The 533203-nt window shown below is 45.8% G+C and overlaps 17 protein-coding genes and 1 pseudogene across 33 annotated transcripts; 7 read left to right on the top strand and 11 right to left on the bottom strand.

Annotated features, from left to right (window-relative positions):
* The first annotated feature begins 548 nt into the window (after positions 1 to 548).
* Positions 549 to 31897, top strand: KLHDC1 (kelch domain containing 1). 2 transcript variants are annotated; one of them, XM_037393550.1, is made up of 13 exons: positions 549 to 827; positions 4930 to 5000; positions 8028 to 8145; positions 9093 to 9211; positions 10981 to 11059; positions 11970 to 12053; positions 14082 to 14165; positions 20225 to 20283; positions 25076 to 25188; positions 25930 to 26002; positions 30113 to 30197; positions 30536 to 30588; positions 30918 to 31897. In XM_037393550.1, the coding sequence occupies exons 1-13, from the start codon at positions 726 to 728 to the stop codon at positions 31090 to 31092; spliced, it is 1215 nt and encodes a 404-aa protein (XP_037249447.1). In that variant the 5' UTR covers positions 549 to 725; the 3' UTR covers positions 31093 to 31897. The 2 variants fall into 2 exon arrangements, with proteins under 2 accessions (XP_037249447.1, XP_037249448.1); XM_037393551.1 differs by lacking the exon at positions 549 to 827 and adding an exon at positions 1166 to 1228.
* A 410-nt stretch (positions 31898 to 32307) lies between these two features.
* On the top strand, positions 32308 to 46948 carry KLHDC2 (kelch domain containing 2). Of its 4 annotated transcripts, none has more exons than XM_037393372.1 (14): positions 32308 to 32373; positions 34007 to 34174; positions 34990 to 35069; positions 36089 to 36206; positions 37600 to 37715; positions 40108 to 40189; positions 40277 to 40360; positions 42422 to 42502; positions 42580 to 42638; positions 42991 to 43100; positions 43578 to 43650; positions 44802 to 44889; positions 45937 to 45989; positions 46235 to 46948. In XM_037393372.1, the coding sequence occupies exons 2-14, from the start codon at positions 34019 to 34021 to the stop codon at positions 46356 to 46358; spliced, it is 1224 nt and encodes a 407-aa protein (XP_037249269.1). In that variant the 5' UTR covers positions 32308 to 32373; positions 34007 to 34018; the 3' UTR covers positions 46359 to 46948. The 4 variants fall into 4 exon arrangements, with proteins under 4 accessions (XP_037249269.1, XP_037249271.1, XP_037249268.1 ...); XM_037393374.1 differs by having other exon boundaries at positions 32320 to 32423; XM_037393371.1 differs by lacking the exon at positions 32308 to 32373 and adding an exon at positions 32500 to 32890.
* Positions 46949 to 47769: 821 nt separating this feature from the next.
* NEMF (nuclear export mediator factor) lies at positions 47770 to 73093 on the bottom strand. Its single transcript, XM_037393370.1, has 33 exons — positions 72965 to 73093; positions 71623 to 71691; positions 70847 to 70949; positions 69855 to 69980; positions 69628 to 69776; positions 69350 to 69417; positions 65040 to 65126; positions 64031 to 64107; positions 63415 to 63485; positions 63257 to 63332; positions 62200 to 62262; positions 61778 to 61855; positions 61192 to 61400; positions 59527 to 59712; positions 58984 to 59047; positions 58383 to 58471; positions 56891 to 56994; positions 56401 to 56463; positions 55528 to 55640; positions 54834 to 54891; positions 54396 to 54454; positions 53790 to 53910; positions 53403 to 53649; positions 52501 to 52543; positions 52370 to 52419; positions 51847 to 51991; positions 51431 to 51508; positions 51155 to 51349; positions 50494 to 50526; positions 49479 to 49585; positions 49336 to 49379; positions 49160 to 49239; positions 47770 to 48061 (listed from the first exon to the last, which is right to left on the bottom strand). Exons 1-33 carry the CDS (start codon positions 73021 to 73023, stop codon positions 47984 to 47986), a joined length of 3192 nt encoding a protein of 1063 aa, XP_037249267.1. The 5' UTR covers positions 73024 to 73093; the 3' UTR covers positions 47770 to 47983.
* Positions 73094 to 84742: 11649 nt separating this feature from the next.
* On the top strand, positions 84743 to 88811 carry ARF6 (ADP ribosylation factor 6). The gene is made up of 2 exons (XM_037395382.1): positions 84743 to 84873; positions 84954 to 88811. The coding sequence occupies exon 2, from the start codon at positions 85336 to 85338 to the stop codon at positions 85861 to 85863; it is 528 nt and encodes a 175-aa protein (XP_037251279.1). The 5' UTR covers positions 84743 to 84873; positions 84954 to 85335; the 3' UTR covers positions 85864 to 88811.
* A 21993-nt stretch (positions 88812 to 110804) lies between these two features.
* VCPKMT (valosin containing protein lysine methyltransferase) lies at positions 110805 to 115576 on the bottom strand. 2 transcript variants are annotated; one of them, XM_037395647.1, is made up of 6 exons: positions 115340 to 115576; positions 115092 to 115202; positions 114794 to 114866; positions 113718 to 113837; positions 112109 to 112213; positions 110805 to 111539 (listed from the first exon to the last, which is right to left on the bottom strand). In XM_037395647.1, the coding sequence occupies exons 1-6, from the start codon at positions 115549 to 115551 to the stop codon at positions 111525 to 111527; spliced, it is 636 nt and encodes a 211-aa protein (XP_037251544.1). In that variant the 5' UTR covers positions 115552 to 115576; the 3' UTR covers positions 110805 to 111524. The 2 variants fall into 2 exon arrangements, with proteins under 2 accessions (XP_037251544.1, XP_037251545.1); XM_037395648.1 differs by lacking the exon at positions 114794 to 114866 and having other exon boundaries at positions 115103 to 115202.
* A 3475-nt stretch (positions 115577 to 119051) lies between these two features.
* Positions 119052 to 175468, bottom strand: SOS2 (SOS Ras/Rho guanine nucleotide exchange factor 2). Of its 2 annotated transcripts, XM_037394402.1 has the most exons (23): positions 175085 to 175467; positions 161713 to 161838; positions 158526 to 158657; positions 156543 to 156707; positions 155702 to 155905; positions 154027 to 154170; positions 149562 to 149672; positions 146787 to 146885; positions 140214 to 140341; positions 139206 to 139861; positions 136217 to 136298; positions 135403 to 135525; positions 131848 to 131951; positions 130416 to 130635; positions 129322 to 129441; positions 128405 to 128567; positions 127683 to 127800; positions 126889 to 127061; positions 125208 to 125324; positions 123470 to 123731; positions 122444 to 122485; positions 121196 to 121305; positions 119052 to 120819 (listed from the first exon to the last, which is right to left on the bottom strand). In XM_037394402.1, exons 1-23 carry the CDS (start codon positions 175169 to 175171, stop codon positions 120310 to 120312), a joined length of 3996 nt encoding a protein of 1331 aa, XP_037250299.1. In that variant the 5' UTR covers positions 175172 to 175467; the 3' UTR covers positions 119052 to 120309. The 2 variants fall into 2 exon arrangements, with proteins under 2 accessions (XP_037250299.1, XP_037250300.1); XM_037394403.1 differs by lacking the exon at positions 125208 to 125324 and having other exon boundaries at positions 175085 to 175468.
* A 1326-nt stretch (positions 175469 to 176794) lies between these two features.
* L2HGDH (L-2-hydroxyglutarate dehydrogenase) lies at positions 176795 to 193130 on the bottom strand. Its single transcript, XM_037394404.1, has 10 exons — positions 193011 to 193130; positions 192743 to 192858; positions 190784 to 190935; positions 188155 to 188286; positions 185830 to 185992; positions 185256 to 185290; positions 183580 to 183747; positions 181533 to 181690; positions 180159 to 180290; positions 176795 to 179184 (listed from the first exon to the last, which is right to left on the bottom strand). The coding sequence occupies exons 1-10, from the start codon at positions 193088 to 193090 to the stop codon at positions 178989 to 178991; spliced, it is 1332 nt and encodes a 443-aa protein (XP_037250301.1). The 5' UTR covers positions 193091 to 193130; the 3' UTR covers positions 176795 to 178988.
* Positions 193107 to 198402, top strand: DMAC2L (distal membrane arm assembly complex 2 like). Its single transcript, XM_037394406.1, has 5 exons — positions 193107 to 193211; positions 193440 to 193547; positions 194596 to 194804; positions 195641 to 195812; positions 197056 to 198402. The coding sequence occupies exons 2-5, from the start codon at positions 193447 to 193449 to the stop codon at positions 197168 to 197170; spliced, it is 597 nt and encodes a 198-aa protein (XP_037250303.1). The 5' UTR covers positions 193107 to 193211; positions 193440 to 193446; the 3' UTR covers positions 197171 to 198402.
* Positions 198403 to 198556: 154 nt separating this feature from the next.
* On the bottom strand, positions 198557 to 217089 carry CDKL1 (cyclin dependent kinase like 1). The gene is made up of 9 exons (XM_037394405.1): positions 216833 to 217089; positions 210741 to 210862; positions 208352 to 208424; positions 205959 to 206049; positions 204827 to 205027; positions 201897 to 201979; positions 201321 to 201377; positions 200546 to 200701; positions 198557 to 199598 (listed from the first exon to the last, which is right to left on the bottom strand). The coding sequence occupies exons 1-9, from the start codon at positions 216998 to 217000 to the stop codon at positions 199491 to 199493; spliced, it is 1059 nt and encodes a 352-aa protein (XP_037250302.1). The 5' UTR covers positions 217001 to 217089; the 3' UTR covers positions 198557 to 199490.
* Positions 217090 to 221471: 4382 nt separating this feature from the next.
* MAP4K5 (mitogen-activated protein kinase kinase kinase kinase 5) lies at positions 221472 to 291622 on the bottom strand. Of its 2 annotated transcripts, XM_037394818.1 has the most exons (34): positions 291403 to 291622; positions 290877 to 291079; positions 268251 to 268308; positions 254767 to 254857; positions 253538 to 253602; positions 252348 to 252403; positions 251053 to 251100; positions 250919 to 250961; positions 249158 to 249230; positions 248085 to 248216; positions 247482 to 247544; positions 246125 to 246206; positions 245366 to 245482; positions 244953 to 245031; positions 243868 to 243926; positions 242769 to 242833; positions 239997 to 240041; positions 239250 to 239292; positions 238571 to 238781; positions 237931 to 238028; positions 237785 to 237826; positions 236978 to 237062; positions 236808 to 236887; positions 233045 to 233105; positions 232112 to 232114; positions 231908 to 232022; positions 231714 to 231772; positions 230284 to 230387; positions 229710 to 229887; positions 228661 to 228729; positions 227849 to 227941; positions 225956 to 226026; positions 225184 to 225239; positions 221472 to 222452 (listed from the first exon to the last, which is right to left on the bottom strand). In XM_037394818.1, exons 2-34 carry the CDS (start codon positions 290982 to 290984, stop codon positions 222365 to 222367), a joined length of 2640 nt encoding a protein of 879 aa, XP_037250715.1. In that variant the 5' UTR covers positions 290985 to 291079; positions 291403 to 291622; the 3' UTR covers positions 221472 to 222364. The 2 variants fall into 2 exon arrangements, with proteins under 2 accessions (XP_037250715.1, XP_037250716.1); XM_037394819.1 differs by lacking the exon at positions 239997 to 240041.
* A 9618-nt stretch (positions 291623 to 301240) lies between these two features.
* ATL1 (atlastin GTPase 1) lies at positions 301241 to 333644 on the top strand. Of its 2 annotated transcripts, XM_037395454.1 has the most exons (14): positions 301241 to 301397; positions 312350 to 312597; positions 313232 to 313366; positions 314192 to 314296; positions 314976 to 315026; positions 317240 to 317296; positions 321382 to 321474; positions 322391 to 322529; positions 324741 to 324868; positions 325545 to 325601; positions 326386 to 326457; positions 327470 to 327901; positions 330150 to 330164; positions 332595 to 333644. In XM_037395454.1, the coding sequence occupies exons 1-14, from the start codon at positions 301364 to 301366 to the stop codon at positions 332703 to 332705; spliced, it is 1677 nt and encodes a 558-aa protein (XP_037251351.1). In that variant the 5' UTR covers positions 301241 to 301363; the 3' UTR covers positions 332706 to 333644. The 2 variants fall into 2 exon arrangements, with proteins under 2 accessions (XP_037251351.1, XP_037251352.1); XM_037395455.1 differs by lacking the exon at positions 330150 to 330164.
* A 454-nt stretch (positions 333645 to 334098) lies between these two features.
* SAV1 (salvador family WW domain containing protein 1) lies at positions 334099 to 355248 on the bottom strand. The gene is made up of 5 exons (XM_037395000.1): positions 355047 to 355248; positions 352747 to 353193; positions 343331 to 343601; positions 342238 to 342381; positions 334099 to 335333 (listed from the first exon to the last, which is right to left on the bottom strand). The coding sequence occupies exons 1-5, from the start codon at positions 355138 to 355140 to the stop codon at positions 335132 to 335134; spliced, it is 1158 nt and encodes a 385-aa protein (XP_037250897.1). The 5' UTR covers positions 355141 to 355248; the 3' UTR covers positions 334099 to 335131.
* Positions 355249 to 355976: 728 nt separating this feature from the next.
* On the bottom strand, positions 355977 to 421479 carry NIN (ninein). 9 transcript variants are annotated; one of them, XM_037393930.1, is made up of 30 exons: positions 421380 to 421479; positions 415149 to 415352; positions 408907 to 408988; positions 401260 to 401429; positions 395540 to 395579; positions 393992 to 394182; positions 392644 to 392790; positions 391641 to 391808; positions 390161 to 390297; positions 388650 to 388790; positions 388311 to 388485; positions 387223 to 387333; positions 386333 to 386422; positions 384805 to 384958; positions 384372 to 384493; positions 382271 to 382797; positions 379447 to 381516; positions 378102 to 378227; positions 377270 to 377339; positions 376073 to 376288; positions 375573 to 375686; positions 374359 to 374481; positions 373708 to 373821; positions 372847 to 372993; positions 371560 to 371739; positions 370874 to 371023; positions 370241 to 370339; positions 366657 to 366848; positions 361296 to 361409; positions 355977 to 359920 (listed from the first exon to the last, which is right to left on the bottom strand). In XM_037393930.1, exons 2-30 carry the CDS (start codon positions 415329 to 415331, stop codon positions 359711 to 359713), a joined length of 6363 nt encoding a protein of 2120 aa, XP_037249827.1. In that variant the 5' UTR covers positions 415332 to 415352; positions 421380 to 421479; the 3' UTR covers positions 355977 to 359710. The 9 variants fall into 9 exon arrangements, 8 of the variants coding, with proteins under 8 accessions (XP_037249827.1, XP_037249828.1, XP_037249829.1 ...); XM_037393931.1 differs by lacking the exon at positions 421380 to 421479 and adding an exon at positions 421204 to 421331; XM_037393932.1 differs by lacking the exon at positions 421380 to 421479 and adding an exon at positions 418431 to 419188.
* A 4667-nt stretch (positions 421480 to 426146) lies between these two features.
* On the top strand, positions 426147 to 430933 carry LOC119150864 (lysophosphatidylserine lipase ABHD12-like). Its single transcript, XM_037393938.1, has 8 exons — positions 426147 to 426268; positions 426862 to 426988; positions 427684 to 427803; positions 428120 to 428150; positions 429477 to 429559; positions 430229 to 430307; positions 430465 to 430589; positions 430819 to 430933. Exons 1-8 carry the CDS (start codon positions 426211 to 426213, stop codon positions 430835 to 430837), a joined length of 642 nt encoding a protein of 213 aa, XP_037249835.1. The 5' UTR covers positions 426147 to 426210; the 3' UTR covers positions 430838 to 430933.
* Positions 430934 to 431394: 461 nt separating this feature from the next.
* On the bottom strand, positions 431395 to 435763 carry LOC119150847 (glycogen phosphorylase, liver form-like). The gene is given in 10 exon segments (XM_037393880.1): positions 431395 to 432703; positions 432776 to 432983; positions 433128 to 433269; positions 433611 to 433669; positions 433783 to 433930; positions 434011 to 434112; positions 434354 to 434442; positions 434445 to 434467; positions 434568 to 434935; positions 435704 to 435763. Coding segments are annotated over 10 exon segments (1338 nt in total). The 3' UTR covers positions 431395 to 432564.
* A 228-nt stretch (positions 435764 to 435991) lies between these two features.
* On the bottom strand, positions 435992 to 437220 carry LOC119150865 (glycogen phosphorylase, liver form-like). Its single transcript, XM_037393939.1, has 2 exons — positions 436926 to 437220; positions 435992 to 436121 (listed from the first exon to the last, which is right to left on the bottom strand). Exons 1-2 carry the CDS (start codon positions 437139 to 437141, stop codon positions 436005 to 436007), a joined length of 333 nt encoding a protein of 110 aa, XP_037249836.1. The 5' UTR covers positions 437142 to 437220; the 3' UTR covers positions 435992 to 436004.
* Positions 437221 to 437281: 61 nt separating this feature from the next.
* On the bottom strand, positions 437282 to 447143 carry LOC119150848 (annotated as a pseudogene).
* A 6940-nt stretch (positions 447144 to 454083) lies between these two features.
* Positions 454084 to 500924, top strand: ASPG (asparaginase). Its single transcript, XM_037395056.1, has 16 exons — positions 454084 to 454297; positions 460592 to 460721; positions 464085 to 464196; positions 466425 to 466550; positions 468041 to 468124; positions 469168 to 469294; positions 475931 to 476043; positions 477554 to 477739; positions 480725 to 480838; positions 483860 to 483979; positions 485022 to 485117; positions 486019 to 486182; positions 492518 to 492604; positions 498261 to 498360; positions 498683 to 498741; positions 500486 to 500924. Exons 1-15 carry the CDS (start codon positions 454120 to 454122, stop codon positions 498734 to 498736), a joined length of 1791 nt encoding a protein of 596 aa, XP_037250953.1. The 5' UTR covers positions 454084 to 454119; the 3' UTR covers positions 498737 to 498741; positions 500486 to 500924.
* The last annotated feature ends 32279 nt before the right edge of the window (positions 500925 to 533203 follow it).

Consider the following 533203-nt stretch of genomic DNA (forward strand, 5'->3'; position numbering starts at 1 on the left):
TAGCTTCTTGCTTCGGCTGCTTCTAGGCTGTAGGTTACACAGCACTCACAGGATCTTTCTCTCTAGGGTCAGTAATTTGAACTCTTATACAATTGTTTCAAGTAATATCAGCTACTGTTTCATAGCTGGTATTTCTGGCAGGTGCATAACTCCTCTCACCTTCAGAGAGACAGCAATCTGCTGCGGTTGTCTTAAACTACCTCCCATCTTGAGACCCAAATCTTCCATCCTCGCACTGGATTTGTGCTTAGGTATCCTTGCTGCTTTTTTCCTCCCCTTACGCTCTTTATTCACAGGCTTCTGCATGGTTTATCAGGCCTTCGGTGTCGCACCGCAACTTTCCACACGCCTCACCGGGCCGAGGCTGCGTCCTGGCCCAGGGCAGGAGCCTGCGCCCACGCTGACAGGGCCCCTTCCACGCGCTGTGCCAAGGCCAAATCCAGCGAGGCGCACCCACACGCCCGCCGCCGCGACCCCCTCAGCCCGGCCCGGCTGCAGCGCCGGGGGGCAGCGGGAGGGCGCCCGCCCGCCGCGCGGAGCCGCGGGGAAGCCACAGCCCCGGCGCCGAGGGGAAGGTGACGCCCCACACTTTGGACCCTCTTCGCTTCCCGTCCGCCTGAGGGGAGCGACGGGCAGAGAGCCGCAGCCTCTCCCGGAGGAGGCGGTGGCGGGACGCGAACACTGAGGCAGGCGAGCTGCTGCTTCCTCCTCCTCCTCCTCCTAAGATGGCGGCAGACTCCGCGGAGCAGTTCTGCGTGGCCGAGGAGCGGAGCGGCCACTGCGCCGTGGTGGACGGGAACTTTCTCTATGTGTGGGGAGGATACGTGGTAAGGCGGGAGGAGGCGGCCGGAGGGCGCTGGGGGCGAGGACGGGAGGAAAGCCGAGTGGGGACGCGAGAAGCGGCGCAGCGGGGCGGCGCGCTGCCGCCCGGGGGGAGCCGGCCCGAGGAGCCCCGGGGGAGCGGAGCGGAGGCGGAGGGCGCTCCCCCGCCGCATGGCCGGGCCCCACATCGCCCCCAACCGCCCCCTCAGCCGGCGCGGCCCCTCGGCGGGCCGGGAGCGGAGCGCTGTTTTCCTCAGCGCGAGCGCTGATTGGCTGCCGGGGCCGCGCGTCCTGCAGGGGCGGCCGTTTTAAATGGCGGCGGCGGCGGGAGCGGCGGTTGCGCTGAAGAGAAGGGCGCGAAGGGAGGGAGAGCGCCCCTCTCATCTGGCTGGCCCCTTCTCTGAGTGTAGGTGCCTCAGCGCTGGCGCCCGTGGCCGTCTCCTAATCTGTGTTCAGGTGCCTCCATCACGGAGCATGCGTTGGGGAAGGGGCTGGTAGAGCCGGTTTGCTTCCCCTTTCATATAGACGTGCGGCAGCTGTGCGCTGGGAGTGCTGCTGTCATCTCCCTTCCTCTGGGGGGTGACGGCTGTAATTTGTGTCTGTACATAATTCGTGTTCTTGTTCCTGAGTCCCTGCATTTTTTACTGATTAGTAGTTGTATGTTAGGTACCGTGTATCTTCCTCCCTCAGAAAGTAGTTTTGTTACTTCAAAAACAAGCTAGTGATGGACTAAAAACACATCTGCTTTTTTCCCCTTGAAAGATCACTTCTACTTCTGGCATGTGTGAATCTTTGGGACTCTTAGCTTTGCATGAATTCAGTCCAGAAGGGAGCTACGAACATTAAACTACATTAAATACAGCCAGTTCACTTTATCCACAATATTTGTGCGTGTTGGCTCTAAAATGTGAAAGTAGTTGTGCTTGGTATTATTCCTGGTCTTGAAACTGTGTTTCTACTATTGTACTCCATGTTCTTCTGTCTATATTTTTCATGGGCTAAGGTAAACTTTCAAATGTGCAAAGCTTGTTCTTTGGTACTCAACCAAAGAATTCTATTTGAGGCCTCTTGGATTTAAACTTGGAAATTATATGTTGCGCGTGTGTGCAGTAGCAGGGGGAAGGACATTTCTAGGGTTCTCGGGTACTAGTTGCCTCTTCTTGAAGCACATTATAGTTCACTTTCTGGAAGTTGGAATGGTTTTGGTGGGGTTTTTTCGGTTTTTTTGGGTTGTTGTTTTTTTTTTAATAACTAAAAGTGTTGGACTTTTTAGTCCAGAGGCATAGAGCTGGGCAGCTCATGGAATTTGAGGAGTTGCTCTGCTCCTGAACTCGATCTGTGTGACATGGAAAGGTTTGTGCTGCTGGTGACAACCAAAATACTGAAAATATGAACAGATACCGCATACTGGAAAACAAACCCCTGCTGCGGCAGGCAGCCAGGGCAGCTGGCTTTCACTGCCTGGGTTACCCTGGCAGGCCTTCTCTAGATGTTGTGTGGCCAGGCTTGCCCAATACCGACTGTAATGAAGTTGAGGAGCTCTCTGAGGAGCCTGTAAACTGTTCCCACTGCTTTTCTTTCCTTTGCAGGTCTTTGGTAGGTAGTGTTTCTTGTGGCTGCAAGTCACATAGAGATTTGAATATGTATTTTGTAGTGTCAAGAAGTTAGCCACCTTTAGAATAAGCAAATATTTAAATAATGTGAGTCATCTGTGATGTACAGGAAGATTCAGTGTCCTTTTCTGGCTCTAAGCTCCATAATACACTGTATAACTGTGCAACATCTAAGTGATTGGTAATACTTTATGCTTTGGTTTTTAGAAACCGAGGTTGTACTGGCTAGCACAGTGTTTTCAAAGGTTTTCTAATAAAGAATCCTGGGTTCATGGCACAGTCAGAGTGGACAATGTGTTAAGTTTAGCAGAACATCTCTACAAGCGTTTTTAGTAGATTTACATACTGGTTTGTGGAGAGTACTATGAAAATCATTGTTACTCTTTAAGCAGCACTTTACATGGGTGAATCATTTTACTTTTTTACATTTTATATGTAATGGTGGACTGCCGCCTAGCTAACTTATTTTTGGCATCAGCATATTTGCTCAGAGTTGGTTCTGTAGCAAATGCTCAGCCTCTGACCGCTGACATATCTAGATTAAATTGAGTAGACTTCAGCATTTTGTGAAGGCTGCAAGCTGCTTGTAAGAGCAGAGCTTACCTTGTGAAAGGTACCTGGCAGGATAAACTGTACCAAATGTAGTGTGTATGTGCCTGGTTGGCACCTTTCAAATCGAGAAGGTAATAATAAAATGTCTTTTAAAGGCAAGTAATCAATGTCAGTAACAAAATTGTTAATAAGTAAATTTTGGTTTTGTATTTAACTTCTTTTCCTCACATTAATTTTGATTGTGTTTTTTTTTTCTTTTACTGACTCTGGCTGCTTATTCTCTCTGTCTTTCATTTCTTTATAATGCTAAGACAATAATTAATGGTGTAATTGTTACTCAATCCAGTGCTGCAGTTGCAGTCTTTTGGGCTTCCTTCTTCTGTTTGTTATTCTTCCTCATAATTATTTCCCAAATTATTTTTCTTTCTTGCAAAGCTTCTGTTTGGGAGTCTTTACAGATCTGTCTTCCACTGAGGAATTATTTTTCTCCATGTTATGTCATAGGTTAAGCTCTTTTATATTTGACATTTTGTTCTTTCGAGTTCCTTCCGTCACTGCAAGTAACTGTTCTTTTTGTGCTTTTTGGTTACACTGTTGTCTATATTTTCCCCATATGCTAAGAATTGCCTCCTAATTAAAAGTAACTTCCAAACCAAAAGATAATGAGTTTTAATTCAGGAGGTTTATGTTGTTATACATCTTTCTTGGCAAAACATTAAGTTGGTAAATCTGCCCCTTTAGTGAGTGGGCCAGAGGAATTAAGTTCCTTATTTTTAAAATAAATACTTTTTTCTAACTTTGTTTAGTTGTTCAGTTCTTTACCCAGCTACACAGCATGGCAAAATTTCAGTTTCTGGAAAAGATAAAAAGGAGTTAGGAATGAGGAAAAAAATCCAGGGGAAGGAGAACTTTTTTGTCCTGGAAGATGCAGAAAAAAGAACAGCATTAGTACTTTGATCCTTGTCTTTGATTTGTGGAGGTATGAAGGATAACGGATACAGCAAATTTGCTCAGAATGATTGCGGCGAATGAAGAGACGGGACGTAGCTTGATGCAAGCAAATGTCAATTTATTGTACAGAAGCACGAGTTTATATACACTTTCAGAAGCTGCGCGTTTTAAACAGATTGGTTCTTGAAGCTAAGCACTGCATCCTAGGCAATCCCCGATTGGTGGTTAACTACCATCAATTAACAGCAAGGTGTTACCTTTCCTTGGCGCCATCCGTCCCCCACTCCCCTATGCTCTGTATCATGTTAATTGTTGTCTAGACAAGCTCGAGCACATTCCCCTCAGCTAACTGATTGCCACGCATGGTCCTAGTTTCCAGCCCGCTCCTGCAAATGATCACATCAGCGACTGAAAAAATACTTGCTTTTGCATTTTCATTGAGGATGGAAGCATCTTTAACCGTCTCTTTTAAGATTCTTGTTTTTTTAAAATCCATGTTCATGTTATGGTACTGTTGTGCTACTTGTTAGTAGCAGTTGTGTATGTTTCCTAATGACTTGATTGTTCACCTGCGCTCTTTTCTTATTTTTACAAATAGGCTATTGTATTAGTATTGTTTTTTGAATATTGTAACGCTTCTCTCCCCACCAAACTTACTTTTTAATAAACCTCACACCTTAAAATGAGTGATTTAAGATGCTATTAATAACAAAGCTCAATGACATCAGGAAACACCTAGCACTGTGCTTTTAATAGCTTCAAAAAATGAAAAACGTATTTTTTTGAACTTCTAGTATAAAATGTAAGATATTAGCATTATTGAGCTGCCTGTTTAAAATTGTAGTGATCAAAGCAATAAAACTGCTTTGGTAGGTTATCTCCTTAAGATTATTCTGTGTTGCTAAGTAACATGACTTGGTATTTAATTTTAAAATGTATGGTGTATAATGCATAATTGATTTAACATTTGTGAAATTTTTCTTGGTTTTAGTCAATTGAAGAAAATGAAGTTTATCTGCCTAATGATGAGCTCTGGATCTATGAAATGGATAGTGGCTTATGGTAAGTTGCGTAATTTACATTAATACATAGAGTTGATGTTTGCATAGATTAGTTAGCTGCGATGAAAAGACTTCAGTTATGTGAGTTATTGGTCATGTTCCTTGGAGTTTAAATAGCGGATGTTTAATATAAAGACTGAAGAACAGACTGTGTACTTATGAATTTACTCTAGGAGATACATTAATTCCTTTAGTACAATTGTTTTTTTCAAGAGAGTGTTTGAAATGGTCAGCTTAAGGCTGTGTTGTTAAAACAGGTGCATTTTATTTGGGCATTTATTTTGGCTTAGTTCTCCATCCATTAATTTCTGTGTTAAAAGGAATATTTAAACACTGGGTATTTGGATTCTTGATCTATTTACAATTATATGGGTTTTGTTATTACTTAATTCTGTTCAGAGTGTATTTGCATAAATACTCATAACTAACCAGATCTTGCATGTCACTAGCAATCTAATATTTACATTTTATATTCATAGAATTATTTAGGTTGGAAAAGAGGTTTAAGATCATCAAGCCCAACCATTAACCCAACACTGCCAAGCCCACCACTAAACCATGTCCCTAAGCACCACATCTATGTGTTTCTTAAACACCTCCAGGGATGGTGCCTCCACCACCGCCCTGGGCAGCCTGTGCCGGTGCTTGACAACCCTTTTGGTGAAGAAATTTTTCCTCATGTCCAATCTGAACCTGTCCTGGCACGACTTGAGGCCGTTGCCTTGTTCTATCGCTTGTTGCTTGGGAGAACAGACCGACCCCACCTTGCTACACCCTCCTTTCAGGTAGCTGTAGGGAGCAATAAGGTCCCCCCTGAGCCTCCTTTTCTCCAGGCTAAACCCCCCCAGCCGCCCCCCATCAGCCTTGTGCCCCAGCCCCTTCCCCAGCCCCTGCCCGGCTCTGGACACGCTCCAGCCCCTCAGCGTCCCTCTTGGCGTGAGGGGCCCAGAGCTGCACACAGGGTTCGAGGGGCGGCCGCACCAGTGCCCAGCACAGGGGACGGGCACTGCCCTGGCCCTGCTGGCCACACTGTTTCAGATACAAGCCAGGTTACATATTGTATGTGGGAAGAGATTAAAAGTGCCTTTTTTTAAAGCTTTCTGGTGTTTTTTATTACAATGATTACATTCAGTCTGGTAAAGTAGTATCCATCTGGGCTTATATGTTTTTTCTGCCAGCTGTCTGTCTAGTCTCCCACCTGTTTATATATTTCTTGCATACCTGTATTCAGAACAATTTAGAGGGAGAATGGGAGGAGGGGGAGATCAGGAAGGTGTCTTAGAGTATGTATGAATTTCCACATCTCCATGGTCTTTTTTTCCTTTTCTCCTTCCTTTCCTTTTTATAGATTGTACCCTCACTGAGACTGCATTTTGTTATGTTTCTTTTGGTGAAAGGGTTGGCTAAAGCAACCTCATGCTCTCCTTGGTTTTCACCCATGATGTCCCCGTATCATTTGTACTGGTACAGCTGTTTATATGGTCACACGGGAAATTGGATCAGGAAAGTGATCTGGGTTAAATATAACTTTTTTTTTCAGGGTTATTTTTAACCAGGATCCATTCTTGATCTCATTCAGTTTACAGCACAAACAGTTGTACGCATACAGCTGAGTGCACAGCATGACACAGGAACAAGCAAAATGAGAGAGCAAGAGCAGAGGAGGGGAAGGAGGGCTGGCCTGTGGCAGTGCTGGTGCCAGAACAAAAGTACTTGGAAGCAGCGACTTGAGCACCGTATTCAGTAGGGAGGTGCATCATTCACATCTGGTGATTTACCATGTAAAAAGCTTTTCCTTTTAATGGCTGCCTCCAGTTCTTTTAGGTTGGGGTAAAGTCAAGCATCAGAACTCAAAGCTGTAAGAATGCTTTTCTTCTGTATAGCCACCAGTGATGGACAATGAAAATATCTGATCTAAATGTGGATATGAAGAAGGGAATGAATGGATTTGACTGGGCCAACAAGTGTGGTGATATTAGAGCTAGCAGACAGAATAAAAAGTAAAGCAGGCTTTGAAGGTGGGAGACCATGACTGAGAGGGAGACTGGGCCAAGGACCCAGTTGGAGGGCAGACTCAGATCAGGTGGAGAGCTGAGAAAAACGAACAGGAATGGCAGAGGAAGAAAGCTTCAGCCAGAAACCATGGGGTGGAAGCTTGGGCAAGGAGTTGGAGTGCCAGCACAGACAGGCTGAGGTTTAGCTGCTAACTTGACCATGACCAAAGGTGTGGCAACAAGGTGGAAATCCTAAACAAATCACATGCCCTCTGTGTGTGTGTACATGAGAGGGAAGTGCAGGTCCCTATCTTCTGCAGGAATTTGAGATCCTAGGGGAGCTGTTTTCATTGTGGAGTAGTGATGCTAAGCATAGTCTTTGCCTAACGCTCAGCCTCGTGAGTTTGCTAGAAACAGAGGTTCATCAGATAGTTCCATAGTGCTTGAGATGGCGTGACATCACATCCCAGAATGTTACTGGTTTGTAAGTGAGACTAGCAAGGAAAAGGCTAGGAACTGCAGCTGCTGCTGAAGAACAGAGAACTCATTGCTAAAATTGGCATTTTTGAAGATTTTTTTTTTTAACTTACGCTAAATACAGTGCAAAAAGCAGTTTTAGGAGTGGCATACTATGTACCAAAATTAGTGAGTACCTCTGACCTTTATTTCTACTTCTGCCTCAGTTTTCCATTTGTAAAATAACAGCAGTACTGTGTTCTCATTTCAGGAGTTTTGGGAGTTAATACTATTTCCAGGTTTTGAATAATGAATGTTTCAGCTCTGCTCTCTTAATACAGGCTTCACCTCCAGGAAAATTGAGGCACTTCATAAACATATGCACAGTATTCACATAAAAGTCCTCTCAGCTACAGGAGCCTGACTTCATGTATCAGCTGTAGTTTCTACTGCTAGTTGTGGCTAAAACTGTATTTTTAGCTTTAAGTCTAAAATTATTAATACATCTGGCTTGGGTTTGTTAATTTTAGCAATTTGAAAGCAGCATTGTAAGATTTAATGTATGTGCTAAATTGCAGGACAATGCACCTAATGGAAGGAGAGTTACCTACCTCCATGTCAGGAAGCTGTGGGGCAAGCATTAATGGGAAGCTGTACATTTTTGGTGGATTTGATGATAAAGGATACAGTAATCGGGTATTGCATTCTTTTCTTTTCTAACATATTGTATTTGAATGAATACTAATGCTGACCTTTCTGTTTTTTCTGGTGTACTTTGCATTTGAATTAAGGAGAAATTTAAGGAAAGGCTTTATTTTAGTAGAAAAAGTATACTTCTAAACTGACAAAAAAATCAGGTTTTGTTTTAATATTCAACTCCATATATTTTTCTGGGATTTTTCATTGAATCATATCTTAAGAGTAAGACCTTATGAAACTTTCTGTATTTATTGCTGAAAACTGCCAGTGCTTTTCCAGTTGCCTTTTTTTAAAACTATGTTGGCAGCCATAATTGTAATTGATCTCAGAATATCCCTTTTATTTTTGCTTTTTGATAGAGATCGCCTTTCGTATGTATTTAGGTAATAAAGTTAAAATAGAGCTACCGGTTTTCCTTGTAACTGAAGACTGGAGTGGCTAAGTAGATGAAATGAGCTGTTTTATCATTTAGTGTAAATGAAGTCAGAGCTCAGTCCTGACTAGAAAATAACTGAAATTGACCCTGTAATCAGATCTCAGTTTAGTACTCGGTTCCCAAGCCTTGCTGGTTTTTGTAAGTTTTTTTGCAAGTTAGGTAGACAGTTCTGCCAGTGGAACTGAACTGAGAGCTGTTTGTCTTGCAGAAGTTTTTTGCCAGGCTTCAGTTGACTCTGAAAGGAGCAGCGTATTACTGTTCCTCATCTAGCTGAGTGAAGGCAAGGAAAACTTGCTGCTAATTCTCAGACTTTTAACCGTGTTCTTGTGGTGTATTGGACTCTTCCTGTATGTTGCTACATATTGTAAGCTTCACTGTCAGTTCCTTTTTTTTTTTTTTGAAGGAGTGGTGTATTCTGGGGGTGGTGGGTTGTTGTATTTGTTGGTGATTTGTGCTGGAGTCTTTGGCATAATTTATACTGAAAATATTGTAATTTTTTTCTTTTAAGCTGTATTATGTTAATTTGCGAACAAAAAATGGAACCTATAGGTGGAAAAAAATTACAAATTTTAAAGGTCAACCTCCTACACCACGTGACAAGCTTTCCTGCTGGGTGTATAAGGACAGGTAACGCATTAAGCATATTTAATATGTGTTAACTGCAGAGAGGAAGTACTGTAAAGTGAAGAGCACACAGGTTTGGGATTCATGAAACTCTAATCTTAGCTTGACTTGCTGTGGGAGTTTGTGTAACTCTCCTAACAACTTTCTACCAGAGTTTTGTCACATGTGAGCTGAATTAATGGTAAGTATAAACCCATTTTAGAAGAGGGTTTGGAAATTTAGTGAAAGTTTATGGAATGCTTTGAGACTTTAGATAAAAGTCATTATGCATTTACTACTTATGTTTTTAATTTTAACACATTAAAAGATCAGTATAAAAGTTACGTTGCTTTTTTGTTACATTATATGAGCGTTAAATTATTACCTGAAATAAAATATATTTAGTATGTTTTCAAGGATTTTAATAGCATATAAATGCTGACAATTGCAAAGGCATTTCAGTGATAATTTTACAAGAGCCAAGTCAGCCTAGATATTTGTGTTGTAAAAGTTACTCAGTGTATTTAGAAAAAATACTTAGCTAAAAATAAATACTTGGAGATTTTGTGTTTATTACGGAAAGTGTCCAGATATTGTGGTGTGTGTGGTCACAAGAAAGTGACGTGTCAGTGATTTCTTATAGAAGTTATTGTAAGCAAGTAGCAATGTGATACACAGTTGAACACTGTATAATGTAAATGATTTATCTGTTTCTGGACTCCACATATAAAGAGGTTTTGCATAAAGTGTATAATGCCTCTCAGTACTATATCTTGGTTATGTAATTCTAATTTAACTGCAAGATATATGAAATTACAAATATTTGAACAAATTCTCCTTAGCTGTTAATACAAGATTATTCAACACAATCTACTCAGAGTATCATAATCTGCATACTGAGAAAATTACCTGTTTTAGATGGCAGAGTGTAACCTTTTCATTTAATGAAAGTATTTGGGAACAAGCTATGCACCTTTTCAGAAGCATACATTAAAATTTCACGAGCTGTGAATTTGCAGATCAGGATGTCTTGGTGTATTGCACAATGCTTTCAGTTAACTCTGTTTCCCTAGGAATGTCAGTCTGGAATGACCTTCACCATCCCATCATTTCCTAAATTGCCTTCTCCCAAGATCACTAACAACTATACCAAATATCCTCAAATGTTGAAGTTAAACAAAACTTTAGGAACCATTACTTATGGATGGCCATTTCATGGGTGGAATATTAGGCTGGGAGGTGTGTAACAATACTTGCAATGCAATATGTTCAGTAGTGCTTAGTTGAAAGAATCTCTTTATAAGCTAGAGAAAGACTTTGCGGGTCACAGGCAGTCTGTGGGCTGAACCTTGGGAACATTTGTTGTGAAAAGATGTATACAGAAGGCTAACAAATGTAGCAGGAGCACAGGAGTTTCAATAGAAAAGGGTAGGAAATCTGGAAAAAGCATAGGCATTTCACTGTCTTGTGTGTTATGTGTCGTTTTGAGATTAATGTCTTAAAATCTGACTGATAAATAAGCTTGTAGATGGAGGAATAGAGAGTAGGGACTTTGAGTTATCTTGAACCTCCTTCCTTGCTTGTGTGGATTTCTGTCAGGCTTGTTGAGGAGTGTTAACTATTGCCTCATCTAGGTAAGGTTTGCTATGTAATTAGGTTCAATAGGAAATATTTTGTTTATATGATTCATAGTACAATAGGTAAACCAAAATTTGAAATTATTGCAGCTTATTCATTAGAATGTTATTCACAAAACAGCTAACTAAACTTATTTTTTGTTGTTATTCTTTTAGCCTAATATATTTTGGTGGCTATGGCTGTAGGAAGCATAATGAACTGAGTGATTGTTTTGATGTCCATGATGCGTTTTGGGTAAGAGATTTGTCACAAATCAGAGTGTTTTGTCCTTTCTGATTGTCAAAACATGATCTTTTATACTATACTCAGTAAGTATGAAAATCTGTCTGATTTTTCTTGTATTTGTAACATCATCAGCAATGCAAATTAGAATCTTCAAATTAGGTTTGAAATTTCAGACACTGCATGTTGGGAGCGGTGGGTGTTTAGCTTATTCCAAGTACCCGGTGCTAGGCTTTGAGTGCAATGAAACAAAATGCTGTCAAAGCAGAAACAAAGGCAGTATTTTAAATCTGAAGACATATTTTAAATATGAAACTCCCAGAAAATTTTAGAATTTGTTTCCTTGAAGTAACGGTAGGGAATTTATAGCTTCACAAGTCTAACTGGCAAATACTTTCAGTTTTTCTTCAATTTGTTACCCGCAGTGAATGCTGTTACTTCACGATGCATGGATTAGCTAATTTCCTATGATTTCTTACAGTTAACAGAAAGAAAACTGATTATATAGTGACAGGAAATAGTAAGAAGTAGATATGCATTAAGGGAGTATAGGTCCTTACATCAGCTGTTAAATAGTGACTTATTGAAATGTATTACTTGATACAATCTATTTATTCCTGAGTATGCTACCCTAAAAATTAGAAGGTAGAGTTTTCTACTGCAGTGACTGATGTTGGAGCCCAAAGCCCATTTTCAGAAATGTCATCAGCCCTAAAATTCCTGAATGCTGTTGACCTTCAACTAGACCTGAGCTGCTGCATCATTATTTAAGAATATTAACGTATGTGTCTTTTAAGAAAATTCTGTATTTTAGTTTATTTTCTGTTTTGATAGATCATTTCTGGATTTACATCCTTTAATAAGCACAAAGATTTAAAAAATAAAATATACTTATTTTTAATTTTTTAACTTCTTTTTTTAGGAAGGACAGATATTCTGGGGATGGCATAATGATGTTCATGTTTTTGATACAACCACACAAACTTGGTCTCAACCAGCAATTAGAGTGAGTGTTTTTTAGTCTCGTCTTCTGGCACAATTGTGATTTTCCTGCATTTTGAATAGTTATGGTGCTCTAGAAACTTATGTTGGGAGAAGAAATCTGAATATGCTTAGTATTGCTCAGGCTTATAACATTAAACAGGAGGACACTCAGTGCCTGTGAAATGTGGAAAATTCAGAACTGATACGAGATTTTTCTCCCACGGGATGTTGTTAGACTGCTGGTTTTTCTATAATGTGGTTCTGATGTAAAAACCATCATAAGCTTCAGAGAGGTATTAGAAATCTGAATATGTTAGAAGATGATTAACTATTCTGTATCTAGGGGATGGTTTTGAGATAAAGCTTTGTATTCAAGCTTTAAGACAACTGTTTGGAATATAAAATTACTGTCAGCGCTCCATTACTGGAAAGACAAGGCACAGGAATACTCCAGAAATCCATTTAGTAGGAATACCAGAGTGGGGCTGAGGAACGGGTTGTGGAGGTGTTTCAGTGGGCTTCTCACAATGCAAACTTGGGTCCTCTAGAAATGGATCACGTCAATTATACTGACTTTGGGTATCGTTGTAGGCACTGCCAGGGCTTTGGGTCTGGAAGAGTTTTGTGGCTGGAGCACAGCCATTAATCCAGGCCAGCTCCATATTCATCCTGTCTCACACCTAGTGAAGGCCTTCTGGAATGAAGCAAAGATCTTTGGGCAGTGCTTGGTAGAAATGCAGGAAGGGTTTTAATGGTGCCAAACCAAGGTTAACAAACCCCATTTATTTGAACTGTTTTGGTATGAAGCCATTTGGATGATTGTAGCTAATTAATCTGCAACATGGATAACCTATCACAGATAACTGAGAATTGATCACATGAGAGATTAAGGTCTGCCTGGAGATTTCTTCGTCTCCCCTGCCTCCCCCTTTTCATAAAGCTGATAGGTTGGCATGAAGGATAGTATATTGGGCTGAAAGAACAAATAGTCGTCTTGAAATCTGTTCTCTCTTGGTTCACCACTCAGCTTTCACAGACTTGAGGAAGGCAAGGGGAGAGACAGTAAACTCACTATATTGCTAGCTTAGGCCTTCAGTTTTTCTTTGTGAAGTTTATATGTTTTATATGGTTAGTATGCAAGGGTTATATAGTTATTTTAAATGCTGTGTATATGGACTTGCTATATTCCCTTCAAGAGTTAAATGTTGAAAAAATCTGTTGAACAAATATCTCCCAGTCATGCTATATTGTTAGAATAAACAGATCAGATATTAATCAGCAAATACTTTATTTTAATAGTCTTCCAAGGGAACATGTATACTCACTTACCCAGTAATATAGTAATGCACACATTTCTATTTATTGATATTAATATGATAGTATACTATAAAGGTTCATAAAATCCTAGTGAGTTTACGTGAGAACTCAGTCGAAGTACATATGTCAGTAGAAGTATCAGTGTCTGACACTATTTTATGGTCTTTATAGGATGTTCTAAAATTCCTATAAAACTAAATGAAAAGAAAAAGAAATTACCTTTGAAAAATAAAAGCCAATTTTGCTATCTTTATTTCTGATTTACACAGGGAAGACTTCTTGGCATGTGGCTATTGGATATAACATCAAATTTTAAGATCTGATTTCCAGAGATTTTAGTACCTGTTCCTAATGGTTTGCACTTTGGAAAAATAAAGCTGCCCAGGAGTTATCAACAATAACTGAAGTGTTACTGTAATTTTATGCTTAGGAATTAAAGCTAAATTAATTGAATTTAACTTAAATGAAGCAATGATAAATGAGACCAAGAGGGAATATATTAAACATTAGCAACTGAGGGAATGTGATTAAAGCTGTCCTTGGCAATTATATGTATCTTTTAACGTCTATGGAGTCTTGGACATGACTACAAATGATTTTCCTTTTAAAGTTGCAGTTTTGTCAGCATATTGATGCACGTTGGCCTTATCTTTGCAGTCTCAGTGTTACTGACTTGCCACTATCCTCAGCTGGCACTTTGATGTTCTGAAGGATCTTATTTTGGTTCTTTCAGGGTGGAGATCCACCTCAGCCTCGAGCAGCTCATGCATGTGCTGTGCTGGGAAATAAAGGTTACATCTTTGGAGGAAGAGTGCTGGTTAGTGTTTAATTAAAACATTTTATTGGCAGTAATATTATTTCCGTGACAGCTATTTTTTTATAGCAAATTACTTTGTAGTAGAAAAAAATCCAAAATGTCTCTGGCCTAACCTGTATGTTAGGGGTGCTGAATCCAGGATGCTTCTTTTCATCCCCCTCTATCTTACAAAAATAAGAGTCTGTCTTTCTGTCTGTAGTATTAATGATGAAGCATGCATTGTCCCCAAAAGGGAAAAAAATATGACTGTGTGGTAAATACAAATGTTTATAAATAACAAAAATGGTTGATATGTGTGTAAGAGATGGTTCTTTGAGAGTGGAGCAAAAGCAAGCCTGCTAACAGACCAAGTTTAAATAAATGAGATGCTAGCACTCTGTGCTTGCTACAGCTTAGATTTATACATTGAACCTTCTGGCTTTTTTCCCCCATTTCACTGTATTAAATATAAATAAATTAAAAATAAAGCAAGTATTAAGTATAACTGGGATTTTAGCTTGTGCTCCCCCCCCCCCTCCCCGCTAAAGAAAGAGGGAATGTGTAAGAACCATCAGTTACTTACATACACATCTTTCATACTCTGATGTTTACCTTCTGGGAGAGTAAAGTTCAGAATAACTGTTGGGATACAGTATTTTATATTTACAATTGCAACATGGTTGTGAAAGGTAGAAAAGAACAGATTTCATTTGGCTTTATGATTTAAACTGTTGTCATTTTTTGCACATAAGTGACTGAAATACAGATGTCTGAAGAGTAGCATGTGATTATAATGGCTGGATACAAAGCTGTTAGTCTCCAGACGTTCAAGCTGGTACAGGGTGCTGCAGTGTGTTACCTGATAGCACAGGCTGCTGCAGGCACAGGTCATTCCAGTCTTGTTAAGCCTCTCCTCTGCTCTTTGAATGTTGATTTTGCAGCCTCAGTCTTTACCTTTAACATGCTCTGTCCCCTTGATACAGAGTATGGGCAGCATACCGTAGAGATTGCTGTTAACAGCTTTATTCTGGGCATCCAACATAAGCTCTTTACCACAAGAGTAAGGTTTGTGTTTGCTTTCTTGATGGTTGATCCAAAACTGTACCATTTAATACACTGTGGGAGGATCTTAAATCTATTGTCCCTTAGGACAGTCAAAGGCAGAGTTAAGAGCTGTCTGTATAGGATGCAATCAGTGCATATTTAAATCAAGGCTAGATTCTTGCCATATAATCTTAACACTTCTTAGCTCTTTTTAATAATAATAATTAAAAAAAAGTCATAGGCATCATCCCCCTGGTTATCTGTACCTAACAACCTTGAAGCCAGCACTGGTAAGCAAGGAGATACTAAAACCTTTCAGCAACAGACTTAATTTATCTAGTACTAGACAGAGGAGATTTTCTCTTCAGTTGTTCTCTGCTGAAGCATTAATGTAAGAATGTAAGCCTTAGGCAGCAATCCAATTCAAAAAACATATTCCTGTCTTATGTCTGAAAACAAGGATGGTAGTAGGTAGTCTTAACTAATGCAAGCTCCCCTATCATTTGTAAAGTTTTTGCAAGGGTAGTTTCTTCACGAGATGGAAAGTGTGCCAGCTCTTTTTAGAGCTGTTGCAAAAGCATAGAGAAGATATTATTTTTAAAGGTCTCTGTATGAGCTGGAGTTTATCAGGAATGTGAGAAACAGATTCTGTAAGGCAAGTAAAAAAACCTTCCTAATTTAAATTACTATGTACTCTTCCATACTTTTTTTTTAAATTTAAGTTTTTAGCTCCTTTTACCTACAGTTAATTTAGAGCCTCTAATCTTATTCAGCTGGAGGATGAGACAATGCTTCCTATGCCTACTACTATGAAAAGTAACAGTGAAGAAGCCCTCAGTGTTGTGTTTCTATAGTTTTGTTATATGAAAGTGAAGGAATTAACTGTTGGTTGGAAATACCCTGCGGTGAACATACGCCAACTTCGTCTTGGAAAGCTGCCATAACCTAAACCCTGTCTTCTCAAGTACTTGCAAATGAAACAGTGTAAAATTGCACTTTGTTCCCTATCCCCTGTTTTCATGCTGTAAAAGCTGTGCTCTAATGCAGTGTTCTTCTCAGGGAAAGTCTACAGTTCTGTTACAAAATGGCTTACTCCTGCTTGCTCAGACAGAAACCAGACATACAGATCAAAGCAGGTTTAGAATGGCCACACAATATCCAGCTGGTTTTTCAGTTTGAATTGCCACCCGCAGCTGCAGGAAAAAATGTCACCGAAGTAAATTTTCAAAGCAATCAGGAAAGAAAGTAAACAATATTGATCCTGTTTTTTCTTAACCATCATGTGTTACGTGGCCTTTTATACAGGCTCATGATCCCTGGAATTGTTGCTAAAGCCCCACCCCTGAGAGACAGCTGCATGCAGTAGCTTCCAGAGTTGTAGGTTTGGACAAACTTGATTTGCAAATAGCTAAGGAAATTAAGGGATATTGGGAAAGCTTGAAAAAGTGTCTAGTCTTACTTGAATCTTGTGTGTCAGGGAGCCATGCAAGTGAGCCCTGTGCCTCTGCTATGGACTTGCTCTTTTGTGCCTGCTGTATAAATGAGCCCTTGCAAATCACAGCTGAACTCAAGCCTGCAGACATGAGAGGGAAAGAAACCTAGATGTGAAGAATTAAACATGTAGCTCAGGACCTTCTGGCCTGCCATTTTATTTCTGAACACTTCCTCAGCCCTCAGAGCCTTGCTCCCTCTGGCTTTTTGTTAGGAAGGGCTGTCTGCGTGGTGCAGAGGTCTTCACCCCAGAAACAGAACAGCATTAAGTGTTGTGTCCAGGCTAGTCAGAGTTCCTGCATTGTGCCTGTTGCAACTGAACTGCTTTGTTACTGAAGCTAGGATCCTCAGTCAGCCTCTGCAAGTGACATTAGTAAACTGGAACTCGCTTGTCATTTCTCCACTGTGCTGTTACATGATTAGATATGCCCTAAAAGGACATGCCCTCTGGCTTCTATTTGACTACAGGATTCAGAAATAGAAGAAGGCTCTGATCTGGAAAAGTTTTTCTCTTCATCAGGTAGCATCAGCTCCCTTAATACCCATTTTCTAAATTTTAGTGGAACCGCTTGGGAACAATGAAAGAGAAGAGTAAAATTTTGGAAAGCTATATTTAAGTTTGTAGAAGAACAGCGAGTGTAATTTTCACTTTCATGATTATTATTGATTCACTTTGTATCCTAGAAATAAATGGAAGGAGACTTGCAAAGGTTAGGGAACATTCAGTGGGGCTTGAGGAATTAATGTAAGTTATGAAACAGGAAAGGAAAGGTAAAAGACATCAGAAAAACACTAAATTTCCTGACAACAGGAGTAACTTCTCCCCAAAGGATGAAGTCTTGCTTTTCTCCATAAATTAAGGAGCAAATACGGGGTTGCTCTGCTCCTCCTTCTCCTTCTAGTTCACCATAATACAAATCTTCCCAGGGAAAAGGCTCTGCAAGGAACCAGAAAGGGCCAGGAAGTGTCATGAGGCTTCTCCTATTCATCTTTCTGGGAGGAAAGGGCACCTTTTTCCAAACTTGGAGCTAGAACTGGTAAAAGAAGATGATGGTGATCAATATCAATTGTACCAGGATTCATTTGAAAACAGGCTCAGAAGTGTTATGTGGATTCTGTTCCTCCAGGTAAGCCCCTGAAAAAAACAGAAATGGGAGAAAGTGGGAAGGAAGGAGAATTAGTCCAAAAGTTGGTGCAAGTCGCATGTTTGATTTAAGTGGAAAATTTTCATGTAAAGAATGATGAAGTATTAAAACAAAAGTCTTTCTAGCAGCTCTTCACACATCTGATGCCTTAATGTATGCATGTTTGTATTTCCTGTTATCCTTTCTGTCGCTGAAGATCAGAAGATACATTGAACCACAATCCTTCTCGTAGAAAGATTTGAGCTGTAGTATCTGTTTGATTGTAAATCTGAGAATGGAGAGCTGCACAGTATTTACCATAACAGCAGTGAGCTGTAAATATGTCACCCCTAATGCCTTTCATCATGCTAGAAAGCTAATTCTGTGACAAAGCAGATCCTGGTTAATGTTTACCAGGCTGCAAATAAATGAACATGCCGTAGATTAAGTAGGATGTCTGAGGAGTCTTTGTAGCTCAGAGGGAAATGCAGAACCTTTGGTGAGGCTTGATGCTTTTAAGCCAATTAAGAATCATCTTAGGACTATCAGCTAAAAGATTAAATGTAGTTGATGCATTTGGAAATACATGAAAAACGGCAAGAAAACTTTGCAAGTGACAATACTATAACCTAACTGTGTGCTTTACAGTTCCCCAGTTAAGGGTCAGGTAGAAGGGCATTTTCATTTGTTAAAGCTGAGTCTTAGACATAAATGTCCAACTGATGCTGTGTTTTGAATTCAAGATGAGGTTGATGTAATTATGCATCTGTCAATCTGTTGAACCATGCAAATGTAAAGATTATAATACATTGATTTCCCAGGGACCAAGAAACTGAAAACTACTCCATCTTCTGCCTAATGCCTAGGAAAGGAAAGTCAGCAAGGAGGTCTTGAACAGGATCTTCTTGAAACCTTTATTTCCAACATAACAGCAACTTTCTTTCTTCCCTTTCTTTAATAGATGTCCTCGGTATCGAACTGTGTTATTCCAAGATGAGTAAATACTTTTAGTTCTAGCTGTGTACAGGTACAGCAGAAGATAGTAACTGCATTTTGCTTTCTGATTTTATAATTTGTTCCTTATCTCCTTCAAAGACACCTGAAGGAGCAGGAAACTAAATAGACTTGTTATGGAAGATGGATCTGTTCCACTAGCCGTCAGCTGAACCACACTTTATTGTTATATTCACCATCTTGGGGGGATAAAGTTTCTCAGGCAATGCACAAAAGCCCTCACATTCTCCTTTTCTTCAGCCTATTGGCCTCTCTGAAGGCGTTCCAAAATGCTAGTTAACATTCTCTTCCCTGGGACAGAAAAGGGCTAGCACCAACTTGATCAGAGGAGGCCATAGCTATCCTGAAAACCTTGCTGTTTCCTGAAATACCCTGAGAGACTTTCCATAGCCCTGATGGACAGCTTTGAAAGTCTCTCAAACTCACTAACTGTCTGAGTTCTCAGGGGTAAAACTACTCCTATTCTGATCTAAATGACAAGTCTAGTTTCTGCCTCAAAGGATCTGCAAGCTGGAGAAAGGCTTATTCTAATAGATCTATGGACTACCCTAGGAGAAAAGAAATTGTAAGGTAAGGCAAGATATATTTCCCTACTTCTCAGATATTGTTTTGTAGTGCCTAGGGGAATCACAAGTATCAGTCAAGTGTATTGTGAGCCATTGAAAATACTGCTACAATCTGAAGCAAAGAAATTCTTCCCTACATTCTCCCCTTGCCTTTGTGTTTCTAAGGCAGTTACTTTCTTCTTCTCCACAGACAGGCAGATATGCAAGTGTATTGATTTCCCATTGTTCTTAATGATACCTTTTACTATTTTTATGGCAAATGCCATAGGGTCATAAAACGTTGCTAGCAACAACTTTGTGAAAGGACTTGCATTCCAGAAAAGATAGAAAAACACAGATGTGATGAACTTTTTGTGGGATGTCATGTACTGAGTACAGTACCTACAAGAATATTTCAAGGAATAAGTGACCAGGCAAGAGGATGCATAGTTCTGATCAGAATGCAAAGAAAAGTAATGAGAGGAAACTGTATGTGGAGTATTACACCTTCTACAATTACCTGCTATGAATTCTATGGATGAAAATTGAATACATTTGCAGGAACGGAGTATCACGTAGTTCTTCACTTTTAAACTACTGTTAACAGCTAAAATTGGCCCCATACTGCTGTTGCATTACTGTAGATATTCCTGACAGGTAGTTTTCTGAGAGTTGCGTGGGGTTTTTGAGAAGAAATGCTTTTCATCTGGCATATAATACAGTGTTGTTTTAAGGCGCATGGGTACAGTTTTCTTCAAAATATTGTTACTTAAAATATTCTGTCCTGGGAAGGCCTTGCTGAAATACTTTGCTCATTGTTTGCTTAATATAACACAACGGGGATTTTATTTATTTGTTTTAGCAAACTAGAATGAATGATTTGCACTGCCTGGATTTAGACACTTGGACTTGGTCTGGAAGGTATGTTTTTCTCTGTAACACTTGAAGTTGAATGTAGCAGATTGAAACATATTGTTAAATAGTTCCATTGCTAGTTTTGTAGCTTTTCCAAGAGGAGAATGGGGGTTTGGGGACTATTTTAACAGCTGTTATATTGTGATTTCAATTTAATTTAATTTGATAGAGGTTATTAGGCTTTTTCTGTTCTGCACCAAAGCATTGATGATGCTATTTTAAGCACAGCATGTACTGATTTAACATCCTAATTTTCAAGATGGGTAAATTTTTTGTATGGAATTTTAGTTTTGATGTCTTTTTGAATACTGTTTTTACTATCTATATGTGGCTCATTATAGTACAGATTGAGGAGAGATCTCCCTGTCCCTAAGATAAGCATCTTAACCATTTTTTAAAAAATTGAGTAAAAGCATGACCTAAATATTTCAATTTTAAACTCAATCAGATATTGGCATACTTCCTAAGATTTGTTTGTTTGCGTATAGCATTTATGATAGTGCCTACTATGTGTGTAGAATCAGTGGATATATTGTTAGCTGATAGACAAACCAGCAGGTAAACAGTAACTAATGGGTGATAACCACTGTTCTGTTTCAATTCTCAAGGTAACCTAATAGTAGTTTCAAAAAAGGCCATGAAATACACCTTTCCTGAATATGTGCCAGTCAGTACAGATCTTGCTCCAGGCCTTCATGTGCTTCATGCAGCTATGATGGGCATCTTTAATTGCCTGTAACTGCTGGTCTGATCCTGCATCAAGTCTCTGCCCCCTGAGCCGAGAGCAAAGCGAGGGGGTAAACACAATCCTCCATCCATTCCTTCTTGCTGCTGATGGCAGCAGGACAAAGAAGTTGCACAGTGTCCTTTCAAGAAAACTTCCCTTTGAAAATGTCTTTAATTGGCATTCGTGGTTATTAACTGGTCAGCTTAATTCCCCTTTTTCTTTGCTAGTTGTTTTAAAATTAAAAATGTTCTACCTAAATGATGGCATTGTCCCTCTTAGACTGTGAGCTTTACCTCTGAGTGGATTGATTATTCAGATTATTGCTGTAGCTGCTTACGTTTTGTTGTTGCATGAGCAGCTGCTCTTTGGCTTGCTTTTTATTGCTTTTAGAAAGGAAACTTGTGATAGTTGAGTGACAAGTCAATGAGAGGAATTTCAAGTCCTGAAAGGAGGGATGTCAATGTCAAAGTTCTGTCTTAAGTCCTTGTCAGCCAGCATTACATTTTTGTTTGGCATTTGAAAGCTAATATTGAAGTTTTTAAAAAGTTTTTCTGTTCTTGACCTGAATACAACAGGCTGATTTACACCCCCACCCCCACCCCACCCCCACACACACCCTGTTACACTAAGGACGGTAATACTACGTGCAGCCATTCCTAAAAACTGAAGTTTGTTCCAATACTCAGTTATTTCCATATTGCGATCCAAGAATAACTCACAAGACTTACCCATGATTTAGTATAGACTCTGATCATTATAAATGTAGGAGCCTACTATCCAGCCATTCTACAACACCTTTGCAAAGAGTCTTTGAGAGACTGGGAAAAAAGGAGATTTAAGAGAGACTAAAAAGAAATTAGGGGGAAAAAGAATCTTTGCAGAGTGTCTGCTGCTGTGGTTGCACCTCACAGGAGGTGAAGCATTTGTATGTATTCATCTCTAGAAGGGTAACTAATCAAAGGCTGGTCTTACAGGAAGCTTTACATACCTGAGCACTGTTCTTCGCTTACTAAAGTGACAGATCTTAGGGAAACTTGAGAAATATGGACTATCACTGACGACAGAATATTTAGATTAGCCGTTGTCAGCTGCATTGGGGTGGGGCGGGGCAGGGAAGGGTGCCTTCCTAGGACTAGATGATGTTTTCTCCAAATAATTTAGTTGTGCCTATTAATTATCTACTGTGGTAAATTCATCTTGTATTACCAGGCTACTTGTCAGCATGGACAAACATACCTCTTTGTGATTTCATCTCCTGGTTATAGAAGGAGCAAAAATCAGTGTATCTCTCAGAACAATGTCCAATCAGTATTTCCATTTTGACTCCACTTTACAGTCTGTCTTTGCACAAATTGTTTGGAAAATTATTTCTGGCTATGTGCTTCCTTTCATAAAATCAGTAGTGGTGGGTGTATTAGAAATTGGGCATTTGCAGGGATCATCTCCAATATAAAGAACTTGGTCCCAAAAGTCTTACGAATCCATACACAAACATTGTAAAGTAAGACAGAGTAGATAAAGAGGGTGGGGGTTTTTTTCTCTCCTTTTTTTTTTTTTTTGTCTGAAATTTATATAGCAAAGAAATGCTTGCTGAGACCAATAAAATTAAATATTAAGAGTGTGAAGTAAAGAAAATAACTATATCCTTTAAGCACCAGCAATACTTTTAAATAATTCTAACCAGACAATCCATTTCCAGCTGAAAACTGCCTCTAATAAGCCCTCGTGTCATTCCAGTATTTTACAGAGGGGTAAATTACTTCAGACTAGTTTGCTGTCAGGGTATTTTCTCCTCTAGGTGTTTTTTGGCAAGGAGACTTCCCTTATGCTGTAGCTACAGATTCCTTTCTACTGAAATTTCTGATCTAATGATGAATTAAAAACTGGGCAAGATGCAACCTTTCTCGTCTTGATAATAGAATTTTCAGCCGTTCTGCAGCTGCAAAGAGATTGCCTTTGATTGCCCATGTGAATTATCACCAAATGAGACTCAAGGATTTAATACAGATTAAAAAGTTTAGCTGTCTGAATGCTGCTGACCAAGACAAGTTTACTGCAGGTGTTTGAGGTTCTTCTGTAAGGTACATGTCTCCCAGCAAAGAGGGCTTGGTTTGTGCAGTCCTGCATTTGGATTCACTTATTGGACATCTCCTAAAAGAAAAATTCCAAATGCAACGATGGTTTTACTTGAAGCCCCATGGCTTCTCATTAACCAGTCATGTCTTCTTTTTCTTATGCAACTTTATGTAGATTTCTTAAGGAATTGCATAATATTAACTTAACTAATCCAGTAATATCTTCCAGCATGAGATTGCAGTGTTTATTTCAGTTGCCACTACCCAGAAGTTACCTTGCTTTCCCTGAGCTCCACTGACTTGTTACTCAAAATGTTCAATATTATGTTCTTTCTCTTACTGTGATTTTTGGGGGTTTTGTATCAGTGGTATGAAGGATTGAAACATTATCAGCCATCAGTATCTGGTATATCTGTATTTCTAAACATCAAAGCCTGTTTGTATCTCTGCACAGTCTGCCCCTTTGCCAATTTTAGAAGCTTCTCATGCAAGAGTTGTGCAAAGCAACTCAAACATTGTGACTTGGCTTCAACTTCAGTGCCAAATTTAGTAGGACGGTTTTGCAATCACTGTTTAATTAGCTATGATTCTTCAGGCTTTGCTTCCAGATGGAGAACTGCTTAGCAGTCACCAGTAGTGAAATTCCTTTAACTGAACTGCAGATGCCTGTATTACTCACCCTAGGCTTCCTCTGAGCTCACTTAAGAGAAACAGGCACTTCTTGGGCATGAGACGACTGCTGCTAAGGCAGACATCTAAAATAAATCAAGAGTTGCGCTTTTCAAGGACCTGTTTCTTTTCATTGATAACAAAGGAAATACAGCTGACTGTCTGCGCTGCTCATATTGTAGATTGAGAACACGTCTGTGTATGTTACAGTTGCCTCACTTCAGGAAAGTGGAGGGAAAAAAAAGTAACTGGTTCTTTGAGAGGTATAGTCTACCTGGATTGAATATTCCTTTCTTACTCCCTCTGGACAGTCTCCGACTAACGTTCTGACCCCACGAGAGGCCTTAAAGGTGTTTGCACTGGCTTCTTCCATCATCTTTCCAAAATAAGGATGTACTGAGTATGCGGTGGCCTAGATTCTTTGTATCTAACCAGGTACTTTGCAACAGAAGTTCGTCTTTTTGCTTAGTAGCCAGATACTAGGTGGGCTGATGCCCTCTGGAGGTTCTTACTCTTGCTAATTGTTGGGATCCTCCTAAGACAGCTGAATATGTAAACTGATGCTGTGGATTCAGGCCACCTGCTGTAGGTAATCCCTTATGTTCAGATTCTTTACTGTTCAGTTTCTCATCTTGAGCACACCTAACTCTGCAACTAAAATGAAATCAATATCAAATCCCTGTTTTTGTAACATGAACAGATTTTTGGGATAATAAACCTGAGTCTGTTTTGTACTTAGGAATTCCATGTTGTACTAAAATTTATCTCAGAAGTTTGGGTGACCATTTAACCATTGTGTTAAAAGGCACAGTGGTTGAAGAGGTAGTAGCTTTTGGATAAAAGGTAAAGCCACAACACTTGCATAATTTAAGATCATTTTCCTAGGAGCAGAGAAACTCTAGACCCTCAGAATTCATTAAATTTTATCTCAAATAACTTAGTCTGTTTACCTACATGTATTGTGCAGTTTATTTGAATATGTATGTGGTCCTTTCTTTGCTGTCCTAAGTGCCTTCAGTTGTACATTAAGTAGTAGCTTTAGTGATCTTAAGAAAACAGACAACCAAAATAACAATCAATGCTTTTGTCCTTAAATTTGATACTTATAGAACTGATTGTTTAGAGAACAGTTACTACAAGAAATTACTTCACTTAGATTTTAACACCATTCATCTTAAGAGTAAATTCAAATTGTGTGAGTGCAGCTTTTTCACTCGGAAAATATCCATGTTTGTTCTAGGACAAGATAAGTGAACTATTAAAATTTCTGGCAGGCTAATTTTTAGCATTAATTGAAAATTTGTTTTTGTTTATTTGTTTCACCAAGAATTAATATCAATGGAGAGAAACCAAAAGACCGATCCTGGCACACGTTGACTACGATAGGAGATGACAGACTTTTTCTTTTTGGTGGACTAAGTTCTGATAATGTTCCTTTAAGTAAGTAATTTAGAGATTATAATTCTGTTGTACACTTTAACACTAACATCATTTAGTGTGCACATTTGTTGTCTTTCTCAGGCTACTTAGACCTAAATCTTGTTAGAGAATTTTCATGGCGCTTGAGTATTTCTCTAGCTATCTTATTATTTTTATAGAAATATAGGAGCACATAGTATATAGTACAACAAGAACATATGATAATAAATCTTTCATCAAACTGTCATCAAAAAGAATAAAGGCAAGAGTCTGATGCATTTTGATATGAAAAAGGTGTAATTTGATATCAATAGAAATTGCAGGAGAAGATACAAATAATAATGTTGACATAATGTAGATTTTTGGATTAATAACAAATCACAGGTACAAAACGTTAAATAGGAAGTAGGATAATCTTATACTGAGTTCCTTTTCTAGAAGAGGCAACTTCTTTTCATGAAAAAATGTGAAATCAGTGAAAATAGTTTTGAGTGTCACAGATATATTCCACTGAGAGGGGGTGATTTTTCTCAGTGTATCCGAAAGGAAAAAAGTAAGTGTATTTTAATTCCAGATTTCAGTGTGGTGATCTTTCTGTGACTGAATGGTTAAATCACAAAGACTGAAAAGATGCAAGTTAATGTAGTGATGATGTTACTGTTATCTTAATATGTGCTCTTAGAACACAAAGCTTTTTGTATAAATAAAAAAGGTAATACTTTGTCCCACGAAAAAGTACTAATGTATGTTCTTATATTGTAGGTGATGGCTGGATTCACAGCATTACAACAAATGGATGGAAACAACTTACCCATTTGCCGAAGAGTATGCCTAGGTATACGAAAATAGATATTTTGCTGAAATTAAGGAAATTATAAAAAATAAGTACTTCTAAATTATTGGATAGTATTTTTAAACTACATTGTAAGAATACCTTAGAAAATTAATGCCATATGATTGAATAGTTTGTTTTACTAACTTATGTTCCTTCACACCTGATACAGCATTATTACTTTCTGTATTTGTTATAGTTGATGGTTACTTGCATTAGAAGAGTTTTTGTAATGAAGGATCTGGGTGTCCAATTAACTTGGTGTTTGATAGCCAAATTATTTTTATATAAGAAAACGTATCTTGCATAACTTTTGAGGAACTAATAATCTATAAGAATAATAAAAGTTGATTAATGTTGATACATTATTAGAAGCACTGGGGGGGGGGGGGGACAACCATGAAAATGTTGATGCATCTTTCAGGGTTCAAAAGTACTATGAAATACCTTCTTGCTTGTTGTTTTTTTTCTTTTTTTTTCTAAGCAGCAGTACTAAGCAGCACAGTAAATGACTGCAGAGTTTTGTTATTTCGAGGATTTAACTGCCAACCAAAACCAACCTGGTTCTAGAATGTGTGTTGTTCATACTGGCAACAATACTGTCTCTTCCAGACAGTTCCCCTTCCCTGTGTTTGAAGCATTCCTTGCATTTATAATATAAATACTATTAAATTGATTTGCTGTAGATAGTAAATATAAGTTTTTCATGGAGTTCATTCAATACAATCACCCAGGTACTCTCTGCACAATTTTATATCATTCCTTTAGCACAGTGTACAATTCTGGTCTGGCATTTGCATGCTTCCTGCTTTGCATTCTGTTTTCTGTTACTGAAATATCTTTACCTCAATTAACTTTCTTCCTGTTTTATCCTATTCTAGGGCGTCTTTTAAATATAGCAGCACCGTAGATCAAGTTTTCTGTTTTCTTATATTTCAAACTCTTCAAGCCCAAATAAACTTATACCTTAGCTTCATAGAATATTTTCTGTCTTTTTACAATTAGTGAACTGATATATGAAGGGACTGATGACTGCCTTAAATAGAAAAGCACATCATTAGCAGTCAAGGATCGTGTCTGTCTTGGTGTTCAGTTCTTTACATGGATGGTCTCATAAAAGTTAACTGCTGAAATGGCAGACTGCCTCACCTTGTGTAATTATTTTTACCGGTGCATCATGGAAAAGGATGCGGAAGGGACAGAATGTGCTTTTTCTGCAGGCAGCAGCCTAGGGAGCTGCAGCTCAGCCTTTACTCTGCAGTTAAGCTGGAATAACATTTGTGCCTCCAGTGGTGGCAGGGCTGGATGTGAGGAACCTGTGACTCTTGAGCCCCAAGTGGTTTTCCAGCAGTCCGAGGGCAGATTCCATACAGGGCTACAAAGTGGAATTGTCACTTGGCTGTGCTGGCAGAGAGGCTATTGAGCAAGCTCTCTTCCTTGCTGCAGCAGAATCACCAAAGAGGCTTCCTGAGGCTGGTGCTGCTAAATTTGCTGGGAACTGTACAGCACACACAGCCCAGACCCCCTCCTACAAGAACAGAGCTTTTGGGTCACAAGCTGACAAGAGTCTCAGAGCTCCCTCAAGTCCAAATGTGTCCTGTGGTTCTCCACTATCTGAAGATTTTAGTGTGCAGTTTGTAGGCTGAAGGCAGTTGCCTTTCATTGACCTAATTCTTTATTGAAATAAAAGACCTCCCCTGTAGTTGGGTTGTTGGTTGTTTTTTTTTTCCCCTAAAAAGAGAAACTTCAATAACGTTTTTCAGGAAGTCCTGGAAACTTGCATAAAAGGAGACATGCCAAAAGCTGGTCTATATACTGAACTAATTTGAATGTGAAGTACTTAGTTGTACCATAATTGTATCCCTATACTTACACAGGATTACTGCTGGATCTGTGCAGCTGAAAAAGGTTTAAATCAGTTCTGTCACTCATATGACTTCACAGCAGGACTTAAAATGTACTGGTGATAACACGTATATGTGTACTTTTTTATCATTTCCATTATTTTATAAAAATACGTGGTATATCACACATGCATGAACGTGTTTTCCTAATGCTTCTGCGAAAGTAATTCCCTCCTTAAATTCTGTAAAGAATCATTTCCTTCAACCTTAATTTTTAGTAATTGATTTCTGAAAAATTGTCTTCCAGGTTATAGATCTCTGATTCTGTATTGGTAGAACATACTTTTCTTCTTTCTGTCCATCAGTTGTACTTTAGCTAACATTTTGCATGCCAGGTTAAAGTATTGAACAAATTGTATGTTTAAATTACAGACTCCCAGTGTTTTCATTACAATGTATTTCTGTTGTTCTAGTTAGAAAAGCTGTGTAAAAAAAGGTTATCAATTATTAGATTATACATCTGTATGATTTAAATAACATGCTGTATTAGAATGTTTAGGTGATAACTTAGAGCAGCTGTGAGAGGACATAAACTCTGTCAGTCTGTAGAAAAAGCATCAGGTTGCAAGCTAGGATGTCAACAAAGTCAAGGCAGGAAAGGCTCCCCAGTGTTCTTCAGTGATGAAGTCCAGGCCAGAGTTTTCATAATGCAGATAAGCCAGAGACAGATCTATCTACAGGTATGAGGAAGGCTAAACTGTATCCCACCTTTTCTCTGTGGAGAATGGTGAATAATTACTGATATGAATGGAGAAAGAAAGAAAATTTACTTTTGCATGAAAGTTCCGGTGGTGCATATTATTTTGGTTAAGTAGATTTAAAGGGCCAGAGCTCTGGTGGTGATAATCTTGTGATACTTACTTCAGTGGTAATACACTGGTATAAAAATTCTAGATTTTTAACTGCTAATAATAAAAAGTAAATCTAACAAGGTGTAGCTGCTAAAGTAGCAGAATCTCTGTTAAAGCAAGATTGTACAAGTCACGTTTTGTTTTGGTTTTGTTGTGTTTTCTTTTTAATACCATGTATTTTATATGCACAACACAAAACTTGTGGGCATGATCTAAGTAACTGACACACAGAAAATGATCCCCAGGAATCTTTGGGGGGAAGTGTAAAACTGAAACAGGATAACTGGTGTTCTGAAGCTCTCATCCTTGTGTTCAGGTATAAGAGTCAGTACTGAAAACCTCACAGGCTTAAAGCCATTAGAATTGTAGTTATGATTAAAGAAATAGTGGAAAATTTTAAAAGAAAAAAAAACCACAACCAAAACTAAAAGCTGTTTTTAGCAAAAGCTTGTTTTCTGTAGTTATTTTGTTTTCCAAAAATTTTCCACTGTAACGTTTTGTTGCAGTAGTGATAAATACGACAAAGTATATATAACTAGAGAACAGACAAGTCAGATAATGACAAAAATATACTGGCCTGTATGAAAGGTAATCATTCAGCAAAAATCTCATGAGATCAATGGTCATATTGCTCTCTCCTTTTATATTAAATATATTAAAGAAATGAGTAATATATTTTAGGGTATTATTTTTTACCTCTGGAGAGTTTTTAAATAATGTCTTTGCCTTGATTTCCTAAGAAGGGTTATATTATTGTGCTTTGTGCATGCACGGCTGCCTGTCCTGCCCACGTACATTTTGAATCAATTGACCCATTTCAGTAATATTTGACAAAGAAGCAGGAGCCTCAGAGATACTAAGGCCCAACATACTCTGTGCAAATAAATGGCCAAACAGAGGAGAGGCTCTCATCAGCACTGTGTTCCACCGAGGGCTCGGCGCTTATTCCCCATTCTGTTGTAAGAATGGAAGGTTTGCCTTCAGACACAGGTTGATAAAGAGCAGGCTTTATTGCTTCTGCAGCCCACAGAGCAACTTGTAAAGTACATTACTTGAAATTGTAAAATTCTTCTGGGTGAGTAGTGAGGCCAGTAAGACTTCAAGTCTCTGTGTGTAAAGTAATTGAATCATGGGATTAGAAGAGTGACCTTTCCCATTTTAGTTGTCCTTATAGCAAAAGAGTCTTTTGAAAATAAACTTGAAGAATGGAGGAGAATATGTGAGGTAAAGAGGTTAACATGCAAGTAAACTTGCTGCTCCTCAGAAACCCTTAAAACCATTTAAGTTTTAGATTTGTTTTGCTGATAGCACACAGCTGATTGCTGTTCCTTGGTCACTAATCACAATTTTATTTCTAGATTGTGGCATACAGCCTGCCTTGGAAGAGAAGGAGAAGTGATGGTGTTTGGTGGAAGCAAAGATGACTTGCATTTCATGGACACAGTCAGTAAACTGAATAAATAAATCCTATCTCTGTGATAACTAAAATTGAAATAAAATAAAGTTAATATGATTGGTGATATTATCAGGTTTGTTCATATCATACCGTGTTCTAAGATGTGACCTTAGGTGTTTTTGGAAAGTAATTTTGAAGGGTTTTTTCCTGCCCTTGTTGGGCTCATAAAAAGGAATTTGTTATTCAGATTCTTTATAAATAATTATTTAGGTATTATCACTTTTAAATTATACCTGTGGTAATAAATATTACATTAATCTAGAAAATAGTGATATTTCTGAGAAGCTGTTTGTCATTTTAATGGTTCTTTTTTTCTGTTGATTAGGGTCACTGCAGTGACTTGTTGATATTTCAGACTCAACCTTATTCGCTGCTCAGGTGAGTTGAGGTTATTGGCACAAGTTGTCTAGCGTAAATTGTCACGGCACTGTGCTTTTAGACACAGGTCTGAACCATGCGCTCTGCATAGGCAGGTAAAATATAGAATTACCTCCTCGGTAAATATTTGAAACGTGCAATGTATGGCGATCCATAGCAGTTCAGACACTGGTGGCGTGTAGTACTCTGTCCCGCACATGCAAGTTCAACATATAGAATGAACATCACAAGCTTTTATTAGATGTCACTTTTTTTGTCTTTAGGATATAGACCATTTACTTTATCTTTCTTTTCTTTCTTTTTTTTTTTCCTCTTTTTTCTTTCTTCAGGTTGTGTCTTGACTGCATTGGTAAGAACGCAGCTCTCTTAAAGTATCAAATACCGTGCTTGCCATCGGAATTATCACAGCAAGCGCTGAAAAAAATAACCTTCTGGGCAGCAGTTAAGCACCGGCAAGAGAAAAAAGCTGAAATTGAAAGACAAAGCCAACTAAACACCATATGAACAATGGTAACAAAACTGTTGAACACTTTGGTTTACTTATGGTGTACAGCAAAGTCTTTTGTTGTTGAATTTTACTAATGCTACAGAACAACTGTTTGTTGAGTTTCTAAGTGAAGTTTGAGAACAAAGAAATCCTTTTTATGGAAGTTTCTTTTGTTTTCTGCATTATAGAAAATGGATAAAAGTTCATTTGTATATATTGTTAACTTCTGCTGTTGTGGTCTTAATGAGGCAGTCCATATGATTCATTCTTCTCGATGATACAGAATGTTTCCAATCGGATAAAATATTGGCTTAAGTCTAAAATCTTACTACAGCCTTATCACATCAGCCTTTCGGAACATATTACATTAGTCCAACACAGTATCTTGGGAAGATTCACACTCACCAGTCTTGAAAAAGGTAACTTACGTGCTAACACCACTGAATCTTGGTTGATTCCACTGGGCTCTGTCGCCTGACCATCAGTCAAACGAAGGAGCCAGACGTCTTGCCCGACATAGGAAAGTCAGTGCGCTCTCCGTGGGATTTGGATCCAGGCCTGCCATGGGCAGCATCACCATTGGTGTAGGAAAGCTTATGAGCAGTTCATAATACTGGTTTACTATGTTTCTGTAATCAACAAGTCCTTTTTGAAATAGGTTGTATATTGTATTTTGGATGTGTAAAGTTTATATTTAATTCTTGTTAAAAAAAAGTTTATTTATTGTTTAAAAAGAGCATATGTAGTACTTGGCTATTTTTCAGTTTCAATTATTTAGTTAAAGGATCAGAGTCATTAAAATTTTCTAGAGTTGAAGCGGGACTGGTTTTGACCCATTCTTTTTACGATCTGTAAACTTGATCTGTGGGGGAGGGGAGGCTTTGGAGCAAACCTGTGTGTGAAGGCCAGTTTTGTGCCGGCCTCGTAGCCCAGCCGGGATTCAGCCAGCGCTAAACGTGCAGCATTAAGCCCCTGGCTTTTTTTGTTTTGTTTTGTTTTGTGGGGTTTTTTTGTTGTTTTTTTTTTAACGAGCAGCTGCCATCTCTCGGTTCTCAGGGCTCGCTCCTTACGAGAACCCTCGCAAATCCCCCTTGGTCGCGGGTATTTCTCCCAGGGTGCGGCCCCGCGGGGCACGGCGCGGCCCGGGGGCAGGCAGCGGCCCGGGGGCAGGCAGCGGCCCGGGGGCAGGCAGCGGCCCGGCCCGGGGGCAGGCAGCGGCGGGGCGGGGCGGCGCCTGCGCGGCGCTGCCGGAAGGGGCCGCCCGCGGCGGCTGTAGGCGCTGTGCGGGCCCCGCTGAGGTGAGGGAGGGGAGGCGGGAGGGGGGGGCGGTCCGCAGCCCCCCGCCGCGGTAGGTGCCGGGCCCTGGGCGGGGAGGGGGCGGCGGGGGGGCCGGGGGGCGGCTCACGCCCTGGCAGGACGCGGGAAGGGCCGCGGCGGGGTTGTTAGCGGGTCTGGGAAGTGCCGTGATGGCGCACTGCGCAGCGCCGTGCGGCTGCCGTTCGGCTTGGCCGCTGCGTTGTGGGCATGTCGCGACAGATGACGTTTATCGGGGCTGCCTCAACATGGGAGGTGGCCGCGGCTGGTCAGTCGGGGTGTCAGGGGGTTGTGGACAGCCAGGGCAGAGCCGGAGAGGGCTCGGGAATCGCGGTGGCGTGTGAGAAGTGTTTCAGCAGGGAGCTGAAGAATGGCTGAAGGGGGACACTTGTCCAGCGCGGCTCAGTTGTTAAAAACAAAAGAAATAAAGAGTGCCGAGCGCTGGGGGGGGCCGGTAAAAACCGGGATAATTTGAAGCAGACAGATTTCATGGAGCTGCGGGTACGGATTTCTGACTGAAAGGGTAATTAAGGTTCGGAAATAAACTCCCGAAGGCGGTGTGGTGCCCGCACCGTGGGGCGGGTGAGGGGAAGAGGCGCGGGGTGCGGGGCCGGGCGCCCGCGGGGAGGCCCCCGCGTTCCTCTCGCTTTGCCTGCTTGTGCGGAGCTGCTGTGGGCCCTCCCCAGCTCCCGTGAGCGTTTGATCCGTGTCAGGAAGTGTCGCTGCGGTGACGGGCTCGGCTCGCGGCTGTAGGGGAGCGAACAGCAGGCCAGGGCTTGGGAGCGGCTTCCGCGTGGCAGGTGGCTGGCGTTGGGGTCCCCCAGCTCCATTGCAGGCTGAGGCGGAGGGTGCAGGCAGCTTCCAGGATGACCTGGCAGGGCTGACTTCAGCGGCTCCTCCTGGCTTGATTCCTCCGGCAGTTGGGGCTTTGAATTGCCACCGGTGTCACCCAGTGACAGCGTGGCCCTGGGGCTCCCCGCGTACCAAAGCCCTGGCGCGGCGGCTGCTCACACCCCTGCACTGCACAGGCTGGGTGCGCCTGGCTGTCGGCTTTCCAGGGCGCTCTGGGCTTTGGCCCTCTGCATGCTAGCGTGATTTGGAGCAGGCGGCTTTGTTTCGTGCATTGTTTTTGGTGTTTTGCTTTGGTATTATTATTTTTTTTTTTTACCATAGGTAACGCATCCTGCATTTAACAGCTGTGGGAAAGTTTGTGTGTGGGAGTCTTGGCTTAGGCAACCCAAAGGGACTTGGCCTGAAAAGCAGCAGGAGTTTTCACTTTTGTGAAAGCCATACCATAGGCAAAGCTTTTGAGTCTTCTCCACTGTGGGTTGTTTTATTTTTTGTCAACAGTTAATGTATTTATAGATAAATGTGGGGTTTTTTAAAAAACAGATAGATACCTTAGCTCAAATTGGCAACCGAAACCATTATAAATTGCACACCACTGAGGAATCCCCATCTGAAAGTTTCTTGACTGATGAGAGAACTTCTTCCACTGAAACATCATTGTGAAAGAAACAACAGTGTGTAGTTTCTTTTTTTTTTTTTTTTTTTAACTCTGGTGTTTCCCCTGATGGTTTTCAAAGCTCCATACTATGTGTTATTCTGTGCACATAGCGCTGTATCGAAATGGCTGATGATAATGAAGACCTGCAGGCAGACGAAGAGCTCCCAGCCCCAGCTGAGGACAGCTTTGAGCAGCTGGAGAACGACAGCCCTGCTGAGCGCAGCGGGCACGTGGCAGTCACGGATGGACGCTGCATGTATGTCTGGGGAGGCTATAAGGTAGGCTGTTCTCCTCGTTAAGTAAGCCTTCTGCCACCCATGGTGCTGGTAATTACATCCCATTTGTTTGGGAGTGACTCTGTAAAAGTATCCCTCCCCCAGAAAAGAAGAGCTCCACTTAACAAATTAGAATATGGCATTTAAGAGTTTTTAAATACTGAAATAGATCACGAGTGTTAAACGCAGATCTTAAACTTTTTGTGGGATGCAGGGTGGTGACTGCCTTTGTCAACTCACGTGTTGGAAGAGGAGCAAATACTGTCTGATCTGAAACGCACACCATGCAAAATGGTGCTTTTATTTATGGTGTTACCAGCACGACTATATATCGCATGGTAGTGGTCACAGGTTGGTTATTTATCACACTGGGGTGTATGTGTACTGCAAACAGAACCAAGTCACTTTAAGATTTTGACGAGGATGAAGATCAGTTGTTAACTTGATAAATAAATGAGTAGCCCAAGACAAAGCTTTGGTGTATTGTTCTGCTGGTGTTATGCGGGGGGTGGGGGAATTAAAAAGGAAATTTTAACTCATTTATGCACCTAATTATCCTGCCTGGGCTATGAAAAGGAGGTTTAACTTCCATTTACCCCAGTCTCTGCTGGGAGCTTGTCTGGTCCCCAGCCAAAGCTAAAATAGGCAAATACCTGCTCTCTGAGGGCTGCTCTGCAGGTGAGAGGTACAGGAGTGTGGCAGGTACTGCTCCTGCTGTTTGCTGTTCTGTGATTAGATCTCTGAGGGGGCGTGTCAGCATTCACAGGAGTCTGTAATTCAGTGTGTCAAGCATTTGTCTTTTTTGACCTGTTCTGCAGAATGCCCAAGTTAGGGGATTTTATGACTTCTATCTGCCTAGAGATGAAATATGGATCTACAACATGGAAACTGGAAGATGGTACAGTAAATAATTACAATGTTGGGGTTTGGGGGGGGGGGGGAAGAAAAATTCTTAAACTGGTATAGAAAGCATGCTGAGGGTCTGTGGGTCTGTGAACAGAGAGAGAATTCCCTGATTTCTTTGTTCCCACCTCTCAAACTATTGCATAAATATGTAAAATATTTCCAAATAATTTATTTCTATAAAAGCAACAAATATGTTTTCACAAGTTCAAGTAGGAGAGGCAGCCCATACAGGGAGTACGTGGTCAACAGTGTGAAGTGGTTTGGTATGCTTGGTGTAGGATATAGCACCTGAAAATTGTATTTATACCACTTTTGATTACAGTGATATATTGGTGAAGGAACCCATATTGAGGTTTTTATTTCTTGTCCTTTTTAGGAGTTGTTTTTAAATGTTGATGCAGCCAGAGAAACTGCTGTGTCATCTTAGATCATTGGGAACCTGGAAGTTGTGTGAAACCTGCGTGCCTGATAGTGCAAGAAGAAGGGAGTCCAGTGCTCCCGTTCTGTAGCTGGCTAGGGCCTTGTGCCACGAAGCCGAGACCCCTCCGTGCTTTGCAGAAATTTCAATTTCAGCAGTGCTTCCAGTCCTCGTGGTTAGCGAGAGCCTTGGACGTGGGGCGGAAGCTTATCTTTGTGGTTATAATGTTTACAAATATTAAAAACCCAGTATCAAAATAGAAACCTTCAGTTTAGACAGGAGTGTCCTCTTTGCCTGAGGATCTTTCTGAGGATTTTGGACGTGAAAGGCATACCAAACTCCTGAACTAGGTAGACAGGATTCCTCCCCCACAAAACATGTATCAGTTTAATTGCCTTTTCCCCACCCCCCTCCCTCATACCAGGTTAGTGGTATAAATTGTTAAACCTGCAAGGGCGTGAAGAACCCGTAACTGAATGGTGTGCAGTGACCTATTAATTAAAAACATGCTGATAGCGTTATAAAATTCCACTCCAGATAAAATCATTATTGTTCGTTTTTATCAGATAAAATATTTTAAACTGTGCTTCTAGGAAGAAGAGTAAAACAGAGGGAGATGTTCCACCTTCCATGTCTGGAAGTTGTGCTGTGTGTGTAGACAGAGTGGTGTACCTCTTCGGAGGACATCATGCACGTGGCAATACAAACAAGGTTAGTAATTTAAAGGTAAACTCCTCCTCACAGATATGTTTCTCCTCATTAGCTTTTGTTCCCATTTTTTATAAACTAGATGTGGCCTTTTCAGTTAATTAAAATCCATCCAAAGCGAGAAGTCAATAATGGTAACAAATCATGGAAACATTTTCTTCTGAATGACTGGACAGGTTGGATCTCATTTCAGAGCTTAAATGTTAATAACAGGAAATGCTGAAGGTGTATTCCAGTCATTGTATCCTCTACGGCTTCTGCAACGTAATATTTTCATCTACTGGCTGCATATCTAGTTCTTGGAAGCAGGTAACCAACTTTCTCGTCCTGTCAGCTGCTTTCCCAGATGTGAGCTAATAGAAGCCGTGTTCTTTTTGAGCTTGCCTAGGAGGTTTTTACTAAGAGAATATGGTGCTTATTGCTTGGATTTTTTATTTTTTTCCAGGCAGGTGATTAGCTGGCTGACTTTTACCCGTTCAGTGTGTTAATTTCTCTGCAGCAGGTCAGATAACGTGACTTTTGTGTAACAGGTCAGCCTTCAGCTCTGCATCGTTTCACATGATGATTGTACTCCGGTAGCTTTACAGCTCTGAAGAAACACCATGACCTATTACTTGTTTTGGTTGCCGTTGTTCTTGTGCAATTCACCCTATAAATTGTATTGCATTTGGTGCTTTTGAGTTTGCTTCTTTTGAAAGATGGGAATTTCCAGAGTTCACTGAAATAATATCGGAGTGATTTGTAACTGGTCTGTAGTTGTTTGAAATGCAGTTCTTCTCTGGAGTCTCTAATAATATTTTCTGATGTTCTGGAAGAGTGGTTTAGGTTAAATAGTTTTGGCCTCACTCTTAAATATAGACTGAAAGTAGCTTGATGCAATGCTTGTAAATGGTCTGAAACAAGCCACATTTATAAAGTGTGACTTGCTTCCTTTCTGCTGTGGTATTACATTTCACTTGGTTTATATATGTGTATCAGCTGTTTCTGTGTATGTAAAATGATGTAACATGCAGAGAAGGGATGATACTGTAGAAAACCACACTTTTTGTTTGTTTGTTTTTTAACCAGTTTTTTTATTATTATTATTGTAAGAGAATTGCTACTTTGTACACTCCTTTGTTGTATCCCCTGTCAGCCTTGGGATGGTACAACTCATGTCCATAATCTACTGTTGCTTTTGTAAAAAGTGTTTGGGGCTTGAGTCCGCGGAAAGATAAGGATCTTTGGATCCATATTTTGTGCCTAATGCTGTCGGTACTCTGTGCAGCTAGGAAAAGAACTTTTAATTTATTCCTATACTAGTACATGCTATATAAAAGTTAATATTTTAACATCAGTCAGACTTAAGCTTTAAGCTAACTGTGTGGGTAAAAGAAAATCTTTTTATTTTCTACAGTTCTACATGTTAAATTCCAGATCCACGGACAAAGTGCTGCAGTGGGTCAGAGTAGAGTGTCAGGGGGTACCTCCTTCATCAAAGGACAAACTTGGCGTTTGGGTTTACAAAAACAAGTAAGGCTCCAGCAACGAAGTCAGCACAGCTATCCTTGCGCGTGTGTTTGCTTTTAATCACTCTTAGTCTTGTCATTGTTGTGTCTTTTTGTTTGAACAAGAGCTGCACAAGCGATTTCTTGTTTGCGGCACATACATGCTTCAGGAAGATGCTGCTTTTCTTCCCCAGCCAGCCTTTTAAAACTTCAGCGGTTGATAAGGGTAAAACCTCACTCCCGGTTTGGGTGTAAGCTGTAGGTTATCTCTGTGAGTCACAGTCCAAAACGTAGGCTCGTTACAGGCAAATCTTCCACAGCGCATTCTCAGTACAGGGCTTTAAAGGCGCTGCATTGTGGTTACTTGTCATTCCTCTTGGCAATTGCATCTGGAATTGTTCTCCACAGAAGCCTGTTTTCCCTATATCATGGAAAATGCAGTCTTTTGGTCACATTTTGTGGGACAGCTTGCTTTTCTGTGATAGTTGAAGAGCAGGAAGCCATTTTAATCTCTGGCTTTTACAGCGGTGCACATACTGAATTCGGCGTGTTTTGTGCTGGTTGCACAAAACAAGGAGTGTGTTGAACTGCTGTTGATGTTGTCCAGTTTTAATGTGTTGGGATAGCACCCCAGAGATGGCAGAAGGCCTTCTGGCATCGCAAACCTTGGAAAAGATGAGGAAGATGGGTAGAAGGTGTTGAAGCCAGGTGACCTGACAGGCAAAACGTTGTTGCCTTGCACGTTCCATTCATTTAGTGCAGTGCTAGTCCCCTAAGCAGGGAGCTGTGTGATGTTCCAGCCTCTGGCACTGGAGGATGGACTGAGGAAAGACCCTGTTGTAGGTAGTTTCCTGCTTCCACAGGCTTGCTGTACCCCAGCTGCTCAGGAGGTTGGGGGTGGCAGTGAATTATCTCAGGGGAGGTCAGGGGCTTTGGCTTTCTTCTTGGAGCATCTACCCAGGGCTGGTTTCTCAGAGGATTCCTGGCTTCCAGAGAACAGGACTCCCGAATGCTGTGGCACAAGGGACAGCTCACATGGCCAGAATTTTCCCCTTGCAGGAGAAGCTGGAAAGGCTGATCCCCACAGAGCAGGTCTCTCTGCAGCCTGGGCAGTGCTGCTGGGGTACGCGATGCCGGGGCTGAGGAGGTCTGATGCGAATAGGAGGTGACAGTCAGGGGCCTCTGGTTCTTCTTTGGTCACAGCTGGCAAGGGTTACAGGATGCCACCATCTTGTCATGTCAGGGTAGGGTTTTAAGCTGTTACCTACAAAACCTTACCACCTGGACAGCGCAGGCATCTTCTGCCTGTTTGCACAGCTGGTCTTGACTGTAGCATCTCTGGCTTTACTGAGGCAGAGGAAATCAGGGACGCCGTACGTCCTTGTGTTTGAGCCACGTACAATGATTTTGGTGTGGAACACTACAGACGCTTGTGCTGCTTTGTCCATTACGTGGAGAGGAAGCTCACTGGTTTGGTATTTGCTGAAGAGACTCGTGAAAGACAGGAAATTGCCTGTGATGCTAATTTTCTGATTCTTGATGTGGAGAGAAAGCTTATTGTTACGACACTCGATGTGATCAGTTTAGATGTCAACTTGTGCGAGACTGGTATTATGGATGTTTCGTTAGGTGGTGTAGACTGTTTTCTGTTACTTCATAATTCAGTAAGGATTTCTGGCAAAATCATGCCGTTAGTTTCTAATACGTGCTAAAACCCAAACGTAAAACTTAAATGTAAATTACATTTTAAAAACCAAAAGAACAGTAAAAACAGATGAGCGACAGCTCATAGTAACTGTTCTTCAGGCTTTGAAACAAGCGCAACAAGGAAAATACCTTCCTCTCCCAAAGCTAAACACTTCCCAGGCAGTTTCATTGGCAGAGGGTCCGCTGCATGTAGTGTCCCTTGGCCTCCCCTTGCCCTGCCCTGCCTAGCACCCATCTCCGCAGTGACTGTGCCCAAGATGTAATGCTTTCTCCTTGCTTCTTACGGGAGTGTCTGTGACCATTTTGGGCTTGGGAAAAACAGGCAGAGAGCTTGGAAAGGGCAGAGTGAGGGAACTGCAGGAATAAACCCCTGTAGCTGCTGTGTGGGAGCCCCAGTAGCGAAGGCTGAAGCGCAGTGACCAGGCAGCAGGCCTGGTAGCATCACGTGTTTGGGACCAGTGCAAAGCTTGGAAGCCTGAGGCGTGGGAAACAGCTACAGAGGGATTTAATGTGGGTGGTAGGGTTGATTGGGCAAGAAACAGGGCCCCACACCTGGAAAACTTGCATTGTAGACATATTGGAAGTAATGAAGCCAAAGGAGCTTCCCGGTTTTCCTGTCTTCTGTAAAGGCTCTGCTGAAACAGAACTTTAATTTGTAGCAACAGATGTGATAGCATTTCTAATAGATCTTGATGCGTGTTTTATTGCAGGCTAATATTTTTTGGAGGTTATGGTTATTTTCCTGAAGGGAAGCAACGGGGAACTTTCGAATTTGATGAAACCTCATTCTGGGTAAGTAAACTTGGAAGTAATTTCTATTTAAACTTAATATTTAATTAGAACTTATTAATACTTGTTGATTATTTAATATTTTTAAAGAATTCAGGTCTTCCTAGAGGGTGGAATGACCACGTGCATGTTCTGGACACTGAAACTTTTACTTGGAGCCAGCCTATAACTACGGTAATTATTAATCTTATGTCAGTTAATTAAGTTACAGCTCTTAAGAAATACGGGCACTGTCTGCTGTATCTCTTGTAGCATCCTGTGAAAATGAGCGTGACTCTGCTGGGCCTGGGTTCACCGCTTTCATTTGTGTCACGTCAGAGGAGCGTGCTGTCGCTGCGCAGGGTTGGCAGTGGCCTGTCCCAGCAGCAGTGGCTTGGGGCCGCCGATGTTCTGAGTGCCTGGCTGTGTGTGCGGTTAACTAGCAGTGTGAAGCTGTCTTAACCCATTGTATCTCACGGGGATCCTGTCTCTAATATCTATCTCCCCGGCAGTAATTTAGAAGATGTGGTTAACTGTTTGCCAGCAAGAAGCATGGAAATTCACCGAAAATACATTTTTCTGCTTTCCTGCTCCACTCTGCAGCCATGTCTACGTGTTGCCCGTCTTCAACTGCCGTGTGTTTAGTTGGCAGGTGCTCTGTGATCCTGCCTCCTTCGGGATATAAACCGCTCCCAAAGAATTATTCAGCTCTCTGAAATACCTAGTGCTACCTGGCAGGAGGATGTGAGAAAAGCCTCGAAGGGTCGTGAGCCTGAGACTCTGCAAATGGGCCACGTGGAGCTGGTCCTGTCTCAGTGGTGCTTGCTAAGTTTGTTCTCTCCGTGGGGTGAATCACAGGCCGCTTGCTGTGGCGGTGGCTGGCGGGAAGCACTGTGCCTGCAGCTGGTCTGCCTTCCCCCTGGGACATGCAGTCTGTCTGATCCAGCCCGGGGAGAAAACCTGACCAGGGGCTGAAGCTTGGAGCTTGGGACTGTTTGACCAGGGCTCTCTTCCCTTCTGGCTTTTGATGAATGAGCTGTCTTAGTTCCCTGTACCTTGCTCTCTTGCCAGTGAAGCGGCACCATTAATTTTTCTCCTATACGTGGACTCGGAGGGGTCATTAGCTTGTGTTTGCAGTCTTAGCTACGACACACTTGTGTTAAGAGAGGGATTTGAAACGCTGTTGGTAGAACCAGCTTTAGAAACATCCCCTCAAAATAGTAATTACCTGCTGCCTTTTCAGTAGCATTCTTGAGGCTGTTTAAACTGAATTTAAACCATTCTTTTACTGAGGTCTCCTCCTCTCCAAAACCAGGAAATTTGCCTTTTATTCCGATCTGTCTGTCTTCATCTTTTTTTCTGTTGACTTGCTTTCTTTCATGCTTCAGTGGCACTGAGCTCATGGGAAGCTCAGGAAAATGAACTATGGTTTCCTGTTGTCCTCGCTAATGTGGCGGTTCGGTACATTTCACTTGGGTGCTGAATTGTGGTCAAAACAAAATGAACTACTCTGTAATTGCAAATATGCACCATCTGAAGTGTCCTGGAAGTATTCAGGAGCAGGCAAATGGAGTGACATTGCCACAGAATTGGAGGAAATGAAATTGGAGATTAGTAATCTGAATAAGGAGTTACTTAAGAATTGCTTTGTCTTATTGCATACAGATCTCAAATATTCCAGAAGTAGCTCAAGAAAAATACTGTCTAATGATTTATTATGTCATTGTCTTGTTTACAGTCTGAGGCCTTCTGTGACTGTCTGAAGCCCCTTTTAAAGGCAAAATTCATACCTTGACACTCAAAGGGTGGGTGGGGGGAATCCCATTTTTAATGAGTTTTTTGATCTTCCATCCATCAAAAAACCCAAGTTTCTGCACAGAGGAGAACTTGCTGAATATTTTTTCCACTCTGCTCCTTGTTGGCCTTAAATCTGACTTTAGTTCAGCCTTTCATCTCCTCGGGTGAGTGATTTCTGGCACTGTGAGTCCTCGCTTTACCTGGAGTGTGACATCCAGGTGTACTCTCCTGGGAGGCCCGAGAGCAGCCCGGCCCCTTCCCCGCCGTGTCTGCTGTCGCCCCGTGCATCCCAGGGCGCCTGACATGGCCGCAGCCGTGCTGCTTCATGTGTGTGACGGGTGTCTTCAGCCCGGCTCCTCCTCACTTGATCTGCCACAGGTTTCTGGTGAAACAACATATTCTCTCTTTTGTTACTGTATCAAATAAACTTACCTTTTATTTCACATTTTCTTTTCCCAGGGCAAAACTCCCTCACCACGAGCAGCTCACGCCTGTGCTACAGTTGGGAACAGAGGCTACGTGTTCGGCGGCAGATACAGAGTAAGCCCCAGCCCAGTGTAACCGTGTCTTACTGAAACATAAATGGAGTATTTCAGCCGTCGTCTACTTTATTGCAGGAGTCCAGAATGAACGATCTTTACTATCTGAATTTGGATACCTGGGAGTGGAATGAAATGTAAGTACTAAAACCTGAGTTCTTTTGTTTGTAAAGGAATGTGAAGATGCCATTTTTATTCACTTCTATCATCCCAATGAAACTTTGTAAACTCCAGCAAGTAAGTAAGCAAGCTCAAGTAGAACTGATCCTCCTGATCAGTTGCTGACTCTTGCTATCAGGCTTTTTGAAGTACTGATACAAGTAAAATTCTTTTACCGTGTCTAAAAAATTAAATTTGCTGTTGGGTCATGAGCTACGCACAGTATGAAGCTGCATCCTTTGAATATCTGAAAAATCATCAGAGTGGAGAAGAGGAGCAGTATTTTATTTTAGCACATGCATAATTTGTGGTGCTTTTATTGAAATGCAGAATCACACAAGGCATTTGCCCAGTTGGCCGATCCTGGCATTCTTTAACACCAATTTCTTCAGATCACCTCTTTCTCTTTGGAGGATTCACCACTGACAAGCAGCCATTAAGTGAGTCATTCCAAAAGGATTTTGTGTTGTCTTTTTGTTCTTTTTGTTCTTTGTGTTCTTGAACAGTTGTGCACAGAAGCTTGAATTATTGCCTCGTCACCTTAAATTCTTGCTAAATTCCTTCCAAGCACTTGTGATCCAGCTCCTTAAGGCCAACAGCTAATTTCACAGGGCAGGAGTTGCTGAGTGTGTTGAGGCAGTATGATTTATAAATTAATCTGCTCTGAAAATGTATCTAATGCAAGTTGCAATTAGCATGAGCTCTACAGTTCCCCATCCTTCCCCTCTGACTACACTGCCATAAACCACTATCAAACACCTTTTTTCAGACAGGTAGCCCAATGTTTCATATGGTTTTTCCTAAAATATGTGATTTAATTAAGACCAAAAATGGTTACACTGGAGTCCATGTTTATTGCAGCAAATGTGAAAGAACTAACAGGATGCTGTCTGTATCGGGGTTTTGCTTGTTTTCAGGCGATGCTTGGATTTACTGTATCAGCAAGAACGAGTGGATACAGTTTGAGCATAACTACTCTGAAAAACCCAGGTATGGTAGACACTTCTCTTGGAAACACATTAAAAAAGAGCGAGGAAGCATTTGATGTTGGCTGTCAAAGAGAGGACACGCACTCCTCTACAATTTTTCTGAACAGCACAGCGCTAACGCTAGCTTCCGCCCCAGAGAGGCGGGTGTGTCGAACGCACACGGGATGCAGGACGCGCACCGCTGTGGCACTGGCGCTGGAGGTAGCATATAGCTCAGTGTTTGTGGAGCGGCAGGACACAGCGGGGGGTTCGGGTTTGACCTCCAGACTGCAGAGGCCTCCCAGCTGTGACTGCCAGCACCGGAGCTGACTGGAAGCCATGTGTCCTCGCACTGCCAGCAAACCTGACAGAGGCAGGTGTCACCGTTCTGGGTATCCTGGCTGGTGGCTAGTCCCTGTGCACACCCAGGATATTTTTGTCTTCCTGCCGAGTAAATGAGAGATGATGACCTGCAATTCAAAAGCATCAGAACTACTGTGATGCATGTATATGGCATTGAGAACACTCACATCACGGGAGTTACTGTGGTCCGTCTTGTTTGGGGCGGTGTTCTGATTGAGGTTAGACGAGTCAAAGCAGTAGTGCTTCCTGCTTTGCCCTCTTTGGCCTTGCTCTTGCTGCTGCTGGGGATGAGGAGGGGTCTGTTTTCCTGGGGCAGTAACAGGGCCGAGCTGCTGCTCCTCTCCTGCCCTCCCCCGCGCCCTGGAGCGGCACAGCGGTGCCCTGCTGTTGGTGAACACACGTGTGTGATTAGTTGTTTCCTCGAGTCTTAAGAAAGCAAGACAGAACCGGAGTGACTGTGTTCATTCAGTCTTTTGACTCGAGTGGGACAGGAACATAACGTTTGTGCAAGCAGATGATGACAGCCGTCCTCCCGAAGCGACAGGGCTGTGGGTTTCACAGGTGCCTGCGCTTGCGGGCGGCGTGCTGCTGAGCCCTGCAGCCCTGCCCTAACCAGGCTGCCGTACGCAGCCCACCATTTACTGACCAGTTTTCCTTCTCTGAACATAAACACCTGTTGAATTAGTCACATCTACAGCGTGCTGGTGGAAGGGCAAAGTCGCGTGTGTTAACTTTAAATACAAATCCTAAATGTGCATTATTGGGTGGGGTGGCTTTTTTGTTTAATGCAGTGCTGACTTCTGTTTGTAGGTTGTGGCATACCGCTTGTGCAAGCGAGGAGGGAGAGGTGATCGTCTTTGGGGGCTGTGCCAACAACTTACTTGCCCACTCCAAAGCTGTAAGTTTATTTTGAACTTTCCCTTCCTGTGCAGCCCAGCCCTTCCTGCAGGAGCTGTGATGCGTTATCGCTCCAGCGAGAGTGAAATGCTGGTAGTTGGCAGCGTGATCTTGTGGGGACTGACAAAGGCGCGTAAACAAAGCTTGAAGGGGAAATGTTTTGCTGCTTTTCTGGAAACCTGATCATTATTCATTATTTAAACAAACTACGACTTGCTTTCCCTCACACGTGTTTTACTTGGAGGCTGTTACCTCCCACCTACTTCTCTAGCTTTGCCCTGTGCTGCTCCTGGGGGTGTTTCCAGGGAGCCCCTCCCAAAGTCATTTCTTTGCTGGGATGCTGGAAGGGGGAAGAAAAGGCTGAGCAGAGAGGGGCTCTTGAGCCAGGGTGGGGGTGTCCCAAGATCTGTAAGAACACTAGTTGGCTGGAAAGGGAGACTGGGAACAAGCGTGCCAGCACCTTCTGGTGCAAGAGAGCCAGTGGGCGTCAGCTGGAAGGGGCGAGTGGCAAACAAGAGTGAGGCAACAGCTCTTTGTGCAGCATCAGCTCAGCTCTGCCAAGGGCAGGTTTGTGGGCAGAACCCAGCTGGCTGCTGAGCCTGCTCGCAGTCCCCATGGCCAGGGTCCCTCGGTGCAGTTCCCCTGCGCGCAGCTGGTGGTCCTGCTCTCTGCAGGGGGTCAGCCGGAACACGGACAGATGTGGCGCAGGGACGGTGTGTGAGCCTGGCCACTGGTGTGCCCGTTCCCCTCTGGCTCTTTGTGTGAAGTGTCACTAGATCAGGGGTTTGGTTGATCTGTGGTTCCCCGTGTGCCCGTAACTTCTCATGTTGCGGGATTTGGTGAGCAATTCCGCATTCAGGCTGTTTGCTGCCTTTGTGGCTTGCGTGAAGCCCAGTCTATCCCCCCACCTCGGCCTCTCCTCGCCAGTCCCCAGAGCTGTGCCATTTGCCTTCCTTTCCGGGGTCCATTTATGTGAGCCTGGGCTGCAATAATGTGAATCCACATAACCAAACCGCTTCTCTTTCTCTCCCCCCCTCCCCATCCCCAGGCTCACAGTAATGAAATACTTGTGTTTTCTCTACAACCGAGATCTCTCGTAAGGTAAGAAAGCAAGACTTCAACGTGAAACTCTCATGTTGCCAAGACAAGTAGTGCAGGGTTACCGCTAGATCTGTTACGTTCCTGAAAATAACTGTAAAAAGTTCTTCCTCTCGAGAAATCTGAAGGAACAGCAGCCAGTTAGGAGAGGGCAGAGCGAGATCCCTTTCAGACGCACATTTAGCATTAAAGAATGAGCTTAGCCTGCAGCCCTTGTTCACGCTAACAGCGTGTCTCCTCTCCCCAAGGCTGTGCCTGGAAGCAGTCATTTGCTTTAAGGAGATGCTGGCCAGTTCCTGGAATTGCCTCCCCAAGCACTTGCTGCACAGCGTCAATCAGCGGTTTGGAAGCAACAACACCTCAGGCTCCTGAGCCTGCTGCCGAACGAGCTGCACACGGACGAGCAGTTCGAAGATGTAATAATTTTACCGAGTGTGGCAAACATTAAACTTGTATAGGTTAAATCTCTGTTATTGTGGTGGGTAGTTGCTTCTTGCCTCGAAGTTGCATGTGAATGGCCTAGAGAGAACCTATTTTTGTGTAAAGATGTTTGCAATAAATGTATTTAATGCAAGTGGAGATGTATCCCGTGCTTAAGCTAAAACTAGTCCTGGGTTTGGCCACCTTGAGGTGTGGGCGAGGGCCAGCCCCCAGCAGCAGGCGGGGTGTGCATGCATCGAAGTGCTTGTTACGGAGTCCCTGGTCGAGGACCTGAGGACGGCAGGGGTTGTGCAGGAACCACCGAAGCAGGTCGTGGCTACTGAAGAGGGGTGTTGCTTCAGTCTAGGCTGAAGTGACAGGCTAGCAGTCCTGTGGTAGCCTACAGCATTAGGAAACAGTCTGCTTAACACTGCCACAAACGTTTAAGGTCAGAAAACTGGGATTTGGTAATTGTACATTGTCAGCATTAATAAACTCAGATGTTGTTGTAAACCCTCAGATGTTAAAGCACTGCTACCCTCTCCTTGTTTGTAGTTTGGTTTTTGGGAACTCTTTTATGTTGTGGAACTTGTTGTGAACCTTAGGTAGCAGATATTCTGCCCTGAGAAGCGTTAACTGAAAGTGCTCGAGCCTGTGATGGGCCACGTTGGTAACCCGTGGAGCTCACCTACAGCTGGAACCGCCTGAAGGACGTTGGCTTGGTGGAGGCGCGCTGAGAGTGGCTGCAGAAGGGTCAGTGCCCGCCTTTGCTGACTCAACCCATCACCAGCCCCAGCAGGTGACAAGGAACAGGCTGTCCTGCTGTGGGGATGGGGTGAAGTCATGTTTAAGTTGTCCTCAGAAAATAAAAAAAAAAACTTTGACTTCTAGAACAAAATAAATTCTGTACAGCAATTCCTGCGGTGGTTCCTTGTGTAAGCGGTAGCCATGGCTTGACTGGCAGAGCTGAGCTGTGGTTTCACACCTCGCTCTGGGGTGCTGATGCAGCCCGCGCAGTTTACACTGACCCCCTGGCCCCAGGTCTTCTTCCCCGCCTGTCCCTCACTTCCACAGGGGTGACAATTACACAGCACAGTGAGGCTGTGTTGGTGAGAGCAGCTGGGACCGCGCTTCTGGTTCTCGGCACGGTTTGGGAAAAAGAAAATCCCGCTTTTTCCTCAAATGATGCATTTTGCACTGAAACTGCCCTACTAGAAACTCTGGTCTCCTTCAGGGGAAAGCGGCAGGTGGGAGAGGGAACTGAACAGCACGGAGTGTTGCTGTGGCAAATCCAGGCACAGCTTTGCCCAGCGGTGTGGGAAACGAGCTCAGCTCCAGCATGAGACAATGAACAGCACGAGACTGCACCTCTGACCAAAGGCCAGCCATTTACTTGTTTTTGTGTTATTGGTATCAAGTTGTTAACGTCCATCTAAACCACAATGCAGGAACTGGTCCTTGTCTGCCCGCTGCCGTGGAAGTTAATTCAGCCAAAGTAACGGCCGTGGGGGTGGGTCTGTCTGCCCCACCTGCAGGTGCTGGGCGGGTGGGTGGCGAGGAGCCCAGGTCCGGGGCTATCACTTCTTTTTCCTGTTCAGGAGATGAGGCGCGGACACTTTCACTTTACCAGGAATATTTCTCGACAAATCTGTGTCCTACAAAATGTTAAAATGAGAAATTGAAGACAGCAGAAAAGCATTTATGACAGCCTTCCTTATCCCGGCTAGTGCTCCCACGGCTGCTGGCAGGAGCCAATGTGCCTGTTCCTGCCAGCCTTCCCCCCACAGAAAAGAGGGCTGATGTCAGGCTTCTGCTCTCACACCGTGTTTTATTAATGAAAAACGTAATGGTTTTCTGCACAGCTTCCACATACCGGCGCCACTGGGAGGGGCTGGCTGGGTCAGCAGTTCCCTGGGCACTACTTCACTTCAAGCTTGTTAACCATTCTGTTTTTCTAGCAGAGTGCCGCCAACAGTCAGCATTAAGCCTGCTGCTGTTCAGTGTTTCTGACCAGTGAACTATTACGGCAGCAAGGAGCTGTTGCAGAGTAGCCTGGGCCACCTGACCGACAGGTGAAATGAGAAAAACACCCAAGGACGGCAGGTCACGCCAGGCAGTGCCGGCAGAGCGGGAGGACTGGGCTGCGCACGGCTGAGTGAGCTACGGGAGGGAAGCCCGGCAAGGAACCAGCCCTCTCCCCGGTGGGCTGACAGTGGCAGCTGGAGAAGGGAAAGGGGGAAATGGCAAGAGGGTAGAAGAAAACAGCAACAAGCAGGCTAAGACCTGCGTGAGCAAGAGACACTGCATTTACCGGGCCCGTGGTAAGCGCCCTTGCCAGGGGAGAGGGGCAGGTGAAAGCCCACTGCGAGTGGCGTGGCAGGACTCTGTCTCCTGAACTCCCAGCCCCTTCCTCATGCTGCCAGCAGGAGTGGGAATTTCCCCTCCCAAAACTGGAGGGCTTCCCGCCAGAACTCTCTTATCAGGTAAGTTATTTCAGATCAAGAGCAACACTACAGCAACATCAGGCACACTGGTACTGGTGCGGCTCAGTTTCTAATGATTCTTTCCAGCCTAAGCAATGCGTCTTCCGCAGCAGTACTGAGAAACACAACACTGCTAAAAGAAAAAAAAAAAAAAAAGGCAAAAAAAAAAAAAGCAAGTTTGGAAGTGTTTACCCTTAAAATGGCACTAGTGGACATTTTGCTGCTGTTGCTACCTTTGTACAAGAGAAACTATGTAGAAGAACTAGTCACCTTTACACTCCGGAACAGATCTTTTTCTCTTGCGCTAGCTTCTTTAGACTGCATAAAATTATGCAAGGCGATCTTCGCAGCTGTAGAAACACAGGCAAGATTTAAACAGTATGTAAAAATGTGCTGGCATCAATAGGTAGAGCACTGAAAAGGATTCACGTGCTTTAATACGGTACCTTTTCCCTTCTTCTGGGTGCCTGGTGTGAGTTTGACTTTATACCTTTCAAAAGAAAAGGTTTCTCTAAGTAGTAGGCAGGGTCCCCTCGGCCGGCGCAGGCTGCGCCGCTGCCTTCCCACACAAAGCGCTGCTGCGACTTACTTGTAGTTGGCCATCGTCGTGTAGGGAGCGCAGATGGGAACAGCGAAGAGGAGAATGTCCTCGGGGTGGGGCTGGCCGGTCAGGGAGTCCAGCAACGCCTCGCCTTCCTGAACGGGCAAAGGAGCTTCTCTGTGAAAGCAGACAGTGTCCCCCCAACCCCCAAGGGCCGGTGTCGCCGGGGCGGCGGCCGAAGGGTCTCCCCTTCCAGCTGAACTACAACAGCAAGCGCACCAGCGCCGCGTGTCAGGTCGCCTGGCGGCGTTACCCAAACGCACTCCGTTTGCCGCTTTATCACTCACTTTGCTGGCACTGAATTACCTACCGAGCCACAATTCATTACCAGCCATCTTTGATGACTAAAATCACATCGTTTGAAACAGGATGGCTCTTAGGTTGTAAAGGACCCAAACGAGATCCTACACGTAGTTATTGTCTTCACAGGGCCACCAAAAGCGACCTTCACTCTACAGACAACTGTTCTCCTCCTCCATGAGAAGAATTCAAAGAAATAACTTATTTCCAGCCTTGGGCAATACCCACAGCCTGTAATTACCAAAAAATCTGAAGCAGTTTTATACATAAATCAGCTTCTAAACTAAAGAACAGCTTGCTCTGCATCATTTTGTGCCTTCTCTCAGCCCAGAGCCACCGTTACTGTGGGGTGGAAACACCTCCGGAGGCAAAGACAAGGGACAAACTTCCCCTAGTTTCTATAGGGGATGTCCACGATAAGCAGGGTAGGGGAAAAAAAAAAAAAAAAAAAAAGGTTACTTTTTTTAAAAATGCAAGAAAGCTGGGTCCAACCAGTCACGGGCAAGGACTTGGGGGCTTGTAACTGTAACTGCAGAGCCGTGCCCTGCTGGAGGGCTCGCACGTGAACCGGTCCCAGCACACTAAAAGCCTGCACCTCTTGTCCCACTCCCGGGGGGCTGCGTGCGGCAGTGGGGCTCGCCAGCTTCAAGCAGGAACAAAGCCGCCTCGGTGCTCATTGAAGCTTCAAAAGGTGAGCATTTACCTCAAGTCCTGGCTGATCCTGGTCTTGCTCCTCCTGTACACAAACAGAGGAAACGTCAGAGCTGAAATGAGCCCACAACTGCCATTTTCTCCCCCAGCCCCTGGAGAAAATAAATCCTTTTATCAGCAGTACACAGAAAACCATATTCTCACTGCAAAGAGAATTTAACTTACTTTAAAGCAAAGGTAAGCAGAGCATTTTTATGCGGGTGTGGAGCAGAATTATTTCTTTCAAAACGAATTTGCTTGGCACACACCAAGCTGGGAGGAGAGAGATAGGTTGTGATTCAGAGATACTGACTCACAACAACAGATCTGGCGAGCGCTCAGTTACATTTCGGCTGCGCCGAGTGGGAGGTATTGACTTAACTGGATACTCGGCAGCCTGGGAAGGCTCAGTACTCCCCCAAGCCCTCGTTCTGGCTGTGCTGGGAATGCAGCGTGCACGCGGACTTGCTGCAGGGCTTTTTACTTCTTTTCAAAACCGATGGGCTCCCAGTGTCATGGTGTTAGGCACGGTGTTCTCCACCGTCCCCCAAAATCAACAAGAGCTGCTCAGCCTCCCTGGCAGGAAAGCACAACACAGTGCCAGGAGAGCCACAGTAGAGGGTGAGAAGGGACAGACGCGTGGACAGGAGAGGAGAGGCGAGCCTGCTGCTCACCTTCTCATCCTGCTGCTCTTCCAGCGCTGGGTCCTGCGACTCATGCAGCAGGACTCCTGCTGGGAGTGTCTCCTTGCCCCTTCCAGCACCATGATGCACAGCCTTGGGTTTCTGCTGTTGCTTCTTTGCTGGCTCTTCTTTTGCCTTCCCCTTTTTCCCTTTTTTCCCTTTCTCCTCCTTATTTGACCCTGCAGACTGTGGATACACACAGAGGTGGTCAGAGTCAGTGACACAGGTGAATGTGCCCCAGGGGAAGGCAGAACTCCTCTCACGCACCCCCAGCAGCTTCATGATGAGCTCCCGGTCCTCCTCATCCTGGTCCTTGTACTTCTCCTTGATCTTCTTCATTTTACTCTGCAGAAAAAAACACACCAACAGCTTTAGAAACAATGACTTCCACAGAGTTTTGTGTCTACAAACACCTAGATGCTGACCCTCCACGCACTTTCCTTCCCAGTCTCCTGAACCTCTCCCAGAGCAGCTCACCAGTAACCAAGAGACTGCAGTTTCAGTAAGGAAAGCACAGGGTGCTGAACGCTAACAGACCAGCACCATCACCCTAAAACCACTAAGCGCACCACCAAGAGCCTAAAACTATCAGGCAGCCATGGACGTCTGACAGAAACCTGGAATTTGTCCACACTTCACACAGCAACGCCTCAACCCACGGTTAAAACCTGGTCCCTGCCTACCTTTTGGCCCCGCTTGATGGGCTGAGGGGGCAGCACACTCTTATTGGTGTTGGGAGCAGGGGGAGGCTGCGTTTCCATCTCTTTCTGCTTCTCTTCAGGTGGCTCCAAGTTCTCAGAGTTTTGCTGCTTCTTTTTCTTCATTTCTCTAAGGAAAACAACCACTTGACACACTGCCTCTTGTTGCAACAAGAGAGGCTGCTGCTTTCAGCCAGCATCACCACCACCCTGCCTCCCTGCCACGAGGCTACAGGGAACCACTGGAGGCACCACTGGAAATAACCCTTCCTCAGCAAAACCTCTCAAGCCCACGAGTACACAAGAAACTGTTGTGTTCACAGCCAGCACTCCCAAAGGACAGGAGCAGCCGCCATCCCACAGGCGGGACCCGCACTGGAAATGCAGGACAGACAATGGGCATGGACCAGCCCCAACTGGGAGATGCACGGTATGCCCTGCGCCCAGGCCCTGGCGAGGGAATGGGGAGGGGGCATTTGTCTCGCTGCAGGCACAAAGAGGCTCTCACCTCCTCTCCTTGGCAGACAGATGCCTTCGCCCCTGGGACTTGCTGTCACTCTAAGAAGTGAAACGCAGTTAGAGCACACCACGCCCAGCAGCATTTCACGCTGCTGTCAAACGTCTGAGCTGGGACCTTACCAAGTTGGGTTCTTCCTCTTTGGGGATGATTTTCTGCAGGGATCTGTGGGGAGATCAGAACGAAGCTCATCAACAGATGCAGAGCAGCTCAACCGCGGACGCATCAACCACAGCCCAGACACTGGCTAACTTGGTTGCACCACTTTCAGCTTTCTACTTCTTGAAAATCCCAGCTTTGGTGACTGGAAAAGGGCAGCAATACCAGGTTTCAGTTTACAAAACAAGTCTTCAGAACTCTGCCAGCTTGCCTCATGCACACGCAAGCAACAAAGACAGCCTGGGTACAGTACGTGCTAAAGGAACCCCTCCCGTGCACACAGTCCCACTCAGCTGTGGCATTCCCTGCAGAGCTGACTGTTTTCCACTCACTCCATCCCATCTCCTTACACCCTCTAAGGAGTGCCACTTGCAGTGACAACAGGGAGATGAGCTCATCTCACAGCCACACGCAGAGCAGCAGCTCAGCACCAGTTTGGCAGAGCAGAAACAACTCACAGCTCAGTTTCTCAGGTCTGAACAGCTCTGAAAAGAAAACGGGGACAGCCATCTCCTGAGGAGCACCCCAGGGCATGGTGGTCAAGGGATGATTAGGCCAAAACTGGGAAAAGCAGCGATGAAAGAGACAGATTCGTGTATATGTGTGTGTGTACTTCAGGAGCAGGGGCCAAAGCAAGCAGTCCACAAAAAAGAGCTGTGCAGGGCAACAGCAGGGAACGGCACACAGCATGGCAGTACTCCTGCAGCACAGGCTTGCTGCCCTGCACTCCGGCAGCCTGCAGAGCTGAGCATCAGAAAGAAGTGATGGCAACTCAACATAGCCCTTGTCTCGGCAGGATTTTAACAGTCTGGAGATCCTCAGAAGTGCCCACGTTGCTGACAAGTGCAGCTGCTTCTTCACTTACCTTTGAGACTGAAGATGCGACAGGTCGATTGTTGTATCTGGGTAATTTACATCTTCCTCCTTCACTTCGCTCTGTGATTCTCCATCATCCTCTTCAGAGTCACCCTCCGATGCAGGAGGTGTGTTTACTCTTCCCTGGTCAAGGTCAGCAATGCCCTCGTCACGGTTACTCTCTGACATGGCTTCCACATCCTCTGGTGCTTCCGGACACTCTGCTTTTTCCTCTTCGTTGCTGCTCTCTCCTCCTTCTGGGGGACAGAGGTGAGGAAAACACTGTTCACATTAGAAACGCCAAACTGACCCATCATACAGTGCAGGGAACGAAATGCTGAACCCCAAGGGTCCCTTCTGGCAGCAGCACACAGCACCCCAGTCACATCCACTGTACCTAAGAGCTCCACTTCTTCAGACACCAGCTCACTGGCACTGCTGGTGACCGTCTCCAGATCCTCATCGTGTACTCTGATCTTCCTCTCTTCTCGGTGTCTCCAAACACAACTTTCGTCCACCTAACAACAGAGGTGCCTTCACGTTCGGCCAGTACCACCTCCAGTGATGTTTGCTAGTCCATTCACCTGCCTCCGTTTTATTCTTTCCCTTTCTTGCCTTTTGAATGGCAAAAAGCATTGAAAACTAAGCCAGCACTACTTACACCCAAGCCTGACAACCTAGAAAGTACAACTAGTGAGGAGACACGCGTAGCTACGCAGCCAGCAGACCCCTTAAACATGCATACACTTCTAACAGAGCTGGTGTAAAAATCTAGCAGAAGTAGTGGTGTCCACAGTGTCTACTTTAAACGCAGATAGCGCAAACTGGGGAAAAATGGAAATGAAAGCAGAGTAATTTTCAGCGAATAGCATTTTATGGGATTTGTCCCAGTGGGAAAAGTAGTAATTGGGAATATACTGATAAGCAAGAACCAGAAAATAAGCCTCCTACAGCTCAAACCAAATTACAAAAGCCAGCAGGAGCTGCACAGAGAAAGCTGTACCTTAAACAAGAAGCTAAAGCCCATCATCAGATATGAAGGTGGAAGAAAATTCTTTTTCCCTGAAAAACAAAGGCAAATTCTCATGAGGAGGTTTAAGAGCTATGTTGCATGATGTATTTTCAAAACTCATTTTTATTAGAGGCTTTAGGCTACCAAAAAAAATTACACTGGTGCTCATTCTGTCTCTTGAATGACAACAGAACAGGAGAAACTCAGAAGCAGTTTAGCTAATGATCTCCTGCCCAGAGCTCAGCTGGAAATGCTGCTGCAGCTGCCTGATATTCAGTCTAAACCACCCAGAACAGATTTTCAGGAGAAGGATGGGATCTGTCAGCTGCCACGGAAGGGGGCAGCTCGGCTGGGTGCCACTGCAGGACAACACAGCATCTTCAGACAGAATGCCTAACGTCAAATTCACACTGTTCCTTTGTGTCTCACCTCGGATCATGAAGCTTCCAGTAGTGAGGTATTCTCCTGTAGGCGCAGTTTTAGAAACCTAAAAAAACCCATGATATACTATGAAGAATATCTGTCAAAGGCGGCCAGCACTGTGTAATAACAGCATGAACAAAAGCAACATTCAAGCAAGCTGCATTTTTAACTTATGGCAACAGCTTTGCAGGACTCCATATCCAAGGGGTTCCTCCTGTCCTTTGTAGGGTATTTTCCTAAGAGACGCTCCAATTCAATCACACACTGCTGGCAAAACATTTTAGAAGTCCTGGGTGAGTAACCAGGTTATTCAGGAAATAAGAACACTAAAGGAACTGCAACTTTCAGTTTAATGTAATCTTTACACCCTTATACTTGAGTTGACTAGAAGCACAGCAAGACTATAATACACAAGCTAGAAGCCCAACTGAAAAAAAATGAAGGCTTCATTTCCAGTGAAAGTTTTTCCCCCTCTGTTTGTAAGAAGCCAGTCCCGCAGCATTTCCTCTGTCCTGTGCATGTCACATCAGAGGTTACCCCTCCACCCCTGCCCTTAAGTGCAGCAGAGCCGGGGAGAACCCCCAAGAGAACAAAATTTCACCCGCATCCATCAGCTCCCACACAGAGACACTTTGTCTGCAGTCACACACCAGTTCCTGCAGATGTTCTGTCTCCAAAGCTCGTACACGAGTGTCCTTACCTGGTTGTGGGAGACCCACCAAGCACTGGTGACAACACGCGCATCCCAGGCAGCGCTGTAACACAAGGCCATTGTGCCAGCCTCTGTCAGGGTTCGCGGAGGGATGGGTTCACCTACAGAGTAACACCCAACACATCAGTGAACACAGTCAGTGCACATGAGACGAAATTCTCCAATTTCCACATGTGCCCTAATCCAGCATGTGAGCTTCGCAGGGTCCCCAGGCAGAGCCAGCATGGCCTGGCTCAGCTTGCAGGCAGCACAGACAGAGCAGGAGCAGCAGCAGCTGCTCTGCACAGCTCCCTAACAGAGGCTGGAGCCAGCTACGCTACTGCTCCTTCCTCAGCTCAGCTCCACAAGGGAGCAGCAGCTGCTCCTCACAAGGCCAGCTTCCAGCACCTCCCAGGGATGGGGCACAGGTGGGGTCTGCACACCTGGCCTCCCATAACATCCATCCCACCACGTTAACACTTTTCTGCTGAGATCAGCACCCTCCACCAGCACCCAAACTGCTTATGCCACCACTGAAAGACTCAGCAGGACCTCCAGTCCCTGCAGCAAGCACTTGCACCACCACCTCTGCCAGTGACTAATGCCTGTCTCTGTGAGCACATCTCCATTGCTCCTTCCCACCAGGAGCTCAACCGAGCAACTGCAAGCAGCCAGTCGCAGCTGGGAAGTGACAGCAGTGACAACCTGATTTTGGAAGGACTGATGCCTCTCACCCTGTAAGGGGAACGTCTGCTGGAGCAGAGTACCACTGTGAGGGGGGAAGGCAGCTCACCGGGCTGGGCTCATGCAGGCAATACAAAGACTGCCAGTTCAGTGCCCCCAGGCTTCTGTGCGTCCCTGCATCAGCCCTACACAAGGTACCTGATGGGTTCTTGACCACACAGCTCGTGGCTCCATGGAGATCGGCATGCACGTATATGTCCCCTGGAAAAGAAGTGACTTACATCAGTCATACACGTGGTAACTACACAGATCGCTCAAGCTAAGGTAAAGGTTTCTAATCCAGTTGGAAACAGCTATTTTGGCTGCAAGGAGCAGGGTGGGCAGAGGATACAGGAGCCTGTTAGTCCATCCCAGTTGCCCCAGGGAAACTCAGCTCTCTTGCTCCTGACAGGTGTCCATCCAACCTACTCTCACCCCATGGTACTGGAGGGTCCAGCTTCCCACAGCAGAACCCCCAGCACTCCACAGACAACACACATGAGACTCCAGGACTCACCATCACCAAAGTCACCTCTTACCTAAGACCCAACTTAAGAACAAAGCAGACAGACCTTCCTGTGCCATTCTCGTACATCTACAAAACTGGAAAGTAAGAGAAACCAACATACGCCACTTAAATCAGACTCACCTGGTTTAAGATACCGCTTTACAATCAGCTCATTCTGCTGTTGATCTCTTCCGGCAATAATAAGGTAATTCTCAGAACTAATGAACCACAGGAACTTCTCAAACCTGCCAAATTACATCAATCCATTGTGTGAGAAACATCTGGAACTAACAGAGCATCACAGAGCTATTTTTTTATACCAAACCGAGAATATCCATCTTAACATCTACAACTCTGTTTTGCCAATAGACACGGTCAACACAAAGGACACAGGCACCTAGTTAAAGAAGTGAGTTTATCTTTGCTTACATTTAAAGCAATAGAATAGTTAAGTGAAATAAACAGTAAGTGAAATAATACAGCAAAAAAAAAAAAACCAAGACAAGGTAATGCACCTCATCAATACTACATAAGACAGACTATAGCAGTCGAGAATGTACATCACCGATTGCCCTAATACTTTACTACCATCCGGATCTGCAGTCGCTGGGGAGCCCCGGTTACAGCGAGGATTTGGAGAGCCCTTCCCGGCAATCGGAGGTCCTACGTCATGCGTCTGCTCGTAGCTGAGGTCTCCAAAGTCGCTGTAAGGGGGTCCAGCTTTTATACTGTTGAATAAACAAGCTCACTCAATTTCAAATGCGGAAACATCTGGTTTCACTCTCCTCTTAGAACCCACCAAAGCCTGGCCAGGGCTCAGGGAGGAACCAAGGGAGTTTCCCTTAACCACCGGGCTGCAAACAAGGCCATAGGTCTGGTTTCATGCCCTTGACCACCTGCCCCTAAGCAAGGAAGGATGCACTGTATCGTCGCCAATGGTTACATTCTATCTAAGCCACGTCCTTCACTACTGATCATGCATATTTCAATAATGATCATCCACATTTTACTAATGACTGGATACTAAATATATACATAATGTTTGGCTGGCAGGTTCATCTAGAGGTCAGCTGTGGCTCAGGGCCTGTTGCTCAGGCCTCAGTACTTCAAACTCATAAAAGACTGCAAATAATTTCACATCCAATCACATGCCTGAGGCATAAAAACAGGGCACAGCACAAATACAATATCAATGCAACAATATTTTGAGAGGAAACAACAAATACTATTATCACAAAGTCCTATTTATTTTAATAATTCAGTTACTAAACTATTAAAAGCTTTGGGGTTTTTTGTTCTGTTTTTTAAAATCTGCTGTTACCATTTCAGATATCGAGCTGCCAGAAAGTAATAGCGAAGTTTCCTATTTTCACTAAGCCCACACTCCTAGCTGCATTAAACACAAAACACTCAGCTAAACTGCAAGTCCTTGTCCACTGAAAGGGACTTCCCCAGGCAAAGGCACTAACAGTATCAGGCCAGCACCTTCGAGAAACAGCTGTAAGGAGACTCGAAGTGTAGTGCTCAGAAATTAGCTCCACTTCTAAGCTAGCGAGAACTCAGCCTGACACAGCCATTCTAAATGTGCATACATTCACAGTACATTAGGTAACGACAATGAAACTGTACTTGCCAATAGACCTTTCTGGCTTTCTGAATGGTGGTAACTGTCTGAACTTCCCTCAAAGTCTGCTTCGTCTTCTTCTCAGCCGATTTAAATGCCTATTTAGACAGAAAGCATGATTGCAATCCGCCAGCACGGGAATCACAAAATCGCTAACTCAGCAGTAGGTAGGAAATGTCTGAACCGTTTGAGAGTGCAGGCTCTGCACACTGCTATTCAGACCTACATTCCCTGTACGCACATGTAAGATAGCTCCCCAAAATCTTCATAAATCTCTGCGCTGGATAGCTGCCCCGTGAGATTATCAGCTCTTTGGTTTGTAAGGATTTCCACCGGCTTTCCACTCCTGCCTCCATAATTACTGGTTTGTCAGTACCTCCACCAAGCACCCATCTTAGGTGTTCGCAACACTCCCTATGGAAACCAGGTGATAGAGCAGAGATCTGCAATCACTGCTCGGTCAGCTTAAAAGCTCAGGCATGAAACAAACCTGGTCATTTACTTGTACCTTTGATGCCTCATCAGGGCTACCCAGATCAGGTCAGGGTTTTCCACTTATCAGTGACAGAGATTTTGCTTTTAAATATCTTCTAAAACCAAAGAAAAATACCTTTTCTGCAGCTTCTACTGTCTTCTGAGTTTTCTTAGCTGCATGTCTTTTGTGATCATAGTACCTGCAAAACACGTTTGGTTGCATCTTAAATCCCCGCAGATTCACTCGTTATTAGAATGCACTTAACACAGCCCTCTACATTTGCCATTAGCATTCAATATGAAGAAGATTTATTATTTTTTTTTTAGCCCAGATCTTCAGCTCAGCCTTCACCCAAGAAAAGCAGCCAGACGAAGTAAGTCCCCTCCTCAGACCGACAGAGCCCTGTGTTTGGGTTGATGTGTGGCCAGAGTAGCAGTTTTCTTCCATGTGCCACTGTGCAGAATTGTACTCGAAATTAAGGCGACAGCTGCTATGCAAGAGTGAGCTACTGATTTTTGACCACGAAAATGCACATCCTAGAGCTCAGGGCAAGCCACCCATTTCAGTTTCTAACTTTTAACAAGTTATACACAAAGCCCTTCCTATGATGTTATCACTAGCAACTGCAAGCATACAAAACCTACTACTACCAAAGCAGACATTTACTGTAAACCTTACTTTTTGGCATTGGCATATGCAGATAAACTGAGATCAACATCAACTAATGACGGTTTGTTCTTCTGGGGTTTCTTCAACTGTTTGTTTTTATTCTTTTTCTTTTTCCCCTTTGGCTCTTCCGTTTCTTCTTTCTCTAAATCAGCATCCTCCTCCTCCTCTTCCTCTTCAGATAATAGATAGGGGTTCCTAAAAAGCACATGAAATCATATGATTAAGATAAGAGAACTGTTTGGTTTTTTTAACCTTAGTGCAATGCACTCCTATCCCCTCATTAAGACTGGAAATATCTCAGTTTATCTAAGGCCTCAGGAACCCTTAAACCATTTTCACTGCGCAGCCACAGGAAGGCCCCAGGAAGCCTTACATGCAACCCCTTTATGTCTTGAGTCAGCCACAGTTTTTCAGGAAAAAAAAAGCAAAAACAGAAGATAGAAAGCCCAAATTTTCCAATCCAAGGAAGTGACATTTTGCAAGGCGATTTCTTCTATCAAAAGACAAACTCCATGGTATCAACCTGAAGAAAAATCCAGACTTGAAATGAGGAACGTTCTGAAGATCTACTTTCATAAAGCAAAAGAAACATAAAACCTCCTATGCACGACTGCTGCATGAAAAGAGAACATACTGACTCACTGAGCAGGACAGCAATGCACTGGTTTAAAACCTCAAAAAAAAAAAAAATCTGCTCCACTGTTTTCAAAAGATGTATGCTGAGCACACAGCAGCTGGATTTGTATTTGCTTCTTGCCTGGATATTAAATCCTGCTCAATATGGCTGTACTAAGTCTGTGTAGCAAAAGGCGGTGGAGCAGCATAAAATAATATTCTTCATAAAGGAAACTATATCTCCGTAGTCCTCTGTACCAAGGATGCACATCATTCAACACTTGGTGGACTGAGTGATCTGATCAGCAAAGTGATCACTCCTCACTACTAAAACAGACAGTGAGGGGATACTGATGAGACAGTTGCCAGCACAGAACTCACTCCTGAAAACAAGTTTATTCTATATACTAACATTTCTGAAAATGCAAGTAACAAAAAAATTCATAAATTAACTTTGCCACATCACAGCTTTCATATTAAAAGTTCTAGCTATGAAAAAAATAATTTCTTGCTTTTTTTATCTCTAACATCCCGACACAGTGTCCGATCAGGTTTTTGAAGACACCCCAAACACTGCCTCACTGCCAGCTCTCTCATCAGGACTTCTGCAAGAACCAGCATCAAAACCTGCAGCTTACAACAGTTGCAATCTTGAACCACCGGCCTTTCGCTGGACTGCCTTTAGCAGTCAGTGGCATTGAAAGAGGCAGGATCTCATGGGAATTTTAGATCAAAGAAGTGTAAATTAGACAAAGTTAGCTGCTGAGTGACAGACCGGAGCTTCGGACCTATACTACTTTAGGACACCTTCCAATGTTTTAGAAGAGACTCTAAAAATACTAAAACAAAAGCTGTTATAGTAACCAAATTACTAGTATTTTTGAAAGGTAAAAGAAGACATCCCTCTCTGCTCACAGAACTACATTCTCTTCATGCTGCTGTAAGAAAAACTGAATGATTTAAATACCAATGCACAAGCTAAAAAGATACCTGTCTCCCATGCAGCTCATGCGGTCAGTCCTACTTGTATTTGGTAAAGGTGATCTGCAACATACTTACCTCAGCAGCATTGTGATATGATTTGTCTGAAGCTTTAATTCTTTGATTGCACTTGCAACGGGGTCTCCCTGGGCTTGAGCTTCTTTAACAATCACTCCAATCTCTGTCCAGTCTATCTGGTTGGCTAATGCACTACGGACCACCTGGATGGCTCGGTCGACGATCTCCAAGTTCATTTCTATAAGTTCTCCTTTCATCTTATCAGCTTCCTTAAAGAAAGAAAGTTTACACCCATTGAAGCTAAACAAGCACTCAGCAACAGTTCAGAAAACCAAAAAAGTCGTAATTAATATTGAGATGAAATCCAAGAATGGCACTGAAGTGATCACATAGGACAGCAGCCAACTTGACTCCTGCAAGCAGAGCAGCACAGGCAAATTTTGGCAGGCGAAGCACTTGTAAGGAAGCAGAGCCCTACAGGGTGGGCCTAGGCTCCCTGAGGGGCTATAGCATGCTCGCTGACCACAGAAGGCTTCGCTTTGGGGTCTAATGCTGACTGTAGCAATGTGAACCAGCAGGCACAACTCTTTAAGAAACATTACGTATCTTCTTAGATTAAAAAAAAAAATAAATATCTCAGTCTTACCTGAGCTTGCTGAAGAGCTTCTAGTCTGTGCTCGTGATCCCTACGGACATTTTCAAGTTTCTTCAATGCTTGTTTTTCCTTTCAAAAACAAGTAAGATGGAAAAATATAAATACAAATGGCATCTTATCACCTAATCACTGCCAGACACTCAACACAGCATTCCAGCACAGAAAAATACAGCAGCGTAAGAGATGCAGAGTCTCCAAAATATTGCTGTTAATGCTATTACTTGTATTCCAAGCAGAACCAACTGCTACACTCTACATACTAAAATTCACTTGCTGACCACGACTGACTCAGCATTTCCTTAACAAAAATAAGGAATGACACCTCCCTCACCCCAGTCTTTAAGAACCAAATGAAGCATATGAAGAAGCTCAGAGAGCCACCTCAGCTGCCCCACTCTTGGATGAGAGCATACCTGCTGCAATGCTTTCAGATCAATTTTCTGTCCCTCCAGCTTCGAGTAGAACTCATCTGCTGCCTGAAAGAGAAAGTCAGTTTTAAGAATTTCCAAGTTGCGCTGACTTATACCAGCAAACGTGCAGAGGAGGTTCTGGTCAAGAGAGGTGGCTGCAAAGAACTAAAAGAGGAGACAGGTGCTAAAACAGGGTTCAGTAACTTCCTCCATTTTACCTTTGCAAGAGATGAGTTCAGGAACACACTCAAGGCTATGTCTCACTGCAAACCAGGGACGATGCACAAGTAAGCGGTCAAACTACGACCCACATTTTTTGCTTGGAAATGATGAAAAGTGAGCCGCTGTTTGCCACCGTGTGCTCTTCAGATTAAATGACTGCAATGATAGACCTGTCTGCCCTGTATTCCTGCTGCTTCAATAGGTCAGTTTAAAAAAAACAAAAACAAAACACCACCAAAACACAACACAAAAAAGGTAGAAGGTAAGCCTAAGAACTGCTCCTGGTGTTCCAGTTGCTAGACACTGCTTAAAACAAAAGAGGAGGAAGGTTTTAGGCTGCTTAGATCATCAGTGCTTTGAAGGAGGACAAAAATTCAGTCAAGAAGCAGGGCGGGGAAAGTGAAATTGGAGTTCTGGAGATTAAGGTCAGGAACAACAGGCAGTTAATGACTTCAGATGTTAACGAGTCAAGGACCAGGAAGGACAATACTCAAGGAAATACTAAATCAGGTGCCTGAAGCTTTCAAAGCAGTAACCAGAAAAGTATAAACATGACGGCTGTGACTACTTTTTGCCTCCAGCGGTAACTCAGCATCTAAACTCTCCACTAACAAGATGTTTGCCCAGGACTGAAAACAGCTGCCTTCCTCACGGGTTCAACTCACATCTCCTCCATTCAGTGCCACATGCTGTATTTCAGCTACAGGATCTGAATAAAATTAATAGCTTCTTCCAAGGTCTATGTTTTCATTAACAACTTCTGCACTATATTTTAATTACTCTTTTTAGCATCAGTCAATTAAAGCACTTATGTACAGTATCAGCAAAAGCACTGTACCTTATTGAATGAGTCAAATTCCAAGTACGGACATTTTGAATGTTGAGAAAACAAGAAAGGATGAAATTCCTCATATCTGTAAAATACACATTTGATATTATCACCTGAAAACTAATTTATGTTATGCAGAAAGAGAAATAAATACTTCAAATATTTACGTGTAGATATCTTCTGCTGGTTTATCTGGTTCCAGACTTGGTTTTTTCTCCTTTTTCTGGATAATATAACCCTAAAAGAATATATAAATATGTCATCAGCATTCATCTTTGAAAAGGATCTCCCTTATCTTGGCAAGGCAGCAAGTTTTAGGTGCTAACCTACTGATCAGCATAAGACAGTGAATCACTCCGGCAAGGAGATGTGGCAGAAGCAATGTGATTGATTGAGTAAAGGCCTGACCCCTTGCTTGTCTGATGACTTTTCTTCCAGAAAAGATGTGACCTTCTCTTACAAACCTCATGACTATCCTACAGCTTGTCACACAGATGCACATTTTACATGCAGAACACCATTACCTGCTATTGAAGCACAAGTGCAGTTCTCATAGGACCTATATAATCTGCTTGTAAATTATTTAATTGCTATGGATCTTGTACATCCAGTGCAAGGAAGCAATTTTTATTCCTCATCACTACCTGGCGCCCAGGCTCGCCAAATAAAATTTGTAGCTGGTAACACCGGGAACAAGCATGAGCTGAACAGTATCTGCCCACCAGTTTAATTCTGCAATTCCTGCATAACTGATAACAATCAAGTTGCCCAACTGAGACCCACCTTTCCACTGAAGTTGTCAGTTAGTGTCATATATTCTTCTGCTTTCTCTAAAGCAGTAAGGACTTTTTCAATATTTTCTAAAGAGAGGAGGGGGAGGAGAGGAATAATTTAACACACCTAAAACAGAAAGGTATTTTTATATAAACACAGCACAACAGCAAACCAACAAAAGGCCCAGGCAACTGCCCTTCCAATTAAGTGCCTGAAGCAACCTGTCCAACCTAACTACATTAAGTAGGATACTAGCACGTCTCAAAAATAAAACAACAGATATCCTTTACCCCTGGTGCTTCACTACAGCAATTACTGTTCATTTGAAACAGCAGTGTCAGTACACATTTTACATCTGGAGAATTTTTAATAAAAAAAAAAAATTAAATAGTTACTTCTAAGACATAATTATTCAAGTTTCAGGGGAAAAGACGACCACACAAATGCTATCACTTTATAAAAATAAAACTGCAGAGGCAAACCATAAACCAGCAGCTGTGAGAAGTTATTTGTTTGTTACCAAGTTGATTTATTACAGCACCATAATGTAGTAGGAAGTAAAAACCCCTTTTGATTTATGGCAAATATAAAGCAGCCAAGAAAAATCTATTCTGACTTTACTGCCTAAATCCATGATTTCCCAATAAATCTAAAGCTGCTACTTTATCAAATTCCCACTGTGTTTCCCACAGATAAAGGAAGGTTTTGATGCTAACTCTTCTATACAGGATTCTTGTAAAACATCCCTTTACATAGCCAGAGTTCACAGGCTGTGTAAGGTGGTCCCGCATTATAAAACCGTTTAGACTATAGGAGGAATCTGATGTTTTATCTCCAATATATGCACATTTCAAGAGTCTTAACGTCAACAAGGTTGGTCCCCAACCTAAAAACATACAACCATATGGTCAGAACTATGTATTTAAGGGTTACTCATTTTTTTGGAAAAAAAATACTACACAGACATAAAAATTGCCACACATATAGTACAGCCTTTAAAATAATATTTCCTACATACCTTTACTTTCCATATGCTGATCTATTTTGACATAGCCAGAAAATCCAGCTTCTATAAGGCAATGCTCAATGAGAGTGGCTCCATAAGCTGTTAAAAATAAATAATGAAGAATCATCTGTAGAAAACATTCACAATGAAATTCATATTCACACTGAAATTGTAAGAAGTGTTTCAACACGCTAGGGCTGTGAAATTACAGCCCATCCTTAACAGAGGCTGGGGAGAGTGAGCAAGCTGCGGTCCTGAGTCCAGAGAGAGCAGATGCTCAGGACTCCCACAGTCGCCTGCTCAGAAATGCTGGCTGGCTAGGCAGAGCAGCTAAGTCTCAGCTCACAGCTGACGAATTCTTACAAACTTACGGGATGTTTAGGTTCACCTAGAACTGGGAAAGGTCTAGGACAGAGTGAGGATATACAGGAAGGCTGGGCTTCATGCTGACCACAATGGAATGAAACCCTTACATTTAAAAGGGGGTAGGAAAGACTCTGAACTGAAGAGTGTAGGAAACCCAACAAGGGTGGCAAACTGCCCAGTTTGGGGTAAGGTATTACAAAATGTGAAGCCATACAAACTCCATAGCTTCAAATAAAGAACTAGAAAAAAGCTGGCAAAGCCAAATGTGAAACGAGTGGCCACAGAAACAGATGCAGCCCTGTTTGAACTGGGTGCAGAGAAGCAGCGAATGAATAGATATGAGCTCCTACAAAGATCCTTGAAGACTAAGAAACAAGGTGGGGCCATGGAAGACCAAGTTTAACTGAGAACACGCAGAGCAGAAACATGAAGGAAGAAAACCAGTGGGACAGCGCTGCATCAAGGTCAGAACAACAGAGATGACCTTAGAACAGGATCTTAAAGAATCCAAACAAATTAACAAGATAACCACTTGAAAAAAACCAGCACAATCCCACGGGAATGAAAACCCAGGCCTACATCTGGGACACACAGCATTAGGGCTACAGTACCAACTGCCTGAGCAGGGCTGCTGCTCACCCTAATGTGCAGAGGGACAGCAAAGAGATTGTAAAAACCACAGAACAGCAAAATCAGGTTTCAATCATGCCAGCCTGGCTAGACAGGTGTCATGTCATGGTACCAGGCTGACACTAAAATGTACCTGGATTCATGCTAGCACAGCAAAGCCCAAGAAACCTCCCTACAGGCATTCCCAGCTCAAAAGGGAATATTACATTAAGCAAGGAATCTTCTTAGAAAGAAAGAAATTAAGACAATCAATAAAAGGCAACATCTGCAAATAACCTGCAGGCTACTTAAAGATGCTATTTTGGAGGTTCAGAACAAACACACACCATTTATAAACAGTGTTTCAAAAAAATCCAGGGACGGCTGGCATGACTAAACATTGGGTTAAGAGAAACTGTTAAAGGCAAAAAGTTATGTGAATCTGTGTCCCCTGTGGAAAATGGGAGACCAGACTCTGGCAGGTGAATGTAAAACATAGCAACACTGGCCAAAATTGAGAAAATCTGAAAAAAAATCTTTTAAAAATACCCCATCAGATTAATAATAAAGCCTCTTCCAGATATAGCAGCTGCAGGAAGCCTGCTAGAATCAGTAGGTTCAAGAAGTGACCAAGGTGCAAAAGGAACACAGATATGACAAGACAGGAAAATTAAAGTCTTGAGTTTCATCGACAGTGTAGGGGCACAGGGAAGCTCTGGCTGGAATGTTTCTTTGCAGGCAGTCTGTCAGAAAATCTGACTCACATCCAGTTGTCAGAAGAGGCAATAGATCCAACAGGCAAAACAAGCAGCAGCAAATCCTCAGGATCATATGGTACTCAACCAGGTATTCAAAAGAACTCAAGGATGGAGATACCAAAACCGTTAAATGTAGCTTGAAACGACTCTCTTGCCTTAGCAGCAGAGGCACAAGTTGGTTAATGCACTGGCAATTTTAAAAATGGACTAGAAAACTATCAACTCTTTTCAGACTAAAGACTAAAACTAGCTGAAAGACAGCTTTGCACTAGATACAGGAGAGCCAGCATAGTTTTGTATTTTGCATCGTAACACTACGAGACAGTTAAAAAGCACAAAGACAAGGGAGGTCAAATAGATAAGGTCTACTTGGATTTCCAGAAAGCATTTAGCACAGCTCACCCCAAAGCTCTCAGAAAAAACAAGCTGCCACTGGATAACAGGACAGCCCCTGCCTGGATGAAGAACATGGCTGAAAAACAGGAAACAGGGAGGAGGTATAAACTGTCAGCTTGCATCCTGGAGGGAGGGGAGGAAAGCTGAGCTCTCCGGGGACCTACTCTAGGGCCTGCACGGATCAACATGCACCTAACTGACCTGGGAAGGGGGAACAAAGGACAAGGGGCAAAGCCTACTGACAAAACACAACTCATCTAAACAATAAAGACAACCGCCAGCTGTGAAGAACTGGAGGAGATCGAGCCACAGTGAGTAATTACATAAAGAACTGACACATAAACTCACTGTAAAACAATATAAAATTATCTACATGAGGAAGAACTATCCTACTCATGCATATGCCCAATGGATCACTTCTATTTGGGAGCAAGACCTCACAACAGATGGTCCTGTGGAAACAGAAACTCAATTGTCAGTGAACTACAAAAGAGTCAAGCTGCGTGTTGGGAATAATTAGGAAAGGCAAACAGAACAAGGGAAATCATGCCACAGTATGAACCCATGGTGCACTTCCACTGTGAACGTTATGTACATTTCTACTTACCCCGTTTCAGAACAGCTAGAGCTAGAAAAGGCACAGAGAAGGGCAACAAGGATCACCACAGGCTTGGAACAGACTCTGTACAAGGAAAGACCCATGTAGGCTATGCAGTAGGCTGCTCAACCTAGAAATTACTAGGACTTACAAAATGAGTGGTGTGGAGTTGGTAAACAGGCAGTTCACCTTCTCTTCAAATCCAGTACTAGAGCACCAACTAATACTGGTGAGATGAGTATCAGAACAAAAAAAGGAGGTGACTTTTCATGCGACACACAAGCAAGTGGAACTCCTCACCACAGAAACACCACGGATGCCTGAAGTTCATACAGGTTTAAAAAGAGATCTGGTAAATACATAGAAGGAAAATCCAACCCAAGCTATTAAATACAAAGATGCCTGCTGACCAGTCATGGGAAGGCTCCAAAATGTAGAACTGTTGGGACTGAGACTCTTCCGCAAAAACATCAGCGTGCCTGTCAGGGCTGCAGGCTAATGCCAGGGCTAGTGATGACCAGGCACTGGCCCGAGGCTTAGCTAACTGAATAGGATCGGAGGAACTACAGGACGCTGTAGAACGTCAGAAACTGTTGGACATGACAGTTACCAGCATGAGAAGTGGTAAAAATCAGAGAAGCAGCAGGAGCGATGGCTGGGTTCCACAGGTGGTTAAGGAGGAGTGGGGTGAGAAACAGCCAAACCCACACAGTAACTGAAGGGAAGAATTGTGGACCTTTTAGAGTGGAGCCTTGTCAAGCCAGCTGTGTCTGGGTACTCACATCAGTAAGGCCAAGGTTACCTAGGTAACAGTATCAGAAATACTGAATGCAGGCATGGGTATAGCAAAACTGGGACCAGTGTGGGAAAGTAATTAGCAGAGGGTTGTTTATTTAGGAGAAGTTCAGGGTGGAGAAAGAGAGGAAGAAGGGTGGCAAAAAAGAGAATCAAGAAATGGGAAAGTAATACTTAGGTCTGCAAATCATGTGATTTAGCTGTTCAGGGGTATCTGCCAGGAAATCCTCTGCTTGATCAAGACTGCCAGATCAGGAGGATAAACCAAATTTGTTCTGACCATGTCACAGAAGTCAAATTTGCTTCTGTGGTCAGGAAAACCAGGGCACAGGGTGCTTTGCCCAGCTATCAGAGAACACCCAGACGGACATATCAAGCATCCTGGATTTACCACATTGGACATCATTCCAGGAACTGGCAGCACTGACACCCACTTCCTAACAACATCCTTGCCCTGACTTTACGCTTACATCTCCAATTCAGTACCACTGAGCACAAGATGCTAAGCAAAACACATCAAGTCAGAGCTCTAACAGAGCTTTCAGGTGCTCATTGCTGCAGGATCATGGCAAGCCTTATCTTATCTCTTCGTGCAGTTGGCTTGGAATCAATGAAATCTACTCTGTTTTCAACAGCTTAGTTCTTTTGTTGTTTTTCAAACGAACATAAAAGCAGACTGTCAGGACCAACATTAAAAAAGAAAAAAAAAAAGACTGGCTGAAGTTGTCAAATATTCAGCATCACCTAAACGTAATGCATATTGACCCCCTTTCATTTTCTAATGAAACACAATTACTTACGAAGATGTGGGTTAAGAACCCTCTTCAGTTGTTCCCCTTTTGGTGCATTTGATATGATTTCAGTTAACCTGGAAAAGATAATGGAGAGTTGCAATTCCAAAGAACCACGAAGTTTAAGACTACATTGTATTGCTTAGTAGCTACAAAACATTTTCAGTTTTAAAAAAAGAAATGCACAATGGTGTGTAATATGTGAGACTACACAAAGACATGCTGGCTTTCATAGTTCCTAGTAATTTGGGTTTATTCCAATACATACACCATTTAAAAGCAATTACCTTTCCAAGGTTGGCAGAGGTGCAGGTGCTTTTGCGCTGTCGACTGGGTATCGTTCCCGAACTGCAAATCTGACATCGTCTGCTTCATCCGTGCGAAACCTCAGAATGTTTAAAATGATGTACTCGTGGTCTGTCAGGACAATGTTACCCTGTGAGCACACGACAGGGGATCATCAGCAAAGGCCAAACTCATATGCTTGCTTACAGAGGACACGCTTTGCACTCACCCTGTCGTACAGTTCAACGATGAGGTGATAAGCAGCTTCATCGCTTCCAAACTGGAAGTCCACAATTCTGTCTATACCCAACTGTTTTACACTGACAAGTCTCCTGGTCTTTAAATGCTTACGGCACTGTCAACAACAGAGAAAATGTCTGTGAGATGATGCAAACAGACATGCTTGTGACATTTTATTCTGAAATACATTCTTAGCTATAGACCCCTCCTGTACCACTGATCACTTTTTACTTATTACAAATACCCTAAGGGCAAAAATGCTGATCTTGGTAATACAAAGACAAGACAGCTCTTAGCAAAGTAATACCTTGATATTTATAGGTAATATAATTCTTCCAGACTCTTAATGTTAAGACATTTTTGCCATTAAAAACTGTTATTTGTTTACCTCAACAAGTGAGCAGCTAGTTAAAATTCAAAGGGTTTATTTTACAAAGAGAACTGGAATTATCCGTGCATCCATGTAAGACGAGGAAACCCACCCTGGAGATCTTTGCTGAGTCGTTTCAATAAGGCCACATCCAGACCTGTGTGAGTCAGCACTCAGGTTGTATCCCTGCATATCTACCTGCACGAACACAGCCTAACAGCTTGCAGCAAGATGTGAACCCTCAAGATCCAGCAGACTGAACAGCAAGACTCTATTAATACAGGGAGTTGCATCCAGGGCCTAAAAATCTGGACAATCCAACTGGAATAAGAAAGACTTTGCTGGATTAAAATTCCAAAAGGTCTAAGTGGCCCAGAAAACAGCCATCAGATTAATATCAGTCTTCATAAACTTAAATATGATGTTTTATGAACATCAATGACATGACCCCAAGTCCACAATTGCTCTTCCCTTGTCTTTAGTGACCCGCTTGATCAGGATCCAGCAGGGAAATCCTTCCACTGTTTTTTATTCTGCCTCCAAGACAGAACACAAATGCTGACTTCTGATATCCAGCCATCTTATTAAAAAGAAACTGCAGGTTAGTTTACCTTCATCGCAAAGCCAGATGGCATCATGTTTTTTGGCCACTCAAACTCCGTCGTGTGAATGCGTATACCAGATTCAAGCAGCAGCGTGGCCTTGCAGTCCGGTCTGTTAACAAAATAAAGACTCACCACTTGGCACATGAGCAGCCACCCCTCACCACATGCCAGTTTGCACTGGAATGAGACCAAAGCACCACAAACCAGCAGCACACCATCTACATAAAACCCTTGCCAAAACCGGTAACATCCATCAAATAGTGCCGCTGACAGTGAAAGGACATCCACTTTTCAAGTTTACTTGAAAAATTACTAGATAATTTGGCAAAGCAAAATGCTTGGCAAGCAATGGAGTTCAAAATTCCCCAGTATAAGTGGAGGCAAGCACGTGAGCAACGGTCCATCTCAGGTACCACTGGAGCATGTCACAGGTTAGTGACAGGACAAAAGTCCTACCTCCCTCTTCACCTGTGCACAAATATCACTAAGTATCGCTCCCCATTCCTTGAACTCCTCTCTTCCCTCCCCACAAAAAGAAACAATGGCAACTGTGTGCTTTTACACTAACATCTTTGGCCTTTTGTATATTTTCTGCAGTATCTCACGCTTCACGTTCATCTCCCAAGAAATTCCTGGGTAAAAATTCCTGCATTTTATCAAAGAGCAATAGAATTTGACTGAAAACTATAGTCAGGAAAATCACACACCTGTCAACAGAAATTACATTTATACAAAAAAATCTAGTACAATAATAGCATAAAGAAATTTAAAGAAGTTCTTACTTTTGAAGGCGAATAAGATATGTCTTATTATCCACATCATAAACATTGTTTACTCTCATTCCCAATAAGCTGCCAAAAAGAAAATACATGCTTTGGAGAATACGATACACAAACCACACAGGGGGCTGAAAAAATCCCAGTGATAATTAAAATATGCAGAGGTGCAAGTTATGATAAATTACCAAGCAGTAACTGAAAAGGCAGCAGAGAAAGATTAATGGAATGAGCTGGAAGCCAAATGGCCAAAAGATGGAGAAGTTGCTATTAATGGATAAAGTGCAAAAAGGTAAACAAGCTGAAGTATGAACAGCTACTGCGGACACCCCAGCTGCAACCAGACGGCTTCTGGATCTGCAGCACAGGGTGGAGGCCGGGCTGCTCACTCCTGCAAGCGCTCCTCTTTGCAGCAGGGATGCAAAATTTACTGGTTACACTGGAGCACTTTGCTCCTCCGGGCTAACTTCTGTGTCACTTGGGCAGCCCTTCGCCAGCACGAGGCACCAGTATTCCCAGTACAAGCACAGAAATGGCCTCTGGGTCAGTCTCATCATCATTTTCTTCAGAGGGGGGCTGAATACGCAACGCAGGCTGCCCTGGACACCAGAAGGGTATGGAGCTCCTCAGGGCATGGACACGAGGATGGAGCTTCTGAGCCGGGCGGGGGGGGTAGGTAACAGACCCCAGCACCTTCCTTCCCCACGCAGGCAGGAAAGGAAGAGCACTCAGCTGCTCTGCAGGGAGAGGCTGGGGGGGGGGGGGGGGGGCAGCAGCAGGACGATGGGGGGGTGGGGAGGGGGAACAGGAGCACCCGGCGGGGCAGAGCGCCCGCAGCGCTCAGCGGCGGGGGGATGTGCTGGGGACCCCCCAGGCAGCACCGGAGCAGGGCAGAGCTGCCCCGCGGCGCCATGAGGGGCAGCCCGCCGCCCAGCGAAGCGTGGGGCTGCGCTCCCCACAGGAGTCTCGCAATCTACGTGCAGCGGCGAGGGAACCACCTCAGAACAAGGCGGCACGGAACTGCATCGCCGCCAGGGGAGGGCTGCGCTCCCGGCGGTGGCGGTGGCGAGCCGCGCGGAGGCCGGGCAGATGGGGGTGACGCGGAGCCGTGCCTGGCAGGGCAGAGGGGCTGAGGCCGGGCCCCGCGGAGGGGCAGAGCGGCGGTATGCGCGGAGCCCCCCAGCTCGGGGCCGGGCTGCCGGCGAGGGAAGCGGGGCAGAGCCGCCACACGCAGCCCCGGGGCCAGGGCCCCGCTGAGGGGAAACAGGCGCTACAGACCGGGTCGGGCCCCCCCGCCCCAGGAGCGGGCCCCGCGCCCAGGGACAGCGTGAGGGGGGTGAACCGGTACCTCTGCCGGAGCTCGGCGAGCACCGCGCGGATATCGACGGTGCTGAAACGGGATTTCATGGCGGCGGCGCGACCGCCCGCTCCCAACGACGGCGCTCGGGGCCGCGCCTGCGCTCGCTACGGATCGCGCCCGGCGCCAAACCCCTCCGCTGCGCGGCCACGCGCGTGCGCGCAGGGGGGCAGCACTGCGCTGCGGCCGGCAGGCGGCGCTGTGTGCGGCGGGCAGCCGACAGGAGGCGGTGTGCGCGGCGGTGTGCGCGGCCCCCGTGCCGCAGAGCGGGGCAGTCGGGTGCGAGCGGCAGGGGCCGGTGTGCGCGTAGGGCAAAAGCGTTGTTGCGGGGGGTCGGAAAAGGAGCCCGCGTCTCTCTGTGTTGCCCAGGCTACGCGGCAGTGGCTATTCACAGGCGCGATCCCGCTACTGACCGGCACGGGAGCTTTGACCTGCTCCGTCTCCGACCTGGGCCGGTTCACCCCTCCTTAGTCAACCTGGTGTGCCTCGGCTCCCCGGGGCTCACCATATTGATGCCGGCCTTAGCGCGGACGCCCGCTCGGCATAGCGCACTGCAGCCCAGAACTCCTGGGCTCAAGCGATCCGGCGGGCTCGGCCTCCCGAGTAGCTGGGACTACAGGCACGCGCCACCGCGCCCGGCGCTGCGAGCTCCGCGCCGCCGCCCCTAGTGCTGCCGCGCCGTGACGTCACGCCGCGGGGGCGGGGCGGGGGCGGGGCTGGGGCCGCCGGGGCTGAGGCGGCGAGGGGAGCCCTGGCCAGGGGGTCCAGCGCAAATGTGACAGGGCTGGGGGCGTTCGGCCTCTGCTCCCCGGTAACAAGCGGCGGGACGAGAGGCAACGGCCTCAAGTTGTGCTGGGGCGGGTGCAGAAGAATGGCTGCAGAAGCGTGGCCTTAGAATCTCTGAAGATCTGCACAATCCAGGCCTGGTATTAGAATAGGCCTGTAATCAGAATTGTACTGAAGTTGCTGTGCTGGAGTTAACAAGAAAGGTGGCCTTGAGCTATTCCTGAATCCTGAGACCAAGTAATTATGTTGTGCCAACAGGCCGTGGCTGTAACAAGCTACAGCTGCTGGGAAAGCAGGTGCAGGGCCAAGAAAGATAGGGACCGGTATGGGAAAATAGGGAGTAACAAACTACAAGGCTGAAGCACAGCAACACAATTAGCTACATGGATAGAATGCTTATTTTAGTCATGATAATTAGGGGTGTGAGAACCGCGCGCATTTAGAGACTACTAACCAATTATATTTCTGCTTTACGAATATGCATGTGTATCGGTTCTGTATAAGTACTGATAGAAACTAATAAAGTTGAGCGAGATGCATAACTCATATTGAGCATCTTCTTGACTCCGGCAAACCCTTATTCCAACAGGCAGGTTTATGGACATGAGGAAAAATTTCTTCGCCAAAGGGGTTGTCAAGCACTGGCACAGGCTGCCCAGGGAGGCGGTGGAGGCACCATCCCTGGAGGTTTAAAAGATGTGTAGATGTGGTGCTTAGGGACAGGGTTTAGTGGTGACCTTGGCAGCGCTGCATTAATGGTTGGACTCGGCAATCTAAAAGTTTTTTTCCAACCTCAGTTATTTTGTGTTTCTAATCTGATTTGTTAGGTCTTGACACGACCTGGGGTTTGTTGCCAGAGCTGCATGGTGGGATCTAGCTGGGGCCAGTGGAGGATCAGGGGTATCTCTTTGATGAAGGGATTTCTTTAAAAGTGTTTCTGGGCCCCCTCCCTCCCCTTTTAAAAACATCTCTTTTTTTCCCCCCATCCCTCTCTCTCCCCACTGTGAGGCGAGATGTGGTCCCTGCTCCTCCATGCAGACCCCTGGCCGCCCCATTCCCCACACAAAAGGAAACTGGGTCCCGCCCTCTCACCCAGGCTGTGCTACAGGTGCCATCCCGCTACTGACCGGCACGGGAGCTTCAACCTGCTCCGACTCCAACCTGGGCCAGTTCACCCCTCCTTAGGCGACCTGGTGGCCCCCGGCTCCCCTAGGACCACCATATCGATGCCGGCCTTAGCGCTGACGCCCGCTCGGCACAGTTTGCTCCAACGCTGAGCTCCCAGGCTCAAGCCATCCACCAGCCTCAGCCACCCCAGGCGCTTGGATTACAGGCACAAGCCACCGTGCCCGGCTGTTTTTCAGGCTTTTGCAGATTCCTCCACATCCGTCTTGTGTGGCTCTGCCTGGCCACAGAGCGGCAGTGGGGAACTGAGCAAATGTCCTTGGGTTGCTCGTATTTTACGTTTAAAAAACGGATGGATGGATAGACAGGAAAGATTTCTGAGTGCAAGTATATTTAAGCAGCTGAGAAAGCCCAGGCTTCTTGTTTTGAGCCAGAAGAGGCACATCATGATGCTCTACTTTCATTTTCAGCCAAGTGAGGTGCATCAGGGAGCTCAGTACATTTCATTTACCGAAGAGCAGGTAAGAGATGTCCCACTCCTTGCTTTGAAATACTCCTCATAGCAAAAGGCTTCCTGATTCGCCAGTGTTTTTCCTAGGAGTGTAAAGCTCAGAGCCAACGACACAAATGAGCTGTGACAGTAAATACCTGATGGGGCAGACTAATGAAATGCTCCTGGGAGCTGCAGCCCCATCTTGGTCCGGAGCAGGCTGCCTAAGCCAGGGAGTTTGAGGGATGCTTACCTGACTCACAGGTGTGCAGGGTCCCTGAGCCAGAAACACGTTGAAAATTCTGCTGCCTGTCATTTCCCATTTTAGTAGTTACATCTATTGGGATCCCAAAGGTCTGGCTGGGTCCTGCACTGTGGCCTTTCACCACTCCAAGAAATCACAACACAGGCCACCAAAACGTGAGCACACCTGAGGGAGCAAGGCAGGGGCAGCATCTTCAGCTCAAACATCTGTGGGAATGCTTCTGCCTTTCCCCAGTATTACTTCAGCCTTCTGTGATTGCTCCCTGGCACAGAGAACTGACAAGCACAGGGCTGTGCACGGGAAAGATGCCAAAAGAGGCTGGGTCCCGCTCTCTCGCCCGGGCTGTGCTACAGGGACTGTTCACAGGCGCCATCCCGCTACTGACCGGCACGGGAGCTTTGACCTGCTCCGTCTCCGACCTGGGCCGGTTCACCCCTCCTTAGGCGACCTGGTAGCCCCCGGCTCCCCCAGGACCACCATATCGATGCCAGCCTTAGCGCGGACACCCGCTCAGCACAGCTCGCTGCAGCCCAGAACCCCCAGGCTCAAGCCGTCCACCAGCCTCAGCCTCCCTGGCGCTTGGATTACAGGCACAAGCCACCGTGCCCGGCTGGCCGCAGCTCCCGCCGCCTCCGCAGAGCAGCTCCTCCAGCCTTGCCGTGGCAGCCGGGAGCTCAGGCAGCAGCATGCATTAATGCTTCAGCAACATAGTGGGAACACAGGGGAGAAGGAGCATCATGAGCATCAAGTACAGGAAGCAAAATTTAGCTCTGCAAGTGAAGATTCAGCACAATATTTTGCTTTAGAAAGGCCAAGTTAAGGTAGGTTTGTTGTAGGCCAAATTAAGTTCATGGTCCTGATCTAGGATGTGTCCAGTGAGAGCTCAGAGGATTTGCTGAGGAGAGTCTAAGGCAACCTACTCACTGCAGTGAATACTCACAGATGTAATAAAGTGGTTTGATTCTCAGAGAAGGATATAAAATCACAAAAATGTAATGCAAGGAACGAAATGCAGGAGCTTCTTGCCTTTATCCATTCACTTCTGCAACAGACAGCAGAAATACTTTAACAGAGTATTTGAGATCTTCACTGTGTGTTTTGCCTCTCTCGGAGGCCTGTCCAAGAGACCACCCCCAGGCATCCCATGAAAATAACTGTGCAGCTGGCCAGGGCTGGGGATGCTGCAGGTCCCTCACCTCCCTCTGGCTCCACGGAGACCTGTGGCTGCAAAGAAAGCTTAAAGCCAACATGTTCAGATAGTCAAAGCAGCCTTTGGTCTAATCCAGAATTGCACTGCCCCTTTCCCAGCAGAGCGAGCCAAAGCTGATCCCAATCCACACGCTGCCATTGCCAAAATGGCCTTTTGGGGCTTTTCCCCTCTCCAGATACATGTTATTTCTTCAGACACACTGAGCACTAGCCTGGGGGATCTCTGGTGCCTGTGAACATGTACAGTAGAGTAGGGGTGCCCAGACTGTCATGTCTACCCAGGAAAGCCATGCATATCACCTCCAAGGGCAGCAACCTGACTCTACGCCAGCCTGGAGGAGAGCAGAACCAGCTGCCGAGGTCGCAAACACTGCTGGAGAGCAGCACCAGCCCAGCCAGAGCCTCCTGCTGCTGCCCCCTCCTCTGCAGATCCCCTCCAGGCTCTCCCCACCAAAGCTGTCGCTGATGCTGTAGACACAGCATCTGTGGACACAGCAGGCCTGCAGCCGGCTTAGTCCTAACCAAAGGGCTAAAGACATCAAAGGATGGTGTCTTTGTATTGCATTTCATAAGTGCAGAGGTCAAGGCATGGAGGTACCTCCTGGCCAAGCGCAGACGTGCCTCAGTTCCAGACACAGACATGCCTCCTCCTGGAGGCACGGACACACCTCCTGCCCAAGGCCAGACCCACCAGCAGCACCTCAGGAGGTACCTAAGCATTTCTTCCAGACTGCCTGACCCAAGTTTGTGGAGCAAAGTCCAGGGCTAAAGTACACACACGGCAATCCCATCTCAGAAAAGACAAACAAGATCTTCCCCAGTGCTGCACAAGTCCTGAAAGGTGTCAGGGCTGCATGGGAGAGAGAGACATCTTGTTCTGGGCTCCTATTATCTACTTAAGGAAGAGCTGTCAGTGACAGCTGGAGTTTTGGTTAAAGGCATTAGGATAATGACTTAGGGGTCACGGGCATAAGGAGATGTAGGCCTGACATCCACAAACAGGGGAGAAAGGCAAGCTGCCTGCACAGAAATGACACTTAACACAGGGCCAGACATCCCCCTCCCATCCTCTTCTTCTACGAGTGACACAAAGACACAAAGACACAAATTTTCCATCACATGAAAAAAACAGCAGAAGTGAATCAAGACAGCAGGGGCATGAAACTGCCTGTTTTGCCTGGGAAAATCTGGTGGGAACGAGCTTGGCAGACTGAGGAGGGACAAGGCAGAGCCAGGATGCAGCTATAGTCCTGACAGTGCTGCTGGCCTGCACAGAGGTGTGCCCTGGTACGGCTCCTGACCACCACAGCAACAAATGAAATAAAAAATGAGGCCGCTCAGAGCTGGGGAAACCTTGGCTGCTCAGCTCTGAGCTCAGGGGGAGCTCTGCCCGGTGGTACTCAACTGACAGCTGGTTGCTGCATCTTTCTCAGCAGGATCAGCTGCTCCAGGCTCCTGCTGAGCTCCCCATGTGCAGGAGCTGTGGCTTTGTGCAAAGCTTTACGGGTAAGCTGGGCTCCAGCCTCCTGAAGAACTGGCTTTGGGATCCCGCTGAGCTCCAAACCTCCACCCCTTGTGAGGGCCAGGCAATGTCGCACTGTGTCTGCAACCAGAGACCCTGTGAATGACTAAAACACACCTTAGAGGAAAAAAAGCCCTTGGAATCTGCCAGCAAAGAACTCTCTGCATTAGAGCGTGGATGGAGAATACAGCAGATTTCTGCTGGACCATGGCACTGACTGCAAAGTACCACCACCATGAGCTTCCTGGACATCCCCTTGTCACTGCCATGCTTAGTAAGACACCAAGATGACTCAGAACATCTAGACATCAGCAATGGCTTGGGGTCCAAAAACCTCCGGGTGCAGGTCTCCATGGGGTTAGGCACGACATCCAGCTGAGTCCTGAAGGTCATCGGTGTATCTTCTGCTCTGCTGCTGCTGGTAAATACAAGGTGTAAAAATGCAAAAGCCTCACAGATTATTTTTACTCTTGTTAAGGCTTCATGATTTTCCAAGCCAATATTGTCACGGTGGTGACTCAGGATTTTGGCCTATAGAAATTTGGTCAGGCAGTATCCCCCACCTACATTTCCTCTGTCTGCTCCTGAAAAGAACCCATGAAAGGAGAAGACAGATTGTTTGCCGATATTAACTGCAAAGGCATTTCAATGTACTTAAGATATAAAACAAACCCAAACAGCCTGGAGGCCAAACTGTTTTTCCTGCTGAGAGGCCACTTTGGAAGAACTCTTCCCCGCTTCCACAGGAGGCTGGAGGAATGCCAGGGAGACCAGAAGAGGGCCTTCGCCTGATGAGAAATGTGGGATTTCTAGCCCTTCTTCAGGGTCCTCATTACACTGTTTCACCACACACAGAGGCTAACAGAAACCTGCTGCAGTCAGAATACAACACCCCCTTCCCACTCTACTTCCCTAACGCTGTTACATTCACCTTATGGGAAAAGCCCAAGGCTCTGCTTAATGCCACACACAATTTCCTTCCTTGGAAAGACACGAAGGTCTTTGAAGGCTCAGTGTAACAAAGTCTTTTCCCATCTCCCTCTGCCAAAAGAAGAGAAAAAAAATAGGAAGCATGATGAGCTACACCATATTAAAATAAGTTCAAAATCCCAACTGATTGGGAAGATAATCATATTCAAAGAGATAAAAACAAAGGGAGTTATTGATCCATTTCCTTGGGGCTTGCTTCTTCTGATGCGATGGTTAGTACATAAAGTTGAAGGTGTATCGTTTTCGTTCACCACTTTAATTGTGACAGCACTTGGATCACTAGTGGAGGACAGAACATGCAAACACAGCCTCACAAAACCATGAAAAACAATAGGTGCAAGCCTTGGTACCCGCTCCACCCATTCAGCTCCTTATGGAGACAGAAAAAGACAAGGAACAGCTGCCCTGCAGCCAGGCCCAGATGAGTTTCCAAAAGGTTCTACAGATACTTGCTATCTTTCTCCCCAGGCTTTAACTCATAATCACTTTATAACCATAATTGCTTTTTACTCTCTGGGCTGTAAATCTATACTGTCATGCAACAGGCACTCCATCCAGTGACACATTGTCAGCCAGTGCTTACTTTTAAAATATTTAACTTCTGCAGGCTACCCAGTAACTCGCTGGGTGTTGCCAAGGCCCCGAGAAGGTTTTTAATTCTTAAGCAGGTTATGTGAAACTGAACCCCTTCAGAGAAGTCACATTTCTCCGGTAATCTAGAACGTGTTCGGGTATTGTAAATGCTTCTGTTGGGTGTCTGACCCTGAAAAATCAACCAGCAATGTAAGAACCTACGCTGTATTGAGTATATATAGTGCCTAACGTGCACTTCTTTCCATGAGGGGTGGTTACAGGGCGTAGATTTGTATCAACTTTCTGCAGGCTGAGCACTGCAATCAAGTCTTCTTGCTCGCACCATCACACCTCTTCATCTTTGATGACACATTTCCACCCCACAGTTCCTTATGTTGCTATCTGAAAAATAAGAACCTGTCTTTCAAAACATCTTGCACTGGGACAAATTCACATTTTAAAGGCTCGTAACACAAGCTATGTTTTTTCCTGGCTCTCCAAGGTAAGAGGCAGTAACTCTGTGAGGACACAGCAGTGGGGTTCCTCAGGCAAAGAACCCTTTATTTGTTTTACTAAGTTATGCCGTTTACATTCTGCTTCCTGTTTACCATCCTTTCTGTTCACTTACGGAAACTAATATGGTTCCACATTAAAATGTTCCAAAAGTAGGTGGTGCTCTCTCACTAGCTTCTCACCCATTCTCTGTGGGACTGGTAAATGTGAGCTACAAGGATTGACATGCACAGAGTTTATTAGTGACTAATTGGAGATCTTAACTATTGAAAGTGCTGAGTTTCTCAAATGTCTTTTTGCTATGTATCATCCTAAAAAGCAGTAATAACTACTTGAAAAACACATGCCAAACCACATAAAATCTTCTTCTGGTGCACAGACCATACAAACAGAAAGTTTTCCTGAAGGGCAGGGAGGATCCTCATGAATAAAGCCCAGTGCAGGTGAAAAAGTATTTGCCTGAGTGGATCCCATTTCTCTTCTACAGCACGTAGCCACATCCCCACATCCTCAATTAAGTTTTGGATCTGCTGTGTGTAGTGCAGCATATCACTTCTCTTTGTCAGGTTTTTGGACTTGGATGACGGCAAGATCAACTTTGGATGCTTTCAGCAGGTCACACAGTGGCAGCTGAAGAACACAGCACCCTGCTCCAGCTCAGGGTCCAAGCAGAAAAGCTCTGATCAGCAGCAGAGGCATCAGCGGGAGAGCTCAGGGAACTGTCGGGGTGCCTAGCCTGTCCCTGCTCTGGCTGCTGAGGGATGGGACACGCAGCTGCTAAAGGCTCAGGGACCTGTGGGGCAAAGGCAGTTGAGCAGAAGCTGTTGACCACAGCCTGGAGCAGCATGGCTCGTCTCGGCCACGGGCCCACCCAGGGCAGAACATGCATCAGGAAAGGAGTGGGCCCCTGCTGGCAAAGGGATAATACAGATTGGAGCACCCTCTCATTTGCCGATATCAAGCATGGGCACGCAGGAACCCTGCGGGGAGAGGAGCAGCGCAGGAAGTGGCACTGCTGCTTAGTCAGCACAAGGTCCCACCACGTGGAGATGGGATCTTCAGCAGCTCTCGTGCAAGAGCAGCTGCTGTCTCCCTGAAAGCAACTCCACGCCTTGGCATGCATGCAAGTACTTCACAGTCCCACCACTTCCAGTTTACCAGGAGGGAAAGGAGAGAAGAAGCTCAGGAAAAACAGAAGAACCCAGCTCTTGGCCAGCTGAAATGGGCAAAACCAAAACTGGGCAAGCCCTGTCTGCAGACGGTCCCCAAGGATGAGGGACAATGCAGTCACTAATGAAGGTAAAAAAAGACACAGTTCAAGAGGAGAGACCTGAGGAACAGCACACCTGGGTCAAAACAGAGGGAGAAGGTGATAGAAAAGGCACTTTCCCACTCTGCAGGTATTCATTTTTGTTTGTGCCTTGTGGTACCCACTGGCTGGTGGCACAGGCTGCAGAGCAGCCATCCCCTCCTGCAGCCCAGACAGAGAACCATCCCAGGTGCCATTCAGTGTTCTGCTGGCTGCCAGGTGCTGACACACTTAATGCTTGAGATCCATATTCCACAATGGGTAGATCCCAGGAGAAAGCACCTAAGGTAACTCTCAGCTGTTAACAAGAAAAGCAGAAAAGCCTCACATGCAGTCACACCCTCCCCTTAATGCTTTACACAGCCCAAACAAAAACACTAAAAAGACAGTCATTTCCTGAAACCAGAAAATTCTGCTCTGAGGCCAGCGGGTAGAGCAATCAACCTGCACGCAGACAAAGGCAGTACTTCAAAGCTTCTGACATCTCCGTTTGCAACTATTTTGGTCAAGACCCATGGTCTTGTACTACTGCTGCCTCATTTAATAACCTGCCGCTCACATTCACCAGCACGGAAATGGTCATGCGGAACAGAGCCAAGTAGAAACCCACAAACGTCCACATCCTGATGTTAATTTTAGCCCTGCTTGGCAGTAAAATATTTAGATAAATTTCTGATGCCAGTGAGAGACTGAACTAGCTGTATCCAGTGGGATCACTAGGCCTTGCTGTTAATCCCACACCAGTACAGTACTTAGCAGTATTACCTGCTACTTTAACCATGACAGTATGAACTCTGGCACTGCCTGATGCATGCAGGGACACTCGTGAGCCCTGGTGTCAGCAGACGGTACCCCTGGCGCAGCCTGCACACACTCATTTGGAGAGGCCATGGATGGTATGTTTTCCTTGGCATCCTCCGTCTTTGCTCGCTGCATGAAAGAGCAAGGCTGCCTCAGAAACTTACTGTCATCCACTTAATAGTCCTGTAGTCCAGGAAATCTCCCATTATTCTAGACTTTTTTAAAGACACCAATTTCCCTTTTGCTGTCCCAAGGGGGATCGCTTTGCATGTCCCACACAACTGCAAAAATGTCTGCCATAAAAATTAACTCATAATTTAGTATTTTTGAAGGGACAGAAGGATACAGTGAAGTCAATCTTACGCACGTGATCCAAAGTGGAAGACACCTGTGCTCTCTGAGAGCCATACAGTTCAGAACGTGACCACACCACCCAGCTTCCCTGAAGGCTGACCCCAAAGTGACCACAGCACATTTTGGTGGGTTTGCATTCTGGGTGCTGCTTCCCACATCCATGCCATCAGCTCAGAAGCAACTACCAACACAGGTTTGCTTTCCCCTTGCCTTCCTCTGCGCATGCCTTGCCAGCAGGAACTGGGGGGGCAGCCCCATGCTCCGGCATACTGAAGGAGCAGCCCTGCACTGCTCGTGTGCGCTGGCCTCGCTGGCACCGCTCTGGGAGCGCAGGGTTGCGACATGTTGTGCGTGTGGAACTGGCCAAACGTGTGCCTGCCGGTGTGCAGAGGGCGCTGCTCTGTGTCAAGCAGGGCGTGCTGGGGCACTGCTCCCGGGGAAGGCAGGCCCGGACTGTGGCTGGGTAGGCGAACGCTGCATTTCCAAGTGGTTGGCCACAGCTGGAATTTCACTGATCTGGATTACAGGGAGTGACCCAAGACAAGAAGGGGCCATAAACCCAATGACACTACACATCACAGAAAGGTCTGGGTTTGAAGGGGGCTTTAAAGGCCATCTAGTCCTGCAGCAAGCAGGGACATCTTCAACTCCACCAGGTGGCTCAGAGCCCCGTCCAACCTGGCCCTGAATGTTTCCAGGGATGGCGCATCCATGACCTCTCTGGGCAACCTGCGTCCCAGCACCCTCTCCCTACATCCCCCCCAGTATCCTAAGATAGGGTTTAGTTTTACACAGGGAAGGCTCTTTCCGGAGGGTTCTGTGAGGGCCCACCCCAGCAGGTCACAGGCACAGTGGCAGGGCCACTCAGGTTACCTCCCCACCTGGGACCCAAGCGCAGCACGTAACTGCTGCCAGCTGCCCTGTGCCTTGTCACCACACTGCCCTGGGCTCGCTCAGGACCCAACACAGCACCCAGCCCACAGCAGCGCTGGGGCCAGGTGAAAGGGGCCTGCCTTGGTACAGCACAGCCGGCCGTGGGCGGCACCTCAGCGCCTTCCCGAGGCTGGCACCCTGCCACTGGGTTCCTTCTCCCATCGGGGCCTCTTCGCCCACCGAGGCGAGCAGGGAGCCGAGGCCTCGCAGCCCGGCTGGGTGTGCCACCTGCAGCGCTACCGCAGCCGGCCAGCTAGAGGCCACCCCGATGGACACGTTTATGCCAGCCCAGCTCCCGCACCGCGCCCCGAGGCACTGGGCCGTAAGCCCTCGGCGCCCCGCCAGCCCAGCCTTCCCCTCCTCGCTGGCCCCGCCACCCGGGCGCTGCTGGCCCTTTAAGACGCGCCCTGGGCGCCCTCCGCGCGCTCCTGCTGACGTGTGATCGCGTGGCGCCTCTCCCCACCGAGGCCCCGCCCCCTCGCCTGCCCGCACGCGCAGTGCCGCCCGCGGGAGCCGGGCCCCGCCCCGCCCCGCTGCCGCCGGCCCGCTCCGCGCAGGCGCGGCAGGGCGAGGCAAGCGGCTACCCCGCCCGGCGGGCGGGGTAGGTGGGGCTGGGGTGGCGCACGCGCACCGCGCCTCGCGGGCGGGCGGGAGGGACAGCCCCGCCCCTCCCCTCCCGCCAGGGAAGGAGCACGCGCGGCGGGGCGGGGTTCCGGCCGCCACGGCCCCCGCGCAGCCGCAGTTCGCGCCCGAGGCCGCGCGGGAAGCGGAGTGGCGCGCGCGCCCTGGGCGGAAGGGGGCGGGTCAGAGCGCGCCCCCCCCTCCCCGCGGCCGGCTGCGGCGGCGCATGCGCGGGGGCAGGGGCGGCGGGTGGCGCCGCGAGCGGCCCGGCGGGCGGGGCGGGGGCGCCGCGCGCAGGCGCCCTGGCGGCGGAGGGGAAGTGAGGCGGGCTCGCGCGGCGCCTTTTCCGGCGGTGCTGGCTGAGGGAGCGGCGCGCAGAGGAGCCGGCCGCGAGCCCGCCGGCCCTGAGGTAACTGCCGCCCGCTCCGCTCCCCTCCCCTCCCCGCTCGCCGCGCCGCCCTGTCTCACGCTCTCTCCGTCCCTTTGCAGGCAGGACGCGGAGCCGCCGCCCCTAAGCCGGCATCCATGAGCTGAGGCGCCGGCGCGGGAGCCAAGGCAGGAGCCGGGCGGAGCCGCCGCCTCGGGCCAGGCGGAGGAGCGGAGAGCGGCGCGGCCCCCCTTCCCGCAGCGCCTGGTCCGCACCGCCGCGCCAGGCCTCCCCTCGCCTCCCCCTCCCCCGCCCCGCTTCTTCCGCAGCCGCCCCATGCGCGGCCGGCGCTGAGCCCCGCCTGCCCTTGCCCTGACACCCCTGGGCCGGCCCCGCTCCGCTTCGGCCCCCGCCCCGCCCGGGCTGTTCGGGTGGGTCGGCGCTCGCCCTCCGCTCCCCCCACCCCCCACCCCGGAGGCGCCGGGCCCCTTGGATGCCGCCGAGATGGGCAAGGTGCTGTCCAAGATCTTCGGCAACAAGGAGATGCGGATCCTGATGCTGGGTCTGGACGCGGCTGGTAAAACCACCATCCTGTACAAACTGAAGCTGGGCCAGTCCGTCACCACCATCCCCACCGTGGGCTTCAACGTGGAGACGGTTACTTACAAAAACGTCAAGTTCAACGTGTGGGATGTCGGGGGCCAGGACAAGATCCGTCCCCTCTGGAGGCACTACTACACGGGCACGCAAGGGTTGATCTTTGTGGTGGACTGCGCCGATCGCGACCGCATCGACGAGGCCCGCCAGGAGCTCCACCGCATTATCAACGACAGGGAGATGCGGGACGCCATCATCCTCATCTTCGCCAACAAGCAGGACCTGCCTGATGCCATGAAACCCCATGAAATCCAGGAGAAACTGGGCCTGACCCGAATCAGGGATAGGAATTGGTATGTGCAGCCCTCCTGTGCTACTACAGGGGATGGACTCTATGAAGGGCTGACATGGTTAACATCCAATTATAAATCCTAATGAGAGAGTAACTATTTAGTCTACAAAGAATTAAAGAAAAAAAAAGTAACCGACATGGCTTTCCAGAAGAATGATTCTCTACTGAAAAGTAAAACAAAAGCATCCATAGGATTATCATCACCTTTCTCCAGTTACCACCCTTTCCTTCTGCACACTTGACTGGATTCCTGTTTTAACTCTTCTTGCTTGGCGTTAGGATGCTCTAATCTCCGAATGTGACATGAACACAAGCACTAGATGCTATGGCAGACTTCCAGCAAACAGGGGAAAGACACATTGTAGACTTGCTAAGTAACTTTCTCCCCCCCCTCCCCCCCCCCTTTGATAGCCCTTAAGGTGGTTTGATTATTTTGGGGGATGGTTGGGGGAGGGATACCATTTTCAATGTATGCTTTCTGGTTCTACTGTTTTGATTATATTATTTTTTTTCTTCTATCACTTGCTGTAGATTGCTACTTTTTTGCATTCATGCAGAATATGTTGATAGGTCTACTTCATCTAGTAAACTGAAAATTATTGCTTAAAATCAAACTGCAGTCTGTCTTTTTATATTAAGGACTTTTTTTAAAGTTCTGTTAATCTGTAACTAAATAGTGACTCTCAGTCTGTCTTCATATCTCAGACTAATAATGAAACAAATTCTTGCCTACAGTGGCAGATAGTGAGAATACCATTGTAACATGTTCAAAGTGCATATCAGGCATAATGTTAACTAGGTAATGTAAGAACTGCTTTGAAATGTCAGCTGTGAAGTTCTGAACCATACATCATGCATGAGAAGGGATGCAAATAAGTTCCCCATACTACATAACAACCATATAGCAAATAAGACATGAATGATGTAATAGTTCCAGGGTAGATACTGTTCAGTTTTCGTCTTGCATTGCAAACTTAAATGATGTTTAGCTGTGGTTTTTACTACCTGTGTCAGTCTCCGAATCAATGCAAGATAGGTTCCTTCCAGAAAATGCAGCAATAAGGTGTATGCATTGCAACAAGTTTTACTTTAAATCACAGGTGTTTAGGCAAAAATCTAGCACTGACTTGCCTGTCTTGTGAGCGAGACAAATTGTTTTCATCTCAAGGCAGTTGAAGACTTCTAAATCTTAAAAGGGTTTCTGATTCTTTCCAACAGGCATGTAGTGGAGAAGGAAATACTGGGGTGTGTTTTTCCCCCCATTTTGTAGACTTCCAAAGGGGCAAGTTCTGTGCTAAGCTTTAATTGAGCTCGGTAATTTCTGACACCTGAATAATAGCCATTTTGAGGAAATCACTTCTTGGTTCAGTTTTCCAGGACTCGACTGAACTCATGCAAGTAGTTGCAGTCCTTCACCATCTGTCTCGGTAGCCGGTTGTTGCTGTAGTCCTGTAGGAAGGAAGCTATGTTGGATGTCTGAAGCCCATTGAGTAACTACTAATGGGAGCGGGGAGGGGAGAGAGAGAGAGAGAGTATACGACAATGAATGTAAACTTCCATAATTAGTTCTTAAAGGGCAAGCAGCTCATTTGCCATATCACAGTCTGTACATGTGACTGGCAAAAAAAACCCCACCCAGGATAAGTATTAGTACAAAAACTCAATCAAGTATTAATGCTGGGTGCAAAAAATGTTAAAGCAGCTGGTTCTTATTCAGCCTTAAGGATTAACTTCAGATTTCCTCAAGGAGTTAAACTCAATTGGGGAATTCTAGGAATGTATGCTACAAAACCAGAAGAAAATGGCTTTTTTTTTTTTGGCTTTTTTTTTTTCCAAGGATATGGGTTTTACATGAAATTGGGGGCATTACACTACATTTTTGCAGTGTTGACTCTGCATGCTGAGTACATTGTATATGGAGCTCTTACCAAAGATGTATGGAAGATAAAAATACTGAATTAACTTCTGAAATTGAATTCTTTGGACCACTTAAAAGTTCCTTTAGAATATGGTTCCAAAAGACTTACCTTGATGTGGGTTGCAGATGGGACTGAATGGGTTCTTAAGCTAGAAGGTAGAGCATCAATTGACTATTAAGTCTTTGTAAGTTAAAGAAAGTCTGCAAAAGCTTAATGTAGAATAACTCCAATCTCAGCTCTAAAGAAGAGGAGGTGAGATTATTTTTTTTTTCACTCAAGGCTTTTTGCCATTGGAATATCATTGCTCTATTTTCTAGCTTTTTTTTTTTCTCCTGTTGATGTAATTTAACAAGTAGGTTGGTGGTATAAAGACTAAAAATACAAGAATAAGGTTACTGTTTTCTTCTGGAGCATAAATAAAATAGCCAAGCACAAAGTAAATGCCTAAACTGGAAAACTTGAAGCTCTGTTAATGGTTCTTGAACTTTCTTAAATCTATTCTCAGTCAACATGAAAACTTCAATAACTTCCATTTTTTGTCTAAGTTGATTTACTGTGTTTTCAAGTGCTGGGGCAGACTTCTTTGGTAGACTTTGCATTAAGTTGAATTCACAATTTTGTATTTCCTTAGTAACTTTGTTATTCTGTTTTTGTAGGTGAAAGGAAACTGATTATGCTTCTGAATTTTTTTATTGTCTTTTTTTGAGGGGGAGAAAAAGTTACTGAAACATGTGGCAGAGATGTCAAAAATAAATGGCCATTGCTACTGAACAAAATACAAAGGTTTCACTTTCAACATGTCCTTTATAGGTTGTAGCTGAACCTTACCACGAACTAGTGGCTCTCGGGCAGTAAACACAGCCTGTAGGATAAAGTGGCAATCTGTAAGAAATCCTATGATTTCAAAACTAATCTGGAGTTTAAGTGCATCAATTTGTGTTCATGTGAATTTATGGACTAAGTTTTGAATGGCGTTAATTGTGTCTGATCAGTGAATGAGTTTGTAGACTGTGATCTCCCTGACTAAAGTAAACAGGAATTTTGTGTTCTCAATATGGCTGTAGTGTTGGTAAAGAACTAATAAGCAGAAAATAAAGCAATTATACAGCGGAGCTCTCCTGGTATGTTACTTATATTTAATTATGAGAGAAACAGAAAGGGGCAATATGGTGCTGGAGTAGAGCATTCTGCCGATATAAAGAGGTCTCTGTTCTGTATCTTGCAGTTTTGAAAGCCCGTCTGTAATTCCTTTGAGACTTAGATTAGCGACTATTTTTATAAGTGGAAAGGATGATACTTCTTTAATACTCCCACTTGTAGTTCACAATCTTTAGCAAACTTTAGTGTCAAATTTATACTGCCTCGGTGCCAGCCCCACATAACTTGGGAAGGTGATCAGCTCCGTGCAAGGGCATGGAGGGACTGTGGCTTAGTGGGACAGCGCTGCGTTCCGTGGAAGAAATTACTTGGTCAGAAAGGGATGATGTTAGGCCAGCGTAGAAAACGCAGCAATGGACAAAAGGGTTGATGAGTGAATAGGGGTGCTTGTGGAGTGACAGATGTGGAGTTGGGACATCTTTGGTGCCTGAATAGGACGCGAGCGAGCTGATAAAAGGACTTGGGCAGGTGCAGTGGGGAACACATCGGGGGGCCGGGAGCCAAGCAGCAGGCTGGGGTGCGCGCAGTGGGCTATGGTTACTGCAACAGCTGCCGTCCTGCTGCCCCGAGGAAAGGCAGCGGTGTTACGGGAACCACCCACGGCTCCCAGCCTGGGGCTGGGCGGGCGGAGGGGACGGCGGAGGTCCTGAGGCAGCTCCCAGCACCCACAGCTGCAGGTGTGAGGCCAGGCACTGGCTGCTGGGAACTGTCTCCTTGTTGCAAAGCTTTTGGGAATCGTCAGGGAATATCACTCAGCCAGGGGGGAGTACCTGGGTGCAGGGGCGGTGGGCACACTGCAGCTCCCATCCTCCGCAAAGCCTTTTTCTGCCGGCTATTTAGGCTAGGCTCTGTCTACCTGGATGTCAGTTAAGGGTGTGGCTGTGTAAATGAACTTAACTCTGACTTTAATTAAACTACTTGGAGTTTGGAGACAAGGCTCCAGAAGAGTAAACTCATGTCTCTTTCATTGTAGTAGTAAGTAATTTTTCAAAATGTCAGCACTTATCGTTTTAGATCGGACCTTTGTTACAGCAGCAGTTAGTGTGACTCCCAAGAGCACCCTTCCTGAAGCGCGCTGTGACTCACGCTCCGGCAGGGCTCTTTTCCCCAGTCACAGGGCCGTGCTCCTTGTAGACAGGGTTCGGAAAAAATGTGCCTGCCACCCCTAATTGGAAATTAACCCTGCTAATAACGATAGTCCTCCCAAAGGAACGTCTGTTGGTTAAAAAAAAAATAAATTAGTTGCATCGTCAAAACAGCTGGCTGCAAGATCTGCGATAGCCAGTTGCTTCGCTGGTGGACCTGAGCATTATTTCTCTTGTGGCTGGGACCGCTGGGACCGCTGGCAGCGGAGAACTTGCTCTGGAGCCTGGAAACAGCCTCGGTGTGGGCACCGTGACTCACACTTCCCACTAACGCACGGCTGCGCTTTTTGTCTTGGATTTGTTTCTAGTATCTGTCCAGCCTGACGGGTTCGGTATGTGGAATCTGAAATCACCTTGGCTTTGGCGCTTTCTGGAAAAAAAAGAGCTTTCCCCTCGCCTCGTGGGGAAGCGTCAGCTTTCAAGGGCTGTTGGTGAGTGAGCGGCAGCTCTGCTCGCTAACTCTGTTCCTCTTTTGATGTCCTAAGCGCTGCTCCAGCCTGCGTTTCAGAACTGTGCCTAAGCACACCAAGATGCTTTCAGGACTTCAGGCCGAGGTGGATGACTTGCGCGCCGCCATCAATCTCGCTTTGAGAATTTGGAGCGTCATGAAGAACGGTGTAATTTTAGCCCTGCTGTCAGTTCTGGAGGGGTGAAGCGAGTGAGTCACAGCCCGTGGCGCTCGGCACCGAGGGACGCACCCCGACAAGCGCCGGGAGCTTGTGCGAAAGGCGGATTTTGGTAGGCGGTAAACTGGGTATGTGGTGTATTGTCCAGGAAGTCGCTCTTCTCTTGCTTAAGAACAGGTATCTCTGGCGTCCTTAAAAAAACATAGAGAGGAGAGGGGAAAAAAAAAAAAAAAAAGTCAAGATGTGAGTCATCTGCTGAGCTCTCCAGCCTCAGAGTCTTACAGCGGTTTAACAGGCTTGGGCCCTTGCTTCGCCTCGAGAGAAATTTTTCCCTTGCAGAGGATGCACTCCTCTGTTACTGGTTTCTTCAGTTGCATCTTCTAGGACAACATTAGTTAAAAAAAACCCCAAAACTTAATTGGGGTAATTGGGGTTTAATGGCTGTCTTGTGAGAGGTGGAAATTGATAATGCTTGAAAATTGATAACGCTGGGAAATTATATTTAAATATATATATATAAAAAAATAACACTTTATTTTCCTTAGGAGTATTCAGATGAACGCCACCTGGAGAAGATCCCGCCTGGCTCAGCGTAGGTACCCCTTGTGCCCAGCAGCCCTTCAGAGCTGGTGAACACTCACCCAGTGGTTACACAGAGGAGGAAGCCGAGGTGCAGGTAACAGGCAGAACTCCTGAGCTTATTTCTGCATCTGTGCCTAGCATGGATTCCTTGTCTGAAACATAGCGGGGGGAGCGCTGCCTGGGCCAGGTGCTGGCTTCGTCCCCAAGTTCCTTTCTGATGGAGTGGGATCGCAGGGGAGGTTTTCTCTCTCTTGGTTACAGGAGATGACAAGCTGTGGAAAGCTGCAGGAAGACACTGTGTTACATGCTGACGGTCTTGGCTCTTTTGTGGGAGTGCAGTTTTATTCATGGTTTTTTTTGGGGGGGAAGCAAAAGACCTCAAGACAGCTTACACAGCCCTCAGCCTCTGCAGTTAGAGTAGGACAGATGGGGGGGGGGGGGGGCTGGCAGACCTCAGCAGCTCGGGAAGCATTTTCCTCAGTTTAACTGGGACTACTTGAGGGGATGATCTTGCTCTTTGCATACCCGAGCTGCAGCAGTGCTCGTCCCCAAGCCTGCGAGCGTCCATCAGAGGAAGGTCCATTGCGGGGAAAGGTGCAGGCAGCCAGCCTCCAGCACCTGCCTGGATCGTTGCTGCTGGGGACAGAGAGGAGTGGAGGGAAAGCATCCAGGGCTGGCACCAGTGCCAAAATACCTCTGGCGTTCATTTGAAGCTGGTATTCGAAGAACAAACTCGTTACATGGGTTTGGAGGGCTGGGGCAAGGCTGCAAGGGGGAACTGACACTGGTGCTGGGTGCTGACAGCTTCTAACTTGGAAGTAACATTTGCTTGGCATACTTTCTCAGAAGGAGACTTTGCACTCTACGTGCATGGAACGTGGGATTGCATAGTCCTCGTGCTGTTAATATTTGCTATTTTTGCCCTGAGGAGCTTTCTACATTTTCCTTTTGAAAACAGGGGCTGTTGTGGAGCAGGCGCTAACCCCGTGGCTGTTAACTTCCTGCTGCCGCCCATCAGCGGACCGAGGTGCGCTCGTGCAGTTATCCCATTAGCTTAACATCTGCCAAAACGCCCTTTCCCCACAGGGGCTGGATTAGTCTGGAACTGACCCAGCTCCCCGGGAAGCTTTTCCTATCACGTACTTGTGGCTTTCAGTCCGCTGCCCTAACTGTAGCCAAACCCGGCTCCTGCGTCTCACCGTAGAGCAGGAAATTTCCGCAAGCAAAGCAGTGATTTGGCTCTACTTTTCCCTCCAAAGCAAGTCTAAGTCTTCAAATTGCACTGTGTTTAAATGTTCAAATTACATCCTATATATCATGTAGACACTTGTATTTTCAATCTAAAGGCTTGTTTCAGCTGCAATGACCTGTGCTGGACCGGTTTTCACAGCAGTACTGAAAAGAAAAGCATTTCAAGGGAGAGGTGAGGGGCAGCAGCAGGACAGACACCACCGGTGTGCTTGATTTCTTCTTGCTGCCCGACACAAAGGTTCAGGACAAAATTCCCCAGCACCTGCTGGCTGGAAGATGAGCCCAGCTCACCAAAGGCCAATGTGAAAGTCGCTGGCATCCAGTGCTGCGTTGTGGAAGGCGTTGAATTGCTGCCAATGAGCTGTCCCTGGATCTCGCCCTGGCTCATAACTTTGGACTAGTTTACGAATTCAAAGTCTTCTAGCCCTTGCCTCCAAGCACCTTGAGCATGTGGCACGTGTGAGCCAGGGTCACCGTCGGCCGGGCTGGGACACTGCTGCCTGGGCACTAGCGATGCTCCGGGGCTGGTCCTGCGGGGCTCTGGGGTTGCAAAGGCACCCTTCTGCCTCGGGCCTGCTCCTGGCCCTCTGTGGGGAGGGACGGGAATGTTTCAGACCAGGGTGGTGATATGTTATGCCTTAAGTAATGCCATCGGCAGCCTCGCAGCTGCAATCTCAGGATCTCAGCTCCCGCCTTACCTGTTGGGTTGATACCTAATGAAGAAATGATCTGCATTGTCCCCTTGATAGGAGGTTACACTCTCAAACACAGCACCAAAGCTTCCCAGCTTTTGTTTCCACTGTGGATCTTATTAATGATTTAATAACGGGGGAGGCATCTCCCTGTGAGGACGAGCTGCAGCTTTTTCACTTTGTTTGCGGTTGCCCATGGGTTTCCTTTACCCTCCAGGTCCCAGCCTGCCACCCTCACTCCAGCGCCACCCTTCCTTTTGCTCCCGGTTTTCAGCATCCCCCTAGCCCTGCGGTGCCGTGGCCGTGCCTTTAGGGAGAAGGGGCTCCACAGCTTCTCCCTTCCCTCTTCCAGGCTTTCCGGCAGCTCCTGCTCCCAGTCCTCCAGGAAACACTCAAAGTAGTGAAACTGGTTAATCACGTTGACACTGGAGGAGTGCTGGCATCCAAGTGGAATCTGTGGATTAACTCGTTCAGCCTGGTGTTTGCTAGCTTCTCAGCAGCCTGATGCATTATTCAGCAGCCAGGTTGCTTTTGGGCCTTCAGAAAAACTGGAGCTTCCCAACACTTGAGGGTTTTATGAACTGACGTTTCTCCTTCGAAGCTTGCAGCTTCCTCCTCTCTTGGACTGCTAATGAACGGCAGGCTGATTAAGGCCGAGACCCAGAATATTTTGTTGCTGGTTCCTGTAGTCTGGCGGGGAGGCTTGCGGCAAGCAGGCTTACTCCTGAGCTCCAACCCACCTCCCAGCCACCGCCTTCAAAAAAGAAGATGTTATTGAAGGCATTGGATCTGTGGATGTGTTTAACATCTGCCAACTCCCCAGCAGCCCCACGTTGCCAAAAATGCACGTCACGTCACCAAGGCAGGCTCCGGGACAGCCACGCCACAGCCGTGTGGGTACGGACCAGCCTGCTTCCAAACCTGCAGTTCAAGCCGGGGCGCTTGCGAATGACAGATAGGGAGGGTGAGGTGACTAATGAAGAATAAATATCCTGTTGCACCCTCGTTGTAGGCAACGATGTCTCAACACAGCAGTGTCAGATACGGGGAGGTGGAAGGGGGAGCACAGCTGGCTCCGTCATCCCTGGTTTTCTTTTGCCTCCAGGTGTAGGATAAAAAGGGGAAAGGCAGGAGCTGGGATGTTCCAGAGGAAAGCGGAGGATGGGGGCTGCATGGAGGGTGGCAGGGGCAGGAGAGTGACAAGTACCAGGCAGAGAAGCAGAGCAGTGCCTGGAGGAAGGCTCTTTCTTCCTCAAACACATTTTTTCCTGTTGGTTTCAATGGCAAAACCTGGACTGTGGTGTCCCGTCCCATCCGGTAGTGACACCTCTGAGTTTATGCCAGAGGAAGGTGTTTGTGGGGCCACAAAGTCTAAGACGGCAACTTTCCATCTTCTCTGATTTTTCAAGCTACTGCAGAGGAGCTGTTGCCAAAGCCTGCTCTCCATTTTAGAAACATAATTGAAATTATGCAAATGCTGGTGCGGCACCGGTGAGTGCCCGATGTGCCTAACGCCCCAGTGCGGCTCTGCGCCGATGTAAGGCTGCTTCAGCACCAAAGCCCTGCACCAGTCAGGGGGAGGCCGGGGGGCTCAGCCCTGCTCCGGCCACGGCTCCTGGTCCCGCCAGTGCCCACGCCGAGCAGCTGCTCCTGCTCCAACGATGCTCAGAGCAAAGCGCAGAGCTTGCTGCATTCATGCCAGAACACCCAGCGTGTGGAGCAGCGGCACCGTTGCTCGGCCCCCCGGTGTTGCCAAACGCTGCGGTGGTCGGGGCGCGGGGCTGCACTGGGGGCCGGGGTGGTGGGGCTCACACAGTGCTGGCCTGGCAGTGCTGCTGCGGGGGACCAAGGGTGGAAGCTGGAGCATTGAGGCTTGAAGGACCAGACTGAAACTTTCCCCGCGAGGCTGCTCTTTGCATTGCCACCCTGCTGCCCTCCAGGTACGCCACCCTGCCCCGATATGTGGGGCAGGGATGGTACCTGGAGCTGGTTACAGTTCAGACCTGGGATATGGTTCGGGCATTGCCCTGGTGACTTGGCCCCAGCAGGGAGCGAGCCCTGGCTGGGTGAGGGGCTCTTGCCCTTTGGCTGGGCAGCGCCGAAGCTGCGGTGGTGCTTTGCACCTCAGCCGCAGTGGTCAGCAGTGGGAGAGGTGGCTGATGAAGTCCAGGCTCATGGGAGAAGCTGGCTCGGTGGCAGCTTGATAGTGCTTTTGGAGCGGGATCCTGGGAGGGGCTGCTGATGCAAAGGCAGGCCCTCGCGGCGCTCAAAGTCCTTCTGCAAGAGACTTGCAAGAGGGAGGAGGTTTTTGCCAAAAGAAAAGCACTTCCCTCCCACACCCATCTAGGCCTTTACAACTGTGCGTCCCTCCATGGTTCCTCTTTTAGCACCAGGGCTCCTAAAAAAAAAAAAAAAGTGTTGACTGCAGCTTTTCAGGAGGCTGCAGTGTGCTTGTGTCAGTTAATGCACAGCTTTTCCCTGGGCTCCTTCCCACTGTGGTTCTTAGGCTGAATGCAATCTTTTCCGGTCTGATCGCATGGCCGAGGAATGTATGTGCATATGCAGTGTGTGTCTGGAGTAAGTTAAGTGCCAACAGAGAGGCTTTCATGAGCAGTGTAGAGGAAAAAATGATGCCCAAGTTGCTGCTTCCCCAGTTCCCTTTGGGTTTGGGATGTCAACCCGGCAGGCGAAGGGCTGCTCTGTCCCGACCTCAGCGTCGCTGCCTGCATCGCGGGTGTGCGGCAGCGATTTCTGCCTCTCCACGGTCAATAAAATCTTTGCCAACTGGAACAAAAATATTAAATCCAGTTGGCTTGCAAGGTAGTGCCGGCTAATAAATAAACTGGGTTGAAAAAAAGAAAACGCTGGGTGATCCAGCGTCACAAACAAGCATGTCATTCAGCGCTCCCTGCGAGACACTGCGGGAGGGTGCAGAGGGTGACGAGCGTAATTAAGAAAACAATTATTGCTAGATGTGAAGCTGCTTCCCAAAGACACCAGGAAATCCAGACTACAGCTGTACTGGCATTGCAAGTCCTGGCAAAGACTCTGTCCGTGCTGGAAGGGGGGTTGCATGTGGCACGTTTATTTGCTGGGTCCTAGTCCGTATTCTGGGAGAAGCATTCCAGGTGGGGAGTTCAGCATCCCCCAGCGGGTCCAAAACCCATCCCTCAGCTTGGGTGGGATCTGTGCTGCGTGCTCCCTCCCACCAAAATGTGGCTGGAAAATGCCAGCTGGGGCGGAGGAGCGGGAGGACCAGCAGCTCTTCCCCGCTGCCAGGGCTGGGTGATCCAGCACGAGCTCCCTGAGCATCTTTCCACGCCAGCTACTTTGTCAGCTTGGAGCTCTTGGAAAAAAGAACGGGATGATGTTTCTGTAGCAGAGCCAACATCTAACGCGCTCAACTTGGCTGCGGTCTGTGCGTGGGGCCGTGGTCAGGCACGGTGCTGGATGTAAAAATGCCTTTCCTTGTAGATCTAAATTAGATCTAAATCTAATTCTGCATGCTGAGGGTGAGCTCACCCACTCCCTGCTCCGCAAGGGCAGCGGTGAAACATCACACTTCTGGTGATGGCCACTGGAGCCTGGGACAGCAGCACCAGCATTACTTTTACTGAAAAGTGTGTTGGAGGGTCTCTGTGCATCCTCCAGCCAACCCAGTCCCTGCGGTGACAAATGAAACTGGGGAAGAGCGGCTGGGAAAACCGGTGGCAGGGCAGCCAAGTGGGGACATGGTGGGGGAACCACAACTCCTGCACCCGCTCCTGCCCATGGGCATCTGTCTGGGTTTTATATTCATATCTCCCAACCTAACGTCCTGCTGGCAACAACACGCAAGCATGAAAGCCGCTCAAATGCTGCTTTCTGCTGTTGCACGCTGTAAGTGAAAGCAAACAAACCCCAGTGACTGCTGCTAGCTTAAACTGCAAAGGTGTGTGTGGAGATATATATATAAATGTAGAAGTTTATCTCTACTGGTGTTCAATGGATCCCCAGCTAAAAGCATCCCCTTCTTGGGATGCTTAACCACTGCCGGTGTCTGCAGGGAAGCTGGGACTTACTCAGACCCCGGAGGAGGTGGGGACATGTGTGAGCTGGGACCACAGAGCCCGACCTGGTCCTGCACACATGTCCCAGACCTGAGCCTGGGGACGCCTGCTTGGACCCAGTCTTTTACTCTGGGGCAAAACCTTTGTGCTCAAGCCACAGCACCCCCTTTTTTGCTTAAGCTAAGGCCCCCTTATGCTGCTAGATGGCTGCTGGGGGGTCTCAGTAAGGAAAAAGGCCTCTGACGTGGCTCCTGGTGCTGCCTGGTGATTTTCTGGGCAGACACACCATCCTTGCTTGGTTTGCAGGAGACGGAGGGACTGGATCTGGGCGCTTCTGCCCTTTCTTTACATGATTGTGAAGCCCTGGGAGCAACCCCCCCATCTCAGCAGCCCTGTCTTCCTGGCACCAGCCCTCCTCTTCCCAAAATATCCCCTCCACAAAGCTCTCACAGCTCAAACTGTCCCAACAGCATTTGCAGGGCAGTGCCCGCAGGCCTTTCCACTGAATTATATATAATACTTGAGTTTGGGGTGGGTTTTTTGAGGGGCTTTTTTTTTGGAAGGAAATCTGTTGCCAAGCAATATAGCTGTGGCCCTGCTTTCTCCTCCCAAACCAAGACCTAAAACTGCGTGTACGCCTGCAAATATCTGACGTGTCTGAAGTGGGGTCACAGGAGGCTGGACCACAGGTAGTTGGCAGAATAGCGGCTAGTGGAATTGGGAGAAGGTTTCCCTTTCATTTTCCAGTGGCTGCAAAGTTGGAAGTGGAGGGTTGTTTGATCCCAGAGGCTGCAAGAGATATGGGGGATCCTGAGACAACGTAAAGGGGCCCACAGGGAGGGCAGCAGCGGGCTCTCCCCATGGTTTTACACCTGGTGTGTGTACAGTCTCCTAGACAGCATGTCATGTAAAAACATCGGGGTTTTCCCCCAAAAGAAGGGAATGCAATGCATGGAGCAGCCCCAGCCCCGAGCCATCTGTGGGGGTTAAAGTCAGAGAGCGAACACAGCACCTGCAATAGCCCCTCAGTGGTGCACATGGGTGCTGGCGGGTGTAGATTAACGAGAGGGTCAATATTGAGCCATATCCCGCACTTGGGAGGCTGGCAGAGCCCGTGGGCCTCCTTGGGAAAGCTCTGGTGGGAGCAACGGCACCAGCCCCGTGATTGACTTTGGCCCTGGTGCGACAAGCATCACCCACGCCCCAGCCCTGGGCAGGGGGATCCACAGTTTTGCTTCAGACACAGCCGGGTTGACACCCCAAACCCAACCGCAGGAAGGTTTCACCGAAGAGGGATACCAAGTTTTCACGATTTCTTTTTCCCAGCTGCTCAGCCTCGGAGGGAAGTCACACTGGCGTGCTTTCCTCATTAACTGCCGTCAGATTTTCCAGACAGAGCCTCAGTGTGCAGCGCTGTAAATTAGAGTGATTCTCCTTTCTCTGCTGAGGTTGCTTAAGGAGCTTTGATTTAATGGGGTGTCAGAAAGCCCCCATTTCCCACCCCCAGCCTGCAGAGGCACTGGGATGCCCCCACTGCCACCCGTGTCCCTCCCTACATCTTTTCTCTCTCTAACGTTTTTTATATGTAACATGCAGCTAAAACGAAAGCAAGGTCGGCCGTGCCGGTAGCGCCTGCAGGGTGCAGTTCTGCAACCTCCCCCCCGGCTGCAGTTCGGGGCAGAAAGGTATTTAGCCCAGGAGCAAACCCCAATTTCGGCACAAGGATCGGCCAGTGCTGCCGGGGTTTGCACCAGTCCGGGTGTGTGAATGAAGGCAAGCTGTGATTTGCATCACCAGATCACAAGTTGCTTTTAAAGGATGTGACCTAATTAAGTTTCAGCTCTTTTCAATACGATTTTCATACTCACATGCTTTTTGTGACCTGTGCAACCAGCTGTCCCAGCAGGGATGTTTCAGGCTTGGAAATCGAAGACGAGAAAACATTTAAATTCCCCCGCCAGGAGCAGCAGTGAAGGCAAACTCCGGGGTCTCTCCAAAGCCCCTCTCTGCTCCCAAATTTCACTTCCCACCGTGAAGCTGATGGGCTCATGGGGCTCTCCCCATCCCTGCAAAAAAAGGGGGCGTGTGTGTCTGCAAAGGCTCATCCAGAGATGGGCTCTGTGGGTAAGGGCTCCCAGTGCTGGCAGCTAGTGCTTTTCTTCCCCAAACCAGCTGATTTGTGCAGGAGAAGTTTGTTTCACAATAGGGATGTTTTATTATTATTAATTATTATTCCACTCTTTTTGGTGCTTGGGGCCAAAAAAGGGGGGTTCTTGCTGCACCGTGCTCCCTCCACCCAAAATACCACCCCGACCTTCACCATCGGCCCAGCGATGGGCTGGGTCCAAAGCTGGTCAACCAGAGGCTGCGAGAGCTGTAAAAATAAATCACCCCGGTGGCTGCGGCGGTGTGTGACGGATTGCAAACTGGAGCAAGTGTTTTCCATCCCAGTTCCCGCTGCTTGTGGTGCGAGGGGGCCCAGGGTCTCCCACCCCTCTTCCCAGCATGCCTTAAATCCAGCTGTTCAGCTGTTCAGCTGGATTTAGGACATGCTGTGAAGAGGGGTGGGAGAAGCTGGGGTGAACCAGGTCACCCCCTGGACCAAGTGTCCTTCCCAGGACTCAGTGGTGGGACACCTCCAGCCAAGATGGGTCCCATCAGACCCCACTACCAGGGCTCCTAAGCACGAGGCAAAGCCAACCATCCGTTGCAACCAGACCTCCCCAGGAGTCTTTTAAACCCCAGTAAATATTGCTTTGAGTCTTAATTTTCCCCACAGGGATGTCTGGAGAGGGCACGTTCACTGGTGAGAGTAATGGATGTCCCCGAGGAGGGCATCCCGGGTGGCTTTTTGGCTGGATGAGCAGAATACCCTGCGTTTCCCTGTTGCTATGGCAAGGGTGAGAGCCGGGATTTTTGTGCATGGGCTGGTAAATCAAGCCTGTTCTGCACGGCTGATCTGCCCTCATATTAAGGGCATTCTTCACTTCCCCTCACAATTAGCATAAAGAAAAAATTAACTCCTGCACAGTGGACACCGGCCACCACTTTCTGCAGTGTAAAACCCTGCCGCTCCCCTGCGTTTTGGTAAGGTCAAAAACCTGTTGACCAAAGACGTTTGTCAGGCTGAAGGCAGCCCTCATGCTGATGCCCAGCGCGCACCGACCAGAGCCACATGTCACAGCCCAGTCCCTATGGGAGTGCCCAGTTTTGCTCTGGGTGAATCACACTCTTGGCTTTGCCAAACCCCACTGACGCCGGGTTTCAGTTGCAAACTGGGGATCTGGGTGTAAAGGGAGATTCTCTGAAGCTTCCTGGCCACCCTTGGGTGCCTCTGTCTCCCCCTCTGCCCACGGCTCCTGGGCTGTGCCGGCCACGGGGCAATGCCATGCCGTGGAGGTTGCTTTGCTGAGCACCCAGAGCAAACCGGCGGCAGGTACGAAGGACAATTCTGCTTCCCCCGGACCCTCTCTGCCACTCGTCCTCCTTTTCCTCACGGCTGACGCCAGCTGGGAGCGGTGCCCGCCCCAGCGGCTGCGCCCATAATCCCCGCCATGAGGTGCGGCAGGTATTACCTGTTCCCAGACTGCTCAAACTTGCCCTGGGTGGCTCGGGCAGTCCTGAGCAGCTCCCCAACTCCCCCAGGCCCCCCCAGATGAATGTGGGTCTTGTATGGCCAGCGCGCCGGCTGCCGCTTCTCCTGCTGGCGGCAGCTTTGTCACCCCAGGCAGTGGGGTGGTGACAGCAGGGACAAGCCATCCTCTCCCTCCAGCCTCCCAAAATAAATACTTGAGGACCTTCCTGGTGGTAAAAGGCAGTGGTGTCCTGCGGGGATAAGGGGTGACTGGTGACACAGTCTGACCTGGCTCCCACAGCACTGCTGAGTCCCCAGGATTTGTCCCTGGGATTCCCCATCACCGCCACGACGCGCTGAATTTGCCTGACGGATGCTTCATTTCAGGGGATGCTCTGGGTGGCCCCGGCCAGCCCCTGAGCTGGGAGGTGACGCGGTGACTTCCAGCTGCTGTACTACATCGCTTTCTCAGCTCCACCGGCTTCTCCTGATTTTCAGTTTTCTGGAGGAGTGGCCGTGCTCCAGCCAGTTTATCAGCTCCCGGCAGACCCGGAGCAGAGCCAGTGTCCTCCCCGAGCCCGGCATCACCCAAAATCCCAACTGCCAGCACTGCCATGCTCCTGCTGAGGGATGCACCCTGGGTGGTGGCATGGGCAGATGCCCATCATTTTCCCCCTCCACAGCAAATCCCAAAAGGGTCTCGAGCCCCCCACGCCATGGCTCAGGGCATTGCTTTCCTCAGGCGAGTTTATCTCGTCCAGCACCAGTCACGGAGCAACCCGCCGCCTTGCTTAAGAGGAAACGAAACAGCCACCGTTAATGACAAGTGGCCGCGTGCAGCCCCCTCCCTTCGGCACAGCCCTGCGGGGGCTTATCCATGCCACACACCAAAAACCGCAGCAGCTACTTAGTTCGAAGGTGGGGTTTTTTTGGTTATTTTAACACTAATTAGGTGTTTGGGCCAACTCTGGGTGCGGGTTGCTGTGTGCTCCCTGCCCCCCGGGTTGGGTTGTCCTGAGAGGTTCCCTGCAAGCTTGGCAGCACGATGGCCAATGTCCAGAAGATTTGGGGAGCTCATTTCTCACTCATTTCCATGGAAATGAGGCATTTCACTCCTCTGGCAGAGTGGGAGCACCATGGCAGGACAGGGGTGGGAGGACCCCGCCCCTCGTGATGCTCCTCTCCCCACCTGGGGCTGGAGCTAGCACCCATAGTCCTTTCATGGGGCATTTTTGATGTTTCCCCCTCGCTGGGAACCTCCGAGCTGCTCTTTATCAGCAAAAAGCACAGCCCCATCCTGAGAGCTGCTCACCCCTCTGCCTCGCCGCAGGGTCCCCATTTGCTTTAGAGACCCCTGGACCCAGGAGGGGCAGGATCTGACCCTGCAGGTACAGTCAATACCAGCAGCTAAACAGGCTCAAAAAGGGCTGCCTGTAGGACTGCAGGACATCACCAGGAAAGGATGACTCCATCGTTTGCTAGCAGCTGTTGGGTGGGTTTCAGTAGCTGCTGATCCGTTTGGGGAGTGCATGGCGGGGGGACACAGCCCCTTCCCATCACATGGCGGTGGGCAGAGTAGCCTCCTTCATGCAGAGGTGCCCAGAGCATCCTTCATCCCCGGCACTGCACCTTCAGCCCAAGCAGAGCCCAGAGGTTTGTCCATGGAGGGGGTGAACCTCGCAGCCCCCCTACACCCATCCCCGAGGGCCACCCGTGGTGCTGCAACAAGCGATTACACTGACCATCCCAACCACAACATCCAACCCTGTCCATCAGCCCCCACCAATAATCCCCCCTGACAAAAGACCCCGAGGGCAGCTCCCGCCCCTGCCAGTAATTCCTCCCCTGCGCCCTAATCCCCCTGCCCTTCTGTCGCAGCAGCGGCCAAATCCAATTAACTGTGCAACGATCGCACTCCACACTCCACCCTGCCGGTCCGGCGGGGGCTCAAACAGAGCTGGCAACGTGTCTGTGGCACATGGGGACCCTCAGCGAGGTCCCTTGGGGACGGGGGCTGTGGGGTGGCACTGCCGGGGCTGGAGAGGAGCCATCCTTGCCCTTTAGTGGGGTTTATTCCCCCCAAAAAGGACCTTTGATAGCCAGGAGGTGCGTGTGGCATGGCATAGCCCCTGGTGTGAGGGAGGGGAGGTGGTGTAGGACTCATGGCTGTCACTCTGCTCAGGGTGACTCTTTTGTCCCATTTACCCAGTTGGCTTGGCCGCAGCATTGGCTTCCGAGGTGCCATGGCATACAGCAGTGGTACGGCAGCCATCACGCCCACACGGGTCTGACTCAGCCTCCAAGACCCGACAGCCACTTGCACAGGGTTCGCCATGAGCCCCCACGCTCCGTTTCACATATCTGGTTGCAGAGGAAGATGCTCTGCTCCTCCTCTGGCCTGGCAGGGGGGGCGGGAAGGATGCTCTCCCACCCAGCCACCCTCCTAAGGCTGCCGATGACTTTTCCCACGATCCGATTTGCAAAACCAAAAGACTTGGGGCGGAGGTACCACAAATGCAGGACGGCCCTGACAAACCCCTGCCAGGAACAGGCTGCAGTCAAATAAACAGCCCAAATGTTTGTACTTGCAGCCTTTGCCGGGGCAGTGACGTGGATGAACTCGTGCTGCAAGATCGGGATGTGAAATCAGATATTTTGGGGGATGGCTGAAGCTCCCGGGACAGAAAGGAGGAGCGGTGCAAGGGGAACTGGAAGACACAGAGGGCAACGCTGCACAGGGAAGGGGGTTTGGTGAGGACCACCGGGGACATGCCACAGGGGAGATGCTGCCTTTCAGGGCATAGACGGGGGAAAAGGTGCATGATGGTTGGCCCTAGGCGGCTGCAGAAGTACCAGGCAGCACCTTAAATCAAGTGGATAAATGTGTGGAGGTGGAGGCTGAGTCCAAGGGGACGAGGGTTGACCTGGCCAGGGGACGGCCGAGGGCGGTGCATTGGCCATCGGCAGCTGCTGTAAGACCTGAGCTAATGTTTAGCTTTGGACTTTGCCAAGTTGTCCAAGGGGTGAAGGAGGACGAGGGTGGGAGAGATCCAGGTGGGGCGGACGGTGGTTGCGAGCTGAGGCCGGGGCTTGGCCCACACGGCCATGGCACCTGCCTGAGCTCTGGCTCAGATGGGGTGTGATTTCTGGGTGTAATTCCTACTGGTTTGGTCCCGGTTCAGCAGGAGGACATTTGCTGACAAGGCCTTGCTGAGCTCCCGTTTAGCTCAGCTCTTCATATAATGCTCAGCCCTTCCCGATTTATTTTATTCTCAGCACGCCAGGCTGCAGAGGGGCATTTGCAAGGGCTGACTAAGGGGACATCACTGTGGAAAGGACGAGGAGCCTTGGTGGCATCGCTGACAAGGCTGCAGAAGCAGCCCCGGCACTTGCACAGGGCTGAGCGTGTCCCGCTAGCCTGGATAACCTGCCCTGGGAGGCACCTCGTCTCTATTTAAACCCCCCTCTCCTGGGATGGTATTAAGGACGTGTCTATTAAATTGCTCTGTGTCACTCCGGCACGGCTTGTCCCTGTCACCACCCACGCTCCCCAGGCAGCTCTCGTTTGACCATGGCCACGTGTTTCCTTTCCATCCCCATCACCTTTACCCTGCAGCATCCCAGAGCTTTATGTTTTGAGTTTTGCCTCGCCGGGCAATTTTGCATAGCAACATTTTTCCAATCCCAAATTATTCTAATGACACCAGCGAAGAGCTAAAAATAGGAGAAAGGCTTTTTCTGCCTCTCCCCCACCATCCGCTGCTGGGAGCATGGGGACGGCACTGGCAGCGGGAGCCTCCGAGGTGTTTGCGGGGAGCGTTTGGAGAGTATCACACCTCCCCTTTCCCAGCCGTGGATCTTTAAATATCTGGCCCAAATCCACACGAGCTTGTAGCTGTTTAACTCTTTGCATTCAAATCAAAAGGAAATTGGGCACCTAAAAGGGCTGGACAAGGACATGGGGCAGTGGGTGCGACACCACCCTGGGGAGCTCTTGCGTGGGCCAGGGCAGGAGGCACTGAACTGCAGGAGGGACCCCCGTGGTGTGGGCTGCAGGGACGCGGCGGCGGGGTCCTCCTGGCTCCCCAGGGGACCTCCCAGCTCCCACAGGGCTCATGGCACCCTCCTGCCCACTTGGCTTCCTCTTGCGCCAGGGCCCTTGGAAGGCTCTGGGCCCTGTGTGCAGTGGGAAAGGCTGTGAGCCAAGGTGGGAAGCAACCCCCGCACCCATGCCGCTCTCCCCAAAATGATGCACATCCCAAAAAAGTGATGAACTCCTCCAAAGAAGTGATGCACTGCCCCAAAATCAGCCACGCTGAATTTGGTACCTGAACATGCCTGGCACGGTGAAGCAGCAGCGGGGGGACACCTGAGCTGTGCTCGCTGCCATGGATGTCACCACGAGCAGGGTTTTGGAAGCACAGAAAGGGGATGGAGGTGGCGGCAGCCCCAGAGCATGGGTGTGTAGGGACATGCTGCTTCCCCAAACTTGGCTTTTGGGAGCTGCTTCCTCCTTGCCGCACACCCGGCTGCCGGCTTTACCCCTGCCTGATGGTGCCTTGCTCCTGAGCTCGTATCCTGCCCCAGGTTGGGAGCGGTGGATGAGCCAGCACCAACAGGAGATAGAGCCCAAAGCCCCTCCAGGACCCCCCACCAGGCACAGCAGTGGTGATTTTCCCTTCAGGATGATGCTCAGCACAGCACGTGTTGGGTTGTTTCACTGTTTTATTTTCATTTAAGGCATCTTACGGGACCCCATGCTCACTGAAGGTGGCCGGAGCTTGGGAATCCACAGGGACACATGGACAACACGCCGCCACACGGCCTCACCAGCCCTCAGAAGCCACCACACCTCAGCTGGGTTGAGCTCACGCTGCCAGCCTGTGCAGGGGGAGCAAAACGTGCGCTGCTACCCAAGCACGAGCAGAAAACCATCACCAACAACTTCATCCATGGCTTCAGACCGGATTCCCAGAGGATGCGCTGGGTATGAGTCCGTGCATCACCCTGGGCATGAAAACTGGTCCCAGCATGCAGGCAAGGGTGCCTATGGCGAGCCGGGGAGCAGCCAGCCAGCCTGGCATCATATCCATCCCCATTAGGGACACAATGGCATTTTTTTTTTCCCCTTGGGGCAGCACAGGTCCTAACCAGAGGCAAATTAATGCCCTGCACCCAGGCCCTTGGGCCAGGATTCTGCTCAAGTGGAGCTGGAGGAGGGCCGGGCTCCAGCGGGTGGTCGGAGCAGGAGGAGAAGCTGTGGCTGCAGAAGGGAACAGAAAGGCCAGCGAGCCGGGAGGTGACGGCTGCCCTGCCACACGCCGGGGATTACACTGGGGTGCAGCAGCTCGGCCCGGCCGCGAGACGGATGAGTCAGAGGTTTCAGGCACAATGGGAAGCGCGGGCTCAGCAGGGACTGGGACGTGTCGGGATGGGGACGTGTCGGGATGGGGCCTCAAGGTCGCTGAGCGCTGCATCACCATGAGCGAAACCTCTGGGGCAGGGCACGGAAGAAGGCTTTTGCCCGCCTGGTCCTGGCGAGAGGAAGGAAACGGGTGAACTCGTGGCAGTGCGTGTGAAGAGGCCACGCTATGCGTCCTGCCGCCAGCCGGACCAGCCACCAGCATGGGGCTGCTTGCGCTTCCCAGCAGGCGCTGGCAGGGTACCAGGGACCACATCCCAGCTCGGCAAGAGCTGTCTCCAGCCCGGCTGCTTCCCCAAGGCGTCCCCACCTCTCTCCCGCCTACTGCCGTCTTCTCCCTTATGCAGTCTTTTCCTTTTTACAAAAAAAAAAAAAAAGAAAAAAAGCAAACCCATAAGTGCAAAAGGACTAAAAAAATAACGAAGCCGCCAAAGCTGCATTGCCACTCGTTCTGAGTCACCCCGACAAGCCCTTGGCTCCCCCCACAGCTTGCGAAGGCAGAAATACTTGGCACACGCTAATTACAAGCATGAAGACAGAGGTGCTGCTTGTGGGCCACGCCGCCTCAGGCACACGGGCCTCACAGCTTGCAGCAACAGGAGAAACCTCCCACGGCAAACCTGGGGTGGACTAAGCCATCATTCCCAAAGGGCAGCAGGAACCATCCTCCAGAAACATCTCCAAAGGCCAAAAAAACATTTGCCGGAGTTGCAGCCACCGCTTTCTCTGCTCATCAGCACCTTCCTTCCCCTTCCCACAGGCCGGGGGCTGGGAAAAGGAGATCCTCAGAAGGGGCCGCTGAACTTGGATGCCAGCATGGACCACACAGCCCATCGCCCTACCGAGGTGTCACTCCCCAGCACTGGGAGCACCCAAACACTTGCACCCACGCCTGCAGCTGCCCACCACCGTAGGAGCAGGCACTTGCTGGCCTCTTTGTTGCAAAACCCTCACCATTCTCTCACAGCAGAAAATAAAACTTTTCTTGTTTCACGGTGTGAAAGAAGACAGCTGCTGGGCCACGAGCTGGAGGTCCCGCGGCTTCCCCGCCCCTGGGGGGACAGGAGGCATGGCCGTGGCTGTGAGCCCTTGGCAGGTTTGGACCTACGCCATTTCAGGAGGCGAAGGCTGTGATCCCTCTCCCTGCATCCCACATGCTGGCAGCCACAGAAAATTAAACCCTCCCCTCCCGCCTGCCCGTGGGACCGTGCCCGCAGCACGCGCCGGGCCCAGCGGCCACATTGGCTCAGCTCAGCAGCCACAGCCACCGAGGAGCATCCCCATCCCACCCAGCACGCCCAGGCCAGGCTGGCAGAACACGGGCCATTTGGAATGCCACTAACGAGGCCGGGGGTTGCTATCTGCATCCTCCCCACCGGCATCACGGTCACCCACCAGTGCCACGGCTGCCAGTCACCGGGGAGCCTTGCCCAGCCCTTTTGCAGAAAATAGACAAAGTTGATACAGTTTTGAGTTGGTTTCTTTTGTTGTTTTGTTGGTTTTTTTTTTTCCAGGGAGGGCATGGGCAAACGGGGATGCCATGCTCATCTCCTGCAGCCGGGCACAGCCAACCCCTCGGGGATCTACAAGGTGGGAGGCAAGTGCAGTTGAGGATGGGAGCCCCGTACAGAATCTCCCATTGCCAAGCGGGCAAGCGATGGCCTTGCTCTGCCGTTTGCTGCAGTGCCTCAGCCTCTGAGGCTCAGGAAATGGCACAACGGCAGCATCAGCCACAGGCTCAGGCGCAGCTGCTCCCTCAAAATGAACCAGGGACACAGTTTACCTGAGCCATTTGCCTGTTTACCGAGGGCTGGCTGCAGTTTGTGGGAGCAGGAGCAGATCCACCGTAATAAAAAGCCTTTTCTAACATTCTCTCTTAATGCTGCCAGGAAGAAGTATCATTTTCTAAGAGGAAAATCCATTTGTCTAGGATTACGTGCCACAGAAAATGATTATACAGCTGCAGAGGACAGACTTTCCCAAGCGAAGCCACCAGCCCCATGGGATGCGTGGGTGCAGGTCCTGGCCCCACACAGTCCTGGGGGCTTAGCAGCAGCACCAGGGGACAGGGGGGAACTGCTGGCAGATGGCCAGATCTGGACCCTGGCACACTCTGTGACAGCTGCACTCTCCTCTGCCTAGGAAAGGAAAAAAATAATCAGAGAGCATCAGAGGGTGAATCTCCTGAGGTCCCACAGGTTTCCGAGTTGTGTCATGACTACTATTGTGACAAGAAGCCACCAGCGATTTATGAGGCTGGTGCTGAGCTGGCATCAAACCCCGTGCTCCATCCCCGACTGCACTGTCAATCTAAGCGGAAGCGAAAAGCTCCATCGGCTATCACAGCAAAGGGTAAGCGGCCTGGCAAAGCCCCAGCAGGACCACAGGACGATGGCACTGCCATCGGCATGGCTGAGACACAGGTGCTACCAGAGGGACTGGGCAGGAACGAGCCACCTGCCAAGGCTGCAGCCAGACCCAAGCGCGAGGCAGTGCCATCCCGGCACACAAGTATTGTTGCTCCCATGTGGAAGTCACCTGGAGCCTCTGCACCTGCCACCCACACAGCACACTTTCCGTCGTTCCAGTTGGTGTTCAAATTACTCCTGAAAGTGTTCCATTCTTTAAGCACGATGTTCGGCAAACGCGCTGGTGCCCCAAACATCTCTGCCTGTAACCGGCGGCACTAACCCGGCTCCCACAGCTGCGCGGCAGGGAGGCCTGCTGCTCTCTCTTGCGAGGCTGTGATCACATTTTGCCACGATGATGCAGAGGATGGGCACCCAGCTCAGACGCTGCGGCTTCAGCGCTGCTGGCTCCTACAGCAGCCAGCTCGGAGGCGGCTGTGCACCTGCTGGGGCCAAGGGAGGGATGACCTCTCATGTGGGGAGCACGGGGGCACGCTGGGCTGGCCCGGCAGGGACAGCTGCTGTGACTCAGGAGCGCCTGCGGTGCCCCAGAGGCCGGGCAGAGCCCCCACCACACCCGCAAAGCTGCGCGCAGGCACTGTCGAGCACCGCAGCTGAACCTCGCCAAAGGGACCCCACGTTCAGGGCAGCGGCACCCACACACGCTGTCCCCAAGGGGACAGGGCCGGGACAAAAAGCCAGTGGGATGGGAGAGGCCGGAAAGAAGCAGGACCAGTGTCTCCCTTGCACCCCGTTTTCCGAGGGCCCCATGCCCGCTCCTGTTAAGAGCGGTAACCCCCCAGCCACCGCAGAGCTCAGCCCCGGCAGGATCCCGATCTCCTTTCCAAAAGCACTTTCTCCCCCACCCCACCCCCCCCACCAAAAAAGCGGCTGTTTCATCTGGTGGCTCCAGGGACAAGACGCAGAGCAGCCGTGCACGTGACCCCCTCTCCCCACTGCCCTGGTTAGCAGCGGTTTCCTCTTCAGAGACCGATCAGCGGCAGCTGAAGTGGTTGGGTTTTACACGACCCCTCGCAGGGGGTGCAGCCGGTGACGGGGAGATGGCGCAGGGAGGGTAACAGCACCCAGCCCCCCGCCCCAAGGTCCCTCTTGCTTGATGACTGTTCACAATTTGAGCATTACAAGCATAAAGCACAGAGGAGCAGCCAGTGGGTGCACACGGAGAAGAGAAAAGCATGACTTCCTCCCTTTTTTCTTCTCAACAAGAGATCTGATGCCGCATACAAAAGGAAGTGCTGAAATCACATGCCCCATAGATAAAATACAATTATTCTGTCAGCACCAAACCCCTGGGAAACGCTGCTCCTCCCCTTGCACCGCCACCAGCTACCCTCAGCACCTGGCCCCAAGCAGGATGCTGACCTGCCCCGGTGGGACACCAGCCCCTTCGTGCTCTGGCACATCATCCCCACCATGGCTGGGATTTCGGCACGGCTCCAAGTTGAGCAGCTCTCCCCTCTTGGGGTTGTGCAGTCAGCAAAGAGGCTGTGCTTGCAGGGAGATGCTACCAGAATACAGCACAGCTCTCGCACTGTCCTTACAGCGCACCTTCAGATAACTTCTGCAACCAGAGTTTCCACCCAGGAAGCCATGCTGGCATAAACATGCCAGTAAATATCTTCCTGCAGGCCACTGGTTAATTAAGGAGCTCTTTTCATAACAACTTAACAAATAATGCGTGTGGTTACGACAAATTACTTTCTCGCTTTGCCGTGCATTCACTAATCATCGCTGTTGTGCTCTGCAAGCCAGGAGAGTGTTTTGTGAAGTGTGAAGTTCGCAAGGAATGCTCTTACTGCAGATAAAGGGAGGCCAAGCTCAGGGCAGGTACAGAAAGCACCTGGGTGCCTGCGGACAAAGCTCCCCACACACACAAGAAGCGAGGTTTTGAGAAAACCCACCAGATTCAGCTTAAATGCTCTGGTTTCTACAGTAGGGACTACTGGCGCTGTGGGCAGCGTGAAGGAGGAACTGGAACAGGCTGTTACATTTACCCCCAGCAGCACCCCTGTTGCAGACCTACTTTCACAGCGCGCGCTCAGGGCTGCGAGATGGCGCAGGCAGCCACGGCCGCTTCCACTACCGAGCAGAAGTGATTTCCTTTGAAATTAAAATCTCAAAGCCATCGCTGCGCAACAAGAGGCAGCTTGGTGAGGAATACCACCAGCAACAACAAATCTGCTCACCAGAACTGTTTGAAGGTGTCAAAACTTTAAAGCTGTAGATCATTATACTAAAACAGCGAAGGTGAAATCAAAAGGCAGAACAGTTTTGCACAGGCGCAGGGACCACCTGTGTGTTTCATCCGTCCGGTACCTACCCCCATGACAGCCCCTGCTCCTGGAATGAGACTCCCAGGACCTCTGCAACACAGGAATGACACAGAAACCACAGGCTTTAAAAAAAACCAAATGACAAACAAAACCCCACCATCTGAGTCCCACCTCGAGCACAAAAGTTTCATGGACTGGCTATCTGGGGCTGTGTGATTGAGCCTGCTCAGCTTTCTCCTCGCAGAGACTTGGGCGTGGTGTCCTCAGATCTGCTCTGCAAGCACTCGGCAAGCCAACAAGCTGCTGCCCGGCAGAGGTAACCAGTAGGTGCACCCAGCGCTGCTCTGGGTGAAGCTCTGGTTCCGTTTTCTGCCTTCCTCTGCCTCAGCCGGCAGACATCAGCAGCTCACATCTGTCCTCCTTGGAAGGCACTATCAGTGGATCTAGGCTAACGAGCCCACTTCTTCTGGTGCCTCATGCCAAGTCCACCATCGAGAGGCCGTTTTCTGTAGATGAGTCACAAACCACACGGGAGACAGTTCCTTTGTGGTGTTATTCTATACCCTCTCCCTCTTCTCCAGAGCTCAACCGGCTGCCAGAGGACAGATACTGTGGTCAAAGATCTCATGATGGAAAATTCTGTGAAGAGATTTAAAAAAAAAAAAAAAAGGTATGGATTTTTAAGTGGCCCGCTTTTGTTTAAGCACTGGACCTACATGTTGTGTCAGCACAATATGCAAAGTATTTTCTTCATGCATAACCGTCTGCTCCATCACTTAACCAAAAAATGAACAAACCAACCCTGACAGGTGCTAAGTCCCACCTCTACAGACTGGTTTTGGGGAGAGGGCTCTACAGCAGAGCACACAGTACTAAAAGCAGCACTGGGCATGTTATTTTTATTACTTCACTGTCTTAAAACTCCAGTTTGGAGATCCCACTGCACGACAGTGTGGAAGCAGAAGAGAAAGTCAGCGTGCAGCTCAAAGACGGTCCTGCTGAAGACAAAGGCTGGCACCTGGCAGAGCGCTGGGTTTTGGGACAAAGGAACTCCTTTGTACAAGCAGGGTTCTGGTCTGCACTTCCACAGGGTCCCTAATGGTATTTCACAGTCAGTTTAGAGCTTCGCCTCTGGAACGCTCACACCGTGCCAAGTAAACAGCAGCTCTGTGAATTCCTGGCAGCACTGGCTGCACCAGTTAACCTACCATTTGTTTCCTGTGGATATTCACGATATGAATGTCTTCGCTGCGGTACTCCTCATCGTGCTTATCCAGGGGAATTTTTTCTAGCTCAAAGTCCATCTGAAGCAGCTGGTTATCAGAGAATACACAAATCAATTCAAATGACACAGACTGCCCTTCTGAACTAAGCGTGCTCAGTTTAAAAGGCCCCAAAATATACCCATACAAGGGCCAGAAGCCTTAGGAGGATAGAACCACCACGGTTGGACCATTTCACTAAAGGCCTCTACAAACATGCAAGCCATTCTTCCTCCTTGCCCCCCGCAGCACTTTTACCCTCATTTTAACAACTCTAGTGCCAATGCAAAGCTAGACACCTTGCAACATTTCAGAAAAATCTAAAAGCCTGTGATAAAACACTGCTTCCTCCAATCTCCAAAGTGTTATGCCAAACCGCAGCACCTGCCTCTGCCAGCATTCTCAACTGGAGGGGAGGGGTGGGGGGAAGCACTGACTCTGCAACATGCTTAGAAAATTAACCGAACCCTGGCAAGCCAAGGAAGGAAATAAATTACAGGAAAGCAGAAATCATCCAGAAACACCTACACCTATCGTGTTTATTGTGGGAGCGGCACCTCATCAGAGCTGATCTCAGTCATAGCAACCCTCCTCACAGTCAGGTCCCCACAAGAGTTCCAAGGCACAGCTAATTATCAAAGAGATGCTTTTCTTAACATGTACAAATCACCCTGGAATTCTTGCCCTTCCCCTTTTTTTCTGTAGTAGTAGTAGTATTATTACATATAATCCAGTACTCCTGCAGAAGGGCTGCTTATCAGCAGCCCTCACAGGGGCAGAGTTAAATCCTGCACTGAACCGTCATCCTCACAAACCTAGAAGGAATTCAGCTGTGTTCCTTTTCTTTACCTGCACAGTAGATACAGCTGGACTATTTAATTATATCACCTATTGATGCTCTCTCAGTAGAGGGCGGAAATTTTTGCAAAAGCAGCTGTATCAATTGGCAGAGTCATGAGTTCCTGAGCTACTCCAGAAAACTTTACCTGTATTTTCCCTCTGCTTTCAACAGAACATGCTAGAAGAACATGAATTTTCACTGGACTAATCTTTAATCCTCCCCATAACCTCTGGTAACGTCAAGAAAACCACTGCAGAAAGAAGGCAGCAATCAGCTGCTAATTTACTTGCTCCTACAAAAATGATTGCTTTATTGCCTCACGTATGGTGGCCCTTTTGCAAACCTGGAAGGTATCACAGGCTCAAGAGGCTTTTAACAACCTATGCGAGTCTGGCTGCCTGGATCAAAAGCATCAATACAGTTAAGATTAGCAAGGCAAGAAAGGTTAGTTCAACTTTTTGACGGAAGAAAACCTCTGAAAGTATCCAGAAAGTCTCTACTGCTGAGTTGGACAGTAACTTCAAGAATCGCCATCCAAATTTTCCGCCCCATCTAAAGACAAACGTGCCTCTCCTGCTACAAACTCTATTTTGTGCAGTCAACCCAAACTTGTACGTGTAGCAACTGCCATTGACGTTCAGCTGATCCCATACAAAGACCTCTTGCATCCAAGCTATTTTCCTAGTGTTTAAAAAGCACGTTAAAAACACTTACCTCAAAGTATTTTCTCTCAATTTCAGGATTCTTTCCCATAGTCCTTTGTTCATAACAGCACAAGATGCAGGTATCAGGGCCAGTAAGGTCTTTCAGTGTCTTCAGTAACGGTTCTAATGACTGCCCAAAAGAGATTAAGTATTTTGCACTTAGATTTCAAGTTCATTTTACTGGTAAAACACCCTCTAACTAGAGAAAGTGCTCACCCAAGATGGAACTTTCCAGTTTTCTTTTCAGGGGGTTATTTTTAGTGCTTTAACTGGGACAAGAACATGGGGCAAGCTGGAAAGCAGAGAAAGGGAGACTGCATAGGAGAAGAGTTTCACAGACTGACCAAGAAAACTGAACTAGCATCAAAGCCAAAAACATCCCACACTGCTGAGTGGGCATTTCCTTGAGACACACAACAATGTATTTCTTAACATGTTTCATAAGTCAGTTTTCTCAACCACTGTTGGAAGATGGCTCAGACCCAGACCACTGTGTATGGAAACAGGACCAATACGCAGGGAGGCAATGCAAGGGGCTGGTAAGAGCACTGAGAGGGCACTGGGACATGGGGTTCTCCAGGTCATTTCCCTATTCTTGCAACTTCTGTTAGCTCTCTCTGCATACCCTACAGAGCTCCAGCTGAGGAGATGGGGCAGACTACAACAACCACTTGGCTGGAGCATGATTTCTCCTTTTGCCTTCCTAAGGGGAGCATGAGGAGAACCCAAACAGCGCAGACACAGCATTATTAAATTTAATTTACCAGTGCGCTGAACAGCTCACAGCTATCAGTCGCAATGTTTTGCTTCACACTTGATTCCCAATGTAAAAACAAAAACAAGGGGACACATACACACACACGCAAATATTAAGTTTAAATAGTGTTTTTTAAGCATGAAGTCTCTGGTTGAATATCAAACAGCCTTGAATCTGTTAAAAGTACCTTTTCCAGTCTTGTCCTATGTTTTCCTCTAAACCACGGGGCCTGAGATGCAAGCACAATACTTACTGGAACACTTCTCACACAGAACCCACACCCTTCCCCAGGAAGCCTTCTACAGAGTTTTTTCAAAGTCCTCATTTACCTCCTCATAGTAAATGCAATCAGCCATTAGTATATAATCAGGAGGCGGCTGAAATTCTGTTACATCTTCACCCCTAAAAAGAAGAGGGGAAAGAAAAAAAAAAAAAAAAGGGTGAAAACAAGCTTCAGTAACAAGACAACAAGCGCTGCGAAAGAAAGGGCTGAGTGTGAAGTGAACTGCTGCTCTGACACCCGGCTCCCCTCTGACAGCTCTGGGCTCACCTACAGCCGGCAATTTAACAAAGCAAGAGCAGAAGCCCCGTGAAAGGCAAACAGAAACGTTAAAGGATCATACAAACCATTTCAGTACCTTGGCTCGGACTGACCCTGTGACCAGATGTTTGTTGTTCTCTATATTAAGCAGCAGCAGCTCCTGCAGCTCCTCCAGGTCGGTGACGGTCACGTCCGCCCTGCAACACACACGGGGTTACGGGCCGGCCCACGCACAGAAATACGTGTTTTGAGAGAATTTAAAAGACTCCACGTCCATACTACAACGAAGCGGGATAACAGGCGGCGGGGCCCCGGCCTCCCGCCCGCCGCTCACCCCAGCGTGGCCGCCATGATGCCGACGGCGCCGGTGCCGGCGCCCAGCTCCAGGACGTGGCGGCGGGCGAGGGGACAAGCGCCAGTCTCCAGGAACTTGGCGAGCACCAGCGCGGCGTCCCACACCACGCAGCCCACGCCGCCCGCCGCCCGCTGCTCCAGCCGCAGCGCCGGCCCGCCCCGCCGCTCCAGCTCCCGCACGAAGCCCGCCATGGCCGCGGCACTGAGGCGGCGCGGCCCCTCCTCCCGGGGCTGGCGCGCTGAGGGGAAATGGCGGGCGGCCGGGGCGCGCGGCCGCCGTCCCTCAGAGACGCGAGGTAGCCCGAACCCCTCAGGAGGCTGCTCCATGTAAGCCGCCTCCTGGCCTCTCCAGACCAACTCCTCTGGAAGCTGAGTGTTAATTAGAAGAAAGCGTACTCCGGGCTACCCTTGCTTGACAGGAAAACGTGTTTTTACTTTTCGCTTTCACTAAAAACTTGGTTTTAGCGCCAGCAGGCAGCACAGGGGCAAACGGAAAGCTGCAGAGGTGAACGTGGGCAGCCGTGGCTCGGCCGGCCGGCCGGCCGGCCTGCGCACCGGGCTCCCCTCAGGCGTGAGAAGCCCCCATTCGACGCTGAACAGCAGCCAGAGAAAGGCAGCTCAGAGGAAAATAAACACACGGTGACTGAAAAGTCTGTTTCACAAGTTACCCGGTGCGGCCTGTAAGCACTGCGGGCATATGCAGTCCCAGTGAAGCCAGAGGACTGCTAGAAATCACAGGTCTTGTACACCCTTATCCAACCTCCTTTTTAAAAAAGCAGCTGAACATGCATGGACTGTGCCTCAACATTTCTAAGTGCAAAAGCTTTTGATTTTTTTTTCCTTGGGCTCATGGAAGAAAGTTTGTATTATTTTATTTCTTAGCATTTCTTACTAATGCTCACTCCCTTCCCCCAGGGAGGAGTTCCTGCATTCGCTAGGGATTCAGAATGGTATAATCAGATTTGTGGTTTCTTTCTGAAACCTGGAGTAAATCTGGAGGAAAAAGAAAAAAAAAAGATGATTCCTTTTGTCCCTTCTTGGTTTTGATCTGCTGTAGTGATGTCATGGCACCCAAAGAAGTTATGCCAGCTCCAGAACAGGGGGAAATGCTAAAAATCAGCAACTGCAAATAGGATCACTGAAAACAAATAGAAAGATGTTTCTTTTGCTATTAACTGCCTTCACATTCCATCTGTTTATCTGCACTTTTCTGAGGGAATGGCGTTTTCCCACACAAGGCAACTTCAAACCCAGCAATTTTACATTTTCCCCCTCTAGCATTTTTTTTCTCCTTTTTATCTGTCCCTCTCATTATGAAGTAACTGAAATGTTAATTTATTGCTAACTTGGCATTCCCTCGAACCGCACTGGTGGGAATCCGAGTGCCTTCGACCACTTCCACAGCCAAACCATTACTTTGGGTACGCCGTGTTGTTGTACCCGCTGTACTTCATGCCGCTGGCATCACTGCTACCACCCTGCCTTGGAATGGTTCTTTGTCTTTGTCTTTTCCAGCTCTTGTTATGCTTGGAGGACAGTTTAATTGTGCGGTAAGTTACCCACAAGCAAGGCCCCTTTTCTGAATCACACTGTGATTTATGTACTTCAGGTTAACTCCAGAACTGGCCCTGTAAAGAATCATGTTTCACACATGGGAAACGGGGTGAGGAATGTTTCTTAGCTGCTGCCTTCTAGCACAAGTATCTCATGTTTTCACACTGCCCCTGTTGGGAAATCTAACACAAGAGGTTCCTGCTCTCCTTTCTTTCCCCTCATCCTCCTGGAGCTTTACTGTCCCAGCACTGCTATTGATCAGTTGTGGGTGGTGATGCTTTAAAGCCCAGCCTGAAAAAAAATACACCATATCCAGTTCTGAGCATGACAACACACTGCTGAAGTGGCAGGGGGAGAAGAGGCGAGTGGCTGAGAGGAAGGCAGCAGGGTTGGGGACTACCTTAACAGGACCTGCTGCTGGCCAAATAGCAACAAGGACTTGCTGGCTCATGTCTGTCCCACTGGTCCCTGGCAGAGGACAGGTCCTGAGGGCCCAGCAGGAGCCATGGTCACCTTTGCTGTCCAGGACATCCCCAGATAGCAGCGAGAGGCTCTTGCAGGAATGCCTACCTCTGTCCATGTTAATCTAATAGAGAATGATGATCTAAGCTTGAGATTTTATTGACCATGTCACTATTTTTCCTAACCAAACCATTCTGGGCCCCACTGAAAGTTAGGCATTTCTATTTCTCTGGCTTCAACTGTGGAATTTAGAACTGCTGCACAAACTCCTTCACAATCAGGTTAAGAGTTAAGGAAGTGTTACACAGCCCCCCCAGCTATTTATGTCGGCATAAATGTACCACATAAATGTAAGCTGGCACCTAAAAAAGAGCTGGTCTGAGAGCACCACCCCTGCACAGCACCATTTCAAGGTTAACTCTTACAACATATGCTCCTGCTTCCACAAGTTTAAACTCCTCCTCAGAGTCCATCACAAACCAGAACCTTACAAAGCTCTTGGATGGAGGGAAGTATTTTGATATGTATGGAAACCCTTACTAATCAGCAGATGCTCAGCTTAAAATGATCTGGGTAAGGGCTTTACTGGGTCAGGGCCAAAATAAACAGCTATGATATATTTTAATGTGGAATACTGAAAATGCTTCTGGTCTAAGCACTTGTACAGAAAGGTATAAAGCTGACATCTGTATATTCTATAATTTGGGACAGGATTTTTTTTCCCCTTCAACAACACATGAAACTTAAAAGTCTGAAAACATGTTACTCATCTTTTAGCAACAGCTGCTGGTAAGGACTTCAAAAGTGTTAATACAAAGACCCAGACAGAGAATTTCACTTGTTCAGCTTAATTCTGCAGATCAAGGTGACACCTGACAGTCTGCCTTTTCTATGTAGAGAGCATTAGGAAAGTGCTTCACTGAGCCAAATTTCACCACCAGATACTAATAGAAGAGTTCTTCACGAACTTACAGAAGAGTTATAGGTTGTGTTTTTTCTGCAAAACCATCACAGAGGCATCGTTCATTTCCTGCCTGCACTCCCCAGTTTGTGCATATCCAACGTGGGTGCTTCTTGAACATTATTTTTGCAAAATGAAGCAGCTGTCCTTTATATAAAGTGTGCCCTGCCCCTTGCAGGAATAGATTGTACCTCTTCTTCCTCAGGAAAGGAGCATGAAGGGGGACAGGCAGTAGGAGAAGACTGTCCAAGAGACAGGTGGCTAAATACATCTTCCCAGGAGAAGAAAATCAGCACCCTTCCTCAGGCATATCGCCTTCCTTTTCCAGAGGGAGTGCGCAAGACTGTGGGAGCAGTATAGGCGGGCTGCTGAAAAGCCGGAGCATGACTTGGAAGCCCGAGCTGCTGCCAGTCCCACCACAGCGGTCTTTCTCCAGCCAGAAGCCAGGAAAAACGGAACGCACTTCTCCACCTAGAGGGGCCAAGGCACCCGAGGGGTTAGTAGGTGGAGGGAAGCGCTGAACTCCCAGGGCCCTCCCGGGTTGGGCCCAACTGCCTTGAGCTTTGCTCGCAGCACTGGATGGACTCAACCACAGACCGAAGGGCAACCGAGGCCGAGAAGAGCAGCATGGAAAAATGGCGCTTGGTATTGCCAAGGATTTACTAAATGCAATTCCCAACCTTGTCCTTACAAGGAACACGCACTGCTCAGGCTCTTAAAAATTAAGACTGGGGTGATTTATTAATCTTGTTAAGAACTCTGATACAAAGCACAGTAAAAGGCCACAGACCAGTAAATAAAATGTGGCTTCTGGCCACTTTATAAATGCTGCTACAGTACTACCAGTAAAACAAACTCACTCTCACACCAGTTCAAACAAGTAGTTCAACTGGCAAATAAAAGTTCCATTCACTTATCAGTTTAAAAAGTTTAATAAAGCTTTAAGTGTTTGCTGGTTTAAATGCTACCAATCATGAATCCATTTTGGAAATTAAGTGAGATCTAAAGAAAGTTACTAGGTTTGGAAGGCAAGATTGTTCCTAAGCCAGAGGAAACACTTCTGACCATATAAGATTGCAAGAGTAGCAGACTGTATTATAGGCCTCAAGTCACTTAAATTTATACAGGTTATTAGCATTATCTGTAAATATACAATATAAACAATTGTACATACACGGCATATAGCTTTGTTCTCGAGAACAGTAGACAACTCTTTAGCTTAAGACATCTTCGCCTACCAAAACAAAAAGGCACATCTGAACAAGATGCATGCTAAGTACTAGGGATCCTTTCCAATATCTGAGACAGGTAGTCCTTGTTCATCCTTTCTCAAAATAATCCAAGACCAACTGAATATTTTGGTATTTTGATTTCAACCTGTTTTGTCTTCTTTGTCTTCAGCAGCAAATCAATGACAATTAAGACACGGCATTAAAATATTTGAGAACAGTAGCTGTCACTCATGAACCTCCAAGCTTACATGAAGTTAGAAGGCAAGTGGCCAGAGGTTTAAAACCTCTAATGTTGTATGTCCTCACATTGTGTAATCGCCCATTGCGCTTTTTTTTTTAAATTAAGGAAAAAAAAAAAAGGCCACTAGTGCTCAAATTTGAAAAAATTCCACAGACGCACCTTTTTTGGCTCAGTGCAATTAAACGATGTCAGTTTAAATTCATTTAGTGTAGTTTACAGTGCAAAAGATATATTTTGTATACTGGCATAAGTGTCGGCACTGAGGATGTGAAACAAGGCAATGCTGCTGATCACCTGAGGGTCATGCTGTCCAACAGACACAGGCTAGATAGAGTGTGTGTAGTCTTATTTTTCCAATTCAAACTTTTTTTTTTTGATCAGCAGCACTTTAAGAGCATAATTTGTGAAAGTACTAAAATACACTGCCTTTTTTGAATAAATAAAAAAAAAAAGGAACTTTACAAATACTATTCCAGTGTCAATGACTACTATGGCTAAGGTCATTGAGGAGTTTCTGCATTTTCTAGCAAAGACAGTCTGTGCAAAGGAGGGTGGGACAGCTCCCTTTTGTAAGTCTTTGGTGGAAGTTTTGGTAACTGAGGGCTTGAATTGTGCCGGGGTGGGACGGGGGGTGCGGGCGGGTGGACCAGGTTGTTGTGACTCGCGCTGATGACGCAGCAGCGGCGCAGTACCCTGGGAGAGGGCGTGCTGGGAGGAGTGCCAGGAGAGCTGGGGCCTGTGCTCGCCTCCCTTAACCAGTCGGGATCTCTGTGTAAGCGTCCCACCGGTGGTGGCTGGAGGTTTAGAGGGTAGTTGATAAAGTGTTCGGGTGGCCGGAGTGGTACCGGTGGTGGAGTATCAGGAAGAGGGTCCCGGGGGGGTGGAGGAGGAGAGCTGTGCAGCGGCTGGTCAAAGGGGTTAGTGTAAGCCAAAGCGCGAGGCTGTATCTTTGGGGGCGGCGGCTGCCGAGGTGGAATTGCTGGAGGATCATCATCCGACTTTAAACCTCCCTACAACATTAGAGAGAAAAAGACAGCGTAAGAAACGTAGATGTTTAGATAAAGTGTATCTTCTGACAGATGCAGAGTTCTTTTGACATCTGCTACTTTTACTGTCAGAAACACGATACTGGCATAGCCGTACCTCTGATCCAAATACGACCACTATACTCCTAAAGTAGCTAGCATAGTTTGGACACTGGGAACCTGAAACTTAAAAAGGGCAACCAGAGCACTGCATTTGAAAGTCTTTAAGACTAACGATGTCCTAGATGGTTGGACTCTATGATTTTAAAAGGTCTTTTCCAACCTACATGATTCCGCTATTTTATGGTTCTAGATGCTCCCTGATTTATTAGCAAAGTTACTCAACACAGGACAGAAATACCTTAGCACTGGAAGCATCCTGATCCATCTTTTTTCGTGGAGGAAGTGGAGGAGGGTGTTGAGGCTCATCACTTAATTTAGGAAAGCTACCCCACGAGCTGAAGAAAGTCTCTGGAGAGAAAAAAAGCAGGTATTTTACTGCTTGTGCAATATCTGAGGAACATAGGCTAGAATATTCAAGCCAAACCAGAAGTAACTCAAATAAGCAGATCTTTGTGCTCAACAGCAACATGAACGAATTAACTTCAGTTGTATGAAATTCTCATTGATTTCTTTAATCAGATATAGCCTCACAAAGCAGTCTCCTATTTCCAGTATCAAAGATATGCATCAACAGTTAGCAGGCAATGCTAAAGGACAGAAAAATAAACTAGTGAGCACTTAAATAACTTTCTCTGCAATCCTCTCTATATTGCAGAATTTACCCTGTTTACCACAGTGCTTGCAGTGTGCCCACACGCCACTCTGGAGTGGAATGTTTGTTCTCTGTGCCATATGGGTACGCATTCAAATTTGGAAATTTAGAGGCTTTGTTAACGGGTCTACAACACTTGTAAAGCAGGAGAATTAATACACCAAACTGAACAGATGATATTAACTCTTACATCATTTTAGGACATTTCTAGTCCTTCCTTTTACAGAGGGGAAAAAAATCCTCAAAGTTAAGAAACTACCCCCTCCCCAGCCCCAAGCCATATTTGTGACTTAATGCATTTGTTTTTTCTCTTAGAAGTGCTCAGGGCTCTGCATCAATACATCAGGCACCTGGGCTCTCCAGTTTGAAATTTCAATCTTATTAAGGGAAAGTGTATATGCCTGTGTAATAAGGGAGTAAAAAGAGAAGCTGAAAACACAGACAAATACAGGATATCCCTCACAGCTGTGGTACAAACAGTACCTCTTCTTTCCCAGTAACAGAAAAGTTATTTTCACTATGTGGTAATAGGAAGTTATCAACCTGCTTCATTTGAAGCATTAGTCAAACAAAATAATCATCAAGGACGTTCGAAATGCAAGCAAAGTCATGTTTCCCAGGGGGGGAAACCAAAACCAAACCTAAATCGAGCAGTTTTTAGACTTTACATTCTTTACTGGTCATTTGATCTAAAACCTGTGCAAAAACTCCTCTCAGGACCCTAATGAATGCAGCCCACATTTTCATCCCAGATTTCAGATTTTAATTCCCATTCAGCTCTCCTGAAGCCAGGAAAAGCAGAGTTAAATGAAACAATAGAGTTAGGGTACTCACTCGACTGTGGCAAACTGACAGGAGCAAAGATGCTATTGTTACCTGTTAAACGAAAAATTGATTGAAGACTTTCCAGACAGAACAACTGCAGTACAGCACAGAACATATGCTTGTGAACGACCTCAAAGATCACCACAAACTCCAAGTTTATCGACTGCTAACACAAATTAAACTTTCCTGTGTAAAATGCTCCTGAACTAGAGATTTTCAGTTACACTGGAATTAAAACTTCATGATTCTATGTTCTGATATTACGTTGTTATTCACTTCCCCTGCAGCCCAAATGTCCTCCTGCCATAAAAAATCGTCACTTTTGTCCCCCACTGGGCTTAACACACCTGCCAAGCCTGCAGCCCCCTTAGAAGAGGGCCAAGACCTGTCATGTGCTTCTTTCAAGACTAAGGAGCTACTCACAGCTACAGGCAAAGCTTGGGAGCGTTATTAGTGCATCTGGACTAATACTGCCTTTTTTTTTAAAAAAAAAAAAAAAAAAATCAAGACTGCATTGTGGAGCGAGTGCCCTGACTATCCCTACTTCTGGCACTTTGGTTCCTATCTCAAAACACAGACTGGATTCCTTTCAAATGAAATAAAAACAGAATCACAAGAGTGTGATTAGTGCACAGGACCACTCCTGAAACACACACTGGTGTGAATGCCAGGTCCTCGGCACCTTTTCTCTTGACAGATGTGCTATATGTGGTAGGGCAGGTGTAGCCCCTGCACAGTAGGACCTCACGGGGACATCTTCCATAACAGAATGCCTCAGCTTCAGTGGGCAAAAAGACTGGAAATACACTTGTAAAGGAACAAGTGACAAGTAACTTACTGTTATTTACAGCAGGGATTTCAAAACTGCAGTACATGTAATACTGACACACGAACTTCATAAGCCCACAACTGCATTTTGCAACTTTTTTTTTTTTTACTTTTTGTATTTTTCTTTAAAGGCTGACATACACACCAATACATTTTGGAAGCCTGAGGGACAATAATGACAAGTATTAAAACGTGTTGCACATTTACCATAAGAACTGTTGAGATCAATGTCTAAAAACACACTGAACTCCGAAGAAGCAGACACTGGCGGCGTAGACGGTGTGTTAGGCGAAGTTGGTGCTGATACTGTTGATTCATGCTCTGCCTCAGTGATTCTACTGAAACTTATCTTACTTGGTTCCTTTTCAAGTGGCAGTGGGTGACTTCTCAGGGTGCCAGAGGTGGAGCCGTGTCTGCCGGTATTAGGCCTTATCCCAGGAGATTTCAGGGGGTATGTTGTTTTTCTAGGCTGGAGAAAATACAGCTGGTTAGTACTGCTAACATTTCAGCTAGCAAATTTGCCAAGTCTCTAGCAGATATTTTAAAAAGTTCTGATCAAATACAACTGAAAAAGCAGTATAGCATTTCTACAAATGACTTCAGGTACAGCCTGTTGTTATCTACGCAGCAGGAGTTTACTGAAAAGTTACAGATGCAGCTTAATCTTTTTTCCCAGCTTAATAATTTTAAATTATTTTTTTTCAGAGCTATGAAGAACGAAAAGTCAAGTTTCAGATGCATGCCAATCAGGACACAGGGAAGAGCAAGTCACAACCTTGGGAGTGAGGTATTTCAAGTGCCTGCAGAAGAGCCTTGTAACAGCACCGTAAGACACTCTTTGTGCTTCTACCACCGAAGGTCACCAGGGCCCTACATGCATCCAAGATCAAGGACACACTCAGGCACATGTTGTCTACATCCTCTGCGTTAGTCAGGAGCAAATTCTTACACACACATCACTAGCGTGACTGAAACAAGCCTCATTAGACTCAGGTGTAACACAGCACAGATCAAAGGCGATTCTTTGAAAATGAATTATGTTCCCATTCTATGGTGGTGCGCACTGCTCCACCACACTACACTACCCAGAACTGGACCTTCCTGAAATTCCAAGAAGAGTATCTCATTTGGAAATCATGAACTATGAAGAATTCATACCCAGCTGACTGAGACTGAACAGCATGAATATCTACTTGTAGAAAGTATTTTAGAGAAATTACTGTAAGCAGCATTTTTGCAATAGTAATTTTTGTCATTTTCTAGCTATATCTGTAATATCATCTTACAGTAATATTGCTCCAACAGCAGATTGCTAAAATGACTTACAGCTCTCCCAAAAATCAGGTATTTCTCCAGCTCCAGTACAGTTACAACATATAAAAAACCAAGTGTTCTAGAGAGTGATCTTTCTGCTTAAAAAAGAACCCTGGGCTCCAGTAACTATTTTTTGAAAAAACATAACTGCTACTCCTTTGAATTAAACTGTATTTTGTTCAGCAAAAAGGCTGCGCCTTGTAAATTCTTCAGTCTTTACAGCAATATAAAATATTTAGACAAAATAAATTAACTTCTACTTAAATAAAACATTAATTGTGTATAAAATACATTATTTTGATTAATATTAATATTTTACAAGATTTCTTGATACTGTGAAATGAGAATTGTTATTATGTATTCCATCAAATGACTATACGGTAAGAAACCCAAATTTAAATGGTGGTATTTTTGGCTTTGGGAAAAAAATACTCATTCTAAAATTAGTCAAAGGTAGTATGTTTTAGTAGTAACAAACATCTGAAATAGAAGTATTTTAAAATCAAGTTTTGCTGGAAGATCATCTCACGATACAGAATTCTGAAGGAAATATATACAGCTTCTTGAGTTAACCACATATCCTTTTTCGTAGTGGCTAGTGGATTTTAGCTATTTGCAGGACAAGACTTACAAATCTAGGTGGTTGCTTGCAGTTTCGAGGTTCAATTTCTAATGACTTGTTGAACAGATAATCTGTAAACTCTTTTTCTGGTATCTTCCCCATAGGATTGAGATTTTCAAAGAATTTCTAAATGAAACAAGCATCAATAATATTTTTAAAAATAAGCATACACACAGAATTTTAATGAAATGCTTGTAATTCACTGATTAAAAATCCAGCTTTTCACTATTGTGAAGCTTATATCCAGGAAAAACAGAGTAAAACATTCCCTGAAGTAAACACAAAACAATCCAATGCAAGAAACAATCAAGTTCATGGTAAGTTGACCTTGCGTCAAGTAAGTAGGCATGGTTAATTAAGTCTTCTGTAAATTGTTTGCTAGTATTTTTGACTAGTGAATCACGCACAGCACAGCTGTGTTAAGGGCTGTGCAACAGTGTCCTGAACACTGGCCTTAACATCACCGATCTGGGAGAGAGACGATACAGTAGTGGAAGCAAAGGTTACGCTAGTGCCATTTCTTAGAGGTGCTTTGGATGTGATCGATGAACTACAGAGAACAGGAAGGGACGGAGGACAAAAGCAGGACGGTCAGAGGCAGGGACAGAGCATGGCACGACGGCACAAGGACTGGAGGGAATGCATGCACCATGGGCAGGGGAACGGACAAAGCTCCCCCAGCGCCCGCCAGTCCTGCTGCAGCTGGAGTCTCAGGGCGGTGAGCTACAGCGTTTTCCATTTGTTCCTTCTGCAGCCCAAACACTGCCGTCCCGTGAACTTCAGGTACTTCTTGGCCTATGAATACTGTAAATCTCCTAAACCCTTCCCAGCCGAGTCCCCAGCAATTAAACACACAATGCAAACAACATTTTAAGCAGCAGTGTTACTGCCCATGTAATTCTTCATGTCACCAGCTTCTTCGTTGGTTCCTGCCTGCTGCTGTTCTCTAGCTGAGACAGAGCTGTCCACGCAGCTGCTTTTTGGAAAGGTTACGATCAGCCGCGCGCTCAGGCAGTGTGGCTGGGTACTTACAGCTATTCTTTTCAACCATTATTACCTCCATATAAAAACACTGACCTACCATTACCGGGCTTGCCGTTTCAGCATCTTCCTTTACATTTTCTGGGATTCACTAGTCTTTGCCTTAGGTAAGTAACCACTCGAGCACCCTCTCATTTCCAAAGATAACGCTGGCTGACGCTGGTGCATCCCCACATTGGCTTTGCTTCTGCCACGCCGAATGACTGTTCGTACTCGTGCTGAACTACACACCTCTGACTGTTAGCGGGGTCGATGGCCTCTGGTCAGAGGTGTCATTACAGAAGGTCTGAAGGACTAAATGCACCAGGCATGTACAGACCACTTTAAAGGCAACCGATTTCTCTGCGAGAAGGTCTGCTGTTTAGTCAGTATGTCTCACTCACTCTGTTTTGTTGCTAAAAGTGTCTCTGATACCAGGCTGCAGAACTATAAGGGGATGAACAACACCCAGAACACAGAACCCGACTAAGCAAATCCCCACTTTAAGTCCTTTGCAGCGCTACTTGGTTGTCTACCAGCCACTGTTCCCCCCTCCTCTGATGGTCACTGCTCATGCAGGATTAGGTCCAGTACTAGAAGATTATTTGGTGATTTTTGGTTGTGTACATTCTTTTCCTATCCCCAAACAGGTTATTTAATATTTGATTACCCGAATTTCTGGCTCTATCCGTAAACAGTAAGGCTGGTTTTGATACTGCTGAATTTCTCCTGTAATTTCAGCCACTTTTCTCCTCTTACTGAAGTTAATTAATTCTTTCCCTTGTCTTTTAAGGAAGTCAGGATTCCCTTCTTCTGTCTTCAAAATATTTGTTAGGTATATTCCTGATAAAGAGAGAAGCATTTTTAAATTTTCATTTTCATTCCAAGAGCTGATTTCATTCTTTGTAATGAATGATAAAGAAGTCTGAGCATAGGCGGGCTGTTCCCTTTAAGGCTCCAACAGTTTATTAACTGGCAAGAATGAATCAAGTCTACATTTTACACAGGAACAACATATTACTGAAATAAAGATGTTTTATCTCCTTCATGTGAGAACCTGATTTTAAGAAAAAAAATATCTTTAGGTTATTGCCATAAACAGATCACCAATGTGGAGGCAGAGTTTAACACAGTAACTTAATATTCATACCCATATAATACCAATAATCTCTATTCTAAGATAGAAAAATAAATTCCATGTAAGAGACACTACATCTCTTACTTGATCTAGTGGAAGATCCATGGCAGGGAGGTTTGGAACCAGATAATCTTTAAGGTCCCTTCCAACCCAAACCACTCTGTGAAGTTCAAAACCATTACAAACTTAGGAAGTCAGAAGTCACACATTCTATGACAGATTTTTTTATAGCTTAACACAGCCCTGAACACTTCAAGCAGTATTAACACACCTGCATCAAACTCAAGACCGACAACGGAGTATCAGCCTGCACTGGTGTTACTTACCAAAGAAAGGCACACAGGGTGGATTGATTGACTTGAGCTTAGCCAGATACTTTTTAAAATGATCTTGACTCAATTCTACTGCTTCATCCAAAACTCTTTTTTTTCTTTCCTGCAGTGCCTAAGTTGTCGAAGAAAAAAAACAATAGGGATGTGAATCTTCTCAGCAGCATGGTTAGCAAAACCAAGGCAATTCCCTAGCTCTCAGCAAAAATTAGGAACTGAAATTCAGATTTGAAAGAACCTCTATTGTAAACGGTTTGCTCTGCACTACAGCCCCATCAGTCCAACGCTTTAGTCACATGAATAATGAGGCTACTGTAAAGGGACTATTATTTCATCTATCAATTTACAAGCGTAATAATCCTGGTCTTTACATGTAATAAAAACTAAACATTCAATTTTGAATTTAACTTAAAGGCCTCACGCCGCCTTTCAAAGGCATACACACCAACAACAGTTGAATGGCCACAGCGTTTCCCCTTTTCGGGCTGAATACACATCAGAAAACGCCTGCTAAAAAGCCCTGCTTCCCGTTACAAACTGTTTGAGACACCCAGCCCACCTCGTATGTTTTCTCATAAATAACTTTGAACGTTTCACACTTGTTTTCTTCCCTGGAAGCAAGTGTGATACGGATACTATGGATTTCACTTCAGAAGCGTGGCTGATCCATTTCTGGATTCTGGGGTTTTTTTTCCTCTCGAGCAATGCCCCAAACTTACCTCAAACGTGTGATCTAGCCTGTACACTGACACAGAGTTCATTGCACTGACGATCTCCAAAACACCATTGAAATTATTCAAATCTTGAAAAACCTGCAGGATTTCTATAATCCTGCTCAGCACAGCCACTCGCTCTTCAAAGTTCTCAGTTTCCACTATGCACCTAATCAAAAGACATCACTTGAGAAACACTGATGAATAAAACCTGACATTTTGCTATCTACTAAATCAAATTTTTCCAAGCAAAACCTGTACAGTACACCCAGTATGCACATTTTGGCTCTCTTTCAAGAATCTTGAGCACAGATTTATGTAATCACTTCTTACATATGTTCAAGTTGGAAAGCCAAGAAAGGTTTTGGCATATCCTCTGAAACAATAAAGCAAACCCCAAGCAAGATCACGGGTAAGTAGGGTGACTCTCATGCCACTGGATCTATGGTGGCGTTTTGAACTCGCTAGTGAAGTCCACACATACACGCTGCTGCACCCTTCGGCAGTGCTGGCCATGTCCTCAGAAGTACTTAATTAATCACCTCCCATGAGAAGGAAGAGGCAAAGACAGGGGGAGAAGACTCAACAGTGCTTTCATGAGAGATGTACAAAAGCAGTGCCAGGTCCCGCACTGCCTTCAACACCTTCTTCAACACCTTCTGATGTACCGTAGAAAGGCGAGTAGGACCCATGCTGACCCAAGTGGACATAACTGGGGAAAAAAAATAAAAAAATCTTCCTGTGTCAGGAAGAGGAAGCATGTGCGATTGGCATGGAGGCACCCCTGAACCAAAGCCTCAAGTTTCTGTAATGCTCTACAGCTATCTCAAGATTCAAGGCAATAGAATTCAAACAGCAGAAAAATGTTTCTCTCTGAATATCAGTAGGAGTTAACGCCGCTACACTATCACGCCTGTACTTACTTTTCAAACCAAAGAGTAAGATTTGTAGTATGACGAATCATTTTCAATAGATTTGGGGAGTTAATTTCCTTATCTTCTTTAGTCCACACACTACCAACAAGTTCAGAAGGCTGTACTGCCCTGATAATGACAAAGCAAGATGCAGAAAAATGCTCAATACGAACAGTAATTGCATGTTCTGTGTTTGCATTAAAAGATTATTTCTTCCCTTAATCATGACTTGATATTTCACAAATACAATCTGATCTAATCTACTGCAAAGCAGTTACTTAAAATAACTTTTTGACGAGTATTTGATATAGAAAGAAATACATTTTTATCTTAATTGAAATTGGCGTTTTTGAATAAGTGTTTTCAGATAAGAAAATTACAAAGGACTAAGTTTAATTTCCTGAAAGCATAAGAAAGCAACTTAAAGATAGTTACAATTTTAAAATGGGAAGCTGAAGTACTTTGAGCGACCCGCTGGAGAAGTGGCCTATTTCAGCAGAAAACCTGCTGTCACTGAAGCATGAAAGCACGCTTCATCTTTGAGTTTTGTAAGACTTTAAAGAATTTCCACCCAGCAAAACCTAGCTCTCTCATCAAGGGCAGCTCTATTTATCACAGGTAACAACAGAGCTAGGAAACAGCAGAGTACTTATGGTACCAACCAAAAAAAAACCTCTTTAGAATTAGATTAGAGGACATTGTGGTACACATGCCGCGGCTATATGCATACAACACCCAGGCCTTTTCTGTGCAGCTGCAAAGGAAAGGAGCAGAGACAATAGTGTTCTCTTCTTATGATGCAACAAGCATTTCTGATTAATGTAATACTGAATTTGCTTTTAACAAGGACACAATACAAGTTAGCACTATCTGCTGCTAATATTTCACTGTTCTTCCTGTACTTATGCTGTCAGAAGGCTGATATGGAGACTAAACCCACCTTTTTTTCCCTGTTACATATTTTGATACCAAACAGACTGCAAGAAAACACCTTCCCATAAACTCTTGACGTTCAAGGGGACGTACTTTTGACTGATTCTACACATTAGAACTCTTCCTTGTTCAAGTCATCTAAAACCCACATGTATTAGTTCAATCCCTACCTATACAGGTCGGACTCGAGAAGTGTCAGCTGTCGAGCAATTTCTATAGGATGCAGAGTCATGAGGTCCAGCGTTTCACTGTGCCCAACACGCCAAATGTGCCACTCGATCGGGGGAGGCGGGCTCTCAAAGGTGATGTTGTGACTAATCCCATTTGCTTGAGCTTTCTTTCTCTTGATGATTTTAGCAATTGATTCCACCCACTTCTTCATGGACTTTCCTGCAAAAGACAAACCATTTAAAAATAAAGATCCACAACTTTTTAAATACCATTTTAAAAGACTTTTGATGATTTAATGAAACCAAACCACCCCCCCAATTGTGCATGCACTCAAAATTCTGCATTTCTGCATGCAAATTAATTAGGTTTGTAGTTCCCTATTTTCTTCTTATGGGCTCTTGCACCTGTATCAGTTGGTAAACACAGACCCATGTGAACAAATTTTTGGGTTCCCAGTTGCGTTTAACCACATCTACTGACAGTTTTGGTGTGGAAAAAAAGTGACCCTGTATACATTATATTTTACATTTTCCCCTGAGCTGCAACCATCTCCACTTTGACTGCTAGCTTCATCTAGAAGAGGAGAACTAAAAAAGTAAACAAGCTTGAAGTGAGGACTTTGCAACATGCTGCACTAGTGCATTGCAGAACAAAAAGATTAGAGAAATACATGTTTACAGTATCAATCCAACATTTACAGTACACAAAATGGTGGACAAGACGGGAAGTACCTTCAGCAGTTTAAGACAAATACCTTTTAAGAGACTAACCAGAATGTAATTACTTCTCTCTGGTCAGCAATGGTTAGCATGGAGACCTCTGCAAAAGATAAACTACTGTTCTCTGAGTCTGTCTCAGGATTATATTGCCCAATGTATGGTCTGGCAATCTGAAAAGTGTAGAATTGCCAGGATGATGATTAAAATCGACATGCCAAGACTGCTGCCCTCCACATAGGCTGCCAAAAAAACCTGCCAGTTCATAAGGGATTGCTCCAGAGGAAGCAATACCAAATGGGTCAAGTATCCTCTCCTACAAGGATAATGATATTCAGCCAGAACTTTCAATAAATGGGAAAAGAACAAGATGGAAAAATCAGTCTCAGTATCCAACCGGGAAGGAATTCTCTACAAATACAACACAGGGAGGAAGAAGGTGACAGTCTGAATTATAGTCAGGCAAGGACAAACATTACTGTCCAGAAGTAAATACACTTAAGGTAAATATCATAATGCTTAAAAGTCATTTTTGGTAGCTGTTTAGGCTCCAGGCCAAAGCTTGCTCATGTAAAAGAGTCTCATAAACAGCTCAATTAAAGGCATTAAAATTACTCATGCGTGTAAAGATATTCCCATGTCAAAAACCTGTCAGGATTAGACCAGCAGGTTGTACCAAAATGTGGAAGAAAAATAGGACCACCAATTACCATACCTCTTACACTGGAAATAAACGTCTCCAATCTCTCCAGTAACTCCAGATCTCTTTCAAAATCGTAAAAATGGTGCTCTACCCAGTGACGAAAAACATTTAATATTCTAAGGAAGGAGAGGGAAAAAAAATGATGTTTGTTCTTGACTTCCAAGACTCATCCCATGTAAACACCAAATGAAACACAATTCTACAAAAGCGGAGTTACAGATTCATGTAGTTGATGACTATTGAAATACACGTGGACAAAGGGGCAGAACAAAGACTAAGCATGGCATCAATGACCACAGAAATCCCCAGGTATTTAAACCTAATTTTCCAGTCTTAGCATAAATATATTTGGTGGGTTTTTAAATTTTTATAGAAAGAATGCTAGTGTTGAGGTGGTTTCAGAAGAGGAAAAAACGTATCAAGATCAGATAAAATTGGTATTTCTAATGTAATTTTCTGGTTTTTTGTGGGTTTTTTTGTTTTGTTTTGTTTGTTTGTTTGTTTTTTACTAAAAAGGCTACTTAGGTTCTCCTATTTGATAAGAAACAAATTTGCAATTGTTTCTTTTCTACACACAAACTTCAGCTTAGAAGTTGTTCCAAGTGTACTGCCCTCCTTTCACATCTTTTTAGTTACACAAATGGCTGTTCTACATCCAGTACTTCCTTTACGGATAACATTAAACTTTCTCTTGATTTTTCTCTACATTTTCTAAAACAGACTTTTAATAAACAAGCCTCTAAAAACGAATTACAACTGCTCTTCTACCTTCTATGCTTAGGATGTTTCAGAATACAAACCTGTTTTGCCTCTTCTTCAGGTAAACAAGTTGAGGTCATACCTCAAAATTTTGATTTATCGGGGTGTACCATATCATCTTACACGATGGGTGAGCAAAAACCTCCTATCTCAACTAGTACAACTGTCTTCCTTGTGCCAATTCAACAGGGAATTGGCACAGGGAATTTAACAGACTCAGAGGAGGAGATGCTTACAGTGAGATGTGGTTACTCCTGCCCCATCGCCTTGGCAGAAGTGGCTCAGCTGCGTGCCAAGTGCTGCTGAACTCCTCCACTCTTTGCAGCTCAGGACACCGAGGTAAACCAGCGCTAATTGCGTATCAGGCTACTGGTCTCAGTGGCTCAGAGCCCTGTAGACTGGGGGGCAAGAACACCCGAGACGGATGGGGCAGACAACTGATTGTAACGTGCCAGTCTGTTATGAGTCAGAGCGCTAGAGAAGTTGGCTGGTTTAGCTTAGTCGAACGAAGAGCATGAGTACGGAGGAGGCACCAGTTCTCCTCTTCCCTATAAGTTAAAGAATAAGGCCTATCCCATGAAAGACTGGCTACGCAAACAGAACATTCAGGCTTGGAATCAATGACAGCTTCTAACCATCCAAGGAGCAAAGTTTTGAAGTTCCCAGCAACAGTAATACAGGATTTTATCTAATCAGTCTTTGCCTTTGAGATACCATGGTAGGAACACTGAAAAAGCAAGAAAGATTGCCTGGTTCTGCTGACCGCATTTCCAGCTTAGCACCTCCTCTTTCTCATGACCTCACATTTCATCTAATCAAAGACATCACCGTTTCCATGCCTGTGCACTGCACAGCACGTCTACAGCATCTTCTACTAGATGGGGAGTAAGTTCTGGGAGAGGAGGCAGGAAGGGAGGGAGGGAGGGAGGGATGAGCATCTTCGTGTTCTCCACCTTCCTCCCATACCTCCTAGCTCTCAGAAGCAGAGGTTAATGCTATTAACAATGCTCGAATTACACAAAGTGCTGGGCTTATCAACCTAACGGCTCAAATTCAGACAATTATTTTCAATTATAGGACAGAGTTTCAAGCTCCCAGAAACATATCATATCTCCTAAATTCAAAGATTAACAGTAAGCCACAGAAGGGTGTGTGTTAAATAGCAGCTTTAAACCACATCTCATGAAGAGGGCACCAGTAAGGGGACTGAGATCACCACCCGTAGCATGAATTAGACAGCAAAGAGTAGCTGTCAGGATAAGAAGTATCCACACCTCTCAAACAAGGAAAGAAACCAGAAACTGTAACCAAAGATCCTGGAATCCTTGGAACGGGGCACGGGTTTCAAACAGCTCAAAGATAACATACGAAGGCAAAAGTGCTCAATTGGTTTTGGAAATGAATAGCAAGAAACATGGCTAATTTCTGCCTCACGCTTTTCTACAGGTTCCAGTTCACCGGTAACCACTTGTCCTGCTCAGCTACGGCAGTCAGCAGTGCTGCAGGAAAATGTATGTGTACCATGCAAAGGGGCACTGTGAGGAGGTCCCCAAGCAACTTCAACCCCGATCAGCAGGGGCAGCTATAAAAAATAGCAACAAAAGCAATACAATGATTTTAAACTCTTGAGCCAGTTATGTCACAGAAGCCCGTTCTGTGTGAGTTTCTGTGAAGGGGCTCTATGGGCATCTATGTGGATGGATAAATAAGCAAGCTGAAACCAGGAAAAGTACGTGTTGCGAGGCAGTGTGCGAAGCTCTCCCTCTCCCAAGAACTGCGGAGGCTGGAAGTCCTGCTGAACCCACAACTAACACCACCAAGGGCCTCATAAATCTGTACACGGCCACGAGCACACACAAGCATCAAAGTTACACTGAGGATGTGTAACCTGGACTCCATCCATGAAGGTGGTGGCTGCTATGTATCAATGAAAACTACAGTGTTACATACGTACTCATCGTATATATACACACAGGTATCTGACAAAAATGGGACCCCTAAGTGACCTTCTGAACACCTGCCTTGAAGGTACTGGCATGTCAGTATGATCCTTCACTTTGAGTAAGCTGCTGTGGCTCCAGACAGCTAGCTAGGAATGGCTGCATGCAGTAACAGCGTAGCTGAGGGTACTGTGTGTATAGTTATCTGCCATTAATAGTAACACCTTGATGCTGCTAACAGAAACAGTTTAATGAATAAAAGTTGTTCTAGCAAACAGTGGTTGTGATTTGTGTCTCCTCCTGACCTGATCCCCTATCAGGGAAACAACTAGCCTCATTCATGCTAGAAACACTTAATTGTTCCCCAAGTTAGCTTGGTCAGCAAGACCTTGAAGATTCACTGCAGCCTGTTGCAACGTGCAGTACAGACAAGAGTCTCCCTGTCTGTGGGCAAATACACCACCGGGGCTGGGAAACGGAGTCTAATACCAGCAGGACTGAAAGAAATGGAAACAGAGAAACTATCTTCATAGGGCCTGTTAACAAGGAATCCATTCAAAATGCAGTCAGAAACACTTTCATTTATACATCTCTCACCCACACCCGCTTTACATAGCAGCCATACAACGTTCTTGTGGCTGGTGATCACAGCTGTGAGCGGCAGAACACCAAAGTACAGTTGCAACAACAACAGAAGTCAGTATGACTAATCAGAACATGATTTGGGATATTAGTCTGGTTGCAGACAGTGATAAGTCCCTACTTGACAGCACAGCAGTCTCCAGAAGAGATTACTGTCTCCAGGATCACCATATAATCAGTGAACGAAAATCTGGCTTTAACAGAACAAATTTAAAAGCAAATAAACCTGAGCTGTACTGGCTGGACATATTCTTTGCGAAACCGCTTCAGGTCTGCGCTGATGGGCTGTTCCCCCTTCTCAATCGCCAGCCTGTCTGCTTCAGTAGGCTCAGGCTCTGGGATTTCAAACCTATGAATAAAAGCACCAAAAAACTGATGGCAATTAAGATAAAACACAAACCTTTTATGGAAGACCTGAAGAGCAGTTGCATTAAAAAAAAAAAAAAAAACCAAACCAAAAAACAAACGCATGGTGAAACTCAAGCACTCATCTAATATCCAGTTTGCCTGGAATTCCCTCCTCCTCTAGCTAGGTACTGCTAACACACCCAGCTCTCACCCTGATAATTCGCTAGTTCTCTGGTCATCACAAGACGTCTAGACTAGGATATAAGGTTTTTAACTACCTGGTAGCTTGATTAAGCGAAGATTAAAAGGAAGCTTAAGAGCAGCTTTATCACACTGTATTAAAATGTTGTTTATGTTGAGTCCATGCCTCTCAAACTGCTTAGAACATTTCCGTTCTTGTTTGCATCGAGGCACAGGCATACTCAAATAGGCTCTCCTGATCAAGGTTAGCAGTTCAGAACATTACTACCCCACAGCTGAAGGCACTCCAGATGCTCTAGCTAATACTTAATTCAGGTAACTAATTTAACAAAGTGGGAAAAGAAAGCTTGCATTGTGTCCCGTTTTAAAAGTTACTGTTTTACGAACTTCACTAAAACACGTGCCACGTGGCACTGAGAACCCGAGCAAAAAAGGAGTAAGTAAATACAAAAAGCCTCTCGGTATCTTCAGAAAGGATGACTACTGCTTACCTTTCAATCAGTAAACTCAGCAGTTCCTGGGGCTTGCAAAAGGAGCGGTACGTGGTAAGGAAAGTACGTACAAAATTAGGATCTGCAAGGATAGAGTATAGAGTAAGAAAATGACCCAATTGCAAAATATCAGAAATAAAATACACATACACTTCACAGAAAAAGTTTAAGTGCAGAAAATACATGAAGGTTGTAAGTCAAGCACTGTAATTTGCAAAATATTAAAAATGATACTCCTTGTGAAATTTTCGTTTAGTTCTTTCATGCATTTCCCCTGTAAAAGTATTCAACTGTACATACGATGTTCTCTCAAGGGCTCTGCCTCAGTCTTGGCACGCAAACTGACTTACACTCCCCTGAACATACAGCTATTCCATGGTTTTCATAAAGACAAAGAAAACGTGGTAGAACCAGGCTGCCTACTCTCCAGACATCAAAAATACCTACACCACTGCAACCAAACTTGTGTCTCACCTGTTGTTAAAAAAAATCTCCAGCAAGGGGGGAACTGCACACTGGCTCCAGCACACAACTACCCTCTGCCGAGCAGCCAGCAGGGAAAACCCAATCAGCAGCAGAGTCCTTACAAAGCGAATACCTACAGCAGCTCCAGATGTTGCCTGTCCACAAGCCACCACACCTCCCTCCCGCAGTTTCTCACCGCTACGGTAGGTGTGTTACCATGAGACGCTCCCTATCCGCAAGCCACCGCGTGTTTTACTGTGCCCACTCTGCTATATTAGAAGTATTAAAGAAGATTTTTTTCTTTTCCCTTAATCTCTTGTCATTCCACTCTCTTGTAGAGAGTTTCTTAGATGGTGGATAAGCAAGCTGATGAATGGCTTTACTGGGAGTCACCAAGGGTCATCATCTGGTCCTAGTCCTGACATCCCTGCAGCAGGCTCCCTCACAAGAGGAACAGCAGCAAAGATGCTGCTGCTGTGTGGCGTGCAGCTGCTTCCAGTGCTGCCGGGCAGCAAACGAATGCTGAACTATGCTGAAATACAGGAAAACCAGGCCGAGAGAAGTGCCTATGCATATGCCTGCCCAGAAGTGTGGGGTTTGTGGTGTTGGGAGTTTCTTTTTTCTTCCTGTTCTGTAAATAGTCTTGAATCTATCCGCATTAGGCGCAGGTAAGCTTACACCAGCAGCCTTCAACATGTGGGCAATGCATTTCTTTCAATAAGCCCGCAAAAGATTAAGACACACACTGCTTTTAAGAAGGCTTAAATTCCCTGCAGAGCACTGCTCAACATTTTTGAGGGATCCATATACAGGAACGTCCTTGCAAGCTTAAAGTAACAACGCTCTCATTCTGTGATAATGCTGCTGAGTGTGCACTGGCCTGTTCTGCTTCCATGTCACAGCTACGTTCACTCTTCAATACTATTTAAGACATTTTGAAAGTAAATCTTCCTCTTACCGCTGAACAGGCAGGTAGCATCTCTGATCTGCGGGCAAGATATGCAGTTCTCTTAAAATGGGGGCTGCTACTCTGCCCTCTAAGCTGTGCAGGATCCTTTAAATTATTCTTGAAATCCATTTATTTTTGTAAATGGCATTCTCAATAAAATAGAAAATCCAAGCCATGTGCTACTATTAGTGGCTCACAATTTAAATCCAAGAGTTTATTAACTCTGCATTAGCTACTTCCCACAATATCCTCGTATCTACTGGGGAATTCTTCGACGTGACAAGAGGTCACTCCACGGATGCGGAGCCCATGTGCCGGAGTGAAGCCTGCTTCAAACAAGTCTGACACCAACGCAAACAATCAACTGAGAGTTTTAAAAAAATCATATATTGACCTAAATACAAACAAAAAGCACCACCGCGATCTGCTGAGAGTCCCTTCCACATGCTGTTAGTCATCAAAATGCCCTTGTGGAGGCTGAGGGAGAGGATTTTGTTAGTCTTGGCTCCAAACGCTGTTTGGAAAAAGCACAGAGAAACCCAAGAGGCAGTGCTTTCATTGAAGATTCCCGAGGCCGAAGTGGCAAGTACTCACACTACAAAAACTGAAGTTACACTAGTAAACGAATACTCAAATACACCAGTTCATTCAGGAAAAGAACAAAGTTTACAAGCCACCAAAATCCACCACGTTTTAGAAATTGATGACTTGGGACTCACGGACAACACAACTGTGGATTACTTCCATACTGACCAGGTGCATCAATACTGAGCTTCAATCCAGGAAATGCTATTTTTTAAATTATTTTTTTTTTAACATATACACCTCCACCCCATCTAGCCTTAGTTTTACAAAAAAAGACTAACTTCAATAGGAGGCAGTTTTGTAAAAAGCACAAAAGAAACCATTAGTATTTGAGAAGTTTTCTAAAAATTGCACACCACTTTCACCAGCACCCTTGGGTCAGCTGCGCTCCATCCCCTTTCAGTGCATGCCTTTCACCCCAAATCTAAGATCTAACATTTGCACCAACATTAGCACTTCACATAACTACTTCAAGGTTTCATTTCTGTGGCTTTAAGAAAGTATTTCACAGGAAAGTCTGAAAAAAACCAACAATTGTGCTTTGCATCCTTTTACGCCAAGGGACTTCAAAAAGCAGCAGGTTGAATTACAGTAAATATAACCTCCAACCTTTTTCTTCCTCCACAGTCACACAGCCTGTAACAGCACCACTGCTCTAGCCATGACGGTCTCAGGAAACACACTGGTGGCTCCTATTAGACCATTGATTTTTAATTTTATTTTTTTTTTCTGAGGGGGTGGTGGAGCTGGGGAGGAAGCAGGGAGGGAGAGGTGAAGGGCTTGCATACCCAAAATTTTCTTATGGCTTTGCTAGCAAAACCAGTTGATTTAGTAAACAGATAGTGGGATTTTTTTTCCCCTGCAAATATTCCTTTATATTTAACTACACACAGAAAAACCCCCCAACAAACAAAAGATAAAAGGATTAATATCATCAACCATACAAGCATGACCTTAAAAAACCATATATATATTGAATGTACAGGATACCTGCATACATATGGTACGTTAACCTTTCAATTAGTTTCACAACTGTTCCTCCTTTGATGATAGGAATGCCATTCCTGCTTTGCAAGTTGTCCTCAAAAACAATGTTATCTTCAGAGTCTTCCACTACAAAACGATACACACTTGGGCTGGGCAACCTCAGCGGCTGTTCGTTTTCTTCTTGCAGTAGCACTGAATCAAGCATCCTATCCAAAGTACTGCGATACTGGAGGGAAATCAGCGCTGCCATCCAGTTACTCTTCTCTTCAGCAGACTTGGCAGCAAACAGTATACTGTTTTCATCTTTAGATACCAGCTCAAAAGCATGTTTATATTCAGCTGTGTCATCTTTATCAATAATCTGTATTTTCCTCATGATAATTTTTTCCTTCAGCCTATACTCCGCATTGCTGTAACCGGGAAGCCGCGATTGACCATGATTAGTTTTACAGCTGATCATTAAACCATCAAAGAGAAAGATGTGGCGTTCATGTTTGGCTCCTATTTTTGTCAAGCCACCCTCCATTATGAACTCATTACAGCACTGCCCAATATCTTTGCCTTCCCAGCCATCAATATTTTTCTGGATTTCATTCATTTTCTTGATGGCCAAGTGCTTGCTTCTTATTTGTCGGTGATAGAAGCGACAGACTGGCTCCCTGGAATGAAGAGAAGAAAAAGTCACATTGGGCACATTCCACATTTGCCATTCCAAGAGAAAAAAAAACCAAACCCAAGAACAAACCCAAACCCTAAATGAATAATTTATATTATTATTCCTTTGCCCTTGCCCTACACATGCTGCTTTGGATAGGGAAGGAGCAAGATACTGACATTATTCACAGAAGTGGACCATGAAGGTTTTGGGCTGCTACTCCGTTTACAAAGAAAACTGGCATAAAGACATGTCTTGAAAAGGAACTAGAGTATCTAACAAGAAAAAAATGACAATTCCTTCCACATCCTTTATCTCCTGCTCTAGGAAACCAGGGTACTTTTGTGGATTATTACCCAGGCCGACGTCTCGGGGAGTGTTTGCTGTAAATGCGCTCCATGCTGCACTGCAGATTCAGAAGAGCAGTAATGGCTTGTTTTAAGCACTCCCGATCCTCTTCGTCTTCACTGCATTCCTGCAATTGCTGTGACATAAGAAACATTTTTCTTTCAAATTTGTCTGATTTATAGAAGGGCAGGAAAACTGACAAACATGCGTAAACAGTGTTAGCTACAGTACTCAGCGAAGTCAGGGACTTCAAGTCAACGCAAGAGTTACTACTAGAAGCACGCTCAAGACCAGCTGTGCATGTATCTAATTAAAAAAAGAAAAAAAAGTCAGCTATTCAGGAAAACTCCATAGGTACTCAACAGGAGAGAGCAGGAGGGCGTTTAGAAAGATAACCCTTTACCCTTTTACTGAGAGCCAGTGCTAACTGTCAGGTACTTTTTCCTGGTATCTTTTCCACAATGTCCTGTTTTCACAACTAATTTTATTAAATAGTTTGGAGGTTTGAAATAGTCAAGACTTAAATGCAATTTTATATAACTACATGTAGTGTTTCTTCAATGAGTCAATCTCAACATTTCAGAACAAATTCAAGACAGAAAGAGCAAGAATCTCTCTTTGCTTCTTACCAAACTCTGCCTCAGCTTGCATTCAGTAAACTCATCTACTTCATGAAGAAATGTCAATTTTGCACAACGTGAACATAGTAAGAAAAAAAAAAGTCTGAAATTCAAGAGTTGCTAGTAACAGCAAAATGTAAAGACAGTGAGAATCAGTGTATTTTCCTTTAATAAAAACTAGATCCATCTACACCACTAGGCAGAAACATCTTCAATTAGGAAACTCAACAGGCTTTCATATGGTCTCTATACCCATAGTAGCAATATGCTTTGTGCAAAGCCTATCCACAGAGTTCCTCTTCTGCATTCTTTAAGGTTAACACTCCTAAAATACCCCAGACACAAATAAAAGATTTTTCTTGTTAACCCCTTTCACCGTTCAAGATCATGTGGATTTTTTTAAAGAAAGCTCAAGTAAACAGATTGCTGGGCAAAATCAAGACAATATGCCATGCAGCTTTGGATGAACTCTGTTTTACCTACATACTTTAAGAGAAATCTTACTTACAATCACTCAGCATGGCAGAAGCCTTCTTTTCCTTTCCCCACTATATTCCCTCAGCAAGGATATGTAGCTTCCTCTAAAAGTAATTGAGAGAACAGGATTTGACCAGATTGGTCCACTCTCTTCGTGTAACTTACATTACTAATTTTTTTTTTTATTATTTTTCACATGCCCAAACAACCTCCATCTTTAATGTTAAAGAAATGAAAGTTTCATGGCCAAAAATTTCTGGGGAAGTTTATGAGCTGAGGAACAGTACAGGGAAGGGAAAAAAAAGATGTCTACCTCTGTGGAAACCCTTCTTTGCTTTACTATCAGCCACAGAAATGCAAAGATAAAAATGGTGTGAAAAGATGACAAGTGCAAAATCCTAAGGGTGGGAAAAGCTACCAAGTCTGATTAAATAGTCTTTCTGCTCACATGTCCTGAGCAGAATTTCTTGCATCCCCTTTCCAAAGGGGGCTGTGTTTGGCAGGTAACACACATCAAATGGCACGTTTTGCCTTTTTTGTATTAAAAAAAGAAAAAAAACCAACCACCTCACATCTGGAAGTAATCTAATCCATTTCTATACCAGAATGTATTTAGACTCCTGAAGATCAGGCAGATCACCTGAAGCATATCTCATTCTCTGTAATCACTGGACTAACATCTCCTTTTCCAAATGCCAGTTCTCAACAAGCATCCTTCTGATTAAATATCGGATGCAAGCACATGACAAGCTTGCTAGACAGAGAAAAGATGTAAATCTTTAGAAAAGGGGAAAGGAGGTTCTGCTTACTCCAGTTGTATTTAAAATACCAGCAACGATGGATTAAGAATATTAACTATTCTATTTTACTGAAAATTGTCATAAAACTGTAATGAAGAACATTGTTCACCTAAATTATACCATGTGATCCTGCAGAATACCGACCAGGGCTTCTATGTCAGTCAGTGATCAGGTAACAGCAGAAAAGATCAAAAGGCAGAATTTCATATGGTTTAGGTTGCTCGATAACATCACAGTGAGTCACATGCAAGAATTAGGGATAATCTTGTGCCTGCAAGTCACATGAGAAGGAAGGATATACTCCCTGTTTGACATGGGAAAGCCTTCTTGGACTCGAACAGATAACTGCTCGAGTCTCCGAGCAGACCTCTGCTTACCTCCTGGATTTTAATGGTACACCTAACTGACAACTTGCTCAGGCTTTGGATGGATTGCATGACCCCTTCAGTTCTTTCCACTGCATTCCACGACTAATGTTTTCTGGAACTCTGGTATCTACAGACCCATTTATGAAAGCATACCTGGAGCTTGAAAGGCTGATGAAACACTAAGCTCTCCTCTACGTTGCCAGCATTAAGGCGTTCATGCTGGGAAACCTCAGGCATAGTGTTTTAAACCCAAATACTCTGATCAGCAATTAAAGATGTCGCCATCTGAATATATCTGGGCTACCTGTTTGCAAGATGTAACAGCTTTTCATCACTACCACTATTTTTTCCTTCAAGATACTTTCATTTCTTCAGTGTGACTTCCTTCAACCTTTGCCATCATCATCCATTTCAGAACAACCTATGGCAGGTTCGTTTGCTGCCAATACTTGATCAAGGAATCGCCACTGAAGTGACACCAGGGCCTGCCCTCTGACCCAAGGTGTAAAAAGGCTGCTTCCTAGTGACCTCTATACGGCTGCTACCAAAAAGCCACCAACCCAAACAAATTCAACAAGGGGGTCTCCAAATGACACTGAACTGTTACGCCTCTTGCTCAGGCAAAGAGGAGTCTCTGTGCAGCCTCTGATGCAGGATCTGCATCAAGACAGGTTTTTGCACCAAGGAGAAAAGTTTTACAGCTTGAAAGAATTTTCAGGCTTTTCAGACTTTAATTTCATTTATTTTAGTTTTGCTGTTTTGCAAAAGAACGAACACTAAGGCCTGCGCTTCTGTAAATCATTTGTCATTTTATTTACCTCCCAATTCAGTAGCGGGGGGTTTGGTAACTGGCTTTAGAAGTAACAGTCTCAATCTTTGCTTCTCTCTCTACTGAAGCCACGAAAATATGAGTATTCTGTTGCTTTTCAGCTGCCATTTTTGCTAGGTCTTTTTCAACCAAGGTTCCTAAAGACAAATACAGTAGTAACAAAGAAGCAGCACCAACAGTTTATAATATATCAGTATTGTTGAATAAACACTTTCCCTATTCCTGAAACCACTCTGCTTTTTAAAAATAACTGCTGTAAATTGAGGATGTTTTCAAACTACAACATAAAATTCAGATTTTAAACCTGCAACTAAATTGATCACAACAAAAGACTCTGTGTTTAGCATTATTCACTACAGAGTGGTATTTAAGATTTCTGCTCTGCTCTATGCTCACTATGTTAGGAAGATTCGAGACAGCCAAGTGTCAGCCTCTGCAGCTGAATTTTTATTCAGAAATCCTGTATATTGTGGATAAAGGTCAAATTTAATCATTTTCACTGCTGAAATTCCCTAGTTAAAAAAAGGCATCACCTACTATTATCTTTCATGCAGCATCCTGCTGTATCATTCAAGTTTAAAACAAATAAAAGAAACAACAAAATGTTTTTCCAGTAGCTGCCAGGTTTTGTTCTTCAAAGACAGGAGGAAACTGAAGAATGTGCATGTATAACCGATCCTGTCAATATAACAGGAGTTATGAGCAGCCTCTGAGCCCCTAAGAGACAGAGAACTCCTCCAGCATTACAGATTTCAGACAGGGTATCAAAACCAAATTGTCTTCTCTGTGCCATGGTTTAAAACATAAATAGTAACCACCCCTTCCTGTCTCTGAAGAAAAAACTACCAAGTTTGCATGCAAAGCATTTAATCTTAAGTTCTGGAAACACACAAAACTGCTCAATAAGGCATATATGTTAACGTTGCCCTAAAAAGCCGACAAACACTATGCAGCTTGTAAAGCTGGTTAAATGCTGAGATTCTCCCAAAGCTGCAGCACATGACTTCATTCTTTAATTTCATACTGATGCACTCCATTTCCCAGCTTTAAGACACAATGGGTCATTAATTAGCCTGACCTTCAGCATAATACAGGTCACTAATTCAATTATGTTTTTTAAACGTGAAAGAAGAACATTTTAAGAAGTTCCAGAGGACTGTTGTATGCAATGACCCTTACGAACGGGAAGTTAAGACTATTTTGAGAGGGCAACTTATCTAGGAAGCCGTCAGTGCTCACTCCACAGCGAGGCTGGCAGAACCATGCCGTGCTACCATGCTTCTGCTGTCACCCTTTAGTTCTCTGATCAGCTTACTTTCTTTTGGAAGATGTCCTTATAGCCACAAAAGCTTTATGGAGGCAAATATTAAAGCTGTGACAATGTAAAGTTTCTGTTCTCAACAGAGACAGTGCAGTAATCCAGAGAAAAGTTCACTGACCGTTAGAATCATAGAATTGTTTAGGATAGAAAAGACCTTTCAGATCATCGAGTCCAACCGTTAACCCAGCACTGCCAAGCCCACCACTAAACCCTGTCCCTAAGCACCACATCTAAACACCTCCAGGGATGGTGACTCAATCAAGTCCCTGGGCAGCCCGTGCCAGTGCTTGACAGCCCCTTCAGTGAAGACATTTGTCCTAATACCCAATCTAAACCTGCCCTGGCACAACTGGAGGCTGCTTCCTCTCCTCCTATCCCTTGTTACCTGGGAGAAGAGACTGACCCCCACGTCACTGCAACCTCCTTTCAGGTAGCTGTAGAGAGTAAGGGTTGACTGGTTTGGTTTTTAAGCTTTGTTAATTGTTTTTAAACTGAGTGACTATCAATAGAAATGCTTAAAGATCTCAAATTTCTTGAGATCACTTGGATGTAAACCCTTCTACAAAATATTTGTAATCCATACATTGGAGATGTGTGGTTCATGGGTCAAAATAAATCATCCTTGTTTTTACTTATCTAGATCAGGATATGCAAAAAATCACAGCAGAGATAATGAAAACAAGACTGAACTTAAAAAAAATAAATAGAAAAAGAAAAAAAAGGAATATGCGCCAGATATTAACTACAGACCTGGTCTTAAAACAATTGCTATTTTTTTTTACTTAAGATTCTTTGGAGAACATTTTATATGGTATTACAAGTAAGTTCTATGTTGCAAAGTTTCCTTTTCTTCCTTCATACAGATAAATCCTTCAAAACACAAAGGAAGACCATGTAACACACCTCTACAACACTGCTAGCATCCTTTTTTTACATTGAGAACTTAGAAGTATCATTTCTGTTGCTATTTCAAAATGCCAGCTATAGCCACAGGATATTTCACCTGTTTAGTTCAAGTGTGTCCCGGTTAGTTAATAATTCACTTACTCTGGCAAGCATTACAAACTTTCCCAACACAAAGGGGCACATAGAAACTTTTTTTACATTATCCCCAGCCATTTAAAAAAAAGCTCCAATTAAGTATTTTTCAAGATATTGCATTTTCTACAGCAACATTTTTTCTTATTCAAGACTGGTTATTATAGATCTCAGATGTTAATATTTCTGCTGACTGCTGGCCTCTCTTGTCATAACTCACAGCAAAAACATTTGCTTGTAAGCAAAAAGATACATGCTTCGTTACTTTTTGGCTTTTAGCTGTTAGACCCAAGGGAAGTATCTATGATGTGAACCACCTTGCTAGCGTACATCAGAATAAAGTATGTGCAAGTGACCTGTGGTCAAACCAGTAGAGGTTGTTCTAAAATAAGTAATGCCTCAATAGGCAGAAATGCTCAAAATCATTGGACTAGATGCCAACCTAAACAACTTGCATGGCAAGACCCCTGAAATATGTCCTACAGGAATAACTTTTTATCATCTGAATCAAAATTCCACAAAGCCTGACACTTCATTAATGTAATTTCTCAGAAGACAGAAAATAAAATAATACTGCTTATTTTCATTCCTCCTCAATATGGAGAAAGTGCGGTATGCTATGAAAAACGGGAGTTTTTGCTGTATTCCTTCTATTTAGGGCTCAGGTCAAACGGTTGAACATTAGGAATGGGTTATTCTAACTCTGCTGAAAGGGAGTACCTCCCCAACCCCCAAAATAAGATCAGCTGAGCTACAACTGGAGTGTGACTTGAGACTGAGACTACCGAGCTGAATTATGCTTTGCTTTTTCTGAACAGACAAAAAAATCCAGAACTCAAGGAAAGAAGAAATTAGATTTGCACATTAAACTATATTAGCATTCAAGTTGAATAAAGTTTTCTATAACAAAATATAGTTACTTCAACTGTTTGTATCAGAGCAACAGGTGCTTTTGAAGATTTTTTTAATATGATTTTACTTTTCAGACATATGAAAATGTTAATTTGACACCAGTTAGTATATCTTTCAATTTTCAGAAGCAGTGTTAAACCTAATTGCCTATTTAAAAGCTGAGATTCTCCACACTAAGAAATGCTTTTAGCAGGAAACAAGAGCGGCTTCATTTACCTGTAGTAACTCAAAGTAGTGCAAACAATGATAGACTGGGATAAGCATGAGTCGTGGGAGGACATATCGTACGGCTTCTTTAAACCCTTCAGCAGTAGACTGAAAAGGAAAAATAAGTAAGATTACTTACACTGAAACACTCAAAACGGGACTGGACGAGTTAGCACTGCTTTGAGCAAGATGGCTGTGCTAGACACATCCAGGGTGTCCATTCTGATCTACATTACTCTGTGATTACATCTAGTAGTAAGGAAGCCAATAAAGTTCACAAAACCATTTTTGTCTAATGAGGCTCTTCATAAGATTTAGATACCCATAAATGCTCTGACATCAAGCAAACAGAACCTGTAAACACCCTCTTCCAGGCATTACAAACTCTTTTCCATCAACAGCTTCAGGTGGATTTTGATGCGTATTCACTAGTGGACCCATAGCTCTGAAAACAGCCCCCAACTCCTCAACCCGCTTCCTTAGGATAGCAACCAGCTTGGATGGTCCACATTTTTGCCACGAACAGCAAATCAAATATAGGAAGCTAGAGGACCAAGATACCCCCAAGTTATAAAATAAGTATCCTTTAATTCACATAGAGGTGCTCATATCACAATCGCCATCACCTTCGTATTTCAGCACTGTCTGCAGAACTCAATTAATAGCATTAGTGCAAGGTGACAATACCTAGAAATAATGCACTGTCCATGGCTAAGCTGCACGCCTTAATCCCGAGCCAACAGCCACATCCCAGACTGCAGAAAATGCTCTAATATATTTTGAAAAAAGTTCATACTCATTTCCAAAATAACATGTTTTACGCTTGGCCACAGTTTGCTGCAGAATTTAAAGAAAACAGTGGAATGTTAAAGACCAGCTGGGACTCCCATACAATCTGATAAACTTGTCACCAATTTCCCTTTAAATGTCCTCTCCTCCCAATTACACATGCTGTGCTCCAATTTACATCCAATACACCACAGAAATATGGAGGTCTTGTCGAGGAAAACTAATTACGAGTATCTTCTCTCCCTCAGATACTGAGAATCACAAGTTTATGACTTAGAAATCTTCTTCCGTTCCCAGCAGTAACTAATGCAATAATTCAGGCTCTAAAATGAGGAGTTTTTCCCCAAGGACGGCAAAATCCTTGCCATCTTCCATACCAAGGTAATGACTGAACAGAAACAGAATTATCCGATGTCCTGGTTTCAGATGCGATGGAGTTAATTTTCTTCTCAGTAGCTGGTGTTTGGGATGTGGTGGGAGAGCAATGCTGATAGCACCTGGGTGGATGTGTTTAGTTGTTGCTGGGTGCTGTTTATACTAAATCAAGGACTTTTTGGTTTCCTGGGCCCTGCCAGTGAGGCCGGGGGGAGGCACAGGGAACTGAGAGGGGACACAGCCAGGACAGCTGACCCAAACTAGCCAAGGGGATATCCCAGATCACAGAACATCATGCTGAGGACATAAGCTGGGGAAGCAGAAGGAAGGGGGGGTGCTGGCAGGGATGGCGTTTGTCTGCCCAAGCCCCTGTCACCATGATGGAGCCCGGCTGCCCTGGGGATGGCTGAGCACCTGCCTGCCCTGGGCAGCGGTGGGGGAACTCCTGGGTTTGCTTTGCTGCTGTGCGCGGCTTCTGCTTTGCCTCTTAAAGTGTCTTTGTCTCAGCCCGGGAGTTTTCTCACTTTGACCCTCTGGTTCTCTCCCCATCCCACTGTGGGGGGAGTGAGCGAGGGGCTGCGTGGGGCTGAGCTGCCGGCCGGGGTTAAACCATGACACCCAACCTCCTTTTTGGAAGTGCCCGCTCCCCCTCTTTAAGACTCCTGGCCGCATCTCCCTGCAGCTGGCAGAGACAACTCATATATGCCCATGGCCCAGAGCTTGGACCTCTGCCTTCACTCCACAGCTTGGAGAACAAGTAGGAAGGAACATGCCTAGGAAAGGCCAAACCCTTCTATGGTGAGGAGAGTCACAAAGGAGGCCAGATCCACTATCAAACAACTCCATCACCAATTTAATCTGGAATAGATCTTTGGGCTTTCAATTTGCTAGAGAGGTAGGTAAAGGGCCTTATTGCCCAAGTCCTATTTAAGGATGAGATGACCCCGCTTACCAAGCGCCCACGGCTGAAGGGGAAACGCTCAGCCTGCAGGACCGGGTAGCAGAACCTCAGCTTGCGGAGACGCGGGCTCCCGTACAAATGAAGCGCTACGGGCTTGGCTGGGAGCATCACTGACCCAACACTGGTTCATCAGCTTCCCTAAGCGCATTTCTGAACACAAGCTCAGCCTCCCAAACAGTAGCCTTTAACAGATCTGCCACATTGGCAGAAAGAAGTAGTAATTAAGTAACTACATAAATACAGGAATGAATGAATAAATAAATCACAGATGATCAAGAAAAACTACCATTCCCAACCCCAATGCTGAACAAGGAGGCCTGTGATATGTACAGAAGAGTATGAAACATTGTGCCTGGATGCCTGTGTTTGGCATTCAAAGGCAAAAGAGAAACAGAAGTGGCAGGTATGAGAAGTCACCCTCTGTTCTCAAAGCAAAGGAGTCTAATGTAAGGACAAAAAACACCCCTGCAAAAGACTCATGGGTTAGAGCTGTGTCCAGGTTTTTTACAGGAAAAGGTAGAGTTCCAAGTACCTTACACTGAAGAAAGGTCAGAATCTAGAGGATTTCTTTCTCAGTAGGAAGTAAAGAATTTCAAAAGTTTGAATTTTGTCAGTAATACGAGAACTAAAGCAAATCAGTATTTCTCATTTGCACTCACCTGAAAGTGGAGAGCAACAGCAGGTTTTGCCATTAAGTTATTAAAATGCTCATGAAATTGTGGAGAGAGAATATCCTGGGACAACGTTTCATACGGATCAAAGGCTTGCTCCTAAATAAAAACAGAGAGTTACACACTTACATGAATGACACAAGGTATTTCTGTCCCAGCGGGTCCAACTAATTCCTTTAATAAGCTGATACACAAGTGGAACTTTTCAAGAAAAGATCGATTTTGCAAAACAAATACTCAGTAAACCACAGAACTTTTTCACTTCCAAATTTTACGCTTGTACCACATTTTCTCGATCTCGCCATACTTATATGTCGTTTTACCGAAGCAGTGGGCACCAAGAGAAGTTCTTGCTTTCAGCCCACCCACTTCACACAAAATGGCAATTTACCTCCTGTCAGTGAAGAACGATACTTTGGAAAGAAACGCAGGTAAAGATGAACTTTGGAGACTGTCACAAGGAGGCATTGTGGTACCACCACCTCTTCAGGGTTCATCACGTAAGAATGGTCAGTTGCAAGCACTGGGCTTCTGCATGCTTTCCTGGCCACGTTGGCAGGCTGGGAAAATATCCCAGTCTGAGACAAAGCAGCTAGTCTGAAACAGGCTCAGAGGAAAGTCCTCTAATGATATCAAGGGTTTCAGGGGCAAAAATTATGACTCTGGATGGAGTACCTGGCTGCGATTCTGTAATAACGACAGCAGGATGAGATGAAAACCTGACTGTACATGAATCTCTGCAGGAATAATTTATGACTGCTCACTGATCACCTGCTCCAAAGCCTGCCAGGCTGCTCCCGGTCTCTGCAGATTCACTGGGCTGAATCACGCATGAATCACCGGGTTATCCGGTGCTGATGGCACCGTGCCCAGAATCAGCACGCACCTCTTCTCACCGTAAATGCAGAAGCGCTTGTCAGAATCCAGGCTGCAGAATGGGGGAGAACCAAACCCCGCAAAAGCTCATTTAAACATTCAGGTAAAGTCTCAAACCTTCCACCTGAGGTGGGTCCAGGGGATTTCCCACCCCACTCACAGGGCCAGCTGCAAAGAAACTCTTCGTGGGGAGGAGAGGCACAGAACACACTCTCCTTTCACATGCAAATTATATTAATCACTCTCAACTCTCCTCATCAAGTTCTAATCACCGCTGTCCATTTGCATCAGATTGTATCTGGCAGGGGGGGATGAAAGGGGGGGAAGGCTTGGCACTTGCAGCAGCAGCTGAAGGGAAATGATTACAGACACCAACTGAACAGGCTGGTTTTCTTCAGCAGAATCTGAACCCAGTTTACAGCCTGGGCTGGTTTAGGGTTTTTTTTCTTGTTTACTCCATGCCAGCCCACTACCTGCAATGATACAATACAGGGGTCTTACTTTACCACATCCAAATTAAAGACAGAGGACAATAATGCTGCATATTCAGTTTCTCTTTGCCACACTAGCCAAGGATAAATGAACGTAACCCCCTGCAGAAGCCGTGCATTAGCCACGGGGTGCGGGTTCAGCGGCAGCCAGAGGCGGCAACGTGAAGGGACAGATGTCAGCGTGGAGGGACAGATGGCTTTGGTGCTCCGCTGGCTCCATCCTCCGCACCGCAGGACCCGAGCAGAGCTGCAACTCCTGCTCCAACTGCAACCCTGCATGCAGATCTACCGGGGCAGCCAGAGCAACACCTGCTCATTCTGGGCTGTCTGTCTAAACTTTTTATTGCGTTTTAGAAGTGTTTTCAGTTTCTTCCACTCAGACTTTAAACAGTATTTCGACGGTTTGGGTTTCTTTTTTGAACACAAGACTGAAACAAACTGCACTAGGTACCTTCCCCAAGACAATAATAAAAAAAAACCAAACAAAAGTGGGGGGTGGTAGTGGTTTATACTTGCAATGTTGCAAAAGTTACTGAAATACAGAGATGTTAACTTGATGCCCAGTAAGTTATCTTAATACAGCATATAGTTCTGGATTGGTGTTTGTACGTTTCAGCCCCTTTTCCTGTAGCACACTGGTTTCCACCTTTTTTGCTTTTTGGATACCTAAAACTTCCCCTATGGAAAGGCAAATATCAGCATGAGAAATTTACAATCTACTGATAATAACCTTGCTTTGTCAGCTGCCTTCCGAAGACCACTTCGAAGTAGGCACAAGGACCCTCTGCCCCTGGTTCTGAGGCTCTCCCACCACTAGCTGAACATCACTGAAGAGATTATCTCAGGCAATCATTAAAACATACAAATCACCAAAAAGCAGATTTTTTTTACCAGCATATTAACAAATATCCATCTCCCTCTCATATGGGTCAGGCATCAAGTTTTTGATTTTCCTCCACATCAGGAAAAAAATATTTTCCCCATACTTCCTTATCTCAAAACCACTACACTATTTATGTTTAAACCTTCCAGAGAACCGATGCAGAAAAACAGACAAAGCAGGAAAAATCCAGTTTGCAAGGGTTGTTTAGTTTTAATTATCCTTCCAAATAAGTTGAAGGACCTTTATAATGGAAACACTAAGTGAACAAGCCTGGCAGTAAGATAGGCAGAGCAAATAAACACTTCACTTTCATATCTCTCTTTAATGATCCCTTTTGCAAATACTCACAGAAAGATGATCTCAACACTCAAGATGATCAAATGAACAGCCTAGTTATTAAGTAGGTCTTGCTCCATATTAACAAAATTATTGAATTCCAACTTACTACCTGCATAAAAAGGTTTGAAAAATAACCTGTTCTTAATTTCCTAAGTTTTTCAGTTAATGAAAATCAGGCAAGATTTTTACTCATTGAAAAGTATTTGTTTCCCTTAAAGCACTGGATGCCCAAGCATAGTCTTTGCAATAAACAGCAATATGTATCTTTTCCAGGATAATGCTGTACTATTTCATATTTTAAGTCTTTTTAAAATCTTAATGTAATAGCTACTTTAATCCATTGTTGAAAAACCTCTCCTTATCATTATATAAGCAATCATGCTTTAACAACTTACCAGTGAAGACCTAGTCAGTTGGACTTTCCTACTGATATGTCACATAAGTGGTTTATTGAAGTAACAGCAGGAGAACTTTATCTTTATGGTATATTCATAAGTGGCATGTGGGCTGAAGGACCCATACTCTTCACAACCACAAAAATGTAATCATTCTCCAAATGGAACTGGTGTGTTCATGCAGTCCTCAGATTTTAAAAATTCAACACATGTAGAAGTGTAATGCAAGTTTTATTGGTTGTCATTTTCTTTATAAACATAATTTTAAGATAAAACTCAGAAAATTCACATTTACCATGTGGTTCATGAGAGATGCTCTCTCTCTCAGGCCAGAACATCTGACTTGCTCTGTAATACGGGCGATGTGGTTTACATGATAACCCTTACATTTTGGTTCAGAAACCTGGGGTCAATACACCTCTTAACAAAAAGTAGACTCCATTTAAACATGTCCAAGGACAGCAAAACCTGCACGCCTATCTTGGTAATTTGTTCCAGGAGTTAGCTCCCTGGCAGTTAAAAAAGTGTGGTTTGGTTCTAAACTGAACTCTCTTGCCTTGCAGATACTGCTTTTTTGCTGTGCACCTCTCTGATGAATTCCAGAGTCATTCTGTACGCTTATTTTCAGGTGATGAAGGTACCTATATACTTACACTATTTTGACTAAACTGAGCTCTTTCTCAAAAACTTTAGTTTAGCGACTCTCTTCCATAGTCCCGCCAGCATTTCAATGCCCGTTAAAAAAAAAAAAAAATCAAATCAACCAGACAAAATAATTGTTAATAATGTCCCAGCACGAGCCACACCAAATCCACATGCAGTGTTTTCCCTTATTCCTACTCTTTAGTATCTATTCTATAGGTCAGTGGGTATCAGCAGCGCTTTTGCCACAGCACTGAACAGGAAGCTTCTGTTCAGTTACGCGGCTGTTTCGGTACTTTATTCCTTCCCAGAGTCATTGCTTCCCAGAGACATTTCCCATTCCAGATGTATAACAATGCATTTGCCTGAATCAAAAACACTTTTGTTTGAGTTAGCTCACTCTCTGGAGTAATGCAAGTCACTCATCTTGCAGATCTATGATTTTTGAGTAGCACTGGACCTGACACCAATGCCTACAAAACCTGAAGCACCACTTTCTTTCAGTAAGTAATCCCAGGTACTTACATCTCAAATCCATGTCCCTATGGGATCATAGCGATTAATTCCCACTCCAAAATAAGGTTTTAGTTTTGTGCTCACCTGCTTTGTATCATTTCTGGGATGGGTAGAAAACACACTTTAGAGCTTACCTACTAAAGAATGGGTAGGGAAGATCTCTGTTCAGAGCTTATTAAAAGGACATTTTACAACTGCAAATTTATCGGCATTACCAGAATCATGACCAAAATTTTACTAAGAAAATAAACCAAGTGGTGATTAAAAAACCCCAAACCAAATAAACCACAAAAACCAACAGAACACCATACCTCTGCAAGATCCTCAAAGCAGCTGCCAGCCAGAGGATGAGGACTACTTTCATCAGTCATTTCAACAGTATCCTCAATCAATCCTAAAAGCTTCACTGTCAACTCATGAATATCTGAAATGTTGCTAAATATCACATCGATATCCTGCAAACAGAAAACGTATCTTAGTAGTGTTTGGAATAGTTCATTTTGCTTATGTAAATATTGAAGCATTTTTCGTGAAGGCTGAACCAAGAGGTAAATAGAGAGGAGCCAAGAAAAAGCTAGGAAGAACGTTAAATTACACGGTCTTCCCAGCCACACAGGCTAGTCTGGACACATCCAGCCTTGCGCAATGCTCACTCCAGCGAAAGCAAGCACACCATCCTTCCCAGGCTGAAGCAGCAGCAGCCCTGCTATACGCTGTTCGGTGCTGCGGACAGAAATGCCTAGTCTTTCCAGCCACAATTCACAGCTGTTGTTTTCCTCTATGGTGATTCTTGACTCCCAGAACACAACAGGAGGGAGGCAATTCAAAGCAGCTCCAAGGTCAGATCCTCTAGACCACAGGTAAAACTAAAGCACCTCCAGGGCTACTTCAGCAGAATACTACCTGGGTACAGAGGAGGAACGGGCAGCTTCCTTTTCCAAATTCTACTTCTTAGATTTTTCAGATCCACACACCGCAAACACAACCAATGAGACAGCCCTTTCCAATAACCCGCACTCTTCTTCTGACCCCTGAAACACACTTCTCGGAAGCCTTCTCTGCCCCATCCTAACAGGGCAGAGCTTGCTTGAAATCCTGCCAGCACCGAGACCATGGCAATCTCTTCGTGGGAACAAGCAATCTCAAAATTTCTCATACTTGTTCCCATAAAACAAAACAATATTCCTCAGCTCCCAAAATATTGCTCCCTGCTCCTCCCCATCATCTTCGTCTGAATTCTGTCCCCACATTTGCACAATTCTCTGATACCCTACCGGCTACTGAGGAACCTCCACACACAGCTGTAATGGGAATATCTCCTGCTGCCTCTCTTTTTAACCTGCTGGTATCCCCTAGAAATCCCAGTTCAGTTTCTGCTGGCCTGGTCCACTTCTCCCTCCCACAGGAACAATTCACCGATCTCTCTTTCTTCTCCTCTTGCAAGTGCTGCGCTTCCTATTTAGACTCCAGCATCCTGAAAACAGCACTTGCCACACATACAATTTCAATGAAATATTTAAATCGTTTATCAAATAGAGATTCCCTTCATGGTCAGTCACACGCTACAGAATCCAGATCCAAGGGCTGTTTGTTTTACTTGTAGTTTCTGCAGACAGGGGTGCCCGGGGGTAAACACTGAATGTCCATTCAAGCACTCCTCTGTACTCGCTGTACATGCAGGTAGGTAACTGTTGATTTTTGTGTTAAGCAGAAGTGTAACTATTACTTACACAACCAAAGGACTCCAGCTACTGCTGGCATCTGACAGGGAATCGTGTCCATTAAGCTTCACTCTGAGAGCAGCACTCTTCCTACTATTAATGGCAATTCCTCCATTTTATTTCATATACAGTCAATGCTCATTAAGCACTGACATACAATAAATCCAATCTAATTTCACCTCCAATGCAGTTAATGTAAAATTGATGTTATGGCTGCTAATGGAGCAACTAGCATTACACATCAATAACCTATTAAAGAACTTACATTAGGTGTGAACAATTTTCTGTTTGATAGGAAAGCTTCCCGAAATACTTTTATTATCAGATTCAACTCCCGCAGATATTGCCTTTCTTCTGCAATTTCATTTCTCACTAGGTCATAGTAGTTGAGTTCCCCAGAAGAAGAGGGCTCGTCTTCACAGAGAGAAACCAAACCAATGTCATCCTGATCAAACATATCCATCAAAACCTAGCAAAGAAATTTAAAAAATTACATGCAAGCTTGATTTTTATGCTTGGCTCATGCTCAGCTATTTCAATGTGTTCAGAGAAATCCTTTGAGTTTTTAATACAATACTTTCTGTGATCACTTTCACAAGGGAGTAATATTTAAACTTTGGCAGCAGAAGGCTGCATCAGTTGCCAAAGGCATTTTCCCCTTTGTAAGTTAGTACGACCTAGAAAACAAGTTACAATTCATGCAGAATCAACTTTGAAAACAAGGCATCTTGCATAAGCCTCTGATAAAACCCTTCTAATAAAGAAAAAATTAAAGAAAAATGTTTCTCGTTTTAATGAGGATAAAAATTAAAGGTCTTTTCTGTATTATAAAGAAGGAAAGTGCTGTCACGACAAGGCAACATCAGGAGGACAGTAACACAGCGGAGAAATGAAAGTGTCCTTACTGTTTTGTAAGTACTACTACTGTTCCAGTTCTTAACAGGTTTAACTAAGTCTTTACTATGACAGGTCTGGTATGAATAAGGAGAGAAGCTTCTGCATTTGAACAGTCCCTCCCTCCTACCCTCCTTTGGATGCGTCTTCTACAATATTTTTTTTTTTTTAAATCACCTTTAGTATCTACTGTTTTAAACCCAACTCCTTACCTTATCAGCACACATTGATACTTTGATGTCCTGCTGGGAGATCTCAAAGTGCCGTATATTGAAAACATAGTTTCCAGCCAGCTTTAAAATGTCAGCTGAGATGTATTCCAAGACAGCCACGATATACAGAGAGACATGGTAATCTACCTTATAACCTAGGACCTCCTGCAAATTGAAAACAATAGGAAAAAACATATTTAGTCCACAAATTCATTTAGAGTTACAATTAACACTGAGTTTTCTTCTGAAATTGATCTTGTTTGCGTTGATAATTCAGTAATGTAATAGCCAGGGCAAAGGACATCAAATGGAAATTTGAGCAGCTGCCTCAAAACAAATGCTTGCAAATACTTCCTTGTGCTATTCTGCCATATACTGACAGATGAAAAGCTAGAGAACTTTTGATAATCCCTCCTCTAAAAACAACAGTCCTAAAAACAGGGTTCCTTCAAGAAAGGGACTTCACCGAAACCACTCCTGTACTTAAATTTTAGTCTATAGCTATGCTAATTGCAGGGCTCTGGCCCTAATCTGGACTCTTCAGAAAAGAGCATGTTTCATTTTGAATTTTCTTGATGGAAAAAGTTGCCTTGATGAAACTACGGACTGTATCTTCAACCTGTTATGGACTGCGATCCATTTTAGTCCATCCTTTACATTTTGCTGAACAACTAAGCTATCTACACCCTTGCATTACATAAAATAATTAAACTTTAATTATTCAAGTCTGAACAGAGAAAAAACAGGATGAACACTGCATGTTTTTCTTGTGAGACATGCTCCATCTTCTGCAGATCATGCACCATATAGCCTCTTATTTGTGACAAGACCACCAGGAATAAGTACAGGGAAGTCCATGCATCTGATTAAGGTAGTCTTGCTCTTGTATTTTGATGCAACTTCTAAGAATCAGATTCTGTGCCTATGTCCACACACTTCTGAACCAAACTTCATAAAAAAAACAGCCAGTGTTGTCTAGGAAGATCTTAATTAATGCTGTTTTCTTTCCTAACACCTCTTCCCCTCTGATTAACTGTCACAAACTGAGACACTGTAAGAACACAGTGATTAGACCTGAAGAAGTGCTTTAATTTCTGCTTATCCTTGAATAATGGTTTCACAAAGCAGCTGAAAACTGATGCAACAATGCCACCACTGGAGAAAAGCATTTTTGAAGCTATAAACAAAAAGCAAAATAGGAAGAAAAAAAAAAAAACCCTGAAAAAAAAAGCAGTGTTTGAATCAGCCTGAACTTAAATTCAGCACCGATCTAAAAGCTATTACACATGGATTTAAAAACCAGAGTACTGTTTTATCATTAAAAAACCCCAGCTCTGCAGTAGCATGGTATGAATACATGCTCATTGTGCGACACTAAATTCTGACTGTAAGCAGGGAGCTCTATACCTGTGACAAATAACATGACATCGAACGACTGAGACGGCCACTCTCCTCCTCAAAACCCACCAACAATAAAGTCTGTATTGGGTCTTTTGTTACACCTTTGCAGATCTACTGATTTTAAAACCAAGGCATCAGTGACATTCAACAGTTAACTGAAAGGGCATTGAAAGACATCTTAGTTGACAGTATACAAGAGCAGGATCTACTTGTTCTCTCTTCTATTTTGGTTTCTGCAGCATTTTGAAACAAATAACGGTGTCAAAACAGTGCTGCTGAAGTAGGTAAGGTATTTGAGCTTGTTTGGAGTCTATTTATGTTAAAAACTAGTCATATTTCAAAGTAGAGTAATACAATTAACATGAGAACATGATGAATTTAGGGATCTACTTTTATTACGCACTACAATACATTCATCCTGGTCTACGGTGACTCTTTTACTCTTTCAGCCAATACAAGAAAATTCCCTAATTTCACACAAATTAAAGAAATACTTTACAGGTTATGCTGGAGGGCAGTGATACAGCTGGGGGGGGGTGTGGTGGGCAGAGGCAGCAGTCATCAAGTTGTTGGTTTAAGTACCTTTAATAAAGGATGTATTTTGTCCACAGGTAGCAGGAGAGGGTTTCTTCTTTTTCGTTTCTCTATAGCAGACTGTGCATCAGCAATTGCCCACTTGTCTATTGGATGAGGAAATGTCTTTTGAACGCGCTCCTGTCCAAACATAAAGAGTGCACTTAGATTAACCGCAGCAATCAAAGAGAAGTTTTAAAAAAAACAAAACAAAATAGCAAATTACTTCCCCTGTAGTATAGGCAATTATCCTCCTCCTCAGTGTTTGCAACACGTCTTCCTAACTGTTCTCTCCTCTTACCCAACTCAGCTTCACTCTTTTCAATAATCCCAAACAACCTCCTTTCCCTAAACAGGAAGAACTTGTTCGAATCTCCTAAAACAACTCCTGCTCTATGATCTTTACATCACAAGAGCAGCAAGAAACCTCAGCTGAGACCAGGAGCCCAAAATATAAACAACATCAGGAAGCACTAAACAGTTTACAGTCTTAATGAAAAAGTCAGTATTGTTCCTATTTCATAAAAGAGTGTAACTTGTCCTACATAAGATCCAGGTTTATGGCAGAAATGAAAAACAAGTGCAGAGATTTTCTAAGGAGGAGGAAGGCTGCGATTCATGAAAAAGGCTGCTTGTAACACTTCGGACTCCTCAAGCCCACACAGGAGCATCTTCACTGCTGCACAGTCCGTCACAGGGGCTGCAGTTTGCAGCCCCCGCTACCATGGGAAACTGCACGCAATTCCAGGTTACTTTTACAGAGATTCACATTTCAACAGCTGCCGTAGGAACAGGTGAGATGACCCCCTCAACAGAACAAGCTGCTCTGGGCAGCAGTGCCACTCCAGCAGCACCCCCCCCCCCCCCCCACTAAACACATGCAAGACCCAGTCCTGCTTTCCGTGAAGTTCTCCGAGCTTCCCGCCGCAGCACCACTGAGCTGAGGAATTAAAGGCTGAACAACCGAGTCTGAACCGAACTGCTTAAGTGACTTTGGAAAACCAAGTTTTTGACGTTAAGACAGCTTGGGCGGGAGGGAGCAGCAATCCCCTCCTGGTGTCCTCACTCCACCTGGCATTGACAGGCAGGTGCGGTACGTGGTGCGGTGCCGTACCCGACCTCTGCTTTGGACCCATAAATGGAGCCACAACAAGGCCTAGATGGGTGGTAACTCCTAGAGGAGAGATTTTGTGGATGAGCTGAAAAAAACCTGTGAAATCTGTGTGTCCCTTTGATAAAAAGATTTTTGCACCTATTTTGAAATATACCAGGAGGCCTGAGGTCATCTTAGAGGCACCTTTCAAATATTTGCACGTGGCCATTTAATGCTCAACCTTCTGCGTCAGCTCTCTGTGCCAGGTCAACACTCGGTGACCTTTCCTCCTGGACAGCAGCCGAAAGCTCTGGGCTGGCTCACCAAAATGAACTTTCCTTGAGATTCTACCAGGAGATCGCCTGTAAAGTGGTTGTAATGCGGCATTCAGCTGTCCTTTAACAGCGCTCTTCACAAGTAACACATGATTTTTGCGCTCCAACTTTACTGGTTCCCAGTGTTTTCTTGGGAACAATTTGAAGGGCTTTTTTTCTATTTATATAACATTCATAATTTGAGATTGTAGACCTTGATCTTGCAAATACTTAAGTATACTATTATGCACAAATAGTTCCATTAACTCCAGGCTGTTATGTAAATATCTGCATGATAAACTTTAGAGATCACAGTTCTCATGTTTTCTCTGAACAGCTAAAAGCAGCTGAGGAGCAGAGCCAAAATCCTTCATTTGTGGATCTCAGATGTCTGCTGGCAGCGCAATCTCACCAACAACCCGTAACACCAAACCAAATTCTACTTTCCCTGCTCTGGAAGAGGCTGAATTTATTGAACTACAGAACAAGTTTGTTTTGGGGACCCAGCTCGGCAATTTTAAGGTAAATAATTGTTACATTGACAAGCGCAACAATGTTTTATTATTCACAGCTTTGAAATGCCAGATATATTTAAAATACAACATGCAGGATTTAGTGTTTGCTGTGATAGTTGTAGCCACAATTCAGAGAGTTGCCAGTTATCAGAGAAGGCTGTCTGTATTGTTTGCAGTTTTGTACACAGTAATTTGTGGAGCGCAAACATACCCAATGAAAATTATTAATTCATACGTACACAGGGTAATTTTATCATCTCATGACTCAAGCAGGAAACCATGGAGTTGGTGTGCAGAACAATCAGTGTTATCTCAAACTGGTTTTTGTGCTGTAGGGTTTGATCAGCTGGGAACTGGAGAAAGAACTTTGTCTTTCTCAGCTTCACATCTAAAGTTCAAATCCAGACTCCAGGTAGTAACAACTCTGAGAGCTATTAAGGGACTATTAAGTTTTGCTCTTATTTACTCATACTATAATCTTTATGCATCAGTATTACAAAATACATTAATCATAAATCATTAATTATTAATTTTGGTTTAACTCAGTGCTGAATAAAGAGTGATTGCTGCATCTAATGAGAATCTAAAACCCCTCAGCTAATTATTTGGTAAATATTTTTTCCCTTTTTTTTTTACTTCCATGACACACATGTAGAGTATTAGACAAGGCCTTCATTCTGTGTTAGGCTGAAAATCCTAGACGTAGACTGATGTAAAATTAATATTTTGCAAAGCTGTAATGTGTCACAGCTACATGAAACCACTTTCTCCCTCTAGACTGTATCCTGAAGCACACTCCATTAAAGCCCTCATTTTGTAACCGATGACACAAAAGCAGACAGCTGCAATAATACAAAAGCCTCAGTGAATTCAGTGAAGTTCCAGGAACATACAACTCTATGCCCTCAGCTGCACAATCCAGGCCTTTTATGTGAAAGAATAGGAAAAATTGCAACATCCTTACATTCTTAAGTCCAAGGTGTGTTCAAGCAGCAGAAAACACTTCAAAAGCATTCTGCATTTATAAAAATAACACTCAAAGAAAAAACTCCCACAATTTCTATCCTGAAGCCCTGTGTAGGAAAATGAGTTTCCAATTAAACCTGCAGCTTTACAAAATCTGAATACTATATAATCTTTTAGAAAAGTAGTATTAACAAGCTCTGCTCTTTGGATTCACCTTGCTTTAACTTCAAACTGTACTGCTCAAAATGTCTTAGTTCACCTTAGCGATTCTGCAAGCAAGCCCACGGTTTTCCAGTAACTAGTCTTACCTCTACATCTTGGACAGTCCGTGGCTGAGCAATGCATAGTTTGTTTAGCAGCTGAAGTATCAACTCTTCAATATAATAGAGGGAATCTTCTTTTGCTGAAAGGTTTGGGTGAACTTGTTGCTGAACCTGTCCAAAGGAATTAAAAGAATTAGTATCTTTTAATTCAAAGTGGTACAAAAGGATGAATCATAGCAAAAGCAGAATACCTCTGTACTGTAGCCCTGCAAATTTGCACGGCTCCAGTAATTTCCCACAAGTTTTCCTATGCAGTTAAGATGGCAATTCCTATTCCTGCAAAGTTGGCGTGTCTCTTCAATTAAAAACTACGTGTTTAGCCTTGATGGTGGTGAGGAAATTTCAAGCCAAGGCAGATTTCTGCCAATGATGCAGTGAATACAATCACTGTGGGTAATTCTGCAGTTATTCATCCACAGAATGAGTAATGTACAGTTATGTTGCTAACCCTACTAATGAGTACCGGGTGACTGCAAACAGAGAAGAAACACGGACCCACCAGAGGAAAAGACTTACTAAGCAGGGATACCAGGATAAGAAAACTAACCAGTCTGGCAGGGAACTGCATTAATGTGCTGTTAAAACCTGTGGCAATAAAACCCCACAGCCATGACATGGAAGGAGGGCATGAACAACTCTCTTAAGAGACGCCTCAGAACCAGAAAACTAACTAGAACATGAAATGCTGTCTGAGGCATGAGAAAGAGAGATGAAATACTGACAACAGAGAGGGAGACCTAAGGAAAAGCGTGAGTCAAAATTCAGGAGTGTCAAGACTACGAAACACTCTGTGAGAAAAGCTGCCTTCCACCTCCCTCTAACACAAGGCAGGATAATGCCTTTTATCTCGCTTCACCAAGATTAATCACAGCTTTTGTTTCCAAGGCTAAGCTAGACCAGACAACCTGAAACAGGCAACCTCAGCATCTGCCCACACAAGCTAAAGGGCCACAACTAACTTGTCCTGGTTCAGCATGGCTGTCTTCCTACTGAAAATCCCCCCAAACCCAACAATAACCCCACCTTACACAACAAGAGGCACTCAAGAGTTAAGCCTATATACTCAGTTTTCCCTGGCAGCCTCTCAATCAGGAAAGCACTAACTAGATCTTAAAACTATAGCCAAAAGATTCATAAGTAATACAATCCAGGGAAATTCCCTACTCTCCCCATACAAATTAGATGTTAATCACCTCAAAAAAAGTAACCTTACATACTTACATTGGTATTCTGTACGTGGTTTCAAACACAAGACCAACGGATCGGTAGTTTCTCAGGGGAAGACAGTATCTTTGGGTCAAATTCTGATCCTCTGAAATACAGGCACTCCTCCCTCCAAAGAAAACTCCTGGGGGGCTCTGAGGGCTTCCTCTAAATTAACTAACTAATAATTTCATAGCAGTACCTTGGGGCACTCAATTTGCAGCCCTGCAAGCTTTTGTAAATCATGCAAAAACAAGACCAACAAGGAAGTCAGGTGTCTGGCCGGCTTCCTTCCCTGCCTGCCACCGAGGAAGGTGGGCAGAGCTGCCCGGGAGCCAGAGCCACTGCAAAAAGCCACCTGTTGCTCCACCTTCGGCTGTGCCAAGGCCTGGAAGAATTGGGGGAGCAGCACTGCTCTTTGCCCCCACAGCTCCACATGAGGGGAGAGGAAGAGGCAGTATGATCAACAGGTAGGGAGAAGAAGCGGAGATCCACACAGGGGACTGCTAGAAGGGGCTGCTGCCATATGCTGTCAACACCCTAGAAGCAGAGATGATTACCTGGATGGAGAAGGCTACCAATACTCTGATCAAAGACAGGAGCGCAGACAGGGACACACGTACTGATGACGGGAATCCAAATGCTCAGGGGAGTGGAAAGGGGCACACACACTGAAAATGTGAAAACATCCACTGATGCTGATTGTGTTGGACTTGATAATTAAGGTATCACACAGTGGTGATGAAGAGAGACTGCCAGTCATGGGGACTCCTACGCGATACCCACAGGGGGAGATACCCTCCAGACAACAACACTAATTTCTAGTGCTTAATCCTGCACTGGCATCCTTTCTCAAAAAGCACCGGTGAAGAAACAGATTAATAAAGCTGTTGTACACTAAGAGAGAAGGGAATACACATTCTGCTTCTAATCCAGCTGGCCAGTTTTGCTACAGAGTTTTTGTACAGCCCTGTAAGTACCATTCAGTTTTCTGCACCTCAAACACAAATATTTCTCTGCTTCATACAACCACTGCACAGCTGACAAGTACAAAAGATCGTGTACTAGTGAAAGAAACAAAACCCCAAAAAAGCCTAAACCACTCTTTGAAAACACTTACTTAAGACTGCAGGTTTTCAACAATAGTCAGTGCATTTCATGTTCTTCCTGAACATGAGAGTTTAATTCACAAAACAATGGAAAACCAGGAAGTGCTGAGTTAAGGTCCCACCACGTATCTCCTCTACGAGCACTACTACAGCAAAAGCGTTAGCTAGCTAACTGGAAATGCCATGAATTTACATGTCCTCACCAATGAGCCCTTCATGACGATCCACAGAAATGACAAGAACAGGAACTGTAAAAAGATGGGCTGGAGCCCCTCTGCTGTGGAGACAGGCTGGGAGAGCTGGGGCTGTTCAGCCTGGAGAAGAGAAGGCTGCGGGGGGACCTGACAGCACCTGCCAGTGCCCAAAGGGGCCGACAGGGAAGCTGGGGGGGGGGTTCTTACAGGGGCATGGAGTGACAGGACAAGGGGGAACGGCTTTAAACTGAAAGAGGGGAGATGTAGATGAGATATTGGGAGGAAATTGTTCCCCGTGAGGGCAGCGAGGCGCTGGCCCAGTCTGCCCAGAGCAGCTGTGGGTGCCCCATCCCTGGCAGTGCCCAAGGCCAGGCTGGATGGGGCTGGGGGCAGCCTGGGCTGGGGGCAGGGGGGGGTCCCTGCCCAGGGCAGGGGGGTGGGAACTGGGTGATCGTCCCTTTCCACCCAAACCATTCTGTGATTCTATGATTAAAATGGGAAAGGGAAGCCACACTCCCCTTAAGAGAAGCGAGGGGAACTCCCATTTACTGTATCAGATCACAGCCATTCTCCTCCTGTCACGAGGGTCACTCATTTTAAAAACAGACATCAGTGCCACAAAGAAAATTGTAACTAACCTCAGTTCACAGGTCTAAACAGCTCATGCCACACTCTCCTTAGCGTTCTCAAGAGCACAGGGATATCTAATAAGACTGAGGAGAAGCACACAGCCCTCTCCAAACACTGGCAGAGAATCTTGGCTTCATACAATGAACACAAACATAAGTACTGGAGACAATTTTGCTTTGAAAGGAGAAAAAACCGACAACAAAGCCCAACATTTCTTGGTTGAGACAGCTCTTCCCAGAGGATTTAGAAATGAGCTTCCATTTGAAATGATACTGCCTGCAGCATTGTAGAAAGGTCCCAGAAGTACTCATGCATTCCCTGGCTTCAAGAGAAGTTATTTTGACATAACTGCCATTACTGAGAAAAAACAATTTCATAGCAAGACACACTGTTTTCCACAGCAAAACAAAAAGACAGTTATAAAAGCCATGTGCTGCCTGATCAAATCAGATGCTGCTGTATCAAGGACAGAACACTTAATCTTTACAGTATACACTTGAACCCTGACTGAAAGGACTGGCAAGGCAAGGAGAGACTGATAAAATACTGAACTTACGACAAAAAGCAGGAGGAGTTAGCAGGACGTGTTTCTTACAGAAAGGACACTCACTGCTTCCAGCTTCAGCCTGAAATACTTGAGCACACCTGTATCAGCTGGCATGGAACGATACACCATAGCTAACATGGGGCTAAATTTTGATCCGACTTGTAACTGCTTCCTTTAGCTGTCAAAATCTTTAAACTCACGATGTGTTGCCCGGAACAGCAAGAGCTCTGCTGCAAGAACTCTGAGCAGAAGGTATCACAGAAACCAAATTATTTTTAACCTATTTTATCCCCGAAACAACCAAAGCGAAGTGCCTGAAGTCATTAAAAAGGGAGATTAACATTAGCAGTCCTATTTTTCACTGTGTCACTCAGAGTATTCTGCTCTGTGTTCTATTCTTTCACAAGCTGTTCCAAGGAACACAAATGAAGTACCAGGTATGAGTCCCACAAGCATGGCACTTAAACATGGCCTTCAGGCCTTTTGGGGGACATGCTTTTATCTTAGATGGGAGTTCCTAAACTGCTCCTTCTCTTGCTCCTCTTCTCTACTTTTCCCTACTCTTCCACCCCTCCAACACGTGCATATTTGATGAAAATCCAACAGCAGTTTCACAGGAGTCTCTCCAGCTGACGGCCGTAGCTTTCAACAGATTTGGCAGGGCTCTCCAAGAGCCTGACTGCACCTATACAAGCACTGGCTCAACAGGAGACTGAAGAACCCCTTAAAGAGAAACTGAGACCTTTCCCTCGGTTCCTTCTGAAAGGCAGGTCCTGCACCATGTCACAAAAGCTTCTAGAGAAAACAGGCAGCTGCAGAGATGAAGTCAAGCTCAAAATTCCTTCCCAGTGAGATGTTAATAGTCCTCAGAGGCCCCAGGATGAAGTCTGTTAAGAAAAGATGAGGATGAAAACTGTTCAAGGAGATAAAGAGTATTACAACTGAACCCAAACTGATCTTAATTTTTAGATCTAATACAATGGCAGGCTTAATTTTGAACCACAGGAGTTCTGGCATGCAGTCTGTATCTCAATAATATCTGGACTTGGGGAAATTCAGAAGCCCAGAGTATAAAAGCAGTGGTCAAAGTGTTGCACGTGAAACAACAAAAAGCTGAGAAAAAAAAAATACTAGAGTCAAAACTGCAATTAACTTCTTCTCAGCCTGTGCTGATGAGCCAAACCAGCAGTTTGGCTATATTGTCTAAATATACTTTTACATAATACATGTATTTTGGTGGCAAAAACACATTCAGAAAGCTCCAGTTGTTCCACAGTAAGCACATGCACTGTGTGAGATTGTTCATTAGAAAAAAAAATAACAAAAAACCAGAAAATTCCCAAACCCATGCCATGCACACTGAGTCTCTAGCCAACATATACCAGCACAAACATATGAATTCATATTCCTGAAAGACTGCAACATCCCACTTCAAAAGAGAATTCCAATTTTACCTGAGATTTCAGAACTGTAAGTTTCTGATTTAAAAAAAGTCACTGTAAGATCTGTGAGCTTGATAATAACATTTCTAAGCTTACCATGCAAACAGGATAGCTTAATAAAGTGCATGTTAAATTTCTAAACTGTTTGTAACAGAAACTACTCATTCCCCTTTTCCCACAGAGACTGATTTCAACTTAGAAATGATTTATATTTTACTTGCCTCATAAAAACACAGTGATAGTAGATCAGTGGACAAGTAAAACTTTGCAAGACTGTTTGTTTACTTGAGGAACCAAGCATATAAATTTGGGAGCAATAAAAATAATTAGAACATAAAAGTTAAATATTTACTATCACGGGCTGGCTACGGTCTTGCCAACACTTGTCAGTATTTCCATACACTGTGTTCCAGGTGATGAAAATACACTGCTGACAAAGAACGCAGCACTGGGCTTGCCCTGTACCAAGATGGTGAAAGCCAGGAAGAAAGAAAAAAAATCAAACCAACAAACGTCTGGTTTTAGGTTGGGGGTTTGTTCCTTCTTATCTTTTCTCTTCTAAAGATAACACTGCCCATTAGAAACAGAAAACATCTGCTCCAAAGGCATTTTTAATCCCTCAGCTAGATGATGCTCCAGAGGAAGAAGAGGGGAACCAGATGTACTAACTTCAAGGCCTGTGATGCTCTTATTCAGTGAAAGATGACAGCATTGATATTGCCAATTTTCAAGCACAATTACAGCATAATTCTTTAGAAAGAACCACAAAAAATGAAATACTTGAAGAGATATCCCAAATAAAAATATATCAACAACTTTTAAAAAATAACTGCACTGACTTCTAACTTTATTTCCAGTACAGCCATTTTGAGATGGCCAGTTTTTCTTAAACTAATAAATGCCGATAAAGGAAGAGCATGAAGTAGTCTCTTGAGCAAAACAGAACTTAACAATGTATCTACATAGAGCATTTGAGCTTTTACACTGCAATTCCAAACATTCGCTGCATTGTTGGTAAAATAAAAGTATTCCTGTGAAGCAGTAACAGAGCTACGTCAGCTGTCTGACCTCCAAAGCTGCTGTTAAGCGACTGTGCACGGGGTAATTAAACAGTCATCTTACACCACCACTTCAGTGTAAACGTAATTTTTCTTCCCATCTTTGGCTATTTAACAACTACTGTCCTCTAGTATATTCTAGTTGAGGGGAGGGTGAATTAAAGGAAATTCACTATGGAGGATGAATTAAAGGAGATTCATGATGAAGGGTGCAGACAGGGATTTGTGTTCTGGAACAGCATCGAAGATGGTCCTAAGATCTACTGGACTGAAAAACCACACTGCTAACGGCACAAACGCTACTAAGCTGATGCACGGTTGGTTGATAAATTGTAAATCAAATGCAGACCACCCCTCCTCCCATCTTTTTCTGTAATAAGCTGTAGCACGTAATACACCTCAATGGCATGTGGTGCAAGGTGCTGGCGGATCGCTGAGACAGCAGCACTGATTTCAGGCTTCTGCTAATTACTGCACAGATGGGTTTCCTCAAAGAGCCGCCCGCTGGTAATTTCTCCTGCTGGCACTTCCCTACCACCCCTCACTTCTGCTGTACATACTCTCATCTGCATTTCATATTTGGTTTCTCACAACATCTTCACACCCTTTGCTTTTCTACCCGAACACACAAAATCTCCTTTCTCCAGTTGATCGTTTCCTTTCATAGAGTCAAGGAGAAACCAGTATGTATGTTTACATGCACACAAACATATATTTTAATCTTAAAAAGAGATGGAAAATTAAGTATTAGGATTTTATCCATTCATTTAAAGTGCCTTGTTTAAATTGAGATAAACCCTGAATGAGCTAGGCACAGCCTCTGCCCTGCGATATGGAAGGAAAACACCATGGCCAGTGTGGAGGTCACTGTGCACATGTCTTATTTTAATGCTAACAGCTTTTCATTCTCCCCCAATCCTTCAACACATCGCTTCCCAGATCTGTGAGCTGCTCCGGGCTCTGAACCCAGCACCCCCCCTCTCCCCACCTTCTACATCACACCCTTCCCAAGAACCACCCCTCATTCAGGTAGACTGAAATTATTCACACAAGCCAGTAACTTTTCACTGAGGTCTTCAGAAGATGTAAAAATAATTTTTTTATTTATTTGTATTTTATTTGATTTGTATTTTAAGTGAACAGATGCAGAAGTGCAGTTAAGAACAAATGCTGAAAAGCAAAGATACATACTACTTGAAAGGAGGAAAAAAAGCTGAAGCCTTAAGTTTGGGGACAGTGAAGACTGTCAGAGTCGTTTCTTTGTGAACCAGGCGGTCATTGAAATGACATTCAAAAATGAGGCAGAATAAAGAAGCCACAAACACGGGAAAGAAAGATGTCCTCAGCACGTTTCTGTACATGACTAACCTGCTGAACTCAAGGAATGGCAGCACACCACTTGTCTGAAAGCCTGGCAGAAAGGCAACTGGTGAGGTAATTAGAAAAGCAAATAACAGACTCAACAGCTTCTCCGGAGGAGATTAGATAATGCTTGTGCTGTGCACAGAGGAAGAGAGGTGAAAAACCAGGGAGAGCGGGAGAGGTGGGGGGAGAGGAGACAGAAGAACACGGCCAGAGGTGAGGTGGTCCAAGTGGGAGAACACGCAGGACACGAGCAGCGCCCACTGCCCAGCTCCCCCAGCGCCTGGCTTACGCCACACACAAAGGGCACGGCGACCACACGCGATGGGGATAAAGGCACAAGAGCGAGGTGACTCAAAACGGTTCAGTTTGTTTTCCCTTCCTGTGACTAGTTAGCCTGGCAAGTCTTTAAGACAACGTAAATGCTGATTTCCATGTTCCATTTTAACAGCGTCGGTAGGAAGTGTTTCTTCTGCTGCTGCTGCCAAATGCAATCACACCGCTCCTACTCCTTTAAGCACATTGGATCTAAAAACTACCTTCATTTCATGCCAGTGACTGAGAAAACCCTCCTACCACCATTTGCCAACTGCAGATTCCAGTGACAGTAGTTAAACAGTGTAAAATAATTAAAAAATAATTAAAAAGGCATGAAAAACCCTAGGATTTAAGTAAAAGGACTAGTCCCCTTTGGTTCCAAATTTTATTTACGACTGTGGATACGTAAGAACAAAAAAAAAAAGCTGGTCTACTTACAATAAAGGACTAAACCCAACCTGTAATGATACTCAACTGCTACTGGGAACAAAAAAAAACCTCTGGAGGAATTACCCTATTGTTTACAGAAGGTTCGGCAGCAGCCGCTTCACAGGGACTTGCTGTTCCTTTCTACACCTTCAGCCACCCCTCGACTGCAAGCACAGTGCTGTGAGGCAACAACTGCTTCTGTGCTTCAGACTTGTAGGGGTCTACCTATTTCACAGGTAATTAAGCATCACCAGCACTTGCCTTACCTGCCATTCTCCCAAGCTGAGGCATTCACACCTTTGTGGCAACTGCAAATCTGCAAAGGTCCAGGCTTCAGTGCTCAAATATTTACCAGAAGCTAAATGACCTAACAGATTTGAAAACTAAACATAACTTATTTTAAAACAGCGTAACAAGCAACTTTGCAGTTGAAATTATAATGCATTAAATAATAATGCATGCTAATGAAATTAGAACATATTAAATAATAATCTATTATAATGACAGTGTAATACATTAAATCATTCAACCCAAGGGGGCCTGATCCTGCAATGGAAAACACACAGCGAACGGCCCTTGACAGAGCAGTAAAGGAACGGGGCAGCCCCTGCGCAATCCCTACGGCCGACCAGAACCCCAACCATGCGACCCTGCACGACAGCTCTGTCATTACACATTAACTCCCATATGTTTTAAAACAGAAAAGCACTGAATTAACGTAAACTTCAAAAGTGTCCTCAAAACGGTCTTTTATATTTCTGTATGCAACATTTGCTAAGAATAAACCCTTTAGTCATGCTCTAGAAATTTGATGAGTAGTCCAGAGCAATAGTGGAATTGTTTCAGAAAATGCAAATAGTGCACAGTGCCATGATCACACCAGCATGTGTAGCGCCTGCAGAACTGTATTAACTGCTTGACAGTCTCTATTTGTAGATAATGGAGAAAAGCAAAACAACAATACCTATGAGATGCCTGTGAATTTACTTTAGAAAAGCCAAAGAACAAAGCAACTGAATACACAGCCCTTGTTTACAGATACAATTTTTTAATTGGCCAGTGGATTTGTAAGAACACGCAGAAATGATCACGCAAGCTAAGAACACAGAAGAATATTTTAGGGCATATAAATCCATATACATGTCCAACACATATTATGCACTATTTTCAAAAATACACCCTAGTTCTATGGAGTTACCCATTTCATTTTGAAAACTTGTTCCGTTCATTGCAGGTAGCAATGGAAGATATTTGGTATTAATGAAGTTTATGCATTTCTTTAATGAAGAAATTACAATGCCCAAAAACTTCTTCTACAATGTACGCCCAGTACATTAAAGCTGGGACCTCCATTGTGCTGGTGGGATTTACACACTCAGCCGTCACCACCGAGATTCACGCACGGTTTTCTTGGGCTCCCCTGTAATCCCAGCCTCAGCCTGCAAGACCAATTCAGTTCTGGAAAGTTTCATCTGGAGGAAAGTTGACAGCCTGCAAGAACAAACTTTGGCACCAGATCTGTGCTAGGAAACCCGGTTACAACACTGAAATGCCAGTTTTAGAAACAGGTTTCATAATTTGACATCTTTCCCCTAAAGGCCGTTGGGCCAGGAACAGCTGAAAACCAAACAAATCAGAACAACCCCAAACAACAAACACCTGCAGAAATGAAAAAGGGGGAGAGTGCCAACTCCCAGCACCACCTTCCCCTTCAGCACCCACCCACCAGAGAAGAAAATCCCCCTCCACGGAGGGTCCTGGTTTCCTCAGGGAGGGCTGTGGCCAGCTGTGGAAGGGGGAGCAGAAAAGCCCCTCACTCACAGCCTGGCAGAACAGCACTGCCCCATCGAGCACCAGCTCTAACGACGCTGCCAGCATCAACATCCCAAGGATTCAAACCCAACCAACCCTGCCAGTGGGGCATTTGAAATGCACGTGATTTCTGCTGGAACCGCTGCCTGCATGCTTCCAGAATTATTCAAGGAGACATTGTGATCCTTTACTAACTAAAGTCAGCTCCCAGATTAAAAACCTTTACAAAGCTTAGACCCCTAGACCTGTTTGAAGTGATTTACTTGCTACAAGTAGCAGTTCAAGTACCTGTAAAGTAAGCGACCAGACAAAAATACTGTTTTCTTCCAACTCATTTACTTTGACAGAACTTCTGTAACGAGTTACATTATACTCACTTGCTACTTAGGTTTCCCACACAGTGACAGAAGAAAGTGTTTTAGAATAAGGATACGCTTGTCATCTGCCAGCTGGAAGAGAGACCATACATGAAACCGCTTTAAAATTTTCAACTTACTAGATTCCAAAGTGTCAGTGCTAAGGATATGGTGATATAAATATATTAAAAAACTATTCTAAAATCTGCTTTAACGATGTCTTGCTGTTTTAACTTTGGTTTTTTCCCTGAAAGACTCACACTGGTAGGTACAATTTACCACTCTACTAACCTTAAAGATGTATGACCACTTAAACATACACAGAACATTTTTCAAAAGACAGATTCTCGCTTTTTTCCACATATTAAAGTAAGAACTGATGCATTTTACCATTCTTTCCCCACTCATGATTTGTTAACTGTATAGAATTAAAGTAAATGCAAGGGTTTAAAAGCGGTTTGATAAAAAGAAGTGACCTTAAGCTTGCTGAATACATAATGACAAGAGACTGGAGCTCTTCAAAGCATGTTACGGACTTAAAAGTCAAGAAGCCAGAAAATACTGTTTGTTATTAGTGAACTGTGCTGGGTTGTTACCCGGCTCCGCATCTCTCTCAACTTAAGATTTCTCCCACCTTAACATACACAAGGAAAACCAAAACCTTTCCTCTTTTTCTACTACCAGTTTCTCTTCTTCAAGAAGTGTTCATTAAAAGGAAAAGTTTTCAAGAATGAGAAACAGAACACTGTTTCCTCACTTGCAGCGTAGGCTACTGTGATGAAAACCCAGCTTACAAGTTCAAAAACTTCCAGGCATTTAACTGAAAAGTTTCTGAAGCTCAGGCTTTCTTTAAAATTTTCACCACAAAAGCAACCTGCTGGAAAAGATCGTACCTGAACTGGCTGACAAGCAGACTCTTAAACCTCTGCAGAATGAAACTGCAAACTATCTAAAATGTTACCACAGTTTTCAGCAGTTCTGAAACACAAAACCTGGTGCTTTGGTGCACGCTTTGGATTCAGCGCCGCACTTTTCAGCTCTCCTATAAATAACGGAAATGCTCTCATCTCATTATCGAAGCGAAAATGCAAGATGTAAACAAAACAACCCATAAATTTTCCAAAAAGTTCTGGTTTAAAAATCTCCAGCGTTCTTATTAGGGCATTTGATCTTTGAAAGAATATATTAAAACTGACAGCGTCTCCCTAACAGCCTGACCGCAATAACTGGAACAATGATACAATTTTGTTTTGACTCACTGATACTGTGTGTTCATAAAAGAAATGCACACTACAGTAAGATTGCTTCATGCTGAAGGGTGGGTACTGCAGACAAGGAACTTTCCCAGGAAGAAAAAAACCCTGTCTATAAGCAACTACAACTTTTTACAAGCAGTCACTGGTATCAAGACTTTATTTCCTCTGGTTTAGAAAGTCTAAGTTCCTGCTCTGTTTCTTTTCACCAAAACCAAACATACAGAGATGGTAAGAATCGGTAAGAGCAGCATTAATCCACCAACTTTTACACTATTTGTATTTTAGAATGATGAAGACATCTTTAAAGTTTTAAAGGAATCCTTTTGGTCACTCTGATAGAGCTATACCTCCTGTTTGGGTGGGTGCTGGTTGCTGTTAAGGTGTTGTTTTATGTCAGCCTCCAGTGATGGGGGAAAGAAGCAGCACGGCATCCTCCAAGCTTCCCAAGACACATTGGAAAGCAAATGAGGTGGAAGCGATTCATGAGCAGGAAATCCAGGATTCTCCTCCAGACAGGCGATGAGTGGGTTTTACGCTAGCCACAAGACTACTGGGCTGCCTTCAGCGGCTTTTAATACAAGTGACACAGGGACCCCCGTGAAAAATGCAAATCTTTGATCCTTTTTTATTACTTAAAGAAAGGAGAGAGAGCATTGTTAGCCCCCCACCATCGCTACATCTATTCTTGGGGAAAAAAAAAAAAAGAGACAAGACACCACTCCTGAGTGCCCGCATTACCTGTACCACAGCACTGCCCAGCACCATGCGGCACAGCAGGCCACCGCGTTGAAACCCCTATAGCGCTGCTCAGCCCTCGCCCCACAGCGCGGCTCAGCCCTGGGCCGGCAGCGAGCCAAGGCACAGAGCAGCACATCCCCCCTGCCTGCCCCCTCAGCCCCAACCCCCGTTCCCGGGGGTGCCCTACCACGGGCCGGGGGCTGCCCCGCTCTACAGGCCGCCGCACACAACGCCGAATGATGCCCCTCTCTCACGACAGGCCGAGCGGGTTCCCGCAGGGTTTATCGCAGTCACGCAGCTGTTTCTCTAAGGAAACACACAGGCTGACTTCACCCTGCGCCGCGGCTTGCTTTACTCTCTCGCAGGACTCCGACCGCCAGGGTGTGTCGCGATAGTCGGTGTGGCAGCACCTCAGCTGGGTGGCGGGTCCGGGGCGGGCAAGGGCCTGCGAGGCAGCCCCCCCCCAGCGCCGCGCCGGCCCGTACCTCAGCGGCCCCGCCGGGCGGGCAGGGCCGGGGCCGCCGGCAAGTGGCGGCGAAGCGGCCCCTGACGGGAGCTGCCGCCGCGCCGGGCACGGCAGGAGCGGGGCCGGACCAGGGCCGGCCGTGGGCAGCCGGCTCCGACCGCTGCCCCGCCGAGGCTGGGGGGGGAAGGGAGGCCGGGGGCCGCCGATGCCGGGGGCCGCCGATGCCGGGCAGGGGCCCCGTGCAAGCCTGCGGCCCCGCTCTGCCCGGGAAGGGGTCGGGGCTACGGGAGGACGCGTATCCCGTACGGCGGGACGGGCCCCGGCCCCGCCACAGGCCCCGGGAGCCCGGCGACGGGAAGGGGCGCTCGGCGGGGCCGCAGGGCGACGTGAGGCGCAGGTGCCGCCCGCCCCCCGGCCGCCGCCGCCGGCGGACTGACCTTGCGCAGGGCGGGCACGAAGAGCCCCCGCCATTTCGGGCCGTTCTCCTCGCCGAAGAACTCGTACGGCTGCGGCGGCGGCTGCATGGCGCCCGCCGGCGGCTCCTCCGCATCGGGGCCGCCCGCCTCGCCGCTCCCCGCCGGCTACGGCGCCCGGGGCATGGGGGGGGCGGGGAGGGAGGGGGGCGCGGAGGGGAAGGAGAAGCCGCCGCTCGTCAGGGCCGGGCCGCGCTGGGCTGCCGGCCGCTGCTGGCTCGCTCCTCACCCCCCCGCCCGGGCGGCCATCACATCCGGCGCGGGAGGGGCCGGGCTCCGCGCCGCTCGCCGTGCGCTGACGGGGCGGCGGGTGAGGCGCTGGGCCCCGCCGCTGCGGCCCGCTAACGCCGCCGCCCTCCGCGCGCAGGCGCGGCCGCCGCCACCGCGCTGCCCCCCGCCCGCTGCCCGCGGCGCCCCCTGTCGGCCGCGTCCCGAGGGGCCGGCTACGCCGTGAGGGGCCTGCCCGCCCGCAGCGGGGCACGGCGGGGAACCCGCAGCGCGGCGCCTCCCGCTCCTCCCCGGGGCCGGGGGCGCCTCGCCCCCCGCTCCCGCCACCTGCTGCGCTGCCCCTGCGCGCACCGGGAGCCGCTTCCCTCTGGCGAAGGCTCAGCCGGAGCCGCCCCGCAGCAGCACCAGACCCCGGGGTGCGCTGCCCTCGCTGTCCCCCACCCCCCGACGCCCCGCTCCAGCCAAACTTCCCCTCGATTCCCTTCTGATGGCGCTGCACGCCGATGTCACACGTTAGACACCCCCACCCCTCTTAAGGCTTGTGCACAGGGGCAGCGGGTAAGTTAACCGGAGGCAAAGGCGCCCGCCCGCCCCGTCGGGCTCCCGGCACCGACCGGCGCTCGCCGGGGCAGCGGCGGCTCCCAGCGGTTCGGCCCGGCCGCTCGCCGGCCCCGTGCTTGTCTCTCGGGGCAGACACTTGGTCAAACACAAACTGTGAGCAATAATAAAAAGGTAACGCCGAGCGCAGCTGCAGGGTAACGGTGGGGAGACCCGCAAACCCGCAGGTACAGCCAGGGTCCGGGTCTGGAGGCAGGTTCCAGGCTGGGGGAGCCCCTCACCTCCGCTCCACCCGCACCCCGCAGCCCCGGAACACCCACGTTCCTCAGGATCCCTCGCTCCCCCAGCCGGCCCGGGCGGCTCCCAGGTGCGCCCGCCGTGCCCGGGCGCAGGGAAGTGCCCCAGGGTGCCGCTTTGCCGAGAGCAGCACCCAGGAGCCACGGCACGGGGCACGGCACACAACTCTCCGCAACGTTTTCAAGATGCGGTAACGTGCCATACTCTTCCCAGAGTTTAGGACTGACTTTATGGGACACTTTGGGGGAATAAATTGTGTTTGTCCGAAGCCGTCCTAATGCTTTTATTCAGAATTTCAGGAATTACCATTCCACATGCCACTACAGGTCCAGATCAGGCTTAAGCCTAGTTCTGCCTGCTGCATACACGCCGCTGGGAGAAAGAGCTGTACAGTGCGATAAGCACTGATAAGGTACAGGTACCTTAAGAAGACAAGTTCGGTCATGTGTCGTCATCATCCCCCCCCCCCCCCCCCCCCGGTAAATTAATTCCTATTATGTAGAGCTATATCCCACCTAATTCAGATGAGAATTAACAAACAGCAGTGAGACCTTTCTGCCAGTCAGGAGAAACACACAGACCTTACATCGATTAAAAAAAGAAAACACCATACTATTTTAATCATAATAGAGAATGGCACAGTTACTAAGCCAAGTGAAATAGATGCTTCTGGAAAATATATTCATAGATTTTCACACTTTATGGACAACAAGATTTATGTTTGAAACCCCATTATTATAATTCTTGGAAGTTATTCCTTTAAAAGTTCTATAACTTTATCTCAAAAAATACAAATATTTCATAGAATGCTACATAAAGATTCATAATTTAAAAGCTTCAGTTAAACTCCACCCCAAAATAATAATCTCCTGAGAGTAAAAAAGCACAGCAGGCTGTGCAGTTAAATGTGCTGACTTCAGATTCACCATAGTATACAACTGCTTTACATTTTCATGTTCATTATTCTGTTAATACATGTTAGGGCCACACCTCGAGTGGGAGGAAGCTGCTTGTGCAATCCTTGTGTAGTATTTACTGTTGATAGGCAACACTTCTGGTGGGGAGCGAAGATACGATTGTTCCATTGTGAAGGTACAACTTTTACACAGCCGTGTGGCGTTTCAGCATTTGGAATATCTGAATCTCTGTCTAGTGTTATTGTGGCTAAGAACAATGACCAAAGCTTTTCTTTGAAGGCCTTATTATTTCAATTTCCAGATTGTCCTTATGCGGGATTCACTTTTCTGGTAAGGGAGTTATCACCAGGAAAAAGAGAAAAAAGAAAAAGACAGAAAAAAAGCAGCTCAGCTCTGTGCAGTAAGCACATCTGCTAGCACACCTGACTTCCTATGCTCACACACTCCCTCATGCCTGTCAGAGTGCAGAAAGTGACTTAAAAAAATAAATAAATTAAAGAGTATGGCAAATTGCCTGGTAGCAAACTACCCACAATTATCTGTATTACCCAACATCCTGTGAACATCTGCTTTAAAAGTATTCTCAAGTACTTTGTCCCTGGGGCCACATAATTCTTTTTTGTACTAATTATGCAGAACACACCAAGATACTCAGCTTAGTACCAAACTTGTTTAACATCTCTTTAGTTTAAAGCATGTTCTCCGCATAGCCTCTCTTCCAGGAGTACCTTTGATAATTTCCAAGTATCAGAAGAGTAACCAGCACCTTCTAAGCTCCCCTCCTGCCAGCCATGTGGGAAATAGGAAGCCTTCCTGACTCACTGCTCTTTGGGCTCCAAGGGAAGCGGTATGCAACATGACTCAATTAAGACAGGTTTCTGTAGCTTCCCTCCCTTCACATTTGCTTTTACAAAGACCATTTCCCCTGGATTGCTCAACATGCTGCAGAGATAAGCTCCTTTTGCATTACCAGTATTCAAAGGAAAAAAAAAAAACCCACCCCAAAACCACTGAAGTAATTTCTGATCAGTGCTGACTTCCCAGATTTAAGTTAAACGAAAAATGACTGTTTACGTATACGTTTTAATTTCAGTTCTATTAAAAAAAATAGAAACGGCCATCAGATAGCATATCTGAATTGCGTATCTAAATTGACTTGGGTTTAGTAATCCCTTGTTAGGCTTTTTTTTCTGTGAAATACTCTACAGACATGTAGAAGGATCTGAATATTGTTTTCAGTCTCTGATAAAGCCCTCCATTCCCAATCAGCAGAACCCTTAAGCAGGGCTTATCCTTCTATCTCCGTTACTTCCATAGAAGCTAGGGGACTGTATTTTACCAGAGTCAGAGAGAAAGCACAAAGCACACGGAGAACCACCCGGTGCCTGTGGGTTCCCAGAGGACCAACCACCTCTCCAGGGTGCGAAGAGGAGGCAACATTTAGCCCAGAGGCATGGCAAGTCTGTGTGGGCAAGCCCACCGCAGAGGCTCTTCCTGCTCCACCTAAAGGCCCACTATGGTTGGAGAGAGAGACCCTCGCGTTGTGCCTGGCACCAGCCCCCCCACAGGCTGTTCCTGCTCAGGTGGGACAAACCTTTACTGTCAACGGGGCCATGAGCTTCTGTCTTGCAGGTGGCTGTGCCGCACCAGGCCTCACCAGGCACCGTAACTCCTTTATTCAAGCAGCTGTGGCTGGCAAAGGCAAACATTGAAAATGCTGGTTTTGTTCTGCACGGCTACGCCAGCACTGGTTGCAAGCAACACGTTGCCGGTTTTATCTTCGTCACTAAAGGCTGCAGAGTTCATTCAACGCAGACAAGCTGCTACACATACAAGAGGGGTAAAACCACGCTACAGCCGTCAACCATTCACAGTTCAAATCTTTGCTTCACTTCATCTGCAATCATTTTTGCAATGGCAAGGGAGGAGGTAGCGGCAGGAGAAGGGGCATTTCTGACATGAAGAATTCTGCTTCCAATATCCCCACTGCCTCCATCGAATACAAAGTCATCTACCAAATTTCCGTCACTGTCCAACGCTTGAGCTCTCACTCCAGAGGGACCCCTGCAAAATAAAGGAGCCCACCATGAGAAAGAAAATTTTTTTCTGAATTCAGGAAATCTCTTCTGTTCTGACCTTGTGAAGGTGCCCAGGGAAACAGTAAGGAAGGCATAGTGTGGAGTCAAGGCCCTGTCAGGCTTTTGGGCAAGCACAGGGAAGTCTAACACTTGTGAGGCAGGATGGGAGATGTCTCACAGTCGTTACCGTAAAACAAGGGCAGGTAGCCAAGCAGAGGATCTTCTTTATCTTTCCTGGTTGTGCAGTCACTCTCCTCCCCACACACACAAACATGCCCTGTCTTTTTCAAAAAGGAAGCCCTCTGTTTTGAAATAGCAAGTCTTGTCAAAGATAAATGTCATGCCAACAGTATATACTGCCTGAGCTGGATAACTCCCTTTTACCATGCTCAAGCTTTTCTCATTCTGGATTCTCCCTGCCAATCTCTGGACAGTTAAACCCACCTCCATGTACTTAAATGCCTCATCTTTCCTCACGAGTCTCTTCAGTTCTTAGCATTTCTGAACTCCTTAGAACTAATTTTCCACACACACACACTAAGAAGCTGAACACAATTTTATTGAGATGATTAAGTCAATATTCACTCAGTAGCAACTCATAGTCCAGTTTCCCCTCCGAATTTCAATAGCGTTTTGCTTTCTTTGTCAACTCAGATTATGTTCAGGCTATTGAATGTATCACTAGGATAAAGAGACTTTTTTTTTTTCAGCAAGCATGTCACAGCTGTGAATTTCAGCCTATAGAGAGTGTAGAAAGTCACACAAATATTCATCAAACTTGCCTGTACACAAGCAAACACAATACAAAAGGCCTTCCTGTAGAAAGCAACTAAATGCTTCTGTGCTTTGGTAGCATATTTTGGTGGAGGAAAGGAGTAAGCTAATGCTACATTTGCAACTGTTCAAAAACAAGGGATTTAAAAGCCACTGGGTGTTACTAACAAGAAAAGTTTTCTTTACCTGAGAACATCATTGACAGTGACCTCAGGGATGAACTTCTGAAGTTGCTTCACCTGTGCGCTAAGGAAACACGCTCTGTACATTTCACTCAGTCCGTAAGACAAGTTTCTCAGCACAAGCTTCCATAACCCACTGCAGAGAGAAAAAAGAACCGCAGTAAGAACAAATCTTCCAGGGTAAAGGCAGCAGCATTAAACTAACATTAAGAAGGTAGCAAATGCAACTGCATGGCAAAAATTCCCACTCCCAACATCAGTAATCTGATCGTGCTTTCTACTCGAGAAATACATGCTTGTCCTTCCCTGCTTCAACAAACCTGGTTTACAGAGCTGTAGCATTGCATTTATGTTCTTTCTGTGAGAATGAACTCTGAACTCGAGTCATTCCTATGTCCAGGATTTTTCTCTGGTTCAGTCAAATGGCAAGAGGCTGAAAACCCACACGCACAAGGGAAAACAGACATGCCGCTCAAGACTTTTTCTCCACAATTATTCTGAAAAGATCATCACACTCCTAAACCCCTCAGTTTTCAGTCAATAAACCTTGCTTTGTCTTTGCAAATCTTGTTTGCTTGCTTTGCTTTCCTCAGGTCTTCCAGTATAAAAATCTATAGACAACGATCAAGACGCTTTCAACTCTTTAATAAACTGCATTAAGTTGATCTGTTTGTCAGGAAGCTATTTTCCAGTTCCCTGACCTGTTTTCCAGCCTCTCCTTGGATCCTCCCCAATATTTTCACATTCTTTTTCAAGTCTAATTTCTAAAATTGAGCACTTGGTAATGGTCTGTCCAGCCCCTCATAGAGAAGCAAGACTTCCCTCGACTTCTACAGACATTCTGTTCATTTAGTTTGCAATTTCAACAATGATTCCTAATTCCTCTGACACGCTTTCTAGGACAGCTTCCCAGCCTGCATTTGTGGCCCTAAACATATATTGCCTTGCACTCAAACATTTTTTAAACATATATTGATGGCCTGATGAAGTTTAACATGGCATTTCAGACCATTCTGTGCTCTCTCTTCCAAGCTTCCTCTGCAGATATTTTAATCACACTGTCTAGGTTGATTAAAATATTACGCTGCATTGGACCAAAACCAATCCTGGAAGAGCTCCACTAGTAGCAACGTGGCTCACCAGCAGCAGACACGTTCTCAGACCAGCTGAGACCTGTCTTGGTAGTTTATGAAAATTCAAATATTAGATCGCATGCAAAGTTGAGTGTCTTGGAGAAGTCCACCCTTATCAGCACAACTGTCTTTAAACACACCAAAAACTTGGCAAAAGCAGGCTTTTTGACAGGAACGAGCGTCCATGGAGTCAAAAGCTGACGTTTCAATAACTACATTCAACAGACAAAAAGACAAGCTATTACCTGTACGTTACTGCATCTAAAAAGTCTCCAGTGTTGAAGTCAAACAATTTGTAGCCCTCTCGCTTAAAAGCTAGCACTGCATTAGGACCAAGCCAAACACTGCCATCCATTCTCGGTGTGAAGTGAAATCCCAGAAAAGGGAACTGAGGATTGGGAACCTAAAGCAGGATACAGCAGTTATTACAGCTGTTACAAACCAGATCAGAGAAACTGCCATGCAACCACTCAAGTCAACAAAATCATCTAGGAAACATGGAAAACATTTGCAAGGAGGGAAGTATAGATATTTACACTTTATCACGTGAAAGAGTGAATAAAATAAACCAAAACACAGTACAGGAGTTGTCCTCCCAATAAAAGGAAACAACAATTTTTTAATGAACGAGTGACAAAGGAAGTAAATTTGCCATTTTCTTTCCAACTGCTACAACAAAATTCGAGTTGTATAACCATACAGTTGGCTCCTGCACTGGTTTTTCTGCTTGTTAATTGTGCAGTTATAGCACGTAGCCAATTTAAAACACTGAACAACAGAGCGAGGCCAAATAAAACTGCATCTCAGGTAAAAGCAAAACAAACAACAGAAAAAAAAAGTACATGTGATTTCTCAGGATATAAATCAAACCACAACAAAACCCACGACACACTAATACTATTCACCAGCAGTAATTATACTGCAATAAAGTAGGTTATAAAATATTAGGAAAACCTCACCATTCTGTATTGCTCAAAACAACATGCAGTTAGAAAGCCTGTTTAATGCTAACAGTAAGTCTCTACAGTTTCTTTTTTGTTTGCAAATGGAATACAGTGTAATTGTGGGCGAAGGCTGAAACAGAAATAAGCTGCCTATATGCAGATACAAATATTAAATAAACACACCTCTTCATGCGCTGGGTACTTCAAGATCTTTAGCTACTTAGAAAAGGTGGTTACAGAGGTGACTGTGTTAATAGTCCAAAAATAAGCACACACTGGGTATTTCTCAAAACCCAGTATTGTTATGACTTAAAAAGTGCTTTAAGAGACGTTCCTTTTCTGCATTCAGTGCACTGAATTTCCTGTTAAAAATACACATTCAATACTTTTGAAGCTTAGTACAACCACTCCAGAAACTACATTACACTTCTGGTAACATATCATTAAGAGTGGTGCAATTTTCTCATCTTATTACCGTATCTGGCCATAACAAAAAAATTCAAAAGGCATCCTCACACAGCCATGGAACAAAGCCGGAAGGTACCCTCGCATGCCAGCCAGTTCCTCCCTCCCATCCCAAAATGGGATCCTGAATCATTCCCAGGTGAGAAGGGGTCAAACACCCAATGCACAGGGTTCCACAGTTTCTCTAGGGTGACCCACTCCAGCGTTTAGCACGCAAATCTAAGTTCATATTCAGAAAGGCGGAATTTCGATGGACCGCATGAATAACTAAAATACCGCCCTAGGAATTCTCTCTTCTTACTTGCTAACTTCATTTTCTGTCAGGGATTGCTCCTCTTCTTCACACTATTTGTCTATGTAAACAGCAGAAAGTTTGTCATTTTCCTTCCATGTCTATTTTTTGTCATACAAAGTAAAGCTAATTCAAAGATAGGGTTGAGAGGCAAATATCTAAATCTGAGCTTTGGGTATTAGCACACAAGATTAAACCCTACATTTAAGTAATTAATTATTTACTGTTGTCCCTCATTGACTTCTGAATCCTCCCTACAGATTTATTTTACAACATCAAGAAAGAAGCTAGGCTTTTGTGGGTGTGTGGCTATCGTGCTAAACATTTCATTCTTTCCCTATTAAAAATCAAAACCAAAAAAAATCCCAACACCAAAAACACAAACAAAAAAAATGACTGGCAATAACTTCCCACATAGTGCTTCTACCTGTTCCTCAAGAATTAACAAAACCAAGCTGTCCTGTCAGAAAGCAACTGAATCTACGTCCACATGTTGTGCATCACTAGAAATGGCCATGTAATACTGCCCTTATTTCTGTAGTTTTTAGCAGTTTTGAGTACACTCTGAAAGACAAACAGGAGAGCATGTACCGGATAAATATTTCCTTTAACCATATAGCACTTTTCTGGTTTTAGCACCAAATAATCTCCACGGAAGGGTACAATACGAGGTTCAGGGCTGCAGCCACTGATCTCGGATAGACGGTCTGAGTAAAGTCCTGCACAGGTCACAATGTGCCGACAGTAGATTTCCTCACCCTGTGGAAAAAAAAATATGAAAACACACAAAAAACCAACGTAGCTACTGAAAAACCACCTATCACCTACAAGCTTTAAAAAAAAATGAGTCAAGACCAGAAAGAAAACCAACAATATTTTCAAAGGGAGGCAGAAATATTTAACAGTTTCATTTAATTCTTAACAATATTTAAGAATACGAGATACTTTTTTTTATATTATTCTTTAATAGTATTTTTCTTTATTTCCTGGAGAACTATCCTAAAATGGCAATTCATTGCCCAGGCAGGACTGGAAGAATCTTTATAGAAAAGGGGCAGGGAGGGGAAGAAAAAAAACAAAATAAAAAAAGAAACAAGTCCTTGATTGTCAGACTACTGTCAGCTTCAGTTCCCAGAACACAGAGCTTCGTGCATATTATTGTACAGGACAGAGACCCAACCACCAGCCTCAAAAACTCTGCTCCTCCAGAAAACCCAGCGTCTCCCCCCGGTGCTTCTCCACCTCTGCACCCTACAAAGCAGCTCCCTGGCCAGGTTTGCATCGCCAGAGGATATGCAGTAGGTGGGGTAGGTAGCTCAGCAACCGCAAAACATTTGGTTAAATAAAACTGTTAATAGATTTCACCCCACAGACTGGGAGCAGTCCTGCTACTGAATGGTAGTTTATCCAGAAAGCTGTGCAAGTTTATAGCACACGGTTACGGAAAGGTCTTAAATATTTAAACACCTTACTATGTAAATAAATAAATAAAATCCCAAGCTATTCTCTATCTATGCTTCCGTTAAAAATACACCAGTGTTTGGCAAGGGAATCTAACAGATTTTGGAAGCTACTTTTTAATGAAAGAGCAGAACTAGAAGGAAAAAGCAGCAGCACCAACTTTAAAAACTACCGAGGGGCTGTGAGGTTGGTTCTTGGTTGGTTGTCTTCCCTCTTCCGAAGAAGAGTCCGGATACTCTCTCCTAAAGGTGAAAAGGCTACAACTACATTTCCTGTGCAGCACTCACCGGCTTGCAGGCATGACACCAGTATATGCACCTGTTTTATTCAATTAGCTTGTGGCTTTCTGATGATGAAAGGATTCTAAATGCTTCCTTATCATTTTCAGAGATGCCAAAGACCAAAAGACGACACAAAAATAGGTGTTTCTCACCAAATGAGTAAGTCATAAAAGGAGGCTTTGGAAACAAGCATAAGAAACATGCAAATAAAAAAGATAAGGGACATATACAGCTAAATATGTTGGGCAGCAGAAGGAGAAAGTTATACTTTCATCATTATTCCCAGTACACGATACAACCTGAACATGCTAATTGTTAAGAATTGATTGAAGTTGTTTGATAAAAGCAGTCCTAGATGACACTGATCAGGTTACTGAACAGCAGCTGACACTGATCATGTTACTGAACAGCAGCTTTTTAGCATTTTTTAGAGAGTTGATTAATCCTTCAGGACTCAATAAAAATTCATAAGAAAAGGAAAACCAGCTTCCTATTAAGCAATTAAGTCTTCAGCTTAGTTCTTACCTTTGAGTTCCTAACAATGACCGGGTATTTTAGTCCTGTAATAGAATTAGACAAGAGAAGGAATTAATAGAACACCTAACAGAAAACTGACAGAACAAGCAGCTTGTCAAAAAGAAGGATTCTTCCACTGGAATCTTCAAGCTACGGAGCGACTACTGTTGGACACAACTGATGTCGTTGGGCATAACTGTATTTATGAATGAATAGGGCTTTTTTATTCTTTCATACGTGTACCAGCACAGACCCAACCTGCCTTCCAGGATAAAGACAAAAGCACTATCACAAAAATACTCATGAAATACTCAGCTAGATTTGATTTTAATAGGAGAGAACAACCTTCCTCCTCAATTTAACTTTCATTTGCTTCCCTCAGCTTTACATGTTTCAGCTGAAGGGTGACCTGCCTGCAAAAAAGAAGTGAGCTTGCTCAATACTCTTACTACCATAATTTTGGCTTTGGTCTCATTCCTATGGGACAGAAAGGTTCAGAAATGTCACTTCAGTTAAAGCAAATGTGTTTTGAACAAAATCTTCGGCAGGACTGTAGTAAAGGGAGGGCAAAGAAATGCCTTACCATCTTCACTTCCTGAAGAACTTTCTTTAGCCATCTCCATGTTTGTAACTTCAAAATCAGTCAAGACTGTCCCACCTGCTTCCTGGAAGTCTTCAGCGTAGGACTGGGCCACTTGCTTATAATTCACAATGCCGGTATATGGAGAATCAAGGGCCATCAGACCCTGAAACAGTAGTAAGATACAGAAGAACAGTGAAGGCTGTATGTGGACTTTGTTCTTCAATACAGAGAGTATTTCATCTGGAATAATGTGCGTTGCCATTGAGAAGGGAGTACCGCTGTCTCCCCATCCCTGGCTGCCTGTTCCTAGTCTCTCCATGTGCCAGCTCCAGCGTTCGTGTTTGCTGACAACTAATATGGCGAAAACTACTTACGCTGGATTAAGTGATCATGTTAACTCCCGCATGAACAAGCCTTCTCGACAGAGCACTTAACAATAGAACAGATATGTACTTATCTTTCACCACGCGCTATGCAATTCCACCTTCAAACAGTCACTTATGGGGCTCTCCCTGATGCACAGCTGTTCCCAATGCCTCCTGCAAGGCTGCAAGATACAGTCTAGCCAGGGCACAACACTTACTGCACCGTACATCAGAGAGGAAAGTCCCTTCTGAGTTAGACAACTGCCTATATTTCTCCTAGCAGAAAGCAAAGTTTAAGTCCAGTGCATAGCTAGAATCTGTAATGTCTCTCAGACGTTTTACTCCCTTTATACCCAAAAGGATCAGTTTCTCACATAATTTTTATCATGCTAGATGGCATCACAGTATTTTCCTAGTTCTGGCTGTAAAATTAGGATAGTAGGAGTGCTTTGTCCCAGAGAGATGCTGTAAGTGTAACTTAAAGACTGTCAGCCACTCAGATACCACAGTAGCAGGGGGCATTTACATGCCCAAGATAACCAGAATGGCTGGTAAAACTGTATCTTACACAAAACTTTTCTCTCCACTCCATACAGGGTGCAATGTTTCACACCATTCCAGTTCCCTTTGCTTGAGGAAAGGACACAGATTGGGAAACCAAAGCAAATGAAGTAAGACCCAGCTGAATCTATGCATTTGCAGAACTAACGCTCAGGTGGATCTTGAACATGCAAAGAGTGTTTTAAGGAGTGGATACAAAATGTTTACACGAAAAAAAAAAAAGATTCTTCTCCAGAAAATTTTTGTCTCTACCTACAACCAACCACTCATAAGCCACAAGCCATGCAGCTACACCAACAGCAAGGTGCCAAATGAAAGAGTACAGGGAATTTATATCAAGGTTTTCCTTTCAATCAAATGTATACTAAACACCAACAAATTTGTATTCCACAAACTACATGCATTTCTCCTACTTTGAAAATAAACAGGCTGAGAAGTGCTACATCACCACCCCATGTGTAGGAAGCAACTGTATTGAAATTGGCTTGATCCAAAGCTGTACTGACAGATGGGAAGGAATTGTCAGTGCTGCACTATCAAGCTTTACTGTAAGTTAAATAATTTTAGTGGGAAGGAGCAGAATCATCTCAGCCTAAACTCAAGACACAGCAGCTCTAACCTGGGTAAAGGAATATCTGCCTATCAACCACAAAAACATACAAGCAAGCACCTGTAAGGAGAAGGGGAAGAAAAATAAAGATTGGGGGAAAAAAACCCCCATCACTCATTGTCATTGGTGGGAGAACTGTTTTTTTGTTTCTGAGCATATACATTAGGGAGGACAGCTCTGTGTAAAGTTGAGAAAATGATGAAGTTTGAACAACTTGGAGGCTCTGTCCATCTGCCTATAAATTGTCCTGTACAGGGACTAATGGACAACAGAGTCTCCTACTTTGACTCAAATAATTCTGATGCCTTTTGTAGGCTGCAAGTGAAATGAATTGCCTGCTCTCTAATTTGTGAATGCTGGCCCTTATGAAACACATGGTGCATCATTTGCAATTAGAGCAGCAGCAGCTCTTTATGACTTCATCACAGGGAGAACTAATGAACCATGAACTGACGAGCAAGAGAATGAGAACAGGTGAGCTGGGGAAACCTGGGGTGACCGTGTCACCAAAAAAGATTCTGCAGGATCACCTTATGCTGTGTCAGACTTGGTCTGATGAGTATGTAATGGCAAATGCATACAAAGGCTTGGACTGAGCTAAAAAGTTCCAGAAACAAATGGATACATTTATTTTTGTTGGCAATTATGTTTCTTCTAGATTTTCAGGCTCTTCTGAACTTGCCACCCATGCAAATTACAAGGCCAGAAATGTATCTATGTTAAATTAAAAAATGCTGTGACCTGAGAAACTGGGATCTTACATGCTAATTAAAAGTAAAAATCCCTTACCCTGCAGAAGGGTTCTTTAGCTCGTATTTCTTTTGCTCCAATCAGTTTCAGACCTCGGACGTTGTTCTGCAGCCCTCTTTCATACAGAGCTTTGAGTCTTGGAATTTCATCTTGTTCAACGGCTACAATTAGCTTCAGAAAAGATAACAAGGCACACCAGTGAGCAAAACATACCAAGCCAGTTCAGGTCTGGCATCAAGCCTGAGCTAACAAGCAAGCAACAGTGAAAAGCAAATTATAACTCAGGGGGAGTGGGCAAAAAGTGGTTTGTACCATTAGTTGCACAAGATTCTGTAAATACCTATTATTACTGAGAAAGCATTACTGTATTAAGGATAGTGAAAGACAAGTGTTAAACTATAGTATAAGTACTATCAATGGATAAAATTTGCTAAATACCACAAGACTACAAATCTGAATGTGAATGTGATTTTAACGAGCCACTGGGATGCTTCCAAAAATAAAACTGAATTTAACCCACGATGTACAAATCGCAGTCTCAATAACAGAGTAAGGATGTGTTCTGACATGGTTACCAATTCCACTTCATTTAACCACGTAGTTAGCTCACAACTATCACAAGAAATTTATCCAGGCTATGCATTATCTGTGCCAGGTTTGCACCGACCACACTGCTTCCAGGCCTAGCGCTTGATGTATTTTTACATAAAGCAGCCCCAAGCCTGGAGAACTCTGGCATCTCTGCACTGAGAAGGCACCAAGTTCTCCAGGCTTGGGGCTGCTTTATGTAAAACTGGCTGTAACGCTGGAAAAACGTGCCATAAAGTCACCGTCATCTTCCCTGGAATAAACACTGCAGGGGGAAGACGAGGCTGAAGCACAGAAATTCAGTCTCAGCAAAGGAGGTGCCAGGGTCTGCGCCAGCCCTTCCTAAGCTCACTGACCCCTGCAGCGCAAGCCTGCTGCCTCACATGCGAGCAGGTTTGTGACAGTCTGGTGGATCGCTGCACAAATCCACAGTGCCATCTTGTGATCGGCGCTGCGGCAGAGGGAGCAGCGAGCACAGCCAGGCCAGGACAAGCACCGTCACACTGGTGCCAGGGCCACCAACGCTGCCACATCCAGGGACCTCTGCTCTGCACCCCAGAGCTGGGAGAGATCTGCACCCAGCTCCCCGGGGCTGCTGAGCCAGGGGGCCCTGACGTGGTGCTTGTCACATCAGAGAGGGTCTCCACCGCGCTTTTAAGAGAAAGGCTCGTGCTGTCCAAGATGTTCACAAGCAACCAGGGTGGTGAGAAAGTCGGGTGATGGTTTCAAGTGACTCCAGGCGGTTCAGACAAAAGCCAACTGTAAAGCACTGCAGAGGGACCTTCCAAGGTGAGCGAGCAACTAACCAAACGGCAGATGGAATTCAACCCAGATAAACGTGAAAAGATGACCACTGAAAAAGCAGTCTTAGCCTCACATATAAAATGACGGAATCCAAGTTCAAAGTTATCACTCAGGACCAAGATCTTGGGGTTAGGACAGACAGTCCTACGGCAACATCAGTTCAATGCCTAGTGTCAGCTGAAGAGCCCTAAACTGAACATTAGGAACAACTAGGAAAAGGATACAGGATAACACGGAGAACTACTATTTCACTGCAAAAATCCGGTCTGACCACACCTTGAATGCTGCGCACAGTTGTGGTCCTCATCTTGTATCAAAGATGCACTAAACTGCCAACGGTTCAGAGAGCGAAGGCAGGGTGGAGACAGTCTTGAAAAAGCTTCTCTAAGAGGAGTGACTGAGCAGACCCAGATTCACCAGCTGGAAGGGAGGACTTTGGGGGAGGAGGGGATACAAAATTACGTGCAACTTGGAGAGTGTGAGCACAGATCAACCGTTCATCATCTCTTCCAACACAAGGGCTAGGGGCCATCAGATGAAGCTTGCAGGAGCCAGTTTCAAAACGATGTAACTCTTCATGTAGCGGGTTGTTGATCCCTGAAACTGCTCATCGAAGTATGTTCTGAGGCAAAAGCTTTTAAATGAAAAACACTTGGAAGAGAAACCCATTGAGAGCCACCACAGACAGAACAGATCAGGCTCAGAAAATAACCCGAGCTGAAATAATTAATAATTTGATTGTCCTGTTCTCATTCCTTCCTGGGTCTCTGTTTACAGACACTTCCAGAAACAGGATATGTGGCTGGGGAGATCCCAAGCTGAATCCATACAGCCCTCTTCTGTCCCCACCATTTCAGGTTGCGTTAGGCGGATGTAACATGGCATAAATATATATAGCTGGGTCACACCTGGAGCTGTTTTCAAGTCACCACGTCTTAGCATATCAGGTTCTCCAAAGAAGTATGGCAAGCACATATTGAGAGCCTTTGCATTCCTTGGAGCTACACAGGTGCCCCTCCACAAGGCTTGGCTTCCACCATTACCTGAGATATTTCAGCTCACCCCACAGATACGAAGAATTATTATTTAGGCCCAGAAAAGAAACTGATTTTAACTGCTGGAAAGAAGAAAACAAAAAGGCACATTCATCCTGAAGGTAGTAAGTGTTGCAGAAACCCATCTCTCGGGAAAAAGACCACAACCCAGCCTATGCTATACATTGAACGTACATTATACAGTCTCAGCTTCCAAAGGTAAAGAACAGCAATTCCTATACCTTCCCACACTGTTTATACGGTATTCCCTTCTGGTCACAGTACTCGTAGCAGAGGGCTGCACCCTGCACACACAGCTTAGCTTTCAGAGATCCAGGTTTGTAGTAAATTCCACTGTGAATCACACCACTGTTATGTCCACTCTGGTGATGAGCTAAACGGAAAGAAAAATAAGTTATTAAAATACCCATGCCCATGATTGGTTCATACTTTAATTACCTCAGCTGTCAAAAAAGCGAGCAATTTGAGATCCTGCACTAAATCAGCATCATAACAAGAGATGTTCAAATAAGGCAACTGCACAGCAAACACAGTTCCTCCCTTGGCCTCAGAAGGCTAGAAAAATACTGACACAGCAAGACCTAGTTAATAGTCAACCACCACAGCTTGCAATCTGTTGAATCAACAGGAATGAAAAAAAAAAAAATAAATCACAAGTTTTGCCTCCAAGAGCTACAACTGCAGGCCAATCAAACAAAATTTTCTAGATGTTAAAATTAATTTTAAGAAATTCAATTTTTAAAATTAAATGCATCCTTAAACGCCTCATCTAACAAAACGTCTGTGCAATCCCCAATTTCTTTGGATGCGCTGGCTGGCCTGGTAGGCTTTTCAGGTATTTGTGAACTGGATTAGGTTGCCATTTCCACTTTGTAGCCAAGCAAAACAGAGGTGAAAAATATCACATTTTTACTCAAGTAATTTGGTCAGGCTCTCCCTCTTAACATACCGACTCCCAAAGGTCATTCCTGCTTTGCACTCACACAATTGTTAAGGACTTTGTGTACATCCCGTCTTGGGGATAAGGAGCCACTTCATACCGTACATGTAACATCTCAAGAGCAACGTACAGCCTGGATGATAGAACAATCTGAAGTGAGAGCTTGGGCTCACAGGTCTTATTTTGAGTTAGCCACTGATGTCATCCCTTGGGGTTGCTCCTACTTACCCTGAGTGACTGCACACCTGCATAGCACTTGGTGTGAAAAGACTGCTTATGAGAAGAACCTGTGCTCGTACTTCAGCAAGCCAGGAAAGCTTTCAGTGAAGCAACAGGGCTCATTGTTTCTTACGTCAAAGCCACGGCAGGTGCCCGGGTGCTGCTGGAGTGCCTCAAGATTTCCCATGTGCGCTGTGCCGTCTGGCTAACGCTGGGTCGGTAACTAGCGGTATCTTCCCAGTTATCCCCATGCTTGTTATTTACCCTCCACCTCCCAGGCACCTTGCACAGCATATACAGGGATATCCAGAAACACGGGACAGATGACTGTGGTCTACAGTTTTGGCAATTAACAGAGGTGTAGACTTTGCCCAAAGCAGCAGCTCCCAGATGTTTTTAAGCAGCTCTGCTTCCCGACCATCGCCCCCTCCCCTCTAACCATCACTCTTCTCCTCACACCTCACCAAAAAGCTCTCCTGGCACCACTGCTCAGCCCGTCCTCTCTGCCTCCCACTCTGCGGGGCACTAAACCAGAGCTGCCCTCGCGTCTCTGCAACCCGCCCTGCCCCTTACTCGAGTCCTTCGCCCCCTCGTCCCTCTCCACAAACTCCTGCTGCTGCTGAAGCCCCAGGCCAGCAACACCCACCGCCTCCCAACGATGAAGCAGCAACGGTCAGTCCTTCCTAAAGCCCTGGCACGAAGCCCCCGGCGCGAAGCACAGGCTGGTGCCAGCTCCGGTTCCCCGCTGCGGGACGCGTCCCTGGGCGAAGGGAGGCAGGAACGCCCCGTCGGGGGTGGGGGGTCACGGTGCCTGGAAGCGAAGGTGCTGCTCCCGCGGAGGGGGAATCCATCGCCCACCTCAGCGACGAGGGCACACGCCCACCCACACGCCGAGCATCGCTTGGTGCTCCGTTGGTACCACGCTGAGGTTCTGGCGAGCGTGTGCTTCAGGGAAGGTTTCTGCCGGGCGGACACCCGGTAACCCGGGCCCGGGGGTGCGGGGGGCGCGGCGGCACCGTACCTGGCTCCCTCTCCTTCTCCAGCACGGCGAAGACGAGCGCGGGGTGCCGCCGGGCCAGCTCCCGGGCAGCGGCCAGCCCCACGATTCCCGCTCCCACCACCGCCACGTCGAAAGTGCTGCGCAGGGACAGAGGCGGCCGTAAGCTCACCCCGTGCCCCGGCCCTCAGGGGACGACGGCGGCGGCGCGGCCCGGCCCGCCACGGCCGCCCTCCAGCCGTGAGGGCCGCGGGCAGGGCCCCGGCCGCCGCCGCTCCCCCCGCCGCCTCACCTGCGCTGGCGGCGCTGGGCCCGCCACAGCACCGCGGTCCCGCCGCCTCCCGCCCGCCGCCGCAGCGCCGCCGCCGCCATCTTGGGGGTGGTGACACGCACCAGGCCGGGCTCCTCCTCCGTGCCCTCTGCGCGGCGGCGGCGGGGGGCGGCCGGAGCGGAGTGGGGCCGGGCCGGCCTCCCCGTACGGTTGGCACGCTCGGTCCGTGGGGCAGCCCGGCGGGAGGGGATCCCGGCGGCGCGGCGCGGTCCCGGGGGCGGGACGAGCTCCGAGCGGTGACGGGGCCTCCTCTCCCCTCAGGGCGCTGGGGCCGGGGCTGCCAGCCCCGGTTAGGCTTGGAGGGGCAGCCGGGAACGGGCTGCTGTCCGGCCGCGTCGGGAGCGGGGCCGCCCCCGAGTGACACCCCGCTTTCTCCTCTCCTTTCCCCAGGAAGGCGATGCTGTGGGGGAGGCTGGCGCGGCCGGGCGGCGGCCGGAGCAAGCTGCCGCCGGGCGCCTGGCGCCACTTCTGGGGGTGGCTGAACGCCGTCTTCAACAAGTAAGGGGAGGCGGGGGGCAGGGGGGACCCACGGCCCCGCTCCTGAGGCGGCGCCACCTTCCCCCCCCCCGCGCTGGTCGCTGGCGCTCGGCGGGGGTCGCGCCTGACCTGGTCCCAGTTACGGCGCTGGGGCCTTCCCAGCGGGGTGTGCGCTGGGCTCCCTGCCCGGGGCGCCCGGGGCCGGCTGCCCGTGGGGGTTCTCCCCGGAACGCGGGGCTTCCCTTGACCCTCAAATGCATTTAAACCAGCCGCACGGCCCTGCCCCCTTCTAACGCATCGAACAGCGCCGTGGCTCACGATGGGAGTCAGCCACACGGGCTTCCACGTTTCCTTTTGGAGAGAGGCGGCCTTGGCAAAACTCTTTCCCTGCCCAAGACTGCTGCCAGTAGCTCGTAGTTTTGCCTTACGCCTTCTATCTCCGTGGAGAGGGTTGCGAGGTGTAGCTGATGGCTGTGACAGGTGGGAAGCTGAGCCAGACAGGTGGCCCTTCCAGGCCTTTGCTTCTGACTTCAGCATTCCTCACCAGCTGAGAAAGATCTCTTTGCCATGAATGGACCCAAGGATTTTAACTAATTGCTGAAGTGTGTCTTTTTGAAATACTGTAATTGTTGCAGAAAAAAGGCTTTGGGAATGATGTCCATGTGACAGGCAATGAGAGGCTTTTATAAGATCAGTGTTTGGGAGACAAATTTGCAATTGTTGGAAAGCCTTCCTTTAGAGAAGGTAGAGAAAGGCATTTTTTAGTATTTCCTGTGGTGTGGAAGAAAACAATCGGTTAGAAGGGTTAAGTCAAGTTGCATTTGCATTCTTTCGTTTTTTACCAAAAGCATCTACCATTTAAAACCAGTTAAAAACCCCTCATGCCAGACTGATTAAGAACCAGTGTGTTCCAAATAATTATACGTAAACAATTTCCAGTAAATCATAGTCTTACTTTTCTGACATCTTACCATGTGCATAACCAAATATTTATTGTGCAGTATTATTGTTGTCAAGACAAATCTCCTACCTTGCAGAAACCATGTGAACGCTCTTTCTGTCTTGGCAGAGTGGACTACGAACGTATACAAGCTGTTGGCCCCGACAGGGCAGCTTCAGAATGGCTGTTGCGCTGTGGCGCGTTTGTGCGCTATCAAGGCTATCAGAAATGGCAGCAGGACTACAATGGTCTCCCAACGGGACCCCTGGGGAAATACAAGATAGAAGCAATCAACGCTACTGACTCTTGCATCATGTACAGAGGATTTGACTATTTGGGTAATGTAGACACACCTGTGCAAGGATTATGCTGAATGGTCTTGGTTCTCCTGGTTGCATCAAAATATGTATAACTGTGTTATTTTCTTGTTCCTCAGTAAGACATAGAGAAAGATTTTCATCTTCTTTTTCCCTTAAATGGTTTTGCAAATATCCATCAGTTCCTGAGAATTTGCTGCAGGTGTGGTGCGAAGCAGAAAGAGATTGGGAACTTCATCGGCCCTTACCTGATGTGACAGTAGCACTAAGGAAGCACAACAAAGATTTGCTATTTTATTGAGTTCATAGTTGAGTAGTTTGTAGCAAAAAGCACTACTTTAAATGTTCTTTTTCTTCTAAACCAAGTGCTGGTTTTGCTGTCTGTGAAGTCATAATACTACTTGTTCTCCAGGCATTTAGGATGTCTTTAAACACAAAAAACAAAAATGAAAGCTTCGTTTCTTACAGAATAAGAGATTTTAAAAGTGTTTCAGGTCTTCAAATAACAAAAACAAAAATAGGGAACAGACCATTTTATTTTCTCATTGGCAGGAGACCTGGAGTTTCCTGCATTAGTACGTTCCTAAGTCAGAGACATGGTTTATCACCCAAACTTGTACAGTTTTATTATTACCGTCCATGTCAAAGCTCTTAGAATCTCACCAAAAGGATACAAACCCTGGGGTTTTCATGTATTTAAAGTACCGCTTTGGAGATTAGGTGTGCATTACGGCCCCACTGTATAAAGGAGCATGTTGCTGTGTGGTTTTGGAATCAGTTACTAAATTGAGAATTTAACAACCAGTACAGGGTTGTTCCTGGTATCCTGAATCAAACACTAATTTTTGTCTTTCCAGACGGTCTTGAACACATTACAGAAATCAAGCTGCAGAAGTGTATTTACATACAGGACGAGTGTTTGCAGAGGCTCAGCGAGACGAAGAATCTACAGAAGAGTCTTCTCCAGCTGAAGATAATTTCCTGTGGGAATGTCACAGATAAAGGCATCATTGCACTTCACAAGCTGACGTACGTAAGCTGCTGAGCAATCCTGTAGCACCCTGCTTCCCTAGCTGTTACCTCACTGTGGTTCGGGGGTTGTGCGGACTGGAAGGGCTGAAGTCTGAACGTCCTTGGGCTGTTTCAGATGTGTGTGGGGCAGTGGTGGCTGTGTTCCAGGACTGAGCCGAATGACAGCCTGGGAGGGCTGGCACTGCCACTGCAGGAAATGTTTCTTCAAGCACAGTTGAAGACAAGTGTTGTGGATAGCTCTCAAAAGATATATGAATTAACACATATGTATTAATCAGCCTTTTAAGGCTGGTCTCAGGGAGTTGTGTAGCAGCTCGGCCTGTGGCTGAGAAAGCCAGGATCATCCGCTGTAGTGTGTGAACTGATGGTTGCGCTTCTGCCCTCAGTTGAGCACAGCATCTCATTACGCTGTGAATTACTTCAAGCTTCAATTTACACTTGAAGTAAGTTACGCGGGGCTGATTGCTGCACAAATTAGAGCAGCACGCGTGCTCTGTGCCGACACACCACCTTTGCAAGAGCAGTGAATGCATACAGCTCCCTTGCACGCTGGCACACCAGGTGGGTTTTGCTGGAGACCAAATGATTGATGATCAGCTTGGTTTCCACTCCTGCCCCCCTGCTGCAGCTGATTTTCAGGGCAGGCTTTCACGGTGTCCTGTAACTTTTATTGTCTTTCTATGCCTCACATTGCTTCCTCTCACTCAGTTACTTTGTGCTCCCTGAGGCCTTAAGGTCTTAGGGCAGACCTAAGCACGGGAAGCAGTTGGATACTGTCTGGCTCCATAGCTCTGAAGTACGTACGTTGTTGAACTGTGGCCTTAAAGTAACTTGGAACTGTTCTGTGTTACACAGAGATACAGACGCAGGCAACATCAACAAATGGTTGATGTGGTGATTTGGATTTCATCCTACAGAAAGGAGGACCTTCTATATTACTCGTTATTATCTACAGTAAAATAACTTTTACTATTGAAATTGCTATTGAAATTATTAAATACTCTTTAATATAAAGGAAGCTTCATGATGTGGGGAGTCCAGAATCTCTTTTTGAGCTCTGTAGAAGGACTGAACTTAGGGTGAGCTAAAAACTTTAAGCACCCACTTCAGAAAAAAACTTCCATTAGAACCAGTAACCTTTTAAAATGCTCAGTACAACTACGGTAGAATAATCCTTTGTCTAATGTCTGTGTCAACAGTTAAATAGTAGTTGATGACTTTTCTTTTTAAATATTTATAGGAACCTTGAATATTTGTATCTGAGTGACCTTCCTGGAATAAAAGAGAAAGAAATTACTGTTCGCATCCTTCAGCAGGCGCTGCCAAACCTAGAGCTGGAGCTGGACTTGGAGTAAACGCAATTGCATGTAACTGAGGTGTATTTGATTTCATAGTATTTATCATATGTTGCACAAATGAAGTTGTAGACAGTACTGTACTTCCAGGTACGGAAATAAGCCCAGCTCTCCCAATCCAGGCTCAAAAGCCATATGCAATCTTTTGACATATTATGCAGTTAAGTTTTATTAAGTGTAAACTGTACGGCAAAGCAACAACAGAGAAGGCAGGCTTCTGTGCATAGTCATTTCCCCCGTTTTTTGTTAAGACACCAATTAGAAGTTTTCAAATAATAGTGTTGCACAGAAATTCTGGTGCAAAATGACAGTGGGAAGAATGTCAGTGTTGTGAAACAGCAGCGCTGTACGCTTTTATTGCATGTTGGTGACGCCGTGGGAATGAGAGCTGTTTGCTTTCTGAGAATCTCGCCCCGTCAGTGGGTGCCGATTCAATAAAATAGCTCCTGGGCCTGTTTTCCTGTTCTTTGCGCTTTGACTCGCGAAGCCTTTGTTTGTTTTAAATGGAGTGATCTACGGACAGGCAGCCTGGCCTTCTCGTAATCCCTGAGCCAAGGAACTGAACGTCGCTGTACTTGCGGAGCAGCAGGCTCCCTCAGACGTGCCCTCTTCGCTGTAGGCTGCCATGGACTACATTAATTCTGTGTGCCTCTTTAGTCGCAACGCTATCACACCTGCTAAACAGAACGATTCCTCCTCGGGAAGAATACAGCATTTTTAGTCAAATCCCTGGCTTTGGTGGTAAGGGAGAGAAAGGCGGTAGGCAGCAACGCCAAGCAAGCAGATTTCATAGTGATGTCTCTCTCAGACGTGGCTATCGCTGCATAACTCAGAGTCCCTTTTCTTATCCCTGACTGCCAGCTTGGCCTCAGAAGGGAATGGTGCCAAGCACCAGGAAGGATAACGTTCGGCACTACCTGCATCACAGGGCTGATTCTTTTCGACATCTCCTAGCACAGAGCAGGCAGGAATGGTGTCCAGAAATGAAATTCCCTCCAGCCTGTGCTGCCCCGAGCCATGCCAGGGAGCTGACTGCTGGGCTATCTGCCACGGACAGACAGCGTGGGGGTGCTGCGGTACCTCGCCCATACATGGGATTAGATGGCTGAATGTCCAAACAGAAAACACCGGATCATCAGAGCTTCCTCAGTGTAACCAAAACTTACCTATGGACACAATGTACAAGATTATATTAAATTATAGTATCAAATAAAGGGTAGGCAGGCACACTATGTAAGGATATTGCATCTGTCTCATTGGAATTGCTTTTACTGTTGTTGAACACAAAACAGTACTGGGAAAATATTTTTGCTTTACGATTCAGGTAGAAAGAGGATGTTCCTTGCTCAGTAGTAAAACTTTATACAGTCAAACACATCAGTAAAATGATAAGAACAGCTACATTTGTTTTATTCAAAATCAATACAATATTACATCCTGAGATTACACACAACCCAAGAATCATTCTAATACAAATGCTTAGGTAGAATTCCTGCCCGTGTCTGGCCAATGTTATGAATTATACTCATGAATTATTTTTGACAAAACCAATTTCTGTAAAGCTACAGGCAAGTGACTTCGCCACTGACAGGAACAGCAAATAAAAACAACCTCCTAATGCAAGGAAGAAACACACAGGAGAAGCTCTGAAAAGGCTAAAGAAAGAACAGGTTTTATTGTTTATATGTTCTCCTCCTGGTAACCGTGCCTGTCGAGCCGTCCATTAAGTCAGTCATTGCCGATACTTTGTGATCTATAAATGCAGCATGCAAGACAGACGTATCTTTAAAGCAGTTGGGTAGTCTCTCGGGCTTGGCGCCACAAGCACATCTGTCTTCTGCTCACATCGGCAACACATTTACCATTCCTTGTGGGATCAGTGACTTAGTCCCAGTCTGAAGCAGTATTACTGTTTTGACACAGCGGGACTCTGATTTATTTGGCAAGGCTGCAATTCTTCTGCCAAGTCTGAAACACGGGTGATAGCTAGGCGAGAGATTTTAAATTCACACGGTAAACACTGGGTTGCAGTAATCCTGAACCAGTATACAGTGGCAAACCCAGTATACAATCATGAACCAGTATATAATCATGAATTAAAGCAAAACAAATGTATTTTCCTTTGTACGCAGAACACTGACTAACAAGAGCTTGGCATTCTCTCTGTGCATCACTTCTGTTAGTGACCAAGGGTATGTTACTTTATAGACCATTTTCTGACGAACATGTTTTAATTTTGTTTTCCACCACATATCCTCCTTTTATAAATTCTGAACAACTTGAACTTTGAACAATAAATAGTTTTTAATCTGCCATCTGGTTAGATGTTAGGGAAATGGTAGTTTGATTTCCTTGTTTTGCAGCAGTGCTTCTTGCTGTCCAAAGCTGGTAGAACATTGCTACTGGTTAACTGAGGCAGGTACTGTAACTAAAGGGAAAGTTACATAGTTTGTATTTGTATGAAATGAGACTAAAACATACATTTGATTTTTCAAATGGGATATAAACTATAAAACTATTCATACTGTAATCCTGTACTTTTTCTAACTAAGAGTCGGGGATCTGGGGTTCTGCAACTGGACTGCAACCAGAACAGCTCATTGCAGGTATTTCTTCCAGTCATCCAGGGCAAGAAAAAAAAAACACCTGCTGTTATAGCCTATGTCACAGAAATGGAAAAGGCGAGTCAGTCTGATCCAGGAATTTATACGCTGTAGCAGTTCTCCATCCTACACCTCCAACTTCCCTGCACGTTACCAGTTCAGTGTTACAGCTGTCATGGGGAATGTGGCTCACAGGAAGAAAGAACTGCTGACTGACTCTCATCATGAGGCTGGATTTGGAGACTTGGGCTGGCGTCTGGAAAGACTGAAGCGACAGGGAGAGACATTTGCTTGGCAACTCCAGCTGCAGAAACACCCAGGGCATTGTGTAACGTCTGGAACCAAGTAAGGGATCACATCCCATCAGCAGTTACAAATGGAACTGGGCATTTTTGCCATCTCCATAATTTGGGTTTCAAAAGCACCAGAAAGATCCCAAAGAACTCCAAATTAAACCAGCCACGCAAGCCCATCCAGTTTGTTCAGCTATCCTGTGTCAGGAACAGACAATCCTGGATAAACCTGATCTTTCACATCACTGTGCTGCTAATCCACAGTGACTCGATGGAGCTGCAGTGCAGAACTGTTTCTACCGAGTTGCTCTTTAGCCAGGAGGTTCGTTTTCTCCTCAGGGTAAAATGAGTATCGGTCCTGCACTGGAGCTGCCTCTCACCGTTAGCTGCCAGCATGAGCCCACCTCCTGGGAGCTACACACAGAGAACCAGTCCCTTCCCTCGGCACAGTACGGTAACTACCGCTAAGAAAACCTTACCCCTGGCATGTGCTTCCGAGTCAGCCTGGCGGGTTTCCGAGCTGTTTTTTCATGTTCTTTCCCCAGATCCACCACCTCCCTAATGCTGTCAAAATAGGGATGCTGCAGCAGCTGCTCACATGTCTGCCGCTCCGCAGGGTCCATACACAGGCAACCCTTAGAAAAGATGAAGTAAAGGATCACACAAAACACTCACAAACAGGTCTGCACAACTCCAGCTACTTGCCATAGCCAATGCATATTCGCACAGATACGGGTGGTAATTTTTTTAAAGTAGATTTCAAGAGTGGCTTTTCAGAGTCAGCATGAAGCTTGCAAAGCAGCCAAGGCTGAACAGTTGCCACAAGGCAGTAATAGAAATGGCAGCTAGAGGTTCAGTTACAACTGTATGGTGGAGCAAACCATCAAGCCTCAAATACCAGTTAAGACCACAGCTTGTATTCGAACTAGAACAACTGTCTTAAGCATGGCACTAGCCATGCTGTTCCAGTGTTCAGTGTCGCTAGTGCTCTCCACAGCGTTAATGTCTCCATCCTCACAGTTTCCATGCACTGCATCTTAGTAAGGGAATAATAAGTTTTCCACCTCCATGGTAAAAATGAATGGGTTAGAGAGGAGTGCATTGAAAGTCCTCTCCAAATCCTCTCCAGCTGTATTTTTCAATGAATCTCTGATAATTCAGTAGCCAACTCTCAAACCGTTTACCAGCTGATAAGCAAAACTGTGTTTGCTAAGTCTCACTGCAGAGCTCCTCCACTAGCTGCAGTTTTCTTACCTTCATGAGAGCTAAAGCAGAGTATGAAATACTAGGGAATTTCATTTCTAATGGTTCCTGGAGGGAAAAAAAAACAGCGAGTACTCATATTAGTAAGCTTTCATTCATTGGGGTACAGAGAACCAGCTTTCCATAGCAACATGACCTGTACCTCACATCACAAAATGCATCATCTGGCACGTCATTTCTTAGGGAAGAGCTGCCTGGCGTTACTGAGGATGGGCAGACTGGCCATTGTGCCACCAGAAGCACAGGAGATGAAGCACGTGTTTGACTCTTTTACAGAGGGTATCAGCTAAAACACCATGAGAGGGGCTCAGCCACCTCCAGATAATATTCTAGTGTACACTGGCAAAGTAGAGGGAAAAGCTTTTGGTCAGGGAAAAAATGCTGCCCCGCAAAGGACTGGTCAAGCTGAGCAAGCGAGGCTTTTCCAGCTCTACTTCCAAAGCAGACAACACCGGGTGAAAACCAGCAGGAACATTTCTCTGTGCGAACACCAGTCTCCCTATCACTGCAGCGAGATTGCTGGTTAGTGTTAGGCTCAAGGGAAGTGCGGGTGGAGGGAGTTCTTACCATGCTCTCTGGGTCTGGAATTCTTACCCCACTGAAGAACTGGTTGGTGCTGAACACTTGCTGGTGCCTGGGAATAAGATCCCCTTTGATCAAGAATAAAAAAAAATAAAGTCAGATTAATGTGCTGTTTTTACAGTGCCTGCATTGAACAAGCTTATATCCTCTGACAAGGCCGACACCATCTGAGAGAACATCTAAAGAGATGGAGTGCCAGCAAGCCAGCCGACGCAACATTCTTTTGTGGAAACTAACATCCGCCTGGGACATCAGTGATCCCACAGCTGTGTGACTGCTGAGTGAGAGGCCGGGCCACACAGCTCCAACTGCCTGCAGTCACAACTGCCCAGGGCCTCGTGCTGTAAATAGCTCAAAGAAATCCAGCTGGTGGGTGCAGCTTTTGGAGCAGGAGTACCCAGCTACTGTGCATCTTCTAGACTCTGAGTTTCTGTGCTGTGCAGCAAACTGGCTTTTAAGAACCATGGCTGCTATAGCTGGGGGCCTTGTAAAATACATATTTCTATGCATCCCCCTGTGCCAAATGCCTAGATCCTGTCGCTGCACTATTTGGGCAACTGCAAATTTGGATTTGCATTAGCAAAAAGACCCCTTGGCAGAACACCAGGGACTGAGGTGGGCAAGGCACGAAGTTGCACAAATGTGTCCGCTGTGTGCCAGCACTCGTAACTCTGCTGAGCGCTGGCCCAACTCAGGATCCGTGTGTCAGTGAGCCGGGGAACGTGCCTCAGCATCATAGCTAGAGGGTGCTGTGCAAACACCTACCAGGACCTGGAACTCCAGCCATGCCACAGCACTGAGCCTCAGCCAGGGATCCTTCCCAAAGCGTTAAGCAAGATCAGAGCAGCAAACACGCTCCCCTGCTCACATCAGACATGGACCAGCCCTGGCCTCTGATGAGTAACTGGCAGGAGCTGCTGTTTGTTTTGGAGGTGGCTGCACGGCAGCGTGGGCACGCTTTGTTGGCATGCTCTCTCAGAGGGAGGGCGAGCAGGACTCTGCTGGCCTGCTCTCCACTAACCCTGTGTTTCAGCAGTTTCAAAGGAAAAGGGTTCCCAAGAGGCAGCCTGGCTGCATAAACAGTCGTGTCTTCTCTGACTGCTGGAGGGGGACAGGCTAACCACAAGTGTTCCAGCCTCATTCAAATTTAACTCATACTGAGTGAGATTTTTTGTACACTCCTGAAGATACTGTACAGAACAGAGCTGAAATGCACCACCAACAGGAACATGCTGTACTTTTTCCCCAGTGCAGCTTCATGGCCCCTTTTTTGAAGCTTAGAGAAGTTTGGAGCAAGCAAAATGTTAAAAATCAAATCCATCACAGAAGAGACGGTACAATAGCCAATCTACCATAACTACACAGCTTTGACCAAAGAGCTTTTCTTGGTAAAGGCTGTCTCAGTCCATCACCTGGATCAAAAGGGAATTTTTTCTGGCTGCAACCTATCATTAAAAATAAACTATAACTTACCTAACACCAGCATAAATGTATTCTGGAGGATGAAGTAATCAACATTGAACTATTTTTCTAGCTAAGGAGCTCATCTGTTCAAAGCCATTAGTTACCTTTATAGTTTTATAAACTGCTCAGTAAAAATTACACTTCTCAGTTCATTACAGCAAATTTCAATTAAAAGTGAGGGGTTGTTCCTTTCCACCCCAGAAATCAGACGTTACACACCAAGATCAAATAGAAGCAATGAGACTGGACTAATTTAAGTGTTATGTGGGTAATGGCTCTTTTATTTAACCTCTGTTCCAATTCCAGAGTGGCTCCTAAAATTCCTTGGTGAATAAAGACAAGTGGAACAGACAAACATCAGTTCACATACTCTTTCCCGAGCACACAGCCATCAACAGACACCGGCAATGTTTACAAGACCTCCAAAGCTGTGATAAACTAAATCCAACTATTTGTTATCTAGAGGCAGGGACCACTTTGCTTGGTACCAAACCCTGAAAAATACCTGGATCTTTCAGACCTTTATGCAAAACATTCCCAGTCCGTTTTGATACAGACACCCTGTTTTTCCATCTGTGTAGAGACAGCTGCAGATGTGGAAAGGCCAGCAGCAGAGGCAGGTGTTTCTCTGCCTCCTGTGGTGCCGGCCTGGTGCTCCGCACACGCCAGCAGTCACTGAGCCATCCCAAAGGACCAGGAGGGGCATCTGGTGGTCACCTAACACATCGTTCATCTTTCTTAAACTGCCCAGCACTAGACACAGCTTCCCAGAGGCCACTGCTGCTAAAGGGAGTGGAAGGATGGTTTCAAGCAGTTTGCAGCACAGATCCTGCTTACGCAGGCTGGTCTGTTGCAAGCCTTTTAGCTGCAGCCTGGCACTGCTGGCTCATACAAGCTGAAACCAATTCTGCCCCACAGATCTTTTTCTAAAGAACAGTCACCACCTACGTGGATGCCAACTTTGTTTCCCCAGATCGTGCCAGGACCTGCAGCAACATCTGTTACTCCAACTACACAACCTCCTAACAAGACAGAATCAGAGAATCGTTCAGGTTGGAAAAGACCTTTAAGATCACTGAGTCCAACTGTTAATCCAAGGCCAAGGCCACCGTTAAACTGTGTCCCTAAGCTCCACATCTACAAGTCTTTTAAATAGCTCCAGGGATGGTGACCCAACTCTTCCCTGAACGTACATGGAATAATGTGAAATGGTTCTTTAAAGAATAATAGATGTGCATGTTTAAGTCATGCCAGGAAAACCCAGCTCCCTTTTAAGGACAGCAACACCTCAAATAAGCCAGCACCTACTAAAGGAAGAGATCCACTGGGTAAATTCACCTCCTGGCTAACCCTGACTCCCACCACAGGGGGAAGTCCTCCTAGGCAAGCTCTAGTCCTGCCAGAGGCTCCAGGAAGGCCGGGGTTCTGACCAGTGCAGAGGGGACACTTACCAAGGGTTCTCCGGATGAGGTACAGCTGGTCGACATCAGACTTGCCAGGCCACAACGGAGCCCCAGAGAGCAGCTCTGCAAAGACACAGCCTATCGCCCACACGTCCACGGGAGGGCCGTACTGTGTGTCTCCCACAAGTAACTCTGGAGAGCGGTACCACCTGGTAGCCACGTAGTCTGTGTAATAATCACTTGGACCAGCTAGGTTGGGGTCAGAAAGGAGAGAAACAAACAGGAATGTGGGATCAGAACGATGCAGACAGGCTGCCGTCAGTTTTTACACATGCTGGGGCACCTCCTGGGCAGGCAAAAGCTACAGGAACAGGATGAGTCACTGGCCACTAGCAGAACCCAACTTTGGAAACAAGATTTGACAAAAATCAAGACCATATTTTTCTCCAAATGAAAATATGCAGAGCGGCACAGCAGGGCTCTGCACCAGCCAGTGGTCAGTTCTCAAAGCCCACATGATTTGTCTGAACAAGAGCTAAAAAAAAAAACCCCAACAAATTAGGGGGTTTATTTACAATGGAAAATGTGAAGCCATCGTTTGCAGAGACAGCACCTTCTGCCAGAGGGGCTCCTCCTGCCAGGGAACTCCAGCTGTGTCTCCAGCATTGCATAAGCAATGTCCGGGAAGCTCCGAGATGCCCAAGGCTGGCTTCCATCTACCAGTGCCAGCAGCACCAGAAGGGAGCTCAGATGGAGTTTGTTACGGGGCACTTGGCATCCTGGTGTCTGGGCTAGCTCCCTTGAGGCTGGTTTGGGGACCTCTGCCCAGCCTTTAGCAGAGCTTCTCCAGCCTTTATTTAGGATGACTACACGTGCATGAAGGACATGTGTGTGGGGGTTTTTTGGGTGTTTGAAAGCCTGATCCTACACTTCATTAGAGCTTTCAAGTGTTAACAGTCTACGCCAGGGGTCCTCAAACTACAGCCCGCGGGCTGGATACGGCCCCCAGGGTCCTCAATCCGGCCCTGGTATTTACAGACACCCCCCCACCCCGCCCCCGCCGGGGGTTGCGGGGGGAAACCAAGCAGCCGCAGATGACTGGCTGCCACTTCATCCGCGCGCCGGCCCCCTGTTTAAAAAGTTTGAGGACCCCTGGTCTAAGCAGAGAGTCGGCACTCACTCAGTATACGAGCAAACCCGAAGTCACAAAGTTTGATGACCGAGTGCTTTGTTATCAGGATGTTTTCTGGCTTTACATCTCGGTGGATGCACTGGAAACAGAAAAAAACAAGGTTAGAAGCAAGTATTTAACCTAGCCTTCAGATAAAGAACCTCTTAATTCAGCCACATACCCCTTGCACATTGTGCCAGGCAATAATTTCTGCTGAAAGAGAAGATGAAAGCATTTCTTAACAGCAGCTAAAGCCACATCCTGCTGGGCAGGACAATCACCCTGCCCGCACCCCACCTTTGGGACGAGTCGCTGTACAGGCTCCCAGCTTCAGCTGCATAGCTCTGTATGACTTGGACAACTCTGAGTCAGCTCCCCAGAACCAGCTGGGAACCTGCTAGCAGGAGGAGCGAGGTTTGCATAGCAAAGACCTTTGTTAACCTGGCACTCTGCAAATGCAACTCACTTGATACAGCGATGTCCAACACACTCCTGAAAAAGGACTCAGTTTTGCAAATATGTGGGGAGATCCTAATGAGAAGTGCGTGGGTCCTCTGGGATCAGTTCCTGGACAAAGTCCATGAACTGTTTACTGATAAGCTAGTAGACAAGCAAATTATTTTGCTGGCAGAGCTCACAGATTAGATGAATGCTACGGTTTAGATGTGGGACTTTATCTATCCTTGTAGATGCCAAAGCATGCCTGGTATTCCCTCTACTCAGCACAGGTGAGACACAGCAGGAGTTGCGTGTCCACCTTTGGGATCCTCAGTAGAGGAAAGACATAGGCATACTGGAGTGACTCCGGTGAAGGGCCGCTACAATGATAAGGGATTGGGGTATCTGACATCCAAGGAGAGGATGAGGCAGCTGGGACCATCATTCAACCTGGAGAAGAGAAGGCCCAGGCAGGATCTTATCAATGTGCATAAATACCTGATGGGAAGAAGTGAAGAAGACCAAGCCAGGCTCTCCTCACTGCTGCCCAGTGAAAGGATGAGAGGCAATGGGCAGAAACTGAACACACAGGAAACTCCATTTAAACATAAGCTATTTTTTTTTTGTATTTTTTTTTTTTTTACTGTGAGGGTGGCCAAACACCCAAACAGGTTGTCCAGAGCCTGTGGAGACTCCATCCTCAGAGATACTCAAACCTTTACTGGAAAAGTTTCTGAGCGGCCTGCTCTAGCTGACCCAGTTCGAGGGGGAGGGCTGGAGTAGATGATCTCCAAAGGTCCCTTCCAACAACGGTAATTCTGTGGTTCTTGGGAGGTGACCTTGCTTGCTGAAGGTTCTCAGGAATTGAATTTGGGCTTGGCAAAGATTTTCTGCTGATCAAACTAGCAAAGACTTTAATTTCTTCTACATGTGTATAAAAGGTGTGCTCTACTGAAATCACCAGCATCTAGCTCACATTGTGTCCCCCCTACCATCACCTCATCGCAAACACCTGGACTTTTCCTAGTTAAGCTGGTGGTAAATTATTGTGCCTTCTCTTGAGGACTGAAATGTTGCTTGTTAAACAGTGTCACGGAGTTCTAAAGGGCAGCTGCATAAAACCTCATTACCTGTGATCTACAGCAGGTCAGACTGCAGCATCTCATTGTTCCCTCTGTTTTAAAACTTCATTAAATCTTTCGGACTGAATGGGGGAACAGAAAAAAAAAAGCAAAACAACAATTCTTGGAAGCAGGACAGACCTATGGCCAAGTTCCTGCAGCTCAACTGGACGTAATTCTCCCAAAAAAGACAAAACACCCATTGCAGAGCGATCTCCTGCCCGACTCTTAAATCTCAAACATTGGCAGATGAACAAAACCAAAGACAATCACAGCAAAGTTTGCCTGAAGAACTTCTCCAAAATGCTCCTTTCCTTCTCTGCTTCTTAAAGCATCCCCACCGCTTTCTACAAAATACTTGTCACGCATGCACCACACATCTCCCCCCAGTAAGCAGAGGAGGGGTTGTAAAACCGGTTTACTGTATCTAATTTTTGAAACCTTTTAACTGGTGTCCTGATTCAAAGCCTACGACTATCAACAAAAGGACTTCCTGTGAAACCAGGAGCAGTTTGCTCAGGTCTCAGATGATGAGACCTTAAGCATTTTCCAAATGTCAGTTGTAACACGTGGCACAGGGAATGCACAAGGATGTATTCCTGTTCAGCCTGGAAGCTTGTCTCAGGTCATTAATGCAAATCATTCCTTGACAGCAAACCCAAGGGACCTGTGTGATAGCAAATGCAGCTGTTGTGGGTACACACTAATATTTTAGCTGTTTCCTGTTGAAAAACTGAAATTTCATCTGACTTTGTGCCATGAAAGCTCTGTAAAGAGCAACAGAATCTCCACCTCCTCCAAGACCACGTTACAGCAATTGTTAGTGCTGTTTAGGGCACTTACATTGTGTTTATGGCAGAAGTTCACAGCTTGGAGGGTCTGCCAGGTTATGCTCTTCACTAGATGCTCCGGCACCCTGTTTGAAAAAAGCACATTTTTATTTTGGTAATTAAAAATAACTTCACTATTACAGGAAAAAGGAAGAGGAGGCCTTTGAGTGCTAACATCGTACAGGGATGTCTAAGCAAAACCATCAGGGACCAAGCCAGAAAACTCAGAGGAAAAACACTAGGTGCATTTTCTGGCTATAAATAAGTTACAAGAAATATGTAATAACCCTCAATTCGTTGACCTTCCACTGCAGGGAACCAGTCATGCTGGAGTGCTGATGGTGGAGCCTGTTGGTGCCTCTTCCCATGCTTCAGAGCTGAGGCTGAGCTCTCTCTGCACAAAGCAGTGCTCTCCTGTGAGGTTACCCTTCAAACATCACAGGACCATCGACAGGAACATCAACACCATTTCCAAATCCAGTCAGTGCAATAAGATACAAGGATTTACGGCAGCTAAGAGCATGCCAGTGTCTGGTACCACTCAGTCACAGCCAGCACGAGGCCTGCCAACTGGTGACCACACATCAGTGCGTGCAAGTCTGTGTCAAACCCTGTCTTGTGGCTGTGCTTAGTGTCCACAATTCCTGGCAATCCTCCTGAAATGCCAGCAAGCATATCTGCCTCTGCAGCTGCTCAGAGATGAGGTGGAGCGTCCATGGTATAGATGCGTGACTTGCAATGCTTGTCATGTCATTGATTGTCCAGAGTGGAGAGCTGACCAAAATGGGACGGGGAAGGACATTCCTACAAGAATATAAAGCTCTACTTTGGTTTGCATCTCCTCTCCCCTCCAACGTCTGGCAAACACTCCAGAGAAAGAAAAGCTCTGTTAAAGATCCACCCTCCTCTCCTCTCCTTCAGTCACTGTGCAAGAGTTCTTAAACTTCCTCGGCTGTATGTGACTGTCTTCAACAACCCCAGGAAAGGCAGAGGCGACAATCTTGGCACTTTCAAGCTCAAATACAATTTTATTTCCTGTGTTTAATGCTGAAAACCTTCTGATTCATCATAAAGAAAAAACCCCACAAAGACTAAACTAAAACAATATGCAGGAAGCCTGGCTTTTCTTGAAGGCACCTTCTGTTGTCAGCACTGAAGGTCTTGTGCTGACACTGCTGTTGCAGTGCTAGCTGCCTTGCGGAAACATCCTAGAATGATGACAGTGCTGCACTGACAGCCTGACAAGGGGATGAAGTTGGTCTGCAAAGAGGTGTGTGCCCACCCACCTTAATCCTGACCACAAAAGACTACCTGTGGTAGCGAAGATCAAAAGCAAAGTATGCAACCAGGCATGACATGTTTGTTCACACTGGGACTGTTCTGATGAATAGAAAGCAAATGTGAAGTATTTTCTTCAATGAGGGTTATCCATCCTCTCTTCAGATTCCAGGTGAACAGGTTCAAACTGGGATGAAAGCTGCTTACCAGCTCACAAAACCATTTGCTATCAGCATGCTCCATTTTCCTAGAGCTCCAGGTCAGGGAGAAAGAAAATAACAGGTTCTTGTTTACTCAACCCCCAATTAGTCTCCTGCAGGCAATTCATTTAGCTCCAGGCCTGTAAAATGATTTATGAACTTCTGCTTAGCATTTCCACAGCACCAAGTCACTGTGAAAAATTAAGGACAATGTATTTAGTGGGAGTGTCATTTATAATGTGTCAAAAGAACAAACCCTGTCCTGGAGAATGTTCCTTCTGCCGGTGTAGCTCAACTTTGTGCAAGCGCCTGTTTAAAGAACAGGGCATCTGACCTGGGAGTTCACTGAGGCTGTGCAGGCACAACTCCCAGTAACTCCTGCTAACCAGCACACGCTCCTTAGCACTGCAGTGTGGCTAGAAGCCACTGGTCAGTCATACAGATCATCACTGACATCACTGCAGACATTTGGGTGCTCAATGACATGCCCCAGTGCCCCAGCCTGGGTCTGCACAGCCATGGGGGGTCTGCACACACCGGGGGAGCAGCAGGAAGGAGCGCTGCATGCCCCTAGCCCACCTGTCCAGCTCACCCAGCAGTTCCAACCCCTTTGCAGGGAGACACAAGATGATCCCAAGCCGCTTGGATTTGCTGCTGTCAAACCAGCCAAAGATCACCCAAACGCTCAGGCTCAGCCTTCCAGTCTCCTTGGTGAGTAGCACTGTGCTGGAGCACGCATGGGCTCATATGCAATTCTTTTGGAGGTCGCTGCTAAAACCACAGTAACAGCAAGTCCTGGGCACTGGGCTGAGAAACCTATCCTGTAATTAATGAAATTCCTCTGAAAACACTGCAGAGCAGCAACGACATGGACACTCCCTGACTCCTTTGCTCAAAGCTCCCAGCAAGAGACAGGCCACTCACCCCTGGGGGTGCTTGTCCAGCTCATGAAGAACTGTGTGGTCGCAGTATTCGAAGACCAGATGCAGTTTCCGTTTCCTCCTGAACACTTCCAGCAGGTTCACCAGGTTGGGGTGTTTCAGTTGCTGTAACACACAGTGGATGAACTGTTAGTTACTGCACAGGGGAGTGGGGTGAAGGTAGGGGGGACAGTGCTGTTGCCCACAAGGGTCTCAGTTCCTTAAGCCAAAACCTTTAATACAAGCACCGCATGACGTGAAGAAGCAGCTCAGCTACAGCTCAGCCTGTGGCGTAGTTATTTTAGGAACTGACCATGGGGAACAAGTCAGCTTGGCTTCAGTGAGTGCCTCTTAGAAAAGATGCTCATAGATAAAGAATTCATCATGGTGCCCACAGCTATTCCGGCAGCGCCTTTCATTGTACGTATCCAGCCTCTGACTGCACCGCAATAAAAAGCAGCTCTCCCTGGAAAACAGCTTGGGAAATCACACACGGTAAGAGCCTGTAGCAGGCTCTTATGTGAACATTTAGGAGAAACCAAGAGCTCCCCCGATAAGCATAGGTAAAGCATGTAGTCTCAGCATCACCAGCTCATCTGAATTCACCCATCTGGCAATAATCTTTACTGCTGCTGCTTCTTCCTCTTCCTCTCAATCCACTTCACGGGCTCGTACCAGGGGTTCCTCTCCTGCAGAGCTCAGACAGCTTCTTACCACACATAAAGCCTGAGCACAGCACGGTTATTCAAACGTGCCTTGCAAGAGGTGAGGGTGGACATTACCAGAGCTGTTCATTCCCTGTTCTTCTCCCCATATTTTGGGGGAGGACTGGGAGAGGGCTTGAACAAAAGGGCACATCACAGTGGAAAAGGAAACAAAGAAAAGCCAGACCCAGCTCGGGAATGTTAGTTCTTTTCAGATGACACATGGCACCATCCCCTCCGCTTGCAGGGATCTGTATCCATGAAGGCTTTGCCTGACCAAGGCTTTAGAACAAACACATTTTAAAGCAAGGAGGCTGTAAAGGTCATTGCCTAGGAGTTAGGCTAACTCTATTTTCTAAGTGCTTCTGCGTCATGGGGAAAAGCCTGCAGAGGAGAAGGAAGGTGAGGGTCAAGACTACAGAAAACTGTAAGGGAGCCTCAACTGAGGAATGCAGCTGTTTGAGGAAGCACCCAGTTAACCCCAAGGTGAAGGATCACTGAAATCCATGACTTGAATCCTGGGGTTAACCAGTGAGCTTCAGTAAAAGAGCAGGTACCCCCACACCTCACTGCCAGCCTGTCACGAGTAGGAGGGACATGGCCAGGGGTCATTTCAGTGCTCCAGTGGGCACTCTATGGGATCCTTTGGAAAATGTAATTTTATTCAGGCATGTCACTGTAAAAGCTCCTTGCAAAGAGAGACCTTCCAGGGAGCTCACTGCCTCTGGGGGACGTTACACTGAACCCAAATGATACTGAGCCCATATGCCAACGCACAGGGTCCCTGTTAGTGTGCAGAAGGCGGCTATTCCCGTCCTGCAAACTAGCAGCAAGGAGCTGGTCTTTCCGAACAATGTCTCTTACCACATACGTGTCTTGCTCCTTCAGTCCTGCCCACACTGTCTAAACCGTCTGCCAGCATCAAAGACCTTGACACCCATCTGGATCAAAACTAGGTTACAACCAAGATCTTCTGACCACTTCTGTAGTCCTGCATGGTATCTGTATGCCAAGTGACTGCCCTGTCTAGCACAAGGTACCCGACAGTGCCAGCAGGGGCTATCATATGTGTATGTAACATTCGCATCAGTGTAATCTTCTCTACCCTGGCCGTGTCTCCTGACCTCACATAACAGACAGGCTTTCTCTGCACATCCTCAGCTGCTACTGAAACCATTAAACCACGAGAGGAGGCTTGTAACACCTTTCAGGCTTGGTATTTATCTAGCAGTATCTCCACTCTCACAATTTCCTTATCCACTTCACAAAAGATGATCAGATACAGAGGATGCCCTGCAAGACTGCTGGAACTCCCAGCAATGACAATTCTCCCAGAACTGTGTGCAGACCACGCCGCCTCTCCTGTTAAGCATGTTCACATTGAGCAAAGTACCTGCTTCCCATGTGCATGGTAGACAAAGCCTTGTCTGTCGGTTCAGAGTCTACCATGAAAATCAGACAGCTGCCTTCCCTCACCAGTCAAGCAGCTCCTGATAGACTGCATAAAGTGGATCCTTCCCTTTCCACGCACTTAGTGTGTCGGCATACTATGTTCTCAGAGATCAGCGATAACAGAGATAATCTGAGAGCACGCTGGGCCTCCAGCAACAACGCTGGGTAACAGGCAGCTGACTCCTCTGCTGCTCTCAGCAGATCTGCCTGCCAGCATGGGCAAACTGCTGGGCACGGCCAAGCCTGCCAGCAGGAAGGAGGACAGTAAGACAATCTCTGTAGTGCTTAGATCCCACTTTCAGAGACAGGTCAGGACGAAATAACTGCCAACTCATTGTAAAGCGAGAAGGAAGTTAAATCAACAATAATAGATTGAGATCTCTGGAAAACTTCTGGTAGTTACAGTTTGGTTGTATGAGTCAGCCTTCAGGAGGGACTTCCACTGAGCAGCCGTGCCCAGGAGACAGTCTGTCCTGGCCATCCTCACATGTGTGTGAAGTTGGGGTTTCTGGAGAGAGCAAGCTGGGCTTGGAAGCACGAGGTCTAGCTGAGCCAGGGATGCTGCGAGGGGATGCAGCTGTGCAAACAAGCTCTTGCACACACAAGAGCATGTTAACCTGCCTGTGCAAGGCCTGGAGAGGGTCCCCTCAGAGAAGTCTTGCCACAGCACCTCCCCGTGCCTTGCTCACAGCCAGCCCCCATGGCCTGGGGCTCTCCAGGCTTTTGGGTTCACTGGGCCAACGTCTCTTGTGCAGGCAGACATGCACACAAAGCCACCGTAAATCTGCCAGTGACCCTAACAATGTCCCTGTCTGGCAGTGCAGTGTTCCAGAGAGCAGTTTGTAAGGCTATCAAGCTGCTGGTGGCTGGTTGCTGGCAGTACAGGGATGGGCTTCCCCTGCCTGCCCCCTGTGTGGGTGACAAGGTCATGTGTCACCCTCTGCATACAGGCCAGATGTCCTGCATGGGCTTTTCCCCAAAGTTATAACTGCTTCCGTGCTAAGATGATAGGTATTATTTTCTGGTTTGTATATGAACACAGCTTTGTGTTGTATTTTTCTCTTGTCTTTGCAACATCAGAGCTAAAAACTGCGTCAGCCTCTATGCAAAGGTTGGGGAGACAGCACCCATCTGGAAACAGCAGGCACTGATGGGTTTACACACAAATTCACCCTCTTTTCATGTATTTCCAGCTTTTCCTATGGAATCAGGATCATGCAGGGTGTTTCAAGCCTCTGCATACCACCCTGCTCTCCCACCCCACCTCCTGTTGCTCCTCACTATAAAAAGCCCTTTGTCTACAAGGTATTTACTGTGTAGAATGATAATTTATCAGGCCCTACATTTTTTACTGATGAAACACAATCTCACTACATCTTTGTCAAACACTTAGCTGTTGCCTAAGCCAGGAAATACCTCAACAAACAAACAAACAAACTGTTACTATTTACAGAGAAAAAGTTGAAAAGATAGTCAAGCAGGTCTGCACTTGTCAAAATCAACAGCATCTCAGCACAGATCCAGCTACAGTGGTGTTGGCTTTGGACCCTTAAGGACGATGTGTTTACCATCTGCACTACAAGTGACTTCTGCAATGATTAATTTCCTTTTCTTTAATATTCAAATCTTAATGCATCTCCAGCATTGTTTGCTACAATGATACAGCTACATGTCATCTTTTGCTTCGGATAGGAGAAAAACTGAGGCTGCTTCTCCCCAAAACCTAACTCAAAAATAAATACGCTTTTTTCCTAAACGATGGTTCTAGGATGGCATCCAGGCTTACTTTGCTTCTTTTTGCAGCAGGTAGAGAATATATAAATGCTCAATAAAAGACAAGACGACAGCACAAAGAGATTTTGGGGAAAAAAATATCAGAAATACTGTAGCCTGCTGAAACCTTGCACTTGATTGTAAATCTGACAGTTACTTGATTCTCAGCAAGCAAATTAAGCTAACTTGATGGAAGGGAACATCGAGTGCAATGAGTATCAACTGCTGCAATGTAAATATCAACAGGCAGGGAGGTCTGGGAACCAGAGACCGAGGGATTAGGAATTTTGGGAAAGAAGTTTTAAACAAAATGGAACATCTTTCTCTGCAGATTTCTGTAGGGTTTTGTTAACTCCAAAATCCTCAGTTGTTGACTGCCTACAAGAATGCATTGTATCTAATCTGAACACCATAGCTCTTGTACAAAGGAGGCCTATTGGAAGTCAATACTTAAAAATGTATATTATTATGTATAATTATATATATACATTTATAATATATAATTAACATGCTGTTAATATAGTTGTTTAATCCACTTGGTGTTTTAAAGCTATGGCTCCTCTGCACAGAAAAAAGAAAGCTGAAGATGGGAGAGATGGAGGTGTATAAAATCACGAGTACCCTGGAGAAAGTGAAAAGGGAGCAACTGTCTCCACTTCTCAGAACACGTAACCGAGGGTACCGTACGCCATCACCCAGCAGCAAGCTTATAACAAAGGAAATATTTTTTCACACAACACATTCCTAAAGTCATGGTACTCACTGCCTCAGGAAGCTATGGAGACCAAATGAATACACTGGTTTAAAAACACACAGGACAAGCTCCCAACAGTCTATGAATGTCTGTTAAGCATGAAGCAACAGGTACAATCTCTGGCTCTAAAAACTTTGCCCAGAAGCTGGGTGTGGGAAAGGAAACCTTACCCCGTCCTCTCCCTCTTTCTCCTAGGTTTCTCCTCATTTCTGCATGCTTGATGGACCCGGGGTGTAACTCACTGCAAATTGTTCCTGGGCTTTTATTTCATCAGGCAAAGAAACACTGAGTCTGAACGTGTGACCCATTTCTACATGAGGATGAACTCTCCCACAGAAGTCAAGAAAGGATCAGCAAATACAAGGTGCCGCCATGGCTCACAAGGTGCCGGTTCTGCAGTCACTTCCACGTGTGAACACCTCTGAACCTACACAGCCCCCTGCATTCAAGGCAGGGGCTGGATCCCACTGGCACATCAGGCTCTGACACTGCGGACCCCTCACAACCAGGAGCTCAGAAAGGGCATTTTAAGGAGGAGCTGGAGCAGATGTATAAAGCAGCGTGCTAGGAGAGCTGTGCCCCATGGCTGTCCCCCACCTTGTGCTACTTAGGATCACTTTCTGCTCACGTGCTTTACAGCAGCTCCAACAGCCCTCGTCCCTGGGGGGAATCCTGGGCACAGGGGGCTGCTGCCTGCCGGTCTGTTACACGGGGTGTAGCTGTGCCTGTACCAGCCGGGACATTGCTGACTCCATGGGGGACAGACCCTGGGTCAACCCTGGGTCACTCTCCCTGTACAGGGCACAGCGATGACCATGTTGATGCTCCTCCACTGCCCCAGGAGCCAGCAGGCACCAGCAGCTCGCTGTGCAGCATCTCGGCTCCCACCCGCACCAGCCCTCTCTGAAGCACAGCAGCCTGGGCCACTGAGGATGGCCTCTGTCCCAGGGCACGTCCTTGGCCAAACGGGTTGGACTTTCACTGGCAGCGGCCTTCTCCCAGGGAAACCGACTGACTTGGGCACTTTATGCACCGCTCCCTCCTGCCCCATCTCCTCATGCTGCCCCATCTCCTCACGCCACTCCATCTCCTCACGCCACTCCATCTCCTCACAACTGCTCCATCTCCTCACAACTGCTCCATCTCCTCACGGCTGCCATCTCCCCACACCACCCCACCTCCTCAGCCCCCCCACCTCGCACAGCTGCCCTCTCCTCACGCCCCCCCATTCCTCACGCCCCCGCCCGGCCGCTCCCCCGGGCCCCCCGGGGCTGCTGGCCGCGCTGCCGTGGCGAGGGGCAGCCCGCAGGCCCCGCGGCGGGGGCGCTGCCGTTGGCGGAGCCCACCCGGCCCAGAGCCGGAGCGAGGGGGGCGCGGAGGGCCAGCAGGGCCGGGTGCCCGCTCGCCGCCCACCTTCAGCATGCGGATCTCCCGCAGGGCGATCTTCCTGATCACCGGGTCCTCCTCGGACTCCAGGAACTTCTTAATCGCCACGATCTGGCCGGTGTCCTTGTTGCGGCACTTGAAGACGACGCCGTAGGAGCCCTCCCCGACCTTGCCCAGCTTCTCGTACCGCTCCATGGCGCGGGGCCGCCCCGCCGCAGCTCCCCCGACTCAGCGCGCCGCAGCGCCGGCCCGCCGTGCCCGCCCTCCGCCTCACTCCGCCGGGGCCGGGCCGGGGCCGGGCCCGGGGGGGTCTCCCCGGCGGGGGACGGCCTTCGCCCGGCGGCTGAGGGGACGCGCCCTCCCCGGGGCGGCGGCAGCAGCAGCGGCCCGGGGGACCCCAGCACCCGGCGGCGGGGGGCGCGGGCACCCCTCGTGGCGCTGAGCCCCCCGGCGCCTCCCCCAGGGCACCGCGCTGGCTGTACCCCCCTCCGGCGCGCCGCTTGCCCGGGGGTCTCTGCCGTTCGCTCGGTTTCCCCGCAGGGAACGCCTGCCCCGGGCCGCAGAGAGGCTGGGCCGCGGGAGGCCCTGGCGGCGGGTGCCGGGCAGTCATGGCTGCGCTGCTGCGGCTGTGGGGCCTGGCAGGCCCTGCGGTGCCCTGCGACGTCTGCCCATGGACAGATCAAGCACCCAACCACCGACCACCTGATGAGCTTCCACCAGGAGCTGGGCCCTTTTGGCGAGCGTTTCCATCTCTTACCTCGGCATTATCACCCCGCGTCCACCCGGTCAGGGCCGTGGCTCCTTAGCCGCCCTCTCCTCCGACCCTGATGAGGGTGGGCCTTTCTGGTGGCAATTGCTTCCAGGAGCAGCTCTGGAGATCCGCGCAGACACTCTGCTCCATCTTACGCCTCCTCCTTCCCTACTCCTTTCCTGGGTGCTTCGTGAATTCTACTCAGCACAGAAGATCTATTACTTTTTCTTCCTAAGCCACATCCATCCGGGATGAGTAGTCTCCTCGTGTTCTAGCTGCCACACATGCTGTCTGGTTTTGGTTCTTTCCTCTGCACACTTTAAAATGGATATTCTTGTGAAAAATGTGTTCTTTGGTAGAACCATCCCGCCACTGAGATTTTCCCAGCTCTATCAAGACTTGCAATGAAAATACCCTACAAATACTATGAGCCAATTCAACAGCATTTCTAAGCTGTCCCCACGACCTGCAGAGCTGTCTCAGAGAGGCCCAAGGACTATACCACTGAGGAAGCTCCTCAAACGACAAGTAAAATGGCAGGTCAGTCCAAAATCCGAATTGCTTCCCCAGGTGATGCATACAGGCTGATGCTGAGATTTACCCACAGTGGGAACAACCTTCTACAGAGGAGGAACATTTATCTGTACTTACTTATCTACCGATGGTTGTTTGTGTTGACCAAAGACACATTTAAAACACATAGTTTTGAACTAAAAGTAGATTTAGGTTAGATATGAGGAAGAATTTCTTTACTGTGAGGGCGGCGAGGCGCTGGCCCAGGCTGCCCAGAGCAGCTGTGGGTGCCCCATCCCTGGCAGTGTTCAAGGCCAGTCTAGATGGGGCTGGGAGCAACCTGGGCTGGTGGAAGGTGTCCCTACGCATGGCAGGGGGTTGGAATGGAATGGTCTTAAGGTCCTTTCCAACCCAAACCTTTCTATGATTCACAACCCCCCTTTTCTCTCTACTGCAGAGCATCCCTGAAGGTCCAGGGTACACAGTACACAGGTAGCCAATGTGCAATGGCAAGGCTTGTATAAACCGCTCTAGATCCTGCTGAGGCTGAGCTGTGTCCAGAGTGGGGTGTCACATAACTCACATTCACATTTTCTCATTCTAAGCAACCCTCCTTTAGAGCCCACCAGCCACCTTGCCATCTGCCTGACAAACAGGGCAGAAGGTAGCCAGCCTCTGGTTTTCAAGCCAGACAACTCACGAGTGGCTCCGTGGTGACTCCAGGCGACCAGCAGCAGGGCTGTGCCAGAGCAGACTGCTAGCTTGTCACAAAGCTGGAAAGAGTTTGTCACCACTATTCCGATTTCTCATTTCTGCTCCATGCACAGACCTCCCTTTCCTCCAACCGATCCACTGTATGCGGGAGACGTCATGTGGCTCTCGGGCAGTCTGCAGGACTGAGGAGAGTGCCTAGCCCTGGACCAGGCCCTTCCCATCGACCGCCATGAAACCTGGAGACCAGCTTACTGCTGGTCTGATATATATACACGTCTGATAAGGTATTGTTCCCAGAAAGTCCACCACGCCACATCTAGGTATCAAATAAAGCGTAGTTTATTTGGCATAGACTGAAATGAACTGCAACAGAAATTTACATAGAACAAAGCCTAGTTACACAAACTGGAACAAGTGCAGTTAGAGTCTCAGTTACAATCTAATGACTAAACAAGGTAAAAAGTACATTTCAGAAAGTCTCTCAGTCTTGTCCTTTTCATTCAGAGAAAGAGTGGCTCACTGATGCGTTGTACCTTTCATCTTTGAAAGAGATGACATCACAATTACAGCTGTATTTTTCAGTTATAATGAATTTGGTTAGGAAATCATGAGATTAATCTACAGGCTGCTCTTCAAATACTGTTTGTACTTCAAAGAGCACTGAGAGCCTGTTTTAAGGCTTTCAAGTTGAATACATGAACCTTGTGCATCAAATAACTAATACTTTGATAGCTGTCAACGAGTAATGAGGGGGTGAGCAAGCTTTTGCTTTATAAAATCCCAAACCACACACTAGGCTTTCTCAACCCGGCTTGAAATGTCACACAAACATACAAAGATACAGACAATACCAGACTAACTTAAACGTCTAACAAATACAAATTATACTAGTCAGAGTCACCGAGACTGGCCGCTTCAGCGATGAAACATGCAAATCTGTTGCGCTATACTCCACTAAGAGTAGTAAGTGAGGTTTTACACCAGGAAAAAGTATCTTGCAGATCATGCCAAAAATGCCACTGTCTATAAAACCAGACCAAATCAAGCATTTCAGAATATGCCATCAGAAATGCTTTAAACAGCTAAAAAAGGAGGTTTGATTAAATGAGGACTTTCCTAGATTTTTTGATTCAGCAAATCACCAGTCATTCATGTCATTCAAAAAAACCTGTCAGTTCATTATTTTTGCATGACAGTGTCATGACCTAATAGTTATTTACTCCAGTTACTCCCCATAAATATTCCTATTTTATTTACAGATTTCTCCAGTCTTTTAGAGATCTTTAAGTGTTTTCAAAGATGAAGCCAAATTACCTTCTGCAGTGAATGAGGTAAATTAAGTGAGTGTTTGCTCTACATCTACACCTGGTGCTTCTCTTTGTCTTCATTTTTGTTTCAGAAGAGGCTAGGAGTTACGCCATTTGAGGGTTAATCACCAATCACTGACACCTATGGAGAAGCAATTTCAGTGCTAGAGAACCCAATTTCTTTAAAACACAAAAAGTACACGTCCTGCTTTTAATACTGCTGAGCCAAGTACAGCTGACCACACTTAAGACATTTTCAGTACACTGTGGACTGACTTTTAAGTTTTATCTGTACAATTACTGTGTATTAAACTTCGACACAGTTTCAGAACTGACAAGCCTGACTTACTTAAATATCAAGTTTATAAAAAGAATTAGTTTTGAATGACAATGCTAAGTGGATAAAATGCTAAATTGTGTGCAGGTCTGTATTTCCTCCCAGACCTTCAGAGCAACATAAAACTCCAGTTGTACCTAGTAACAAAAAGACATTACCGAGTCATCACATGTGCCAAGTTAATTCCATCAATGTTAAATTATGAATCATGTAGTCTGATGCCTCAGCAGACAACCCAGCGCCCCATTCCTCAGGTTGCGAGGTAAGGATCAAAACATGCCGGCTCCGCTGTGTCAGCAGAGCCCTCAGACAGGCCAAGCCGTTGTAACACACTTACCTTTACTGCTTTATTAAAATGATGTGTGAAGTTTCTAACCTGTCTCTCCTAGGGTAGCAGATCACAGAAACCAAACAGGCAGCAGTATGCTGTAGGATCTCATTAAAAAAAAAAAAACAACACACCTCCATTCAAATGTTTATGAACTGCTACTGTATCTGCCTATGGACTGTGTTTACTTACATCAAAGCTAGCAGGTTAATATGAGGTAGTAAAACCAGATGCTATCCTGTAGTCAGTCTATATTTATATTTAATGGTACCTCAAGAATTTTAATTAATGAGGAAGACAAAAGAAACCAATGTGACTCTTTGATGGAGAAATAAAAAGAGGAAGAAAATGCAAGGTGACAAAATAGGGAAAGGGAAAAAGTGATCAAAAGCTTGACTATAGAATACAGGTTCTTATCATGCTTATTTATACTACATGGCTGGGGAGGTAACCGCTTCCAAATGACTGTCTGACTGACAACAGCTGGATGGCTGTACAGGCAAAAAAAGCTCGTAAGCTCAGTTAGCGCTATAAGCTCCCCTCTGGAATAGTATAAATAAACTATACGTCATGGGCAGTTTGATACACGGTACTTTCATTCATTAAGGATGATGACCAGCTACAATTTCCATTTCATGTCACAAGGCTTATCCCTAATTTATGAAAATAAAGCATATATATTTTGTACATTTTTTTATATATATAAATATATATATATATAAAAAAATACACACTGCCGGCCAACTTAACACACATGTGCACATGCACACACACACACACGTATATTGTACACACCCGCCCAGTAGCAACATGTCTGGTATCATTATTATATTTTGTGTACACACACCCTACGTCTAGTAAATAAGAAAATCCCTTTTATGGCAATTCTGCAGGCAGAAAATCAATACAAAATACTTTGTTGTACAAAATTGCATTTTTACAAGATCAACCAACATTGTAACATACTCCTCAATAATGCACTACATCTCTACAAGAAAAAAGGAATAATCAAATCTTTATACAATTATAAAAAAAAAAAAAGTAAGCTGCTCTGCAACCTTCCTTTGCTAAAAGTTAGATACATTACACCATTCTAGCAGCAGATTAATAAATAAGGATTAAATAGTCTATTATACAAAGCCATACTGAATGGCAGATTTAAAACCAAAAAGCTTTGCAGATACTTTCACTTCCTACACAATTTTTTTTTATTAAGAATAAGACTCAGTATAAAACAGGGAAACAGCCAGCACTATATATCTACAGAATATAAGGAAAATCCAAGAGAAGTAAAATATTTAACAGTTTATGGCACCTTTACTGCATAACGTTTTTTAAAGGCTGTGTTTCCCTATAACTAATGAGTAAAGGGCTATTTATCTCATAGCTTTTATTAAGCAAACTCGATATAACCAACCACACAGTGGCAAGAGACAGAACCAGCTGTTCCCAGCTGCAAAAATGTATTGATTTCCATGCTAAACCAACATCATTTAGGTGTCAAGAAAAGAAACAGTAAATTGCAGTCCCACTTGCACTGAGTTTCTTAATGCTTCTTTATTTCTCATGTGGCAAATCCACTCCGTTACTTGCGTTAGGTTACTGTTGCTCAGTAACTATTTTCATGTCCAGCCAAGATGTAGAGATTGCTGTGTGCAGTCGGATTTTCTGTTGGCCTGCTTTCTAACACTACCACTCTGCAAGCAAACACAAACAGAATCCAGAATGGTTAGTGGCAAAATACAAAGCACGTGGTATATCTACCAAGGAACAACAAATTTGTTGCTCACAGGTTTCTACAGATGGAGGGATAGAGGTTCTCCTAAATACCTTGGGTATTTTATTCTTTAAATCAGTTACCTCATTTTCCAGTGTCACTTGTAATAAAAACACTAAAGCAGGATATACAAGGAACAGAGGACTCGAAGCAGCTTCCTTAACCAGAATCTGCCCCTTTTAAACACAGGCACATGCAAGGTATTCCAAAACTCTTCCAAACTGACATTCTCCACCTTGCAATCAGCTATATCTTCTGCTACTATTGGGAAGTTAGCTCAAGAGTCAGAACGTTGTGAAGAGATGCAACCCTCCTATCTGCAGCCCAAATATGTTTATACCTCCTACATCTTGCAATAAGCATCAGCCACTAACTTAAACAGTTCTCCTCCCTTCTAAATACTTATCCACGGATCATTGCAGCCTTTGTCCTGCTGGATCATGTTCCTGTAGGCTCCTCTGGAAAATCTGTCTCTCCTTCGCTTGGCACGCTGACCACCGTCTTCTACACATCTGTCTCATGCTGAACCTCGACAATCATCTCAGCAGCTGATATGGTTGGGCTTTTGACCTCCCCTCTCCCCTCCAAACGCTTAGCTCCTGCGTCTCTCTGCACCAGTTCCTATGACAATATCCTGTCATTTTTAAGGTTAAATGTCTACTTTTTGTTTTTTACCCATGTATCAAATAAGCTAAATGTGCCACTTGAACTCTGAGTTGGATTTAGGTATGAGGGTAGATTTAGATTGGATATTTATATTAGATATAAGGGTAGATCTAGATGAGATATGAGGAAGAAATTCTTTACTGAGAGGGTGGCGAGGCACTGGCCCAGGCTGCCCAGAGCAGCTGTGGGTGCCCCATCCCTGGCAGTGCCCAAGGCCAGGCTGGATGGGGCTGGGGGCAGCCTGGGCTGGGGGGAGGGGGCCCTGCCTGGGGCAGGGGGCTGGAACTAGGTGATCTTTAAGGTCCCTTCCAACCCAAACCATTCTGTGATTCTACAATTTCTCAAAGGGAGCCTGTCTCAGGGTTAGCACTGCACACATTCCCCTCTCATGTCACATTTCTCAAAGTTTTCAAATGGCCTCTTTCCCTCAGCCTCTATTCTGCAACTGAGTAGCTGTGAAGTGATTCAAGCCAAAAAGGTGCTGCCACATGTCATTCGCCTGAACGGTAGAAAAGACTCCTGCTCCATTTGTACGGAGATGGAAAAATACAAAACAAAGGACTTGGCAGTTCAATGAGACCAGAATGAAAAATGGCTTCTCTGCAAAACTGGATGCAGCAGCAGGACTTCAGCCTTATCTCCAACCCCAAAAAGTGATTTGTACTAAGTTGTTATTCAGATACACGTCTTTTATAGAAGTGCAAGCCAAACCAGATGAGACACTGCTTCCCATCCCTTTGTGTGTTTAGGATGCTCCTGTCTTCACTGGCCCAACACAGAAATATGACCCATTTAAAAGGTACCGATTCCAGTATGCCAGATAGATTCACTGATGGTGGCACAGTATGTACCTGGACTAATGTGGCATCTGTACTGCAGTGGACTGTAGCAAAAGCTCATTCTTGCAATAAAATGCCCCCTGCTCTGCTGGGATAACAGGGAAGGAAATTACAGCTGCCTGTCTGCACAGCGGGGATAACTGACAGAAAAGGCAGAGTGTGCATCATCAAAGGTTGCACTGTGTTTACATTTTTGAGACCTCAGAGTCAGCAGTGGCAAGGATCCTCAATTCCAACTGCAGTGATCACATACAGCGGGTCCTCAGTAACTCAGGCACAAAGCAAAGACTTCACCTGTTGCACAGGCTACCCCTCCTCTTCCAAGGGTTAACACACTCTCATTCTCTTTCTGGACCGGGGAATCCAAGAATGTAAGTACACAAAACCATGGATTAGCTACAGGAAGTGAGTCAGAGCCAGGCTCCCGATGGCCAATCAGAGATTAAAACTGATTTCTTGACTCGGTACTATCTACTACTACTATCTACTTCTACATTTAGCACTCTGGTTATCTGAGAAACCACAAGCACGCATGTCTGAACTGGGAGACTGGGGCAGCTTGTGCTAAGGTTTCCAACCTGGAGGCAGCTGTACCTCTTTCCCAGCCTCTACAGCTGAAGGGAACCATCTGGGTGTTACAGGTAATGGGGGAATTTAGACCACTGGGTATTAAAACCTGTATGTGATCTAGTTTGATATTTCCAGACCTCAAGGTCCAAAGCAGCAAAGATTATTTTTAATTCACTAGCTGCCAAGATAATTCACCAGTTCATCAGGAGAGTCCAAGCCAGAAGCAGGCTCTTCCAGAAGTGCACTGGGCACCCTGCTATCGCAGGCCAAAGGTGGCTCTCGTCTCTCCCCATCATTCATCTCCTCACACTGTATCTCTGCACGCTTGTGTCTGTGTTCACACTTCACCTCTGCAGTGGAAAGTGGGGGATGTCACAGGGGCTCTCAGTAATAATGTTGGATGCAGATGCAATCACTAATTAAATTTTTGGCTATTGCAGGCAGAAACAGTATTCCTGCCTCCCCCCCAGGACTGCCTACAGATAGGTCTGTGGTGGGCTGGAAGCCAGTTGCAGCTGGAAGCTATAAAGCTGGTTTAAATAAAATAAAAGGTTTATGTTTCTTCAAGGTGATTACCTGTCTGATCCCAGTAAGCGGAAAACCCTGGTTTCATCTGATATCTCTTGGGTAACCTGGAGAAAAATAGAGACATTTAGGTCCGTTTCAGTGGCAAAATAAAATTTATTGGTCTGAGTCAGAATAAAAAAAAAAGTAATTAAAAAAAGAGAGCAGTCTCTCCAAAAAATCAAATAGTACAAACTACAGGACTGAACCAGATAAATTGATGCTAAGCAAAAAAGTTTTAAATTTCATGAAATAAAACATTTTAAATAATTTTTGACTTGTAGACTTATCACTCTAGATGTCTTGGTGGCACAGATGGAGTATGTTGATCAAATCTTTGTCAGCAGAGAGTGACTAGCTTTCCCTGCATTTTCACAGAGGCTGCCGTCAAAAAGGATAGTTCTTTTTGAAAAAAAGGACAATTTTTTTTTAAAGGGACACTTAAAAAAAAATAAAAAGTGCAGATGCTGCCAACTCAAGCTTTTCATCCAAGATCCAAGAAACCCAAACACTGCTTACACCAGGTCTGTACTGGCTCTGTGAAGCACCAGTTCAGGAGTCTCTGACTTTCTTGGAAACAGAGCTGGCTAAAGCACGTGTGTGAGCTTTACTAAGTGCAACATAGGCAGGCAAGTCAGAGAAAGCAAGCAGCAAGCTGAAGCGATGACAACATGGAGTACAAGCATTATCACTAGGGAAGCAGCTGGAGGGGCCAAAGGATCAATCAAGTGGTAAATAAGGAACAGGAAGAAGTTAAACCTGGAGAGACCAGGAGATTACTTACTTCATCTGACTTAAAGCTTTTGCCCTGCATGCCATGTTTCCAGAAGGCCAGCACACTGTCTTGAAGGCACACTGCAAAGGAGAAACACAACATCAGACCAGAGCACAGCTTCTCTGAACCAGAGAAACCCAGGTTTCTCACCAGCAGTGATAATGGGAATCGTGTTTGGAAAGTATGTGGTGAGACTTGGGACTCCTGGTGGAAGAACTCAACTCCAAAATTACTGCAGAAAAACTGGACTGAAATGACTGTATGCACCCGAGGAGATACTTTTTAAAGCACAATTCAGAACATACCACTCAGACATTCCCTCTTTGCCAAGACAAGATAGGCATCTCTGGTTTTCCCTTTTCTCCCTTTCACTTTATTCTCTGGATCTTTGTTTTCCTAATGATTCTGGAGAAAACCCCAAGCAGTGTATACACGTGCTGCCAGCCAAAACACTGTAGGTTGCTGGAAATTACAGATCATTTGAGTTATTATATAGATGCTAGTATGAAAAATGTGAGGAGTCTCTCATTCAGGCCCAAAGAGAGCACACAGAAAGCTACCAGCTCTGAATGATTTAATTACCAGACTGCTGAAAATAATGGATGAAGAGCCTGGTGTTTAAGCAGTGTTACAAAAACATACATTATACCATGTTTTATTTTCCTACATCCTACTTGTTTTCCTTTACTATTCCTTTGAGTCACTTTTCATATCTACTCAGTACTAGCTGTGTCCCAAATATCCAGAACAAAGGCATTCAGCAGAATCCCAAGGGCAATGCTTGTCACAACAACCTTAGACTAATCTTCACCTGCTACTCCCCACTCCACCCTGCAACCAGAGAATGAAGAGTTGCTTAATACCGTGAATTCCCAAGAGACCCCTTGGAGTGTAAAGAACTGCTCACATTATTCAGTGTCAGTTGCTAAGCGCAAAACTTTGGGATAAACACTTCTCTCTACCAATTCCTTCAGAGTTCAAGGAAAAGGCAATGGTCGAGTCATGTTATTTATGCATGGGTCAGCAGGAGATATTGTGTGATACAAGTACAGCCGTTAATTAGAACATGTCAGAATTTAGGGATGAATCACAGGCTTGATTAAAAATTATCTTCCTTCAGGACAGATATTTAGATATAGACATATCTAAATAGAGATGCTGTATAAAAGAATGTGCGCTGCTTTACCAACGGCTGTTAAAATACAAATACCTATGTCAAGTTTCTTCTAAAGGGAAGATGCCTGAAGACCCCAGCAATGCAAGCTGTACAGAACTGCTAACAAAAGCAAGTTCTGTCTTTACTGATTTTGATTCCAGAAAGACGTTCAGTTTCCAAGATACAGGATTATTAAACTAATGTTAATTAGATACTTCCAAAAGCTTATCACAGCAGAAATACTTGCTTGACAATTACAATTCATGTTTTAGAAGCAAGGCTGCTGTCCTCTGAGAATTAGATTCAAATACTTATCCTGACTATTAAAAAATGGATGTACTATCACTTTAAATAAAAACTTAGCTTTAAGACGACTAACACAAATTTATTTATTACTAGAACATTTTTTCCTCCCCAGAGGTTTTTCTTGGTGCTGTGGAAGCAACCAGAAACTAGTCAGCCTCTTTTTTTTCCCCCAAACTAAATCATGATACATCTTACTTATAAAAGAGAAATGACACCAGGTGGAAACGTGCAGACTGAACACACTTTCTGACAACTGCCTTATTTTCTTCAGCATGTCAGCGGAGACAAAGAGACAGTACACAAGATCCCCACACATGCCATTTTTAGCATCAGGCCCCACTGGGTGCACTAGACTAGTCTAGATTACTAAAACCCCTTCAACACTCATCCCTTTAAAGTTCTTAAGTCCTTGAGAGACAATAGAGAAGCAAATCACTTACCCACTGACTCAATGCAGAAATCAAAGCTCAGCTCAGAAGCCAACTTCTTGCTTGACTTCAGTTTCCCTTGTAAATTCACAATTTTCACAAATTCTTAAGAAAAACAGAAAAACAAGTATTAAAACCCATTGCTGAAAAGAATTACTGATGGCTTTAAGTATAAAATACTAATTTCATCTTTTCAGGCACAAAGAAATGGCCAAGCCTAACATCTACAGTATTTGCCTAAAATGAATCCAAGAGCATCCTTCTCTCAAATAAATATAGAAAACCTTCTTATATGCTTCATATGTTTTTAGACTCTACTGACAGCCTTCCTGCAAGCAACAAACAGTGCGGAAATGTGAATGTAACGCAAAGGTTGGAAATTTTGGCAGACCTAAGTCATTGCAAACTTCCCATTGAGGTATTAACCTCCAACACATGAGAGTTAGGGTTAGAATTCCTGTGTGTATGATGGAGCGTTAGCCATTTGTCCTGCTAGCATATGCAACAGGCAAATGTCAATTTTTCCAAGGAAGTTATGAAAACTTCTGATTGGCATATATCTGAATTCTGGTCTGTAATGCTGTGTTACATTGCATTTTGAAAAGAAATAAGAATGATACCCATGTAAAGAGGGAAAGTGGAATCACAAGAGTCAAAATGAAAACTCACTTATCTGAACTGTATCTTTTTGGAAATATTACAACACAAATAATTACTGAAGGGATAAAAAAATTAACTTGTGGTAGAGTTAAAAATCAACAACTGCGGCAAAACAAGTTTCACACAAGGCACAGTAAGTTGCCCAACGGAGACGTGTTACTTACTGTCCAGGCAGACTAGGACAGTGTCTCTTTCCAGCTGTGTTACATGAATGGCATCTAACTGCTGATTGCCTTGTGAAAAAGAAAGCAGATTATTTTAGATCACATATTCTCAGCCTCCCCTCCCCTCCATCTCTCATGAACCGCTACAGCCTTTCCAGTATGCTACAAGTCTTTTGCAATCTATAACGTTTGTTACTGTTTTACATTTTTTTAAGGCTGTATCATGCCAGAATGTTCTGGGAGGAGTACAGGGCCTAAGGACAAACCCATCAGTTCAAAGCAGGTATTTAATATGAAAGCACTACTGTTTATTGGCATAAAATACATATTATGTTACAGTTCAGCACAGCAAGTCAGCTTCCTTCATGAAGAGGCACAATAACGAACAAAAGGAATCATCAATAGAATCTTTGCTCCTAAAAAAAAAAATTGCTCTTTTTCCATAAATCCACATCTGGAAAGATTATTGTGCCTATATGAAACTAGATGTAATAGTTTTTCTAGGTTTTATTAATAGAGTTCTTGGTACAGTTGCTAAAAAACAGTATTTAAAATGTAAAAAAAGTATATCCAAAGCAGCCAACAGAGAAAAGCAGCTGCAAGATATCAACTAGCTTTTGAAGATAAAACAAAATCTTCTACTTATTAATAGCCAGCTGAAGATGACAAGCCTCCCCCAGGGGCTGGAGGACAGACAAGAATGCATTTATGTAAGTCTTTTCACAGGAAAGAAGGGGCAAGAGGAATAAGACTGATCCCAGGAAAAAGTATGCAACCACAAATGAGAACCCAATCAGCAGGGTCTGCATTACTGTTTCAGGAAATTTATAAAATAAAAGATGTGTCTAAAATGGAAGTCTTTCAAGATTGTTTATACTGAAGTTGGCAGGTGATCACAAGAAGAACCTGGGATCAGCTTCATTACGTTTTAGGTACAGAAGCTGCACTATTTTGCCCAGCCTAAAGGGTTTCCCAAATGACTCCTGAGGAAGGGATATCCAACAGTTACCAGACAATAACATAGCTGCAAGGCGGACCAGCACTCTTACCTGCACCAATTTCTGTAAACCACGAAGAAGCAGAGTTCAAGTTGATTGTCTCAAACTGAACTACCTGATTTGGTTCAGTACCCTTACTGATAGCTACGCAGACCATCGGGTACTCCTGCTCTGGTATCACTAGCATTTCAAACACATTCAAAGGGCTTGGCAAAGGAAAATCAAAGTGCTGGAAAAAACATAATAAGGCATTTGTAAAGTTTCCTTTAACCTTGGGAAAGAAGCAGCCTAAAATAACATACAGAAAGTACAAACGATATAGAAGAATTTTTTCACTGCTATTAAGAGTGCTTTTTTAAGAAAGCATGAGCTGTGAGCAACATTACGTTGGGCAGAGTTACACGTCAGTCTGTTGCTGCTAGTACTGGGCTTGATCCAACACTTGACTGAGTTCAGTCACAAGATTTTCTTTAGTCAAAGTGTGTGAAGCCAGATTTTCAAGTGCTTAGGACCCACAAATAGGACCAGACTGGGATTTACTTTCCATTACAAGTTCTGGAAAAGTTATTTCAACAACTGTATAATGACTAAGATTAGATGTTCTAAACTAAAATGAAATACTTACCTTTATTAACATGAATTTCTGCATTGGCTCATACCATTGTAGTAGAACAATTCCAGACTGCAATGCACCGCACAGGTACTTATGTCCTGTGTATGGATTTCGTACTATATAAAACAAACAAACCCAGAAAACGACCCTTTTTAAGTCTTGGAAGTTCAATGCTTACTTGAAAAAAACCTTACTGCTATCTTTGCAAATACTTTAAGAAATAGTGTCAGTTTCACATTTATTGCCTTTTGGCTTGCCATTCAAATATCCACAGTGATTAATATTGTGCCACATTCCAGAAAAAATCAATTATAATTAATAACCACTGCATTCTTTTGAGTCCCAGTAAAAAGGCTGTGTGCTGAGTGGCCAGAAATGCTCTAACACCTTCTTCCTGGGGCTGTGTGGGCATGGGGAGTGAAAGGTCTGGGTTCAAGTTGTGATTTAAATGAAAAAATTTCCCAAGCAATGAAGATGGCCCATAAATTCTTGTCAGCTTTGACAGCTAATGCAGTATCATGTAAAGGGTTTAAAGGTTGTTTTCTTTAAGCTCAGTTGAATACAAGACCAGCCTGACTTCAGGAACAGTTTGCAAATATACCTACTGTCGACCCTGTAGAGTTAAACAGGATATCTGAGTTTGCAGCTGAGTACTTTACACTCTGCTTAAGCGTTCTTAAGAATGCAAAGGTACAATTTCCCATAGCACTAGGACCAGTTTTCAGAAGGACATGTATTCTGCAGAAAGCCCAAGCCTTTTCGAAAGTCAACAAAGCCAGAGACAAATCTGTAACTTCACAAGCTGTAACTCTTGTGCATGCACTTAGAACTTGAGCAACGGCTTCACTCCTCCCCAGGCTGACATAATTTTTATTCATATCCAGCCCTTTCTTTGTGGAAAATATTCAAGTGAGCTTCGCTAAAAGTTGGATCTAGGTCAAACCTTGAGCCAAACTGACAAAGCAGAAAGGGTATTTGCATATGTGCAGTGGGGCTGGGATTCTGTAACAAGCCTTACACTCGCAAGCAAGCTGCGCGTCACAGTAATACTTGACTCTGGCGGCAGCCTGAAGCCAGTGATCCCAAACACTGCCTTAGTCACCGAGAGCTTCAGCAGCTCTCAAAGAGAATGTGCAACACCCGGCAGCTGCATGCAGCTGGCATTCTCCAGGGTTTCCCTTTGGGGCTTGCTCTAGACAGAACCGTTTCTAGGTTAAGAGCTAACACAAAAAACGCTTTTCCACTGAGCAGCATAAAGACCCCTGCATTAATTAAAAGGAAAGCTATGCACCAGTTAGGCACAGCATTAAGCAATAATGCAGTCATACTGTTTTCTTAACAATGAACTAACTCTCAGTTTATTAAAAAGAAATGATTTTAAGACATGCCATGCCCAACGACAAAGGCCAGGGAAAAAACCTGCAGAACCAAACACTACTCACCTATACAGCATTTGTGGCATCCTTTTGTATCAGGGATCTTTGTCGTTAAGGCAAACTTCCTAGAATAACAATTATGAAAAAAATGCATCAACAAGAGATATCAAAGGCCCTTCATGCTACCAGTTCAAAAGCACAAACAGTATTTATGGCAATTTTCACTTGTTAATATTTGTCTATAAGCAAAAGATTTGTACCTTGGTAATATTTTGTCAGGAAACCTATGGGTTTGGATATGAGCCGCTAATCCTGTTTTTTTGGCTTGTTCAAACAAAGCTATTAAGTTATGGGAGTAGAGCTGGAATGTTTTCCCTGTAAGAGAGAAAAGCACAATTGACATCGCACCCACACCTCCAGGAGAGAACTGTACATTTTAGAAAAATGTACGTATAGAAATTTACCTTCTAGAAAAATGGACCACGTGCATCAGGTATTTCAAGTCCAGTTATAAAGAAAAATAAGACAATAATAATGCATTAGAGAAGACATGGCATTCAACTCAAAGCTCATTTAAGTAAAACTAAAGCAGCTCTGAAAGTTTCACATAAACATTTTTAGAAGGCTGTGATTATACAACAACAATTAAATCAGGACTTTTTCTGTATCTATAAATCAACAGAAGCGGTGTTACACAAACCCCGCGTGTTTGAAAGCACGGTCCTACAGTCAGCCTCCATGCCACAAGGACTATCTAGAATGTCCTATTCCAGGACAACCGATGAAAAAGAAATCCTTATTTTCAAGAATCATTCTGCTAGATTAGCAATGTTTCACAGCCGCCTCATTTTCCTTGACATTGAAACTGGTTTTGGTTTAGGGTGGATCCAGTTCATACCAAAGGTGCTTCCAGGCTACAATACACTAAGAGTGATCAAGCACTGCAGCTACATTTTGACAGTGCACCTGTGTTAATCCTCTCCTAATTTTGTTCTCACACATAAAAGCCATCCTTATTCTGACTCGCCTAGCTCAGGGACCAAAGACGACACTCTTTAGATTCTCTAGGCACTTTCAGACCAATTGCAACCTCTGGAGAGGCAACTCTTGTTTGACGAATACCAAGCGCTGAGCTGTTCCAAACTGACTAAAAATAAATAGATAAATAAAGATATGGTGGGACACTGAAGACAACTGGCTCTACTACTTGTAGATGTCCAATTTTATCTCTGAAAGTCCTTCACGTGAAAACAATCTTGAAGCAAAGCTTCCTATGCAAACACAAGAAGCAATACATGGTTTTCTACTTCTATACAATCAAAACACATATTGAATTATGACTTTAAACGTTTCTCTTTTTAAATAATTTTATTACTTTTCCCTCTATTTACACATACCTGACAAGGACATTAAGGTGTTATTGATAACATACAGCCAGGTGCACTTTCGAGGAAATAACTGAAGAAAAGAAAATATTTCCATTAATAGAAATTTACAGGAATTTCCAACTGTGGCTGTCTCTGCCCGCTCCACCTCTGCCACCATTTCTGCAGGGATCGACACTGAGAAAGTCCCAGCTGCCATTACAGTTTCCCCTTTAATTCACTCTTCTGGACTCTGCTTAGCCCTTTTCTCCATCTGAAATAGTTTTCATTCCTTCCCTCTTCTACCCCTGTAACTTACAAAATTCAGTTTATTTTTTAATTAGCAGCACAGAGCCAAAGTGGGACAACTGCAGGTCTGGAATACCATATATAGAAAGGTACAGCTTGCTCAGGAACGCCAGCCAGAGAAAGAAAGATAACATTATTACAGAAACCTACTAAACCCCACAAAAGTCAGAAGAGAAGGGAAAAAAGCTGTTAATATTTTCTGAGCGACTCGAATTACCACAAAATCCTGTATTTTGTGGGACTGAACTGCCTGGCTGTTTGTGTTCACATGCTGCTTTGTAAACACAGTTCATTGAAGGCACTGGGACTCTTTTGTTTCAGAGGGAAGAAGTTATTCATGGGGCAGCTAGTCTAGATTTGGAAAGATTTTAAAGTTAAGAACCACCTCTTGACAACCTGAAAGGAATTTTGATAAAAGTGATGGCAAATGACAGCATTCAGGAGTCTCAACAAAGGAAGAGATAAGGACAACAAAACAAGAACAGGGATTGGCGGGGGGGGGGGGGGGAATAAAAAAGAAAAAAAAGAAAAAAGGAAAAGAAAAAAGAAGAAAAAAAACCCAAGCCAAAACTAAATTTATTGAACAGCATTCATAGGTAAGGTACTCACTCAAAAAAAAAAACCAGTAAGAAAAAAGGGAGTTCAAAGGATTAAGCTGTCTCTAAAGGAGACTACTAAAAAAAGACAACAGCAGACTGGTCCACTGAGGGAAGCTGTTACAAAACACAGCAGAAGATGCTTGAATCAAGGCTCTACAAATGAACGATTGTACTGGTTCATGCAAATGTCCGCAAAACCCAGTATCTGTTTCAGTCATCATAAAGTGACGTAACTTCTTCTAAACATAGTGTAAACACGGAAAAAAAGTATATAACACTGCATCTAATACTCTGCCAAGGACCAAGTTTTTCAGCTCAGAAACCTGCTGAATCAGATAAAGGCTTTATGCATTTAAGTGACCTTCAATGGATTTATCCTCCACAGTTGACCAGTCCCCCCCTCTGAACCCAGATAACTCCAAGCATTTGCAGCTCCCCATAGCAAAACGCCCCAAGCCAGTTACCTACTGTTTATTGTAATTTGGCTCCACTAGCTTCATTTAATGGCCCCACTGGAAGAGAAGGGGAACAGCTGTTCCCTAAGAACCGTCTCCAAGCCACCTCAAGATGGATAAATATTTTTTATATCCACCCCCCCATGCCTTAAGCATTACAAATACATAACACAGAAAATGGAAACAAGGACACAATGCTAAGGATGAAGAGGATGAGATACGCCTGAAGGAAGAAACACAAGAAAGGTTAAGATGCAAATCAAATACCAATATAAGAGAAGTTGATAAAGGTGATAACTGGGAAAACAAAAGTCTAGGCCCACTGCTTGACAGGAAAGAAAAAACTACATGATTAATACAGTTAATAGCACTGTGGTAGAAACTTGTGCTAGAAGCAGAAAAAGAACACATGGCATGCTACTTCACCTAGATACGCTCATGTCAACAGGTCCCAATAAAGTTTACCTTACAGTACTTAAGATATGGCTCAAACCCCAAGGTCTCAGGAATGATTACCTTTAAGAACTGATGGAGGATGAACAAGGACCTCAAGGACAAACATGGTACCTACGCCAAATAAAAAGGGCAGTGGGAACTGCAAAATAGCCTGACTGGATATCCAGAGTAGCACAGGAACAAGCCACATACTTTTTAATTACCAAGGGATAACAAGAGCAGGTAGTGCAGACTTGTGTAGAACTTGCTGTATTGGAACATCTGAATTTAACAGAATAACTGTCCTGCTGGGGGCAGTGAAACAGCAAGACGTAAAACAGATGTGAAGGACCTTGCCCTGCGTACCGCTTCCATGTGCAAAGTAAGAAAATACCAGGCAGAAGAAATTGCAAAAGAAAACACAGAACTAGTTGGACATAAAGACAGAGTATCTATCAGCAATTTCGCATTTAATAGAAGGAAAAGCAGCCTGGAGATATATAGTGTCTTCTCTAGGCCTGGTTCTATTCAGTATTTTCACTAAAAAACTAACAACGGAATAAAAGCATACTTCTCGAATTGGGAGATATTAACCTTGGAGAGACCGCAAGCACTTTGAAAGATGCGATCGGAATGAGAAGTTGGAAAAATGGTTAAAAATGTGCATTTGGTGGTGACAAGTCAGGAAATTAATAAGAGCAAATGAGGAAACAACTGGCGCAGCAGAAGTACTGTGGTAAAGCCTCTGGGGTTTGAAGTGGATCACACCTGACCTCTGCCAACCGAGAATGCTCTCACAGAAAAGGAAACTTCCCTTTTGGGGGGCACCGAATGTTCTCTCTAGCTACCACCGGCATATTTAACCTTTCAATAGGATATAAAAACACATGTGGAAGAGTCCAGAGAAGACTGTTACATGAAATAACTTAAGACAATGTGCAAGGAAATAGATTGCTTTAACTAACGGAGTAAAGAGAAAACTGAGGTAAGAAGGTCAAGGGGTCTCCAATAGCTGCCACCACAATTTTTAGACATTTGTTCCCCATGTCTGCTGAAGCTATAAAAAGATAAATGAACTACATATTCAATGCTATCCTATTGCATTCAGGTGCACCCTCAGCTCTCTTAACTTGAAAGGATCTTCTAATTGTATTGAATCCAAATTCCCAGTTCTCACCATCAAGCCTTTTATAACCTCTTGCCCTTGCCTGTGCCAAACTACCCCCCTCCCTGACCTTGCTGAACCACTTCCCCTTGAGTTTTGTCCTCTAGTATGATGCTCCCAGAAACAGAGGACCTACTCCTCTCAAGCACAGATCTTTGTGCAGTGCCCTTTCTGTGAAATCATCTTTCTCTCACTATTACTCATAGATACGCCCACCCTGCCACCTCTGCCTTCTGACCTGTGCCATGTCTTGATGGAACTTAATGTCCTTTAGGTGCCTGAAGTGCCCTTGTGAACTGCTTTAGAAACCTACAGATATAAACTTCATCAGCATCTGCCAACACTACCCCTTCCAAGAACACTCTGCTACTACTGACTCTGCAAAAGCAGATGTAACAATACGATCATGGCATGAAGCGGCTTTGGAAAGGGTTAGAGAGCCCAAGAAAACAGAAGCAAATGCATAACAATGGTGGTAACAATGCCCGCTAAATTAAATGGTTGAGGGCTTTTTGCTGCATCCAGTGGAGAAGCAATATGCCATCTAGTGGAAATAAAATGGAGAGGGAAAGGGCAGGTAATCAGTTGTCTCCAATGAGAAGAAAGTTTTAGTAGAGAACTCCTTCAAAAGCAGTGGAAAAACCAGCAACAACAACAAAAAAACTCTCAGGTAGCTAGGGGAACTATTAATTTTCAGACTTTCATTGCTGGCTTTGATGTCTATCAGTTTACGCCACAAAGCCTGGTATCCCATCTGTCCCCTCTAATACCAAGCTTTCTTGTTTCATAATATCCCCAAACCTATTCAGTGTGTTCCATGCACCAAAAATCACCTGTTCCATTGTGGCTTCATGAAGTTCGTTCAAATTCAAAGTATAGATACCTTCTTCTGTGCCAAAGATAATGTACTGATCTAAAAATTTAAGAGAAATTTATTATTTCACAAGCTCATTACCACTTTGGCAACAGGCAGGTTTAATATACAAACCTAAAATAACTTTACCTTTAGTATCTGGATGTATCCATGACGTTGCACAATTAATTTTCAAAGGACAACCATCAAAGACTTTGGAAAAACATGCTCCCATCTGAAAGACACCAAAACTGAAACCTGAAACAGGTTTACAGTGTAGAGTGTTGATCTTCTGGCACTTGGCCACTTAGTACACACCTGTACTTGCCGCTGCTCTCTTTTTTTCAAACACAAACTTACTCTGATACACTTTGTTGTAAAACATTTTTATCTTGCCCAAAAGCTGCAACGCAGCCTTCACATACGTTAAGAGACACAAAGAAGGATCAAAATGATATGAACAATTTTTAGAACAATGTACTCTGGAGGTGTTTAAAAGACACATAGCTGTGGCATTAGGGACAGGGTTTAGTGGTGGGCTCAGCAGTGCTGGGTTAACAGTTGGACTCAACGATCTTAAAGGTCTTTTCCAACCCAGATGATTGTATGTCTCAATATTGAGTGCTGATATAAACGGCATATGAAGCAAAAACAAGCAGAAATGTGAAGTAATAACACACCCCCTCACACCACTGCCACCTCTCCCTCTTTTCTCTTTGCTAAGCAGGAACTGCCACTGGAGATCACAACTCACAGAGCCAGTGAAGTCTCCAACCCTTCACATCCAGACTGAATGGTGAAAGGAAGTTTTTAAGAAAAGAAAACAAATATTATGGATTCAGTATATTAAAAGTAACTGGCTATGAGATGCAGAAAATCACCCCAGGTGAGCTGGTGGCTTGTTCTAGCATAAACCTTCTGACACCAGTAACTCCTACTGCAAATGAGATTTCTTACCAGCACCTTCGGTGTTGGTGGTAAACCGTTGATTGCTGGCTTCTGTGGGAAGAAAGACAGATCAATAAAATACCCCCCACACACTCTGATATAAAACTAGCTAGCTAACATGACAGTGAAATTGGACTGAGAGTCACAACACTTACAGGAAAATCTCTTTTCTCTTTTTTACGTGGCAGCTGAGGGATTTGTCCAGACCCTTCTGCGTTTTCTTCAGTGAGTTTCAGCACGCCATGCCCATTTCCTGAAAAGAAGCCCAGACACATTTTGCAGCTCACTTGACACAGTGAAATAGAAAATATTTTGTTGCCCTATTCTGTCTTCTCCTGTGTCCAGCAGGAGTGGAGGAGAAGTGAGCTCTGAAACTTCCAGATACACATCTCAGGTAGCTGAACCCTTCCAAAGACAGCCTGCCACTCTTCTGCGTGCTAAGCTACACAGCAATTAAAGCTTTTCATCATCCAAACAGTCCCTGAGCCAAACACAACTGAGAATAAAGCTGTGGCAAGGTCCTTGCAGATGATCCTCCCCACACATTCATTGTTTTTCTGCTGTTCCTGCAGGCAACACAACATTGGTATTGACTGGGTGGGTGTCCTTGTTTTGGGAAGAACATTTCCACAGTGGGTCATGGCTCTAATAAGAACCAGTACGCGTGTAAAAAGGAAAGCTGCACCTCATCACCAGCTTGTAGTAAAAAAAAATTATCTACTGAAAATAGCTAACTCTAGAACTGATTTCCTTTTACAGGATGCAAGTCACCTTTAGGAAATGCAATGGATTTACCTAAGTCGCTGTATCTAGCTGTGAGCAATCCAGGGCTACTGATGCTGTTGGTCATACCAATGGGGGAAGAACCAGTCTGAGGCCCACAAACAGGGATACTTTGTCTCCTGTGAGCTGGCGGGGCTCTGTTCTGCAAGTCTGGGAAATGTTTTATTGTCTGACATTTCTCATCATCTGGGAGGTTTTCCTCAGGATAGCTGTTTATTCTCGGCTGCAACAAACCAAAGAGGTGAAGTTACCTGGGAAATGGCACATGGCAGCATAAACTTCAGACAAGTATAATTCAAGTCAGACTGCTTCTACGTAGAACAAATAATAATCAGCCTTTGAAAAAAGACATTTGACAGCAGAATAATCTAAGAGGTATTTTTTTCCCTGATGGGAAAAATCACAGCAGCAGGCAGAACACTGAACAAGATGACATCCCACACAGCATGCTCTCTTTAGCGGGAAATAGCTACAAGTCACTTTGTCTAGGGCAGCATACGAGACCAGGAGTTCTCCGAGGTTGAGACCATACAGACTGCAAGTCAGCATAAAATATGAAGCTGCATGAAGTCTGCTAGCAGATGGTATTTAACAGAATTTATGACCTGCTGAGAGCATCAGACAGAAGCACTGCAGAGGCTGCACGAGTGGGGTTTGCCAACTAAAACTCTTAAAACCCACCATCTCTTACCTTAGGAGGTAGCGGGGGTGGCCCTGCTCGCTTTAGTGTTGATCTACAATGAAAAGGTGCAGTAGTCGTCTTAGTTAAACAAGAACATGAACAGAATTGAGAACACAGACTGTAACTAGAACGAGCCAGATGCATAGAAAAGATGGATCACAGCTTTGCATGAACAGGGTTAAACTAGAAGTCCAAGAATAGGAAAAAAAAGCACGTTAATCTTGTTAGAAGTGCTGGTTTTTTATAAACTCGTGTTCTTTCATAAATGCCAGTGTTATAGAGGATTCTGTGGTGAAGGGTGGTTGACATTAGCACATAAAGACACGTTTCGTGTTTGGTGCAGTGTGCAGCTTTCACTCTGCATCAGACAAACACTCGGGCACCAGAGGAGCTGCACATACCCCACCAGAGCTCTGCAGGAATATCTGCATGTCCTGTCACTACCGGGCCTGGCTCACGATTGATGGATTAATCAACATAAAATCTGCTTTAAAGTATTAGGCACTTCCATATGCACTCTAAGACAACCTCAGGAAGGAGAGCAAGGGAAGAAAGCATTGCTGTGCAGACATTCTCCTGATGATCAGCTAAACAGTCAAGCGTGCATTAGACCTTTGAGTGCAACCAGCCCTCACTTAATTTATGAGCGGCAGTGGCCTGCAGCATTTTAAGGAGAGAGGTTTTGCCAGAACGCTGCCTGCTTTAGCAAGAGCCGCACGGAGTAAACACAACTGTACGCGAAGGAGGTCCACTCACTCTTCAACATCTTCACTCCCATCGCCAAATTTTGTAAGCAGTCCCCTAGGTAAAACGTTTATAAAATTAAGAGCTCTGGTCTTAAGGTCAACACGTGCAACTAAACCAGTTGGTGACGTCATTTAGTTTCATAACAAGCATCTACCAGCCCTTTCCAAAACAAAGCATTTCTCTCTCACTCACTGCATTAAGCCCTTTTTCAGTTAGCATGGTCCTTTCCTTCCCCTCACCCCCCAGTAATCAAAGCTCTCCTCCATACCAGATATCATCATCTCATCTTTATTTCCCTACCTAGTATTTTAAGTATTGTTGAAGTGTCTAACAACAGTACAATATAGAAGAGGAAAAATAATAATAATAATGATAAAAAGATGAGAACACAGGAGGTTACTGGGAGACAAATGGAGAAAAACCTTTATGAAGCGAAGCTTCCTTCTTCAGTATTATATGCTAAAGATACAGGCTGTTTCCCATTACAGTGGGAATTTCAGTTTCAAAACTACCCCAGGGTCAAAAACCCAAATGGTGACTAAAAGATCAAAGCAGCACTGAAAATACAATCCTGAAATAAACAAAAACTGATAAAATTTTGCAAAATAGCAATTTTCAAACCGTGTCTTAAAAGAAGAAATTAAACTGCGCTAAATCTGAAATAATCTAAATCGTCAATCTAAACCAATAAAAAGCATTCCTTAATATGCTGTCATCATGTTGTGAAATCCAGGCTTCTGCATTTAGGATCTGTGAAGTGGAAGAGGCAGTGCAGGAGCTGGCTGTCCCGGCGTTCAGCCAGGGCCGGCTTCTCCAGGCTGCAGCAGCCTGGTGCAGGCCGAGTCTGCGTGCAGAACGGACACCCCCCTACCCCCCACATCACCCACTGAGGTATGACCAGGGGGTAATGAACAGGAAAACAAAAGTATATTATCAAAAACTAACTCAGCCACATTTGGACAAATGTAAAATTTCCCTGCAAGTTACTTCTGAAGGGAAAGCAGCAGACAGTGGTCAAGGGGAACCATTAAAAATTTTGAGAGAAAAAGCCCAACCATCAACAAAAAGCACCTCCGTAATACAAAAAAAATTATAAAAATAATTTTAAAATGCTAAGGTAAGGATGAAAAAAAAAACCAAGAAAGAAGTTCAACCATGAGGTACACATTCTGGTATTCCCCTTTCCAGTCGAGTAATACCCGAGTTGAACATCTCCATCACCATTCACTCTGGTAAAAGCCAAAGGGCACGAAAAGCAAGGACCCCCGGCACACATCCTCTGCACACCCCTGGCATTACTAGGAATTGCCGGGACACAGCAGCTATGCATTTCCTGTTTATCTTTCCCAACTGGAAGTGGTTTCCAAGTAAGCAGCACAGATTCACCATCCAGAAACTTTATGCCTCTCCTCCTTTCAACACTATCTCTAGATCTATTTAGCAATTTACAGCCCTAGCAATGTTTGCTACAGCTACGTTCATTCTGCTTTTAATACAGCCTGGTAGAGCCAAGCTTAATAACGCTACAGAAACGGAAGAAACGGAATCAAATCAGTAAGTCACTTTGCCAGGAGGAGCTTCCCCCCCCTCCCTGCTCCTTGACCCCGCAGATTCCTGCTGTCTGCAGAAAAGCCAGCGCTCACGAGAAAGGCTTTCCATCTGCAGCACGTCAGGGCCACACGGACAATCCCAGAGGGGAAGGAAAGCAGTCACTGTCAGTGCTGGACAGGGAGAGGCAGGGCTAGAGAGCCACCCTAAACTTTTACTACACAGAGTGAGAATGGAAAAACAGGTTGAATTTAAAACCACCCGAACATGGCAATCTGTGACACAGCCAGCCTTCCAGGGGGCTGTAATGTCAGCTGACAGCTTATGCAAGACTTTATCTGCAAAAAAGCCAAAGAAATTCACTGCCTGCTACTCAGTTCCAAGTAAAGATGGGAAACAGGCTCTTTCAGCTGAGCAATTATTTTAACCGAAATACCATCGTTCCTTACATATGTGCATCAGTCAGTATTACTGAACGTCCTTATTCTTCACTACAAATTCAAAGATTGCCTTTAAAGGCAGAATCCAGTATTTTGCAGCAAAAGGAAGCCACATACCTAATAAATTCAGTTCTAACCTGGACAGAGTTGTGCTCCCTTACTTCAGGCCTGCTTTACCCCAGGGTAAATCATACCTTTGCCTAAAACATTTCACCCCAGAACACTACACGACCACATTACAGATTACACTGATCTGACACCCACAGCAGAAGCAGTCGTGCCGTTGTACTGAACTTGGTAAACTAAATCTACACAGCTGGTTTCTCCTTCCCTTTCTTGCAACGACCTGAGTTCAGGGCTGCGAACGTGCTTTGCCACAGGATGTCACAATCACAGCCATGGCTCAGAAGAGAAGCGCAAGGCCAGCCAGCGCAGGATCCTGAACTCAGCCCTTGCAAGGTTACCAGCTTTGCTTCGGAAAATTGACTTTATTTCAGTGTGCTGGCTGTATATTTACACTTTACTTCCCATCTACAACTGGGGAGCTACAACAAAAATTTACAACAAACTACTGTTCATGGTTAAAAGAGATTAAAACCCATTCCTCCAGAGAATGACTGACCAACTGCAGGAGGAGGACTGCATACCGCCTAAAATCTCGTTTAACTTTATGAATATTAAAGAGGATTAGGGCTTGTGGTTTGATTTTTCCAGCACAACTCAATTTTTCTTTCAAAGTGCATTTTCATATTAAGTCACAGAAATAAAAGATGTTTTTAAACTCTGTACTTACCTGCTGCTTCCACCATCAACAAAAGGATTCCAGTGCAAAGCGAAGTCAGTACCAGCTGCCACAACCTGAAGATGCAGAAATTTTCATTTTTCCCTCCCCGTCAAATGGAAGTACCTTATCCACAGCACAGGAAGAGGCCTGGGAGATTCCCAAGCCCTGCAGAACGACCCACAAAGCAGTAAAGTAAAATTCTGGTAGTGAAATAATGTTTCACCACCTAATTATAAAACAACTATTGAAAAGCTATCATCTTCTTAGATTCGGATTTAAAAGCAGCACCAATATAACACCAATATCAAGTGGCAGTAAGTATCACAAAAGCTAACATTTATGGCAAAAGCTCAGTAAGGATTTTCCACTAAGGGCACTTCCAAGACACCCTTTCCAGCAAGAGAATGTACTGCAGCCACCTCCAAACTCTTATGACATGCCACCAGCAGAGGCTGGGAATATTCCTGTCACTAGACATGGCACTGAGGGGACCCCACCAGTAACAACATGTACAGATCTTGTCAGTCACGTTCAGAAGATGAACTTGTACCTACCTGGTCAACTGGAGTACAGCTGCAAAAAACCGCAATGGGATTTTTTTTGGAGTGCTGAGCACTAATGTCTCCAAATCCCAGTTAAGGGCAGCTGTTGCTATTCACAACACTTATTAAAAAATGGAGCCCTTGTGTACATAGGCACATACTAATCCCAAAGAACATTAATTAGCTGATCTGCAGTAAACTGCTGAGGGCTGGAACAAACAGCAGCAGCTCACACAGGGCAAAACCAGCTGCATGCAAGCTGGCAGCCTTCCAAGAAACAAGCAGCAAATAAACCCTGATGATGGGAAGATCAGGGACTCAAATGCAGAATGGCCTCTTCACATTATCAAATTAATTGGCATATCATGTTTTTCATCTGAGTATGACTCCCTGCACAAAGCATGGAGGGCAATTAATTTTCTTAAAAATGCGGCAATTGTCTGGGGACCAAGAGTGGTCTTCTCATGACTTTATACTTCAGAGACATATTACTTAAGAGTTGAACCACAAAACAACGAAGACACTGTAATTTTAATAAATGAAGGAAAACCCAAACTTGTCTTTACCATTTCATCCCGAGCTTCTGTTTCCTTCCGTAGAGGGGGCTCAAACTGCAGCTTATCAACTACAAAACATTACGTTTTCGAATTTAATACACACAACATTATGTTGTAATATGTTAAATAATCTTTCAATGCTTACTGCAGTGAAACACATGTTGTAACAGATCTAAGTATTATGTACACAACACAACTTGCTTATAAAATATGACCATCGCTTAAATATCAGCCTTACTGTCTAAACACAAATATGAAACCCACAAGAAAGAAACAGACCAAAGTAAATACCGAGTCATTACGTGAAAGTACTCTAAAATGTAACTGCGTAACCACACATTACTTTTAATATATGTGAAAGAGAAGAAAAGAGGCCTTTTAACAGCAAGCTTCCTAAAGTGCAAAGTACGTGATGCAGAGGAGCAGACAGCATTGGCACTACAAAAGACATCTGTCCAAACCTGAAGAAGGCTCGTTTCTACCCTCAAAATTTCAACTTAGATCCCACTAAGTAGTGTGTTAGTATCATTTTTAAAATAAAAGTTTGTATTAAAAGAAAATGCATTATGTTAACATGCACTCCGGTCAGGACAGCTATTGCAATCACAGGTGTTCCACCACGGTCAAGAAAAGGTTTCACTTACAAACTTGAAACAAGGTGCAAACACAAAATGCTGCATTTTTTCCTGTATTTTCTCATCACGACACCCAATATACTCATGTGAAAAGATGCCCTCCTAATTATAAACTTGCTCTCATTTTTTCATGTTTGCAAGTTATTAGTGTCTTTGCTGTTTTAGTAAGGCTGCATGGCCTGATAGAAATCACAGAGCTGAAAGGCTATGCTGGTCATGCAAGGTTTCAACATGAACATTACAATGCAGCAATGAAACAGAATGAAACAGCAGAAAAAGACACAACTTTTGATTTTGGAAAAATTTTACTGAAGATTCATGTGTGTATGCTGTTTCTTCTGGCTTCGTTCCCCAAATGTGCCAACAGCAGAAGAGACTTTTCAGAGCGCACAACAAGAGAATGACGCTGACAGAAGCAAATGAACATGACACAAATGGCAAGCCACATCAGGAACTTACAGTTGGTCTCCGAGGCTGTTCTTTCTGTTCTGATGTTCCTGTTCATTGAACGAATTGTATGGCGGACAACAGAGTGAGGCTGCAGGGGTTATAGACAGAAAAGCTGAGATAAGTCACGCAGCTTTCTGTTGGATTTCAATCACCAATCAAACCCACAAGGAGGAAGAATAGCTGTTGCAGTCACACACTGTAACACGCACTGCCTTTGTCCTAGCCATGCACAGGATCCTTCTATCCACCCACGGTGTAAGCATGACAAGTGCTGCAGTAGTATTTCCCAGCTTTTCCTGCATGGTAACTCTAAAGATGTTGGAGCAGTGCCCCCGTCAAGCTGCAACCTTATGTTCCCAAAGCAAAGCAGGGCATTTAAACCGTAGTTTTACTTAAAGGCAGAATATGAAAGATGTTCTCACCTCAAAATCATCATCATCAACGTCACTGTAGTGTGCATGGTTGTCAGGATTATTGACTTTGTCCAACAGCTCAACTGCTAAAGATCTTGAAAGACCAGGCTGCCCTACAAAGCTATGCTAGAACCGCAGAAAAGAACAAGTTATAATAGGCAACTGATATGTAACTTCATTAATAAACATACAATATAGAACATTACTGAATTTTGCCTGCTTTCTGGGGGTGTGAATATTTCTTGAATGACTCCTTAACAGCTAGACTTTCTAACACCTCCATAAGGATGGAAGCGCCACACTTTGCCACTTGTAAATTGGAAATAAAACTTCAAGTCAAACAAACAATTACACCTTAACTTCACTTTTCACAAGTATTCCAGTTGAGTTTAGGAAGGCAGAAGTAGATACAAGAGCAACTGCAAAAGACATCCATTTTCTGTTTGGGTGACTGGAAGGGTCAGTGTCTCCACAGCTATATCTAAGAGGCCGAGACACCCGCTTACAAAAAGGACGAGGCTGAAGATAGAACATGAAGCAAATGCATGTAACTGGTGCTACCAAAAATTGTATAAATATCTTGATACTGCACAAAACCTTGCTCCTTCCTGCAGCTGACCAATGTCTCTTTCCTTCATTCAGATTCCACCACCCGTGTTGTAAGAACAGAACAAGAAAATTGTTCCAGTTTGGTTTCCTATTGATCTGTTGCTTACTTTGAAGCAAGAGATCTCTTACTGATGTCTCTAAATGTTTCAAGTCACTTACCGAAAGGAGTCTATCTGCTGTCGGTCTCTTCTTTGGATTTTTTGTAAGTGCTATTTTGACAAAATTATGGAATGTTGACGACCTTTAAAGAAAAATGAGGTTTTACGTTTAATTTTTCTGAGAAGTTAGTTTTGATTTTAACACACTTGCTAAACAGATTACAAAAGGTTGTGCTAAATTAGAATGTCGTCCAGGTACCTCATCTCAGGTTTGAATAACTACATTTCCAAGTTAACAAAATAGGGAAAAAACCCTTTTGATCCATGGAACTTGCATGGAAAACGTTTTAGTACAGAAAATAAACCAAACATGTATGGCGCTATTTTAACCTTTTCCAGTTTCAATTGTTATGGAATTAGGTATCAGAAATACAAATTGGGAATTCTGTATGCAGTAAACCCTCAAAATCTATGCAAACCTGCAAGTTTCACTGTCCTTGGCTACAGGTAGGGAAATAAAACACAAAGTTCTACACAGAGACTCAACTTACTCTTTAAAATGCTTGGTTGCTATTTTCAGAAGAATTTAGGTGGCTTTGTCATTCACCTCTTTTAGATCCAAATTACGACTTGATGTTATGACTGGACCTACAATTTCTCCTGCATTTTTCTTGCAATTGCATTTGTGCTAGCATGCCTCTATGGGGACAATATTAGCCCAATATCAGCTTGCTTTCAACTCCAGTTACAAAATACATCTCCTCTTCTAGTTTTAGCATCTGAGGCAGCGGCACTGGAGAAGCACACTGGCTGTGGTTTTGCTGAGCAGTTTCAATACAGGGAACAGGTACTTAAAAGTGTTTTCCCCTCTCCTCTAGCACGCATCTGCCCACCCTAACACCTCGAGGTAATAAGATTGTACAGCAGCATCATGAGCAAAAAATCCTGCATATCAGTATCGGTTTGAGTCTCATAAATAAAACGTTAGTAAATGTGGTACAAAATCTTGCAGGCACTAGGCAGCTATCACAGGTTAAAGCAATCATGGAAGGATTAACTGATTACTTGTCCCACTGACAGTAGCAAATACCCTATAATAGGAATTAAGGGGAAAGGATGAAAATAGTTTTTCTCCCTAGAACATACAAAGTGATCCCTCTGGATCACTGGCAAGGATCAATTTACACAGGTAGTGCTGGCCTGCTGCTGGACCTTAACCCCCTTGTTTCCTTTCAGACACCTAGAAAAACCAACTAGCTGTTTCTCAGTGAAACTTCCTGTAAGTGAAATCACCTCTCAGGTTGCTAAGTTCAAAATTAGCACACACTATTTTTCACTGCCACAACTTCTACAACAACAACAAATAGTTTTTTCATGTTATCTACAAAATATTGAACAATGGAAAGAGTTTAACCTACCATTTTGCTTTTTCCTTTAGCTTTGGTGGTTGGAAATTACTTTTCGACATTAAAAACAAAGCCCTAAATGTAAAGGAAGAATAATTTTATTATATGGTAAAAAAAATTTAATTTCATTCCAATATCTAAACACTTTAGATTAGTACTTTACAGTAAGAATCATACTGATTACACTGGATTATAATGTATACTGCGTTAGAGTGCAGACATAGTCAAGGTGTTGATTTTCTTATCTTTAAATAAAATCTATCACCATGCATAATCCTGCTAAACATTAGGCTACAGCTTCTCCAGTGATTTACTATCTAGTGATGGTAAATCTGTACCTGTTCTTATTCAGATCGTTGATGACACTAGAAAAGTTTTTTTTCTATATAAATAATTAAAACATTTTGGTTATAATTTCAATTATAAATTTTAGTCTTTAGCTTCAGACTGATGCCTTAAAACTAGCTGCAGCTCATGCAGAAAGCAGATGTTTGCTGAAGGAATCCTAGCATGAGTTTCTATGTCCGAGCTAGGGAGAAGGTTAAACTATATTGGAACAGTCCCTCTGGGACTGAAGAGGGTCTGGCAGATAAGCAAGCTCCCCAGCCAGCAGACCTCATCGGGTGAAGATCAAACATGGGTGGCTGAAGTTCTGCAAGCTCGATCGCTGTTATGCCGACCGCCCAGATATCGCAGAGCTGGTTATATCCACCATTCTTTTCCACTGCTGCAACTTCTGGGGCCATCCTTTAAAAACAAAGGCACCGTTCACTGACAGCACCAGCCAATGCTGAACAGTACCCACACGCGGGAGGCACAGAGCATGTCACATAACCCTAGAGCAGAAGCCCCCACAAAGACTGTAAGTCAGGGAAAAGCCTGACCTCTCCCTCCCCTCACCCAGCAAAAGCCAGCGGGCCACGCAGAGGTGACATGTTCTGCCCGAGGTCATAGGCTGGACAGCAGCACTAGGAATAGAACCAATCTCATGATGCCTGATGAAATGCTTTAATGACCAGATAATCTTCCTGCCTTCAGTCTTCCTCCTCCAACAGGATAAAGAGGGCAGTGAACAATTAAAAGCCACTGTCTGGATTAAGCTGTACATATCCATTCGGCCTATACCAAGAATACCGCCCTAGGCATCTCAACTGCATCAGAATAACGCCAGAAACCAACAGCAGTTAAACCGCACATATAATCCAACTCAAGATTTACAATTATATATTTGCACATTAAACGTCGTCTTGCACAGACATTAATCAGTAGAGATGATTAAAAGATAGTTTAACATCTGTTTTTCTTCACAATTCTTTCTGCACAGAAAGCAAAAAAGACATTGTTTACTTTATTCACTAGAAGTGTAAGAAGTAACTGAGAAACTAGAGTGACCATTAGGTATCCAGAAAAAGGGAAAAACATTCTGCATTAATAAATTTGTGAGAAAAAAGTAATCCTGCCTCAAATAACATGAGGTAGCTTGTGTTGCAGCAACAGATCAGCTACCATCAGTACTTCCCAGACTTTCACCCTTTGAGCATTTTACTTGGAAGAGCGAGCATCTATGCAATTGCTATACGTATGTTTAAAAAAATGTGTGTATACTTCAGCATGTGTATTTTAGAATTCTTGGCATAAATACAGACTTAGCTTCGCATACCATCATAGCAATCAAAGTAGTTTATTACCAGTAGGGGGTACCAATAAATGATTTCCTCTTCGCAATGGTGGCTGTTATTTTTGCTGCTACACCAAAGTCAGCTGGAAAATAAAATTATCATAGACTTGGAAATCTCATCCAAATTAAAAATTCATTAAGCATCAACAAAGATTAACAATGAGATCAGCTACTGTCTTCACTGACATGACTTCAAAATGAAAAGTTTAGTTTCTACATACAGCTCTTCATGATCCTGTTTCTCTCCCAACTTTTTTTCCATCTTGCAATACAGCAACCAAGCAACCTCACAAAATTTAGTGGACATTTAATTTAATATTCAAGAGGAAAAACAGCATCATGCTTTGGAAACTGTATTATTTCTGTGTTCCTTATGGAGGAACTGTGGGGAGCCATCTGTTCTCATTTCTGGCAACTGTCATGGGGACAATAATCCCCTGCTCTCAGAGCTTCAGATAATCAGGTGGTCTTGCAGAGCCAAAAATCATTTAAGTCCTTTTTATTTTCATTGCATTTGTAGTATGATAGCTGGAGGATAATTGTGGGCAAATCTAACTAGCTTAGCAGGCAAAAGGAAGGTATCAGTGTGTAACCCAAGTTTAATGCAGTTAGTGGAATCTCCTATCAGTTTCAAGGCTTTATTCTTTCTTTTTTTTTTTTCTTTTTTTTTTTCCCTTTCTTCTTTTCTTCTCCTTTAAAAAGCCATACTTTCCTACACAGCACTCTTGGTTCACCACAGAAGGGTAAATGTTGAACCACACAGCTTTTCTGAAGAGCAGCAATGCAGCTAATGCACAAGTGCCCTGATTCCAACACTGGACACAGTAAGACAATGAGCATCATCCCAACCTTTCTCCCAGATGTCTGCTCCCTACTTCCTGCAGAGCCCTAACTACACACAGGCTTCTGTGAAGTGAGGCATCAGACAGTGTGATAGGGGGCTCGAAGGCAGCACACTCACATAACAAGAGATTCAGCCTGTTTGTGCCGCCTAAATGCAAAACGTCACTGGAGGAAGCCAGTAATACAAATCTCTCTGAATTTTCATCTGCAGACCTCAGCACACTTGCAAAGGAGGAGAGTTTCCTCTTCTTCACCCAACGTCACACACTGGGCTAGAAACACAGCCAGGGTCAGACCCCACTTTTCCACAGGCTGCCAGACTCAGTAGACTCTGTCTCACACAGTGGATCCTTGGAGGCTCTGAGAGAGAACTGCCATTCTGGCTAGGAACAAAGATGTTGATACCCAGGTAACCCCAACCTGGCAAATTCCATGGAAACCTGGGAGGCTTCAAGGTTTGGTGGTTGAAAAAAGAAATTATCTGTAACTTCTTGATAGAATGCTAAACTTCTCATCTCATATGTACACGAGGATACATGCATTCGATCATCAACTATTGCCCCAAATTAAGAAAAAGAACATCCTACAGTGCAGCACCAAAAGGTTCATGCCACTGAGAACAGCATCTAATAAACTTGACCGCAACAATACAGCAGATGTGCTGTATTATGCTTTATCATTTGTAGTAGCTCAGCTTTTGCTGTGCATATGAATGTTCAACACAAAAAAAATCCTTACAAAAGCTGAATATTCTTCTTGGGAGGCACGGTCTTGGTGTTCTGGTTATTTTTTTTGTCTTAATGAAATGATAAAAGTAAAAGGCAACTGGCTAAATCAAAGTATCCCAGCTGGTACTGTACCTTTTGATTGATTAAATTAAAATGTTCCCATTTGCTCATTGTCTTATTATTAAATTCAGGCAACTTACCTAATTTGACATCTCCATGGTCTGTCAGTAGAATATTTGCACCCTAAGTCACAATAAATAGAAAGTTAAAAATCTTCAGGAATAATTTTCTGCACTAGAAAGTTTAAGATAAGTTTCTCAGAGTTCCAAGTTACCTTTATATCTCTATGCATTTTGCCCTTCACATGCAAATAAGCAAGACCCTGGAAATAAGAGAGACACAACGTGTCATTTTTCTCTTTGTTAACACACTACACTACAAAGCCAATTCCATTTCATAAATTTAAATTACTCAATGTATTTTATTTGAAAGTGGAGAAATTTGAGATTCACGGAGAAGAGGTACACTGAATTCTGTTCCTCATCTCTCCCAGCTCCAGCCAACACACATGAAGACTCACTTAAACCAATCATGGTGTAACATTTTACATAGATCTACGAGTATTTTCAAAACAAACCTCAAGATACATCACCTTTTCCCTTTACTAAAATTAACTATATTTTTGAAGTCCTGAAGGTTTCAACAAGCAGGTGTTTAGCCTTTAAGCTGTCCTTCCAGCAATACAAGTTTCTGCAGCAGAGATCAGGAACAGAACTGCCAAGCAGATTAGTTCACTGGTTTACACCCCTGCTTCTGGCAGTGACCAGTTCAGCCACAGCTTCAGGGAAAGGTGCTCATCCCCACGATTCTCTCACATAATCATGGATACACAGAGCAGGGAAAGAAAAGTTCCTTTAAGAAACAAGCTGCCTGCATCATCTTATCTTGTATTTCTACAGTTATTAGCAATCAAAAAATCAAAGAGAATTTTAGTCATCTGGTTGCAGTGTTTTTCCTCTACAAACTATTATAATTTACTGCCACAGATCAAGCAGGCAGTTTAAAATATGCCTTTTCCCACCCACCGCACCCCCCTCTCTCTCCATTCCTTAGCTACTTACCCTTGCTTACTAGGTATTATCTGTTTTCTGCAAAGAGATTAAAAAATTCATCCTAAACAACAGCTGCACTGAACTGTGTTAGAACAATGGATGAAAAGAGCCCAGACAACACTGTGGTCACAACCTGCACAGATCTTTCTTCCACTGCTTCCCTGAAACCAACAGGCTCACTGAAGAAAAAGGAGCAGGACTGAGGTTCAGTATTTTGGTCTTGCAGCGGGATCCACAGAGACATCTACTCTTGCGTACATTCCTTTGTAAATGACAGCACAGAAGCAGCACTGTTCTGACAATGATTTTAAGCTAACATTTGAACTACATTACTGGCATTTCTTGCTGATTTTTATTTACAATATGGAAACTAAGATTAACTGTGGTTAATTGGTTTTAGCTAGATTCCCAATGCTTCAAATGTGATAGTACTGTAGAGCTTTTTTAAATCATCTTTGGTATCTACTTTCTATACATGGAGCAAAGACTTTATCGTATACCTGAACTAGTACAGTACCTGTAAAGTTTCTCTGCACACATATGCAATTTGTAACTCTGAGAGAGGTCCTGTTACTGAAAACAAAGATTTAAAAAAGTGTAAGTCCACAAAACACAACACATAAATAACACTGTGAAGCAGCCAAAAAGCGGCATCTCCATCAACTGTATTTTACATTGAGCTGAAAAGAAGGTTTTGTTTGCTTGTTTTACAGAAAGGCTTTCTGTAAAAAAACCCCAAACAAACCAACAGCACAGTAACAGAAGACAATACCCACAGAGAGAAGAAAATCTGTTTCCACAGAAATCCAATTATCATCTTACAAGTGACTTTGCAGTAATGTAATATGCTGTATTCTGAGGAAGGTAAAAAACAACAGTGACTTCTGCTAATTTTTGATATTAGAAATGGCAATGTTCTATACTAGGGGCTTATGGGACTTGGAATTGTTTTAAAGCTATTTGTACTAACTGGCTGAAAAATAAAGCAGAAAGAGCTCTGGTATTCAAAAACTCCACGTTACCATTTAAAGGCAGAGCAAGTCCCCAGAACTGCTTTTCCAACAAATCCTTCAACATAATCAACAACTCTAGGTGAAACTTCAGAGGGGAAAATAATAATAATAGAGCAGTATGCTATTGCACAGGAACAGGAATAGAAGTAATTTTTACCCTTTAAATATCAAATTTGAGTATTTCCCAGTGAAAACTGCCTCCTCACACCATGCATAGTCTCAATATCCAATTAGTGTGATTTCTGGTTGTGAACTTTTTTCCACCCCTTCAGAAAGCAGATAACCTGCTTCTGCACATGCCGTTGAGAGGCACTGGCTGAGAGAAGCGAAGATGCAGGTGAGCTCCCAGTGTACAGCAACTGCAGTTACTGAAGAGCTCTCCACTGCAGTAACTCAAGCTCTTTGGGTCAGTCCTCTAAGCACTGTGGAGAACAACAGTGTGATGATTACAAAAATAAAGCATGTTCCGCACTAGACTGCCAGGGTATTAGCCCAAAATGACCGTCACCATATTTGAAATGTGCTCTCAACAAAACTTGTCAACTGTTACTAAAAAAACACTGTTTGTGCCCTAAGAAAAAAACATGTGCAGTGCATGGCCAGTACCAACCCCATTAGTTTGCTTATTATTTATTTTTCTTCTTTGCAGAAAGCTTCCAAAAGGTACAAACGTTAAAAGAAAGTTTCACAGTACCATGGTATATATCTTGGAGGGATCCCCCACCGCAGTATTCCATGCATATCCACAGCTTCTCACGGCTATCAAAAGAAAGTTAAAACACAGGCATCAGAAGCTGATTGATCTGTATACAGAACAGAGTTAATAATGATTATTTAACTTAATTCCTATTGGTCTTGATCACTCTTTGTTAAAAATACACATTCTGATACACAACTAGCAGTTATACATTTTACACGTTATTAATGACCTCAATATAATTTCTCACTTATCAAAATGAAAATTTTACACCAGAGTCACTGAGAAGTCTTTAAACATTATCAAACCTAAAAGGCGTTACTTGTAACTGACCTCCTAACTGCAACAGAGCACATGCTGAAGAAACACCCGATGTTCATCTGCTATCAGCAAGATTACACTAGACAACACACTAAACCCACAGTTCTGATCTTACATTGAAATTACCTAATTATATCTAAAAACCTCTTCATGGCCTCCAAAAGGGGCACTGGGGATTTAGAAATTTAGCCATTTTGTTCCAGCTAAAGTCCATTTGGGTTGTATAGATTATTTAAAAAATGCAGATCTCCAAGAAATCTCAAGATGAAGCCTTGTAGAAAAAGACCAAGCAGGAGAAGTAGTGATATATATCCCCACAGAACCAACTGATAAATGGCAAAGTTCTACAAAAACGGACAATATTCCCCAACTTTCTGTATAACATTTAACGTGTGCACTTGAAGATGCAGCCAGCTGGCATCACCTTGTTTCTGCCTCTCAGTACATTGCATCTGTTACACCAGAACTATGAAAAATGTTATTACCAGCAGCCCATTTAGTGTTTGCTCCTACAACTTGCTGGCTATACTTCCACAGCACACATGACTACCATTAAATAAAAAAAATCTAAAAGCAATTATGCTCTAGATAAATAACAAGATAGTTTTATATTACATCTGATAAAATTTTAAAATTCTGATCAGCAAGTGAGTAGGATTGGATATGTTGCAAGAGTCTCTAGGGGAAAAGTTTCTCTTCCTAGTGATAAAAATATTCCAGTCTTTTGGCCAGCAGAGAAAACAAAGTATTAGTCACTTTTTTTAAAAAAAAGAAAAAAGCTAACTGGGAACCAAAGGGACTTCAACCTAAAGAAGAACATTGAGAAAGGATGTAAGTACTTAACTAGACTGAGCATCGTTTTAGGAAAGAACCAGCAGAAATGCAGGTACAAAAATGGGGTTTACCTGAGATAGCTCCCAAAATAGGCGACTATGTTGCAGTGTTTGCATTCTTTAACCATATATATTTCTTGCTGTATCAATGAAAAGTCATCTCCTGAAAAACAGGAAGCAGCCACAGTTACATCACACACAACTGAACACTCAAAAAGCTCTGAAGGTAGTCAAACAACTTGTAAAAACAAGACATTGGCCTGGAGAGTTGCTAAGCCCTTCATGAGGGTTTTCTAGCACGCCAGCTGGTTCTGCAACCGTTACCTACATACACCATCATTTCAGTTTGCATTCTTTATTATATCTGTTGCACGAGGCACAAATATTTCTTGAAGACCAACAGAGAAGGGCTGGCCCGGTGGCCTGAACATGATCCATCAGTTAAGACAGCTCAGCAAACACCGGGACTGCTCTGAAGAAGCAGCAAAGCAATCCCACAGAGGGACAGAGCACATGAGAATGTGCAGGAGCAGTTTTCTGTATAGCAGCACCTGTAGAGCCATCAGACAGCCCCAGCTGGAGCTAAGCTGGCTTTACTGGGACACAGCGCTCACAGCACACGGGTTCTAGCAACAGAAAAATTGCTGCAAGCTGATTCCAGAGTCCCCTCCCTGAAACCAGAAGAGATCATATACCATAGGCTCTTTATTAAAAGTGTTTCATTTCAAAACAACTCTGATCGAGCATATGGCCTGTACGCCCACACAGCCACTGCTGACTCAGAAGAGAAGCACAGTCTTCAACACGGACTGCCCTGTCATGAGTGCATTTTTGGACAAGGACAGCTACATAAGCACATCTGCATATCCTAAATATCCTTTGCCCAAAAAAAAAAAAAAAAAAAATCTATTGCAAAATATATTATGACCAGAGCAAGTGCCTGGCATGTTTCCACCACTTTAATCTAAAAGGGTAAAAGCTGTCATAAATTAAAAAAAAAAAAATTCTAGATGCAGTGAAGCAAACTAAAATATCTGAGAGCTAGGAAAAACACTGGTATACTTTTATTAAATCCATTGACAGAATTTTAAACAGAGGATCAGCTGGCTCTGGAGGATCAGCCTGAACACCAGCAGTGACAAGTCAAGTAACACATTTTAATAAATAAATAAATAAATAAATATTTGTGTGTGTGTGTGAGATCACAAAGCAGACACACGACTAGGATGACCCAGCAGGCTGATCTTTGCAATGCTGCTCTTCAGAGGGAGGCTGCCATGCTCCAGTGATGTTATTACCTTTATTTTTCCTTTGGCATGAACAAAACCATAACAGCTCATAAGACATGGAAGACTAGAATTTAGAAAAAGGTTTCAGGTTTTAGATAAAATGCTGCTCCAGACAACGCGGTAGCTACTGTGTTCTTTCAAGGAAAAGATTGCTTTGTATGTTTACTTTTGTTTAAAGTTTCACTAGTAAAAGTTATCTCCTACTTTCAAAATCGGGAATGTACAACCCAGAAAACATGTACTGCTCCCCTTGATTTATAAGATTTTTGACAAGTCCAAGAGGTCTCAAGCACAGCCGTAAATTCTCATTGGATTCTTCACATGTTTATTTAACAAGTGACAGCTATTATTCTTATTTAAATAACTAATAACTCTTATTTAAATAGCTAATATTCTTAATAACCTCCTTAAAACCAGATAGTTTTATTCGCTGTGCTTTGAAGCCACTTCCCCAAGCAACGGTGTGACTGGTGGCCACAGGTCCCACTGCAGCCAGTACCGGGGTACAGCCCCCCGGCATATACGATCCCTTTGGAAACCCCGCTCTCCATTCACACACCGGTACATGGTAGATGTTTACAGATACAGCAAAAGAAATGCCAATTTGATATAACGATTTCCAAATTATGACAACCTTCATGTCTCAATGATTACCTGACTTTTACTTAAGAAAATAACTAAATACTAATAACTAAAATACAAAGGTATGAACATATCCCTGACTGATCAGTAAATCCTGAAGGGCGTCTTGAAGTTGAATTGTACAGAGAAACCCCTCAATCAGGGCAGGAAAACTTTAGTAGAAAAGTTTCAAATGTCAAGAACTTTTTTAAGCCTAAGTAGTATTTTTTTTTAATAATGAAAAAAAGAAAAGGCAACATTATTTCCATAAATTTAGCACAGATTTCACACTGTGCTTGCTTTATGGATTACCCTTCAGCTACAACTTTGCTTGAGTTCACATACCCTGCCTATAAATAATTACTATGAACAAAGGATTTTTGAGTTTGAATCAGATGGATTCATTCCTCCCATTTCTCTGACAAACTTCCTATGGGAAATTGTTGAATGCTCACAGATAACTAACTGGAGCATTTTAAAATTGCATAAGTTTTTCAAGGAAGTTAACTAAGCAAGTTTGAAGGCAAAAGCCTCCCACCCCAAAGAAGATAGTGTCTTTCTCAAACACTACTAGCTGTCCAGGATTTCAGAGTATCTAATGCCAAACAGTCTGCCCTCTTCTTTAACTGCCACCTTCAAATCAAATAATCTTTGATACATCAGAACAGCATTTCAAGAACAACTGAATACCGTCACGTGAAAATTGTGACCAAGAAGCATCCCTGTAGCAGCAAAAAATTGCACACAGCAGCTCGAATTGCCTGTTGATAGCATGTTGATTGGGCTGCCTAGTGTCAAGCAACAGCACTGTCAGTTCTAGGAACCGTGACTAACAGGGAAAAATTGAAGGAAATATGGTGATTTGGGCTAGAAAAAAGACTGACAGTAGAAAAGATAACCTTCATGCACATAAAAGATATCAGAAGGGATAATCCATTCTCCAGTTTTAAGATAGGACAATTAGCAATGGACTTAAATTGCCTTAACCTACATTCTCTGTACAGATGAAAAGCTTTTCCCACTGGAGTAACATCACAGTACTGAACTCGAAGGGTTGGGAAGCTATGAAATTTCCCACCAGTGAAAAAACATGAAGAAAGCACTGAACAAGCACCCATCAGGAGTGAATTAAGCTATCCTGCCTGTAGTAGAGGGAGCCAGAAAAGATGACCTCTTGATCTGCAATTAAAAAACGAAGAATCTATGCAAGAAATGGGGTTACCTACAGAAAAATAAGAGGAAAGGGGGGTGCAGGCTGAATACAGATAGGGAGCTGATCAAAAAGTAGCAAACAGATGGAAAGATGAGAAGTATCCATGAGAAAAGCTTGGCTAAAATATGTACAAAATGATTCTGAAAGATCAGACACAGAGATAGGAGAGAAGATGTATAGTCGTTCAAAGACAACAAGAATGAATTCAAAACAAAGGAATTCAGAGTTTCCAGGCAGCTGGAGTATTAATCTTGGCAAGAGACACTGGAATAGGGCAAAAATTAAATATGCTTGGATAGCATTAAAAAAAAAAAAAAAAGACAGTAAGACAAAGAATTTGTAAAAAATACTTCATCGAGAGGGAGACAGCAAGATATAAAAGGAATTAGATCAAAGGTGACAATATAGTCATACAAAGAGATTTTCATCTGTTTTAGTCATCAGAGACTGCTTGATGCTAAATAACACGGAATTGGAAAAATGTACTTTTTGTCTACTCACATGTTTGCAATTATGGGTTATGTGGCATGCTGAGCAAAAAACATTGTTTAGGGAGCTGCCGTAAATCACACCAGCAGCGCAGTGAGTCACTGCAGCTTGCTACTATTATGTAATTTTACCTCTGCAGTGAGACACATCGGACAATAGAGCATCACAATGGAATATTCTCCGCCGATCACAGCCCACAGCTGAGGCTGCGCTGCTTGGCACAACCAGCTGCTTGTTCTCCAACACAGCTGGCAGGGAGGAGGCTGCTGGAAATTGCAGCCCTATCACCAAGTGATGCGACTGGATCAGATTTCAGATGCTAAGCAAGGTAAGGCCTGGTAAATTAATGATAAATCTGTATTTAAAAGGGAGACCGTTGAGAAAACACATTAACAGTAGTGAATTATTCTACTTTGCAGACACCATTTCTCACCTACATGGAACTGGCATGCATTGATGTCTTGCCAAGTTGTTCTAGATGGAGAGCATGTGTATTCTGGTTCCACATGCACCCTTCTCTGCAGCATGGGAAGGCTCTGATGGCTCTACTGCCTATTACAGAGCGCTGTTAGATCTTCTCAGCATGCCTCACCTTTATGGTTTTTAAGCAAGCTTATTCCTCGTCATATTTTCATGTCCTCCACTGCCTGGTTTGAGTGGTCCCATCCTACAAAAAGACCCAGGGCCACCAGCCGCAACTCTTCCTGGGTCAGCTGTGAAACTTTGTTCAAAAGCCTCCTCAGGGGAGAAATTAATAGTTGCTGTTTTAAATGGGTTTATTTTCATTTCTTCAGTGCTACATCACAGGGCTGATACTGTGCAGGAACAGAGGGAGGGGTGGGCGGGCAGGCAGTGTCCGGGGCTTGCACGCAGCTGGGAGGAGAAAACTGACAGCATTCAGACATGCACGGTGTCTTGGCACAGAAGCACTTCCTAAGAGGCCAGATCTTCAAGGTGCCAGCCAGCCTGCCAGCACTGCTGCCCCAAGTGAGTACCCTCTACACGCAGTCCTCACGGGCCCCAGCACGCTGAGCGGACACACCAGGCTGCCTGGCAGGAGGCGCGACGTGTGCTCCAAAGCCTGTCCTCCAAGCCTCTCTGGGGAGCTTCAATGTAAACACTTTGCAGACTGGGGATTTTTAACACTATAATTAACATCTGTTATTTAGATGTGAGATGCTGTTCAGCAAAGGGAACAGGTGGACACTGCTGTACAGGATGCTGAAGGATGAAGAGCAGGGTCACACCACTGCTGACAAGCCTACACGCTCACTGCATTCGTACAACTTGCCTGAGAGCCACCCGCCTGAGTTAGCAGAAGCACCTATTGCCTCTGCTGGGACCGCTCCTTAAATGTTTTTTATTTCAACAACCTGAGTTCCCGAATGAGGAGAAAGCCCCAAGGGAGTGACACCTTTGCAGAAACTATTGGCCCCAGTATACAAACTCCACAGTCGAGCAATACCCACGGGTCATCAGCTCCTCTGCCTTGAATTCCAGACATCCCCATGCTCACCAGTTCGCAACCACTCACTCCAAGCCACTTTCCTAACCCTCATGAGCGTTCAGTCTCTGCTGATGAAAGGCGTGGCTCTCCCAAAACGCAGGCTTTTGCTAAGACTGGAGTTTTGCTGCCGGTCTTTCCCCATTAACCTCACGAAGTTTAACTCCTGAGATTTTCCAACCTCCATTTAGATAGCCTGACACTCACTACGACTGACAGAATGCAAGGCATTACTGTGGCATCCTTATCCTGTAGCTTTGACACAAAACTCCCGCTTTCTTCACCACCCTGCAGACCTCTTTACTAACTGTTTTGAGAACTGGGAACAATCCTTTTCTAAAGTTTCGCGTCTTTAAGAAGAGGAATAATTTAAACTGCACTCAAGCATCCAAGCTGTTTTATCCATACCTCTCTTTTCTCAGGATTCAAGGAAACCTGCAGTCTGACAGAAAGAATTTAAATTCCCCAAACTTGAAGCTCAGAAACTTGATTCCAGGCAGGAAACAGCTATTTGGAAACAATGATGTTTCCACCAGCAAATTTTACTGCCAACTGCTAACCACTGATGCTACTGATTATCTCTCCACCGATATAAAATATTACTGATGGCAATGCGCTGCCACAGCAGCATGAGCTCTACAGTAAGTAGCACACAAGTGTTTGGAGTGACTGGTCTAACAGCAGAAGCAATTTCCCTGTGTACGTTCTCTTCTGTCCTGTTTGGATCCTATTTATAAGCAGCCATGTCAACATATAATCTATATGCCTATCCCTTAACACTTCCATCTCCTTTCCTCCTTGCCTTACCTACTCACTCTTGTACATCTCAGCCTTTCACAATCCCATCTTTACTCTCCCTTCCCACCACTGCTATCTCACTACTGCTGGTTTTCTTTGTGTATTTTGTCAGATGATGTGTCCTCCTAATTCACCCTTTTGCAACCTGCCTTCACCCCAACTGCCACACTCTGCATGACCTTCCAACTAAACTGTGATCTTTCAGCTTCTTCCCTACTCCTTCCCCTACCACAACCCCTTCTGCTGACCTTCTTCATCCAAGAAACTCTTAGTTGTAAGTGAAAGGTTACACTACATGGAAACATGAGCTCACCTGCTCTGGATATGTACATTTCTGAAGGAAGAATAGCAGATTGTAAATGCACTGTAAGTATGCAAAGTAAAATTAGACCAGAATTTGCAAAGTTAAATATAATTAAAATGCTGGGCACTCTACATTAGCAGACCATGCTGTCTCTGTTTTGCTCTGTGTACGCTCCCAAAGGCAGGCTGAGCAGCTGTGCAAGTCTGCGGCAGTACCACTCCGGACGTGGCACAGCACAAGCAGGCTATGTCCAGGCTTTAATGGCTCTGGCACACTTGGGAACTCAGGCGTTCAGCCCTGGGTAATTCCTAGACAGATGCAGTGGCAGTGTGATGAGCTGCACACCCACCTCTCCCAAGAAAACTGTGTCAGTGTCCCCTGGGCTTATGGTGATGCCAGCCCGATGCCACAGGAGGTGACAGCCAGCAAAGGAGCACAGGCATCAGAAGCAAGGACTTCAGGTAGTGCTTGACCAGCTGCTGCTCCGCGTGTAAAACCCCTGTTTATTTAAACTGTCATGCACAAAGGACACAATCCCAAGCCCAACCAGGTTACACACCACAAGGCAGTGAAGGTGTAAGCAGTACTGAGAAGTTATTTCCATATTTCTTCAACCCCAGATGCTGCCAACACCAGTTCAATCCCTGCAGGCTTAGTTTAAATAAGCCTCAGGCTTGTTCGTCTGCATAGCTCATATCATCTCTAGGGTATTTATGAAACAGAGAATAAGGCTGCAGTGCCGCAGTGCCCTTCTTCAGTCCCCAAAGTGCCCTGGAGTACAGTGCAGCTCTGCTGTGCTGCAGCCGTGGTCCAGAAGGGGCAGTCCCTCATTGCAGGTTGACCCAGCCCCGCGGCTGTGTTCCTATGTGGAATATGAATCTCTGCATCTGAGCCATGAGATAGAAAACAAGTTTAACAAAAAACAGACCTGCCTTTGAATGTACCGAGCACAATCCTGCACACCTTTGCATGACTATTTGCCTTCGTACAAAACCCCTAGAATAGTTCCACCTCCAGTTTAAGATTCAACCTGAAACAGGTCACTGGATACTTCTGCCCTTTACAGGAATCTCACACAGAAAACGCAAACATTGGACGCAAAATGCAAACGCAAAAATGAGATTCTTCTGTAACCTTGCAAAAAGCACAGAGCACAACAAATCACTGCCAGCCCTCTGAGTATCGAAGGTTTCTGAGGGCACCATTGATCCTTACAGTAGCATTAAAAATGGACATTAGTACATTTTAAAATATTTTGTTACATTTTCCCAGGGAGAAAGTTCTGTGGCAGAAAACTACGCTGGCAAATAGTTACCTCTTTGTATTGACTCCCCTCTCAATTCATCTGCTAAACCCATAGAAGGAAGTGGCTTTAGTGTTTCAGATGGTTTTGGCTTCTACGCTGCTGAGTACAGTTGGATTAGTTTCTGAAATAGAATTGGCTCTCAAATTATTTGAAGCATTTGTACTCAGTGAATGCTGGGAAATGTCATTAGCGTGCCATAATACTTTTGCCTAATGCTCTCCAAAGTCTATGCCAAAAAAAGGGAAAAACACTGTCTATTTTGATTCTAGCAGCACTGCTTAAGTAACTGTGGTAGCAGATCTAGTGTACTGCCCAAAAATTCAAATAAATTACTGACAGTTACCTTCTATGTAGAGAGTTTATTTCCTTTGTCTGGAGAAGAGACAACGGAAGGTAACAGCAGAGTAAATAAAATACGTATTCCTGTTGGGGTCTCAGCTGTAACCTGGAGCCTCTTTGCCCACCAACCTACTCACTACCTGCAGTAGATGAGGCAGTAACACAAATCACAATCCATTCCCACCCGCCATGTCAGCAGTTCTGCTAGGTCTCCCCAAACACTGCTGTCTTACTGCGTGCAGTTCCTTGCAGCATTAATTCAACACATTCCTCACCTTCTCTGGGGAGTTCTTTGCTTCAGCGTCTTTTGTCTTCTGCTCCCAACTCCCTCATCTATGTATTAACCAAGTGTTGAGTTTTGAGCTCTTATTTTTCTATCTGCTAATTAATTTCCATCTATGAGCCACCACCTCCTCCTCTCCAGAAGATGCTGCATATAATTCACAAGCCTATTTCCCTGGCAATTAACTTAGAAAATGTATTACCAGTCTTTTTCTTAGTTGTGCCCTACGGCCTGACAGGAGCTCGGGCTGGTGCTCAGAAGGACTGCTCTTCCCAAGGGACCTCCTCCACAGCTAGCTGAAATAGCTTCTGACACTAGCATGGCCCAGGAATTGGTGGTGCTCTGCAAGTAAAGTCTTACAAAGCTATTAAAAACTCTTAGAAGTCAGTCAGAATGTTGAAGTGGGGAGCAGCTGACTTTTTTTTTCCTCCTTAAAATCTGGAAGATTTTCATCAGCCATGTCTTCTTGCAAAGACATTAAGCTGCTGCACAGTCCAGCTACCCTGCAGAGGCAGTAAACACCCCAGAGAAAGAAAAATAAATAAGTAAACAAATGCTGTGAACCCTCCTTAAAAACAAAGCAAACCCCCAGCAAGATCTCTGCCAGGAGGCTGTGGGTGTACATGCTATTGATGGAGATCAGGTTGGGAACATTTAAAAGATGTATTTTAAAAAAAGTCCAACACCACACAAACAAAATCCCAAACAAACTAGAAGAAATTGCTTGCCTGTGGCAAGTCAGATCAACAAGATAATGAAACAAAAGATATAGTCATCAGTGCTAATTAAAATGGGGTTCTCTGTAGTGGCAACTTTGGGCCAGAGCCTTGCATTTTTCACCGTAGTGCTTAAGCAGCACCAAGCAAAGGCAGGGGCTGCTGGGCCTCCGACTATTCCTGCTCTACCCTCAGCTCTAATGGTAGAGGATTCTGCCTCTGCTTCAGTTTTCAGAGTGTTTCTTCAAATTCACAATAAAACCAGACCTACTTCATTTCAATCAGGTGCAGCAAGAATGCTCAAGGAAGTCACTCACTCCATTAGCAACAGGTTAATATTGTCCTTTTTCTGTCATTGAGGCACTGATGTCCCACATCATAGACCTGCTGGGAGATAAAGCCAGTGGTGGTTCGCTCTCCCAAACCATTGCCCCAAACACTGGCCACAGCATTTCACACACTGCCCGACACGGGCTGAGGGATCCCTGATGTGGTTTCCACTGCATTTAACATCACCTAATTGTCTTATCACTGCGATCCATGTACATAAAAGCAGCCATGGTTTGCTAAGGAAAGGTTAGTAGTCACAGTCACCCAAAGGCAGCAGTTTTACCTTCCCCTCTGAGCCCTTCCACCCTGCTTCTTCCTTCAGCCTTCAAAAACGTCTCTTTGGCTGCACAGCTAAGTCGATCGTAGAACCAGCCAGAATTAAAAATTAACCCTGCACTGAGTGAGGTACGGGGCCCTTCAGCCCTGCATCCCATCTCCAACAAAGGCAGGCATGGAAGTATTTAAAAACAAACCACACAGGGATGCTACCCCCAAACACCCTCCCCGCCTCCAGAGACTTCTGGCTCAGAAAAAGCTCTCAGTCATAGATGGGATCTTTGTATTTCATAGTCTTTCACGTGTTTTTCTCTCATGCAGATTTGTACAGTTGCTCTTTGCACCTATATGAACACAGCTTAATAAAATGAGGAGCTTCACAGATCTTGCAGAGAAAATGACATTTCCTTGTCGGTTGGAGCCTGCCATCCACTGGCAGCACCCAGTGCCTCTAAATCTGCTGCCAGCTCAGTCCCATCACCTGCTTTCACCCAAATACACACCCTGCTACAAGGAACACAGTAGCATGGGGCTGGGATGAAGCATGCAGGGTCAAGAGAACTATCCTGCCTGTTGCTGTGTGATGCCCTTCAGTTCATAAAAACAATCCCCAAACAAGAGGAAAACCCACACTGTGCACCACATCAAATAAACACAGGGCAACAGGCATTTCTGCTCCAAAGAGGTTACCCTCTAACGAGATCAAATAGCTCAGGACCGCTAAAGGAGTCCAAAGGGCTTGTAGAGGTCATGCTGGTGGGAATTAAGGCCGTACCGAGGTTTTGCTCACCAACCACCACTCTCTAGGTCATATGATAATTCTGATGCAAGTAAGCAGGTTCTGAAATTTATTTATGAAATAGGGACTGATCCACAGCCACTGACATCCGAACTGTGTTGTGCACATGAAGCTGATCTGCAGAAGACCTTGCTGACTCTAGAAGATGAGAGCTGCAGCAAAAGCAATGGTTCCAGCAGCACAGCCAGCCTGCTCTTTGCTTGCTTACCTGCACAGGTACACTTCAGTGAAAACTTCAAGAAGGAAGGAAAAGAAAAGCTACAGAATCAAGAACTTTTTATTTGTTCACTGGAATTTCTCAAATTTTTCAAACTGAAAAAAATGTTCAGATTTCAGGAACTTTCAACTGTTAAAAAACCCCAATAAATCACTTTGAAATGAACAGTTAGGTTCATGGGAAATCTTGCATCAAGCAGTCCACAGGATAACATACTTAGATGTGGGAAACCCCAAACTGATTTTTTCGTGATTACTTTACAAAAAAGACTAGCCATCACCCTGAACACCAAGCAAAACAGTCACTCTTCATGTGCTGTCTAAATCGATTCACATTTAATTTATACTAAAAGCAAAATGTATATGAAAAGTTTCTGCAGAAATCCTTAAAACTGCTTCAGAATGCCTTACAGGTCAGTAGGAAAACCAACATCCCATAAGGAGGGAGGCGCAACTGCTGGTCTTCATTGTAAATAAGACAAAGATGGGTCTGAACTCTTCTATATTCTCTAACCCTGTGACAGGTGGGGGCTCCTGCTGCCTTCCTCTCCCACTTTATAACCAACACTTCAGTCTCCCTGCTAACCTAGCTCGAGAGGAAGAAAACAAGGGGTGGGATAAAACCACCAAAGCACTCTAATTTAGAAGTGTTCCCAGCCCTTTTCCCCCACACCCCGTATTTATTTTGGTAAAAACTACTTTGGTGAATTAACACAAATCCATGTATAGTTGCTTGACCATTTCAAAATGGCTGAAATAGAGGAAAAAAAAAATAAAAAAATATTGAGAGATTCCATGCAAGACTGTTACCTTAACAAACATTAAGGATTTCTTGGAAAGACAAAAAATCCCAGCTGTAAAGACATAATCACTTTTCCCTTAAAGTTTTCATCTGGGATTTCACAACCAAGAAATATAGGGTGAGGAACATGACATTAAGCATCGATCCTCCTGTCAAAGGTTTGAAAATTATTCAAGGCTAACAGATAAGCTGGAAAAAATTAGCTGGCCTAGAAGTCAGCTGGACGATGCTAAACTTTTATGAAAAATGAACATACTGCTATTTAGAAACAGTCTTCTCTCAACCTTTATTCATATGGCTAAAATAAAATTTTTTAAACATTTAGTTTCTAAGACTGGCTCTAATCACTACCTATATCACTGGTCACAGAGTTCTCTGGGAAGGGAGCTGGTCAGATGTCTTAGGTAAGCACCACAGAATTTGAAAAGTTCTGCTAGCCTCGATTGAATAGAAAGCTGGAGGAACTACAGAATACCACAGCAGGATGGGCAGAGCCACCTTTCAGGCTTGTCAGGGATGCACATTTGGAGACCAAGAGGAACGAGGGCAGCAGCCTCTCCGTCTATCAGGGACCTACAGACATTAGCAAACCCTTCGTGTTTAAGAACCCACAACGCCTCTCAAGCCGAGCAACTGAACAGAACCAAGAAATGGCAAGCAAATGAGACGACCTACTTTCCTAAGCAAGAAAGAGGAAGATAGCGCATCCACTTCACTTGCCAGCAATGTACTGATGCTGTGAGCTCCCCATCAAAATTACAGTCTTTTAACACATACAGTCACAAATAGATACTGACGTTCAGGGACTGGAGACATTTCAGTGCTGGTTGGCAAAACCTTGAAATCACGGAAGATGTGTTGGCAGGGACCTCCAGAGATGTCTGGTCCACCCTTCTGCTCCAAGCTGGGCTAACCGCAGAGTCAGGTCACATTGCTCAAGGCCTTGCCCAGTCAACTTCAGAAAATCTTCCAGGACAGAGAACCCATCACCTCCCTGAGCCCTGCCCCAGAACACAAATGCCCTCCTTGCAAAGAATTTTCCCCACATCCAGCTGGGCTCTCCCTTGGTGCAGAACGTGCCAGCTGGCTCCCACCCCCTCTTTGCTGGGCACTCTGGAGAACAGTCTGGCTCCAGCTCCTCGGTCAGTCCACCACAGAGGATGGTGGTTAGATGCTTCTTCAGCCTTCTTGTCCCCAAACTAAAACTCACTCTGTTCTGCTAGCCCCTCCTACCTCACCTTGTCTTTCCAGATTTCTCCTCCATTTTTCCTGCCTAAAGAGCCTGTATTTATTCCCTGCAGCACTCCAGTCATGGAAGCTATCTCACTGTGTCTGCATAAATCCTACCACTTCCTTAGGGTCCCTTAATTGCTTCATAGGCTACAGGTGTCAGTCCACAAGCAGTGGATAAGCACCCACACACAGGAGGAGCCCCCCTCTGCCCCCCCAGCCCCTGTCCCAGAGGACCAGGAACCTGAACAGACACAGCGCAGCAGTTCAGGCAAAAGGCAACCCCAGAGAGACAAACACAGTAGAGACACATAAAAGGACTATGCTAAGGAGGGGTTTGAAAGGTATGCCAGTGACAAAGTAAGGAGAGATTACTTCTTCAAACAAATACAAGATCCTCAGGTGGGACCGAGTTATGACTGAGGAGATAAAAAGCTCCTCTCCTCATTTCCACTCAGGACACAATTTCAGATTTCAGCTCTCTATGCAGGACTCAGATTAGGTTTCAGCTCAGCAAATCCTTTGGGCAGCAAGCAAACTTCTCCCACATCTCTTGTTTTTAGGAGTGGCAGAAAACGCACAGGGAAAGGAGCCGTCCTCCTCCCTCAGCACAGGTTAGAAAAAAAGACTATACGCTAAAAAGCACTGAGCTCTTTTTCCCAGTGCACCTTTAGCGGTCATCTGCATCATTTCCTGGTCCCTTCCCCCTTTCAACTCACACAGACTACCAGCTCCCTACTGTCTCAGAGCTCACGGTTTACCATCTGTCCTTAATCTTCTCTTTGTACTAACAACACGCTGTAACTGCAACATCTTTTTATGCCACAATCGATAAGGCAGATAAGAACAAACAAGGAAATAGTGAACAGGACATAGTCAGAAGTAATGGTACATCCTGCAGTGCTTCCTGTCAGCTAACCGCTGAAACTACAGAAAAACCCAAACACTTCTTTTGTCTGGAGCTTCACAGCCGTGTGAAAATAAACATATGGAAAAAATGAAAATGCAATTCAAAAATACAGGAAAGAATGCCAAACTTACCAGGCTCTAACTTGATTATTTTTACAGCAGCCAGTTCTCCTGTATGAAGATTTCTAGCCTGAAATAAGAGAGTTAAGACATACTTAATTATATTGTAAAGACATCTCACACAGTCTTACAAACTGTGAGAAGATAAGCTACAATGTCATGTGTTACAAATATGGCACAATGCAATTCGTTGAGAGCAACCTGGGTGAGGATTATCTGGTTTTGGTATTAGCACAGCTTCAACTGAGCTGGGAGTTGTGAAGCATTACTGGCAGTTCCTTTCAACATTTAAAAAAATCCAGCTATCTGCCAGCAAATGAGAGCTCATGCCTCTCAAACACCATTTTTAAGGGTTGTTGAAACAGAGTCGTTTCTGCCATCCATGCTCGCTGGGGTGGTACAAAAGCACCGTGCTGCAACACGGCCTGTCAGCACTGAGCATGCAGGGCTCAACTACCCATGTCATGGTGCTAAACCTCAGCGTGCTCTGAAAGCGGAACTGATTCGTGGAGTGGCAGGGAGAAGCACTGCAGATGCAGCAGACGCAAGTTGTTCACAGGCGGCTGTGACTCAGCTCTGAAAACAAACTCCTTCCAGCAGATCCTGACAGAGATGAGTGGTCCCCATGACCCTCAGAAGGAGAAGGAGGGCGGGAACCTCCAATTAAACCCCTACAGAACTGTCCTCCAGGTACACTGTAAACTTCACAGTGAGAATTCAGTACTGGAGGATCATGTTACAGGAACCTCAGATACAGAAAGTTTTAAGAGGGGATTTCATTAACACTTTTAACTCTAGTAAAATGAGCTCTAAACCACTTGGGCACCATCACCAGAGCTAAACCATATTATTTTTGACATACAACCTAATCCAATTAGGCACTGTGGCATTCCGCTTCTGCCAGTCATCCAAAAGTTACACGAGTCTAAGCCCAACTGTTTCATTCTTACCCTAACAAACATGCAGTCTTCTGAGCATATGAAATCTGGTTAAGAAGTAGATTACAGAAAATAGAGGGAAAACTGGGGTAGGTGGAATCAGTTTAGCAGTTACTTAAGATGATGATGCAAAACAAATTTGCCCCTGTGGACTGAACTGAAGGAAGCCACTACAGAAGAAAACACTCCTGCGTATGGACAAGAAGTCTTAATGTAACAAGTACAACAAGAACTTGAAAGATGAACTCCTCAGTTTTGTCAACACTTAAGTCAAAATTCCAAATGAGGAAAGGCTTTCCAGCCAGGCAAAAAATCCCCACCAAACCACACAAAAAGAAAAACTCCACCAAACCAACAATAACTGGCCTTTCCAAGTCCTGTAGGACTCAGCCAAGAGATGGGTGTTCAAAATGCAAAAGGACACAAATGTGACTCAACTAAAGTTAAAGAGAACCTAAACAACAGTACAACAGAACCAAACATCTGAAGCCAACAGACCAAATCACTAAACACAGAAACAGATAGTTATCTGCTAACCACAAAGGAAACCTTTACCACTTTTTGAAGTACCTTCCTACTAGAGGTGTTTTTAGACCACAGCAAAATCATTGGTATCCTTCAACATCCAGAAGGAGCATGCATCAAAGCATGGACAACGGACTAGGACCTCTCTTGTACTGGTACACCTAAAAATAGCATTATGAAACACAGACATTTCTGTAAGAGACCAAGGACAGTCTGTCTTGGTGAAGCCAGGGAACCTCCATTATCCACACTTCTATCCACAAGCACTAAGCTGTTCAGATAAAGGAGATTGCATGAAGATTTCCAGAAGATCTGCTTCATTTCTGAAGTGCAAAAAAAAAAGATCGTATTCCTTACAGCTATTCCTTTTCCATATAAGCAATAGCTGCCACAGCTACTGTTATGCTGAAGTTTGAAGGAATGGATGTAGCCTGCCAAAGGTCTTCAGTACGCAGACTGCTTGGCAGGGACTTGAAGGTTCAGGCCAGAGGAGATCACTGCAATTACTGGCTCTCAGCTCTCACACATGATGGGCCATACATATTCACCAAATTGTGTCCTGCTGCTATCCAGTATCAGCATTAAATTTTTGCATATAATCTATAGCTTGGACATGGACTATCTTGGGTTTCGACCACCATACTTTGTCTGCTGGAATGGAAAGCTCTCCAACAAAGGGTTGGTATTTACGAGCTAAATGCATCATCAAGTTGTCTAAGCCACTCACCCTAAGACCGATTTTCCAGTCCTACAGTTTAATCATCCAACTGAACACATTCTCAAGTTGATGACACCAAGACACATATGCTACTTACCTCCTGTTGTGCCAGCACCAAAAGCACTGAGCATCCTCTGATCCTCAATATCCTTGTTTGGATGCTCATATACAAGAATTGTATTAGATCTTCAGTCTAGACAGTCGCATTGCAAGTATGCAGCAAATTACCCAGACTGCTTTCCCAAGAGATGTCACCTGTCCGCAAACAGGACTGACTGCTTTTGTACCTTCATCTTGGGTTGCACCAGCTTTACACGGGTATATACACATCTCTCTCTGCTGTCACTCTTGGTTTTTTAAACTTTTCTCTTCCACATCTTTCTGTCAGCTGAATTACTGTTGTCTTGCGCATCATTTAAAAATGTAATAAGGTGAGGGCTAAAACCTGGTTCTCCATGGTACATACCTAGATATGAAAACTGTCAAACAAGGATTGCTCAAATCATTTTGAGACATGTTAAAGAAATTCTCAACTGACTGCCTCTGGGTGACCCACATTTTGCATCATTCTAAGTTTTTTTTAAAAGGACTGTGTAGCATCAAGGAAGTCATGGACGGGAATGCACTATATCAACATTGTTGACTTTATGAAGCAAACCTGAAATTTTGCTACAAATTATATTTAACAAAAATATGTTAACCATCATTTCCATGATGTAAAGAATTAGAGTTAATGATCATCAATTTGTCTTATTGATATACTTCTTCATTGGAGGAGGGGGCGGAACTGAAGTTAAGGGAAGAAATTACAGTTCTCCTAGTCATGTTATTTACATTTTTAAAGCTCAACAGCAAAATATCTGCCTCCTACCCATCCCCTGAAATTTCCTCAGTATTTCAAGTCTTAATTCAGAATTAGCTGAAACCAACCAGAGGCCAGGGGAGCTGCTCTCTCCTGCATGCCAAATAATCCAAACCTGCCAATTAACAAATGTAATTGCTGTTCAGTATCTCATGAGCTATTACTGACATAGCAAGTTATCATTTACATGCTTTTATCACACAAAGGTGACCCTGATAGCATGAACTTCAAATTCTAATATTTCTAGTAGATCTCTTCAAATTCTATTATTTCTAATATTTCAATCTAATGAAAGATAAAACCTGTTAGATTTCTTATTGTCTTAAATTCTGCTGGCCTTGATTCCTTCAATACGTAAGGAAGTCTCCTAAGAACTCAGCTTGCTGTGCTGAGTCCACATCCCCATCAGCAACATGGTCCAGTTCCCACATGACAGAAGCAGAGCCCAACTTCCCTGACAGATCAGGGGACTTGCTGTAAGATTTCCCTGAAAGCTTTTACTGTCTGTTAGTATTGATCTTAATTTCATTTAATGAGACTCAAAACTGAAAATTATGTTCCAGATTACTCCAAACAGAAATTAAAACTGTAAGATTTTGGCAGAAGGATTGCAAAGCTCCAACAGAAAACTTGACCTACACAAGAACAGGACCAGAACAAGGGTATATCCGAATGAGGTGAGCCACACAAAGTTATTTTGCTCAGTGTCATATCCAGAGTATATTTACTGTGAAAGAGGAGCTAGGTAGTAGCCTTTCAGTCCTCAGCTGTCCTACAACCTGCTACAGGATGAGTGACAGCATCCCACTGAGCAGAGCTCTTTCAGAGTATTTTAGCAGCTAGCTACTAATATTACAGAACATCACACAGTTTGTGTTTCAAATAAATCACAAGTATTCCTTTTTTTTTTTTTTTAATATCCCACTACATAGTTGTAGCAACCTAGAAGATTACATGTCACTAGTTTAATGGGACAGCACAATAATCACTACACCTTTTTTCCCCAGTGTACATCAGAACCAGCCAATGCAACCCAGATTCCCTAAAGCATACACGCAGTTGTACCAAAGCAGATTAAAGGCTCCTTTAAACCCATGGTCCAGTCTCAAACAGCAAATGTTTCAGAAAGTGGTTAAGAGCAGAGCAAGCAAATGGTGGCACACTCCTGGTGCACTCTCCCAGCAAAGGAATCCGGATCTGCACAGTGCCTGCTGTGACAAGGACTAGCTGCAGACAGAGCCTGTGTTAGGCTGTCAGTCCAGGAGCAACACACGTTCTTCCAACCTAGGCACAACATCAGCGGTGTACCCCAATGCCACACTCCAAAGTGAGAGGTGTGCTATTAGTAGGACTGGGGTTTTGGGGAGCTGAGAGTTTTATGGTATTGTACTCCAAAAAAATACCGGGTTTTCCCACAAAGGCTTAACTTTGTTCTCAGAACCCCATGAAAAAGCTGTTGTGGGACAGTGGAACCCAACATGACACCTGCAGCAATCCCTGTGTGTGATACTTCCCACCACACACCCAAACAATGCAGATGAGAAAGCACATTCTGGGTAGGACACTTTCTGTAGCTAATGACCAGAAATAACACAGAAAACTGGTTTCAGAACCAGTTCTGCACTCTGCAGTTTTGGTTTATTTATTAAAAGTGCAAGCCAAACAGTTCCACCCTAGGGGGTCCACAGTACGAAGCTGTGTGAGATGGTAAAACGCTGGAGAAACATTTCACTTGAACATCTGAATGCAAGTTTATGTGCTCACTCTCCTTGTCCAACCACTTTCTTCTTCAACACTGAGGAAGAGAAGGGGAAGATTCAGACAGCGATATCATTCTCAAGCCTCCAAATTAGTATTTTTGATCTTCCTGCTGAAATCCCTTTCTTGCCCCAAGGCTGTTGTCTGATCTCCAGCCTTGGATCAACAGCTCAATTCACCAGAAGAGCTGGCTGTTTGACCCTGTCTTCATTTAATCTAATCATAACTGCAGCTCCTGTGGCAACCCTCCCATGCATCCCCATCTTATTCATTCCTTGCCAAGCTTCACTCATCAGTGGCCATGACATTTTGCTGTCCCAAGTACTGCCTGCTTTCTCCCCAGTTACTGCAGATACCTTCAAAAGGCACCTTGACCTCCTGCACAGTGATGGAAATAGAAGTTTCTTATCTGCTTTCTAGTTTCTGACCTCTTACACTTTATAACTCTTAACCTGCTTTATGCAGTTTTGCAATTCCCATTATGCTGCACTGTTCTTTCCATATCTCCCAGTATCATCAAACAATAACTTGAATTCACCTACCCCTTTCTCTGAATTCATACCTACCACTGCCTAGAGCTCTCAGCCAACTAAGGTGACCCAAAGAAATGTCTCTCACCTGGGCTGCTCTAAATCCATGAAAACAGATTCCTTTCTTACACACAGGAAGCACAGCAGGTATTTGAGTTGTGATTAAAAAAAAAAAAAAAGCCGAAATATTACAGGTGTTAGGGCAATAAAAAAGATACCTGATACAGGATACCTGAACAAACCATGAGTACTGCATATATACATGCCAGAAGGTGGGGTCACTGAGACCTTGAAACATGGGACGGGATCTTGAAGATGCCACAACAAGCAGCCCATCTGTGGAGTAAAACTTAATCAAGCAACTGTGACAGCTTGGCACAACCACCAGACCCTTCAGCAGCACTTCAGCCGTGAACTTTTCTACATAAGAATCTGGATTTCACTTCATGGTGCAGCATCCCTCTCCCATACGAAACAAACGCTCCCATGGACATGCCACATTCTGGTATGTAACTCTGCTTCAATTTTTTTAACCTACTCTCAAACTGGTCACATATAGAGATTAGACTTTTCTGTGAAGGAAGGGCTTATTTCTCAGATGAGGCCCCTGATAGCTCACTGCTGTTCCCAGCACACAAGGAGAAACCCTCAAGACCAGCTCTGGGGTCCTGAGGTCTCCTGATACGCTGCAGCCTCAACAGAGACTGCCATGAAGGACAGCAAGTCCTCAGGGGGCCTCTAACACAGCCAGAAGTTGGGGGTGGGGGGGTCATAATTTGCTTGGGTTTTTTGTGAACACACACAAAAAAATCCATAAAAATCAGTACCCAAGAGGCAGTATTAAGAAATCCAACAGGAACTGCCAGGCTGAATTAAGTTTCTGATCCAACCAGTTTACCATTTATCCCTCAAGCAAGCAGTGGGTGATGTCTAACACATCTAAAGAATTTGATCTCGATGGATCGCGATCTGCTGTTCTGTAACAGAATTTGAATTACATCCTAATGCAAAAGTTCAAATAAGCGTTCCTAGTGTTTATCACAATTAACTATATAATTTTGCTTACTCTTATTATTTACATAAATCAGTCAGTTTTAAAAAATGCTTTGTAAACACAGCTGGAAAAGTAGCAGGCAGCTAATGTAAAGAACAGCAATGCTGGACATACTCCTAATGAATAGAAAGGAGCGGCTTGTATGTCTGAAACACCATCCCTTTACCAGCTGAGTTTAACAGCCAGACTGTAGAGCTGGAAATTCATAAAAAGTCAGTATGTAGCTAGAAAGCATCTCAGAAAACCTATCTTAAAAGCAACAAGAGTTAATCCCCATTGTGTGAGCCTAGAATTGCTATCCTTCACAACAGGATGCTGCTACTTTTTGCAGTCTTGTGTATTAGGAAAGCACTTTTGTAAAAGAAACTAAACTCTCCGGAAGCTCTGAGAAAAAAGTTCCTTGCAAATTTGCAGGTAAAGATTAACCCAAGCAGAAAGGCCAGTTCTGATGAACAGGCTCATCGCTGAACGTGACCTTGTGAAACGCTCACCTGATCAGCACCCTGCTCAGAGCAAGAGTACAAGGCTGCTGTTTGCTCAGAGCAGATCCAGACCTTGGTGTCAGAACGGTGCACAAGTGGGAGAATCACCTGCACAGGCTGCAGAGCTCCTCCGCCTGGGCTCCAGCCAAAACCAGTAGCTCCCATTATTGCTTTACAGTTTTAGCCTGAGTAGAGAGCATGCTGGTAGCTGTCCCAGTACCAGGCAGCACACCCTGCAAGCACCCTCAGAAGACTCACAGAAGTGGTATATGACTCATGTACCTCCTCCTGCATTCTGCTGTATCTTACTCCTAGATGGGTGCATGTACTGAACCCATACAGGTGCTATTACTGCCGGTGGGGGGTGGCAGTGGCCACCCCCTCTTTTCTTTTATATGAAACAAAATAAGCAAAGCCAAACCAAAATTCCCCACAGCCCAAATCTAAGAAAACCTAAACAGAGTACCAGACAGAATAGAGGCCCTCCTGCTCAGTGCTGGGAGTGTCTCCATAACAAATGCTGAACACATTTTTCTTCATGTGGGAACATCTAATGGATGGATTAAAAATGTAGAAGGAGGAACAAAAGATACATTAAAAAAAAAAAAGGGGGACAAATCTGTCAAATATTAATGCAAATCTTACTGAATTGTCTGAGACTTGAGCCAGATAGAAACAACCGTCCCTCCCATTTCAAGTCCTCACGATGCTCTGCTCATCACCCAAGGTGTGCCAGCGCAGCTCACATGTGAAGCACATGTCTTTGCTGCTGGAAAAAGACACCTAACAGCAATTTCTAATTTTCATGGCTGTTTCTCTTTTAGAAGGGCAGAAAGACCCAGAGGGATTGCTCACCCCACGATCTTCCAGATGGATTTCTGAGATGGAGAGCAGTACCAGGCTCCTTAATAGCAAAAGGCACAGAGGCTTTCACAAACCATTTCCCTAACAGAGACTTTATAGATTCAGTACACTAAAAGAGAACCATCTCTTACAACCATCACCACTACTACTTTTCAGGATAGACCAATAATAAAGATTCTAATTTTATGTGCTAATTTTACTTTGTATATGTATTTCTGAATTTCTTGTGTCAGCTAGTTTACATGGCAGTGGCACTACTAAACGAGCCATCACTTTGGATATTAGAGCTGAATAACGTACAAAGACAAATATTGATTTTGTGGGTGCTCTCCTGATGGAGACTGCCACTCCTCATCCTTCAGCTGAGGAACATGAAACAGTACAAAGCAGGAGGCAAGCCTCACAGCTGTCACTCCCTATTTCCACATTCACAGCACTTGCAATTTCCCTTATTGAAGGAGAACCACCCAGAATACACAAAATACCAAGGTTTAAATAAATTCCACATTAAAACCTGAAACCCAATGCAGTAAGATCTGTGACTGGCACTCCTAAGCACAGCTGTGATGCAAATAAGGCTTAAATGTATTGACTTTTACCAGCAGTTGGTGAAATTTAGATAGTGTATCTCTTGCAAAGCAAGCTGGGAGGAGGGGAACCTACCTTTCACTCACAGACTTCAGACACTTTCTTAGTCAAGGCCAATTAACTCAAGCAACAAGGATTTAAAGCTCATTAACGATGGTCGCCCAACTCCTTTCATTCCAGCACAGAAAAACAGCCTAAGGATTTGTATAGCGAAGTGGCTTTACAGATCTCACCAGCCACTAAAACGTTTAATTCTCATTCCTAGCAATAACTACTAAGGACAAAGGCCTATGGCAATAAAGATAACAGTAATAACAAAGCAAAAATCAGCATACATCTTAACAAAATTTATTTAGGGGGGAAAAAGTAACAGCAGCAGTCAACTATATGCTTCCAAGTAGAGACTGGTTATTCTCCTATGAAATTTTCTTGGCAGATCATCCTTCACAAAATATTTGGCATCATCTTTCCAAAACTGAAAAGCTAAAGCTAGAAACAGACCCTGACCACAAAAGTATTATTTAGCAACTAATGCAGCACAAAAGATACAAACAAATACCACATGAGAAGAAAAAAAAAAAAACCAACAAAACCAAAAAAGGCCCAATTTTGAATCTGCTGGAGCAGACCACTAGCAAAAACCAAAACAGAAAAGAACTTTTTCAAGTTACTTCTATGTGCGTTAGATTGATTTGAAAAGCTACCAGAAACAGCTCACTTTCCTGAGGAATAATACCTATTTCTGAACATATCATAAGATCATACAAATCAAAGAATGCCCGTGAAACTGCTAACATACTTAAAATTGAGCAGATGCCTAAGAGCTTTACTGGCCAGGGTATAAAATAGGAGAAAGGAGGGGAAAAAAAAAGGAGACCAAAAAAAGATATTCAACCATATTATTAAACTACAAACCAAGATGGATTTTAAAAGTGTTTATTCACCAAAAAATAGGAAAAATAAATGTAAAACAGTTTTATTTTTTTCCTGTATTGAATGCATAGACCATGACATAGGAAAAAAACTCACTATGGAGTACAAATCCAAGTAACATTAAAAGATTACATGTTTTATGAGCTGCAGGGAAACTTATTTACTCCACAGAGATGAAAGAACTAAGAGATGTGTCAACCAAAATATTTGAAAAAAAGTATCTACACCTTTTCACTGAAACAAAAATAAATCTGGCTTTCTAGGCAGGGAGAAAAGTTTCTGAAGGAAATTTATTGCTCCCCCTTAAATCAAGCCACTTGTATTGCATTAAAGAATTTAAGACCATCATTTCATTTTTTTGATACCAAAGAAATTTTTTTACTACTTTGCTTTTTAACTGTAAACTAACACACAATAAGAGGTGTCTCTTCAGAAAGGCAGATCTGAGGAACCACTGCTGGCATTTCAAAGAGCTGAAGAAACTGCAATTCTGAGATTGCAACCCTTATACCATCACTCTCTGCATGCAACTTCCTAAAACACCAGAAACACTTTTCCACATGCTTTCAGATTAGTCAGAACAAAATATCTAAGTATGCATTTTGCTGGGCTTTTTGTTTGGTTTAGTGAAGTATTGCCTAGAATTGCAGTACTTTATGCTGTAACTGAGCTGTGTGTGCAAGCTCACTTTAAACTACAGTGTTTGGGCAAACCCTTTTCATGTCACACACAGGCTCTTCTGTAGTACCAAGCCTTCTAAATCCAGGGGACACATCTATATTGACTCCTTATTCTTACTGTAATTTATTTGATACAATCTAGAGAGGTGCAGGTGAAAAACTAGATTTAAGTAGAAAAACCTAACTCCAACAAAGCTGTTCAGTAATTGCCTCCTTAAAATTTCAATTCTTCAGAGATGAACTCAGTTACAAAACTAAAAGGAACAAGCTACAAAATTGTCTTCATGAAGAAAATAGGTCTGAGCATTTTGTTCTTTGTCGTTGTTATTGTTAAATAAAGCAGGGATCAGAACTGAAAGAATGAATAAAAAAGCAGCTGTGTAAATCAAAGTAGTTAAAAGAAAATTAGTTAAAAATAGGAGTGAGAAGATTCTTTTTCTGTCCTAAGATTAAGTTTTGGTTTGCACTTGTATTTTATCAATTGTCACCTTCTTGGGGTGGAAGATGGGTAAGACATAATGATATCCTCTCGATTTCATTTGTGTACATGTGTATACATAGCTCAGTGTACCTGCTTCTTTCTGACTATTGGGACAATATCACTGTTCAGCTGTTTCTACTGGAATTAAATCCAACATTTATTTACAATCTTAATTTGATATCTTATGATGATGAAATAGTGATCATTAATATTTCTAATTCAGTAGGCAATTCAAAAAACACAGCCTGGAATTCTGTTGAAATAAACAGAAGTGACATTTTTGTAAGCTTTTTAATGAGGAAAACTGCAATTTTAAAGTGTGCTACATACATGAGAACGGTTAAGTATATGTTTTGCACTTACGCTGATTAAGAGAGGAAATATGCTGCTATTTCATAAGAGATTATATCTTTCACGATTTTACAGCTATCATAGCCTCTCACATCTGATTTTTAGCCAGAATGGAGGAGAGAAAAGAAACGGCTTTGATTTTTCTTTTTTTAAAAATAATTTTCTCAATTTTGACTGATCCACTCATTTAAATGATGTAACTTGAAAATAAGAAACAAGTTTTTTCTACAGCTTAATCTACAATTGTCAAACATCAGTTTCACTTCAGTAGCCTGGTTTCAAGCACTTGGCCAGTTTACTGGTTCAACTTTCTTTAAAACATGGACCAAAACCATACTGTTCAAATAATATGTATGCTACAGAAATCACAATATTACAGTAAATTAGGCCTGATGATTTAACTGGAATTGTAAAGAAATTTTTTTTTATTGTAATATGCTTCAGAACATTTTCCATCTTTCCTTACTCCTCTTTGTTTCTACAAGTTTTTAAACTCGCCTTTGTTTGACCCCAGAGGCTATTTAGGCAATGCCCCTCCATCCCAGGAAGCTGCTCCGCCTGACAATCCGCTCTCCGATTTTGCAAAAGTCTACAGTTCCCACCCCCAATAAATGTAATCCTCTCCCTTCAGCAGCTGTGTGGATTTTCCATGGACCAGCCTTCCTGAGCCAGACACCACTAAGGAATGTGTTTGACAAAGCCGGAGGAAATCATGATAGGGACTGTGTGCAGCCACTCCTTCCCCATTCCCAAAATTACCCCGCAGCTTGCAAGCACCCTCTGCTCTAGAAAGCACAACAGAGTGCACAGTGCAGGGAAAGTCACTTCTTTACATATACAAGATTTCCTCTTAGCATGAGGTTGTAATCCCTAAGGGCTAGTTCAGCTGTGCCGTGCATTCAGTCCTCAGCATCCTTGTAGTCAAGATAGCTGGAGAGGGACTTTTTACAAGGGCATGAAGTGATAGGACAAGGGAGAATTGCTTTAAACTAAAAAGAGGGTAGATTTAGATGAGATATGAGGAAGAAATTCTTTGCTGTGAGGGTGGCAAGGCACTGACACAGGTTGCCCAGAAGCTGTGGGTGCCCCGTCCCTGGCAGTGCTCAAGGCCAGGCTGGATGGGGCTGGGAGCACCTTGGGTGGTGGAAGGTGGGAACTGGGTCTTTAAGGTCCCTTCCAACCCAAACCAGTCTATGATTCCCAAGAGCTACTATGCTGGAGATCTGATGATCAGTACACCCACTTAGAGAGGAGTAAGCCATGGGACGTGCAAGAAGTAAAACACTGACCTGTGGGTTGTTTTTTGTTTGGTTTTTTTTTTCCTTAGGTAAGACAGCAGCAGGCAAAACACAAAGAACAAATGAAAATCAGTCCTGTAAATCAAAACAGATTATAGCTACATCCTTAAGTAGAAACCCTTAGCTGTCATGTGTAATATTACACATACTATAACATCTCTGCAAGATATGATATATCCTGCAAGTATATTCCACCTGCAGGAAGCTTAAGATATCATTATTGCCCTTCTCTGCACGCAAACAGCAGAGATTGAACTCACCACGTAATCAAAGGGCATCCACGCAGGGATCACATGCAATTTCCACCTAAAGCTTCAGAAAGTTTCCTATAGCTAACTAAAGTGATACATACGGATATGAAGTAATGAAACCATGGGAGTAGGAGGGCCAAAGGCGAAACATCAGGATGAACTCAGCATCCCGTGAGGCTGCATCCCAGGGAATGATAAAGCTGATAAGTAAATAGCCTGGCACCACATCTCTCTTAGGGCAAACCAAGCGCAGCTAGCCTGGCCAGCAGGCAGTATCTCACACACTTTCCACACCTTGCCTGAAGCACCACAGCTCGGAGAAACAGAGGCAACAACTGCTTCAACTCTCTCAGAATTTCATCATATCATACTTTCATGGAAAAAACCCACAGCCTGTCTGTCCTCCTCCACTTCTGCAGGAGCTAACTTTGCCGCTCAAACCAGCACAGTCCGTCCGTACTCAAGACATCCCACTGCAGGATTTAAACAAACCTCAACACCCACGGAATGAGAAAAAGGAAAAAATTATGTTCATGTACCCTAAAGAGGTGGTTGGTTGCGACTGCTGAAGCAATGACAGATCATAAAACATTCTCAAGATCTCCATACCCATCCTCTTAAGCCCCTCTGTCCTCAGTCTGATATTGTGAGCCAAATTTAAAAAACAGACTCTCTCTAGACAGGATCTGTTTGGCAAAGGTGTAAAGGCACTATGTTAATCAGAAAGTTAGTCGTGCCTCTTCACAATTAACCAAGCAGCAGAGGATCAGGACTCAAACAGTGCTTTTAACACCGACATGCCTGCCTGACAAAACAAAACAGCATTATCAGAAACTGCTTCTACTGTCCAATTACTGACCCAGACTCTTGCTAAATAGCATGCTGGTGAGGGTATTTTGATTATGCAGATACACTCTGCCCAGCCTCAGAAACCCACACCCCTCATGATCCACTAATGCTACAAAAGCGGTGCCCACATAGCTGAGTTAGCTCAGCTCCCTTCCCTCCACATACCGTATCATTATCCTCCCCTGCAACAGAAATCATCCTCTTAAGGCAGGGGTTATTTAAAATGGCAATGCTTCTTTCACAAAACAGTGAAACGAAGAGGGATCTCAGCTGCTTGAGAGAATCTATCATATTTAAATTAACAACATGCCTCTGACAGACAATACAGCTGTGAATACCTGCAAGTGATAAAACAATTACTTTCCTTCCCTTACCCCACCGTAGACCAAATGCATCAAAAGAAAAATTTCAGCTGCTGTTTTCAAACCCCTTATAAATACAAGACAAATAACCTGAAACTGTTAATCACTGGAGAGCAATGAACACTTATTAGGCATTGTTTGCTGACAAATTTTAATTCTTTAAGTTTGATCAAGACAAAGATGGTATGGCCCCACCTTTATTCTACCTACCATGTTTACTTTTCTGTGCCTGTGCAAGAGACTTTACCACTTATCTTCCCGTAAGATGAATGACTAAATCTCCCAAACATCTTTGGGAGCCTAGTGATTATAATTTAACTATTATCTTGCATGTCTGTACATTAAACAGCGAGTTAAGGCAAACGTAACACAATTCTACATTGCTTCAATAGCAATGATCAGCAGAGAGCCACACACGCAGCTGACAAGACAGCAAAAACAGCTTCTTGGGGTGGGCTAGCCCATTAAATGTGAGAAGAAATGACATCTTTAATGCTGCACAGGAAAGCGCTACAAGAATGCTCAGGAACGATTTTTTACCAATAAGCCAATAGAACCCCCTTGAAATGACCTCTTCACTCTGTGACGAGAAACAGCACCTGCCTTTCTGGAATGTCTCAAAACTCACATTTCAACAGGCTACAAATCCAGCTGTTCACACTAACCTGAAAAGGTGTTTCATTCAGCTTTCTGGAAACGTCCAGCCAAACCTTCCCCATCTCTACAAAAACATGAACCTTCTATATACTATATTCATGCAGAAGACACACAAATAGACCTGGGAGAAGAGGAATTCCAGCATGCCAAAATATCAAATATGGCATTAAAGATGCCATTTGGATGGATCAGCTCAATAAACACAGCAGTTCTGACCACCAGGATTGCAGGTCAGCTCAAAGCTCCGAGGGCTACCCCCGAGTGCATCTCGCACTACCTTTTTTACTATCTTCAGAAGCAGAGAAGTCAGTGAAAACAAATACAGCCATATAAAGGGTAACAGACTAGGAAAAAGTACTGGGAGAGGCTAAGACTATGGAACAAAAGCCTTGGCACTTCTTAATTCTCTCTCCGTTGCAACAAATTCCAGATTTTTTACTGCCTGCTCATGACGTACTGCCTGCTCATGACAACCAGTGTCTGCTCAAACTATATCTTAGTGTCCCACAGTCTCAAAAGTGAGCAACTCTGAGATCTGTGATGCTAAATGCACTGGTCCCATAATTTGACTATCTCTTGACAGAGCAGAGGGAACTCAGTGTCCTGTGTCTGACAGCTCTGTTAGTGGTCACTGACTCAGAGATAAGATGTTAGCCCTTTCCCCAATGCCCCCCGCCCCTTCCTCATGTTTCTATGTAACCACACCCCCTCTTGAATCCCTTTCCTTGGGATTTGATGGGGCAGTATGGAAACAGCACCCACAAAACAGATTTGCCCCTGACCTCCAGTCCCAACTGAAGGAGAAATCAGGAAGCGACTCCTTTGCTCACACCTCCTTTCACCAAAACAGTGCCAGAGGTCCAGAGACATGGTCAAGCTGTGGCTTCTTGGCATGGCATTTTCCATCCACCACAGGGGAAGGTGAGCTTTGGCTCTTCAAGCAGCAAAGAAGATCCTTGCAGACACTATCCACCATGCTGGATAAAATTAACTACTCTAATGCTTGAGTGAAGGGATTCAGAAAGCCAAAGAGCAGCATGGAAACCTCTCTGTCCTAAACACTGAAATTTTCCCCCAGTCTAGGAAGGAAGAGCAGTTTATCCAGTCTCTGTACACGTAGCCTCAGATCTTCACGTGATGGAGACGCTTCCTGCAGGCCAGCCACTGAGGAACACATGAGAAGGCAGATCTGGGTCTCAAAACAGTGCCAACAGGCTAAATATTATCCAGCAGAGGAAGACACCAATTTTGCTGAGCTGGTCAGGTGGCAACAGTGTTAAAAGGTGTTTCAATCTCAGTAGACCTGCTCTGCTATTTTGATAAACAGAAGGGACCCCCATTTTTCAGATAAGCCACTCTTGAACAGATTCCCAAATGACAAAAGGGAAAGGGGGTGGGAGATGCATGACAAATACGCTGTGTGGTGCTGCCTGTGAAAACACGCTCTCCAGTCCAGCAAACCACAGCTTGGAGGAAAACGTGGTAGTACATAATATAGACACCCCTTCATTATAATTAGACAGATTTAGTTATCCTATCAGAAAGATTACTTGGAAAAGCCAAATGGGAAGTTCAGATAAACTATTTCTGCAATACCCCTTCCATAGGTACACTCTGCAGGGAGATTTGGCAAAGGCTGGTGGAATAAATTGTCTTGCTATTTTTCAACGACTGTCAGTGTCAGGTTTGCTGTATTTACCTACTCCCATTAAAAGCACTGCAGCATCTGGTTTTATAGATCACAAATGCAAGATCTTCAGCAAAATACCCTGCCCTTCTTGTTGATTGGTGGTCCTGAGTGCATTTAGGATTCAAATAAAAAGTTCAAAGGCTGCTGCATCTACCAAATATCACTGAGTGCTCTTATTCTAGGAATCCTTCAGAAATTTGGAAAGTACTATTCTAACTTCTTGAAGAAAAACACAATCTGAAATCCTAACAAAAGTGCTAGAGTGTAAGAAAGTCTTGACAATCTAAAATGCAAGGCATGAGGTTGCCTTGAGTTGAAGAACAACTTTTATGAATATGCAGATCTACCTGTTTTGCATTGCTCTCAAATGGAATCACCTTGGGTTGATGATGCTGCCTCTTTTCATTCACAGCCATAACCAAGAAGCCAGGTGCCAAACATGAATAAAGGTGGCAAGCATATTTGTTTTTCCAGCTGCAGGGCGGATGGACAGTTGCTGGTGTCAGCAAAATATGCTGGCAAACTCTGCTATGGCCTTGCTAACAGGAAGAGCTATTCTCTCTGACACGGACGACCTGCATACTTCTACCACGCACCTCTGCTGATGGAACTGGGAATCACTCAGACACCTTATGTTATAAATCTTGGACACATCAACGTTATCCGAACACGTTGGCAATGAAAATGATCATTGCATCTTCTGGAGACAAAGATGAAGTAGATACTGGTATGCAAATGTTCTGATCTTTGATCTGTTCTTCCTTTGCAGAGATTTCCTCTGCTGTTGCGGGGGTGGGTAGTGTGTGCGTTTCAAAAGGGATGTTCGAACTGCACTATTCACTTCCTCTGAATGGATAGCTCACGTTGAAACAGAGCTCTGGTGCAAGGCAGAAAAGGCACAGCTCACATATACAGCACCTCTCGTGTTCGACATTGGTCTCCAAAAACATGTGCAACATGCAGGGAACAAAAGAACGTGCTCTAGTTAACTCCTTCCTGTGCAGGTCCGCAGGATGCCTCAGCCTCCCTCACTGATTGTACCACAAATAAATGAGGAATAACAAAATCATCTACCCAGCAGAGTGTCTCCTGAAGGATAAGTACTAGACAGTTAATACTGCAATGGAAGACTATACATCAGAGACAAGGCTGGTACCAAGAGGACAATAAACTCAACAGAACAGACTCTCAGTTCCTCCTTGGCTTCAGAGACACTGGGTACAGCCCTGGTACTTGACAGAAGCACACTGAGAAGTCACTATCACTCTTTCTTTGGCTCCTCAGAGGACCTAACCCAGGAGGACAACTCCCTTCAAAAGAGCTGGAAGAGAAATCAGACCTGTTTTTAAGACCTCTGAGACTACCTGCTTTTGAAAGTAAGAGACAAGGAAAAACAGACATAGGGAGAAATACTCCTACTTCTGCCACATAACCTACCATTAACAGAAGACATAAGCAATGGGAGGTAATGTTTAAAACCCAAACAGCTTTGAATGTTCCACAACAAAGATCAAGTGCTTAATAAGAAAAAAAACCTTACAAATATTACACATGGAAAAGCGAGGGCTTCCCCCCAGCTCCTGAATATCCTAACAAAGATTGTCAATAAACCACTGAGCATCTTAGTTCTCAGCAATACATATATATCTCCTACTGACCACATCCTAAAAGAAAAGTACGCAATTTCCCAGAAGAGAAACTCAAGCAACAGAAACTCACAACCACTGGTTTGATGCCACTCTAAATACCTTCATATGGAAAACCTAGAGTACTTTTAAGAGTTCAGCATGGCTACTGCAAACACTGCTAACCAGAAGGCTTTGATCTCAAAAGGAGGAGTGGAATCCTCCAACGTGACAGATGTTTTATAGTAATTTATATGTATAAGCTATGTATATTCACCAGGGACAGAAGTGCTGAATCAGGGATGGCCAGTCCAATTGGTCTGCAGCTGCTAAAACATATTTGTATGAAGTCGGGAGTATGTGATTAAAAATTATCATAGCCATAACTGTACTCTGGTATTGAAACAAAGCCATATACTAAGCAATGATACTCCATTTTTAACCTGTTGACTTTAAGCAGTAGAAGGTTTTAACCAGTAAGTACTCATGATCTATGAAATTAGACTGACATTAAGAATTATTTTCAAAATATCAAATACAGGTTCTCAACAGCCTTTGCACCAGGAATTATACTCCAAAACTCTGAGAATAAGGCACTAATGACACAAGCAGGGCCGAAACTTGATTCAAACTGGACAGAGTCCCACTTCAATAGCGCCCATTAAAGAAAAAAAAATATTTTTTAAAACTGTATTTGAGCAAGAGTCTCTGTGTGCCATGATCCATTCCATTACTCACTATTTTCCTGCAGCAGTGATCAGCGGCAAACCAGCATATGTTTCTTCTAAGTTAATGCCTTTATCTGGTACAGGAGATTAAAAAAACAACCAACCCACCCCAAGAGAAGAGAGACTGAGCAGGTGACTCAAGAAGGAATGAAATTTCTATGATATTCAATAAAAATGGCTCTCTTGTTTACGGGTAGTTTCTGCTATTAATTTGGTATATTTCTCACCCCCTGTGCTTACTTCTAAAGAAAGCTACTGTAGCACTGTTCACAGTCCTGCTTGGAAGAACCAAAACAAGACAGCTTTAGAATTGCCGCACAAGATCATATTTGATCCTCTCAGTAAGGACAGACATCAGCTATTCACCCTGCAGAAGCAGCATACAGAGGGTGCTGGGCTGCGCAAACGCATCATCTTTCGGCTCAGCTGCCAAACAAGAGCTTTCAAAAAGACAAGTCTACATAAACCATCCTTTTGTTTCCCTTCTCCAAAAATGGAAGATTAGTTAAAACTCTGTTTGGGGCACTTGCATTAAAAACCACAAAAAAAAACAAGCCCTGTGTAGCTGAGGGAGAAGGAGACAGAGGAGGTAGTAGCGAGTGGAATTGTTCCCCAGCAAAGTCAACAGGCTGACAGTTTACTAGTCATCTTGTAGTCAAAGACTCCAAATTCCTTTTTACGTGCAAGGGGTGGCAACCCCACATCTCTTGCCATGACACAGGGTATTACTTGCCCTAAATCTCTCCACCAAACCTATTCCAACTCAATAATAAATACTCAACTAGAAAGTCCACACAGGAAATCCCAGTAAGATATAGCCAAAGTAAATGATTGCCCTAATGCAGCACTTATTTTCTGAATCCCTTCAGGACGTTAACATCTACAAATAACCATAAACTAAATGACTTGATGCTCTGATACAACCAAATCCCACAAGCTATCCAAATGGGCCAGTCTTCCACTACTCCACCTACTTCCACAAAATCTCATGGGCTGCAGAAACATGCACTTACAGAGCTGCTGATGTGAACTTTGTATCAAAACTGGCCTTATACAAATTACACTACAAGGCCCTATTGAAAAGCTGCAGGTTCACTGACAGGTCATGCTGGCATGAAATACCATACAGGGAAACATCTAACCACACCAGGAGAGTTTACCTGGGATGGGATCTGACAGGCCACTTCCTAGTGCTGGAGATTAAATTCCATTTACAGTTTCTAGTGGCTTTTTTCATTTTCTGCTCTAAGACACTGGTCAGCTGGGTGTTGCTGCATTAACCACACACACAATGTCTATTTCAGCATGACTGTGCTGAATAAACTTACCTCATTTTTAAATACTGCTTTGAGATATTCATGTATATGACCAAGGAGGGCAAACAGAAATCTTGCCAGGAAAGCCAAATTAAAATCTCACTCTCGTAGACCTTGCCTTTGCAGCATTAAGAGATACAATGCTGAGGATGCCAACCATTTGCCAAGGAGTAGGGACAAAAAAAAATAAATACTGTCAGCATATTATTAAGTCCCGGTGAGCACCCAATCTTCATTATTATAGCCTCTTTCAGAAGTCAGCGATTTAAGATAGCTTGATAGGATGCTTTGAGAGGTAAATTATTCCAATGGATTAGAAGTAATATCCTCTATGAAAAAGAAAATAAAAAGCTTCCCAATACAGATGACAACTAACACATCAGGCTTGTAATGGAAATTGTACTTCCAACACTGGTAGACCCAAACTTGGATCTACTTACACACTGTGAATAGATAAGAATACACTCTATGGTTTCTCCCCAACCCTGAAATGGGGGGTGTGTGTGTGGGGTGTGGGGCAGGGAGAGGGGAGAATATTAAAACAATGGCAACAATCCAGTACTTATGAGCAACCCTACAATCAACCATTGTGTGCCATGTGACAGACAAGAGAAAAAAACCCCACAAACACTGAAAACACACATTTCAGTTTTAAGCTTCCATAGTAGTAATGAAAAGCAAAGTGGGTAGGAGATTTTCAGAAAGGTCTTAAATATTCTTCTGTAACCTAATAGCGAACACAAATATTTGCTTAACCTCTGTCTTCAACATCCAAAAAAGAACCAATTACTCTAAAAGCTACCAAATGCCCCAAGAAGAATTTGAGGCATGAACCACCACCACCAAAAAGCATCTGAGGAAGAGGCAGATCTCCCACAATCAGAAAGGCTGCCTCATTTAGACATCCTAAAACCAACTGTGCTGAAGACACTGGTGACTCATTATTAGCGATGGAGCAAAGAAACCACTTGAAGAGGTGAGAGGAAAATTCCATTTTAATTTAAGAGTACTCTCTAGCAAACTCTGCCCAAGCTCTGCAACATAACAACAATCAGATATTCACTAAGAAATTCATTTTATAAACACTACTGACAGCCCGCAGCAAGCACAAGACATCTGTGGCAAGAAGAGACTTGCCATGAACTAAGAAAAATAAAATATAATGTTTATACATTAAGTCCTTTCAAGAAAAAAGGTTTACTTTAGTTACTTTTAAAACTAACATAGTGTGAACGACTTTTAAAAATAAGTTTGCTTTGCTTATTTCTCATAACAGCCAGGGCCATCTGATTCAGTATTCCCTTGATACAGGTCCTCCCTGTTGCAGGGCTTTATGAAAACAAAGAGCACACCAATGACCTAGAAACAAATGTAGGCTCTCAAACTACTTTAAACTCATTCACTTTATACTTGTGTAAGATTTATAACAACGTCTGAAATGACTTTCAAAGTCTTCAATTTAAATTTGCCAGGTTGCACTATGAGAAGGTTTGGGTTTATTCCTATCTGAAACTGTTTCAGGAACAGAAGACACATTTTTCATAACCCAAAAAATGGAGGTGGGGAGGAGGGTTATGGTTTGGGTTTTGGGGTTTTTTTTGTTTTGTTTTGGGTTGTTTGTTTTTTTTTTTAAGGGGATATGTTTACATGGCAAAGAGCAGAGCCATGCATTCAAACCAGCTCCGGAACCGGAAGCTGTATGACATGTCAGCACAGCACTCCACTAATTACCAGGATAATGAGAAGCAGAATATTTCTTTTTCCACAAAGAGATGACACAAAATACTTCTCTGCAACACAGCTAGTTAATTCTTGTCGTGCAGCCCTGTACTGTGAAGGCATACTCAACCAAAGTAGCTCATGGTATGCTGAGGTTTGGACTGACGAAACCTGAAATGCCCTTTTGAAGGATTTAGAGCTTGATTCCCTAGCAAAGAAGTCAACTGATCTGTGCAAAGCACTCTAGGAGAGAAAAAACCCAAAACAAAACAAAAACAAAAAAAGGGAAGAAAAAAAGGAAGGTAAATATGCACCATGAAAACTTTTAAAAATAACTCCCTGAGGCCATAAGTAACTATTTCAAAGGGGTGGTGGGAACAAGATCCATCTATAGAACTTCAATTTGAACATTAGCGGAGAGCCCTACTCCCAGCATGAGCAATTACTGCTGCCTTTCATGTGGCAGAGTAACACACCTTTTCTCCTACAGCTGGTTGTGTCAGGTCTATTTTAAACACGCTCAACAGCATTACAAAGTAAAACATTGCAGTGAGGCTTCCCATGTGGCTGAAAACTCTGGTTACCAAAGACAGTCTTTATAAGTAACCCAACCCCTAAAGTTGCCCAGCATCCCTGATGTCTGGGGAAACGACTCATGCTTCCCAGAGAGGCAGGCAAAGGCACACGCCATGCCTGCTCCTTCTCTTTCCCGTGGCCGTGGTTCTGGCGATGTGAGCACCAGTATGCACCGTTTCACGAGCATCCACCAGATTTGCAGCTGTAACCCTACCATGAGATGTAACTCCGCTCCAGCTTCGGAAGAGCTTTAATCTGCTTCTGCCTTTTGCCTGCTATTATTAACCTCAGGGATAAACTCGCACCCTTTTAATCAGGTGCTCTAACCGGTGCATTCTGGAAGCAGGTAGCACAGACAGGTCTCCTCTCCCTTCCTTAGCAGTTAGAAGTGTCACCCGCAGTATTCACCAGTTGAGACCTCTAAGAAATCACTGAGGGGATCGGTAAGGCAGGACCCTTCAATGCTTGCAAGAAGTCAATCCTTTTAAATAAAAGCGTTAAAGAGAAAGAGGGAAACCTGACGCTGAGGGAAACCCTGAGTCCACAGGTTTTTGAGAGCCGCTCTGTCCCGCCGCCCGCTGGGTGCCCCCGGCCGTGAGGGGAGCCCCGGGCCGGGCCGTGAGGGGAGCCCCGCAGCCGCTGCTCCAGGCCTCGAAGGGAGTCCCAGGCCTTGAGGGGCGCCCCCTTTTCCGGGCCGGCCGTGAGGGGAGCCCCGCAGCCGCCGCCCCGGGCCGTGAGGGGAGCCCCCGGGCCGCGAGGGGAGCCCCCGCAGCCGCCGCCCCGGGCCCGGCCCCGCCACTCACCTTGTAGACATCGCCGTAGGTGCCGCTGCCCACTCGCTGGATCAGCTCGTAGTCCTGCTGCGGGTTCCGCCTCAGGATATCCCCGCTCGGCCGCGCCACCGGCTCCATCTCCAGCCCCCGCCGCGGGAAGAGGAGCAGCGGCCGCTCTCCGCCTCGCCCCGCCGGCCGGGGTTCCTCCCAGCGCGGCAGCCGGCCCACTGCTCCTGCGGCGGAAAGCGCTGGCTGAGGGGGGCTCCCGGGGCGGGCTCTGGGCCGCGGCCGCCGAGACAAAGGCGGGCAGCGGGCGGTTGCCACGGCCGCTGGCGGCCCGGCGGCGGGGGCAGCGCCCTTCGCAGCGATTCCCGGGTGTCTCTGCGGCAACGGGGAAGCGCCGAACCCGGCGGGGAACGTTCGCCCCGGCCATAGTGGCGAGGGAGGTCCCGGCCCGCCGGCGCTGAGGAGGCGCCGCGGCCCGCCCGCCGCCGGCCGGGGCAGCCGCCAGCCCGCCCGCAGCCAGGCCCCGCCGCAAGGCCGGGCCGGCTCCTACCTGCGCGCCCTTTGTCCCGCCGGAGAGGGAGCGCCGCCGCCTCCTGCCGCCGCCGCAGCCCAGCGCTCCTCCCCAGCCGCAGCCGCGGCCGCGGCCCCCACGCACGCACCGCCCGGCCCCGCCGAGCCGAGCCGAGCCGGGACGGGACGGGTCGGGTCGGGTCGGGTCGGGACGGGGCAGCAGCGGGCCTCCGCGACGCCGCAGCGCCACGGCGCGGCCGACGGCCCGGCCCGGCCCAGCCCTGCCCGCCCCGGCCCCGCCCGCCCCGCCCCGCCCCGCGCCAGCCGCGGGACCCGGCCGCCCTCGGCGTTAGCGAAACCTGTGTCACCGTGGCTGCCGCCGGGGGCTGCCCGCCGCTGCACCGCCCTGCTACGGCGGCGGCCCGGGCCGGGCCCGCAAGGCCGCTCCGCCCCGGCGGCGGTGGCCCCGCGGCTCGGCCAGCCCGCACTGCCCGGGCAGCCCGCACTGCCCGGGCTGGGGGCGGGCTGGGGGCCCGGGGGCAACGCCGGGGAGCTGGGGGCTGCCGCGCCATGGGGCTCCTGGAGCCGTGGAGTGGGCTGGGTGGGAAGGGACCTTTACAGGCCATCTAGTCCGTGCCCCCTGCAGCGAGCGGGGACATCTTCAACTTCATCAGCTGGCTCAGAGCCCCGTCCAACCTGGCTTTGAATGTTTCCAGGGACGGACATCCACCACCGATCTGGGTGAGGGAAGGGGTTAAAGAAATTTTAGTAGATCTAATCGCTTAACGATTACCTAGATTGTTGTTGATAAATAATGCTTTGTTTTACTATTGTATAAATTAACTGAAGCAAGGAGTCTACAGTTCCTCCTGAAGGACGGTTCATGATGAGAACTAGCTAAAACCAACTCTATAGTTTGGACAAAGACCAAGAATAACTGAGTCTGTTCGAAGAGAGAAGGTAAAAAGTTCAGAGCAAGGGCATCCCCATGACCCCCACCAAGAGACACTATGCAAGTGCAGTTGGGAAGGACTTATGGAAATGACTTCTTGAAACTAATTTTAATGTGAAGTGGGGCTAGGTTATTAATATGTATAGGTGTATTTGGGAATCTTATGTATACGCACCATTTGATTGTATAAATTGAGGCAAGTTGTTGCCCCAGGCATGCACGGCTTTGGTGGGACTACCCCTGGTGCTGCCCAGCGCTGAATAAACATACCTACTTTACAATCTGATAAGTTTGTGGAGTCTGATTCTGCAGGTCATGGGCAACCTGTGCCAGTGCCTCATCACCCTCATAATAAAAAAATTCTCTCTTATATCTACTCTGAATCTCCCGTCTTTCAGTTTAAAGCCATTCCCCCTTGTCCTGTCACTCCATGCCCCTGTAAGAAGCCCCCCCCAGCTTCCCTGTCGGCCCCTTTGGGCACTGGCAGGTGCTGTCAGGTCCCCCCGCAGCCTTCTCTTCTCCAGGCTGAACAGCCCCAACTCCCAGCCTGTCTCCACAGCAGAGGTGCCCCAGCCCTCTGAGCATCTTCATGGCCCCCTCTGGACTTGCTCCAACAGGTCTATGTCTTTGCTGTGGGGAGACAAGTGTGGGGGTAGGCAAGGCTGTTGGCCTGTGCCCCTTGGTTTGAGGCAGGAGGAAAGCCCGCAGCTTGCCTATATCACATATACATAACATATTTGTATCCGTGTATGTGTCTGCCAAACACCAGGATGAGCTTTCCACCTCACACACTGAAGCTCTTCTTTTGTGTACGTCCTGGTAGGGTTATCGCAGCTGCCACAGCAAAACTGAGCTGGGTGCCGGAGGCTGACCTGCCCCCAGAGACGCTGTGAGGTGTGACAGGAGGAAGAAGAGGAGGAGGAGGAGGATGTACCAGCTGGGGACAACAGGGACACGGGCTATGCAGGACTCCCTGGGTCAGTGAGTCTTATCCTTTACAGTCTGGATTGCAACCCTGCAGCCGCATCACGTAATCCTTCCCGCGGGCTAATCAAGCACCCCGGTATTTAGCTTTGTGGGCAGTCAGCTCCGTGATAGTCACACTAGAATTAACTGGGACTTGTTGGGACTTGTCTCCTCGGGCTCCTAAAGTCAAAGAAAGCTTCTGTGAAACTGCAAGATGGAAAGTATTTTGTATCTGCCTTTCCCTCTTTGGAGAACAATTATTTTCAACAAAGCAGGCAAAACTCTCTGCAAAACTCACCTATGGTCTCTCAAATGAGTGCTAAACAATTCAAGAAACCCAAAGGTGGGGATATGGAGCAGAGGAATGCTGGAATTAGCAGTAGTATTCGCTGCATGTAAAATCATTAAGGCCTAAAAAGAGGTGTGATTTTCTAGGCGCAAAAAATACCACATACTCAACGCAGGAAATACGTTTGCAAAAGCTAGGTAGAAAAAAATTAAATGGATGCCAGATGTACAAGTCTCTGTGGTACTGGATTGGTTATTTAAGAACAGATTCTGCCTCTTTGGCAGCCAGACAGCCCATGCAGGTCCAATATAGTCTATCGACAAAGTAGCTGGGTACTGATTCAGTTTAAAATGGAGCCTGGGTTTTAAGCTTACTCCAGCACATTTAGAAATCCCACATGCAAGTACCTGGAACAGCGGTGTTGATTGCATAAGCTTTTCCTTCAAAACATAGGCTCTATAGCATAACTCATTAGGATCAGCATGTTGCTTTAGGTTAAACTGAAAGACAGCATATGCAGACTCTTGGGAGTTGCATAGTGGCATTTGATTTCACTGGGGTTTTATTTATGAGCTTATTTGAAAATGTGTGTGTCAGAAGCAGGCTGCAAAAAAATATGAACAGTCCTGCTTCCAGAGAAACAGGGGAGCACAGCACTGCTAACTGAAAGAGATACGCATTTAATTTCCCCTTGTGCTCTGAAAGGCTTCTGCATCCTGTATGTTCTCTCCAACATAAATATGTTAAGTTTTCCTGAACACCCAGCAAATAAAGAAGAAACTATTAGGGAGCTCCCATTAGGGAGCTGTATTTCCTCAAGTGATTTTTAACAAAACAATTACCTCTCCCCCCATAAATTAGCTTCCTGCACTCCTGATACCGAGCTGTTTGTGTCCTTTTTCTTTTCTCTTCCTTGGCTAAGGGTTCGAATGCCACTTTCCACTCTACTGATTTGCTGCTCTTGACAAGCCATCAGATGACAGCACAGGAAAGAGGCCATTTCATTTTCCAGTAGCAGATGGTGCATTAAGACTTGGCCTTCTAGAACGTCTTACAGATCCAAGGGCCGTCCAACGACTGCAATTTAATGCAAAGGCTCCTGCATTGACCACTATTTTGTCCTTGCTGGGTTAAGTTTCCCTTCCCACCTGGAGGTGTAGTTTCCCATCCAGTATCGACAGTGGTGAAGCATGAGCTCTCAGAGCCTGCCTTGTGATCTGAGCTTCAGTCCTCCTTCCCCCGGCTGGGTCTCAGTCCCTGTTGGAAGCCCTACTGGAAAACATACGTAAGTAAATAAGAGCAGCACCAGGACTGTATTACTATCACCATTTCATGATTAGAAAAATGGAGGTAAACGAGCTGTGCAAGGCGTATGGTGCAAGGTATGGCTGGACACCGTACGCTGCCAGGCACGTCCACTTGAGCACCCGCTGATTCCCACTCTGCATTTTCCACCCTAGACCACGTTGCTTTTCTGGTCAAGCGTGTTAAGGAATGTGCTTTTATGCAGCATCTCTCCTCTGAATGGGTCCCAACCTTAAAAGGAATGTTAAGTGGTTTTACATCAGGCCTTATGTAGGATCAGAGAATGTAATCTGTTTGCATTGTAGTCTTGAGAGGAAGAACAGCCAAGATTTTTTTTAATGAGACATCGAGATTCATCTGGTAATGGTAGATGCAAAACTGTAGAAATTTCTAACTGAACAATATAATAAAGGTCATTTTAAAAGCAGCAGAATGTGCTGTGTGTGTGAATGCATGTTCGTTTTCAAACGAGGAACTCTGAGCTATGAAACAGCAGCAGGAAGGAAAAGTACTTCAGCCCTAGTTTTTATCAAACTGCTAAAATGTCTTTAATTTCACATAGTCTAACAATCTCACGTGGAAGGTGCTCAAAACCATTCTGTGAGATTGCTTCACGTTTGTTGTGTGTTTGAATAATAAAATAGATCAGCTGCATGAATCAACCAGAGGACCTGCAGCTTTTCCCCTTCATTGATTCCTGCAATACACTGTATTTTGCATCAAACTTTGTTGTTGAGGAGACAGAGTATGCTCTCAAGAAATGCTGCCGCATCTTCCCTATGATTCAAGATGTAGCTTTTTTTCCCCAAAGTTTGTGGTTTGGGTTTTTCAGGCTGGTTTTCCTCCATGATGAAACACACACTGTGGCTACACCCCGTCTCCCCACGGCCATGAGCGAGGGGCCCACAGAGAAGCTTTTTCCAGGCTCTCTGCTGGCAGCCTCCTGCCCTTGGGTCCCATTCTGCCTGTGACAGGCAGGATGCTGAACATACTAAAGCTTTTCAGCATCACCTCAGCAGCTCTCGGTGCTGTTAATGCTGCTTTACCTGCCTGCTGAGCTCTGCTAGTGGGACCCAGAATAAGAGGGATAGGGCAGGTTTCACAGGGTCCCTACCAGTCCCTCACTGCTAAAATGGTCCTTTGGGACAGGTGGGATGGCAGTTGCTGTGGGCACATGATGACAAGCACAAATGATGCCTGGAAAAAAAAAAAAAGAGCTTGGGTAAAGGGGCTCTGATGAAAGGAGCATGCTATTTCTGTGGCAAAAACAGAAAGAGGGAGAGGTCTTGGAAAAACGGATGCAAGGAATCAGCCAAGGGAGCAGCCTTGGGGAAGAGAAGAAGGAGGAGATGGCATCCAGGCCTGTTAGACGCTAGCATGGGAATTCACTTGCTCCAGAAGGCATCAGTCTCCCATAGATTGAGGATCTCTCCAGCATCGTTGTTGAGATGCTCTGGGAATGGACCAAAACCTTTTTTCAGGCTGTCAGGAGACCTGGCTCCCTTGCAGGAGCAGAATGAAATAAAACCACAGCTCAGACCCTCATGCCAGCTTTAACTGAGGCCCTTGTGCAAGGGTTTGTTTTTCACGGAAGGAACAGGAGCGCTAGTGGCTATACATTATTTTTGTGTCACCCTGTTTACGTAGCTGTCTCTCAGGAGACTTTGCAGCTGATTGTGCTGTTTGCATTCAAAGGAAGGAAACCAGCTGGATGTTCCCTCCCACGTGCACGCGCGGGAGGGCAGAGGTGAAGCAGGCAGCTCCGCCAACAGTAACCGTTCAGCACGAGGATGCAGGAGACTGTTCAATTAAAAGCAGCATCAACAAGGGGACTTCAGAGTACTGCAGGGAAACCTGGCTGCTCCCCCTGTTTCCAGGTGCACAAACCTGGCTGGAACATATGGCAAATATCTTGCTGAATCATGCAGGCAGGTGATTTAGTTGTTTCTGCCAAGATGGAAAAGGAGCTGGAACCCTTTCCCTGGATGAGGTGTATCTTCAGGGGGAAATCCTACAATCAGACTTGGCACACACAGGTTTTGGCTTGGACTCACTAAAGCCACGTTGCAAAAAAAAAAAAAAAAAAAAAAAGAGAGAGAGACTGCCGAGGAAAGATGTTTTGAATATAGTGTCTATTTGCCTGTCAGTACAGGGGAGAAAGAACAAATTAAAACTAATATCAGGCATAGGTGGGAAGCTGGGCTTAGAAGAGATCTTACTGACCTCTAAAGAGAAAAGAGAGGAAGGAAGAAAAATCTTGGAAGGTTGTGGTTAGTCCTGCAATGCTGGTGTGCCTCAGTGCTTGGGACAGAAAAGAATAACCTGGGGCTGCAAGCAAGCGGTGAGGCTCCAGATACAGCACTGAGGCACGTGCAGCTGGGTCCGCGAAATTGTCTGAACCCACAGCTGAGAGTGGGGTATTTTATTCAAATCCAGCAAAACCTTGCCAGAGTCCTGAGGATGCTGTTTGGTGCTGAGGAACCTACTGGAAACCGGCCTAAACAGTCTAACTCAGATGAGAAAAGCTGCATTTTTTGCTGGACTTCTGCAATATCTCGTCATTTTGGTGCTGAGCGCTGACCAGACCCAGGCGGTGCAATGGCAGCCCCCGAAGTAAAAACCAGGCCTGTGTCTGAACACATGCTGCGGCTGCTTTGGTTGAAGTTTTGGGCTTTTTGTATTCTTCAGTAGTTCCTTCACTTTACAGAGCATCTTCCAGAAGGAAGGATCTTCACAAAGGCTGATTAAACAAGTCATTTAATTAGCTGCTGAAATTCTGTCTGCTCCATGAATGAAATATGATGGCTCTGTTACAGCCATAGTGTGCAATCATGTTTACAGAAGAAGCAAAGATAATTCCTTTGGCTGCAAGCCCCATCTAAATGTAGGCGATCATAACGCCCCGTTCAGGGTGAGAAATAGGAACAGCAGGAATAGAAGGATTTCCTAAGCAACAAAGATCTGCTTCACTTAAAAATATTTCAGTAAGAGAAAACCAGGAAGATGTTAGGAAAGCTTCAGCTTTCCAGAAGAGCAGGGAAAACGCTGATGCTGGTTTATCACTTTTTGGTGTTTGTGAGGAATTGTGGCCTCTTAACCCAAGAATAGGGGCGCAGAAATTAAAACGACAATGACAAATCAATGTTGCAGAGCGTAACTGCTTGGGAGACATCCCCTTGCAATGCTCTTCAAACACAGTTGAGATCTCTATTCCTTTTACTTTCCCATGCAGTCAAGCAGAAGCAGTGAGAGAGTAAAGACCGAGAAGGCAGAAGTGATAATAATAACCGCAGGGAAGAAACGAACATATTCAAGAACCTTGTATAACCACCATACGAACAGATCTGTCACTTGGGGTTAAGACAGCACCTTGTCTGTGTCACAGCAAAGAAAACTCACACGGATGGCATGGTTTCCCTCAGCAGCAAGCCCCGGCGAGTACTTGGTGGTACCTGAGAAAGAGCAGAGATTTTGTAGCGTCCCTTTCCCACCTCTTACATAAGTATTGCACAACGCAGCTGGTTTCTGTTTGCGAAGGACTGGGGATATGAAAAGGAACTGTAAATGCTGCCTGGGTAAGTGGGCCAGTCGAATCAAGGTGAATTACGAAACCGCTCCTGCAAACTGTGTGAGTGGGACTCAAGATGGATTTAAATCCAGGTTCTCTCCTAATTCTGGGGTGTTTTCAGCACTGTATCTCCTGGCACACCAGCTTCAGGACCCCCCGGCTGTGGTTTCTTTCTGCAGGGTATTTTCTCTTTTTGCGTTTCACCCATTTAGGACTTTTTTCCTCAAGAATCCTTCCACTGAGTCCCTGTTCAGCGCACCTGCTCTTTGTGATCTGGCCACTTGGGCAGCGAGAACGTAAGGATGCTTCCTAGGAAGGGCTGTTTGCAAATGGAAAAATAATGGAAGGATGAATCGGTGAAGCAAAGGGATGGGTAGTGGGTGAAAATGAACCAGTGCTGAGTCATTCCCTGAAAAATAATTATCTGCAAAACCCTCTAACTTGGGATCACAGGAAATAATGCAGGAAAAGGCCTTGGGAGTTCATGCAGACAATCCCTGTGGCACAGTACAGGATCAAACCTCTCCACTTTCATTTTGATACCGTGTGTCATCATGGAAAAAGAAAGGGAAAAAAGGCCAGTAAATGGGGCAGCACAAGCTTGACCTAAGCAGCAGTTCTCAAAGGGAACGAGAAAAACAGGACCTGAGCCCATCTCAGTTTAATTAGACTTTCAAATTAACAGATCTCTTCCATGCTCTTTTTTTTTTTTTCCTCTCCGTTTCCCAGCTGCTTTTCTTTTAATCTCCTCTTTCAACCTATTTGAACCCCCCTGACAATCTCCAGTGTAAGAAATCCCCCCTCACAATGCCAATCGCTTCTCCGCTGCTTCAAAGCAGCAACCGGCACATGCAATTTCAGGGATTATTTATAAAAATGGCAAGGGAGCTTCTGCAAAGACCACGAGAGGCTGAGCTCGTCGCGGTCACAGTGCCCAGCAGCCACGGGCAGAAGGATTCAGCTGCCTGCCACGTGAGCCGGCACTTCACCGAGCTGAAATTATATGTTTCACTCCTAAGCTGTAAACACAGGGATGAAGCCAAGGGGAGGCAGTCACCAAGTATCGGAGAAGGCATTTACAAATTAAGTATCAGCATATCAATGGGAGCGCAACAACACATGGCTTTGGCATGGATGAGTTGCCTGGAACTGAAAACTGGTTTGCTTTTGAATGTTCTTCCCACTTTCAAAAATGAAGAGCGGATCCTGCAGGTTCCTGTGTATCCAACGAAGCTGGATGGCCATTGGGTTTGTGCAGCGGTCGCAGGCCACCATGCAAAAACAAGCAGCACTCTCCCAAAATCTCCTCTTGCAGATACAGTCTGGGGCTCAGTTCCCTTCCCATCCTTCCAAATTTTGGCCTGTATAATCCTCCGGTGACTGCCACATTTCAAGTTTGTTCAGTTGTTCCTTGAGCGCTATGCCATGCTTCTTCTGAAGAGCAGCACGATGCTGCGGCTTCAGAGACAGGTCAACTCCAGCAGCTTGTTGGCATCAAAAGCCTGGGCAAGCACCAGCTGAGGACCAGATGCTCACCCACGTGCTGGTCCGCGCGGTGTGGGTGGCAGTGGGTGAGCTCTTCTGCAGCTGGCGTCGCAAAGGGCTTCCACACTTTTCCTGGGTTTGCACAATAAATGCAGGCCTGGGAGGCTGCAGCTGGCAGGAGAACGTGGGAAGGCAAAGAAAAAGAAAACAGAACATCCTCCCTTTGTCCCTCCAGGTGGGATGTTTTGGCTGAGGGTGCAAGGGGCACCTCAGGGCAGCTGGGGCACGGGGCCAGCACCCCTGCTCCCAGGCAATTCGCACCCGGGTGCTCCCGTGCACTCCGGTTGAGTCATGGTCTCATGTGGCAGAGCACCGAATCGATCCCAAATATGAGGGGACAAGCCCTTGCTGGTAGAGGGAATCTGGAGGGAAGGTGCATCTTATCCATTGTGCTGCAGCTGGATCTTCCCCAGGGGTGCCCAAGCCTGGATCGTCGCGCTGCATCTTTACATGTGCAGCACATGTCTGGTGCTGCTGGCACAGCCAGAACCAGGGGGGCAGGAGCTGGCCGAGCCACTGGTGTTTTCTCAGCCCATGTGAACCTGTGCGCTTGCCACATGCCCCGGGAAGGGCACACAGTGTGTCTGAGCTCTGTGTGTGCACGAGCTGTGGTGCGTGGCTCCGCTTTGGGGTGCCTGTCCCACCTGGGTGCTCTGTGCCTGTGGGTGATGCCAGCCCGGGCGGTGTGTGGGGTTGGTATTTGTGCCTGTGCCCGCCCGGGAAGGTGTGTGGGTGATGTGTGAGCCCCAGCCCGTCCCACGCTGGGCAGGCTGAGTGGGGAGCTGTGTGCCCAGTGCCTCCCCACGGCGGGGTGCCCATGGGGGTGCCCCAGATGAACCTGGTGCTGCAGGTGGACACGCCTTCTGCGGGTGGACACCCGTAAGTGTGCCCCCAGGTGTGGGTGCCCACCATGTGGCTACCCCCCCATGACCCCAGTGCCCTGGTTGGAGTAACCCAGGGTGTGGGTGCCTCCTGGCTGTGCTGGGTGCCCCCCACGACCCCGTGAGTGGATGCCCATGACAGTGCCGCATGTCCCGGGTGCGGGGGCACCTCTGGGTGCGGCTACCCCGGGAAGTGGGTTCCCCTGGATGTACCCCCGCCCAACCCACGGCCGTCCCTGCCAGAAGCCCCACACGTGGCTGCCCTGAGCGCGGACACCCGTGTGCGGCGGGGGCGGGTGCCCCAGGGGCGGCGGGCCGCCGTGCCGTGCCGCGCCGTGCCGCGCCGTGCCACGCCGTAGCGGCGGGCGGGGATGCTGCTGCCGGCTCCCCCGCCCGCCCCGCGCCACCGCGGCAGCCGCGCCAGACGCAGCGCGGCTCGGAGCGCGCACGGAGCCTCCCGCAGCCGCCGCGGCCCGGGCAGCCCCGCGCCCCGCCATGGCCCGGAACCGCCGGGACAGGAGCAGCTGGGGTAGGCGGCGGGGGGCGCTGGGGCGGCCCCCGGGGAAGGGTCGGAGGGGGGGGAGCGAGCCCGGGCGGGGCGGGCGCGCCCCGCGGCCGTGAACAATGCCGGGCCTGCGGCGGCCCGCGGCCCGCTCCACGCTGGGGCGGCCGGGGCGGGGGGCGCGCCCGGACCCGCCTGGGCCCGGGCCGCCGGGGCGGGGCGGCGGCGGGGGGCTCAGCGGCCCCGGGAGGGGGCCGTGGCAGCGGCGGGCCGCTCCTTCCGCGGCGCCGGACGGGCATCTCGCACCGCCCCCGCCTTCTGGGGTCTGGAGCCGCTGGCGCCCGCCTGCCCCTCCCCTGCCGCCGGCGGGCGGCGGCGCCGGGGGTCGGGGCCGGGGGTGCCGGTGGTGCCGTGCTGGGCGGGCCAGGCGCCCCCTGGCGCGCCGCCGCCCTCGGCCTGGCGTGCGCGGGGCCCTGCGCCCGCACGGGGCCGGCGGCCGCCTCCGCGGGGAGCCCCTTCGGCCGCCCCGGCTCCCCGCCGGCCTGCCCCGGCCCGGCGCCCCCAGCTGCCCGCAGCCCCGCTGCGGACGGGGCTTGTCACCTCAGCCACCGCCCCGCCTCGGCGGGACACCCGTCTGCCTCGGAGCCGCCGGCCTTCCCCGGCAGGTCGCTCCTGCGGAGGGTGTCCCACAATCTCCGGGGGCTGCCGGGCTTGCTGGCGTGTCAGCCCCCTCGGAGCGGGGCCATTCTAAACCCATCCCTTCACACCCCCCAGCACAGCCGGGGGGAGCCGGGGGCAGCGTGGCCGGGGGCCGAGCGGGGTCCCAGGCAGCGGGGTTCAGCCGTGTCTCCCCGCAGGGCTCCCTTCCCGGCTCTGCAGCCACCTGCGGCGGGCCGGGGCCACCACCAGCGCCCCACTGGGCCCACGGGTGGGCTGCGGGCTGCGGCGGCCGGGCGTGGGGCTCCTGCTGCCCTGCACCCACTGCAGCCCGGCCTGCTGCACCCTGCGCCCCAGGGCTGCACCGGCTGTGCTGCCCGTTCTGTAGGAAATCAGGGTTTATACGCCGTTTGCCGTTAGTCGAGGCTGCTGAGGAGTGTAATTTGTCCTTTCCCTGGAGTTACTCCGTGTGAACTCATCGGTGCTCGCGGTTATCCCGTCTAGTCAGGCAGAGCAGGTGAGCTAGGCGGTGATGTTTAGATTACACAAATTAAGTTCTAATTTGAATAGATGAGTGTAGTATTTCCCATGGTAATGATTAACAGTTCGGGGACGTGTGTGCGGAAGCGTTGAGATAACGGAGCGTGTGGTTTGAGTAAGCGGAGCGGGTGGTGGTCTTTTTGCGAGAGAGCGGAGGGGGGGGGGAAATGAGCAGCGCTCATTCGATTGGTACCATTTTTAAGTGCGACTCTTGACGAAGGTCGTTAGACCCTTGGGTAAACTGGAGGGAAAACTTCTCAGTGAATGTGCGGAGATTCTCAGCTTTGTCTCGCAGAGCTGTCAGTCCTGTCTCTGTGCGTGTTGAGTATGGCACACACGTACACGCGCTGGTGCTTTCCCGTCAGATCTCGATAGCAAGAGAAGAAAATGCAAATGATGCTGAAGCGGATATAAACGGAGAAAACATCATCTTGGAAAGTACAGCCTTGGGTCCAGCAAGACAATTAAGCACATCCTCATTTGAAATATGCTGCGAAGCTGTACTCGAGTGAAATGTGATGTGTCACTGACTGGATGAACTCTTCCTTAGATTCTCTGTAAGTTTTGCAAGAATCTGGAACCATCCATGGGTCCAAGTGGGTCTCTGTGGGATCAGCTGCCTTCTGCTGCAATGCATCCACAGGTCAAAATCATACGCTATCTTCTACAGGGGTTTACCTATTCCTAGAATGATTTCCTGACAATTTGTCAGGCTGGTTGACATTGCAAGTAATAAATTAGAGAGAAAATGCCTGTATTTTTTACTAGGGTTAAAAAAAAAAAGTGAAAAAAGCGCTCGCTTTAATAAAAGTGTGCATTTATACAGCAGAACCACATTGCCCTGAAAGATGTGTTTACATCCAGTGACTGCAGCATTGTCTGGTGACATCAGTCTGTGGGGTGACTCTGCTGCTGCTACATTTTTCAGCGTAGCTGGCAAAGGAGGAGTTTCAGGCTTTTACTCAAACTAAGGCAGAAAGTAGAAAGTCCTTGCTATGTTCTAAAAGTGGGCTTATGGGTCATTAAAAATATTATGCTATTTTGAAACGGATCAAACTTTGTCCTAGTTACTCTCTGGTTAATCAGGCCTGAAAACAGGCAACTGCTTAGTGCAACCTTCCTCCTTTGTTTCATAAAAATAATTTGCTTTTTTAAAGATCACAGAGCAAATTAGGGTCAGTGTGTGCATGGCACCCAGAAGAAATTGCCCCTGGTCAGCTGTTAAAGCTGGGTTACTGTCACATATGTACATTTTGTGTAGGGGCATGTAATGCATCAAGCGTAGGATTTAGCCCTGGGCAGAAGGTCAGAATAAGGTTATGCATCATTTAAGGCGCTCTTACCGAATGTGCTAAGTGGTGCATAGACATCACAACGGCTGCTAGTTGCTGGATGAATGGCTGAGGGAGCTGAGATGAACAAATCACATATAGTTTCTTAGGACCCTGTGCTTCCCAAAATAAGGATCGTTAGTCTAAATCCTGATTGGCACGGTGAAGTCCAGCCAACTCAATGAAGGCTTGTAGTGGATTACACTGATTTTTTTTCTGAAATTCTTCATGCTTTGCAGTTGCAGATGCTCAGCAGCCTGCTCGCCCTGGTACGCTAAAGGCATTAGAGAACTCTGCTCCCAGTCACTCATTTAAACAGCACAGGCTGGAACAAATTGTGTGAAATCTCTCATGTTTCCTGTCATGGCCTGTGTTGTAATTGGAATGACCCACTCGTCAAGAATTCGGTCTTAAAGCCATAAAAGGGATTACAGAAGTTTATATATACTTCTTGGTCAGGATTTTCAAACTGAATGTAAGATCTATGAGAGCTCCGAAAGGGGCCTGATTGTCAGGAATGGCCAAGCAACTTCAGGGAGAAGAGACTCCTCTCCAGCGCAGGCCAGGCTGAGATCACCAACACCACACTTTCAGACTGCACAGCAATGGGTTAAACTGGAAAGAAAAAAAGGATGGTTTTGGTAGTCCTTTTTTTTGGTTGTTTTTTTTCTTTCCAACTGATAGGCTGACATCCCTTCTGTTTGTTATTTGGTTTCTGACCTTTTATGGTAGGTATTCACATTCCACTTACTGGCTTTTCTTTGTGACTCTGAATGCTGGGAACCTCCTGAAAAGTGAAAGCTGAGATGTTTCAGACAGATGGGCCTTTACACAAAAAGCCACTAGATATGAGAAGATTCACAACCAAATTACTAGTGTGTAAATGAGAAAAGAAAATTGGGACTTGAAAGAAGAGACAAGACAACAATTGCAAGCTAAATATGGTACTTGGTCATTGTGCCGTTGGTTTTGAGGCAGCAGCATTGTACCAAGAATTTGAATAGCATGGTCTGACCCGTTGCAAGATGAGCAGGAGTGAGATCAGCCTGCCTTTCCCCTTTTGGGGGGAAGAACCGAGGTGCCCTGAGGCTGCCTCGCAGTGGTGACATGGTGCCCTTGTCATGCTCCATGCCTTAGAAGCTTCGGCGTTGGCTGCCTGCCTGATTAATGGAAGAGGGAAGCAGCACTTGGAGTTGGTTGTGGGTGGGAAGCAGCGCATGTAAATGTTGTTTAGGGCCTGGGTGATGTTCATAGGCAGCGGGCCTTATGTTAACTCCCCTGCATCATTGACTGAAACATTCTCCAGCAGGAGAGTGAGCCCTGGTGCAGGTATTGTCACGCGCTGGGAGGCACAAGATGTCCCATGGATTACCTCCAAAAATCACTTCACTCAAGAGACCCCCCCCCACTCCTTTGTTGCTGCCAGAAGCGCTCACATTTGCTATCAGCTGAGGGAAGATTAGGTGTTACAGCAATAAAGTAACTGCACACAAATTTCCCAAAATGGGGTAGGGGCTCCAGAGAAGGTGCTGAATTCAGCCGAGCCAGTAAAACGTTTTAAAGGGCTCTCTCTCTGTATATATATACATAAACATTTTCTTTAGAGTGTAATTGCCTTTCATGTTGTATCCTAGGATTTCATGGCACATTTACCAAACTTTATTTTCAGGCAGTTGTAACAACAAAAGGGTAAAGATAATTTCATGTCAGAAGTAACTAAATCAAATACTGGTGGTGGAGGGAGGCTGGTTGCTGACAAACGAAATGGATGAAAGACCATGCAGAAAATGTGTGCTGGGGGTGGAGTGAGAGTTTTGGAGACATATTCTTGCAAGATGCGTTTCAGCCATCATGTCGCACCTGAGTCTGGCTAGGCTCAGATGTGGGTGAGCAGGCCCAGAATTTGTACCTGACAGATAGGTAATGGCCTTTTGGTAGCGCTCTCTTATGACAGTCTTTTGATGATCACAAGTGGGAGTAAGGTTTCCTCTGGGAGTTGCCCACCTTGCCTTTGAATCAGCCAGTCCCGGCACATGAACTCGCATGGACATAGCCACGTAACTGTCTAGCGTGACCTCAAACTTCCTGAAAAACTTATTGAAAAACCTCTGATCTGCTTTCTTCCCAGGGCAGTTGTGTGCCTGTGTCTCTGACGCATGCTAATCATGAGCTCAGCCTGGGAATTTCACAGCAGTAGGCTTTGCTGTTGCTCCAGAGCCAGCTAAGGCACTGTAGCTTCATGTAACTGAAGTGTCTTTAAGAAGTTTCACATGAGACTTTGGCATTTGAGACGTGTCTGTTGTAACAGGCAGGTTTGGTGGCCACTAATCGTCCAAGCTCTTGTTTCTGTCAGCAGTCTTTTATGCAGAAAGGTCTTAAACCACTCACGTTATCAGCATAATCGTTCATCTCCCTGTTTCGTCTGCCAAAGGGAAAAGGGGCTGAGCTGGCCACGCTCTAGCTGAAGCCGCTGTGCTGCCAGCTGGATGACTCAGAGCTGGCGGGAAGAAGGTGCGCTCTACATCTTACCGCTGCTCCAAAAAAAGCAAAGGATGAGTACCAGGCCTGGCAGCAGTAGCCACCCTGCTCGGCAACCTGCTGCAAGCATCCTGGGGTGCAGAGAAGTGGGGTGCTTGCCAGGAGCACATGGGACTGTAGGTTGCATTGGGCAGAGGTGTTAACACTGCTGTGCCGCTGGAATATAAGAGTTCACCCTGACTCTGGAGAGGATAGCTTGGGATCTCAAAGTGAGACCCCAAATGAGTACCAAGTGTGGCCTTTTACCTGCCATTCTTGGTTGTTGAAGGACAGGGCTGACTTTTTAAGTGACAGTTTTCTTCACCTGTTTCTAGGCAATGCCCTGCAGCTCCCTGTGTAGAGATCTTCACGACCTGTGTCATTTACCATTCATTTCCACAGGTATCAAGACCCTGCCTTGTACCTTGGTTGATGGCAGAGCTGTGATTACATCTGTACATCCAGTCAGGGGAAGTGCAAGTGATTTCCCACTTGGGCATGAGGAGGTCTGGCTCTCTCTTTCCATTCACTGCTGCATTTCCCAGACCACTGGCCCCAAATGAAGGAGACAGTGTGGCCAGGCTGGGGCCCGCGGGAGGTACATGTGTGTGTGTGCTGCTTCAGGGATGCTCCGCGGCTCTAGTTAGTGGGTGCTACTGACGGCTAGTGCCTGGCATTTCCCCTCCCCGGGTCCGGGCTCCTCTGACTCCGTGGGGGCATCACAGATCCCAGCAGAGGTGTGAGCATGGTGGAGGGAGAGTTGTGTGGCCGTGTGGTTAGCCATGTCCTGCAGGTAGGAGGTACAGAGGGGTGGTGAATGTGTGTGTCTTCTTAAACCCAGCTTGGGAGACTTTCTGACCTGCTGGCTAGGTACCCTCGGAGAGTGCGGTGCCAGCAAGATCGCAGAGCAGAGATGGGTGTAAGAGAGGGCTTTACCCAGCGAGGCTTCCCTGCTCAGTCCTCTCAAGGACACTGTCTCCTGGGTTCATCTCAGCCTACGCACTCAATGGCAGCCCCGTGCTGAGGGAATTTGCTAACTCACAGCTGCCCAGGCCAGGCTCCCATGGCAGTTGCAGTGCTTCAGGATGTGGTTGTGCCCTGCTGTGCATCCTTTGTGCAGGATCCCATCTGATCCTTTGTGCAGGATCGATACAGGTTATTGCTCTGTAACACCCCCTCTGCCCTGGCTGTCCAGTACATATGCTTTGCTTCAGTGCTTTATTTCTCCTTTTTCCCTCATTAGCTGTATAAGTTGCAGAGCTCTGCGCAAGCCTGTCTTGGGGAGAAGGAGAGGATGTCTGGTGCATGCTCAAAGCGATACATGCTGCCTTTCCCAGCCTCCTCAGAGCCTTACCGATGATCATTGGCCGCTTGTTGTGCAGCAGAGATGGTTCAGCATGAACAGAGTGAGCAGAACTCATGTCACAGCAGCAGCCAAGCTGCATGTGTTAAGTGCAAGGGAGACTGCAGCTTGGGGAGAGACGTCTTTCTTTGCCAGTGCCGTTTGCGGAGGGCAGATAAGCTTCCTGGAAGCTGGAGCTCTCTGGAGAGCGTGCAGACAGATCAAGCCTGACTGTAAGGTCTGTTCGGCACTTGGCTCGTGGTATCATCGGTGGCACTGTGATACGTTTGTAATGTAAACAGCTGGGGTGAACACAGCTTCAGAAAGGATCCGCACAGCTATTGCTGCTGAGTGAATTAATCCCTAGAGAGCTAACCTGGCCGCTGCAGGAATGCTCTGTTCAAAGCTTGCCATTGAACCTCTACTTTCTGTCCTTGGTAGTTTCCTTTTTTCCATGCAGTAAAGTAACTTCATTGAACTACCCTCAGAATAGTACCACCGCATGACAGCTGTGTATTTTAGTGGGGGGATCGGGGCCCAGGCTGCAGCTTTTGCTTTTCATGGGCAGTGCTTGTAAGGCTCCTGGGATGCAAGAGAGCAGAAGAGCAGGGTTGGCAAATTGGCTTTCTCAGGGTCTGGTTAGGCAGCCTGTGTTTGCACAGATGATGGATCACGGCTGCGTTTCATTCTCTGGAATGAAATGTGTTTATTGTGCAAACTCATTTAAGGAAAAGCTGACTTTATTAGCTGGTCTCTGGAAAGCAGTCAGCATTTCTGTGACCCGTTCTTCCATAGCTAAGAAAGAACAGGCTTAAACAAGCACTCACCAAAGGTACATTGCATAATTAGTGATGTGTAATTTACCTAATTTATTCTTCTGCAGGAGCTTAAATACCTAAGACATTGGCTGTCAGTATGTACAGAGGCACAATGTGAAATATACTGGTTTAATTTATTTAATTTTAACCAGCAATAAGTCCTAGAGCAATGGAAGAATGCTTTATTTTTTCCTTAGGCTCCAATAAATTGCACAGTATGTCCTGTATTACGGGGCTGTCTGCATGAATTGGGCCATTTCCTTGCTGCTGTCTGACAGCCCAGTGAGTATGAATGCGAATTCTGATCACCTTTCCGCTTTAAATCACCATATGGAACGGAGATGTGGATTCCACTTCACTTTAGAGTCATGACAATGAGCTGTTATGAAATGGGGAAAAGGAACTGTATCCTGGCAATTTCTGAATGAGCAGCTTGAGAATTGACGTAATTGCAAGGTGCCGGAGAGAGCCAACAGAAAGGAGGAGTCAGGTTAGAAAATGAGTAGAAACAAGAGTGTGTTTAGGAAAGTTGAGATCTCTTTCCTTTCCTTTTTGGCCAGATGATGTTTTGCCATTGCCAGGTACAACTAACTTCAAAGCAGATAACTAATTTACACTGGAAAGACCAGTTCTAATAATTGATTTACAGTAATGCACAGCCATCTTATAAAATAATCTCTGGGTTTCCAATGTGGCAGATAATCTAATAAACAGAACATGGAAGTTTCATCACATGGAAATAAATGTGGAAGAGTTTTGTCTGCAGGTGGCATACATGAAAGAAGCAGAGATAACAGGGCTGAAATTAGTTCAGAGACCTGCTTAATATAGTGCCTTTTCTCCTGATACCTCCAATGAAGTGGGAAAGCAACATATCCTGATCATAATACTTTGTATTTTGCCCCTGTGTTGTGCAAACAGCCTGGTTTTCCTGGTGTTTGGAAGCAAGAACTTCCCCTAGGAGACCATGACTGCTTTGGATTGTGACCTGTCTGGAGACATTCTTCCCACATCTGTCAATATCTGCTAAAAAAAATTATGCTCCTTACAGATCCTGATGCTTTGAAGGGACAGCACAGTCTCTTCTTCTCTGCACAGGCTGTCGTTCTTTTCAGCAGCTGAACTGGAGGGAGAAGAAGATCTGGGAGATCCTGTCCAGGCACCAGCAGCAGCAGGATGGGGAACCTGGCACCAAATGGCCCTCTGGTAGCAGGATGGGAGGGACTCTCCTCAGTCCCCTGTCATGGCGCTCGGATCTGTGATGAGGACTGGCAGTCCGCTCAGCCGTCTGAGCTGGGGGCATCCGTGCTGCCTTTCCCTGTGCTTGAAGCCCAGAGACAGCAGGGCTTGTGCCCATCTTGGTACCCAGCTGGGCACTCTGGCTGCAGCTCCTGTTACTGCTAGCATGGGACGAGTAAGATGCTGGTCCCCCTCACACTCTGTCTGCGTAGCCAGAGGTGGACTTGCCTGGTCTGGGGAAGTGTCACAGCTATTTCACCAGCACCCTTGTTAGTTTGGCTAGAGCCAGAACGTTTAGATTTCATTCAGTTTACAATTTTTTTCCTGCCTCTGCCATGAGTCACATCTTACACAAGGATCTCTCCACTATCCATTCTGTGCAGCTGTAAAAACTAAAAAAAAAAATAATTGGACGCAGATAGCTGAGCAGGGCATTGGGAACCACCGCAGGAGAGGAGGTATTTCCTATTGTAGACTTTCTATGGCACTTTGCAGCATGGCAGTGCTTAAAAAGAGCACGTGAGCCTGTGGCCCTTTGGCACCTGTCCATACTTGCTTGTTGGGAAGATCTTAATGCTGGAAACTGTTCGGTGTGTGCAGCAAGAGGACTGACTGCTCTTAGAGGCCTTCATTTTTCAAGTTATTTGATGATGTGTGCCTGGATCCTGGGTCCATGTATTTGAAATGAGAAGGTTTGTTGTTTTTTTGGAGGCCCCTAAGCAGTAACACAGGGCAGGGGTTGGTTTTTGAAGGGAGTTTGGTGCTGCTAGTCCCCAGCTGCTGCTGTCTGGTGGAGAATCTAGCTTTTCAAAGCATTTGGGACTTTTGTTTTGCTAAAAAACCTTCAAGCATTGGGAAGAAAAGATCTTTGTCTTTCAACTGTGAGCAAAGAAAGCTTGCAGTATATGTCTGAGAGCCACCAGCAATCCCCTAGCAACCAGGCTTAATGATCCTGATATTTCATCACGGGATCGTAGAAAATCAAAAACTTCTACAAAAGCACTGCTGTTATTTAAAATATGAAGTTGCTGCTGGAGGCCCAGAATGGGCAAACCGTATTCCTCTTGGTATTTATAGCTTGCCTTTTAGCATGCACATGCGTAGCCCTTGTGCTTTGAAACAGCTGGGACTGGCTGAAAACTGGGTCCCCGAGGTCAGGGACTGACACAGAGACTGAGGAGGTTTAACTTGAGGCTACCGTGTTTGGAAAGTTGCAGCCTGAGCCAACAAACCAGGAAGTTTTTGTAGAAATGGGGAACTTTCCATCACATGCTCCCTTCCTGCTGGCAAGGAGGTTTCATGTGGCTGTAGGTGAGCTGACTGGCATGATTAATCACGGCATCTCTTTCCTGTGCTGGGAAGTTTGGACACAACGAAAGGAAAATTACTGGAGCTGGCCTGCTCTTTGTAAACGCCAGGGCTACAGCGTCTGTGGATGGCAAGTCTCAAAACCCATCGTCTCCTGTGTTGTGTCAGGTATGCAAAGCAGCCCAAATGGACCATCGGGTCGTTAGCTGTAAGGAGCAGCGTGTGGGAGATACGTATCTGGCACGCTGCTGCTGCTGCCAAGTGTGAATACAGTGACCAAACTCTGGGTCCCTGCCTGTCCCCTCCAAAGGCTCCTGCTGGTCACTCCTCCCCGTCCCGGCAGGGAGCTGAGACCCTTCTGTAAGGCTGTACAAACGCTGCGCAGCGCCCGCCTCTGTGCTGGGGAGCAGCTCCGCAGGGAACCCTGCCATTTCAGAGTGTGAAAGTGAGCAGTGCCGGTGCTTTGCCTATGCTTCCCACTTGGGAGTGAAGAAGTGGCTTTTATCAGGGTAAGCATGTGTCTTCGTGGCCTGGTTCCTGCTGAGGCTGTCTCGGGGGATGCGGTCGATGAGGTTGACGGCAGAAGCAGCAGATGACACGTTGAGCATTACTGCAGACTGCAGATGGAGAAGGATTCTGTTGTTGCTACAGAAACAGCAGTTGCACAGGATGCATCAAGGCAGTGTCCCTTGACAGAGGCATGAGGTACTGAGACACTTCAGCTTGAGTGCTGCATCCATTTTTGATCTGGCCTTCAGGAAGGACCTGTTGGGGAGTGTCCAGAGGAGAGCAGTCAGATGCCTAGATGGTGTGGTAGCAAGGGGTAACTGGGGGCTTGAACTTCTCTTTTCTAGCAGAGAAGAAGCTAAGGGAGGTGTCATGGCAGTCTTTGTGTATATCAGAAGTTGCTGCAGGCAAGAAGAGAGTGAGCTGCCCTCCATGTCAACTCTTGTAGGACAAAAAGTAATGAGTGTGTTTTGTCAAGGGAGGTTGCAGCAGGGAACTCTGCCTGCAGGGAGCATGTGGGCAGATGGCCTCAAAGTGGCATGGAGACTCCAGCAAGATGTCTGAGGACAGGTTAAACAGACATCTGCTCTGAATGATGCTGTTTTGGGATGGATATTTGGGCTGGCTGGCCTGTTACTACCCTGTCCAGCTCTGCTGCCTGTGGTTCAGCATTTTGCAAAAGAAGGAACCTAAGAGCTCTTGTTTTACTTGTTTACACAGGTAGTTTTGCAGAGAAGACTTACGAGTGGAGCTCGGAGGAGGAGGAGTCCGTGAGGAAGGCAGGACCAGTGCAAGTCCTCATTGTCAAAGATGACCATTCCTTTGAATTGGATGAAGCTGCACTGAACCGCATCCTTCTCTCAGAGGCTGTCAGAGATAAAGAGGTTGTGGCTGTGTCTGTTGCAGGAGCTTTTAGAAAAGGAAAATCATTCCTGATGGACTTCATGCTGCGGTATATGTACAATAAGGTATGGCTTCAGCTGAGGTGGCTTTTCCCAGGGGTGTGGTCCTACTGCTCATTGCTCCCAGGGATGAGCTGGACAGGATACTGGCTTGGTGCTCTCGGAATCACAGAATCACAGGATAGTTTGGGTTGGAAAGGAACTTAAAGATCTTCAAGTTTCCAACCCCCCTGCCACGGGCAGGGACCCCTCCCCCCAGCCCAGGCTGCCCCCAGCCCCATCCAGCCTGGCCTTGAGCTCTGCCAGGGATGGGGCACCCACAGCTGCTCTGGGCAGCCTGGGCCAGCGCCTCGCCGCCCTCACGGGGAAGAATTTCTTCCTCATATCTCATCTGAATCTACCGTCTTTTTATTTTAAACCCATTCTCCCTTGTCCTATCACTCCATGCCCTTGTAAAAAGTCCCTCTCCAAGCCTCTCATTAGCATGGGCTTTACAAAATAAAATAAAATGGATCCTTCCACAGCTCTGTGCACCAGTGAGTCTCTAGTGGGCTCCTGACTTGGGAGGAGAGATGTTCACATTTGCTGCCCTGTAGGAAACCTCTTTTATAGGGGCTACACTATGGTGAATGCAGCACAGAGGAAAAGTGGAAAACCAAAGTGAGATGAGAACTCCAGCAACTTCTGTTCCTACCTGCAGGAAGCAGTGGACTGGGTTGGTGATTACAATGAGCCTCTGACTGGTTTCTCCTGGAGGGGAGGGTCTGAGCGAGAGACGACCGGCATTCAGATATGGAGTGAGGTTTTCCTGGTGGACAAGCCCGATGGTAAAAAGGTGTGCGCTTCTCTGTTGCATAGCTGTCTGTTGCTGGTCAACTCATTTTTCTCTTCCAGCTTTTGTAAGACTCTCCCGCCTTGTCTTTGGTGGCTCAAATGCCTGTGCAAGTTTAGAGAAGCTCTTCATTACCGTACCCCTCATTTGACATGAATGGCTTTAATGCAGTGAGTTGATACGATGTCTAGGTGTCCCTGTTATGCCGTCCAGGTGTCCCTCAACTCTGGGCATCCCTCTTATTCCCGGGGACCTTGAATCTGAGGTCCTTGGAAACTACTCCCCTTTCCTAGAGCAGTAGCTGTAAAATGGAGTGTCTTCATTCAGGCTGGTCAAATACAATGCAAACTGGATCTTGGGGCATTCTGCAAATTCAGCTTATAGCCAGGAATATTGGTATCTGTCTACTCTTTAAGGAAGAGCCCAATGCCAGAATGACACAGAATTATTCACAGTGTGATTTCTAATACTAGCCGAATGCGGTTTGGGCTAAGGAGGTGCGATACTACGCAGACTCAGGAAAAGACCCATCTGCACTGACAGCAAGTATTTGAGGAGCAAAGCAGTTCCCTCCTCTGCATTGCATAGCATTCATTTCCCTGCCTGCTTGAGTCATCACGCTGTTACGAGTGACTGGGGCTGCTGTTCTCCTTTGTCCTCCACCCATTTTAAGTCCGAGGCAGAAGTGGGGAGATTCCCAGCACAGTAATACAGCTGACATTCCCGCCCCCCCTCCCCACCCCGCCTTTGGCATTTGAGAGCGATATTGCTTGGGTGCAGGTGCTGAATGGGTGCGTCCAAGCTGACGTGGAACTTTCTGCCTCTCAGGTCGCCGTATTGCTGATGGACACGCAGGGGACCTTTGACAGCCAGTCCACCCTGCGGGATTCAGCCACTGTGTTTGCCCTTAGCACAATGATCAGCTCGATACAGGTAAGAAGGGGGATGTCTCCAGGAGTCATTTCCTAAAAGGTGGTGGCAAAACCCCAGTAGCTTGGCATCAGCCTAACACAGCAGCTGGCAGGACCTTTGGTGGGAGGACAAAGGCCAGCATGTTGGCTGCACTGAGTGCAGGATTCACACGCGACTCCATCATCACAGGAAACAGTCTCACCTCCTCATCTCACCCCAAAAGCAAGGCCAGCAGCAGATGCACCGCTTTGCTTGCAGCTACCAAAGAGGAAGAAGCTTTGGTCTGAGGAACTGGGTGTGCTTTTGGCTCAGTGCCGCTGGAGAATCCTCTGGGCTGGAGGTGTTCACACTCCATTAACTCCCTAGCCTGTTAGGGCTTCCCTTCCAACCACCCAGCCTTTGCTCTCGGAGGACAGCGTGAACGGGATGGAAGTTGTCCCTTAGTACAGAGCTCAGCACATCATAAAAATGAGAAGAAGGAACATCATTTGGACCAAACAGGTTTCCAGGCTGGGGCAGGACAGCCCTGGTGCTCCCATGCTGGAGCATTTGGGGCCTGTCTTGTACCGGCACCGCGCACCACCTGGGACTTTGCCCGTGTCCCCATGGTAATGTTGTAGGCTATAACTGCACCAGCCCATGCACTGACCAGAAGGACAGGCCATTCTGAGTGCTCTGAAGTTTTTGTTTTTAAATGCAGGTTTATAACTTGTCCCAGAATGTGCAGGAGGATGATCTGCAGCACTTGCAGGTAAGACCCTTGTCGCTGGGGCTCCGCAGCACTGGGGTACCTGGGTTATGCTTTGCACTCGCAAGCTGTGTTGCTCTGGAAAGGCCCGTCTGCGTTTGGAGCCACAAAAGGGTTTTTCAGTTTCCCAGCTCTCATATTGATTCATGGGCATGGAGGAACAGTTGCTTGGGTTGAAACCTGTCTTGCCTGTGCTCTCGTAGCGTGGCTTCTTGGGGGCCTGCGTCCTTTGGCAGGGTGGTCAGTGGGCACTTGGCAGGAGGGACTGTTCCTGTCTCTGGGGCACGTGTCTTCCTCGAGGCTGATGGCCTGTGAAGCTGCAAAGGGTCCATGGCCATGCTTTGTGCTGCAGCAGATGGCTGAGGGGCTCTGAGAGGCTGAAAGAACCAAGACTTAAGTGACTGAGAGGGGATGATGGTCTTCAGCTGTGTACGGGGCTGCTGCCAAGTGGAAAGCAGTATTTTTTTGATATGTCCGCACTGCATGGAACCAGTTGCCATGGATGGTGCTGCAGTCAGAGAGGGTTGAGTTGACTTTCTAATGACAAGGTTAGAACAGTATCAAACGGACTGTGCAGGATGGGTGTAGAGTGCCCATCACAGGCCATCTCCGTGTGGAGCGTTCACAAGTCTGCCACAAACTGGATGTAGCTCACATGGCTTGTGTTCCTTCCACAGGATCATGCTTGGGTTCCTCAGGGAGCAGAGGCCCATCAGAGGCCAGGACTGACCCATGGGCCTGGAAACATGCAGTGACTTTTAGTAAGGGGCTAAAGTGACTGGTAATAGGGAGGGACCCAGGGTAATTAACCATGCATTGACTGTATTCCGGCTGCTGTGAGTGGCTGTCCACTGCTCCCTGAGTAGGGGCAGTAGAAGTGCTCATTTGACTTACGTGACGAGGAAGCTGATGGTAGAATCACAGAATCCCAGACTGGTGGGGGCTGGAAGGGACCTGTGGAGCTCACCCAGCCCACCCCCCTGCTCAAGCAGGGTCTCCCAGAGCAGGCTGCAGAGCCACGTCCAGGCGGGTGTGGATGTCTCCAGAGCAGGAGACCCCACCGCCTCTCTGGGCAGCCCGTCCCAGCGCTCCGGCACCCTCATGGTAAAGACGTTTCTCCTCACGTTCAGGTGGAACTCCCCGTGTTGCAGCATGTGCCCATTGCCCCTTGTCCTGTCGCTGGGCACCGCTGAAAAGAGCCTGGCCCCGTCCTCTTGGCACTCACCTTTAGAAGCTGCAGTGTTCATGCTGTAGGATGGGCTCTTTGGACTGTCAGAAGCCCAAAGAAATGAGATAGCCATTTACAAGTCTGGCTATTGACATTGGTACTGGCTCAATACAGGTGACCCCTAAGGGCAATTACAGCCCTGACTGCTGGAGACAAGCAGCTAATGGGATTTTTGTGGCACAGGTGTCCTGTCCATTTGGTGGTGCTACCTCTAGCTTTCTCTTCTGTTTAGGTGATTGATTGATTGCTTAGGTAGTTTTTTCCAGGAGCTTAAGAAAAAGGAAAGCAAAAGTCCAGCTTAGAAAAACCAGTTTTTGAAGACTTTATCATTTCAATCAGTAAATATTTTTAACAATAATGCCTTTTTAACATTGAACTTACCCATTGCAAATCTGATCCTTCAGTTTGGATTTTAAGCCATTATTGTTTAACAAGTTGACCCATTTTTAGGCATCTGTGAGATACATTATTGCACCTTCAATTAGAAATTAGAGTCCAGAGAGTCTGGAGAGCCTTCGAATCTTGCTGGTGGGCTGATCTTACAGTCTTTGCACAGTGGGGGTTTGCAGGGAAAAGTACTTACTTCTGAATTCATTTCCGCTTCTTCTTGGGCTGTTTAAAGAGAGCAGGGCTCCAGCAATCCCCTGCAGCACGTGAAGTTTCTGGTTGGTATGAAAGCAACAGCCAGCAGCTGATGTGAGCCATTTTTCACAGATTTGGCAGCCAAAAATTCCAGGCTGAGATCTTTCACGTGAGGGGTCAGCACGGTGATTGTCCCTAACAGCTCCATGTGCCTCTCAGATGTGAACCAAAAGCCCAGAGCCAGGCACACAGCCGGCCAATTTCTGTTCCAGCTCTGCAAATGGTGCTGTTAGTGCCGAGTCGACAGCGGTCCCGTGCTGCTGGTGCTTGCGTGGCCCGCAGCCGCCCGCCCAGCCGTGCAGACTGGCAAACTAACAGGCCTCTTGTTCTTTGCTTCAACTTCCAGCTCTTCACCGAGTATGGCCGGCTGGCCATGGAGGAGACATTCTTGAAACCTTTCCAGGTGAGTCTGAGGGTTCTGGCCAACACGTGTCCCCGCTGCTGGAGGTGGCTTGGCCCCGGGCCGGGTGGCTTCACCACGAGGTGTCACTGCAGTTTGCAAGACAGGAGGAGATGGTGATGCCTTGGGACTGGCTCAGCTGCACGAAGCAAAGGCTTTGTGCTTTCCTGCCCTCAGAGAGCCTTCCAAACACATCCAGCATCCCTCTTTCTTCTCTCTCTGAACCCTTGCCATCCTGAGAGCTCTGCCCTGTCCTGCTGGGCTTGGAGAGCAGTCAGGTTGTGCAGAAGGTTTGTCATGCTGTCTACCCGGGGACTCTCCCCAGCCTTTGCTCTGAGGGGTTTGAAGCTGCCTGCCCTAGGAATCCCTGCTCCTGGCAAAATGAAAGGATGAGGATTAGCTCAGAGGTTTTGTGAGTGACAGCAGAGCTGTGGGAAGGCTCAGTTTAAGTGGGGTCTTAATTTCAAGTAAGGGACATCTGTTCACCCTGCTGCTTCCCAACCTGTGAAAATCTGGCATTCAAAGAAGGGAGAGTGTCGGCCAGACTCCAGCTTGCTCTGGACACCAGAGCTGTGAGCACTTGCAGGGATGGGAGGATAGTTGGCTGTGACAGCCCTGTCCAGGAGGAGAGTGAATATAGGTGAAAAGAGATAAAGCAGAAGGGAGGGGGGCAGAAGGTATCCGTGGCATGGCTGTGGCAGCTCACAAAAGCTTCAGTCCTTTAACAGATGGAGTTGTGATTTTGTATGGCTTTGATTATGGCTGCACTGAATCCTGTGCACCTGGGAGGGCGGTTGAACAGGTTTGGAAGCTTTTAGAGGTCTGTGGGACCAGGTGTGAGGCAGGGAGCAGGGCCTAAGGGGATGAAGGGAGCAATGCTGTGAGTTACCCCCGCATCCTCACACTGCAGTGGGGCTGCAGGGCTCATTGCACGATGGGGATGGTAAACAGAAGGAAGATCCCGTCTGTGGGGCTCTGGCCTTCTTGTCGTTCCTTGTACAGGTCGTTCCTTTAACCTGATGCTCTCTGGTGGTCCCAATGGCTTGGTCCAACTTCCAGCTGTCATCCACATTAGGTTAGGTGGTAGATGGATGAGGATTTGTGAGCTTCTCAAAGTGGGAGATAGCAGAGAGAAAAACATGCTGTAAAAACACAAATAGTAATTGGGAATGGGTTACAGCTATTTTACTTTTACCTTCTAACGTAAAAAGAGAATTGCTGTCCTCACCACGTTCCTGGAAGTCCTAAGGGGTTTATAGGGTGTCTGTGGTCAAGAAGTGGGAATAAAAGGTTAAAAAATACAACAAATGGACAGTCTGAGATTTTGGGGAGTTTTGAGGGTATACTGGGTGCTGGCATGGACAGTTGACTCATAAATGATGTGAAAGCTACCAGTAAAAATATATGACTTGGAGTAGCAAGAGCTAGGAGAAAATTGTAACATGGTACAGAAAAAAGCCAGACATTAAATAAATATTCTTGTTCCTTATTTAGGAACTATCAGGATAACATAGCCAAGTATTTCAGTGAACGTGAAATCCTTTCTACTCCTTCAATAAAAAGGAGGCTGTAAGGGGAAACTTGTAAATATGCTTAAGTCATTAGGACTGGATAATAGGCTCAGATTTTACCAAAGACTGTAATTGCTGTCAAGTCACACGGTTTTGTGGATAGCAAGTCTTGTCGAACAATCCCATTATCAATTTTTAAAAGACCATGAGTTTGGTTGATAAAGGTAACTATCACCATGATATGTGGCTTTCTGTAAGCCTTATCTCCCTACAGTGCTGATTAAAGGCAAGTGAACAGCATACCAAGTCAGCATTGTCTCTTTTAATCCATTGTAAATGGATTAAAAACTCATTAACTGATAGACGATAGAGCACGCTGAACTAATTTTAATAAGGAATCATCATCTTTCAGAAGTGTTTCCTTGGGGCTTCCCCCAGGGTCTCTCTGATTCACTGTCATCTTCATTAATGATCTGGGGGGAAAAATATCAAACGGCTGTTGGTAACTGTTGCGGATGTGGTAACATTTGGTAGAGGGATCGATGGTGATGTGACCAGGTGAGCAACGGAGATCTCCTGGCCACATCGCAAAGTGGGCTGGTTTCCTGCAAAGCACGGTTTTAAAGGCAGCCGAGTATTTGGATTAGGAAGCAGGAGAAGGGTGATGGCAAATAAATTGCTTTTCCAGTGGGGAGGATGAGCCTGGTGCTTCTCTGTGTTTGTGGTTGAGGCTAGACAAAGTCAGACTAGCAACAGGGAGCATGCTGTTAATGAGGGGCCAATTTAATGGTTAGGGTAGCTTAATGAGAGATGCAGGGGCTTCTCTGGGAGCTGGAGGCTTTAAACCGAGACAGCTTTTTTTGCAGAAGTCTACAGCTTGAGTTTCTTGGGTGAGGTTCCAGGCCTGTAAGTCAAACAAGCTGAACCTCTTTTGTCCTTAAAATATACAAATCTGTAAAGGAAGCTTTGGAAAGCAGCTCCTATAGGAAAATGCTGCCAAGCAGGGAGTACAGCAAAAGCATCATTAGTGGGGCAGTTGCATTGATCCTGCTGGAAGGGAAGTAATACTTGGCAGTGGAAAATTAACATTTCCCTTTGGCTCCTTCCTCTCCGCGGTGTGTCCTCACACTTGTGCTGAAGTGGAACCGCCTGTGCTGCTCCATGAGCCCTGGCCAGATGCTGGTCCTGATCGTGATGCAAAGGCTCTGTGTAGTGCCTGGCAGTTTGCTGAGTGGGAGTGGCTAGGGCACAGTAAAATCAGGAACAATTTTGCTTAAGAAAAAAGAAAATAATTCCTGAGTCAAACAGTGCAAGACATGCATAGCGTGTTTGTGGAAAAGTCCTAAACATGGACATATCTCCTAAGCATCTCATGATCTTAGAAAGAACAGTGTGTCCTGAAACAGCTGCCTGGGTGCAGTCACTGTGGATTGTCAGGCAGTTAGAACAGTGGGTTGGCCATTTCTCTCTCTCCTTTTTTTTTTTTTTTTTTTTAACCTTTTCTGATGTTTTATGGAAGAGAAATAAGGAAGGGAAATATTTTCCCTTCCTCCACTAAATCTTTGTTCTAAACATAGACAATTTCTGGGGATATTCCAATGAAATGGATTCTGCTCACTTGACCTGCTTATTCATGTGCATGAGAGGAACCCTGGCACCCCTGCCAGGCCCTCCTGGGCTTCGGCGTTCAGGGCTCCCCCCTCCAAGCCGTGTATTTGTTACGCAGGACACAGGTCCCTTGCACAGATGAGACACTGGAGACATGATTTCTTCTGAAAACTTTTTTTTTTTAAATGGATTAAAAGTTGACCATACTGGTATTTATTTATTTATTGCATAGGAACTTTGAATGCCTCAATAAAGATTACAAAAGCCAGTGATTTCTTATTCACCCTCGTTATCCTGCATCTGCTTCTCATTAAAAGTCTGTCTGGAAGGCTGCCCAGTGAAAAAGGCTGAAAAAATGAGCCTGTAAAATTCCCATAGGATGGAACTAAATGTGGCTGGAATTAGAGAGCTCGTTGCCTTTTGTCCTGGTTAGCAAAATTCTCTTTCTTGTTTTGCAGTTTAAATGATTGATGCTATTCTTCCAGCTAGGGGATCAGACTGCCGCCCAGCAAACCCATGCAGCCGTCGGGGGTTTGCTCCCCCCTTCCCTTTGTAGGACACAGCCACACGTGCGGCCAGTCTGCGTGGTCTGGGTGTCACTGTGGGCTGGCCCTGCACAGAGGGGTATTTCCACCCGTGGAGGTGTGAGACGCTGCTGGAGCTAGGCAGGGACTCGGGGCCGGGTCTCGTGGTGGCATGAAGGTGGGGGCGAGGGTGCTGGGGGGGTTCTGCCACCGCTGTGGACTCCAGTGTTTGCTGCAAGTGGTGGTGGCAGGGAGGGAGGCCCCAAAATCCCATGTGGACCCCCTTTTGATAACGTACGGCAGAATTAGGCATCTCCTGTAGCCACTCCTGGTCCTGTGTTAGCAGAGAACCACAGAGCAACAGAGAAAGATGAGTTTCTCTGAGCTGGCGCTGGAGCCGCTGGGGGCTGTATGGCACTGACCCCCATGTGTTTCTGTTTTCTAGTCCCTTATATTTCTTGTTCGTGACTGGAGCTTCCCTTACGAATTTTCCTACGGATCTGATGGTGGTGCAAGATTTTTGGAGAAGCGGCTGAAGGTGCGTTCTTTCTGATCTGGGTTCACTTAGTGAGCAGAGCTAGCCTGGGGGTACGCTTTGGGTGATGGAGACTGAGGAAGCAAATTGGCTTGTGACCCAGGGATGATACACTGCCATCACCTGCATGGATGGAGAGTGTGTGGAGCACGAGGGCGAGACCTTGATCTGGGGGATGACTGGTGCTGGAGGGTGTAATCCTGGGCAGGGAACAAGGAATGGGGTGCAGAGCACCCGCACCAGTGAGGGTTCAGCTGGGTGGCCGCAGCGCTGGCTGATAGGTTTGAACTGCAACGTGCTGGTTATGGGCACACTTAGCCAGTGCCTTAAAATCATGCAAGAGCCATTTTAGGAGCCTGAATTTCCTTGCCATGTTCAGTGGAGGGCTGAGACTGCCTGTGCTAGGCCTCTGCCCCAGCCCAGGCTCCCTGCGGGTCTCTTGCTGGGAGAGGTGTTAGAGATGGGAGTCAGCAGATTCCCAAGAGAGCCGGAACGATGTTTTAGTAAGAGGTGGTTGTACAGTAAAAATGATGGGCACGGGCTCCCCTGGCATTAATCAGGAAATGCATGGGTGATTTGGTCTAGAGAGGCCTAATTAAATGTGAGACAAAGAAGGCCCTAGTGGGAAATCCCACATGTTTTTGTATTCCAGTCATACATGGACATGCACATTTTCCGAATGATAATAACATGCCCCAGGGCACGTGGTCAGAGATGCGCTAGTTCCTTGGTCGCTGGAAGAGCCTTGTCTTTGTCCTCTATGCAGCGTATCCCTATGGAATGTCCTCCTGTGTTGTTTTTTCCCTCTGTAAGCAGCCAAAATGGAAAGTACCCCGTGCTTCTGCCAGCACCGTGGGCCCAGCATTACCAGTGTCCCTATCAGAAGGAAACTCCCTGATCCCAAACTGATCTCTCGCAGGTCTCAGGAAATCAGCATGAAGAGCTGCAGAACGTCAGAAAGCACATCCATTCCTGCTTCACCAAAATCTCCTGCTTCCTCTTGCCTCACCCGGGCCTGAAAGTTGCCACCAACCCGAATTTTGATGGAAAACTGAAAGGTATGAAGGCAAAGGTCTGGTTTTTAGGCTGATACCTTGGATGCCCTGGCAGACTGTTCCGCTGGTTCCTGAAACCTCTATTAAGTATTTTTCATGAAAATTCCAGGAGAGGAGTTGGATCCTCTTCTCAGTGATGTACACGCGCTCAGCTTCTTCTTCCGAGTCCAGCAGACAGAAGTGGAGGCAGAAAAGGTGTGGGAGGCTGAAAATGTCAAGGAGCCCCTGGCAGTAAGCCCTGTGAGGACAGATGGCTGCCAGGCAAATGGGGAAGGGCAGGGCTGGGCCAGGAGGTGTGTGTGGACGTGGTGTTGAGCCCCCAGTTAACTCCCGTGCCTCACCTGCAATTCGGCACAGATGCAGTGGTGTGGGCTGGTTGCTGCAAGGCAGGCTGGTGCTTGGGGAGGGTGGAAGGCCGGTCCTGCTTGCTATCAAGAGAATGTTACTTCACTTTGAAAAGCTTTCCAAGGAATATTTAATCTTCCTGATTTATCTGATCAGTGGTTTCCCTACAGGGCAGGCTTAGTTCAACAGGTTAAAAAAAAGAGGGGAAGGAAAAAAAGCTGTGGTAAGATTCTCCACTCTGAAAGAGCCACGTGCTGTGGATTTTTTTAGTTGTTTGTTGGGAACCACCTGCTTACCAGCATCACTGCTTACAGGCAGCTTGTGATCTTAGCAGTAGAGACAGCGGCCCATTAGTCACTTAAATTAGCAGCAGAAGGATGTTTTTCTCTGGTTTTATCTGCCTAGTGATCAGACTTGTTCTTCTGGCAAACTCGGTGCCAACTAGCAAGCAGGATGGCAAGGCAGCAGGGCTGGGTGTCACAGCACTCTCCAAACTAGCCGGCTGCAGCAAGGCCTTGTACTACCACATACCAACATACTCTTCATGCCAGTCCCTCTGCTGCCTTCTCTAGTCTCTCCTCATCCAGGGCACGCATTCTCTCTGCTTCTTCCTCCTCTCTCTTCCTCAGCTGCTCTCTCTTCTTTGGCTGCCCAACCTCTTAACAGAACCAGCCACAGCTGCACCTTATCTACATCATCCAACCCTCCGCCACTGAAGCCAGCCCACAGCTGTATGTTATCAATGGTAATTAACCTGCCTTCATTCCTCTACAGGCAGGCATGCTTATGGAAACTGAGCTGATCTCTCTTAGCTCCCCCCTTAATTTCAGGTGCTGAGTAGTATTGAATGAGTAGTGTGTGCAGAACTGGCACAGGAGTTGTCAGCTGTGTCTTGATGCCGTTTTCCTGTTCCCTCAGAGCCGTAACCAGCTTTTTGTGATCTGTTGGAGCAGATGTGGGGAAGTGTCCCCTCTCTCCTTACCTTCCAAATGCCTGGATGTTGCATTGTTTTTTCTGTCTTCAGTCTGTACGGTTTAATTTAAATGGCAATAAATGAATGTCAGGCACTATGAAGCCCTGAGAATGACTGTTAGGAGATGAGTCTGCCTCTGTTGAAGTGACACAAGCACCTCATGGACCCCTCAAACAGCACCCTGTGCCAGCCCTGAGCTTTGGCAAAGGGGACAGGTTGGTAGGAGCAGAGATTGTGCCTGTTCCTGGTACCTGCACCAAGGAGCATTTAATGGTGCAATACAAATGCACAGTCACTCGCAGGATTACTTAGCATACCTGTGCCAAGTGCCTAATCGTTTGCAAAAGCTTTAAAATGCTTTGCAATGAGAATTTCACTTATGGGTTTATAGAGGACCAAGAACTTGGCACAGAAAACCTTACCTGCTCAGGAGGTGGCAGGGATGGGAGCCAGAAAGCCTGAGCCCTGGCAGAGGATTTCCGCTACGGGTGCCATGGAGCAGAACAAAGGGAAGGCACGGCATGGGTCCATGCCCTGTACACTAAAGGTCATGATTTGCAAAGAGTGTGTCTAGGCAAGAAGCAGCTGCTCTCTGGCTGTCAGTGTTGCATGCACATTACCAGCATCATCAGCGAAAGCAGGTTCTTTTACCTATGCAGTCACATTTGTGTTTGCACATATATTTTTGAGACCATGAAGCTGGTTTGTGGATGTATGCACAGCTGTATATTCTGTCTGTGAGTTCAGTAACAAGTTAACTGGGGCCATGATCATTTCTGAGTACTGGCATCACTACGATATAGTGTCTGAGTCTCTGGCTTGACTCTCCTGCTCTCGTTTCACGTTCGCCAGTCTGCCTTCGGGCTGGTGCTGATGGCATTGGGTTTTGTTTCCAGAAATAGACGATGAGTTCATCAAGAACTTGAAGATTTTGATACCTTGGCTTCTTAGTCCTGAGAGCCTGGATGTTAAGGAGATCAATGGAAACCATATCACCTGTCGAGGCCTTGTGGAGTATTTTAAGGTATTGGCTTATGTAAGAGAAAGTGGGCTTATTCATCTGTGGCGTGCTTGCACTTTTGCTGTGATTAAAGGGTAAAGCAGCAGCAGGCAAGCCAGCGCTTGATGGCCAGAGGAAATGTTCTTGGTCCAGCTAATAGTCCTGACTGTCATTGCTGCAGAAAGCAAACACCTCCCGGTCGCATATTTGCCCACGCAGTATGGCCACCGGGTGGGCAGGGCTGTTTCCCTCCCCAGGAGAACTGAGGACCAGAGGGAAGGAGGCTGACGGCTGTGTTCCTGTTGCCTTTGGAAAAAGCTTAGTTTTGTTGTCATGACTACTGGGACATTTTAATGCAAGACATTATTGAGTAACTCTCACCACCTACTCTCCAGAGCTACCTGACTCTGGCTCCTTCTCCTTCAGTAAAGGATGGAGGTAGGTGCAAATCCAGCGGTAGAGATAGTGTGAGACTTGAGTGGCTGACTCAGGCCACCCAAGGAGTGGACCGCAAGCCATCTTAAGTAGCATTTTCTGACAGAGCATCCCCTGCCAAAGCCATCTTGTGCCAGGAACGTCCTCCTCTTCCGTGCTCTTAACATCCTGTTAAAGCTGTGACTGGAGCTGGGTGGGGGTGTTTGTGTGTCACTTGTGTGTGCCGCATTCAGTGTGATTTCATTGTCCGTGTGCTGTTTTGCAGGCATACATAAAGATCTACCAAGGGGAAGAATTGCCACACCCAAAGTCGATGCTGCAGGTATGCGAGTGTGAGGTGTGACCTGGTGGGCATTCACGCGCTATAATTGCCATTAATTTCCAGTTAATGGTCAGCGGTGGCCAGCTAGTGCAGTGTATTGGGTCTACTGTGATTTTGTTTCAAATGCCTTAAGTTTAACAACCCAAGAAATGGCTCTTTTGGAAAGTATTTGGCAGTCACGAGTCTGGTATAGCTTAGCAATTGTGGCAGCACGGCTTGTGGACTGTGGTGACTCTCTCTGCACACAGTGTCAGCTGGCTTAGCTGAAATGATTCCCCCACAGGTAAATAGCATCATCATTGGCTGCGGTGGGGCCGCACACGAAGGTGACATGGCCCTGCACGTGGGCAGTGGCTGCTGGGCTGCAGCTCCGCTCTCTGAGCCAGACAGCTTTGCGGGAGGTTGCAGCTGTAGCTGTTTACATATGACTGAGCCTTTTATCTGTTTTTTTGCTGTTTCCCACAGCTTAAGCCAAAGTTTTTGTTGCTCTGGCTTGGAGGGTAGGAATCCTTTCTCCATGCGGGCTTTTTCCTGGAGGGACTGAGAACTCTGGATGTGTCAGTATGGGATGATCTTATTTGGCATTGGCCAGAGGCTGGGGAGAGTACACTTGGCTAAGACAAGGGAGCTGTTTAATTCTGTACGTGTGCAGCGGGGTACCATGCACATGTCCTGGCCCCGTGCACATGTGGACCACGGGTACCCAGTGGCCATTACTCTTTACAGTTACACTAACCTTACCTTTCTGCAGCTGAACTTTGTACCCCTTTTGCCCTTCCTGCAGGCCACAGCAGAAGCCAACAATTTAGCAGCAGTTGCCACTGCCAAAGACACCTACAGCAGAAGAATGGAAGAGGTAGGTGGCTCTGAGCATGTAGTTTCACCGCGCTCATATCACCTGGTTCCCCTGTCCTCATGGGGAAACCTCCCTGCCTGCATTCTTGGTCGAGAGTGTCCTGCATGGACTTGTCCAGGACCGGTTACAGTGCAGTCAGGGTCCCAAAGGGGGTCTCTCCTATGTGCGTGGTGGAGAAGGGGCTTTCTCACAGGCTGGAGGAGAGCAATGCCGGTCAGGGTATCATGGCAGGACAGGGGATGGTCACTGTTTCATCCCATGGCAGCTTTTTGCAGACCACATGGCCTCTGCTGAATTTGCATCCTCTTCCCAGTGTTCCCCAGTGTGGGTAGGTGCAACCCAAAAATGTGATGTAGCGGGGTGGCAGTGCTGTGTGACCATGCAGCCCATGCTATGGCTGGTCCTAATTAGGGAATAGAGTCATTATAACTGGCTTTTCACCTGTGCCCTTCCATGTCAGCCCATCTCTCAGCTCTGGTGAGGGGATGGTTGTGATGTTTAAGGTGAAGGTCAGACGCCAGCCTGCCTCCAGCCACTTCCAGGCCCCCGCTCTGTTCATCAGTATTGGAGATTGCTGCCTGGTGGCAGGAAAAAGGGACAGAGCTGCATGGCCAAACTGCCTGTGGACTGCCCTGCACCTTAAAACGAATGTGTCCATACTCTGAAGCAGAAGGAAAATGCCGTGGAGCCTCCAGCACTAGAAAATGCCGGGGTTCAGGGTCCTGCAGGTCGGTGCAGCGCAGCCAACAATGTTGCCTGAGGTGCTGGCTTGGGCTGTGAGCGAACTCAGTAGAGGAGCTGTGGGATGCAGCTTCCCTGTGCAGACACCAGTTTTAATCTGCACCTTGCAGAGCTATCCCTGATGAGCAGCACAGCTGTGGGGGTCTTCCTGCAGGATCCAGTGGTCTGTGCTAAATGGGAGCCTGTAGAGCCCTGATTCCAGTGGTTAGCACAGCACAGGAGCTGTGGGTGCTGAGGTTTCTGGAGTGATCGGACTGTGTTTCCCACACAGGTCTGTGGTGGGGACAAGCCCTTCCTTGCGCCTAGTGACCTCCAGACCAAGCATGTGGAGCTGAAGGAAGAGGCTGTGAAGCTGTTTCGTGGGGTGAAGAAGATGGGTGGGGAGGAATTCAGCCGTCGCTACCTCCAGCAGCTGGAGAACGAGATAGATGAGCTCTACATCCAGTACATCAAGCACAACGACAGCAAGAACATCTTCCACGCCGCCCGCACCCCCGCCACGCTCTTTGTGGTCATCTTCATCACTTACGTGATAGCTGGAGTGACCGGCTTCATTGGCTTGGACATCATAGCCAGTCTGTGCAACATGATCATGGGCTTGACACTTATCACACTGTGTACCTGGGCATATATCAGATACTCTGGGGAGTACAGAGAACTGGGCGCAGTAATAGACCAAGTGGCCGCAGCGTTATGGGACCAGGTAGGATAAAGAGCTTTTGATTTAAAACAAACAAACAAACAAACAAACAAACTTCTACCAAGTTCTTAAGTGTTGAGTTTCCTGGGGCTTTTCCTCCCCTTTGAGATGGCTTTTGCATGTAGGGTTGTTAGATGCTCTGGCTGGACCTGCCTGGGCAGATCCAGCTGTGTGAGCTGGTTGTGCTGTGATCGGGGGGGAGGAGATGACCTGTGCCCCGTCTTCTTCAGACAGCGGGACGATGAGTTTTAATCCATTCCTTAGACCTTCTAGGTGGGGAAAGCAGAGATAGAGGAAATGGTTTCAGGTCAGTCTGTGGAGTTGATTGTAAGGGGGAGATGTCTCAGGGACTGGAGGTGATGGGCTGGGGGGTAGTGCCCGGTGGCTGTAGCACAGGTAGGCAGTGCAAGGAGCGTCAGAGCAGGAGTGAACAGCGAGGCTGGAGCTGCGTCCCAGGCCACCCCTTCCCCTGCTTGAGCCTGAGCCTCTGAATCCTGCCCAAAGTGAAAAGACAAGCCGTGTAGATCCCGGCTGTGGATGAGAAGACTCACAGCAAGCTCTTTTGTTCTGCCTTTTTTTTTCTTCTTGTCTTACCCATCACCAAATGCCAGCCTGTGGAGCCTCGGCCCTTGCGGGAACGGGGCAGCTTTGCCAAGGGTCCCTAGGGGAAGGCTGTCACAGACCTGGGGCTGCGCCTTTTGGGTGTGTGTGTCTGTATGTCAAAAAGGAAGGCCTGGATCTCCGCCCTGGTGCGGGGCAGGGGTCTGGCTCTCCCCCCTCTGCGGGAGGCTGAGCCCAGGTCTCGGCTCTGCCCGCTTTGGCACTGGGCTCCGCTTTCCCATTACAGCCACAGCTGTGCTGGCTCGGTGGGTCTCACCCGCTCTTTTTCGATTCCTTTTTTTCCCCAAACAACATGTGAAGCTCGTGGCTGGGCCCCCGTGTCAAGCAGGAACACTTCTGAAACCTTGAAGATGGTCACTGTGAAAAATCCCCCAGCTGCGTGGCTCTGCCCGCTTTCTGGATGGCGCCGCTGCAGCGCCGGCCCCGGGCAGGGTTATCTCGCAGCCCACCGCCGCAGTATTTTTAACGCTGGGTCTTTCCTGTTTCCCCTTGTGCAGCAGCCCTTTCCCCCCCTGATTGCAGGGGTGCCGGGGGGAGCCCAGACCCTGCGGGTCACCCCAGGCGGGGGAGCAGTCCTGCGGTGGCCTCCTGCTCTTCCCGTGGCACAGCCGGGCGAGCTCATTCTTTGCTTGGCCCTCAGAAGCCACCAGCTGCAGTCGTGAGTTTTATTTCTGTAGTGCTCCAAGGCAGAAAAGGCCGTTCTTAACAGCTTTACCTGCTCCTTCCCTGCCTGTTATCCACAGCGAGGTTTGGATTGAGAGTGAGCACATTCCCTTGGTTCCCGTTGCTGCACAGAGAGCTGCAGCTGGAGCTAAACATGCAGCTTTGGGAGGAAAAAATGGAAGTGTTTATTATTCAATTCCTTCATTCCTGAGCTGGGTAGTGGTGTTGCTCAGCTGAGCTGCCTTTAAAATAAGTTGGATGGGGAGGCAGCTCGTTGCCTGTATCCCAGGCAGGTTCATCCTGGCTGCCCTGACCTCCGCGGCCTGAGCATCTGCAGTAACCCCCCGCGGGCGCGCAGTGCCCCTGCGGCGGCTCTTTGCTCGGGGACCTTCCTGGTGTGTTCAAGCTCAGCATTTGCAGGAGTTAGTGGGGGGTTTAAGCAAGAACAAGACCCAGCCAGCAGGGAGCCAGAGATGCTGCCTGCTTGCAACTTGCCCAGCTGGGGAAAAATAAAGAGGTTAAAGTGCCTGCAGCTGCTCCCTGGCACCCTGCTGGTCCGCGTGGGCTGTGTGGCACAGCTTTCCAACCGGAGGGAAAGTTCTTCCGAGGAGCTGTGCAGGCAGGCGGTACCGGCCCTGCTGCGGGCACCGGGGCCCGTTGCGATACACAGGGCTGGTGGCCAAGTGGCCCGGGTGGGTTCATAGCCTTCGTGGCTCTGTCCCATGCGAGTGCTCAGGGTCCTGTGGTGGCGGGACCGGCTGCAGGAGGGATGGATGGAGATGTGAGGGGTCCTGCAAGAGGGGCAGCCTGTGCGGGGCGAATCCCCCTGGGAATACCCGGCCATGGTTGCACCAGCAAGTGGCTGTGGCCAGAGGCGTGAGCCCCGTGCGCTCCCGTGGATGTGCATGATACACAGAGATGCTTTTCTTTCTTTTTCTGTCTCCCCCTTCCCAATGCCTCTCCCCAGGGAAGCACGAATGAGGTAAGTGGCTCTTGTTCTCTGCATGCAACACCACTCAGCTCCCATGGGCCGGAGGCTGCCAGGGAAAGGCGTCTTGGACCCAGATGCACGTTTTAGCTGCATCGCTGCCTTTGGGCTCATGGAGGATGGGGGCTGCAAGGGCCCCGGGCAGCGGCCGGCATCCTGGCCCTCCACCTAGGCACTTGCTGGCACCTGGGCTCTGGTTGCTCCCTGTGATCCAGATGCCTGGGGAAGGTCGTTGAATGTGGGGCCTGTGCTCCAGGCAGTGCTGGAAGCCAAGTGGGGGAGAGATTTGGGTGGGGAGGATGTTTGTTATGATGGGAATTTTCATCTTTCTCCCATCAGTTCTGTTTGGGGATTTTTCCTGTTGTGCTGAGAGGTCAAACCAAAACACCGGTTGGTTTTGTAGCACCAGCTGTGTGGGCATCACACTGCCCCAGCAGCCAAGGAGGCCCCATACTTGGTCAGGCCTCTCTGTGCAGCTGGAAGTGCCGCATACTGTATTTTAGGCAAAACCACTCCATCCCGGCTTGAGTAAGCTGAACGCAGAGCCTGGGAGGCATGGTTTATCTCCGCAGCCTCCTGCTGGGGCAGCATGCTGAGCCCCTCTCGCCCTGCATGGCAGGGGAACTGGGGTCAGCAGCCCGTGTGTGCCAGGCTCCGGTGGCTCCGCTTGCCCGGCACCGCAGGGGCACAGCGCTGAACTGCTTGCCAGGCCTGCGCCGAGGCCACCTGGAACCTTGTTTAGGCAAAGCCTCATCAGCATCTAATTAAAACAAAAAAGGCATCCTTACTAGTCTGTATTAGTGTGCATGCATGTTAATCCAGTAGGTGTGTGACGGAAGACAGCTTTGTCTTTTCTCGTGTCACCGAAGCCTGACATCTGTCAGTGTCAGCGCACCTTTCACCCGCTGTTATGTGGGGAGTTCCTCAAAAGAAAGTCAGGGCGGCTCTCACAGGTCGGAAGGCCATTTGAAAAAAAAAGGTGTTGAAAATCAACCCATTTTCCCCCCAGCAGCCAGCCCAGTCCGGCTGTTTTGGCACTAATGCTGAGCAGCTAAGAGCGTTCCTACCTCTGGGTCCCTGGGCTTGGCTGTGGCTTGCACAGCAGCAGGAGGCAGGACCTGGTCTTTGCTATTAATGAGCTTTTGAACAGATCCCGTCAGGTAAAAGTCAACTCCGTGAGACCAGTTTTGCAAGAAAAAAAAGCCTAAAATAGCGCTAAGTGCTGCAAGGTCACTCACTTCTGGAGCGTTTGAAGGTGTATTTTCGAGGAGGAAACCCACAGCAGCTCCATGAAGTGTCCTCCACCAGCCCACTACATTCCCGATCCCAAAACACATGGCATGCCAAGCCCCACATCCCTTTCCTACAGCCCATTTGGGATGTGGGCAGCATCGCTTGAAACACCCCGGAGCCTCAACAGCCCCCTCTCCCTCACTGTGGCTTCGGCCTCTCCAGCTTCGCTCATCTTCCCCGAGCACCAGAGGAACGCATCGCCCCGTGACTGTTCCCATCCTGAGCTAATCCCGACTCGGCAGCAGTCCTGAGGTCCCCAGCAGGAGCTGGTGCGGTTTTAGTTTATTTTTGTCATTTTTTCATATTTTTTTCCCCAATGACAAACGCATTTGCTATGGAAACAGAGCTGTGACAGCTGTTCACACCGCAGCCTCTGCAGCCAGCCCCATAGCTCAGCATCTCCTGCGCCCGTTGCACTGGGTGGGAAGCCCAGCGTGGGGGGGACATGGGGTGTTACATGCCAGCCTCCAGCCCTTGCGATCACTTGTCTCAGCCCCGTGGTTGCTGGCGTTGGCTCCACGCAGCCCCACGGCCACACCAGCTCAGCCCACGCACTGGTACCAGTACCGATACTGGTACAGCGATGTGCTGCAGGAACACATGGTTGTTAGGCTGTGGTGCTGTTTGTGCAGGGCCAGCTCTTCTGTCAGAGGGGGAAATACACCCGGGTACAGAGAGAAAAATCGTAAAATTAGAAGGAAAAAATAATAATCTGCATTTATCTGGATGATAAATCAAAATGATCCTGACAAACTGGGGTCCCATTACATAGCAGAGCCTGCCATATGACGTGCTGGCTATCTGCCTGGTGGTGTAAAACAAACTGCTGAGGACGCAGAAATTCAAACTCATGCGTGAAACCCATAGGCAAACCCCCTCCCCCCACCCCCTCCCCGCCCCCGTAAGTTAATGCAACTCGAGGGGCTCCTCCCATAGCCAAGCCATTTAAAAATTAGCAGAAGTGGTGCTCTTCAGTCTTACCCCTGTGGGACACTTGCCACAACCAAGCGCTGGCACAGAACAACCCGCCGCTGCAGCAGGACGGCGAAAGCACAGCCCGTATGCGTGACATGCAGCGGGGCTGGGGACATGACCATCTTCTTTTTTTTTTTTTTTTTTATTCCCCCCCAGGCTTTGTACAAACTGTACAGCGCAGCAGCGACTCACAGACATTTGTACCATCACGCCTTCCCTGCACAGAAAGCGGAGCCCGCCGAGGGTGCGGAGAGGAAGAAGGTGTAAGCCGGGCGCGTTCCCGTCAGTGCATGAACAAGGTGTGGATGTCTCATCCTCAACCTTCTCATCCTCGTACCCATCACAAGCTCCTGCTGCAGACAGGGAGAGTGGAGAACGTGTCATGTGTAAGGTGGTTCGGTGTGTTCGTTCGACAGCGCGGTGTTTGACGGGAAGATGTCAGCATGTTTTTCATTTTGTTAATATGTACATATTGGTACTGCCGCAACGACAAAGTGCTTTTAATTTGTAATAGCCAGCATAATTCCCAGCTAATTTATGAAGCCTTATTTTCCCCTTCTTAATTAGTTATGAAGTCACTGAAGGACTCATAATTTACATGATACTGCAGCTAAAAATCTCCCAGACCTTAGCTTACTCAAAAGCCGACTTATTTTCAGATACTTGAACACATTATAACATGTAACTGAATTTTTTCTTCAGCTATTCATTACATAAACGTAATTAAAAATGTAATAACTTGCTTTATCAGAAACTGTAAGGGCACTTCTGCTATGGTATGTTAAGGATCTTGTAGGAAAGCCTACTTTTCTGTTTGTAACCGCTGCACAAAGTATCACTTTGTATTTGTATTGGAGGAAGTTTCACTGTATTTCTGTATATATATTCATTATAGCGTATAGAAAGTGTGTTCAACAGTTCTATTCTTTTATCGTCAGATCTATTAAAGTTTGCTTTCAGTTCCTAAGGAGGTGGCTGCACAGGAACAGTTATTGACTAACGAGGCAAGAGCTTCTCGTTTTTTTGGGTTTTTTTTACCTTTGTGGTTAATTCTGGGCCTTCAGAATTGGTGTTTTCAGGGTAAGCTGGTATTTTGACAATACTCTGGCCTGTCCCCTGCCTGGCTGCACCCCTGGTGCTTCTGTCACTGACAAGGTAAGGCCAGGCTTAGTAAGTCATCCGCAAAATAAAGTCTCTTTTAAACTCTACTTTTAACAGCAGAGAGAAAGCTGTTCAAGCGAAGCAAGGCTGAAGGGCGCTCGCCCGGGCCCTACGACCCCTCAGCTCACCCATGTGAAGAACGGGCCTGTGGCACGGCCTGGATGGTGACACTCGGGCTCAGCCATAGCTGCTTCAGGCATTCAGGCGGTGGCGCTGGGCTCAGTGCAGCGCGGTTCGGGTTTTACAGAGGCTGCTGCCACGGCAGCGGCTGTGTTCCACCTGGGCAGGGTGGATCAGCAGGACCAGAGCGCGGCTGTGCTCCGGCACCGAGCAGCTGAGAGCATCTGAACCACGTGGGTGTTCAGAGAACGCAGCTACCGAGTGTCACCATCCCTGCTTGGATCTTTTTACTGGTTACAAGAACATTTGATTTGATGTTCTACAAGGCAAAAAAAAAAAAAAAAAAAAAAAAAAAAAAAATCAGTCAGATGACCCTTCATTCACTGAACAAAAACATTTTTATTGAATTAACAGGATTTACAAGAAATGTGTTTTTGTCTGCAACAATGTTTATTGCACTAAAAAGAATCCATAAATAACATTTCAGGACAATCAATGAACCAAATGAAAATATTGGAGAGGATGACTGTACAATTTAAAAAATTTTCCCCAGGTAAGGAAGCTTTTAATATAAGACAAAAGCTCATTTAAAAAAGAAAGTAGTAGTTGTCACATCCCTGATTTTTTCTGTGGCGTGGTACAGCTGGTTGGCAAGCTGGTTAGACAACACTATTACTTTCGCTGGGCCATGTTTTATAAAATGCAGTTTACCTAGGATTTCAAAACCTGTGAAAAGTTTGCTTAGAGATTTTGATCTTTAAGAAAGTCCAAGTATTTTCCCTCTAATTTCTGTGAAAATGAGTAGTAAATCTAAAGTAGTAATGCGTTAAAGTAAAAAGGCAACTCAGATGCCACTTTCCCGAAGCCCTCTGTTTAGACTGATGAAATTTGCTTCTGCCTGGCTACAGCACTGGGTGTTACTGAAAAGGAACAGGAGCAGCCTTCTGTACATTAAAGCTGTAAACAAAGAGCAGACCTCTCTCAGGAGAGGGATACAAAATCCCGAGGGAAACGCACTGAAATACTCATTTGGATTTTAACAATGTTTTAAATCCAGGACTTTATTTCATATAGTTGCATCTCTTGCCCTTTAAAAATATATATAGTCAGCTTCTTAATAATACAGCTGACTGCTAGAAAAAAAGATACCAGGATCAAGTGTCTGATTAAATCCGCGCTAGTTTTCAGAATAATAAACTAGTTCTTGTATGGAAAAAGATTAACAAACATTTTTCATTTTTATAAACAACACTTAACAGATGTAGAAAAATATTCAAGAGGATAATAACAAAGGTGCAACATTAACAAAAATAAGCTGCCTTTTCAACAACAGCATTTTTTCATAGTTTTAAGTGTGAAAAACTTAAAGCTCTTAGTGTCCTCATAGAAGTCTTTTTAATAGAGTTGTTAGCTTAAAGATTCTTGCCGTGCTGCTGGGCATACCACTGCTGCCTCTGCTTGCGATGCTCCAGCTCGGTGAGGAGGGCCTGCCTGTACGCTTCGTACAGCTTCACAATCCGTTCCAGTTCTTTCATGAAGAGCAGCTTCAGCATTCCCTGGTACGTGTCCAGGTCCGCCAGCTGGAAGAGCTCCCACTTCAGAATGTGATCGTATCTGTTTTGATAGAAAAGATGATTATCTACATGCCGCTGCAAGCAAATACACAGCGTTTTCTGCTTTTTCTTAAAAACTGGCCTCACAGTTGTATACAGCCCCCGATCAGATTTCTAGCAAGCTGCATTAGCATGTTTTACGTGCATAAAGAAGGTATTTACACCAAAAGACAGGGAGCACGTCTCAAAGCAAGTTGGAGAAATGTCACTTACAGCTGAACTGCAGAATCACTCCTCATACGCAGATAAACTCCAACTAAAGACCCTATTAACCAGTTACAATAAACCAATACAAAACACGCATTTTGGAAGCATTGAAACAGCACCTACATTCACAACCAGCCTCCAAGTTTTTGCAGCAAAACACCTTTAAAACTTGGAGTAACACAGAAAAAAAATGCATTATTTCAACAGCTTGCCCTAATACTCCCCAGCAGGTGCTTCCCAGCAGGCAGAATACTGCCAGCCTTCCCTCACACATTCTTGTTTTCACAGCATTCTTTCTCTAGCCCTAACACTCTCAGTTAGCAGCAATAACCTAGGGCAGTGTGTCTCTAACTGTGGGTCACGGAGGACCCTGCAGGACCACAAAAGGGGGTGTTAGATGTTGGTGCGGACTGAGGGAGGGGGCAAGTCCAATTAGGCTGTAATTAATGGCTGCGAGTACTCACACCAGTAAGGGATGTCCTAACTGCTAGCTGCTATCAGCAGCGATCTGTGGGCTGGGGGGAGCAGGGGGGTGTCAAGGGCGTGACACAAGCACAAACAGCTAGAAAACAACCGTGTTCTTACTTCCCATATGGGAAAGGAAACAAAAAAAAGAGCTGCTGTGGATGTGGGACACGAGACACGTGCCGAGGCCCCGAAGCACACCAGTGCCACCCTGAACTCCTTCAGGAACATCTAACCTAGCTCCCCACGCAAGATGGAAACAAGCTCAGCTTGGAATCAGGGAAGTCACCCAATTACTGTTGTATTTCCTCCAGCTTCCACCAGTTACCAGGAGTGGCTGGCTGAGCAAGGGGAAGTGTAACAGCTCGGGTCACCAAAGCACCATCCACACTGTCAACACTTTTTCCTTGATAAGGGAAGCGGACGCCCATCAGTGGGGCAGGATGCGAAAGCTCACAAAGAAACTACCACCCCGTGCACGAAGGGGGCTGTGCACAGATGGGCTTTGGGAAGCCACGCTCACCTCCCTCCATGGCAGCAGGGGGGAGCACATTAAAACAAACCGCAAACAGAAGCAGAAGTGCGATGTCAATCCATAAGGTGGGAAAAACAACGAACAAGGAAAGCTGCTGGAGCATCACTGACGCCAACACTCCCAGGTTAAAGAGTTGCTGGCAAAGTACATCTCATGTTTTGTTGGGTAGGTCTTCTGCTCGCCTGCCCAACATTCAGCTCTGCTTTTCTTAATAAATCTGCAACACTGTCAGTGCTGGGTTTTTTTATTTTTACTTTTTAATATGGAGCAATTCTGAATTGCTGTTTATACTCCAAACTTTTTTCAGTTTCCAAAACACGTAAACATAACCCTATGTTCACACTTTTGGGCTATCCCAGCTGCTGCGGCTGGCCAGGTACAAACTTCATGTGAGATCAGCCTCTTCAAGCCTCCCTTGTCTCTCTAGCAAGAGCTGAAAAAGCTTCCCGAAGGCTGCATTTTATGTCATAACTGCCAAACCACTCTTGTGGCTCATCAAGGCTATGCCATTTCTCCTGCAAGTCATTTTCACAATCAGAACTGGCACTCTCAGGGAACAGATAGCTGCTCAGATGGAGTCCAGTTTCATAACACATGTCTGTTCAATCGTACGTTAGTCAGTGACTCGCTTTCAGGCCACAAATTCTTCAAAGCTAGTGCTGACAATCTTTTATACCAAACACATGGTTCAACATTTCCTATATTTAATAATATTTATCTTTATACGTAAGCTATCCAAAGTATTCAAGAAAGCAAGCATTTTTTCCCATTACTTTGTTTTTAATGGACGACTTTTTGTGCCAGTAGTAGAGGAAAAGTTTCAAGAAGGTTTCAAGAGATCCTAGGAGGGAAAAAAAAAAAAAAAAAGTGTTTCTAACAAAGTTTTTCAACAAACTCATGGTAATTCTACAGGTCTCTGGCTCATGGCCAGATGTCCAGTACTACCACCACACTCTGTGGGGGAACAGCTGCAGGACAGTATTAAGCAGGAGACACTGACGTTTAGGATGTTCTTCAAGGAGGTGCTAATTGAAATAATTCAGGAAAACCCCAAGACTTTGGGCCAACAGCAAGACAGCTGGTTTGGTGAGCACCTCCCCAGACATCAGTCCAGGCTCCCAAGCCCAAATGATCACCGACTGGGATCTGGCTCGTGTCGGTCAGCACATCAGTCAAGCATTAGCAGCCCACAGTGCAGACCCACCCGCATATGCTTAAAGTAGTACAAGGACTTCAGAGAGCTGGGTACATAACCTGGGCTTCAAATAAACAGGCTTCTCTCTTTGATGGTTGCTTTCCACCTCCGCGTGATAACTGGAGAAGTCTGGCAGGGTGACACGAGCTAGCAGCCATGAAGAGACCTGCCTGGTTCAGGAGCAGACATGCTTCCCAAGGCTCACCAGGAACAAGGGACGCAGAAACAACGTGTAGTATCACAGGCTCATAGAACAGACCCATAGAATCATCTAGGTTGGAAAAGACCTTTAAGATCATCAAGTCCAGCCATTAACCCACCAGTGCCATGGCCACCACTAAACCATGCCTCTAAGACAGACCCATCGAATCATCTAGGTTGGAAAAGATCTTTAAGATCAGTTGCATGATGCAACTGTACGCACAGGTCTTGTTAGTGAGGATCTGGGCTAACCTGAGCCTACCTATTCTTGGACAGACTTGTGTGAGAGAATTTCAAGAGTATCACCCCAAAAAGAGCAGGAGTGTTCATGCTGCGCCTGGGAAGGGGACCTGAGCAGCACCCAGTGTCCTGGCATGGGCCTGGATGGCTCTGGGAAACAATACAGAATTTCCTAAGAAAGGTGAGGAAATCCCAATTCCCCAACCTGGTTTTAATCTTGATTTTGTTTGATCCAAGTCTTGCTCTACAACAGACATTTTGATGCTGCTTTATTTTGATAAGGAAGGCCTTGATATTGTGACATCGTCACTGCAATACCCCCCACCTCCTGCTTTTCCCTAGTACTTCTAAACATACACAATTCATTTGCAATCTAATTTTCTTAAATTGGAAATAGGAAGGTGACTACTATAGTTATTAAAGGAATAGAAGAAACTCATGGAATAGACAGAATTAGTTGAGCCAGGTGAATTACATGAGAAAATATATTCACTTGAATGGAGGCTAAAGCCAAAATATCAGTACATCCATGCAAATAAACTGCACTACATATTGAAAGGATATACTCAGAAGGCTGTATGCATCAGAGAAGCACCAAGATGTGCAGATGACTACCAAAGATGCTTTTGAGGAATTTTAAGAAATTAAATAACCACAGCTTCTACAAACTTCCTAAATAACAGCTGCTATATTGATGTTATCCCAAGTTTTGACAGGGTTGCACTGCTAAAATCACTTTTCCCCAAAAAAACCCAAATTGCATCTGTATGTCAATGCGGAGATCAAACTCCAAAGAGCGGCAAGACTGCAAGCTGCTGCTTTTGAAGGTTTGCCAAGTACAAGTGCACTCGATTCCTGAGTTGATGTGAACGCCACCTTTCCATCTCTGCTCCCTTCCCACTCCTCATGAACCGAATTCAATTACAGCAGGATTTCCCCTGGCTTGCCCTGTGCTGATATGTCCTTTCAAATGTTCTGGGTTAATGGCGTTTATTAAAAGACATTCTGCAGCAAGGCCGATTCCCAGTGGAAGGACTGTTTCTTACTCAGGTGGCAATACAAGCAGGAAAGAAAACAAAGCTCCATCACATGCAATAACATGTTTGCAGGTTTTTCGGGGCCTGCAGCTTTTTTTTTTTTTTAAAGCATCACCACAGATTGCTAAACCCTTGGTGGTTCCTTAGCTCTTTGAAGCTGTCAGCGCTGATAGTTTCTCAAGAAAAGCAGCACATCAGGATTACTTTTCAGTGTGAGTTTCATTTCACCTGCTAAGAGCAGTGTTGAATGGAAGAAGTCTAATTAAAGATTAAGCCATCGGCAGCGCCTCAGTGGGAATGGACTCATTCAAATCCAAAAGACTGTAAGTCTAGGAATGCCCAACCACAGAGATGCACAGAGAAACAGGGCATGGAGTACCAGTACCTGACCTAGACTCCCCAGGCGTTTTTAAGAAGGGCAACTAGTCACAGAGCCAGAAATCAAAAGGAAAAAGCACATTATTACAGAATTCCTGCAGAGCACAAAGCCTTCCCTCCTGCGTAAGAAAGCAGGAGCTCACCAGACAGAACATGCAGCTGGAATACCCAGTCTCCAGTGCTCCTCCCAGCACGAAGCAAGTATTTAATATAAAACAGGACGCTTGCAGCTCAGGAGACACTGACCTGCCCCAAGTATTTACAGCCTACTGGTTAGGGCTGAGAGAAGAAAGTCCTGGCTTCAGATTCTTGCTCAAAAAGAGTCAGGGGAAGAATCAACCACGGTCTCTCATACAAGGCAGGCATTTTTGGTCTGCACCCTTGCAGTCCCGTATGTGCTGTCTGGCATTCTGTGGAAACACTTCCCAGACCGGTCTACGTGACTTGGAAGGTGGAGAAACATTGGATTTTAGAGCCTAGCAAAGGAGTCTTGACTCCACTGTGCTGAGATTCTGACAGCTACACTTACACTCTCAAAACAAACCTTGCCCGCTGCCAGGAGAGAGGGGAAAAGGATACTTCAAAGTATCACAAATACCTTGACACTGGAAATTGTTACTTCAAGACATTAACTAGACATCAAAGGCTCTTCACTGGGTAGCGAGCCAAATTATCTTCTTTTCTACCAGAACAGTTTGAACCATTTTTCATTAATAGGGAAGCATTATGGCTAGTACCTACAAAACTCTCAATTAGACTTTTCCAGTGGCCAGAATTATTATCCTTTAGAGAAACTCTTCAAAACAAAAGCTAACATTATCTATATTTGCTATCACCACCTACTTTTCTCAACAAAACAACTGGCCTTTAGTCAGCTAAATCAAGCTACAGCATCAGGGGTAAGTAAGAAATCGTAACAAAATACACCATAATGATTTCAGTGCAAAACTGTACTGATAAGCAACATATTTTTACAGCAAACTTCAAACAGCAGATTGCATAAGGTACTCCTCTACTACTACTACTATGATGAAAGCATTCTGCCCAATCACTTTCATTTTTGCACCAGAACATGGGAGGACATTGATACAGTTCTCATACTCAGCTTTTGGACAATACTACCGAAGAACTTACAAGCATTACTGGATGTTTTTCTCAAGCTTTAAGGGAGTTGTTTTGGCAACAGAGGTTTATTATTAAAATTATATTGAAAATGTACAAGTGATCCTGGTATTAATAACTGTGAAAATTATTTACCAATTGTTCCTTAAGAAGCCCTGAAGATGAGGTGATACTAAGCCAGCTGCTACCACTCTTCTTCACTTGTCCAATATAATAGTAGCATAAACCAGAATTTACTTCCTCACAGAAGCATTTGAGAATTACGACAATATTCCTATTACCCCCAGCATTACTGTGACAGAAACCTAAAAGGAGGATACTGGAAAATACATCATTTTTGATCCCTCTGAACAATGTAAATTCTGTTCAAACAGCTTGAATGAGTAAAATGTGTTTTTTGTTTTGGTTTTTGTTTTAATTTGGCTCAGCCTACTAGATACAAAGAAATTCCTGATAAATTGTTTAAATTGCCTTAAATTTGTTTCTCAAGTTTCAAGAGAAGTACCAACAGGAGTTCATACAACACAGGCTGAAATATTTCAAATGACATTGTCTGGATGAGCCAAAGACCTAAATAAAGAAATGCAGCTGCAGCCAGAACCCAAAAGTATTTCTAGGAAACAAGTCCTCCCATAGGTTACAGGAACTTAGTATGTCCCTGTTGCCTAAATGTCCTGGTGGATTTTAGGCCAATTTAAATTTTTATAGGCTGCTGGCGAGCCCAGTAGCCACAAGAAGTAATAAACCCCATTCAAATTATAGTTACTAGATGGTTTTTTTTTTAGTGGAAGTCACTGAACATCACATACAGCCTGAATTTGCAAGTACAGACTGACCTGCTTGTTTGCCTGTACACTTGTTTCTCCATGTTCTCCTTATCATAAGTACATTATTTCATAATTATCAAAACACATCTCCATTTTTTACTGCTTTTCTATTTAGTGTTACTATTCTGCAGAACTGCACCCATTAGAAAAATGTAATGTTTCATTATGTTGACTCAAATCTTTTCTCGAAGGAGACTCCCTGTTCCTATAGCATTGTTTCTTCAAAAAAATGACTTTTTACTACCGTTTAGGTTGTTTTTTTTAATTCAAGTTCTTAATAGAAATATACATTTCAGTCTGCATATTAATTGTGAAGGAGAATTTGTGTGTCTTTTTAAAAAAGCAGTAAGATATACATTAAAGAGCTAACACCCTGGAAGTATTTCACATATTTTATAAGCATATGGTACCATTCTCACAAATACACTGAAAGTAAACCACATCCTCAACCTGCACGTCACAAACTGCAAGAAGTACTGTGATGATTTTGTGCAATGCCTAATACAAAGCAAACTAATGCAATGAACACTTGGTATAATTTCCTTGCATGCTGTCAGCAACAGTTTCTATACAATTAAGAAATAAATACCAGCTAGAGTTCTACTTTCAGTCATCAAAATTCATTTGTTTTCCTTCTAAGCCATGTATTCATAGTGCAAAATGCAGAGGGGGGGGACAAAAAAAAAAAGCAAGCTCACTTTACAGGGGCCCTGGCATAGACCTGCAGCCAGTCTGGAATCTCTGCTGTGTGGTAGGGGTTTGCAGGGACAAGGAGAGGCTGGCTTCTCTCAGCTTGCTGAGGCTGGTAAGTCACTGGGGGAGGCTGGTCGTAACGGGGAACACTGTACAAAGGAAGACAAAGTCTGTAATCTCCATGCAGTAAGTTAGACATACTGATATTATTAAATTGTTAACATTAATACACAGATTAATAGGCGCAAAGGCTGACGATGCAACCACGCATGTAGTGTTGCCTTGGCAGGCCTATACTGAGAGCAATTTTCTGTTGCTATTTTTGTGCTTCACTCTGATCACAACCCTTAAGTGTTGTAGCTATCTGTTAGCACGCTGTAAAATTCACCTCAGACCTATTCACCTAGTTTCTGCTACGGGGACATTAAAGCAGAATAAAAAATGCTATCTGTTCTTAAAATACTAAGAAGGAAAGTATTGATTCAGCCAAATAACCCACCATTTAGTATGTTAGAACAAATACATTCAGGCAGCAGCTGATAAGAGTTATTCCATTTATTACAAAGGATATCCTCCTGTGTTTACTTTTTCTGCCACACATTAAACAACTTTCCCTTCCTGGGTAACAGCAAAGTAGACTGAGTAGCAGAAATTAACCGTTAGATTTGGTGTATACTAGTCTTACTTTACCTTTAAATTACAAGTAGCTAAAATACCAATTTTCATTCTAGACAAGACTTAATTCATGTTTCAGATGGTACATGTATTTACTCAGACAGTCACCGGGAACATCAGATCAGGTTTCTTTTCAGTCTACAAATCAATTCTGTTCACAGCAACTCTGTTGTTTTACTGACAGTTGATGAGAACCTGCTTTGTTTTAGTGAGTTAGGAACAATACCCTGCTTCTAAACTTAAGACAGTAAGATGAGACAAAACCCCAACAATTACAACTTCTTCTGCAAATCTTAGGTCAAAGTAAAGCTTACTCCTAAAAATACAAAGTTTTTGGCACGTTATATAGGAGGCAAAAACAGTTTAAAAAGTTGAACTGGATTAAGAAAAAATCAGTCACAGAAGAGAAGGTGGATATCTTACCTGGGAGCACAAGGATGTTTATATTGAGCTGTTTTATTGATGTGATCTACATAATACACTCCAAATGCTGCTGACTCAACTCTCTCCCATCCTGGAGGCAGCCCCTCACGTTCGAGTGGATGGCTCCAGTGAGTTGTATTAGTGTTGTGATCTATATAGTATTTCCTTCCTCTAATAGTCCAGTCCACTGACCAGCCAGGAGGAAGAGGTAAATCTTCAGAACTATGATTTGTTAAGTTTCCTAGAGATGTAGCAGCAACTCTACCGATGCCTAAAAAAAGGGAAAGCAACATTTAGCTAAACTGGTAATACCCAAAGCCAACATTATGTACGAAGTCAACTTCCCCCCACACCACGAGGCGCTCTATGAACTTTGAACAATACTGTGGCATTTATGGCATATGCACTTGTACGTTAGTAAAAAAGCGCCATCAAGTCAAAACAGATATTCCCTTTTAAGCCTCACTTGTTTTGCTCTCGTCCAACTCCAGATTCAATAGACAGCTTCATTTACTGACAGTTAGAGCATCCTTGCTTTTTTGATTAGAGACATGTATTAGCATACAGAACAGGGATGAAGTGTTACTGTCTCAAGTTGCTGAGCAGAGAGGGCTGGCGTAAGATTACAAATGTTAAAAGCTTTACAGAAATGACAGCTTCTGTTAATATGCTATTACAGCTGCATCAAAACCATTTATCTACAAAAAACCTACAGCTATTTCTTTTTCTAGTTACAGTCAGAAATTACAACTATCTAGAAAAATTGCTGAATACCACCAAAGCCTTTCAGATATACCAGTCAACAACAGTAAGAGGACCAGGTAAACCAAGAGAGGATGGACGAGAAAGGCTGGCACTATGCCGCACTGACCATCACTACTGCAGTGCGTGTAACCACGGCCAAAAAATGTCATCAGTAACAAGAGAAAACAGAAAAGCTGGATCCACACAGGATCCTGCACCAACCCTTTGCTGAACACAGTCATCCTGCTCACGCTGAAGTCGATGTTGCTATGTCTTCTTTCCTAAAACTACCCACGCTTGTTAGACTAACTCGCTTACGTGCACTGCTGGGTGGGACAGTCAGGCCTTCTGAATGCAAACCAGACAAGACTTCTTGTTTGGAGCGAGCCACAAAATCATCTCATCTCTTCTCCACATCCCCACCACCCTCTTCCTCCCTCTCACAGATCTCAGAAGGAAGTTCTGTTGTCTAGTAGGCTGAATGTCTGCTTGTCTACATCTTGCTCTTCTCTAAATGCGAGCACCTATGCTTCACAATGCTGAAGAGGCACGTGTAAAAAAATGTAATTTCCAGCTTTTCCTGATGATGTGGGCTGCACTAGCAGACGGGTTTCTCCAGCAAGAGAACTAAAGCCTAGGTTAGGTGTATTGGCAGTAGGAGAGCTGACAGGATCAGTAATTGACTGAGTTCCCACCTCTGTCCTGGAAACAGAGCACAGTTAGGATTTACCACTGAATAGCTGGCTTAAGAGATTATTCACTAGAATTTAAAAATGTGATTTGTTGAAACATACACACAGTTTTCACATTTTAAAAATTCGCATGACAGATGCTGAGAGATGTACTGAAGAACCATAATTCCAATTTCACCTTTTCCTTCCCTCTATATACTATGGATACTTTGGAAGCTAGTTGAAATAAAAGCCATAATAATTACAGAAAACTAAAAAAACCCACCTCAAACCCCAAAACAATAAACCCCCCAAACCCCAACCACAAAAAACAAGTGACATTAACTATTTTGTAGGTCTCCTTCCATTCCTTGGAAGCCTATTACCTACTGGATGCGGTGGTCCAAATTCAACTCTCTTTAAAATCCTTTTAAGTAGTTACCTTCAGTTACTCACAGTTCTACAGTTAAATGGCCTTCAGAAAGAAATTCAAATTATCTTCCCATCTCACAAATGCATCTATTCAATCACAGTATTCATCAGAGTTTGGGTGTTACTGCTTCCAATAGCCAGAAGAAGGGGTATGGGGGCCACTTTTTCCACTTTCTTAGAAGTCAGAAAGTGACTCCATCACAAGCGCCACATTTACTGCCTGAGGAATACACCTTTTCCTTCTGTTTATCAGAAATATCATTTTTGTGTGACCATTTTTGGAGAGAGGGGAAGGGAAAGGCAGAGTCTACCTCATCTAAAGCATACTATTAAAAACAAGAGGTTTCAGGTATGGTCATTGACTCAAAAAGACAACAGTAATACAACAATTTTGCTGCTATTTCAGTATTTCTCAGCAGTTTCATATTCCGGTTGCTGACAAAGGCAACAGTCCTTTTCAACAACACTTACACAATACAACAAGCCAGCCAGGGGATATAACGTATTTTAAGCATTAGTTTACATATTAAACAACAGACTAAAAACAGGAGAGCTGTTATTCTAATACAAGACAGTAGTCATCAACGATAAAGTAATGGGAAGGCTCCAAAGTAACTGAATAAAAAAAATAAATTTAAAAAAATCATCTCAAGCTTCCTCCAGAGTACTGTTCCTTAAACCTTTTGTGCTCATCTACAAATCTTTTTCTAGCCCGTCATGTTCTGAACTATTCAGCCTTAAAAGGATTTCCTCCTGTACAGTACTTACCTATGTGCTACCTATTTATACCTATAAAGTGGATGGTTGTGTCCACATGACAGCCCCCACCTCTCATTAGGATTAAGCAACCTAGACCATTACTCCTAGTGAGAAGAAACATCCTGGAGGCTTCCTGACCTTTAGCAGTACTGGGGCAGGGAAACTATTTCAGCCTCTAGCTACACTTATGTCACTGGTTGCTTTCATTCCAATGACAAAACATTTAAACTTCTTGAGAATACTGCACTTCAGATAAACAAATTCAGTATTTTCTCCAATAAACTAGACTACTGTGTTGTAATTTCATGTACGTATAAATAGTGACTATTAAATCACCACTACCAGAAAATCTGAACACAGAAACTTAACTGGGGGAAAGAATTTTCACAAAGGCATAAGCATATTTTTGTTTATTGTTAAAACTAGCATGTGTCTGTATTTCTGTTACAGTTCCTCCTTCTTAACTTGTAGCATGATTCCAGCAGCAAATACATACATATACAGTCCTTGGGGTAAAGGTTAATGCCTTCAAACCTTTGCAAGTTGGTATTAAAAGTTGCACAAGCCATTTACAGCAGCAGTTCTCTTGACACAATGTCTATCCATCTCTTCATACAAAAGCCTGAGAAAACTGGGAGATGGACTTGGGTAATGAGGGAAACCAAAATCTAGATTACACAGAGAAATCATCTAGAAAGCAGGCTAAAAAGCAATGCTGCACCCAACGGAAAGGTAACACTGCCAGTTCTGCGTTTGCGCAGCCATTTAATCCTAGCTAAGTGGCTTCTCCCAATGCCAGTTTATTTCTTTATTTATTTCCAAGATGCATAGAACAAAAATAATACCAGACCACAAATACATTATATATTCCTGTTGCCATTTTGAATTCATAGATGAAGCAGCAGAGCCATACTGTTAAGATAAACTTACACAGCTGTATCACTTACCAGTTCTGCACACTGTTCCAAGCCTCTACAACTAGCAGACTCTAATTATGAAATCAAAGCCCAGATTTATAAACTGACAGCCACAAATACTACAGGTTGTAGACTATCACGTATAGTCTCTTAATTTTCTCCTTAAAATTGCAGATCATATTGAAACATTCCGTATGCTGGAAGCTGTTGGGTAATACTCAGCTTCCTACAACCACCAACCCACTATGGCATTCAAATCAACATTAGTACAATTTAGACATTTGTTTATACAACTGGGGTTACCACAGATCAAAAGAAATCACGTATTGGTTTTCCTTATAAAACTCAGCAGATGCTTCCTTCAAGGGAGAGTGGATACACATGTAAGAGAAATAGCTCCTGCTGTGATTTTGAGCAATAGGATGAAAACTGACTTTCATATACATACACCTGTAAGTATCATTAATAAGACTGAACAATGCTCGGAAGAGTAAATTCATATGTGATCTTTTCCAAAGTATAAACCAAAAAAGAAAGTTACAATACAGCCTAAACCCATCCATTGTGAACACTACCTTTTCTGTGTCATATTGCCCAAGTACAATATTCTGCTGCATTTAAATTTCAGGTAAGGGTTTGGCCCTAAAGCATGTTCATAGCAGCCCAAAGCTTCATATAGGATTTTACAGCACACATCAAGGATATTCCCTGAGACACAGGTACCAAATTTACATAGCACCATGCAAACTATCTACAGAAAAAACCACAAACTTAAAACCTGAACCATTTTTATCAGAACATCAAGTGTAAAACCTGCGATTTTCCTGTTGATGGAGGATATGATCTCTCCTATAGGACAAGCAAAAACAGCCTAGTCAAACCAGTTTGCTGTAACTATGCAGGGTATTCTTGCTCACATGCTGTTTTATCTATGACAAGACAGAAATTCTCCTTCCTGTTTTCTCAAGGAACACAGTTGTTTAAATTATTTGCTTTTTCCAAATGTAAAAAGTCTCCTCCTCTCTGCTTAAGGATGAGCACAGTTCTTTATAACCTCCCAAGTGGCACTATCAAATGCCAAGAATGGTCAACAATGAATTTAAACATATGCAATTGTAAATCCTTTTCACGTTTCTTCTTTAGAACTTGTTTAGTCTCATTTGTTAATTCTATTTCATAACGGTATATGTTTGGGGTATTTTTTGGTTCAGCTGTTGCTTTTAAGGAACATCAATACTGAACATGATCTGTGGCTTTGCTTCTTCCTTCTCTTGCAAAACATAGGATCTTCAGTTTAAGGTCTTGAATTAATTGCCAATCAGGCCAAGAGGCATTCCATGCTGTTCCAAAGCAAAAGAAAATCCTGCTCAATGCAGTCTGCTGGCTTAAGAGTATGTTCTTTACACTTTGAAAAAAGTGCAAAGGAACAGCAACCACTTATTACCAGTATTAACCAGATTTAAAATACCCGGAATTTTAAGGCCAGGCCCCATATTCAGTCTTACTCTCTAAACACCTTTAAGAATAGGATGTCCTAATGCCAGAACTCAAACTAACTTTGAGCACCACATTCCAGTGCATTATAATGTATTGGTACAAAAACTTCCTTCATTTAACATTCTTCTCTTAAAATGTACCTTAAGGTAATAACATCACAGACATGCAAAATATGTAGTATCTTTGTCAATCAAGGAAGTTCTGTTTGGTTTGTTCCATTAGTATGGAACAAAGAAAACTAAGTGATAACGTGTTAAGTGCTTTCACACCCCAATGAAGGGGTTTTATTGTAAAGGCACTCTGCCTGGAAAGAAATCCAAGTTCTTAAGAGAAAGGTTTCCAGGTGAGCAAAGGGCAGTTCTTCTGTCTGCCTGGTAGAAAGCACAGGAGAAAATCACCAGAGCAGACCAGCATAAAGGGAAAAGAGTAAAAACAATGAAGAGAAAAGCCTCACTTCATTTATTAGATACAGTGCTGACGTAGGCAGAGAAGTTTGAGAGCCTATGAACTCCCCACAACTAGCTCCAACCAAATTTCAAAGTGTTGAAGAACAAATCTAGCCAACCAAAAGGCCTTAATATTGTCTTTCATTAGGTCAATTGTCTTGAGAGCCTTTTTCCAGGATGCCAAAATCCTCTCCCTTCCCCTCATCAAACCAGGATGAATAACAGAGAAGATGAACAAACTGTTTAATTTTAAGGGAGTAAGTAATAATAAAATACCAAAAAAGTTGCAATAACTATCCTGTTTAGCTAGGTCTGCAGGTTCTAGGCCTTCCTAACCCATTCCAAAGCATCCAAAGGTACTTCTGAGCATCAGTACCTTGTTTGTCAGAGGGAACGCGGCATTCCAAGTAAGCCTAATTTCACAAATAGGAAGTGACAGGAAGGATTTTGAAAGCCTCCAAATGTCTGCTACAAAGAAATTACTGCAACATCAGCACAAAAGAAGAAAAGGGCAGGAACTGCCCTTTGTTTAAAAATTAGTAAAGTGTACACACCTAAAAAGACAAGCCCTTCTACTTTAGCTCTAAATAGGTTTAATTTAATAATTTGTATGCATTTATTTTGCTCTTGTATTAAACACGAATACCAGTTTGCAGTTTTTAAGGGGTACAATTCAACACAAGATGAACCTACTTTCATTAAAGTGCACTGGATTCTCTGTTCACAGGACTAATTGTTTTTCTCCTCTGTCACTGCCACAGTCAACCGCTTACAGTCCACCACCAGAAAGTCCTTTTACACTGTGATTTTAATCTCAGCAATTTTCATATACACATAAGAATTTTTTAGCTTACCGCTCAAACAGGTACAAATAACTCTGAGGTCTTGGTTACAAGTTAGTTCCAATCTATACTGTAGATATAACTTCAACCACAGACCTCCCCAAACCTTTAACCTAGAAGAGAGGAAAGAAATGTCGAGGAAAGACAGGTAAAGTCTCTTAGAATTAAGTTTGAAATTGGACACTAAAAATAAATTTTCAAGAAATGCCACAGAGGTAGCTAAACATACAAAACTAGGAAAATTCTGAACTGAAGACATTTTTCAGGAAAACTGACAGCACTAGACTGCTAATTAAAAACAAATCTAACGAAAGAAAAGGACACGGTAGAGTTGAATCACACCAAGAGAGGAATCATGACTTCAAGGAGAAATGCCTATGAAAGAACATATTAATGCTGTCAACATCAACTGTCGAGAAAAATCATGGGACTTTGAATATGAAGATGTCAGTAAGAACAAGTTTTGAACTCCTCTCCAAATTTTAAAGAGGAGAATCTTGATTTTGAACGACAGCTGAAATTCACATGCACCTCTTCACTTGCAGACCACTGCTTCTCAAAAGTCATCTGTTGTAACCAATGCTAAATGAAGTATCACCCACCAACTGCAAGCATATCTTGTGTTCATTGGGCAACATTTCTGTAGCAATCAAACCATAAGAGAACTGACTGCAGGGACCTACTGAGGGAGGGTGGGAGAGGAGGAAAAGGGCAGAAAGCAGCATTTGCAGATTCTAGCTAATAAACAAGCTTGTATGTTGAAATGTAGGTATTAGGCAATTGTGTCAATTAACTCTATGAACAATTCTGATTAGGTGAAACATTTAGAAACAACAATGGAGATGTGTAAGGAAAAAGTAATTTAGACAAAGACAATGAAAATAAAAGGCCTGCCTCAGTCCTCTGGAAACACAGGACAAAAGGAACTAGAAATTACAGGAAGATTGGTGTAGCTCAAGGAAAACACTGTAGATTTGAAAACAATGGATGGTTCAATAAAAAGATGCTTAATGGTGAGATGAAGGAAGTTAGAAATTCTAATGCTTTCCTACTTTTGGCCATTTAATTCTTTTACTCAGAAAAATTAACAGCAATTCTTGAAAAGATGTACGAAAATTAAGGTCATAGGTCAATATTCTTACTGCAGTGAAACTGAAAGAGGAATTTAAGAGTTCATATTCCATGCAGAGATGAAAGAAAAAAAACTTAAGAGGAAAAGGAAGACACTTTGGCATACAAAAGGTTCACCTTTTTTTGTCTCTCCCTACAAATGCATGAGATTGAATACATGCCCATTACAAAATGTGTAGAATTTGTTCAAACTATTCAATGTAAAAACAGGAGAGGGAATGACAAAGACCAAACAAACATCAGCAGCTCCTTTGTGATTTCCAGTGGCTAAGGGGGCATGTAGACAAATGGGTGTGGGTGTGTGTGCAGAAAAAGTCTTTTTAGAAAGAAATCCATGTTGCTACAATTGAGAAGAATAGGACTGTAAAGCCCTACTTTCAGCTTGTTCAAAAATTTACTAGATTTAAATCCACTTTCAAGCTAACAGCTAGAGCTCCATTTCCACTTAAAGTTTCAATTCAACACAGCAGCAGTACCATTTCTTGAAGTCTTCCTCAGCACACACAGTACTTTTGAATGTTAAATTGATGGGTTGGTTTATGAAATACTCCCCTCCTGCCTCTCCTCCCTCCACTATCCAAGCACACACTAACAAGTCCTCATCATCTGGACCAGGTAAACATTTAATGACTGCAGGGTGAACAACAACTGACAGAGATGGAGGGCTTTCATGCAAAATCTAGGTAGGTCAGATGTATTGAATTAGCAAAGTAAATGAGGATTAAAGCAGCAATTCTTAAAACTTAGTATTTTCATAATTTATTGGCTGACAGCAGTTAACACTAGCATTACTCTTCTATCACTTTTCATTGAAATGTTTGTGTAATAAAAAACCCACAAAGCACTGGCAGGTTATAATTCCATATGCAAGGTCAGCAGCCTTAAATGTTGACGTTCTAGCAAATTTATTTTTCTAGATAGGAGATTTATTTTACTAGAGACTACTTACTTACTATTTTGTTTATAGATTACAAGTAATGATGAACTAACAACATATTTCATATTGAAGGTACATTATTAACAGGTCTGAAATGTTTGTTTTGAACTCCTCCTTGAGTATATATATATATATATATATACTTTTAAATATATATATACACTACAAAAATACTCACTGCTTGAACACAGCCAAATTTATTACTTTTAAGGTCAGCTATCTATGGCCAATACTGTAATCCCAGACTTTTTATTACACCAAGGCACATTGCACCAAAGAACTATTCTTTGGTGTTATCACCAACAGAATCAAATATTTCAAAAAAAGTAGTATTTAATGGATTCCTCTCTTTTATGTTGTTCTTCCTTTAGAAAAAAAAGTTCCAGCGAAACTGAGGGGGGAAATAGGCATATTTACAAACAATATTAGAAGCTAGAAGACAAAAAAAATAGTCAAGGACTAAGAAGTCAATTTGCACACTAACTATACATCAATTTGCTAATTACACCAAGCAGTCATTCCTCTCTGACTATTTATAAAATTAATTTAATTGAGGTCAAATTAACACAGTAAAATTAAATAACAACACTACGATAGTTAAAATATAACAACAACAATAATAATAAACTAAAATGGCAATGTTATAACTTAGAGCTGCTGCTTATTCCCTACATCATGAGAAGAGTAATGTCTCTTCATGAATAAAATGCTTTGCTAGCTAGAGCAACTCATTCACCTTGCATAGAGGAGTTGCATGTATGTTTGGCATTAAAAAACCTACTTGCTCAACCTCACCCCATTCACTTAATAAATAAATCCTGGTTTAAGTATATTTTTCCTTTCTGAATATATGTGATCAGATTCTTAATTCTAAGAAATGTGAACACACAGTGTACTGAGATCACAGAAACGTCATTAGAAAGAAGCTCTGTCCTACACTGTGTAACTCCTAAAAACATGACCCTGATCATCCAGATATACCTCTGCACCTGAAGTCTTATAAAAAAGATGTTTTTAAAAAAGCAACAACTAATACTTACCTGAAGTGTGCCTTCCATGGTTCTGTGACATCCTCTGGAAGAGATCACTGTTGTGTTCGTAATACCTGTAGTCCTCATGAACGCGATCATTTAACTGACGTCTCCTCTGGGCATCATAAAAATGATCATAGTAGTAACAACGGGCACCAGCATCTCCATTTTCCAAAACAGAATTGGCTTCTGTTAAAAAGGACTGGGAGGAAGAGCCATATTCCCTAGGGACATCAGCTAAACTTCTTGCAAGATAGGAAAGTGCAGAGAGTCTGTTGCTTTCACGTCTCATTATTTCATGAGGTGGCCTCTGCACTGGGGTTCGAAGAAAACTCTGGTTTCTGGAAACAATTCCATCTCCACCAGCAGCATAGGCAGAAGAAGTCGAGTCAGGAGGACAGATATCAGTTCGTCTTGGAATGGTTGGACCGTGACGGATAAATGAAGGCATTAGATCTGATATATAGCATAAAAGAGAAGTAAGAACTTCGGCTATACTTACACATAAATTATTTGGCTAGCCACAATACTGATTTTACACCATGGAATTCAGGAAATTCAATGGCTAGAATCCCTTTAAGTCACCTCTAATGCAAATACAAGTATAATGGTAACGCTGCAGTTTGTACTGGTGCAACAGAAACCACCCTCCACCAGCAACAAACTTGCCAAAACAGCACAGTTCTGCCAGTATGGCTGCATCTACAATAAACAAACAAACCAACCCAAACCCCATCAAAAACCACATGAACAAAAAAAAACCCCAAACCACCCACACTTTACTGTGGGCACCTCTGCTAGGCTTTGTATCTCTCTACTAGAAGAGTCAAGAAAATCCAAGTATCCTGGCTACTACTCTACCACTTCACTGGGACCGCTGTCCTTACAAACTCAGAACAATCGAAGATGTTAATTCGCCACGCTCACAGGAATCCATGACAGAATCAGGAACAGAATTCATACTTTCCCCACTAATCACAAAGCTCAGCCAGCAAAGCGCTGTCACTCTGCACACATTCTCAAATTATCATGAAGTTATGCACTTTCTCCTTCACCCAAGGGGAGTTTTTTGCATACCAGCACTGATGCCTATTCATACTGTTTCAGTGCGTCCCTCCAGTAAGGGATACGTTAATCCTCTCCCTACTACTGCCTTCAACGTGATGTAAGTCAGTAGCTTCCCTCCAGGTGAGCTAACGCAATTATGACTTTCATTTAGAAGGAAGTTATGTCTATTATTAGTAACTTTTTATTAATAAACTCTTATTACTTAGGGTGAAAATAATGTGTCATTAGTAAACTTATAACGATCGCTGCAAAGCTGCCATGCTATAGTCGGTCATCACATCACAGCGAACAGCATAAATGTGTAAAAGGTGTTAACCCCTTAGACAGGCCTACAGCTTAATATGAAAAAAAACCTTGATTTTTTTTTTAAGGCCTAATTCAATTCAATCAAACTACTAAATGATTTTGCCTGTTGACTGTAGAACCAGCTGTTCATGCAGCAAGTACTTCCAGGAATGCTGCATACCTGCTCCTGCCAGCAAAGTTCTCTGGTTGTGATCTCCAAGCTAATCCTGCAATTATAGCATAACGCATTTGTCTCAGGTTGTTCTCAACGATTAACAAGAAGAAACCTAAGCACACATTCAGCGTGTATTTGCTAGCATTGCGTACAGTCCTAGCGCAACCAGGGCTGTGGCATTAGTGTCAGGTTAACCACGCAAAGATCAGTGCATCCAAGGGACATAGCGGTGACTTCATCACGTTGATTCATGGTTAAGAACTGGAGCAGTTGCTTCTGCAGGGATTTTAAGCAACCGTCTCATACAGTTATCTCATCTTCCAAGCACACACCTTTTGGCAGTGCACACAGCTTACATCGGGAAAACAACCACTGACTTCTGGAAAGAGAGAGATGCTCTGTTCTGTTCCCCTGAACGATACCTGTCCGGGGACCACCTTAACCCCTGACCTGCTGAAACTGAGCAACCGCTGCTGAGAAAAGTAATAAAACAAGCAAGTTTGTTTACCGTCAGTACCTGGCAGTACACTACGCACAGGGCTCCCTGTTAAGTTTCCCCTCCCTTCCAGGCTGAGCCTCCCTCCACCGGCTCCCGGGTCGCACAACAGAAATGCCCCCCCCCGCCCGCCAACCGCCCCGCAGGGAACGCCCGCAGCCGCCAAGGCCCCCGGGGCCCGCCGCACCACAGCCGCAGCACACAAAGGCCGCGGCCCCCCGCAGGCCTCGGGCTTGGCACCCTCGGCCCGTCCCCCGGCCCGCCGAGCCCGTCCCCGAAACTCACTGCGGAGCAGAGGGCTGGTCTCCTTCTTCACGTACTTGCCCTGCACCTCGCCCGGCTTGGAGAGCTCCGTCCGCGTCTTCTTCCGCGACAGCATCCCACCTCCCGGTCCGCTCCCACCGCCCGCATGCCCGGCGCCGCTCCCCGCTCCGCAGGGCAGGGCCCGGCCGCCCCGGCCCCCTCAGGCGCGGCGGCGGCTGCTCCGCGCCCGCACGGCCGCGCCCGGGGCGGCGGGCGCCCAGCGCTGAGGGGAGGCAGCGGGGCCGGCGCGCGGGGGCTTGTGGGAACGCGGCCTCCGCCCTCCGGGGAAGGCCGCGGGGCAGGCAAGGGGCGGGCGCGCGCTGTCACAGCGCCCCCGCGCGGCGGGGAGGGCGCAAGGCGCAGGGCCGTTAGGCGGGAAGGCGGGAGGGCCGCGCCGCGCCTCGCCTCAGGGGCCGGGCGGCTGCCTCTCCCCGCGGGGGCAGCGGGCCCCCGCACCCGGCTAGGCTGGGGTCCGGGACGGCACCGCCGCCTCGCTGGCAGCGGAGGGTCGGGCCCCGGAGGGGCTCGGTGAGGGGCGGCGGTGGGCCCTGTGCTCCCCGCCGGGACCCGCCCCCTGCCCGCAGAGTTCTCGAAGTTAAGCAGGAAAGGCACACGCCGAGAAGCCCTCGGTATTCCCGTACAAAGCTTAAAAATACTTACTCTTCGGTTGAGGGTGGGGTGTGCTTGAAACCAAGCTGTGTGTTTGCTGCCTGTCAGGTTTTTACATTTCAGTCCATTTTGACTTTAATAATGTTAGAAACAACTTTTAGTAGCTGCCAAGCTGTCATAATTATAGCTTTGTGGATGCATTTGATGAATTTGCAGATGATACTTGAAGCACCTACACCTTCCGTGGGAAGATACTGAAATACTTCCATGCCGAATGAAAAACAAAGATGCCACTAGGGATCATACAGTAATTTATTTTTTTTTTCTTTTACATTCATTATAAATAACGTGTAAGTTGGTTCATCTTTCAGTTTTACATGATGTTGTAAGGACAACATACTACACCAGAACAAAACAAACTCAATAGAAAAAAATAAACAATTTTTTTCATTTATACAGCAGTCTTGTGTCATGAAGTGACAGCATCTGACACCAGACGGGAGACTTAACAGGTAAATGATGGAAAACCTGAGAGACAGTGATGTCATTTGCTAAAAGTAAACAAAAGGATTTTACTCCAGATCCAGACTGTTCCCTGCTCTATCTTACATACAATCTGGCTAAAAATCAAATACTGCAATATTTTTTTTCCCAATCAGAATTCAAAGAATTCCATTTTCCTTGTATTTAAAGTGGTAATTGGAGAATGTGCAGCAATGTACACTTTTAAATAATTCTAAATTGACAATTAGCTCTTCAACTGTGTGAATTTAATACACACGAATTTAACTTTGGGTCTCTTCTCTTCCAGAACTCCCAACCAGAGATATCTATGTGCCTTTATTTTCACAGTGATTCATAAAGCAAGGGCTGAAAACATTTAAAACACCTTCTGATAATAAAGTAGTTAATACCTTAATTGGCAAGACCTGTTGTATGAATGAGGCCTAGAAATCCAGTGACTTTCGACTGGTACAATAGCATTAAATACTTTGGTATCTTTAAAATGCCTGTACTGCATAGGAGACACATTCATGCAAAAAAGACCACTAATGCTTAATAACTTACACGTTTATATGCTTATTTTCAGTAGCCTAGACTTTGTAAAACTAGCTGCTTCTCTTCTGAGCTGACACAATGAACCAATAAGCAACACGACACTCGTTTGTAAGCAGCATTACCTTTCTCTGTGTTCCCCCCATTTGCGAAGGGATTGTCCTGAATTGTCCTGTAGCAACAAAAACAGTACAGTACGGAAAGGTTCTGGAATATGTAATTACAAAAGGCACTTCTGAGAATTAATTCACACAAATATTCCAGTGAAATTGGAGTTTTGTCTAAAAACATTTCCCAAACATTTTCCTCCTTTTCCTCCTACTCTTTCCTGTGGTTAGGTTAGTTTTCTGAAGCTAAGAGTGAAAGAAAAGTAGAGCAAGGTAGGAGAAGGGTGAGAAAGAGAGAAGTCAAAGTCCCTTTTCTCTGTTTCTCCCTTTTGTTCCAACATCTGGGCTCCCTTTTTGGTACTGTGCTCTAGAAATGTCTGTATGTTTGGTTTACAACAGCCTGGTAACTAGCAGGAGATTAAAAGAACTATTTAAGTAGTCTAGCCTTTAAAACTGAGTGATGAAATTGCACAATAGTTTAAGTGAAGTACTCATTCTTTCTGTTCAGTGTTCAAACTTTGGTCACGGATGGAGCATTGGCAGTAAACCTAGTTCAAGATACGAAGTAGTATTAAAATGTGCTAGCTAGTAATATTTTTCCAAATACTGTTCATCTGAACCTCATTTACATTGTTTCCTGGAAGTATTTTGAAACTGCTGATTTCTGTAACATAGACATGGTTTTAGGGTGTGTTCAATTACCGTATTGCGAACACACAGCCCCAGTGCCCACACATAGAGGTTTATTATAACTGATAACATTTACTGATTCATACTAAAAGAAACAAGATCTCCCTACTTCAGATTTTTAAAAGCTCTGATTTACATCAATGCAGTTCGTCAATTTGACACATTTCAAATTTGTGGAAAAAATTTTGCAGTCTCTGAAAAACAGGGTATGTAAATCCCTGAATTTGAGATTACTTAGAAAAATACCCAGTATAGGCATTTAGAATAGCAGTGAAATAATTTATAAGGACTTTGTGGTACTCCAACATGTTGTTCTTAGGTGATTTTATTTCCATTTCCACTATGTTGCTTGCATAAAGCAATGAGAGAGGAGGAGAGGAGGTCATACCCTGTATGTCTAGTCCCTCAACCCTCCAAAGTCACTAAGTAACCACGTAGACATAGATAGCATCCCCTACAGCCACATGCTAATCAGTACTGCGTGAAAGTCTTTTCCTGTAGGTTACTCCACAGCTTGTAGGCAGTATTATCCCATTTTCTGGGGGACTTTTGGCTCATTGCAAATGCTGTCAGAATTGCCACCTTGCTAGCAGCCTTGGAGACAAAATATCTCACCATCTTCCTCTGTGTTTTCAATTCATGCATATTTAAGGAGCCCCAGTTTCAAGTATTGCCAGTACGGCCCCTTTCACCAGTTTTATTTACATTGTTCGAATGTATCTTACTGGTCTGATGGAGGCAAGGCAGTGGCAGGGCATTTAGACTATTTGCACTAATAGTTTATATACAAGCATTTCAGCATGCAAAGTCTTATTCAACTGCTTTTGTGTCGGACCCCTCTCAGTCTTGAAGGTGTTGCAGAAAGCTTGCATTTCCCCAGCTGTATCGACTGCTTAAGTAGGAGGTACCGCCTGTCATTACCAACCTTGAAGCTGTTCGACCTTCATGACTACAGCACTTCTGCATGTTGGTCTAGGAGTACTAAGGTAATATTCATCCAAATATGATTTGGTTTATCCTGCTTTTCCTAATGCATATTTATCTTCACCAATTGACATGAATCTCCACATGTACAATGTTGAAGGAAGCTAATTTAGGCTATTACTCCCTGAGTACTTCATATTCACATTGAATATGTTTCTTCACAATTAATTACAAACTTAGATTCTGTACTAGGATCTACTACTACAAAAGCCTTTCCAAATTATCACTTGGGTCAAAACGAACACTGCACTAATGACAAAGGTCCATGTTTGTGAGGCCTAATGACAGGATTTCACAAAATCATTCAAGTCCCCCTCTTCATTCTTCTACCAGTTGTTTAATAAACTCCACTGCTTTACTGAATTTACAAATTACATAAACAGAATTCACATTTCACTTCTGTTCAGTGACTCTTCCTTATATAACATTTCTACACACAAAATAATTAAGGCCTCTATAATTTTTAAGTTGTCTGGCAGCACAGCTTTAAAAAAAAAAAAAAAGTAGTAGTCTCTATTTGCCATCAGGGAAACTTCTTCAGATGAAATACTGTTACACTTAGTTGGAGGCAGAGGTCTATTTATGTATTTTTAAGAAAATCTTTTTTCTGAGCTCTGAAGAGAAACAGCCATGAAGAATAACCCAGAAGCCTAATGCATCAAGTGGAGCATATTGCTTTACAGAAACCACAACCAGTTTGCAGGACACAGACCGTATCAGGAAAGTCTTGCTTTCAATAGCAATTACACTGCTAGTGTTGAAGACTGACCTATCAATATTACTAGGTTTGGACCATGAAGTATTCCAGAAAGCCAAAAATATTTTGAAGTTTTGAATTCAGTAAGGTAAGTTTGCATTAGACCTTGGCTTCAATCTAGATAGGAATAATCGATTCAGTACAGTAAATTCAGAATTTATACTTTAAATTAAAACCAAAGTATCAAAATAAGTTAACCTAGAAAAACATACGTCTTTTTTTACACAGTGAAGATTACTTTTAGGCAAAACTTAGCAGAAAAATAGTTTGGGAATAAACAAAATTCTTCTTTTGGCAGTGTCCAGTTTGGGATTTAGCTCTGTCCTCTCCTTGGAGGCACCTGTTAACTAAAATTCATCAGTACAAAAAGGCAACACAGTGAAAAGCTGAAATATTAACATTTCAGTAAAGTGCATGGGTCTGTGGCATATTTAATGGCTTTGCTATGACCTTATCTCGGATGCTGAATTAAATGATGGGGATGCCAGGTTCTTTACTATTCTATTGAGGTTGGCAATTTTTTCTTCTAGTAAATAGTTTTTCCTTTCAGCAGTTTTCTGCCGCTGTTCTGTCATCTCCAAAGCCTTCAGCAGTTGTGCATTCTCAACATAGAGATCCTTGACCATTGCATCTGCTTTAGTGTTCTTTGAAAGCTGAATTGTGAATAGAACATTAATTACTCAGCAAATTAAAAGCAAAAAACCCCAAAACAAACAAGCAAAACAAAATTAAAAGCAAAAACAGTGCTGGGAAAGTAGTTGAATGTGTTTATTGTAAGTGAAATATCAAAGGAAGATAACCCAGCCATTTTTTCTTATTTTCCTTTGTTAAAAACCTGTATGTTTGTGGAGTCATCATAGATACTATGAATATTTTGAAACTGGTAAGACTTTCTAAGGAGATTAGGCAGATGACAGAGGGCTTCAAATGAGTCTTGTCAGATGAGTACTGCTTTATAGCGTTTGTACTCTAAGGATAAATCTAGTTCACAATAGAATCCACAAGCCCAGTGATCCCATAGAGATACTTCCTCCAAGGTTTGGACTATCAGCACCTCCTAAAAAATTGGGGAGCATAGCCTAGCACTTGTCTACATGCTTTTGGGAACAGCCCTTTGGCAGGAGGCCCTGTCAGTATAGCACTTCCTTAACATAGAAGAGGAAACCGTACCTCAGTAGAAAACAGACATTGTTACCATATCATGCCTAAGTGCTCAAAAGCCACCTTTTCCTCCACTACTGAGGACTTCTGAAGGTGGCAGACAGTAAATTCAGAATTTATACTTTAAATTAAAACCAAAGTATCAAAATAAGTTAACCTAGAAAAACATACGTCTTTTTTTACACAGTGAAGATTACTTTTAGGCAAAACTTAGCAGAAAAATAGTTTGGGAATAAACATAATTCTTCTTTTGGCAGTGTCCAGTTTGGGATTTAGCTCTGTCCTCTCCTTGGAGGCACCTGTTAACTAAAATTCATCAGTACAAAAAGGCAACACAGTGAAAAGCTGAAATATTAACATTTCAGCAAAGTGCATGGGTCTGTGGCATATTTAATGGCTTTGCTATGACCTTATCTCGGATGCTGAATTAAATGATGGGGATGCCATCAAATGAAGGTGGCAAGAACAAAAACACCAAAACCAAGTCAAGCAAGGGATGTGTTGGGGCAGGGGGCATCAAGAAATCAATCATTGTACAGTAATCCTGTCTGTCCGCCTTTTTCCTCCTTTTCTAAAAAACTTTTCCACTTAGCATACTTGGCTGGAATTTGGTGTTTGTTTCCTAACTTTAAGGGCACCAGCACACCAAACAAGCACAGCTTTTAGGAAATTAATGAGTGGTGGATTCAGTCCCCAGTTTGGAATTTTAGGAAGTTGTGGGCAAATATGCTGTACTTTAGCTCAGAGGCATTAAAATAACAAGTACCTTTAACTTTATTCTAAGCAAGAATGGCTTGGCAGCTTTTATCCACTTAGTTGTTTATGGAAGTAACAGGGATGATTTGAGGAAAGAGTAAGAATACTTACTTGTTCTTTCAGCTGATTTACTTTATCTTGGAGAAGCCTCTTCACAAGCCTTAGTTTCTGTTCAACATCCATCATACGTTCTTCCATCATTTTTAGAAGCTGCTCATGACTCCCCTGGAAAGCAACATTTACGTGAAACTCGGTTAACAAAAAACAGTTCACATTTACCAGTCTCCTTCAGTTTATACTTAAGAAAACAGCTGGCACTTCACATTTGAATCTATTTTAAAGAGTCAAATGAATTAATAAGCCATTCATGGAAATAAAATGTTATGGCAACACTTAAAGGACACTTGCAGCATTGAGCTAGTTTTCCAAGTCTAAATTACACTTGACATTACCAGATCTAAGAAAAATTGATATAAAATTCTAAGTTCTTAGATAGATTTGGATAACTTCCTTTTCTTGTTCTTAGGTGCTGCCATATTTCTGTTGAATACGGCAAACAAAACACCAATCAAAATCTTAAGACTTTTCTAAAAATATTAAGGTGAAGTCACAAGGGCACATTTAACAGCGTAACTCTGCCACACTAAAGGCCCCTTGAAATTGAGTAATATCCTAAAAAACATAGGATACTGTTATCCCAAACTTGATTTGTTACAGGTGGGTTTTTTTTAGATTAGTTGTTGGTAACTAATGTTGCCAAATAGTAGCTCTAAAATGATTTTACTCTTTTTCTTTAGTGAGGTTAACAGAGCCTTAACTAAAAGCATAAAAACCTGAGTGTCATGAGGGTGTCTGTTACACCAACATTAGAGTGAAATTCTCCCAAATGAATTAGAAACACCAGGAACTACAGGAAAGCTTGTTTGTATTTGGGAACTTTAGACAATCAACTGCAGAGAAAAGAGATTCTTTATTTTAATGCTAGCTTGCTACTCTAATTCTAAGAAGTCATCTGAGATTAACTTTGAGAAATCCCCAAAACATAATTCGATCAAAACCAAAGTACCTTCACACACATGGAAGTGAATAAATGAAAAACTGAGGGAGGAGTGTTGTTTCGGGTAGGTAGCTGCTCATGGAAACTGCTGTAAAAAGATGCCCTTAAGGGACTGACTGAAGTCTGCTCAACTTTTTATTAGTTACACCACCAGAAACTTCTTAAGTTTGTGTATGGGGTTATATGACCATTTAGCTTGTGTAAAAATTGAAAAAAGTTACATTACAGTCTTAGAGAAAGTTGCTGTACAGTGTTGTTGGACTGGATATTTTTCTGGATTAAAAAAAGTATTATTAAACAGAATTAGCAGGGAACACTCTAGCCCAATTATCTTGAGCTATCTTTTTAAATTTGATTGGAATTCAAAACCATGGCTGACTGTTAACACTCCATAGGGTTTGCAGGAACCTTGAGTGAGTAGTTAACTGGAAGTTAAGAGTTAGGTATTGAGACCACTGTGTGATCCCTGTTTTTTGGTTTAAAGCTTATTTAAGAATGTTCTGTCTTAACTTCATATGATTTCATATTTAATGGGAGAAGCCAGCTCAAGCATTAGCTTCCAGGTCATTAGAAAGGTAGGAACAAAAAGATCTCTGAAAGCAAACAGCTGAAACTGTTCATAGTTCCAAACTAGAAAAATCATAGGCCTTAATGAGGTGTTTTGCTGACCCACTGAAGTATTAAAAACCCCCACAACCTAGTTTAATCTAGTAATCTGAGACAAAAGAAAAACCTTTAAGGAATGTTACCCAAGAAACAAGTGTGTTAATAATTCTCCCTTTTTGGGCAGAATATGCCCGTGTACTATGCAAATTCTTTTCTTAAATGCAGAGGTATGTCCGCTGAAGTGAAGCTGAGTGGCTATACTTAAGTACATCCCCTATTACAAAACTTTCCCAGAAGTCCTGATATGACAATCCTCAGTATCAAAGACATTCTGTCTAAAATTTGTTCATTATGCTCATAAAGCTGAAACTATTGATACTATTAAGACAAGAGACATTCTGTTTAAAAAAAAATTTTATTTTTCATTTACATCAAAAAATGTCATCTTTCCCTGTTAAAAAGTTTATACATCTTATACAAAAATGCAGTATAAATACCCCAGATTTTCTTCAAATCTCATATAAAATTAGTACCATTTGAGAAAAATAGTCTCTTTCCACACTGAACAGCTCCACATTTTAAATAACATAAATAAACAGTATTTGTAACAAATTAAAAAAGACAGTTTATGAACTTTCACAAAATAGCTTCTAGACAAATAAATAGGAAATAACACTGTGGAGATTTTTTCTTTTTTTTCCTCTTTTTTTTTTTTTTTTAAAAAAAAAGCACAAAATAATTTGATCCTCAAGTTTCTCAGCTTATGCCAGTTCGTGTGTTTGTGTGTGTTTGTCATGGTAAGGAATGAGATCATAAGCAGCCAAGCTGTCAGAGGTGCCCGATCCTCCGGTAGGAATCTGCATGCACTGCTCGCTGCTCCGGTAGCAAGGCCTAGAGAAAGAAGGCAAGTGGGATACTTCACCCTGATATCCAGATTTTCTTTTAAATATGTACGTATATTAAAGCAAACCACCAATACAAGCAAAGCAAGCAACACAAGACAAACAAAAACACACACAAAAGAAAACATGCAGAGTATCACATATTATATTCTCTAAATACTAGTATTAGCACTACATGTAGGCAATTGAGGAGATATTCAGGATGCATTTTCTAGATGTAAGGACTCTTCAGGTGGCTTATCCATGGTTTTTGAGGCATTTAAAAAGATCAGTGGCAGTGATTAACTGCAATTAGCAAAGCAATTTTCTTAGAGGAAATTATCTGCCACTATATACTTGTGTGTATATATATATATATAATCTCACAGATTGCCGAATAGCATTTGTGATAAATGTGGTCCAACTGACCTCTGAAAACTTATCTGCATTTTTATTTTAAATCTAGTTGTAAGTCTTTTCCTGAGACAGGTGAACAAGCTGTTGGTCAGAGGTGATTTGAATTTTTAAATGAAAAGCTGAAGAAAGGGGAAGTTGAGCATCTTTAAGTACTCTGAACAAAAATATTGGTTAGCAGAGGTTCTAAAACAACTTCAGAAAACGTTGGGTCACTAACAGGCTCCCAAATCTAGTTACTGAGGAAGGAATATCAGAAGAAAGTGCAGTGATTGCTACTGCGCAGCAGGCATGAGACAGCAGAAACAGTCATTTGGAATTGAGAAGAGTCCAGACAGGTTAACACAGTAGAAAAGGCTCAGGAGTTTTAATTTAGTGAAATTTGAACATATGACAGTAGCCTTTGGAGGACAGTAGCTCAAGACTGACTGTAAAATGAATGAGAACACAGGCCACCACTGCCATGATCAAAAAAGCAATGAAAATTGCAAAGCATGATGAACACAAACTCCAGAAAGGAGAGGGATAACTTTGGATACCTTATTACACAGAAGAACTCAGGATCTAAGAAAGCTGCAAAGTGCAAAGCAGCAGCAGCAAAACTAGGTGATTAAGGTTACACAGAAAGCACGGAGATAACCTGACGTACTCACTGGTGAAAAGATGATGAAGAGGGATTAGGATGCAATTTTTCAAGATGCTAAAGGGGACATTAAAATGGACATAAGCTCAACTAAATGTTAACCCTAAGAATCAGGATGACTAAGAAAAAAATCAACAGTGAGAATTAAAGCAAGATGTGCTTACAGAAACATCAAAATTCAGACAAACTGAAACAAATTTGGCCTTGTCTACAGTTGTAGAATGCACGTGTTTAATAATGATTTTAGAAAGTTATCTAGTAAAGCCCATAAAAAAAAAAAGCCATAGAAGATGTTATAAACACTTGAAGCAAAAAACTCCAAACACCATAAACCTAATAAAGTGCATTAGTGCATTGACAGCAAATATTTGCAAAGCCTCTCCAAGTATTTTTAATTTCATTAAGCTTTGCAGAATAAAAGCTTTTACAGGAAATGTACAAGTGATTTACCTGTAGAACTACAAGTTGCAGGATATGACTAGTTTGCAAATTGTTTCTCAGGCTTTCAAAGGCAAAATGACAAAGTCATCACTCCTAATGCAATACACAGCACACTCATTTGTAGATGATACTGCTGTAATATGGCTTTTATTGATTTCAAAATTAAACTGTATGCTCTACTTTCCACTTTACAGGACCAAGTACATTAGCCTGTGGTAATGCACTTCTATTGGGACTCAGCTGAAAGAAAGAGAACCTTACAATTGATTTATTTTTACTTATATTATTTGCTGTTAACTTCTTTTGAGGGTAGGGATTTTGATTTTTTTGCCTTTCTTAAAAGAATTTTTAGTCCAAGTTTCAGAAGCTTAGAAACTATTACTGCATATACTCTCTCCATAATACCTTTATTCCAGAATACCCCGTTAACGTGTTCAGAGATTTTTGAGCTTCAAAGTTGTTTTTTTTAAAAACATGACTGCAATTTCAGTTTAAAATGTAAAGGTGTGGTGGTGGTGGTTTTTTTTCTAACAGATTAATAGAAGTGTTAGTATTTTATCTAAGTTATTTAGAGCTTTGTATTTTCTCATAAGATCAAGTTGCAATATTATTTTAAGGCCTATGGCCTGAGCCATAGCTTTACAGATTTAGAGATCTGGTTACTTTTTGAAACAGAGTGTCATTTGGCAAGCCTAGTCCCCAAGCTTAATTTTTATATGGGAGATGCAAACTTTTCTACCTATTGCCTTTAATTCAGTTTTACACGTTAAAACCCCCAAAAAACACTAAGAATGACTCTGCCCAATAAGTGCAGTAGATGTCATCTTCCTGTGAATTAAGATATTTTATTCTTTTTGATCCTCAGAATTGCCAATGTTGAAGTTTCTATGTAACAGTAATGGTGTTCTCCAGTGTCTTGCCTTATGGCCAAATAAAGATAGGCTGACCTTAGAAAAAAAGATTAAGTTGCTTGTATTCTGCTCTGCTACAGCTGACAGAACTCTGTATGACAGCAACAGCCCAAACTAGTATTTTGTGTGTGATGGGTATGTGCTTGTGCAATATGTGGTGTAGTGTATTCTTTAAAACAATGATTCCAGACATAGACATTAGGTAAAGAAAACAAAACCAAAAAACCCCCCCACCCTATAAACACTTACTGCACATTGATCAGAAGGAGAAAAGCCAGTTGAATGTGGATGGGGGTGTTTTTTATTTCAAAAGATTAAGATGACTTCAGAATTAAGCGATGGCTCAAGCTATATATGCTAAATAACAGAGGTTTTGTATATATCTTTGATAGAATGAATTTTAATTTTCATTTTTGAACTGGCATAAACAGAGAATGGATCTCATCAGAATTGAAAAACCAAGAAAACTAACCAGGTACCCTTTTAAAGTTGTAACCTGCAGAGTAATGAGAGCTTTACCTGTTGCATGTTTGTTTCAGAGGGTCTACTTTCAAGTTCTTCCTGAAGACGTTGACTCCTCCTCTCTGCTTGTAGGAGCTGGTGTTGGAGCTGCAGGAACTGTTCCTTGGGCACCATTGCACAGCCTTGCTGCTGGAGCTCCCGGGAGTGCGGAGGCTGGCTAAGCATCACACTGCCGCTTGAGTGGAGCATCTGAAGACCAAAGGACATCAACCGTCAGGAGAAAGCAGCACTGCTGTTCACACAAGGTATCTGTCAGCAATGTGCTAGACATCAGGTTACTCTTGAACAATTTCTTGTATGCAAGAGAAACTAGCCTGAACTTGGTAACGCAAACTAGACAGCTTTTACCTTTCCAGTGGAAAAAAGATGCATCTTTACATGCAGTTCTGAAGTCTAAAGGAATCCAAGGATCGATTCATATTTTCAGACCTAAATTACAAAATCATTGCATTTCTGATTAAATCCTATCAGTTAAATGGGCCTGTTATGAGGTTTAACTTCATGGTCTTTTTTAATTTTAACCTTGATCTTAGCAGCTTTTCTAAAAATACTATCCACTTACAAATAAAAGCACTAGCACAAGACAGGCTTAAGCTGTCCACCAGTGCCAATTATTTCTAGTCTTTAATCTAATCTAAGATGGAGAGATAACATTCTCAAAAACAAAACAAATTTTCGGTGTAATGTGTGATGACTTAATTTGATGCCAGCTGCTATATTACATTCAGAATTCAGTATTTAGAATCCCATCTATCTTTCCTTGCGTTCACTACTACACTAGAAATTTTAACACATTTTACAATTTTAATTTCAAGACACGCCACAAGCAGAGTTTGATGGCAAGTCTGGAGTCCTCCCAAGTGTCTGTGCTGCATGAGCAAAGGTACACTCAGAGAGGCCCTTGACATATGGATACATGATACATTTGGAATTAAACTACCTCAGATTGCATGTCTTGCTTTCATCTCACATCATGGGATGCTGCTCCCAAGCAATGCCATGACAGTTAGTGGATGAAGGTGGCTAGAAGAGAGGCATTTCTGGTGTTGCCTTACTACAGAAGCATTGCATCCACAATAGCCCAAGTTAGATAAACTGGCCCAGCATTAGACGAACTTTCAGTCAATATTAAAAGCCAAGATAGCCACGTGAAACAATTTAACATTTTTCTAGACTAAAGTAAAATCCAGGTAAGACTAGCTCGCAGTTGTAATAGTTGATAATACTAAAAAAAAGGACCAGGACTGTACAGTAAACCCCCTGATGTTCAAAGATGACTTGCAGCTTGAATGTAGGAAGAAAGTATTAATCTGATACAAAAAGGACCCCAGCTGACCACATCATAAAATTCTCACCTCTTATCTCAAAACCATTATTCTGTTCCCTTAGGAAAAGGCATATAAGATTGTGTTAGTGGTTTTAATTTTCCTTTCACAAATTGTAGAATTAAGGCCTCAATTCATAATCATATTTCAGTTACTGAGCTCATTTATAATATAAACTGTAAGCATTTTTCATAATGGTGCAGCTCTTCTGGCCATGTTAATATAGGTACATCTCTGCTGGTCCAGGTAAACAGAAAATAGATTCGTAAGTACTTTAAAATAAAACTATTTGTAGTTCAAGCTGTCAGGAGGTTCTCTTGAATCAACTAGTCTGTAAAGGAGCTATTTTTTCACTGACAATATAAACAGTGAAAACAATGAAATTTTGATGGAATTTGTTTAGAGTTTCATGTAACATTGTGAAGCATGTGAGATCTAATGAAGGGGCTGAAGAAACAGTCAATGTTAACAGCATCTTAAAATTAAATACCAATTGCGTGGCTAACTAGAACAATATAGTTGTGCTGTATTCATCTTTGGAAGAAAGTGGAACAATAATGAACCTGCTAAAACTATTAGGGGTGATAGCATGATCACGGATCAGTTAAAATATTAAGGAAACATATGACAGTCTGGTGAAAAAGCATGCAGATATCAGAGGTAAATATGCAAACACCTTCAAGCCTCACGGTCAGCGGTTTCAAAGGAAAGGGTTGAGCCACTTTTCATTTTGTTATAATCATTTAATTCTTTTGAATGTAATTGGTTATTTCTCTCCATTTTCATGGCAATGCTTGGTGTACAGTATCAAATTGCACGATACACTAACCACAGAGAAGTTAGTGCAGCTGTCGAAGTTAAAATCTACATAAAAATGAATAGTGGCTTCTTTACTTAAAAGATGCATGGAATAATAATAATAAAAAAAAATAACTATAAAAAAGAAATGTTTTCTCCATGCTGTGGTAGTACATTGAAAATGATTGCTCTACCTTCGCACACTATTTCAGAAAGAGAACTGCACCCTTCTCTGCTAGTTCCAACCACTGAGTTCTAGACAGGTTAGCCATGAACAAAAGGAGAACAGGTACAAAAGAGAAAGTTAGAAGTCATAAAGCACTAAGTGAATGTTACACACACCTGCTGGGAAAATGTTATCAGGAGTAACAGAAGCCCGGCATGTTTGAAATACAAATTTTAGGAAAAAACACTATTCCATGCTTGATGTTTATACCAAAGCATTTAACAGTGTTTGGAATTTTCCCAAACCTTAATTAAGACTATATAAACAAAAGCACAGGGCATATAAACAGTCTTTTCAATAACTTGTCAAAATCTCATCTTTTCTAATTAAGTTTTTTACAGTTTTACAGGTAATTACATGGTATGTTCAAACGCCTCCCATTTGCTCTTTTGATGAAAAACATGAAGCCTTTTAATAAACAGTGGTGTAAAAGCCTCACGTAGAAGACACTTTGATTTATGGAACAAGTCAAAAATGTGTTTTGTTGAGTTTTTTTAGTAATATGTTTTAAACTCAAATTTAAAACATCAAGTTTAGGCAGGACTGCTGAGAGACAACTTGGAGATCTAGCCTGACTTTAAGGGATACACCAACTTCACATAGTTGAAGCTTGTCCGTTCTTGTAACCAAGGGCACCTAAGAATTACGGAGTTTTCTTAACATCCAGCGTGATTTGTCTCCAGCAGTACTGAACAAACTTCCACATTTACAGCAGCCTTTGGAAGAATTTCAACTGAAGTTTTCACTCATGCCTTTAGATTAACAGCAAGTAGTGGAAATTGTTAGTCTATCACCATCTAGATAAAACAGCAAGGCTTAAATTCAGCAAATTGTTCCCATAGTAACTAAGGACAGGTTTCTACACTAAAAGCAGCATTGCGCAAATATTAGTTAGGAAACTTGAGGTTACACGCTTTAAAAAGAAAGAGGAAAGTGTCAGCCTTGCTTCAAGCACAGAAACAAATTTCTTCGCTATTTGATTTTATATCTGAAGCCTTACATGAATGACGATAAATCACAACATGCTTCAGAGAGGCAAGTTTGCCACACTAACATCTTGATCATGAAAGATGAGATTAGGCATTAGGGGAGACCAATTCTAATTTCAATTAATTCCCTCTGTTCCTACACATCTAGAAGCTGTTTTTAAATAAATTAATAGATTCAGCAGGAAGTGAGATAGTAATAAAGCCCCACACTATTCAGTACAGTCAACACTGATGGAAAAGTACCTCCATTAACTGATCATCCAGTTTGACTTGCTTTTTTCTTAGCCCATCATTTTCTGAGCTGGTTTCCAGTTCACGTTCAAGAGAATTCATCTGACTGATCTATTAAAGACAAGAAGTTTCCTTAGAAAGGTAGTAGTTTCTTATTTTATCCATTTTCTTTTCCCCTGCAATGTGCAAGTCACAAATCATTGCACATCAAGACAATTCAAGATTAAGAGACATAAGTATTTTTGGATAAGTGTAATGCTTTGCTAAAAGTGATGTCTAAGACAATGTTATACAGCATCTCTGACAAGTTTCAAAGAATAAGCAGGGTTTAACCCAAAAGCGGTAATGCTACTGTGTAAGCACTGTGTATTGCAGAGCACTTGAGCAGCCTGCGTTTTGTTTATGGTTCCCATGTTTTACCACTGGAACTGTTTGTGCTGACTAAAAGTCCTGCAACACATCGGCATGGAGTCCCACCCTGCATGCTCTGCAAAAGCACAGAAGATTCTCAGCTCCCTGGGACAGGGTTTCATAAGAGACAAAGAGCGCAAAGCTCGGAGTAAAAGAAAAATCACAGCTTACTACATTAGCTCTTAGAGATGGAAAATACTGCATTGAGTCACATATTTACCATCTAAAACTAACCTTCCTGTTTGCAGATGACAACTCCTTCTGAAGCTGTTCACACTCTCTCTTCAAGCTTAATTTCTCTTGCTCTATGGCTTTGACAATACCCAACTGGCTTTGATGCTTTTGGTGCTTTAGGGAAAGGATAGTAGATTCCAGCTGTCGCATCTAAAGAGACCAGAGATGAAAAAATGTGGAAAGATGTTCCAGACAATTCAAACAAATCAAAGTGCATCTACTTCACTTAAAATACCAAGTACCAATCTATTTTGGACTCATAACAGATTCTGGGTTATTTTTGACATTTTAGCTTTTTAGCAAGAAGGACATCATATTGTCCTTCTTGCCCTTCCTCCTGCCCATAATCTGCCTAATACCGTAAGCCAAGAAATTGCACATGAAGGATGCTAGGAATATTACAAACTTCTTTAAGAAAGGCATTAACTGAAAGTCAGACCAGAACCTTAGACACAAGTTAGCAGGATCTTCTTTTGAAGAAGAGCTGTTTGAAACATCACGAGTGTCTACCTATTCGGTGCAGACAATGGAACACTACTCCATTATGCATTCTTTCTGCAAACCTTTCTATTCAAAACTAAGGAACAATATTCCTTTCCTGTATCACCTATTGCAAAAGAAGAATCATCAAGTTTTGCCTAGCATGCGGGGACCACCTCTGTGATCTGTCATCTTGGTCAGGTTACCTTCTCCCTGGAGTGAGTCAGGTCTGTTTTAGTGCTCTGCACTTCTCTCTGCAGCCTCTCATTCTCCTGCCTGAGCAGCTGCTGCTCCTGTTTTGTCAGCTGGTCCAGTTCATCCCAGTGTATTTGCCTCTGTTGGTCCTGCAGCCCTGAGGAAGGCACAGCCAGTTCTAGAACCCGATTCTTAAGAGACAGAATTGTAGGGTTAGGCCTTAAACAAAGAAGCAGATATTTTCTCTATTCAGGTGGGCTTTAAGTAGGCTTTCAGTAATTGCAGACTCTAAAGTTGCAGGATTCCCATCTTCCTCACAGCTTACACACTTTTCCCCTAAGAAACCCAATGTGCTAATCACAGTGCAAACCCAAAGTGTTTCCCTTTGCTCAAATCATAGATAATAGCTGTGCACTAGAATGGTTGATAGGAGTGCACAGAGTTCAACAACACAAAAAAAAAGCAATTTGTGCTACATTTCAGAGCCCCATCAGGCAAGTAATAAACCCAGTATTATATATTATTCGGTAATAGCTGTAATTTAGTTTCTGTTGTACAATTCTGAAACAGCCTCTTTTCCATGTGGACATTAAATATTCCTTAATTACATGGCAAACAAGCCAAATTACTAACTGAATTCATAATACCAATCCCAAGACTGCTGGCTACAACCTCCTTCAGTTACAGTTCCTCATCAGTTAAGAGAGGCTGATTATAATACTGTGCCTTTCAAAACCAAGTTTGAGTGAAAATTAGATCCCGTCAATTACTCGTTTGATTGTTAATATGTTTATAGTTTTGATAGGTGGAAATTCATATATTGTCCAGAGATATATTTTTTCCCCCCCCAAAGATTTCTTTCAGGGAAGAATGGAAACTCAGGAGATGGGCTGATCATCATCTGTCCTTATGTTCAAAACTTACAAGTTTTTTTAAAAGAAGTTTAAAATCTGCACATTATATACAATCCAACAAGACTAATTATAGTTAACCGTTTTAAAATGGAAAACTACTGAATACAGAAAACATCATTCAAATAGGGCTTTTTCTTGTACCCACCTCCTCTCAGATTTTTTAAATTATGAGCTTTATCACTTGTTTAAAAAAAAATAAATCAATAGTTGCATAACTCAGAGTCTACTTGCTCAAGCCTGCCACATATTTGTGTCCTTTTAGTGGACAGGCAAACGTAAAGAAATAAGTTGGCTACAGTGTCAGGCTAGAGCAGAGCAGCAGCTTGTGTCTGTAAACCCTGGCATGCAAAGTTGACTGACTTTGAGGCACCTGAAGTCCATTACCTTTTCATTGGCATTCTGCAGTTGCTTGTGCAAAGACATCACTTCTTGTTTAAGAGTTTCCTTCTCCTGTTGTGTCACCCGTAAGTCTGATTTTAGTCGGGACATTTGAAGGTTGGTATTTTGCAGCGTTTCATCTAAACTCTGAACCTGTAACGAGCAGGAACACAGCTTGGCATTTACTGGACCAAGATTTCTCATAACCTTGGTCTCCTAGGATGTGTATGCACCACCTATCACACATACTTAGGATCTCTGATGGAAGGAGTGAAGAAGTTATAATGCTGACAGCCCGCTTCAAAAGTGCTAAATGATTTTCTGACTGGCTGTTCCATATCAGTAGCCATCCTCTTTGAATACAGCCACAATACTACATTCAACAGACATCTTCCAGCCCCAAATATTTATTGTGATATGCCAGGAAAAGAAGATTTCTCTTGAATTATTTATTCTTCCTGGCAGCCCATGGCCAACGAGAAATCCCAAGTGAGATCAGCCAAGCAGAGAGACATTTGTTCCCCTCCCCTGCTTGGCAAGGGACAAGCCACTGCCAGAAGAGCAGGGAGCAGAGTTCCTGAAGTATTTTAGGAATAATTGGGCAGAATGAGTTGGCAAAAGTAACTTGGCCATAGACGCAAAACATGGCTTTTTCTCAGGGAAAAAAATCCCTCATTGCATTTAACAAGTTTCCTCTTGTCCTTTAAGAGCATCACTTTGAAAGACCATCAAAGCAGCCATTCTTAGCTGCATGACATCTTTGCATCCATTAGAGGAGGGCTGCTTTTAGTGAGAAAAAAAAAGCACTACAAGAGATTACAAAAATGCTTTTGATCTAGGGCTATAACAAAAAAATCACTATTATACCTTTTCTTGTGAAACGGTGAGCTGTGTTTTCAGTGTCTGACTCTGCTGTTCCCAGGACTTCTGCTCTTGCTTCAAGCTGCCAATTGCATTCTCTAAGCAGCTTACTTTAGCTACCTGAAATAAGATTACATCTGTAAGCCTGACTCATTCAGGATTTTAACTCAATTTGACTTTGAGAGTTAAGCTAGAGGGAGTTACAGCTATGCAAAGAAAACACGGGAGGGCAAAAAACCCCCTCAGCTCCCAGCCTGAATCTCTACACAACGAGATCATTATTTACAGTGCGCATGCTAGTTACACTGCTTGAGTTCAGAGTTACAAGATGTAAGGCTGCAATAAAAGTGCAAGAACACTGTCTTCCTTGTCCTGCTGCAATGTTTATATCCAGGCCCCTGTTCCTTGCAATGTTTGGAATTTTCTACATAATCAAATTACAGTAAAGCTGTGCTCCAGAATTTAAGCTTTCTCTTTAAGACCAGCTAGGAAAAAAAAAGGCAGGCAATTAAGCTTTTATCTGGCTTGAAGGTAAAAAACAAACAAAAAAAAAAATCCAAAGTCGTTTTACAGGTTAGGGTGATACAGATAACGATATAAGAATTTTAACAGCCCATTACAGCATGTAAGTAGTGATGTGGGTTTGCAGTTTTTTACCTTATCAATACATCTGTTTAATTCCTCGCTCAGGGCTTCTTTTTCTTTCTGCAGCTTTTCATTTTTAGTAATTAAGCTCGAAACTTCATTTTGAAGGTCAGAGAGTTCAGGGCAACTGGACAGCTGTGGAAAACAAACCCCTCAGTTGCATTTCTGTGCTGTTGCAGAATTTTTTTTATGCAAGTATTACACAAAGCTTTCTCTTCTCTGGGCCAATCATCCCACTCCAGAGAGAATGGAAGAGAGAAAAGCATACTCTAACTCAGTATGAATGATCATTTGAGCATCATTCATCTATCGGAGGCATCCTTCCTACAACAGCAGCGCTAAGGATTCCTAATTGCCCTGTGATCCCTCGGATTTGCTTTAGGGCTAGTCTTTCTCTGCCCCTTCCATGAAAGGGGAAAAAATACTGTACTGCTGACTTCTGATCCTTTTCCCATTTGACACAGTGCTTTAGCTTAACACTCTGCCTTGTGCTGTGCTGTTCTGTCTTTGCTCAATCTTCTGTCTTTAATTACACTCAATCCACAATCTGCTCTTTACTGAACAGGCCTCATCTGCTTTTGCTTTTTAAGACCATTATCTATTCTAAGCACTGGGTGCATCAAATGAATGCCTTAGAGAGTAAAGAAAATTACTTTGTGGAGCCCTAATCAGGAGAGCTAACTCATTTGTAGCCTATTCATTATCTGTGTTTATTAGCATATATTTACAGCCAATTGAACCATGCTTATACAGGTGATAACCAAGCCCAGGAAATTACCCTCAGAAGTTGGGAGATGAAGTCTCCAGATGGGTTTAGCAATAGGAATTCTCTCTGAAAGGATATGCTGGAAGAGTCCAGTCCTTAAAAATTGAGCTGTATGGGTATCACTAGTTACACAGGGAAGTGTTCCCCTTCCTATCCTGTCTGCACAAACTAGAAAAGCCCTGTCTATTCCTTGATTAGAGCTTTAAATCATTGTCTTTATTTTCAAAGCCTGTCTTTGTAGACCCATTACTCTGGAAGATCTTTTGCCAAAGGCAATGTGAAACCAACTGTATTTAAACAGCTGTGCATTGTACCCAGGGACTGCTTCAAAAGGATTTATATTCTCTTGCTGTTATGACCATTCTTTAAAGAAATTAACTATTTCCAACTTGGGCAAGAGAGTAGGGCACATTAAGGGACAGCCAGCATTATCTGATAGCACTCAAATAGGATGCCATACTTGTTTTGTCTTCTCTAGTTCCTGCTTGAGGATGTGGTTCTCCTGCTCCAATATATGAGCTTGGACCTTCATTTTTGACAGCTCCACCTCCAAGGAAGACACCATATTGGATGACTGCAAAAAGTAAAAGACTCAGGTTTCAACTTGAGACATGCCGAGTAACAAAGGTTAACCAGAGGATGCTGCAGCCAGTCACATGGGTTAGAACTGGGATGGCACTGGACAGAACAGAGCAGACATGCTGGAAAATTCAGGTAAATACTTATCATCGCTTGGCTCCATTTCAAGAAAAATCTGCACACTTCTACCTGCCTGCTTTTGGCTGCTCTCATGCTTTCATTCCACCCCCGCTGCCGCACACACCTATGTTTCTGGCTAATACTTGGGAAATTTCAGCTTTGAAGGCTCAAGCACAGCTCAAAGACATGCTAATTCCATAGCACCTCTGCATTCCTAAAAGTTCAGTTGTTTCTACCATTAGAAACAGTGTAATCTCATACCTTTACTTTGGAGTTTTCCAGTTCCTCTTTCAGTACCAGTCTCTCCTTTTCCCATTCTTCCAGGGTACACTTTCCTGCTTCCCTTTCCTTTTGCTTGAGCACCCTTGCCAGCTGTTGATTAAGATCCTGCACATCTGCTTGATTTTTGGAGTTCCTCTGGCTAAGTTCTGTATTTTCGGAGTCCAGCTGCTGGTTTCTGGTCTTCAGGTCTGCTACCTGAATCAGGACAGCAGTGTCAGTTATTCCCAGTGTAAAAGCAGTCATGAGACTTTTAAGAACGTTTCCTTTCTATTAAGATGATTAAAAGAACTGACAAGCATCACTCCCGCACCACAGTGTCTCTGAACGGTGGGGCAGAGCTGCTGTTAACTGTATTCTAAGTAATAGTCACGACCCCAGTAGCATTGCCTGCTTTATTTCCCTATAGCTGTTTAACTTGCTCCATGCCCTAATTTTAGGCCAAATCAAGTGGAATCATATTTAGGAGTAAGAATCCTCCTGATGACCTGTTGCATGCACGATCAGCCCCAGAAGCTGTTAAATTCTCATAAATAGCCTTAATTATATCAGTTATGATATCAGTCATCTGGCACACCACTCTGTTCCTCCTTCCCTTTGCCACGCTGATGTGTATTTTGAGGGGCGTGCTGGTGACGTAGTAGATTGTTCTGAGCAAGTAGTATTGCTTGGTAAAATTCTAAGAGGGACATGAATCTAAGAGCTACTTAAACCTTCTACTGTGCCTAGCATAACAAACCACCCTTAAAATAAAAGTAGCAGTCTCATGGATACAAGCAAAGGGTCACAGCTGGTAGAATTCCTAGACCCAGCCAGCTGGGAAATAAGAGGCTGAGTCACATAACCCCTATTTCCCATGGGCTAGCTGCAGAGCATTACCCGTAAAGAGTACAAAAGAAATATTTTAACTTTATATTTCTATTAAATAAACTTTCCAAGTTGACTATGGAAAGCGCTCTCGAGTTTGTAAACCAGATAGTTACAGTAGCATTGGTGTAGATCCTGTCTTCTGAGCATGTCAAACAAGCCTTCTGTCAATCCCAAAGACTTAATGAGAACCGTTGTCAAAACGTTTAAGGTATATAATGGTAATTTTCTACTGCCTTTGCATCCACCTAAGGAACAGCTTTTATACAGTGATGATTTCTACAGAGAAGGTTATGGGCTCAGGCCGTGTACCTGCTTTTTCAGGTTGTCAACCATCTTCTGTATAGCCACTTTTTCCTTTCTCACAGCCTCTATCTTTTGCCTAAGGAAAAATGAAAACTTGTTAACATTAGAGTCACTTGTTGATACAAACACCTACAAGAATGGGCTGATTTTTGACTTCTCCAGAAATGGTAATTCTGGCTATTTATATATTGCTTAGCATCACTGCTTTGCACAAGCTTGGCAAGTGCTCAATTTATAGAATCATAGAATCAGAGTCATTTAGGTTGCAAAAGACCCTTCAGATCATCAAGTCCAGCTGTTAACTTAGTACTGCCAAGCCCACCACTAAATTATGTCCCTAAGCGCCACATCTTCCTCAAGGTACCCCACACAGGTTTTTTTCTAGAAGGGAAGAATACTCCCAGGATCGTGGATGGTTACCTACTTGCAAAAGACTTGCAAATCACTGAAATACTGTCACGCTGTACCTCTTTCTGCCTTTTCTAAGGCTACACCAGCCCAACAAGCTCTGCCTTTGCTGAAGCATGAATAATTGCATCAGGTCATCTCATAAGTAGGTCCTGTGTTTGTATGTGTTACTGGGTCATCTGAACTCCTGCAGTTAAACCCCTGCTTTGGCTCTTGGAATGGGCAGGTCAAGCTAGGGCAGCTTAAAAGGACAAGGAATAGACCATCAGCCAGCTGGATTTCCAGTGGCACCACAAAATAAGCCCATTTCAAAGTTTGTAGAGTATTTAACAAATGAAGGAGCTTTCAGAGAAGGGACATAACCATCGGGTGTGCACAATGGCGAGAGCCTGAAGGCATACACATGGTACATGCACCGTTGAATTCTTACCGCATTTCTTCTCGGGATCCATTTAGCTCCCTCAGTTTCAGGCTGGAAGCACTACCCTCCTCATTTAATAAAGTCACTTCATTTTTCAGAATGGCATTTTCTTCTCTGAGCTTCTCAGCTTCACATCTGTGGCAGAGAGATGAGACAAGTGAAAACTGTTTCTGTAGATCACCTAGGCCCACAGGGAAAAAAATAGCTAAAAGCCTAAGCTACCTGTAATACTAAAAACCAAAGCTATGATTGACTTATTTTATGTATGAATGGTATATGGATTTCACATTTCATTTACTAAAAGTGCTCCCCAGATTGCTGAAAAACGGGCTTTTTGTGCATGTTTTTGTACAGCTAAGTTAGTTAAAATCTAAGATCCCTAGTAAAACTTTCACACTAGTATTGTACTATACCTTTCAGTCCTTAAGTTACAAATAACAGAACTTTAAACAGCTTAACACCACAATATGCAGATTCCTAGGTAAGCAAGCTGTTTCCCCAGCTGTTTCTGGAGTCCAACATGCTGGGAGAGGCAGCATGGGAACAGCAGTGTTGGGAAGTGCCTTTTCTGTCCTGAGGTGACCGTAGAAAAATAACTTAGCCATGGTGTAATGCCTGAAAGAACAATTTCCTGCAGGAAGCTGGTGCTGAACAATAATTAAGCCACTTGCAGTCACTTTATGACCTCCAAAAAATCCTTGCTGAAATACAGCAGTTAAAAACAAGTAGGTAAAACCTATTATATTCTCTGTGTTATAGTGGTATTTACCATATCACACACCTGATGGATTCCTAACCCTAAAGTGCTCCTGATGGGAAAAAAAGTTACTGTAATTCTCCGGTATTAACTTAAATATTGAGAAAAATAGAAATGCTTTTAGCATTCCAAGTAACGTTCAGTACTAGAAGAGAGCAAACCGAGTGAAGAAGTGATATTAGTAAAAGCTAAAAGCATTCTGGAAGTGTTACCACAGTACTTTGGACACAAAAATACAGGGGTTTCTGATGTACCATAAACTACACACTGCAAAGGCGACTACATCCACAGACAGAACGGCTGGCAGGTTGCTCCTGTTTTACCATTCATGTTAGGTCGTAGTCAGAGAGGAGTAAGTCACACACATTTATTTCAGCCGTCGTTATCCAGGATTAAACAGCCTGCTTGCTAGTAGTTAGAGTCCAAGGCACTGTTTTCTAATCAAAGTTAAACTACAGTGGTTAATGCAGCAGCCATACAGCAGGCAGGCAGGCGGCTACGAAGTGATGAGTGGGATGCTAGGTTAGTTTCTAAGCGGCACATTCGATTACTGTGGGGCCGGCACATTTCCCACAAAGTTTTGCAAGTGTACGTTACCTCAGAAGATCAACTTTTTGCTGCAGCTCAGTGCATGTGCTTTGTAAGCCGTGCGTCACTGTATTCCTCTCCTCTTTGTGGAAATGCACGTTGTTTGTGTTAACCAGAGCAGCAGCTTTCTCCTTCAGCTTTCTGTTGGGCTCTTGCAGCTCCCACTTTTCTGCCGACATTTCTTTCACCACGCTGTCACTTTGGGCACGCTTATCCTGCTGACCTGTAAATGCAGCGGCATGTTCTTCCAGCTTCCCAAACTGGCATTGCAGTCTTAACTTGTCGCTGTGTGCATCTACATTTCCTTGTGCATCTTGTTCTTGGACATCTTCCAATTCCTTAACTTTATTGATGAGCTGTGTGTTTTCCTCTCTGAGCTTAGTACTTTCCAGTTTACTTTCTTCTAGTTTGCAATGAACGCTTCTCAGCTTATGCAGGTTGTCTTCTAGCACTTTATTTTTCTCAACTAACTTTATAATTTCAGATTTCAGATCCTCATTTTCTACCTGAATTTCTTCTTGTAGTGATAGAAGTTCAGCCTGTGCCATCGATCTGTCTTCTAACTCCGCAACCCTTTTCCAAAGCTGACCTATTACACTTTTCAGGTCACCATTTGTTGCCCCATGAGCATGATCAAGCAGGAGAGAGGCTTCACTCAGTTCTTCAGCCTTCTCAAGCTCAACCTGCAGCTTCAAAGCATCAGAAACAAACCCTTTGTTTTTGGGAGCTATTCTGTGATTTAGCAGATGAACCTTCTGCTGGTTAATGTCACTATGTAGCATTTTTGGTCTAGGAACTCTCTCAAGAGTTTTCTTGAGATCTCTCTTTTTTTGCAGCAGAGGCACCCAGGCAAGCAGCTCTCTATTCTTGTCACAATCCTGACTGCCGTCAGCTTCCAGTGCTGCTTTAATTCCTTGCATCTGACATGCCTGCACCTTGAGCGCATGGCCGCCTGCTCTGGCTTCAGTGCATGCTTTCTCCAAGTCTGAATCAACGTCAGTCATTTCTTCCAGGTCAGTGGTATCATCCTCCAAAAGCTGAAGGACATTTGAATCTGTTCCCTTGTCTGCATCTTTACAGTCGCTGGGCAACCCTTCAAAAGTGGGATCCATTTCATCTGCCAGCTGAGAGAGTTCTGAGCTGGAGTCAGAGCAGCCAGGACTGGGAGGTCGCACAGGCTCCTGCTCTGCAGCTTGCAACCTGTGCTGCAGCCTGACTATCTCAGCAGCCATTCTGACATTTTCCTTCACAGCTTGCTCGTGCACTTTCTGCAGATTTAAGAGGACATCTGCATCATCTCCCAGGGGTGCCATACCAGAGAAAGAAGCAATTTTGCTCTTTGCTTTTGCATACTCTTTTTCTAGGACCCTATAATGATTTTGTAGCGCGGAAAAACTATGGGTCTCCCACTGCAATTTCTGTATTTTCCCTTGAAGATTTGAGATTTCCAAACTCATCTCAGCCTTTTCTGTTTCTGCTCTTACGCAAATGTCTTTGTTTATACTCTCCAAAGCAAGAAGTTTGGAATTGAGGTCTTCTTTCTCTTGCTTGTATTCACTGTCAAGTCTCTCCAGCTTTTGCCTAACCAGCTTCCCATTTTCCTCCACCACAGATATATGCTCTTCTTTGTTCTTCAGCTCTTTTGCATGGTCATGTTGGAGTTTTGTTATTTTATCATTCAGCTTTTTCTCTTGCTTCTCAGCAGCGTTCCTCAGGTCTTGTAGCTCCTTCTGAAGCTGCTCTCTCTCACACACAAGCTTGTTCACTTCTTCCTTGAAGTTTTTCTCCAGGAGATCTTTCTCCTGGGTCAGAGCAGAAGAAACGGCCTTTTCATTTGCCAGACTTTCCTTCAGTTGCTCGTGGGCTTCAGCAACCTCCTGAGCAATTTCATCCTTTTCAAACTCCCACTGAGATTTCTCCTCTCTTTGCTGTTCAGCAAGTTCATGCAACTCTCGCTGGTAACATCCTTCCAGATTTTGGATCGTTTCTTCATATTTATTCACAAGTGTTTGTGTGTCGACAGAAAACTGAGTTTCTGCACGAGATGCTCTTCTGTTATAGTCACTTTCCATTTTTTTCCTAAACATGGTTAACATAAGATATTACTAAACTCTGGGCTAACTCAAAGATATTCAAATGGCTTTTTAGGCTGACTAAAACAAGCTGAAAAAAATTACTTTTTCACTGAGTTTTAGATGAAGAACTATTTGACGGGTGTTTCTGAGAGCCAAAGTTAGATTTGAGGCAATTTGTTGAAACTTTAAAATTAAAAATCTAATCACCTTGGAAAAGTGTAACCATGAAGTGTCCTCAGAAAAGGTTTCTTGCACAGTGTATGCCCTTCTCTTCTTGTGATCAGATTTATGGGGGCAGATGTTCTTACCCCCATCTCTCCCTGTCACCCCAGGCTGGTTTTTAGTTTCTTTTGACACTCAATCTTCGCTAAAAGCAATTACCAGCCATCCCTGTCCTTCTTCAGAAAAGAAAAACTCTGAAAACCCAGATGCTTTGAAAGTACAAAGCAGGGATTTGTAAAGCACAGGGATTCTGAACAGAGCTCAAGTTAATCATATCTGGTTATGCTTTAACACTATTGTTGCCTCTGGGTGAGCTAAAAATCAATATAAATATCTACTTGAGAAAGCTCAGAAGGAAAATCCCAACCTCGACAGCAGCCCAGTGTCCTGGAATAGAACAGGCAACAGCACTGTACAGTTGGTACACTTGAATTAGGCATCAGGAACCATTTCTGCATTAGGTTCACCTTGGTCACCATGCCAAGCCAGCAAGGTCAGCATGCGCCACTACTGTCCCCGCCAACGGTGACACTCACCTTTCCTCCTCCAGGTCCTGCTCATGTTTCCTCAGCAGCTCTTGTTGGAGCTCTTCCTTCTCCAAAGCATGCACCTCCGCCATCCTTTTCAGCTGCTCATGAAAGCCACGTTCCAGCTCTCCCTTCTCTTCCTGCAGTGTCTGCACTAAAACTCTCATCTTTTCTTCCACCCAGACACTATTTTGAATCAGTTCTTCCCGTTCCTGACTAAACTTCTCATGTACCTGGTCCAGTCTGGCTCTGACATCTTCTTCGTGCTCCTGCCTTAATAGTTCTTGCAGATTGGCTTTTTCCTCATCAAAACGTGTTTGTAATTTGTTTTTCTCATCATTGTATTTACAGTCAAGCTTTTCTTGCTGTTCTCTGAGCACTGCTGCCTCTCCTTGCAGTTCTGCAATTTGATTTTTAAGGCCAGTTATTTGCTTTTGCATGACTTGCATCTCCTCAGTGTACTTCCTCCTCATATCCTCTTGCTCCTTTTCACAGTGGATTTTTGTCTCATCTAACTGCTTTTCATAATGGCTCACCTACAAAAAGAAAAGAGATTGGATTAGTTAACATTCTATGGACTGTTCCACAGAGATGTTTTCTCAACAATTCTGTATTATATATTTCCATATATTGCACAGAATATTTTTATTTATTATATATTAGCATCTTATACTGATCTCCCCTGCAAAAGAATGCTAAAGTGCTCAGTTTAATTTCTTACTGGGATAAAAATGATTATTATGTGGAAAAGCATGAATTTCACTGCCTTCTGTTAAGTGAATTTGTGAAAAGAGAAGCCGGTAACTTAAGTCCTGGCAGTTTTCCAAATTTAAAGGGGAATTTTTTTTTTTATTATTTCACTGATTACTTTTTCAAAACCTTCCCCAAATTAAGATGCAGATGAGGCCTTTCCTTTTAAAAAGGGTAAGGATTTTTTGTTTGAGGTTTCTTTTATTTTTTTTCCCCACAAGTGACGCAAGACAAACCCTAGAAGTAATGATTCTGGGATGATGTTTTATTAGTCCCCTTTTTCTCACTCCCATCCCAGCTTTGTCACAATACACTTTCAGTGGACCTGCGTTATGCCATATGTGAAATGAATATAGTTCTATAACAATTATATGACTACCTCTCACCTGGAGGCGGGCACTGGTCTGACAGATACAGCCTGATGGGACCCCCAACTTCTGGTCCTGAACTGACTCCTGCAGAACAAGCCTGACGATCTCTGCACCAATGCACCTCGCCTGCACAGCAAGGTAGATCTTTCTGGCTTGGAAACACCGTGACCTTGACGTGGCTGCTAGCATAGGCTGGTGGTAGGTGTTGTGCTAGGCTGAGCTGGCACAGCTTTGAGCACAACACCATAGATAGGCACTGGATTCAAGCTGCCCCAGGCTCATAAGCCCATGCAGACCCAGGCTGTCTCCATGTAGAGCCAATGGAGATTATGCCCAGAGCAGCTGTGGGTGCCCCATCCCTGGCAGTGCTCAAGGCCAGGCTGGACGGGGCTTGAAGCAACCTGGGCTGGTGGGAGGGGTCCCTGCCTGTGGCAGGGGCGTCAGAACTAGATGAGCTTTAAAAGGTCTAGCCCAAACCATTCTATATTTCTGCATGTGTGGCAAGATGAAATTTGCAGATGGACACCCAGAACACGGGGAGCTGACTGCCCATTTTCAGTAGCACAGGTATCATAACAGCAGTTTCTATTCTCCCACAGCACAGATCGCGTTTCAACACCACCAGGCTGCACAAGTCTAGCATTTAGCAACACAGACTCCTGCCAACAGCCTTTCTAAGCCACAATTACCCCATGCCAGCGGGTATGAAGTGGCTAATTCAGATGCAGCAGGCTTTCAAGACTGGAAATGCAATACTGCCTTGGAAAGGCTCACTGCTGTCTCCTTAGCTGGTGTGCTGATCTACTGCAACATTCATTCAGCCCTCTCCTGTGCCTCTCCATCACACAGCAAGATGCAGAAGGAGCAGGGAAAGTAGAGGCTCAGATTCACAGGTTATCATTTGACCAGGAATTAAAAGTCCTTCAAGACCACTACACCTGTATGAAAAAGCTGGAAGAGTTGTGAAGATTTAAGTTAGAATAGCTTACTGTGTCTTCAAGCTCTTGTTTGAGGTGATGTAGATCCCTGTGATGTTGCTCCTTCATTTGTTCAATAGCCATTTCTGCCTCTATGCTCATATTTAATGGGTTGCAGTCTTCTGAACCAAGTCCTTTAAAAAATGGTAATAACATACATATTCTCAAAGCCCAAAGAGATACAATCTCAACAGAAAAATTTCATCAGTTTAATACTTGCAGCTCTCAAATTCCCATCACGCACACAGACAGGGAACTGCAAACATTAGTTTCACCTTTGAATACAGTACAGCAGCCATATTCCACTTCACGTTAAACAGCAAAACAGAGGTGCTGTTTGAGCCTCACTGTGAAGGTTTGGTAAAGCTTTTACGTAATCACCTCTTAAGACGTTATGATAAATACCTACAGCACAGAAGTTGGTCATACAGGAGATGTGCTTTACCTTGGTCAGGCTCAATACCACTGTTGCCTTGACTTTTCATATCAATATCAAACTCTTCCGACAGCGCGTTTTTCAGCGAAGGCCGGAGCACTTTGCCTTGGGCACGGTACTCCTCCAGCTCCGAGTGCAGCTCATCTATCTGGTCTTGCAGTTCCTGAGAGGGGGGAGAAAAATAAGCCTGAGTAAAAGCAACCACAGCAGCTGAGCATCTGTGCATCACCACACTGCCACGATGAGACATTTTGGAGAGGATTATGGTAGGAAAAGACCTGTCAATAACGCTGCCATCATACCACATTAGTCAGCGCCCTATCAGGTAAATAACACTCTTCTCCAGGTTCCAACCTGTGTTCCATCTGTAACAGATGTGTGCCTTATTAACAGAGCAAAGCCTTCTTTGGACTGATATCCTGTATATATTCTGCCTCTGCATATTGCAGTCCAGGACTTTTCACTTCACTCCTTTTTCCTAAGACCTTTTTTAAACAGCAGCTTAGGAACATTTTCAAACAGTTGAGAAATACCTCCTCAGACATCATCTACTTGAAAAATCAAATCAGAAGTGAAAGATCAAATTAGGAAAGAGACACCCTCATTACTGCATTTACCATCTGGTACTTCTGCCCATTTGCCAGCAGAATATCCCGAGTGTTTGTGCCAAATGCCATGCACTCAGCTCAATGAACAGCATTTATTGAGGAAAATGAATCCCTTAATGGGTAAACACACAGTTCTGCAGATTTGAAAGGTTCGGAAAGTGAACTTTGAATACTGATTCGTATCTGTCAGTACTCAAAAGAAGATCAGTTGCATATTCCAGCAATGTCTTCTTATCAAGAAGTATCAATTCAACAAATACTTCTAGGCAATCTTCACTCTTAAACTGCAACTTTCTAAGAGCAACCATGCTGTTTCAGATTAGGCAGTCTTTTGCCAAGGTAGTTCTTTATTGAACGAAAAGGATCATGCAGAACAGATGAGCCAAATGCTGGTAACTATTGTAGTCAGCAGAAAGTAGACATGTAAATACATGACTTACAGGCCCACTTTGAAGAAGTGTTTCAGCCATACAAGATTTGGGGAGGAGGAGACAAGCTTTACATTTTCAGTTTTATTTTAAGAAGATACTATTGTTTTCCAAACCAGCAAAACAGGGATGTCTTATTTCTGTGGTAAGTTCCTGCAACTCTGAATTGAAATTAGGGCAAAGTTTGTATCATAAATCAAAAAACCACTAGTACACAACTGCGCAGGAGTAGAGCTTGATGTACAGCTGGGGAGCAAAGGAGGATCCATAGACCCTATCCCAGCTCACACTCCGGGCAACCCATCCTCTTAGCTCAGCCAGTTGCCTCTGTGGCATGGGATCTGCCCTCTCAAAGAGCTTGGATTCATGTAAAAAAGCCATTATACAGGAAAAAACTCCAGCAGCATTATATTGCTGCTCTGCACTGCCATTTGCAGAAACAACATTCTTGGTGAACACGGGTGGATGGGTGCCAGGTCTCCATCCCTGGGCTCCGCTTACCCTGCATTGCCGCTCGTACTCGCTTCTCATCTGTGCCAGTCTCTCCTCCTGCAGGAAAAACTCTGCACTACTGGGATCCAGGTCACCAAACTGAAACGGCATGAACGGGATCCAGTTACTCTTCCACCAAACCGCCCTGCTCATCACAGCCCCGGTGCCATTCACAAGCAGTCCTGCAGCCTGTGCCCTCTTCCCTCCGGATTTTTTTATTTTTAATACAGAAGCTCTGCTTCCCTGCTGGTAGGGGACAGCGAGCAACCACCTTAACAAATATTATCTCACCATACCTCTCATGCTAACTTTGATTTCAGACCACAGCTTTCTAACTTGGCATATCTTGGTTCGATAAATAATCCCAGGTTTAAAGAAGTCTGGAAAACAGATGCTGTGCGAGAAGCCTAGTATATGAGCCTTTGTCTAGATGCACACACACTGAAATGCCTTTGGAGAAGCTGATATTCCGATAAGTTTATTGCAATTATACAACCACGATCAGCTGTTCACTTCTCCCCCAAGTTCAGCAGAGATACCACTTAACATCTCATGTATCATCTTCCCTAGGAAGGACCTGCATGTTGGGCCTATCCAAAACTATGTGCTGGGGGAAAAAAAAAAACCAACCTGCAAATCTGCAAGATTATTGCTTTACTGTAAGGCTCCCTACTCTTAATTAGCATAAAACTAGAGCTAAGGTGGGGTATCTTTAATTTTCCTTAACTTGAAGTCAGTCAGGCAGTCCATGTCAACAAGGTAGGCTGTGCCTTGGTCACATCTGGAGAGGGACCCCAAGAGCCTCCAACTATTAGTTAATTGGCAGCTTGAATGTAGTAATGGAAAAGCAATTGAAAGCAATTTAAGTCTGGAAGGATACTGGGAAGAGGAGGACTTACCTTCTCAGCCAGGACGTTTTCCAAGTTTCTCTGCAGTTTGCTTGCCAAACTTTCATACTCAGCCAGTTTTTCTCCTGTTTCCAATAGCTCGCTCTCCAGGCGGCTGTTTTCCTGGACAAAACAACCCCACCGCAACAACCTCAGTATTTGGAGGATGAAAACATTAGCATGTGGTAACATTAGAAAAAGAATAACCTCCCAGTCAGTCAGAGTATGGACACTGTTACAGGCTTCAGCCAAAGGCAGGAATTGTGAACCCATGCACACACAACCCCTCTTGCCACAGCAACAGTGAGTGTGAACACTGGACCCACAGCCAGCTCACAAACCCTGCACTCCTCTGCTCCTCTCACCTTTCAGATGGCTGCTTCAGGAGGAATATTTTATGATTTCCTTGCTGAGCACAGGACAGCCACCTCCATCAAAAGCTGCTCGCTTGAGCATCTGTAAGGGCATAGTAACTCCCTCTGCCTATCAATATTTCTGATGTCATTTGTAAGATAACACCACTACCATTTTATTATTTTTTTAAAAAACTGAGCAAGACATAATTATATGGCAAGACAGCAGTCAGATAAAAAGAGTTGACTTAAGTGTTTTCTAAAAAAAAAAATATCTAGGAAAAGGATGTGAATCTGTGGGGTCACGGGTGAGCAACACCATTGCATTAAGCAGCAGATAAAATTATCAAAAAGCGTAACAGCAAGCTTGCTTCAGAGATTTTTTTGTTTGGTTGCTTTCAAAGCAGTATTTTAAATTTTGTCAAGACTCATTATCTCCTGGCTGGAGAGCCAAACAGCCAGCAAGGCAGACAGCCCATCCAATAGCTGGACACATGCACACTCTGCACTTGATGGCAGCAGAGATTTGAACTGGAGCTTTATGAATTCCAGGAGTAACTACTGAGGTGACCCAAAAAACTATTCTCACTGACACGTCTCTATCTTGCTGCTGACATTACTTTCAGCTAGCTCAACATGCACTGTAACACAGCCTGTCAGCAAGGACTAAGTTGCAAGTGTCACTCCCAACTTCAAGGCACCCTTCCCTTTTAGCGGCAAAGGCCGGCTGCATTTGGTCCCCGTTACCTTCAGGGAAAGGGCCAGGCGGTCCCGGAGGTAGCTGTCGTCAGTTTTCAGCTTTTCTATCTCCTGCTCCAGCTCCAGCCGCTGTTTATTAGCCTGCTGCAGGATTTGCTCCCGCTCTCTCCGGAGCTCATTCTTTAGAGCTGCAATTCGTTCCTTGTACTCCTCATCCAGCTTCCTACAGAGGTATCAAGAGGTAGAAGAGCTCGTAAAAAGAAGCAGGCGGCAAATACCGCTGTGAGTGAAGCCTGGTGGTGGTCAGCAGGCACGAAGCCACCGCCTCTGTCACTGAGTCCATGCAATGCCGATGAGGAGGAGAGGGGGGACCCCGGGATGCTGTACCTGAGGTTGTACTCGTTCCGGCGCTCAATTGCGGCGTGGTGGTCATCTACTTCGGAAGCCATCAGGGATTTCAGCTTTTCGGCTTTTTCCAAGTCTGATCGCAGCTTCTCTTTCTCTCTGGCCACTTGGTCAGCCCTCTCCCTAGGGTAAACACAGCTGTCCTGGATTAGGTCACCCTCCCAGCTCCCCCAGAGAAAAAGCACGGAAAGCTCTCCAAGGGTCTTATCAACTGCCTTTAGTCACTGGATGCAAATTCACACACGTAGCTCTGGACATGTCTTGATATTGCCATAGGCCCCAAGACCTCAACACCTGGAACTCCTCAGCTGTGGTCTAGCACCCCCAAACTGCAGCGCTACACCATTCTGCCACGCCGCTTTCTGCCCCATTTACTTGTTGTCATCATTTTATTACTTTTACGACTTCACCCTTACACTACATCCAGTTTGCTTTTGATCACAAGTTTGTAAGACCTGCTACACCGAGCAGCTTTCTTGACGGGAACCTGACAACACATCTCTCCACTGGGTGACCGTAAAAAAGTTATGTAGACATGTAGATGCAAACAAACAGTGGGAAGCCTCATCTTGTGAGGTTTCATACAAGCAAAGCAGGCAGCTTAGAAGCAGAAGCGGTAAACCAACAAGTAACAGGACACGTGCAGTCTTAAAGACCAGCAAAATCATCTATGATGTCGCATGGAGGTGGATGCATAAGCTGATAACTAACTATTCAAAGATTTACAGTACAAACCAAACACCACCAACAACTGGAGCTTGTGCATGTGGCGGATGGATGCAAGAGTCACACAACAAGAACTGATGCAAAATGGAGGATGCAATGCTTAGAGCAGCAGTCTCCAAAATGGGGTGGACAAGATGATCCATTGGCGTATAGGAAGAAATATTTGAGCTTCAGGAGGACCTGTGTATAATTTACAAATTAATAAATATACATACAGGGAAATGTTTCCCATCTCCTACACCCTTCTCAACCGAGAAGCCTGCACAGCAAGTCCAGTGCAAAGTCAAACAGTGTTGACTTTCAAATGAAAACAGTGGGGGTACACGGTGGTTTTGTACCTCACCTGCAGTTCTGTCACATAACGAACCCATGTAACACCACTGCAAGAGGTCAGTTGGGATTAAAGGTACTGCTTATCAAGTGGCACCAGCCTCTGTCTTCAGTTTCACATTCATCAGCCATCAGTGAGCACTGCAGATGGCAGGGACAGTTTCCAGATGCAGAGCAGGGCTGGGAACTGCTTTGCTTTTTGTTTTTTTTAAATCTTATTTTTCTGCAGTACTTGGATTCGAGTGTTTTACCCGTGCAAAACAAAGAGTTGAAAGTTTCCGACCAAGCTACCAGGGAGCCTAGCTTTCCAGCAAAACAGCAGCAACTGCACCAATGCCCCTTGGAGAAGTGCTATGGACCACCATGAATCAGCTCCTGCTTGGCCAAAGGCAGAGGGCGGTGAGGGAGCAGCAGAGCTGGCAATCCTGGTGACTTACAGCAAGTGTCTGATCTCCATTTTGAAACTCGCCAGGGCTGCCTGGTGGACTCCATTCTTGGTTATTAAGAGCTCGTTTTCTAGCGCTAGCGTCAGCTCTGTCAAGTTCACCTTCCCATCCAAGCTGAAGTCCAAAGCCTGCAAAACAACACCTCATTAGAGCAGAACGAGCCTTCCTGCCCTGCAGGAGCCTGGAGACGTTTGTACATGAAGTGACAGAATAAAATGAGGAAGCTCAGAAGAGATCTTTGCTTGCCAATTAATCTGTCACAAATGCCTCTGGGGCAATAAACCAGACATCTCTGCCACCCTCCCATGGTAGAGGGCTGCTGCCAGCTGCGGAGATGGAAAGTGTCCTGGTTGTGCTGCCAGATCAACAAGAAATTAAGCCCACGCCTGATTAAAAGTATTAATTCTCTAGAGGACCTAACTACGCTGGCCTTTTTACATATTCAAATGCTGCAGGAACGTGGCTGAAAATGTTCACATTAAACAAAACCAGCTCTTGCAATAAAGACAACACAGAAGAAGCCTTGTTAGTGGGTATTTGACAGCAGGGATCCCATCGCTTAGACAGCAAGTTATCATCAGCAACTGCTTGTAATCTCCTTCAACCTAACTCTGCAGGAGCACAAAGCGGGGTGCGGAAGGGCTACTGGAGGGGCCAAAACACTGCAAACACCGCAGAAGCCACCCTGATGACACTGGTCACTAAGCAAGTGGTACGCATTTGCCTTCTCTTGCTTAGCAAGTGACCAGTGGAATGCAACAAGCAGAAGAGAAGGCAAAGGCGTACCACCAGGTCCGGTGAGAACAGCACCCTGTTATCAACCTGGCCTGCATCAGCCCAGGCTACAAGGGGGTTATAAAGCCTGAGCAATGGCAGCGTTTATTACATGTTCAATATCCACACGGACACTAAAAGCCAGGAGCATTCTGTCATCATTGCTGCTGGGAGCCCAGAGATGGTCTTAATACAGACACATGAATTATCTTCTCCCATCCACAGCTTCTAGGGAGACAGGGATGAGTTTTACTTCAGGTATTCAATTTGCAACCCCCATTACCTTTTTACTCTGCATAATAAGACTAATGACAGCAAGGTTTCAAGTGCTGTCCTCCACCTTAGTGCAAGTAATAATTCAGGTCATCCCAGTGCTAAAAGGTTTGCAGGTGCAGCTATTCAGGCTATTCAGCGAGGTAAAGGAATTAAATTGCTTTCTACAAATATAGGTGACCTCTTCGAGTGTAGCTCGAAGTCACATTACATTTTTATCATTAACTTCTAGCTCTCTGGGATATACCATTTCAATAAAGGAAATTATTGGAGGTGTCCCAGAACAGTTAGACCTGTCAGCACCACTGGAATTTTAAAAGGGGGAAAAAAAAAAATAATTGAGCTACAGTCCAGCATCTCACACTGAGGTAGGGGGTGTGCAGGGGGAAGAAAATAAAAGGGGTGAGATGGAGCAGCTGGTTACCTTCAGGATCTCCTGGCTGTTCTCTATGCCCTCCTGGTGCCAGCAGTCGAGGACACCCTCCACACAGCCATAGCCCATCCCGTCATCCAGGCTGGAGAAGAGGCAGAAGCCGATGGTGCTGGGCATGGCTGAGGGGGTGGTGGTGCGCCTCCCGCTTTCATCAAAGGACTGCCGAGAGAGGGGAGAGGGTGCGATGGGGCACGGGCAGAGCCAGGCATCTGGCCACCCCGCAACGAGAAAGGCTTATAAGTGTAATTTTGCTAACAGTACTCTGGAGATTAAGGATTAAGGTCTGCTTTTCCTCACTGCCAAGCAAATACCCGGCAGGAGTGCCGCTGCTGACCTCACAGCACTGCGGCACGACCAGGCACTTTGGATTTAAAATAAATCCGAGGAACAGTTTCAGAGCTGTCCTCAGTGCTCCAAATGTGTTTTATTTCACTGTCTGTTTTTGGTTTCACATGTTACCTCCCCTAAAAAGACTGTACGGAGCGTATGCACAGGTGCTTTTGCTACACCAGGCAAAGCTTCCAGGCAAAGATAGGCAGTAGATGCAAACACTCGCAAAAAAAGAAAAGAAAAATGTGTCTCCAGCCTCCCCCAGACCACGACTTTCCCCTACAACCAGTTTATACCATTTATTTACTGCACATTGCAGCTTGCAAGAGCCTTCTCCAAGCCACGCCACTTGAAAGAGGAGCCACCTCCCCTTTACCAGGAGGGTGTTTTCTGCTTTATCCCCCACATCCCCAGAAGCAGCCTGCAGCAGCTTCACCTCATCGCTCTTGCTCGGGGGAGGCAGTCACATCCATGGTGCTTCTGTGCTCACCAGGGCATCCCGCAGCAGCTCACTGCCACCACCTCCCACCTCAATGGGGCAGGGGGACATTCACAGCTGCCCCACCACAGGGACAAATGGGGAGGAAGAGGAGGAGACAGGCTAGGTAGGATTTGCTCAAGACTTGCTCCTGCTTTTACCCCAGGATCCACCTAAGCTTCTCACCTGCATGGAGAGGTGTCGTTTCAGCTGTCTGTACGGAGTAGATGCTGAGGGTGTCAGTGACTTTCCGTTTTTAAGCAAGCCATAGAAGAAGTCCTCTACGCTCATGGTGTCATCTTGCTCCAGGTTATGGAGCACCTCTTCAAGCACCTGCAAGCAGCAGGGGATAGAAATCACATCTGCTATTGTCAAAACCACCACTGTAACAATTTGGCAGAGGAGAAAACAACCTATTCCCAAGGCTCAACAAAAAACCACAACCAAAACCCAAAACCAACCCCCCCAAAAAAACACCAAACCTACAAAAAACAAAGAAAAAAGGCAAAGCAAGAGTGACCTGGTCCACTGCATCGGCCTAACACTAGTACAGCAACCTTCACACAGAAAATTGCAGAACCACATACACTACAAAAACCCTGCCTGTAAAACCATGTAAGCTCCTGGTTGTCTTGGAGCCTCCATTTTGCAAGGCAGCATGAAAAAACCCTCATTTCATCCTGTTCTCTGGACAGGGTGACCTCAGGAATTCACTGCAAGGTAGCAAGCCAGACGCCAAAACCCCAGCAGCTTGAAGCAACCAAGCAAAAAAACTATAGTAAGACACTGCAAGGTTATAAAAAAACCCCTGTTTTATGCTTCAGGGCAGTCTGCTTTCTGAAAAGCAAGACCAACCTTACTAGCACCAGAGATGTTAAGATTAGTTCCTTCCTACTTCTTTGTCTACAGTTTATTTTCTTTGTTTTCTGCCTTAATACCCTGAAAACATTCTTGCTGCAAAGGAATACCTGCTCAAAAACATGTTTTACAAAAGAAATTATTACAAGCCACGTTATTTTACTATGCGAAACAGTCTGATTTTTTCTATAAAACCAAACCCTGAATTGACAAGGATCTTTTTTGCTAAAACAATAATTTTCTCGGAGACTCCTCCTGCAGGACAGGAACAGTGCACAGGCCCTCACAAAGTCAAAAGCTATCATCTATGAATATTTTAACCCGTATTTACTGTCTAGCTAGAAGATTTCTGGGATTAAGGAGGCATGCTTGGAATCTAGGATATTTTTTTAAATTCCAGTTTACTCTGCAATTGCATGAGAAGACACGCACGCTGCAGTGTCAGTAAGGCTGGCAGCTGCCTTCGCTAGAGCAGCCTCCCACGTCTGATGGTTTGACACCAACAACCTTGCTGGAAAGCTGCAAGACGGAGCTGAAAACTGCTTTCCAAGGAGCGACCTGTCAACCAGCACTTGTGCTTTAGGCTTGTGGTCAGCCACAGGACGGACTTTGGGGGAGCCAGGATAAACCCCAGGTGCATGCTCTGGTGCGAGCGGGTCTGTACGTGGCCACTCACCTCCCCAGCTGCTGTTCGGAGCCCATATTGCTCACAAATGGAAACAAGTTTTTTCCTGTTCAGGTGGCCATCTCTGGTGATGCCGAGGTGCTCGCAGACCTCCTGCAGTTTCTCCTCTATCCAGTCCGGGCTGGGCAGCGAGGCACTGGGGGAGGCATTCAGGTCATCTGGGTTCCAGAAGCGCAGCTGCCCTGGAAACAGGGGAAAACTGCTCTGGTTTCTGCCCATCCACTGCCCACGAGAGACCACCAGAAGACCTGGAGGTTTTGTACATCACAGGGGACTCACTACTGCAGTGGGCAGAGCCTCCCTCCTTGCTCATCAGCCCCACAGGACCATTTGCTTTACCTCATCCTGCACAGAGCCCACTTGTAATTTTGGGGTATGGCTACCAGCACCAGCGTGGCTATGGGACCACACCAGAGGGAACAGATCCTGCTCAGCATTCAGTTCATGTGTGCCACCACAGGTAAGGGAACCCTGCACCCAGGCATGACGTGAGCTACAGTCAGGACCGCAGCCAGGAGGACCTCCAGGGACATGGATGAGTCTGACAGCCAATGTGGGCTGGCAGCCAGGGAAAGCGCAGTCCTGCCACCTCAGCTGTTGGCACGGATGGAGACAGGACCCCTCCTGTTTTGGGCAGTTATGGAATCAAGGGAGAGGACCGAGCAAGGTGCATCCATATACGCCTTGACCAGGTCAAGAACTCCAGTGGTTGCCTGCCTCCATAAGTGTCACCCGCCAGGTGGAGCTGCCTAAACTCCCATCCCCTTTGAATGTAAACTGTAGGGTATGTTTTGATCTAAGTACTTGCAAACACTCCTTCAGGCGAAGAATAAAAAAAACCAATAACCTTCAGCTGAACACATTTCCTCTACCTCCAGCAAATGCCTGGAATGCAGTCGCACCCAGCTGGAAATGCCTGCAGAGCACTAGACACAAGCCAGAGCATGCTCAGCTGCAAGGCCACCGCCTTGCCCCCGCCACCTCATCCCAGGGCTGGAAAAGTGACTTTTGGAGGAAAAAAAATTGGTCCCTTTAGATAGGGTAGGGGTTAGAGAGCAGCTGAAATATGGAAGAGGTGTTGAAGTGATTAAAAGCTGCATGGCTTTGCGTGCCAGACAGTCACCCCGGGGGTCACCCCGCTCTCCTTTACAGGACAATTAGGAAACATTTAATGACCGGTCCATGCTGACATCTAGTGCCCAGGTGCTCCACTGCAGCCAGCAGCCCTCAGGGCAGGAGCAGGGACCAGGACCAGCCCTGGCTGCTGAGGCCAGGGAGAGCAGGAGCATCTGCAGCAGGACGAAATGAGAGCAGGGAGGGTGAGGCCAAGACTGTGCCCTCCAAGGAGCCCCGCTTTAGCTTTCTCCCCCAGCTTGGGGCTTGCTTGCCCCACGTGCACCTTCCTGAGCTCTGCACCATGCCAGGCTGGGACTGTTCAGCACACCCAGCTAGCCTGAGACCATCTTGGTGTGCTCCTCTGATTCACCTTCGAAGCTGAAAAGAAAATAAGCACACACAAATGCTGCTGTTTGCTCTTACCCTCGGCCTCGTACTCCTCGCTGTCTCTAGTCTTCCAGTGCTGGGGAGAAAACGAAAGGTCCTCAAGTTATTACTATTGTAAGACATCATCCATATGAAAGAGACTCTGCGATCAACATTGAACAGGCTACATAGCTCCAGCAATGCTGCAAGGCTTTCATCTCCCGGCTCCCCACAGGCTGGGCTGGCAGTCCATGGCTCTTTGATGCTGCCTTTTTCTGGCACACAAGGTTCTTCGGTGGGGATAGACCACAGCTGCAGCAAGAAACGCCTAAACCCTGCAAATGACCCACGAGAGGTGACAGATCAGAGTCCAGCAGATTGATGGGGAGGTCGGGAGGAAGAGATTTGCCCTCCAAGCAAACCATGCTGCTTGTCTTAGAGGTATCAGTGGGTGAGATGATGAGAATGCAGGGAAGATCATGGGTTGCATAGAGCCACCACCTAAATTTGGGTTATCCTTTCCTTCCAGCACCCTATTTTCCCATTGCAGAAATGGAAACTACTACCCACAGACCGCATGTGTCTTGCGCGCAGCCAGCCTGCAAGCTGGGACATGAGCAATAGCGCTCCAAGTCTCAAGCATCCCCATTATGGGCAACGCCTGGAAGAAACTCGCGTGGCACACCACCATCCCACAGCCCCTCTGCGGGCAACTGCACATCGGCCACACCAGCTGCAGGGCCCAGGCACCAGCGCACACATGTCCATGGCAAGTAATAAAGCTGCAGTGAGCCCATTTATGTGAGCATGATGGGGCCACCCGCTCCCAGAACATGCATGATCTGGGAAACAAAATGTTTGCTGCTTTATGCTTTCCCTTTCGACAAGGGGCACCCAGCTGCCTGGGGAGCCCAGCAGCCTGCGCTTGGCCAAGCACACTCCAAAACACCTCCACTAACTGCATCTTGAGATCAGGAGGCAGAGCTGTGCTGCCGGCAAGCTCTCCGCTGAGCTAGCTAGAGAAAAACCACAAGCATGCTCTTTGCTGGTCTTAAGCCATCCCGCTTCCTCTGTGGCAATACCACCTCAGGTCAGGTGGCACCAGAGCAGGGCAGAAGTACGTTGTTTAAAGTGATTTCCTCATGTATTACATGCTGTCTTGTCTACACTACCCTTGTACCAGCTGAGGGTATTTACTCACACGTGATGCTCAGCAATATTAACTTCTGGTTTAGCAGCGGTGTTGGCAGATGTTATGTCTCCACCGTTACAAGTGGATACTTCTGCATGCACGTGACTGATGGATTTGAAGCCAAAGTCACCCAGGACGTAAAGAGGCTCTAAATCATCATATAAAAGTTCAGTAAGTCTCATTCAGATTACAGCTAAAAGCCATTAATCTACAACGTTACCATGGAAACTGGATTAGGTCACTGGACTTTTTTTAGCTCTGCTCCCATTTCATCTGCCGGACCAGGCAAGGGCTGTCGGCTGCTGCAGCATCTCAACGTACCCTTCTGCTTTTTGGGAGAGTCACAGGGCAGGAATTGGGGATGGCCTCGGATGAAGCAGGGCTTAACCTTTGCTGGAATTCCCAGGCAGGCTGCAGGCAAAAATCTGGAACGAACATCCAGCAAAGCTGCATGCTCTGGAAAAAGCCAAGAACATATATAACACTGCACCAGAAAGATGCAGATTTTGGCCCAAACAAGTGCTGCCCTGCTAGCACCACCACCGAGGTGTTCATGCGGCAGATTTCTAGTTTGCCTGATAAACCATCTGGGTAAGCCCGCAAAAAGCAGGAGCTGAGGCAACAGGTATCGTCAAATTGCCATCTGCAAAGGCAGAAAACAACCTGTGTTGCCCCAAATGCATGAGCTGATACCAGCCCAGCCCCAAGTGTCTGTACATCTGCAGTGGCCAACTTTGTGCCGAGAGATGTCTTCGGGTGCCAGACAGGGCTACCACCCTGCGACCACTCGTCCTTGGAGGGTGGATGCTGAGGGAATCTGAGCAGCGATGCTCAGAAGAGGGATCCACTCTGTGTCCAAGTCTTTTTGCACAAGCAATGTATATATTTTTTTATATAGAATCAGATCGAAACCATTTAGCACCAAACCCTCTCAACTTCAAGCCTTGCCTCAAAACCAAGAACCCCAAACTGCAGCACATGGTAACTCCACAAACACCAGCAAGCTGAAGAGGCTGAATATAGCCCAGGGTGGGTGGGCTGGTAACCCACCAACAGCAACCCCGGGGAGCTCGTGTGACCTCCCTCCCCGTGCCGGGGCCCTGCTGCGGAGGGCTCGGGGTCCCTTTGTGCAGTGGGGGCTTGGGGTCGGCCACCGCCGGTGGGAGGACAAAGGGGGGCCAGGGTGGGCGTGGAGGGTCGGTGCATCCCAGTGTCAGGCACGGCATTGTTTCCCTGGCCCCAGTGGTGCTACAGCTGGATGCGGGTCACACACTTATCGGCGGGCTGCGGGCGGGAGCGGAGATCCCAGGAATGTGTTATTATTTGGGCAGGCGCGTGCTTGGCCAGGCTGAGGAGCAGATGGCCAGGGCTTTCAATGCTCGCCGCCCTCCAACTCAGGTCCCGGTGAGCATCTGCAGCCTGTGCTGTTTGCTTGCAGTGGCCTCTCCCCATAATAAGGCAGCAACCTCTCCCCCCCTGCCATCTGCTTCAGCAAGACAGACCTTTGTTCTCCACCAGAATATATTGCTAATTAAAATGACGATCAGGAGTACACGCTGAGCCTGTTAGGCTTCGCACGCGGCAAGGTGAGCCTTTGCACCAATGCTGATGGCCCCCATTTTTCCCCTCCCTGCATGCTGGCCCCGAAATCAGTCCCCTGGTCTGAGCAGCCAGAGCAGAGCCCACTGAACAACGGCGAATCTCCACACCCCACTTTGCCAGTTGCCTTCAGCTGCAAAGCACCAGAGTCCCATCAATAATACACTTTTGCAGGGAGCAAGTGCTGAGCTGTTATCCGCACATCCTGGCTTCAGAGGACAGCTGCACTTTGGGAGTCTCACATTTGTGCCTCGAGGACCTGAAGACAAGGAGTTTCAGCCTGACTGCCCCAGGTTTTGCTCTGAGAGGCCATGTCACACTGGCAAACCCCTCTATGCAGAAGCAAACACATAGATGTCCGGGGAGCGAGTGGCTTTGGTGGGACAGAGCTGGGATGTGACAGCAGTTTCTACAGCCTGCAAGTAGGAGGGACCTTCCCCCGTGCAGAGCCACCAGCTGGGAAAGGGGAGATGACAGATACCCTGCACTGAGGTTTGGAAGTCAGTGTGGCCTTAAGACTGGCCACACCTGGCTGTGTCCCCAGGGGTGCGCTGCTGGGAACCCATGAGCTACCCTACCACCAGCCTGGGGTTGGTACCCCATGGCCACCAAACCTGCTCCCCATCCCAACCCTGCACCACCAGCACTGAGCAGATCATCATCAGGTGTAACACAAGGCAAAAAGGAAATGAAAGCAAGGTCACAGTGCTTCCCAAGGCCACCAAGATCCATCACCTGTATTCAAAGTTTAGGACAAAAGCTCAAGCGGTAGCTGGGGTGCGATATGCCCAGCTTAAACCACCACAAACTTTCACATTGCGTTTCTAGGTGCTTTCATGGTCTGTTAGCATCACATCCATAAAGCTGCCAGAACCACTCATTTCTCATCACCCATTAGCCTTGTAGCATCCGTGGGGACAAATTCATGTGGGTTGGAGGGAACCTTGGGATCCCTATACCACCCTCTGCTCACAGCAGGGTCAACACTGAATTCGGACCCACCTGCTCAGGACTTTGTCCAGTGGCACTTTGAAAGCCACTGGGGATGGAGGTCAACGGAGACTCTCTGGGCAGCTGATCCCACGCACAGACCAGCCCTCCGTAAACATGAGGAGAGGGTAGAGACGAGAAGGGGAAGGAAGCCTCTCAGACAGAGCCTGAGACCTTTTAATTGGCACCGGTTGAAAGAAAACACCAATTAAGCCACACTGCCCCAGTTCTCAGGCCAGCAAAACACCCTGGGCTGGAGGCAGGCTTGCCAAGCACAGGCAGCAGCATGTTTATACACACAACAGGAGAAAACTGGGCAAAGGCTGTTAGTTGTGCCGAGCCACAAGTCGTCAATGCATCAGGAGTCTCCAGCACTGCCCAGCCTTTCAGCCCTGGGACCCCCCCCAAGATACATTCAAGCAACTAATTTCTATGCACACCAAGATAATCTCTTAGACACAAGACAGTAATGTTGATGAAGTTGGAAGGTGGGGATTTTACAAGTTTAGCCTCGTTTTTCCTTACACTGCAAGAGAATTAACCATCCCATCCGCCCCAAAAAGGTGCAACAAGGGGTTCCCACCAGGAGATTGATTCAGCCAACTGTGAGCACAGCATGGTTATGTACCAGTTGAATTAATTGACTGACCTTGTTAATAGACTACCTTTTTACACCTCCTTGACAGCTAAAACAAAGGAGTAAGATTAGAGCAGCCTCTTTCACCAAGGGCATTGCTTCCCTGGGGGTTGTGGGCAGATTAACATTGATTTCAAGGTCAGGGCAGCCCATGTGGCCAGCACCAGGAGATGGATGAGCAACCCCATGGCAGTGAGCAAAGGTTACTGAGAACAGTGCAAAGAAGCTGGTTCTGGTGGAAAGGTTTTTTTCGAGGTTTGTTTTTCTATTTTATTTTTAAGCTCAGCTTCATAGAAATAACACTGGGAACCTGGAACCCTTGGTTCTCCATGCAGGGTTCAGTATCCTCCTGCACATCCCCCCCTCCCCCTGGCATCTCTAGGAAAGCACAAGTGAAGCCAGGAGACAGAGGAGGGGGAGAAAGCACCAGCGTTTCTCCTTCCCACTGGAAAACTCCCACTGCGTGCTCCTGAACATACAACAGTGAATCAACAATACTTGGCAAACTGGGGCAGACTGGAACGAGCCCAGCTCCGGGAAACACTGCTGTGGCCGTATGCTAACACACACCACCAAACCCAACTACTCTCCACCTTTTGCTTTTCTGTTCTGGAGAAGCCAGAGGAGATTCTGGAGTTGAAAGCACCAGCACAAAGAGAGCCACAAATTTTGATCACAAAAGTGGGGGGAAAGGAAATACCTGGATTTTTGAGCAAGCGTACGTACAAGCATACATGGGGCATGGGGGATGCCAAGAGCTGCGCAGCTCCCAGGGCTGCTGGTCTTTTGCTTTGGTGCAGAGGCATGCAAGGCTTTTGCTGGGAACATAAAAAGCATAAGACCAAAAGGAGAAGTCGGTGGCTCTGGATTTAGGGCACCGTCTTGAGGCAGCCGCCTGCTGCAGAGCTCTGCTGCTCACCACCCCTCTTTCCCCATCCCCTCAGCGAGAGTGTGCCGGAGCCAAAGCCGAGATTTTGCAGATGAGCTAATAGATGAGGACGTGCTCCTTCTGCTTGCTTAGCTCCCAGCCCACACTTCGTTAGCCATGGAGGCAGCATTACAGCCCTCACTTAATTGCTGGCCGGCACTGCAGCCAGGAGCGCAGAACCGGCACCCACTGCCATGAGCTCGGTGCGCCCCCCGCTTCCCATGGCAGCATGCCTGCAGCCAGGAATTTGGGGCTGCAACAAGGCAAGTGCCACCTGGCACAGCTGATCCCTGGGGACAGGCAAGGAGAGCAGCCATTGCTTTTGCTGGCAAAGGCCCCAAGGATGTCCAACCCACCTTAGGATGGTGTGGGGACCAGTGATGTTGGGGGGGCAACAAGCCCACCCCAGCACCCGGCCCCTTGCCGCTCACCTCCTCGCAGGCGCTGGAGGCGATGTGTGGGGGACATGCTTCCTCGCTTAGCGGCTCGATGACTGTCACCTCGGTAAAGTCCTCCACCGACTCCTGGAACTCCGGCAGGGACCGCCGGCCGTAGCGTTTGCCGCCTTTGATGTACTTGGGCTGCGCTTCTGGGGAAGAGTCTGTGAAGTTCAAGAACAAAGCACACAGTGACATAAGTTTTGCAGATCTGGCTCCTGGGTTGCAGGGCTGGCTCGGTCACAGCCTTTCCAGCACCGAATTGCCACCACCATTCCCCCCGGGCAGGCACCAGTGGCTGCCTCTTCCCAGGACCACTGCCCTCACTGTGGCATTGGGCCTGATGGAATGGAACTGGTCCTGCTCCAAAAAATGATATCAGGGCTCCATTTTCCTCACCCCTCCTCAATTCCCAGATCAAGTTTGCTCCATTAACAAGCTAGAGGGAAAAAAAATCCTCAACCTTGCAAACAGCCTCAGACAGAAAGTCCATTAGGTCTCTCCTCTTTGCACTAATCTTCATTACCAACGATGGGCAGGTTTAATTAGGGACAGCGTTGCACTTAAGTAGCTCAAGTCTCCAGATTACGCAGACACCTGGGTGACTGCCGCTGCTTTCGGTGGATTTAAATCACAGCTTGATGGAAAGCGTGAAAACTACCAGGCAAGTGGAAAAAAATTGGGCAAGTTTGGAGGCTAATATCTCCCGGGGGCTGACACAAGCAGCTGATCTGGACGACGGTGGGGCAGTTCCCAGTTTGTGCTGCACAACTAATGCCAACTGCAAGATCTAAATAACCCTTTGGAGTTGTCATCTAATTACAGGGGGCTCCGGTTGCATTCCCCGGCTCCAGCTTCCTGCAGCAAGCTCCTGCCTTCGGGGACTGAATTATCCAGGAGCACTTACAGACAGGGATAAAAAAAAAATAAAAAAGAAAAAAGCACATTTTGGGCTATTTTCAGTGAGAATCATCTGACATCTGGAGCAGGGGGCAAATTAAACAGAGGACCAAATTAGCCAGGGATTCAATTAGGGAAAGGCTCTCCACCACGCTTTGTTTCAGTGTTTGCTAACCTTACCATTGAAAACCCCCAGGACTTGATCATCTTTATTTTCCGCCACTTGCAGCATGCCGAGGCGGTGGCAAGAGCAGCAGCTTTTTAAAATTTTATTTGCAGAACGCTCTGGTACAAAAAATAAATGCAGGAGTGCAATACTAATAAGGCGCAAGGAAGCTGTTCAATCATTGACAAATGGTACACGGAAAGCAGCGGGTCTCTAAACCCCCCTGCCCAAATGCCTCCTTGGATAATATTCCTTTAGATATGGAAGAAGGCTTCAAGCTTGTTAGAGGAAAAATATTCTGCAACTTAGCTATGCAATGAATTATAAAATACACAGGACTAGGAGTCCTTTGATTCCTCCAGCCTTGCACTCCATCCATCCATATTGCAGCTCTAGGGAACAAACCCGGCGCCTGTGTTTGAACAAGGCCATTTTAACAAGATTTGCTGCAGCTGGGACTCCCACATGAAAGTTGTGTGATGAAGTGCGCCGATAGAAAAATCACAATGAGACAGGCTGATTAAGTAAGAGCCTGAGAACAAAAGCAAACCTTATCACTCCTATTAAAGCCTGCCCGGTGGTGAACAATCTCCATCGAGCAGCTCTCTCTGAAATGCTAATATTTGTGGCTACTCATTCACCCATTTATTTTCTCTCTGCGACCCCCCCCCCACACACACACACACTTGCAGAAGAAAGCTGGGGGGGCTTTGTGGCTTTTTTCTTTTTTATGCTAGCTTTTTTTTTTTAGAAATATTTTTTTCCTCCTCCAAGACAGACACACACCTCCATGCCCATCTGCCTTCGGAAAGATGGGGGCGGGGGGGGAGGGGGGGAGGGGGGGTGGGAAGGAAGCCATAATTTAGCAATAATGAAGTTATGGCTGAATTTCCTTCTGGATTTCCCAATGCTCAGAGGAGTCCTGTTCCCAACCCCCACCCCTACAGCGAGTCTAACAACTGCTGCAGCTGAAAATCCAGCTGTATACGGGAACACGTATGTGCCCTCACTGTGCCACCCTGCAAGCGCTTTAAGGGCAAGCGGGAAACAGGAGCGTCTCTCTCTTTCTGTGTTTTAGGCATCTCGAGGCTGACAGCCGATTCCTCACTCTCCTCTTTGCTCTGTGCACCTGCCTGCTTGTTTCTCCCTTGAGTTAAAAAACTGTGAAGCCTGAGAACACCCCTGGGAGGGAAAGGTGACCCTCCACAGTTTGACAAGAGCAGAACGTTTGGCTCCTGCCTTGCAAAGCTCTGACTCTGAAACTGGCTGTGCCCAAGCCCAGCTACCTAGGGCATCCCAGCTCAGGCACCCCAAAATCCCATTTCCAGAGCCAGGGTGCTTTTGTTAACACTGGGTTACAGCTCTTCCCCTGCAATCCCCCCGCCATGCACCTTCACAGCACTGGCCATGGGGTGCACAGCGCAGAACAAAGCCCTCACATTACAGGACCACAGGGGCCACACCAGCATAAGGGACCGCATCCTGCAGCCCCATCCCTGGGAGCAGGGAGCTGTGTCCTTTGCAGAAAGCACCATGTACCACCATCTCCAGAGCAGGTGTGCATGGATACCCCCCTCTAAGCCCCTCCACCCTCCTGCCTTCCCAACCCAACCCCCCAGCCAAGCAGCTGGTGCCCTTGATGCTCCCACCACCCCAGTACTCAGAGACAGCTGAGCGCGCACACACCAGCAAAAAGCAGCAACCCATGCTCCCCAAATGCAGAAAATTCACTGATGAGCTGAACAGAGTTTCTCATTTCCAGCCAAAACTGCTGAGGAAGGATGGAAAGAGCTGCTCAACCCACACGTGCTTTCAAAGGCACATGAGGAAACAGGAGGAAGATATCAAAAAAAAAATTAAAAAATGAAAGCTTTCAGTGAAGTAGGTACCCATGAGATAGCCTTGTGTGCTATTTATCCCAAACCCTGTACAGTATACCCTGTACTGAACACTGAGGGGAGGCTGCTCTTGCTCGCGCCTGACCTCTGGTACTCGCTTCTGCAACCAGCTACAAGGCGAGATGCTGCTCCTCATAGACCCTTGCTATTGTGAGCCTGACAAGCCGCCAAGAAAGGGAAAAATAATAAAAAAAAAAAGGTTGAACCCTCCCTGCTTCCTACAGCCCGCAGCAACACACAGGCTTAGCAAAACACACACTCCAGCGCTGGTGCCTAATTAGACACTGGGGTCTGATCCGCCCCCCTGAACTGCCCCTATGCTGGGGGCAAGAGCCAGAGCTGCCAAGACAGCAAAGCTCTCACGTTCCTGTCCTGCTGCTTGTGGGGGCTGTGCCCCCCCCAAAAGTGTCCCCTGAAAAAAAAAACAAAAACCAGAACCCAAAATGTGCATTTCACAAGAAACCCCCCTCCCCGATATAAGCGCTGCAGACAGAAGCCATCAATTCCCCGGCTTGCCCTGATCCATCTCGGCAGTTAAATGTCTCCACGGTTAGAGATTTACACTTGATTTTCTGCCTTTCTGCACTAGATAAGTAATTTCAAAATCCTGCTCTGCCCTGAGACACTGGGGGGGGGGGGGCTCCCCTTGATGGCAAGCGGCATTTTCCTGGGCCCAGCATCAAAGCCATTGAGCACAGACAAAAGAGGTTTTAGAGAAGACCCTCGCCCCGCAGACCTGTCGTTTAGAGGCAAAATTAATTTCTTTGCTGCTTAAGATTTGGAAGGGAGAGATGCTCCTTGCAGCAGCAGGCAGCCAACTGCTGGGCAAAGCGCATCGCAACTAGGATCTGCTAAATCCTAATCCCTCGGGACACCAGGTACTGCTGAGCTCCTCCCAGTCCCCATTTCACACTTCAGGCTCAGCAGCAGAGGTGGAGAGGATCAGTGGCTGGGTCACCACAGCCCCAAAATCAATGCATTTTGGCCCAGAGGCATCGCCTGTGCCTAAACCAGCCCTGTCTGGACAGGGACGCTGGTTTTATACCTGTGCCCACCCAGGCGGGCTTGTGGGGCGGGAGCCTGACCTTAGCCACGTGAGCAATGCTTCCCCCATGGGAACCTTTGTCCCCAAGGGCATCATCCCCACCAGCTCCTCTTTGGGAGGGCAGTTCTGTTATCTCCATGTGCTGGGAAAGAAAATAAAAAACCCAACAGCCCCTTGTGACTGCAGGGAGGATGGCGTCAAACTGCTCTTTAATTTATCCTGGGTGTTCCCATAATCCTGCGCTCCACCCCAGTAATCCCTCCCTAACCAGGATTCCAACTCAGAGCTGACTATTTGCCATAACGGGGAGGAAAAAAGCCTGATTTCTACCTTCCCACCCCCCAATCACCCACAGTAATGATTATTTTTTTCTTCCCCCTCTGCCTTAAATCTATTTTATTATCCCCAGACCAGTGCTCTGTCAGGGCTGGCTTTCACCTGCCCTGTGGTTTTGTCTTTCATACCCCCTTTTTTAAAAATATATATATATAACATATATATGTAGGGGTTTTATTATTACCCTCTCACTGCTATTGACCCATGGACAAAGAGCATTGGCAGCAGCACCCCCAGCCTGGGTTCCAGGGGGCTCACTCAGCCCCCGGCCCTGCAGCAGCATCTCTCCAGAGCACCAAACCCCGGTGATTTGGGCTGCAATTTATCCACAGGCACCACCTTTGTCAGGCAGCTCTGCAAAGGCTGACAGGTCTCCCCAGCTTTGCAGGAGCTAAAATAACCACTAAAACTAGCACTATTTTCTGCTTTTCCCAGTGTGTCCCCATTCCTCACCCAGCAATGCCACTGCCCAGCAGAGCTAGGGGTTGCCCAGCCAGCTGATGCTCTGGTTTGCAGCTGGGTCTGTGTCCCCACACCACCATCCTCGGGGGGACACTGCTGCCAACAGCAGTGCTGGGAACTCTGCCTGCCTTGGTTTGCAGGGCTGCTTCCCAGGCAAAGTGCCCACAGCATGCCAGGACCATCCGCCCTGCCAGTCTTCACTTCGGAAAGGGAATTCAGCTGCTTTGCCAAGAAAAAATAATGAATGTATCAGCTGCTCTCTGCAAGCCTGAGTGCCTCTCCCACCTGCTGCTTCCTCCCCAAACCGGGAAACCCCATCAGTCACTTCTGCAGGAACTGCTCTTGCATCCCATGGCCACTTTGGTTCCTTGTCCCAGTCCCTGGGTCCCACTGTGACCCCACGGGCTGCCCTGGCACCCGCAGGCTCCTTGTGCCGAGCTGTCCTCCCTGAGCCTGACTGCACTGCGCCCACGGGGACCACGATGCTGTGCCCTGTGGGGTCCCCTGGGCCGCGTCGGGGCTGCAGGGGAGCAGCTGGTTCGAAGACACAAGCCCTCCGGTCACTCACAGACCCCAGGGACCTTCCCATTGCCCAAGTCCCCAGGTAAAACCACAGCACCAAGGCACACGGCTGCTGCCTCGCACAGCAAACTCTGCTGATGCAAACAGCCGTAAAATCCATGCACTTTCCCCCTCCTCCAAATTAAATTTTCATTTAAATGATACGATTTAGAGCTCTTAACTCAATTTTTCCCAAGCCCGGGGCAGGCTGTAACACCAGCATTTCCACAGTCACTGACAGTTTGACACCAACAGCACAAAGCAGCTTGTTCTCCAAATCTCAAGTTTGATCTAAATTAAAAGAAGCAAAGACTTTGGCATTAACCGACCTGTCAAAACTCATTAAAAATAAATGCCTCCCAGGCTTGCCCAGCGCAGGCTCCCTACCTGCACCGCATGCCCTTTGATTACCTGCCATGCAAAACTCAGCTGACAAACGTGTCCCCAAGGAGGGCTCTCCCGGTCCAGCACAGCCTCTTCCCAGCTGCACTTGTAATTTCCCCTGCGATAACCCCAAATTTAGCCCTTTCTAGAAGATTTATTTATATTTAAATCAAGCCAGAGCTTCTCAGCCATATGATTCCCCAGTAAATGCAGAGTGCTGGATTAGTTCTGGTTCGCTGGGGTGCTGGGGCTGCCTCCCACTCCATGCAGCTCCTCTCCAGAGGGACTGGAAGGAACTGCAGCAGACCCGACCCCTTGCCAGGCACCGGCCAAGCTCCCCCCTCGCTCCTGAGCACCACTGACCTGTGCTGGGAAAGTGCGTTAAGGGATGTGGGGTGCAAGAACTGTCATTGCCCACCTCCTTCTAAGCATTAAGAGCTTTGAAAATGAGGGGTGGGGGGAAAAAAAAAAAATAATCCTTCAACTGCATCTCTTGGGACCTGTGGGTTTTACAGCTTATTTAAAGGGGAAAGTTCTAATTTTGCTGACAGGCTGCATTGCCCAGTGCGGGATGCTCCAGCTGAGATTGATGCCCCAGGAGAAGAAACCTGGAGTTGCCCCTCTCCCCCCTCACTAAACTGTTTTCTCCTTCAGGGATTTCACGCTCCAGCTGCTCCGAAGGCAGGATTAGGGATTTACATACAGGTGTGACACCAGGCAGATCTCAGCCCCCCCCAACCCCCCCTGTTCCAGCTGCAGGGGCTCAGCCCTCACCCTGCCCCCACACCTCCCCAGTGCTCCCAGCACCACCAGCCCCTCGCGCATGGCAGGAGCAGGGGGCACACCGAAGCTGTGATCCTATTTTCTGCCGAGAGTCTAAAAAGCCACATTTTCAAGGCACACTGAAACAAAGCCAGGAAAAACCAGGACAGCAAGGACTCGCAGAACCCACTGCTTCCTCTGCCCAGCCCCAGCTGGGTCTGGCAGAGGGCTCAGCTTGCTCAGGAGCACCTTTGGGCCAGACTGACCATCCCCTGGGAGAAACACAGTCGCCTCAGGGTAGCTTCCTACAGGACCGAGCTCTCAGACACAAGAACACAGAATGGACTTTAAAAATTAAAAAAAAAAAAAATCAGCGCTAGACAGGAGGAGTATTTCTGTGTCCAGCAGCCCATCTCCAAGAGAAGCTCCGGCAGGGACCTTCCCCTTACAACCTTCACAAACACACAGCAGCACCCAAAGCCAGCACGGGTTTTCGGTAAGGCACTGCTGCCCTCCCAGACAGACCCCATGGAGGCCCAGCAGGAGCACACCGGCTGCAGCCTGGAGCAGGGGGTCCCCGAGGCAAAGCCCCCAAACCCCCCTGGCCAGGCTGGGGCTTCTGAGCCAGCACCGGGGTCACACCACCTCCAGGCCAAAGCACTGGAGCTGAGGCCAAGGGGCTGTGCCAGCCCCAGCCGGGAAAAAGCAACAGCATTAAGGCAGCTATTTGATTGCCTGCCCGTAACTATCTGCTGCAGCTGAGGAGCTCCTCAAGCATCCCCAGCCACCAGGAACCTGGGGTGGAGAGACCTCAGCCCATTTAGCAGCCAGGGGATGTCTCAAGCATCTGAAGTGCAGTTAGCTGTTACACACAGACATCACGTGTCTCTCCAGGCATTTAGATCATGGTAATGGGATATAAATATCTAATAGCTCAGAAAACGCCTTTGTACAAGGCTCCGCAACAGACCTTAACTCTTCCTTTCTCCCTAGCTCTGGGCATCCAAGCAGAAAAGCCCATCTCAGCACCTAAAAAACACTCACTCTTTTAAGTTCCTCTGTGAGAGCCACCCACGTCTGCTTTGCCAAAAAGAAAATGTACTATTTTAGATAATTTCAGTATTTACCTGGTTCTTGGAAGTGCTCTTCATTTGACAAGGTTCTGGATAAGATGAGGATAAGTGCTTCTTTAAATTGATCAAAGTGGACCTGCGCAAAAGAGGAAGAACGGAGGAAATTAAACTGGTGCAGCTGATTAAATATCAGGCCAATAATCCAGCAGGAGGAAGGGCAGCAATGCAAATCACTCGGACCACCCCACCGAAACAAGAGCACGCCTGTGTCTGGCAACAGCCCTGGCAAGGGGCACGAATGGACCTCGGCTTGTTCAGTCTTGGGGCCTGGAGAAATGACAGCAAGCAACGTGAAGACACAGCCCCAGCGTTCTTGAGCACGCAAAAAAACCCGATTGCTATCACAGAACGACTCCGAGCCACTGCTTGAATGCATCGCTTGGGCTTTTCCATCGAGCAAGAAGCTGAAATGATGCACCCAGAGGACCAAGGAGCATCTCCATCACTTGAGATGACCTGGCCAGGGTCAGTGGCTCCTGGTCCTGAGCAATGATTAGATACTCTATTGTGGAAATGCTCCACTGCCCTAATTAAGTTTCAGAAAACACTTTCCAAAGTGGATGGCAGAAAGTTGCACCCTTCCCAGGGCGGCTCTGCCAGCTTCTGCCTACTGCAGCTCCGCAAGAGCTGGACTGGAAATACCATGTCTGGAGTGCACCTATGGGAAAAACAAGGTGGGGTGATCCTGCCACTGGGGGTTTCTCCCCCTTTTCCATCTGTGCCTTCCTGGAAAGCCTCCTGCCTCACCACCATGGACAGTTGCAGAGGGGCTACAGCATCCTTCACAGCTGTGCTGGGGAATGTCAGCAATTCCAGCCGTGGGGGACAGGAACTCTGGGGACAGCTGAGGAAGCTATTTGACATGGGTCAGTAGCAAGGCAGAGCTTGCTGCTACAATTTCTTTTGGCTAAATAAATCTTAGAAAAATTTTTAGCATTGAACAAAAGACTTTGTATTTAAAGAACCCACCAAGGCTGCTCTTGTTGGCAGAGTCAGTTCCTGCGAGTCCAGCACGAAGGGCAGGAGCTGCAGTCAGAGGGGGTTTTAATGCCACTGGGGGAGGCGCAAGTGGCAAAGTTCAGGTCTGAAATTTTCCAGGTTGTTCATGGGGTCGAACCAGCCCACTTACCCTCCCCCACCCCCCCAAAAAAAAACCAAACGAAAAAGTCACAGGCAACATGCTCCCCAACAGGCAGGGAATGACAGTAGAGCTGGGGGGTCAGCCATGGGCCCCCCCCCGCATGCAGGGGAGCACCTCACACTGAAGCTCAGGCAGTGCAAATCACCCCTGCGGTTTTAAACACAGGCTCCACAAGGAATTAAACAGTTAGAAATGTGTTCAAAGAAACTTGTCAGGGATGCCTTCATCTGAATACTAATTGCTGCCATTCATTTCCAAACACTGGTGTACTTCAGGACAGTTTACAGAGATAGGAGAATTTGCCTGATTAAGAAAAATTGACATTTAGAATAAATGAGGAAGAATATAAGATGAGGGTGTTGGAATAACAGGCTCCCTCCCTGTGGGATCTTCTTGGGAATGGAACAGTGGCAGCAGCCATGGGGACAGGCAGAGCCGGTCCCTTGAATGGGTGCTGGGGCTGGGTTCAGATGGGACCTCTTGGCAGCAGGGAAATAGAATAAAAATCACTTTGCATCACTTGTGCAAGCCACACCGAAGGCAGAGTAAAACCAGCTGCACCACTGACACATCACCTGCTCTGGCCAACGAGCCCCGCAACTCCGTGTTTGCCCGACAGCACTAACGAAGGGGAAGATGGAAGAAGGGGCTGACCCCTCACTGCCACAGCTGCACACAGGACAGATGGCTCCGGCACCCAGCCTGCAGAGCTATTTTTACCATGCCACGACACCCAAAGGAGCCCCTGAAGGATGAGGCTGCAGGGCAGGAGGTCGCCATCCTCCAGCCCCCCACCCCAGCACTGTGGTCAGCTGCGCAGCAGGATTTAAAATGCAGATTAGCAGCATACAGAGACACAACAGGCTCGTGGGGGTCCCACGACACATTCTGAGTGGCAGCACCCAGCTCTGTAGGTGTAGCCCGAGCCAGCAGAGCAGGGATATTTTTCTTCAGGAAAATCTCTGGCCCACCCTAAGACCAGACAACCAGAAACACCAGTGCCTGTTTGTGGTGCACATTTGGTGTTGGATGCTGAATGTCCAAAGTACTGCAAGAGTTAGAGAAATGCAACTGTTAAGATTAAAGCTGGGCTCAAGTACAGGCCAGGCAGGGTAGCCTGCAGGACAGCAAAGCCACAAGTCAAGTATCTCATATTTTAAAGAAAGCAATCCTTTGCCGCTGCTCTCCAGCAACGCCCTTGCTCTATACCCCCATCCGATTCAAACACCGGTGTGCATGAGGGCGGATGTGCATCCCCAGGAGATATGGAGCAGGCGATGCCCACACCACGAAGTACCCCACATGGGTGCTTGGTATTGACACACCTCCAACACCCATGTGCTGTTGTGGAGGGTCACACCCCTGCCTGGGAAGCCCGTGCCAGGGAGGCTGTGGGCTCCACGCAAGTGCAAGGGGCACTTCCAGGGATGCAACAGCCCACAGGGGCAAGCACAAGTCCACAGCAACAGCCTTTGATTTCTGCTTAGGGAATATTCCCTGCAAAAGGATGGACCTGGACAGCTCTGAGGAGGAGGGTACTACTAACTGCAGTGATGCGCAAAGCACCGTCTGCTTCTGGAAAACAGCCTCAGACACTCAAACCAATCCAAAAACTTAACAAACACAAGGCAGAAAGTATACAGCAGCAAAACACCATTGCTGTGTTGGAAGTTTAATACTCTTTTCCCTGTGCTTAACTGAATTTGGGTATTTTGGAACAGCCAGCTTGTGCACCTGCTCATGGGGAGCTCAAACAGCAATTTGAGGGCTGACCCAAACCAGCCTGAGCATGGCAAAGCTTGGGAGGCAACAGAACAGTGTGCGCTTGTGCCCACCCAGGGGCATGGAAAAGGGATGGGACACACGTCCCTGCAAACCTCACAGCAAGACCCGGGCTCTGCACAAGGACAATTTTCCCGGAACAAGTAAATTGGAGGCAAACAAGATTAATATGCAGACACAGGCACAGCAAGCCCAGCCCAGCTTCCCCATGGTAATCAGGGACCAACCAAGCTGCCAGCTGCTGAGCAACCCCAGCACCTTAGAGAGATCTTGCCGCCTGCTTTAAAGCAAGTTTCCTATGAAGCTGTGACTTATTAGCACTAGAAAGGGAGCGTGCATGTGCCAAGCTACCTGCTGCTTCTTGCGATTTGTCCCTGCAATGCAAAACAGCAGTCTGCAACCCTGGTCTCTCTGGGACAAGCCAGCAAATCAGTGGCTCCTTCCAGCTCCCTCTCCTTGATCTTCAAGCAGAATCCTTTTCCCAAAGACCTGTCTCTGCTTGCAAACTTCTGGCAGCAGCAGCCAGGACTTTGCAGAAGGTAATATCAGGTGGGAAAGACACAGAAACAGGGTAATCTTGCAACCAAGTCTCCTGCCTGGCATGCAAAAAGCCACTGTGCATTAAGGGCAGCAGTGTCACAGCGGGCTCAGAGGGAATATATTTGCAAGAGGTCACCAGCCAAAGCACTGAAGGGAGCTGAGGAACGAACCCCCATGCCACAGTGTCCTCGCTGCAGGACTGCAAATGCAATCGCACAGGGTGAAACCTGAACTCCCCAGTCCTGCCTGAGGACGCCCACAGAGGACAGTCCTTGTGCAGAGCCCAGAGGTGCCCGACTTGACCCATCTCTGCAAATCATACAGCCGCAGTCATTGCTGCAGCCCATGAGCACTGTCCCCCAGGCAGCACTCCACCTTAGCTGCTAATTAACGGGCACTGCCTCTTGGAGGCCACGCAAGAAGGGCATGCCTGCACGCACCCTCTCCAGCCCGCAGTCACCCGCCCTCAAGTGTGAGGGGCCCAAGGAAACAGACTCCTGAGGAATCCCAGGAATTGCTGCGAGCATCGCCTCCGCACGCAATCCCGTGAGGAAAGCAGTTCTGGGATGGTTTGGTTCTGCCGGGAGCCAGGGCAGGATTTACACCCCCCGGCTGGACCCGGAGGTAGCCTGTCCCTGGTAATCCCTGAAGCATCACACAGAGCAGGGAGAGGGAGGCGGCAGTCCACCACCACCACCACCCCCCTCCCCGATGCCAGCTCAACTCCCGGTCCAACCGAGCAGCCCCATGGCGATGCATTCATCCCCGGAGCAAAGCCCCCAGCACAAAAGCAGGCACGTGGCCCCACCGAGTTGCCCCTCGGCAGACAAAACCGTCCCCACTGGCCCCCTCCCCAGTGCCCTCCCATAAAACCCAGCCCCTGGAAGGGCAGACAAAGGCTGCTCCCACCGCTGAGAGGGACCATCTGCAGCAAGGAGCTGGCAGGGCAGGTGCAAGGAGCCTGGGCTCGGGGAGCAACATGTTTGCTGCTATTCTCCCGACAAGCTCCCTAGGAAACCCAGAGGATTCGATAGCTATTAAACCAGGTTCACGCTTAGACATGGGCCATTGCTGCTGCTAACAAGCACAAATGCCGAGGAGACGGGAGGAAACACAGGAGACAAAGATTATTCTGACATCGAAGTCGCAGGTTGTAAAATGGGGGGGAATGGATTGTAAAAACAGGGGGAATGAAATAAAAATGCTCCTCAGGTCACTCCATACCCTGGGACAGCTTGCAGGGATGGAGCTCCTGGCCAGGACGGGGCCAGTGTGACCCAGCACTCAGGGTGCTTTAGCAGGGGCTTTTTGGTGCCCTTGGGCTGAACATTTATTGCCTTTAACTTAGCCTTCCTCCCACTCCGAGCTGGCCACAGGGGTGAGCACCGTTACCTTAGTTAGCCCTGACCAGCTGCAACAGCCACTGCTTTAATACCACTCTCCTTTTCCTGCTATCCCACCATCCCATGAGCAGCAAAGCCAAGGAACAGCATCCAAGCAGCACAGAAAGTCTCCTGTGCTCAAGCAAATGCCATGCTGCAACTCCAAAGGTCAGAAACCTCCATCTGGATCCATCCATGCTCCAGCACCGCTTTGCTGTCAGCAGAAGAGCTACGGCCCCAGGGCAGGTGAGGAAGAGGAGGCTTTGTTCCTTCAAGGCATTATTTTGTTTTGTCAAAGCTGCAGTTTGATAGGAAATTGGAGTCAGGACAGCTGCTTAGCTCATGTCTACCGAGAGCCCTGGCTGCCCTGCTCTGCATTTTCTGATTTTAATGAGCAGTGATGGGATTTCAGGGTGATTGAGGGAAGCATCCAATGTACTCCAAGCCCAGCGTGCTGAGAAAAAGTAACGCAGGAGCACAAGGACATCCACTCCAAACATGGAGGTCCCCCCAGGGGTGAGCAGCTCCCACATGTAACACTATAGAGGTACAACCACAACTGAAAAATCGCTTTGGAAAGCACGGTGTACTCACTGGCCACAGCTCCCCTCCGCAGGCTAGCAGGACACTGCAGCCTTGCAGAAAGGAGCCATTTGTCCCCAAAAAACTACCCTAGGTGAGTCTGTGACAACCGCAGCCGTGTACGGACACGAACATCAGGTAATGTGGACAAAAGGACTGCTGGAGTTGGACGGTATTCTCTGCTTTAGAGAAACGTGCATGACTGCATGCGGCCCCACCAGTTTAACTACAGCTTAAGTCAACGTAAATCACAGGCTCAAGCCCTGGCTTTAGGTGCCCGTCGCATCCCAAACACTGCAAAGTTTGTGCAAGCACCTGGTGAGCTGGTTCAGGGAGATGACCTGGGTCAGAAGCAGCACCAAGCAGTGCCAGGGGCACGTGTGCTCTGCCAGGCAGCACATGCTGCACCAAACACTGGCATTGGTGCAAGGGCAGTGGGGACCTGGCACTTTGTCTACTCTGGGACACTGGGAAAACACACCCCGCATCAGTGCGATGCCAGCGCACGGGGCTCAGCCTAAAGCGGTGGTCTCAGTTTCAGACAGCCTCCAGTCAGGGAGGACGTGTCAGTGAGTGGTCTCCTTCACTGTTCTCGCTAATCACCCTCTCAGAAGCTGCCCTGTGCCCACCCTGCTGAAGAGAACAGCCACTGCAAGTCCCGCAGCCTGGAGCCTCAGGGATGTTGGATATTCACAAGTTACAGACATTCAGCCCGTTTTCATCACCCTCCCATGCATGCAGGAGCTGCCTGGCATTGCCTTGCTCCCAAAGCCCCATACCCCACCCCCGCAACGTCACCCCAGCCTTACCCTGCCTAGGAGGTTGTCTTGGAGGAGGGTCTGCTGCAGTGCCGGGGCCACCTCCTCCAGGTGCAGCACGTGGCAGAGGTCAGTGAGCTCCTCCTGCCCCAGGGACCCTGTGCCTGTGCTGTCGAAGCTGTCGAAGAGCTCCTTGAGACGAGCTTCATACTGGTCCTGCTCAGCTTCATCCATCCCATAGCCTGCCACGCTCACCTGTCGGGAGAGACGGGGCCAGTGAGCATTGACCACAGCACCCCTGGCATGCAAAAGCAAAAAACCCCAAGGGCTGGTACAGGGGCAGCCCACAAAGCTGTTTGTGGCCATGTTTGCTTGTGTTAAGTGACCCTGGTGCTCTGCCAGTGCTCCAGCCTCTTCTGCCCCACTGGGTGAAGCCAGAAGTTCCACAGCAGAAAGACCAAGGGGGGAAAAAAAGCCTGCAGAGTCAAACCCTCCAAGTGGGGACAGCCCTGGAGGCTGGGGCAGCCCCAGGTTGCACGTCCCTACCTGCCACCTCACCCTGGCTCCACCAGCAGCTCCTTTGGCTCAGCTGGAGCAGCTGAGGTGCCACAGGGGAAAATTGTTCCCTTGAGCTCTGCCGGTTCCCAGGTGTTGCAGGTGATGCTTTGCCTGCCTTGGTGAGAAGGTAAACAACCATCACAGCAGCAGCAACTCACCAGTGGCAGGGAGCAAAGCGTGGGGCTCTGCCCGCAAAGGGGGAGACAAAGCCCAACCACCACCTCTCCTCCCACCTCGAACACTTCAGGCCAACCAGCCACTGCATACACCACCCTCCATGAACACAAAACACGTCCCTGCACCAAACACGCTCCTTTTTATGCCCACCTGGGTGCAAGGAGCCCCAGTGCAGTCAGCCCTGTTGGTGCCAGCGTGCAGAATCTCTGCTTTCCTCCACACCACCAGCACAAAGCCCTGTGCCTGGGAAGGGTGTATCCCCCCGCTGGGTCACTGCTCAGCCCCATGGCACCCACTGCACTGCTCTGCTTTAGGTAACTTCAGATCAAACCCAGTCTGAAGGCAGAGAACTGTTTGACGGGGGACATTGCTAGGGCAGCAGCAAACCCAGCCCTGGAGCAGAGCTGACCCCAGCACAGAGACAGCTGAAACATATCTGGTCTTCTGCAGCAGCAAAGAAAGCCCAGGTTGTTTCCATGCCACTTGCCCAAGGCCTTCATCCTCCCCTCCAAGTCAATGATTTTTCATCTCCCATCCCACGGCTGAACCCGACCATCACAGCCCCAGGAACTGTTTTAGCAGGGAAGGAAATTTCCTTTCCGAAATGAAGGATTCAGCTGGCATCCACATCCCCAGCCTGGCTGCAGAGCTCCCCACTGGCTTGGGGCAGCAGCAGCGTAACCCAGTGCCACGACACAGCCTCAGTGTGCACAGCCACTGCGGCAGCCAAGCCACCAGCCCAGGGGGCTCAAGAGGCACCGCTGCCATCATGCGAGGGGGCAGCGGGCATTGCAGGGACCTGGTGCCTCAAGGACGCAACTGGGCACCCTGGGATGCTCAGCCAGCTTCAGACCATCACCCAAGCACCAGCCAGGCGTCCATGTGAATTTTGTTTTGTCAACGCTACCGCAGGTTGCCTTGGCCAGATTTCCCAAAGCGGGGGGTCCTATCCAAATCCCCTCACCGTCCAGCCCTGCTATGGAGCAGCCACCTCCTCTCCTCCCTCTCTCAGCATCACAAGGTTCCTGCAGCTAGCAGCTGCCTGTATCGCCAGCAGTGTTCACTAACATCCCACAGCAAGCAGGGCTGCCCTGACTGCAAGGTGCAGCCCAGTTCTACCCCCCGCCCACCACCGCAGCCTCAAACGTGCTGGTCTTCCAGGGCACTGTGACCTGCCACATCAGCTCACAAGCGCCCCGTGGTAGAGGGGCCAGCAGAAAAGCCTGTCCCACCAACATGGCTGGGTAACTAGGAAACCTCCAGGGCAGATGCTGCAGCAGCCATGTCCTTGACTTTGCTGGCTGCAGGAGCAGATGCTAACGCAGAGCAGCCCTGGGCTCCCGCACCCGCTGAGGGACACAGGGCTGGCACCAAGTGGCACACAGGGTCCACAGGACAGAAATAGCCCAGCCTGGCTGTCCTTCCTCCTGTGTTGACACAGGCAAGGATGGCAGCATCACCATAACTCTTGAGAGTGGGCACAATACCTCCCCATTCCCACATTGCTGTACCTGAGCCTCGCACCCTTGGTGTCCCCTGTATTTTTTCCCTGCTCAGATGCTCTTGAGCTGCTTTAGCAAAGCATCCAAGCGCTGCAGGGAGGAGTGAGGGTGCAGAGGAGTCAGCACCCAAAAACTCAGGTGCTTGCAAGCAGAAGGAAGGCAGCAAACTACTTTCCATTCTTATGCCAGCAACCCCATTTCTCCCCCATACCCATGGTTCAGCACATAAGGGACTTAATAGTGGCTGCTGCTGGGTACCAGCACTGGGAGACCCTTGCCTCCCTGGCCATACATCCTGGCAGCCCCAAAACTGACCACCGAGCCTGCAGCAGAGGTGCCCCCTGCCCATGGAGTTTCCCAGGCATTTCTGAGCCTCTTCTCCTCCGGGTCAGCCACCTCCTACCCCCCAGAGACCTCTCCAGCACCTGACCCTACTTCCACACCACCAGAACCAGTTCCACCAGTTAGACAGTGCGGAGAGCTAAATGCCACCTCCCAACATGTCCCTGAGCACCCATGCTGCTGGAGCACCGGGGTCACCCCCTCCCGGTGCCATACCAGCAGGCAGACTCAAAAACTTAGCCCAGATGAATCCAGATGGGCTGAGGAAGGAGGGATGGGGAACCCATAAAACCAGCAAGAAAAATACAATCCCCACAGGAGAATAGCATCGGGTGCGTGGTCCCTGCCTGGGGCCAGACCTGCCCTACAGAGTTTTTGGCAAGGGCATGGTGGCCTCGGCAGCTTCGTGTGTCCCCATGGCAAGGGACAGTCTGAGCTCACTACGCTCCGCAGCAGCTTGGTGAGACCCAGCCACCCCTGTGCAGCTCAGGGAGGGGATTTCTTGCCTTCCAGCATAAAAAGCATCAGAAATAAATAAGGGCAGTGGTCTTTGCCTACCTGCAGTCAGTCAATGTTGGCAAGCTGCCGGCAGCAAGGCGATCCCGCACGCATCCTGCACAACCTCCATCTTAGAAAGACAGCTCCAGCACGCAGCCGGCTGCGCAAGGTGACCCAAGATGCCTACTCCCAGCTAAATTATTCAGCAGCACTTCGAGAAAGGAGAAAAAAAAAAACAAACCACCCAGCCTCCTACCTGATGAGCTCGCAAGGCTGCGTGGCATCACCCAGCAGTCAAAATAATGAGGTCAGCGGCATCAGGGACCCGGCACGCACAGCCACCCTCCACACCCGCGCGCCGGAGCTGCCTTGGAGGGTCGGGGCTGGGAGACTGGCAACAGAGAAAGGGCTAATAGGGGAGGGGGGGAACACAAGAGGCACACAAAGCCCGAATTAAACCCCAGCCTTTCATCTCCACTCCAGATGGGCCAGCAGCTGAGATGCAGGAGGGCGCCCAGAGCTGGCAGGATAATAGGGGCGGGCAGGCAGCAGCTGAGCGGGGGCTCCCCAGGCCCCTGCAAGGAGCAGAGGGGCCGTTCTCTGCACAGGGCATCACTTTGTTCAGATTTATAGCTGGCCTTCTGTGTCGTGTTAAGTCCCCCAAAATGACTGGCTTGAGCAGTCGGCACAAAGGTGAACGTTTAGAACTACTTGCAGTCATAACCACATTATTCTTCATTTCTGTTCTTCCTGTAACAAAGTCCTGGGAAGCAAAGCACCCAGGGATGATGAGAAGAGGAAGTTTTCACCAGCATTTCTTTCCTTCCATTAAATCCACCCCCTCCTGAGAGCCAGATAACCTTCACGGTACACAATGTAGAGGCCTGATACGACTAAAATCTCAGCTAAATTTAACTCAAACAATATAGGCTTAAACAGTAATTACCGCTTCGCATATTAAGCGCCTGGAATCAATATCAACCTCCAAGCCTTAGCCTCAAACTAATGAAGACACAGATTACCTGGTCAATCAATGGCACAGTCAGCTAAAACCACTACAATTAGCACACCACCTTTTTTTTTGGGTGCAAAATAGTCTTAATGCAAACAGCAGGTTTGCTGCTGCACAGTGGCACAACATGGAGACTCCAGGGATGCTCTGCTCAGATGCCCCCACGGGCTGCATCACCAGCAGCTCCTCTCCAGGACCATGGGCTACACCACCTCCATCCCAGCCAACCCTCCACTGAAGGCAGCGGCCCCAAGCAAGTCAGCTCCTTCAGGGAGCAGGCAGGAAAGTGCTGCTTTTGCTGCTACTCTTAATTACCTCGACTCAGCCAAGGGCCTGGCAATTCCAAGTAAGTGCCCAGTGGAGCGGCATCATGTGGCCACCTCCAAAACACATGCACCCGCTCCCTGAGATGCAACCATTCGGTAGCGTTTGCCCTGTGCTGAAGAGCAAGGCCACACGTGGGCAGGTTAAAAGCAACTTGCCCTTCCCTCAGCACTTGTGACAACAGGGACGATGCAAACACAGCTGGCAAAAGCCACCAGGACCCTGTTTTTTAATGGCAGGGTTTATGATGAGGTGCCCAACAGCCACCAAAACCAGACATCTGAGCCCTTGCTGGAAAGCCAGGGCTGAGGTTGTCTCATCTAACTCATTACCTCCTTCCCCTAATGAACCATCTCATCCATCGCAGCTGTGGCTAAGCTGCTGTGATTCACGGTGCACACCCCCAAACCCCCACACCGCTGCCTGCATCAGAGCAATTTCTAAGCTCAGCTCACCCTGCAACACCCCATCCCTTCTTGGGGAGCAGCGGCTGCACAAAGGGTCACACTGAGAAACCAGAGGGAAGGGGGGAGGGGGGAAGCCCCAAAAGGACAATGAAGCACCCAACTATCAGTAAATCATTGACAGCATGCCCGGCTCTTCAAGGGTCACCACCAAAGTCAGCTTTACAGCTGGCGGTTCCTCCTCCCCATTGAGCATGGTCATAATTTTTGCTGCCCCGCGCTGGCTGCTTTGAACCTCAATAGCCGCCCCCGCCCCCCCGTGCTCCCCAAACCACGGGCAAACCCTCCAAAGTTGGCAGAGAAAAGCGATCCTGTTAACCAAGCTCCACTCCAGATGAGCAAAGCAGCAATGGCAGAGAAAGCGCTATAAATTTATGTAAAGAGCTTCAAAAGAAGCGCAGTGGTTTGAATATTCACACCACCCGGTATTTGCATTGTAATGGAGCCTTTCAATGAGCAGCCTGCCCCTCCGCGAGGAAAAACAAAGCGCCCATCTGGTTTCATTTTGCAAGTCGGGCTGGAGTTGCGCTGCAGTGACTGGGGGAGCCCTGGGTGCGTTAAAGCCCAAGGTACCAGCACAAAGCAGATTATTGCAGAAGTAAACAAAGTGACCCGGCAATTTCTCCGGCGACGCCTCGCGTGCCGGGAAAGGAGGGATTCCGCGCATCCCGGGATGCTCAACCCCGCGCCGCGGCGGGCCGTGCTGAATCACGGCGCTAACGCCGCGCACCCACCGCGGAGCCTCTGCCCGTCACCCCCGGCTCCGCGGGCAAACGGGAAAGCCCAGCGCGATAGAGGCACCCCCCCAGCTTGGCACCCACTTGGACGACAAACCCTCCGGGCACCCAGCTCCAGTGGGTGCCCCCCCCGGGCTGTTGGATGGGAGCCCCAGAGGTGCCGGCCCACGGTTTGTGGCCAGACAGCAGATGCTGCCGCCACCCCCGCGACAGCCCGGGCTTCGCCAGTGACAAACCTGCCGCTACTGGGCATTCCGCCCGCCACGGCCGCTGCGCCGCTTCCCGCCGGGCGCTCCGGCATCGCTGCGGGGACAGGGGGCAGGGTGCCCTGGCCAGGGGGGCGACCGGCACCCTTTGCCGCCCACCCCGCCGGACCACGGCGCCTTTTCCGTGGCCACTGCCTGCCCACGTCCCCGCAGCCCCCCCCTCCACCCACGCCTCAGGACCCCACGCCGAGCACCCCCAGAGCCCAGCACCGCCCTGCGCACCCACCTCTCCGCCTGCGCCCCGGCCCGCCGGCCCACCGCCCCGCGCCCGCCGGGAAGGGGCGGGCTGGCCCCGGCACCGCCCGCGGAGGAGGGACCGGCGGCGGTCACAGCCGCCGCCGCCACCCCCCCCCCCCCCGTGAACCCCCGCGGTGCCCGGCGCTGCCCCCGGCCCGGGCTCACCCGGCGCGGCTGCCGGTGGTGCGGAGCGCTGCGGCGGGGAGCGGGACCGGGGCAGGAGCTGCCTTCAAATGCGGGGGCGGCCCCGGGGCGGCGGCGACCGGCGGCCTTTGTGCGGCGGGGCCCCGCTGGCACCGCCCGGGACCGCCCCCGCCTGGCGTCAGCGGCGCCCCCCCGCCCCCGCAACCGGGGACAGCTGCGGGGGGCCCGCTACGCGGCCCCGCAGCCCCACCGAGGCCCCGTCTGGCCTGGCGCCCCCCCGGCTGGCATCACCCCAGCCCCGCACTTTCCTGCATCCCTGGGTGGCATCACACCAACCCCCCACTGTCCTGTTCCCTGGGTGGCATCACCTTGGTTCCTGTCATCCCACACCCCAGGGTGGCACCACCCTGGCTCCCCACTGTCCTGCACCCCAGGGTGGCATCACCCCAGCCCCCCTCTGCCCTGTCCCCCGCATGTCATCACCTTGGTTCCTACCATCCCACACCCTGGGTGGCATCACTCTGGCTCCCCACTGTCCTGCATCCCTGGGGACATGGCCCTGCAGCTCCTCATTGTCCCAAAAAAACAATGGCACGTCACCTGGGACGCCCCATGTCTGAAGGTCACAGCACTGTGTCACCCCACTGTTCCCCACCCTGGGGACATGGCACCCCAGCTCCCTGCCATCCCAGGGCCTGCGGCGTCGGCACCCTCCATGGCCGTGCTGCAGGGCTCACGCTGCACCTCGTAGTACCCAGCCCTTCTACTCCACCCAGCACCCACGGTGGCTCAGCACACCAACCGGCCTGTGCCCCCCACAGCCTTTGGTGGGGGGCATGACCGGGGGGGTCACCTTCTGCCAACTGTCCTGCCGGGGGGGGTATGGGGTGCTGACACCCCACCCATGGGCACCACCAGAACTCCAAGCCTCACTTAAATGCGGGCAGCCTTCATTAGAGGCTGGAGCCATCGGCCGCCCACGCGCCTGCTCAGCGCCAGCAGGCACAGGCTGAGCCTGGCAGTCCCCGAGGCTTGTGGCTTGTGGACTCTCCAGTGGCTAATAAGGGGTTCAGCTCACACTGCAATCTGCTCTGATGCAATTGCATGGGCTTATTTTGCCATGTCTTTTTTTTTTTCTTTACAAAAATGCTAGGGATGTAATTTGCTTTTAAGCCCTCTTCCCTTTTTTTAAGGTGACCTTGAAATGGGTCTGCAGGTTCAAAATACTTTTATGTGGGAGGAGCAAGGGAAACAAAACCCAGGCGCATGGACATAGGGTGGGTGGCATAAGCCTCGCTTCGATAGGAACCCAGGCTTAAAACCCCACGAGACCCTGCAGTGGAGACATGGGGGGCGTTGCCACCCAGTCCCACCGCCTGCGACAGGGACACCTGGGACATCACACGTGAGCTAAAAAGCGTAATAAAATATTTAGCTCGCTGCAGCAGCTGGGGTAGCTGTGCTGCTTGGCATCCGCTTGGCATGTCGCTGCCAGCCGCCCCAGTGCCAGCGCTGGGGGATGTAGGGGAGCCCAGCGGGTCCCCCAGCATCGAGCAGAGCCCTGTGCAGGGCTGGGGCCATGCCCCTGCAATGATGGAGGTGAGGAAAGGTGACTTTAAAGACAAGGGGGCCTCGGTGAGAGGCTTTGCTGGACAGATGTTAGCAGCCCTGGCTTTGTGCCGGGGGAGGGCTTTTTGTTTGGGTTTTTAACATTTGCCATTTTTCTCCAACGCTTTCTTCTGCCCTGACACTTGCTGAGGGTTTTTCTTTCTTTTCTTTCTCTCTTTCCGCATTTGCTTTTTCATCCCCGGTTCAAACACTTTTTCATTGCATATTATGCCGAAGTTGAAACCATCTGGTGCTTTGTTTTGTTGTGAGCCCGGCAAGTGCCAGGACCTTTATCCCCCTCACCCTCCTCCTCGCCGCGACAGCACCGGTGCCTCCTAATCCAAGTGACAGCCCTGAAAAATCCTTGCCGTCACCCAACAAAGAGACTCGCCACACGTTTGCATGTGTGCAGCCGGGTGGGCGATGGGGACAAGCAGCATCCTCGGTGTCCTTCTGTCCCCAGCCAACCCACAGGGATGCGCAGACCCCCGGCTCGGCAGTGCTGGGCTGTGTCACCCCAGTACAAATTCCTGAATCATTTTTAGGACTGGCTGTTAGCAAAGGCATCCTGATTTTATTTTTTCCACCCTTTTCCCACAGAAGGAAAGCATGTTTTTGAAGGAGCCACAGAGCCCTGCCAGACATGGAGCCCGACAGCCTATTTTTGGAGCTCCCTTCCAGCAGCAGCTGCATTTGAGGACGGCATTTGCAGCGAGCGGGCTTTCCGAGCAAGCTCGGCGGAAGGAAACCTCTGCTCGCCCACGCCGTCACGTGTGACACACGCTACATGAAAAAAAAAAAAAAGGGGGCACGTGGGAAAATCCAGGACTGCTGGCCATGAGCTGCTTCCAACGGCTGGGCCAGACCCAGAGCCATAGCCAGGCTTGGGGCTGGCAATAGGCCACCTGAAAATGGGGTCAGTGGCCGCGGGCGCCTGCGCAGGCAGTGGGTGACCCCTCTGTGAGGCTGTGGGTGCCTGGTCCCTGCAGAAACACCCTCCCGGCATGGCTCTCACTGCCCTGTCATGCTTTCCTTCCCATTGCCCCTGCACAATGGGGGGCTTTGTTCTGCTGGGGCAAGGAAAGGTCTGGCTGCAGCCCGGGGAGCTGGGGGAGAGCCGAGAGCTGCCCCTGCCTTCCAGGGGTCTCCTCCCACTGTGCTGTGCGGGGCAAAGCACCGTCATCCCCACCTCCTGCCGGCCCAGGGGGAAGCAGGGCCATAAACCAGCAAAAAAAATCAGCAAAAATAAGGTAAAATAAAAAAAAAAAATATCAAAAAATAAACAAAGGGGGCATTTAGGAAAAGACGCAGGAGGAGAAAGCAGCCAGAACCCTCCTTGTCTCACAGCTGGTGTGGGGAGAAGTTTGGAATGAAATAAGCCCAAACTTGGATTTTTTTTGCATAAGACAATGGCGAGCGGTGCTGAGCCCAGCGGTGCGGTGCCTCCTCGGCTGTGGCTCGTTGCTGCCATCGCCCGTCCAATCTCCGCGGTACAAATCGCATTTCCACCACCACCGCTTGGGCCTGATCCTGCACACCCTTTCAGTTGTAGGATTTTTCCCTCCAGCCCAGGAGACCCTCAAGTTTGCTACGTTTGCTGCGCTGGCTCCTTACAACAAGAAGCATTTACGTGGCTGCTCCATCCTGGTGAACACGTTGCTTTGTTGGAGCATAGAATCATGCAATGGTTTGGGTGGGAAGGGACCTTCAAGATCATCTAGTTCCAATTCCCTGCCATGGGCAGGGACACCTTCTACTAGATCAGGTTGCTCCAAGCTCCTTCCAGCATGGCCTTGAGCACTGCCAGGGATCTGCTGTACCTCTGTGCCAATCCCTTCCAGCTCTTGCTGCCAAATAAAGCCTCTGCAGGCTGTGCTGGCCGCACCCTGCACATCCCTGCGGGCAGCAAAGCAGAGGCGCTGGGGACCATCTCCCATCATCTTCAGCCAATGCGGTCCCATGTGCCCCAGCTGCTCCCGCAACACCAGCTGGGAATGGAGAAAAATTGGGGATGGAAGGAAAAGGCTCTTGTGTGTAAAATCAGTCAGATCTGCTGGTTGCTCCTGCTGTCCTCCTGCCCCTGTGGCAGGGGAAGAGCAGCTTGTGGCTGGCTTGTGCCACCTTACTGCAACATCTGCTGATGGGGAACGCGCATCTGCCTGCCCACTGCCTCGGTTTGACCGGACCTGTTTGGCTTTGCATTCAGGGCTGGCACAGGCTGCATCCGCATAAACCATATGGATTCACAGAGCAACACATAAGCACCTGCCAAGCCCCCCCAGGTACCTTGCCATGGGTGCCGAAGGGCTGCAGGGCCACAGTTCTGGCCTCCCCAGCTTGTCCCACCCTCATGGCCCACCTGGTGGCCCTGGGGCTGGGCTAAAATCGCAGTGGCAGGCTGGTGTGTGCGGTGAACTCAGGGCAAGGAGCGCAGGCCTTGCTTTGGGGTGCAGGTGGGGTAAGAGCAGCCTAAAAGCACAGGGGGGGCTGGCTGCCCCCTGCAGAAGGGGCTGCCCGCCAGCCCAGCGGCAGCCTATTTACTGCAGCCCTTGGCCATGGGCCTGTCAGCAGGCCTGGCGGTGGTGGCCCAGCCATGTGTGCCTGTGTCCAGGCAGTGCAGCCTCCTGCGCCAGGCGGAGATTCCTGGGGAATACTGGTAAAACTGGGATATTTCTTTCTTGGTGGGAAGTTTCAGCCTGAAAAGTTCCAGCTGACTCAGCCTGACAGAGCTGCAGCTGGGACGGGAACCAGCGGCAGGTTTCTACCCCTCCAGCTGAAGCCCTGGGACACTAGGTTTGCTTTTTAACATTTTTTTCTTTAAAAATAATTAATTTTTTTACAACCTGCAAGATTTCTTAAAAAAAAAAAATATTTTTTTTATAACCGGGAAGCTTTCCTCGTGTGCTCCTTGCCCCGGTAAGGCTGGTTGTCCCGGCGTGTCACCTTGCTGCCGGCCCCGAGCTCGCCCTGGCCCGGCCCGGGGGGGACACAGGGAGCTGCGGCCCCGCTGGATCCCCGACCCCCGGCGGGGGCGCGGCGGCAGCACATGGGCGGCCACAGCCCCGCCCCCGCGGCTCAAAGGGGCGGGGAGGGGGCGTGGCCTGCGGGCTAGAGTGCGGCTGTCAGTGGGCAGGGTGGGCAGGGTGGGCAGGGCGGGCGGGGCTTAGCGAGTGGGCGTGGCTGGGCGGCGGCGCGGCCGGGCGGTGCGGCGAGCGGCGCGGCGGGGACCGGCATCGGGATCGGGATGGGGACGGCGACAGCGCCCGAGCGGAGGGCAGGGCCGACGCGGGCCGGCGGCAGCGGTGAGTACCCGCCGCGGTGCGGGCAGTCTGGGCTGCCGGGCCGGTGTGGGGGCGCTGCCGGGCGCTCCCCGGGACCGTGTCGCCGTCCCCTTGCGGTGTCCGCCGGGTGCCCCTGTCCCCTGGCCGTGGCTCCTTGTCCCTGGGGAATTGCAGAGGCTCACAGTGCCAGGCTGGGGGGCACTGCCATGACCGTGTCTCACCAGCCACGGCTCAGGGTGTTGCCGCAGAGTATCGGTTGCTCCTTATTGCCGGTTTGGCTTGGAGCTCCTGGTGCTGGCACGGGCCTGGCCCTTCCCACGTGCCCGTGTCCCGTGGGAGGTTGCGGGGGACTGGATTGTGGCCTCTTGTGACACTGTGTCACAGCAGGGCTGCTCTGACACCTTGGCTCCATCCCCAAAGCTAAACACAATCCTGACATGGGGCGTCAGGTCCCGGTCCCAGGGGGGACACAAACGGCAGCCTCAGGTCCTTGCAGGGGAAAACCCGCTTTACCCAGCCATCACAACTGGGGTTGGGAATGGGGATCCTGCTCCACCATGCCCCAGCGCCCTTGGGACAGGAGGGGACATGCTAACCAGGTGCCTTCCTTGCAGGGGCTGGCTGGCCTGGTATCCCCAGCTGCACATCCTCCTCCTGCACCTGCTTCTCATCTACATCTCTGTGCCCTCCTCATCTGCCTCTTCCCCGTCTTGCTCACCACATTTGTATACCTGAACTTCTGTGAGTGCTCTGGGGCTGTCCCAAATGGGAGAGGCGCCCCCACCCCTCCCCAGGATTCAGTGGGCAGGGGGCTGCGAGGGGTCCCCAAAAACAGGAGTATGGCTGCACCCAGTGCCTGGGCAGCACCAGCACCAGGACAGCCCCCATCTGAGCCCCCGCCTGCCATGGGCTTGCAGAGGAGGCACGGAGCGACCGTTCCTGTTGGTGCCTTGTGTTTTGCAAGCTGTAGTAACATGGTGCCACGAACCCTGTTCACCACCTGAAGTTACAACCCATGTGGGCGCGCGCAGTGTCAGTGGGGCTGGAAATCTGGGTGGGAGGAGGCAGCAGAAGGCTGTGCTCACCTACCTGCTCCCTGGGTTGGCCCTAACACAGCACTTGGCTTCTAGTCAAATAATTTAGAAACAGTAACATGTTGCTTTGGAAAAAATGCATAAAAGCAGCTGGGTATGAGGGTTCCTGGGTTGCCCGTGTGATGGCTGTGATTTCTCCATTACTGGCCTTCCCCTTCTTTGTGGACTTTCGGTGGCTAGAGCTGCGGCTGAACAACACCATCAGCCTGTACCTCACCACCAAGGCAGATACCACGGTTGGCATCTGGTGAGTGGGGCAGCCTCAGCATCCCAGGCGGGCACAGCTGTGTGGCTACACCAGCATCCTGCCTAAACTGGGGTAACCCCGCTCTGCCCCCCCAGGCTCGCGGTGCCAAGCAGCAGAGGGGCTGAAGCACGGGGCAAGGACCAGCGCTGGTATGAGGAGGCACTTGCTGATGCTCACCCTGTCATCATCTACCTGCACGGCTGTGAGGGGACCAGGCAAGTACCCATGAGCGCTGCTGTGGGGCTGGGACCCCCTACTGTGCCTCCCCCAGGGGACAACGGCTGCTCTCCTGCAGCATCTTGGCACAGGGGGGAGAACTAGCAAACGGGGTGCAGCAGTGCTGTGGGGCTGGGGCTGCTGTGGTGGTTTCTCACCCCATGAGTCAAGGAAAGTCCTTTTGGGTGAAAGGTGAAAGTTAAACGTCCAAACCCACCCACCCCAAAGCACCCAGCACTCCCCGGTCCCTCTGCACTGCAGGGGAGGGCTCCTTGGGGGTCCCTCCCCAAGCTCTAACCTCATTTTCCCCATCAGGGCTGTGAGCCACTGTGTCCAGTTCTTGAAGGTAAGTGATCCACTGTGGGAGGACTGGGATCTGCTGGGGTCCCCACACTGGCTCTGGGGACCCAAGACGGACCCTGGGCAGAATGATCCCAGCCATGCTGGGGGGACCTGGGGTGCATCCACTGCCCTGCCCCTGGACATAACACGGTGCCGCTCCACTGACAGACGGGGGCGGGGGGGGTTGCTGACTTCCACATCCTGGCTTTTGACTACAGAGGTAAAGTCACGCCCCTGCCTCTTGCTGAGAGACCCCCTGGGGCTGGTGCCTGCCAGGGTCATGACACCGAGCCATGTCCCCCACAGGCTATGGGGGCTCCAGCAGGCACCCCAGGGAGAGTGGCTTCATCACGGATGTCCTGGCACTCTGTGACTGGGCCAGAGCACAAAGCGGGAACAGCAGCATCCTCTTCTGGGGACACTCCTTGGGGACAGGGCAGGTGAGGGGCTGGGCAAGGGGGACACACCTTGTGGGTCCCAACTGACACCAGAGCCCACAGCTGGTCCTCGGGCTGTGATGCTGCTGCCAGACCGGTGCCACCCAGGGATGGAGCAAGGGGTTAGAGCAGCTCCTCAGCAGAGGCACTTGCAAAGCAAAACCCAGCAGGCAAGGCTGGGGTGTGAGAGTGCTGTGCACCCTGCCGAGGCATCGTGGCTGCTCCCCCTCACTGTCACCTTTCTTTTCACAGAATTGCCACAAATGTGGCAAGGAAACTGCAGGAGGAGTGAGGTGAGAACCAGTGTAGCTGCATTGGCCCCATGTGGTGCTCCCTGGGGCTCTGCACATCCCTGATCAGATTTTGGAGGCACAGAGTCATTGGGGAGCCCCATCACTCTCTGCTTGAGCATCAGGCTTGGTACCAGTGGTGGGGACAAGTGGCTGTCCCCATCCTCCTTAGTGGGACAGGGGCAACTTGGTCTCATAACTGCTGCCTGGGATGTGAGCATGGCAGCAGTCTTAGGGGGGGGTGGCAGCTCCCCCCCACCCCCCACCACCACCCCGGTCTTACCTGCTCTTGCCCCACTCTGGCTTGAGGGGTCCAAGTTGACGCTGTTGTCCTGGAGTCACTGTACCCCAGCATCCGCGAGGCAGCTGCCCACATCCCCGTCAGCAAGGTGAGCCCAGGGGCTCTGCCTGTGGGGCTCCCCAGAAGTGATGAGTGAGGGACTCTGCCCGTGGGGTCCCCCAGCGGTGACGAGTGGGGGGGTTCTGCCTATGAGGTCCCCCAGCAGTGGCAGCCCCAGCTGCCTGGGTCTTCCCCCCCTTGCAGGGGCAGGGTGCATCAACCACAGCCACGGCTCAGCACCCCTGCAACTCTCTCCCTGGCAGATCTACCGCCAGTTCCCAGGTTGTGAGTACTTCATCCTGGACTTGTTGGCTCTGCGCAACATGTTCTTCTGCAGTGACAAGAAGTGAGTGCCTGGTGTGAAGGGGCACAGCTGTCCCCATGGGGCTGCGGGGATGATGTTGGGACCACCTGGCTGTGGATGAACGGGTTGGACATAGAATCATGGAACGCTTTGCGTTGAAAGGGACCTTAAAGACCATCTAGTTCCAGTCCCCCTGCCACGGGCAGGAACAACTTCCACTAGCCCAGGTTGCTTCAAGCCCTGTGAAATACCTTATTTGCTCTTGTTTGTGTTTGTCCAGCTTCCTCATGCTTTAAAAGTGGCTTTTTATTTGGATAATTTCAGGTAGTACCATTATTAAGCAAAGTCCACGAGCCACCACCCTTTTTTTGAGCATTACACACTTGGGTCCCACCCACGCTGTGGCACACATGCCACAGTAGCCTTGGCTAAAAGCCACCTGGCTCATGGGCACCTTTCAAGCCTGAGCACCCCATAACAGGGGTTTAGGGTTATTAGGGTGCTTGGTGCTGCCATGCTGGGGCAAGCAGCGAGGGCATCACCCTGCAGTGGTTCAGCAGCTGCCCTTAGCTGCTGATGAGCTGGGATGCTCTGAAGGGCAGTGCTGGTGGGGGTCAGGAATGCTGTGGGACTGTTAGCAGGAGTTGGGGAGACTCCCACAGGTCTGTCGGCTCTAGGGTGACTCCTCGGTGCTGTGCTTGCTGCCCACAGTGTGAAGGTGCTGACCTGCCCGCTCCTCATCCTGCATGCAGAAGATGATGCTGTCCTACCTCTGCACCTGGGCCACAAGGTGAGGACCTCTGCCACCACATGGGCTTTGAGGGGGGCATGGAGCCTGCTTTCAGAGGGCTGAAATGGCTGGAGAGGGGGTGCTCAGCCCCAGGGTGCCAAGAGGGGGTTTGAGATCCCCTGCACATGCCACTAATGGCGCTCCCATCCTGTGGCAGCTCTTTGAGACTGCTCACAGCACCTACAAGGACAAAACCAAGGTGAAGTTCATTACCTTTCCCAAGAAGCTAGGCCTGGGCCACAACTACATCTCATTCAGCCTGGAGCTGCCCACCCTGGTGAAGTAGGTGCTGCTCTGCAGAAATGGGGGGGGGGGGGGGGGCAGAGAATGAGCCTTGGCCGCTTATTCCGCTGATGAATCCTCCTCCCCTGCTGCAACCGTGGGGTTGCCTTCCCCCTGCTCCCTCCCCTCCCTCCGGTGTTTGCTAACATCGAGTTTTGAGCTCCAGTTGCTCCTGAAATCCAGCTCTCGGGCAGGACAGGATGATCAGTGATACAGCATCTTGTTGCAGAAACTTCTTGGACATTTAGTGATGCCACCTGCCGCGTGCAGCAGCAACCACAAGCACTGCCTCAAACCGCCACCAGGAACCCCTCGTGGCACTGAAATTACTGCTGTAATAAAAACTACTGAGAAACTTCCTAATTTGCCCACTGCCTCGAGGATGCTGCAGGTTACTCGGGGGATGGAGGTACTGCTGCTCCTGGGGCAGGACCATGCGAGCTGTGACTGGGAGCATCACATGGGGCAGTGCTGGGGGTACATGGGCCTGTCTACAAACACCACCTAACCCCCCTGGCACTGATGCCTGAGGACTAGCGAGAGCTGCACCCCAAAGTCCTGTTTCAGCATCACCTGGGAGGGCCCAGACAGTTGTGTCCAGCTCTGCTGGCCGAGCCCCAGCAGCTCGCCCCGTCCACCCACTTTCTGTGTCAGCGTTGGTGCAGGTGAGCTCAGTCCCTCATTTTAAACTTCAGTAAACAGCCCCTTGGACTCCAATGGCACTTTTCTTTTTAGCACCTATGCAAGCAACAGGGCGATACGGTTTTGCTTTCCGCACAGCACCGATGTTAGAAAAATTTCCCCCCTTCCCTGTCTGTCGGAAAGCCAGCAGCAGCAACACAGAGACTAGATGGCAGAGACAACTTTACAGCACGTGGGCTGGTGTCCCCTGGCTCCGGCTGGCAGCAGCTCTGTGCCCCTACGCTGCCGTGCCTCTGGGGGTCTTGTCCTCAGCTGCATCCTGGGGCTCGTTGGGTGGCGGAATCTTCAGGTCAGAGGGCTCCACGTGCCAGATGTCCTGGGCATACTCCTTGATGGTGTGGTCGCTGGAGAACTTGCCAGCCGCTGTGATGTTCTTGATGACTATCTTGGTCCATGCCTTGGAGTTCTGCAAGGAGAAGTGTGGGACAGTGTGGCTGGAGGCTTGCACCCATGGGTGGCACCTTGGCCCCAAGCCCAGCTTTCAACCAGGGACCCCCTGCAGCAGCACAGCCAGGAACCTCCTTGCTAGGAACCCATCTATGTACACAGTCCCACCAGACCCTGTCACCAGGATGGGTTGTTGTGCCCTGTCACAGCTCCCCTGCCTTGTCCCCAGGCTGGCACTCACCAGGTACAGCTCGCTGACCTTCTCCTGGCATTTGACACAAGCCTCATAATCTGCAAACCTAAACCTGTAGCAGCGAAGAAAGGAGGAGTCAGCAAGAACAGCAGTGCAGAGGTGGGAGCACGGCGGTGGCCGGTGGGCTCAGCACATGGGGCTGGGGCTGCAGGTCTGGGGCTCCCCCCAACACAGATGCTTCAGGTGAATTCATCCCCCCCCAGCCCCGTTTGCTCAGGGCCCTGCAAGCCCTGTAGGTGCTGTGGCACGGGCTGGATGGGTGCCCTGCCAGGGCACACTGTGTGTCAACTCATCGGGAAAACATTTCTCTCTTTTTCACACCCTTGGGTGCTTAGTGCTCTGGCCAGGAAAGCCCTTGAGATACCTAAAGGCATCTATCGTCTGGCGAGGGCTGCGCACCCAAATTCATCTTGGCCTTACTGTACCACAGGCTTTAATGTGGCGACTGCAACGTGCCGTACACGGACAGCCCTGTGTGCCCATGGAGCATCGATTGCTCGTCCAGGTGCACAACGTCAGGGCCAGACAAATGGGACCTTACCAGCCAGAGGGTGGATGGTTGGTGCAGTGGGCTGCTCCACACGGGCACCAGGACTTTGGTGGAGAGACCCAACCAAGAGGATGAATGGCATCCTAGGCCTCACCTGTTGTGGTGGAAGAGCACGTTGACTCTTTGAAGAAGTCAGGTTCATGTAGGGAGAAGCCACTCTTAATCTGGTCAGTGGGTTGCTTCAGCTCAGGGAGCTGGTTGTAGTACTTCTGGGCATTGTACCTGGTGGAGAAGGGTCAATATGAGATGGTGCTGCCACGGTGGTGGCACCCCCATGGCATCCCCAGCCCTCACCCTTCCCTGTCCAGCTCCATGACGTGCTCTACCCTCATGCCAAAGGTGAACAGGTTTTCTTCTCCAGCCTCCTTGGCCATTTCCACTTTGGCTCCATCCATGATGCCGATGGTGAGAGCCCCATTCAGCATGAACTTCATGTTCCCTGTACCTGATGCCTCAGTGCCCACTGTGGAGATCTGCTCGGACAGGTTGGTAGCAGGCATCGCTGCCAGAAAAGCACATGGACAAGGGGCTCGTGGTGACCAGCTCTGGGTTTGTGCCATGCCAAAGGACATTAGATCTGCTGTCTTGCAGGGATGGAGCCATGGGGCGGATATCCCCTCCCCACAGTGTGCCCCACGTGGGCTACCTTTCTCTGCCAGTGAGACCCTGTAGTTCTCCAGGAAGATGACCTTCAGCTTGCTCCCCACAATGGGGTTGTTGTTCACCACATGACCCACAGAATTAATGAGCTTGATGATCATTTTAGCCATGTGATACCCTGGAGCAGCCTAGGAGAAAAGCCAGGGGTGAGCCTGGAGGACGGGCACCAGGGGCAGGTGAGGTGCACCCAGCTCCGACGGGCACCCACTCAGCCCTGCCCCCATCATCTCATCCAAGCCATGTGTCACACCACCAGATTTTCGGTAGCTTGTGTAACCACAGGCAGTGTATGGTTGTGCAAGCCCCCCAAGAACTTGGTGCCTTGCTTGGGTTGAAGCCAACAAGTGCTCCCCCAGCACTCCCTGGAAAGCTTCACAGACATGGCCCCATGAGACATCTGTACCCAAATTCCCTATAATGTTTTCAAGGACTTAGTCCAAAATGCCTTAAAACTCCTGACCCCACTTACCTTGCCCCCAGTGATCACTGTCCTTGGCACGAACAGCTTTGCAGGATCCCTCCTGATGCCTGGAGAAGACAGCAGCGTGGTGTCACCCTCTGTTTTAGCTGCAGCCCCAGGGGATAGGGATGCTCATGCACTCCCAGGGCAGCCTGTCCCCTCGGGGTGCACGGTGGCTTACGGTTGTACATGGTGATGATATGCAGGCAGTTCATCAGCTGCCGCTTGTACTCGTGGATCCTCTTCACGTGCAGGTCGAACATGGAGGAAAGGTTGATCTTCACTTTGTACTCCTTCTTCAGGTACAGCGCGAACTTCACCTTGTTCTCCTGGGTGAGGGTGCAGGAAGCACGTCAGCCCCCAGCCTGCGTCCCCCTGCCCACATCCCCCCCTGCCCGCGTCCCCTCACCTGCTTCACGTCAGCAACATCCCAGATGAAGAGGTCATCGTCCACAGACTCGTGCAGCTTTGTCAGCTGGCTCAGGTCCCACACATAGTCCTCCCCTGTTTTCTGCAAAAGGAGCACAGGCACATGCTGATGGCGGGACGGGGGTGGCCACCTTCATCCAGCATGCTGCTCCTGCCCAGCAAAGCCAGCAGTGCTTTTAAAGTGGCTGGATCTCGGGTAAGATCCAAGTAGAGCTTGAACATTTAGAAGATGTAAATGGCTGAGGTTGAAGCAGCATCCCCAGCAGCAACATCCCTGGGGTTGGGAAGGGTCAGGGGCCATCGCACTGCCCCCATGCCATCACATCTGCGATGAGCTCTGCCAGCCCCGGGTTGCAGAGCAGGAGCCAGTGCCGCGGGATGATGCCGTTGGTCTTGTTCTGAAACTTCTCTGCTCCAACGCTGCAAAGTCCCTGAAGCTGTGAGGATGAGGAGGGGACAGCTTCAGGCTCCCCTACCTGGCACCACCACATTTCCAAGCTGAGGGTGATCCACCACCACCTCCCTCCCCGCACTTACACTTGAGCCTTGACTATTTCGGAGTGGATCTTTGCCATGCCGTTGACAGCGTGGGAGCCAACGATGCAGAGATGAGCCATGTTGATCCTCTTGGTGCCCCCCTCTTCTATCAGGGACATCCTCCGCAGATAGTCCACGTTGTTAGGGAAGAGGGATGTGATGTACTGCCAGTGGAGGCCAGAGAGGTGAGGGGTGCTGGTGTTCAGCGATGTCCCACGCAACGGTTCCCAATGTCCCCAGTGCGTTTCACACAAACCAGAGCGGTGGCTTTTACTGCAGAGTGACTGTGCAAACCCTTTCCAAAGGGTGCCCTCCCCCCGCATGGGTGCCTCTGGACAGAAGGACACGCCAGCCCCTGTGGAGAGGGGCTTGTGGGCACACGCTTGGTTAAGGGGGCCACTTTGGCAAAAGCCTCGTGCTGCCAGACCAGGAGGCTAAACCATCATCTCCCTTGTACCCCAACCTCATCCTTCTCCAGGATGAATTTAGCATTTAGGGAGCAAGGCAATGCCAACCGGTAAGTCCTTGGAGCAATGGGTGAAGCCTTTAAAACAGCCACCAGCTGCAGGATGGCAATGTGCTGGTGAGAAAGGGCTTTCCTACACCCCAGCCTCCTGAAATAGCAGCCAGAACCACTCAGCCACACACCTGACATTACCAGTTTGTGCATCCCCCTAATCCCAATGGTACAATGCATGCCATCCCCATCCCCCGCTCCAGAGAGGGCTCCTAGGTTGCCCCAAGGCATTCACATCCAGGTGCCTCTGGATGATCAGATCTCGTAGATGATCTGCAAGTGTCTGGGGAGCAGCTTCTCCACCAGGTCCACCAGCCAGCGCTCCAGGGCTTCGGGAAGCACTGTGTGGTTGGTGTAGGCAAAGGTCCATTTGGTGATGTCTCAGGCCTGCCTGGCAGGGAGAGCCAGTGGTGAGCAGCGAGGGGGAAAGCTGGCACCCACACATGGTCCTCCCACTGTGGCCAGAAGCACCTCCAAGTCCATGCTGGTTAAACCCAACCTGACTGCCCCACATTGCTCCCCAGGACACCAGCAGCTACGGGACTGGGTCCCCAGACCCCCAGCTGCAGGAGGGTGGTGCAAGCAGAGGGCACCCACGGGCCAGGTTGGGTCTCCTTACCTTGTTCCATGGCAGCTTCTCGATGTCCACAAAAACCCTCATCAGCTCAGGGATGGCCATGGCGGGGTGTGTGTCATTCAGCTGGATGGCAACCTGTGGGGAGAGCAGGGGTGACAGTGGGGATGAGTGGGGGACATGTGGGCATCCCACTTCCCAAGTCAGTTGGGCACAGGCATTCATGGAGGGTCCACAAAACCTCCCCAGCCCTGGGTGTATATCTGAGAGGCATCAAAACGAGCTCCAAGGCATATGTCGGACCATCCCTGGCTCATAACTGGTCACGGAAGGAATCAAACACAGTTCAGATGCTGTCCATACTCCCAAATTTGGATGCTTTGAAGCGGCATGTGATGACCCGGAGGGTGGCAGCCATGACAAAGTACTCTTGCTTCAGCCACAGCTCCTTCCCCTCGAAGAACTGTGAGCAGAGGAGTGGGGTGCTGAGGGATTGCACTGTGCTGCCCAGGCACGCCTGTGCCTTCCCGGGGCTCCCTGCTGTGTGGGGACCCACGCCGGTACACATCCACCCCACGGCACGGTGCAAGCCCCCAGCAATAGTTTTGGCAGCAACTCTAACCCCAACATCATCTTGCTTTCCCGAATTCAGCACAGGGGTTTGAGATGTGCTGGTACACACGCAGCTTAAATTCCAGCTGGAAGGAGAGGTACCGGGGCAACGGGAAGGGAAGCCGTAGGGGATGTAACACCTAGGAGCTATTTCTAAGACAAGACTTAGAGCCACTGTTCATGCAGCACAGAACATCAACCTGCTGGTCTGCCAAAGAAGATCTGTAGGAGGCAACCTCTTCCCCGCCCCCCCCCCCGGAGCTGTGACACCCCCAGCTCTCCTCTCCAGCTGGGAAGGCTGGGGTAGGATTAAACGGGGAAAAACCCCATCAGGACCTGCCCAAAACAGGCTGCCGAGCCAGGGCAGCCACCCTTCACTATCTCCCCCCGTTACCCCCCAGGTCATGCTCATCCCCACTCCCTCCCTCTGCTGAGCACAGATTTGCCCAGGAACAGACTCGCCTCTGCTGCAGCCCTGGGCAGCGCTGGTGGGAGGCAGCAATCCCCATCCAAGCATTACAGGTGGCTTGAAACACAATCCAAAGCATCTAAGCATCTCTGCAGCATCCTGGCAAGAGGGTCTGCTCCACTGCACACTCTGGGCGCTCTGCAGCCATCCCTAAGGCAGGGACAGCCACCCTGCGTCGTGACTCATGTTGTCATTGGGGTAGAGGACACGGGAGATGTTCTCTGCCAGGTTTCTGTCCAGCACAGCCTGGATGTAGTCTCCAATACTGACTGGGGAGGAGCAGAGGGATAAGGTGGGCGCAGGACTCCCCCCTCTGCCCCGTCCTGCGTGACACCCTGCCAGCACCCACTTACAGGCCCGCACGTTGAAGTTGTCGGGTGCCCGAGCCAAGCACAGCCGCATGGTGTTTGTAGAGGAGTTATAGAGGACTGTATGAAAAATTTATTTGTAAAAAGGTTGTAATGGTTGGTAAAAACATAAAGTATGAAAATGTTAAAAAAAAAAAAAGAAAGAAGGCGGAATTGTAGAGGAATGAAGCTGGGTTAAGTATCATTAATAATATACAGCTGTGGGCTGGCTTCAGGGGCGGTGGGTTGGCTGATGTAGATAAGGTGCAGCTGTGGCTGGTTCTGTTAAGAGGTTGGGCAGCCAAGGAAGAGAGAGCAGCTGAGGAAGAGAAAGAAGCAGAGAGAAAGCACATGCCCTGGATGAGGTGAGATGAGAAGGCAGTAGAGGGACTGGCATGAAGGGTGTGCTGGTATGAGATGGTAAAAGACCTTGTTGCAGCTTGGTGGTTTGGAGAGTGCTGTGACAGGTGTTGATGGTGTTGTTCATGTACCCGGGCACGGGGGTATCGTGGGGCAGCGCCAGCACCACCTGGGACATCAGCAAGGCAGCTGCAGCCGGGCTGTGCCCCTGGGTGGTGCCCCCCCCCCCCCCCCCCAGCCCCACCAGAGCCCTCCCACCCCACAGACCCTCCTGCAGGAGCAAGCTCAGGTTGCACCCACCTTCCTGGGGTTGCGTGTGTGGGGACGTGCTTGGTACCCCCCGCCCTGGGGACATCTCAGCTCTCCCGGGGCTGCCCAGTGGCTGGTGTTTGCCAGAAGCACTCAGGGGATGGAGAAAGGTTTGTGAGGGTCAGGAGAAGCTTAATTTAAGCCGTCATGCCGGGCTGTGCGTTGCACAGACCTGCTGGAAGTGCTTTTGGATATTTCAGAGGTTGGCTGCAGATGGGGAGCAGCAAAACCAGTCCCCATACTGATGTCCATCTCCCCAGTTTGCTCCACCACTGCCTTTTCTACCCCAGTGAAGCAGCCTCACCAGCGCAACCCTCCCCGGCAGAGACGCTGACAGGACCCGTGCCCAGGGCACAGCCAGCCAGTGGGAGCCCCCCAGGACAAGCCGTGCAGGGGGGGTTCCCCACACACTGGCCCCGTGAGGCTGCACTTCAGTCCGTACCTGGGTATCGACCCACTTGGCACCGGTGGCAGTGTGCTCACCTGGCCGTAGACATGCACGGGCAGCGTGGACTCGGGACGGGCTTTCTCCTGGGGGCTGCCATGCCGGAGCTAGGCATCGGCTTCTTCCACCGGCCAGGAGGAGCGAGAGCAGTGACGGGGCCACCCGAGCCAGGGACCTCCCTGGGTTGTGCCACGTGGTGGATGGCTGCCACCGGCTCCAGCTGCTTGCGGCAAAGGGGACAATGCTTCAGAGCTCGTCTGCCCTAAGTCCAAATTTTGGTGCTGCAGGGTGAGCCTGAAGGTTGGGCTCTACCCCGAGCGCCCTGAACCCTGGGGTCTCCCCGCTGGAGGGGTGATAGATGGGGATGAAAGCAGCGTTTCTCTTAGTGCATCGCTAACGCTGCTGTGCTGTGGCCCAGACACCATTAGTCCCCCTTAACCAGGGTTTCAGCCTCAGCCTGCGGGCTGGCTAAGGAAGCAGGCTCATTCCCTGCCCCGTGGTGCTGTTACAGGAGACAGCCCAGGTCAGACATGGTCTTTGGCATGGCCAGGGCAGAGCTCCCAGCAGCAGGACCAGGGGACATGAGCCCGGTTCAGAGGCAGCAGCTGGGAAATGCTGTTTCACAGTGCTGAGGAGGAAAGGCCTCCACCTGCTAGCTGTAGATACAGCTTTTGGGAGTGCTCATGGGGTCCCTGGGGTTGTCTCCTACCAGGGGTTTTGCAGATACACACATTTTCCATTGTATTTCCAAAACAGTCCCTTCCACCCTCTGATGCTTTAACCCAGGTGTCGAGCAGCACAGCAGGGCTGGGGGGCTGGGGCTGGCCTCCCCTAGACCTCCCCACAAGGGTCCTGTACCACCTCAGCCAAACAGCCCCCATCCCACGAGGAGCAGGGACACAACTTCTCCATCCTCTCCTGCTCCACACAGCCACGGAGCAGCTCTCATGGCAGTGCTGGCCCCGAGCAGGGCGCACTGTGGACACAGATGAGGGCAGCCTGCAGCAGCCAGACAGCTCCCAAGGAGAGCATCCCGCTGGCCCCTGCGAGGAGGAGCTGGGGGTGCCCCAGTGGTGGAAGCACCGACCTCTCTGCTCCTACAGCAGCCTCAGAAAAGGGCCCTGCTCCCCATGGAGATACGGCTCATGTCCCTGCTACGTGGGCAGGCATCTGCACAGACCTGGCTGGGGAGGAAAGGTTGTCACGCTGATGATTCACAGCTTTTTGCTAATTAGCGAGGTGTGCCACGAGGCAGGTCTGCTCCCCTCCATGCTGCTGTGCCAAGCCACTAACAGGCTTGAGTGGGAACTGTGACACCGGGCTGATCCCCAGCCCCACATGCCGGAGACAGCTGGGATGAAAGACTGGCTTCCCCACCATGGGGAAGGATGTGATGTGCTTACACCAGTTTGAGAACTTAAACTTTTTCGAGAAACATCTGGCAAGTTTTAAATATCACGGCCCCGACTTTGGCTCCAGCAGTCTCCAAGCTAAGTGAAAGCATCTGTAGGCCACAGCCTTGGCCCGATCGAAGTGGGACGCTAGCCTAAGGTGGCCAGGGGAAGGTGAGGACCACACACCTGTCTGTACCTGCCACATGTCCTGGATCTTCTGGTTGAAGATGCCGTACTCATAGCAGATGCCGTAGCCATATGCTGCCAGCCCCAGCATCGCCACCGAGTTGAGGAAGCAGGCTGCCAGGGAGAGGGGACAGCAGTGAGCTGTGCCTCCCGGTGAGCCAGGAGCCCCAGCAGACAGCGGGTCCTTCACCCCATGGCCAGCCGGTGGCCCCAGGCAGCAGCCCCGCAGGGACAAAGGCCAGGGCCAGCACCCGCCGCTCGGTCCCCAGCTACCCAGCACCTCTCACCCTGTGCTGGAAAGGCTGGAGCAATAAACTCTGCCGAGTTTAAGTATCCCTCTCACAGTGGATGCAACCCCCCCACGGCTGTGCCGCACCACCCAGGCAATGAGACCATTTTGGGGGGCTCACTCACCAACAAGCCTGCCGAGACCACCATTGCCAAGGCCGGCATCGTCCTCCATTTCCTCCAGCTCTTCCATGTCCAGCCTGAGCTACAGCCGAGAAGGCGGCGCTGGGAGACTTTCCAATGGCCATCCTTGTGGAGGGGAGGCACTGCTGGCACACCCCCCGGGTGCTGCCCTGCGCCCACTGCTACCATTCGCCCCTGTAGGTGGGCTCTGGGAGGGGGATGGAAAAGCACCTGACCCCACAAGACCCATCCCTGCTGGTGGGACATGGTGATTTGCACCCAAAGCAGCCCCTCTGCCCCTCCACTGCTGCTGCACAGTGTGGCAGGGACCAGCTCTGGTGTTTAAAGCCCTCCACCAGCCTTTACACCAGACACAGGCACCCTTGACCTTGCCACAGACAAGCCTCCGGGGTGGGGGGCACCCAGCTGGCTCCGTAGTTTCTTAGCTCATCAATTCCTGCGTTCTGTTCAAACTCAGGCAAAAAGCCAACAGAAATAACTCAATGTACTAGCTGAGTTTAAATTACAACCATTACTAGAAGAAGATGACAGTCTTCACACCAAGGTGTTAGTCACAACATGGGGGTGGAGGGTCAGAAATGTGGAAAAGTATCTTTTTTCCAGGGTTTAAGGTCAGCTAAGGGTCGTCTCAGTAAGTCTGTTTGCCCTTGTTGCTTCAAGATCTTCTTGTTTGCTTAGCAAGCTGGTTTTCAACTTCATGGTGTCTCAGAAATTCTCTGGAACATCCCTATTTCTGATGTTTACGCACTGACAAGGACAACACGCTTCACCCTTTCCACAGGCAGCAAAGTGCGGAAGCGAGAGCTGGGAGCGGTGGGTCGCTAAATGGGGTGTTCCCATTTCCCTCAGCTGGCCGCCTTCGCTGTATCCAAGGAAATAACATCCTTCCTAATGACTGCGATAAAAGTAACGCTGTTGAATTCAAGTTCCCGTCTATCTTTCTGCAAGGTCAGCCCCAGGAGGGAGGCAGAAATCATGGAACATGCCAATTAACGTGACCTGCGTTCTGAGTTGCTGATGGCATCCAGCAGTGCCAGAGCCTTACACAGCACCAAAGATGTCCTTAATGTGCAACTGGGCATTCTGGGAAAGTTCTCGCAGGTTTTTATTTTGTTGAGGGTTAGAAAAAACCATCCTACCCTTCACAGGGGTACGTAAATGTACTGTACTTTAAAATCTAGCTGGGTTCTAGATTGGCTGAAGCTCTTGAAAATTACATTTAATATCAACAGTTACATGAATCAAGCAGTGGTGCATATTCTGGGATTGCACAGATAATCCTTCTTGTGTTTAGAGAGACCATAAAGAGCAAAAATACGTCATGAAAAAATTTCTAAGATCCATTTACTCCTCACAGAAGGTAATGTCATAATCTGCCTATGTTGCAGAACAGTTTGCGGTACATTTTCATTTACTTCAGACAAAAACTGCTTTGGATTATATTGGAACTAGTGGCTGAAATGATTCTGAACTGGCAAAACTTTTATCAAAATGTAGCCAGCTCAAGTTGACTGTACATCAATGCATAGCATGAGGTAAATACAAGAGTTTTGCAATACCATGCTAGAAGATCTGAGTTAAATATAACTGGATGTATAGTTGTCAAAAAATCATATGAGAGTATATTGTTGTAGCAGGCAAATACAGAAGAAAAAAAATTCAAGGACTGCCTCATTTCAAACAAACTGAAAAACAGTAACTTGAAATCTAGCAGCGATAAAATTAAGACAAAAACTTACTTTTTCATCTGAAAATAACAATCATAGCATCATCGGTGAACGCTTTCAGAAGCATGGCACAAAGGTTTGAGTTGAACTGGCTATCCTGCATGCATGCATAGTGGAAGTGTGCAAGAGTTCCTCTCTTTTCTGATTCTAGTCCATGATACGAGGGTTTACAACATAGCATTACAACACATCCATCTCTTCTAGAAGCATTTTGCTATTGTTCATATACTTCAGCTGGAATCATGTGTTTAGCAGGTGTGAGATCTTACTTCCACAAGTATTCATGTGTTCTCTGGAAGCTCACAAGTATCGCATGCTGTGCTTCCCTGTGTAGATCCCTCATTCTGTAGCACTGGCCTCTTAAGGTGGTGGTGTGGGTGTCTCTATTAATGTATTATTTCCAGTATCTATTCCAATTTTAGGATTTGCTCTCAGCAGCAATCACTGGCTTTTTCCTAGTGTATTTTCTACCTCCTTACCATCATTAAAAACGAACAAACCAACAAAACAAAAAAAACACCAAGAAATTATCTATTTCTTGGAGGACATGTAAAATAGATTCGAAGTGTGCCTGTTCAATCCTCAGCCTAAGTGGTGACTGGGCAGGAGGAGTCTGTCTGCATATGACTGATACCCAGACCCAGTAAAACTAGTTCGAGAGAGTGCTAACAGTAAACAAGAGAAAGCAGAGGGACTCCCTATAGCTGTTTTCTGGAATCCCTTGAAATTCGTGCTGTGGAAGATACTGTGCATATCAAGAGTTCTAATCCAATCTTATCTATTTTCCTGTCCTTTAAATGTGGGCTTTCTGGCCTTATTAAAAAGTTAGACCAAAAAAGCCCCAGAGATAGACAGATAGATGTGTGTCCTCTGTGCCGTTTATTTTGTGATTATGCAGCCTATTCACTACTATGAGACAAAAAATCCCACCCAACTAAACTGAACAAAAGCAAAATGAAAAAAACAACAAAAAAAAAAAGTGAGCAGTGTAAGTGTTGAAACATTGCTGACAGCTGTACCGTCCCTTTTTGAAACACAAGTATCCAGGAAAAAGTGTGACCTCTGGGTGTTTTATTCTCTGTTTAGGAAGAAAATAAAATGAGAGAAATGATTTTAAAAGATTGCTGAAAAGATTGAAAAACTCCTCCATGGAGTACATGAAGGCCAAATCCAGGAGGAAAAAGAAAACCATCACACCTGGGGCTCATGGCTCTGACTGGCAAGGAGAGAGGAGCCAAGTTTCGTGAGTGTTGCATGAAAAGGGCATGAATTCATCCAGCTGTGAGAGAAGCAGTTTTGACTGCAGTTCTTTGGAAGAGGAGGTAGATTCTGCCCTGTTTAGAGGATAAGAGGAAGCAGACACCTGCATTTGGAGCATACTGTTTGCCTCCCTCCTTCCCCTGAACTTCCCCTGAACAGCCCCACTTCTCTCTTTCCCCAGGGGACTCGCCAGGAGGGGGTCCTTGGTGACTCGGGAGAAGGAGGGAAGGACATAACCCCTTAGGAAGGCACTCCTGCCCCACTCACCTCAACCTGCCTGCTGGCTCACCAGTCCGATGGCAAGCCCTGCGGTGAGCATCAGCACCCCCTTGGTGAGTGCCAGCACCCAAGCTCTGCTTTCTGCCCCTTTGGAAAAGGCCCCAGGGTGCCCCACTGGCTCAAGAAGGAGTCACGAGCTCCTCCACATGCCAGGGAACCGCTGCCAGCATCTCTCCGTCATGGGGATGTAAAGTCACCAAGAGGGTGACCCACTGCCCTTGAAGGCAGGACCTCTGGGAGGTCCTGTCCCTGTCCCATGGGATGGAAGGGCCCCTCAGCAGAGGGAGTGCACACCATACCCTCTCTTTCACCAAGGGATTTAAGTCATCGCATCTATCAGACCAGACATTCCTGGCACTTGAGTGAAAGCTAAATATAGGAGCATCAGACAGAGATGAACAATACCTACCCACATGGCTGTGCTCAGTGCCTAAGAAAAGAGCAGTTTCTTTCTACAGATTCACCAGATAACCTTGGAGGTTGCCTCTTCCCTCAGCACTCCTTGGGAGGATTACTATATACCTTTCTTGTCCTCATACAGACTCTCTTTGCCTGAGGTCTCTTGCATTTATTAGCCTCTTGGGAGTTGCCTCTGCTTTTCTCCAGGTCCTTCTACAGAAAGGAAACTCCAAATCAAGCTCTACATTGATGGCAGGGGTTTTAATTTTCCTGTTTGGTTCTACCACTTTCTACAGGCTAAAGGTAGACAAAAAGCCCCCTGTTACTATGATGCTTGAAAATGTGCTGATTACTTTCTAAAATCAGTAGAACTCCTGTCACAGTCTATGCCGACACTTGTGTCCTGGTTTAAACTGTGGTCCTGTCATTTATCCTAATTCACATGGCCTTTTCCTGACATTGTGTGTAGCCCAGTATCTCAGTTCAATCTGTTTTGAGGAGCGTGGCACTCAGCAGGCATGCCCTTTCTGTTTGGAAGCTATACAGGGGGATGGAGCCTTAAGGATATGCTGTCTCGTGGAAGACTTCAATACTTCAGCAGTTTCAGGGATCAGCCCAGGTATCTCCAGAGCTGCAATGGGTAAATTTATCCAGGGAAGCTCCCCTTGCCCCCACCTGCATTTAAGTGAAGGCTGGCTGCTTCTCACCCAATAAAATACAACTGGGCATGGAGGTGGGGGGCAGCGCTGAAAATTGCACTGTTGGTTGCACACAGTGGTGGTTTTCTTTCCCATGATTACACAATTTCTCCACAGATCTCAGTTATAGAGCAAAGTCTCACCTTCAGTTAACAAGCTGCAGCATTTCTGCGGTTTGTCCAAGGCAGCTCTTTCCCCCTTGGATCATCATCTGTGCGGCTGTTTGAACAGCCCTTTGTCTCACTGAGTTCTCATTCTGGGCACGTCAGAGTTATGCAGAAGTGAGGTGGTCAGCGTAAACAAACCTGAGACAGCTGATCATGGGTTGGGCAAGACAGAGCTGGTTGTGACTGCTCTCATTGTGCTCCATGAAGTCACCCTAGGATAAAGTCTCCATCCCGTCATTATTCATATTCCACCTCCTGCCTTCCCTTTCCTGTTAACTGTCAGCTCTCTCGCTGCGCTGTAAACAAAAGCTCTTGCACAAGCCACGAGCCAGCGTTGGAGAGAGGTAGCTCAGGTGCCTGCCACAGCACAACCCCACTGCAAACCATCAGTGTTTCTGGAGTAAACACAGGCACTCACCTGCACCTCCTAGAATCACGTACAGCTAAAAAAGGACACTCCCGTTTTCTTTGGAAATAAATCACTTTCATTATGTGTGGATGGCCATTTATTTATTTCTAACTCAAACCTCAAAGAATTTTTAATTGTTGTATGTTTTCCTCTTTGCGGTGCTACTCGAGTGAAAAAAAAATAATCACGACAATCATGTGAAAAGAATCATTAGTTTTAAACTCTACAGAAAAGATCATTTTAAGTTCTGCAGGACTCCTTCCAGAAAGAACTTACGCCTGTCTGGTCAATATGCTTTTGCCCATCTGGTAGACGATCAGATCTAACAAAAAGGAACCATAAAATTGTCAGTACTACACTGTGTACGTCGCTGTAACATTTTCTTTCATGTCTGTGATTAAAGAGCCCCAATTAAAAAATTTAAAGCTCTGTCTTAAATGGGGAGATGACAGCAAATCTTCATTTTAACAAAACTGAAATTGCATTTGAGTGGGATTACTAGAGTTGGTCAGATTTTCAAACCTTTGTTTTATAGAATAATCAGCTTTTGAAAATATTTCTGGCAAAAAAAATGGTAGGTTTTTCCCTTTTTAAAAAAAAACAAACCAGACCTTCAGCACTGTTTATCTAACAGTTGTCTCTTCCATATAAAAATATATTTTATTTAAAAAGTTAAAACTGTGTGCTATTAACCACACACACCTGATAATCACTTCCTCTGTTGGAATACAGTTCTGAATAACATCGCTAGAGTAGAGAAGTGATCTCAAGTAAGTTGCAGTGATTCATAGGAACAAGTCATTGCACAGTTGGGTGGAGGACAGGAAAACAAGTGGTACCAATTCCAGAGTAACTATCTAGAGAACACACAGGAACAACACTGAAATAAGAAATGTTGACAGTAGGAACATAATGGGGAAGCTCAGAGAGTTGCAACACATGTATTTCCCTAAAATGATGCTACAGGCAACAGAATATAGAATCGTAGAACCATAGAGTCATTTAGGTTGGAAAAGACCTTTAAGATCATCAGGTCCAACTGTCAACCCAGCACTGCCAAGCCCACCACTGAGCCATGTCACCAAGGACCCCATCTATGCATTTTTTAAACACCTCCAGGGATGGTGATTCCACCTCTTCCCTGGGCAGCCTGTGCCAGTGTTTGACAAACCCATTCCGTGAAGAATTTTTTCCTAACATCCAATCTAAACCTGCTCTGGCACAACTTGAGGCCATTTCCTCTTGTCCTGTTGCTTGTTACCTGGGAGAACAGACTGACCCCCACCTGCCTATAAGCTCCTTGTAGGCAGTTGTAGAGAGCGATCAGGTCTCCCCTGAGCCTCCTCTTCTCCAGGCTAAACAGCCTCAGTGGCTTCTCATAAGATCTGTGCTCCAGACCCCTCACCAGCTCCGTTGTCCATCTCTGTACACGCTCCAGCATCTCAATGTCTTTTTTGTGGTGAGGAGCCCAAACTGAACACAGTATTCAAGGTGCAGCCTCAGCAGTGCTGAGAGCAGGGAGACAATCACTGCCCTAGTCCTGCTAGCCACACTGTTTCAGATACAAGCCAGGATGCTGTTGGCCACCTGGGCACACCGCTGGCTCATATTCAACTGGCTGTTGACCAACACTTCCAGGTCCTTTTCCACAGGGCAACTTTCCAGCCACTTGCCCAAACAGAAAATGCAGTCATTAAACTTTTTTTTTTTTTTTTTTTTCTTCCCAACCTTGCAGCTAAAGGTCATGTTGACAGATTGTATGGCTGGTGCCTGGCTGTTGGAGACCTGGAACAAACTGCCTGTGATGGTAGAAACTCCTTCCAACTAGTGAGTGTCATTGTATTACTTCTCATATATGGCATGCTATTAGATCCAGAACTTTAAATACCACTTTCTTACATTAAATACCACTTTGCTATTCTGATGCAAAACTCCCTGCTTCAAACTTGTAACAAATCCAGAACTCACATCCATTAAATCATCCAAGGCCATCATTCTTCCCTGCTTGCAAGAAAATAACTTACTTAGATATAGCCTTGCCAATTAAGCTTTTAGAGATACTTTTGTTTCTTCAGGCTTAAGTTCTAGGACACATAGCCTGGGACATCTGCTGAGCCATTAGAAACACTGGAATAAGTTCCTCTGGGAAATGAAAGTTCTAAGCTTGCGTTCTCTACTCTCAATTAATATTCTGCTGCCTGTAGCATCATTTTAGGGAAATACGTGTGTTGCAACTCTCTGAGCTTCCCCATTATGCATCTGTTTCTACTGTCAACATCTCTTATTTAAGTGTTGCTCCTGTGTGTTCTTTAAATAGTTTCTCAGGAATTGGTACCACTTGTTTTTCTGTCCTCCACCTGACTGCGCAATGATTTATTCCTATATATATGTGGCCATAGTGGATATGGTGGACATACCCAACTTACTGTTGACAATTTTATGGCTCCTTTTGGTTTAGATCCGATCACCTACTGGATGGGCAAAAGCATATTGACCAGAAAGTCATAAATTCTTTCTGGAAAGAGTCCTGCAGAACCCCAAATGATCGTTCTGTAGGGTTTAAAACTAAAGATTCTTTGCATGTGACTTTCATGATTATTTTTTTTGTTTACTGTGAGTAGCACTGCAAAGATGAAAACATATGAAACTAAAAATGCTTTAAGATGTGTGTAGAAATAAATCAATGAAGTGGAACGTTTTTCTTCAATACATAATAAGAATTACCCACACATTTTTCATTCTTTTGATAAAATGGTTTCCTGCAATAGAACGAAAATGCTTGTTTATTTAGAAAGTTTTGCAGTGGATGTGTTGATACACACAGTTAAACAACAGCAGCTCAAGTTACTACCGAGTTCATTTCTGCCTTCAGATATTGCTGGGGTTTTGTTCAATAGGCTACAGTTTATATAAAACTTCGCAAAAATCTCCTAGTTAGGCAGTTTCTTTTCTATACTGATACAGGTGAGTGAATACTGAGAAATTACAAGATTTTGTGTCTTGATTAATGTCTGTATCAAGGCAAGGGGAAACAGCTTTATTCTACTATACTGTATTAGGGAGGAGGAAAAAAAACCTATTTCTGCCTTCTAGAGATACCTTCCTTTTCCCCAGTCAGGTTCCTCCTAGTATTTGGGATTGAGGCCACAGGTTTGTGGGCATCTCACTCAGCATCGGAGTAGATTTAAGAACTTCCCACCCTCAGCCTTTTGCTTCCATCTCTATTCTTGCTGCTTTTAATTTTCCAACGTAACAATCGGGGGGCCTTTGCAGCAAGCTGGATCAGAAAACTAGCCCAGACTGAAAACACTCTGCACTTCAACTTTTTTCCCCCCAGGATTATTTTTTAGTCCCCACTGATTTTGACTACTGTTTGGTGTTCTGCCATCTGGACAGCTGCAAGTGAAGTAGGATGCAAATGAAGAAACTGGGGAAAAGCAAGAAGTCCAAAACCTACTTAATCAAGCACTGCTCCCAAGGGAACGTGACTTAAGGGACACAATGTGAATAACTAGGGAGAGAGAGCTGAGGGGAAAGTTCAGCTGTAAAATGAAGACAAAGAAGGAGAGAGGGAGAACCAGCAGTGACTAAGACTACAAGGTGCTTGTTTCACCTAAACCAATCCAGATAAATGACTATTCTTTTTTGTGAGGCAGATGCTGTTGACCCCTTTTGTAAGACCCTTTTTCTCAATTATTAGGAATTCTGTGGATTCCTATCCAGTGAAAAAGGCAGTTATCTTATGCTAGCACTACTCTTGCGTCCTGTCACTTGAGCACAAGCTCTATTTCAGATATCCTGATAATACTCTTAATTATGGTCTGGTAAATTGTTCATGCTAAAGCCCATTGAGAGCTCTGTGAGAGACATGCCTTGGGATGTAGTGGTGGAATGTACTTATTTAAATACAAAAAACATCTGGGAAATACGTGTTTCATGTGAACTGGTTTCTAAAGAGGCCTGTATACTGAAATTAATTGCAAATATAGTGTCATAAAGCCATCTATTTGCAATTGCATTAATCTTCACTGATTTATCACTTCCAAAAATTGTTTCAGTATGTTTCAGTATGATTGTGGCAATGCCCAGGGGGAACTGAGCCCCCACTTTTCACTTACAGATATATTTTATGCTGTGCATTGCATTAAGCGCCATTCCCCACCCCTCCACCACCCACCCCCCTTTTAGTAATACAATCATCTCAAATTACTTTCTGTTTATTAGGTGCAGCAACTGCGATGTGACACCAGGTGACATTTCCTTTGTTCCTCCTGGGCAAAGAGAAAGACCTGGGCTGCGGCAAACACGTTCTGCAGATTACCATCCAGCTGTGTGGCAGGTGTCATTGGCAGGGCTTGGGCTTCTACAGCCAGAAAGCTGTCTTTGGGGAACAAGGACTACCAGGGATGGGTTCCAGGTGACAGAGAGGAAGCGTCATCTCTGTCAACGGGCTTGCAAAATTACTGAGGGACACTTTAAGTGAGGTCCATCACTGGGTGGAAGCATAACCCAGACAGGGCAACAGGGGAGGTTTTCTCCCATCCAAGGAAGTTGGACAAACAAGGGCCTGCTTCAGGTGCCTGCATACTAATGTGTACAGCTGGGAAACCAACAGGAGAAACTAGATGTCTGTGTGCAGTTGGATGGTTGTGATAATGTGGGAATTAGAGACATTAGGTATCTGTGTGCAGTTGGACAGTTGTAATGATGTGGGAATTAAAGACATTAGGTATCTGTGCAGCTGAAGAGTTGTGATGACATGGGAATTAGAGACATGACGGGAGAGTTCATATGAAGTACTGTAGTGCATAGATACAGGCGGTCTCACAAAGACAAGGAAGGTGAGGGCTGGGGCTGGCTTTGCGCTCTATGTAAAGGGATGCATAGAGCTCTACAGACTAAGGTCTGCAGGCTTTTTGAGAGCTTTCTAGCCGGGATCACAGTGAGAGCTGCAATGACCATCGTGATCAGCACTTACTCTGGGCTACCTCACAAGGACAGGAGGTAGGTGAAGCCCCCTTCAGCTAGGGAGAAGTCGTCTCTTGAATGCAAGTGCTTGTTCTCATGGAGTCCACAACCACAACATCTGAGAGGGCGATGTGCAGGAGGAACAAGAAATCCAAGAGGTTTTATGGACATTGAGGACAATTTTTTTGACAAAGGTGCTGGGCAGGCTGAATACAAGAGATGCTCTCCTGGATCTGCTACTCACAAACAAGAGGGAGCTGGTCAATGGCAGTCAAGGGCAGCCCTGGCTGTGGTGGCTGAGAATCCTCAAGGTAAAGGTGCAGCTGTTAGTACTGGGGAAGCAGAGACTGCCATGATGGGGACTTTTCTGAGACAGCAGGTGAGTCGAAAATAAACAAGCATTGATTTATGCTGCAGCTACAAAGTAATCCATCTGTTACTAACTAAAAATTAAGTATCAATCAAACATTTGTCAAGCCTTATTAGGTATATCCCTGGCGGGATTTAAAAGATGTGTAGGTGTGGCACTTAGGGACATGGTTTAATGGTGGACTTGGCAGTATTGGGTTAACGGTTGGACTCGATGATCTTAAAGGTCTTTTCTAACCTAAATGATTCTGTGACTCTATGATAATGAGTCTGATGTTGTTGTTGGCTACAATTGCTATCTGTACTTCTTGGTCTTCTTGCAAGTAAGGGAAGCAAATGGGTATTACAAAGTATTTCTTACTTTCAGTCAAGCAGTTCTGTGGTATATTTGGGTGCAAGGCAAATGGGACATACTTCACAAACAAGCCTTCTTATTACAGAAGCGAGGAAGAAACAGAGTAGACCAAAGGCTGTGACTTCAGGTGAGCAGACTTTGGTTTCTTCAGCAGTCTAGTAGGCAAGATATTTTGGGAGGCCGTTCTAAGTGGAAATGAGCCCAGGAGAGCTGGCTGACCTTGAAGGACAAACTAAAAGCAGAGTAATTGTCCAACCTGAAATGCAAGGCAAGACCTCAACAGGCCAGAAGAATGGGCTGACAGGGACCTCATAAAATTCAGCAAGGCCGAATACATGAACCTGCACCTAAGACAGAATGACTGCATAAATCAGTACAGGCTGGAGACTGAAAAATTAAGTAGCATCTGTGTAAAAAGGGCTTGGGGGTCTATGGGCAAGTCAAGTATGAGTCAGCAAAGGGCCCTTACAGCAATGAAAGCTAACAGGCTGGGTGGGCTGCATTAGCAAGACAATTATAGCCAGCAGATCAAGGGGAATGATTACTCCCCTCTACCTGGCACTTGTGAGGCCATACATACCTGGAATCCTCTGCCAAGTTTGGGGCCACCCAGTTCAAAAGAGATATTGACAACCTGGAGGGAGTGCATAAAATTTATTTCTGTTGGAATAGTAAGTCACAGAAATCAGAAGCAGAAGAAATTGCTTGGACCATCCCATAATACATATTTTTACCTTGAAATAGAGTTACATTTTATTTAAAAGTTGCATCACAGAGTACAAACTAAGTTTATATGACCCACAGCTAAAAGTCCCTGTCACTTTCATAGAGAAAGCATGTTCTTCCTTTGGTTTACTGAGTAACTCAGGCACTTACGTTACAGCTTTTGCCTCAGCGTACTTGCATGGCAGCTCATTCTCAGCTCATGCAGACTGTGCTTCTCAGCAGTCACTGACCTCAGGAACTGGCTCTTTGTTTTTTTGCCAGTTACTTTGCTAATTTTGCTTTGTAGCTGGCCAGTAATAACAAATCTCATGATAACAGATGTGAAGACTTACCCAATTTCCTTGAAATCAGCTTCAGCCTCCTTGTACTTGATCTCACATCTGATCCTCAAAATAAACTACCACATGCCTTGCAAACATGTCTCTCAGGAGTAAAACCAGTATCTCAGCTAGACACCAATATAGGCCTTAATACAGGTAATTTTGGTTTATGCCAAAGGTTAATCCGCCCCCCTTCTAACACTTAACCTCTTTGAGTTCCAGAGTCTTTAAGGTACACACATTTCTAGCTTTTTCTGTAAAATACCTGTAACATCACCTTTTTCATCACAGCTCCCCAATTCCTATACCTGAAAAATTGCACTCTAATCCAGCTGAATCAATTACTTTTACCTAGACACTAAACCCAACATTTGTATTTAGTTTTGAAGCTTAATGCTTTTATTTTGAAGCATTTGAGTTGAAGAAGGCCTTCTACATCTGAAAGCTTAGGAAGACTGTTACAGGAAGATGGAGGAAAATTTGAGAAACGCCTAGCACATTGTTGATAACAAACAGGTGAAATACAAGCTGGAGCTCAGTTATACCTACAATCTAGAATAGGATGGAGGTGAGTCTTCTGCACCCTAAACCGGTAATTCCCACTCTTTCTGTTATGGAATTTATTACAAATAACAGCTCTTTTCTCACCAGTTCAGCTTTGTAGGTACTAAGGACTGGAGGAACTGCTGGTATCATAAGACCAGAAGACATGACTGTTTTCCACAGCCGTGTAAGTTTCAGCATTACTCCATCTGCTTTGATGACGCTGGCAATTCTACTACAGCATTACCATCACCGGGGCTATGGGCAATAATAACGCTGCCATTTCTCATGGAGCACTGAAATGAGGTAGCTGTGTATACCTTGTCCCTGTTTACTAACCCTATTTCCTCTATGCTCTTCTTTGCATCAGCAAAGACTCTAAAGTATCTGTACTGCACGGAAAAAGTCCATTTCAGGATCATGCTATTCAGCTCTCGGCAACAGGGCCAGCTTTTTGCAGATATGGCCAAGAACAGCAGAGATGATCATCCGGATAAAACAGACAAATATTCTGAGCTTCTGAGGTTGAAGTAGTAAGCTTTCCCCTCTTCTTTGTTCTTACTTCTTTTTAGAGGTCCTAATTACACGGATGAAGATGGTATCAACGTATGCACAGCTGGGCACCTCTGTTAACCATTAGCTTGTTTTTCCCTGAGCACTTTCAGCGTGACTGTTGAGAAACAGAAGCTGTCTTTCACAATTGCGCGTTGGATATGGCTGTATCAAGAACAATTTTGTGGTCACAGGTTTCCAGGAAATACCAGCCTTTGATGGTGAATGACCTCAAGTGGACAGTAGAGCTCAAATAAAGGAGTTTGTGGGCTAATACTGCCGTACAGTCTACAAGAGAGGACTGTATATGGATGCTTGATTTAACTAAGAGATCATTCTGGACAGGTTGTGGTTTTGCAGGCTGCTGACTGTTGTGTATTCCACAGCTCATCTTTGCCCAAGGAGACCTTTCCAGCACAACCCTCACGTTCCACGTTACAGTTGTTAGCAGGCAGCATTGTACCACTGTCCCCATCTGTCCCGGATGGAAACTGAGGGTCCAGATCTGGAAGCTGAAACGGAGGGCAGGAGATGCTGCATGTACCACGCTGCCTGCTCTTGGAGATGCTTGGTAGGAGCAGGTCACCTTGGAGGCCAGGCGAGCAGAGCAAGTTCCTGCCTTGCTCCCCAAGAGCTTTCTGGAAAAAAGAGGGGACGACGTGAATATTCCCGGCGGGCCTGACCCCAGCCCTGTCCACCCCCTGCCCCTCTCCTGGCCGGAGATGCGCCGCAGCGCTTTCCTTCTCCCCCAGTACGACCGGCCCGCACCGCCCCCCGCCAGCCCCGCCCCGCCCCGCCCCGCCCCGCACAGGGCCCGCCCCGCCCCCCGCAGCGGCGCGAAGTGCAAGGGGCGGTGCTGCAGGCGGCGCCGGTGCCGGGCCCGCCCCTCCCTCCCTCCCCTTCCCCGCGGCGAGCGGCCCCCCCCGGCCGCCCCGCACGGCCGCCCCCAGCTCCCGCTCGCCGCCCGCTGCGGGGGCCGGGCATGGCGGCTGCCCCCGCCTCTGGGCAGCGCCGCGGCCCGGGCAGGCCACACCCCGCTGCCGGTCCGGCCGGGGGGGCGGGAAGGGGCGTCCCCGCAGCCGCCCTATAACTCCCCTGGGGCGGGGGCCGGGAGGTAGCGGTTCCTCGGGAGGGGATGGCGGCGGCGGGACAGCGCCCCGGGGGGGTGCGTCCCCTGGGCAGAGCCCTGGCTGACACCGAGCCGCAGGAGCCCCCCGGCTGTCCCCCGGCTTCCGCCGGTGGCGCGGCGGCCGAGGCGCGGGTGCTGGTCATCAACACGGGCGGCACCATCGGCATGGTGCAGGACGTCAAGGGTGAGGGGCTGCGGGGGGGCGGCGGGGCTGCGCGGGGCGCGGGGGGGGCCGGGGCCGCCGCTGCCCCGAGGGCTTCAGCATCCCCGGGCCGCTCCCGGTTGCCGCCAGCGGCGCCGGCGGTGTGTGTGCCTTCCCGTAACAACCGCTCCGCCGGCCGGCTGGTGCTGGGGGAGCGTGGCTGCCAGGCGTCCTGCCGAGGAGTGAGCCCGGCAGCTGCTTAGGGCAGGCTCGGGCACAGGGCAGCACGTTTCCTCAAGTACGAGCCCTTTCTCCTCTCCTTCACACGCTGAAAATGAAACCAGTTTAATCATGGCAGTCGTGCGATCTCTTCTTTTAGCCCCAAAAGAGCTGCTGTACCAGGCTACCTGGAGAGCATCTGCTTTGCGTGAAGAGCACGGGCTGTTGGAGGTGGTGGCCACGCCAAGGGTTTTCAGGTGGTGACCTGACAGGTACCTGCAGCTGCTGCAAGCCTGGCAGCATACGTGCTGTCCGGTGTCAAAATGAGTGAGATCAGGTGCAGAATCTGCACTCACCTGCCTCTGGGCAGCCTTCTGCTGCTCTCCTGCAAGCTCTTGAATTCCTTTGAGGAAATCATTGAAGAATTCTGCTTTACTGTACCAAGGGAAGGTGAGACTTACGTAGGAGAAAAGGCTTGACATGCCAAACGCCCTCCCACCAGCTGAAAAAAGTTTAAATACAAAATTGAGCTCTGAGATGTCTCAGTGGACAGCCTGCATTTTTACCTCAAAGCTTTTTAGGTACCTTCAGGGATATGCTATGTGTTTTCAGGTGCTCCTAAATGTCGGCAGGTAGGTGCCCAAACTCACCCAACAACCCCTCAGGTACCCCAGTGCAGAACCTGGTTGGAGTGGTACCTAAACACCAACAGACCCTTAATCAGTAGGCATATAGATCCCAAAGGATGCCAGAAGCACCAGCCAACTAATGTGTCTGAGGAAAAGAGCAGGTTTCACAGAATCACAGGATGGTCGGGGTGGGAAGGGACCTCTGGACACCATCTAGTCCAACCCCCTGCTAAACCAGGGTCACCTGCAGCGGGTTGCACAGGGTCACATTCAGGTGGGTTTTGAACATCTCCAGAGAAGGAGAACCCCGCAGCCTCTCTGGGCAGCCTGTGCCAGTGCTCTGGCACCCTCAAGGTAAAGAAGTTTTTCCTCATATTTAGGTGGAACTGCCTGGGTTTCAGTCTGTGCCTGTTGCCCTTTGTCCTGTGACTTGGCATCGTAGAAAAAAGCCTGGCCCTGTCTTCTTGGCATCCGCCCTTAAGATATTTAGATGCATTGATAAGGTCCCCTCTCAGTCTTCTCCAGGCTAAACAGCCCCAGCTCCCCCAGCCTTTCCTCACAAGGGAGATGCTCCAGTCCCCTCATCATCTGTGTAGCCTCCACTGGATCCCCTCCAGTAGCAGCCTGTTTCTCTTGAACTGGGGAGCCCAGCACTGCACGCAGCACTCCAGGTGGCCTCACCAGGGCAGAGTGGAGGGGGACGATCACCTTCCTCAGCCTGCTGGCCACGCTCCTCCTAACGCACCCCAGGATCCCATTGGCCTTCTTGGCCACTTGCTACAGGTCTGCATGTTTACCAGCCTTAGTATTAAGGGAAAGAGGATAATGCATGGGGCAGGAGGTGGGTGGGGAGGGAAGAAGTCCAGTTTTGATGAACTGCTACTTGGTTTCCATCCTCCTTTACTTGGGAGGCAATGGAGCACCCCAGGACTTCCAGAGCTTGTGTCTGTCTAGGTACAGAAGTGTGGGTATTTGCCTTCCTTACTACAGAATTTCAAGCCCATGCCTGAAGTACTATCCCAGCTATTCATTTGTAGGATTAAAATACTTGTGGCTTCACCTCAGAGCTTCCTACACTGGATTTTTTTCTTTCTACATACATATCCCTCCTTCTCAGAAGATGGTGGCTGGCTGATCCTTATTATTGTAGCAAAGGTGCTTTAAGGGGTTGTTCTGCATCTTTTACGGCCGTCATCTTTGTGTTTAAGCTATCAAAGTTGTAAAAAAAAAAAAAAAAGTCTGTATTTCAAATGAGATATGGTGGTTTTGCTTTCAGTCTGTGGTGTTTATGGTGAAATAATTTCCTGCTTGTATTGTTTTAGCTTCCCAAACACCCTTTTTAAGCACATAAACTAATGTGTCTTACTCTTTTAGAAATGAACTCCATAACCTCTTCTCATCCTGTATGCCTGGGTTTTTTTTTTTATTGTTATTTCCTCTTGCTTAACAAGTGTCAATCATTAAAGTAAGTACAATCAATCTGACAGTTATGATCCAGTGATGCTGACTCGCTACATCCTGGTGAGGGTTTCAGCCTGCTTTTCATACACAGGTCTTGCAGCAGAGCAGCCCGAGTACCTCTTTCAGCATATCTGGCAGTCTTGAGTGTTCAGACAGAAGGTGGTGAAAGGGCATGGGAAAGGCAGCATGCCTCAAAGGAAGAAACAATAGATGCTCATTTCTTTTATTAATCAGTAGATAGGAAGTGCCTGTTTACAATCATATCTAGAGCTACAAGTGTTTTATTTCAAACAAGGGGAACAGAAGTATCTTCCTGGAGCTGCATGTGACCTTTCATAGCAGCAACTGCTCAAAGTGAAAGGATCAAGCGAGCTTTTTCTGTGGGCTTTCTAGTTGCTGGGAGAAGATAGTTTCATTTTTAAAATCGGACAGTTTTGATAGGCCTAATGTACACAGGGACTGCTCTGCACAGGAACGTATTCCTTGCAGAATACAAGACTGGTGCAATCACATTCCCTGGGCTTGCTGTGTATGTATGGAACGGTTATTTATCATCGTATTTGATTGTAAACGTCCTGCAGAGGTTCTGCTGTTGCCCTGTGCGTGGGTGGCAGCTCCAGCCTGTCTTGGACCTGTTGGACTTTCTGCACATTTACAGGTTACCTGTGAAGGAGTTATCTGTAGAGGATGAATAATCTGTTCCTGTTTGTTTGAGTTGGGTGACAGCCAGACTCAGGTGCAGACTCCCTCAGCATTTATGTTTTTGCTATCAAGTAAGCTATTTCAGTGCATGTTAAAAATTTCTTCCTTCTACTTCCTCCTACCTGTTTCCTCCTCCTATGGCCGCTTTTGGCTTACCAGTAGTCCATTTCAGAAAGAGAACCTTACCAAATTCCTTAGTGAAGTTACTGTGTTCATGTTCCTCCTGTGCTGGTGCCTTCAGGAAGATCTTTTCCTTGGGCTTGTGGGCTGAATCTCTTTCCTAGCTTTTACCTGAAATATTAAGAAAAAAAACCCCACCCAACAAATGCAAGTAGAACTAAGCTAAATCTCTTCAGACAAATTACTTATCTTGGAATAGAGTCTGCCTGGGTAGCTTAGTTAATTACCTGTCTTTTGTAGGCATTCCGGACTGCTGAAGGACTGGCTGCTGTAGTCCAAACCTTTTTCTGTTTGAAACTCACCTCACTTCTGAAAGCTCTGAGTACTACAGCTGCAGAAATTAATGTTCTGGAGAACACTTTCTGCTTCTCTCCCTTTTCAAAATGTAGTCGTTACTTTTGGGATCTGGCACTGTTGCTGTGTGCACTGTTTGTATTGATATTCCTATAGGTAAAAACTGGGTTAGCAAAGTCTGTTGTATTGCTTAGCTTAGAGAGTTGGTTAGGATTGGGAATGATGGCTTCAGCATGTTGATGTACAGTAGGCTCCTTGTCCACAGCATCTGTGGTTTCTTGGGTGCACAGCCCCACTGACACAGCTGCATCGGGCTTTTCCAGCTCCCTGTTCTCTGCTGCAGCACAGGTTACAGGATATCTTGATTGGCAAGTAGCTCTAATTGTGTTATCTATAGCAGCAGAGTGAAAAGCAGAGTCCTTGACAGTAGATGAGACAGAACCATGGTTGTTCTCCTCAGCCACAGTTGCTTGTTTGCTGTTCTGCCTTTGTCCATCTGCTTTGTGATGCCGGGGTCGGCCAGCTGAGAGGAAAGGACAGAAGTTGATGAGAGCTGTTTGGGCAAATTGCACAGCCTGCTTCTTCTCTGCAGGGGAGAAGTTGCTTCAATTACTTGGTTAACAAGCTTGGCTCGCAAAAGATGTTTTCCATGCATAGTAAAGTAGAAGTGTTCTTAAAGCAGTTGCACTTGAGTTCCCCTGCCTTTGCTTCTTGAAGCTGTAAAGCAGAAAACGCTGCTAAACGTGGAGATATTCAGAGGACCGCACAAATTTTAAGTGGGTCATCTTGGATACAACTGCAGAATGCCTTAAAAAAAGGTTTAAGTTCAGTGCAAGCAATTACAGAAAAATCCTGATAGGGTTGTGATTAAGAGATGGGAAACTGCCATTTATAGAGAAGGGATTTAAGAATATTAACGTACATCAGTTCTCCGGTTCCTGGGGCAAATACAAAACCTAAACAGTCTAATCCATTGTCAATATTCAGAGCAAGATGAGCACTGGACAAACAAGAATAATCAGAAAACACCCAGAAACAGTTGGAACTGGGCTGCATTTCAAAGCCAAAATGACTCTATGCCCAAGTACAGCAGAAGTGGCCATTTGTGACTAAGCTAGGAACGTCCTTAATAGGAAAAGCAGGGATTATAGCTGAATGAAGGAAACATCCAAGGCTTGAAAGCGTGTTAAGTATATTTTGTAAAACGAAGTATTCCAGCAGGAATCCAAACAAATCCACTCAAATGCTGTTGCTGTCCTGTGAGAAAGTTGGCTATGAGGAGGCTTGCAACTTATTTAAGGCAAGCCACAAGGGAGATTAGGGAGTCCTTAAGGATTTTTCCATCTGTTTGGAAAGTAAATGGGAAAAGATAGAATTGCTATTGAAAATACTCTCTGTGTTTTGGAATATTTTAAATTATCTTTTCTGTTTGAAGGTGAAGAAAAAAAATACAAATGCCAAGTTAGAAAAGGATCACGTTTAAACACACAGAAGAAGAGGAAATAGGACATAATTACTTGGCCTCAAATTAGGAGTGACTAGAACTAGCAGAAGTAGAATAATGAGGTTTGAGAGTTTGTTCACCATCTGAACAGGTGTTATAAAAGACATTCGCTGAGATTGAACTGAACTGGACAGTAATGCCAGTAGAATCTTGAAGTTGAGAAGGAAGTACCTTGAATGAAAAACATCTCAAAAAGTCAGACTTAAAAAAACCAGGGTGGCTTCTGACTCTGGATGACAGCAGCAGTGCTGGCATCAAATTCCTGAAATGGGGTATTGGGAGGTGAGTTGCAAGTTAGATTCAGAAATTATCTCAGTTCTATGATGCTAAGGGTCGTAACATCAAAAATTCAGGTGCTGTTCTGACTAACAGAGAATGCCATGCAGATTCCCTGTGGCATCCCTAGTTACAACCAGGACACCTGCAGATCCAGCAAACACTAAAGGTGCCTAGGCTAATTTAAGCCCCAGCCATTTTAAGGGTCCCTGCCACTGAGAGAAAGACAACATCATAGGCAGAGAGTGAGTGAACGGAGTTTAAGATGCACCCACACTCTTCATTTTTTTCTGTTCAGCAGCTTATGCACCTTCTCTGCCTCTTGTCAGTTGAGATGTTCAGTCCCAAACCTGCTAATGGAAAGTACCTATTCAATAGAGAGTGATTAGAGCACTTAGTTAAGACTCTTGTGGGAAGCTGAGCTTTCTGTATCTCTGTATACATAGAGATCTTTGTATCTGTCAGTGCCTAATACCTACTGTGGGATTTGGTTTTGCTTTCTTTTATGTATTTTATTTCTCTCTGGAAATGCTATTTCTATTGACAGTGACACGTAACATGCAGCTTTCCAAGGTAGTTACACTAGTACCTTGCTGTTTGTGCCAATACTGCTGTAGGCGAAGAAGCTTAGGTAAAAATATCAGACTTCATAGTACAAAATTATGCTCGGTGTTTTCTAAGTCTTCTGCCGCTAAGTACAGAATGTACTTATGGCAAATGTAAAAGAAAGTGGTAGCTTTTTGCTACAGCTGCAAAAATTGGCTTCCTGCCCATACTGCTGGTCAGTATTTGCAAACACGCAACAAATAGGTAGAGCATAAATATTTGATATGGAGGAGATTTGTAACATTATTTCTCTTAAATAAAGGATTTATTTATTTCAAGTCAAGAAAAGAATAACTGCATGGAGATTTATTAGTTATCGTTGGTTTTCATGTTCTTAAACTGGCAACTCCTTAAATTTCATTTGGAATGATGGGCAAACAGCTGTGTAACTTGATGTCTTCCTTACTGTGCCACTCGCTTCCTTCCATCTCTGATCCTTTATTTCATTTATTCCTTGTTGTTAAGGTCTTGCTCCTGAGGCAAATAAATTAGTAAGCAGCTTGAAAACCATGCCGATGCTGCACGATGAGGCATACGTCCAGGAAATGAAACAGAACAAGGGCCGTGAAATTCCAGATAACACATTGGTGCTCCCGTAAGTACATTTTCCTTGGGAAGAGGGAGGGTTAGGAAAGATCCTGTTGATTTTCAAGTAATTACATCTCCAAACATTTAATGTGAAGAAGGCATTATGAGATTAGCAAAAATGCCTTTTAAACTGGGCAACAAGTAACCATTCTGGGAAACTTAGTCCTGTATCTTTTTCTTGTTTTGGATATTAATTTACTACTGTGAAAGCATAAAAATATTCTATAGAAACTAAGAAAACTGTATATACAGGTCTGTGTGAATTATCTTCAGCATGTATCTGAAAAAGCAGCATCTAACTAACGCATCTGTGGGTAGGCCTTATGCTTTAATTCTGCAGGCCTCCTGTTTTTAAGAAAAACCAAAAGCTGATTGTCTTTCCCAAATTTATGCAACATTATGATAATAAGCAATGGGCTTATAATTAATCTGCATTGCTTCTTAACTGTTGGGCAAGGATTAATAAGCTTATAGGTTTTATTTAGAGGGCAATATGCTAATCTGAGATATTCCCCAGCTGTGGTGCATGACTGTACCCCTGTAAACATGTTCACTTTTCGCAAAGAATGATTTTACGCAGTCATTCAAAGGTAAATGGGACTATAGCTGTTTTGCTGTAAGAGTAAAAATGGATATTTAATTTTTAAGGAGAAAATCAAGGCATACAAAGGAAATGTGAGGTTTATTAAGTTCTTGCTATTTTATATTGAGTTCCTCTGTGTAAAGCTTTTAAAAGTAACCACTTAAAAGGCAGATGGCAGAGAAAGGGGTAAAGGGAAAACGAATGGGCTCCCAGTGGAGCAGTATTGATATGTACAGTTTGTGTTTAATACGATGGCTATACAAAGAAAGATGGAGCTCTGTTACGATACTGTGCTTGTGACCAAATAACTTCTACATACTTTTAAGGGATTTGAAATACAACAAAACTACACTAATATACCCATTTGAGTCTTAAATATACTTCTGGCACATCTTTTCCCTGAAGAACAAGAAAGCTTAAACCAATCATTCACATAAAAAATGGAGGTTTAAAAAACAACCTTGTTTTGTTTTTTTGGTGCTGCTGAGTGCTGTTCCGGAGGCTGGTCATGGCAATTTGCCATTTTCTGTTTTGTGCTGCCCGAGTGATATTTTAACCAGGCAGTTAAGAAATATCATGAGTTTCTGAGGGGAGAAAATAGGAGTATTTTGTGAACTCTGTATATCTGTGTGATGACCTCGATGTAAAAGGAATAATATAATCCCTTTTTAGAAAGGCATCAAAAGTCATAGACTAGACCAGTCTCTGGTGTCGGTATGTCGTATTTTATTTCAACAGCACATCCTCAGGGGAACTTTCTTTACACAGATTTTCAACTGAGTTCCAAAGTTACTCTTAGCATGTGTAAATGTGATATCCATCTAGGCAATTTTTCATATGAAGTCTGAACTTATTTGGTACAGTATGTCAGTTGGTTATGAACGAAAACTGCACATTTTTTAAATGCGCTTCCTGCTGTACGCAGCTGTCCTACAGGCCTCATAAGGGGAGTGGGTCTGCAGTTTTTATTAGCTGATCAACTGATAATTGACCTTTTTTTACATATTTTATATCGCTATAAATATATACATGAATAGCAAGTGGGAACAAAACACTTCTGCAAATGCTGAAGGAAGATAATCAACTTTTCTGTGCTCTAAGCACCATATTTCAGGAACTTTTACACATCCATGCAGTATCCTGGTCTTTTCTATAGCCTTTGACTGTCTTCCAGTGTAAATGTACAAGTATTTATCACAGTTACAGCTGGCAGGGACCTTTCCATCATCCTCAGGCAGTGGAAAAACATTGAGAACGTTCTGAAGATGATCCTGTCAAACATGCTCTGGATGGTTCTGCCTGGAAAAGAGAGGGGGTCAGCAGAGCTGGCCTGCTCGCAGTGCTGCTTTGTTAGCTGCATCTTGGCCACTGCATTGCTAAATAGGAACATATTCCAGCTAATGTAAGAATGGGTGAAAATGGTGGATATTCTATCCCCTTCCAAGCTTCAGAAAGGTAGCAGAAAACAGGAGGAGTAGGGTTCTTTTATTACCCCACATCTTAACTGCCAAGTTGAATTTATACCTAGTTGACTTTATTCTCAGTGGCTAGAAAGTTAATGAGAAGTGTGCACGTTTTGTGGGGTAAGACACATGCCCTGTATGTGGTCTGTTTGGCTGGCAAATCAAAGTTCTTTGAAGAGTCAGATTTCTTGAGATAGGCAAGTGGGCAAAGGGAGACCGGTGGCCCTTGGAGGCAGGGAGAGCAGACAGTATGCTTAGAGCTACAACAATCCCACTGTGATTCCATAGCCGTCATCACCTTTGGTAAGTCCCCTCCAAATTTGGGATCTTGTATCTTTGTAAGATGTTTCACTGTGTAAACGCTTCTTAATCTTTGGTCTCCATCTGCTGGGCTACACACTGCATGATGCTTGGAAGCGTTACATTCCTCAGCCTCACAGGTACTTTATCCTGTTGCTTGACTGTCAGTTTTTGGTTTGGGTTGTGTCTTTTCCCACTCGCATGGTTGTTTTGTTTTTATTGTACTTATAGCAGTCTTTTCCCAGCTGTCAAGGTTGCACTTGTTTAGTGGCCAATAACTGATTGCCAGTGAAGCGTTTATAGTCCCAAGGCCTCAGTTTTAAATACTTCAATACTGTGCCAGTATTTTAAGATCTTTGCTATGATCACATCACATTTACAAAGTTAGCCTATTATTAACAAAGGCAAGAGTTTACTTGAAGATCTTAACTAACCAAGAGAGTTTTTTCTGAAATCTGAAGTCAGAGAAACTGAGAAGGGTGGACCTTCTAAAGGCCACAAAAATGAATCCCAGTTATAAGACTCTAAAGAGAAAATACCCTTTGTGTCAGGAAAGAGTATATATTTATAGGGTATCTATTTATATTTATAAAAGGATCAAAAGGTTGTTGCAATTCTTCTGTTGACCCCCAATGAACTTTGGAAGCTTTATAGATTCCTCTCAATAGCTTATGAAGCATTTTTAAACCATAAAGCTTTGTATCAACTTTTGTTAGAACTCAGTTCCAAACTTAAAGAAAGTAAGTTTGGGTTCTTCTTTTCTGTTGTTAGTTTTGCCAGCTTTTCTCCACCTCCCAAATTATATTTTTTATGAAGTTAAATTTATGGATTAGTGCTTTAAACCACATCAAGCCATGAACTTCTAACCTGGGAACGTAATGTTCCAAATTTAAAACCATTTTTTTGCCATAGACTTGGGGAGTGGGGAGGAAAATGGTGAAAATTACTGATTTAGAGGAAAAAAATGGAGGTTATAAGCTGATATTACTGAGAATTATTTTTTTTCGATTGTCTTTCTTCATAGTGTCTCTAAGCAAAACAAAAGAATTTTTTACACAATCCTGGAGCTCTCACCGCTGCTTGATTCTTCCAACATGACACCAGAGGACTGGGCCAAAATTGCAAGAAAACTTGAGGTACTATGGTGTGGGATAAGAATTCATTTGTTGCTTAAATGAAACCAGCAGTATATCTAGTATACTTAGCAAGATAAGACAATTCAGTAGTGCTGTATGTATTTTTTAATTTAAAATGTATATGTTACGTACCTTGCTTAGTTACTTGCAAAGTAACAAGTACTATGCTTGCAAGGCTTGCTGATTTTTTTTTTCTTTTCAAAATGTTGCAAACTCATTAAAGTTATATAGTTCATGCAATGATAAGCCATGTCATCATTCTGTACAAGAAAATAAATAGGAAAATTGTAGCTATGATTGAATAAGGTATGCAACGTGTAGGCTGATATTGTCTAAAATGTTGACTTGTAGTCAATATTTTTTGACAGTGAATATAATTCTTAGGTGTAAGTCACTTAGTTACATATAATTTGAGTGTTCAAATAGCTTAATAGTTGGCTATTGACGTAGAAAATAATTTCATGTCTTCATGCCTTTCTTACTTTAGACACAGATGGACTTTACCGCCTACAAAGCCAAAGCCAGTTGAAAAAATGCTATCATGGTTAGGTTTCCCACACTGAGATATGTTTAAAGCCCTGGATATTTCTGCATATATACATAAATTCATTACCTCCTTCTCTAGATTAAAAAAAATATCAGCATTTCTCTGCTTCCATGTCCAAACTTAGCTATGTGCTTTTAAGAAAGTAGAAATGTGAAACATTTCAAATACTTTACAACAGGAATTGATACGTAGCTGTTAGAAAGAAATAACCGTGGGCCTAGTAAGATACTGCTCTTCCACTCAAGCTCGCTCTGTGGTAGTGAGCTTTGTAGCGTAGATTTCCTTCCTTGACCAAGCTGTGGCAATGCACATGAGCAGTACAATAATGCAGGGAAAAATGCTGAAGATTCAGGTAATAGTCTTTCACCCTTAGGTGCTCTAATCTGGAAACCACCAAACTAGGGACAATACTCCTGCTATTGAATGCATCTTGCCAGGGCAGAGAAGGGATGGAGCTGGTGTGTGGGATGGAGCAGGGGTTAGGTCTTCTTGAGACTGACTGACCTTGTTACTGCACTGGGAACTACAGCGTGGTTTTTGCATCACGCTGTAGTTTGGCCTACTGGAAGATCTTGCAGTGCTAGCGGTTGTTCTGCTGGCTAATTGTTAGAGACAAGCAGAGGTCCCCTGAAACCTCCAGTAGGCAGTAACATGCAGGCATGAGTATCAGTGAAGAAACAGCAAAAGGATGAGTAGAAATCTGTGGGAGTTTGGAGGTGACCATGTCATCAGAAGATGCCAAGCACATATGCCTATTGTAGCATAAGAGTAATTAAAAAGAGATCTTATTTAATTCTATTGCAAACCCCCTCTTTTCCTCCCCCACTGGCACTTCATATGTCTGCTCAGACTTTTATGTAATCCTTTCTGTGTTACCAAATGGCATCAGGGACATCAGTGTCTCACTACAGTGTTTACTGTGTGCAACACGTAAAATTGAGGAACCGATTCCTTTTTCCTCCAAAAAGCCAGCAGATGAACTTATTCCAACAGGATGAACTGTGCGATTCATGCTTTGCATTAAAAAAAACCCAAACAAACAACTCCTGGGTGGAATTTTATGTAGGTGAAAGTTACTCTTAAATTCCCTTTTTGCATCTGTGCGTGCCTGATTAAGGGACTTCTCAAAAATCCCCTCTTTTGGGGCAGAAGGCACATGCTGCTGCAGAAAAGGTGACTTTTCAACAGGAGAGGGCACTCGTACACTGACAACTTCCCTCTCTGCCACCCGGATTAAATGGACCGTTTTTCCTATAGGTTATGATAGCCTTGGTTTGCCTAATCTGTTCCTGTAAATGGTGTAATCCCTAAAGTAAAAGCGGCAACAAGAAATCAGACTATATGGCTAATTTGCATATGTTAACATTCTTGTTTAAAGCCATTGCTAAGCTTTTCTTAATTAGCAGTCTTCTGCTTTAAAAATGCAGCATTAATATGTATACATAGAAGAATCTCTTTGACTGTTCCATAATTAGAATTAGCGGCTCTAGTGTTTAGTGTCCTATTAACCCTTAATTGTATTTAAACTGAAAACAGGATAACTTTAGGACGCGTTATGCGTGTAGTACCCTTTAAAGTATTATGCTGTTGCTTGCCTCAGTGAAAGTGATGCAGTATGTACCTTGCTTGCTGATGCCGGTGCATTGCTCTAACAGTGTGGAAACGGTCTCTCCATCTCCAGGAGCACTATGAAAAGTACGATGGTTTTGTGATCCTCCATGGCACTGACACCATGGCCTACACAGCTTCAGCCTTATCCTTCATGTGTGAGAACCTGGGTAAAACTATTGTTCTGACAGGATCTCAGGTAATGGACTTAATTTGAAGTCAGAAGCTTAATTTCTGTTTTTTATATGGAAAACTAGGTAGCATCCTGATTATCACTGTATAGTTTGGTAGTGCAGGGCAGGCCTCTGGCCAAGGTGAATGGTCACAGCGCTGATAGAAATTTGTGAGAGCTGACAGGCTCACCAGCTGAGGATCTGCCCCATAATTTTATCATTAATGACTTTACAACTCTGTACCAAATCAGACCAGTAGTTCATTATGTCTGGGGCCAGATGCTTCAGAGAAAGATATAAGAGCCTGTCATTGGCCATTGTGTATTAATCGGTTTATATGAGAAGCATCTTTCCAGCCTCAGGTGGCTGCTGGTTGTTAGCTGTTTTTTTGTTTTTTTTTTTTTTTTCTCCTTAAAGCCCTGAAGCTTATCACTTTTTACTTCATCAGTTCTTATCCTGTCTTACGTTACTCATTGTTGCATTCTTTACCATTTTTTAATAATCTCTAAGCATTAGATGCATTTTTGATAATTTCTATTCCAGAAAGCATCTAACATGTTCTATTTCCTTTCCTCTAAAGGCTCCATTTATTAATTTTCATTCTCTTAGCTGGAAATCAGCCCTTTGCATATTGTCTGAGGGGGAGGGGCTGTCTTACTAGAATAGCTTGCTTGAGCATAAAATACAGCTCTAATCACAAAGGAGAGATGAAACATTGCACAGTAAAATTCCCCTCCCCCATCTCATAACCTCCCTTTCACATGTGGTCTATTTGAAGTCAAAATACAAAAGTCTAAGAAGGATTATGCTCCCACTTACTGTCCTGACATGGGGCAGTCTAGTTGTGATACATCATATTCGAGGTTTTACTTTCGTTTTGGCTTTATTGCTTGGAGATTTGCCTGACATATTATCTAGCAATGAAGCCACGTGATTTTTTTTATTTTTTTACCAACTGCTGAAAGGAGCTCTGACTCTGTTAATAAAGTAGCAATCTGAAAAGGCATGGAAGTCATCACTCAGCAGACCAAATTTCTGTTTTTAATCTTGTTCGTTTCTGTCAGTATTAACCTGCTCAGTTTTTCTATACTATGGGAAAAGATGGTGCAAGAGAGCTGTTGTGAAGCCCATAGTGGCAGTTCTGTATGATCTGCCTTGCTTTTTCTCTTGTACAATCACTTCTCCCATGCTCGGTCAGTTTAACTATGCCTGCTTTCTACTTTTTATATTTTTCCTGCATCAGTCTCTTAATCTGCTTAATCACACCAGAATCATCTCTATATTAGCTTTTAAACATTTAAATCATGGAAGTCTGTTAAGCACAGAAGGAAATCCTGCCATCTGCTACAGTCTAAAATAGTTTGGATAAAGAAGGAGACTTTATTTGTTATAAATCATTGTTACATAAATTATAATGTATTTGTCTTGCATAAGTTGGGCTCTTTATTTTTTTTTTTTTTCTGCTGTGTTGGCTTTACATAAGGGACAGGGTGTAATTTCAGTCTCTGCTTTTCAGGTGCCCATATACGAGTTACGGAATGACGGCCGAGCCAACCTTCTGGGGGCACTGCTGTTTGCTGGGCAGTTTGTGATTCCTGAGGTCTGTTTGCCTGTGAAGACTCTCTCAGAAGCTACTTTTCTCCTTCTAGCCAGGACACATATTTACATACTCAAAATACCCAGTAGGCAGTATGGAATTGTGCTTAAACAGGAAGATAAATGGATTCTGCTGAGGTAACAGGCACTTGCATGGCAAAGCATGTGCCATTTTCTCAGAAGTCATATCCCATTTAGCCCACATACAACCTGTAAAGACTATCAAGTCTGAAATACACCTTGCAGCAGACTTGAAATCAGAGGTTCGCTTGCAAATAGTCAGTTTTTTAACCAAGTTACTTTGAAGTTCTAAAGTTGCTCTAGAACTGGTAGGAGTGCCTTCTGACTCAAGTTCCTGAAGTCTGAAGTGTTGAGGGTGATATCCCTAATGGACATGGAAGTACCTCTGTGGTCTCAGCACCCCAACTTTAAAGTTGTTGATGCTGTGCAGCCTGAAAATTGGGGAGAAAACTGGTCTAGGTGCACCTTGTTTCACTTCTGCTGTGCTCCTAAAGCCAGTTCTTGTAAGACAACAGCAATAGCTGACGGGCCAAGATCTCTGTAACTAATAACAGTTTGAGGTATCTCTTTTCCTTCAAATTCCAATTGACAAACTTAGAGGGATTTGAGAAGGAACGTAATTATTTGTGTGGAAACTTGAAAGTTATCCTCGTTTTCACGAGGCCTTTTGTTAAGGTTTTGAACTCTGAATTTAGATGTAACTGACGAATTTGTTAATAAGTCCACACTGTTTCTTTCCTCTGTCTCTGAAGTGGACTCAGGCAAATCTGCTGTCTCCTAGACTATGCCTCATGAGAGGATTATGAAACTAGTTAGCTCTTAACTTGTTTTGTTCTTAAATTCTTTAACCAATGTGTGACAGATGTGCCAACCCTTTTTGAAAGGCTAAGAGTTGTAAACATCTACTAGCCTCTGAGTTGCTTTAAAGATTTAGAAAACACTTTATAAAGGACAGACTACAGTATTTATCTACTGAATCTTTTAATTACTGGCTTATTCAGACCTGTTTCTTTACTTGTCTTGCAGGTGTGCCTGTATTTTTATAATAAACTGTACAGGGGAAATAGGGTGACTAAGGTGGATGCTGGGAGTTTCAATGCCTTTTCCTCACCTAACCTGCCTCCACTTGCAAATGCTGAGGTTGATATTACAAGTAAGCAAGATCATCTCTTAAGCCTTGTAATTTATGCCACATGCAATAGAATTCTAGCTGAAAAAAATCTGTGCCTGTGTAGTTGAAACGCAGTTTGTAAATGCAAATATCTTTGCAAGCCTTGTAGCTTGACTCCACCTTACCTGCTCTGAAAATGTTTAAATATTAGTAAGACTGAGAATTTGTGACTCAACTGCATTTATCTATTGAATATAGATGTGCGCTAGACTGACTTTGACTAAAGATCCAGACTAACCAGAGGGAATGTTGCCCCTGTGTTGTGAAAGTGCTTGCTCTGAAGATAAAAATGAGGGAGTGAGGACTGAAAGAACAAAGAGTTTAATCTCGTTAATGACCACGCTGGGCTCCGAAATCAGGCAAAAGAGTTATTGCAGAGTACTTGCAGCTTCAACAGATTCTCTGTTTGGTGCATGTCATTGTGTAAGTTTTACTGGATATTTAGGACCTGTCTAAATTGCAAGCACATTGGAAACAGCAGACCTAGAATAAGTTTGTTGGGTTTTTTTCCCCCTAAACTAACTTGGGCTCCCTGTAATTTCTGTGTGTCTCTTTTTTAAGAAGGGGAAAGACTACATGAAGGTTTCGGTACCTGTTTACGAAGTCATTAATGTATTGATGTCTGTTCTTGGATAAATGGCACCCTTTGGAGGGGAGGAGAGAGACACATTTGGAATTTGGCCAAATGAGGAGTTGCTGAAAAACATACTAAAGGACAGTTTTACAAAATATGACATATTATGCCAGCTGCTTTGCGATAGGCTAGGTATATTAAAAAGGAGTAGGACTTCATGTCAATCTCCATTACTACAAAAAAATAAGAATAGGAAGGGGTTCCCAAATGCTTTTGCTAGGCGCTGTTAGTGGCGGTAGGAGATCTAGCCCTGTGCCATGCAGTGTGCCATTCTGAAGGCTTTCCACTACTAGAGACAGACATTCTGCAAATTGGAAAAATAAGCTTATCCCTTCCACCTAATGAGTGGGAGTTACTTAACAAAGTTTCAGGATCAAAGCCCTGTGCCTGTAGCAGCCAGATACAAACCGAGGAAGCCTGTGAAATACTGCAGGGTTCCATAAGACATCTCTCAGAGAGAGTGTCAGCCACTGTTGTGTTACTGTGCTCTGTCAAATACGGTGTATCTGAAATCAACAGCAATGCTGTCAGTTGATAGCTGCAGTAAATTGGGGAGAATCTTCTTTCTTGGGTTTTTATGAACTGTGTCAAATAGGGTATAAATAAATCCCATTTACTGACTGATCAATAATGAAATCAAGCTGCAAACTGCATGCTATTTTTCATTTGGATTTGAATGAACTGTTTTGTGATTCCTTGTCTATAGTAGAAAAATGAGAAAGTTATTAAGTACTTCCCTTGGCCCATATTGGGTCCCATTATCTTTTCAGTAGAATGCCCCATTGAGATCAGTGGGGATTTCTGGTTTAGAAACTGGTGGTGTGATAGGCTCTATTTTTATTTGTTTCAGTTGATTACCCTGTTGAGGTAGCATCATTTATCCAAGATGATGGTGTCAGTATTGAAGTATTGTTTCATTTTGAAAAAACATAGTTTATAGTATGGACAATCTACAAGTGCTGCTTTATTTTGTCCAAAGTAATTGTTTGAAACATCGCTGTCTCCCTTGAGTTTGCTTGTACAATCCTCATATGAAGGTTTCATGGACACAAGGTACCACTTGGGCTTTTAAAACAAACCAAACAAATCTAGCATCTTTTAACGTGGTTTTTTTTTCAAACAACTTTCTATAACACACCTTAATCCTCCTGTAGACAGGGCTGGCTTGCTGCTTCAGCATTATGGAGAGTAGCCTGAGGATGCCAGGAGGAGAAGGCCACGGGCAGAAACTCTTCTTCAGGCTTCCCAGTTCTAATGAAGCTGGGAATGAAAATTCCAGAGAATCAGAGGGGAAGAGGTGACAGGATGGAGGGAGTGAGGAGCATAATGAGATCATGGGTTGGTATGCAGGAATGAGGAGAGGACATGCTGTTCAAGGCTAGGCATACCATCTAAAAGCAACAATCTACTTGAGAGCCAAAGAGGAGAGGGAGAAACTTAGTCCTCTTCCCTGCAGCACTCTCCTTCATTTTTGATATCCATTTCTCACCCTGTTCCCTCTTCAGGTGAGGCTCCCAGTGGATTTCTGATCCCATCAACTGGCTGTGTTCTCAGCCAGATCCTTAACTGTCTTAGCAACTCCTAACAGTCCTGTTATCCAGTTTTAGATGAGGAAGCACGTCAGCTTCCTCAAGACTTTCAATTTAGCACAACAAAGTCCTGTTAGAAGTGAAAAATTCTAGCCCACTCCTGGGATGAACAAGAAACCCAATGTTGATGGGAAATACTTTTGCAGCAGAGCCACAAATCTCTGTATGAAATGGACAATATAGAAATAATAAAAAATATTTCTAAAATCTTAAAGCTTATAAGAAAAAAAGACCTTACCTTATTTCTCCCATATTTTAAAAACAGGAGAGACAAGGACTATTTCACTTGAAATGTGTAAAGAGTCTCAGTATATTTCATAATTGATTGCTGTTCTCTGTTCTCGAATGTCCTAAAGAAGCACATACAAAACTTGCTTTGTCACCATGGCTGGACTTTCTTCATCACACTTGCATGTAACATCTGGGAGTGGTGCACCGTATACAGGACCATATGATGAAAAACAATTTGTGTAGGGGAGAGACAGAGCCCATGTGACTGTGCATGCAGGTGTAGTGCAGCAGCAGGAGGTTAGAAGGTCCTCGTGGGCTCGTCTACCCAAATAGCTTGTCTGTCATTAGAGAGAAGCTATTAGTCACTGGCCAGGTCTGTGTCTTGGTTGGCAGTTCTGGTTATTTATAGCAAAAAGCCCTAGACCTTTCTGTATTAAGACAAGTGCGAGCTTTCTTCACTGAAGTGCTTTTGGTTGTCCCCCCACCCTTGTTAAGTAGGCATGTTGATTCTTGCAGCAACACCATTCAATTTAAATATTAATTTCAAAAGGTGTGTGGTGATTGTTTTATAACAAACTGCCAAAAAAGGGGGTCTGTGTTTGTTTGCCTCCTTCAGGAATTTGCACCTATAGGTTGGCCTGGCCTCCCCACCCCTTGGCTGCCTCCATGAATTGTAATGAATGCTGGGGCAGCTTATATAGTGGTGGGGCTTGCCTGCAGCCCTGCAGAGAAGGATAAGAAGAAAGCATTTCTGTTTGTCTGGAGCTCTGCAAGCACAAAAAGCTGTATTTCTTGTTTGATTTCATAACTCAGAGTTCAGTCACCACTCCTAAGGGAGGTGTCGCTCTTAGTTGCTGCTCTTCCATTATAACTTGAAACCTGCATTGTGGCATAGGTGCTGTTTAACAACTGGAGTTTCTTGCTGCTTTCTGGACTGTGTAGAGCTGCTTCTCTTTTTTTTATTTATTTTATTTTTAAGTCAGGTTGATGTTTTTTCCCCACACTAACCTTATCACCATACTGAGAGAGAGAATAAAGCTGAATAAGACAAGGATGTATTTTTCAGCTGTGATTTTTAAAAGCTGTAGTGTTTGGTAGGGAGGGGAAGGTTGGCAATAGCAGAGTATTGTTTATGTGATGGTTTTCTTTGGAAGAATAAACCAAAGGCCTTAATATCTTGAATGCAGTCTCCTCAAATACTGCAATCTTTTCTATCCCAAGCCATTTTGGATACAGCATATAAATAACCATTACCTCTTTTAAAAACTTACTTTCTGCTCTGCAACACCAGTAGCTAGCTTATGTTAGTTCCTCAGCTTTGTATCCACATTTACATAATGCAGTACACTATATCAACTCAACTCTTCCCAAGCACAAACTGTCCAAGTTAGAACAGTTTACAGTTTTCTGTGGTGTGCCAGAACTGAATATCCCTAATTAGTCACTCTTATCTGTAGGATAAAAACCTGCTATGAACACTGATATATAGCTTTTTGTACTTTACCTGCTTGTATATGAGTTTCTTACTTAAGAACTGTTAGTGATTTCTAAGGTTTGGGGCTTTTTATTTAACAAAAAGAATGCTGTGTGGTGTGACACTAGGCTGCAAGTCATCTGGTTTGTGCAGTATGATGAAGATGCTTGAACTTAGCTATGTGACATAAATATTCCTCCTTTTTGGGGATGTAATCTTTGAGATGGAGGATGCAAAGGGTGTGTTCTAATTTCCCCTGCTCCCCATGGCTCTTTTCCTCATTTACAACAGTTCTGAATAAATCGGAGATGGAGTTGGGCTTTTATGTGTATTTGTTTGTCTTTGGCTCTTGCATCACACTTGCCTTTTGTTCTGCCTTTTAGACTTGTTTGTCTAATGGAAAACTGACATCTGTGGAGTCTGCAGTACCAAGCACATTATGTAGGCTGATGAGGTTCATGTTAACTCAGAGGCAATCTTTAATTCTTTTTTTAATATAGTTTGGAATGACATCACGGTACTATGTCTGCATGCATTACATTTATCTTGAAGATGATATGTTATTTGGTAGAGCGTACTCCAAGAGTACAGGTATAGGTCTGACTTCTGAACCTATCCTCTGATCTCTCTCCTTGGTCTTCTACTTTTGGCAGTATCTTAATGATCCATGCCAAGGCAGGTTTCCTCAGTTCATTCTTCAAGTTTGTTACAGGCGTTAGAGATACTAATGGTTGCCAAACTTAGTAGTATGTGTTTGTGAAGTTTTGGCAAGGATTCCTAGTTTATGGAGGATAAAGGAAAGAAAGCCCTGATACAATTTTATTGCCACCCAATCTTACAGAGAAGGCTGCTTTTAAAGAATTAATCTGTGTGTTAGAAGGTTGAAAGGATTGCATTTATTGCCAAACGCTGCTGCTTCCTAAAGCAGTGTTCCTGAGTGAACGTGGTTAGCGAGGCCTATGAACCTCCAGCAGAACAAATGCCCAGCTTTCTGCACTCCTTGTGTACCTCCTGCAGGGCTCTGACTCCCTCTGGAAAGCTCATGGAGGCCTCTGACAGCTACTTGGCTAGCTACTAAATCCAGCCAGGTGGTTTCAGAACTGTGCCGGCCAGCTTAGCACAAAGAAAGAAACTGTAGAAATGGTCTGTATTTCTATTCTTTCATTCCCAGGGCATTAGGAATCCATGTGCTGAAGTGTTGCTGGTTGGACAAACGTGATGCCCAGCCAACTGCTTGTGACCTGTTTAATGACTTACGATATTTTTTTAGAAAGAACATGCAGAGGCTCTAGTTGCTGACAGGGCACAACGACAGGAAGAGAAATTTTGTTAAGTCTTATAGGTGACTGCTATTTTCTATCTTGATTTAATGGATTGTGTAGTTTTTAGTATCTCTGGTATTGGGACAATGGAGTAGGTTTCAATGAAGGCTTTTAAATGTACTCTGAATTTTTTTGCAAATGGCTGTCTGCTGATGGCAAGAGATTGCAACGGTAATTGGTGTGAGTAACTCCGCATGGCTGAGAGTAACTCAGTATTATGCACGCAGATCTTTTATCTGTTTTGCTGCTTGAGAGTTTCTCCAAAACCTAAAAAGCTTAAATCATGATGGGGAAACAGGTAGCTTTATGGCATGGTGGGCTTTCATCAAAGCATGATGCTCTGAGCTGTTGGCTGCTGTTTGTTAAACCTCTTCCACTGCCTTGTAGGTAGTCAGTGCTACCAACACTGCGCTCCTACAGTGAAGTAGTGTAATTCTGAAATCAATAATGCATGACTTGGCTTCTAATAATGCAACACAAACAAACTATTAGTTAAACAGCTGGCTTCTGGCTCTAAATGTATAATCAGAGTTAATTGAATCCTTGCTATTTTATTTAATCTTTAGTAACTACCTAATAAACTCGGGAGGTGATTAGCGGCAACAGTAACTGCATTTGTCATCTCTCATGTCTGGGAAGATGAAGGTCTGTTTTCTAAACATTAATCCAGGCTGGTATCAGGCCAACTACATAACAATGAAGTTCAGGTCAGTGTGTGACGAGTAAGTGCCTCACCTCTGCTAGACCTGCACGACACTGTTGGCTGAGGCTTTCTGACCACTGAACTGGGAGAGCTGGCACTAACAGGACATGGTCAATCTTGTGAACCAGTCAGATCTAGCACTTTTCAGAATGCTTTTCAGAGCTATCAGGCTTCTCTTTTGAAGAGGTTGTAATAGAGGTATGCAGCTTTGCGTCTGATCGATCATCCCGTTCACTAACGGTCATTGAACTAACATACCCATTTTGGACATCTTTGCTATAAAATGCTATTAAATTGAAGCAAGCATACATATTATATTAAATATCTCCTTGAAGGGCACTAACTTAGAAATACTGATGAGTAATACTGATATATCTCAGAATCTAGACTGTTTCAGAATTAAAGCTAAAATATAACAGTTGAGCCTAACCTGGATGTGGCCTTGAAGACATATTTTGTGGCACCTAATAAATAAGGTGTGTTAGATCAGCTGATGATACAGCTGCTGTCTTAAATGGGCCTTTCTCTTTTCACAAATACATTGCCTTTCATGGATCCCCTGCATAAGAAACAGTTTTAAAGACAATGTTTTAAATATGAAGTACGACAAGTATACTTAATATTATGTCTTAATATTAAATTTAAAAGGCCATTTCTCTTAACAGTAAACTGGGAAACGGTGTGGAGAGCCAATACCAGAAAGAAATTTCAAGTTCACACCAATATGAATAGGAATGTTGGGCTTCTGCGAATCTTCCCAGGAATCACCACTGCTGCTGTAAGTGTTACCACTTCATTTTGGAAGTGGGTGAAGTGATGCTCAAACACTAGATTAGTTAACTGAAGTAGAGAAGCTGCATTGTTTGTAGCAGTGGTTGGAGTTTTGGGGGGAAGGGGAAGGATCTGTCATCTGATAAACATTTTTTTGGAATATCAGACCATTCAAAGACTATTTTCATATGCCATAAACTATTGACAAAAGCTTTACAAATATCTTTTGTCTAAACCGCCTGGGCTCTGAAACTTAAAAATAATCAGGGTTCATAAATAGGTCAAGTGTGCTTTTCTAGACATGTGCAGGCTACAGTGACCATGGAAATGCTCTTTTGCTGCATATTGAGATACATTAATAGATATCTCATCAAAGAATACGCAGTATGGTGGGTGGAGGGGAGTGTGGCTTTTTCGGCAACTCGTGCTTCTTTTTTAAGATTCATTCTGTCTCACGCTGATGGTTAACATGACCCTCAGCGTTCAGACAGAGCTGAAAATGAGAAGTGAGATTTTGCTGCTGAAAATAGAGTGGGATTTTTTTTTTTTTGCCTTTAGAAATTACTTTGCAGAACTGTGGGTTTAGGTAGATTTGTCTTTAAATTTTCAACTAATACTTGTTCCATTAAATTGACAAGTCATTTGTGGCTGTTGCCATCTTAAATTGAATAGTAGTTTAAGCAGCACTACTCAATTATATTACCATTCTTTTTAGGTGAATATGAACAGATGGAAAGGCAGAGGGGTGGTATATTTGCAATAAAACTCCAACTGCATAGTTAGCCTCATGGGGGCTTACAGTGCATTGCATTTAGCATATGTGATCAGCAAGGAAACATCTAGGTTGTTTAAAATATATCCTTCTAGAAAGAGGACTTTGCTAGGCATTCTCTTACAGTGGGGCACAATAGCTGCCTCATTAACAACTGACCCAGAAGGTGTTAGTGCCTCTTCTTTTTTCTGCCTTGAGTTAAATCAATTGGCTTTTGAGCTAACAAACTCCAGGCTTCATTAGAATGTTCTTTCCTGGAAAGTGAGACACCCTCTCTCTTAGGCAGACATTTAACAAAAGTATTTGCTAAAGTAATGGATCTGGGCAGGGGTGGGCATTCTAATCTCAATTAATAATTTTACATTTATTTCATAAGTGTAAAACTACTGCTTTGTCCCGCTGTGGTGCAACAGTATAGCCTGTTAATGGCACTTGAACAATGGCATCCTTTTTCACACTGAGGTCATGACTGTAGAAAATAGTTTATTTTAAGATCTATCCCTCTAGGAATTTTAAAGGAAGCTAGAGAGTGAAATTCTCATATTTTTTTTTTTAAAGCTTATTCTACAGTCCCAGTTATTGCAAATGGGGAACACAGAAGGGCATGAGAAGACTGTAAGGCATGAGAGCCTGTAAGACTGTAATAGGAATAGACCATTTTTAAAAATGCTATGCCATAAACGAAAACCTTAATGTGACTTAAACGCACCTTTTTTTCTCTCTTCCCTGTCTTGTTTTCAAACAGGTAAAAGCATTTCTTCAGCCTCCAACTGAGGGCATTGTACTTGAAACTTATGGAAGTGGCAATGCCCCGAACAACAGAGAAGACTTACTGGAAGAACTGAGGAAAGCAGCTGCACGAAATGTAGTGATTCTAAACTGTACCCAGTGCTTACGAGGGTCTGTTAAAATGGTCTATGCAACAGGACAGGTAAGGGTTGTGCTGTGATTTCAGACCCTGCTGCTGTGCAAAAGAAACATCCCACTGATACAACTTGATTGTAGACTTCTAGTAGTCCCAGCGTATAAAACCAGATTTATTAACTGTAAAGATATGGCTCATAAAATAACTACATCTGAAAAATCTTAAGCTGGAAGCATTTAAATATGTATCTGCAAATCGGATCCTGTTACTCCTAGTCTGAATGGTTGAAACAGTCAACTCTAATCCCAAATGAGTGATTGCTTGCTCCTGTCATATGCAGCACTCCAGGATACCTTGCATTAGCTTGGTAGCAACGCTCCCAAGGGGATTCCACTGAGCTAGAAGCTAGCGTAGGGGTCAGACGAGCAAATAATGTACTATTTGATAGGCTAGCAGTTACTGAGCTACAGTCCATGAACATCAAGAAAGCCTGTAAATCCAAGCAGTATTCCAAATCCCAGGTTTTAATTTGCCTGGAAGTACAACTGAATTCAGTGAGAGATTGGAGCACTGTATGTAAGGGAAGCATCTGTCTTGCAGAAAGGAAATCAGCTGCGTTTAACCCATGAAGGTTAACTTAAAGCAGGCTTTGTATTGATGCTGTTAATATTCAGGACACTTTGTAGTGAGTTTCTCGGTTGTGTATTAAGACATGACATCACTGGGACTAATAAGAGCTCAAAGTCATATAAGAGTATGTGTTGCATGTGGTAGTATGAAGGAAGCTGGTTTAACTGGCCTTCATAAACAGGCCAGCCATTAAATAGCCAAGAAGCACTGCCAGAGGGTGACTCATCCCCCTGTTTTAGACACCTGGTTTTGTTGGGAGCAGCCACCCATCTGGCAGAGCCAGACTCTTCGTTGACTGTAAGGCAAACCTAGATACTCTAGTCTGGTGCTGAAACCTGCCTCTTCTAACACTGGTTTTGACACAGCTTTAGATTATGTTCGCTTCAAGAACGCATTCTGTTTTGATGAGAAAGAAAAAGAAATGTGTTTCTTTCCACCTCTTCAGTATCCAAACTGTATTTTCTGATATGGGCAGACATATGAGTGTTGCTAAAGCTTTTGCATAACTTAATGGGGATGTGCTGAGAAGCATAAACTTTTGCAAAGATCCCGGCTCTGTAGCAGATAGGATAGGTATACATGGATTCTATAGAACAATTCATATGGAAGGAAGAAAGCACTTAGGTCAATGAAGACACCAAATGTGTTTGGGAAAACAATATGAAAATGAAGTCTAGCTTTTATGTGCCCTTCTGCTTGAAATGAACTGCTAAAATGTACGGAAGGAATTAAAAAACCCCAACACTTTTCCATGTCTTGTGAAAAGCTTCTCCAAGTAGACACCTCTAAAATGGGTTTTTGCACTGTGATCCAGACTGTTGATATGCTGAATAGAAAGATTCTGTTTAGGTCTTAATGAACAGTGGTTCGTTAAGGCTGTGTGGAAATGTGTTTGCTTCTGGTCTCCACTTTTTGTATGGAGCATGCATTGTGTTGCTTCAGCATCCATTGATGGAGGCTGCCCTGTTGGGCATCTTTTTAGGAGAACTGGCAGAGCCAAATCCTACAAAATTACTTCACACTTGTTCTTTCATCACCTTCTTCTCTTCATAAGGAACTGCTCAATGGAGGAAGTATCGTGGGTGAATTCTGGAAAGCTGCTGGAACGTTAACTTTATTTTTCTGTAAATAAAATCTTTCATGGGCTTTTGCATATGGCTAGGCCATGTTTTACTCTTTCAATCTAGGCAGGTGGGTCAGCTGAGTCCCTGGTTTCTCTTGAAGTGTTTGTTTTAATTAACTGAATGTCTGGCCTGTGATCCATCTGCACAGTAGAAACTTATAATTGAGGGGACTTTAGGTATAGGAAGGAAGCTGGGAAATCCCTTCCTCCTCTTTCTCAAACCTGCTGAAAAAGCCCTAACTGTTCTTTGGCTAGCTCTGCACTACAGAAAATATATCTTACCTTCTCTGTGTATGTTTGCTCATGGGACCTCTAAAAATGTTAGTCTGGGGCTCTCAGAGGTGGTTAATGAGCTGATTAAGGCTCTGTGTCTTGCTAAAAATATTGGTTAAGCCACAAGTTTCAAAGCTGAAGTTTATATATAAGGTATTTAAAAGTAAAATGCTGTGTAAAAACCTACTGCAAGATGCTTAACTGTGAGGCATCACATCATGACAAAGATGATGTCTGTGGTTTAGAGAAGCCCAAGTGTTTGCCCAGATACAATTTAGTGACAAGTGATCTGCAGTCTTTGTCTTTGCTGTCTTGCTCACTGTACTCTTAAAGGGCTTGCTGACTATAGCAAAGATCTTTTTGCTCTGGTTCAGATAGGGTTTTTTTGGTTGTGGGTTTTTTTTTTTAACTAGCAGAAAGATAAGTTAAAAAGGTCATCTTTTTTAGTTGTTCTTGTCAGAACTGTGTAAATTACATATTTTGGTTGTATGTTCTAAATCATACACTGCTAGCACAGCCTGAAAGGATCTGAAAACACTCCTGCTGTGAGCACGCTGTAGCACTGGAATTCATCCAAAGCAATGCCCCATAAAAGAATGGTAAATATGTCTGTGTGAGAACAGCCTACTTGGCAATGTTCAAAATGCCACTGGGTTAAAACAGAGTAACTGCAGCTTTTCAATAAAGGGAATCTGACAACTCTGCAGATAGCTGATACGGACCTGTAACCTTTCCCTTTTAGCATAGTAAGTGACCGTAGCAAACGTTTGGTTGAATTCTTCAATGTTATTGCATGAAAAGGAATTTAAAGTAAAAGTCATCTTTATTCAGCTGGCTCTAGTATTTGCTTGGTATTTGATAACTAAAAATACAAAAATTACACTGGTGGTAGGAGGAGCAAGAGAGTGGGAGGCACAGCTGCATACTGTATTCTGTGTAGCTACTCATCATTCATATACATTTTCTGTACACGCAGGTATTTCTGAATGCTATGCTAATTGGAATCATTATTCCTTTTTATTCAGACTCTCGCTGATGTTGGAGTAATTCCTGGAGGTGATATGACACCAGAGGCAGCCTTAACTAAACTGTCATACACGCTTGGCAAGAGTGAGCTTAGCTGGGTGGAGAAGAGGCAGGTAAATATTTGAGTGTGACCTTGAAAGGCTTTAACTTCCTCATCTACTGTGCTAACTTCTGCTTAGCTGGATGCCTTGAGCTTCTCTCTTGCGTGTAAAAGCAATCGGTTCCAGAGCCATAATGTGAACAGCAAGTGGGATTTTTTTTTTGCATGAAGGAAAATACTGTTAGGCAAATGGATGTATGTACATCGGGAGAGAAAAGAGTTCTCTGCATAAGTCAAGTGGAGACCATGATCAAGCCATAAAAATGCCATCTTGAAATGGTAGTAGTCTACCTTGAACATTTTGGTACTAAAAACCTGTAAGGGGAAATTCATGTGAGAGACAGAAACCCAACCCTACTGAAGTCAGCAAAGATCTTGTCATTGATCTTAGTGTGGGAAATATTTCACCCCAGACTCATTCACACAAAGCCAATTCTGAAAATAAGTATTGCCTACAGCCTCTTTCTTTGCAGCATTACTCATGACAGTGTTGGATTATGTTTCTTTAAGAGGAGGTAAACTTTATAAATAATACATAAAACCCAGAAGATTATTCTAAGAACCAGTTGTAAGTGAATTTGGAATCATAACCCCATTAACAATGTTCTTACTGTTCAGTGGTGCTTAATCGAGGCTTTGCCCCTCAAATTATGCAGTTGTATATAGTGTTCCTTTTATACAAGGAACATACAGCTCTGAATCAGAAAGGGGAGCAGCAGTCTGCAGGAATGCATGTATTTCTATGCTTGTATGCAGTGAAATCACAGTCCTGACACTTTGGGAGATGACATCATGATGAGTCACTCTCTAGACTTAAGCACTGCATGCACATGTGTATCTTATGATGGTGTTTTGTTTTTATTAAAACTGAAACTTGATCGTCATTTCATGCTCAATATCTTCCAGCCAGTAGCAGCTCTTGAGACAAACATTTGGACACCTCTGATTGTAACTGGGCTGGCTGGAAGTACCACTTGCCATGCTCAGAGTTTCAGACTCCGAGCTTTCGGTTCTTTGCTAAAGCCCTGGCTCTGAAAAATGAGAGGAGGAGCAGCTATGTGTTTCTTCAGTGAGGATGGCAAGAGCACACTTTGGCAAGAACATGCTTGACAGGCGATATAATGCTGTCTGAAGAGCAGTGGTATTGGATGGGTTTCTGTATATCCACTTCAGAAACCCAGGCTCTTCACTGGTGCCCCTCTGGCACACTCGCTGACCCTGGGACATACACATACTAGCCTGTTTTTTTAATGCAGACTTTAATCTTCGGCATGGAGGATTATTTGGCTTGGGACAGGAGAAACTGTCCCACCTGGCTTCCTGTCTAGGTGTCTTAAGTTTAAACTTAATTTGAGATCCAGTTTGTTGAGGTGAGGTAGCTGACTTACTTAGGTGAGGACTTGAGGACAAGATGTTTTGAGTGCCACTGGTACAGTACAAGGTACTCCTGCATCTTCATGTCCTGTCCTTTGCAATGGGCTACCTAGTTTTTGTGTGGTGGTGCTGGGACCTCCTTTATATGGTTTGAAAAACAAAATAACTTTTGCTATTTCTTTGAGTTAAGCAGGATTAATTTCCTCATTTGACTCATTGTACAGACCCACAAACAATTGTGCTGGCACAGCTAAGGGAGCAGCACGCTGTATTGCCTGGGCAAGAATGAGTGGTAGAGACCAGGAGAAGAAGGAAGCCTGGAAATTTGTCTGTGGCAATATCTTCAGCTAAACATATCACCAAACAATAGTCTCCCAAGAGACGGAAGCTGTCCTGAAGCTGGCGTGGTTATTTTAGGATTCTCTTTCAACACGGAGAAGCAAGGAATGTGCCCCCAGACACATGCAAATGGCTGCAGAGCTGGTAGGACCGAGTAAGGCGCGTAGGGCTTTGCACTGGGTGCATTTAGCACAGGTGCCAATTGCTAAGGTTACCTGTGCAAAGCAATGATCTCAACCTGTCAAACTCTAGAAGTGCGCCAAAGCAGTTGGTATCCTCTGAGTTGGATGTATATGCGACTCTTCCAGCAGACAGCTAGTGTTGTCAGCTCTTGGAGTTTTGGGTTTTTTTTTAATAAAGGGCATGCCTAGACATAAGTAAACCTGGGGCATTCCTCCTTCCAACATCACATCTGTTTCTCGCAAACTTTCACAATCCTGCTTTTTAAAATTCTAATTGAAATAACTACGTGCTTTATAGCTGCATCAGCAACCTTTCATGAAAGACTGCCAGGATGTAAAATTGTCAGAATTGAGGAAACCAGTTGCTTATTCTTAATGACTGGCTTGTCTCTCTGTTCTCCAGGTTTCCCAGAACCTGTCTTTTGGAGTATTTTCACGTCTCTATTGCCATATTCAAGCACATTCTACACATGAATTGGCTGACCTTTTTTTGGTTGTTTTTCCCCCTCCCCAGTTACATTGGATGCATCCATCCTGCAAACTGTTACATGCCTGCTTTACTATTGCATGACTAGCACTACTGCAGACCCTCTGCATGCAAAGCTGGCTATGTAGTCAGATTTTAACAAAATCAGGGCTAATGGAGCCATTTGAAAACCCACTGAAATACATGAATGTCCACAGGCAGCACTGGGCTTTGAGTCCTACGTGCTCAGTCTGTGTAGGAGGACTAAGGTTTGGGAATGTTGGCAACAGGCAGCATTTCAGAATATTCTGGTCTTCAGCCTTGCTCTGCTAATTACTCGCTATCTTTGTGGTTCTAAGTAGGCTGCAGCTTACGCCGCTAGGGAACTTTTGTCTGCATCCTCTAAAAATTGGGGTGTTTTGTTATGTGTTTATTTTGGTTTCTTTGCTTTGGAAGAAAATTTTATTTGCCTCTTCCCCCCCCCCCCCCAGCTTTTGTCTTTTTAAACTTGCAGTCTTCATGGAACAGTAACTATTTCTTTAATCTTTTGTCTGCATTCAATTAGTTTCCTTAATTCCTCCGAACAATTTTCTAACTTGATCCTAAGGTTTTGTATTAGACTACTACCATATTTTTCCTCTGCTAACAAAGGATTTGATTGCTTGCTTTTCAGATGCTGAGTGAGAATCTAAGAGGAGAAATGACTGTTGTACCCACAGGAGCCAAGATCTCTCTGAGAGATAGCAAGTTTATTCAAATGATTGCCAAATCTCTAAGCATCAGCACCAAGGAGGTATATACTTAAATATTTAAAATTGAACTCATGTGAAGCTGTACACTCAGTTAAATGAACCTAGCTTAAAGATGAACGGAGAAGCTGACAGAAAAATGGAACTTTGGAGCTTTTATATTTTTTTTTTTTTTTTAGTACGGAGTGTCCCAGCTAACCAGTTGGGTTAGAGAGAAAGGACACAATGACAAACATAACATGAAAATGTTTTTAATTAAAAACACTAACTTTTTCCCCCCCCTCTTTGTAGGCCGATCTTGAGTTTATTTTCTTGGCTGGCTGGTTGCAATAACAAGCCTCAGACAGTTGCTGTAATTCAGGGTATCAATGATATGAAAAAGTACTTTGTATTTTTGTGGTCAAATGTATTTTAGAGCAATCTAAATAATAATGGGTAAAACAGCTTCATTGTATGTGCAGTCATAGAAGGCTGATACTAAGGAAGCACTACACAAGTGTAATTTGTGGTGTTTAGAATTAGTCCCTCCCGACTGGAAAATCAGAAAATACAGTCTTGGTTGTAAGATACAACTACTTGCTTTTCCCTTGGCTTGGTTTCAGGGAAGATGGGTAGTGGCTAATGAATACTGAATGTATGGTTCTTCAAGTGTGAGAAATGGGGGGATATTTAGGAGGATATTAGGAGCAATCACATGAATAAAGTTGATACAGTTTTGAGAAGACTAGGCTATACGGTCTTTTCCAGCTCCTACCTGTGCTGTTTCTCTTACTGTTCTGATGGGCAACTATGGTAGTACAAAGATGGTAATTGGTGTGTGCACCTTACATGGTATATATAGATATCAGGTAATTGTAGTGTTGCCAAGCAGAAATATAAATCTTATGGATGTGAGACTGACAAAATGTAAAATAAACATGAGACTTCTTTCCTTCCAAAAATTAAATGCTACCATTTTTAAATATCCAAATGACTGATTTGGAAACTTTACATGAAAGCAAGGGCAGAGGGGTTTTTTTGACTTGGGCATCAATCACATTAGAGGTGAGGCTGATATTAAATGTTTCATTTTATTTGTTTCTTCAGGAGTTAGAAGCCATAAGAGATGCATTAACTCCACCTTTGGCTTGTGCTGCAGCTAAACTGGGTGACATAGATGCACTGAGATCCATAGCAGAAATGGTAATGTAAAACTAACAGTTTGTATAAAACATGAGTTTTTAAATAGAGCTGTAAATGACAGGAGGAAGCTATGCTCACTGGAAAGCAGCTACCTAAGTCTTAGAATCAAGGTGCTTTGACTGATACAATTGGTTTCTAGGCTTCTCAGTCTTTGCCTTTCAAAACTGGTACGTTCTTTCCCCTATCTGGTTCTCAGCTGTTTACATTTTCTTTTGAACTGTGAAAATACAGATAGATTAAAATGCAAGTTCTTATCTACTAACTTTGGAACACTTTAAAATGGTTTGTGCTGCTTTCTTTCACTTAACTTTATGCATATTCATAATATCCAGCTTTTGGACGTAAATCTGTCATGATTTAAAAAAAAAAAGCAGCTTGAAAATTGCATTTAAGCAAAGCAGAGCGCAGTGCTAATTCAGGATTTTTGGCTTTCCCTATAGCTCTAGCTTGGGTTATACCTGAAAAAAAAACCCAGGCATCTCCCTGCATCATCTTCTGCACCCCTCTTGTTTGTTTGTTTGTTTGTTTGTTTTTTCTTTGCCTTGGTTTACCTTACTCTTGGGACTTTGGTAACTGAGAAAGGATAAATATATCTTGAAAATAACAATAAACTAATACAAGTAAAATTGGCAGGCTGTAGGCCCAAAGCTGCTGTATGGCATACTGCAATAAAGAGCATATCTGAAGGGGCTGTAATAAGAATACGTGTAGGGGGGGAACGTACAGAAGGTGGAACAGGTATCTTTACTGGTGGTAAAAAAACACTACAAGATAAAACTTAAGTAAGGTTGACAAGCTTAACAGTTTGGTGGCAGAACTAAAATGTGAATCTACTGTTGTACCAACAACTTAATGTGCAGCCATTATCTTTTTAGCATGCAAAGGATCTGTCCTTTTGTAGGGTGGAAACTTGAGCTGTGGAGACTACGATGGCCGAACCCCACTTCATGTTGCAGCCTCTGAAGGGCATTTACCATTAGTTGAGTATTTGTTAACATCTGGTGCAACTGTTTATGCTAGAGACAGATATGGATCTACCCCACTGCTGAATGCGATTAAGTTCAGGTAACAAAATAATTTATATATCACTCTAAAGTTTATAAACCTTTTGTCATTTTGGATTTAAAGTCCATCCCTGTGTTTCGGTTTTATTTTGTCTCAGGAGTCACGTGTGAATGACAGTAGTTAAAATAACTCAAACCAGCTTCACTTCAAAGGTTGTGACTAGCCTAGATTTAAAGATCTTCTTAAAATAATATTAAATGAAAGCAAATAACCTGATACACATGCAGAATTTGAGCATAAGGTAAACAAATTATTATTGACCATTATTTCAGGACTCCACTCTTTGTTATGATGCTTCCTTATAAAACAGAGCCAAACTGATTACTCCTTTTGACTGTCAGAAGACAGGGTGCAGGACCAAGGGCTGGCTGGCTGCTTTCTGCCCTCCCCTTTCTCATCAAGATCAGGCTGTTTTCAGTTGGCACAAAATATACTGGTTGGCTAACATGTTTTAATCTTTCCCTTCCACCGGTGCTTTCCTGACTCTCTCGCTGGGTGACTGGGTTTTTGATATATTTTTTTTTTTCCCTTCCACCCACTCATAATTATATGGGCTGGCTGCACAGCTCTGCCTGCTTTGTGGATTTCCTTTTCCTGTTGTTCTGGATGTCGGAAGTGCTTGAATGTTAGTCATGGACAGGCGATTTACTGGTCTCTTCCATATTGTATACTCCTAAGGAATGGCCGTAGCACAGAATATAAAAGTTATCAGTTACCAAAGTTTAATTTTAAAACACTTAGTTTATATAGCCTGGGGATTCATAGAGCCATTGGTCTCTAACGTGTTAGAAGCTGCTTGCCCTGATCTCTTCTTGTTTCTTTGATCCACTTTCAGGTCCTTATCTCATATTCAGTCTATATGATGGCAGGAGAGGAGTTTTTTTTTCTGCAAAGGCGCTTGGAGTGATAGGATTTTCGTGGTCTTTATGGATGTCTGTCCCCAAATACTCCTACAGCTTTCTAACGTTGACAAGTTCACCTGGTCTATCAGGCTGGAGCTAGCTCCCTGGGAGGTCTGACAGTCCTGGTTTTGCATTGGTTGCCGGAATAACGTATTACAGGCTTTTTCTGTCTCAAAGACCAGATGTAGAAAACTCAACAGGCTCTATTAACTTGATACTTGAAGTCCTGTGTGGCCACACGGTGCTAATGCCATACCTAGTGCATGGTCCCCTATGGTTTTGTAGTTGTTGCTTTATCTCATGAATATATAAGCCTTTCAGTGGCAAACCCTTAAAGTCTTGAAGCAAAAACAAGCCCAACAGCAAATCAAACAAATAACCTCGCAGCTAAATAGAGATGGCTCTGGTCCAATGTGAGAAAATGCTAAAGCATTAGATAACATTAGATGTTCCTGCAAATCAGGCACCTACTTTTTTTACCACACCCATCTACCGCCTGAGGAATTTCACATGAGCTTGTTATTTGGATTCCTTAGCATTGCCACTCCTATATTAGACTCCTACTATGACTCTTAAGCTCTTTAAAACTGCACACCCATTTGGATGTACGGAATTGTAAAAGGAAACTGCACCATAACCATTTTCAGTTTCTCTTTTTGTTTCTACTGTTGGAATGAGAGGAAGAGCTGACTTAGAACTAATCTCCTAAATGTGTACTTACGATCTGCTGTGTACTCACCCTGCATTTCACACTGATAAGCACATAAAGGAGAATGGTAAAGATCAGACAGCTGTAGATGTGCATAATTAGATACCCACTATAAAGATTTCTGCTACAGAAATATTTAAATTCTATTTATTAAACAGTTGTGTGCTCAAAGTAGAGGGTTTATCCTGATGCAGTGTACAAAGTGGCAGAGAAGGAAGGGGGAAAACTGATCTTAATGAGCAGTGAATGCTTTAAACTGTTTAATATTGTAACTTTCTCAATTCTACTGAATATTGCATCAGCTTAATCCCATATTCTGGGAATTAGTATTTGTTTAATTGGCATTTAACTGCAGTATAGTATCCACTCATCTTAAAAATAGCTTTCTTCCAGTTTTTTATGTCACATTTCTCAGTGGCTTGCCTTTTAACCTAGCATGCAAATGTATATAACAATGACTGATTTCTCTTTTCCATTTAATAATTTGCAAAGATGATCCATTTAATAATTTGTAAAGATGTCTCTTCTTAAAAGCTTCTTAACATAGCACTGTCAGCTGGTAGACCAGCAACTTGATCTATATCAATGCTAGTCTCTTAAATTTTTTTACTTTAAGTGACTCTCTCTTTGTTTCTTTAGATGGTAAAATGTGGAGTCCCTTTCTAAATAAGAAATAAACCACTGCATTTCCGCTTTTTCATTTGTAACTGTGCAATTTGTGTGTAGTCTCATTCACTTTATGCATGAAGCTAAACAGACCACTGTTAATTTAGGCCAGTTGCTTGACATATCAAAATCAGTAGCATTCCTTTAATTTCTTAGAGTACCCTCAAGGGATAATTCATTTTCAAGACAATAGAATAATATTTTTTTAATAACAGAAACTCTCTAAGCAGGAAAATGTCTTGAATAAAAATTGTGTATGTTATATGTAGTAAAAGCACTTCCATTTACTTGTAGAGCAGTGGTAAAAGGTTGAAAATGGGGAGTTGCTTATACAGTGCTGTGAGAACATCAGATTAGAGACAGTAAAATTACCTCCCACATAAATATGAATTTAAATACTTGATATTTTGCAAGGTTACATTTACATTACTTCAGGAAATCTAAGGCAGAGTGAAAATCTAACCACCACCGACTCCAGAAGTGCACTGAAGACCGTCCTTACAGTATTTCAGCATAAAATTCCCACTGATACCGTGCAGAAAACCAAACAAGTGAAACTAAGCTGATCCTGCCGTAACCATTCCAGTTGCTAGGGGAGCAAGCATTAAAAAGAATGAAGCCAGTCAAGTTTGGATATACATCACACCTGCATTTCTTTAAAGAGAGTTGGTGGAAGGTGTGCACCCTAAGGCCCCAATCCTGCAGACTCTTACTTGCGTGTTAATTTCACATGTGTGATTCATCCCTTTTGAAGTTGATTCACTTCTACGAAGTGTCTGCCAAGTCAAGGCCTGAGATGATACGTACTGCACGGCACCTCAAGTGCTCTGGATCCAGAGCCCTGGTGAACTGCTCAAGGTTCAGGTGTCTTTATCGGGAACTCAGGCTTTGCTCATCGCAGCGAATGTTGAAGACCTTCATTTGCTATTAATCCATTAAAATATTAGTACACATTGGGGTTTTTATCTCCAGTGTTATCAGTAATGGAATCTAGGCAGCAGACACTAGGAACAATTTTTGTCTATTTTTTTCCCTTCAGAGAGTGGATGAATGACAGTGGTAGTATCAAAAGGCTAACTTAAGGAACACACACAAAGTAGCATTGGTTCTATAGCCTAGGTCTGACAGAGAGCCAGGATTTTTGTAACAGTGCGCTAAGAAAAGGAAGAGTCAGGAACAAGTCATAGGTGACAACAGCTCCTCATGATTTTGATTATCAGCTGGAGCTAGACTGGACAAGCAGCTGTGCACCCCAGGCTGACATGGTGGCATTGGCCTTCCCTCTACACCTTAAACTTTCATTGTCCAGCAGTTGTTCTGCTCTTGGGTTTGTGCTGTCACCTTAGAAAAGGAATTGTGTTTGAACCATTCCCAAGAAGTTCGTGGCTCATGACATCAGCTGAACTTCATAAACTGTGACCCTTGTGAGACTTTTGTAAAGCCACAGGAGAGCAGTGCTTAGAGAAACAGCTTAGAAAGACAAATACCTCTCATGTGCCCAAGACACAACAGTATCAGAAAATTCGCAGCCAGCCTCTTGGAATATGAATCATGCTCTCGTGGTAGGTACAAGGCAGCAGAAGTGGTACTCTGGAGAGGGCTTAAGTTTCTGCAGAACATAGATACCGTTTGGGTGCAAGCAGGAACAAGCTGTAGTGCAACTTACCTCCTGCATAGTTTTCATGTTGAGTGATGACAATGTGAGAGGTAGTCAGTTTGCTTTCTTGGACACATGTGCTTTGTACTAAATTTAACACTTCTAAGTTGCATGTTACTATTTGTCCCTGTTCTTCCTCTCCCTTACCCTTCCTTATCAAACAGTGGTGTACAACTCTTCCTCTCCTTCCCACCATATCAAGAAACATGAGTTTGAATGTTTCCCAGTCATTGGGACATTGTATTTCTATTTAGAAATGCTTTATTTTAAGTATTTATTGTAAACACTGTTAGCTTCAACACTTAAAGATTTACTTTGTTTCAAACTACATTTTACCTCATTTTAAATTTGCTCTATTAAATGTGTGGGGTAAATGTTCCCAAATCTGTGTCAAAGATTTAGAGACCCACTTAGAGTAGTAATGGTTGTGTGGTGTAGGTGGGACACAAAGTGCTTTCTGGAGGGAATCTCACTACTAGTGAGGAGTAACCTGTTACAACAGGGGGGGGGGAAAAAAGCCTGGCTCTTCACTGGAATCCAGAGATACAGACCTCATAGGAGAAGCACGTTGAGGGAAGATACCGCACAGCATTACATGTTTTGGTGCCTGTTATTTTTTAGTGCTGTCCCATAGCATATCTTTTACTTTTAAAAAGTGTTGAGTATAAGATGAGAAAGGAGGCAGGAGAGTGAGCAGACACACCCCATGTTCAGTTCTGGACCCAGTGCGAGCTTGAGTGAACAGACATGTTCTGCTTTATTTTAGGTCAAATTTCTTTTCAGCTAATCACTGTTCTGCCTAAGACTGAACTAAAAAATTTCATACACGTAGAATTAATTCTTCACCACAGATTGAAAAATAGGAAGCTGTGCCATTATTTGCTGGTTCAAGAAGATACTTGTGGATGAAGAGTCATATCGTAAGGGACCCACCTGAGAAAATATTTTAGATAACTGAACAAACTTGTGGCATGTGGTGTTTCAGCAACGCTTTGCCTTGAAACAAAGATTATTTTAAAAAAATATTTTTTTTGGCTGTCAATTAAGCAGTACAATTTTTAAAAAAATATCTCTGGTAGGTTAAAAAACCTGTGTTTGGAACAGCAAGATTATTCCTGTAGCATCTGTACAGTTCTTTGTTTAGTTTATAATTAAGATCTTGTATGAAACATACGAGTTTACATAGGCTTAATATGGATAACTGTAAAGTAACTTCTCATTCAAGACAGAGTTTCCTAAGAAGAGGCAGAGGGATTAGATAAGCAGTTTAGTTCAGTTCTAAAATGGAAAGGCCCATGGCTACCTCCAAGAAAATGCAAGTGATTTAAACAGAAAGTGTATGTGAGCTTATTTTTTAATTAATACAGATCAGGTTTTAGGTAATGGGTTGGGAAAGCCAATATACTTCCTATTACAATGATACGTCTAACTCTTTATTTTGAAGTGTTAACGGTGTAGCAACTGACTTAAAAGAGGAACTATTCCTGATCTACTGGTGTTGTCATGGTCTTTCTGGAGAAAAAAAACCCTGTGTTTGGATTTGTAAACTAGATCATTTGTTTAGCAGAGGAGCATACTGTCACCTCCTTTTCAAACCTAGTTCTAAACCTTTCGCTAGGTCACTTGTGAAAAACTTACTTTGCACATTTTTCACCTGTCATATTGTTTTCTACCCACAACAGTACCTTTAAAGGCTGGCCTTTTCCACAGACTTCCTCAAGTGTCTGACTAAGGTATAGGCGTTGGCTGGTAGTGCTGAAATAACTATTTGTCCCTTTATCTCAAAGGAAAGGACAAGAAAGACCTTCTGAAGACTCCAGGTAGAAATAAATAATCAAGGTATCAGGAGGAGGAGGTTAGGAAAAGATGTGCTTTTGTGGGAGGTGTGTAAGAATACTTAGCATAATTTTAAAGCCCTAAAAACCTGATTAGCTTCTACATTAACCTAAAGATTCATTGCTTATGTGCAAGACATAAATTTTAAGACTGATATATATGGGCATTGTAGTCTGTAAATTACAGGAATGATGCTATGTAATAAATGTCCTTACTGTTTGCATGTATTTCAATCACTAAAATTTCAAGTGTTAAATTAAGCTAGTACTAAGGTGAAGAAAACAAAAATTCTTTGAAGAGGATGCATCCCCTTCGTTTTCAGAGCTGAACTTAACACTTCCACGCACTTAGTATGTGAATGATTTCTTGTTAGGGAGAGCAGTGTCAGTCCTGTTTACTACTTCTGTCACCTTGGAGAAGATTCCTTTGTTTTGTGACCACAGTGAATACCATATAAGAATTTTCACTGGTTGTGTATATCAGTAATGCTGAATTTTGGGGGAGAAACCCCCACCTACCTACTGGTCAAGACACTTTCTTCGTTTTTTCTGTTCCCTTCATAAAGGCACATACAAGTGATTCGTGTGTTACAAGATACGGGAGCGCACCTTTCGAGCCCTGACTTGGAGAACATTGGAACAATACTTTGCAGGTAAATGTGATATAAGGCGAGGCGGCCCTAAAATTGGGATGGAGTGGGATGGTTTTTCAGAAGAGACTCTCAGAATGGAGAACAGTGTGTAGACAACTTGCAAGAAACAGTTGGGTTCCTGGCTCGCGATGTGGCTATTGCTGTGCTAGACTAATAATGAGGAAACACATGAATTGATGACATTAAGAATCAGCTCTGCGTTGGAGCACCACTAGCTCAAGAGAGCTCCAAAGTAGAAAGCATCAAGGGGATACATGAACTGGAAGGAAATATGCCCCATTTTTTCAAGCACTTTCACTGAGGAAGGGTGAGGAGGCGGCTATGCAAGGTGGGATTTAATAGCATCTCTATTTGAGAATAAAGCTGCACAAAGCACATCATTTTTATTTCCTTATAATCCAATTTTCACTTATATGGGAATATCTTCTACTCTAGCATAGAACATTTTTCTTAAAAATAACTAAAAAACCAAAAAAGACAAATAGCTTTAACCCCAAAACTTTTGCACAACTGCTCACCATCTCTATATTTAACTTTGAGAGGATATAACCCTCTGTTAAAGCTGGTTTTCCATACAGTTGCTTTTAATACATGAGGTGGTCTGATGATGTGGATATATATTATGAGAAGAAAGATATGCTTGATTTTATTTTTTCTAATACTGGTCCTGAATTGCAAATTACTCTGCAAATTGTGAAAAGTTTTCATGTATGTTCTAAAATTACTTGAGTTTTCACTTCATTTCTTCTTCTCTTCTCAAAACCAAAAAAACCTGGAGTACCAGCCTTTATATCGGGACTTGGCAGGAGGCCATGAGACTTGCAAGGACCAGCCAGTGCTCTATATTGTCAGCAAAACAAGGTTGAGGTTAAGCTTATGTGTTTTCTGTATAGAGACTGGACGCTGTCCTTAGACTAATTCCAGAATCTAGAAATACTAGCTGGAGTGTTTCCATTTTCATAACGCACTCGGAGGAGACTGGGTAATAAGGCTTTTACCATGAATTAAAGTATGTGCTTCCCAGGGCACTGCAAGTGATAGGGAAGAACTAAAACCTTGGTTTGCATAGTTCCCATCCCAAGAAGGTGAGAGGAGTGGCTTAGGGAATGACATTCCTCTGCAAATAAATTGGCCCCTTCCTTAGCCCTGGTGCCACATGCAGAACCAGTTTGGCTAGCTGACCTGGGAGTAGTATGTCCAGAAAAATCAAAAAGGGAATAAGGGTCCTTTAAACAAAACATGGTTCTGATGCAGTTTGTTCCAGCGTTTTAGGGACTATCATACACTCTGTCTGTATTGCATGATCCCCTGTTGTTCAAAGCTTGTATTTTGGTAATAAACATTTAAGATAATTAGAATGTGCATTGATGGTAATAAATTCAGGATAAAACCAATGTAAATCTTCCAAACAGAGGGCAGGAGCGTGTGTGTGTGTGTGCAGAGGCTGCATGAGGACTCAGCACAGAGTGGCATACTCGGGGTGAGAGGGGAGGGGGCTCCTGCCTCGGTGGGTTTAGGAGCCAGGGCCATGGATCTCTCCTGGCTGGCAGCTGGGGTAGCAGCCGCGCCAGAGCAGTGCCCGCTGACGGATGTCACTGCATGGGCTAGCCAGGAGCACAGCCCGCCTGAGGCAGCAGCCAGGCCCCCAGACAGCACTGAGGTGTCTGTGAAGGGTGGTCTTCCCTGCACTGCTCCTGCAAAGCTGCAGGGCTTTCGTTCCTCTGAGAGGGCCTGCCTGGCACAGTCTTTTGTACCAAGGTGGACTGTTTCCACAGAGCGTTATCCAGATGCTGAAAAGGTATTCAATCCAAGGTACTGGTGTTTGTCCTCCTGCCAAAATGTCTCAGATCATCTAAGGATACTCCAGAAGATGTACCTTACTGATACAGTCATTTTTCCCAGCGTGCTGAGGCTCACTTCTCTGTCCTACCTCTTTACTTTCCCCTTTCAAGTCTTCTCGCTGCAGGCACCAGCACCTTCAGGCAGTCAGCATGTTCACATGGTCAGGCCGCTTATAGAACAAGCTGTTTATAACATCTTCCCTCTGTCTAATTCGAATTATTTTCCTACATCTCTTTTATCTTGTAATATGCTTTAAGCTGCAATTTGTACCCGTCTGAATTTGTCACCAAGGCAGTATGTCAACTTCTTGGAGTTTTCTGCTTGTTTTCTGATAAGCTCTGGGATGCTGCACTTAGCTAACTTTTTTTCTCCCATACAGTTCTTTCTGAATCAGAAGCCATAACCATGCTTTTCCCCCTTGCTCCTTACCTACCCTCAAACTGGCTTTCATAAAAGACCTGGAACATTGATTTGTGTGTTCTGTCTCCTCAGCTTCCTTCTGTTTAGACTCATGGTTTTAGAATACAATAGAATAGTTCAGTTGGAAGGTTTTGGAAACAAAATAAAAATAAATGTGCTCCTTTGGCATTGGTGATGTTTGAGAAGGAAAGGACTACCAACCAGAACTGAGAGTTGGACAGTATCAGTGGGATCTTGTATAGGACATGGAGATGCATATAGGTGCAGCCAAGACGATCTAGTTAATCGGTTCTTTCGTGGTTTCATTTGCTGGTGTTAGCCTGATTTTTAGAATCTCTTGCTGATGTTTGGTATCTGGTTCATGGCTTTGTTTTGAAATGAGAAAGAGATCTGAATGTTAGTAATCTGTTAAAAATGTCAGAACTTCTTCTCACATTGTGGTAGTATTGTCATCTGTCCACAAAACCAAACCATGATGAGATAAATTGGGACACAGACTTATTCTGAAGGCTTGACAAGTTCTGGTGTTGGTAAACAGTTGCTTTGTGCTTGTTTTGTAAAGGAAAAAAACCCAACAACTGTATAGAATTGAGATACTCTGTTCAAGCCTGTACTTCACAAAATTAAATAGCAGCATGAAGCCAGACCAGCTTTTGCTTTCATATTCTTAGATTTCATAAAATGATATGATATACAAGGATGCAACCTTTCAAAAGCACCAACATTCAGAATAAGATGTCTCTTCAACTTAACATACACTTTGTGGGTAAGGCTGGGGGAGGAAGGATAAAAGTGCCTGCAGGAATTAGGACCGAGAAGGTTTTAAACGTCCTGATAAGTGTATATTGAAGTTACTTTTATTCCATTTTGTGATATAAAAATTATAGACTTCCTGCTTAGAGGATGCATTTGCAGTTGGAATTGATTGGCATAAATATCTTTGAGAAAAATAGAGAGCAAAGGTGCCTGTGGTGTATGTTGAGAAGTCCTGTGTATGTATTTGACTGTGTGAAATATACTTACAGCGTGTAAAGGAAATACAGATGCATACGGCTTGACTATGGAGATCTGGAGTTGGAGAAAATGTTTTGTGGTGTTCCTGATTATAATCAATTCAGTGAATAGTAGGTATCTTCCATTTAGAGTGGTATCTAAATTTCCTCACAAGCTACATCACTTTTTGTTCTCTGGGTCACAGTCCCCTTGGAACACATTTCCTCACTTGATCAGTAAATGGCTGCTGCAAAATTGAAGATACTTCTGTGTATTTGGATTGCTCTAATGTCACGGAAGGAGACCACTTCACAGTTCTGACCTCTAGCAGTATGGGTCAAATTACTTTTTCTGAACAGGTGCTATTAGGCAGTTAGTTTTCAAGTAAGTGCAGTCATCCTTGTTTGCTGCTAGCAGCGATGCTGGCTGAGTTGCCCTGGGTATGTCAGTCGGTAATATTTCTAAATGTGATGGTCTTTGCCCAAAGTGGTGTCTGTTTTGCACGTGGCTGAATGATGAGATTCGGTTTATATAAATACAATGCTTTCCTGTCCAGTGTTGGAGATGCTTGTAACTCTCACTTGCTAGGTAGGCTTTTTGTTTGTTCCTCAATTCTGGGATGTTCCAGTGTCAACGGCAAGAGACTAGTCTTTGTAAATGGAGATAATTCTTGCGTCCCAGAAGTGGCTGCTAAGCAATTTCTTCTCTGCTTTACTAATGCTTATGCTTTATTAATGTTTACTTTTTCCTGCAGTTTCCTTAAGGACTTCCCACTGAACTTCCTGTCAGATCTCCTTTGCCTTCCCCTGTTTCCTTATTGCTTCTGAGGGGCCTTTTTTTGTCATGGCATTCTTTAGTGATTTATTGATCCTTTCCTTCGTGATGTCAGACTGAAGCACTGTTAAACCTTGTAGCACCCCACTGCCATTTCCCTGTCCCCCAAAGGCCCCAGCTGTAGGTCTTCTGCCCTGCCTCAGGGTTGGTGGGGTTGCGTGGAAGAGCACAGACAGAGACCATTTGCTTTCCCTTTTCATGCCCAACCTCTGGGACTGCTGTAAGCAAAAGCCTCTCTCTGACTTTCTCCTCAGGCTGCTGCAATTAGAGAGGCTTCCACTCCCCTAAAAACATTTTTTCAGGTACTTAAGAGATTTAATCAACAACAGAAGTGATTTCAGCCTAGCAGAGAAGTGAATGTTGCAGCCCTGCTTTCACAGTTTCTTCCATAAACTTACCTGACTGTCTGCCCCTTGCATCTTCCAGCCTTCTCCACTCTCCACCAGGTCTGCATGGCTTGGTTGTCATGCCCAGGAGCCTGTCAGCATCCTCCATCCCTGCTGCCAGCAGTATGCCTTTTCCCCACAGCAAGCACTGTTTAAGGCAGCAAGCTCTGGGCTTAATAATTTTGGGGAGGGTTCCCCCTCTCTTAATGAGATTCAGCCTCGCTGGATGATGATCGGCATGGTTCTGCTGCAGCAACCTGCGAGCACACAGCAAGTGCAGGTCTGAAGCCTGATAGATGTTGGTATCTTGAGAAAACCGAAGGTGGTCCTCCCAGCCTTGCTGTCAGATCAGCCCATTTACAGGCTTGGTCCAGGTGGCCATGCTTTTGCATATGCGCAGGCTGTTAGCTCTTCTTTTACCACAAAAAAAAGTTTTAAACGAACCTTAAGTATTATGGATGAGACTACTGGCAGATGTGTGAAGAAACTGTGCGATGTACATCACTCTGAAATCTTTAATTTACTTATTTGTATATGATTAATTTTGATCCTTTCTCTTGCTTGTTGTACATGTTGGATAGAGGTCAACTTTAAAAAGCTTTTTTTTTTGCTTGCTGCCCATTTAAATCTTACAAATTATCTTACAAAACTCAAAAAAATTTAGCTGTTGCTGTCTGAATGATATGACATAAATGTGCTGTCATAACTTCGGATAGCAAATGTAGTTATGCAAACTGGTGAAGGGGGTTTCTTAGCGGTTTTAAATAAGGTATGCTGATTGCTAGCACATCTGCTGGTGCTCTCACTCAGCTGCATCTCGATTTAGCCATTGCCCTCCCCCCAACTTATTTCGTGAGATAAATATTGTGTTGTGAAATATGAAACTGCATGACTTTTTTCCCCTTTGGTCATAGTCACACCCACTATGTGAAACTAGCCTGTTGTAAGTACTTATAGCACAGCCTTATTAATTTAAGGAACTGATTCATCAAGCTGTGTTGCTTGCTCAGCTATTCAAAGCTGTTGTAATAGTGTTCCTTTACTTACCTCTCTCCCCTGGCAGCCATGTTGAGCCTGTTCTGGTTCAGCGTTTGCCTGCTGAGCTAATTGACAGGACCCAGGAGCACACTGCAATGGACCGAAAGATTTAGAACCAATATTAATTATTTTCTTTTTTTCAGCCTTGTAGCTAAAGGTGATATGGATGGGCTGTATGCCTGGTACCTAGCTGGTGCAGACCTGAAGCAAACTGGTTATGATGGCAGGAATGCCCTACAAGTAGTAAGTGTGCATATGACTGTACCCCATGTGGCATGCTAGCTGTGTGAGTAATAATGCACGCTGTAGGATGATATTAGTTTGGGAAAAGTAAATGCTACTTTGGGGACTATAAACCAGATTAGAATTTGTTACAAACTCAAATCTGGTGCTGTTCTGAAGTAATAAATTGTTGCAGCCAGAATTTTCTCATCTATGTCAGAGGAATTAAAATTCAAATTGGATTTTAATTATTTTCTAGTAACATAGTCTTACTTCCCACAAGTAAATATTTGCATGTCCTGGTGCACAGGATGGCAAGATTTATTCATGTTTCTACTTACAGGCAGAGGCTACAGGGCGTAAGAACATTCTTGAACTCTTTAGACAAAGGCAGTAAAGAAGGTAAGATCAGTTTTTCAGGTGCGAGATTTCTGACACGTATGGATGGGCATATACATGCATGAAGGGGGATTTTTTTATTTAAGCCCTAGTTCACCCTTGGGCATCTGGGTTCGGCTGCTGTCCCTGCCTCAGTTTCTGATACAACTCTGAGTACTTTAATCTTTCTTTGTAGAATGGGACTAATGTTTATTCCTCTTTCTGCCTGAGCCTGGAAGTGCTTTTTTATGGTGTGTTCCACAGTGTGGTTCTGAACTTGGTTGGGAATGTAAAAGCTACAAAATAGTACCAGGAGGGTGACGATGTCTTGTTCTGTTGGCCCATTGCAATAAATGGCTCTTCTGGCTTGCCTGGGTTAAACGGGAATGCCTTCTCCTGGGCGCTCTGCCAGGGTGCTGTGCCCACCGCCCAGGCATGTACCCTTCCCCGGCAGAGTTGCAAGGCCATCACGGCCGCTCGGCTGCACGTCACCCCGCTCAGGAGGGTGCTACTGCGGTACCTACAGCACCTCCACCTGGGCTCTCCTTCGAGCTTTGAACGGAGCACCATATACAGCTCACCTTCTAGTGTGACATAGTCAACCACCGTGGTTGTTACAACGTGATTGTAGCGTGTCAATCTACTGTGGGGCAGATTCTTAATAGACAGGAGTTAGCTGGATCCCACGCATAGACTGCAGGAGGCTGGATTTTAGCGGAGAGCTTTGCCGAGGGTTTGCCCCCCTCCAGGTCCAGGACAGGGCAGTGCAATGGCCTTTCTTTTACTCAGGCCTTCATGTAGCTGCCTGGTTGTCTCCAGCATGGACCTGCAAGGTGTGTTTCCCTGGCTGTGAGCGTACGAGGTGGGTGTGAGGCTCATGCTCAAAGCGTCTCACATCTGACAGGTCTCTCTATAGGAAACTTGTCTGGGTGTTTGACCCTCGCCAGTGCTGTGCTGTAACTGGAGACATTTAAAACGCTTGCTGTTTTTATTTCTCAGAACTCCTTTCTGATGCAATACGTTGTTGATTTAGATCTCTCTTCTCCAATAGATTGGCAACTCTAATCCCAGTTTAAATACTGGGGGGAGATGGTCGCATTTATTTATGCATCCATGGCGATGCATATAATGCATCGCCATGGATGCAGCAAAACCTTTAACACAAAATTTGCTTAAAGGTTTTGCTGCATCCATGGCTACCTTGCCAGTTGTGTGTCCCATTTGGTCGATGTGAGTGAATTAATGTCTATATAAGTGGGGAACTGCAACTGGAACAAAAGGAGTTTTGAATCGCTGTGTACTGGTCTAAATGAACATAGGACACAATCTGGCAGGTTTTGCTTTCCTGTAAAGTTTTGGGTGGTTTTTGGTTGTGGTTTTTTTTTTTTTTTTTTGCTAGTAGAGAAGGATTAGGTATAATCATAGTCTCAAGCATTTAAATGGAAGTTTTCCAGTGTCCAGTATGAAGATGCTAAAAATACCTTTAGAATATGGGTGAGGTTGCAAGGGGATTTCCTTTTTCAGTGAAATAGTTCTGCGAAAGTCACTTTTCTTTTGTAAGAGATGTGGGGAGGGAATGTGTTTAAATCCTCGACTCCTTCACGGATCATCTCTTAGTCCCTTTGGACTGGGCCACCAGTAGTGTAGGCAGTCTGAAGGAAGTCTTCAGTACCACATGAGAACTTGCTTGGCAGGCTACAAATTAATCTCTCCCCAGGAAGATTTTGGATGCTGCTTAGTTCTAAACACACATTTTCTCTTTCTCCAGAGGCTGTAGAAGATGGTCGCTCCTCTTCAGAATGCTGGCTTTGAACATTATTGGCATTAGGCAGTTGCAGGAGGAAAAGAGCAAAGGAACAATGGTAGCTGTGCTTGGAGCATACAGGAAAGCTAGAGCTTAGAAATATTCTTTAGGATCACATTAAGTCCTTACTGATTTTTCTAAAAAATTATTTGCTGCTTTATCTTTTAATCGCTTTTTTTGAAAAGTAACCTTTTTAAACAAGCAAATGTACAGTGAAGGCAATACATTCCAATACATTCGCATACAAGTTCTGTTTTTAAAGAGGCCTTTTGAATCTTATGTTAAATCAATGAGGACAGTATTGCAGGCATAGCGAATGGAAATGCTGTGGTGAATTCATACTGAGAAAAAACAGCGGTTTATGCATTTCTGGGTTTCAACTAATAAAATCTCTGAGGAACAATGTTGGTTTCACTTTGTCTGCTTTTTGCAATGGCTTGTATCACTTCAGTTGCAATTACAGCAATTGTGAGTGTCAGTGCAAACAATTGAATCAGTCATGGGCATCTGCCTGCAGTTGTGTACTAATCTTCACCAATGTGTCACTATAAAACCTCACTTAAAATGAGTAGGAGGCAGATGCCATAAAGCCTGTTTGTGGGACTGTCTAAGTGAATTGATTGTTTTGTTTCTAATAGCATCTTTCCCACATCCTGACCGGAACATAATCAAGATTGCTACATACTGGACACATAATTCTTTGGACTGTAAATGTGATCCCAGTATTAACAGACCCCAAGTTTAAAGTCCCAACACTTTCAGACTAAAGAAAAGAAGCAGTATGTATCTTTACAGCTGTGTCTGCCCTAGAATATGTAAACGTAAAGAATACTTCAGGCAAATGCATATATTTGAGATGGCAACTTGTAATTTCACCTACAGCTTCTGCAGTAATCTATGTGGATTTTCTATCTGCTTCATCTGAAGGAAATCTTTGAAGTGCAGATATTTTATTTTTTTTCTTTTTCCCCTTTATACTCTTCAACCTTCCCACAGCTATTCTTATCATGGAGAAAAGCTGCATGGACTACTTGCTGAGCCTGCTAGTATTAAAAGATTCCCAAGGTATGTTGCGTACCAGATCCCCCTAAAAAAGGTAACTGTGCATGTAGTCTGAGGAGATGCTGTATATGCTCCAGTTAAAAACCAAACAACATAAAAATGCCTGATGTCTTTTAGTGTGAAGAGTAGTGTGCCTCTTCACTATGGTCACAAAAATTACAACTATGCTGTCTCATAATTAAATAATTGATGCTACATGGCAATAAACATGCTTTAGATTGAATAGAATTAAGTAAATGTGATCTCACATCAAAAAATCAGGCTTTGAAGTCATCACTTTTTTTATGTCTTACCTGTAAATACATAAAGGTGATGTATGTAACAGAGCGATGTTTGTGGAAATTTTTAGGATCAGGAGAAAAAACATTCTTCCTATGCTATTTAGACCCTGTTATCTTAATTCTTGCCTAGTCAGTAGTCTAAAAGTTGATGCAGTGAGCCAGGACATCCCTTGATAAACTTCTCTGCAAGGGACTTTCTTGGGATTGGAATTTTTTCTTTTTTTTAATGATTCTCAGATACAGTAATTTGTCTATAGCAGCATCTATTCTTTATTTCTGTACCAGAATGACTGACTGCAACAGCTGCGGAAGCATCAATATTTTCCTTATACTTTTCAACAAAGGCTCATCTGATCTACAGAAAACTTTATAAACAATAACATTCATATATTTCTAAAATACAATATCCACCTAAAGTACAAAACATACTTCCTTTTTCTTTTGAACAAAGAACAGTATTCTGGTGTGTATTACTGAAATAATAGGTCTCGGCAGTAAAACTGAAGGAGAGGGGAGAAAACGGACACCTGTTCCTGCATATGAGCCAAGTAAAGACACGAAGGACAGTACTTATAAATGTGATCCAGTTAGAAGCTTGTAGAACTAAAGTGAAATGGTGTGTGTCATGTTTACAGTGAGAACAAAGCAGTATTGGCTTCTTTCTGACAAACCTTTACAGAAATATACATTCTATTAATATGTTATCTTGCATAAGATAATGTTCCTGCAACTTTCTAGAAAATTTGCAGTTTGCCTCATAAATAGACCGAGAGCCAACAACTGTTTTAGTGGCAAATGCATGAATGCAGATTCAACATTTATCTGAGAAAGAACTGGATCTCTTTCATATATATATATATGCATAAAATGTTCAGTTAAGAACTGCTGTCTACAAGTCTTAAGAGAAGCTGTATAGGGTGCTGTGATTTAAAAAGTGCCAAGAATCACCCAGTCAAGGCCAGAAACTTCAGGTCTTGGTTTAGTGTTGGAGGTGAACTTCAATAATGCTTTCAAAATCCTGTGTTTGTCTTGTTTGTCTATTACACCCTTTGCTCCATGCAGTGCATTTAATAATCATAATCATGCTCTCTGTGATAACTCCCAGGCTTATGATGAATCTATCTGTGTGTAGTAACCCTTAAGCTTTACATAGTTACTCGTCTAAAGCAAAATCTTAATATTAGCAAGAAATGAAAATTGTTCCTATTTGGCTCTACCTCTATGTTTCAGTTACTGTAAGCAGCTGAGTGTCTTTCATTAGTTAAGCTGCCTCCGGAATGTCTAGTGTAGTTTAATTTTTTTTAAACATCCTTCTTTTTCTCCTTCAGACCATTCCTGAAAAGATCAAATACACTTTTCTTTTTATTCAGCAATCTTTTGCTTGGTAAAGGTTTGTAGATTAAGCACCTATACAAGGCCATTACTAGAGCAAACACACTTGCTCTATTGCTGGGACTAGTGTGGGTCCACCTTGTAACTTCTATAACAACTTTAGCTCCAGTCACCTGTGATGTCCATGTACCCTTTCATATCTATAACTACAGATGATTACATCTAGCACACACTGTGAGGATCATCTGCAGATCTGTGCTTGATATTTTATACACAGTACACATTTGGATAGTATGGTAGAAGCGGGACAAAGTTTTGCACTTTTTGGTGCAGAAAAGCTTATGGTATTTTTTTAGTATCAGTTTTTAATGCTTATCAGAACATAAAGATGACCTTTCTGTTAGAAAATGGCAGTGGCTGCCATTCTTTTCCAGGCTGTCTAATGATGCAAGTGTTTGGGCTGTAGCTTTCCTTGCCCTGCAAAATCACCAACAGGTGAGATGCCACGCCAGGGAAGTGCACAGGCTTCTGGGGCAGCCTGCTAGCGTGTGAGCGTCAGGCTGCTGCACGTCTGTGACCATCCTGTTGTATGCAGTTTCAGCAGTGCCAATAGAACAGTATAAAGGCATCATCAATAATGTGAGACTCAGAGCTGCTGCACAAATGTTGGATTTGTTTCCAGTGTTGAATCTTTTAAGTTGCAGTGATGTTCTGGGAATGAATGCTGGTGCTGGAACCTCTGCTGCCTCTCCACGGAGGAGACGCTATGAATGCCTCCTGTAAAAGCCAAATATTGCATCAATTCTACAGCTTTCTTCACTTGAAAGACAACACCCAGCTTCCACTTTGTGTCTTCTTCATAACGACCCAGCTAATACTGCCAAAGGATAGGAACTGCTAGGCCTATGTCAGCACTTCTCTAACACTGCAGAAAGTGGAGATTTGCACAACTAACATGCCCAAGTTCCTGTCTGATTTGAGTTACAGCCTTCCTTTCCTGAATGCAACCACTTTCTTTTTTTACTGATGTCTGAAAACATTGTTTCTGTTTGCAGATTCTCTTATAAAACTTTTGTGATGGAAAGGCATGCTTAATTATTTGAAAAATCAGCATGTGCTTGCTCTCTTATTGCATGTCATCTTGATAAACTGTTAACAGCTGTCAAGGCTGGCTGACCCACTGACAGACTGACTGCGTTGGATCTGTACTTGCTGAATTGAGCTGTTCATCAAGGCTTCAGTATCTGCTTGCTCTTCTCACATTGCTATTATCTCCAGTTCTGCACATCTTAACTTAGAATTACTATACTATAGCATGTCTCAGTTGTCTCATACCAGGACTTTGGTGTTCAGCAACGAGTGATAATGAAACTTCTCGCCTGGAACTAAACCCCTCCTTGAATCATAGTTTCTTCATTTGCAATCTTCTGCATGGTGTGATCTACTGGGATTCTTCCAAAAAGATTGTAATGTAGTTGCAAGATTCCTCCATTTTTAAGGCAGGTTCAAGCTGTGAAATGATTAAGGAGAGTAATGTAACCTTCCTTTGTGCATAGAAGACAAAGTGCACCTGGTTCCACACTTACGCACAAAACATCAATGGACCCATAGCGTGACTGAATTCAGCCTTGGGTGTAGTCCCCTTCTTCAGGTATCGATGCTGATCCCTGCATAGGACCTACCACAGAAGTGTAACAAGTGAAATGCTTTTAGTTTCCAGTGTCTGAATTTGTTAGATCACTGAGATAAACCTGAAGTAATTGTTTGATGGGTGAAAACAATAAATTATAAAGAACCGATCAAATGTGCATGGCATGTGTCATCACAAGCATTGCTGAACGTTTATGTCTCTTCCAAGTGGACTCTATCAGCAGTATAATCATCTTCTAGACTAGTAAGACTAGTCTTTCCATGATTCTTTAACAATATTTTATGACACTGTGGTGCTTGATTGCATGGTTGTAACAACACTTCCATTTTAGTGACTCTTTTAGAAAAGCTACTGATGTAGAAAGCTTATAAGATATGTAAAATACTGTAGCAAACCATACAAATGAATCTGTGGGACTCAAATGTTGCCATCTGAGATAGTCCATGAGTCAGAATAAAATCTAGTACTACCAGATTTATTATTTGTGCAAAGTGTCTACCTGAAAGTTACTTTAGAAAGTTCATTATACATACATTTGTTTACCTGTGATCAGCTGAATGGTTAGAGGCAGAAGCCTGCATCTCAGAAGCGTAGCTGAGACAAGTATCCCAAATCATAGCAACAAAATCAAATGTCTAGCGTAAACCACACAAAGTAGCACCACTTAACGTGGCTCTGTTTGGAAGATTTGATACAAATCTCATGGTCAAAGGATTTGGTCCTTGATATCCAAATCCATGTTGACGTCTGACCCAAATTGCCGCTGACATAACAGGAGGATATAACCCACGGGGACGAGGGCTCCTCGCGGGCTGTGTCGGCAGGGAGGAGGCAGTGCCCCTTTCCCCCTCGCCCAGCCCTGCCAAGCCTCGCCTGTCTGGGCACGCTCAGCGGGTGCATATCTTGCGCACTCCCACTGGCGTTTTGAGCTCCACACTGGCACCTCCCTCCCACTCTGGGATGCTGCACATTAGAGGGAGACCTCAGCCAAGTCCATGGGAAGGTGCCAACCAACAACATCTTGCAGCTTTGCTCTGCAGCCTCCTCCATATGCAGGCACTGCCAGACTTCAGCAATGCGCGACCTGATGTGTGGCACGTTGCACGACGAGACAGGAAAAGGCTGAGAGATCATTCTCTGTCTTGCAGCAACAACAAGTATCACAAAAACAAGTAAGCACTCTCTCAAGGCATGGTATTCCTTCACATCTTCACAGCTTCAGAAGGGGACCAGAAGAATGGTGGCCAGGGCAGATGTTACCTGGCCAGAACTGCCTGCTCAGTAGCATAGGCAGCATTTCCGAGTACACATAAGCCCCATTAATTACATGTTTGCATGCACAATAGATGTGTTTCTTCTCTGGTGCCACTGTCGTAGATCCTATTAGGCTCTTGTGCTCGATGTTCAACAGTCACAGACCCTGGTTTTAGGAGCTTACAAGTGAAATTACATGAGACTCCACCTTCAAAAAGTGATAAGAAAGGCCAAAAGAATTACAGTAATGTCTGTTTACATCAGTTGGTTATTTCTACACCTTGATTTCCAATTATTTAACATTAAGTGATTAATTATTAGCATAGAAGGGGAACTACAATTCTGGCAATTCGGTAGCAGTGGTCACGTATAGCAAAGAAAAGAATTTCAGGGTGAAGAAAAAGGAGGAACCTTAATGTCAATCTTTTGCTGAGAGATAAGGAGTTTTCACAATTAGAACAGAGAGTTGTAAATTAATCCTGTCATATGCAAGAAGCTGCTGCGCTGGGGAGATTCTCTGATGGTGATGCCTGTGCATGAATAATTACACTTGCATCTTTCAGGGTGTGTGGTTTCTATCCTGGATATGTTTTCCTGTGGATTTTTGTGACCAGGGTCCAGTAAAAGTGGGATTTTGATGCATCACATTCTTCCTGTAGCACATCTGAATTTCTGACTCTTGCTGAAGGGTCAGTTTTGAGTGACATGATTCCCAGCAGCCTTGAGGCAAGACATCCAGCAGAGATCTCTGCTGAATCCCATATTGCTCCAGGGCTTCAGGACAAAGATGGCCACCTGTTATCTCTCCTGACTGATGAAAGCGTGATGTGAAATAAGTCAGTTTATTTACTTGGACCGCTTTGACCGAGCTCTCTGCCCACAACTATGTCACCATTCACCACTGTTGTTTCAAAAGTTTTACATTCAAGGACATAAAACCAGAAATATGACATGCTGCTAAAATTTACCATGCTACTTCAGTGCAAAGTCAGACTCTTCAATGGCTTGAACCAGCAAATACTTGGGACATCTCAATAGACGGTCAAATCATTAGTAATTGCTTCCTTTCTGATGGTTTTATGGGACAGGACATGTAATTGTGCTAACTCTGAAAAACCGGCTGGTTGGTGAACGTGAAAAATAAAGTTGGTACCAGGTTTGTGAGGGCTATCACAATTAAGCATTGGAATCAATTATGAAGTTATTAAACCACACTTATTGCACAGTAGCTAATCTTATATATTAATTGCTTGGCTGAAATGTTCAGAGAAAGCTAGTGATTTCAAGTGTCATCTTCCAGGGTCTAACCTGAAACTTAATGCTAGAATGAAAGGTGGCTGGCATTTTAGGAAAGTCAGCTCTTCTAGTCTATAGAGTCAGGCACCTGGGAATTAAGGCATTCAAAATTACTGGTCATGTCAAAATTGTGTTCACTGGCTATTTAATTTGTGGTTTTATTAAAATTAAAATCAAAACAAAGAATGGAGAAAGGAGAATTGATTGTAAGGAGATTGAAAAAACGTAACCATGAGGCCAAACTTTTGTGATATTTGGTAAAAATACTAGAGATTGTTCATCCAGAGTTGACTGCAAAATAGGACTCAGTGGATTCCATTTCTCATACACACATCTCCAGCTGTCATCTCAACAGCATTGCTGTGACTCCTAAGCTTTAAGTGGAAAGTCATGGCAAAGTCTACACCAGGACTGCAGAAGTACCTCCACATTGTTTGCAAGATGTTTTTCCTAATGTTTTCTAGAGCTCCAGTAGCTGGAGTTGAAATTTCCCCTTAACATTGAGGTCTCAATGCAAAGGCTGATGGATCTCCCAAGACACATCCACTTGACAGCTCACACGCCATCTCTGCAGCACAAAAATTGTTTTTCACACTTAATTTTTTTTACAACTGCTGATGCACAGGTAATTGTACCCACTGACCCAGCCTGCAAGTATGCAAAGCCCTGAGGTCTGCTTATTCTAGACTCATTATTAACCGATATGTTTAACAACTGAATTTCACATTTTAAGTAGAAAACAGAAAATTTATACTGTTATTTACTGCTAGCTACTGTGCTACTGTATAGAGACACAGCTTGACTTGAAAAATTCTCCCCCAAAGAAAACAAAAATCCTTAATTTGTATAATGTATAGTTTACACAGTTAACTTCTGGAATGAACAAGATGTTAAATCACCACAGGGAAAAAGGTGAAGAGCAGTATTACACATGAAATTGCTATGTAACCTCTCTAGTGCTCAGGGACGATGTTTAGATAGAGCACGTGAGATAAAAACCCCTCTCCTGCTAAACTGATAATTTTGGACTTAATCAAAATATTGTACATACAATGGTGACATTTTCCATTAAAATGCGAATTCTTAGCTTCATATGAAACTGTTATCCATATTTTAATCCCTAGCACATCTTAACTACTGAATGGCAAACCCCCAATCTCTCTAAAAGTTCTTGGCTGGAAAGACATCCCATCCCACCTTATTTCTCTATAAATCACTTGATGTTATTCAGGCAATAATCTCAAAAGGCTTCCTATTTAGGGGGAAGCATTAGGACATCTTTCAAGGTGTTTATTAGTGCAAAACAAATTACTTTCAAGCTGTTATTATGCTCACATGTGACATGTAGTGGGCTGCTATATTGACAAATGAGTTTGAACCAACTAAAGTAAACAAGAAGTTGCCCCATCAGTGTTTGCTATGAACATATGGAATGTTCATTTCCCAGGGCGGGAGAAAATCCACTTGCACAGGTTTTTTTCTGTTTACCAGGCCCAAGAATATGACAGGTACTTTACAGGACATGGCAGACTCTGGATCTTTGCTTAAGAAACTTCCAACTTAATTTTAGGTGAGCAATAATGAGCAAGAACAGCAAATCAGTAGGGAAATTATGAGGAAGGTAAACACAATGAGAAGAGAAATGGTAAGCTCCATGTCCAGGATTAGTTTGTGAGCAAGTTTAACTTTAGAACTGTTGGATAAATGTTGCAGTATAAAGAACAGTACTTCAGGTTGTCCCATGCCCTTCCACGATATTACCTGTGGAATAAGATATTGGCAGGAAAGTATTGGGACCTTTTGCTAAAGGAGTGTAGGGATATTGATGGATATTAATGATAGCACCTCCCAGACATTTTTCAGAATGTCATTTTTTCAGAGTAGAACCTCCTTGAAATATAATCTTCTTCTCGTTACCAGAGCCTCCATGATCTTCCATATTCTGCCATGCAAACAGCACACCCTTTTATGTCCTCCCACAAGCTTACCCTTCATCTTTACTTCCTTGCAGGCCGTTTCTTGTCTCTTACAATCATCCCTGGCATTATGTCTCCTTTTGTGCTGCCCTCTTTGTTTGACACTATCAACTGATGAGCATTTGCTTCCCCCTTCGAAGATTACTCTGTCTGCTGTATAAGGTGCTCAAGCCACCATGTTCCATATTAGCATGCAGCTCCTCCAGGACTGTCAGTGCACTCAGGGAGCTCTCAGTACCTAGTGCGATGAGTCCACACTGGTGGGTAGCACAGTCCTTTTCACTGGGTTTGTGCCCCTGGACTGCAAACACATGGCAGACATACCTGCTGCTTGCTTAACAAGGCCATTTTTTGCACCGTGATCCCTTAAAAACCAAGCACAGAACTACTAGAGTCACATATATGCAGCTGCAAAGAGCAGGGTATAAACAATACTTAGCTTAACCATCAATAGAAATTAAGGACTAATTATTCTTCCTTCTCATAGGACTACATTTTCCCCTCTATACAATTTCAGAACCAATTCTATTATTTTAATGCTTTAATCACCTTTTGTGCACCTTCACAGAGGAAGAAAAATTCATACATGGCTTATCCCTTGTGTAGTGCTATCGGTACATTTGTTAGATGCCCCTACTCTTCTACCTCGTTCTCTGAGATGCTACCTAGCTAAGGGAGGTAGCAGGATGTTAGCTTTCTTGCCTTTATAATTGGGGGAATATGGGTGAGAAACAGAACTTCTGAAATAATTACATAAATAAATTAAATGCATATTTGCCCACTGCTCTTTAATATGTAAGTTACCAAAAAAAGAACATTTTTCACACTAGTGATCTAAAGGAATTTATACATTGACAAAGTGGATGCCTTTAAGCCAATAAAGTCCACTCTAGCCATCCCTTACGAAGAAACACTCTCTTATTATATTCTTCCCTGACAAAAAACCCTAGAACTTAAACATTCAATAGGTAAAAGCACCAACACTTGCTAAAAAAAGAAGTCTGAAGCAGAAGATGATTCATCCTGGCTAAACCCCATACATGTTCTTGTACCTGAGCTCCCCTGGCTGCCACAGGCCAATTTCCCATGTAAGGCCCGTTTTTAGGGACCATCAGCCATATATGTCTGAACCTGAACCAGAACAGCAACAGAATGCCTGGGGATCATATATCTCACCAGTGCAGTGGCGGGTTCTGACTGGTTTGGCTGGAAAGGGCTTTTGTACCCTATTAGTTAGTATGGACGGTCAGGTTATTATTCAGCTGAGTGGTATTGTGGAACCATGGGTGTGTGTGGGTGTGGGTTTGTGTTTGTCAGGGGCAGGAGAGAGCTGGCATTATAGTTAGTGAGGGATTATATATAAAACACAGCTCGTGTGATCGTGCTGTGCATGCTGTGTACATCAGTGGCAGGAGTGGGAGACCTAGGACACTGTGTTGTGAAAAAAATTACTCTTCTTAGAGGGAGTAAACAGAAGCCTTGCTTCCACTGATGCCAAGACAGAAGTCCCCTTTGAATTAACTTGCAAATAGTGCCGCCCTCCTCTATCCGAGGCAAGAAAACATCCTTTTGGGAGAACAAGGTCCAGAACCCCCCCTACGCATTGGGCTACCTGGAAGACGACACAAAATTTACTTCTGGGTTTGAGTCTGAGAGGGCAAAGCAGAAAAGCAGGAGCTGGTTTTACCAAAGTGGACTGAAACGCCTCCAGCCTAGATCCAGGGAGCTTCCTCAGCATGAGGTTTGCATAGGCTCCTGGAGCAACCTGTCTGCTCCTGCTTCTGGTGCAAGCACCACGTTTTCATCTGAGCCATGCTGGAACAGCTCCTGGAGGGCTTCTCCCTCCCCTGCTGCTCTGTGACACCTGTATGGGCATTTCCTCCGGGACTGGCTTGAGTCTTCTGTATGTATATTTTTAAAGAGCCAAAGATCATAGGATCTGGAGCACCAAAATTCATACGCAGCACTTCATTCTTTAAACATTCAAAACACTATATAAACATTAGTGAAGCCTCATAAGATGAGGTAGGTAAGCATTATCTCTCCCTCTCAAGGTGTGGTGAAGTGACTTGGCTGAGGCCGCAGGCTGAGTCACTGGCAGAGCAGGGTTTACCATCCACATCTTTTTGAAACGGTGTCTCCTGGGCTGGCTGGCTAGAGCAGCTTGCGGTCAGGCAGCGCAGGCAGCCTGGCACCACCAGTGACCAGGCTCCCCGCTGCCACCAGGGGAATCCTGCTGTTAGGTCACCATAACCACCACCCTGGAGCGGCAGGGCGTGAAGGCCTTTCGCGCACCCCAACAGCACGGCCCAGAAGCCTTGGTGAATTAGGTTTCATTGCTATTCTGTTGATGAAAAGAGTAAAATGAAGAGGAATTAATTGAAGAAGCCCAAGCTCAGAGAGGGTTGCCCCCTGAGTCACAGCTAAGAGTGTGACAACGAGCAAGCGGCCTGGTTTTTGGAAGATCAGGGCATCCTCTCCGTTGGCTGCCTGACACCGGGCCCTTCTTCACGTTTCTCAGTCCTGGTTTCTTAGCCCTGCCCTTCTGAAACCAGGTGGTGTGATTTTCTCAAAGTTGGGAACGTTCAAGCAGCAAAAGGCGAGCTCCGAAAAGGCACAGTGCTCCCCAAGCAGCGACTCCTTGGGTGCCTCACCCGGGGAAACACCAGCAGGGCTGTGGGAAGAGGGGGATAAGACGGGATGAACCCAGCCCCCCGCACACAGCGGGGGGTTTCTCATGCCATTTCTGAGGCCCCCCCCAAAAAAAGAGCCCTGCACTCAGGAAAGTAAATTCAGCAGTGAACGCTTCCAGGCTGGGGAGGGCTATGCTGTGTCACCCTCCTGGCGAGCAGGGCAGCAAGGCCGCCGGCCTGCACAGGGATGCCGGGGGGCTCTTACCCCTTGCCTCCTGCAGGTAGCTGCCCCCCTCTCAGAGGGTTCTGGCCGGTGGGGAAGGAGGAGACACCCGGCTCCGGAGGCCGGGGATGGCCGGCAGGAACCCGGGCCTCTGCATCTCTGGCTTCCCCGGGGGGCGGCGGGGCGGGCAGCGGCCTTCACCGGGCGCGGCGCCATGACAGGGACAGGCCTGGGCCAAGGCGGGCGTTCACACAGCGGCAACGAAATCCCCCAGAGAACGTGACGCGCCGGTTTAGGAGGGGTTTTTTTTTGTTGTTGTTGCTGTTGTTATTATGTTTTGTTGTTTTGTTTTTTAAGGCTGGCAGCCAGGCGAGGGGAGCCGGGAGGGTGCCGAGGGCAGGCGGCCCGGCCGCTCCTGTCAGGAGGGCGCAGGGTGGAGTCTCTTACTCACCTCCCGGAGCCACCCCCGGCCTCGGCGAAACCTGCCGAGCGGTTCCCCCGGTGCCAGGGCGGAGGGCAGGAGGGCGGGCGGGAGGAAACGCGCCGCCTTGGAACAGGTTTGTCCTTTTCTACCTGCTGACGTTTGGCCGCCCCAGATGATGGCTGGAAACAAAACCGCCCCGTCAGTGCGAAGGCAGCCTGGAAAAACTGGTCGTGTCAGGGGCGAGGGCTGCATTCCTGGCTGCCGCGGCAGGGGACGGCTCATCCACCGCGGTACCGCGCGGGTATAAAAGGGCCCCGCACGCCGAGCCGCGGCAGAGGGGTGGCCGGCGGGGCGGCGGGGCGGCCCGGCGTCTTCCGAGCCGGGTCCCCTGAGGAGAATGGCTTTTTATTATTTTTTTGTTTGTTTTGTTCCTTTTTAGACTTTTTTTCTTTTTTTAAAAAAAAAGCTTGTTCTCTTCAAGCTTTCGCAGCCCCAGCGCCGGGCCAGGGGGATGCTCGCGGGACGGTGGCCATGAGTAAGTGGCGGCGCCGAGCAAGGGTCGGGCAGGCGGGCCGGGCGCTCTCCCTCTCCCGCGGCGCTGGAGCCGCCCGCCCGCCAGCCCCGTGTGTTTTGTCTCGTCCCCAGGTCCGGCCGCCGAGGCGAAAGGAAGAGCCAAAGCCGGGCCAGGAGCGAGCGGGAAGCGCGTCCCCCGCCCCGCTCTCCCCGCGGACCGCGGCTCCTCAGCCTCCTTGGTGCAGTGGTTCTTAACAGTTCAACAGTTCTCTATCATAATTGTGAAATGTTTAGGACCACTTGACCAGCGAGGCCCGGGCATCGGGCCGGCAGCGGCGGACGAGCGAGCTCCCCGCGGCGCCGCCGGAGACCTGCAGCGCCGGCGGCGGAGGCGGGCCCGGCCCGCGGCCGCAGGGACCGGCCGGAGCGGGGAGCCCGGGGGCGGTGGGGCCGGAGCGGGGAGCCCGGGGGCCGGAGCGGGGGCCCCGGGGGCGGTGGTGCCGCACGGCGGCCGGGCCCGCAGCACCGGGGGGCGGGCGAGCCGTGCTTCCGCGGGGGAGCACGGGGAGCATCGGCAGGGCCGGGAGTTCTGCAAGTTCTTGCGCGGTCTGCGGGAACCGAGCAGTTTAATGTCCTGAAAGGAACAGGTAGGGTGAGACCTGCTAGGGCTGCTGTGTTAGAGGCTGGCTGCTACGCTTACTGCTTATCTTTATTCTCTCCTTTATTCTTCCCATACATTCAGATGCATAGGTTAAAAAAAAAAAAAAAAATTCAGATTGCCGTTGCCCCTCCAAGCTGCGCTCTTCAGAGGCTGTCCACCTCTCCACTGGTAATATATACCACAGATTTTTTTCAATGATAGGACTTTTTTTTTTTTTTTCTTTGAGTGCCCTTTTACTTAGGGCGGTGTAGCCTTTATGCTGTGGTGTCTTATACCGTGTTTTCCATGTATATACCTACTGCAGGCATTTAAAGGATTATCCGGACTTTCTGTCCTACCTCCATCAGAATGACTTCCTTGGTTGTCCGCTTTTAAGACTGTTGCATTCATGGCCTGGTTTGAAGGTCCGTGGACTTTAAAGTCGGATGGACCTTAGCTAAAATGCTGGATCTCTTACAATACAACTGAAGTATTTTGAGGTTTTAAAAAGAGGAGGAAGAAAAATCTGGAAACGGCAATTATGCCAACAGTTCATTTTTCTTGTAAAAGGGTAGCTTTGTAAATGAAGTTCTTCCTACTTTGTGCTCATTCTTTTCACCTTTAACCCAAGTATCAGATGGACCTAGACATGCACTAGGTTCCTTTTTTTAATTTGTTTTGAACTTGCATCTAAATAAACAGTCAACAGACTAATTCATGAAATGAAGTTTTACTGCTTTAAATTTGACCGAGGAAACTTAGTGAGCCTGCCTATGTATATTTTTTAAAGCTTAAAAGACAGCAAGGTGTATAATACGTTCTCACCATCACTTCTGTGGTATTGTTTGCTTCAAAAATATGCCATCTGGCATGAACATGAGGTGCACAAGTATATTTGCAGGTGATTCTGGCCTCACTGGAGTCAAGAAGAGTTGTGAAGTTCCCTGCAGTTGAGCTGTGATCTTCAGAAGAAGAAGAGCTTCCAGGAGAAACTGGAAATATTTGAAGAGTGGGCAAGCCTGATATGTAAAAATGCTTCTCGGGGACAGCCTAGGAAAAGCATGATTTTTACCTACTGCTGTTACTCAGAACAAGTTAGGCAAGGTTAATTACAGTATAATAGGGTTTAATTTAGCTGGGAATGAGGGTATGGTGGCTGCTAGCAGTGTTTCTCAAACTGTGAGGCTGGCCTCCTTAGGCAAGCTTACACAAGCCCAAGGCAAATGGAAAAACACACTTTGCCTGAGACTTGGCAAAGGTAGAACCCCCACATCTATTAATGATGATTCCTCATTTGCCAAGGCAAAAATTGAAATGCTCTCCCAAGGAAAAGATTAACGACCTGTCCCACTTAGGGGTCTGATGATTCAATACCATTCTGTCTGGGTTCTAATATATGGCACTCATTATCACAGTCTCTGAGCACCTCCCAAATATTTAAAAAGAAATAACACTAGTGTTCTGCACACACAGTTCTCATTAATTTCAGTGGGTGTTGTGAATGTTTAAACACAGCAGAGCAGAGCCCTGAAGAGTTGAAAATAGACTTGCAAAATGCACCATGGGTTAGATCCACAGCTGGCTTGAATTGGTACAACCCTGTGAACTTGAGTGGAGTTACGCTGATTTACACCAGCTGGGATTTGACCCAGTGGTTTTCTGTCCTGCCCCATCTCCAGTTGATAAGTCTGATTCTCTCGGGTGGCTGTATCCAAACTGTCTGCTGGCTTCAGTGGGAACATGAACTGTACGAAGTAGGGTCTCCTGTTTCCAGGGAATCCTGTTTGCTCTTGGTACAGATCAAGGTGATCTAAGTGTGTTTGCGTGCAGTGTGCCCTAAAAAAAAATCTGGAAGAAACCTGTCTGATAAGGGCAAGAAGAGAGTTGTGGGGTTTTTCTTTAGGGATGGTTTCAGTTATTCTGGAAGAGCAAAACTGGTGTGTGTGTGTGTGTGTTCTGCTTACATGAAGGCAAGATCTTGATGTTCTTGTACTGGATTGTCTATGTCATGACAAACCTCTACTGATTACTTATAGAAACTGATGTTTCATTATAATCCATGGCTGAACCTGGGGGAGTGTCACAGTGTTACTGGAATGTCTCTTACGTGTGTTTTATTCTGTGATACTTTAAAGGTATGGAATCAGGTTGACTTCTAACCATTGTTTTTCTTCTCTCAGACTGGGTGAACTCCTGATGACAGGCTTGTAGTTTTCATAAGCTGGCAATAAACCATGTGGATGAACAAACAAACAAACAAAAGTCCCCAACAAATATGCAGTGAAAACCTCTGGGCAAACAGCCCTTCCTTGTGATATTGTCTAAGCTAAGCAAAAGCCTGAGGGGATGAAGGGAGGAGACTCTTCTGCCAAACTTAGTAAGACGTTGCCCCGCAGTTGCAGAGCATGGCTTTAGCTCTTACTATTAACATCTCAGACAATAGTTCAGTTTCTTATCACTGGAATCTTGGCCTTTGGATAATAACATTTAATTACTTTTTAAATTTTTTTATTTTTTTACTCCCTTTAAAAAATTAATGGCAAAGGTGGTATGGCCAGACTGGAAGCATAGGTGGATTAAACTTTATGGTTCTGGACTAATCCCTTGACTAAGGAGGCATTTCTCATCATCTGCTCTGCCGAAGAACAGGAAGCAGAAGCACATTCTTCTCTCCCCGCCCTTTTCTGTAGGCTGCTGAATGCTTTGGCAGCATCTCATAGTTTCAGTATGCACATGAATACATTGGATGCGGTGCTGATTGGTCAGGGATTGGGGTGGCAACACCTAGTAAAGTATGCATTCAAATCAAATTCACATTTGAATTAAGAAAGGTGTGTTTCAGGTTGCTCTTTCTTTGTCATCTACTGAATAGTGCCCCTCTGTGTAGGAGCAGTCTAGATATTGGTGCTTCTCAGCTGTTGAGTAGTGCTGTAATCAGGCCATCCTAGGCATACTTAAGATACTTGAACAATAGGTAGTTGCATCTGTAGAAGTCCTTAGAAATAACAGTAATAACAGAAATAACATAAAAAGCCATTTTATGAAAAGCTAATACAAAGAAAAGAAATATTTCTAGACATCAGTAGTCAACATTCACAGAGTGTTTATGCTTAGCTTCTGGGATGGTGCTCTCAATGTTGTTCACACAATAATTTCCATGCTGAGAGACCAGACATCCACCCCATCGAGCATCAGAAATTCTTAGGCCTGAGGTGACCATTTGCTTTATTGATCTAGGGGGGAGAAGAGGGTCAGCCACTGCTGGCACTTTCCAATCCTATAGGCATGAATTAATGGCCATGCTTTTCAGCCTGTGTAAATTGGTGTATGGTCTTCAATTTCTGCGTAGCTATACCAGTTTACCCCAATTCAAGTGCAGGTCTTGAAATTCTTTCTCCGTGCAAGTAATGTTGTGCTCTGGACTGAGGATGGAGATAATTTCTGAAAAACATATTTCCCAAATACAGTTAATTGTCCGTATCAGCAGTAATGGCATCCCCACGAGATAAATGGGGTGACAAAGTCTGTGCTGATAACAGTAGGTTTTTTTGCGAGCTGATTTGTTTCTATTCCCTTCTTTGGCAAAAATTTCTCTGATAACCTGTGATTTTATAATTTGCATCACTTTTGTTTTAAAGGTGTTCATAGTATCCAGCAATTTGTACTGATAGCTGATGAGTGCTGGTAATCATCTCACTAACTAGCTTTTGTCTGATAGAGACCAGTGATTTGCATCTCCCTTTAGCTTACATGGCTTCACGTCATCTTTTTGATGTTCTTAGACAGGCCCAGCTCTCAGGTAATGGTTTTTACTGGTATCTGAGAATACCAGTAAAGGAAATGCCTGTTGAAAACATGAATTTCTACAAGAATGTCCAGCAAGTTTGTAAATATCTACTGTTTGAGCTTGTTTCTTTCCCACCTTTTTTGTGACAAATTTGGGTTGCAAGGGGTGGGGGTGTAGCAGCATTTGAAGCTGGAGTAGCATTCTGCCAATTTACCTTTTATTGTATACTTGGATATGATTCATCTGAAAAAAAATAAACAAAATATCTCGTTGCCTGAACTACCTTTATGGTTAGTGCAGACGAACGGCCATTCTCAGGTGTGATTCACCTCGTCATCTTAAATTGGATGGCTGAAGTGAGTGAGGCTCATTCCACCCTAAAAGGACCTGTTTCTCTTAATTTTCTAGAAAGTGGGGCAGCATTACTAAATCAGCCCTGAGACTTATATGTTATGGACTATGGACTTGAATCCCCTTGTGAGTCTCCCTGCAGCCTTAGTCCAGTACAAACCATCTCGCTGTACATAGCTGCTCTGCTCCATCGGTTATATCTGTGTTGTTCCTTAGCTGCTATATTTATGTGAATCACCTTTTTTCTTGCTTCCTGGAGTGCAGTGGGAAGCAATTTTTAGAACAATGGGCACTAAAATTAGAAATAATTCAGTGACACTTTTATAGTAGCCACATGCAGGAGTACTTGTTCTGTAGTAGTTTAACCTTCACAGTATCATAAAACAGCTGTAGAGCTGTTTTTGGTGTCAAGATGAAATAAATTTATAATAATGTTTAGTTACCACATTTAATGAGTCTTACATAGAGCTGTTTTTGCTGGTAGCTTTCTTTCCTGACTCCGTAAGAAGTCAGGATTGGGAGAACTGACCTCAAACCAAAAGCCCCAACTATTTTTTGGGTATGGGATTTTGTGTGGTTCTTTTTTTCCCAGGAACATTGTGCATAGTTGAGCTGGATTAATACCCAAAGTGTAGTATATTGGCCCTTTCTTCATTTTAGGCAGTTTTAATCTGTTCTAACAAATGTCATCTTTTCTGGGTCTTGCAGCATAGCCAACCTTATGAACCTATTTGGTGCTGGTGGTTCGTTAATTGCTCTGGTGTTTTTCATCCCGAGTACCTTGTTAGCTGGTTTTGTTCCTTGTTAACTTGTTTTGCTAGATATTTTTTTCCCCCAAAGGCTCCAGCTTCAGGATTCATGTGATGTAAGGATAACTGAGAATCTTCATTTATGACAGACAGTTCCTAGCTCTCATTGTGGCAGAAGGCTTTGAAATAGTAATCTGAAAACAGACAAATGCTCAGAAACTGGTAAACAAATGAAATCACAGCCATTTTTACTCTCGTGATTTTGGTTGTAGGGTGGGGATGAGTGATTCATGATGTCCTCTTCCCCCACCCCCCCTTAATTTTCTTAATGCTTGGAATTGGCAATATTGCATTGTAATAAGCCTCTAAAGATGTTCTCTATTAATATTATGACATCCAAACAGAAAGCCAAATCTTTTCTCTTTCGCATGGGCTTAAACCCAGGAAAACACCAGTTATTTGTGTACGCTGATGGAACAGAGTAAACAAACAGAAGATACTAAAACTGCATTATCTGTGCATTTGTCAGTTCAGATAAACCCAGTGATTCCCAATCCCAAATGCTGTCTGGCCCAAGCTGTGTTTTGCTTATCTTATTACCAGGTCAGAAGGCTTGTGAAGCTCAGCTGGCACATGGAAAAATTACTTTTGGTGGGCTGTTTAGAAGGGCAGTTTGAATTCTGGCAGCAAGAGATCTGAAAGGAGGTTCCCTTGATGCCTCTGTTCCTAGTGGGCAGAATTCCTAAGTACATGGCTCCAGGCAGGGGAGGATCTGGAGTACAAAGCAGTGTCTCTGCACTGTAACCTGTCTCATTGCAGCGTCTTGAGCTTAATCCCGAGTTTTTCCTCTTGGAATAAGCAGTTCCCTGTGGAGTATGCTGACTTCTGTGGATCATGTTCCTGGACACCTTAATCTCCCCCATGGCTGGATGGGATCTAAAAGGTGATTTAGAATTAGAAGGAGAAAGTCTGACAGGGTTTTTATTCCGGCTTGAATGTTCCCCTGTCACTGCAGCCTGTATGTAGACTTGCCTCATCGGGTCACACTTGCCCTGCCGTGGTCACACAGCTGGATGTGGGCTCGGCACTTAGTTGTGCAGGTTTCTTTGGGGACCACCGTTGGCTTCATACCTCAGCAGCACATTGCCAAATACTAAAGGTCAAAGTGGTGGCATCCCAGGCTCTCTTTAACCAGATTCAGATGTAAAATTGTAAAAGGCAGTTTTGTGCTCATGTCAAATTAAAGAATAGTGGTTTATTGTTTTCATAGACTCACAAGTTTATAAGGCCAGAAGAGGATATTCACATGACACTAATTTTAGATGGCATGTGTGAGGAGCTTATCTTCCCAGACATCTCCAAGGGGAGGACAGAGGACTGTAGTGAGGCTTCTGGACAGAATCCCCTTTGCTGTAGAGGGAGTGTAGAAGACAGGCTTGAATAAATGCATGTCAGGAGGCGGTGTGAATGCCTTCCATTGGGATAAGCTAGTTCCCTCTCTTGCATAACACTGCTAATAGGATGTCCCTGGAATATTTACGGTTTGGAGTGGAACACATCTTTTACAAAGGCATGTGGTCCAATTGAAAAAATAAGGCAATTTCCAGACTCTCTAAAATAAACAGGGGATTCATCACATATAATAATGTTGTTCGTGTCTTCCTCTCCTATTTTTCTTTCCCTAGTAAATAAAAACATATTTTTCCTGGCTCTTCTTATGCATTCCATTTTGTAATAAGGGTTTAAAGAAAAAACAGAGTGACCATACTACCTTAAAAATAAGCACTGGGTTTCTATGTTTGTGCAGACTGTGTGTTAAACATCTAATATCCCAGAAGAGGCCAGCGTCTTGCAGAGTCATGCCTTTATAGCCCCAAAGCCTAAACTTGGCTCCAGAATCCATATTTAGACTTAATTGTAAGTGGTCTAGAAAGTCAACATGTAAGATACTGCACCTTTCAGCCTGTCAGCATCCAGGAATGTGGGCATTGCCAGTGTTCACTTGCTGTCACTCATCACACCTGGGCTGGTGCCAGTCTGAACCCATACAGCTGTGACTTCAGGTGCAATTTAGTGATACCGTGGTGATCAGTGAACAGTGTTTCTACCACAGAAATTTCAGCCTGTGGAAATGGTTCCATGAAGCTGTGAATTTGTTACTACTTGTTATTTATTGATCAATAAAAACAAATGCAAAATGTGTTTGCGTAAAACTGTAGTTTTTGAGAGAAAGAGAGATAACTAACCTGGCTTCAGGTGGCTTCCTACTGAGAGCAACTATCAACAGCTTTCCATGTACCATGAATTCCAAGAGCATAGATTAAGATTGCAGTTAACTTCTTATATAATGTCTCTAGAAATTTTCTGAATATAATGGTAATAATGAAAAAGTTGTTGCTCATCCTCCTTTAAGAGCGGACTTTTCAGCACGGCCAAGCATAGGAAAGCTAGGAAGGAAGCACAGGAAATATCCTTTACTGCTGGTAGCAGCTGCTCTGTCCTGGGACGGATCATTCGGAGACATGAGGAGACACCTCTGGGACCTCTGTGCCTGTAACTGTTTTGCCACATTTAGCTATACCAGCATTAATGTAACTGAGGCAGTTAAGGTAATGCTATGAGCTGACATAATTGTAATGGCAAACCATCTGCTGCTGTGCCATTCTCCCAATGCCATTTAGTGGCAGCATGTGCCATGTCACCCAACGTGTCTGAGCTGTAGAGAGCTATTGAAGTCCCAGTGGCTTAGGCTGTAAGCCTGGTGGCTTAGCTCTTTCGTTTGGGTCCTTTCAATCATGACTTTTGGGTCATTGGTGTTGACAAAACAGAGGCTATCATCATTGCAAAGGTAAGTTCAAGCACCATAGCTGAAGATTTTTCTGCTGCTTTCACCATCCCTGTAGCTGTGAATTTGACTTCTGAGTGGTTGTGAGTCTGGGGTGGGTATGTGCAGTCTTGTGGAAACTGGCGTTGTTCCTGACTCTGTACTGGAAACTGAGCAAGATCTATTAAGGAGGTGAAAATAATGGTGGGGTTAATGTGGGGCCATAAGAGCAGTCATGTTTCCAGAGGAGCTGGGAGCTCTTGCTGTTCATGCAGTAGAGAAATGCAGGATTGGTGGTGAGTGGATGGGGCATCTTGCTGCAGGATCAGTGTGGTGAGGTGCAGCCCTAGGAAGGCAGCCAGCCAATGCGTTTATTCTGCTGTACTAAGATCACGCTTCCTGGTGGGTTTGATGAAAGAGGTGAGTTGAAATGAAGGCAAGAAGGGGATAGGTACCCTGATAGGGGAAGGAGAAGGATTACGATCAATGGGTTAGGAAAAGGGCAGAAAAGAGAGTGCCTTGGGTATTCATTTACTTTGTGGTCTTTTTCAATGAAGTTTGACTCTTTATCTCTCTTCCAGTGGGGCATCTGCCTCTCTGTGGGAATGCTACTTTTTTTTTTTGGCCTTTTCTTAGCCTTCCCTCACCCTTTCTGTTTCCCTCTCTTTTCCCTCTTGTCTCCTTTCATGTTCATGTATCCTCTTCCTGACTGCCTTTCCAAAGCCCTGTTTCACTCTGACCTCTTCGTCTAGTCCCACCTGCCAGAAGGACCATCAGAGGAGAAGGTAACCTTTGTTGCTTAAAGCTGCTGGTGGTTTTTCCAGGTAAGTCCCTCCTAAGGTTTCGTTAGCAGAATCAGTGAACCAGGGAGGTTGCCTCTCCCAGTGACTGCTTTAGTCTTCTGAAGAAGATGTTTCTGAATTCTTTCCTCCCTCACTGGAAACAAACTTTTCCTTTGTTTGAACGATCAATTTGCATCTGGTATGCGATGGACTGTTTTGGCTTGATGTGTTCAGCAGAGCTGGCTGAAGGCTTTTCAGCTATGCAGACAACGCAGCCAAAATCTGATATATAAATAAGGGCATGGGCCAGGTGTCTTCTGCAATTAGAAGGAGAAGTACTGGAGGAGAGATTCTGGTTTAGTGTCCCTGCTGTTGGGGGGCAGATGTGCCTGTGTGAGAGAGTCAAAGAGGTCTTCCCGTTTTCCACAGCAGGGTCTGTAGCTTCCAGCCTGGCTTTCTAAAGCTCTGGCAGTGGGAATAGAGGCACTGGAGCTCATGGTCCTTTTGCCTGTGTCTGGCTGCCTGCTGGTCTGACAGCTGCTTCCTTTGCCGGTAGCTGGAGTGGGTCCTGCTCTTCAGTTCCTCCATGTCTGTTGCCTGCTGGCTCAGGGTGGCCCAGAGATATGAATGCAAGAACACGGGTAAGCCCACAGGAGCCTTGTGTACCAGTAAACTATTTGTAGCTTGAGAATGTTGAATCTGAGTGGGTACAAAGGGAGTGCTTTTCCAGTTTAGTAAACCATTTGTAGTTTTAAAGTGCCATATTATGCAAGAACCTGTCATCACTCTGTGTCATAGGCGCTCCAGCAATGTTTTCCATGTGCAAGACTGATGCTCTCACACCCCCTTCCCACCTTGTTTCACAGAAAACTGCATTAATTCTCCTTTGCCTTCTCAGGCTGTCATTGCCTGACACTGGTTCAGGCCTTCATCCTTTCTGTCCTAGAGCAGAAAATAAGCAATATACAGCCAAACTTCAGCATGGAAGTTGAATAAGGTTTTCAGAAGACAGCGACCAGTTGACGGCCAGTAGGTCTAGCCACTTGATTTTAAAACTTCTTTCATAAAGCACACTCACTCAGAGCGGGGAGGGGGGGGTGGAAAGGAAAGGAAGGACCCTGGGTGATCGCTGATTCATTTGTGCGCTGCGACACGTGTTTCACTGGGACTCCTTCCCCGAGCTCCACTGTGCGCAGGGCTCCCTCCGCGCTGCCCTGCGGGGCTCGGGGAGGCTCCCGGCGGGCGGCGCCGCCTGCCGGCGGCGCGGGGCAGCACAGGCGGCCGCGCCGGCCGCGGCTCGGGCGCTCTGCGGGCGCGGCGGCCCGGGGGGCTGGCAGATGCTCGTTTTGTGTTTGCTGGAGGTTTGGGGCTCGGGCTCCGGGGGGCGGTGTTCGGGGTTACCGGTATTTTTCAATTAAAAAGTTCCCACCTGTTGCTGCGATTGAAATCTGCCGCTCAGCTGCTGAAAAATAATCACCTGCCCTGCTCTTTGCCTCTTAGGGATGAAGCTGCCCCATGTCAGCTGAGGCACACAAGTTTTCTCTTTCTAATCAAATGTATCTAAAAATTGAATTGAGAAGATGGAGTCTTCCTGCTTGCTGAAAGGATTAATAAGGCACTCGGCTTTGGCTGGGGCACTCAAGATCCAATGTGGTGAAGGAAAGAAACCAGCGGCTTCTGCAGTAAGACAAGGCATTGGATGAGCTGAGGGGAGGTACAAGAAGAGGCCGCGCTGAGCTCTCTGGAGCACGTTTTCTGATTTTGGTCCTTACAATCTACATTCTGTAGGGGGGACGAGGGAGGGGAGCAGGCTGTATTTCCAGGGCTGTGCTTGGCATGCTTTCAAGTCACGAAAGCTGTCAACGCTTCTGCTGTGTGTGGCCAGCAAAGCTGATTCTTTCTGCTGCAACTTCTTGGGTATTTTCCTATTTGTTGTGATGCTACTTTACCTTTGGTAAAGATATGGTTGTGTAGAAGGTGATGTTTGCTTTTTAAACGAGTCCTTTGTCACAAAGCAGAGTGTCCCTCGGAACCCCTCCATGTGCACCATACTGGGGAGACAGGGTAGCTATCTGATGAAGGCTAGAAGCCAGGTTTTGTTCCCTCTTTCCTTGCCCCACCCCCCGCACCCCTCCAATCCCCCGCAGTGTCCCCTAGGTCCCGTTTGCTGCCCAGGGTGCTCGCAGCCCTACAAGGAGGTTTCCCTGCCAACTGGAGTCAGTCCGCTAACATGAGGAGGAGGAAGAGGAGGACACTTGGTTAATCTCAGTTTGCGCCCTTGCAGCAGAGTGAAGATTGGGACCGTGGCAGCGATGAGCAGCGCGGGACTGCTGCCTTGGTTAAGGCACGGGAGATTTTTATTGCTCCTCACGCTGTTTGCGTGGGCTCGGTAACAAACCTTTCACGGGAGAGAGCACAGCAGTGCACAACGTCCGTCACCGCCCTTCCCTTGCAGCTCGTGGGGTCCCTCTGCTAAAGCCACAAGGAGACTAAAACACAGCCCCCCAGCTGCTGCCAGAAGGCTGGTTGTTTTTTTTTTTTTTGTAACATCTGTGCCACGGGCCCGCTGAGGCAGGCTGGCCCTGCACCCCCCGAGCCCCCTTCCCCGGCCGAGGCAGCGGCCGCTGGGCGGGGGGAGGCGCCGGGCGCGGGGCCGCTGTCCAGGGTGCTGAACCACTCGCCCCGCCGCCTGCCCCGGCACCGCCGGGTCCCGGGTCCCGGCAGCACGGGAAGGTGACCGGGCTCTGTGTCGTCCCCCGGCTCTGCACAGCCGTCCGAGGGGCCTGGCTGCGTGTCCACGCACCGAGGGAAAAGACGGTTCTAAGCAAGCGGGAAGAGCTCGGGAAAAGTAACCCTCACTCCTGGCATTCCCTTGAAAAAGCACCCAGCCAAACATTAAGAAGGAGGCAGGTTTGTTTTGGTTTTGGTTTGTTTTGGGGTTTTTTTTGCCGCTCTTCCCACAGACTGTTCCTGCTCAAATGCATCCGGGCAGACATCACTGAAATAGTATTATAACTGCAGATCTAGAGTGCAAGCAGGACACTAATGTGTCTGGATAGGCTGTTTCACAGAGGGGATGACAGCTAGGGCTGAGCGCAAGAAGCACCTAGGCAAGCGAGTGAGGGTTAAACTGGCATGATTAGGGTGACAAGAAATTAAACAGGAGAGCATGGACTGCATACTGTCTCTCTTTATGACTTGCAAATTAGAATGGAAATTAAAAAGCTTGAACACAGAGATCCCCACGCCTCCCAGACACGGACAACTGAGCAAAAGATTGTCTGCAACTGTCTTTCATTAGGTGGTGTCAGGCTTTCCTTCCCCTGACCTTCACCAGTTGTTTACAGGAGGGCTTTCGCTCTCCCCTTGGAAGGCCAGGTCACGAAGAGGCAAGGGACCGAGCCAGAGCAGACCTGACATCAGCTCCGAGCTGCCAAGCCTGGGCAGTGATAGGAGAACCCTTGCATCAAGTTGATTTACCCAGCCCTCCCCTACAAGGCAGGTCATGACCTGGGGCTTGCTTAAGCCTCTGCTTTGCTCCAGACTAGTGAGACCCACTCTGTGGCCTGAATTGACCCAAGTGCAGGTGGGGGATGGTCTTGGCATGGCAGGGAGCCCTGTTACTGTACTGGGAGTTAAAATCTGTCCTGTGGGCCGGGTTGGATCCCCCATGACCATAGAGGTGGCAAGGAGGCACCAGTGAAGTGAGCAGAGGGCAGAGCCACGGTGTTGCAGGAACAAGGCACCCAAGTGCAGAGCTGGAGGGAGAGCTGCCCGGAGGCAGGATGGAGTTGGCCAGCCTGGCTCACCTCGGGGACAGAGGAAATCTGCCCCGGGGGGTGAATCTGGCCACTCTTCTCCATGTGTCCTTTCCAGCCCTTCTGGTGCAGATGCATCCTGGCCACAGAGCCACCGTGGAGCCAGCCTCTTCCCTCTGGTAACCTGCAGACAGCAGCTGGCAACTGGGAGAGGGCTGGGGGCTTTTCTGGGTGCCCCCCCGGACCCCGGGGGTGTCCCTGGTGGCTGGTCCAGCCCTGCAGCTTGCCCCGACACCCTTGGGTCTGCAGGGTGGCCACATCCCCATCTGCATGTGAACACACGCGGGGGAGGGGTGGGGGGTGGGTTGGGGGGGACTGGGGGAGGCTGTGTTTGCTTTTCACGTCGGGTTTCACCGATACGATCGTTATTTTCTCCACAGTCTGCAAGGGCTGAAGTTTCCCTTGATGGTCCCAACTGCCCGCCCCGCAAATCAATTAAACCCAGCGCCGGCAACCGGGCCTGATCAAAATAAAGGAGAGGCCACACAGCAAACAAACAAACCAAGCCCAAACAAACAGGCGCCCCCGCGGCTCCCAGGGCCCCCCCGCAGCCCGGGGTGGGGAGCGCCCGGGAACGCCCCGAAACCTGCAGCTCCCCGCGGGGACACCAGCTCCCCTGCCCCCCGCCGCAGGGAGCCGGTCCGGACCCCCGCCCCCCGCGCCCCCCGGGCTTCCTGCTGCCGCTGCCCCACCGCCCCCCGGGGCGGGACGAGGGTCGGGGAAGCCGCCCCTGGGGGGTGTCCGCGGGGTCCCGCCGAGCCTCGCCCGCGGGGGTCTCCCGCCCAGGTCGCCCTGGGGGCCGGCTTTGAAAGGGGCCGTGCCCGCCCCCCCGGCCCGCTCCGCCAGCTATCTCTTTAAAGAACCACTAATTTATCGTGTTTTCCTAATTATGTTTTATTTAGCTATTCATGAGCTATTTGGTGTTCCAGTGTCTAGGGCTATTCCTGCTCTGCTTTCCTTTCTCTCCCTCCCCCTCTTCCCTCGCTTTGATGTCCTTTTGTTTATTATACAAACAAGATCAAAAGCTACTTTTACCACCTCCGCCCACTTCACCCAATATTTGTTACAGGAGAAAGTGTGCTTCGGGTCGAAACGCTGCCTTGTTAGAGAGAGATGCTGCCTAGCTGAAACCAGGGCGGGGGGGACAGAGGACGGACGGACGGGACAGGGAGGGGGGATGGGGGACAGGGAGGGGGGACACGACACCAAGTACATGAACTTTGAAGTGTGCCCTATTACCACGTTATTTAAAGGTCTGATCGTGTCAGGTATAATACTGAAGAAAAATGTTATGTCCGACAAAATGCTTATATTTTCCTGCGGTATTAATGAGAAGCTTGCCCTGGGCTATTTCCCCATCTCAGAGGGCAGCAGATGCGGAAAGTCCTTGGGGAGTAGATCTTTGAAATTTCATCAGCATTCATGGGTGACCTAGCCTTTTCAAGCACAATGATAGACATGATAAATCATCTTTACAACGAATTCTAATTATCCTTTATATGGCCGGGTTGCCTCTTGAAAAGCAGAAATCTAATACTTTTCCATATTGCTTCCAGATTTCCGTGAGGGCGTCGGAAAGTCTTGTGCTGTCCTTCTTCCCCACTGCGGACCACATTGCATGACATTAGCCCTAAACCCATGAGTGTGCAGGAGTCAAACTACTCTATTAAGTTACACGCTTGCCTGTATTGAACTAAATTTAATTCCTTTCCTCTCTTACCCAATGAAATTATGTGGTGCGGTGTAAGATAGGATTAGAAGTATATCATTATAGCAATTAATACTATAATGCCTCCATGATTAGTGTGCTACATTGAATTTCATGGATTTTTGCTCACTGTTGCCTAGATTTCCCTTGGGTCCTCTAGCCCAAACCATTGTATTCTTAGTAAATTAAATGTGAAATCACAGCAATATACTTAATAAATCCGCTATCACCTGTATGGTGTATTAATAAAGGAGTCCAGTGCAACCTGTACAGCACCACCTTGAAGCCTGGGTTGTGCACACTGGGAAGGCCTTTTCCCTCAAGGAGATGGCAGCTACTTGCTGTGTCCCTGTTCCCCTGCCCAACTTTCTCTCTGCTGGCAGAGCTGGCTCCGGAGAGCAGAGCTGTGGGAGCCCAGCACTGCTCACCCCAACGCAGGGCACAGCGGGGGTGGATTTAAGCTTTTGGCTCGTGGAGAGAACACCTTGCTCCATGGTTGCTAATGGAAGGGAATGCATTGCAATGCAGTCCTCCCCTAACCTGCCTGGAGACTTGGATGAAATCCTCTCCCCCTTGCCAGTTCCCCCCTACCCAGGGAGGTTCAAGCCTTCCCACACCTCTCCTCGGGGAGGAGGGGGGGTGTCTTTAAAGAGGAGCCTGTTTGAAGTGGCCCTGATGGAAATGGGGTTATTTCAGAGGTACAGTAATGGCTGTCTGGTTATCTGCAGCCAGGGCTCTGTGGCAGGGAGATAAGATATTTATTAAGAGACCCATTTTAATGCTTGGGGATCGCTTTCAGAGGGCCCAAGAAAAATGGACTTTATCTAGTCTATTATTATGTACAGTCACCCCGCTGATGTTTTACTTTAGTTTAGACACCGTGAATAAAAGCTAATAACTTTCCCTTCATCTTGTTTATCGGCAAGACACCTGAGGGCAGTGGGGTGGGGAGATATTTGCTTTAATAGGGGTGATTGAAGCGAGACTCTCCAGAATTAGGGGTGAGGCTGGAGTTGCACAGGGACCCTCGCTGCCTGACATTCAGGGCCTATTTTAGACCCAGCCCTTCCTAGGGTCCTTGCCAAGAGCTGGGGAAGAGGGGCAAACTGTGGTGGGGAAGGGAAATCTGGTGGGCTGGAGGTGGCCTGGGGACAGGGAAAAGCTAAGCTTTCCTTGGGGCCAGACCAGCACGGTGTGAGTGCTTAAACTTGGATTGGGCTGAAGATGTGGGGGATGGGGACAGATGCCTCAGGCCTTCCCCAAAGTGGGCAACAAGACTCCCTGGCCTGGCCATATCTGTCTCTGCCCTTGAATGCTTCCAAGCCTCTTTCTTCAGTGCATGGGAAATGACATTTGACGTTTTGCACTCTGGTGATGGGCACTGTTCTACCTCATGCTGAGCACCTGGGCTTTGGGGCTGTGTGGGGCACCCTTTACCTGGACAGTTGATGTCCATACCACCGTTTTGCTTGAATTGCTTTTCCTTGTGCCCACCCTTTCACACTCTTCTTCCCACCCCTTTGGTAGTGTGGCATCTTCCAAGCATGGGAATCTTCTGGGGCAGGGAAATGTCCCACCTGTGCAGGGGAGGGTGGTGGAAGACTTTGTATGTACAGTGGTGCACAGCGAGGTAGGGTGTTGAGGGGTGAGTGTGTGTGTGAGAGAGAGAGAGGATGAGTCTGTGCAAGGTGGCACAGGGGCTGGGTCCCTGCAGACTCCCTTCCCAGGTGGGTTCAGGGACCAGCTGACCATTGGCACATCTCTAGTTGAGATGTCTACATCAAGAAGGGATGCAATAAGGAGCCAAACAAATCCTTGAACTTTTGCTTTAAGCATCATACCCTTCCCATCCTCCTCTCCTTCCTCACAGCAACCCTCCTGTGCCTGCTTCTGACACCTGTATTCCACCTCCATCATATAGAGCCACCCATTAACGCATGTCCCTCATCTAACACAGAGGCTCATCATTAGCTGGAAGCCCAGAACAGAAGACTTCGTAAAATCAGAATAAAGATAAGCTGTTGTGTCCTTTTGCAGCCATAGAGACAAGACCCTTCCCTTCCCTTCCCTTCCCTTCCCTTCCCTTCCCTTCCCTTCCCTTCCCTTCCCTTCCCTTCCCTTCCCTTCCCTTCCCTTCCCTTCCCTTCCCTTCCCTTCCCTTCCCTTCCCTTCCCTTCCCTCATCCCTCTTTTCCCACACCCCTCCCCGCTCCCATTCTCCCCCCGCCCCCGACATGCGCCCCCCGGCCGAGGCTAGGCTGCAGGCAGGACCCCAGCCCAGCCCTGCCCGGCGCGGTGCGGGCGGGGGGAGCGGGGCCGCCCCTGCGGTGCCCGCTATCCGGGGGGGGGGGGGGGGGGTGCGGCCGGTTGCTGAACCGTCACTGCGGGCGCTGCGGGGCGGGATCGTGCTTTGCTGGGCGGGTGAATTGGTTGTTCCGCGGGACAGTGCGCGGGAAGGGAATAGTGCTCTGCCCAGAGCCCCCCCGGCTTTGCCGGGGAGCCCGATCCATCCCGCCCCGACGGGACGGGCCGCGCCTCGGCGGAGCCCCCCGATCCAAGAGCTGTGTCCCGGGCCAGGACACGCGTGGGGACACGCGTCCGTGGGGGCGGCGGTGTGGCGCGGAGCGGGGCGGCCGCGGAGGCGGCCTGCAGGGAGGGCTGCCCCCTCCCCGGGGCGCCCGTCGGGGACCTGTTCTCGGCCCCTCGATGGGGAGGAGCTCGCTCCCTCCCCGCCGTCCTCACCCACGGTGAACAGAATTCAGCAGGGGGAAAAAACCCGAGGGGGAAGCTTTTCAGGGGAGTGAAAGGCCGGACCCCTTCCGGAAAGTGCTTCACTTCTGCTCCTTCAGGCTTTCCCTTTCTTTTTTCCTCCCTTCCCTTTTTTTCTGTTTCCCTTTCTTTTTTTTTTTTTTTTGTGTGTGTGTCTTTTTCCCCTCCTAAACCCACTTCACTGGCAGCTTTTCCCTCCTTGCATTCACCCCAGAGGAGGAGGAGAAGGAGGAGGGAAAAAAACCCACCAACCCAGCCGCTAAACCCACCCAGCAGTGGATGGGGGGAGGCAGGAGGCTCGCAGTGCGGGCTCCTGGCCAGCGGGCGGTGGGAGCCCCCTCGCTCGGCGAGCTGATGGCCGGCGGCGGGGGAGCTGGGCGCTGCCGGCCCCGCGCACCCAGCGCAGCGGCGGCCCCGGCTGCGGCGCCGGCGGGGCGCTGAGCGGGGCCCGCACCCGCACCCGCTCGCCAGGCGAAGTGCGCTGGGGGGGTACAGCGGGGGGAGAGCGGCGGAGAGCGGCAGAGACAGGCAGGGAGCTGGTGGCTCTGCCCGGCTGCTGGCTACCTCACCCCGGCAGCGCGCATCCTGCCAGATGACGGAGTAACTCACCCGCGTCTGGCTTTTTTTCCCCTTTTTTTTTTTTTTATTTCCCCCCTTTCTTTTTTAACGGGTGGGAGGTGTTTGCTATTTTATCCTCTTTATTTTTTTTTTTTTTCCCTGTGCGCGCGCGTGTGTGTGTATACAAATACATCGCCTCCGCTTAGGGAGCCGGATATTTCCAAACCCAAACTATGGCTTTTCAAAAATCGCCCGATGCCTCCAACGCCACGAGGAAAAACCCCAGCCTCCTGGAGATCGGAGCCTTGTGCTTGGACTCGGAGATCATCTTCGGCTTCACCAGCCACCTCCTGCGGAGGAAAGCCAAGGTAAGGGGACCTTGCCCCGCTCCCGGGGTCTTGGGGGCCGGGGGAGGTGGTCGGGGGGTGTGTGTTGGTGCCCGGGTCCCACGGGAAGGGGGTGGCAAACTTGGCGGGGCCAACTCGGCGGCGCCGCGCCGGGCGGTTTCAGCACCACGAACAGTCCTGGAGGCCCCGCGGAGCGGCGCGGAGGGGCGCGGGGGGACCGCGCTGCCCGGCCCGCTGCCCTCCGCCCCCCCCCTCCCCCCCCCTTGTGTGCCCCCGGCTTCAAACGGGGAGCGGGGTGCGGAGCCCCGGTGTTTCCAGGAGGGTTTTTTTTTACTTAATAAGAAGATAAGAAGAGGAGGTGGTTCAGCCCAGCAGCCCCAGCGCCGGGCGGGGAGCAGACCCTGCACCCCCCCCGCCCCCCGCCCCGTCCAGCCTGGGAGCTGGAGCACGGTGGGGTTTCGCAGCCGTTATTCAGTACCAGGAAATTTCGGAGCAAATTCCTGGAGACCCGCAGAGCCCAGAGCAGGCGAGAGCGGGGAGCCGGGGCGCAGCGCCCGGGTGCGTGCCCCTGTGCCAGCCCCGCTTCCCCGCCCGCCCCCGAGAGGGGCACCAGGCCGCCCCCAGCCCCCAGCCCGCGCTGCCCCCCGGCTCCCCAACATCCCCACCCCAACTTTTCTGGGGCCCCCGGTGGGCGGCCCGAGCGGGCGGGTGGCAGCGGCCGCCGCGCACCCAGGGGCCCTGCCCGCGGTGCGGGGGCGCCCGTGGCCCCCGCGCTCGCCCGGGACACGCACCCATTTGAGGGGCGCCCCAGACACGTGCTCGGAAGAGCCAGGAAAGTTTAAGCGGCCCGGGGAAGGCGCCTCTTGGGGGTGCACCCCCCCTCCAATGTGTTTTTTCCAACTCTTTGTGCTCGGCTGCTCACATCCCCGCAGACCCCACCCAGGTTCAGTGCCACGAGCGTCCACCCGCGCGGTGGCGGGGAAAGAGTCAAGGAGCCGCGTTCGGCACCGCCGGGGGGAACCCACCGCCGCCGCCCCCCGGCGCGGACCCCTTCTCCCCCCGCGGGGTGCCGACTCCGGCTCCGTCTCCGTCCCGGGTGGGACCGGGGGTCCCGCCTGCAGCCCCGCACCGGCGCCGGCAGGTGGCGCTCTGGTCACAGGGACGGCGGCGGCGGCCGGGCTGCTCCCCGCGGGGCTCGGGCACGTCCCGCCCCGGCCCCTGCCCACTGCCGCCCGCTGCGGGGGCAACGGGGCCGGGCAGCCGGGGGGTGATGATGGGCAGTGGCGTATATTCCTCTCTCTCGGGGGGGGACACGATTGGGCTGGACCCCCAACCAACTAAAAAGAAAAGTGCTAAATATACGAGCCGGAGCGGCAGCCAAGTAGACAATTAGCCGTGAACGTTAATTTCTCCATCTGTCAGGTCAATTTTCACATGTAGGAAACATCCCATTGCGCCCGCCGGGGCTGGGGATTCGGCCCCGGGGGTGGGGTAGGGGGGGCTGTGCCCCGCGGCACCGCGCATCTGCCCGCGGAGGTGGAGGGGGGCATCGTACCCAGCCCCGCGCAGGACAGTGCCAGCCGCGGGGACGGGGCGGCGGTAGCGGGTCCCTGCCGAGCCCCCGGGCCCCGTTTGCAGCTGCTCCGCGCCCAGAGCGCCCGCTCCGCGCAAGCGGCAGCAGCTGCCGCCTGCGCGGCTTTCCCGC

This window comes from Falco rusticolus, chromosome 7 (assembly GCF_015220075.1).
Source record: "Falco rusticolus isolate bFalRus1 chromosome 7, bFalRus1.pri, whole genome shotgun sequence".
Lineage (NCBI taxonomy): Eukaryota > Metazoa > Chordata > Aves > Falconiformes > Falconidae > Falco > Falco rusticolus.

Excerpts from the sequence above, each read along its gene's own strand:
- KLHDC1 (XM_037393550.1), top strand. The coding sequence starts at position 726 with ATGGCGGCAGACTCCGCGGAGCAGTTCTGCGTGGCCGAGGAGCGGAGC. Across the intron at positions 8,146-9,092 it reads ATAAAGGATACAGTAATCGG|CTGTATTATGTTAATTTGCG; the intron begins GTATTGCATTCT and ends TTTTCTTTTAAG. Across the intron at positions 9,212-10,980 it reads TGCTGGGTGTATAAGGACAG|CCTAATATATTTTGGTGGCT; the intron begins GTAACGCATTAA and ends TTATTCTTTTAG.
- KLHDC2 (XM_037393371.1), top strand. Across the intron at positions 43,651-44,801 it reads AACTACTCTGAAAAACCCAG|GTTGTGGCATACCGCTTGTG; the intron begins GTATGGTAGACA and ends TTCTGTTTGTAG. Across the intron at positions 44,890-45,936 it reads TACTTGCCCACTCCAAAGCT|GCTCACAGTAATGAAATACT; the intron begins GTAAGTTTATTT and ends CCCCATCCCCAG.
- NEMF (XM_037393370.1), bottom strand. The coding sequence starts at position 73,023 with ATGAAATCCCGTTTCAGCACCGTCGATATCCGCGCGGTGCTCGCCGAG. Across the intron at positions 69,418-69,627 it reads CCTCTGCCAACCTTGGAAAG|GTTAACTGAAATCATATCAA; the intron begins GTAATTGCTTTT and ends TATCTTTTCCAG. Across the intron at positions 54,455-54,833 it reads TGGAAGCTTCATGATCCGAG|GGAAAAAGAATTTTCTTCCA; the intron begins GTGAGACACAAA and ends TTTGTTTTTCAG.
- ARF6 (XM_037395382.1), top strand. The coding sequence starts at position 85,336 with ATGGGCAAGGTGCTGTCCAAGATCTTCGGCAACAAGGAGATGCGGATC.
- VCPKMT (XM_037395647.1), bottom strand. The coding sequence starts at position 115,551 with ATGGCGGGCTTCGTGCGGGAGCTGGAGCGGCGGGGCGGGCCGGCGCTG. Across the intron at positions 115,203-115,339 it reads ATCATGGCGGCCACGCTGGG|GGCGGACGTGACCGTCACCG; the intron begins GTGAGCGGCGGG and ends TGTGTGTTGCAG. Across the intron at positions 113,838-114,793 it reads ATTGCATTTACTATGAGGAG|TCATTAGAACCGTTACTGAA; the intron begins GTAAATGAGGAC and ends TCTTTTGGGCAG.
- SOS2 (XM_037394402.1), bottom strand. The coding sequence starts at position 175,171 with ATGCAGCCGCCGCCGCAGCCGTACGAGTTCTTCGGCGAGGAGAACGGC. Across the intron at positions 161,839-175,084 it reads TCGTGCCCGCCCTGCGCAAG|GTTCAGCAACAAGTTCACCC; the intron begins GTCAGTCCGCCG and ends TCCTTTGGACAG. Across the intron at positions 127,801-128,404 it reads GGCTAGATCACACGTTTGAG|GCACTGCAGGAAAGAAAAAA; the intron begins GTAAGTTTGGGG and ends TCGACAACTTAG.
- L2HGDH (XM_037394404.1), bottom strand. The coding sequence starts at position 193,090 with ATGGCGGCGGCGGCGCTGCGGCGGCGGGCGGGAGGCGGCGGGACCGCG. Across the intron at positions 192,859-193,010 it reads GCCCAGCGCCGCCAGCGCAG|CACTTTCGACGTGGCGGTGG; the intron begins GTGAGGCGGCGG and ends GTCCCTGCGCAG. Across the intron at positions 190,936-192,742 it reads GGAGAAGGAGAGGGAGCCAG|CTCATCACCAGAGTGGACAT; the intron begins GTACGGTGCCGC and ends CTTTCCGTTTAG.
- DMAC2L (XM_037394406.1), top strand. The coding sequence starts at position 193,447 with ATGCTGTGGGGGAGGCTGGCGCGGCCGGGCGGCGGCCGGAGCAAGCTG. Across the intron at positions 193,548-194,595 it reads CTGAACGCCGTCTTCAACAA|AGTGGACTACGAACGTATAC; the intron begins GTAAGGGGAGGC and ends CTGTCTTGGCAG. Across the intron at positions 194,805-195,640 it reads CAGAGGATTTGACTATTTGG|ACGGTCTTGAACACATTACA; the intron begins GTAATGTAGACA and ends TTGTCTTTCCAG.
- CDKL1 (XM_037394405.1), bottom strand. The coding sequence starts at position 217,000 with ATGGAGCGGTACGAGAAGCTGGGCAAGGTCGGGGAGGGCTCCTACGGC. Across the intron at positions 208,425-210,740 it reads CTGGACAAGCACCCCCAGGG|GGTGCCGGAGCATCTAGTGA; the intron begins GTGAGTGGCCTG and ends TTTTTCAAACAG. Across the intron at positions 199,599-200,545 it reads CTCGGAAGCACATGCCAGGG|TTACAGTACCTGCCTCAGTT; the intron begins GTAAGGTTTTCT and ends CTTTCCCTTTAG.
- MAP4K5 (XM_037394818.1), bottom strand. The coding sequence starts at position 290,984 with ATGGAGCCGGTGGCGCGGCCGAGCGGGGATATCCTGAGGCGGAACCCG. Across the intron at positions 253,603-254,766 it reads TATTTTGGGAGCTATCTCAG|CCGTGAGAAGCTGTGGATAT; the intron begins GTAAACCCCATT and ends TTCTTTTGATAG. Across the intron at positions 231,773-231,907 it reads CCTGACAAAATATTACCAAG|GAAGTTTGCCTTAACGACAA; the intron begins GTACAAATCTTT and ends TTGTTATTCTAG.
- ATL1 (XM_037395454.1), top strand. The coding sequence starts at position 301,364 with ATGGCCCGGAACCGCCGGGACAGGAGCAGCTGGG. Across the intron at positions 315,027-317,239 it reads ATGATCTGCAGCACTTGCAG|CTCTTCACCGAGTATGGCCG; the intron begins GTAAGACCCTTG and ends TTCAACTTCCAG. Across the intron at positions 322,530-324,740 it reads TTTTGATGGAAAACTGAAAG|AAATAGACGATGAGTTCATC; the intron begins GTATGAAGGCAA and ends TTTTGTTTCCAG.
- SAV1 (XM_037395000.1), bottom strand. The coding sequence starts at position 355,140 with ATGCTGTCGCGGAAGAAGACGCGGACGGAGCTCTCCAAGCCGGGCGAG. Across the intron at positions 353,194-355,046 it reads GACCAGCCCTCTGCTCCGCA|ATCTAATGCCTTCATTTATC; the intron begins GTGAGTTTCGGG and ends GCTATATATCAG. Across the intron at positions 342,382-343,330 it reads AAACATCCTTGTGCTCCCAG|TGTTCCCCGTTACGACCAGC; the intron begins GTAAGATATCCA and ends TCCTTTGTACAG.
- NIN (XM_037393930.1), bottom strand. The coding sequence starts at position 415,331 with ATGGATGAAGCTGAGCAGGACCAGTATGAAGCTCGTCTCAAGGAGCTC. Across the intron at positions 382,798-384,371 it reads AACAAGAGCTTGAAGACACA|GTGAGCCATTATGAAAAGCA; the intron begins GTAAGCTATTCT and ends TTCTTTTTGTAG. Across the intron at positions 373,822-374,358 it reads TAAACAGATGTATTGATAAG|GTAGCTAAAGTAAGCTGCTT; the intron begins GTAAAAAACTGC and ends ATCTTATTTCAG.
- LOC119150864 (XM_037393938.1), top strand. The coding sequence starts at position 426,211 with ATGGGGACGGCGACAGCGCCCGAGCGGAGGGCAGGGCCGACGCGGGCC. Across the intron at positions 427,804-428,119 it reads CACGGCTGTGAGGGGACCAG|GGCTGTGAGCCACTGTGTCC; the intron begins GCAAGTACCCAT and ends TTTCCCCATCAG. Across the intron at positions 428,151-429,476 it reads ACTGTGTCCAGTTCTTGAAG|ATCTACCGCCAGTTCCCAGG; the intron begins GTAAGTGATCCA and ends TCTCCCTGGCAG.
- LOC119150865 (XM_037393939.1), bottom strand. The coding sequence starts at position 437,141 with ATGCGGCTGTGCTTGGCTCGGGCACCCGACAACTTCAACGTGCGGGCC. Across the intron at positions 436,122-436,925 it reads TCCTCTACCCCAATGACAAC|TTCTTCGAGGGGAAGGAGCT; the intron begins ATGAGTCACGAC and ends CTCTGCTCACAG.
- ASPG (XM_037395056.1), top strand. The coding sequence starts at position 454,120 with ATGGCGGCGGCGGGACAGCGCCCCGGGGGGGTGCGTCCCCTGGGCAGA. Across the intron at positions 460,722-464,084 it reads GATAACACATTGGTGCTCCC|TGTCTCTAAGCAAAACAAAA; the intron begins GTAAGTACATTT and ends CTTTCTTCATAG. Across the intron at positions 498,361-498,682 it reads GCAGGAATGCCCTACAAGTA|GCAGAGGCTACAGGGCGTAA; the intron begins GTAAGTGTGCAT and ends TTCTACTTACAG.